This window comes from Sylvia atricapilla, chromosome 2 (assembly GCF_009819655.1).
Source record: "Sylvia atricapilla isolate bSylAtr1 chromosome 2, bSylAtr1.pri, whole genome shotgun sequence".
Taxonomy (NCBI): domain Eukaryota; kingdom Metazoa; phylum Chordata; class Aves; order Passeriformes; family Sylviidae; genus Sylvia; species Sylvia atricapilla.
In genome coordinates this window covers 81,990,307-82,526,745 of record NC_089141.1, presented here as the reverse complement: position 1 = coordinate 82,526,745, position 536,439 = coordinate 81,990,307, and the positions used below count along the sequence as shown (strand labels likewise).

General features: G+C 39.9%; 11 protein-coding genes and 1 non-coding gene across 29 annotated transcripts; 7 read left to right on the top strand and 5 right to left on the bottom strand.

Annotated features, from left to right (window-relative positions):
• Positions 1 to 15,212: 15,212 nt before the first annotated feature.
• Positions 15,213 to 118,480, bottom strand: HERC2 (HECT and RLD domain containing E3 ubiquitin protein ligase 2). Of its 5 annotated transcripts, none has more exons than XM_066313576.1 (93): positions 118,325 to 118,479; positions 117,379 to 117,497; positions 106,909 to 107,023; positions 98,649 to 98,786; positions 90,327 to 90,546; positions 88,504 to 88,604; positions 87,595 to 87,751; positions 86,687 to 86,797; positions 86,200 to 86,371; positions 85,466 to 85,639; positions 84,655 to 84,843; positions 83,889 to 84,040; positions 82,917 to 83,074; positions 82,357 to 82,470; positions 80,750 to 81,001; positions 79,667 to 79,860; positions 78,943 to 79,143; positions 78,072 to 78,300; positions 77,873 to 77,997; positions 77,313 to 77,491; positions 76,195 to 76,379; positions 75,673 to 75,828; positions 75,225 to 75,410; positions 74,218 to 74,388; positions 74,010 to 74,113; positions 73,751 to 73,901; positions 72,964 to 73,178; positions 71,967 to 72,099; positions 71,743 to 71,870; positions 71,425 to 71,620; positions 70,673 to 70,809; positions 70,003 to 70,176; positions 69,785 to 69,921; positions 69,553 to 69,704; positions 68,950 to 69,141; positions 67,965 to 68,152; positions 66,209 to 66,401; positions 65,427 to 65,609; positions 64,668 to 64,852; positions 62,851 to 62,998; positions 62,561 to 62,757; positions 62,098 to 62,328; positions 61,280 to 61,415; positions 60,596 to 60,739; positions 59,101 to 59,243; positions 58,618 to 58,885; positions 58,319 to 58,461; positions 56,975 to 57,073; positions 56,710 to 56,878; positions 56,471 to 56,596; positions 55,779 to 55,887; positions 55,553 to 55,692; positions 53,908 to 54,098; positions 52,693 to 52,798; positions 52,438 to 52,529; positions 51,737 to 51,912; positions 51,150 to 51,261; positions 50,223 to 50,304; positions 49,981 to 50,124; positions 49,285 to 49,375; positions 47,720 to 47,897; positions 47,220 to 47,301; positions 46,966 to 47,137; positions 44,878 to 45,022; positions 43,980 to 44,205; positions 43,097 to 43,268; positions 42,361 to 42,547; positions 41,470 to 41,610; positions 41,122 to 41,313; positions 39,713 to 39,866; positions 38,919 to 39,026; positions 37,832 to 37,963; positions 37,163 to 37,321; positions 36,954 to 37,072; positions 36,464 to 36,589; positions 35,376 to 35,531; positions 35,113 to 35,228; positions 34,786 to 34,984; positions 33,411 to 33,625; positions 32,990 to 33,167; positions 32,009 to 32,170; positions 30,820 to 30,911; positions 29,863 to 30,002; positions 28,610 to 28,797; positions 27,752 to 27,949; positions 26,010 to 26,093; positions 21,644 to 21,785; positions 20,666 to 20,860; positions 20,455 to 20,567; positions 19,374 to 19,564; positions 17,581 to 17,686; positions 16,844 to 17,056; positions 15,213 to 16,216 (listed from the first exon to the last, which is right to left on the bottom strand). In XM_066313576.1, exons 2-93 carry the CDS (start codon positions 117,448 to 117,450, stop codon positions 15,944 to 15,946), a joined length of 14,520 nt encoding a protein of 4,839 aa, XP_066169673.1. In that variant the 5' UTR covers positions 117,451 to 117,497; positions 118,325 to 118,479; the 3' UTR covers positions 15,213 to 15,943. The 5 variants fall into 5 exon arrangements, 4 of the variants coding, with proteins under 4 accessions (XP_066169673.1, XP_066169675.1, XP_066169674.1 ...); XM_066313578.1 differs by having other exon boundaries at positions 87,610 to 87,751; XM_066313577.1 differs by having other exon boundaries at positions 117,379 to 117,494; positions 118,325 to 118,465.
• Positions 118,481 to 153,877: 35,397 nt separating this feature from the next.
• Positions 153,878 to 169,378, top strand: NIPA1 (NIPA magnesium transporter 1). 2 transcript variants are annotated; one of them, XM_066313574.1, is made up of 5 exons: positions 153,878 to 154,108; positions 157,362 to 157,409; positions 161,348 to 161,438; positions 162,681 to 162,841; positions 164,120 to 169,378. In XM_066313574.1, the coding sequence occupies exons 1-5, from the start codon at positions 153,949 to 153,951 to the stop codon at positions 164,629 to 164,631; spliced, it is 972 nt and encodes a 323-aa protein (XP_066169671.1). In that variant the 5' UTR covers positions 153,878 to 153,948; the 3' UTR covers positions 164,632 to 169,378. The 2 variants fall into 2 exon arrangements, with proteins under 2 accessions (XP_066169671.1, XP_066169672.1); XM_066313575.1 differs by lacking the exons at positions 153,878 to 154,108; positions 157,362 to 157,409 and adding an exon at positions 159,049 to 159,123.
• Positions 169,379 to 172,984: 3,606 nt separating this feature from the next.
• On the top strand, positions 172,985 to 185,955 carry NIPA2 (NIPA magnesium transporter 2). 5 transcript variants are annotated; one of them, XM_066313568.1, is made up of 8 exons: positions 172,985 to 173,216; positions 176,208 to 176,264; positions 180,117 to 180,177; positions 180,545 to 180,760; positions 182,439 to 182,495; positions 183,257 to 183,347; positions 183,881 to 184,041; positions 184,967 to 185,955. In XM_066313568.1, exons 4-8 carry the CDS (start codon positions 180,622 to 180,624, stop codon positions 185,602 to 185,604), a joined length of 1,086 nt encoding a protein of 361 aa, XP_066169665.1. In that variant the 5' UTR covers positions 172,985 to 173,216; positions 176,208 to 176,264; positions 180,117 to 180,177; positions 180,545 to 180,621; the 3' UTR covers positions 185,605 to 185,955. The 5 variants fall into 5 exon arrangements, with proteins under 5 accessions (XP_066169665.1, XP_066169669.1, XP_066169668.1 ...); XM_066313571.1 differs by lacking the exon at positions 172,985 to 173,216 and adding an exon at positions 173,260 to 173,482; XM_066313569.1 differs by lacking the exon at positions 172,985 to 173,216 and adding an exon at positions 173,260 to 173,490.
• Positions 185,956 to 188,436: 2,481 nt separating this feature from the next.
• CYFIP1 (cytoplasmic FMR1 interacting protein 1) lies at positions 188,437 to 263,695 on the bottom strand. Of its 3 annotated transcripts, none has more exons than XM_066313566.1 (31): positions 263,519 to 263,695; positions 244,996 to 245,119; positions 244,341 to 244,430; positions 243,452 to 243,529; positions 242,293 to 242,394; positions 240,639 to 240,820; positions 239,472 to 239,568; positions 239,198 to 239,326; positions 237,589 to 237,693; positions 237,328 to 237,419; positions 235,955 to 236,072; positions 235,203 to 235,325; positions 232,570 to 232,695; positions 232,102 to 232,268; positions 230,214 to 230,361; positions 228,660 to 228,807; positions 226,827 to 226,983; positions 226,423 to 226,519; positions 225,905 to 225,981; positions 225,700 to 225,808; positions 225,016 to 225,135; positions 222,968 to 223,167; positions 216,049 to 216,136; positions 205,111 to 205,254; positions 203,519 to 203,609; positions 195,457 to 195,587; positions 193,104 to 193,176; positions 191,885 to 191,979; positions 190,506 to 190,744; positions 189,512 to 189,659; positions 188,437 to 189,052 (listed from the first exon to the last, which is right to left on the bottom strand). In XM_066313566.1, the coding sequence occupies exons 2-31, from the start codon at positions 245,110 to 245,112 to the stop codon at positions 188,888 to 188,890; spliced, it is 3,756 nt and encodes a 1,251-aa protein (XP_066169663.1). In that variant the 5' UTR covers positions 245,113 to 245,119; positions 263,519 to 263,695; the 3' UTR covers positions 188,437 to 188,887. The 3 variants fall into 3 exon arrangements, with proteins under 3 accessions (XP_066169663.1, XP_066169662.1, XP_066169664.1); XM_066313565.1 differs by lacking the exon at positions 228,660 to 228,807 and adding an exon at positions 228,200 to 228,353; XM_066313567.1 differs by lacking the exons at positions 230,214 to 230,361; positions 232,102 to 232,268; positions 232,570 to 232,695; ... (10 more) ...; positions 244,996 to 245,119; positions 263,519 to 263,695 and adding an exon at positions 228,200 to 228,353 and having other exon boundaries at positions 228,660 to 228,680.
• LOC136374480 (fibronectin type III domain-containing protein 9-like) lies at positions 210,037 to 212,422 on the top strand. Its single transcript, XM_066339862.1, has one exon. The coding sequence runs from the start codon at positions 210,126 to 210,128 to the stop codon at positions 210,795 to 210,797; it is 672 nt and encodes a 223-aa protein (XP_066195959.1). The 5' UTR covers positions 210,037 to 210,125; the 3' UTR covers positions 210,798 to 212,422.
• Positions 263,696 to 270,811: 7,116 nt separating the features above from the next.
• TUBGCP5 (tubulin gamma complex component 5) lies at positions 270,812 to 294,529 on the bottom strand. Of its 3 annotated transcripts, XM_066313561.1 has the most exons (24): positions 294,356 to 294,529; positions 292,105 to 292,158; positions 291,912 to 292,020; positions 289,848 to 289,944; positions 289,145 to 289,255; positions 288,516 to 288,595; positions 287,896 to 288,031; positions 286,195 to 286,312; positions 284,693 to 284,782; positions 283,900 to 283,993; positions 283,332 to 283,578; positions 283,011 to 283,213; positions 282,222 to 282,337; positions 280,659 to 280,927; positions 279,580 to 279,778; positions 277,974 to 278,162; positions 277,233 to 277,415; positions 276,882 to 276,966; positions 276,658 to 276,778; positions 275,795 to 275,973; positions 274,938 to 275,063; positions 274,284 to 274,372; positions 272,978 to 273,078; positions 270,812 to 271,847 (listed from the first exon to the last, which is right to left on the bottom strand). In XM_066313561.1, exons 1-24 carry the CDS (start codon positions 294,514 to 294,516, stop codon positions 271,801 to 271,803), a joined length of 3,204 nt encoding a protein of 1,067 aa, XP_066169658.1. In that variant the 5' UTR covers positions 294,517 to 294,529; the 3' UTR covers positions 270,812 to 271,800. The 3 variants fall into 3 exon arrangements, with proteins under 3 accessions (XP_066169658.1, XP_066169659.1, XP_066169660.1); XM_066313562.1 differs by lacking the exon at positions 289,145 to 289,255; XM_066313563.1 differs by lacking the exons at positions 289,848 to 289,944; positions 291,912 to 292,020; positions 292,105 to 292,158; positions 294,356 to 294,529 and having other exon boundaries at positions 289,145 to 289,319.
• A 24,520-nt stretch (positions 294,530 to 319,049) lies between these two features.
• On the top strand, positions 319,050 to 326,374 carry CHST7 (carbohydrate sulfotransferase 7). The gene is made up of 2 exons (XM_066313564.1): positions 319,050 to 321,814; positions 321,974 to 326,374. The coding sequence occupies exon 1, from the start codon at positions 319,448 to 319,450 to the stop codon at positions 320,840 to 320,842; it is 1,395 nt and encodes a 464-aa protein (XP_066169661.1). The 5' UTR covers positions 319,050 to 319,447; the 3' UTR covers positions 320,843 to 321,814; positions 321,974 to 326,374.
• A 13,191-nt stretch (positions 326,375 to 339,565) lies between these two features.
• Positions 339,566 to 408,510, bottom strand: SLC9A7 (solute carrier family 9 member A7). Its single transcript, XM_066313560.1, has 17 exons — positions 408,122 to 408,510; positions 375,953 to 376,152; positions 374,638 to 374,715; positions 373,904 to 373,980; positions 373,151 to 373,263; positions 371,739 to 371,844; positions 371,325 to 371,471; positions 367,834 to 367,934; positions 367,413 to 367,501; positions 367,187 to 367,300; positions 364,698 to 364,809; positions 363,167 to 363,320; positions 357,595 to 357,654; positions 352,891 to 352,954; positions 350,313 to 350,395; positions 347,090 to 347,195; positions 339,566 to 341,318 (listed from the first exon to the last, which is right to left on the bottom strand). Exons 1-17 carry the CDS (start codon positions 408,387 to 408,389, stop codon positions 341,070 to 341,072), a joined length of 2,121 nt encoding a protein of 706 aa, XP_066169657.1. The 5' UTR covers positions 408,390 to 408,510; the 3' UTR covers positions 339,566 to 341,069.
• Positions 343,224 to 343,408, bottom strand: LOC136358296 (U2 spliceosomal RNA). Its single transcript, XR_010743057.1, has one exon. It is a non-coding gene; the product is annotated as a U2 spliceosomal RNA (small nuclear RNA).
• Positions 408,511 to 425,729: 17,219 nt separating the features above from the next.
• RP2 (RP2 activator of ARL3 GTPase) lies at positions 425,730 to 442,434 on the top strand. 2 transcript variants are annotated; one of them, XM_066313559.1, is made up of 6 exons: positions 425,730 to 425,922; positions 434,657 to 435,322; positions 437,008 to 437,122; positions 438,285 to 438,370; positions 439,857 to 439,954; positions 442,280 to 442,434. In XM_066313559.1, the coding sequence occupies exons 1-5, from the start codon at positions 425,788 to 425,790 to the stop codon at positions 439,938 to 439,940; spliced, it is 1,086 nt and encodes a 361-aa protein (XP_066169656.1). In that variant the 5' UTR covers positions 425,730 to 425,787; the 3' UTR covers positions 439,941 to 439,954; positions 442,280 to 442,434. The 2 variants fall into 2 exon arrangements, with proteins under 2 accessions (XP_066169656.1, XP_066169655.1); XM_066313558.1 differs by having other exon boundaries at positions 439,857 to 442,434.
• Positions 442,435 to 466,550: 24,116 nt separating this feature from the next.
• JADE3 (jade family PHD finger 3) lies at positions 466,551 to 513,967 on the top strand. The gene is made up of 11 exons (XM_066313556.1): positions 466,551 to 467,342; positions 481,185 to 481,244; positions 482,375 to 482,457; positions 493,035 to 493,192; positions 495,068 to 495,258; positions 497,397 to 497,608; positions 500,132 to 500,299; positions 506,073 to 506,189; positions 506,651 to 507,124; positions 508,909 to 509,026; positions 510,473 to 513,967. The coding sequence occupies exons 2-11, from the start codon at positions 481,196 to 481,198 to the stop codon at positions 511,363 to 511,365; spliced, it is 2,463 nt and encodes an 820-aa protein (XP_066169653.1). The 5' UTR covers positions 466,551 to 467,342; positions 481,185 to 481,195; the 3' UTR covers positions 511,366 to 513,967.
• A 7,210-nt stretch (positions 513,968 to 521,177) lies between these two features.
• Positions 521,178 to 532,487, top strand: LOC136357909 (regucalcin). Of its 4 annotated transcripts, none has more exons than XM_066313553.1 (7): positions 521,178 to 521,275; positions 521,470 to 521,683; positions 524,473 to 524,655; positions 525,925 to 526,140; positions 527,630 to 527,761; positions 531,237 to 531,391; positions 532,143 to 532,487. In XM_066313553.1, the coding sequence occupies exons 2-7, from the start codon at positions 521,521 to 521,523 to the stop codon at positions 532,191 to 532,193; spliced, it is 900 nt and encodes a 299-aa protein (XP_066169650.1). In that variant the 5' UTR covers positions 521,178 to 521,275; positions 521,470 to 521,520; the 3' UTR covers positions 532,194 to 532,487. The 4 variants fall into 4 exon arrangements, with proteins under 4 accessions (XP_066169650.1, XP_066169651.1, XP_066169652.1 ...); XM_066313554.1 differs by having other exon boundaries at positions 521,268 to 521,283; XM_066313552.1 differs by lacking the exon at positions 521,178 to 521,275 and having other exon boundaries at positions 521,344 to 521,683.
• Positions 532,488 to 536,439: the final 3,952 nt, after the last annotated feature.

The window sequence follows — 536,439 nt, the reverse complement described above, 5'->3', positions numbered from 1 at the left end:
TGCATTGTCTATCTTACCATAAACCAGTGATTGTATTGATATGTAAGAGGTGAAGTTTTCTGCTACAAGCACTTGATGTCAGCGGAGAGAAATGGTTAGAGGAGACTTCAAGCCTGGCATCCACAGGGTGTCCTGGCAGTGCTATAGATCAAATAAATGCAACAATAATTACCCCTCCCAAAAGAGTAAAAATTTTTGTGAGTTTGTGCAAATTAGCAAAGGCCATGAGCATCCAATGCGACCCCTACAGCGTTGAGCTGACTTACGCTGCAAGCCTCTGAAGTGACACATCACCGTGAAAAAAGATAAGGACATCCTGCTGTCAAGGGATGGAGGGGGAGGGAGTGGTGGAGATGGCTGGGGAATGACAAACATACTAAAAAACCTGTGGAGGACAGATACCTCCATGCCCTCCTTTATCCTGTGCCATGTACCTCATGAGAAACTTCAATAGCCCATCAGTCTTTTGCACTTTCAGATGCTCCATTTAAAAAGTCATCTTCTCTGACAGAGAAATCCAAAGCCCCAGAAATCTTCGCTGTGGCTGTTGCTACCAGTTATCAAGGGCTCCTCTTCAATAATTGTTTTACTCTTTTTTGTAGGCTCTTGAAATACCACAGACCTGGTACCTAAACCAGCTGAATGCGGCGGAAGGATTTTTGCCAGCCTACACCCTCTTTTGATTGATGCCATGAAGATGGCTTCAAAACAAGCTGATACATGCAAGAAAAAGTCATTCATCAACCAGAAGATACTGTATCCTGCATAGAAGAATCCATTAATTTGCTAAACACAACTTATGTTTTATTCCAGGCTATCTTTACTCATCAAAAAAGACACCCCTTGTTCTACCCTTTTTGATAGGAGAATGATGGGTGCAGTCATATTTCTCCAGAAATCCAGACATTCAATCTTTTGATCACAGGATCAGGGCTAAAACATGAAAACTCAGATGTCAATTTATGGCTGAATATATTTTATGGTCATCATATCTTAGACTGAATGGATGGTTTTGGCAACAGTTATGTAGCTTTTTAATGGATGCAGAATGTTTTTTTTCTCTCGGGCAACTTAAAATATCAGTGGGTACATTTATCTTTTCTGTTTGATCTGTTCCTAGCTGGACACACAGATTTTAAAGCAATTGATGATCCTACAGTGACCACATTTTAAAAAATCAAACATCTGCCAACCATTACCACAAAGCTTTCTGAGGCTTCTGAGATAATGTTCAATTTTTCCCTGCTCAGAGCAATGACACACAGAGTGTGCCTGTCAGAAACAGTACAGTTATTGCAGTATTCTCTCTCATTTGCCCAAAATTTGAAGGAAAGGCCATCTAACCTTTGCCATACAGATTTCAGCAATTTTGTTTTCTAAGTAGGATGGGCTAACAGGGTTCTGTAAAGCTCTTGATGAAGAAACCAGGTCATCACTGTATCAATAGGCAAACTTTATTTCAGTATTAACACAATGTGTTAAGAACAATATTTGCTCTTATCTCAAGTCCAATTTCCCCCCTTTGTTTTTAATCGAATGAAATAAGCAGGAATTAAGGGTGCTCCTACCTTTTCACTAAAAAAATACACTGGCTATGGGGCTATTCTACAAAATGTACAAAAGTAATTTACCAAAATCCCAACAGTTTAATCTATTATGTGAAAGAGCAATGGTCAAATCTTAACAGTATGAGCCTGAAGGCTTTCTGTTGTAACAGGATTTAGCAATAACTTTTAATTGGCAGTTTAAAGTTAATCCACAGGGGAAAATGTGATCTGGCAAAAGCACTCAGTCACAGAATGGAAAAAAAAAAAAAACAAACCCACAACTCACTGTGTGATTTTTTTCCCAGTATTTTTGCAGCTATTGTTACTGAGAAACATTATAGAAATAATTGCTGCATTGTCTCACAAGCCTTTAACAAGGCTCTTCTTCTGTTGTACTTTCTCTCTCTTTTGTACTTAATTCATCTAAAAGTGAAAAAGTAGGCAAACGTTTAAAATTTTCAGTTCTCCTAGTATATATATACATTTAATATGTGTACCTTAATATATGTAGCTTAATGTATTTTTATATTATATAGTATTTAGTATATAGTATAATATATATTTGTTATAATATATTATAATATATTTAATATGTGTAGCTTAATATAATTTTAAATATATGTCACTTTATTTAACATACCTTCTGAAGGAAAAATCATAGACAAATTCCTTAGACTAATGCTCTGCTCTTCACTTTTTCTCTTTTGACATCAGGCCAGAAGCCTGAATTTTTTCTCATTTCTACTCAGGCAGCATCCAAAATATTTGCAGTGAGGAACCATTTCTCATCCTAGATTTAAGCCCGTTAACACATAATTTTTCTGGATCATACTCACCAGGATCTGTTCAGCTCTAAATGTCAGCAATTCTGCTATCCATTGTTTCTCCTCTTTGTTCCAGTGATGTTTCAGACTAACTCATGGTGTCCTGCTTAACACAGAAGATAACATAAGGATGCCTCAAGAGAAACCGATGAGGTCCAAACCAGCCTCCCACCATTAGACCAAATTCTGCATTGGAAGCTGAGCTTTTGGCAGCTGCCCTCATGGAAATACTAGGAATTCTGACAACCGCATGTGAGAAGACCAACTATCTTTGTGAGAGTCCAAGTAAGTGTCTGTGTTCCTTCTATGACTGTATTAAGAAATACAGAAAGTCTCCTACATGTTAGCTGAACAACGCTCTAAAGTTGCAGCTTTTCACAATCCATTTCATATGAGTTATAGATTTTATTTTCAAAAAGTATACATATAAACATTCCCCGTAAAAAAAGGTTATAACTACATTTAAGTGACTGATCCCCTGACTGCTCACCTTAAGTTTCATCGAAAACCAAACATCCACAGCCAATTTGTAAAACCTCAAGCCCTTGGGAAGTGGGGAAGTTTTGCCCTTTTACTCTTTCAGCAAAAGCAGGGCTGAGCAGAACAAACCAGCCCATTGTTGGTCTGCAGACTGCTCCCTTGCTGGCAAACTACTTCAGCAAGGTGACTGGAAAAATCACAACAGCTTGTTACAAATACAGCCAACATGAGTAAAATCCATGAAAAGGAATGCTTCAAAAAAGTGATTAAATTCTTACTAAATCATTGTAAACACATTGAGATGTGTTCACTCCATATCGATGTGTTATCTTCAAACAGAGATTTAAATAAATCATTTTTTCATTTTTTAACATGAAGCTTCATGTTTTACAGAACATATAGTCCAAAAAGTAAGCCTGAACTGCTTCCCTTACACATAAATTGAGTAGGAAGGGCAACAACAAACTATATTAACAATAGCAAGAAGTTTGAGTCTTTAAAGAATCTACAATCTAAAATGAGTTAAAACCATCTTTTAAATATAAATATCCAATGAAAGGTCAATTTTTGAGACAATGTAAATATAAATAGGAACACAACTAAAAAAAATTGAATATTATAAAATATTTTCCATGTGTCTCACTGATGTTTTAAAATGCTGAACACTCAGGTACACATAAATGCTGTCCAGAGACCCTTCATTAATTGCAAAGTCTGACCAACTTTTAATATGAAATATTTTATTGTACATATTAAAAGTTATACTTACAAAATACCAGAATTGCATTAAACTGTTCTAGGAAACATTACTTGTAGAAAAATTGCATTTTACCTGCTTTTTTGAAGAATTCTTGAAGAGGTTCTTTTGTTTGGAAAGAAAAACCTAAAGAATTTAAATTTAAAAAAAAAAAAAAAAAGAAGATGCACAGATGTCAAAAACAAAAGTTTTCGTTCAGCTGAGGGAGCCGAGAGATGCCCCTTGCTTTCTGAAGAGAGAGTTTAGTTGGGAAAATAACTTTGTTGCTGTGGAATCCAGCTCAGTTCTTTGTAGTAAGCATCTGTGGATGGGGAGAGAGTGACATTGCATTCTCTGCACACTCATAAATGAAGCAGGAATTCCCAGATTTGCCATCATGTGATTTCAGTGAGGAACTAGCACTCGACTTTCTCCCAGCACCCGTTACTCTCTGCCCAAACACAGCTCTTCTGAAGCCTGAGGTGGCTGTAACAAGTGGAAAAGAGAGAAAGAACACACAAAACATGATTAGCTTCACTGAGCAGATATTTAGACACTTTAGGCAGGAAGCAGGAGGAGAACAGAGCAGAAGTACCATTGTTAGACTGCCACAGAAGTTAAAAAAGAACAAATTTAGCAATTCTTACTAGGGAAAACTGGGCATAATGGGGAGGGGTGGGGTGGTGGGTTGAGATTTAAGGGGGGAGAAATTCACTTTTTCAGCCATCAGAAATTACTAACAAGATTATCCTGACAAACACTCATTCTCATTCTTTATACTGGAATTTCAAAAGTTTACAAATACCAATGAAGTTCTCAGTGGGATGAAAATGAAAAACTACATCAGGCAAACTCTTTTTGTCTGTATCAGACAAAAACTGGGGAAAGATAATATAATCTGCACTCTACATACAGTATATGCCAACTGGGGAAACAGATGCTACATTAATTTCATGGCTTCAAGCAGAATAGCACAAAGGAAAATAATGCAACATTTATTCTTCACAAAGAGAATTATGCTATTGACATTTTGCCTTGAATAACTGCATTTAAATAGCAATGATGGTTTCTGCTAGCTGAGCCTTCCTAAAGAAGCAATTGTTAGTGAAGGATGAGTAACCATTTTTGACCTTCTAATATTTAAATATGAGATGAAGACTTCCAGCTCCCTCAAGACTATCCATAAAGTCATCAATAGTTATCTCCAAGGTTCTTGTCTGATGAGCATCATGGATGTACATCCATGGCCTGCCTCCCTTGGTTCTGGGGAGAGCTGCTTACTACAGGGGTCTGGTGGGAGAACATGATAAGGTGGACTATTGTGCATTTCTAACAAAGTGTTCCACTTTTGCTGGAGGTAGTTAATCACCCAAAAGTGTGTTTTTCAAAGCTTTTTTTCCTTTTGTTTTTTCTGAGGGGTTTCCCACCCCACTCCCATAGGTAGAGTAGATGCTCTTTTATAGTAAAACAGGTTCTACATATCTACAAACACTAAGGTGATAATAGCCTAAGAGATAGGAATTTATTTATATTCCTGTAACTCACAAAGTACTTGTTCATGTTTTGTGGAGGGGGATCTATTTATACCTATCCCCATTATCAGTTCAACTACCCCCTGACTGAAGTAGTGGGGCAATAGATCTGCCAGCATGAGAAGGATCTTTATAATCACAGAAAATACAATTTTCATGAAAACATTAATTCACAGGTGTCCTTCCATCCAATTTTATGCAGACAAGTAAAACCAGTTTTTCTTTCAGAGATTATTCTGATACAAAAAAAAAAAAATCCATTTATTAAGATAAATTATTCACCTTCAACTTCATAACAATTCATTTGCATTTCTATTGCTTGGGTGCCTCAGCCATGGATGAGGACCACAGAGCTGGAGATGCTGTAAAAATACAGAAAAAGGTGAAGTATGTGTCTTTACAGATCATGTAAAATGCAGGAGACAGCTAAGTAATGAGCAAGTAAGAGATCACTGATTAGTATAGTAATTCTAGGATTTCCAGAGGGCACGCATCAAAGAGATACAGACTATTCTGCTTACTGAGAGAGTTCACCAAACATCATCCCACTAAACCTACATTTCCATTAAGACTTGTGCCACATAAGTGAGTTAACCATGCTAACAGTGGAAGCTGGGCAGAAACCCAGAGAATTAATTAGAGAATGCCACACACAGTGGAGCTGGCAGAAACACTCCAATTTGGTGGCAGGTTATTGGAAGGTGGAATACTGTGGCCTTTACTACGCTCATAGTAAATATTTGTGATATTCTCGTTTATTCTGGGAATACACTAGAACAGGAAAAGCTGGTGACACAATGCTGTTAGATGTCCTTTTATTGGTAGGAAAATGTTTTTTCTTCCCTAATTCTATTAGTAAATTTAAGGGGGAAAAGCAAAAAAGCATTATATATTCATACTAGACAAAGTGGTGCTTGCTGCTGATGCCCCAAGGGGAAGGAACATCAGGTCTTGCACTTGCAGAAGAATCTGCAATGGGAACAAAAAGATGCAAAGAATACTAGTCAATTATAAAATCACATCTAGAAAAGACTGCTAAGAGAAAGCAGTGATGTTACTCCTTTCATTTAAGATTTTAAGTCTATAAGTCTGTAGAGTGAAACAGGAGCTGACTGGTGTCTTGGACTCAAACAGACCAGTTTTGTAATACCAAGTTCTTACGCATCTTGATCTCCACAGCACCAACCAGAGCTGTGCGGCAAACCATGGTTGGTTCTGGTTGTCTGTCTTTCCAGAACACAAATGGGGGTTCCAAGGTTTTCAAGGTTTTTATGGAGACAATTCTGGGTTTGAAGTTGAGATAGATAGATAGATAGATAGATAGATAGATAGATAGATAGATAGATAGATAGATAGATAGATAGATAGATAGATAGAAAGATGGATAGATAGATAGATAGATAGATGGATAGATAGATAGATAGATAGATAGATAGATAGATGGACAGACAGATAGATATGTAGATAGAGGATAGATAGATAGATAGATAGATAGATAGATAGATAGATAGATAGATAGACAGCCCCTGCTAGGGCTGAAGGAAGGACTCATTTCTCAGTAGGGAGTAAGTTCCTGAAAACAGGATGGCTGTTGTGTGAAACTACAGAGCTCATACCAACACAGAGCGGCCTCCGCATTCCTGCTGGACTTTCCAGGCGGGAGAGCGCTGCCCGCCCAGCCCGGGGCGGAGGCCGGGCAGGAAAGCCCAGCGGCAGCGCCTCCCCCGCGGGAAGGGGTAACTCCTCCGCCCGCCGTCCGTCCCACCGTGCCGCCCCTAATGTGCAAAAGCGGGGTGGGCGAGCTTGCTCTCCTTAACACGCAGACACCTCAAATAGACGAATATCCCAGCCTGCGGTAGGGAGAGGTGTCTTGTGGCAAACTTTGCACGGCTACACGGAAGGCACGGGTCTAAACTCCCAGTTGTAGTCCCTGGAGATGAAGGATCAGTACAGCCAGCGGTTTAAGAAGGGACACCCTGACCACGGCCAGCTGTTCACTGCGGGATGAGATTAAAAACTTTCCAGACTGTATCAGCTCTATTAAATAAGCCTCCACTCCCAAAATGTGGAGAATAGACACTGAGTTCACAGATCGTGACTTAGACGCCTGACTTATTCCCCTGTGGGTTGTGATGGTGGGAGTGTTGCCACTTCAGATTGTGCCATCCAAATCCTTCAGCCTAAAGCTTGCTTCACCAAGCTGCCCAGCCCACTGAGAGAGATCCCTTTGCCTTTTCTAGACAGGTGGATACCACTACTCCTAACAGGCTGTAGTATTTCTGAGCAGCCGGTTGTTGTTCTGGAAAAAAAAATGTTTAAGTGGTCAAAAAGTGGAATTTGCTCTTAATGGGCTTTAAGGTGCAAATTCCTAATCTGATAAGGAAAAGGAATCAACCTTCCAAAACTATATTTAAAGGCTGTTCAACAACCTTTGAATAAAGACAGAAGGTCATTGAGTCCCATTAGGGAGTTCAGAGGACGTGACCCATTTATAAACATAGTGTATGTTCCTTAACATGTTAGTGAAAGAAGCCTTCAGGCCAGTATATACCTGCCTCCCCTATAAGCATCTTAATCAGCATATGTGGAAAAGTAAAGCATGCAATACTCTTCTAGAAAAAGCAGAAGCAGTGGATTCCAAAGATCTCATTGATAAAACATTTTCCCTTTCTAGATCAAAGAAAATGTATAGATGTAGAGTTTCTTGCAGATGTTGCCTTTCAAGGCTAATCTCCCAATTATTAAAAATTGTGGCGTTAACTAAAACATGCCAACACAGTTCTTTTACTCAATTGGAATTGAAAGGTGTGGAATTGGTGGAGAAAATATTCTGTCATGGTGTCATGTCCTTGTCTTAAGAGAAAACTGCAGCAAAGGAACACAACTGTGAATGTGACACACAAATTATTTGTGAATTGATTCTTCTGATATTTGGAAAAGATTCTGCTGATTTGAGTATCCATCTCAAATGGATATTGGAATGCTATTGGTATGTCTGCAAGGCCCCAATCTTCTTTGCATTTAGTCAACTCATGGCCAATGACTACAGCTGTGCAATGATGTATCAAAAAGACAGGGTAGAATTGTCTCAGTTGTTTCCTGACTCTTTGATCAGCTCTCTCCACTGAGTTTCCATGTAGTTCACTAGCATTATACCTGAAAAAGTTTTCAGCAGAAGCATTTTGAGAGATTTGTTTGGAGGACATGGATATCATGTAAAATACTCTAAGATTCTCTTCTGTAAGTGGTCAGTGAAAAGAAACTTAAGTTTTAATTGGCACTTGCATGTACTTCTTACTGCCAATAAGCCATAATAAGGTTGGAGTACATAACTTCTAGAAAATAAAGTCTAAACTAGAAGTAAACATCTGCTTGTTTCCCTGTGAAAACTTCATCAGTGTGGAGGCAAAAAGTGCCAGTGTAGTTTGGTGGTCAGCTGAGCTTTGTTATGTTGTTTGGCAGCAATGTATAGGAGAAAAAAGGCAAGAAAATGTAACATCAAAATTTTACCAGTAAAGCTACAAGCAAAATGTGAAGGTTTCTCCTAAACTGGAAAGACTTTTTGAGCAAGACCCTGCAGATGTCCTTCCTGCTTATGCTGCTTCTCATGTTTTTTCATCAGTTTCATCACACTGGCCTAGAAACATCCTGGAGAACAGGGTTCCTGTCCAAAATCAGGTTGACAGCAGAAGGGCTCTCTGACCTGAGCAGCGCAGAAATCAATGGGTTATGAAGTGCTGTGCATAGCAGGAGGAAGAAATTAAATGCATGAAATAACTGTGTGGGTATACATAGTGAGATTTGGGCTGCCTTGGGTGAGTTGTTCTTCCTCCGTGCTCCTGCAGAGGACAGGGATGCCTGGGGGGAAACTGGCTGGATAAAACTGGGGGAAAAATGAACTTTGGAGTACAAATCACACACCTTCCTTCCTGTGATTCTGGGGCTGCTGCCTCCTCAGAGACACTGACCAGGCTTCAGTCTGTGGTACTTACGACCAGAGTTACCCATGTAGGAATTTGGAATTTTTCACTTTGGAACAAAGGAGTTAAGGACCCTCAACTGTTCCAGCAGGTGATGCCAGGGCTCCACTTGTGTCAGCAGCTAGCATCACCTCTCCCACACACCCACACGCAGCACAGTGGTGGCCAGCACTCAGTCCTTGTGGCTGAGTGTACACACAGGATAGGGAGTGCAGTCATGCAGAGCCAGAGTTACTATAAGATTTAATAAAAGGATGAAAGAAGACAGGAGAAATGGCAATAAAGTCCCTTTTGGCTTCAGACCTGGTTTTGCCTCTCAGTCTGGATTTCCCAAAAAAATCCTGCCTTGTGTGCGGCAGGGTGTTAGTACTGGGTTAATAGTTGTTTCCAAGATGGTCTTCCTTGGTCTCAGGCAGTTTGAAATGTGGATAAAATACCCGTGTATAGGGGAGGACAAGGCCATGGGAGATTTTCAAGCTTCCTGTGTGGTTAAGGCACAGGACCAGGAGTCAGGAGATCAAAGTTCCTGTGTTGTACAGAAAGGCTGTTTCATCACAAAGGCTGCATTGATAAAAATTATCTCTACACACAGTTCTTTGACGCAGCCAAGGCTTCATTCTTGCCAGGCAGTATCACCTTCTCATCCCTTATGGAATGGTAACAGTTGCTGCTAAGGCCTCACAGGAGATGGTAAAACAACTGTTCTGTGGCACTTCTGGGAGATTCAGATGATTTTATGGTCTCAAAGCAGCCCTGAGACAGTAGCATTTGGAGGAATAGTCAGTGGCCCCTCTACCCATCAGAGCCTGGATTCACTTCTGCTGCTTTTGGGAAAGAGGTGAATTGAAACTACTGGGCACTCATTTACTGACATGGTTGGTCTTGTGATCATTTCATGAGTTTTCAGTAACTTGTCTGTTGCCAGATGAAGACAGCAGTTCCAAACATCATAACCATGATACTGCTGGGTTGGGAGGGGTTGCAAAGTATCTGCTCTGGGTTAAGCATCCAGTAGCCTGAAAAGCCAACTTGGGAATGACAGTCTGCTCTGAGAAGGGGCTATACTGTGTAGGGGTGTGATTTTGGCATGACAGAGGTCTTTCATCTGGTGAGCTGTCCATGTCTTGAAGTGACATGGTGCTTTCCTGCCACTGAGATGGACTTTGCATTGCCAGGGTTGAGCAGTCCTCAGCACCCTGCGTGATCAGATCCACCCTTCAGAGACAAACAGAGATGAACATTTTTGCAGAAATGCAAAGTTGGCCAAGGTCCCTGGAGGTCATCCCTGGTGATGTTGCAGAGCTGTTTTCCTTTCAGGATAGCTTTTTGATCAGTAATGTCAAGTGGGATGAAAGTGAGTGTCTTGTGAAATATACCTCTCCTCTGTCCAAGTCCAACGTGGAGACAAGGATTTATGGTGAGATATTCTTACCGGTGAGCTTATGGGAGCCACTTCTGCTTTAAAGAATCTGGAAAAAAATTCTTCTCACCAGTTTGGAAAATGGTAGAGATGATTCTGCTCAACAACTGACAATGGATTTTGTACAACAGACTGGGGCATGTTAAGTAATATTTAATCAAGTTATTACTTTCCTAGAAGAATAATATATAAAATAGGCGTTTATCATTATTTATCGTAATGTATCACTATTAATTATACACATATTTAGAAAAAGAAGGTAGAGGAATATGTAACTTTGAAGGGAAGAAAAAGCCTTGTTAACCACTATTAAACCTTACTGAAAAATCTTAGCAGTCAAATAACTCCTTTTACAAAAAATTCAGAAAACTTCCCAGTTTAAGCAAATTAGTTTCACCTCTGCTAGAAACATTATTCTCCGCTCTGCCTCACACATAAAAATAATGGCTCCATAATCCCATTCAAGATTAAGATTTGCCTCTGCACGGACACCAGGGTAACAGTCCTGGAGTAATTATTTATCTTGCCCTATTCCAGACCAGTGCAGAGTGGGAAAGTGGAGAAGGGTTATGTGTTTACTCTGGAACAGATGTGGAGACCAGCATAGATGCCGTGTGATGCAGAATTTGAATCCATTCAGGATATTTGTTCCTCTATGTGAATGAGAGATCCACACAGGTAAAGGTTTATCTTTGTAATTGCCTCAGCTGAGTTGTAATTAATCCTAAGTATAAGGGATGACTTTTCGACAGGAATCTCCCCTTGTGAAAGAAGTACTCTCTCATGCTTCTTTTGACATATGTGCTCAGGCATAAAAGGGCGTTTGCTCTTGTATTTGCATCTTCCTATACAGAGAGTAATGCAGTGGTCTTGGTAGACCTTCTGTATCACCTGGGCACTGCCATCCCGCCCTGGTGCTCCTGAAGCAAGGTCTAAACGTCCAGCACCTCCCTGGCCTGTGAAGATGGGCAGCATTTGGCCTCTGGAGCAGCTGCATAGCCAGGAACTACAGCCAGGAGTGGGAGGAGTGCCAGGCAGGCACTGAATGCCACCTTTCAGGGCCCAGAGCTGAAAGGGTACTGTTGTTATCTGCATTCCTTCCTGACCACATCCCATGACCTGCTGCGTGGAGCCTTTCAGAGTACATCCAAGCACAGTCAACAGGGCCGGGATGTGCGTCTGTGTCCTTGCCAGCGGCACACTGTGAGCAAGGATCAAAAGTTCGTGGATGCTTTGCTTTCCCTGTGGGCCATCCCACTGCTGTCAGGGCACACTCGTTGCTGGGCTGAGCAGTGTAATTGCAATTGTAGCATGATATGAAACATTCAGGAGACCTCCAATAGTAGCAGAGTGCAGGGTAGGTTTGTTTAATATCACGAAGGACTGAATGAACCACTAGTTCTGTCTTAACCTCACCCTGAAAAAAAAAAGTCATGAGGTCGGCTGCCAGAGAGAATTTGCCTCTCCTTTTCCTCACTCCATCCCTGCCTGGTGGGGTTGCTTTTTCCCCACGTTCTCTGGAAAGGTGACTCTTTCACTTAAGTTTGCTGGCTCATAGAATCACAGAATGGTTTGAGTTGGAAGGGACGTTAGAGATCAACTAGCTCCAGACTCGAGACAAACGTTCCTCAGGATTAACCACCTCAAGTATATGCATATCAGTGCACGCAGCCTGGGGAACAAACACAAGGAGTTGGGGATCTGCATCCAGTCAGGAATTAATGATGTCACAGGAGTAACAGAAACATGGTACAACAACTCACATGGCTGTAGGATCACAGTGGATGGGTACAGGCTAAAGGAAAAAGGGCTGAATACCCACTGAGAATGACAAGGGCATTGCTAGGCTTTGCAGAGATGTAATTAGAAAAATAAAAGCTCAGCTTGAACTGAAATTGGCCAGACAATAGAAAAAAAAAAAGAAAAAAAAAAAAAAAAAAAAAAAAAAAAAAAACAAAAAAAAAAAAAAAACCACCACCCACAAAGAAGTTTCTTCAGGTATGTAAACAACCAGTAAAAACTAAAAACAGAAGGAAAACATGGACTTGCTGTGCAGCAGGAAAGGTGAATTAGTCAACAGCAGTGCTTCAAAGGCAGAAGTTCTCAATACTTTCTTCACCTTGGTCTTTACCAGCACCGTTGAGCCTCTGGCCTTCAGAACAAAAATCCACGTTGATGCAAACATAGACTCACTAGCAGTGAATAAAGAGTTGGTTGTGAACTGCTGTAGGAGTTCAACCCTTCCAAATTGATGGGTCCTGACATTATCCACCTGAGTGTTTAAGAGAGATGGCTGACATCATTATAGGTGCACTTTCCACAACCTTGCAGAACTGTGAAGATGAAGGGATATCCCAGAAGGCAGCAAGGAGGCTAATGTGACCCCCATCTAAAAGGTCTTGAAGGATGATCCAGGAAATGACAGGCCCATCAGTCTTACTTCACTCTCTGGGAAAATTATGGAGCAAATCCTCATTGGGAGCTATCACAAGTCAGATGAAGCCCATGATTGGGAAAATCAAGCAGGGATTTGTGAAGGGCAAATCACATTTGCCAAACCTGCTCACCTTTTACAACACATTCACTGCCTTGGTTGATCTGCAGCAAGTGGTGCACATTGTCTAGTCAAAACAGTGTGCTGCTGCAGAAAAGAAACCCAGCGAGATACTGGGTTACATCAAGATAGAACCACCAGCATTGATAAAAGTAGTCTTTATCCCACTTGGCACTTGTGAGGCCACACCTGGAATACTGTGCTGCTTTGGTCCCTACTGTGAAAAAGGATGTGGACAGGCTGCAGAGGATCCAGAGATGGACCACAAGAGGAACAGAGGACTGGGAGTCCTGCCATGTGAGGAAAGGCTGTAAGAACTGGGTCTGTTTAGCCTTGAGAAAAGAAGCTTTATGGGAGACCTTATCAAGATGTTTCAGAATGTAAAGGGTGCTTATGAAGAAGAGAGACTCCTGTTTTACAAGGCATCACATAGAAAAGGGGTAATAGTACAAATTATTCTTGAGGAGATTACTATTAGACAGAAAATATTTTCACAGAATAATCTCAGCAGGGAGGTGGCAGATTCCCCAACATGGACACTTTTAAGATTCAGCTGGACAGAATGCTGAACCGTCTTGTCTAAACTGTGCTTTTGCCAATCAAGGTTGGAACAGGTGACCCTTGAGGCCCCTTCAAACCTGATAATCTATGAAATGCTTTAAATCAGGCCACAGGTGACAAGTATCACACTGTAAAAAGGTGCCTGCCACTCTTCTGTTAGGATGGGAAAGCAAAGGAGGCCAAAAAAACTTTTTACAGTTCAATGCAACTGTGTGCAACAATGCAATGTTCAATGCAACAATGCATATAGATTGCTTACATTAAGCATAATTCCTTTTTGCTTTTCTTGGATAGAAAACGCTGACATCGTTTTTCTTTACAATAAGCAAGTTATAAACTCCGTGTTACAGTAGTCCATATGCTTCTGAAATGGGGCTTGAAATTCAAGAATGGCAATTGGACTTGGTCCAAGACCTTGTACTGAGATTTGGGCATGACTCACTCATCCCCTCTCCTGAAAAGCTGACTACAGAATCTCTTTGATGGAGTTGGATGCCTACAGGGCTCCGGTGTTAGCATGACGAAGGGCAGCAGACGACCACATGAGCTATACTACTTTTTCAATCCTTACCCTCAGGAGAAATTCAAGCCAGCAGCAAAGATAAAAAAGGTTTCTTAAAGGTTTTTGAGTTTTGCAGCTTAAAGACTCAAAAAGACACAGCGTTTTTCACCAGCAGACAGAGAAAACTTGGATAACCAAGCATGGGCCTGACTTTGGAACCTCCAATGAGACAGAAGATTAGGAAAGGGGCATTTATTGCAAGAGATCTCTAGCACTAAACAGAGGACTCTAAAGGTAATGTATTTCAAACCAGTGACATCTACCTACCATTAGTTTCACCATTATACTGAAATACCAAATTTGTCTCAAATTTGTCTCAGGAAAACTTGGTTCATGATCATAGTTAGTATTTCATCTAGTTGGAACAGAAGTCAAATGCACACACTAAAAATGAATTAATCCACTCATAATTGTAAAATGTTAAATTGTAAAATGTTGAATACTCACATATACCTATCCTAATAATTACAGAAGCAATGGTGTGGCACCACATACTAATAGATTTCAAAGTAAAATATTACTGCTTTGGCAACATTAATCCTATTCTCCTATTTTGAAAAATTAGCACATAAACTGTGTGGTCAGGAGTGGATAATGATCTAAGTGTCCTGTGCCAATGTGTCATGACCAGGCCTTGTAAGGGGATTAAATTCTCAGTGATAGGATGTTACACAAACGTCGTCAGACTCCTCACCTTGTGTTCAGGTACTCATGGCACCTCTCCCTTACACTTCCTCAAAAATTTTCCCCAAGTATCCAAGAATAAATTCACCATTACTGACAGTAGTGGCCTTAGCTACAACTGCATGAACAAGGTTTTACCTAATCACTACAATTAACATGTTATCTGGACTTGCTCAAGTTTACTGTAGCTCACAAAATCTCTCCAGCAATGCACCTACTATTGGTGGAGCAGTCTGGTCCAAAGCTGTAAATTGCAGAAACGTTTCCTAGCAGAGCTGTTTCGATGTTCATCCCATGTCCAAGCTGCATTACCATGAAAAAACACATCCTGGTTCTTAATGTGGCAGAACTTTTATTTAGAGGGAAATTATAACTTTTGCATTTACATGGCACCAATTATATACAGTACACTTTCCATGATAAGAATTATGATGCTGTTCACAGAAAGGTATCAAATTTGAGATAAATAATGCATAAGCTAAAATATACAAACCAGGGGTGGAGGTGAAACTGTTGGCCATTTTTAATTATCTATAGAAGAATTTCAAGGAATAATGTTTATTCAATGTTCAAAAACTTTTAACAAACTTCTAGTAAAGTTAATTGAAATATTTATAATACTATTCCGTTGTTGCACAGTATTTCCAATATACAGTCAAGAAGATGCACAGAACACAACACTTAATATGAAAAAAAACCTATTGCACCCACAATTTAAAGGTTTCACTGCCTTTTGGATGCTGCACTACCATATTTATATAAACATTTACAACACTTCAGTAAACACAAAGGTTCTAAATGTAGTGCAGCATTATGGGGGGCCATTTTCAGCTCTTAAAATAAATGTTAAGTGCCCATATACTGTGCCATTTATTTTAAGATGATGGATTAAGCTGTAATCCTTAAGTCCTACTGTGAGTAGCAAACACACTTCCCCCTGTTCAGAAGACTACCATCCCTCTGGCTATACAGTCTCTATTCTGAAACCTAAACTGTCCTTGGCTTCATTGTCATTTTGGCATTTTGCCTCAGTGCTTTTGACAACTATTCCTTGTATTACTTTTCAGTGGCCTGTTAAGTAGTCCTGCGTAGAGTCTGAAGCAAAAGAATCTGCATCTTCATTATCAGTCTCGTCACTGCTGTCATCAGCCGCCGGCTCTCCCGTCAGTGCTATGCGCGCATAGTCGTCCGTGTCTATGGACTTGCAGAAGTGAATGGCATACTTCAGCTTTTCCTCCAGGACCTGCTTACAGGAATACCTGGGCAGCTTCAGGAGAAAGAAGCATGTGTATGACTCAGGAAGAAAGTGGTCTGGAGGATTGTATTTATCCAACACCTGTTAACAAATAAAAGAAAAAACAGCATTATATTTTTCTGATTTTTGATTCACTGTCCAAAACACAACTAGGTATTGAAATAATAACTGGGATTTTTTTTTTTTTTTTTTGCAGCTAGTTACATTTTTGATTCTGATGCTGAAGTTTCATAAAAGAACAATGAAGAGGCCAAATCCATTTTCCCCCCACTAAATCAATAAATAAAAACAGACATGTATAAGCTGCTTTGATTATGAATACGTGGTAGGTAGCAATCTAAAAAAAGATGCTGTTACTTCAGAAGATATCAAAAGATGATTTGAAGCTTGGTTTTAATTGCTGAAATTATTAGCTTAACTGAATTAAATGGTAAATAAATGGCAAAAAGTTGCCTGACAGTGGAAAACTATCAAAATTCACAGAAACAAATGGCTGAGAAATTAACATCCACTTGTCCAAGTCAAGAGAGAAGAACAGTTCTATACATCATATAACTGTCACAGACATTATTCAGCTGTTGCACTGTTGATCTACAATGTAAAGCTGCAGAACAGTTTAATGAAATCAGGCTTTTGTTACGTCACACTGCTACTTCTCCACTACCAGCTTTTTAAGATGCCCCCCTTTCGCCATCCCACACACCTTACCTGAATAACAAAGTCCCTCCCCCTAAAGTCTGCAATAGTCCTGGGCAGCCTTGTTCTGCCCCACACAAAACGCAGGAAGAGAGATCGCTCTGTGTTGGAGAAGGACTCCATCACTTCCCAGAACCACTGTATCAAGGAAGCAGTTGGTTCAATGCCTTTGTAAGTTGCTACAGATTTCAGGAGATGAAGTGGAATATCTGGGCTTCCACATACCTGAAAAATAAAATACAGTGATAGGCTACACGAGTCCAATCAAATCAATTACATGTGATTTGTCCCCTCCCTTCCTTTAAAACATTTACTCAGCTTTTACACTGACAAACTGAGCTATCAGATCTTTGAAATGCCACACAGTCTCCTGGTACAGTAATACATCTTCCCATCAGGTGACAGTAATGAACTTCTTTCATACTCCTGAATTTAGGACAACTATCTCCAATTTACTTTATAGATCGCTGGCATGAGATCACTGGCATGTGGTTCTTGGTTTTGCCTGTTTCTTTCTTCTGGAAATAATTCATTACAACACTGGTCAGCTGTGTCAAAACAATTTTACTAACACCAAGAGGGCAATTAAACTTTTAAATAAAATTTTCTGGTCTTTCCTTGAACCAATGTTTTCAACCACACAGCAATCATTGTAAACAGCATTTAATGTGGGGTTTGCATTCAAACAAATGAGTGAATAATCTCACTCCAAGTTAGTCTGACAGAAGTAACAAAGCAGAAATGGATACCATCGTTTCCAGTTCATATCCTGTAAAGAGTGAAAGAAGAGGAACTGGAACAACACGGGCCATCCCCTCACGAACTGCTGCAACCTGTTCATCAAATTCATGAAGCCTGTAAAGAAACATTTTCAGAGTTTCTGTGAATGTCATTTCTAGCAATTATTTATAGCAATTACTGTGTTATCAAAGCAACTTCAGCCATTCTCCTCAAATGTTCAACTACGTACCAAAGAACGTTAACAAACATTTATTACAAGATACTTGATTTTCTACGTTAATTCCTATTGCACAGCAAGCTCAATATGGAGGAGGTACCTCCCAATCTTTTAGATATTTTATTTCCAGTTTCATTCATATGCTATGCCTGGCAAAAACAGACCAATACCCCATTTGCAAGCAATATACTCTTGGAAAAAGAGTGACTGTATCTTGAAACTCTAACAAAAAAAAAAAGGTCTGAACTAAAATAGGATGTCTGAGCGGACAGTAGTTTTTTTTATTTCAAGACAGGCTCAGATAAGTAACATTTTGCTGCTTTTGATGCCATACATGATGTGTGTTTGGCTTAATTTTTTCCCTGTCAAATAATTTCTGAGATGTTTTACAGAGCCCTCCAGAGCAAAGACATGTCTCTTACAAGGGCTGTCCTCAAGCTAGTTATCACAAAATAAACAAAGATGTTGGGAAAAGTTTGGTCTTTTGCATCTACTTTTTCTCATGGATTCTATTCAGGTGCTAGTTTTCCCTCTCAAGGGCTTCATATAGTTAAAAAACTCGATACTTAACTTTTAAATGTTTCTCCAGAAGACCTTTTAACTGTAAAATGCTTTAGAAATGCTCATGTCCTCTGAGGACAGTCAGAACTGGCAAGAGCAAAGACATTTCCTCAAAGGATTATAGCTCCAAATGAGACCTCTCTCTTTACCATCAGAAATAGGTCTAAGTTTGGTTCATAACCACTTACAGTGGGGAAAAAAACAGAAAAACTAATGCTGTAATTTGTAATTGCTGGCAAACACTTTAACTATGAATTAATAAGCAAGTATATAAGACTGTCATGATACAGTCTTGCTTAAGCACTCTCTAAAGAAGAGGAATATGGTGAATTGAATAAAACAAGCCTGAACCAGTTTCTTATCCAAATTATCAAAATTTACATATTTCAGTAGGCACTAGGCCCACTGCTTCAGATACAAGATGCTTATGACTGTTTCCGAGATGCACTTATCTAGATTAGCTACCTGGCCACATAAGCAACCAAAGGCAGTCTTCTCAAACACCAAGCAATTATTTCCACTGATTTCTCTGCAGTGTTCAGCTTGTGGCAACCATGGGTGTGCATCAGTGTCCTACCCAAGGAATGAACATTTTGGTTTGCACATTCCAACCTGGAGTAAGACTTCAGCTGATACTGCCGTGCAGTTGATGATATGAAAAGGTATGAGTGCAACACTACTAGATTTAAGCTCTCTTCTACAAAGAGCTTACTGAACAAGCCTACAGGAAGAATTAAATGCATGGGACATTTATCCACCTGTAAAACTGCCCGCCAAAACTACTTAGTCAGGACAAATCTAGAGGCACACCTGCTTGTTTATTTTGCTTCCTAAAAATTAAGTTTGAGATTTTTCTCCTCGTATACAATAAGTGAATTCAGAAAATCAACACTATAGTCACATGAAAATATTAAAATACTTGTATATAACAGGCTGAATAGCATATTGTTTAAAAGATGGTTTATATTTTTAAAAACAAAATACATATTCATATCAGTAACTTCAATGATTTATTCAACAAACCTGTAGTTTATTGCCAGCCTCACATATTCCGCTCTGTTATCCAGTGTAATATGGGTGTACTTGGAACTCAACTGAATATCTTGACCACTTGCATTAGGTACAGTGAAAGGGAGGCTCATAGCTTCAAATTCTTCTGAAGTAGCTTCATTGTCTCGAATGTACATAAGTCCAGGAATAAAATCTTTATCAACCTTTGAAAATAAGAAACCCATGTTAAAGTCAGTTTACTAGCACTATAAGCACTATACAACAGCATCTCTTGCACACCAAAAGCAGTGCATAATGTGTCACCCACCAAAAGCTTTGACCAATGTCTGACCACAATTTATCTCACTTAAATTCAAAGCAAAAAATTGGCTTAGTACTTTACATAAAATTCCATTATGTTGGATGTGGGAGAGTGCATGTATTCGAGATTTCAATCCTTTTGAAGGGCATTTGCCAAGAAAATGTATCATATAAGAAAATGGATTTAAAGCTTAAAAGCATCATCATCCCTACCAGCACTGGGTTTGGTACAAAAGGAATCCCCTCACTGACAAGTAAATGATCCAGTGCTTTTATAGGAAGTACATTTCTACATGAAATATTCGACAAGGAACTTTTCTTCATAATGATGACCTAAGTATTATTCCACATTTACTGAGCTCAGTAAACAGAAATTGAAAGCTTGTGACATTCAGTATGTGAGCACAAACAGTAACAATTTGAACTTACTTTCTTTTACTTCGAAAAGTGCAGGTACATGCCCTCAAATCAGTTATCACAACTTGGTACAACAGACAGTGACAGCTACCAAAAGGTCTACTGGGATGTAGGAATTGAACCACAAAGATGCCTAGTCAAACCCATGAGAAGATGAGAGAATGCTCTAGAATTCAAATGGAGTTTTTAACTATGTTTGAACAACTTAAATTTACAGTTTTAACAGTCTGTAAAAATCAGCTTTGTATAGTGGTTCAAAACATAAAAGGCCAGTCAAAATATAAGCACATAAAAACAAGGGAGACCAATCACTTGTTTATGCTAGAGTCTGCTTGTCTTCTCTAAGTTATATCCTACCCAGGAACTTCCTTCTCACCTCACTGAGATCAGCAATTGTTAGGTTCATTCCTGCAAGTTGTTTCCACACTGGCTCAGCCAGGTTGAGGCTCAGAGGGCTGCCAGTCCGGATAGCAATGCCCAAAAGTACACCTGTAAGTTTAAACATTGTTGATCGGTTTTGTTAGAATTCCCAATATTCTGACTACACATAAAGCACACAGACTGTCACAAAGTTACTAAGAAATTACCAAGAAAGCGAAACATGTTCATATGCAGGAGTGACTTAGCAGCAGGATTTAACAGGAAACAATCTCTGTTTGCTCCAGACTCATCTCTTCCATTTGGTGTCACAATTAACAGAGGGGTCAGCCCATTCTGAAGTTCTTCACACATTTCTGCTATTGATTCACTATAGCCTCCACCACAATCATCCACAGATTCACCTTGGAGAACAAAAAAGGCTCAGAATTAAATATTCTTTCAAAAATAACTGAAGTATTGAAACAAACTATATTTCCTCTCTGGGGATAATTGAGTAAACAAAAATCTACTAAAAGCTGCAGTGTTGTATCCCTTCACAGCAAAACCCTAGAAGTCTGGCTCTGTATTTTGACACTTCCAGTTCACTGTAGAACATATTATTTGGATTATATGACATATCACAATGTCAAAAACAGTATTTTAACAAAGTGCAAAATATATTTTGTGCTGTATGATAATCACAATAAAATACAACAGAAATAGAAAAGGAATAGTGTTGCTTTTCATGAGTGACATTTTAAAGTAGGTATGTTTCATTTAGCCCATATACAATAGACAGAATGGCTCTTCAATCTAAGATATTTTTCATTAAAAACACAGAGTCATAGGTGAATTGCAAAAACAACCCTACCAGTAAAACTAGCTAGCCAGGATTATTTGCAAATTCAGACAGCTGAAAAATTAGGTTTAGGTTTTGCAGAACATTTGTTGTAAGCAGAAGAGCTGCTCCAGAACCTGAAGAAAATCACCGACATGCTTCCATTAATCTTGAGAGGTTTTATAGAATAATTTTGAAAGGATTCTTACTTCCCAACATTTTAAGCACCTTCCTCTGCCCACATACATACATTGTTTTTCTGGATCCCTTTCTTCTTTCTTTCAAGTTCTCCAAAAGAGTAAATCTCAACAAAACTGCAAAGTTAAGTGCAAAGTAGGAAGGGGTAGAGTGTTGAGAATTTTCTTACCAACAAACTTGACTTTCCAAACACGATGAGGAAGCAGAAGGCTATCAGGGCTAAAGGAACTCATTTTAGCACACATCTGTCCAAACACTGACTTTGTACCATCAGGTCCAGCCAGTCCTCCTTTACTCCTGGAGCGTTTTACCTATTGAGCACATTATAAAAGTCATTGTGAGAACTTATTTCAACTGGCATCACTGTGCAGATAAATAAGGAATTTTCAGTCCCCAAACCACGAAAACCTTATCTTTAATTTCCCAGCATTCTTTGTTCATCTGTCACTAATCAGCACCATATTGGTTCATCTTTAAAGGAAAGGTGAAAGACAGAGGGATAGCAAAGACAAAGTCTGATGATAAAGACTTCTTCTCTTGTTTCTAAAGAAGCAGCTGATGACTTGGTTAATGCAGTTTTCTGATTTCAGTTCATTTAGTTAATTCATCCTATCTCTACTCATAGATTCAATTGACAAATCTGATTAAGTTTTTCACACATGAGACAGATTAGAGACGATGCTGTTGGCCAGAAAACAGAATATGTGTTATTCTTATATTCATTAATAGTAATGACTAAACATGCATCTATGATACTTACTAGGAGCCTCTAAAAACTAGTAAATACTATCAAAATACATATATATAAATACACAGGTAATCAGGCACCAACAGAAAAAGTGTATCTTAGTATTTAATGGAGTTCCTTATTATTGGCATGCAATCTTAAGGCATGCAATAAATTTCCATGGATTTTGCTGCAAGAGAAGTAAGAATACAAAAAGTATTTCACCAGTAAAGAAGAAGGAAATGGAAAGTGAACAGAAAGCTGAAGAAACACAAAGCATTTTTTTTCCCCGCTTGGTGTTCTGCAATTTATCTTCTCAATCTGTGCTGAGTCCAAATGGACTCAGAGATGCACAAAAATCACCAACATCCATGAGACTGTTCATTCAGAAATAGCTGAAACTTATCCCACTACATTCAGTCACACTACAAGCTACAGTGCATCTCAAAACCCAGTTGTTCTCATGCTGCATATTTCTGATGGCTCTGGATAAAACAACCACCAGATCTTTCAGATTTTAGTCAAAGGCTGAGACACCCAGATCCCCTCATGTGTAAGATTCTCTCTATCAACACAAGCTCATTTTAATTCAGTGGATTTCTGAGAAATTTGTATGCCCAAGAAGTTTTAAATTCAGAAAATTTCTGTTAGTCTTAAGCAGCTTGAAAAATACTGGCCATCCTATGAGACTCTCTTCAACCCAGAAGAATTCTCTTCCAGAAGCTGGGAGAAATCTAGCACATCAAACACTCAGACACTAACAAAAAAGGTTTACAAAAAGATGACAACTTTTAAGTTGGAATCAGCTAAGAAAGGGAAATATATACAGTTAAGACAGATCTATGAAGAAAACAAACACAATTCAAAGACAGGTCACAAAATCACCAGAAGAGGTAGAGAAGTATCACTGTAATAATTATAAAAGCACAGATACAGTTCTCACTTGTACCCTGAGTTTCAGTTTTCTATGCTCAAACTTAAATGCTAAAGAATAAATAAGAGTATAAAAAGATGAAGAGCAGAACCTGATCAGCATAGGAAAATGAAGGATATCATGCAATGAGTATTCTTTAAAAGTACATTTGATAAAGGAAAAGACAATAACCAGGAAGGAGAGATGTTATTTAATTTGAAATGACACTCAAAAAGAACAAACCATTAATTCATTGATATACCGTGCCTACTTGAAGATCAGATCATTTTTCCTCATCATGTTAGTGAGATTCCTATAACCCACATTTCATAAGGGGTCTTTGTAAAGAGGACAGAACTACTCTTAAAGTGGTACTTCACATATCCACACATCACATTCCTCCCTTGAGAGTAAAGAACATTAAACCAGGAGATACTTTGCCATATTACATTCATGAAAGTAGACACTCTCCTTAATGACTGAAATTCGCTTCCTTTTGAAAAGCAAGAAATTCCTTTCAACTGCTGTGCAAAGATGTTTTAACAGGATTATGAAAGTATCTGCTTATAGGGCAAACACACTGTCCATTTGACATTGCATGAACTACACCACAACTTAAACACTGTGAAAATCTGATCTGCAAGTAAGAGGGTCAGTAAGTAAACCTGAGCACTGGAACTCTGTCTAGTCATTCAATTGTTAGTTCACTTCTGGCTTAGTTTTTAATGTATTATGACTTTCCAGAACAGGGCCCAGGTGCTGTTTTGGAACATTTTACTTAAGGACTATTCCCAAAAAGTAGTATGGATAAGCCTGTATGAAATTTGGGTTCTTCTGCCCTATGCAGTCCTCCAACAGCATCTCCTATTCTTTCTGTGCATCCAAGCTTGCCTCCATGCTACAGCTCAAAGCCTAAAATATCTACAGTCCATTTTCTGCTATCGAAACACCAGGCTAGCACTTAGTTGAGTTACAGTACAGCCATCACACTGTTTTTCACATACCCTGAGCAGGAAAACTACAGAAAACTACCATGTCTCACCATTACAAGGTTCCCCACAGAAAAGACCCAGGGCCAAGAAGTACATAAGGTGAATGTGATCTACTCTGAAGGAATCTGGTCCCTGTGACACCAGACCCCAGGATAAGGGAGTGTTCCTTCGCTTGGGTTTACACTACTGTTATGTTCAGTTCTAGTGCTTCCAAAAAAACCACTAAAAAAACAGGAAAGCTGGCTGAAGAAATATTGCAAAAGACAAGTCAATACCTGGAAAACAAGTTTAAAAACTCATCTGGTTTTTTTATACCAAGGAAGATGAAGTGAACTGACTACACCATATAATCTATCAACTGCAAGAGGAGTCTTCTGAAAGCCAAGGGGTCTTAAAGTCCAGCTGCACTTAAACTTACAACTGCAAATAAGATGAAATTTATTAACAGTGACATTTAACTTTTTTGAGACTACATAAACCAGCCTTGAATCTTCAATTAAGTATTATAAAGGATTAAACAATTTCAGAATCCACATTTTCTTTCTGAGCAAAAGCTAACTCATGATACTGGTAAGGCATAGCTGGTACTGTGTAATCAGGCCACATTATGAACACGACCTTTTTCAGTATTCACTTGGCTAAACTGACAGAGTTAGTTACAGCAGTATTTTATTTTCCCCAGAAGCTACGAAGAAGGGGAGCTGCCAATTCTTTTCTAGGGTTCAGGACAGATTTAAGTAACAAATACCAGAGAAATACAAGAGAAAGCCTATCTCAATTAATAAAGGAGGACACTAGGAAACTATCCCAAAACCTACTCATCACCAGTTTCCACCTTAAAATAGCAGCAATATTTATTGGACTTTCTGAATTCACACACTTGAGAAGTAATTTAACAATCTCAGGTACTCTCTTCAGCTCCCCAGATAACACAGTTGGACTCAATAAGTAAAAACATTGCAATTCTATGATTCTAATAAACTAGAACTACACAGCCACAGAACATTAGCACAAGGAATTTTAAATGTCCACAGAAAATTGCAAAGAAGTAGAAATGTGGTCCATTCAAAACAGAATGCATTTCTGTTCACTAACAGAAAATAACAAGTCTAAATTTTCACAATTTCTCCACTCTAACTTCACAAATGGTAATGGTTTTGCAATATCAAGGAAAAAAAAAAAAAAAAAAAAAAAAAAAAGGAACCCACCACAACAGGAAAGAAATGCATAAGGAATCTAAGATCAGGCTGCAGTCCATTTAAATGAAAACAGTGTTTTACTATTCTGTGTAACAGAAATATCTATGGAAAAAAGGCATATCTGGCCTAAGGCACAACATTACATTTTCTAACATCAATGATAAAGAAAAAAGCCTTTTTGTATCAAAGATTTCTGCAATCAATATGACTACATGTGATGACCAACAAAGGACAAGAGTTTATCATCCTGAATTTTAATTATATTCAAGAGCTTATTTCCTTGCTTTTTCTTTTTTTCTTACCCTTCATTTTTTTTTCTTTTTTTTACCCTTCATTCATTAACTGAGCATTTGGAAAGGTAAGAAAAGCATCAGAAATCACTACTCTCTTAGATCTAATGTAGTGAGTTCTGAAAAGGTAGTCCTTTATCAAGGACATACTTTGCTCCTTAAGAGTCTAAATCATTCACTTAACATTTTAATGAGTGTCACTGTCTCCCCAAACAAAAAGGATATGGATAAAAGCATATTGAAAAGAATATAAACAGCCCTAAAACTGCAGTTATTCTTCTTTATTGTTTGATTCTCTGATAAAAATTCAACTCTTTAGCATTCAGATACCAAACAGCCAAAACATAGTTTTGACCAATGTAGCACTGCGCTCTAATGCTACAGAGAGTGAATCAGAACTTCAGCTGAAGATACCTGTATCCTGTTGAGCTCCACCACCGGCCCATGCTGACGATCTCTCACCATAGTAGCTTGCACGACTTTTCTGAAAGCTGCCTCCTAAAAAAACACCCAAACAGATAATGGAAAAATTGAAATCAAGTAAGAACCCTGCACACATTTTCTAGATAAACACATAGTTCAACCCAGGAAATATGAATATGAAGGTGCAAGATGCAAGTCAGTGATCGTGTTATTCATGCTAAGATGTTTCATGTCTGAAACAGTGGGGATACTAAAAAAAATAAAGAAGTAAGCCCATCTGTATCACTTAGAAACATGGCTTGAAAGGTTGCACTGCATCCAGATACAATTATTAACCAACCAATGTACTGCCAAGTACAAGTATAAATTAGTTTATACCAGAAAAATATAAGTATATGGAGAATAATTAACATCAGAGAATGACAATCAAAAAAGCCAGAGATAAGATCATATTGCTATGGAAAGCAATAAATAAACAACAAATAATTTTTTAAAAAAGCAAATTCAAGTATCTGAGGTTCCCTCACTAAATATTTGGATATAATTTTACAGTCAAACAAGATTAAGAAGATTTTGAAGTCTTTAGAATCTCTGAAGGTAAGCTTGACTTAAATGCCTAGATATAAATATGGCATCACAACCTCTGATGTCTCCTGAATGCTTCTGATGTATTTAAGCCTGATATCCCATTTTATCTTATGTCTGAAGCCTTTCTGTTACTATTCTGCAGACTCAAGTAGATTAGGTTGAATGTGCCTTCAGCACACACATTCTTATATGTAACATTACATATGTAAGGACTCAGAATTATTAGCATTAACAAATAAGTCTCACGGATGGAACAGCAAGGATTTCCTTTCTAGTTTAGGTTTTTGATGACTTCCCTTAGTCTGTGAAGTATGTTCACAGCTTGGTTGTTCTACTATACAATTTTACTGGAGTCTAGAGAAAGAGACTCTGAGACCACAGATACTAAGTCTAGTTACAGACCATGTGTCTTATTTAAGGACACAGAACAGCACTGCAGGGGGAAACTTATCTATGAAAAGAGAACTGGTTATCTCCCAGCAGATTCTGTCTGTTTGTATAATGTTTTCTTTTTCAGTTAGACAAATTACTGTGACAGTGAGAAAAATCAGACCCCAAACTGATGATTATACTGAAGGCAAATCATGTCTTTATGGCTTATCAGACCTGAAGTTTTGAATAAGTGTTGCAGCTTTGAAGCATTGCAGTTATCTACATTTTACCATGACTGACTTGACTTAAGGACAAAAACCCCCTACTTGAGATTGAACTCCTAGGTATTCTATTTTCACTTTGAGCTCAGTCTAAAACAAGTTTGTACCTGCACAGAGCTTTGCATTAACTAGTATATCACCTGACCTTGATAACTGAAATGCAAACAGGTATGAATTGCAGCTATCCTGCATTTTTTTCAGGATATCATCCACTTAATACTGTAGAAGAATTCAGCTATACTACAAACTGAAGATATACAGTGTAAATCTTTTTTTCAAGATCAACACACAAAAGCACCATGATGAAGAACTGAGGAAAACACTGTAGAAAGAACAAAAGAAAGAAGTCTGCATCATCAGATTGGAAGTATCTGATACACAACTTACAGGACAAATGGAGATATACAGCTCTTTTTTCTTCAGAAACAACTTAAACAGCACTTCTCTGTTATGGTTACAAATCTCTCCCTTAGAAACATTTTGATAAAATACCTTTCCCTGTGATATCAGTATTCCCCGTAGTGTGTCAAACCCAACTGAGGGTCCTTGGCCAGTTTCATCAAGTCTTCCTTCAAGATCAAACATTGGAATGCAAGGACAGAAGAGTTCTGAAATGTGATGCAGGAGCAGAAGCCTGTTTCTTAATGAAATGATGGGAATTTCCTGCAGATGATTGTACTCCATAGGAACCTATGATAAGGCAATGATATCCAAATGTAAATTAGAATTATTATACACTTTATTGTATTCAACAGAACAAGAATCTTTAGATATGTAGGTGAACTTGTATTAGAAATTCAGATACTTGCTTATTCACACTGTCAAAACTTCATACATGGAGTTCAGTTGTTTATAAAAGATACTAATAGTATCCAACAAAACTGAACCAAGTATTATGTGATGGATAGAATACAAGTGCTGTTTCATATTTTACAATTTATCCATAAACAAATACATTTTACATCCTGTCATCACTACTTTCAGGCATAACTGAAATACAGAATATTCAAAAAACAAGTCTTCTCAGTATAAAGCAAGCAACTAAAAACTCCTTTGGAAGGCATAGCATTTTCATAGCTGCCAGACAGAATTAAATTCCTGCCTATTTTCAAAGTGAGCTACTGTTCCACATTTGGATTGAAAATTGAATGAAGAGGCTTTTTTAGCTCAGAAAAATGGAATCCTTCAGAAGAACTGAAGTAAAACAAAGTAACTGGCTCAAACTTGAAGTCAAACCAAAGCACACTGAGCTTATGCAGGGATTTGGAAAGGAAATACATCTACTGAAAGGTCAGCAATAAGCACACTAAGTATGTTTTAAATCTGAATTCAATAAGCCAAAAACATTACCTGTGTAGGCAGCTTGCCAGCATTAGCAGGTTTACTGGTTGACCAAGCTAAAGTGTGTGCTGAGCCACAGGCTACTCTGTTGATCTTTTTACCCTGAAGCGCTGCAACCAGGCGTGGTCGTTGGATGGCATTAGTTGTTCCATCTCCAAGCTGCCCCTCATCATTATCTCCCCATGTGTACACTTCCCCTAAACCAATAAAAAGAAGTTATTATCCTCAGGCTAATATACAACTGTTTTATAAAATTATCAATTATTTAACCAGATAAGGCCTTGGGCTGTAAACAAGCTTTCTGTGACTGATGGCCATCCTGAAATCCACTGCCTAGAGCAGATAAATCCTGACTGACACAGTCAGGTCCACAGTCTCTATAGAGCAGCTAGCACAAGAAGCATTTCTTTCCTCATAGTTTGTATAACTGAAAGTTTCTGCTCCAGAACAACAGATGGTAGAGCACCATACTCTGTAACAGAACATCAGGAAAGCCTGTATTTGATGGTTTCATAGCAAAAGCAAAGCCAGTATGAAAAAAAAAATTCAAAAGTCTAAATATTTTGTATAAGACAAAAATGCTATAATAAGCTGTATTACTAGACAAGATAATAAAATAGGTACTTGCTGTTGCAAGATAATTGGGGAATATTTTTGAAGTAACAACCTCAATCCTGAGCATTCATTTGCTGCAACTATATTCATTACTCACATTCATTTTTGGCATCTATATTTCACTAGCATCTATAAAACACTCATTTGTGCAGACTTGCTAATTGTGGGAGTGAATCTGCTACAAGGAACATTCACTGTCTCAGCCTGCTATGTAAGAAGCAATATTGCTTGTGCAGTGCTTCATTTAGCAAGTTAAATACTTCAAGAAACTCATAAGACCCGGTAAAAAACAAACAAACAAAAGACAACCCAACAACAATAACAAAAAAAATGCCAAGTCTATTCAATGCTACTGCTTGACCATTCTGTAATTACCTTTAGAGCTCTATATTTTTCTTTGATTGTCAGTGCTTATGCAACTTGAATTTATTTATTTTCATTAATTTAGTTTTATGTGATCCCTTTAAATCAATGCCATGCTTGCTGCTCAAGAAATATGCAACATCTGCAAACACAAAATACGTCCATGCACACAGAGAACCAGCATTCTTAGCAAGGACAACCTGCCAACAGCTGACTGAAAGATAAAAGTTTCCATTTTTTCAAATTCAGTGCTAAGAACTAGGTAAATTATTTGATTTTTATACCATCTTCAGTGCAGCAAACACAGTGCAAAGACCCCGTAGCAATTGCAATGACTTTCTTTCCTTGCAGTCCCTGCACTTGTCGTGGTCTTCTAACATGGTCATCAGATCCATGGCCTAAGCGATGATAATCTCCCTTGCCCCTGCACAGAGAAGTCAACATTTAAAAACTGTTTTAACTGTGGGAAAAATGAATTGACAGGCTATATCTGACATTTGACTTGTAAATGTACTTATAAAGTCCAATACCAATATATTCTCCAAACATTCAACATGAGTCATCACTGCTTTGTATGGATGTAATTCTGACTCAGTACAGATTCTTACACATCCAATACAATATTCCTGCTTGATCTGGGTAGTTCCTTTTATCACTTTTCCAGAGGGTGGAAATTATTATTTTTAACTTTTAAAGTATTTTCAAGTAAAGTATTAGAAACATTTGTCTGCAAAAACAGAGTATTTACTGATCTCAGAGACTGGAACTTCATATAATTTAAAGATACCTAAATGTCATACCAACAAGGTAGCTGAGGGAAGTTGGGAAGGTATTTTGCTAAGTATTTTTAAACATTTGCTAAGTCTTTTTAAACATTTCAGTCTAGCAGTTTAAACTACAAAATTTGGAATGGTGTAAGGAAGATGAAAACGAAGTCAAATTCTCAGACAACAGCCAGAAACTAGACACAATTTTGATAATACATGACAATGTGATTTATGCTATTGCCTTCTGCCCTGCATGGCACTACATACTTGTAATGTTACTGACCTCCTTAGAAGTTCTGCATCTTGCAGTGGGCAGTGTCTGGAATGACAACCCTGTGCTTAGGTTTCCAAGACAAAATACTTGGATATATTTCATTCGTGCCACTAGAAAATGTTCCCCAAAGTTGGGGATTTTATTACTAATCAAGACTTCTGCACCTAACACTGCAGAAATAACAAATACAGAATACTCACCATGTATACACAGCTCCAGATTTGGTAAGGGCCACAGAAAATTGTGATCCACATTCTACTTTAACCACTCCAAGACCTGTGAGGGAATCAATCTAGAAAAATAATACCAAATGAAAATTAAATGAGTTAATTAAGGAGCCTGTAGACTGAACTGTCTTAAGTAAAATATAACACACTACTGTATGTCTGTATGTATATTTACAAATTCAAATCTTTATGTAGATGATTTAGAAGAATCCCACTCCTTTCATCTTTCTAGAATTTACTGTTTAAGTACTAAAAAGAAGCTCAGATTTCACAAACTGTTGAAGATCAACTCTAGTATGTTTTGCCCATAGTTACTCTGCAATTGCCCCGAGTAGAAATTATAAGGCTTTATCTACCTAACACTCATAAGCATCCTTAGCTTGTATAACATGGATATGATCCTGCTGACATAATAAAAATAATTCTATTTCCAGCAGACCCTTCCTATTTATTCTGTGTAAAGCAGCATAAGATCCTACAATCAGTCCTATGGGATGGACTGATTGATGAAACATAAACAAGCTACTTTGCATTATGTTACAACATGCTAGAAACATTTGGAAACAGAATGAGGATACCTGCACCCAAGTAATTAAGTGTGATTCTGGATTTAGGATCAAAAATCCACTGCGCACAGGTATATGCAGTGACAGACATTTCTCAAACACAAGCAACATTCACCTTCATAACAAATGCTGAAATTAAAATTTAATAGCTACGTGGATTTCATCCATAACATGTGAAGAAATTCTAAGTCAACCATGCATTCACAGAAAGCGCTTAATATAGAGTAAGATTACTTTTCAATTAATTGATATCCCTGTCTGGACTGACATTATGACTATTGTAAATTTATTACCACAAGGAAACATGAAGACTTCTTGGCAAAACCTAATGTTTTGATGGGAACCAAAATTAAAATGAGAAATATAATTTAAACCAGCAATATTTTTCAAAGAAAAACATTCAAGTGCAACTTTAACAGTCAGCACAAAGCTTAAAGTCTTATTATTGTAGCCTACAAAGTTCATTCTTAGCAACCACCAGAAGAATCCTGATGTTCCAGGATGGATGAAAGTTCACACACATTGACAAATCTGTCTCCAGCATTCTCCACCAACATCATAGTTACTAAAGAGATGAAGAAATTACACAGAAATACCTTCATTGGTACTTTACAGCCATCACTGCCTCCTCTCCCAAGTTTTCCATAATCTCCATCACCCCAGGACCAGACTGTATCATCATCAGTGAGGCACAGTGTCTGTGCATCTCCACTGCCACAGGCTATATCAATCACACGGTAACCCTGGAGAGCTTCCACCTGCAATGAAATCACCCATTTTTGTTCACTGTAAAAGACCCACTTATTCAGTTTCACAAAAGATGACAAACTCAGCTTGGAGACGTGATGACTGGAAACAAGAAGTCTGAAACAGCACAGGAACAAGGAAATAAAAGCTTTGCTCTTTTCAAACAGCAAAATGAAAACCAACTATGTGTTTTAAATACATGATTTTATTTTTTTTTAAATTGGTGAACTAGTTGAATTTTTTACCTCAATGTCAGGGAAAACAATATAAAACATCTAAGGTTATCAAAGACTATATTCTGTTGAAAAAATTACAGGCATTCTGGGCATGTACTGAATACGGTAAGGGGAAAAAGAAAGTTATTTTCAAATAGTCTTTTACTAGTTCACAATTTTTGAGTACTTGCATCATAATCGGAATTTAGTCGACATCTTTTGAAATGATGCCACCTAGTGACGAAGTATGGGATTTGTAATCACAAAGTAAAAGGCTGGTGACTCACATATCACATCCTTCCTATCCTTGCCACTGCTTGAAACAGATTCCAGGGGGCACAATCCCATCGTTCAAAGCAGCATGAAACTTCACTTATTTCTTTGATTTTTCCTTTGATCTCTAAAATAAATTCCTTGTAAGCTGTTTGGTGACCACTAGCAAAATTTTGCTGCTCCTGTTTAATTTTCTCCCCTCAATCATGGCAGCTTGTTCATTTCTTACAAATACATGCCGCTGTTTTGCCCTTCCATTCTTTGTAAGCAGAAATACAAAAAGCTATAAATGAGAAGGTATTAACTGGACTGAGAGTGTTGGGTGCTCCAAAGGTGTCTTACCAGTTTAGGTTTTAGTTGGTCCTCACTATCTCCATGGCCAAGGCGCCCATACCGTCCCTTTCCCCACGTGAAGAGGTCTCCTGCAGCTGTGATACAAGCGCTGTGTGCTCCCCCAGCAGCAATGTCAACCACCTCTATACCTCTCAGAGACTCGATCACACGAGGGCGATCACACGGGCTGGAAAGAAAACATCTGTCTGGAAAAAACCTCTGGGATAGACCATTCATCACATTCACCAGTGTATGGAGAGTTCTCTTTTAAGACGAGAATGCAGACACCTAAAATTGCTGAGTATTTGCTTTGCTCCCGTTTAATATCCTAAGGATTTATTTTTTTACAGGAAAAATTCATTAATATACAGCAACTATGATAAGTATCCATTAACAGTTTTTTTAAAACACATTTTCAAGTGTTACTTGCCTTCGGTTTCCATGACCAAGTTTGCCATCTTCTGCTTCACCCCAAGAATAAACTTCTCCCTCAAAAGACAATGCCAAACAATGCTTTCCTCCTGAGTTCACTGCAACTTTCTTTATGAACACGTGTTGAATGGATTCCAGTAAAGTTGGAGTTGAAACTGATTCTGTTCCTCCAATTCCAAGCCTACCACCTGCTCCATATCCAGTGGCATACAGCTTTAAAGTAAAGAATAAAATTTGGTTTTGTTAGCCTCAAGCAGAACATTCTCTAGAAATGAATTCTAGAGAGGAATTCTTAATGTATATATGTCAGAATGCAGTTCAAAGGAAGTCTAAAAAAACCCAGTTACTTACAGGCTTCTTCTCTCTCTTAGAAAATAATGAAATATTTTGAAATATTTCACAAAAAACTTTGGGAAAATGTGGCTACATTCAAGTCAATAAGAACTCTCACTGACTTAATGGATTTAAAGTGAAATACTAAAGCTTGTTTTGTAAAACTATGAAGAGACCACCGCTTTGCTTGACAGCATTACAAAATCATCTATGGCCTGTAGCTCTCCTTCCAAGAAGCACTACTTTCTTTCCTCTGTAAAATATACACACCTAAACACAGTTGCTTCTTTTCCTTCCATCCCACAAATAGTTTTTAGTTACTGCCTTTTTTTTGTCTCTCTGAAAATAATTTCTTTCAACAGAATGATGTCAAGAAATGCCACTAATCTGCCTTTTACCCTTCTGTGAATTGTTAAGAAGGATGATACTGACCCCAAGGAATCATTACAGTACCTCACTAGATGAATGTAACTGTTATACAAAGCTCTAGCTAAAATTCTCCATCATCTCCTTAACAGTTGCCACCTGTATAAAAACATAAACTTTTCAAATTCATGAACTGATTTTTTCTCCTGTACCTTACACTAAACTTCTGCACTGAGATTCCTTTTCACTCAGGATTTCAGCACCCGGAAATTAGATCCTGCAATATATAACTTGCATTTAGCCAACTGTGAACAATCTCACATTACACCTCTCCCCTGTTAGAGAGAAATAATCACCCCTGTTTTAGGGACTCTGAACATGCTGCTTGTAGCCAAATTAGTTTGACAAAATCTGATCATATTTTTGAACTGAGAACTCAAATATGTTTCTTGTTTCAGCCATTTAATGCATTAGTAACTGCAGTCCTAGAAAGTACTGGTAGAGTTGGTATAGTTCAGATTCTTAAAAAAAAAAAAAAAAAAAAACTAAGTTACTACTAACAATAATAATGAATCTGTGCTATGCACACTATTTTTCATTTAGCCAAACCCATTCTGACCGAGGGTGAAATATTTCAAGAGAGTCAAACAAGCAATGATGTGTTGTATCCTTACTTTCCCATCAGCAGTCACTGCAAACAGAGTCTGTTCACCACCAATTAACTGCACTGGTCTCAGGGTGGCAAGAGCTTCACACGGAGTTGGGACTTTGACCTTTGCCCCTTCAATGCCACCAAGCTGTCCTCTGTGATTATGACCCCAACCATAAATAGTTCCACTGCCTCCAGCTGAAAGTGTCCAATCATCAGGTCGTCTGCAGGAAATGCAAAACAAACAAAATATTAAGAAAGCTTTCTAAAAGTCACAAAAAATGCAGCTTATCATTGTACTACAACAACAAAGCATCACAAGACCAACCCAGTAACAGTTAAAAGAAATTACCTATTCATCCACTGGACAAGCTGCTCATCCTGTTCTCTCTTAAAGACATCATGGCACTCATGAAGAACATCCATATTTTCATTATCTGCCATTAATTCTCGGATTTTCTTTGCCACCTGTAAAATATTTTGCATTAAACAGCATTATTCAAATTACCAATTACTCCTATCACAGTTGGCATAAAATAATTCAGACTCGGTGTATCTTTTTACATGAGACACTTCCACATGTTCCATTAACCATCTGAAAGATTCCTGCAGTACCTCATCAAGGAAAAGGCGAGGTAAGGGTGTCCTTTTATCAAGAGCCACAGCAACCCTGGATGCCATGCAGTATCTCCTGAACCAGGCCCATTTGTGTGTCTCTGCACAGCAAGGGAGAGTGTCCAACTCCAGATCACAAGCAAGAGCCACAAGCACCTTCAGACAATCAAAAAACATTTTAGAGAGGTGTCAAAAATATGCAAGAAAAATCAGCACATAGGCCAGTAGGGCTTGAACAATCTCAAAGCCATGTAAAGTCACTAACAGCCATCTTCATTACCCTCACAGATGGGGTAACATCAGGTGTAGCTCCACTATCTTACATGGTTAGGTATCTAATTTCCTCTTTCAATCCAGAAATTTTCATAGCCTCTCTGTAAAAAACATTCCCAGACTAATTACCTTTTCCACATCAAATTCCATGTGCTTAACATTTTACCTTCCATTTCTAAACAGTCTCCTTTCTACAATTCTATGAATTTCAACTGATTTTCAAAGTTTGATTCAATTTCCAATCAATGTTTCAAATTAATATTGTGAACAACATATTTCTTCCTCCCTCTATAAACTTTTAAGATTTTCTTTTCTGATAGGTACACCCTCTTAGCTTTACTTTTATACTACAAAGGATGCTTTTTCACCTTTTATTCTTCTTGCTCTTCTCTAGACTTCTTCACCTTGTTTTTACTTTGAAGTACAGGGTCCATTTAAGACATTGTCATTTTTTTCAACTGGACGTAAATAAAACCTTCAGAGTAATAAACTAACTAAACAGAAATATACGACACTCCGACCAGGAAGACTCAAAATCACTTATCAAAAGGTGTGCTTACAAGATGTTTTCCTGAGTTTCTCTGCCTAGCTAGGTACTCTCTATTTTTCATTTTTGTAATTGCTTCTCCTTTTAAAAGTACAATTCTGGTTTTGTGTATTTGATTCTGCTTTTAAAAGCAGTATTCTGATCTTGTGACTAAACATTACTGATAAAGGACCAAGTGAGCTTATTAAAACATCTCAAAAAAAAAAAAAAAAAAAAAAAAACCACTCAGAACTATTTTAATTATTCTTTACTGATTGTACCACATTACCTTAAAGAAAGGGCTGTGGAGCAATTGTTTGCCACCTCTCACAATGGGGTCTTCATAGTCAAACTGTCGTTGCAAAGCTTCTGGAAGACCTTTAACCAAAGCAGCTAAAGCACTCCCTGTGAAACTCTAAAGACACCACACAATCAGAAAGTTAGTCACAGTGCATGCGTTACAGGAAGGACATGATTTAGATGACTGTGACAAAACACAACTTCCCAAACTACAGCCAGCTGTGGGAAATACCATTTCCATCCACTTGCTCAGAGTTATTTTTACTCCTTTTTGGCAATTCAGAAAGCACACCTGTTAAGTCTTGGAATTGGCCATTGTTTTTTTTCTAAACCTTTACAGACTTTCAGACCTGTGCAAGAAGACTATTCATTTGCCCGTTTCCTATTTTGCCGTGAACACAAAAAACGTTGTACATCAGGGCTGGCACTTTAATCTTAATGTGGAAGACGTCAAGAGGAGAGCACCACTGCCTTCTTACCAAGGCTCGTGTTTCTCCCTCATTATCCCCTAGGATCCGGTTGATGTTAATGGACTGGCCAAACTCCGTGGTGAGCAGCTTCCGTAGTCTCTGCAATGCCCACATTCTGTGGCCAGCAGCTAAGGAAAAACAGGCATACAAAACGTAATTACTTAAGACAATCATCCCAACTTCAAAAAAACCAGACCTAATTTTAAGACTATACACACCTAAGGCACTCAGTTGAGCACAAGCTGCAAGAGAAGCTGCCAAGCGAGGAACTATGCTCCTGTTGGAAGCAAAATTTAAACGAAAATCCAACAAACACGTAACCAAATCCATTGAGGGACATGAAAGAATGCACCGATCTGAGAGGAGGTCTTTAGGGCCTGCAGGAAACAAAAAGGAACAACAACAAAAAAAAGCTGAGAAAGGTTTGTCCTCAGACTGAAATAACAACAGAACATAGGCAGAATTTAGCTGACCAAACACAGTACTCTAGAGTGCTAGTCTGGATGAGTTATCTATTCTACTTGCCTTTGAAGAGACAGGAAGAAAGAGGCACTTCCATTATTTAATTTACATCATTTTAAGAGAGATGGATTTTAAAGAATAAGGACTTTTCAGATGACTCGTGTCCCAGAAGTATCCTCTCTTCACTGATGAAGAGGCAAACTAGAGTGACTACAAAATATTTTTCTCTCTTCTCTATGTACAAGTGCACCTCTCAGGACTTAGTTGAAAATGCTTCTTAAGTATGAATGAAAATGTTTTCTTAGTATAAATGTGAATGAACTGTGGAACTTTAGCATGTAAATACCATGCAGTAAGTGCAGTGTAAAAAGCAAACAATAAAATCTACTCTTACCCTCCTGTAAATGCTGTTTGTGATCCCTTACCTGCAGCTGGCATGATAGGATAAACTGTGAATCGCCATCCCCATCCATTCACAGATCCATCACTGATGAACTTCCACTTTAACTCATCCCCTGGAATTCGCAATTCACTAGACCAATCTGACCACTCACGACCTGTTACAGTAGGCAAGACAAACACTCTCAGCTATGCTGTCTGAGCCAATACCCTAGCCACTCATCAACAGCAATTGGTTAAATATTATAAACATCACACAAAGACATTCAAGAAAAAAATATATGTAAAGTACATGAACATAAATGTAAAGATGTTACATTAAGTCTTAAGAAGTCGAAAACCAAGTCTTAAAAAGCAGATAGCCTAGTACTACAATCAAGAGGCAACTGTAAGAGCTTACTAAAACCCCTTGTCCTATTTTCAAATTATCTTTCACATTACAAAAATAGATAACCTATACATTAAATTAAGCTTTACAGCTTCCAACCAGGGATAAGCAGAAATATTTCAGTAATGAAACACCTTTGGGGAAAAATGGGTCAACATGAAAAGCCCACATTATGACTGCACAGGCAGTAACTCCGGAGACCCTTACACATAATGTAGTGTATGGGTAGGTTCAACATAAAATTTAACTAGATTAAAAATATTCCTCCAAAACCTACTACAAATTAATACTGCTTAAAAATAAAATCAGAGATGTCAAGATTAAAGATGTAAAGAATTCATGTAGTGTCACATACAAAGACCAGAGCAGGAAACAGAAAGAAAGAGCACCAAGCTATTATATTGGATATTTGACAGCCGAAGAACATTTGTCTTGACTGTATGAAGCCTGAAATTTCTCTAAGTACTCCCTGAAAAAGGAAAGAGCTAACAAAGTAAGTATCCTTTTCCAATATGTTAAAACATACTTTGATTATATAGAAATTCACACATGTTGGCAGGGGGGCTAAACACGGAGTTTTACGCTCAATCCGCTCTTTGGAATAGCTGGACAACCTAACATGCACTTTCCAGAGAGTCTCTATATCCAAAGACACAAGATCCCACAAACTTTTTAGTTTAAAAGACAGCATGAGTTCACACAGGTTTTCCCCTCTCTCCCCGCACCTGACCGGACGGACACGATCCTGTTGACGCCGTCCATTATGGTGAGGGGATCATGACGCCGCTCGGTGGAACACTGCCGGTCAAACTCCACCCTCAGCCCCTCAGCACCTGAACAGCAACAGAGAGTTCACACACCTCCACAGAGCAATCAACATCACAGACAAATGCAGTGTTTTAGAAATCCACATGAAATCAAACACAGCTGTTCAGAAGCCATAGCGCCCATTAATAAAAATAACTTCTTTTGATTTAATGACATTATTTGCCTGTAATTTCTTCTCACTGCAAGGCTTAAACCACAGTAAGCTCACGTGAGTAGGGGCTAGCAGACAAGAGACCACACCAGAACATTCAAAACTCAAGTTGCGGAAGACAAAAAATGCCTATTTACACTTAAGTCCGTAACCTTCAGTAAGTACTAGGTAAATTACTAAAGGAAGCACTAAATGGAAAGCGTTAAAATAAAGTAGTATTTCCCCAGCTCAAGACTAGAAGATGAGTTTTCAATTACCAAACCTGAAAAAGACACAGTCCTTCTCAGCTTTGTAACTGAATGGAGAACAGCAATGATATGCAACTGGAATCACACCCAGTGAACCCAGAAATGCACATCGTATAGAGAGATTTTCATCAGCGTGTAAGAAATCAGCTTCAAGAAATACTTTTTTTATAGCAACAGGACGTACAACATGGCTTTAAAAGTTCAATATATATTTTTGTAAGCTAAGGAACAATTTAATGTGGGCAGGCTTAAAAATAATTGAATCTTAGTAACATAACTAAGAATTCTGTACCTGGTATTTTAACTGTGCCACTAGAAGATGTATCATCAGTATATGGATGGCTGCTCTCTACCACAACTGGTTGTGAAGAGAGGCGACCACTCTGTGAATCAGTTGCTACATCTTCTAGTTCTGTAACACAAAGCTCCAACAACATATCAGCAACCTGAGAAAAGAAAAATATACCCTTTACAAACTGTATGTTGGACTAACCCAAGAAATCTAAGTAAGTTACCATTCTATCCAATTTTAAAATAAATAATTTGGTTTTGGAAATCTGATTCATAAATCATCTATTACCTCAAAAATACTCTTTTTGGTAGTGCTAAAGCTAGAAGAACTCCTAAAACTAAAAGCCAAAAAACTTCAGTTTTCAATTGAGTAAATGTCAACACAAATAATTGTTTTCCCTTAAAGAAAAAGAAAAGTATTAGATCTAAGCTATAGAGTATACACCAGCATAGAAAGGTATAAATATTTAACTAGTACATAATATTCCAAAATTATGTTTAGGGAAGAAATGCCAAAATTTACTACTTTTAGAAGACTTCCTAACAAAAATTCTGTTTCTAAAACACAAAAAACACCACACAAACCCAAAGCTGTTCAGTTACTCACTATTAAAGATAAAAAACCCAGAATTAATGCATATATAGGGTGTATGTATTTTGAGTGGTAAAATTCAGGCCCATCATAAATATACATAGCTAATCACCACAAATTTGGCACGGGGAGTAACAGTTTTAGAAATCTTAAAAAACATATTGTTACTCATTAAGAAAATTACTAATTGAAAAGTAAAGTGACAAGAAATATTAAACAGCTTTCAGTTCATTAGTGTACATATATATTTTAAAAATAATTTTGGATTTTTTACTTTCTGCCAGCTACGACAAAAAAACCCCACACCCATGGATACTTTGTAAAAAGATAGAAGCATCAAAGCATGAAATATAAACCTTAAGAGTTCAAAACAATTACTGTATAATTAACGTACAATATACTAACACCATTTTTAGCTAGCAATAATGACTGCCTCTGAAAAATACACTCAGATGCAAAAAAACCCCATCATGGAAGTTTTTAAACTAACATTCTACAGATTGAGCAAATAGATCTTGGTTAATACAGCTTTATTCTAATACCCAACAACACTAGGTCAATAAACAAATACATTCTATCTTAATGTCTAATTGCAGCATGAAAAATGGAGAAATTAGTCTTTTACTGACATCTGCAGCACATGGATATAGTCCCATATTTCCACTGAAATGGTTAAAGCTCACATGCATTTAAGTTCAACTCAAATTTTCATCTGTAAGAAGTTTCTGAAGATGGTTAACTGCACTTCCAATACAAGTATTTCAGCAAGCTAGTAATAAAAAGGACCCCATTAAAATGCAACAGGAACAAAATCTGACCTGTGGGTAAGCTGTGCCCATGCCAGACAGCACAGCTGAGAGGACATCTCTTCCCTTCTCGCCCGCTCGGTTGGACACCGCAAGCTTCAGCAGGTCAACCATGACCCGCGTGTCATCCGGGACCAGGAGACTTGTAAACTCATCCAGGTACTGTGGTTCTGGGCCAGACACCTTACTCTGGCTTTCTACATCCTACAAAACAAAAACCAAACATCCCTCGGGTCTTTGGACAGATTTTTCAAAATGCAGTCATTTACAGAATAACTTTTAAAGCACAAAACCCAGAAAAACTGCTTGATAAAAGCATGGTAAGGACTAAAGTTTTGAGAAGAGTATTGACAACATTACTTCTTTGGTTTTTGTCATGGTTTCTGCAATAATGCTGGCAGCTCCAGGATCATCTGTGACTGGAATGAAAGGACGGGAAGAGGCAGCAGCAGCTGAGGGAGTTACAGCAGATGGTGTCACAGCATCTTCTGAGGGAACAACCTAGCCAGAACAAATAATAACTAATGAAATCTTCAACAAGACACTGTAAAACCTTTAAGAAATTAACTATTTATTAGAAGGGCTAGTGCTCAAAGACAGCAGCAGTTTAAAAACAGCCTAAGTTCAAAACCAACAGATTCAGTGCCTGTATTTCTAGCTTCTACTTTATGTTCCTAGTGTGGGTAAACCAGCAAACATTCCCTTCAATGCCAGCTGCTACAAAAATATACAATAAAACAACTGCAGAAAAGTCTACAAAGCCTTAGAAGGCAAGCCCTGACAAAACATATCAAGTTCACAGTTTATAAATGCAAAAGACCTCTTCAGTAGCAAGCCTTTTCTTCTGCTTTCGTTAGCAGTTGGGAATTAACATCATAGAATTTCATTCAGGGCCTCATGTCTTTATCAGCTGATCTAGGTTTACAACTAAATTTCATTAAATAATGGTAAAATATTCTGTTATTCTTGGCACTTTTTAAATATAACTCCTATAAAATGAATTCAGTATCTCTAAAATGTTGCTAGAAATCATCACAATTGCATTTAAATGACACAATGCTTTCTGGAAGTTCAAAACTGATCTTACACTAAAATTCTATTTTTTTCAAATCTGACATGTGCAGAGAACCTGGTCCTGAAATTAGAGCATAAAGGAATTTTTTTTATTCTCTGCTACTGTCAGACTAACTGAGATATTTGTCAGCTTTACAGTTAAAAACTAATGAAAAAAAAAATAATGTGACACTTTACCTCCCCTCTCCTGTCCTGCCAGGGGTTTGGGCTCAGCCTCTCCTCGATATCTCCTACAAGCACACACTCATCTCCATTTGCAGGGCTTACTGCAGAAGTAGCATCTGATGGGGGTGCTGGTGATGAAGAGGGACATTCTACTGGTGCAATCATACTTGCAGGCATCAGTGCTCCAACAACTGCATCCCTGAAATAATTTAGGATGGATTAACATAAACCCAATTACATTCCCTTGTTGAGCTTGAAAAATTATGTTAGCTTGTCTTTATAAAATAAGGTAAGGTTTCCAAGTTCTAGAATTTTAGGGGGTAGTTCACTGTTATTCTCCTTTGGGACTGACATTTCAGTATTTAACATGAGTTTCTCTTTATAAATTTTAGCACAAATACTTTGTTCTCTACCAACAATGACAGCACTGCAAAGTTTTATTGCTATTTCCACTCTGTCCTCTACTGCTTCCTCCATATCATCCATCATTATTTACTTACACGGCTTCTGCATTATTTATTTGAGCATTTCAGAATGAGTGATTTTTTCCCCCAGGCAATGGAAACTTTTGTAAACATAACAACATAAAGCTAACATTGACATCAAAAGAAAATTTAAATGAAGCTTAGTCCCATCCTGAAGAGTTCAAACTTGTTAAAAAAAATTTATACCTCACTCACGAGTCCCTAATAGATGGTAAGCTATGTCATCTTTTGCTCTGCAACAGAAAGAATGTTCCCATGCCTACCTGGCATACATGATTTGTAATGCAATCAGTATGTGAGACAATGCCTGCTGTTTGGCAACATTTCCATCAAGCGACAGGAGAATCTTAGCAAGGGAAGGGCGATTTGGCTTGGAACTGTTTGCCCCACTGATTTTGTTACTGGCAGCAGAAGAATCTGCATCTGAAGGAACACCTAAAAAGAGGCAGGGGGAAAGAGAGGGTAAGCATTATTTATTGGCATAATACATAAAAGAAAATGGTTCATCTAATTTCTTGTTAAATCAGAAGAGACGACTGAAACGAACTCTACAGGAGATTCTTGAACTGCAGTGTCTACAATATAAAGTTAATACTGAGGCTTTCCAACAAGGACTTTCAAAAACCAGTATTTGATATTACTACTCACTTATGAGGATTAAGGTAATACAGTTTTATTCATACAAGTTTTACTTATAAAAACGTTCTGAAATAACAAGAGTATTTTTTATGTATAAATTGTCTTGGTCATGAAAAAGTTTAATTAGCAAGATGTTTGATGCTATTATATTTAACACAAAACACTGCTGTTTTGATTCCCTAGTTCTTAAGTCACTTACCTTAGAAACAAGAGGTAATGTGTAAGAAGATTAATACTAGTGTAGCAATTATCTATCATTACCTCCACAAAGAGAAACTCCTTTGGCTGTTTTAGAAAGCATGTTGCATTTTAATTTAAAAGTTCCACCTTGATGAAGAGTTTTGGTTGGTCTCTTTTTTTCCACAAGAGGTGTATTTTGTTGGTTTGTGATTTGGGGTTTTTTTAAACCATTTTCTTTTGCACTCTTCTATCACCTATTAAACCATACACAAAACAAGCACTCCAATGGCAGTGAACAAAGAACAACGTAAAGCAACAAACACCAACCAAGATAGGAAGCACCTAAAGGGTCCCTCGCTGTCTGGAAAAGGACTGGTTCATGAACAGATGGTGTAGCTACATCCACTGTTGTCCATGCTACACTGTGGGAAGACCCACAAGCAACTCGAGTGATTTTCTGGCCTTCCAAGCCCTGGACAAGAGTGGGTTTTCTGTTGACTGTAGTAGTTCCATTGCCTTGTTGCCCATGGTCATTGTCACCCCAAGCATAAACCTGCCAGGAAAAATTGCCATGTATTACTTAGCTTCACTGCTTATCTTATTTAAATGCTTTCTTAAAAAATCCTAAAAATTGTGATTACTAGCGATTTGTGCTAGTAATCTAGGACACTTTAGACAGCCTATTGTAACATTCTCCTCCTCCATTAAATAATGCAGGCATTATAATACATTAAAAGAGAAAAAAACAACAAAGTTTTGATTTATCAGATTATTCATAAATTATTGCTGAATCATGACTAATCAGTTGATTCATAAATCACTCAATGTTCAGAGTAAATTGGAAGAATTAATTGCTTAGTAATTACATTGGAGATATGAAACAATATTATGATAAAGCTGAAAAATCTGTCCAGAATACTATGACTGCTGCTGCATTTCCAGAGTAAGAAGCAGAAAACTGATCATGAGATAACAGAAGGAAAACACTACAAAAGCTACTATGACAAAAGTATTTCAACTACAACACAAATATTTTAAATACTAATAATACATTTTAAATTACAATTATGCTTATATTTATGCAGGACTTTTAAAAGCGAGTAAATATAATTAGAAATTTTTATTTCATTTAATCAGCACCGACACTGTTACACTTTCCCTCCTGAACAGTTTATTTCTTTCAGCATCCAGGAAAGAGGGTAAAGGAGGGTGATGCACAACATACCTGTCCAGTGTCAGTCACTGCCAGACAGTGGAGTGCTCCCACAGCCACATGCACAATCTTTTTACCTCTCAGTCCTTCCACAACCTGTGGCTTTCGTACATGCACATCCGTGCCATGGCCTAGCCTGAAGTAGTCACCCTTACCCCTGCAACAGACAGTAAATGCAACACTCAGAACAACATTCTGTTTATACATTTCTCTTCAATGCAGCTTCCCAACTGAATATACTTCATTTGTCACTGCCTGAAACACACACACCAACCAGCAAATGTTTTAAAACTGAATCCCAAAGGCATAAGAATGAGTATAACTGCAGTTCTGTTACACTGCAGCTTCTCACCTCAATACAAAAGAGCATGCAAGGCAACTGGTAATCTAATTTCCACTGCTGGAGAAACACTGCAATTATAAACACTTACAAAATTCACGTGGTTTGATAAGACCTGGGCATATTTAACTACTGAGGATGAACCTAAAAACAACAGAACCTTTAACCCACATCTACTTCTGTGGAAAAAATACACAGGGAAATAAAATGTTTTCAGAATTGAGTTTTTTTCACATTGTTGAAAGCCTCAACATAGATTCTCAAATCTCCATAATTTAAATCCTTCCAAAATCGTTATACACAAACTGCACTAAAAAAAAATAGCATACAGAAAAATTAATGTAAACATTTTTGTTTACAAAAAGTTGCCTCTACCAAGAATATCAGTAAAGAAGGAAAAACTCTGCTATTTCTTCCACTATATTTTTAATAACCATTGACTCAGTTATTTTGCTCACCATCAATTTTTTCTGAAGAAAGGTTGTATTATGCTGGAGAGAAACATCATATAGAGAGCACTGTTATCTACCTAAAGTTATAACCCAGAAGTGATGATTTTTCTTACTCAAACTACTACAAATTCAAGAAAAATAAAGGCTTTAAAGCAATTCAGCCATCTCCAGCTGAAACAGACCCAACAATCTCCTTGTAGACCTGTAATGTCATGAAACAGCTGTAGATTTTTGACTAGACATAACAGGGTTAAGAAAAACTAGGGCAAAGAAGGAACGAATGAGAATTTTGGCATGAGCTCTTAATACAAAAAAAAAAACAAAAAAAAAAAAAAAAAAAAAAGACTGAAATTATCTTTCCTCTTGCTCCTTTTGCCACTACAAAAAAAAAAAAATGGAGGAAGAGCAAGAAAGAAATACAGTTTCCAATGGCCATTCTGAAAAACATCATCTTGGTTAAAAACTTCTCTTTCCTTTAACAATAGTAGTAACTTCTTAAAACAAAAAATACAAGGATTTCTCTTCATGTTATTCAGCACCTGCTGACAACACAACAAAAATGATTGGTTTAAATCTACTTAAGTCTTGATATACAAATAGGTCACAGTCTTATTGCACAAGGATGGGGTAAGATTTTGATCTGATTAGTGCTCTGAAGTTGACCTGCCATCCAGTAAATTCTCAGATTATACAAAAAGGTTTATAAATTCAAAAAGCCAGATTTGTGTTCAAAACAAAGAAGAAGCAAGCAGGCAAACAGAAGAAAAATAAAACCATATCTGAGTGGCTCTCGGTGATCATTTCATAACAATTCTCACTCCAAGGCATCATTACTGACAACTCAGTGGCCTTCTGAGCAGCAACAAGCTGTTGTTGTGTTTCCAAGGAAGTTCTTCCCATCTGCTCTGCATTTCAGCTAACTTCCTTAGTCTCCTGCATCCTTACTCTTTCAAGTCTCTGCTTTAGCTGTAGGCCTCATAGTCCAAGAAACTGCCCTCAAATTTTCTTTTTTCCTCTCCACTCTTAACATTCCTTTACATGTCTCAGGGTGACCAAGAGAAGAAATGATCTTCCCTTTCTGTTCCTAATTCAACAGGAGCCAGGCATTCTAACAGAGTACAAGAGCAAACAAGAAAGCATGCTAGGAGACACAGTGTTAGAGTGACTGAATGGACGCAGCTTGCCTGGAAGAGCTGCCAATTTAAAACACAAAGCGCACAGATAAGGCACAAACGGAGTCAAAGAGCATTAAATACAGCACATAGTTAGCATGTGCTTTGTCAATACTTCCTGGCAAATGTAACATACCATGTCCATACCACTCCTGACTTGGTCAGTGCCAAGGAGAACTGTGCACCACACTCAATCTGACAAACGCCTTGGCCGTTCAGTCTTTCAATGTTCTGAGGAATGTTGCATCCTTCACTTCCTCCTCGGCCCAGTTTTCCAAAATCACCATCACCCCAAGAAAACACCAAACCTAGCAAACATCAAACTGCAGGTCAAACAATGATCACAGTACTCTCATGTGCTAGAAAACTTCTGAAACAGGATACCCTTACCTTCATCTGTCAAAGCAAGAGTCTGAGCATCTCTGCTTCCACATGCAACCTGAATGACTCGGTGGCCAAGGAGCACTTTAACCTACAAAACAGAAGGAGTAAAAATGAAGTTTTCAAAGAACTTATGTTTAAAAACCTTACAAACATTTCCAAGGTCTTATGACTCATCTTGGTCATTGTGCCCAACCTGAGCAAAGAACTATGCAGCCATGCTCAGAATCCGACATGGCTATATGGCAGCTTCCATCTATGTATCAAAAGAGATGCAGGACATGAATGCTGAAAGCAGCATTTGCCATTCTGCATCACTTCCCAAGAAAGAGATTGGATCTTTTCAGCCTTTCTGAAATAGCTTTGCTTTCACTAGAGGTGAAAAACCTAATTTAGATCACTCCAAACAATGTCTTCATACTGCCTTCATGGGTTTTGTTTAGCTTCATGCTGCTGCCATTTGTTAAACATGTTTGCATTTCATCAGAAACAAGAAACATTGATTTTACCATCTTAGGCTTCAGCTGTGTGGTATTATCTCCATGTCCTAGTCTTCCATATTCTCCAAGACCCCAGGTATACAGTTCACCACTAGAGGTAATAGCAGCACTGTGGGAACTGCCACAGGCAATATCACGGATGCGTTTGGTTTTCAACGCTTCTATCAGTCTGGGTTTATCACAGTTCCTGGAGAAAATGAACAACAAACCCATTGTGTTAATCATGAAACAGCCACACAATATACTCCAACTGCTGCAATACAAATTGTGCAATAACTGAAAGTAATCTCAACATAAAGTTATGTGCAATACTCTGATTCCAAGATATGCACTTTAGCAGCACCATAAATCCAAAGTTTACGCTATTGTAATGTACTTCAAAGTTCATCTGAAGAATATTTTATGTACATGCTGCCAAACTTAGGTGAGCAATTCAAAATGTCAACATAATTAATCCAACACAATTCAACAGCACATAATAAAAAGTGAAAATCAATTTCCTGTCACTGCCCTCAGTTGAGGGATTTATTAGAAGTGGACACACAGTAAGACTGAGAGATGACACTCCCATCCCAACTTTGTTCTTCACAATAAGAGAAATCAAAACTAGAATTCACTGTTAGACTTTATGTGAGTACAGCTAACATTTATTCATCATGTGCTTACAGTGTTCTCTTAACTCCAAAAGAAGATTCAACTCAAGATTTTCTAATATTGGCTGTACCAGAACCACTAACAAGATTCCACAGAATTATGGAAATGGGCTCTGGAAATATTGCTACTATGAAATGCCCAGGAGTTCCAAATCTCACTTTCAGTAAAATAACAAAAAACAAGAGGCAGTTTGAGCAATAAACTGTAATACTGCTCTCATCTGGATTCCCTTTTCATTAGTCTGATCTAACATTAGAAACATTTATTTGTCTTAACATATTAACCATCTGATTTAATTATGTATGTATTATGGGCAGGTCCTCAAAATGTATCAGAATGACAAAAATATTTACCCATGGGCTCTGTTTATCAGGGTTTTTTTCTTTCAAAATACTGTTTTGTGGGTGCATACAAAGTAAAACTTCAGAAAATTTGAATTTTTCTCAAAGTTGTCCTGTGGAATATTAAACTACATATTACTAAGAAATGGAAGAAGTTTATTACTGGCTAACAAGTCTGTGAATTAAAGTCTAAAGAAAAGGGCTATAAAATGACAGCTTAAATTATGAACTGTTACAGCTCAGGAATATAAAATTGTTATGGTTTTACTCCTCAAGGCACCTCTGAAAACCATACCTTTAAAATTAACAAAAAACTGCATGTCCAAAAGTATGGAATTTCATCAGTGAAATTTGAAAATACTATTCAAGACTTTATCCATCCAAGTATTATATTAATTGAATGCCTTCCTTCTGAATGGCTGAAGCCTGCTACAATTTCTACACCATAAATTGGCACATACTGTGGAAAAAAATCTTCTCGCAACACGTTTTTATATTTCTACTGTATTAAATATACTGCATTAAAAAAAATTCAACATGAATCTTTTACTGAAATATAGACAAATTTGTTATCCTTACATTCGACTGAAGTGACCAAGTTTTCCATCATCTCCTTCACCCCACGAAAACACCTTTCCATCAACAGTTAATGCCATAGCATGCCGACCACCTAAAATTGTAAACATAAATTTACATTTTTGAGCTTTCAAGCAGGCAGCAGGTCTTAGCAACAATTTGACACTGCTCTTCTACAATGCAACTGTATGAGCTTTTCAGCTCCATAGATATTACTTATTTTCTTTGGAGGTTTTATGTGATTTAATTTAAAATAAAAAACTTTTGTGATAGCAGGTCTCCTGGTACATTAAAAAAAAAAAAAACAAAAACAAAAACAAAAAAAACAAACAAACAAAAAAAAAATAATCACTCTGTTTTCTATTTTCAGAGCTGCAGGAAAAAATAATGAGAAAAACAAACCCACCATTTGGAAATATTAAAAGTGAAAACACTTCTGTTCAATCAAATGGAAACACCAAAGCCACCAAGCCAAAGCAGATTAAGAAAACTTGCATGGTCTAAATTCTCTGATTTTAATAAGAGAACTGTTAACATTTAATCTGACATTTTATATAACAGACAGAATTCAATAACCTGTATTTATTAAAAAAAAACCTGATATGCTAGGGTATCACAGCACCCAAAAAAACTGCAAAGCGACTATTTTCAGGCTTAGTATGTTATGTTTATGTATATAAAGATAGACATAGTCAGTACCTGAGTGAACAGCCACCTTCTTTACCACATAGTTGCTGAGAGCTGTAATCTGGCGGGGAATAGGCACAGTTCCACTAGATATTCCTAAACCCAGCCTTCCGTTTGTGGCTTCTCCACAGGCATACACTTTACCCTCTACAGTCACTAAAATTAAGAAAAAAGTTTGGAACACCATTAGTGTTTCACAATTCAAAATCAGTTTCTGGCCTGAAATAATTATATTTATTTTAAACTTACGTTACCTGCAAAAAGGCTTTTGGATCCTCCAGCTACTTGCACAACATTCAAGGCAGACAGGGTTTCAGAAAAGGAAGGGACTTTTATCTAGAACAGACATGAAATAAAAATCATTACAATTCACTTTAATGTTTTACACTTCAAAAAGAAGAGCTCTGAAGTGATAAACCAGCTACTCTAACAGGTACTTTCAGATGCTTCACACATGCCAATTAATATTACACCAGGCAAAAGTCAAAAAGCAATTAAAAAATGCAATACTGGAACAATGATAAACATAAAAGCTGAGAAAAAATGAAAAGTGATATAAACAAGGACTTTCTTTTAGTAAAGCTTTCTTGAGAAAACTGAAGAATACAGGAAAGGTTAACTTTTTGATTCTTCAAAGGTACTCTATGGATACAATACTACACTTCTACAACATCAACTGAAAAAATGCTCTCAACATAATTTAAGATTAATGAATTATGTTTTAAATTGATTACACACTTGCAATGTATCTCATCTTGTATTATATTAAAATTACATGTAAATGGCTGCACACTGGGCAGAAATTCCTATATTACAATTGCCAGATACAATACCTAAGTAAGTTCACTGAAAGTTTATTTTATGCCTGCAAACTCAACAGGACCAGAGTATGTAATGTTACACATTTTTTAAACAATTAGTTTCATTATCATCTAAAACAAATGATTGAGTGGCTGCTAAAAATCAAGCTAAAAATCAACCAAAATGCAAATTTTCTCCAATTTTCTACCCAGCAGAAATCTACATGTCTTAACACTAAAAAGCCCCCAAAACCTATTCTTTGTAGCTTTCAGTAATAAACTGTAAAATTCTGATTAAGTCTGAATTATTTTAAGTTGTGTAACTCGTACATTCTATTTTTCACTGTTTCTCTTTTGTACTTAAGTGTGAAAACAACGTACCTTGGAACCTTTTAGCCCTCCCAATTGGTCTTTGTCATTCAGTCCCCAAACAAAAACTTTGGTTCTTATTGTAGCTGCTGATTCAAGCCCAGCTGCCTTCTTTCTAACAAGACTGAACATATTGAGAAAAGAAAACATGGTCAGTTCAGCAAACAGAAGGCTGTAGCATAGGCACCTTTTAATTTTATTTATTTCCTTTTACAGTTGGAACAGTTTCAGGACTCAAACTACACTGCCACAGTCAGAAAAAAAAAAAAAAAGGGAGAAAGAAAACCAAATCACATGCCACGTATCAAATAAAAGCACATCAAGTTTTTAGCTCAGTTTTCAACCCCAAGTATACTGCAAAAGGGCATGAGTTTCAACTCCAAGTATACTGCAAAATATTACACCTTACCAGTGTGATCATCTCAGAGAATGTATTTATTGACAAAGGATCTACTTACAATTCCAATAAACTAAGACACTGAATTATCTTTACTTCCATTCAACTTAATTAATTTGTTCTTCCCCCAATCATCTCCACAGTTATGGGAATATATAGGCACTAAGGTTCTTTACTATTTCACCCTTCCTTCACCACTGACCTCCCAGTGTTAGCTTTATCATCATCCTCTTCCTCATTATCAGAAGCCAGGAAAGGGACTGCAGCCAAATCTTCATCCTCAGCACGTATACGTCCCAGTATGCTGAGGCCATGTATTTTGCAATCAATGCCAGAGCTTCTGCACTGCTTGATTGCAATTTCAATATATCTGTGGTACTAAGAAGAAAAATACTCTATTGACATCTTTTGGGTATTAAGTAACTTCATAAAACACAGGAAAGAATTAGAAGTTTTCCTTGACTTTGTCACTTTAAGAAAATGAATCTGTCACTTCAAATGCTCTAAGTAACTACTGCTTTATCATTAGCATATGGCCTCATTCATATGAGAAATTTCACTCCCAATCTTAAAATATTCATTGTGCATTTCACCTTGCTGTTGCTAGAAAAGATCAGAACTGCTACCCAAAATTATGCCCAAAATTTAAGTTTATCAGAATGGTTACTGGTTCACAGGTATACTGATTTACATAAACCCCCTAAAATATCTAAGTCTATTATAGTGTTACTTTGTGATTATGGTAAATTATTAACTTTACTAACTTGCCAGAAATACTGCTAAGTTAAGAGGAAAAATAAAATACCAGGCTTTAATGATCACAACAATGCTTTTCATACACCTCCTGCAGCACAATATTTTTCTGTTGCACACAAGAGTAATTCTCACACAGACTTCACTTACTTCAGTACAATCACTGAGTAGAGGCACTGTGGTGTCTGTAGGATTTATATTGATTGTCTTTAGCTCTATAAGGTTATTTAAGGAATTACCCCCTAGAAAACAAAACACAGAAAAAAAGTTTTAGGATATGGTGTTTGTTTCACAAACAGGCACTCAGCATGTTACACAGATTATTATGTTAACAAAACCCAGATAAATACCTGCTGTTGGATGAAAAAAAAATTTTTTTTGACTTCTTGCAGAATATACACATACCTGAAACTACAACTAAGGAGGGCATGTAGCTGCTGTCTGCAGGGTCCACTATCATCTTCAGTCTGTGAACAAGAACATCTGGGAAAATCTCCAAGCGAATCCAGTGCTAGTGGAAACAGAGGATTTAATTTTTAGATAGTATTGTTATGACTACCGTATGATTAACAAGAATATATAAGGGACGCTTTCTAAGAAAGAATGGAAAACATCTCTGAATGGTACAGAACAGCTGCAATGTATGGCAACTGGCCAAAAGGAAGTGACCTTGTGAACTTCTTCATTGTCTTACATCCAATTACAAGAGGAACAATTGTAGCAAACAATTTACTTCAGCCAAGACCAACACTACTGAGAACACAGAAAACACAGATATTCTGGAGGTTAAGTAATGGGACATAATGTAAGTATTAGGTTCTAGTCTCTAGAAAACCTGGAGTAAGGGTACCTGGGGATATTCTCATCATGGCCATCAACAGAGCATCAAAACACACTGGACAGATACCCAGCTGCAAATCCTGCCTAGGCTAGTCAGAAAGCACTGCTGCAGGCCAATGAAACTGCTAAACCATAAACTAAGAAACAACACCATTTTTATATATTATCTGGCTGCAGGAGTCAAATGTACATTAAGCAACTTTGGCAATGACACGAAACCTGGAGAAGTTGTTGGCTCCATCTAAGGCAGAGAAGCCTAGATACACTAGAGGGCTGAGTAATCACGAACTGTTTGCAATTTAACCAGGGCAAGTGTAGCATTCTCCATCTGGGATGGGATAATCCTGCTTATACTTACAAACTAGGGGGTGTGGGGCTGGAAAGTAGCCCCTCCAAAAGAGAGCTGGGGGTTCTAGTGGATGAACAGCTGAACATGGGTCACCAGTGTGCACCCACAGCACAGAAAGCCAACTGCATCCTGCATCAAAAGAGCAGCGACCAGCAGGTCAAGGGAGATGATTCTCTCCCTCTACTCTGCTCCTGTGAGACCTCACTTGAAGTGCTGCATCCAGCTCTGGGGTCCTCAGCACAAAAAACCCTCATGGACCTGGTAGAGTGCGTCAGAAGAGGGCCACTAAAGCATTCAGAGAAATGGATCACCTCTCCTACAAAGACAGGCTGAGAGAGTTGCAGTTGTTCAGCCTGGAGAAGGGAAGGCTCTAGCGAGATCCCTTTAAGCATGAAGTATACCAGAATAAAGCATTTAGGGCTTCAAGTTACCTTTCCTTGTGAACCAGAAGACTGCCAGCACTGCTCACTACCATCAATAAGACGGGAAGCCTGATTCACAGAGGATGAGACATTCAAATTCTTGACTATCCTTGACCAATCATCCAGTAACATTCCTCGCTGGCTGCTGTGCCGTCTCTTCAGCTGCTTGCCAGAACGCCCACTGAACACAGGAGATTGACCTGCGTGGTAAAGTGACACATAAAGCATGCACCTCTCAAAGAAAATTGCTTCTTTGAAACCCATAGGCAGGTTGAAAGGAAATGTAACAAATCCAACATTTTGGGTATGTAGGCTACATTTAGAACACAGGCACATGTCACATTGGCATGGCGATAGTATATAGTACACAACACTCATGCTTAAAGCTCCTTTTTCTAAAGGAGTTTCAACTTTACAAGTTCTTGACTAGACACCTACTTGAAAAGGTCCTTCCCTTTAAAATACAGATCAAAATTTATGATGATATGTAATTCAAAATACAGGCCCACAGAACACAAATTCTTTACACCATTACAGCATATGAAAAACACACAATTAAACCTCCACAAAAATCCCCTACAAAGAACAGAACTAGAAAAGTTGGAACACTGGAAAATTCAAATCTTGTTCCAGAGGAAGGTGGTTTAGTGAGCTGTAGATTTCCCTGCAAAAACCTTACTTCTACTTTCCGTCACTGCTTTTGTAATATCTAGAAATCTTGATGAAAAGAATATTTTTACTGCTCTGCCCTACACAGGGCAAGGGGAAGGATTACAGATTCACACCATTCTAGGTGCACAGCCATATCAACTGACTTATTAAACGAATGTCTTTCTTGCCCATTAGACAAACCATCATGCACATGCAATCCATGTTTGCAATCTCTAGGGGGAAATTAGGTTTATTCATTTTCCAAAACAATTACACTGGTAATTAAGTATAAAGAAATTTAGTCCAGAACTCAGCATCATCTAGCAAATACTAAGGGTGAGATTAGTTGTTAGACAGGTGGATGGAAAAGAAATAAAAGGAAATGTCAGGCAGGTTTTCCATGACAATGCAAAGCCCAAATTTTTTGGAGCTAAAACGGTTGTAGCTGTTCTTGCCCTAGGAAAAAAAGATGCCTGATTATGAGCCTTTTAAAAGGCTTCCCTTTCCCACCACACTCCTCTGGAGCCTCCACATCACAGAGGAAATGAGGCAACAGCTATCACACACTGACAGGCAAAATAGCTGAAGAGCAATTGAGGTATAAGAAGGCATCTTGGGTATTTCCAGCTGCCCCTGGCACCATGAGGATTCCATTAATCTACATATGATGTATATCAGGATGACAGCAAAAGGCAGGAAGATGAGAAAATTACACATTTCACTCTTGGTGTAGGTAAAAATGCCATTCTGACATGTAGAGTTACTGTCACAGATATTTTTAAAACTTTTTAACATTACAAAAAGGGCTTAGGGGTTAATGTTTCATTGTAGTCTATCACATGCAATTGTAGCAGTGCTATAAATGTTTTATTGTCTAGGAGGTCAATCTGAATACTAATTTCATCATATTAAGGAGCTGAAATATAAAATTGGGTTTTTTTTTCAAAACCACTTCAAGGCATTTTAAATTAATCTAAGAAACACTTAAGACTCCAAAACTTACCTGGTTCATTTATTCTGCCAAAAGTATGTCGGGTGTTATGCTTCCTGGTTTTAAAACACGTTTCACAGAAGTCAAAATCATCACAGTTTCTGCATTTGAATCTAGGCCCATTGATAGGAAACATCTGACAGCCATCACACCTGATTTGACAAGAGAAGAACAAGTCAATATATACACAGTACAAGTTAATCATTAACATGAGACAAGATAACAAATCATCACTTACGTCACTCCAGGATGAATGCTGGGGACCAATTCCATTTCTGACAACAAGCCAGTCCAATGTGACTGTTGAGGAAAGTCTACAATAACATCTTTTCCATTGGCACTAAATGCTGTGACAAAAACGTGGAGAAAATACAAAGTGTTGCAAATCTCTATAAAATGAAGCTGAAAAGTCCTTACGGTAGGATTCCATTTCAATTCCTCCACTTTGATTTTTTTCCTAATTTTATTTAGAAGCAGCTCCCAAGTAAGCACGTACTTCTAAGCACAAATACAGTATGACCAAAATCTGTACCTCTTCAAAGAGCTTGTGTGCCAAAAATTGCCTCAATAACGTCCCTTACAGCCTGACACCAATGCATTCCACTTTCTCCTCACTTCCTTATGAAGCCTTCAAGTTACAATTACTTCTTAAAGGAAAACCATTCATCCAAAGTGTAAAAGAGAACAACAACAAGAAGCTGCAGAGATGCTTAAAGACTTTTACTGTGTGCAAATGAAGTGCCTCACTAACAAAACAGGCTGCCGCAGAGTACATGTCTGTGAATTCACCACAGATTTCAAATGCATTCTGTGTTCTCGACCATCACACAATACTCCACAAAACAGTGTGATTTTTAATTGTGTCTAGAAAAAAGTCTGCGTGGTTTTGAGTTTACTTCCTCCCCACGGCCCATTTTGAACACACATCACCTTTGACGATGCCTACACTCCGGTGAGTGACTGATCCCCACTTGTACTTGGGTGTGGTGACAGAGCTCTTCACACGCACTTTGTCACCGATCTTGATATGAGAGGCAGAACTCTGCGGTGGGAATCCTAGCAGATCCAAGAATAAATGTATAGTGAGTGGGGTTTCCACCCTCCAAAATACATCTCCCTTAGTCCACCATTCACTTTTTTAGTTAAAAAGTAGTCAGAAGAGAACTCACCTAAAAGCTCAACATGGATATATCTGACCCAGTAAGTACCACCCTTTTGTTGCCAATCACACTGCACGTTCAGGTCATGCAATCCATCTCGATCCAATTTAATAACTTTGCCTACATCTCCTTCACAAACCTCCTCATAGGTTCTGCAGCACCTAACCATCATCCCCACCTAGGGAAAAAAGGACAATAGAATGCATTAGCTCTGTAAAGGCTTTAGCATCAACAGGAAAGCAGCGTCTATGTTGCTTTTGATCATCATACTTACCTGAATATTCTCCCTAACATAGACAGCATAGTCATCATTGCTTAAGAAATCAGCTCGTTTCTTATAGGTCTGGCTCTCTGTTACAACAGCACCACTTGTCTGGAAAAAAAACCCAAAATAAATATGAAACAACTACAAAATTCATTTTCAAGTCAGGTAAATAAAGACTGTTGGCTAAGAATGAAGATAACCCAACAAAAATAACTCCATAAAATATACCAGCTGCATGCCAAAACGGAAAAAAAAAAACTTCAATAGGTTCAACTCACTATAAGGATAATATTTATGATCTACCTGATTTTCAATTTTAAACTTACTTTCCAAAATTACTGATCAAGGAACATAGATGCAAATTTTCAAAATGTTTGAAAGAAGCTGCAAGTTGCTTCTATGAAACCTGATTGCCAAGGAAAATCAGAACAGAGATGATTTATCACTACTCTAATTAGCCTTGAAGATACACATTCACATTTCACTTCTTAGGACATTTGTTGGGAGAGAAGAAAAAAAAAGGAGTGAATGGTAATCTCTAACCTAAAGCTTACTAACTTTTCTTTAGATAGTAACAAGCTAAAAAATAGAACTGTAGTTATTAAAAATTATTCCTTTAAAGATCTGATTAATTTTTTTCAAGAGAACTACTTCATTCCAGCTGTAAGGAGAATTTTCAGACAAGTTTGTTCTATTTTTTTTTTCATTAAAGGCAATATATAGCAGGTTTTCGCTGCAATACTGATAAAGATACCAAAAGCTGTCAAATTTATTTCCTTCAAAATATAAAGCATTAATTTCAATTATAAAATCCCACATGTGCAAGAAAACGTAAGTCCTTCAAGGATAAACGGAAATATAAAACATATTTAATTTTATTGATAAGTCCTTTTTTGAAACAGTTCTTGAAAGTCAACATAAGATTAGTGTAAATTCACATTAAAGCTATCACACTCAACAGGCACTTTAACAGTAATTTTATCATCAGTAAGCGGAAAAAGCTTTTATATGGAAAAGGCTAAGTTATTTAATAGACTTGTTTGCCATACTACAGTGTAACATCAACTGTTTTTGAAGAAACTAAGAGCATCTCTTGGGGATACTTGGAACTACCACCTGTGAAACACCTACCAGCATTCTACTCTCCCCTGTGCTAACTCATGAAGTATTTATGGATTATTCTCAGTTGTTTTATGTACTGTCTTAGAAACACAGGGCAAACATGATCCTTGTTACTGTTTTGAAAGCTTGGAAAAGCAGGTTGTCCTTGTACTGTCCATTTTCCCAAAAAGGGAAGAATTACAAAATTTATAGCTAGCTAGCGTAACTTAAGCTTACTAAGTTAATACTCACAACAGGACAAGCAGCTTCAGCTTCTTCCACTTCTTCTGCTATTTCCTCATCTGAATATTCATCAGAGATGGTATCAGCATCAGAAAGATCCGTAATTTGAACATCAGGGTGATCCAACAACCAGCCAACTAAGGCTTCCACTCCTGACACAGAAAACAAACTCAGTTTGTCTCCAAGGGATTCTCTGACATTCTTTTGTATCCAAAAAGAGGATAACAACTGCTCCCTCCTAAGTAGTTTTAATCAGCTTGCAACTCTTCTATTCCTTCAAATATTATTAAATTTACTAAACAAAATACCTGGTAATCCAGAAGCACTTCCAGAGGTTCCTGACAGAGATTTTAGTGCAAATTCTATGTTTTTCCTAGGAAATCCCATTTCCATAAGTTGAACTACAATGGGGAGGGGCGGAATTGGAGACTGCTTGCGTTTCTTCACTTTTGTGGGTCGGATATGTTGCACTGTGATGGGTGTTGTAGCTTCACTAGAGCTGCAGTCTTCAAACAGTGGTGTTGAAGGATGTGTAGACTCTACAGCAAGATACTGGCACACTGCCAAAGCAGCAGCCTAGAGGAGAACAAATAAATCAGTACAAGCAAAACAACAATATGTGGTACATTTGTGCATGTGAATGTGCATGCCTTAAATTAAACATTATATGCCCAAAAGGGTCCTGTGTCACTTCTTTTTTTAAACCTATAGCTTAATAGACTTCAACTGGAATGTGAATTATATGGAGTTATTTATTTCCTAGGTTACTTAGCAGAAAACACAGACTCTACCTCAAGCTCCTGTTTGTCAAATATGGCTTTCACAGGTGATGGCTGTGTAGCAGCTGACAGAAGTTGCTGCAAAAGGATCATGGGAGGCTGAGGTCCTTCAGGGGACATATCTCCTATGTCGGGAGAGGCAACTGCTCCATCCTCTTAAAGAAAAACATTGTTTTAACCAAAACCATGTAACAACCTGGCCAATCAGGAAACGTATTCTAGGTCTTTTGATTTTTCACGTTTCTTCTCCAGAGATACAACACATTTAATATTAAGCCATATGTACCACAATCTTCATTCAAAAAAGCAACTACAAAATTTATAGATAAACAATGTATTTATTAAAATATACCTAAGACATGTCTAACTGAAACTACTCAGTAGACAGTGAATTTGCACCTTGTGTCTTTTGAGTCTATCTTTTTTGCAATAAGACTATTAGTTCGAGGTACTTCCAGGATAAACCACTTGATACAGACAATCAAGAATTTTAGTGATCCCAAAACCATGATGCATGCTTTTTGGATTTCCTTCAAAATACAATGCATTAATTACAGGAGTAATTTTCCCTATAATGTACCTCTTGGGAAGAGCTCCCTTTAGGTATTCATTGTCCCTTCAAAAGAGCATACTTTTATTGAATGAATTTGCTCACAATTCTACACCTTTCATATTTAATTTTGTATTCCTGTTGCCATAAATATTTGAGTTTCCTAAATCTTTACCGTGACTATAACATGAAAATGTTCTCTCCTCATAAAACAGTTAATAGTCCACAACATACATTGCTATGGTTAAAAAAAGTGGTACTTTTTCCCCGTTAAAAATGATGAGTGAAACCATGCACCACTCCTAAAAAAAACCCTGTTGACTTAAAATCTGGAAATTGACAAAAAGTCCCACAGAAATATCCATATAAGACAAATGTATTACTATATTTAAAGATACTGCATGCTTCACAAATACCCAAGGAATTAATATATACTCCAAAACACATTGATAGCCATCCTGAAAGCTGACAGTTATTTATATATTTTATATGCAGAATGCAGGTAGAAGAAATAATTCATATTATTAGAACTACAACTCCTTCAACTCTTTTGATATTTACGCTTAAGAAATTGTATTTCTATTGAAACCGCAAGACATTTTAAGTAAAATCAATAGCCAATTTAAACTTTTGAAGCAGAAAAATAAACAACTGCAAAAAGTATTAAGTACTTTAAAATTACTTACAAAGCTTACTAACTATAGAAGACCTACAAATTTAGCTAGCTTCAGTATTTCAAGCTTCCAACACTTGTCATTCATTAGTTCATGAAACTTAAGTTAAAAATTCAAAATCTTTTTACCATAGAGGCTTAAAACATGCATGAATTTTAATTTTTAATCTTTAGAGAGCAAATTGAATTTCTACTGTCCAACTGCCACTAGCAATGTTTATGGTCCCATACTCTATCTACCATTTAAACAAAGACCAGCACGGTCAGGTAGCATCTCAGAATACCTGCAGGATTTAATGCAGACTCCTGAACAGCTGGCTGAGATAAGATCTGCCTCAGCGTATCCTGGTGAGAAAGCAGAGCTCGTCCTGCTTTTAGTATGTACAGCTTTAACTGCTGGCACCGCAGCAGATCCAGATCAACTTGACCTATCAGAAATATTAAGCAGCCATTAGTGCTAGAAATCTGTTGTATTAGAGAAGAAAGATTATCATTCATACAAACTCAGCCCAAACATCTGTTTCCATCTTAATTCACTGTGTACTGCTTACAGGAGTCAGTTTAAATAGCACATGGATCAAAAGTGTGCACACATTGTATGACTCATGGTACTAAAAACACTGCCTTCTTACCTTCCACACCCTGGACAATCATACAGCTGATTTACAACACAGTAAGTGCAGTTGAGATCTTACTTGGACCCAGATTTCAAACAACTCAATAGAGGAAGATAAGCCCCAGATCTTATTTATTTTTTCCCATCAAAGATACTTCACTTACAGTGCTGAGCAATTCACCATCTAGCTGAACTTGTCTCTTAAGTGCCTTTTATCCAGTGCTGAATAAGAAAACAGGTAAGCTTCCAGGAGACCCTTTTCCTTATCTATGTTTGCTGATACTAGTATTTTTCTCAGAGCATATGCATCTACTTTCAAAGAAAACAAACAGCAAGAAGCCCCCAACTGTACCTGAAAGACCTTGATTGGGAGACTTCATTCTTTGTTTTTCTATTTTACTTCCAGCCAGATTTACTAGTTGAGCCCAAATGGATAGCATAGGTTCAGTGAAAGGCAAGTTGTTCACATTAAAAGCCACAACAGGAAGCTAGACAGTAGGGAAAGAACCAGACAAAAAAACTAACAAAAAAACCATGTAAGCATTTTCCTAAAATCTCGCCAAGTCATTAAAAAGTTTCAATGGTTATTAACCGCAGAAGAGGAAAAGCAGCATTTGTCTTACTGCTTTTGACAAAGAACAGATAGAGAGGATTTCTATTCCCTACAGAGCTCCTAAACCTATATTTGTACTACACAATTGCAGCTCTTCTTGGTGAAAAAGCAGAAGAGTCAGAACAAGAAAGAACTCCAGACTCTGAAGCAGATCAAGCACTTGGCCTGTGCTTTCACTAAGGTTGTATCAACTTAATCAAGATTCAATTGCAAAGACCCAAGACTTTCTACATTAGCAAATGTAGAAATGTTTGCAAATCAAGTTAAACAGAAAGTTCCCCTCATCTAAGAGCTATAAACAACATTGCAATAACTTGGGATTTTACCTCATGTCAAACAACTCCTGCTTAAATCCCTCTTCCTTCCACTTCCCCAGCAAATGAGGATGGGATTTAAAGGCTCTACAGAGGTTTGCATGAGGACCATCTTAGATGTGCATTTAGAGCACTGTGTGTTGAATGTCAGTGTATTTAGCCAATGAAGAACAAATGTTTTCTTTGGTCTCTATTAGAGTTTTAAACCCTCCCAGTATTAAAGCCTTACTAAATCAAACTTACTGGCTTCAGTTGGTTCAGAGGGCACACTCTGCACGTCCTCATGTCATAGAACTGCACAGTGATTTTCCCTTTCGGGGTGATGCGTGTCACCGTGCCCTCTCCAAATTCATCATGAACTACTTGTCCACCCAGTCTCAAGCGACTGTCTATGCCACCAATCACAGCCAAGACTGCCATCAGAGCTCCCACCTCTGGATTCTCAGTGTCAGGGAAGTAGTCATCCAACACAGCCTAACAAAGAACAATAAAATTTAACTGTAGGGAGAAAACACACCCTTCTATCTGCTTTAAAATACAAAATTAATCACACAAATTGCAACTTAGAAATTACAACAAAAATATATATAAAAATAGAAAAATGGTTTCAATATTAAGCTTAATATTGTTTACAAAGATTTAGTATTTATAATTTCAAAATAAATATTGCTATAAAAATGAGCTTATTTTAAAACGTGGAAACTACCCCTTCTGACTGTTTTCCTGCAAAGATGTGGGTGATGGAGGTTAGCTGAGAGTTGATGTACTTGTTTATGAGTCCATTCCACTGGCTGAGCGAATGCAGCGTCCTCAGCAGTGCCACTATCTCTTCTGCTAAAGTACTACTGTGAGTGGCAGTTAGAGATGCTTGGGGCCTGGCCTTTCTCCTCCTCAGAGTAGATTCTGGAAAGACAAAACAGTGGCACAACAGTTTTGAGTTTAATGCACACATTTGCCATACATAAAAATAAGCCACTGAGGGAAAAATTCCTCTACCTCTGAGTAGTGGGATATCCGAAGAACAAGTACTAAGCAGGCTCCCTAAAAATCCAAACAGTTTTTCCACAAGAAATTTCATGTCTCTTGACCTTTCATTTTTATCCCAGGATGGAAGTACTGCTTTTAATAAATGTACAGCAAGGATCTAAAAGGAGAACAAAACTAGTGTTAGTCTAGTCTAACATCAAATATTAAAGAAACTTTTAAACATATTAAGTACAGAAGAACAACATTTTTAAAGCTCGTTTTCCTTTGTAGCTTTTTCTACAATGCTGATTTCTTTCCAGCTGTGGAAATTACAGAGCTAGTGATCTTGAGTTTGCTAAGGGATATTTTAAAAGAAGTGGATAGAGTTGGTAACAATTCTAATAGCACATTATATTAGTGAACCAATCTCTTCAATACTTAGGACATGAGACACATGCATACTGAGAAACAAAAGCAAATAGGAAAAACAGGAATACAGAATGGGAAAATCTGTTCAGATTGCAGGCTCAGAAATTAGTACTAAGATGTATTTCAGAATGAAAGTTTCCAAGTGTTCTGCAAAGAAGCTATAACAGTTAAAGTTCATGAGCTAGCTGAGTGGTGGATGGCAGGCAACAGCAGCCGCAGTGACACTCAAAAGTAGCCATAGTGAAAATAGGGCCTCCAACACAGTACAGAAGAACAGTCTGGCATCTCTGAACCCAGACACTCAGTGCAGTACTGACAAGGAACAGGGGAAGGTGCAGCACTGCACTATCAAAGAGCAGAGGGAATTGCATATGTTGAGTAGGAGTATTTCAGGTTTTGAGCTTCCTCATCTTCTACCCAGACGACCAATACACGTGACTAACAGCAAAGAGAACTCTCCTCTTGCAAAGTTCTGTCAATAACATAGCTCTATAGAACCTGAAGGTTTCATCTTTTCATTGTCCTTAAGTTAAGTGCTGGTACATGAGGAATGATCACTTCTCTTGAGTGTTCTCTGAACAGCACAGATGACTATACTGCACTAAGTCGTGGATGATAGTATGTAGGAGCTTTCCCTGTCTCATCTTTCCCAACAATAGTAGAAGTCTCAACATATTAAAAATACTGGCAAGAATTTACTGGAAGATCACACAAAAATGAACAGGCCTTTATGATACAAGGCTTTAGTTAACAAATGCTGATGGCTTATCAAGGAAAAGAATAAGATGATCTTTTGTTCACCAAGCCTTCAAATTTGGCAGAGTTACTCCATAACACAGTTTTTTTTCAGTCTCACATAAAAGGCACTAACAAGACACTAAGGAAGGGCAAAAGAGAAAGAAAAAAAAGAGAAAAAAATTAAAAAGAAAGGAAGAAATGAGAAAACAGGAAAGATGACAAGAGAAATTCAATACTAAAATAGGATGCAAAGATGTCACTTCTTAAGAGAGACTGTAGTTTAAATAATATTAACGCTTTCCTATGGAAAGAGGGACTGTAGACAACACAACCTGGTAACTTTAAACGAAATTTAACTTCTTCCTAACCATACACCTGTTATTCTTTCATTTATTCAACTTATATGGGAGTTTCTGAAGCACAGTTTTGGAACACTACTTTGATCTTTCTATCAATAGAACAAGGGAGTCCATAGTATCCTGAAGTCTCAAAATTCAAGAGATGTAAATTTAAAACAGTAATTGCAAAATATAAAGAAAATGTTATCTTTTTCCCAGCTAACTAAAAACTGATTTATGGACATCTCCCAGCTGTTTTGTAAAATTCACCTTTCTTCTCAAGACAACTAAAGTGTACTACTTTTATTGCCTATTGAAGTAATTTGGAAATACACACATTACCTGTCTCTGTAGTGAAGCAGCAGTGAAAGATTCATGCCCCTCAACAATTTTCATTAGCAAAGTTATCCACTGAGATGTGCTAAGAGTGCTGCACATCTGAGGCATGAGTGCTATGCTTCGAATGAATCCCAACGTGCACCAACTCCTATGCTGTTCTTTATAAACTAACTTATTTGGCAAGGAAGCTAAAAAAAAAAAAAAATATATATATATATGTAACAGTTGACTTTTTCCACCAGCTATGTAGTTCTCTATATGCTACGTGGGGCTTTTCTGGACAAAACAGAACACCAAGCTATTTCACTGTCTTTACATGATCTATTAATTTCAATTTTAGAGCCTGTAATTCATTTTATTAAATACGCCTTTAAAACAAGTCTCATCATTACACTGTTTCCTCATTTCAAAGTAATTAACAGCATAACTTCTGAAATTACAAAAAATCTACAAAAAGGAGTATGACACACCCAGTCATACTGTTGTTGCCAAACACAAAAAGGCTGCCAATAAATTAATTGTCTAAGTCAACAATTCACATCTCATGCATTTCTTCTGTTTTTACTGTTTATATTCTAAGAATGCACAGAATCACTTAGGTTACCTTTAAAAATAAGGATTTTAAAAGCTCTGAAAAGGCATTTTCTAGCCTCTAGCCTTAAAAGGATTAAAAACTAGTAAGAAAAGATTTACAAACTTACAAGACAACAAAGCACAAAACAGAAGGACACAGCTCAACCAGACTGCTGCTGTGTAATATACCTGATTTATCCATTGTTCCACTCTCCACAAGCATACGGAGTAGACCACACAAAGTCCGAGTAGCATCACTTTGCATGACTTCAGCATGGACACCAGCAGAGAGACACAGTGTCTGCAACAGGTTCACAGTACTTGTCAGCATCATGGAAGTAGGGTGGGGATTCCTCTCAACTTGTTCTCCTTCTGAAGGGAGACAGAAGGCAAAGGAATAAATTGATATTGAGTTATTTTATTTCACAAAGGTTCTCAAACAAACATTATGTGAATGATTTGTCATAAATATTTTCTCTGAGATCATCTGACCTAAGATTCCTTATTGCTAACTCCAAGAGCAAAATATAAACCAGGTACTTTACACATATATTCTCAAGTTTTTCTCCAGCAGTACCCAGTTGAAAGGAATTCCAAAGTATGGCCAAGAACAGGGAAACACTCTGACTAACTGCATAATTAGGCCATATAAAAATCCCACTTTAGAATGCTATTAACATACGTTAAAAGAATACCTCCAGGTATCTGTAACTGAAACTGTTTCAACTGAACAATACTATTTTCTCTGACCCATAAATATACAACAAGTGTGACACCATCTTGCCTATCTTCTTTTCTCACAGTAAAGTTATATTAAGAAAGATTCTGGTCAGAAGTGTACACCTATTAAATTAATCTTCTTTAATGAAACACTTCCTCCTGTGAAAAAATATTTTATATTACATGATAGCAATTTTAAAATTCCACTCAAACTGTGCCTCCACTTTTATAATTTTTTGTTTTTTTTTTACCAGAATCATCCTCAGTATCTGAATCTTCTGTTGTGGGCTGTGTTGCAGGTGGTGGCTCAGCTAGTTTGAGATCATATTTTCCCTCTTTTCCCATTCTGTAAGAATTTGTACTTCCAGTGTCCCACTGCACTCTAATCCAGCCATCTTCTCCCAATTCTCCGATCACACGACCCAAACCTGGTGTGGGTCCATCCTGACAAGAGAGAGGTTCAAATTACTCTCAATCAACAACAATAATTCATACCCAAAGCTCATACAATAATAATGCAGTTGCTTCTTTTTGCTGCTAGCCCAATGATAAGGCAGTAAACATTCAGTGGGGTTTCAAAAATTAAGCATGAAGTTCAAAAGCATTTCACAATTTTCAAAACAATCACCCCAGTAAGCTGCATATTTGGACACTGATGATTAGGTTTTTTTTTTTTAACTATGTCTTACATAAGTAGAAGTTATGGTCTACATAGTTGGAAATGTATACCAATATAGCAAATATTAGTTATTTCCTCTTAAATGATTAAACTAGCAGAGTCTCACTAAAAGAGAATTTTAAACATCTCCAAAAATGAAGCTGAACAAATAATTAACATTTTTTATGTTAATTCCCCAAGGGTTTTGTGGCAAATAGTCAGAATTGCACAGCGTTGCTGTAAGACAATGAAGGATTGATAAAGCTGGTTGTGAAAAACACGAGCTGGGGCTCTTGCTTATCTTGCACCTGGTTCCAGCAAGGCCTAACAACTGAGTGACATCTGGAGTGACACGGGGCTCTCACATTTCAGTGAGGCACAGAAGGGCACCTGGGCCCAACCAACAGCCCCATTCCCTTCACCCCTTGTTATAAATCCAGTTCATTCAGGAGAATATATCCAGGAGATGCACACAAAGACCCACTGATCAATGTCAGAAAGCCCCTACTGCTGCCTCGGTACGTGGAGGAGGACCACGGTATTTATTCTACCTCTTTTGTCAACTATAAACTCTGACAAAAAGTAACCAAGACCCTCATTAAGCCCTATTTTTAACTTAGGCACCCCTCAGGATGCAGATGAAGGAAACATGGGATGTGTAATAATGCATGTATGGCCAAAGTCACCAAACCCCACCTATCCCCTTCCACTGGGACAGGCTAAAATTCACAGCATAGAAGAGTGGCTTCAGGGGCAAAAAGGGCTGGAGGGAGGAAATTCTGCCTGCTCAAGATCTGTTGACAGACTACGTCTCTTCTTTTCCCAAAGAGAAGCCTTTATGTGAGCTTTGCATCTCCAACAGCACTGGAGCACACCCAGGAATATTAATTTATATACACATAGATACAGATGTGTGTCACAACACATACTAACACTCTGTACTTATCACCAGCAATCCTGAGCCTACTTTTCCAGTGCTTCAATTAACCACACTATTTGTGAATCAGGATTGTGCAAGCCCTTACTGAATCCATCAGACCTAGAGAACTGCCCTGGTAAACTGCATTATTTATGCTTCTGTGCTCATGGAAGTTCTCCTCCAAACCCAGCAAGACTTACAATGCTAAACTGGGCTGTAATCAGAAATTACCCAGCTGCAACCAGCCCCTCTGATGTCTGAGGATCAGCTGGTATGCAAGGTTTATTTTCTGTTGAATTCCCATATCCTTAGTTCAACATTTTTGGAATGTAAAATGCCCTTAAGTTTGACTAACCAGAAACCTCACAGACAGTCTACTGAACAAAGACATGAGATAACACATCCAAAACGTGTATGAAAGAAGTTGTACCTGATCACCCCATTTCCAGTCTACCCCTCTCACCACCCTGGTACCAATTTTCATCATGGCTGCCAGCTCTGGTCCAGAAACAGGGAGCTGAACAGGAGTAGTTTCCTTTCGTGACTCTTCTAGGACCGTGGCAGAAGCCCCATGAGAAGAGGCAATCATATCTTCTTCAATATTATCAGAACTGGGTCCTAACACGGAAAAAACACAAAAGAGATAAAATCCAGCTACACACGTATTTATGTACCTTTGTCACACAAACCTACAGGCACATAAACTTTGTAACATAAAAGCAGTAACAATCGCGGATACTGACTAGCAGGTGATAAGTCAAATGACCTTTTGGAAAACTGGGGTGTAATGGTTTTGAATGCACAGGAATTGAAATACATAATTTTGAATGAAAAACAAATGACAAATAAGAGACATTAATAATGATGACAAATAGTTTTTTAAAAACTTTTGGTGCACACTCCAGTTAAACACAAGTTACAGGAACAAATGTTTGCCATTATCTGAGAAAACAGAGAGAGAAAAACCATGGCAATTCGAATCATAGCAAAACACACCAGAGAACTTCTATAACAGAACAAAGAAAGCTTCAAGTATAAATATGCAGACTGGGAACATTTTTCATATGTAGAAAAAATGAAATGGAGAGTAGAGATTAGGCAGTTTTACTACTTTAATTTTAAATTTTCCATTTTTAATTTATTTGCAACAGTTCCACCAAAACTACACATTAACTGAAATTTTCGCAAAGAACGGCCAAAGCAAACACTTAATCAAAAAAAAAAAAAAAAAGACGACTGAATAAAGGCTCTAATTAAATTAACCTCCTTCTCAATCATGCTTGCAGATCTGCTTTTTGTATCAGGGTAATAGCATTAAGCACTATCTTCAAGCAGCAAAGTGATTCTATGATTTGGGTACATCAACAGGTGAAAAAACCAAATGTTTTCTTCCAAGTAAGAAAGAAGAAGCGTACCTATCAGCCGCAGTGTGGTTTGTGTCAAGGCCAGCATGCCAGAATTGAGGAGGAGGCTCAAGGTATTCGCACCATGCTGCAGCGTCAACATGTTCAGCATGACCAGCAGAAAACGTGCTTGTGGAATAGTTCCAAGACTTGGTCCTGCTGGATTCTCATTAGTAATTGTTTGAAGAGGAACAGGCTGCAGACCTAGTTCAAATGTAAAATAAATAACAAAGTCAGCTGACATTTGGGAGCTACAATAGAATAGGGTTATAGATTTGTTAGAATGATGGTTTAAAATATTTTTATTCCTTGCTTGGCTTTGAGAACTTACAAGCTGAAGTTCCTGATTATATGAACTGATTATAATTTGTATTTTAATGCTAAAATGTTACTAATGAGTAATCAATCACTTGTTGCTGGGAAATCAGCATTATACTCAAATATTGAAAAGTGAATTAACAGGGGTAAACGTGGGAAGATTGGAACAACACACAGAAACAAATCAAGGGAACGGATTTCAACATCCTAATCATAGGGAACTTTAAAAAAAAATAAGCAATACTATTAACGTTAAACAGTTTTCTCCACAGAAAACAGCAACAAGATGAGATTCACCTAGTTCTTTAAACTTTGCATTAGCATCTAGCAAGATGTTCCGGACATTCTGAATTGCCCATGCATACAACTTTCCAAAAGTTACTTCCAGCAGCATTCTGTTAAATGGTGGGATCAGATCCACATCCTTCAAGCAGTCGGTAAGAGGCTCCCTTCAAAGAAAAACAACAACAAAAGTAAGTACTGTTTTCTTATTCAGAAATTGTGGAAGTGAAAGGAACACTAGCTTTACCCTATATTGACTCCTTCTGGAATAAGCCTCTGCCATCCACAGAACACAGCATACTGCACAGATGGGAGCAAAAAATTTTTAGCTGACAATTTCAGAATAGTGTCTATTCCCTCCAGACGAACTTCTGCTCTTTCCAACTGTCAAAGAGAAAAAACAAATTGTCATACTTATGTAAACTGCTAGTAATTATGTAAGTGGCACATTTTTGTTCATGTTACCTGTTTTAATAAACATTTTCTCATTTTTTCTACATCCACTGGCTCTTCTTTAAGTGCAAATTCAACAATGGTGTTAAGGAGAGCAGACTGCGGATATAATCCTTGAACATTTTGCTTCAACCATTTATATTTGTGGACACCTGTAACTGTACTCAAAATCGGCTGCCACTTATCCTGCAAAACAAGAAGGCAGCCTGTTAAAACTTTTTAAAAGAATTTTAAATTATTGAAAATGTAAGTCACTTCATGCAAAACAATTTCCAAATTTAAAATACTGGGAGGGGGAACTGAAAATTTCTTTAAAGTCAGGAAAGAGCTTAGCATTATTTTAACTCATTAATTTTTTTATTTGTGCTACATAAAATTTCAAATGCGTTAATGTTCAAAAAAAGGGGAAGTAAACCATCACAACATTTTATTTTGAAATGAAGCTTTATCTAAGATCATCAATAATTTAAAAATTAGAGAAGGTATCTTTAAATACATAGTACAAGCTTATTTTTTAAAAATCATTCCAGGCTTCACTGAAACAAGATGTCACACTTAATTGTACATCCCAAGCACCATTATCGGAACACTAAATGTCAAGTTATAACAATCATACTTTAGCTCATTCTTTTTTCTCTTGTTATTTTTATTGCCAAGGTTGATTCAAAATCTGATATCATACCTTGGGTGATTTGATCGGTATGGGCTTTTTATCTATCGGTACAGGACTGTGAGGTACCACACAAGATTCTTCTAAATCACTCTCTTCATTTCCTATTTTGGATTCTTCTACATCAGCAGATTCAGATTTTTTTGGCACTATTAATAAAAAAAAAAAAAAAAAAAAAAGGTATTATTTTTTCATGCAGTCTGATCAGATTTTACAGCATTACATTTTTAAAAATGTTTGCATGATAAGCTAAGCATACAGAATGCTTAAGATCTGCCTGTAATAAAATGGAAATGTATTCTTGGTGAACTTTATGTCCAATTATTACTGAATTCACTCTGGTATTACGTGCAATATGCTTTTATCTTTAAAGACAAACTTGAAAAGTCCTTTGGTGTCTACTCACCACATTAATTTAGTTCCAGTTAAATCACTGTTTGACTACACTTGAATAAAACATGACTTCTAAAAAGATGTCACTTCCAGTGGAATGTTACTAAAACCAGTTCAGAGGGCCTGATACTGAAGGATCATTTTTAATACACTGGAACATGAGGAAACACACCAAACTAAACTTGACACTTTTGTTTGCCAGTTCTTGCTGTAGGATCTGACATGCAACCACTGGTTTAGGAAACCTTATGAAAAAGCAGCAGAAAGCAAATGACTTTGATGCTTTATGGAGAGTCTCATATAGCAGTAAACCTTGAAATAAAATGGACTTTCATTGTTTCTAAGAGAATACAACATTAATTCTGCCTTACCTCTTTTTTTCCTTTTTTCTCTAATGATTTTCTGAGCTACCCTTCGCCATCGGGGCAAGGAACTGAGGAGTTTAAACTTGGACATTATAGAGAGATCATTGCAAACTGCAGGACGCAGCTCATTGAATAAGAATCTCAAACGCTCAATGACAGGAGCACAAACTTCCTTGTAAGAACGCCCCTGTTCCTGATGTGTCTAAAAAAGACATTGAAAGATTAAATTACTCTATATTACACAATAAAATGAACAATATATAACTTTTTAATAAAACACTTCAAATGAAAATTAATCTTAATATCAGCAGCTAAGAGGCTTACCTTAATCAGTGAGCATTTTGCTTGGTAGACAACACGACACACATCCACTACAGATTTCGGTAAGGTTTTGTGCTTTACCTGGTCAACTCCAAGGGTACCAGGATGAACAAGAGACAGTGCTACATGACCTAAGTGGGAAAAGATAACGTTTGAATATGCATTTCCAAAACCATCCAGAACAGAGTTTAAACTGGTCAAAACAAACACACCACAACCCTACCTACCCAAATCTTCATGCTTTAGAAGACAACACAGTAACAGACGTCCTACTTCTTCCACGGGATGCTCAGGAGGGAATGTGATTGGTGTTGTTAAGTGACACTGCTTACAGTATCTTTCTATTTGACACAAAAAGTCCTAAGAAAACAAACAACAGCCTCTGTTTAATTTCAGTTTTAAAATACAATGAAAGGATTTAAAATACCACAGGCAGCATTTAAATAACACTGAATAATCTCCACAATCTGAACTAACATTCTGAGATATAATACGCAGTATGTGCAATTTAACACACAGCAACTACAACCCAATACTACAAATACCCTATACCCTTCCTCCTGTATGAAGAGCAACATGACTCAAGGAATAAAGCTGCTACTGTTTTGATCTCTTCATGAGATAGTCAGCAGTTTTCAACTGTCTTCTGATAAATCATGATTCACCATTATTGATATTCCCAAACACCTATTCAGGATTTGTTTCATAAAGGAGCTGAACTCAGAGGGTTAGAAAATCTGAATGTATTACAAAAGATAGTGATCAACACAAATCACAGGGTTTTTCATAATATCCACAATTCCAACCTGAACCTCAAGGCCCAAAGGGATTTTAAGACAAATAAACAAAAGCATATGTGAATCTGAAACATAAAATACATTTGCATCTTGAAAAAAATGCTCCATCTTAGTTCAACTGGAGGTGAGCAGGACCTCTCAATGCTACTGAAATCTGACATGAGAAGTAATGCATTGCTGATTTTTTTTGCAAGAATATTCAAATTTTTTAGTTCTCCCACTCAGAAATTCTGAAGAAATAACATACTGTTGTGCGATTAAATGAAATATACATATTTTATCCATTAGTAGTAGTCAACCATTCCTTTCACAAAAAGTAATTCTGAAATAACTTTTTCAATTGTTTTGCTATAACCTTTGGAGAATTTTCACCACCACTACCACCCTTCAAAAACAGTGTCTGTGCACAGAACTGCTGAGGGCTTACCTTCACAGTGTGATCCTGAATATTATTATCCGCAATAGCCTGGAGAAAGGGTTGTGAATGGTCACTCAAAGTTAACCGATGTGTATATAGTTTTGATTTATTTGGGGTAGTGTTACCAGGTGAACTGCAATGGTCTTCATCTTTTTCCTCATTGTAACTGTAATGAATCTGACTAGTTTGCAAGCCTCCAGAAAAGATAGATGACTTCAACCATTCTAAAATAAAGAAAACATGAGTAAATATTCTGATCAAAGACTAAGCTAGACTCAATTTCCTCTAATAAAATGCATTCACAGGCTTCAACAACATTTAGCAAGATTCTCATTTGCTGAAATTTTTTCACAGGAAAAGAAAGGGTTCTGTAACCAAGAAACAATTAACTAAGAGGGCAGCCATCATATGTTTAGAGATATAGGGCCTTAGCAATTTTTCTGCTGTTAATATTGAACTATACCTTCTATTCACCAAACCAAGACGCCCAATAAGAAAACATGCAATACCACATGATCCAGGCACTCTTAACTAACAAACTGGTGAGATAGGAGACTGTGTAGCATTGTTTCCTATTTTACGTTGCATACTATGAAATGCTAAATTCAACTTCTCAAAATTATTTAATCCCTATTTAAATCTTGCTAAATTACTAGGATCTTGCTAAGTGTGGTAGTTAATGTTAAGAATAAGAAAGTGCTAAATTTACAGTTCACTTATTTGTCCTTTGTCTTTTCCTTGCATGCTTTGACAAGTATTTATCATTTATTAAAGCTCAAAATGACATCCTGCTTACTGGCACATTCAATTTCCAGAGGAGAAAGTGGTGTGCTCATTGCCAGGTAGGAAGCATGCAGCCCGAGGAGAAGACCCAAATTCCGTTCTGTGTCTATCAGAGGCGATGACAAAGTGCTGAGATCTGGCGTTGTAATCACTTCCTGGTCAGGCTGCACAAAAAAAAGAGCAATTTTAAGCTTGAACTGAGCTCCAATAAAATCTGACAGCAAAGCAATGCTTGACTTCAGTAAGCATTTATCCATCGGTAACATTTTTACCTCTATATATTGGCCAACACAGAAGGCGTGCATTGATTCCCGCGTGTCCTCAAATTGCAAAGCAGCTTCCAGAGCAACAACTGGGTCCTCACCAGCAAACTGAGCTAATGAAAGAATGAAGTAGTCAATACAGTATCTAAAATCCTTTTAATTCCATCTAGTTTTGAAACAAAAGTAATTTGTGTCTAAGTCAGATGAAAAGTCTCACCGAGTATGCTACTGCCAGTTAAAGACTGGGTTTGGAAGTCCTTGATGTCATACACTTTCCCATCGATCACTGTCCAAAATCCTCCGTCTTTGTTGTGGTTCTCCAGGTCAGCCTTACGTATAAGTGTCACCTCCTCATTATTTCTGCAACTCTGGCCAGTAAAAAATGAACCTATCCTCATAAAACAGAAAAGAGAATTTATCAGCAGAAAATCAGAAAGTAAGGGTTTTTTTTCTGAACATTCTTTTAATAGTTGCCTAAACCAATTCTTCACATCTTTTCAAAACCTGCTTATTATTTTATATGCTCAGAAGTAAAAGTGGCCATTAATATGTTCCTGTCTACATATTGTAGAATTAAATTGTCTGAATACTGTGTTCTTCTATGCACTAATCTTTAATGTCACCTAGCACTGCCCAGATATATGGCTGTTTTGCGTGGAGGTGGAGCAGAACAATCAGTTTTCTGGTAAATCACTGTTCTAATTGCATCTTCCTCCAAATTACTTTGGTTTTATTATTCACTTGCCTGCAAGGAATTTGCTGTGTATTTCACTTCATCTTAAGTTCAGATTATTTTAATATAAAAGAAGCCTTTCTTTTGACCACAGACACAGCTTATATTACAAAGTGCCCTGAGAAAATAAAAATTCCTTATTTCAAAGCTTTCACGTTACTCATCCTTTGTATTACAAACAGAATTTAGTAACAAAATGCCTAAATGTACTACTCAGGTTTTCACTGCAACTTTTCTCAGTCAAAATGCGAAACTACGTGAACTACTTCTTGAAAAAGTTGCATCTGTACTCTGCTTAATGCTACCTCTATAGGTAACTTCCTTAAGAATGTACTGACAGAAATAAATACAGCCCTATGACTGCCACATAATTTGGTTAATGAAACTTTGTACTGTCAAGTAGGATTCCCTTCCTGAGAGTAGTTCATGAACAGTCACCATTTTTATACAGCTACTTTATGAAAGTAGTCCAGATGCTGCTAAGTTCATACCCATTATTCCTGGCCATGCTAAATCCTCATTGTCATCCCTTTCCTTTCCAGGGGCTAAGTGGTTAAATCTGTCTAGATGTTCCAGCAAGCCAGCCAACAGAGGGATAGCACCAGCTTCCTGCATTAATCCAGCGTTTTTACTGAGGAGTAGCACTATAGAAACCACCAGTTCTGGAAGAAGAATGCCTAAAACAAAAAAACAAACACAGAAGATAATCACATTCAGTTCAAGTTCTACATTCACTGCATTGCAGAAGTAAATCGCTATCAACATATTCTGCCTTTGACTAGTGTTCAGTACAAAGCTCTTGCCTTCCTCACTGAATTTTCCCTCCTTTTCTCCCATTAACCAAAAAATTACACTGACTCCTCCTCAGTCATTTCAAACTTTCAAGAAAGTCTTAAAATGCCATGGAAGGGGAAGAAAAGAGGACAAGTAAAACCCTACCTGTTAAATCTCCATCCACGACACAAGATACTTCTGCAAAATGCCTATGACTGGTACAAGCAATGCTGGTTGCCACAGGAAGTATATCACCAATGTGTGTGCACAGAAGAGCAGTGTATTTCTTCAGTAAAGAACCAACACCTAAGAGGTCAGGACCTGTACAAAAATAAAGGAAGAGCACAGAAAGCCATCACATAATCATATTTAAGAAACGGACTCCAGAAGCTGATGAACTCTTCTGAAATTATGCCACTCGATATTAGCACTAATTCAGGAAATCACATCTTCTTAAAAAATTTTTCAAAGTTTATTTCTAGATCCTATTACCTACCCCCCAAAAATACTTCATTTACAGAGAACAATGTAAATAAACTACTTTCAAACACTGCTGAGACATCAACTAGGCTGATAAATGTGACAGGAAGATAAACTAAAGAAAGAAACTGCTATCCTGTAAAAACCATTACAGAAATACCTGGGGAGGGGTCAGAGGTTGTTTGCTTTTTTTAGATTTTAACTTACTGTATGTATTAGGGACCTGGCCAACACAATCTGCTGGGTAAAGTTTGCTAACAAGCAGACGCTGAAAACGGAGCAGCAGGTCCAGAGAAGCAGATCTCTCCTTGCTATAAAGTTCTTGCTCCATGCAGGAAGAAATGCGACGAGCAACGTCTTTCAGTTTGGCTATGGTCTGTGAAGCGATGTTCCTGAAGGGTTTAAAAGTATCACTTAAAGGGAGCTCAGAATGAAGACAGTCCACAGCCCACATGTTAAGCTTTTGCTACAATTTTGCATAAATATGGAAGAAACCTCCACAAAGTTTCTATGCAGAACTTTTACTTCTTTGCATTGTAATGCTCAAAAAGTCAATGGTTTTGTGGATACATTTTAGTTAACAGGATTTGTAGTAATATACCTCAGGTTTGTGCTTTTTGTCATCACTCACTACAAAACACAATCTGACAATCTTGACTAAGAAGCTGCAGTGAAAGCCATGACACTACACAGCTCAAAAGAGTCTCAGTATTGATTAAATTACATGGCTGCCACCACAGTTAAGTGAAAAAGTACAGTAAATTTCTTGGTAAACTCATAATTATTTCCTGCTTTACATCCTATATGCTAAGTACTCTTGCAGCTTCTCTAGCTGATATAAAGCAGCTTTGTTCTCAGCACCCTAATTGGTCATGCATTCACAACGCTCAGTCAAGAATATAAAATTTCTTCCCCGCTTAAAGTCTCCTTGAGGCAGTTCTAAATAAATAGGACAAAGTACTCAGTTCTAAACAAATTTGCAGTGATTCTCACACTTTGTAAGGACAATCTTTTAAACATCTATCCTATATTTGGTACAAAATCTTTCAGATGTTTTTTCAGAGAAGTATCAAAATCCATAAAAGCAAGGCAGTCCTTCTAAAATTGGGTAGTTTAGTACAGAACATTGCTCCTTAGCAAAAATAACAGAGCAGAACTACAGATAAGCTACAAAAATGTTCAATATTTTGAATTCTGAGGAGCTAAAAATGCTAGCAAGAGACTTTATTTGCTAACCAAAATTAACCATTGTTTAGCTGACTAGTTCACAGAATGTCTAAACACATGTTCTGTACAAAACTAAAAGATAAATTCAAAGTGATTACCTTAGTAACTGCTGAATTAACTGAACTAATGGTAAACTTTGTTTTCCCGCAGATTCATAGATTCCAGTGTTAATAAGGTCTTTGTCCAATGGAGTTCTGCTCCTGTGAAGTGTTGATGCATTTGCTTCTTGTTCATCAATTTCTTTTTCTTTCTGTGCTTCTTTCTTTGCTTCAATATCCTAAAAGAGAATGCCTAAAGTTAAAGAAAGCCCACAAACTTCCACCACGATTATGAAACATAATACTAACAAGTATTCATAGTTACTTTTACCTACAGCAAAAACGTAACAATTACTATCAAATAAAATGTGTATTGTATATTCTGCCACAAGCACATGGGCACACTTTTAAAAGAATTATAATGTAAAAAGAAAGGCGAAAGGAGAGATGAGGGTGGTGAAGGTAAAAAAGAGTAGAGAAACTCCATAAAACCATGGTGGACACATGCCAGTAGCTGCTACACAGCTCATAACTGACGGCACATTTACTCTTGCATTTATAAAAGTAACTAATCCAGTGCCCTGCAGAAGAACCTGAAGTGCAAAGCTGATGAACCATACCTGAATTTCTGCAGTAATAGCAGCGTTCAGTGCAGACTCTAAGCCTCCGTCAGCCATCAGGCTGCCCACCAAGAGGTCAATCATAAATCTACGTCCTGGGCTTACATTCATTTCATTTCCTGAAACTAAAAATGGAAGAAGCCATTAATGAAGTCAAAATGCAAGGGCCAAACGAAGAGGCTTCAATCTGAGGACTGACCTGCACTGGGCAGGAGCGCTGAGAGCGCCCTGGCGCGCTCCTCCGCCGTGGGCAGCAGCACAGACCAGCCGCTCTGCAGCACCGCCTGTGCCGCCGACTGCACTGTGTTGAGAACCCCAGCATTGCTGGCCAGTGTCACCACTGTCTGCTTCAGGCTGTTGAGCAGGATACTGCCCAAACCTAAGCCAAGGCATTCTGGATCCACCTGATGACTAATGGCAGCATGAAGCTGAAAAGAAAAGGGGGCGGTGGGAAAAAAGGCAAATTTTAATTAGCAAGTCATACTAACTTGGTGGGATGGGGAAAGTCACTTCCAGAGCAAGTAAGTACAGTGACCAAGATACAAACTTTCACCTGCAAATTTGTAAAATTAAAGGGAAATGCTGGCTTGCCTACATCCTGAATTTAAACCAATACTCAAAGATTACAGGATAAGATTACAGCTATAAACCTCAAAGTTCGAAATAAACATAAAGAATAAACTAAGCTGTTTCTGCTTCACTACATTATGCTAGAAGAAACCACCACACTTTCAGTGACTGTTAGACACCAATTGAAGAGATCATTCTCTTTTAAAAATGCTATTTAAAATTCATTAAAATGCTCAAAATCTCTGCATATACAAAGGTTAATCCATTTAGATACTGTTTCTACAGTTCATTCTTAATGAAACCCAGAAGCTGTCAAGAACAACAAAAAATAACCACTAGATGCCAAATTTCAAAGAGTATAAAATTACAGTGTAGTTATTTCACTTTTTAAAATCAATAAAAGTGTTTTAAGGAACATTAAAGGTCATAGTTTCCATCCAAGCAATTTAGTGAAAACGTTCAGCTCAACAATAGCTCAAAGTGTAACAAACTGAAGGCACCTGAAGTCTGAGGAGATTTAATGTTGCCACAGCCATACACTCCTTTTCCTGAGGAGGGGGCCAGTCAGAGGATCCATCCATACCCTCTGTCACTTGTCTCAGTAACAGATCCAGCTGCTCAAACGTCATAGGGCAAATATCCACCACAAAAGGTACCCGTAAGCCTATTGACCACTCTGAACATGATGACCAAGCAAAACTCTATAAATGGAAACAATATAAAAAGTTCCAGAGTTAGTTAATTTCTAACTATGACACTGATTACAGATAAGACTGTAAAGCTAAATCTGCCTTCAACCAGTAATAGAGGATGTGGAAATAATATCAGCACAACTGTTTTAAAGAATGCTCTAATTGCATTGTTGTAAACATAAATAAAAGCCTGATCCAGAACTCTCTTACAAAATTTTCCAATGTTGTCATACCCAGTCCAGATAACTCAGTATCTTTGCCACAGAAAACATTCTGCTGACAACTACTCAATTGCTGCACCAGACAAAAGAAAACAGGTAAATAGCTACTTCTCAGAACACCCAAGAGGGAAAGCTAATCACCCCTTTTTGGCAGAACAACTGATCAAGAATTTTTTTCCAAAGCCTTCATTTATTCAGAATAAGAAAAAAATTACAGAAAATTATGCAAATGCATAGTGAAGGATCATGATTAGAATACAGAACTAACCTGAGTGTGAAGTAAAACCAAGTAATTCAAAAGTAAAACCTACCTGAGCAGGTCCACAAGCAATTCCAACGATATGCTTTGTGTCTAATCCTGGGAGAGCTGCGGGCTCTGGTTTAGTGATACGCAAAGTATCGAAATGCTGACACTGATCATTGCTTCCCCAGCTGTGCACTTCACTGTCCTCAGTCAGCGCTAAACAATGGGTAGATCCAGCTGCCACATCTATCACTTTCTTTCCTGATAGAAAAGTTAGATATTGAAAATATAATTTGATATTAAAATCATTGACAGAAAAATAGCAGAGGTAAGGTAAACTACGCTAATTACAACCATGCTTAACTAGGAAATACTATGGTATTTAAGTTATGTCATGAGTCTTATTTCTGCTTCAACAGTGGATTGGAAGAGTACAGCAAAGCATAAACCAAAAGATAGATAAGTACAGAATTTTCAAGTTTAAAAAAAATCTTCTACTTTGTGTCCCTTCTACTTAGAAACTTCTTTGGGAAAGAGTTATTTAAAGATCTCCCATCTATGATGAGAGACTGTAAAGTTATTCTCACTTTGATCATTCAATACATATGAATAACAATTTAAATGAAAGACAGAGCAATAAAAAGGTTTCTTCCTCATTTTCCCATACAGAACCTCAGGTTTTCACAAATGAAGGAAGTAATTTTCACTCCATTACAAACTAGTCAAAAGTCAAACAAAACTCTAATGACCTTATTTTTTGTCTGTTATTTTCATTTACTCCATTCACCTGCCTAAGCATATATTCACCTAAGCACATATTATATGTATATGTATTTGTTTGGATGATAATGAAACACACTTGCTTTAAAAAAACATTTCTGTGAAATTAATAAAAAGCAATAAGAATAAAGAGAACACAAGGAATGGAGCATTTCAAGTAGTCATAACATAGTGTCTTTAAGTCTGCTAAAATCTTGTAGGTGTAAACGCAGAAGTAATAGGAAATGCACATTATTACCTTTTCAATACTACTAGCATAAAATATGACAAGAGTACATGGTATCATCACTCGAAGTAGAGTTCACTTGTGTTGGGTAAAAAGCTCCAATAACAGAAAGAGCTCTGGAATATTTCCAACTCTGATAATTACCTTTCAAGCCTTCCAGCAGTTTGGGATATCGAACGTGCTCTTCCGTGCCATGCCCAAGTCTCTGATTGTCCCCTTTGCCCCAGGTGTAAACCTGGCCATCTTTGGTTAAAGCAATAGAGAACTGACTCCCACAGCGTACTTTCACAATGTCCAGATCTTGAAGCTTTTCTATCAACTTGGGAGTTTTGCAACCATCACTACCTCCTCTTCCCAGTTTTCCATAGTCTCCATCACCCCAAGACCACACCTGGCCTTTAAATCAGGACAAAGATAACAAAAAAAAAAAATTGTACCCCTTTTGCATGTAATCAAGTCACCTGTTTTAACAAGTAAGTAGTTAAAAATCCAAGATTCTATAACAAGCACAAATTTTAAACTGTATTTTAAGACAAGCAGTTCCAAATTAATTTCTAATTGTTCGTGACAGTAAGAAAGAATAATATTTGAAAAGTGTTCATGCTGAAAAAAACTAAACATAAAAAGTGCAACACATAACCTCCACTGAAAATCCATCAGTGTATAGAAAGTCCTCCTTAAAAATATATGAAGCATAGGATTTACTGTAAATCAAGCAAGTTAAAAACTACTTTCTTTTATTATTTATAAGAACTTACAGAATGTTTTCCACATCTAATGGCCAAATTGTCTGTTAAATCTATTTTTATTTTCAGTTTATATCATTCAAACATTTCTCGAAATGAGATTGCCACATTTATCATGTTCTTTTGAAATACACTACTAACTCTTAGTCCTGATGTAGGAATTAAAAACAGCCAAATCATTCTGCATCTGCAGGAAATAAAAGGATGGTTCAAGAATGGTAAACCCATGCATGTCCAAAACTAAAGTCCCGTTTTACATTCTGATGTATTTGTGTACCCTACTTGCATAAGCAGAGTCTCTAAGGTATTCTCAGAAACAATGGAAGCATGCAAGGCAGAGACCAGAGAGAAGAAAAAAAACTAATAAAATCTGGGTTTCCACTTCCTGTATGAGTAAATATTTCAATTTTTATATAATGCACATCATATTAACCAGCTATATTTCCAAGGAAAAACTAGATTCCAAGAATTATCTGCTTTCTAAGAGATGACTTTGGGGCTTAACCTGACACAACAACGAAACACACATTTCAAATCTGCTTCATCCTAGGCACTTTGGTCAGGGATGTTTGAAAGATAAACTTCCATGCAGCTTCTCTTTGACACTTCCAAAGTGATAACAGACACAGCTCTCCTACTCTGAATTCTGGCTCTTGTAACAACATGAGATATTTGCACTTATATAGCAACGAATAAAATTTAAAGATATGCACATATATGTATTATTATGTGCTTCCATTATACATTTACATGAAATATATGTACCATAACTCAATATATTTGCATATTCATAAGGAACATACTGCATATCTATGCATGGAAATACCTCTGCAACATTATACTCAAAATGAATAAATGTACATATTTATTTCCCCAAAAGGAATTTCAGCTTCAAATTCTTACAGAATTCAAACTGCTAGAAATAAGCATATCTGCAGTATAAATACCTTCAGAGTAACAGGAAGGACAGAACCTTCAAATTTTAACTTTTGTTTTGCTACTAACCATTCTCAGTAACTGCAAGAGTCTGAGCATCTCCACTCCCACACGACACATCAATAACTTTGAGTCCTTTCAGCCCTGTCACCAGCATTGGGATGGTCTGATCTTCACTGGAACCTTCAAAATAAAGTAGTTCTGTGAGAAGCAAAACTCTGAAGACCTGACAAACCCTTGCTTGGGTTTTTTGCTTGTCTGTTTTTGGATATTTTGTTATGTGGGCATAGGATGATGTTGTTTAGTTTTGGTTTTAGATTTGAGTATCAGGACTAAGCTCCCTTATGATTTCTGTGACATCCAACGAATATTTAACCCATGAAATAGTCTTTGCTTCTTCCTTCTGCGAGGAAAGGAACAGAGAACACCACAGATTTTTCTTCTCCATTCAACTGCTTATTTCCAGATCAAAGCGAATTTAATGGGTTTGAGACAATCCCTCCCATAATTATTTCAATTCACATGAAGCCACATAAGGTTCTCAAATCAGCTTTAGGCGGGATGAAAGATAATTTGCAACAGGCACTAAAATTCTTCAACAACTTCTCTGAAGGTACCAACCAACTCACCATGACCAAGCCTGCCATAGTTTCCTCGCCCCCATGTATACAGCTCTCCCTCAGCAGTAATGGCTGCACTGTAGGTGCTTCCACAAGCAATATGAACAACATGTTTCCCAGCTTGCTTCCCAGATAAAGCAGATATCATCTTCGGTTCCTCCAGAGGCCTATTTAAAGAGAAGGTGACATATTTCACAAAGGGTGATTTGATGAGTAGCTGATAAAAGGTGTGACATACTCATTAGAATTGCTGCAATTCTATCTGCAAAGCTTTATTATCAGTCTGAAGTAACAAAATATAAATAGAGCTAGAAGCCAAAATTAAGTCCAAATTGTTCAACATACAAACCACTGAAGGAATGTCTAACAACCACAACTTCGGTTTCCAATTGAATTCGTGCAACATTTTAAAAAAAATGTTAGTCTATTGTTAAAAATACTATCTTTAATTACTGTATCTGACCAATAACTTCATTACACTTGTAACCCTTGTGTAGTCTCTCTCTTGCTTTAGAGGGAATTCTGCACTGGGGGAAGACACTTGAAATCTCTAAAATGTATTGATGTACATCCCCTATACAATACAGTTGTAGAGGACTGCTTCTACACAAAAACAAGAGAGTTGCGTCCAGGAAAAATGGAATAATGTACAACACGACTGCATAAAAAATAATGACCCTGCTCCAACATGTGACTCAACACTTCAGAGAAAATGTGCTCTAGATACATAAAACCATTAATAAAAGGCCTAATAACACTGCTCACTCCTACACCTTCAACCTACAAGTATTTCAGAAAGTAGCATCAATAGAGAACTGGGAATATTCTAGAAAGAGAAAATATACAGGGAGAATGCAAGTTCTGTTCTGTAATAGAGCCAAATGTTAAATGCTGAGCATTGCTCATACACACAACAATAGAATGTTGACTATGAATTTAGAACACTTGCAAATAAATGTTACGATTATTTTTAATACATACACTGTATCCCCATGACCTAGTCTTCCACCATCTCCACAGCCCCAAGAGAAAACTTCACCATTTGCTGACAAAGCCAGATAGTGATGCCCATCTGAATGTGCTGCTATCTTCACAATATTTCTGGAAGCTAGGCTCTGCACCAGCTGTGGTCCCTGCAAACCAAACAAAAGCAAAATGCTTATAAAATCTGCTGACATTTTCCATCACACAGCTAGGTACAGTTTTCCTATTTCCAGTTTTATCAAAATTTTGCTTTCAAATTAACGAGGTGAAGTCATGAAGAAAAAAATGGTCAAATATTACAAAAGCAATGCTTTGAAGTTATTTTTCCCATTATTTCTCATTATTCTAGGTACACATGAAAATGGTGCTTATCTTAACAGTACAGGCTACCTTAGTGACAAAGGCTTCCACTTACAGTATTTTTTTCTGTATGAGAAACTACACAGCTTGGACATAGTTATATCATAAAGTAAAATCTGTTTCATATCTGCTAATTTCTGAAGTTACCAAGGCCAGCATATCAATAAAAGCAATTATCATGGTATCCATAACCTCTAGCCTAGCAGAAATTACATATGCTTTTCATCAAATCAACCCAAGAGACAAACCCCACTATTTCTGAAAGTTCAAATACACCAGTACAGAAAGCTTACGAAAATTAGCATATCTCCATCTACTCTCCTAAGAAACTGTAAATATTTAAAAGAAGAAACTTATGAAGTAATATAGAACAAAATTTTAAAAACACAGAAAAAATTCTCACCAGAGTATCGCTGTTATATGCTTGTGTATAAACTCTTCCATTTCTAGATAATATCAGAAAACGTTTCTCTGCACAAGCAACCTGTACAACGCCAAGGTTGGCCAGTCCTTCACACTGAATTGGACCACTCACATTAGCATAATACTTCCAACCTATTAATCCCCAAGCAATGACTTCTTGCAGTGATCCCTAGGAAATCAGAAATTCTGTAAGTAGTAAATTTTGAAACACACAGCTGAAAAAAACCCACAGAGCAAATTATTTTTAAAACCTTTATATGCTAAATAGGTTCAAATCTGAGACCATCATTCTTTCCGATACTCAATAAAACTTAGCTAATTACAAGATACCAAAAATAAAGACTTGCATGCATCATATTCAGTTCAGTCTGGTACTAAATGAGCAACAAGTATGTATGGTAAGAGATTCAGAGATTTTTCACGAAGGAAAGTTTGGCATTTACTTTTTACTTTCTTTTAATGTTTTAGTACATCAGACCCCCAACTTCTATTAATTCTGGTCTTGGGAGTTCACTCTGAGAAACACAAGAAACAGCTCAAAATATGGCAGAATTAGCCACAATGTGGTAAGAAAGAATGGTTCATAAACTATAAAATTACACTCCAAGCCTCACTGAAAAAGGGCCAATGTAATAAGTTACCCAAGGAAGACAAATTTCAGAACTCAAGGTTATAATGTGAAAATCAGAAAGGAATTTGAAGAATCTTAGGAGCTGTTTTCCTTGCATTCTGAAATTCAGTTATGCTTTTAGGGAAAACATCCTACTGTATTTGCTACCGCAAACAATTACCTTATGAGATGTAGGAGAGCTACACTGTGGAGGCATACATGGGGTGGCAAGGCGGTCCAAATGGGCCATGATGACCACTGCTGTTTGTCTCAGATCAATCGCCAGCTCATTGTCCTGTGGCAAAGTCAGATACCTCAGAAAACTTTCATTTGGACTTAGAGGGTAAGTCAGGAGCTGGAAAAGAGAAAAGCAGTGAGAAAAACATTCAAGGTATATCTATGAGTCTGCCACACGGATACACAATAAAGTTTAGACAAGATGACTATCTGCATAAGAGAAAATTAATTAACTCTGCACATACTTTTTTTTACATTAGAAAAAAATTTGAAACATGAACATTGAAAAAATAGTCAGATTGTGTATTTAATAGAAAGCTACAAGCATAATAAAATTGATTATGTTTTATCAACCTCAGTAATATTCATAGTTCATATGACTAAAAATCATAGTTCAATTAACTTTAAACATAAAAACAATCGAAATATGCAGAAAAGTTCAACTAGTTCATTATCACATCAGAATTAACTATGAAACATAACACTTATCTCTGATCATGCTGTGACATTCCTTCCTCTACCTCAAGAAACTCAAATGTTCACTTGAAAACCAAATGACATCTTACATGGAAAACACCACCAATAATTTTGTTTGGATAATTTTATGATTATTTTAGCTAGGCAAATGAAATTTGATTCCAACATAATGTCCCTTTCAAATAATCCAAGAATAAGTACCTGAATCTCTTCCTCAGTATTGGGCATGTCTTTATTACATATTATACTCTGAAATCTTTGTAGCAAAGGTAGAAGGGGTGCACTTGTTCCCTGTGCAGATCGCTCATTATCCGTTTCCCTCGTTCCATTATCCCAAAGTTGAAGCAGCAACATAACTGCAGACAACATTTGGCTGAAAGAAGGAATCAACATCTTCTATTAATAAGCATTCCTAAAACTATTGGGTTAAGTCATCCATACAATTCAATCTCTACATTTTGAAGTTTAGCAAAATTGGATGTCAGGGCTTTCTGTTTTAAACAGATTATCAAAATATAAAAAATGTATTTTGCAATCTGGTATTAGGTGTCAATCATCACTGCCTGAGTGAAGAGCTGCATATGCTTTGAACCATAATTACTAAATTAAACCCAAATCCATGAAAACTGAAGACTGTCAGGCCATTCCAACAGGGACAGTTAAAAACCACAGCGCTCGTGCTTCTCACCTTAGTGTACCCCTCTGCACTGCCAGTTCAAGCAATATGGCAAGTGCCAAGTGCTGGTCTTGCAAAGGAATGTTTCCTGGCCCTTTGGTACTGGGAGCTCCATGCACATCTCTATTTAAAAGTCAAACAACATACATTAACTAAAAAGAAATAATACACAATAGTTTACCAAAAACATCTACAGCACTACAAAACCACTACAGAACCACTAAACTTACAGAACCAAAAAAACTACAGAACCACTAAACTTACAGAAAAATATCAAAGGGGTGATGAAAGCAACTGAGATGAAAAGTCCACACATTCCAAGCCAGACCAAGTTTTAGAGGGACAGCTAGGCTTTAAAAATGCCCCAAGCTTCATACCAGTTGTATTAAACAAGAATAAACCTTTTTCATAGGTGGAATATGTTTTATAATATTCAAATATGTTTTATAATATTCACCTTAAGGATGTAGTTGCAGTATTGAAAAGACATTTCTAGTAACTGCTAGTAACTAGTGTAAAAAGGTAACAATTTAACAGGAAAAAGCAGGGGACCGTTCCAAGCCCAACACGAGTGTATTTTCCCTCATGCACAAAAATCTGTATTATTTTACTGCACTTAAAGTGCACAATTAAGAGTGCACATATATAGTATTACCAAAGCATTCTTTTTACATTAGTAAAACACAATTCTTTTGGTAAGTCTTCATGCAGTGATTCAGAATATTCCAATTCAGATTTTTCTTTAACAGCTTAAATCATATTTAAAGAACATAATTTCAATAGTTCATTAATTTTTTGCTTGCTTGTATGACAACAGAAAAGAAAGAAAATTTTACAAATTTTCTAGAAATTACTGTTTATACCACCAGCTTCTGAGAGATGCAAGCTTGATATTTAACAGCTCAAAAGAAGAAACTTACCCAGTCACAACAGACCTTAGGAATTTAGTAGCTCTTTCTACCACTTCCAGCCACACAGAAGATACAGTCCCTTCATCAAAAAGGGACGCCTCTGGTAGAGCTCTCAGTGCATCAAGCGATTCTTGTAACAATTCACTGCACAAGTCTGCATCTTCACCTGAGGAACACAGCAACAGCAGTTACATTCCCACCTTTACAGAAGTTAGAGAAATTGTTGTACACAATATTTTGTGGAGCTTTTCTCCAACACAAAGTACAAGTTACTTCTTACAGACAAAGTCCTCAATTTCCACATGAACATCTGACTGCAAGATTTCTTCACAAAAAAAAAAAAAAAAAAAAAAAAAAATTGAGAAAGCTGAAAACCCAAGCCAGCTCATTTCACTAGGTACCCACTGAAAAAAGAGGACAGCTAGTGCTGGCTGGAGTAAGCCCACACTTGCCATCTGACCAAATGGCACAGACTGAGACAGGCAGGTTTAGCACAGGTGACAATTCTGCCGACCTCTGCAATTTGACAATAGCTGACAAGTACACAAACTAAACACAAGCTTCACACTCAAAACTTTTTCTAATCTGCTACTGTCATGTAATAGCATAGCGGCTTGACCTTGTCTGAATAATAAATCTAACTTTTCTGAAATCTAGCATTAAAAATACACGCTTTTCACGAAATCCCAACTTACCTTCCTCAGCGTAAAACACCCCAGAAAAACCCAACATTGATACTGGTGTGCGTGGCTTTGATCAGCAACAACACAGTTGGGCTTAATATCATACAAGTGCAATTATGCAAATCTACCATGCATAAATTTATAGTTCTATGCCAATATTTAACACACACACGCTTCAATGAGTCACCTGGCTTCTAATGAAATATATATGCAATATGCTTAAGAGTAGACCTACCTGATCTCCAGGCTCTACGAAGGAAAGCAAATGCAAATGAAAGTGCTGCTCGGGATCCAACACGTGCAAGGCCTTCCACACCTTTGCCTACAGGTCTTGAGCTAAACAAAATTATGCATGAATAGTTTCAATAAATCTGTATTACAATAATACATATTTATGTTATTATTATTTTGTATAACATATATTCAAGGATTTTATAATTTAGTCATATGCATGCATATACAATTACATAATTTTTATTTGTAAAGAATCATACCTGTGCCTTGACAAACAAGGTGAACAACATCAAAATGTCGGCAACAAAAATTCAACCTCAACCACTTCAAAGAAACAATTCAATGTCCAATATCAAAAAGGTTCAGAGAAAAATATATACCAGACCAGCACAATGGATTTCCAAAAAAAAAAAAAAAAATGCCCATAGTTACTCCTAGTGAAATTATGATGCTTTACTCAAAATATACAAACACATAAGTTACTTCACGCACTAATTACATACTTGGGAAGTCTGGATTTTTAGTTGGTTTGGACTGCATAAGCTAAGCTTGCAGACCTTTTAAAATTAATCTTTAATTACTGATAATTAATTCCACTCATTTTGTCATGACTTATCTTTCTATTCAAGCGTCAATGCTAAAAATCTCTTTGCAGTTTCTGTACTTGTGTGTGTAAAGAAGAGAAATAGCTTCAACTTTTGGTAACATCTACTGGATTCACATTCATTTCTGTTAACTTCTCTTCTTATATAGACAACCAAATTAATTTAAATAAACTCCCCTTTGTAGTCAGCAACAATAGATTCCCTACCACTTCCAACACTGAATCCCCAAGTCTATTTTGTTTGAGATTACAAAGAAAGTGAACAGCTTAGGACTTTTTCAAGAAATTTTACTTGCATTTTAGCAAACTGATAACTTAAAAATATCAGTGCTCTATGTAATCAGAGCTGAAAAAAATTTCAAGAGAACAGTCTATTCAGAGAAAGATATCCTTGTCAGAACTCCAATTCCACAATAACTAGTTGCAATATCTACTTACATTCTCCTTTTATATCTGAAGCTAGAGACAATCTAACAAAAATTTCCCTACCCAAATTACTTGTTCTGTCAGACAGCTACTGAACACTTTATTTAATGACTTATCTGATAGATTTTTACATTTTTAGGTCTAGATAGTTATCCGGACATGAAAAGTAATCAGATGAATCCTTACTCAGTTACTTATCTTGAAATAGTTGCATATAAAATACATAATTACATCATTTCTCACTCAAACTAAGGAAAACTATGTTCAGCTTTTTTGGTATTTCTATTAAATAGTTGCATATAAAATGCACAATTGCATCACTTCTCACCCAAGCTAAGGTTCTACGTTCTGCTTTTATGTATTTGCATTTTTTAATTTATGTGAGCTGAGGAACTATTTAACTGAGCAACTATTGACAAAAATACATTGTTTTTCAAACTATTTAATTTCCATTAGCACCATTTCTGGAACAGGCTTCTCCACGCTTTCTAGCTGAGCAGAACAAAAGAAATACTTCAATGAATGCATACTTATAGCTCAAAGATTAATATCTACAACAATGTAATACTATAAAAACCTACTAGTACAAACAGATTCTATACGAAAGCACCAGGCAAGAAGGAGGACTGCAGGCAACACCACTTAATATGGTAAAGCCATCTTAAGAAATAAGAAGTTTCTTTATAATTAAAGTTTTACAAGGAGGAATAAATCAGATTAAGCTCTCACAGAAAGGTTGATAACCTCTCAATGGCTTTTCTAATGGATTAACTTGTTCATGCATGTGTTATTACCTTTTCTTGTCCACAGCAGGCAGAGGAACACTATTGCTTTTCCACTTCACTTTGACGTTCTCCTGAAGAACTGCTCTGTTCAAAGCAATGAAATATCGTTCCAGGATAACCAGCCTCTGCTTTAGCCTCATAGCTGAGAGAGCTGTCGTTGCAGTTTGTGTGGCCAGAGTTTGCTGTTCCTTCACTAGTACATGAAGGCACTCCTTCAATTCATTCACATCTGAGAATCAGAGATAGGTATCGTTTTATGGTTCATCTTTGTTATATACAGTATCAAGAAAAATAAAGACAAATTGAAAACTGTAAACTGACCAGAAATCTGAACCCAGTGAAACTCCCTGCTTCCATATTTAATGCACATGGTATGGCATAAATAAAATCATACTTAACAGGTGTTTAGACAAAGTTTATCATCAAAACTGGTTTTGTCTAAACATATCTAAACCTTCACATTTTATGTCTGAAATTAAAACATCACAGGAAATACTTATGCATTCCAAAAAAACAAGTTAGACAACAAATTCTTATCATCCAACCTTAGAGTCAGACTCCTCTTAAGTGCAAGCAAGTCCCCACAAGAATATGCTTTCATTTTGCACCTGATATATATTATCTTAAATTTCTCAGAAGTTATAAAACTACTCTCAGAAGCTCTAGGATCACTGCCAAGAGCTGCTATGCTTCTAAAACAAATAATGCCAGAAATTTAAGATGTTTTCAAGCACTATTAGTAAAGATCTGACTTATGTACCAACACCAGAATATTAATTCTTTTTTCACTTCACCAGAGTAAGTATGCAACAGCTCAAAGTCCTAGTAATCTAATAACAGATGATAGTAAGCACATTGTCAAAAACGATGATAAAAAACCATTCTAAAACAAGAACTTGAAAACTGTATTTTTATGTACTCTGTAGCTTTAATTCCTAGGACAAATATCAACAAAGTACATTCCTAAAGGGCTTCTTTTCTGTCCCTTCATTAACAGTCTGATCACTGAACCACCCCAGTCCTCTTTGCACTGCACTACTATACTTGTCCCTAAGCCAACCACATTTGTTGCCTGGCAGCTACACAGAAGTATCTTTGTTTTAAATGACACCTGACTAAGGGGTATGAAAAAAACATATGTCTGCCTATATGTAACAACGGCTTGTACACTTAATAATTATAAAAAGCCAACCTCAAAACCATACAAAACTAATGTAATTTTTGGAACAAGTGCCCTCCAAACTATAGAAATTTAGACAGATTTATGGTAGTCTCTATGGTTAAAGGTTTTATCTAAGGAGGCACAGAACTTCTTTTGCAACTGCAGCTGTAAAAAGTATTTCAAAGTTTTGTCCCCCATCTCTGTGTACCCCAGAAAGAATTCAAGCAGCCCTCTCTGCCACTGGATCACATTGCACAGTCATTTATGGTTTGCTGTCAGCCATCACCCCAGCCTGTTTTCAATACTACTACTCACATTTCACCATTTCATAATGTGCTAGACTCTTTTCCCTAGGCAATTCACATCTTTCCACCTGACTATGAGGGACTTATTTTTTAACAAGAGAGAATAGATTAGAAAATATTCCTTGCAGTCTAGACCTCTCAGATGAAAGCAACTGCAGCAATTATCCATGATGACTCAAACAACAAGAAATCAGACAAAAAGCAACACCATCCCTAATTTTAGCTCTACAAAATTTCCCAAAGAACTCTGTAGCACAAAGCAAAAACACAAAAAAAACCCCATCTTGCAGTGCATACTTCAGAGTACCACAACAGAACACAGCCAACATTGACATCCCAGGTCCATGATCCCTTTAAACAAACCATCCAAAGACATAAAAATGACAATGTTTTTCCCTGCTTCCTGAACACTGAAGTCCTATCAACCTCTAAATAACCACAAGCCTACAACACAGAAGTACAGAATGACCATGCTCTCTTCCTCACAAAGAGGCTTTGCTTATCACTCTGTATTTTGACAAATAACTTCATCCTGCAGGTTCATTTCCCAAATTATGGTCTTATATCTATGCGAAAAGTAAAGAAATAGTCAGTGATGAAAAAGGAAGGCACTTTAATACTTATGTTTGAGGAAGAAATTCTATGTTTGGTGCTACAGAAAACAAGCACTGGGTGATAGGTTCAGCAGAGTCTGCCAAGTAATACAGAGCTACAGCATTCATCCTTCATTCCTGCCTGGCACATCACCTAATTGTGAAAACCCTCAAAAATTGTTTCTTGAGACTTGAAGACTTAGGTGAAAAAGCCCTTTGTTTCAAAACAACACACACACACAAAAAAAAAAAAAAATCTATCATGGACACTACTAGAAAGAAACATTTAGGACAAGCAGAAACCACCTACTCACTAACCCTCTAACTATTACTTAATAAGGAACTTTCCCTGAAAGTCTGCAACTGTATACCTTGCAAACCACTTTCAATTCAGCCACAATGACATCCAGGTGTTACAAAAATTAAGAGAGATACATTTCTTGTCAGCAGAATTTTCTCCTTAAGGATTAGGGCTTGACATGTTTCAACTATCTCAGACCTAGCAGGAAGTTAAGAAAGCTGGGGGAGAATGATGTGCCTCCACAAGTAAAAATGGCTGCAATTTCAGGAAGGCTTTCTACCAACATTAAATTATTCTGCTCAGAAGTATTTTATATAAGCTTTCTCAGTATTTCAAGAATGCAAAACAAAGTTCATCTACAAAGTGTAGTAAAGGCTGGAACAGGTAATAGTATCCTTATAACTCAGACATCTAAAAACTGAACCAAGGACTATCTTGTTTTATTAAAAGTAACACTATTTTAAAGTGAGATATATTTATATACTTCCTCACTTTAAATCTTCTCTTACACTGCAAGTAAACTTATTTTTACAAAAAATTTAGTTAATCTTTCAAAATATTTAAATACATCTGGGAATCAACACAGTCAAACTCATTTCAATAACCCTTCAAATCTGAGCAACACTTGTTACTGATGAACTGAACAGTCTAATGAGAGAATAGCTTATTAATAGTAACGATTCAAATTTCATCTGAGAAGGTTACAGGGAACTCTTTAAACAAAACTGTTCATATGTCACTAGCCCTTGATGCTGACCATCCTTTGCAATGCTATGTTTTGCCAGTTATTCAGTGAAGGGTGGAGACACTTTATTTACCTAATCTGCACGTGCACTGTAAGAGTTGGAGTCATACCACACCAGTTTAAATTCTCAAACCACCATCAGCAGAATACTTGTTACCTGGCAGCTACAGTCAGGTATGTTCCTGGCTGCAGTAGAGACAGGTAAGGGTTTTACCCTGTTCTGTTAAAATTTATCACATCTCTCCCTCCTCTTTAGCAAAGAACACAACTGCACATCTTCACTTCTTAATTCCTTCTGCCCAAAGTTCCTTGCATTAGAAGGAAAAACCCTGGAATTGTTTAACCCAGCCTATTTGACAGAACAGCACTAAGAAGTGGTGCTATTGAGATATTTGAGCAGAACAGGATAAAAACAATCAGGTGAAGACAGCAGGTTCTTAAATCATCTCAGCCACAAGTCAGAACACTAACCTGAAATAGGTAGTATGTCCAGAGGTAATTTGCTCCTGTTTTAGCAGCACAAAGAAATAAATTAACGTGCTTCATTGTTCCTTAACTCACTTCATCAGCTCTTTTAGGGAAAACCACACACTTCTCACAGATAAATTAGGCACCTAAAAAACGCTGATATCGGACTGAAACAAGGTTGACTCACAAACTTCAGTAACAGCAAACAGATGTTACAGTGCGGACATTTCGGATGTGGAAACACATTTCAAGCAGAATTTGGCATGAATCTACTGTTACAATGAGTACACATTCCTGTCACCAGCAGAACTAATGTGCTCTAATTTCCTAGAATTTCATATTCTGTCTTCTCTTTCCTCTTCCACTACACACTATTATACCAGACAAAGAAGAGATAAAGGATGCAGTTGGCTTGGCTTAACAGGCTCTTAATGACCCTTCAAACCTCTAGAATAAGCAAATTGAAAAGTTAAGGGGAAGGACACAAATGCCTTCACATACACATTATTTCCTTCAGAAACAAAACCAAAATAGGTTTCCAATGTTATTTTATACCAACAAAGAATATAATGCCTAAAGGGTATTTAGCTTTTAGCTTTCTGCTCCCTGTTCAAAAGATGAACAACATCAGACTTCACCTTATTAGTATTCAGCAGGAGAAATATTGATCAGCTGCATGTGCATTCAGAATGCCTCTCATTTTGTGGCTGGGTGCAGGACAGTGAAGGATCTGGAGGGGAAGCCTTATGAGAAGCAGCTGAGAACACTTGGTTTGTTCAGCCTGCAGGAGAGTGAAGGGGCACCTCTTCAACATCTTTTTGAGGGGAAGCGAAGGGCAAGTATCCATCCTTCACTCTTGTGACCAGTGACAGGACTCAAGGATATGGCATAAGGCCAAGACAGGGCAGGTTTAGGTTGGGTATCAGGAAAATGTTTTTCACCCAGAGGGTGGTTGGGCACTGAACAGGCTCCCCAGGGCAGTGATCACAGCACCAAACCTGAGAGAGTTCAAGAAGAATTTCAACAATGCTGTCAGGCACGTGGTGTGACCCCTGCGGCCCTCCTGACCAGAGCTGGACTCGATGATCCTCATGGGTCTCTTCCAACTCAGCATATTCTATGATTCTATAATTTTGAAAGTTTTAGACCATCAACATCTCAACTTGTTTAACTTGATGTTCTAATACTCATGCACAGAGTAAAACAGCAAGAATTTAAATTCTTGTCTGTGTATAAAACCTCACACTAACACTCCTTTAAGGGTGCCAACAGCAACAAAACAGATATTTGGAGCTGGACAAGTGGTTTCAAGCTGAGGTAGAGGGAACAGGATGGGATGACGATGCAAAGGCAAAATGTTAAGGAAAATACGGGGATGAAGGAGCTCTGAGAAATGTAAAACAGAGGTCAAATTTCATCATTTGACTCAGCATTTCTAAATCCAAACTTGAAAGTATGAATCAAGAAATTCGATAAAAGCCAAAGATATCTCAATAAAGAAGGCTAAAAGAAGGGTATTTTCAGTGCCATGACTACTTTTTAATTACTTCTGTACACAGTGTAAATTTAGATTTCAACATACTCTGCAAGTCCCTTACAGGATGGAAATTCTGCCTATCTCCTTCTCTTACAACACAAATGCAAGAGTACAAGTGCACTTGGGTAATAACAAGTATCTTAACAAGATCACTGAAGTCACATGGTCAATTTTAACCTCACCTCTTCAGTAGTGCCTATAAAGCATTTCTTGGTGCAAACTTGGTGATACTGTACTAACAATATCAGAAAAATAAGATGTGCCACTGTCTGAAAAAAGTTTGATTCAATATAGCCAACTTTAAGCACATTATGACTAAGAAAAAGAAGGCCAAGAAGGTGAAATATTGCTTTATTTTCTGTAGGCTTTGAACTACCACTTCAAAGGGTTTCCTCTTTTTCCCCCCCCCCACACCTAAGGCTCAACACCTAGACCTCAGATGATGTAAATGTTAAAACTAGGTATCTTCAGAAAACTGATGAAGGTAGTAAAGCAGAATTTTAAGGAAGAATCAGAGGAACAGCTTTATGAATGTACTCAATCTGGCATGAATACAATAAGCAGAAGATATTTTAAGGGAGCATTCATGTAAAAAATGAATAGTTTAACAGTGGTATCACAAAAGGGCTGAGTATGAAATGGAAGACCACTAAGACGCAAAAAAAAAAAAAATACATCTTTAAGTCAAATAATGACTTACGCACATGTATTTATTATTATCTTATGTATTTTTACAGTACTTGGAACAGTAAGACCATTACAAAAAAGAAAAAAAAAAGGAAGAAAAAAAAAACCTTGTGATGTCTTTGCCCTGTTCTGACAGCACAGTGATATCAGCATAAATGAGACCTGCAGAAAGCATTTTGTTTCTCTGAACTTGTGCCAGGATGACAGAACAAGCACGGAGTTGAGGGGCACATGAAGTGCTGTTTCTCAACACATTTAATGAGCAGTTTTTCCTCTGTGCTCTCACAATCCCTTAGCCCTCATGGGGGAGGGGTGTCACAAGGCCCACTGACCTAGATTAGTTGAAGTTCAACACCAAGATCCTCCACACTTGGCAAAATAAGATTGTATTACAGCACTTCTAAATCATACAGTGTCTAATATCTAGTTACTATTTTCATAATGTAAGGCTGTAAATCACTAAACTCAGTAGAAACACTTCAGTGTATTGACCTGAAGCACTGCTTTTAAATGCCTCTTCAGTTCTTTTTGTAACATAACTTCAAATCTCCATTTCCAAATTCTACCTTACTTGCAAAGGAATATAAGCCACAAATGAAGACAAAGTAAGTCTTCAATTCTTACTTGATCAGCAATGATGTATTTAAGAAACGATTCTCCTTTTTAAAGGTTCCTTCCTGGTTTTGACAAGGAAATGTTTAGAAGTATTTTTTGAAGAGTAACAGAAGAAATGCGTAAAACAGTTCTCATTTTATCAAACATTAATAGAAAGTATCAAAATGGATGTGATGCTATATAGTTTTTTCAAAATTACCAAGCTACAAAATCTAGGATGACTCAAAAGGCAGCTGTTAAGCTATATTTCTGGCAAATGCAAAACAAAAATTAACAAGGTAACCTACAATCATGAAGAAATGCCAAACATGCAGTTTATTTACACAATAAATATATTTATTGCATAAATAAACCGCAAGTGTGTTCATAGTACTGTTTAAGGACTTTTGTCACAGCTAGGTGATACAAACTTCAAGCACAAATGGTAACAGAGACCAAGGAATATTTATTTCTGAAAAATTATCAAGTCTTCACACGTGATTTCTAGAAGAAGAATCCATACATGTGGCAATAAACCATCATAACCATATGTAAGCACTAAACTATATGTAAGCACTAAAAGTAACTACAAGACAAAGTAATTTCTTTCTGAAAACTCCAAAAACACATACATCCTTTTTATTCTGAAAAACTATTTTTTTCAATTTTTTAAGAAAATAATTCAAGAGTGAGCTTAAAGAAAGACCAAGTCTTTTCCCAAGCACTTTGGTCAGCTGGAAGAAATTTGGTAAGCTTTTTGACATGCAGGTTACCATTCTGTAAAATAGTTTTATTTTACTTTTCAGCAGCACACATTTAATAAGAACTTAAGACATAAATAATGTGACCTTCAGCTCACATCTCTCCAACACATTCAATTCTTGCTCCCTCTTCCACTGTAGTGGCAATTCTTATCATTCCTGATACACTGCAAGATTCTGTCCCACTACCAGAGTGACAGCACATCCATCTGTCCCCCTGTCCTTAAGGAAAGGGAGCAAGCAGGCTGGCACAGAGCAGAGGCCAGCAGACTGGCAGCTGACCTGTGGCTCAACAGAAACAAGTATCTCCCCTAGCAAACACAGCTACACAGATGCAGATTCTGGCACTGAACAGATAATACTCTTCCCAGGGATCTTCAAGTGCTTCTGGGTGAGGGGAAAGGACAAGTGGCACAACAGATGTCTCTGAAGTTTGTACATGACAACATCTGAATCAGGCAACATCATGTACCAGGAATTGTAAAATAAACTACTAACTGAGGCATCTTCTAATCTGCTATCTTTAAACATGGACAATTTTAGACAATGAACTGCTGCTCTACAGTAACAACCAGCCAAGAACTTCAACTGGCTTCAGTATCAAAAACAGTATTTTATAGAACCCTACATGAAGATGTGAACACACAAACTGCTTTTCCACTGCCACCACAGGTGCAATTACTGTCAGCAAAGGTCAGGACAAAGAGTTAACTGGACTAACCATTTCAACCTTCCTCCCATGACTCACATAAACCTATCTACCAGACCATGAAAGCAAAGAGAAAAATCACCTATTAAACCATTATTGCCTGCAGAAAATTCAGCCTTCAGAAACTAAGTGATTTCTTTATAATGTCTGCAACTAAAAAGAAATATTTTGAAGACACTGGAACTTTTCACTGGATAACTTCATTTATTCCAAGCCAGTCTATCATTCCTCAAGCAGCTTGAAAGGGGCAAACTGACTCTTCAAGTCAAGAGTCTAATTAAACCTGAAATTAATTACAGCAAATGTTTAATTTCAATCACAGTTAGCCACTTATTCCATTTATTTCATTAACCTAACAGATACATAGGGCAGCAAGTACATTTGATACAAATACTTCCTGATGCTACAAAAGTAGGGATCACTATAGAATACACAGTGTTAGTGACAATGACTAAAACAGATGTAATACCTGGCTGTTTACCCCACACCCAACTCTCGACAATCGATTTGGCCCTATAAGTGGGTAGTGGAGTCTCTTCTTCATCTTTCTTTTCTTTGTCGTTTTGCTCTTCTTTCTTTGATGCAGTTTGGCAATCAGTGCTGTCATCTAAAGAAAACAGAAAGGAAGGGAAAAAAAAAGACCAGTTAAGCTACCTTCAATTGAGGCTGGAATTCAGATCTGGGTTAGAAATGTAAAGGTAAAATCCCCAGCCCACAAGCTTACAGAAATATTGTCTATCATTAAGAGAACACAGTGTGGGGGAAGTAGTATTTTACCATGTTAACTGTCACAGGTGCTGGGTCTCATGTTACATTTCGTAAGATGGTGACCATACAATCCAGAAATCACCTCTCTAACCCACTCAGAATGACAAACATTTAATATAGATTCCATCAGGTAAGAATTGCAAAGGATTTGCAATACACAGTACTGCAAAGGAAGCACTTGAAGTCAGACTGTGCTCCCAACTATCCATATTGCTGTAGTATTTACTTGGTTTTTGTTGGGGAAGATGAATCAGGGAAACCTTATAAATATGATTACTTAGCAAAGATTCTGAAAATATGAAACCTATAATCGAAATAGAAATGAAAGCTTACTTTGAGTTGTAGGATACTGAGTCTTAGTTACTATATAACCTGAAAACAACAGCCTAGCCTAGCTGAAGGAGAATCTCTTTTGACTGAACAATACCTTTCTGCTGGCTAAAGGATCCAAAGGTCAATGTAGCAAAACAGAATTCTAAAGAGTAGTTTTTAGAGTTTAAAATATAACACAGTATGGTAATGTAGTAGTTCTTATAGGCTGTATGTAAATTCTATCGAATTTTGTGTCTTGTAGTGGTTGGTCACTATAAATTAGAATATTCATCACAAAAGGAGATGTATTGTAACAAAGACCTCACTCTCTTAACTCTCTTACCTCTTAACTCTTACCTCTCCTCTTAACTCTTACCCTTCCTCTTCCCCCTATTCTCGCTCTCCTACTCTCTTCCCCCTGCCACCTTGATCTCTCGCTCCCTTCTCTCTCAGCTCTCACCCTCCTGTTCTTTCTCCCTCTCTCTTTGGGACTTCCCTTCAGCTGAGGCTGGTGGCTGAAGGCAAGGCCCTTTTACCCACAACCCTTGCAATAAAATCACATGTTCTAGAATATACAAGTTGGCAGAATTCCTTGTCCCAGCTGTCCACAGATTTGCCTACAGGTTTTATATTCCATTTCCAACAGAGTAAGAAAAGGCAGCAATGTCCTTAATTGCAAAATCAAGTAGCGCTATATATTGTCATTTACACTAATTTTATGCAGTATGTCAACATCTGTAAAACATCTAGTACCTTAGTAATTACTAGCAAGTAATAAAAGTAATACCACAATTTTCTGCCCAAGCAACACAACAGCCTGCTCAATCCTTTTGAGACTACTTTCACAAAGCCAGAACACAGATATTAGTCACTTATCTCTGTAATTAAAGGCTACCTGAAAGTCTCAATTTTCTAAACACAGGAGAACTAGACAGCTGGAAGTTTCTCTTTATTCATATTGGGACTATGGATTTCCATATCCATACCTCCAGTCAGTTCAAAGCATAAAATTGCCTTGCAGTTGAGGGACACATGGCCAACTACTCTCCTCACCCTGACCTTTTCAAACCATACCACTCAAAATTTCTCAAGTTCAGCATTTGAAATTTGTCCATGAAGAGTTCAGGTCCAGCCTTTTTTAGCTGGCACCTAGAACTGACCAATCCTTCATTCCTATCTGCCAATCTAGTCCAGAGACTCCCCTCCCTAAATGTCCCAGTCACAACATGACAGACAAGCTCTAGTATTTTCTCTTTTTTTCACTGCATATACCCTACAAAAAAAACAAAAAAAAAAAAAAAAAAAAAAAAACAAAAAAAAAAAAAAAAAAAAAGAAAGCCATTTGTACCAGCTTAAATCAGAAGAAAATAATAAGCAAGTTTACATCAGTAGCCAGACACAGAACATCTGACTGCAGCCTGGTTCACTCAGAGAGTGAGATCAAAGACTCTCATGACCTCAGAATGTCCAAAACACACCTATCACAATGTACAAAAACATTCAACCATTCTTTCCATTTGGCCTAACAGAAAATTAATGCTTAATCTTGATGGAACTGGATCTGTGATTGCCTCTTTGTTAAGTTTTAACTGGTAACACCTCCCAAAATAAAGCTTTTTGGGGGAGCCTCAATTACACAAATTTTAAATTTAATCAATGTTTCCTAACCTATAACTGACACTAGTGCTCGGGAGGTGTTAAGATGAAAACTGAAGGGCAGGAAAAAAAGGAGAGGAGGCATAACTGCAGTATCTATGATGGAGCTGAGATTGTGGGCCAAGAAAGAGACAGCAAAGTCACTTGAGAACAGGAAAATGAAATTTGGATATATCTCTTGCAAGTGGCAAACAGAAAACCTGACTGTGTCCCTCAGACACTGAGGAACAGCCTGTGAGTCACCAGTTTGGTAACAATTCCAAAATGCAATTCAATCCAGCTGTTTCTTTTCAAAGGCACAAGCAAATAACTCTAAAAGCAGAGAACCCATTGTAGACCAAGGACCCTGTTCAGCCCCAGTGGTCCAGAACACTTCAACAGTAACACCACAATCTCACTATTTTTCCACTCACCCACACGTCTAGAGACACATTTTGCAGGGTCTGGAATATTAGTTAGTGGGCAGAAAGGTGCTGTGCCAAGACACTGTTTTGCAGGCAGCTGTGGGAGAACTTGTTACACTTTTTAACAGATCCTTGGCAAAGGATGACAACAGCCAAGGGCTACAAACTCAGTCATTTTATCAAACTCCTCACTGCAAATAGAGGAGATCCCAATCCAGGTGGGAACTCAAGTATTGTATGGAATAAAAACAACCCTGGCATGTAAATCCAGAGGAGGACTTTTTTTAATTGTCTGTATGAACCAAGAAGAGGAGCAGTGGGAGAAAAAGTGGGAAGGAAATGAGCTAAAAATCACGTCAAAAGACCATGTCAAATTGTTCCATAAAAACAATTGACTAAACTTGCAAAAAATCACTTGCCACGTAAGAGACAAAGCTGTTATCAGTCGAGACTGAAAGCAGTAACATAGACATCAGAAGTTCTGTTATGCTTCACGAAAGATTTTTGAAAAGAAAGACCAAAAGATTTTCCAGAAAGAGGGGCAGGGAGGAGAATTTTCTTGAGCAAAGCCAGAACAGACCAAAGTAAGAAGTAGTAAGACAGTTTTCAAAACAGTGTATGCAAAGATACAATGCAGTGTATCAGCATGATTTAACTTAATCTCGTGAATATTGTGGTGAGGGAAACAAATGCCAAACATCCCCCTGAAAGACCTTTATCTTTATTACGTTTCATTTTACAGCCTTAGACCTCTACACTGAGGCAAGTATACACAGCCAGCAGTCAAAACTAAGCAAGGAAGTAACCATTTTCAAATAGAAATTAGCACCCAAATCAAAGCACAGGAGCTCACCATGTGTGCACTACCTAGCACAGCCACAGCCTAATCTTGTATAAACGGAAGATAAAAAGGAAGCACTAAAAATGGAACTTAGATTTCATAATCAATGAAGAAAAAACCTGACGCTGCATAGTTGCCTCCACCACCTGTTCTAGTATGGCCTTATGCTGCGCTGAAATGCCAATGAACTCAAATCCCTCCATAGAGAGAGAAAGCCTGCAACAGTTTCCCTACAGATGTTGCCATTGACAGGGCAACAAGTCACATAGTGTGCTCTAGACAAGGGCTATGACTTACAATCACCCTAAACCAGTATTTGGTAGTCTCAGATTCAGGAAATATTTCAACTGCAATATATTTTCAAAAATCCTTCATTTTTTACACACACACACATATATATACCTACCTACACAAAATTGATAGTTATTTGTGAGGGAAAGATACATGCCTTACCATTTGCAAACCGTATTTATACAACCTTCTAGGTTAGAGGGTAAGATTCTGATCTCCTAACGCTAATCAGAAATAAAGTTTATTTTCTTCCCTGGTATACTGCTTTTTTTAAAAAAAAAGGTTTTTTTTTTTAAATTTCCAGTAGAGCATTACACACTTCTGAAGTCAAACTGTCCAACAGAGCGACTGCAGACTTCCCTATCCTGCGGAGAGAATGATAATCCACAGCTGAGCACTGAACTCTTGAGCCACTGGGTACAGCCCACAGCTGGGTCAGGGGAAGCAGAAGAGAAAAGTTGCACTTCTCACTTTTAACAAGTTCTCCCTCACACAAAAAAGGAGACTCAAAGCAGGAGCCAGTCTACATCCCCACATGCTACTACAGTTTGATTTATAACATGATCTGAACAGCAGCCACCACAACCAATTCCCACATACTGTTATTCTTGTCATAAATATTTTGTTTCTGCCAGCCTCTCTGGAATTGCTTGTGGCATTTGGACTTCAATTAACCTGCTTGCAGGTGCAACACTAAATGAGGTTTGTGCATTCAGAGGCACCAGGCTGAGAAAGGTCCAACTTTCAGGAAAGCGGGAACAGAAGAGGAAGCCCAGTGTTTACCAAAGGCAGGACACAGGTACAAAGCTGATGATTTCATATTTTTATCCTGGAACTTAAAACAGCTAAATGAAACAGAATTTTCCACCTATGAAGTTTGAGGAATCAAAAATAAATAAGAAATAGCAATCCACAAATGAGACCTGTGTGTCTTAAAGAGACTGGTATGTCTTATAATTTAACAGTAACAGTTCTTTAACCTGAAAATTTAGTAAGAATACTATTATTTAACACTTTTTATTATTTTCAGAACATAGCTTCCCATATACAAGGTATTAATCTAATCCAAATTTCCAGAGGGCAGCCTGATTGTCTTTGAAATAGACGCAATGCTATAAGTGCACCTGTATTTGGACATCACTACTGTCACAGCTGTGTCCTCAGATGATACTTGGAAACATACAAACAACATTCTGTTGTACACATTTATCAAACATGTTTGTCTTGTAGTGCCATGAATTCAAAACAAAGACCTTATTCCTAACCAAACCTTCTTGCTAACAGGAGAAAAACAATGCACTACTTCTATATTCTTCCAAGAGAGAAAAGGAATGTTTTTTGCTATCAATAGCATGTTCTTCCAGTCCACTGCTACTGCCAATATCCACTGACAGAATGAAGTGCTTCTTCTGAACAGTCCAGTTAGCCTCAACAGAGAGATATAGCAGGAAAAAACAGACTTATAGGGGATGGGCTTAAATCAAAACTTCTTAAAAAATACTGAATAAAAGTGACTACACAGAGCAACCTCTCTTCTTCATCTCCAGGTTACTCAATTTAGCATCAAACTCTGAATATTGACATTAATCTGTATTGCTTTCCATATAAAACCACTTGGTTTTATATAAATCTCATTATTTGTATGATCATTTGTATGTACTTTTCCCTCTCTTCTTGAGTTATATTTGTGATCATTTACGCAAAAAACTAAGCAACTAGTTTAGTATCAACTAAACAGAGCTAAATAATTCAGATTTTAATTTCATTAAACTCAGTTTGAGATGCAAGTTCAGAGGTGCAAACTGACCACCAATTTTTCTGGTTCCATGACTCACTACTGCCTAACAGAATCAAACAGACAACCTGATTTGACAGTGACCAAAACCAGCCTTGACTAGCTTTTTTTTCCTCAAAACTCAAGTCTGGTAAGCAAGATAACTGTATTTAAGAATCCTATAGGCCAACACAATATCATTTATGAAGGCTAGCTTTGCTGAAACACAGTTCATACATTAATCCTAACAGCTTTTTCAGGCTCTTAACTCTTATTTAAATTTCTAAGCTACTGCAGTGTTTCAAGAAATATGTAGAAGAACGTACACCCTCCAGCTGTGGAAAGGAACAGGTATGGCCAGGTATCTTAACTGGCACTAAAATAAACCAAATGAATTTTCCCCAAGACTATTTTGCTCATGACAGTAACTGTTAAGCAATCTCCCCAGCTTTATCTCAACCCCCGAGTTTTTCAATTTTATTTTCTCCCTCTGTCCTATTGAGGAGGGGCAGCAAGGAAGGAGCTCAAAGGGTGGGCACCTGGCTAAGGTCAACCCACCACAATACAGTACTGGGAACAACAAGTGGCAGTCAACCCCTCCAAGCATATGAGAAAACTTTTAAAAGCCTCATCACAGCTTGGATATTCTGGAGTAATATAAACCCCTTATTTATACAGTTAAGTGTCAGAAACTCTATTTTTAAATAACGGTATTCTACAGTCTTTAACACTTTATACTTTAAACCTTCACTTTTTGAACCTTCTAAGACAGGCACATACATACATCCAGCATTAAAAAAAAAAAAAAAATTCTCATCATTGTTCAGAACAAGTGTCCTAAGTGTGGACAAACATGAAATCACTGATGATTGACTTAGCACTTCTAGATTTTTACTTTATACTGCCGTCTATATTTTGCATCAGAAGTGACAGATTGCATTTTCCTAGCTGATATTTCAAGGATTACCCTAAAAATTAAAAACAATTATACTATGACATCTTTCTATAAGCTTTCTCAGAATTACTAAAAGCACTACAGCACCGTAACTAACTAAAAACCTCAATTCTCTACAGCTACTTAGCTATAAAGATATTGGAAGAACACTCCTCTGTCAAAGACTAGTACAACTCTAAAAACAATGTGTAAGTATCCAGCACAAAAAGATCAATTCATCAATTTCATTTGCAAAACAGGTATTTACTTTATTATACTCTTCAGTATCACAGATGTCTGTTATCCTTCTCCAACATGAAAGCGCAGTGTGTTGAATGGTTATAACATGACAACCACACCACCTCTACCATCAGCTGTCAGTGAACAGGAAAGCATTTCCTACAATTCCTTTAGGAGGCAATCCTTCCCTTTATTGCATCAACTTTAAAATGCCTTCTATTAATATACATGGAAGTAGCCAATCCAAATATTACACTACCTCCACTCATTTCTCAAAAGCATTGCAGTAGCATTTCTGGTAAGATCAGCTGTATTTTCACCCAGTGTCAACAATAATATTCTATAGGGCCAGAAGCATAGAGATGACAAAAGTTTTCTAACTCTGAAACAATTAGGAGCATAACCTGATTTTTGCTACAGCATGCAGCCACTAATAACCTACAAAGCTTATGCTCTTGATAAGTAAATGTATAATTCATTCTTCTCTCACAAATTTTTTATTGTATCTTACTTCCTGGAGAAATTACCTCCTCTAGTCAAAAACGCATCCACTCCTCCTATTTTTAAAGGAGGCATACTATAGGTATAAAAAAATTGTCTACAGGAGTAATTGAGCATTATTGGTTTGAAATATCATGTCTATCACACAGTACAGTTCAGGAAGTAACAGATGCTAAAATAATAGTTCACTGTTACTGAAGGCAGTATTTCTACCCATTTATCTAAGAATCTTACAAATTACTGACAAAACTTATCTGACCATTTGGTGAGTCCATTTCAGCCAGATTAGGAAACAAATATTTTCCTTCTTGACTAGTTTGATTCTCTGTTCAGTAAGGAGTCAAAAGAGCACCTCTTTTGTGGTGGAGATGAAAAAAAGGCAAGAGCAGAATCACCCCATTCCAGTATTGCCCATTACAAAACAAAATCTACCCCCACCAAAGTAATCTCTCTAAACAGATATATTACTCAGCCATTTGCAGTATGTGCAGTGTTAGAACTGCTCTCAAGTACACTGGAAAACCTGAAAAAAACCAAAAAACAAAACCAAAAAACACATGCACTACATTCTCAGGCAGATTGTGAACAGTTTTTAAGCTGACCTTTCAGTTACTTTCTGAAGATGGTAAACAAAATTAGAAATAGCAGTATCAGCTTTATCCCATTCCTCAGTCCACTTCCTTTAAACAAAGGCTTCAGCTGTAAACACAGCAAGCATACCAAGCAAAAAGACACTGCCAAGCCTCTCTCATAATAACATGCCTAGTTATGAAGTTAAATTTCACAAGGCTGGAACACATTTAAGCCTTCATTTGGAGGCTTGGACATTCCATTTCCGTACACTTTTAAATACAATTGAAAGTGATTTCTTAATTCAAAACATGAACACCTGCAAATCATATAAATGAAAAACAAAAGTTTTTTGACAGTATGGAAGCTGAAGTCCATTTTCATCATCACAATGAAAGAAAAAAATTAACAAATCGAAGGTAAATTTAAAATTTATACCTTTTCTTGGAGGTAGTTCACCACTCTGTATTAATTCTGTTCCAGGATATACAATCTCTCCATCTTTTACCATTTCATTCCACAAGCCACATAGTCCATCTCGTGTAAAAGCAAGCTGTTAAAAAAATACATTATATATAATTACATACACTTTTCTCTCAAGGCAAATCAAGCTAACACTTAAAACACATCTGGTTTTATACATCATCCCAGAAGAAAGAAAATACACATACCATCTCATTGGAAATGATTCTCTGTGTGTGTGTGTGACAAGGACTGACAAGGATTAATAATCTTCAGAACCTCTGACCATCTAGCTATGCTACTTTCAGGTTAAAAGTGCAAAATGATAAATTTTAGATAGGTTCAAGTCCAGCAAACGGAACTTTTTTTTGGAGACAAATGCTCATCAAAAGCATGGGTTTGGTCACCTCAGAACTATCCATCCATGAAAGATGACATCAGTTGGGGGCTGGGGGGCAGGGAGAGGGTGTGGGGTGTCCTTTTTCTCTTCAGGAAAAGCTATTCAAACAAAGTCAAGCTGCATAAAATCTCAAGACAGAAAAGCACACAGTCCCCTCGCCAACCAGCAACTGAAGAGCTGGGCATCTTAACCAGAATGATGACATCAAGGCACAGATTTGTAAATGAATTCAGCCAGTTCAATCTGGTCCCGCTGTGCAAAGCATCTCTCACAACCCTGCCTCTTCTTTCCAACTGCTACAATGCCTCCTCTTCCATGAAGAGCCAGATTATGGAACGGATCAAGCCTAAAATCAGCTGCACCCAGAGGAAGAGCAAAGGGCTGCCCCAGCCCAGGTCAGTTCCCAATACACTTTGTGTTCAAGAGGACAAATACTGGCACCAGAACATAGACTCTGCTAGCTGGAACCACTCACAAAAGCACTGGCTGTAACACAAGTCTCCTAATGATTTAGGAATTTGGATCTCCCTTGGAGAATCCTAATGACCAGGATAACTCCTCTCTTATGGATGTTGTTTTTTGCTTTATAAAACGCTGCAAAACAGGTAGCTACATCCCAAGTGAATTCTATAATAACCAGGCTGTAATTCACAACCGTACAGCATAAGGGAGGAGGGCAGGACATGAAATCAAAAAACAAAATACTTTCTGCATACCAAAGTGGTGGAGTGGACCTCATTAAAAAAAAAAAAAAAAAAAAAAAACAACACACACACCTCACCAACACAAAAACAAACAAAAAAATTTTAAAAACCCACCCCCTGCTGAAGGCTTATTCAGAAGCATCTTTGTGTTACGTAACTAGCATTCAAATCCAAAGTGTTTTAGCTGAGAAGTAATACAATTGTGGCTTATAACAACTGCCATAAAATATTTACCACTATAGAGAAGTCCACTGGTCTGGAGGAAATAGCTCCAAATAAAATACAATGTAATGATTAAAGATTACTGGTTTTAAAAGACACACTCACCAGCAGGGAAGACATTTGTTTATCCAGCTCATCTCAGTTAACACCAATTAAAAGACAAGTTGCACGTTTTCACATCACTGTAACACACTAAATGACCATAGTAATTCCTTGACTTCATATTGCATACTTTGGAAATCCACTCCAACACGTATTAATGATTTCAGTAATTCTTCTTTCAGCATAAAATATGAGTTGACACATTGTACACGTCTGTCACTTACTATTGCCTGATGAGGGGCAGAATCATACAGTGTGAGCTAGACATTATTCATCTTATCTGTGATTTATCAATTGTACAGAACCAGAATCAAACTCTGACCATGCTACACTGAAAGGTACAGTCCCTATTCTTCAGTGATAAACAGCCCGAAGTGCTTTTGGAAATACTTGTGTTTCCCTATGCGCTTTACATTTGGGTTCATTTTTTAAAAATTTGAATAATCTGAAGTTGGATTTCAACAATGAAAAAAATCATTTGCCATTAACTGTTTTTCTTGATTGTTCCCAGTCTATGAATATTTCAACAATAAGTGCTGTTCACTTTTTCCTTCTTTAGATGTGGTCATACACTTTAGCGGGGCACCTAGGGAATTTACTTTTCATAGTCTCTTTCTTGTATAAAATAGCAAAACAGCTGTTTCACAGATTTTGGTTCATACAGTGGTGATAGATTTTTTTTAACTTTCACCTGTTAAATGCTAACCTATGCTAAATTACAAGCTTGAAAACTGCAAGTGGGGCAACTCTCCAGATGGGTTGCATAATAAATTACAGTTTGCACAAATTAAAGATCTTTCTCTAATAAACTGTCTTTTCACACATTTCTTTACATTCACACATTTTACGTTACACTCTCAGAACACCTCGGTATGGAAAATTATTCCCACAGCCCACAGAATCTAAATGTCTCCAGGCTTTGAATGCCAGATTCTTCATAATGTAGCACTGTTCTTTTTCAGAAAACTTACTTATTACTTTTGAAAGCAGTCATATAAAGCAGAATCAGGAACTGTTTTCTCCACTTCAACCTCTAATCCTTTTACATGGCACAAAGTTCACTCTACTCTTTCATGCAACTAAAAACTGAAAAAGTAAACAAAATTTCTTCGGCCTTGGGTTTGGTTCAAAGTCTTATCAAAGTAATTTTCTTGGTATGTTGCAAAAAGATAGAGGAACCACCAAGACTACACGTCACAGAGTTCCATCTCCTTCTCCAAATACCATCAGCAGCCTTCAGATAAACAATTTTTCCTACTACTCATGTTGTAGTTAACTTCTTGTCAGTAGTAGCTGTGTTGGGGGAAGGGAAAAAGGAGACAAGTTTGGAAGTAAAGAAACACTGGACCGACTTTACAGCAGTAATTAAAGAAACCAACTGAATGGATAATTAAGAAACAGTATTTACAACCAATTCATCTGTCCTAACAGAGGGCAACTTAACTTCAGTTGTAACAAAATGACTATTAATCTACTCAGCATCCAGCAGATATCTTGCATTTGCTATATATATTAGCCAAAAGTGAAAGAAAAGTCTGAGTTTTTAAGTGATAAATTATTTAAGCAATTTTATTTTCATGATCTCAAAATTACATAATCACAACAAAAGAGGGCCGTGCTGACAAGCTGGAGAAATGGGTTGACAGAAACCTCATGAAGCTAAACAAGAAGTGCAAAGTCCTACAGCTGGGGAGAAACAGCCTCAGGTATCAGTACAGGTCCAGTGCTGGGCTGAGTGTAAGAGACATGGACAAAAAAGAGAGAGGCCAGCAAAAAGCATAAAAATTATTAAGGGACAGGAACACCCTTTTTGTGAGGAAAGGCAGAGAGAAAGGGCTTGGGAGGAAAGCAAATCTACAGATATCTATATATCTATATTAAATCTGAAGGGAAGGTATAAAGATAGATGGATCCACACTTTGCTCAGTGGTACCCAGTGACAGGATCAGAGGGAGTGAGTGTAAACTGAAACACAGGAGCTTCCCTCTGACCACCAAGAAACACATTTTCTCTGTGAGAGAGTGACCAAGCACTGGCACAAGGTGCCCAGGGAGGTTGTAGATTCCCGTTTCTTGGAGATATTCAGAAGACACGCAAATGTAGGCCTGGGCACTGGACTCTAGGTGGCTCTTGAACAGGGGAGTTGGACCAGATGACCTCCAGAGGTCCCTTCCAATAGCAAACATTTGTGACCCTGTGAAACTTGCAGCTGAAGGTAACACTCATCTGGTGTAGTAGAAAGGTCTGCTTTAACTGCCCAGTCCTGCACTTTTTTCTTCCTACAGTATTTTATGCCTTTCTTCCTTTGCTCCCACCAATACCTCTCACATTCAGTCATTCATAAAGAGTCTATCAACACATCTCAGTGCTCAAACTAGAGAACTAAAACTTTGTTCAAAACAAATCTGAAAAGATTCCTCTGCTTTCTGTTCTCAAAAAAAAAAAAAAAAAAAAAGGGACAAGAAAAAAGAAGAAAAAAAACAACTTCTCCCACTAAATTATTTGAAGAATTTTCTCAAGGCAATTGGTGGTACAGTGCAAGAGAGAAAAACAGACTTGATGTCTTCATTCCTCCTGACATAGTGGAGTTCCAAACACAAGAGCAGCTACTTGTGTTTTGTAAAGTCTCTCTCACTAGATTGCTTGATTCATATGAACATCTTTCCCTCTAATAATTTAGTAACTTCATTTGCAAATGCTTAAAGGATGAACTTAAATTCAGTAAACAAGAGTAATGAAGCTTTCACTGAACTTTTGCAACTGAGAAGAGCACCAGCAATGTACTCTCTGTAAATCTCCCCCTCGCCCCATCACTTACATGCTTCCTTCCAAAGACCAGGACAACAGCAGCTCTATATTCCATTACTACTATCCACTGCCTTGCAACTTTGGCCCATGTTCTTAATCCTCCTACTCACTCCCTATGCTAAAAATCTCCCTTGTCCTTTCCCATGACATCTACTGACCTCTTCTCAACCTCTATCTCCTACGCATCTCACCTTCAGAGCCCCAAGCCTCTTCCATGATTTGTCACACTTTCTCATCCCCAGACTATGTCTTGATCCCTGCATTTGAAAGCCATGTATCTCAACAAATCCATACTCTCGACGCAGACCTAAAGCACAGCCTTGCTCACTTATCCCAAACGAAAAACGCAGGGGCCTAATGAGACTTTAAAGTGAACTTCTACTATAAACTGGGCTGCCTCCAGTCTAATCTTTTGCTAATCTTATCCCTGCAGTAGAACTGTAATTTATTCTGTCTGGTACAACATCTGATTAAGTTGAAGGGGTATCTAGTTTGGTTACTGACATATGCTGCTGCCAACCTCCAACAGGGGGGTTCCAACAGTGAAATTCCCGTCCGTCCCCATCAACTCCAGACAATAACACACTAGTGTTAACATTTCCTTCCATTTCAAAAAAATTAAATATTGTAACCATAACTGGGTAAGCTCCTGGGAATTCTCAAAGCCCTGCCACAATTTTGCTTTCAGTAAGTTATTTTAAGAATAATCAGCAGCTCATTTTGTTTAGAAGTCAACTATTTTAGTTCAGCAAAATCTATGTAGTGTATTAGATTATGTTCTCAATGCCGTTTCATAAACTTCCCTGCAGAAAGCATAGAAGCCTTCACAAAAGTTAACCTGAACTCAAGAAAAATGAAGCCAAGAAAATAAAATTACATAAAAGGACGAGGATTGACTCAGGTAGGAGTCTTGATTATATAATTGCACTGGAAATTTAAGAAACTGACTTCATAACCACAGAACATCAATACGGAATTAAAATATAAGCTACTTAAATGATCTGCACCTCAGAATTGCCAAGGCTAGTGAAGAATCTGTTCTTCTATTCAATTATTTTTGCATTAGCCACTGGCCACATTTTAAAGACTACATGAAAAAACTTTTCTTGTTAGAAAAATATTTAAGCAAAAAGCACTTTCAGCCCGGTAGTTGTGAAAAAAAACCACAGAACAATAAGTGCTTTCCTAAGTCTCTCTTTTGTTTCTGCTTTTCTGAATCCATTCAATTCGTGTTTCCTTCTTCATTGTTGTGTTAGTATTTTCTCCTAGCTTCCTTCCTTCCCTGCTGAAGGACGCATGCCCTGAAACCACAGCTGCTTATCACACCTATGCAGAGCTCAATCCAACATCACCAGACCTAACACAGGGCTCGAAAGCTCAGAGAGCAAAGTCAAAAAAATTCAGCAGCCCCACATTACTTCAACAGATTTGGGGTTAAACTAGAAACGTTCCCAGGATGCTGGTCTTCCACTTGCTGGAAAAGTTACCAGTTAATAGTCACACACAAAGAAAAATTATGCAAATTCCCTCAAACCTAGAAACTACGCATCTGAAGAATAGCTCTGTCCGAGCCCAAATATTTGAACCAATGTGTTAAACCTAATTTCTCTAACCTATCACACCACATAAAGTGTTTGTCCCTCCATTTGGAAATCACTTATTTTGGAGAGACAGCATTCCCTCATTTTTAAAATAACTTTTAGAAACTGCTATCGCAAAGTTCGCTTCCTTTAAATACAAAGGAGTCCTCATTTGCAGTTTGCTGCAAGAACTTCCAAAAAAGCCCCTCACTTTTTTGATCAGAAAACCAAAACGATGATTAAGATGAAAGCAATAAAATAGAGAAGGCAACTTTCACCAACTTCTTGCTTTTAATAGCCAAGACATCATTTCTTCACATAATCTTCTCACAAGTAAAGACACTGATCTAAATGTTGGAAGAGTGAGATTTTCAAGAAAATCAAAATGACAAATGTAACTTTGAAGTAAGGGTGAAAAGATTTCCAACCGATGCAACTCTTAAAAGTCACTATTTCATTTTAAAAAACTCATTTTCATCTCTGTGGCAAAAGATAATGACAGAAATAGTCTGTCAACCATGAACTCAGTGAGGACTGATGAAAATGCCTCATATTCCTCTTGCAGACAGCTCTTGCACCTTGACTGTTGCCTAAAGTTTTTCTCCACACTACAGGAAAATGAAAGTTTTTCCTTCTAACTCCTGCTATTAAGCACAACAGCTCTCCACAGGATCCAGAATAAGTAGCCTAATTAAACTCCATTTGAACACACACATGCATCCCATTAGCTCACAGCAATCCTAGTTTTTAGTTATTCATCCATCACTAATTAAAGGTCTCTGCATAAGATTGTAATTTAGTTGTACAGTACATCTATTTAATCAGAATTATTTTAAGCACAGTTTGACTCCACAAACTGAGTACCCAGGTTTAAGTAAACAATTCAAATCCTCTCTTTCTATAAGAAAGGATGTCTTCCTTAGGAACAGTCATTGAAACACAATCTCCCATTACACACAACGTTTGCTACAAATGTGATGGCTTCTACAAGTAACAGTCATCAATAGGTAGGTGTTTTCAATGTATTAATTCAAATCTAAAAAGTAACTTAGAAATTGAAATAATACATTAACTTTTCGAGTGACTGCATTAAGAATGACACATGAAAAAGTGGCCTGCACTAAAATTCACCTATTTCATAATTTCATAGGACTATTTTATTAATGGCGACATTATACACATCCTATTGACATGCCATAGGAGAACATACTACATATTGTATACTCATGTTCCCATATTCAGCTGAACTACCCTGAGTTTTCAGCTGCTGTAACAGTTTGGTTTTTCAGATAAAATAGAGTATCTTGTTTTGCCCCACCAGGAAATTTAGATTTTTTTTAAAGTAAAATAATTGTTTCTGAATACTTCAAAATTACACTAGCAGCCACAAATCATACAAATAATTACGAAGTTTGTAAAAAGGTATGGAGCAGTTACAGGTTGCATTTGGATCTCTGTAGAGCACTTCAGCTTCCTAAAATACTATTGTTCAGAAAAATTAGTGTAAGCAAAAAAACATTGTGAAGATACAGTTCCACTCACATTTCACACCCTGTCAGGTAATCGCACAGGCCAGAGGCTCACTGCTACTACAAAAGGACTCATGCCTTTGATATTCACTTAGGAACAGTAATTCACTTAGGAACATGCTACATCACACTGCTTTTTGTCTCACAGCAGTAATATCCCAAAACTGAGTAAGAACATTTAAATTTGGCCTGGACACCAGCTGCAACAGTGATGCACACAGGTGATTAAACACAAGCCATGCTACAATCCACATGTCATTCTTTTCTTATTGTATTAATACCACGATATAATATTTATTAATGCAAATAGTAGTAGAATATTGTGTATTACATTATTCATGCAACATCTTCTTGAGCTAAAACAAAAAAAAAGAATATGATCATTTTTCAGACAGAATTCATTGGCTTAATCTACAATAACTGCCAGTTATCAAGTCTTAAGAACAAACTCTCTGACAAAAGGAAAAAAGTAAAAAAATAGTACTTTAAAGACTACTAGGCCACTGAATGAAACCATTTTAATTCCAATCCTAGCTATGAATCCCAAATTTTGCAGCAGCAGCATTTATTTTAAAAACTAATCAGTCTCTATATGTCTCCTAAGGTAATTCCCCAGAATAATTCTGTTTCTCCAAGGACTGTCACCTACTCACTCTTGAACTGTTGTACACTGTGAAGTTAAAATTGTAGCTGCAAAGAGTTCCAGGGCCCAATTCCAAACAATTTGTAGTTATCCTAATCCATTTACATAAATTTAGTGTGCTGCCTTCGACCCTCTCATAGAACTGTGTTCACCTTTTCAATTCCTGCTGACAGTCTCTTGAACACCAATAGGGCTCTTCTACAGCTGAGCCAGTAAAAACATGCACAGTAAGAAATCTACATAATCAGTTCACATAGAACTTAAAGGATTAAGACACAGGATTAATACCTATTAAAAAAATAACCACACACAGCTAGGTCATGCTTGTCAACCAGTAGCTAAAATAACCATTCATGCACTAGAAAAATTCTCCAGAGCCAAAAATCCCTTTCCTTTACAAAACACATCTGCCATTTAATACATTAAAAGATGCTACTCAAGATTCACATGCTCAATTTTTCAAAATACTGAATATACGCATCCAATTAAGAGTTCTGTGATGAGGACCCGTGTAATACCAAAAACAGGTAACCTAATAAGAAAATTATATTATACACAGGAGACCTGGCTTGTCTTCAGATTCCAGAGAAGTGATGTTTGTGCCCAGCAGATCACAAATCATTACTGTTCTCTTATTTCATTGTTCTCATTATTTTGACTACAGCTTGATTGGAAGAGGAAAAAAAAAAGAACTCTGCAATTAGAGTCTAACTTACTATTACTCATAAAGAACTCATATAAGTAAAAGCATTTATTCATAGAAACGTGTTGCAAATGAAGATTTTTTATTATTAAAAGGAATTCTTGTAACATTAACCAAACTACAGTCTCATACATCACAAGTATTTCATTGCATTTATCCACACAACTGAAAATAACCCTTAAAACTTTAGATGCCAACTGAAACCCTCCTACCAAAAGTTTAAATAAATAGGGAAAAAAGGATATAGAAAAAAGGCACTACAAAAAAGGAAAAATCTGATAAATTTTTTGTGACATGAACAGTCACATTTTTCATCCCATACAATACAGAAGAAAAAAAAAGGCAATGTCATAGTCAGCAGGTGTTATAAACAAGGGTTGCCACTTTTTCAGATAAATTTTCCTGTATTCAATAACCATTGAAGCAATATACTTGTAATCTAAAAGCCACCCTTCTGGAAACATAAAAATACTTCCATATTTCATAATGTGCTTATTAATTGTTAATTCCAAAATGTTGTATAGCACCTTTATTTACTACATTAAGAAAACATCTGGCTTTAGATTAAAACTTTTACTTTGGTAGGAACAAAAGATGAAAATAGAATTAATCTAGCCAAATCAAGAGCAAGCCCTGTCATTTCATAGCATTTACATTCAAAATCTACTGAACAATGGAACCTCTTAGGCTATACCTGTCATTTCTGATTCCAATTTATCTTGTCTGATGTAAAATACCGGAGAAAGGCTGCCTTCGAATCACAACTGCATGGGGGAAAACCCTTGTCTAACCATAAGAATAACTCCACTCAAGCATGTAGTACACTATCAGCAGGTAATCTGGGATAAAGCCACAACGATGGAATTTCTAAGAGTTTTTCAGCAGTACTATTATTAACAGTAACAACAGAATTACACTGGCTGTCCCATCCCAAAATGAGTTTCACAGCTCTGAGTTGAAACTTGGAAAGGTTTTTCAAGGTAAGGGATCTATACACAACATCTGGCTAAAGGAAGGCAAAGAGATGAGGACTTAACCTAGTTACTCATTTCATCTCAAACAAACATAACTGACCCAAACTGTTCTACTTCTCTACACTTTCCACTTACACCTAAAACCTGAATTGAGAAAACATGTTAGTATCCTCCTCCGATCACACAACTTTGCTAAATGAAATCTTCCAAGACAAAAAAAAACTTTCACCAAATACTGGCATATTTCAATGAAGATCACTTCCATTTCAACCTTGTATCTTTGACAAAAAATTAACTCCCTTCAAAAAGGACAAAATTTAAAGGAACTCTCTACCCATAACGCAAACTACTACAGTAAAATCTAATTTGAATTCTTCGAACTATAAATTACATTTTCAACGCCTTTCGCTTCAGTTCTCCTGTGCATTGAAACTGCCAGCTCATATGCAGGCAAGACATTTAGCAACAGCCTAAATAAGAATTTATAGTTCTAGCAGAAATGCCACATACTCTGCTATGGGCTTTGGCACTCAGCAGAGATAACATACATATGTAGCCCAGCTCTTTTCAAAGCAGAAGGGACTGGACTGAAAATGCAGATCTATTTGCAGCTCAAAATAACACAATGTTTCTTCAAAACCACTTATAAATCGGCATACTGGGGAAAACCTATACACTATCTCAAGAGCTGCAGTCTTCTACTTATCAGCTTTTAGGACTAAAAGCATCCTTGATCAGCACCTGAAAGGTCACAACGCAATATGACCATTAAATTCCTTACCTGCAAGTCTGTCTTCAACCATTTGGAGTCAAACCTTGCTTGAGCAGACAGACAAAAAGAATCAGAAGACATGTTTCCTTCTTCAGCCTTCTCTCCAGGCTGGCTTAGCAGCCAACCTGCTACAGAATGAGGGGAGGAAAAAAAAAATTAAAAAAGACAATCTAGCACATGAAGTAAACCACACAAGGTTATTTTTGTTCAGGCTAGGACGGCATCCACTTGATCTTTAAAAATGTATCATGAAGAAGGAGCTCGCTCGTTCACATCCCCTGAATTCGCAGGGGGGGAGGAACACGCATTAGGAATACCAACCTGAACCTAGAAAAAAGCCTCCCCATCCCTCCCCTATCACACCCGTGGGAAGGCAGCCTCCCTTCTGCTGCACTGAGCCACACCAAAGGCCTGAACGCTGCCCCTCAGCCCCGCAAGTGGTGCATGAAATAAATAATTGATCGCAGATTACGCAAGCCGCAGGCCAACATAAAGCGATTATCAGGGTCACCCGCACCCCCTCCTCCCGGCGGCGGCCGAGGCCGGGGGCTGCCCCTCTCCCGGGAGCATCCCACCCCCGCGCTCACGTCCCGCTGTCGCCGCCCCTGACGGCCGCCAGCCGCGGCTCTCGGCCGCCCCGGGGACGGGCGGGGGGCGCGGGGCGGGGGGCGCCGGCACGGCCCCGCCCGGGCAGGGAACGCCGCACACGGCGCGGGGGCCGCCGCTGCCCTGCCGCCTCTACCCTGCCGCCCCTGCCCTGCCTCCCCTCCCCTGCCCTGCCTCCTCTCCCCTGCCCTGCCTTCCCTTCCCTGCCCTGCCCTGCCTCCCCCTCCCGCGGGGCTCCCGGGATGCGGAGCGGAGGCCGCGCTGCCCCCGCCGCCGCTCCACGGCGCTGCCGCCCCTGCCTCCCCGCTCCCCCCGAGCCCGACGGGGCTGTCGGGGCTCTCACACTCACCGGGCAGCCGCGGCAGCGACGGCGGCGGCTCCTGCTCTCGCTGCACCGCCGCCCGCTCGGCCCCGGTAATGCTCGGCCCCGGTAATCCTCGCCCCTCCTTCCCTCGCCCGCCCACCCCCCACCCCTCCGCCGGCGGAGCCGCTCGCCGATCCCTCCCTCGCTCCTCCGCGACTGGAGCCGGGGAAAGCTCGGCCCCCCGCAGGCCATGGGAGCGCTCTGCCAATCGGGAGAGCGGCGGGAGGAGGGACATCCTGTCCGCAGCGGGGGGGGAGCGCCGGCGCCCGGGCGGAGCCGGCTGCTGCTGACGGAGAGCGGAGCATCCTCACGGCCGGCATGAAGAGATTAAAAATAAATAAATCAATAAATTGGGGCGTTGAGGGGCCACCTGCAAACTGTACTGTTGATTTCTAAAATAAAGTAGCTCTGAAATGTTTCAGACCAGAAAGGTTTGTAAGCAGTGGCTCGGAGGCCAGCAGAATCGCGGAGTGGGTAGAGTTGGAAGGGGCCACACTGGGGCGTCTGGTCCAGGCTCCCCGCTGAAGCCGGGTCACCCTAGAGCACAGGATTGTGTCTCTCTCTAGAGACATTCGGAACCCAAACTGCTGCCTTCCTGTGTAACCTGCTCTAGGCGGCCCTGCCTTGGCAGAGGTGTTGGACTGGATGACATCCGAAGTCTTTGCCAACCCTAATAATACTGTGACACTGATTCTGTGTCCTGATGGCTTCCTGGCTATCTCCAATGAGGGAGACTCCACCACACAATCTGTTCCAGTGCAAGGTCATCCACGCAGTAAAGAAGCTCATAGTCAGGTGGACCTTCCTGTGCATCAGTTTCTGCCCATTGCTGGTCTTGTAACTAAAGACCAATGCAAAGAAGACATCAGACTCTGCCTCCTCTGCATCTTCAGTCACCAGGGAAGGAACAGAGGCTGGGAACGGTAAAGTGATGCCACTACACATGAAGGAATAAGGATGCTGGGGAATAACGTGTGAACTTGCTAATGGAAAGCAATGACAGGACACTGGAGGCAAATGTTGACTGATCCCTCAAGGGAGAAACTGCTCTGAGGCAAATAATCATCCTTCAGGGTAAGTTCGTTGGGGATGTACTAATTTCAAACTAGTAGTTTGAAATTCAAATCAACCAAAAGCCAAGTTTCTCACAATACTTAGACTCCTGTTCCCTGGCAGCTAAGGAATTAGGAATGTAGAGCAAGACTTGGCAGATGGGACTATTATTGGCTTTGGCCAACATGAAGCCTCAGACTGAATGTCAATGAAATGCTAACAGAACTGAGACCATTTGCTGGCATTTAGACAAAGGTACACAACATTTAGTTGTTATTATGTAAGAAGCATTGTAATAAAACTGGGAATTTGATTCTCTGGGCTTCATTTTCAAAATAAAAATGCAACTGTGACCTAACTGATTAGCCTGTCATTTATCATAGACCTGTCTTGGATCAAGACATAGTAGCCACTTGAAGTAAAATATTCTACAAAATTTCTGAAATGCCTCAAAATTTATATAAAGATACAGAAATACTCAATTTCCTCCATTTACTCACAGAAATTTTAATACATGAACTTTCCAAACCAAAAGTAGTTTCTTTTGAAAAACCCTCCCAAATGCCTACATGTTAGTGCACCAGGATGGGAAATACTTTACTCTTGTCTTACCTAGGAGACTGAAAATGTAAGAAAGTAGTCACATTGACATAATCCAGATAGGGATAAAAAATGCTTTGAAATGTAAGGATTAAGGGACAAGCAATAAAATTGGACGTCTGTGACAGAGGGTCAGACTTGTGGTTGCTGTTAGGAGCACGAAAGGACGAGGCAGGCCAGCAGGAGGTCAAGCAGGAAAGCTTCTACTTTATTTTTCTGATTCCAAATATATACAATTTTACAGACAGGCCAAGATTGGCTACACAGGTAGCCACCTCTTTGACCTCGTTGGTGAATCACCATCAATCATCTTTCTCCTCCCAGAGGAGAAGAATTTAAACAATTCTAAAAATATACGTAGTTTACTTGAAGCTGTGTGAAAACAAAATGCAAACAATAAAAAGCAGGCAAACTTGAGGCAACAGATGTCTTCAGAGGAGTCTAATATACATCACCCATCCAGGATGGCAACACTGATGAATTATTCTTTATTCATCATCTTTATTATATTTTATTTATTTAAGGAATAATTCTTTAAGGAATTATTCTTTAAGGAATATTTATAATTACAGTCTTTAAGGGACACCTCTAAATCAACCACCCTTATCCTTATGGGGGGCTTCAACTTGCCAGGTGTTACACAGGAATACCACACAGCTGGTACAAACAGGTCCAGAAGATTCCTAAAACACCCAGATGATAACTTCTTGATGCAGGTGTTAAGGCTGCTGAGAAGAAAGTTGCTATCCTTGAATTTTTAGTTTGTTAATTGAGAGGGTGTGTCATGAGTGAAATGGTGATTGGTGGCTGTCTTGGCCACAGCAATCCCAAAGCAACCCAGTTTAAATTCTCTGTTGACAGGAGGAAAAGTGCCATCAAAACTTTACCTCTGGATATGAGGAGAGAAGACTTTGGGCTGCTCAGTCAGGGAGCTAGTTAGCAAGGTCCCCTGTGAAAATGCTATTGAAGGTGCCAGCATCCATCATTTTCAAGATTTTCAAGAAGGGCAAGAAGCGGGATGGCCTTGGTAACTACAGGCCCATCATTGCAATGCCTGCATGTCATTCAGCTGGATAAACACAGGCAATGGATGAGCAACTGGCTCATGGGTCAGACACAAAGGGTTATATAGTAAGTGGGGTTCCATCGGGTGGTGACCTGTCACAAGCAGAGTTTGGTAGGGCTCCATTTTAGGGCCAGTGCTCTTCAATATCGTCATAAATGACTTTTACTTAGTGATAACAGTGATATTAAGTTGAAAGGAGTTGTTGACTCCCCCAAGGACAGAGAGACCTTGCAGAGAGATCTTGACAAATCAGAGGTCTGGGTAATGAATTTCAACAGGGAGAAGTGCCAGATTCTACACCTGAGATGGGGCATCCCTGGATGTGCATCCCAGCTGGGGAATGAGACACTGGCAGAGCAGCAGGAGATCTTGGGGTCCTGGCTGATGACAAGTTGAACATGAGTCAGCAGTGCCCTGGCAGCCGGGGGGGCCAACCCTGTCCTGGGGTGTATCAGGCACAGCATGGCCAGCTGGGCAAGGGAGGGGATTGTCCCGCTCTGTTCTGAACAGGGGCAGCCTCACCTTGAATATTGTGTGCAGTTTGGGGCAATGCAATATATAAAACATATAAAGCTCTTAGAGAATGTCCAAAGTAGGGACATAGTGATGGTGAAGGGCCTTGAGGGGAAGCTGTATGAGTAGGCCCTGAGGTCAGTCCATCTCCTCCACCAGGATAAGAGGAGACCAAGAGGAGACCTCATCGCAGTCTACAACTTCCTCATGAGGTGAAGAGGAGGAGCAGACACAGTTCCTCATGTTGGTTAGCGACAAGACCCAAGGAAGTGGCCTGAAGTTGCCAGGGGAGGTTTATGTTGGGTATTAAGAAAGTGATTTTCACCCAGAGGGTGGTTGTGCACCAGAACAGGGTCCCCAGGAAAGTGGTCACAGCACCAGCCTGACAGAGTTCAAGAAGCGTTTGGACAGCACTGTCAGGCACAAGGTGTAACTCTTGGGGGTGTCCTGTGCAAGGCCAGGAGTTGGATTCATGATGCATATGGGTCCCTTCCAACTCAGGGTATTTTATAATCCTATATGTTATGTATGGTGCCCAATCTAAAAGGAATTATGAAAACGTGCTTGAAACCACAGTGCCCACTGATTGTATCTACTGCTTGTTTAAATTATTTGCAAGTCATACCTAAATAAGATAATTTGCATATGCAACATTCACTGCTGGTTCTGGTTTGGCTTTTTAAGATGATCATCTTTAGACAGTCTACATTGATGTCCAGAAGTTTCATTTCTTTTATTAAATAAAAAATGGTAATAGCCTTTGCTGGAACGCCTGATATAAGGAATTTGAAAAGTACTCAATGATCCAACTCATTAGATTTGAATCACTGGTCCAATTAGCAGGTACACACTCACTTCAACAAAAATCATATTTGGGTGCAGTAACCATGGAAATTCAAAGCTAGAGATACTTATGAAGAATTTATTTAGTATTTCCAGATTTAGATTTCACTTCTGATGAACTTTTTTTTTTCCATTTGAAATGCACTGTAATAGCATGGGGCAATATCAAATGTCATTCTCAATTATAAAAAGAAGTATGTCTGGCTACATGAATAATTAATTTGACAACATTATTAAAAATAAATTTTTTTCTGATAATCAGAAAATTTGAAGTTTCAGGAACTTGAAGTTTGTCTTTATACAGAGTATTTGCAGTATTAAGTCCACCAATAATTTACATAATGTTATTTACATAATGATGGCGAGCTGTATCACTTCAGACTGACCAAGGTAATGAAGATCTGACAGACTTCAGAAGGCAAGTTCGAGAGAAGCTGTTGAAATGTTTCCACTCCAGGCCTTGTGCTTCACTCTCCTGATGCATATTTCTGTCGTAAAGTGGGGTTATATGATCCTGCAAATCAGTTCTGCGGGCATCATCCTTAGTGCTGCACTTTGCTCAAGCACCTGCTTTATACCCAAGATAATCATTAAGTGGATCTGATGGATTTTCAAATGCACACCCCAGTTAGATATTAGGAAGAAATTCTTCCCTGTGAGGATATTGAGGCATTAGCACAGGTCACCCAGAGAAGCTACAGATGCCCCATCCCTGGAAGCGTTCAAGGCCTAGTTGGATGGAGCAACCTGGTCTAGTGGAAGGTGTCCCTGCCCATGGCAAGGGGTTAAGAATGAGATGATTTTTAAGATCTTTTCCAGCTCAAACCATTCTGTGATTCTATTATGGCCTTGCCTTAAAGACATCAACATCTTCAGGAGCTGCAGGGCAGAAAGCTAGTGAGGTGGAATGAATGTCAGCTCTCTGCATTCACTACAAGTCTGTCAAAATCTGTGTCCATCTTTCTTACTTGCTTCAGAGAAACTGTTGGACATGGAAAAATCTCGTTTCCATGCTCAGACACAGTCACTCACTTACTTGTATCCACTTCTAGGCATATTGTAGATCAATTCAGTCTTACAGATTAAAGCAAAAATGAAATACATGAAAATGGAAGGCACGCTAAAACCAAAGGGGTCACATTCTCTGTTCCACCTCTTGGAACACCTACAAACAATACAGAGTACTTTAAAAATATTAGGCTGTGGGCAGGAGACCTCTCTTTTGTTGTAAATGTGGTAGAGGAGCTACACTGCCTTCTACAAGAGGCAAGGTGCTGTAGAGGTGCAGGATGTAGAGGAAAAATGGATGGTGGTGCTGTGAAAACCATCGAAGGCTGAAGAAGGCAGTGTTGGTAGCATGCATTGTACTCTCATTTCCATGCAGTTAGTACACTCACCTCCAATGTGTAACACTGTCAGGCCAGCCTAAGGAAGTGGGGAGGGATGGTAATTGAATAAAGTAAATCTATCACAAGAATCTGAGGGAGAACAGGCAGAAGAAAGAGAAATATCTTTGAACAATCTGGACAGAGCCATATTTCTTTCTATTTCAGTTGTGAAAATGAGTTCATCAGTATTGATAAGATCAGTTTCAAAAATAGAGGCAATTGCATTCTCAATTAACTAAATGCAAAACTGCAAAAGCCAATGAACAAATGGTGAGAACAATTTTTTAATTAAAAAGAGACAAAAATAAGTAAATATATGTTTACATAAAAATAGTACATCTAGTCCTACCTGCAGGTCTTCTCAGTGTCAGCATGGAATCTTTACTGATTAATAATTATTTTAAATGTGTGCACTCCAGGGAATCCATTCTAGTTATAACAGCAGTGGAATGTGGGACGTTTTTGTCTCTCATTAGTGAATATCAAGAAGTGTTATGCATGTGAATGGGACACAAAACCATCTCTGTAAGAGCAGTGCCTAGCTGTTCACTGCGAGACAATGCCTGTTTTGTTTGTATTTTTTTTTTCATCAAGAACCATTTGTGTTGAGCTGTCCCACTGAGTTTGGAAGGTTTTGTGTATTATTATACAGAAAACACAAAATCCATTCCACTTCAGGCTTAAAATTATTCTCAAAGAATTCCCTGGCTTACTTCTGAAGGATGGAGGCTTTCCCAAAGAAAGTGAGGAATTCCTACAATTAGCCTTTATTATCTTAATACTCTCTGAACTGAGCAGTTGGTCTAAATTTCAGTTTTATACAATTAAATGCTCATGGTAAGGTCCATTATTCTTTACTGTGTTATTTGCAAAGAATGCCATCAGTTCAAATTGGTCAATATGTATTGTTATGCCATGCCAGTGCTTTCTGCAGGGGAAAAACAGGACAGTAAGGACACAAGAAGATTCTCCTCCTTTGCCATATTCACTAGTATTTCTAAATAATCACAATAGCAGTTTCTGCTAACCATTTTCATTACTGAATAAATACAATTTACATAAGGAGAAGAATAACCAAAGAAAGGAACCAGCTTCCATGTTCAGAAACCCAAGTCTCTTGCAATCAGTATCCTCCTCAGAACAATGAAACAAGATCTTCCATCTGTGTCCATGGTTTTCTACTCCTTTCTCATTTTCAGTGGTAACAGCCCTGCTACTCCTCATCCATTTCTCTAATGAATCTCCCTTCCAGCCTATATACTTTACATTCTTCCAAACTTCCGTGGTGATTTCACTCCTACCTTTACTGGGCAGTTATCTAAGTTCTAGTGTGGAAACTGTGTTGTTTCTCCATTAAACAGAATTAGGTTAACCCCTCCTTGTCTTTTATTATTCCAGTTTAAAATGACAAATATTGCTTACAAGTCAAAATTTTAACGAGTTCTTCTCCTGTGACAATTTTTCTTTGTGAAACAAGTGTTGTGTGAATCACAGTATATTTCACAGCTGGCACAGCCCAGTTGCAGAGGTGGTGTTGGAAAAGCAATTCAGAGTACAGAGGAGTGAAAAAAACTGTGACAATAAAGGCACAATTTCCACAGGTAACTAATTAGAATTCACTGTTAATTACATTTTGCATAGTTAATTATTTTTAATATTGTACTGAATCCCGTCCTTGTTAAAGCAAGCAGTAACGTTTTCATCAACTTCACTAAGCTCAGGAATTCAGCCTTACTCATACATATAGCCTTACTCACACAGTGCTAACCACACAAGTTTTTAGTCTTCCAGAAAACACAGGCCCAGAAGCTTGCTTTCCAGGTTATGTCTGCCATTAGAGAAGAAAGGTTGTGTTGCTTCCCTCAGGCCAGACCCGGTGTTTCTATCCAGGAAGTCTCTTGCTTTACAGCCCAAACCAGTCTGATCAGATTTCTTCCTACATCTCTAAACTCATCAACAATAATGAATTCTCTGTGGTTCTTTGTGTTATTTCTTTAAATTATCAATTCAAAATCATCACTTAATAAAATATTCGAGATGCATGTTGTTCTCTGACTTGCAAAGTAGCTTTAGAAATGCCAGGTGGGGTATGCCCACTAGACAGATCTTCATGAGACACTGGAAGCATACACCACACAGATATTCAGATATCCATTACAGACCTGTTGAAATTAAAAACATTTGGCATACATGGATATGTCAGCAATTCAGATGGAATATATATATACATATGTATATATTCTCAATATACTAAAAAAATAGCATCCTCCATATACTAGAAAATAGCAACTTCCAGAGGCTGTCTATAATTTTCAAATTAAATACAATTCTCAACTGAAAGCCAAGAAGAAAATGCTTGCATTTAAAAGGCCTTTTCAATTACAGGAACATTCTGTATAAGGTTAATTAATAATACCATCTAAAGATTTATTACAGTGCTAAAGTATATTCATAAAACTGTTCACCTACAAATATTAGATTTGCAAACTGTTCAAGATGTAGTTTAAAAATCCACCCAAACAACAAGGCAATGCTAAGGGTGGTAAAAATCAACATGGTATTACACTGGAAATTGAAATGTATCATCATTGTTGCACTAAGCTGTATGTTGAGGGCAACATTTTCTTAAAACTGTGGAAATAGATTATCAGTATTCAAATATCAGTATTCATATTTGCAAATTAACCCTTCAATGGACAATGCAGCACAAGTGCTTCACAATCATTTAAAATGATGGAGGGACGTTCAGTAGGCACTTTCAGCAGCAAGGCCATTTCGGATTTTGAGTTTAAACAAGCATGTTGCAACTTTTTCCTAAATTATTATGCAAAGCTAGGTCATTCCAGAAAACTTAGAACCAAAATGAAAGTGATTCTCCAAAACGAGAAAAAGCGTTAAATCCATTTGATCTCAAAAATAAAAAAGTCTCATGCCCTTTAGTTAGGGTGGGTGTCTGCAGTAGAAGGAAACTTTACTAGACAGAGATGAGAACAGTAACATTTAGCCAATAATCAGTGTATAAGAAAAATCTCCCAATATATGAGAAGGAAGTGGGATGCTAATTTTAATTCTTTCCATTTAGGAGCTACCGAGTATTGAATTTCTCCTAATGCCTGGAAGGTGTCCAAAACCAATTTAGCTTCTATACATTGCTCAGTATATAGGGAAATCCTTTGTGAATGTTGATAGGGAACCTTTACTCATTTAAGCAGGAAAGGAAGTGGTATTTCTATAAAGGATTTGTTAACCTAGACCCATATGGTATCCTTTCATACAAAAATGCTTCATAAGGAAAAAAGAACAAACTTACTTTAAAACAACAACAGCAACAAAAAGTTAGGACAAGTTGATCTTTTCCCATGGATTGTCCCAGCTACAGGGTGTTGGGAAGGGCATTAGCAGTGGAATAGAAATGTCAAGGGCAGGTGGATCAAAGCACAATCCCAGGTATAATGGCCAGGAAGGGGGAGGAGGGAAAGGAATAAAGACAAATTGCTCGGTCTATCCTTTAATATTTTAAATATATCCCAGCCCAAAATAACTTCAGGCTACTTGTCTTACTGAATCAGGCAACTGTCTACAGCTCCATTTTCAGAGGTGTAAAAACTGCTGTGGAGAATCTGTGCTTCTCCAGCATGCCCTTTTATAAAGGGAGTTTTTTGCAGCTCTTCTGTTTGGCCCAACCTCACTTACTACAATTTCAGGAACTTGTTTTATCCTCAAGAGAGAATCGCATAACATTTCAGATATCCTAATAATATATATTGCACCCATAAAGTTTGGGGTTGGGACGCCAACAATGTTAGTGATCTAAAATTAATGAGCTCAGACAGGAAGGAAAACAATCTACTGGGACAATGTGTGCTCCAGCTTGTTCTAGCATTAGGTCTTCTGTTGATTTGTGTTATGTTGGCTGCCAGCACAATAAACTGTTGCAACCAACAGCATTTGCACCTGTTATCTTTTCTGCTTTCAGTACAAGAGTATTAACACCACTGAACACTGCACAGAACCTGGCCCATCATTTAACGCTTTCTTCAGAGCCATAGTTTTGCATCCCCTTTCAACCAGATCACAGATTTGTCTCTATGACACATCATTTCAACATGCCAGGTTTTTGAAAAATCAGAATCAACATGCCAGTATCAGTATTTTTGAAAAATCAGAACTCCAATATCCTTTCCACCTTATTCATATTCCTTTGAAGAAAATTAGAGCCTGGGAAACTGCTGCTATGAGTCTTCTCATCTGTATCAATTTCAAATTACTGCTGTGTTTGCAGACAGTATAGAAGAAACCATTTATGAAGCCTTTGCTATAAGGTTGACTGACTGCTCCTCTGTGATAGCCATGCTGTGGTGGGAGGACTCCTGCTTTATCACAAACCTCAGAGCCCTTCCTCCACAGCTTCCCTGCCACTCACACAAATGACCCTAGTAATCATGTGCACTTCTGGTTCTGTATACACATGCATTTCAAAACACCAAATGTTCATCTTCCTTCCACCACCTGAAGGGTCTGATTCCTGCTCCTACTTCTTTCCAGAGGGACTCTTTCTTTCACTATAATCCATTAAAGACAAGAGTGATTTTTAGTTTTTAGCCTTTAGCCTTTAGTCTTTAGCCTCACTCATACCATCAACCCTTTAAATTACTGATAGCATTTTAAATTCTTTTCAATTGCTTGATAATCTGCTTTTCTCTTTGATACTGTTATTTATTACCATAGCCTCAAGAGAATCTGAGGAAATCGGAACTGGCTTTGAAGGTAATGTACTGCAGTTTGAAAGCAGAGCCAAAAGGTAAATCTTGTTTTACAGCTGTCACATTTATATTGAAATAGTTCTGATTCTGATATTAATGATGTTTGTTAATATCTTACTAAAGTACAATATGTCATCAGTAAAAAGATCACTTTCATGATTCACTCAAATTGTGACTATCTTCCTGCTTGTTTTGAGGATGAACAGATGAAATCCCATTTGAAATATGCAGTTGTATTGTTGAAATAGGACACAAAATAAAGATGCTTGACTCCAGTCAGAAGGCAGTAGAACTCAGGAGGCTTTATTTACAATTCATTCAGCCCTTTTATAACATGTTGCACTGAGAAGGCACGTTATTGGTCCATAGGGCTGACACCTCTCCCATTGGTTATGTAACAGAAATATCAAACTTGTTGTTATGGGAAAGGAATATTGTTTACACAAGGCTGTTTTGAGAAAAAGAAAACTGTTGAAAAGTTTCCCTTGGGAAGAACTAGCAATTCTCAGGCTCAGAAAATATCGAGTTCACATTGTATTTACTTCTTGTCTGAGAAATATAGCTGCAGATACAAAGTTTGACCTGGAGTAAATCAGTTAGAACTGATTTACAGGGGTATAAACGAGATATAATTGGAGGTATGTCACCAAGATTATGCATATAAGACACAAAAATATCAGATATAATACTTGAGAAACATATAGTTTTATTATAATCAGTGACCATCAATTCTCCTCCCACTTACACTGTTGTAAAGTACAGGACAGTCTTTAGCTAGCATTATCCATTCTAAGATATTCCTTTGGGCTACTTCTAATGTAAGTGACAAGGGATAGGCATCTCAAATGCAACTCATTCTACCCCAAAGTGAGATGGAGGTATTGCACTGAGAAGTTGTCCTGGGTTGTAGTATAGGATGTGCACAAAGTATTCTATCACCACCTTCATGAACTGATGAATCCAATTGTTGGAGCAGTGCTCTTCCCAGGCCCCCCTCCCTCTGGGTTGCCTTCTGTTAATGGCCCATCAATGCCTTGTGCGTGACTCATAGATAACTCCCTCCAGGAGTTATCTCTCTTTAATGGGCCATCAAGGACCCACTGTATGACTCATCATCCCATTGTGAGATGCCCCACCCACGGGGAGGAGCCAAGCATTCTCACCTGGATATAAGCTGAGATTTGGGACAGTACAGGAAACCCTTACCCCCTGGCTTCCCAGAGGACCATAACTACCAGACCTTTCTATGAGATCACTGCTTCAGAAAGACCAGCTTACCTGGACTGCTTCCATCACCCTGCTCAGGTTGCATTCTGACTCTGTCAGTGGCCTTTTTGTATTATTGCATTTATTTTATTTTACCTTTTTTCCCTTTTCTTCTCATTAAATTGTATTTCTGACTTAGAGCTTCCAACTCGTTATACTTTCAAACAGCTGCAGAAGTACAGGCATCTTTCTGCTCACTACACAAGAAACAAATACAGTGAAGTGAAATCTAAAGCAAGATTGTAAGGCTGAAAGAATGGACGTATACAGATGGTGCTCAGAGTAAACTCTTCTCTTGGTTCTTTCTGTGACCTTTAAGAAAAATATGCAATGTTTCTCTCTCTCTTTTTTTTTTTTATTTTTTTTTAATAAAGAAGAGAGGTCACAGGACTCTCATCTTATTTCTAAAATCAATTCTGATAATAAGTTAAATGCAGTCACTCCAGTTATGTTATCCCTGCTATATTACATTACAGCTGGCTTACTCCCAGGAAATTACAAACTAGATTTGGTTAGCAATTCATATGTTGACTGTAAAGTTCTCTGTTCAGAAAATGCTAGTTCAAAATAGTCATTACAGCTTCTCTGCACTATCAGAATACTTCTTAGCAGAGAATTATTACCAAATTTAAATCAAATTTATTAACCTTAGTTACCTCAACAAAAATATCAATACAAATCAAATGCTTCTTGTCATATTAACTCTACATTGTTTAATAGTAAAATAACAAGCTATGATAATGTATTTCACATGTACATAAAAAATAGGAAAATAGTTTCATTCCAAAATATAAGACGACAATATATTTAACAAAACAGTTACTGACTCTACTTCAGAACCTGGTAAGGAAGAACACATCCTTTAAGCCTGTGGAATCATAGAATATCAAGATATTTTATGTTATTCTGAAGTTGGAAGGAATGCATAATCAAGTCTAACTCCCTACTTCTCACAGGATTACCTAAAACTTAGCCATATGACTAAGGGCATTGTCCAGACATTTCCTGAACTCTGACAGGTTTGGTGCCATCACCACTGCCCTGGGGAGCCGGGCATTCCAGTAAACAACCACCTGTGACTGAAGAACATTTTCCTGATGCCAAATATAAATCTGACAATGCTTCATTCCATTTCCTTGTGTGCTGTCACTGGTCACCAGAGAGGGGTCATCACCCATCCCTCTGCTGGCCCAATATCATCTCTTTTCTGAGACCTGCAAGCCAACATTAGTTTCACTAGGAGATACTTTTTATTGAAGTCTCTTCTACAGTGAGATCTTTCTCTAATGCTCCAGCCCTGAAGAAGAGCTCCAGAAACACAATAATTTTTTTTTACAAATTATTTAGAATAGGAATTTAATTGTTCACTAACTGGTTAATTGATAGTAGTTTGCTTCTATCCTTCCTTTTGGGTATCAAATACTGGAGTTATTCAGACCACAGTCCAAAAGAAGTTGAGGGAGTTCCTCCACCATTTAACGCAGTTATGTCACAAGAACACTGCAGAGACTAGATGAGAGAAAACTCTGCTATCATAGAATGAAGGCAAGCTGAATTGGAAACAAAAAATATTTGCCCATACAAATATTACTGCACATCAACCCACTCATGCCTTAATTTGTCACTTTTTAGCAATTGTTCAGAGTATTAAAAACAATGCTGAGGTAACATCCTCACCGCTATGTCAATCCCCTGCCTACAAGTATAGTAATGTAGAAGATGCTGCACATACATGGCTATATGTACTCTGGAAGATTTTTCATATGCCAAGGAATTAGTGTAAATTTTAATTGTCTTCAGCATTTTTGAAAACATATATTACATCTGATTTTAGCATCTTTTGCTGTCCTATGGAAGAGTCTCACACTATCTTAGCTGTATATTAGCTTCCCTGACAGAGTCCAGCAGGGGCAAAAGTAGCCAAAGCCTTGGTTCTTTATAAGATGAGCAACAAACAGATCTCCAGCTGCTTTACATAACTGTAGTAAGTGGCTTTGTGGATGGTATTTTGAGTAGTAAAAACCACATATAGACAGAATTTTTGCATTTATGCAAACAGCTCTCATTTCAGTAGCTAACCTGGCAGTAACTCCTCTGCATGTAACAAAGGCTTGCTGGCTCCTGACTCTGGTCAGGTGGCATTTCGGTAGCGATGAGGACATCTGATATAGCCTTAATATTTCACTGCTCTAATTCGAAAACTAAATCAGTCCCAGTGCTTTTACAGCTGCTCGGTACATTGGATGTTTTGTAGATTAGAGGTCACATAGCCAATTGTGACAGACTGGTGCTTTCTCTTACTTGACTGCTATTAAATCTACATGGCAGTCTTGTTAGCTTAGTTTAGCTGGAAAGAGCTGCTACTGGGCTAAATTAAGTTAGAATTTGAACCTTAAAGCATTAATGTCTATAAAAATGGACAACAGCAATTAACATATCACTAATTCTAGTACATCTAAAATATTACTACAACAAAGCAAAGGATGATAAAAATGGGAAAAGTACAACATAAATAACCCTGCAAGTGAAAAGTCCTTTGCATGTTACAATTCGGCTTTGCTGTTCAGCTTTTCAGTTTCTTGTTTCAAGACTGTGCTGGTGATACAGAGTAAATATGATTTTGCACTGTAAGACATTTTTGCCTGTTATGCAAATATTACATTCAAATTTAGCTCTCAGAAGCATCTCATGTATTTTCTTGACACATCCATCCTGGATATGAGAATAAATGAAAGAATGGTGTCCAGTTAGTCTCCATTAACAACCCAACTGGTAACTAAAGTAACAAACAATCCGCTTTTTCACTGATCAGTGCCTTTTGTAATGAAGGCATCTTGAAGAGCCATATTTAGTACTTAAAAAATTTCATCATCAAACTAAAGATTGCAACCCTTGAGTAGTCCTGATTTTCCACAAGACCATTAGAAAACCATGCACACCACACAAGTTCTATTTTCATCACTATGATGTATAGTAATTTGTTATGGACTTCAATAATACATCAACCAAATTTTGGTTTTTGTTTGGAGTTTGTTTTGTTTTGTTTTTTATTTGGTGCAATTCTAAACTAATATTATATTCCCAGAGTTCTGCAATTTTGAAATATATTTTTGAAATATATTCAAAAGCCAATTATTACCAGAGAGTGCACCAACAAGGCTAAGTACAGAAGAGACTGTACAGAAGAAAAAGTACTTGGATGAGATGTTATAGTCTCTGCTTTCAAAAGTCACATCATTCAAACTCTGCAAACATTTTCTGTCCTACTGTACTGCTATGTCATAGATAAGTCTGGAAAATTTTTATTGTTGCATCTTTTGATAAGGACTTCTCATAAATTACTTACTTTACTAAAAATACCACCAGGATTTACAGTATACAGAACAAGCAGGTGAATGACCTCCAGAGTACTTTGCAAAAAAACAACTAAAAATTTCTGATTTGCAGCAACCAAATGGCTGATGCTGAGACCACCTCTAGACTGCCAAAATTGTAAGCAAACCCTATAATCTCAGTGTGTTAAAACATTGCGAGAAAAATCTCAGATTATCTCAATGAACCTGACAATCCCTTTGTCTTTGGTTCTAGAACAGGTTTATTTGAGTTCAGAATCAATGTCTGGGAGAAGAGCCAGATATTTATTGCAGCCGTTGCATTTGAAATTGTACAACAATTAGGTTTAACAGGTTTGCGTATTTTGGAACTCATCCACTTCACAATGGTGACATTGTGGAGATCAAGGACAGGAGAGAGTGGTTTTTACCCACCCTACCATTATTGGAGAGAAGAAACATTTTAGGAGCTGCAGCACTGGCTGCATGCCTTACAGATAAACAGATGTTTATTGCCAGCACTCTGCCCTTATATTTAGAGTTGGAATTGCACTGCATCAGTTTTTAAAAAAATTCACTAAATAAATATACATTGCAAAACACCTGTTAATTTATGGAATACTTTGAATGCAACAAGGAATTTCCTTCTGTAATTACAAGGAATTACAATCCTTAACTTCAAAAAGGTAAAAGGTATGGTGCTTAGAACCCCATGCAAGTGGTTAATTCAATGTCTGCCTTTACAAAGGGCCTTCTGCCTCTCCATGATAAAAGAGCAGCTGAAGTATTCACTTTGTGTATTTTTATTAGAAAGGGTCACAGCATAAACTTCCTGGAGTTCAAGTATGGCCACTTTTGCCTCTCTGTCCAGGGCCTGTTTATACAATTTAAGGGAGGCTGGACTAGCCCAAGCCCTGGCTCAGAGACTGTGTCACATGATGCATCTGAACGTGCCCAGAGCAAAGACCCAATGGCCAGGAGCGCAGCCAGCAGGCTGAATTTAGGTCACCTGAAAGCAGCCTGGAAGACACACTCAGGGGTCTGAGTTCATTCCCACAGTGGGAGAGGCTTGGGGGCAGTGGCCTTCTCTGCAGCAGGGGCAGAAGGGAGACACTTGACAGCATTTCAGGCCTAAATACTGGGAGCTGAGATCAAGTGACTCAGGTGCTTCAGTTCTCGAGAGCAAAGCTACTGAAAACAGTGGAGTGGGAAGGAATAACATGAACCAAGGAATGGCAATGAATACAGACCATAGAACCAGAAAGGTTCTAAGCAGAAAAGCCTAATGTTGCAGATTCTAAAACAACATTAATAAAATACTTCAGTGCAACTAAGGATCAAAAGGAGACTGGCTGTAATTACTGTACTACCCATTTGCAGAGGTGAGCAAGAAAAAGCTGGCAAGATACAAGGGTTCCTCTTCACTGAATATTTTCTGATCAATTCCCACAGTGTTACAGTACCACCTTCCACATATTAAATGAACCTAACTGCTGTAATTGTATCATGCATGCAACTGTAGACCTTATTTGCAGAATTATTACATCATCCAGTCCATTTTCTTCAGTATAGCATGAACTGTAAAATTTTATGCTTTGGGGAACAAAAGCAGTTGGTCTAAAATATGTATCCAGTCTAGATATGAAGCCATCTAGAATCAAAGACGTGTCAGGGGCTGAGTAAATCCTCCTCCATGTCCCAGGGGTTCTGCTTGGGTTTGGGTTGCACAGCTTTCCAGCCTTGAACCAGAACTGTAAGAAGTCTCATTGGTGGGACTTTCTTCTCTCTAGAGATGCTTTCAAGATGAGACTCTTGTCCTTGGTCTCTGCCTAAGCTACATGGCAGCTCTACCGTGCCTAGTGTTTACCAGTGACCCAGACCTTGACTTGCTGCCTTGATTTCCAGGTTTGGTCTCAGATGATTCATCATTTCAGTCTTCTACAGATCTGGACTGTTGGATGAACCTGGCTACCCTCACCATAATAATAATAATAATAAAAATAAAATAAATAAAAATAAAAATAAAATAAAAAAATAATAATAATAAAAGTCAGTGAGGTCACTACCCTTACCTGCCCTGCTCCCCTTCCTTTTCTGGGCAGCTCATGGTTGGACCAGACCTCCCATTACTTCCCTTGGGAGTTTGCTGCAGCAGGTCATCACTTCTGCAAAACAAAATCAAAGAAATACGTATTTTTTAACTAGTAACTGCTTATTCTTGCTGGTTTTCCTGCAGAACTGAAGAACATCAGTGGGCCCTCACCATGAGGAAGGGATTACATGTTTTGATCAAATCACTTTTTGATTTCCTGTAGGGATGTAAAGGAAGTTCTTGAAGTCATTCACTCTCAGACATTTCCTTTTATCTCTCAAATAATTTACAAGCCCTTTTCTACATCATTAGATTTTCAACATGCTTATAAAACATTATGAGCACAGCAGCATCTCTTATTTCTTTATGTTATATAGATCACATCATACAGAGATCCTGTTCAGTGTCACGTTGCCTGTTTCTGGAAGTCCTCTTTGCTCTGCCATATCAAGATTTTGCATTCAGATACTTGTTCACTGGAATGCCCCATTCTACTCACACCAAACTGCTTTTGACATTACACTTACCCTTCCACTTCTTTCTCAGCTCCCATCTCCTTCCTTGCCTTTTTTGTTCTTAGGTCAAATTTGATGAAACCCCAATAGTGCAACAATGTGGGTTTCTCTGCCTAATGAGTGCAGGGCACTTGTGCTGCCCTTCTGTGTGGTAAATGGTCAGAACAGCAGTGTTGCTTTAAGGTGGTGAAGAATTGATGAAGCTGCTAGGGAAAACAAGACTTGGTATAAATCTGATTTGTTGAGGAGACAAAGATGCACACAAAGACACTCTGATAAAGGTCAGAGGGCCCTGCTGCTGCCTCAGTACATGGAGGAAGAGGATCAAAGTTTCCCTCTTTTGTCAACTATAAATTTTGACCAAAAGTAACAGTTCCTCATTAAGTTCCATTAACATCTTACCTTACACCCTCCCTTGAGATGCAAATGAAGGAGAACATGGGATGTTTAATGCACATATGACTAAATAACATGAGATTGTTCAATCCTGCTGAGATGGACCAAAAGTTATCATAAAAGGGGGGCTTCAGGGCAGAAAGAGTTGAAGGGGAAAAACATCTCTGCCTGCTCAAGGTCAGTCAACAGATCATGTCTCCTCTCCCAAATGGAAGCCTTTATGTGAGCTTTGCATCTTCAACTGCACTGGAACACAGCTGAGAATATTTGTTTATACATATAAAGCATGATTAGATCTTACTAATCTTTCTATGGCAACACATATGAACACTCTGTAGTTGGTACATTTATCACCCACAATCCTGAATTTGCTTGCCTGGTGCTTCAATAAATTCATGAATCGGGAACATTCCCAGTCCTTACTGAATTGATCAGACCTACAGTTATGCTATAGCAGCTTTTTTCCTGTTATTTTACATCAATGTAAATCCAACACACCAATTATCCAAAAAGGTTAGATGAGATTTTGTAAGGCAAATCATTAATTCCTCATTCTTTCTATAATTTCCAAAGTGTTTCCAGATGTATTTGTATAACCAATGCAGAGATTGTCTCAAATAACTTTGTGAGAATTAACTTAGACCTGCTAATTCCAGAGGATCCATGGAAAGGTGATTCTGAAGACAGCCTAATTTCAAATCTTTTGACTCCTGGAAGAGAACAATGGGGATTTTAATGAAACCATGAGGTCAGAGGAGCACTGGAGAAGGCAACCAGCACAATGAGACACACAATGCTGTTGGATGGAGCTGCTCACAAAAGGCTCTATGGAGCTGACAGACTAGAACTTAAGTCTGCAGCTCCAAAGGGCTGACCTCATGAAGTCTGCAAGACAATTCAGATAACCATTATGCACCTAGGTCTGCTCCACTAACAGGTTGACGATGCAACACTTGGGCACAAAGTCTTCAAACGTTATAGGCAGGAGACTTCCCAGAGCACGTCCTCCCTTTCCTACACACATTATGACCTTTTCACACAAGGATAACTGACTTGTGTGGTATGTTACACAAGAGATATTGGGGCAGCTCTTAAGAGTTTCTTCTTCCTTGTGCCAGAGAAGATGGAAATGGTGCTGCTGCACTAGCCCCTCATCCATGGCATAGCTGGAAAAGACCTTACCTACTGATAGAGTTACCTACACCCATTGCCCAATATGACATAGATTTCTTATCTCAATCATAATGAAAAACAGATTGAAATTCTTCTTTAAAATAAAGAAGCTCAGCCTATTTCTCTCAACCATCATCTTTCTGCAATCCCTTCCACTTTATCAAAACTCCCACACAATTATGCTTCAGACTGGTTTATTTCTTAATATGTCTGTCTTTCAGTCTCTTTAAGCTACATTTCTGGTTCAATGCCAGTACTAGCTGTCTTTCTAAGGAAATGAATTTAAGTCATATCATATCTTGTCATCCTGCTTTTATTTCTTTATCATGTTTTTAGAAATATATATTTGTTTGTGAAAGTTTAGAGAGCTCAGTGCGCTCTTAATTTAAATCTAGCTATTGTTCATCTTTCACTTGTCTTGTAACTGCAGTTGTTCCTGCAACAACCTTTAAGAGTTAATTGAAAAAGAACAGCCATTTATAATTGCAAAATTCACATTGAACATTACCCTAGCAGCCTCAGCCTAAAATTTTAGGCTACACTCAGCCTAAAATCATGTTTTATGCAATTGAAGTATTCTTAATTACTGTCAAAATTGTCTTGAGTCCCTCAATTGGGAAATGGCTGGATCCACTTTTGGTGTTAAAGGCAGAGAAAATCAAGATCTCGTCTGCTGTTGCTCTGGCTGGCTGTGTAAGATGGCCCTAACCGTGGCAAACATTTGTCCCAAGACCACTCTGGAGCTGACTGGCCAACTTTTCTCCCAGAAGATGCCTCAGATGGAAGGTACCTTGTTCTCTGACTTGAGGAAGCTTTATCCTCTCCTTTCATGGACGCACAGAGCAGAGAGCAGAACATGACCTGTCTTAGTCCCAGCCCAGCTACTGCTCTGGGCACCTCTCGTGCACAGTTCTTGCTCCTCCACTCTACAGTTGTTGTACAGCAGCACATTTTCAGCAGCCTCAGATATTGCTCCTGCTTCATCACAGTAAAGATTGAGCCAAGAAATGTAATTATTGATTTATATGTAAGATACTACTATGAGCAGGAAAACAAATGATTCAGATGTTCTGCCAGCATCAGTCTTACTAAAATTGTTGCATGAGTTAATTTTTTTTACCTCCATCCTCTCAGAGATAATCAGGTCCTTTTCTAGTCCAAAAAAGGAGATAATTATTCCAGTTGGAAAAAAATCAACTTCAGTCTGTACTTGAAATTTGAGGCAAAAAAGGGGGAAAAAAGGAATTATGCAAAAGGAAAAAGCATTTTTCCTTCAAATAGGTCTCATTTCCATATAATTTACTCCTATAATAATTTTACAGGAGCTAGACTGTGGGCTGGAAAGACTATTTGTGAGCAACAGGGAAGGGATGCTTGCCTTTGGTTGTGCTGTGTTTGTGTTAATAGTACAAATAGCACAAATAGTTTGTGTTAATTGCTTGTGTTAATAGCAATTATCCTCAAGCTTTATTCTTCCAAGGGGGGAAGATGCTATTAGAGACATATATTTGCCTATAAGTAAGAAGCAGCAAGGGCAGTACCTGGCTGCCCTTCTAGACATCCTTGTTTGACATCTCCAACACTGAGCTACCAGGGACTTACCTGCCTGTGCTGGTTTTAGCTTCTGCTGTAAATAGACCCAGCCTCTCAAAGGCACATCCATTCTCCTCAGCACCATCCACCCATTTACTAAAAGCAAACCTCCTGCAAATCCTGCTCCTCAAAAGGCAAATCAGTGCTCCAGAAGAGAATTTAGCTTCAACATTTATGGGCAGCAAAGGGTCCTTGAGCAGCAAGGGGATAATTAACTGTCATCTAATCCTGCCTGTCTTCAGCCTCCAATCTCCTTCCTGCTAACCTGTGCTTTGGGCTTCAGGAAACGCCCTGAAGGAAACCTGGACAAATGGAAATTCCTAGTTGATGCTTCCTTTCTTTAGATCTTTTCCTCTTAGGCATTAGGAGTAACAGGCTACACATATATTTGCACATAGGTTAACACCGTAAGGAATCATCTATATTTGATTCTGTCTCAGTGTTTGATGCATCACTTTTTTAAGCTTTAGCTTTGTTAATCACATAGGTCTTCCGTAAAATTTCTGTTAAGGCAGAAATAGCATAACAGCAATACTGCATACAGTTAAATTCTCAGTACAGGAAACTGTATCAAAAAACAAGATCTTCTAATTTTAACTCATTCTCCTGTGGGCTGAGACTGAGAAGTTTGAGCCTAAGTACATCATTCAAAGTTACAAGAAAATGAAACAATTGTATGAAAGATTGCATAGCTGATTATTTTTTCAGCACAGACTAGATCATAAACATCTTGTACATGATGAGCACTTACACACAGTACCAAAAATTACCATTTAAGAGCAAAAACCTACCCAGCCTATCCTTTGAAACAAAGCAAAAGCCCCAGAGGCATCAAGCACTGTAAAGCCCTGAAGCTCTTTCAATAAAGGAACAAGTAAATCCTTTGTTCTTCTCCAGATCTTTCTCTTCTCATGGATACATCTAAGGCTTTATCCCACCTGAACATCAATGATGTTCACTATCATTCAACACTATCATTTCACCAGTTACAATACTAGTGGCTGAGCATTCCTGGAGTAAACATGCCAAATGGTTTCTGTGTGAATCTTGTGTGATCACCCAGCCTCAGATCTTCTGGGCGAACAACTTTAAAAAGACTTGAAAATTTGTCCTTTGAGCTGTGGGGCATCTCCCATATCCCTGAAGTCTAAAAGCACCTCACAGTCAGGATTTTTCCTAAGCAAGTGCAAGAGCACCCAGAGAAGAGTATATGGGAACTCACTTCCACGACCTCTGAAGCATGGTTATGGGACTACCTTCTGTGGAGACAGACTCCTCATTTCAACCAGAGTTTCTTGCCCTTCTCCATACTTCCTTCAGCCTTGACTCACTTTCTGCCCACTTTGCCTGCCAGTTTGTTCTGCTGGTACAGAACAGAAGCCAGTCCCTTCTGCCTTGCTGCCACAAGGACCAGCAGGAAAAAACTCAGCAGCTGGGGTGGGGGTAAGCAGGCAGATTTTCTCCCTTCTGCCCACTGACATGACTTTCTCATAGGTATATAATATGCAGTATTCCAATGCTGAACCACAAGCAAGTTAAAAATAATTTCCCATTATGGGGAATTATTATACTAATTCATACTCATAGTGGTATTCTCCATTTTCACAGTCACATAGCACAGGATTAAAATATATCAAGACCTGTGTGCAAAGATCAAAAATGTTTCAGACACCCTAGCTCTGCCTTGCCATAAGGGATGGGGGAAACCTACACACTGGTGTAGTCATTCTATACAGGTACAGCAAACCAAGTGGTACAGGTACAGCTGCTGGCCTAAGGAAGCTATTCTGAAGTGGCTTAAAATGAGATTTGTCAAGGTTTGGGGCCAATTCTTGCCTTTGTTCTGAAGGATTAAGTGAATTATCTCTCTGAAAGCAACATAAAGTATTCCTTTAATATACGCATTTGAGAACCTATTTTTTTCCTATTTCAAAAGAGTTGCCTGTGTATTTGAGCTTTCCAGTATCTTCCCCTTGAGTGAGCCATAATTTATTAGAGTTCAGACTCATGCTGGGCAAGAAAGGGAAGAGGACCCTGGGAACCAAGGGCTGCAACCCTTGGAGAGCTGAAAGTATTTGGCTGATGGTTTGCAACAGATGGGTGACCTTAAACACTACATTTCCTTCCCTAAGTGTATATAAAATTATTCAAGGCATTACAACAAGGTGTTAAATATAGCACTGATGCTTTCCTGTTTCAGAACCATCTTCCCCTCCAAAATGGTGGCCTACTGTCCAAGAATTCAGCATAGGACTGCTCTTCAATGCAAGTTTAGGATCTACCAACCCATCCACTTATTCCCCTTGTGAGAGAGCTCCACATCGCGGGAGGAATGTGCACAGGAGCAACAAAAATAAGGGATGCTGAGAAGAGAAAACATTACCCAAAAATTACTCTGCTATTTTGTTAATCAGTTTTTCATGATAATAATGTCAAGCAAAACCTCTAATCTTTCTTTTTTCAAAGAGAGTAGACTTATGATAACAACATTGTTTTATCCTAGTCTTCCCAAGCATGTTAGATGCAGCACAGAAATGAGGAAGTAGAGAGCCATCCAAGTCAAATCAACCATTTCAATACAGGCCCAGATAAGCTAAGTCTTGGAACCACAGGTAGAGATCAGCATCCAGAAACATCCAAATCTTAAGCTAGCAAATGTGTTCATCTTGCTGAAGCAATGATTTACTTAGAAAGTGCATGTATTAGAACCTTCTATTCTGTCATTTCATACCTGTTTAGTTTCTCATTGAATTTTAGACTTTAAAATGTAAACTGCATGTTTATTGCTATTATTTTTAAGAGAAGTTAATAAATGAGGTACTGCCTATTAGCTATCTAAAATGCAGGATATGAGAATCAGAATGCAATGACCTTTAAAAATGAAGTTGCTCAGTACCATAAAATTTTGTTTGTATGCCATGACTGGGTGACATTTTGTTGTGCCAGTTTTGTACTTAGCAAAAACTTCAATTAAAAAACCAATTCTTCCAAACTGTTAGTGACAGTGATCAGCCTATTCTCGGTAACAATTTTTTCTCATGAGGCCAAATTCTTCCCCCTTTTTCCCTGGGGTGGCATGTAATTTTTAATGTCAGAATTACCCCCTTCCACCACCATTGCTGACACATTTTCTTGCTGGGGAGCAAGCTCCATGGTGCTCTTCTCCAGCCTCTGGAAGACCTGCACTAACTGCCAGGGAGCAGCAGCAGAGCTGCTCTGTCAGAGAAGACAAGCCAGGAGCTGAGGGTGACCACGGTGCAGGCAGTGCCTTCTCCAGCAGGACACTGTCCCTGAGCTGGGCAAGCAGGACACAGTGGTGACTGGCAAAGGCAGGGTGGCAAATCAGGTCTTGGAGGTACTGATGCCTTGGGAAGGCTGACCTGGAACAGAGACTGGACAGTGCTAAGAGAATAATGCAGGTATTTATTAAAAGGCCTTTAAGGACACGCCTTGGGCAGTACAAGAGCCTGGTCAAGGCTACACCCAAGATGGACCCAAAATGGTCACAAACTGGACCACTTGTCACGAAGTCTCACACTTTTATAAGTTTTGGTTCATTTGCATATTTGGGTTAATTGTCCAATCACAACTTCAGATCATGAAGTCCCATCCTTCTTGTTTTCTCTCTTCAGTCCACCGCTGTTTATGCTTTTGAGCCTGAAAGCTTGTAACAATTGTCCTAAGCCTCCATCTGGAAAATGATTTGTTTTGTCTGCCTATTCTGTGACAAAAGCTTACTACCACTTGATATGAGGCTCAGGACTACGCCCCTAGGCAGCACAGAATCTGAAAAACATGAAAGCTAAAATTTAAGACTTCAATACAAACAGTCCAGGCATGTCAGGGAGCACACACTGCTATGAAAGAGCTCCTACACAGCCCCAAGCCACTCAGGAGCTCCTGCACCAAAGGGCAAAGAGTGTGGGTGGGTGGGGGACCCCATCAGGGCTGGTCAGGACAAGCTGTACCTGCAGGGCCTTGGTGGCCCTGACAGCAGCACAGTACAGTCCAGCCACCCCACAGATGTTGAAAAAAATGACAGTCCTGTCCATCTGGACCCCTAAGCCATCTGACTTAGCTTCTTTCACATCTTTCAGCTTCTCCAAGAAGGGAAGATCTCTGCCTCATAGTAATCTCTTTCTTGACTCCTACCTTTCTTGTGCAGGTTCAATGATTGATAGGTTTATGATGCAATATTGCTATATCAACATACACTTCCATTAGAGGGTCAAATTAAAATTGCATGGAAAGGTTAAATTTGGACATTTATTGTCTGCAACACCATTTTAAACATAATTTATGTTTAACCCACATGGGCCATCTGAACTGTACAGACTTTCAAACAGACTAAAAAAATACACACAGTACTGTTAAGTTGCATATTCACTTTGCAAGTGTTTCTTAAACTGAATAAAAATAGTCTCACATCAAGGATTTTGTTCATTTAATTCTAGCATATAGATATGGGGGTCAAAGATAATGATTTCTGTTGCATTAAAGTTCAATAATCTATATTGATCTCCCATTTCCTTTGCATTTCACTGTAGGAAACCTATTGCAGCAATACTTAAGTGTCTGACTAGAAAGGAGATAGAAAATGTAAACTTTCATCCTTTGAAGAACATTAGTCATTGGAACACAGGTAAGCAACCAAAACTACTTAGAGGAGTAGAATAGAAGAGTTTGAAGTGTGAAAATAAATCCTTGAACAAAAATCCACTAAAAAACAGCAGAGAGGGACCTCTGAAAGCTCAGACAAGGAGAGGGACTCTGTCAAAACTTGAATAACAAGCGAAGACCAGCAGCCAAAATCACAGTTTTCCTGGCTGTCATGTTTTGTATGAGTGATGCTGACTGTAGTTCTTGTCATGTGATGACAGGACATAGACCTAAGGCTCCCTCTGTTGGAAGGAGCACCACCGAGCACCACCCCAAAGGACAGTGGGAGTTTAGGAATGCAGTGCACTACAATAATTACACCTAAGTTACTGCTAGGCAAGTCTGACAGGCTGGACAACTTCCAGGAGGGGACAGAGAAAGTGGGGAGATGATACCTGTAATTTCTTCGGAGTGGACATCTGTTCACCCAAGTTCCCTAGCTTTTTCCCTGGGAGCCAGGCAGGTACTAGCACAACTTGGCCCCAACAGAGGTATTTCCTGTGACAAAGGATAACCTCTGTGACACATGCACAGTGGCATTTGGGCATTCAGATGTTGTCATGCCATTTTGGAATGCAGAGAAGTGCCACTTTTTCCTCTGCAGCGTGGAAGAAGACACACCAAGCCAGCAGTCCTCAGATTGCTTTTCTACAACCCCCTCACTGTAAGTTTGTTCTGGATTTTGGATGCTCCTCTCACCTAAGAGTTGCTTTTGGTTTGGATGGGTGCAGGGTGAGTGCTGGCTGGAGTATAGCAGGGAAATGGCAAGCAGAGGCCAGAGGGAAAAGGGGACAAAGTAGCTTCTGACAGCCAGGCTGAGAAAGGACTCAGGAGAAGGCTGTAACTGCTGCAAGCCACAGAGCCAAAACAGTACCCCTGAGAATGACAAGGAGACAATAGAAGAAGAAGCCTTTTCCCTGCATCTCTCAAAATGTACACATTGCCTCAGCCACTTTTTTTCTGTCTCTCACCCAGAGAGGACCTTTTAAGCACTTTGCTCCCAGGTAATTTTCTTGCTTTCCCACCTTCCCTGCTCATCTTTCAGCAGCTCCCCAAGGACAGGCATCTTCCCTCACCAGGAGATGTACTCCCCAGATCCCTAATGAAGCATCCATTTTCAGTTTCAAAATAGCTGTGCTAAAATGCCATGTTTTCTCCAAAGATCATAAACAGTAGCCCACAGCCCAGCATCCAATTAATTAATTAAGATGTGCAGCCTTACTGAAGAAATTTGTTGTCAGGCAGTGAGAAAATCAGGCAGGATAAGAAAAGCACGCATAAAACAAAACACACACAGGAAAAAAAAAAAAGTGTTGACTCATATTTGTTATTAACTCAAGGCCTCAAGAGAACATTGCTGATGTGAAAGTTAAAAACTGAGGAAAAAACCTCAGAAGGCAGGTAGAAGACAAGAGCTCATCAAGACAGAGGGTTATCCTGCTCCAAGGAGCAACAAAGACTGATGTTTTCCCACATGACTGACAATGGTGTGACCGAGAAGAACATTGTCCTGGGGTGCTGAGGTTTGCATGCCAGATATGTTAGGTTTATTTATCCCCAGGGGTTAGACCTAGCTCCCTTCTGTGCACACTCACCAAGGAATAATTGCTTAACACTTAAGTGTGCCACTTTCTTCTCACCATACCACTGTTAGTAGGTCCACTTGCCCAGACTTAAATACTAAGAGCTCAGTTCTGAATCTCAGAGCCTAACTGCAATGCATTCATTTCACAGCTCAAATCAGCAAGTGTTCACATGTATTTGCTTTAAGCACTATTGCAAATAGCAGGCTGTTTGTTTTCTTATCTGCTAGGAAAAAAAATTCCATCCACTTTTTCTCAGCACCTCCACATGGGGATTATTTCCTCCAGCCACTGTGTGCTGGTAGCCCACCTTCCAGCAGCAAGGCAAGCTATGGCTTTGATTCTGCTATTATTGTTTTTCTCATTTAGATCAGTTGATGGTTTTTTGCTTTTTGAGGAAATTCTAACTAACAGCCGTGGCTGAAAGACTTCCCTGCTCTAACATGGCAGATGTTTCCACACCTGTCGTTGTCCCTGACTATAACAGAAGATGTTAAAAGGAATGGTGGGAGGCAGAGGGGAGGCAAACCAAACCAAACAAACAGACAAAACAATGATTTATATAAGGTCCCTAAGAGGGAAATCTCTCAAATATTAATTTTGGGAGGTGGCAAAACTGAAGTCAGCCAGAGTCCAAAAGAAACATTACTGTAGAGAATTATTCTGTTCCAGCTGCTGTATAAATCTCAGACAGGAGGGAGCTTCAGGCACTCCTGCTGTTCTATTGCTGAAGTAGCAATTATCTTATCTCCCTTTCACAGAGCTATTATGCAGGCAGTCTCATTTGAAGGAAAGATGTCCTGAAATGAAAGATATAAAAATAATCTTTTGTTCACAGGTTCCTTTTAAAAAGTATTGTTTTGTTCTGTTTCCTTTTCTATGTAACATTTCTTTGTCAAAGGAACCTCATAATTTCATTGAATTTAAGATTAGATCATTAAACCTGAGACACTCTTATTTGTTACAGTCATCCATGACTCTCTACCACAAGATCTCATTTTGGCAGTGGTTATCATTAAAATCATAATTAAAATACTCCTAATCAGTAAAACTAGAGTCAATATGATGTACATCAAAGACCACTTTATCTCTCTGCACTCTATACATAGGAAACCTTCCCTGAAGGTTCCGGCAATATTTGCTGGACATCTCACATAGCCAGTAAATATTTCTTGGTACTTCAAAGTTAGTGACAGCTAAGCACAGGGATTCCTGTTCTCCAAGCTCATTCTGACAGTTCAGCATCTAATACCTTTTGTGCAAAAGTCAGTTGCTGTCAGGGTACCAGTAATCACAATCTCCATATATCCTGGATAAATATAACACTGTGACAACTATCAGTAGAACTGTGAGAGGGACCAAACCCTTTGGAGTAAGTATTTGAGGAAAAAACATTATCAAGTGAATCCTTAAGACATATGTATGTCAGAGAGCCCCAAATACATAAGAAGAATAGCTGAAATAAGAAGAAACTCACCAATTCTCTTCCTCATCCATTGTTCCTCATCTGCTAAGAACAAGAAGCATGACTTCCAATTTCACCTAAGTAGTCAGCATTCCTGTCAGCTGCTTTGCATGAAGTCAGACCAAACTCAACCCAAACATTTTAGTCATCATTAAAACCCCAATTATGTTAGGATCCATGATGTACAGCAAGGCATTAATATTGACCTATTACATAACAGGTCTTTTAACTACTATGAAAAATGACTTTTCAGCATGGACATTGACAGGATTTAGAGAAGATAAATAAATTTCCCTAGAAGGTAACAATACCATTCTGACCTTACCCGATATCTTGATGCCACATTTAACACCAACAAATACAGCCTTGTCTTATTAAAAGGTGCAGATCAGCATGTGCAATGATTGTGGCACAGCACTGAACATCTGCTGAGCACAGTGAGATTAACCTCATGCCAAATGCTTTCCTTCCAGAATAGGTCAATAACTACAACAGCTGGCTTTCATTACAACTCTTTAACCAGATGTTTTACATATTAAACTCTATTTTAAATATTAAATACTGTCCTTGTTTCTGCTGGGATAGAATTGTCTTTCAAGTAGCTGGTAAAGTGTTGTGTTTAAAATTTAGTATGAGAATAATGTAGATAACACACAAGTTTTTTAGTGCTTGCTAAGTAGTATTGATACTAAGTCAAGGAATTTTCAGCTTCTCATGCACTGACAGTAAGAAGGCTGGAAGGGCACAAGAAATTGTGTGGGGATGTGGCTGGGACAGCTGCCCTAAACTGCCCAAAGGGATATGCCATACCATAGGGCAACATGGCTCAGCATATAAACTGCTGAGGAGAGCTGGCCCAGGATCCCTGCTCAGGACATGACTGGGCATTGCTCAGTGAGAGGTGAGCAATTGCAACACCTCTTCTAGATGTTAACATCATCACCATCATCATCATTTTCTTCCTTTTCTGTCCCATTAAATCATCCTTATCTCAACCCATGAGTTTTCTCACTTAAAGTCTTCTGGTTCTCTTTTCTACCCCAGCTATGTGGTTCTTCATTGCTGGATGGGGTTAAACCACAACCAGTACGAATTACTGCACTAGCTGTGTCTGCAGCTGATCTCTAGCAGATCACAGAAAGCCTATTTCCATCATGCACTGTCTGGCAGACTCTCCCTAGAAACAGTTTGTATCAGCCTATCATCATTTCTTCAGCTAGAACTCTGTTTTGACCATTAGTTGGGAATCCCAGAATCTCAGCATTGTTCTCCCAGAGCAGACAGACTGCTTCTCTGTGCTCTCAGATGCAACACTGAGTGATGTTGTAGATGTAGCTTTGCTGCTGGGAAGGTACATATTTAGTAAATTGAGCATATTTCTACGATGGCATACTGTAAACACCTGGAACTAAGTAACTGGGTCCCAGGAGCACAGTGGTTTTACAGTTTGCAAATGCATGGTCTGTTGGAAGTGAAGCTTCAAGAGGAAAGTAGTTAAATAGGGACCATTTTCATGGTATCCTATTGTTTGGTTTGAAGGAAAAAACATTCCGTTCAGATACACTGCCATGCATTTTCAGTTTTCCAACAGTATTGAATGGTGAAACCCCATTCGAAAGTACCCACATAAAAATAAAATTTATCATGACATTCCAGATTCAGAGTACAGTATGTGCTCAAGGGTACAAAGATTGATCTCTGAACAGGCAGCTGACTGCAATGTTCCTTGAGGTGTTTGCTAGAAAAGATTTTTTGTTGAAGAACAAGGTAGTAGAAAATCCATACATACATTGTTGGAACTACCCAGCAAGTCTGATGAGTGAGTTTACTTGATTAATAGGAGTGCGTGCCTCCAATGTTCCTCACTTGAGAGAATTTTAATTCTTCAAAACTCCAAGGTATACCAAATGTAGTTTTCACTCACGGTATTCAGCAGCTGGCCAGCTTAACAGGAGACTTCCACCACAGGTGATTCAATGATTACAATATTTTATTTAGGTATGCAACTTATGAAGCAAAAAAGATCACCACATCAAAACTTATAATAACATACAGACAACATTGTAAGTTTGAATCACAGGCCAGAACTCCCTTTATCTCAAACAGAAGATTAATATGTCTGTTTAACAGACAAGGTATGGGAAAAACAGGCAAATTCTTCACATGAGAGATTGTAATAAAGCCAGGGCAGGGGGCTTTAAGGTGATTGTGATGACCATGCCTTGGAAGCCCAATTCTAAAGGTTGATGCTAAAACACTGTGCTGGGCTTTTACCACACTCCTAATACAGGAGGAAACAGAACTGGATTTACATATGCTATACTCATCACATAAGGGTTGTGTAATCAACTTTTGGCAATCAGCATTGAAAAGAATGGCTTTGTCAGAGTTTGCAATTAATGTAGGTGAACTATAACATCTGCTACAGGATTAACTGGGAAACTCCTGCTTTCTTCTGTGTTCCCTAGTCATAGAGCACTCCAGAAGTTTCTGCAGAGCAAATGTGAGCAAACGTGATGTTAATTAATGTGGATTCTCTGCAGCATGATCATGCACACTTATCAGAACTAGCTATCTCATTTCTGCCTGCTGTGTGAAGGACAGGTTTTCTTTGAAGAGATCTGTTTTCCTTGCAGAAAAGCTGAAATGGTATGGTCTGTTTACAGTAGTCTTGCCATACTTCTTGTGTCAATAACTTAAAGTCAGTCTTGCACCACCTCTTCAGGATGCTGAAGTTCTCCAAACCCCCAGAATTATGTGTGGCCACTGTCATTTCGCAGAGAAGTTGTTTACCATGGGCAAAAGTGGCAGCAAAGCCTGCATTACTCATTCAGACCAGACTTCTGGAACTGCACATCACTAAGAAGCTTCCTTGCATCAGCCTTGGACACTTTGAAAAATGAAGCCACCCTTCACTTTTCTGCTTAAGACTGCACTGAGTTGCATTGAATTGCAACCTGGTGTCCTGTCCTTGAAGAGAGCTGGTGTACACCAAGAGCTACCTTTCCTCTTGTAACCCATAGGACAGAGACACCACAGAAGCTTGTGTGAGCTCAATATTGCAGATAGAAGGCAGCATTTCATTGCAGTCCTAGACAGTCAAATTCAGGCACCAAGGCTGAGCTTAATTTTTAGTTCCAGCTGCAGAGGAGCCAGTCTTATGGCCACTGTCAACAGTGCGGTAGAACTCAGCAATACAATTCCATTTCACAAAGATCACTCTGGACTTTAAAAGCCCAAATCTGGGCCCAAAGACTCAATGGAGTTCTTGTTAATGAAAGAGAGGACCAAAAAGCTTACAGGACCCATCTTTGCAGAGCAATACCTTTGAGCAGGCTTCCATTCATTCTCCCATACATAGATATGGATGCCCATAGCAAACCGAGGGCTGGACTGCAACAAAGGTTCAACTCTCTTCCTTTCCAAAGCAGTGATCCGTACCAGTGATGTCCCACTTATACCAAAGCCACTTTTTATGCACCAAGCAACTGATCAAGACTGCCTATAAAGGATTTTTAGAGTTTTTCCTGGCCTAGGTTCAGTGGATTATTACACAAATCTTCATATAACTGCCCTTACTTTTGTCTTTGGTTCTCAAGAGCTAGAAAAGTAGGATTTTTGCTGTCTTTTTGCTGTTTAGTTTGCAGTCTCAGTTCCTACTGCTTCAGTTGCTGGCACAGTGGATCTTTATAGTGCTTCTGCCAAGGAGATTTACTGCTGTTGCTTCAGGGTCTGATCGAGCTGTTGGTAAATTCCATCCTGCTCTCCCAGCTATTTTATAAAGAGTTGCAGATTATCTTCTGGGCTCAGTTACTGTATTTTCATTTTATGCCAGACACGGAATTATCTGATTTTCCTCTAGCCTTGATAAAACAGCCCAACAACTGATTTAATTAAAAAAAATATTTTTGTACATAAACCAAACATAACAGAGGAATCCAAGACATTACAGAGGAAACAATAAATGCCTTTAGATCAGGCACAAGCCTTTTTCTTCCCTCTAAAATCAGGTGAGGAAATCCTAATCAGAAAAGGTCCATTAGCACAAACAAACAAACAAACAAAGAGTGTAACATCTACCAGCTTTGCTCACTCCCTTTTAACTCCAACTTATCTCAATCACTCATCCCTTCCTTTGGACAGGAGACTTACAAAAGTCTAATAAATACTCCTCCTCCCTCTTGGCTGATCCATGCTAACAGAGGGAAGCAGAGTTTTTTGGAGGAAATGCCACATAAATCTGAGGTTCTTCCTATGCAATTTGTGTGTTCATAAGACATCCTGACATGACATTAATAACACTGTGCATTGCAAGGTCAAAGCCAAAATAACCTAAAGCCTTTTGTTTTGCAATACATGATGACACAGTCTGGGCAGAAGGAATGATGCTATCACAATTGAAACTCAGCCCCAGAAGACTAGACGGACCTAAAGAGTTTATATGTGGTATACATGTAATAGTTAAAAAAAGGTCACATTATTTCCATTCAAATAATGATAAGAGCTGTTTTCTTTGAGGTACTTCTATGTCTTGGTCCAATTTGTCTTTAAACTTAATAATGCAGATGTTGGGTGAATTCAGGCTAGTTTTCAAGATATTTGCAAATTTAATATTTATCACTGCTGCACATATTATTTTAGTCTATGACTAATCCTTAGGAACACTAGACCTTTTATATGGCAAGTGCTAGAGTAACTAACTGAATAAGGCAGATTATGTTAGAATTAGGTATCCAAATACATGCTTTGCATATATAAGATTTATAAGTAGGGTATTAGATTTACAAGTTAGATATAAAATGACATGGCTGGAGTGAAATGAACTGCTTCCTTGAGATTTCTGGTACCTGTTTTTGTCTTGGTTCAACCACGCCAGAGAGAGATTTTGGGTATAAAAATTGGCCAGGTTTGAGCTGTGTTTAGAAACCTGCCTGATAATCAGATGCAAAAGCTGTTAAATATATATCATTTTTTCACTGTGCAAGCCTAAATTATTTCCTGTAATAAATTTTTCTGTACATGTTACTAGGCTGTATATAGATCAGAAATGGATATTTATAATTAGCCTGTATTTGTCTTCACCTCTATCTTTGTTTCCAAGGGTTGCTATGGATAACAGTTCTTCCACTTCCTGTGCACTCATTTTGCAGGTTTTGTGAGTCTCACAAGGATGAATCCTCTCTTCCATCACATTCAGTACTGCTACAATAACCTGATGAAAAAACTAGGTGAAAATATGGGCACTACTGCAGTAAGTATTACATACCTTGCCATTAAACCTTAAAAAAATCATCACAGTGTTCCTGTGCCTTCCTAGGACAGCTGCCTCAAGCAGTGTAGGCAAACCAAGAAATATGCAGACAAGAGAAATATTTCCAGGAGTTTGCCTCTTCACTTAACTCATATTTCTTGGGAATACCAAAATGTATGTTAAGAGCCCTGCCCAATTGTTAAAAATTACAAAAATGTCGACTTTCATTTATATTAAGCCAAAATACCACAACTCATTTCCTTAGACAGATGTTGCCACAGGAATCCATTACGGATTGATTTATTTCATCATATATCTGGAAATGGTAAGAACTGCAGTGAGATACCTGATACGAAATATTTCTGCTGAGCAAGGAAAATTACTTTCAGGTCAGCACTTTATCTTTGAGAGACTGAGTTCTCTCAAAGAGAGACATGTGGCCCTGTGATGGCCCAGCTGTATTGGTACCAGAGGGATCTCCAGCCCTGCCCTGCAATGGCAGGATGGCTCATGTTCTACCCTGCCAGAAGCTGGAAGATGCTGTATAATAGCTGAGAGAGGAGGTTCATAAATGTGGGCATCTGACCTTGCTCTGTGTGATTAGAAGAGAGTGAACATTTTCTTGGAAATAAAAGCGGGTTTTTGGATTTACTGGAGGAGTGATTATGGATCCCCCAGTTTTCGGCAATGTGCATGCCTGCTGGCAGAGGCCCAGCTTTCCCAGTGCCTGGCTGACTGCCCCGCTCTGCCCCTCACATTGACCCGGCGCCTGTAATGGCAGCCTCGACCCCGGCCTGGTCCTGCCGTCACAACATCTCACGCTTTCGGGCGGAGCGGGGAGCGACGTGGATTTTAGCAAGCCCACAGGAAAGCGAGAGAGCTGGAAAGACGCACTGCTCCCACACCAAGAAACACTGGCCCGGAGAGACTCGTCCGCCCTGCAGAACATCCCTCTGCACGTCCTCTCGCATCCCTCTGTCTTTCCGCATCCTTTTGCCCTGCTGTCATCTCCCTCTTCTTCCACATCCCTGGGTATATTTTTCCACATCCCCCTGGTCTCCGCATCCCCCTACACATCGCCCCGCACCCCCTGCCCATGGACGATCGCAGCTCCGAGCTTCTGCCCGGTGTCTCCACACGCCGGGGACCCCCGCCAGCAGCGGCAGCCGGGTGCGGGGTGCTGGGTGCCGAGATGCCGGGTGCCGGAGTGCGGGGTATCGGGGTGCTGGGTGCGGGGTGCCGGGGTACGAGGTGCCGGGATGCGGGGGTGCGGTGTGCCAGGGTGCCGGGTATCGGGGTGCGGGATGCCGGGGTGCCGAGATGCGGTGTGCCGGGTATCGGGGTGCCGGGTGGGGGGGGCGGGATGCCGGGTATCGGGGTGCGGGATGCCGGGATGCGGGGGTGCCGGGTGCCGGGGTGCCGGGTATCGGGGTGCGGGATGCCGGGATGCGGGGGTGCCGGGTGCCGGGGTGCCGGGTATCGGGGTGCGGGATGCCGGGATGCGGTGTGCCGGGTGCCGCGTATCGGGGTGCGGGATGCCGGGGTGCCGGGGTGCCGGGATGCGGGGGTGCAGTGTGCCGGGTGCAGGGTGCGGGACGCCGGGATGCGGGGGTGCGGTGTGCCGGGTATCGGGGTGCGGGATGCCGGGATGCGGGGGTGCGGTGTGCCGGGATGCGGGGGTGCGGTGTGCCGGGTATCGGGGTGCCGGGTGCGGGGTGCGGGATGCCGGGATGCGGGGGTGCGGTGTGCCGGGTATCGGGGTGCGGGATGCCGGGATGCGGGGGTGCGGGGTGCCGGGTACCGGGGTGCCGGGTGCGGGATGCGGTGTGCCGGGTATCGGGGTGCCGGCGGAGGGGGCGGCGCGGGGCCGCGGGGCCGGGCCGTGACGTCACGCCGCCGCCGTCCCCGCGCGGGACGGGCGCCAGGAGCCGCGGTGCCGCCGCTCCCCGCCCGGAGCCGCCCCCGGCGCAGCGCAGCGCAGGGCGGGTCCCGGCGCAGAGCCGCTGCCGGGAGCGCTGGGCCCGGGCAGCCGCCGCGCCTGCAGCTCTCGGCGGGGCCATGCGGATGGCGGTCGGTGCGGCAGCGGGCGAGGGGGCAGCGCAGAGCCCCGGCCCCGCCGCCGTGTCGCTGGGCTTGAGCGTGGCCGTGGTCTCCAGCCTGGTGAACGGCTCCACCTTCGTCCTGCAGAAGAAGGGGATCGTGCGGGCCCGCGGGAGAGGTAGGGGCCCGGCGCTGCGGTGGCGGCGGGTGGGAGCGCCCCTCCCGGGGCTGCCCGGCCTCTCTCCCCACGCCGGTCAGCTGCCGGCTGTGCGGGGTCCCGGCGCCGTGCGGGACGGCTCCCCCGCCCCGGGCCCGCTCCCTCCCTCGCCCCGCAGCCCTGCCCCGCGCTGCGGCGGCCGCCGGCCCGGAGCGAAGGGCGGGAGGCGGGGGGCCCGCCCTGCGGGGCGAGGAGAAGGGCCACCCTCGGCTGTCACAGCCCGTGTCGGGGCTTGGCCGTGTCGCCTGGCGCGGGGGACGCCTTCCCGGCGTCTGGACCCCGGTGCGGGCTTCAGTTTGTCACCCTAAGCGTGTTTGACATCAGAGAGAGGTCCGTGGCTGCCCGGGGCGCAGGGGAGGTGATAACTGAGCGGAGAGGCAGGTGGGGGTCAGTCAGGATGAATCCGCGGTGGAGGGCAGCGAGGGGTTGTTAACTGCGCATCAGCAACAGCTTCCTGATGTACGGTCAGCGCGCTGGTCTGTCGCGCTGTAATACAGCACTGGGGACTTGTGTGTTGCGTGCACTCCTGTCCATACACAGGCCCTTCTTTTTCATGTACTTGTGCGACTTTACCACCAGTTTCTGTGGCTTAGATACTGTCTTGCCATGAGCAGCACCAGCGCATCCTGTAGCTTGTTTACTCCAGCTCTTCCACAGACACAAAGTTGTATCAGTCACATGGTGGGTTCCACTTCTTGAGAAGAGACAGATCAGTAACATGAAATAATTTATTTATTATATTTTTCATATTGAAATCCCATGCCTCGTTATTATTTCCTGAGGTGAACATATTCAAGAACTGACTGTGCTGTCTAGACAGTTTAGCCAAAACAAAGCTGTAAATTTACAAGTGTGAAGATCTTCTGTATTTTATTTTGAAATTGGAGCTCTACAAAATATGCAGCTGAACAGCATTTGCTAGTTGTATTTTCATGCTTTGAATATAGGAAAATGCAGTTTAAAAAATGTATTAATTTGGTTTTAGTATCATGCTTTCATGTAAGAGGAAGACTGTAAATACAATCAAAGCATGATGCCTTTGAATTGTATTACAGTGGTCAATAGCCATTTGCTTTTGTAGCTGATGATGTCTGTGTATGAGCATGTGTCCATAAGTTCCAGGAACTCTTTTCTATGAAAAATCCTTTTTAGTTCCAGGACAAGGTATTTTCTCTGTATACATTGCACATTTGTAAATATGTACATATATGTACACATACAAATAATATACAAATAAATATTATATATATTTTTGTCTTCCATTTCCATTGCCTGCTGCATCTATCATGTTCAGGGTGAATGCAGTGAAGCAAAGCAAGCTTGGAACTATGTTACTGCAACCTGGCAATTTGATGTAAAAAGTTTTGGGGTTTATTGGGTTGGGTTTTGGGGAGGGGGGGTTGGTTTTTTGGTGGTTTTTTTGAGGGGTTTTATGGGGGTTTTTTTGGTTTTTTTCTTCTTTTTCTGCAATGACCTTACATTTAAGGGCATCAGACAAACTTTGGTTTTGCAGGCATAGTCTTCCTCCAACATGGCTGTAACCCATTTTGATTGTCCACAGTGAGATCACGTTTGTATCATAAATACAAAACTTTTTTTGTGGGGGGAAACAATGAGAAAACACAAGAGAAAAATAATTTTGCATGCCAAGGCGGCTGGAGGAAGTTTCCATTTTGAGTGTACCTACTCTTGAAAAGCTTTCAGTGGAGCCCTGGGTTAAGTGAGTGATGGGCGTGTGCCTGCTTTCTCAGTGCTAGCAGCTGTAGAACTTCCTGTTCTGAAGATGTTACTGGTGTCTGTGCATCTTGCTGAGCATTTTATAGTTCTTTCTATTGGCATGCTCAATGAGGAGGCATCCAGAAAAATATCCCAGGTTTCTATTTTGTGTTATGAAGCAGTAGGGTTCTGCCTTGAATCTAGTAGTTAGAGCTGTGAGTCTGAGATGGCCAGTGTCAAATGATGTCTTTTTTCCATTGCCTTCAGTAGGTGTTGTATAATTAACAAGGAGGCACTTCAAGTCTCTACTGTCTTCTCTCTTGAAGCAATAATATAGTACTGATGTAATTAGCAATTCTTGTCTAGTTAGAAACAGCAGTGGGTGACAAATATTTTGCGAACTTACCTTACTTGAGTCAATATTTTCTATAATTTCTGCCCCCAACAGTGTTTTTATTTTATACGCAATAACAAAAGGCTAAAAATTACGACGCCCACTCTAAAGCTGGCCATTTTCATTAGTCATATTTCATCTCTTTTCAATTGTATAGTGTGATTTCCAAGTGCTTAATACTTAATATGTCTCCAGAGTTAGTGGTGACTTTTTGTCATCACCGAGTTAGTATTTTTCTTCCATTTGGGATTTCAGAGTAGGTATAATATTGCCTACTACTCCAGCAGCTTTTGAGAGGGCATCTTCCCAAATGAATGCAGAACTGTATTGCTAGAAAGAGGAGCAAAACAGAGGACTGTGACTTGATGCCAAGGCTGTGCTCAGAGAAGGCCATGCTTTAGAGAGTGGTCATGAGCCTTGATGTTCTACAGCAGCAGAACTTCTGTGGTGCACAGGCACCACCTGTGCACATCCCAAGGCGAGAGCTTATGATTTTACAGTGAAAATAATCATCCTCCAATTTGGGATGCACTAAGGACAATGCAGAGTTTTTACTCCTCTCTAAAACAGGGCACTATGTCAGGAATTCAGAGGTTTCGGTTGTGGCATTTTCCAATACTTGAATGCAGGAGGATTGGGTGACGCTATGGTCCTGCCAAAACTGTGTGACAAAACAATTTCTCAGATACAATTTTTCTGATCAATTTCACTGAGGTTGTATTAACAAACTAACTGACCCAAATCATGTTCTGTTTCTATAGGTTTACAGTTCTCCTAGAAGTGGTTCTAATTTGTATGTTTAAATGTCACCTTCAGAAGCATTTGGTGACATTTTGGATGCTTTTCTACGCAGTACTGCATGTGTGTCACATAGGTACTTCAAACTGGAAACCAGAACTTCTGACTAACACATTGTCTTAAGAAGGTCTTACTTGGAACCATAAGCCAAATCCAAAATTGTTTTTTTTTTTTTTTTTTTAATCTCACATTCAGTTGCTTTGAAGAATGGGTTTAAGATGAAGGTCCTTAATAACTGAGACTGTTGTCTTTCATTGTTCCAATATTGCTTTCATATTTTTCTAATACATTTTCCTATACTTCCAGGTACTTCGTACTTAACTGATATAGTATGGTGGTCAGGCACTATTGCAAGTAAGTATCTTACAAAGTTTTAATTTTTTTTTTTTTTTTTTTTTTTAAGTTTTTTTTTTTAGAGAGAGAGCTTTGTTTGCATGGTGATAGGAGACATCAGGAAATCTGGGGTTTTATCTTGAATCTCACACTCCCTTGTCATGAAATTCCCATCCCTAGAAATATCCCACTTTTAGTAAACTCTTACTATGGCTACCATGCCTGGTGGTGTTTGCAAAGGCAAAGAGCTGGGACAAATGTGAGTCAGACGTCTTTCCACATTTCCAAACCATTTGGTACTTGCAGCCCTTGGCAGCCACACACTGCTCTGACTCTGGGTTCCTGCATGGTTTGTGTCTCTGTATTACACTGGCCAGCTCAGTTCTTAATAAAAGTCAAAGCTGAATTAAAAATTATCGCTCTGCACAAAAGGGCTCATTGAGCGCATGTTATGCTTTAGATCAGAAAGCATTTAACCAGACTCAATTAAAAAAAAAGAAAACTCTTTTGATTTCTAGTTCACCAGATACAGTTTCAGTTTTGCTTTTAATCTGCAAGATCAATGCAAAGCCTTTTGTGGTGCTGTTATGAGATCAGTGTAATTTTACCCTTAATATCTTTGTAACTCTGCTAACACCAAGTTCATTCTCTGATGTGAATCTGGAGCTTGGGGAGCGACTAGCTTTCTCCTCTTACACATCACCCCTAGTTCCACCCACAAGCTTAGAATCATACCCCACTTTTAGACTCTAATCCAGCCTTTTGTGACTTATTTGGAAAGTTCTGATGCTGTTTCTGAGAAGTATATGAGTCCAGTTATGCCCCTGGTTTTGTGGCAGAAAGGTCTCTGATTTTTGGTTTTGTTGTCTTAAAAAGGAATGCAAAAGGAATAAAAACCGATAGATCTCATTGAAGGACAAAGTTCACAGCAAGTGTAGAAGCCAACAGAGCTTCAGAAGAAAAGTCCTCAGTTGATTGAACCTGAGTTTAAGTAGTTCTTTGACAGCTTCCTCCCCTGACAGGATCACTACTACCTAAGTAGAAATAAATCTGTGCGCCATTGATCATTCTTGAGGCTCCTATCTATAATCTCTAAGCAGAAGGAGTTAAAAAAAGGGAGGTTTTATTACAGGACTTATCTTGATGAATCAGAGAAAACAATTTCATGCTTAAAAGAGCTGACTGAATTGAATGAAGGCAAAACAGCTGAAGGGAATGGCATCAGTTGGCTTTTTTTCCAGTAGCTAGATGCAGGTATTTCAAAACAAAACCTCAGTAGCTTTACCAAGGAACTGAGCAAGAAGAATTGCTTGTGGATATTATAGACTCAGAATGGCAGCACAGTCACAAAAAGCAATAGCAAGGGCCAGGTAGGCACCTATGGGATGCAGAGAAAGGTGCAGTTTGGGGAAAGGTGTTATTTGTGGAATTAGCAATACCCCCAGTTATCTGGGTGAAATGATAACAGCTGACATCATTTTCTCAAGCAGAGAATTTGGAGTTTGGATGACTAACAAAATCCACATAAACTCTATCAACTTGTTCTCATGGTATTTGTTCAGATGGTGAATAAGTGTTTCTGTGTTGGCATGCTGACTCAGCATAATGCTGCCCAGCCGTTTGTGGGCCCTGGGATCCACTGGATTACTGAAGACTTCAAAGGAAGGGCTGCAGAATCTGCTAAGGGACTTTTCCTTTCTCTGTAGTCAAAAGAATGATTGCAGCATGTGTACAGGTATTTCAATGAGCATTAAACTAATTAATTGGCTAATTAATTAGTTTCAGTGCAGGTTTTGATAGCAGCATAGATGCAGCTGGTTCTTACAGTGAAAACATCTGCATTAATGTTGTATTACAGATGGGGAGTACACTTGTGAAGTGCATCTCCTGTTTGTCACCACGGATTGGGCTGTATTTCACATTTCATAGCAGAGCTGGAGCTCCTGACCTGGTCTTTAAAATGAAACTAGGTTGGAAGATGAATTCTAGGAACATACTTAATGCATGTGAGCTGCAAATAGACTTTAAGTTAGTGGGAGGAAGCTGAAGTTAGTCTGAAATAAATCCCCTGACATGCCTAGAATAGATATCTTTTGCTGTACAGGTCTACTCCTGGTCTCCTTGCTAATGCAGACATGCCAGTGTGCATCAAATTTTGTCTTGCAGTAATTTTGAGAGTACTGGTACCTGTTTATCATATTAAAAGCTTGGTGTGCCTTCAAGAATGAAGTCAGGTCTTGATTTACAGCACTGATGTGTCTGATGAGGAATTTCTGTTCAGAGAGGACTGGATAGGTCGGCAGCAAAGGTCCTCATCATCAGGTAGATGGTAACAGTTACTGAGATTCTTTTTTTAATTGGTGTTAAGTAGTTCCTGGTCTGTCATTTGTGGGGGTAAGGGACTGTTAGTACTACACCACGGTGATAGGGAAAACCTCCAGTGAAGTTCAGTTGCCTTACAATATGTTCTGTTTGGCTGAAGCTTCAGAGATCTACTTCATGGATTGATGTTGGTGCCATCTGTTAAGAGTTCTTTGAACAGAAAGTTGAGACACCTGACCTCCAGACAAACAATCTTTTGTCAGAGTAATTTGGAAATGTATGTATGTAATCTGCAGAAATGCAGAGTGCCAGCTGTGGACCATTCTCCATCCAAGATCTGCCCCAGTGCCTTCAGATGCCTTGAAGATAATGCCAGAGTTGCCACACAGATCTCCAAACAACCTGAGGCTGATAACCGAGTTACTCTGCTCCCAGGACAGAGACACCACCACTGTCTCATGTGCCTTAGAAATGCTGCTCATCAATTTTTCTCTCACTCCTGCACACAGAGAAATCCTCAGTGAATTTAATTAGTGTATTTTTCCAAACTCTGCAGTTTTGCAAGCTTGTTTGTCTCCTTCGTATTTCCTGTAGGTTACACAGGTCTTCAGCTCTACTGATAATGAGAGCTGAATTGGTAAATTAATTAATGCTTGCAGAGTGCTTTGCAGATGTAAAGAATTCGATGATAGTAATGATATTTGATAGTTGAAGGCAGTGCCAGCCTGAGCATAAAGACATCTTGGATTCTTGAAATGTTTTTAAATGCTGATAATGACTTTTAACAGCAACTGGAAATTTGAGCTGTATGTAATTGGTGCTCAATCTTAAGCTTCTTGCCAGTTATCACAGACCCAGTAACTATGCAAGTGTGTTGACCTATTATAAACTTGCCAGCACTTGCAAAACTATCCAGCTTTTATTTTTTAACTGAAAACTTGAACACATGAACTGTTCTCACAGGGGGGATGTGCAATACTGTGGTGTATCTTGGAATTTGCTTTTACTGGAGGAAATTAAAAATAAGGTTGAGGCTGTTACTGTGGCTTGTCAGGCATGTTCTTTTTACACTTGTCAGGAATGACTTTGGATGTTACATAGTGTTAGGAAAAGTTGATGTAGTGTATTGAAGAACCCTTATGCATGTACTTAGTGTTTCAGTAGAAGATTCCTCAGCATTGTCTTTATTTCCTCCCCAAAAAGTAACACTGCTGTTAGGAACTATAGTCAAGTACATTTGTTTTACTTGAATGCATGTTCTAAAGATGAAACTATGGATTATATGTACTTTCATCCCTCCCCATACAAATATTTGAGTGTAATACTGAGATTATAATCCATGAGTGTTTCTAAGTCATACAGAGTCTTATTTATAATTAACTAAGAGAAGTTAAAAATGAGATTATTTACTGTGCCTGCTTGGATACTCTTGTGTGGCAAATATAAATCCTGCATTAACAAATACAAAACCATAGAAAAATTCCAGCCATCTTGTTTATGTGCAAAATTAACAGAACTAAGCAAATTATAACATCTGTTTTCCAGTAAGGTCAGTCTTTCCCAAACAGTGTTGGGCAAGTTTTGATTACTTATTTTTACAAAGGGGTTTAAAGGCTTATTTCTGGTTCTCTTGACAGTGGCACTGGGTCAAATAGGGAATTTCTTGGCCTACACTGCAGTCCCAACTGTGCTAGTGACGCCCTTGGGAGCTCTTGGCGTTCCATTTGGGTAAGAGTTTGCTTTTCTTGTTCTTATCTGGATATCATTACTACTTAATAAAATTTAAGATGGACTCAGTGCTCACTGGAGGTCCACTGAGAAACATCGGACTTACGGCTGTACATGGTGTGCTGTAATGGCACTTATTCCCGTTTTCCCTAGGAAAGCTGGGCTGGGGGAAGGCAGTGGTGAAGAAGGATTTTCCTGAGTATCTTCTCCTTTTACTTCTCACTATGATTTGGAACAGATTAATTTTTTTTTCTCCCTTTTCTGTGGTTGTTCTGGACTTTTCTGCCTATTCTCTTGTTCACATTCCCCGTACTATGTAAATCTTTCCTTTTCTCTCACAGTCTTTCTCTACCCTGCTATCCAAAGTCCTCATGTGTTTATTGATGCTGATTTCATTTCATTGGATCTGGCCTCTTTCCAAGGAGGAAAACTCAAGGGAGTTCCTTGTATATGCATGCCCCCAGCTTCTTAGAAGTTGTGTTTGTGGGAGGCACAGAAAAGACAGTGAATTTAAGGAGTTTAGTATGTAATTAATGTTTTGTAAATAGATGAACTACAGTTGTGGAATCACTGCAGTGAAAAAGGACAACTCTTAGAAAACATAGCTGTGCAGTGCCTTGAGATTTTTCTGTTGCACTGGTCATCTGCTTCAGAGTGTAGTGGGATTGCTTCATGTCTGTCTTTAGTTCTATCACTATGAAACACGTTGATGGTGCTCTAAGTACCACCTATTGTTTTATCCTAGGCCACATATTTTTGTTAACTTTGGTCAGCTACCTGTGTCTGAGCTGAGCCCTGGGATCTTTGTAACCAAAGGTCACTTATCTTATGACTGCTTAGCACCTATAAAATGGGGCTTTGTGAGAGCTCACCTAAATGGTTATGAGTAGATGTCTGCCTCAGAGATCAGATGTTGGTTTTGGGGGTTTTGGTTGTTTGGGGGAGGCAGGTTTGAGAGAGTGATGTGATTTTGTTTTCTGGGGTGTTGTGGCTAGGAGTTTTGTTGCAGTTTATGTCTTGTTTTGTTGTGTTGTTTTGGGTTTTTTCCCTAAGGTGAGATGTCAAGGATTGAGTAAAGCTGCAAATGGATGAATCTTTCCTCATATAAGTCAGAAATACATTTTAAGAATTCATCAACGTTTTATAGTATTCCTTTAAAAGAGAAATTGGTATGGCACAGCACTATTAGAACATTATTAACCGGATGTAGTCAAACTTCTGTTTTTCTTCCTCTTTTCAAAGGTCCATCTTAGCTTCTTACCTACTGAAAGAGAAACTGAACATTCTAGGCAAGCTGGGATGTTTGCTGAGCTGTGCTGGGTCTGTTGTTCTCATTATCCATTCCCCAAAGTCCGAGAGTGTAACAACTCAGGCTGAGCTTGAAGAGAAGCTTACAAATCCAGGTAGTTTGTTTTTTCATTAATTCATAATGGTTTTCTGAGGCTGAGCAGGAGCACGCTTGAGGAAGAGGCTTAGCATTTCTACCAGATGGGGAAATTGACTTACGAAGAAATTATGACCTGACGGAGGCAAACCAGTACAGGTTTTGTGTAGGAAAATTATGCCCTGCTCTTCTTAGAACTTGTCATATTTATTGGGACCTACATGCAGAAAGGAAAACATGGATACTTTCAAAAACATTATCCTGCACAGCTAGCTCAGAACACTGGCCAGCTGAATTGGTGATTTTACAACATTATGAAAAACTCTATCTTGCTATTTAAAGATGAAAAGTATAAATATAGGATCTCAATTTAAGTTGTTTTATACAAAACAAACAAAAAAATACTGTCTTTCTTCTCTCCTTTATTTCTCCATGTTTTTTTAATTAGAAGTTTATACTAAATACCAGTTATGTTCCCAGATTTCTTTGCACAATAAAGGTATGTAGAAATAGGCTGTTGAGACATATGCTGAAATGCCTGTTCTTTCTCACCAGCTGGAGGAGTTCATTCTGGTATTAATATGTTCCAGCCCCATTTTTATTTTTCTTGCTTAAGAGCTAAACTGTCAACTATTGTTTTTCATGTATTTGCTTTAAGTGAGAGAAACTCAAACCTAATAACATCAGCTATTCAAAAAATCTGCAAACAAAGAAAAGAAAACAAATACCTTGGTCTCAATTTACCATTTAAATATGAACAAAGTGCATTGGCTATATATTTTTTTAAAACTCTAAAACATGAATTGTCTTTCACTGATCTTACATGTGTACTGATGGTATAATGTAAGTAATAAGGCCTCATATTTTTTCTAACTGTCCCTACTCATGTGCTCACCCTAGTGGGATCTAACTTTATGTTTCAGCTCTTTGCTGGATCTACACACTGTACCTTAATCACCTGTTTAGGAATGAAGTGTTATCCTTCTGTCTGATATAGGAGACTTCAAGGACTATAGTCCTAATGGAAAAGAGAGTAAGGTTAAAAAAGCCATCTCAAATGTGCCACAGTGTGTAATTTTCTACATGGTTATTTGTTTTCCCCAAGAAAATGACAATATCATTAGTCATGGATGCCAATATTTCTGGATGCTCAGTGATTTGGATCTATCTTGAATAACAAATCTTAATTGTGATGTATACCTGAAAGTCACTGCTAGGACATGATTTGCCTGCTAAAACTTTTAGAAGACCGAGAGTTCTTCTCTTGATATTTTCTTGTTTTCTTTTTGTTTTCCAGTTTTCGTGGGTTATCTCTGCGTAGTGCTGCTAATGCTTCTCCTGCTTATCTTCTGGATAGCTCCAGCTCATGGACCTACTAATATTATGGTTTACATCAGTATTTGCTCTCTGTTGGGCAGTTTCACTGTTCCTAGCACAAAAGGCATTGGGCTGGCTGCACAAGATATCTTTCACAATAACCCATCAAGTCAAAGGGCTCTGTACCTCTGTCTGGTACTTCTGGCAGTATTAGGATGTAGCATTATCATTCAGTTCAGATACATCAATAAGGCACTGGAGTGTTTTGACTCCTCCGTATTTGGTGCCATCTACTATGTTGTGTTTACCACTCTAGTCCTGCTGGCTTCAGCCATCCTTTTCAGGGAATGGAGTAATGTAGGAGTCGTAGATTTTTTGGGCATGGCTTGTGGATTCACCACAGTATCTATTGGAATTGTTCTTATACAAGTCTTCAAGGAATTCAACTTCAATATTGGAGATTTAAACAAACCTAACATGAAGACAGATTAAAATATTTTTGAGGGGAAACTGGATGGCTCAGGGAAGGACGCAGAGCTGTTCATTTCTAGGTCACTGTTTCAAATAGGATTTGGGTTGGTAACTATCCTGTGACAATTTGGTGGCCTATGTGAAATGAATTGGACGCCTCCATCCAGTTTCAAAGAACAGCTGTCCATATAACCCAGTCAACACAATAAATGAACTTAATTGGAACTACTGATTGAGTCAGCGTAGAGACCGATGTATTTCCTCACTGTAAAAGGTAGCCCATCAGAAAAGCTCTGTGAATATTCTGAGAGACCTGTGTGAAAGCTTGTATTGTGTCTTCTGAGGTACCATTTCTGTGGGCAGAGGACATCAGTTTCTAATGCACTCAATCTGATACCTTTCATCATAAGTGATGTATACCTTAAAATAAGGGGGAAAAGTAAGTGGAGCGATTTGTGAATCTCAGTATAGCAATGTCTTCACCATCAAGGCTATGGATTCTTAGACAAATGTTGGTTGGATCATGGACTCCAGATTTGTTCTTTTTAATGACTGTCTTGGAAACTTTGCTTGCCTTGCGGTGAAGACACGAGGGAGTTTTAAATTGAATTCTTTATACAGAGCAATGGACCCTTAAATATCTTTCACTAATTACTTATCAGTTCATGGTAGTGTCCAGGTATGCATTTTTCTTTGTAACTTACATACGTTAAGACATACTGCATTCATCTGAGAGTTTTTAATTGGGAGCAGGTAGAAAGACTGTGAAGGATGTGGAAATGATGCACAGACTCATTGCCTACATGGTGGCTTATTTGTAAGCAGCTCAGAACTGTTTCAGTGCCTTTGCAATCAAAAAGCCTGCATAATCATGAATGTATTTGTTTCAGATAGCCTATACCGGCTTAATAATTCAATTTCACTGTCTACAGTATTGGACTATATTCAAATTCTAAACGCATAAAGCATCTAAAAGGACCATATCTCTTTGGAAGAATTTACAAACCTGAACTGAAACCCCTGGATGCCTTGACAGCTTCTGAAAAACTCATAGTCCTAATGGGAAGAGGAGTGTTGAAATCAGTCCAGCATACCTTTATTTTCGTGTAGTGACTAAATGCAGGAGACCATTTTGTGAAACAGCTAATAAATAGGGACCACAAAAAAAAAAAAAAGAAATTAAGACAGAGAAGAGCATGAGATTTCTCATAGCTCAAAAAAGATGATCTGATGGTCTTGTAATGTGGGAAAAGAAGGTAAAAGACTGAAAAAACTAAAGCATTCAGAGAGATTAATTTTAAGTAACTGACGGGGACATACCTTCAGATCAGTAATTCAGAGACTTGTGTGAATGGTTCAGATGTAATATTTTGACAAGCAGTAGCTTAAGCTACAATGGGGATGACTCTGAACAGCTTAGTTTAAACCATTTAGAGAATATTGATAAGGAATTAAATAGTTTACTTCATATTTTACTTATATTTGGTAGCAGAAACATGATAAGTCAAAAAGCCGGAAACTTGAAAAGCAATGAATGTTTGTTTCCATGTAAGTACAAAAATGGAAGAGTACAGTGGAACTCAACATCTCTAGATCAGAACATTTCCCGAGAAAACAGAAAATCCCCATGGGATTATGAGGCAGTATTTGAGAAAATTCACAACACTTTACCAAGAAATCATGAATGTAGCTTTGTAGCTGCCTGACAGGAGCATGGACGTTGATTAGTGGTGAGTAATACTGTCTGCTCTTGTGCTGTTTTTTGTTGACCTGAATTGAGGTTTCCTTAAAACTCAGCCTCCATTTTCATTTAAAATGAATGCTGTACACCCTACTAATGACAGCAATAATGGCAAAAGTGAATACAAAAGATTTAGCTTTCTGAAGGAACTGTTCTGAGGGAGTAAGAGCCCTACTATGTTATTTGCAAGCTTATTTTAAAACTCTGTATTGCAGGGGAATGGCTCTGAGTTGGCAGAAATGTGCGTTTTTATAGGTTAGCACACAGTAACTGGGTATCTTAATGCAATAGAGTAGCACTAGCAGAGAAAAGACCATCTTCCCAGATTTTCAAATATCGTTCAAGGTTTTAGAAAGTTTGAGAATTGTAGATGAGAGCAATTGGGCTATGAAATCTGGTTAAACTAGCCTCTGTCCATTATTGGAAGATGGTATCTTGGTTCTCAGCAAACACATTTTGTCATATTAACTGCCTTTTTTTTTTTTTTTTCTATTGAATTTGGAATTGCACATAGGTTATGAGATCTGTACTAACCTACTTTTTAAAACAATGTTTTCTAAAGCAGTCAAATTGTCTTTTCAGAATTCAGCTTCAGAGTTCATGGGTTGTATGTTGATTTTGTATTAGCCTTTAATCTCTATGAAAATCCTTAAGTCAGAATGGAAATGTAGTCTCATGCTATTCCTCTTTTGGCCATATTTGTTTGTCTTGGTTGGTTTTAAAATTAATTCTTAATTATTATAAAGTGCCTGTCCTAGTATGTTAGATGCATATGCAAATCCTTAGTAAATATTAGATTCAAAATAACTTGATTGCCCTGTCTAAACCTTGACATTTCCTGCACCACACAAAGTTTACTTGGTAAGTGCTCACTATGCAGAGGAAGAATAAAGTAGCAACCGTGTTCTGTGGTCCTCTGACCATTTTAACCACTGATAAATGTCAGCATAGTTTTCTTCTCTTCCCAGCTGCTCCTCGTCTGTGATGAGCTTTCTAGAAATGCCTAATTGACCTTGATGTTTAAAACAAAGATGTCAAAAGCCAGCACATAAGGTGAAAGAAATTCTTGTGGCCTTGCACATCATTTGTATCTGCAGCCTTTTACTTCTGGAATGCTAAGTAACTGAAAGTTTTATTTTTGCTACTTTGTTCAGTGTGTAGCAATGTTCTTTCAAGTTCTGCTGTACCTGGATCTGGTTCAGTTCTAATTTTAGAAATGTATTAGCATTTTCTGTTGTCACTGTTGATATGATTCTTTCCCCCTCCATCCCACGCTCTCCTCTTTCTAGGTGTCCTACCTTTTTTAGTCCCATTGCTTTTCTGATTTAAAAGGAGGCACTGTTGAAATTGAATTTTAGCTGTTCCCCCTTCCCCCCCCCCCCTTTGACAAATAAGCACTTTGGATAAGACTGAGTTCCATCATCTCAGGGAGCAAATGTGCATAAGTTGTCTCCTGAGCTCTGGCATCCCTCATGGGTCTGCCCTTTTCACATTCTCATTGTGTTGTATGCATTGATAGCTGCAAGCCAGGTGACTTCAGTTCTGATTGCAAAGTAGCAGTGGGAGAGGCTACACCTACAAAAAGTGGACTCATCACAGTGGTGGAATGCATTTGAATTACGTTCAAATCCATATGAAAGGCACTTCACTGTGTATGTCTGACTTCTATTACACTTGTCAAACATATTTACTTGGTACTCACTTGAGAATAGGTCTTTTATCATTATCCCTTCAGTGTATGGAGGATTTGCATTTGTCAGTCACGATGATCTCTATTAGGTGTCAAACACAAAAATCCCTCAAATGTTCAGTAGGAGAATAGAAACCTTTTTGATACAACCAAAAAACCACATTTGTTACACCTTAAATACTTCTGTAAAAAAAGATATCTAAACAAGTTATCTGTTGTATTGACTTTCCAGGACTCTGTATGTGTAAATAGAGCCTATTTATTAGTGAGCTGCAACTAACATTAATAAGAATCTGTCATATCACAGTTTGACAAGTGAGGCTTCCTATTAATAATACTGATTTATATTGGAACATACGTATTTTTCTGAAGCAACTAGCACTGAAAAATCGAAACACTGGATTAAGTTACTGAAACTCTAGAAAGTGAGGTTTAGCTTTCATTTAATTTAAAAAACATACAGGATTTGTATTTGAAGAAATTCAGAGTTAATAAATAGGGGGTGCTTTAAATGGGAAATTGCACTCCTCCATTCTTGTTTCAAAAATATAAGACATCAAGGATTCTACAGATATTCCCCAGTTGTCTTGAGACGGTGTAACTGCTGATGTTTTACTGTTAAATCAAGCATTATCAAATGTTTATCTGTTACCTGTTATCTTTGTAATAATCCTTTGGTGCTATCTGTGGGCTCACAGAAGGCAGAATTTTCATGTGTACTGTGTTAGGCACCAATGTTGTCAACAGTTATCATTACTAGTGCCCAAGTGTACCAGACAGCAATGTTGAAATGTTACAGATTAAGAAATTTCTTTTTAAAAGCTGCACTTAAGTTTGGGGTTTCTTTATTGTTTGCAGTTGTGTTGGGTCCTTCCATGTCCACATCCCTCCCCAGACGGTTGCTCTGTAGAGTGGAAAATATTACACAAAAGGGGTATTTTTAACTATTTTTTTTAAAACTGTGGCACTTTCTCTCTTTTTTTTTTTTTAATTTCTTTTTTTTCCCTAGAATGTAAAAAGTAGTTGTAATGGGATATAGGGAAAAGGTAGTTGGCAACAAAAATACAATGTCAGGTTTGGTTGCTTCAATGCTCTTGCAATATAGTTACTACAGATTACGTAAAAACAGTTTATTTTATTAGCTTCCAAATAATGTATATATAGATTTGTTAATGGCTTACAAGTCAAGCTTACTCTCTTTGCTTTTTAAAAAATAGTTATAGGCATGTTGTATTTGCCTTGTGTAAATTATAAGAGGCTATTTATTAAGTTTTCTGATAACTAATCTATTTAATAACCTGTATTGTTTTAAAATAAATGATTTATTTCTAGCTCAATGCTTGTTTTTGTGACTCATTTTTAGCAAAGGGGGTCAGGGGGAATCAAGTTTCCCACACACTTCTTTACAGGCTAATTCCAGTTCATAAGCCTAAACTATTTCCATTACCCTTTCATAAAAGAGCAGCCTTGCTTTTAGTCAGAATAGCAGGTTCCTGCATGAGTACAGATCAGTTGGCTACAAAGGGCTCTGTTACCCTATACTGGTATCTACCAGCAGGCTGTAGTCTTAATGTCTTCACTGGACTGAAGTTTGCTCACAGGTAGAATGAAGACTCCTCTGGCAGAAATGTTTGCTTGAGTCACTTCAAACTCTATTCAGGGTGAACACGTGCTCTGTTCCTGCACTGCTGTACACTGGTTACTTGCTAGAGCTTCTATTTCAAGATTTACTGCTGCACAGTTGGGTGTGCATCGAGTGACAACAGCTGTAAAAAAGTCTGTGTCACTAGTCTAATTTACTGTCTCTCATAATAGCTCTCTGTAGAAAGAATTGCTTGGAAAATTAGTGTCACTGCCCATCTCATCCTTCACCTGAAATTCCTAGCCCCTCATATCTAGTACTGGCAAATACATAACTTAGAGTGTCTGTGTATGTGTGTGTCTTAGATTTTGGTTTGCTGGGGTTTTTTAATGGTAGGATTTATGATTAAGAACTGCTTCATTCTATGCATTTGTGTTTTAGGGGATGCATTGATATTACTGCTAGTCAAAATTCAAAGTTATCTTTAAAAAAGGAAACTAGGTCCTCAGTAATATTAAATGTATGCGGTGGAAAAGATGGGTATGGATTTTTTTATTGCAATTTTATTTATAAAGATACTGATAATATTAATGCAATATACAAGACAGACCAGAAACCTTGAAAGGCTTTCACTTCTGCGGCATCTCTGATTTTTAAGTAGGTAGGATAAGGAGGCTGTATGTTGTTAGCAAGAAAATTCAGCTATCTGTTCTTGTCTTGTGCCTCTCAGGAACTAGGCCTCTAAGGCAGCAGCATTGTGGTAAAGGCAAATGTGTCATTTACATCACTGGTATTGTTGGAAGTCTGGGACATAATCAGTCCTAAGCATATTTACCTCAGCAACACAGTTCATATATTTATCTCAGCAATGCGGTTCATATTGGAAGAACATTATAAACAAAAATTGCATTGTGTAAAAAAAAAATCCTGTTGATTTTTGTGAGGTTTGTTCTACAAATTTAAGTCTTAAGCAGTGTCTCTTAAATTCCTTGTGACACTGCATATATCATACAAGTAGACTCACAGCTGTCTTCACAAAACACAGCATGGAAGTGGTCACCAGAGACCCTGTTAGAGCTTCATGAGGTTATACGGGTGTATTTTTGCTCTTTGGCCTTTTAAACGTTACAAGATGTTTATACACACAGTGGATACTAAGCCCTAAAAAAATCCTGTCCATAGCCATGCAAAAGGACCTACATTGACCACTCTCATGAAATTCCTTGGTCACAAGGATGCTTTGTGCATCTGGATTGCCCCATGAGAATGGGTTAAATTAGGCAGGTTACCACCATTCTCATGCTTGGAGATCTTGCCAGATACTCAGCAAACAAGCCTGAAATACTGTGCTGTTTGTAATACTGAAATACTGTTGTAAATTACTCTGAGATAGTTTGAGTATTTTCCATTTCTGAGCATAACCCTTGGCTTTGAAATAAATATTTAATGTGCCAAATTGAAAGCACTTGAATTCGTACTTTGAACAGATGTATGTTAAGCAGAACGAGCAGCTGAAAAAAACACAAGAGAGGGGATTAACAAAACAACTGAAGTTCCAGAAGCATCTAAAACGCTTAGTGGAGTCCAGTTAATGTTTTCAGGTATTTATTCATTATTGTTTTAGCTTGGTTGAGAGGTGTTTTTGAAGGGAGGAGAGCAGAGGGAGACACGAGTGGAAAGGGAAGACTAAATTGAGTTGCTTTGGACATTACTCTTACCTCAGGAATATGTGCACGTACACATTATCAGCATTTGGCATGATCACAGGCACATGAAGTTCTTTAGTGCCTTTAAACTTTGAACCTAGCTATCAGCACTTAGATGCTTCTGTTTATACTGTACTGGTTTAGGTGGTACAGGTTTTAATTTTTTAATCCTTTGGAGAAACCATTTTCACCAGCTGTTAACTTTTTCAAAGACTTCACAGTTTTGGTATCTTTTGGTAAAACACAGAAAAGCCAGTGTCCTACTGTGTCAGCTAATGATTGTAAATTGCTTAACAGCTTTTTTATCTTAAAGTATATTTTTATACACACACGCATATAACTCTATTTTGTAAGTGGAAAATTCATGTCAAGAGTACTAGATTAGTCTTATGTTGGAGAATGTTACCTTAGAGAATAAAATCAGCCTAACATTTATCCATGTGCTTTGAGTGGTGTAGAAATTTTAATTTTTGTGACAGAGGGACCATTTTTGAGATAAAACAAAATGGGTAACACTATGAGGAGTGGCTTTGTTATGGGTAGCCTACAAGGGAGCACCAAGATTGGTTTTGTTTCCAGGTGTAGCAAAAATGAAAGTAGCTGCTTGTGCAGACTGGGATAATGTCAACACAAATCCTGAGAAGACTAAAAAGATAGGAACTGCTATCACTAAGGGATGTGAGAAAACTGTGTTGAGTTTAAGAAGGCAGAGCTGCATCTTCCATGTGGAGCTACCACAGGTGTTTTGGCAGTGTGGGTTGTTCAGACCTAATGTTACAAGGCAGCTGTGTAAAGCATACCCAGAGATAGTCATGAAGAATTCAAAGAACCCTGTGAGCCTGACGCTTGTTAGGACTTCTTCAAAGACCCCTTGCACATGCTGAGGACAAACACTGGTCTAACTGTGTTTATCCATTTACTCTGTAGGAGATTAAAGCAGTTTGAGTAAAGCATGTGCTAAGAGTGAGTGACCTGGATTAAATCGATTCATTAACCGTTCCCTTTGCTGGCCCAGTGAAATGTCTGTCTCCCTGACGGCAAACAGTTTGTGTTTATTTCAGCCTGCAAAAGAGAAAGCTTCGGGGTGACCTAAGCGCATTCTTCCCGGACCTGAAGGAAACTTACAGGGAAAATGGGGCAAGACTATTTATGTAGTAACAGGGCAGGAGAGAATGTTACCGAAGTGACAGAAGGAATGTTTTAGATTAGATATTAGGGAAAAATCCATGCTGTAAGGGTGGTGAGACACTGGAACAGGTTACCCAGAGTAGCTGTGGATGTCTCATCTCGGGAAGTGGTCAAGGCCACGCTGGATGGGGCTTCGAGCGAGATGGTCCAGTCGAAGGTGTCCCTGTCCTCGGCACGGTGGTCTTCAAGGGGATCTTCAAGGTCTCCTTCCTTCCGACCCAAACCGTTCTGCGATTCTGCGATTTTCGGAGGAGTGTACAAGCCGCGCGGCGCGGACGCTGGCAGGGCCGCGGGCCCGGGAATGGCCTAGGCGGGCGGCAGGGCGGCCGCGGCGGGAGCCGGGAGGGAGCCGGGAGTGTGCCGGCAGCGCTCCCGCAGTCAGCCCGGGCACACGGACGGCGGAGGCGGGGCTGCGGGAAGCGGACCGTGACCCGCGGCGGGCGGGGCTCGGGGCCGGGCCGCGCCCCTTCCGGCGGCCGCTGCCGGAACCGCGGAGCGGAGGGGACGGGCCCGGGACGCCGCCTCGCCTCTGGCTGCCGCTGCCGGTCCCTCCCGTGCCGTCCCGTCCCGTCCCCTCCCCTCATGGCGCTGGAGCGGACGGGCACCGGCCCCTCCCGCCGCCCGCTCCGGCCTCCCCCGCCCCCGTCGCCTCTTGGTTCGCCGCTGCCGGCGGGGATGTGAGAGGGGCCGTGCCCGCAGGTACCGGCGGGGAGAGGCGGGGAGGGCTCCCGGCCGGCCCTCGGGGCGGGGGCAGACGGGGCTCCTTCCCGCGGAGCGCCGGGCGCAAGGCCCTCGGTGCCGGGTGAGGAGCCAGCGGGCCGGGGGCGCGGGGCTCCGGGCCTTGGTTCTGCCTGTGCGAGCCCAAGGGGGGTTTCTCCGTGCTGGGAACTGGTGCTTTGGTGTGAGAAGGCCGGGATTAAAAGCTGTGCATCGGGCTGTTTGCGGGGTTCGCCCGCCGGGCAGAGGTGTGCAGGTAGGGTGTGCTGGCTCTAGCCGTGCTCCGGAGCCGCGGTGCCCCGTGTTGGCGTGTGCGTGTGGTCAGTAACCAGGGCGCCAAACCGGTTCGTCCTCGCTTTGGTCCAGGGTGGAATTATCCCGGGCTGAGGCTTGTGCAGCCTGGCTCAGAGCACCTTCAGTAGAACTTCAGAGCCCTGGTGCATCATTTTGACGTGGAAAAAGTAATCGTAGCATTGTAGCTCATTGTAGTCTTAAACTGACCAGGGGAGGCTTGGGTTGGACATTAGGAGGAATTTCTCCATAGGCAGGGTGAGGAGATGTTGGCATGGGCTGACCAGGGCGGTACCTGATGGGGTCACTGTCCTCGGAGCTATTTAAGGAAAGACTGGACGTGGCACTGGGTGCCAAGGTCTGTTGACATGGTGGTGGTTGGGTCATGGGTGTGACTCCATCTCACATGTCTTTTCCAGCCTAGTTGATTCTGTGATTCGGAGAGATTATGAAGATTTTTGTTCATTCATACCCTGTGAAGATGTTGCCTGGATCTAATTCCTTCATCCCTGGTTTTTTCCCCCAATCTTTTTCAAGCATTCAGCTTTCTCTGTTTCACTAGTGTCTTTAGCGTTGTTTGTACTGAAAACATGATAAATCTAAGTCATTGTGGTTCGATCTTTAATGCCTTTGATGTGCCTCCTTGTATACAGTTAGAGTTTTTCCCACAGAAGGTAACATTTCCATCGACAGAAAATTATTCCATAAAGTTTCATTGGTATTATTGTATTTAGAATTGAGTGTCACACTAGTTCTGTATTGTCAAAGTACTTAATTCTCGTGATGAAATCCTGGTGATCAGAAAGCAGGTTATAACAGGTTATGAGTCGTGTCAAAGGAGTATCCATGACTAATGTTTAGACTGGACTTTAACTTCTGAATTATCTATAATTTGAAACTGCCCATATTAAGTACCGAAGAGGGAACTTCAGTGACCCTGTGCTGGTTATTCCCCCCACGAGAGTGGAACTCATGTGCCAGGTACGGCAGAGATGAGGCAAGCCTTATCTTGAGTCTATTTTGGTAGCTTTCCATGAAAACAGTCAATGCAGTATCAGTTATAAAGCACTGTATGTAGTTTGTATTCAGTTAATGAATAACACTATTTTACTGAAGATACTTTTTAGCTTTATGTGAAAGTGCTTTAATTAAAGGTCACTTTTTAATAGAATAACTACAAGTAGCTTATGCAAAGAATAGGGTTTTTATGTGGTTTTTTTTTGTTTCCTCCTAGGTTCATAAAATAAAGTGCTTGTTGCTTTTGTTTTATAAACAGAAATCTGCTGTAAAGAATTAATTTTCCCCATAGTTTCTCTAAACCTTTTAAAAGAGACAACTTTAGGATAGTTAAGGTATGCTTTGCTTTCTAGCACATCACAATGCCTCTACCATTAAATATATATGCATATATATAACATAAATATGATTTTTAGCTTGCCTGTGTGTAATACATAAATAAGTTTGGGCAGAGCTGGAAAACTGTGTCCTGTATTGGGGCAAATGCACACTACAAAACTGGATGTATTGTTTCCTAAACAGTGGATACAGAATCTGTAGGTAAAAGACCCATCTTGGCCTTTTAAAGGTGCTCGTGACTAAGGTTTGAACTCTTTTATCCTGATGCTCTGTTGTGTCTCTCCTTCAGTGTTCTCTCTATACCTGTGTTTAGAAGGTATGTTTGTGAGTGGGATGAACATGACTGAGGAAGGCTTGGATTTAATAATTAGGTATATTTGGGGGGTTTTAGTAATCATACTAAAAATATATCTGTGTTCATACTCCCCACTGCGCCACTGTTCTGTATATCCAAAGGAGAGCTGCAAAGGTGGTGAAGGGGTAGAGGGGGAGCTGTATGAGGAGCAGCTGAGGGCACGTGGTTCTGTTCAGCCTGAAGAAGAGGAGAGTGAGGAGAGACCACATCATGGTATACAGCTTCTTGGTGAGGGGAAGCAGAGGCACTGATTCTTCTCTCTGATGGCCAGTGACAGGACACAAGGGAATGGCCTGAAGCTGTATCAGGGAAGGTTTAGGTTGGGTATTAGGAAAATGCTCCTCACCCAGAGGGTGGTTGGTGCTGGAACAGGCTCCCCAGGGCACTGATCACAGCATCAGCCTGACAGAGTTTAAACCTGTGTGGGATCAGGCACATGGTTAGTTTCTTGTGGGTGTCCTGTGCAGAGCCAGGAGCTGGACTTGATGATCCTTGTGGGTTCCTTTCAACTCACTGTATTCTGTGATTCTATATAAACATCCTCTGAAAACTCGCCATAGCAAAGCCGATAATTAAAACCTGATATTAGTTATCTTGCAATAACGGTGCCTTAGCACTTTAGTTACAGAATGAAACTGAAAGAATTAGGAAAATAGTTCAGTTCAGTACAGTACCTTCTAAAGAATAACTTAGATTGCAGTTTAGTTTCTTCAATTTGTGAAGTGAAAAGCAAAGGGATGAAATAACTATGGTGTCAGGCAAGAGGTATCTAAGGAAGATCAAATCTAAAATCACACTGATTTATTATTCAAGCGTTTCTAAAACAAAAATCCTCTTTTTAAAGCATAGATGGACATTGTAAAGTCTTGTGTGTCGTGCATGAAAATTAAGTGGGCTTGAAATAATGGACATAATTTTTTTTGCCAAATTCTTAACATGCCAATTAATGTTACTTTTAACTTCTGTTTTAGAAACCTAACTTCAAAATACTTAAGCAGCGAATGCCTCTGGATCTCGGAACAAAATTGGTATGTATAGTGAACCTTCTGCAGGCTCATCACTGAACATTTGGGTTTCTGTTTTGTTAGGGATTGTTTGTTTCATGTAGTTCTATGCTAGTAGAAAGGAAGAAGGGAACACGTAATAGCTGACATGACACATAATAGTCAATGTATTTATTAAAGCAACTTGTTGATTCAACCCCCTTTTCTCTCATGACAAGCTTTATGGCTAGAAAGGCATTAAATAGGTGCTTAATTCCAATGTTAGAAACATAAAACTTCCTATGGAGCTCTTGTAAATAAGCAGACTTGACAGTAAAATACCACGGAACAGTTCAAAAGATGCAGAATGGCTGTACCTAGAGTATTATTGTCTTGCCAGAGTAGGCTTTTGTTTAAAAATCTTCCATTATGTCTGAATCTTTGGCTGTTTAATGTTATTGATCTGACTCAAAAAGACAAAGAAGTAATCAATAATACTGGGCTGGGAAGGATTGCCAGTATGTAATCTTGGTTGAATGTTTTCAGGAAACATTTCTAAAAAAAGAGAATTTTTTTATGGAAGTAAATGGAAGATGTTACACCCAGGCAGGAGTAATTTGCTATACAAGTGCAGGAAGTTACACTAGTAGAGCAGTTGAAAATGAGTCAACAGTAGATGACTGCAGAAAAAGGGCTAAAAAACCCCCTGGTTTGGATGTTTATAAAGAAATACAGACTACCAGTGTATTGCAGAAGAGATAATAACTCAAGCTAAAGTACTGTACGCAGTTTGGAAATTGCACTTAAAGAAGGATTTTGGGAAAGGACCCAGAGAGTGGCACAGCAGGAGGTGCCAAGCACCTGACCTGCAGAGAATGTTGATATGTGGATGCAAAGATAAAGGGACTTGTATCTTTTTCCAGGAACGGGATTTGGTAGTGAAAGTGAAGATGATCAGATAATGAGAGTGCCTAACGGCATCAAAGCATGGCTGCCATGTTTGTGAAGTTTCCTTTGCAAGTATTTCGTGGGAGAAGCTTGGCTGAGTTATGTATAATGAGGAGCAGCAGTGAATTATTTAATACATGGCAAAGGGTTGAAATAAGTGGCCTCTTAAGGTCATTTTTTTGCCTAATGGCATCATCCTGATTATAGTTGAAAAGAGCATGTTTTAGAAAAGATTCTTGAATTTAAATAATTTAGGATATATTTAGATTATTTCTTGTAAGTCTTTTAAGACTGTCTACTGAACTCTAGAGGGCTTTGGCCAAGTAAGAAAAGTTGGAACAATACACCATGTCTGCCTTTCCCAGCTCTAATCATTGCTTCCATACCATGTACAGCTCGTGGAAGTGATACTAATTTTCTTTGGCTGGTAACTCCCAGTTTCTTACTTGTGCTTATCTGCCTTTAAATGTAAAATATTACTTCTTCTCATTACACCACTTTCAATGTTTCTGCATATTTAGAGAGCTCACTTGCTACAGTAAATGTAACATCTTTTGAGCACTATGTTTGTGCTGCTTTTGAGAGAAAACCACTTCTGAGCAAAGAGGCAAGGAAGTGTTATCCTGTGTTTTAGACCAGAGAGTCTGTATCTCGCTAGCATTTGTCATGCATTTGGTTACATCTTGAAAATAGGTAAAAAAACGTCGTGGCTAATCTGGATTTGCTTATCTCCCACTGTTTTGTTTTGTTTTGGTGGGTTGTTTTTTTTTCTTTCTGAGTTTCTCCATCCCTCCCTGTCTGATAACCTTCAAGCCCAGTTCCCTGTGTGGTCAGTCACTGTGCTGTTGCACACTGAGAGTTATGACTCATGACACCAGCAGATGCACAGGCAGGTCGTTAATGAGTGGCTCTTGGAGGCATGGTACATGTTGTAGCTTCTGTGAATAGGAGAGTCTCAGCCTTTCATTACTTCTCTGAAATCAGAGCAGGAAACTAGTACTCCTCCATGACAGTGCTGGTCTTGAGTGGATGAAGTGTTCTATGTGTTAAAATCAGCTGTGAACTTGATTCAAGAATCTTTGCAGAGCTACATGACTGCCAGGTTTATTTAACTCCTACATTTTCTGGCTTTTCTCTGTTTATAACCCAGTAGTGGCCCTGGCTGCTGGAATGCAACAGCTTTGGCACATCCCAAGGCAGACACATCAGAGGCGTTATATATTCAAGAAGCTGCTCGTTTCGTGGCATTTTCTCGTGCCCGTAGATAATTTTTCGTGATTACATTTATGAGTGTGCATTCGTTCTTCTTTTATTAAGTCTTAGGGTTAGAATTAAAGCCCTGATTTCCTAAAGTGTAAAACTTCCAGTGCCTGGTACTGCTTTGACCTTGCACATGTCAGTTCTACACATGCAAGTTATATCTGTGCTGTATACAGAGGGAACCAGGTCTCTTCAGAGAGAAGCTGGGTCCACCATGACTGTGTAACATTTGCCTGCAGCAGTAGACATCTGAGTAAACTTTAGCTGGAAATAAGGCAGTCCAGCCCAAGCAGAAATGGTACTGGCTATGTCTGTGAGGACGAATAAACTTGATGGGAAGACCTAGCAGTAATTTATATGAATTTATGTAATTTAAGTGATTGAGATTAGAGTCATTTACAAAGTTAACAAAGTGGTTGACAGGGCACTTCAAGATATTTGGGACATTGTATATGGTATTTGGGACAAGTATAAATACTAGTTTTGAAGTGTAGCATCCTTTTCAAGTCTAAATTCATAAAATTACCTGTGAGCACACGAGTTCCCTCATTCTTCTGCAATCAAGTTCTCCCTCTGCTGCAAAGAAAAGCAGCCTATGCTTCTCCTTGTTTCTGGAATGCAATGGGTGGAAGGTGTCAGGATGGGACTAACTGATGCTCTTTTCCTCTGTCAGTGTAGGTGAAGGTATTGCAAGCCAGGGAGAGAGAAAAAAAAAAAAAAAAAAAAGTGGCTTTGCCAATATGGAGAGTTCTCTTTTAATAAAAAGCTACACCAGTAAAAATAATCCCATTAGTAATTAAAATAGCAACTGTTGAAAAAATGGGTTAAGTATAAAGTTTAGTTAATAATATTGAAATAATTTTGCAATACTGAAACCAGCCCCTCCTCCCCCAGGTGATGGCATACCAGTGTCACATTTTGCACCAGCTGGAGCTGGAAGAACATTCTCAGCTCGATTACCTGAGCAGAGTGCCTTACACCTGCTAGAACAGATGGCAGAGAGAACAGTCACCGAAGTCTTATGTCTTTTCCTTGCATTAAAAACTTCTTCAAGGGACTGAAAGTCTTATTTAAATTTAAAACCAGGATGACATTTTATGCAGTAGGTGAGGTGGCTGGGTTTAGTCTGTCTCAAGCACTGATAATTTGTCTTTCTTAGTTTTGTTTGATAGGTAGTTTCGTATCATGCAAGAATCTAGTTTATTTTTAAAAGTTTATAGAAAGTGAAAGCACTCTCTTGTAGATCATTTACTTAGTTTCTCCTACAAAATAAAATATTAAAAATTACTGTGCCAGGATTAAGGGAAGTGGATTTGAGAATTTTGAACTGTGGTTCGTACAGCATTTTGAGCAGTGCTATGTTGAGTGCTTATCGTTTTCCTCTATGTTTTTTCTCGGCCTAACCGGATGCAAGTAAGAGGATCTGTGTTCAGTTTTAATGCTAACCTAGCTCTGTTAGGTTTTCCTAGAGGTATAGCAAATTAATCGCTTTTATGAAAGCATAAAAGTACAGGGGAAAGTAGTATTGAAAGGTGTTTCATACAAGTTAAGAAATTAACAAAGGCCTTATTTCTTGCCACATTTTCCCGTTAAAGAGTAACTGCCTGTCCATGCATGTGAGGTTTGTTTGTATTATGAAGATGGCTGTATGATTAAACATCCTTCTAATATTCTCTTTCATTTTTTTAGGGAGTTCATATGGAAGAAATGCTGCAACTATTCTCAAACTCTGTTACAGACTGATTTCAATGTAAGTAATTTTTTGATCAGTATCATCAGTTACATGGTGTGCGGACACCGATTTGCATACTCAATGAAAAGAAAAATAAATGACATATTTGTAAAATTTCCTTGAAGTTTCCCAAAGAACTTTGTTTTGTTTGGGTTTCAGTTTTTATATGCCAGGTCAGAAACCCTTCTTTCTCTGTGTTCAAACTTGTTAGTTATTCATCCTCAGTGCAAGCTTACACATGCTTTAGATTGCCTGTTTTTTTTGTTAACCACTCTTAGCAGAGGCCACTTGCAGGAGAACCAGTCATGAGCTGCTGGGGATTTTCCTATACAGCACCTATTTCCACCAGCTTAATTCTCTTGTGTTTATTTTGCTCATGTTTCAGTGTTGCATCATTTTTTGTTGAGTAACAGAAGTTCTACTCCTCATTGATCAATGTGACAGTGTTCAGGAGCTTACGAGATGAGCCAAACTCGTGGGAAGTATGACTTCTGTATTGGTCTGGTGTTGGCTATGAGTTCCAGCATTTTCATTGGAGGAAGTTTCATCCTGAAAAAGAAAGGTCTCCTCCGGTTAGCCAGGAAAGGTTCCATGAGAGCAGGTAAATACATACATCTTTTTATAATTGCTGATGTTTAGATTTTGCTGAGGATATTAACAGAGGATTACTTCTGTTCATTAGGCTAATGATCTTTTGACTTTTTTGGGGTTCTGTTACATGTATATGAGACCTAAAACATAGAGCTGGTGTTTTTTCTCTGGTGTCAGATACCCTTAACTCTGTGTTTGACACATGCTATTTAATGCATATGTAATGCCCTCTGGGGACACTTGTCAAAGGATTCCTTTGTATGTCAGTTAAGTCTAAATTGTACTTGCAAATTGAACTTGCAAGCAGCACTCTTAACTACATCTGTGCTCCTGAATGAGTGAATTTAAGAGTGTTAACTGTGTTTGGGTGTCAGGAGATTGTTTCAGAAAACTAAAAATCACCTGAGTGATGAGTAGTGTGCCTCAAGGGTTCATACTGGAAGCAGTGCTATTAAATACCCTCATCAGTGATACAGACAGTGGGGTGGACTGAGTGGCAGTGGGTTTGTGGATCACACCGAGCTGAGGGGGGCAGTTGATGCTCTAGAGCAAAGGAAGTGGCATCCAGAGAGACCTGGATGGGCTTGAGGAGTGGGTCTGTGCAAACTTCATGAGGCTCAAGAAGAACCAGAGCAAGATGCTGCACCTGTGTCAGGGCAACCTCCAGTATCACCACAGGGCTGGGGCATGGACAGATGGACCGCAGCCCTGCCCAGAAAGGGCTTGGGGTTCTGGTGCATGAGAGGCTGGACATGACCCAGCAATGTGCATTCACATCCCAGAAAGCCAAAGGTGTCCAAATCAGGTGTGACCTGCAGGGCAAGGGATGGGATTCTGTCCCTCTGCTTTGCTGAGACACCACCTGCAGTGCTGCATCCAGCTCCAGGAGCCCCAGCATGGGAAGGACATGGAGCTGTTGGAGCAAGTGTAGAGAAGGGCCATGAGAATGATCAAAGGGACAACATTTTTGAGGGTTGGCTGACAGAGTTGGGATTGTTCAGCTTAGAGAAGAAAAGGCTCTTGGTACACCTTATAGCACCTTCCAGTACCTAAAGGGGGCTTATAAAAAAGACAGAAGATTGTTCTGGGTTTGGTTTTTACCAGGGCCTGTATTGACAGGACAAGGGGCAATGGTTTTAAATTAAAAGAAGATAGATTTAGGTAGGATATTTGCAGCATCCTCAGATGATTCAGAAGATTGACTCTGAATATTTTTATTCAGTACCTGTCATCTTTGCTTCTAGACGTTGGTTGATCTTGAGATACATAATTCATGCACTCTGGTTTGGAATGAGAAAATGTGATGTTTGCACATGTAATCAACCACATATAAACCATGCACAATTTCTGCAGAGCAGCAGTCTTAGTAAGAGACACATAACTTGGCTTTTCATGTAATCTCAGTGATTTGAAAGACCTGTTTCTCAGGATAATGCAGATATGATCATCAGTGCCATTTCTAATAACAAAAGAAATAAAATAACTGGTTATCAAGTAGGCTGTAGGAGGCACAGGCACATCAGAAATTGAAGATGCTTTGATTTCAACCCTTCTGCGTAGAGAGCCTGGGTATCAAAAGGCTGCTCATGTTTTTAAGGCATGGGTTGCAAAAATTATGTCATGGCAGTGTTATTAGTGACCAGGTGTCAATGTTTTTAGTGAAATAGCCAATGTTCTTTCAATTTTAGGTCAAGGTGGTCATGCATACCTTAAGGAATGGCTGTGGTGGGCTGGACTTCTTTCAAGTAAGTATCAAAAATTACTCATCAAAGTGTCAAAAATACAATCTGTATTATATAATTTTAATAAATAACTATGCCACATTTGGCAGCATGGTTACAAGAAAGGGAACGAGATTGGGATTCTACAATTCATGGTAATGTTACCTGGTGATTTGATGGATGCAGTTCTCATGATTTTAATGTAACTTCTCACACACCAGAAGTTCTTCCTTTAATGTAACTGCCCTCTTTGTGCTGTGGAACTAGGCAGTCATTGGTTTTGTATGTCTTTGCTACCCATATGTATTCTGGTTTTTGTCTTAGCAGAGAAGTGCTTAGATATATAGGATTTCTTAAAGGGAAGCTTATTTTGGGATTATACCTGTTTTCTGATTTTTTTTAATTGCTTGAACTGTCAACTTACTGGCTATATTCAGGTACCTATGGCTTAACTTATGTGCTGTGCTACATCCTGCTGTTGCAGATTTCTCTGTGCAAAACTTCGTAAGTCAAGCTGGCAGCCTGGGGAGCCACAGCACAGACACTAAAATAAAACTCCTGATTTGGTAGAATTAATTCTAATACCTGTTGTAGTTCCACAGCCTGCTTTTAAAATTTAATACTGGGGAAGAGGGGCAGGGTTCTGCTAGTACTGTTAGGTATCATTAGAATTTTCCAGTGTTCACTTGTTGCATGTTTGTGTCTACATGAACACTTGCCCTGGATCAGAGGTTTGTTGCATGAGACAGTCTAACTCCTGGGTTTTAATTCCTGTTCCTCTGCAGTGGGAGCTGGAGAAGTAGCGAACTTTGCTGCTTATGCTTTTGCACCAGCCACATTAGTGACTCCTCTAGGAGCTCTCAGTGTTCTTGTAAGGTAAGAAACATGAACAGAAAGCAGTGTGACTTAAGAGAGAAAAGTAAAACATTGTTTAGAAATATGTCACTGAACTATGCTGTAATAAATGGGCTCTGTTCTTCACAATAGAGTGCTTATAAACATCAGGAGTAACTTTTAGGTGTCTCCAGACATATAGTGCCTATGATGTAAAAGGGTTCTAGCAGTGTCCATCTCTGAAAAGCTACTGTCTTCTGCATTTCAAAAACATGGTGATTACAGCAGAACAGTATTTTCATTCATAACTAAAGGGTTTTGTCTTTCTAAAATTATTTTTGCAAGTTCTTAGATACAGCACTTTTGACAGGCAGCATAAAAACTGGGTTCTGGGCAGAGATGCCAAATAATAACAGGTAGTTCTGTCCACAGCAAGTATCTCAAGATAGAAAATAGCTATTTTTAATCTGCATATTGTGTATGCAAGTGACTTGTACAGTCAAAACAACCTGTAACTTGATGAGCAAATGAATATTACTAATCCCATGTTTGCTGGTGCCTTTTTTATTTTGTAGTGCCATTCTGTCATCGTTCTTTTTAAATGAAAAACTTAATTTACATGGAAAAATAGGATGTTTGTTAAGTATACTAGGATCAACTGTGATGGTAATTCATGCTCCACAAGAGGAAGAAGTAGAAACTTTGGATGAAATGTCCCACAAACTAGGTGATCCAGGTAAGAAAAATGCCGGCTTGATATGCACACAGCCCATCGTTTCTTCATTTTATAGTTTCTTTACTGCTCCTTTCAAATTTCAGGAAGATGGCCTGTGTGTGCTTCATGTAGACATGTTGTCCAAATGAAGTAGAGATTTGAATTCTGTTACATAATTCCACAGGGAACTTTGCATGATGGCAGTGAACTTGCCTGGCCTTGAATAAAGTGCCTTGATGGCAACCACTGAGGTTGTTTAAACAAATGCAGCAGCACAGGTGGATAAACAAAACTTCTGTAAATTCTGATTGAATTGTGTCATCTCTAAGCACATCTTTGAGCTGTCCTTAAAATGAAATGGTAGGTATTGTCGTGTCTGCTGAGAAGTCCTGCAGATGAGCTGCTGTGCCTACGTGGAAGATGAGGCACTCACAAATGCACATCTGCAAAATACTATTTATACAAAGGCAATTCTCATCTTAAACGTGAGGAGATAGCCAGCAGAGAGATGAAACAGTTGTTCTTAATGCATGACCTTATCATTGGAAATCTGCTAATTAAATACAGCCACCTGCCAAAATATATCTCCTAAAAAGGACTCAGTTCAGACTCAGACCTGTGTCCAGTGGCATCTACACCTCAGTGACTCTGGCTGTGTAAGGCAGTTTAGCAATTTAGTCCTGTAGCAGTCTTGCCAATAGACTGGTAAAGGTAAAACAGCTTGCCTGAGGTCCTTTGTTTTTACTGTGTCACTGTAAAATCATCTAAACTGGGATGTTGAAGGAACAATGTGAAACATCCTGAACTCTTCTGTTTAAGCTGAGTTGGTCCCATGGTAATGACTGCTTTCCCTGCACCCCTAAGATAAATAGAGTCCATAAGTAACAAGTGTGTTACTTACCATTAGTGTCTACAAATAACAAGATTTTTTTCCCCCCAATCACAGGTTTTGTGGTCTTCGCGACACTGGTTGTCATTGTGTCTTTAATTCTAATCTGCGTGGTGGGACCTCGCCATGGACAGACCAACATTCTCGTGTACATAACAATTTGCTCTGTAATTGGAGCCTTATCAGTCTCCTGTGTCAAAGGTCTGGGCATCGCTATAAAGGAACTTTTTGCAGGAAAACCAGTGCTGAAACATCCCTTGTCTTGGATTCTGCTGCTAAGCCTTACTGTCTGTGTGAGCACGCAGATCAACTATTTAAACAGGGCTCTGGATATATTCAACACTTCAATAGTGACTCCAATATATTATGTAATCTTTACAACATCTGTTTTAACTTGTTCTGCCATCCTTTTCAAGGAGTGGCAACACATGGCGGCTGATGACATTATCGGCACCCTCAGTGGCTTCCTGACTATTATTGTGGGGATCTTTTTATTGCATGCCTTCAAAGATGTTAACTTCACCCTAGCAAACCTGCCCCTCTCTCTGCGGAAGGATGACAGAGCAGCAAATGGCACTTTGCTGAGCACATACGACAACTTCAATGATGATGAAGAAAGTTCTGCCTGCCTAGGTGAAATGCAATCCACTGAGAGTATCTCAGCCAGGAGAAATGGAAGCCTGTCAGCCTTCTGAAAATATCTACATGTTACTTAAGAAAAGAACAATTCTGTAACCCTGGAATTTTTTTTTCTGCTGTGAAATGTCTGAGCTTGTCTGGAAATTAATGTACTTTTTAACAGTATGTGTAGACAATCGTTAATTTTTGAGTTCAATTAGTTTGAGTTCGATAAGAACACTGAAATGTTTTTCATTTGCCTTATTTTTACTTTAAAAAGTACTAAAATGACCTCAGACCACAACTGGTTTTGTTGCTTAAGTTATGTGTAAATACTTTCATTTCATTCTTCTGTTTTTAAGATGTATTGCACTAATTACAATTTTATCAAAAATAAATGGCTTTATTTCTGCATTGGTGGGAAAAAATGTTGCAGCGAACCTGGATCCTTTGTACTTGTGCCCTGACTGAGCAGGGAGTGACTGTAACCCTACTGAAACAGGAGCTGCAGCAACTACTCCTGTCCTAGTTTGTAAAAGAGAAGGCTACAGCCAAGCACAACTGATCCTTTGAAAATAATGGTTAGGTAAAGCTGTATGCAAACTTGCTGGATTTGCATCAAAAACCCCCAATTTTACCAAATCAGAGTAACTGGCTGGCAGAAACAGGAAGGCAGGAGCTTGTGCTCTGTATGGATAGGTGGGATGGTAGCTCCTGCTATGACACTTCATGCAGAAGGAAGGATCTGAATCATTACCAGTAGCCAAAGAAGCTGTTCCCTCTTCTGTAAGAGAGGTCAGGTTCTGTCTGTGCTGCACCATGCTGCCCTGGTGACCTGCTCTGTTCCTGATGTTACAGCTTGAACACACAGAATTGCTCTTTTGTTTGCAGCAACACAGGCACTGACTGCAACACTGAGTTTTTCAAAAAGAGGCAAAAAAATGAAATATTAATGACATTGCTAAAATAAAAAGGAGGGGGAGGGGTGAGGCAGGTAGGTGGTAATTTACCTTTGTAAAGGCTGAAAACAAAAATTAGGGAAAAGGGTTTTATAAAAACTTTCTACCATGCATAAGAAAGTTGGAAATACTCAGGAGGTTGTCAGGTTTAGTGCTTAGAGTTTAAGAGAAATTAAGATTTTTCCTCGGACAGAAAAAACCCATTACCACCTGTGAAACAAAATTCTGCTGCCTATCTTTGGTATGTGTCGTAGCATATGGGAGGTGTGAAGGTGTCAAAAAAAAAAAAAAAGGTTTTGGTAAGAACTAATTGGAAATGAACAAAGTGACACCTTTTGTGCACCTTGCTGCATTTTTCCTTCTAGGTAGGCTATATACCAGGCAAAGAATACTTAGCTCCCATCAAGTCTATAATCCTTTTTGAAAAAATAATAAAAATTTACATTATAAAAATGAAAAACACACATCTCCTAAGACTAATGTCTCAATTGTCTTAAACTTTTTTCCCCTCAGTGATCATAAAGTATGTATTTAATAGTAGTTTTAGGATGTTAAGAGATTAATTCTCTTACTGCTGAAAGTCAACTGGTGAGAATTAGAAATTATTCACATAATGATTAATTATTTTAAAATAGTTCTTAAACAGAAAATCAGGCTTTATTAATTAACCATTTCTGCACCAGTGCCAAGCCAAAGCCTCAGGTGTGAGGCATCCTTAAGCCAATGACGATGTCAGCAAATTAGGACTGTTCATTTGCTTAACTGAAATGGGAAGCATCTGCCTGACCAAAAGTCTTCTGCGAACTAAATGACTTTTTTAAAGAAAATCATCTGTTAAACACCTTGTAAAAGAAATCCTGCAACAAACTGGTGTAACAAAGCACAAGTGCTTCTGATATCTGTCTCCCACGCACCGGGCAGCCTTGTGTGCACTCTCACCATGACAGACACCACTCCAGAATGGCAGCTCTCAAGCACAGATGTCCTAGGAAAACCTGTGACTGTGGAAGCTTACTGATAGATTGCCTGGAAAATCTCCATCCTGTTTTGCTGAGGAAATTCCAGTTAATGTCTTTTCTCAAAATTGAGTTCTCTGCCACTCCAATACTTACGTACTCCTCACTTCCTATGTACCTCTTCTGTCAGATGCTCATTTCTACCCACTGTTTGAGTCAACTCCTTGGCTATGAAGCACCTGGAAAGAGCTGAGCAGGAGAAAAGATACGCTGTAACCTAACCATGAACTAGTAAGAGGGAGGAAATAAAACAAGTTCTCAAAGGGATGCATTCTTGGTTTCACACTATAGGTTAGAAACACTAACCAAGTGACATCTCCATAAATCCATATCCTGGGTAAAGCATGTAATTATCTGTCTCTGTTCTGGCCATCTCAACATCTTGGTTAGGGCTGATCCCAAAGCCAGCTGACAAACTGATAGGATTCTGGAGTAAGCAAGCAAGAGTTGCTACTTCTGGCTGAATGGTTTGCTTTAAAATTCAACTTCTATAGTTGCAGTTTTACAATTTTACTGATGCAGTGTTTGCACTGAACATCAAGTGTCATTTAACAAATGCTTTCCATAATAAATCATGATGAACATCATTAGTATCTATGTACTGGGATAGATTACATCTGATCACTGGAGTCAAGATTCTCGTGAACAAGAATTCCTCATGACTTGTAAACATGTTTGGGTACACTGGTATGTACTGCAAACCAAAATATAAACTGTGTTAGAAGCTCTCATTAGGAACAGCCCCCATTCTAATCAGTCAAACTCCCACCTTTTAAAAATATCATAATCCTATTGGACACCTCCATGTTAAATAACTTTGAAACAAACACTTTAAATAGCCTTCATTTCCGTAATTACTGATCTCTGCGAATAGTTTTGCAAAGAGGAAAAAGAATCAACTGACTAGAAAATTATTCACAAAGCACCAGCCGAGTTTGTTTTGTTGTTTTTTCTTTTTTTTTTAATAAAGGCAAATTAAGCAATTAAGGCTCTAATACAAACAATTAAGTATTGATTTCTACAATTTTTTTTCTACAGAACCGTTTTTTATCCTCCACAGCCATTATTTCTATAGCTTAAGGGGAAAATTACACCAGTCCAGTCTAAAATGGCCACCTTGGGACAGGAATGCAAAGAGATTTCAAAAATCTTACAGGCTTTTAATCAAAGTGTATAAAATTTTAGTCTAGAAAAATAAGTATGGATTGTATACAGTTACTGTGCTTGGAGAGTGGAGAAAACAGCCTGCCACTCAAATGGCACAGGCATACTGAAAAACGCAGATGAGAATATTCTTTAAAACTGTTGGTGTGGGGTTTGTTTCTTGCTTTTTTTTCTCACACTTCTAGCTTAAAGAGGTGGAAAAAGTATTGTTAGGTGAGAATCTAGTTGCTGGCAAGGGACTGATGAATTGGTGGCTGGAAGCAGCGCACATGTTCCACGGGTGTGCTCTCTCCATCGCCAGACTTCAAATACTTGTCCAAAATAGCAATTATTTCATCATTCAGAATCTGGAACTTGCGAATTCTCTCAACCATTTTCTTCAAAGGCTGCAAGCATCAAAAGAACAGACACAGGAATTAGCTCTGGATATGAAAAGCCCTAGTCAGAAAAGCAGCAAATACTGTTACATCATCTCTCCTAGCAATGTTACAAATGTATCCCTTGCACTGATAAGCCAGTGGAAATACAAGGTGCATTTTGGTTTTCTGACAGTGCTGCTTTGGGTACAAAGCAGCTCAATTTAAGGCAGCCTTGTCATTATGGGAATGAACATATATGAGATGGAAGGCATTTAGAAAATCTCATATATTTGTGACATTAGAATTCTGCTTGACCAGTCTTCAAACTCCAGCCTTAATGCCTTAATCTTTTGTTTCTGAAAATCCTGGTGCCCTCATTTCCAGCAATTCATTCTATAGAAAGCATTGCCACATCTCCACTGCATCTGAGTACAAACAGCTCTGAGTTGTTGTCTGTTACAGCAAATACAGATGTTTTCAACTCACCACATTCTTGATAACCTCATCTTTGCCATCATGCTTTTGGACTTTCAACAGGTGGTAACAGAAATCCAACACATCAAAGCGCCGCTGCTGGCCCAAAAGCACAATGATCATACAGCCAGCCCAGTGCAAGCCGTCTCCAAAGCACTGCCTGCAACAGGAAACACCACAGAGCAGGTTTCAACTACATCTTCAAAACAGTCACAGCAAACATGGTAATCAGCCACTATGCTAAATAATAAACATGTGAGACATTCATCTAGAAAGCAAAGGCTCTGGTATATTGATTATCATTGGAGGTATCACCAGCAATTCAAAAAGATGCTTAACAAAAAAGCAGAACTCCCCTCCTCCTTTAATTTCATGTAACATAATTACTTGGAAAACATTTACTCCTCATAACATTTCATTTTCAGTGGAAACAACGCTTGCAAAGAAAACAAAGCAGGAATTCAACACCACTCTGCTCCTTTAGGCTGCAGGCATGAAAGGAAGTAAATGTCTTATGCTGTTTTCTAATTGCTCAGTAAAAAGCATGTTGCAGCTCAACAAATTTTCAAAATAAGGACATTCTCAAAACCAACAAAACCAAGAACAAACAACAGTTCCTGGTTAACTCATGTTAATCATGTTAAATTCCAAGTGCACATTCCTGCTCTTAATTAAGAGAAGAAATACTTGTTAAAGTTAGATGCACAAATATTCTGCTATTCTATTTAAGCTGCATGTCCGTAGGGGTATGATCCCTATTGAAAGACATGTGCTAGGGCCTGTTTGTCACAGGATCATTCATTATACACTGGCAATACTTAAAATAGAGGGCTATTTTCACTACAGATACAATAGTATCTGTGTTGGTGGATGCGGAGCCCCTCGCGGTGATGGTTTTGCACTAAGCCCTTGCAGACAAACGCCTCCGTCCCAGCCCCACTGCCACGACAGAACAAGCCACGCTCTGTTGCCCACGGGGGCACTGGGGGCAGCTGGCAGCACGTACTCCACAGTGAACTCGTGTGTTCCCACGGGGATGCAGTAGACGAACTGCATTGCGCTCCAGAGGCGATGGAATTCCACACACTCGTCCACGTGCATCACCCCATTACTGGGCAGGGGCCCGCGCCAGATGGGATCGTCCAGGAAGGAGCGGATCCTCGTCAGGATAACCTCAAACATGGACAGGCCGCAGCAGAGGCGCTCTTTGGTCAGCAGGTCCCCTTCCCTTGCGATTGCTATTTGCTGAAGTGGAGAGAAACAAAGCGTAAAATCCTGGTAAAAAGCCACTTCGCCACAAAGTTTTATTTTAAAAAACAAATACAACACACGTTTTTCAGTTTCACGTGGTTTATTCTAGGAGAAACGTCTTCTGACTTAAAGTGAGGTCAGATACTGCTAACCTGGGGTCAGATCAGTGGAAAAACATTCAGAGAAAATTATAAAATCCTTTTTAAGCAGACAGGCCTAAAGTGAGTAACACTAACTGCAGAATGCTAGTCCTTGATTTATCTCAGGGAAGTTTAAAGAGATATTTGTCTGAATGGAGGCAGAAAGCAAAGGCAAAGAGTTCAGTGCTCTGCTGTAGCTCCTGCTTGCACCCTCCTGCACACCTCCCTCAGCTGCTGCTGTTAGAGATGAGAAAGCTCCAAAGAGGAGCACCAACACGCTCAGACAAAATCCACAGGAGGAGGCAATGCTGCTTGTCCCAGCTTGTGCCATCACACAGAGAGCTCGATCCTAGTGCAGTAGCACCTACTGAACTGCAGCACCCACGATGACAAAAGCAGTCTGAACTCTGCTTCAGGGCATTCTGCTCTGACTTTCTACTATTCGCATCTCAATCACTAGTAAACTGCTAAGGTTAGCAGGGGATTAATGCACTCTCACACCCGGAGAAAGGGGAACAGTGCTGAAGCTGCAAAGGCAGTTCAAGAATGTTCTCTTTGGTCATTGTTTCCAGGAGAGCTCAACTCAAATGACAGCTCATCTTCCAAGAGTTTCTAAGTGGCTGAAAGAGTGACAAAATGTTTTAAACATATATATATATACATTTGCACAAGAAAACTGATTGCTTTTGGTGGGATTTGCAGGAGGAGCTCCCAGGCTGGACCTTACAGGAGGTATCCCATGGTAAATGTACATACCAATTAGTATTTTCCTCCAAATATGTCACTTCTGTCCCAGTCTCAAATGTTTTAAACTTCTAAGCTTTAACAGCTTTACCAAATTCAGGGATCTAAATAAAAATCATTTGTGTGAACAAGCAAGTTCACTTGTGTGAACAAGGATGTGCAAGTTGAAGTTCTGACAGAGCTGTCAGGACTGGCTTTCTGATGGTCAGAAATTTCTTGAATTGCCTCTGACACAAATGACAGAGATTACCTGGGGTGTGCCAAGTCTTTCAATGAGAGGAACCAAATGTAGTGAAGCATATTTTGATTCCAGTCTCTTCATTTTAGCATCAAGTCTTTCACCCTCTGAAAGAAAAGAAAAAAAGTGAAGAGAGCAATCATAAATTGCAATTAACCAAGAGAATTTTTGTTTTAACACAATTTTTATTCAGTGAGGAAGAAAACTGTGTTCTTTTTTCAGCAATTTAAGTATTAAATAGCTGGTTGATCTTTGATGCACTTCAAGAGAAATACACACATTTTAAAATGCTACATTACATGTGCTAACAGAAAGAAGGATTTGTAGTAGAGTACATCTAATTAACTAAATTCAAGGAAGAATATAAGGCTCTGCTAAGGCAGCTTCTGCTGCCAAGATATTTTGACCCCCACTTGTGCTAAGACAGCTAAGTTGTCTTTGTGCATAAAATGTTTGTCTCCAGAAGGTGAGGTAAATGAGCTTGGAATTTTGTGTATAGCAAGGCTAAAAAGCAGCTGGCACTTCCAGCACAACAGTGGCAAGTAGGAAATGGTCTCTGGCAAATGGGAAAACACCATTTACAATGATCTGGTTAGTTTTGTGCAGAGATGCGAGTGTGAGCTTGGAAATATTCTCAGAGCTTTGTAGCCGATGGGATTTCTCCAAGCAGACCAAATCAGCTGCTCCAGCAGTGTGAAATGGAAAAGAAAGGAGAGGATAAACACAGAAAGAAGAGAGGGCAAGGGTGAGGGGGAACAGGTCACTTTCTGATGATGAAAGATAAGGAGAGCAAATACCATAGGCAGCAATCCTGCAAATATTCACTACTGCATAGTCAGTTTTGTGAAAAGGAAGTGAAAAATCTACAGAGACCATCTTTAGTTACTAATTTGCTGACAGACTCCCTACAACCCATTTAACTGACAATTCTATAAGCTAAACAGCAGCTTCAAAAAAGCCTCTTGCTATATCCACAAAGCAGAATAACACTGTCCTGGGCATCCATCCTGCTTTTCCCTGTCATTCCTCCCCTTCCTCTTGTAATTTGCACAGAGCGTTACCAGGAAACATTTGTTTTTTCAGCCAGGCAAACAGGCCTGGATCTGATACCTCTGTCCTGTAATTAATTACCAGTGGTAAAGGGTGTCTGGAGGTGGTTACCGCAACCACAGCAGCAGGAAAGGAAAGGGGAAAGCATTACCCAAGGAAGGCATTTTCACTTTGCCGATACCTTTGACGTGAACCCTGGGCAGGATGTTTTGGAATGGCGCTGCGTGCAACAGGTCACACACTTCCTCTAGAGACTGGGACAAAAAGAAAAGGCATTTAGGACAGGAGCATCAATCCCAAGCCACACCAGACCCCCACAACGGGATTCCAAATGCAGGCCGATGCCACTGCAGAAACACCAGAGGGCAGCCGGCTTCTGTCACCAGGGCAGGGAGCCGCTCCGAGCCCTGCCTCTCCTCATGGATTACTCCCAAAGACCACTGCATTTCACCAGGTTACTCTGAACTCCCAAATAAACTCCAGCAACTCCCCTCCCACCCTCAGCTGGCAGCTCATAAAGGACAAGGTATTTATTAAAGAAACTAATACAGAATCAGTAATTTCGGTGGGAAAGTGGCAGACAGCTCCCGCACAGACAAAAAGGGGAAGAAGATGACTCACTCTTTGGTTATTTTTACCACAGCCACAACCCATTATCCTAATGGGAGCTTATCATGGTGGGAGTGTCTCCCTGCCAGGCAGGCTGAGACATGTGACAACAGCAGAGAATCATGTCTCGGGAAGTATTTTACATCTTTAGGGACAGGGGAAAGGAAGACAGATGTCTCCTGTTTCTTTGCTCCTGTGCGTACACACAGGGAAAATGCAGAGGTGACCAGAAGCAGATGCATGACTTTGCTGCGACCCTCTCCTCATTTTTGAAGCAGAGACCCTACTAATTTGTAATCCTTCTACACTAATATTAGAAAAGTTGGTCATTGTCCATACACTTAGCAAGGCTAGTGTGTTGGGGCTCGTGTGCCTTTTCCAGGTCTAATTCCTCGATATCAACCAGGGAAATGCATGCGTTAGGCAGTCAGGATGAGTAAGACCCACCCACTATCACAGATATACTCACAATTACACTCTGAACTGCACTGAAGTCTAGATTAGTAATGAGGGATGACCACAATGGGAAAATACTGAAATAAGTGACAGGACATGGGGCCTGACTGAAGACAAAAACGAGAGGAGAGGCAGCAAGCGCAGGTATATGACTGAAAAGGGCAACCTCAGTGGTGTTCCAAAGAAGGCACCTTCATGCTGGTGTCACTCTGGTACACCCTCAATCCTCCCAGGAGGGAGTGACAGGCCTTGCCTGCCTGGCCTTTCACCACACACCCACTCAGCCTGAATCCAAAGTAATCCACTTGCTCATCTTGTTGCAGCTGTGCCATTTCTGACTACAGGTTTGCTGCTTGTCACCCAGCCCTGCAATTGTCCCCCATCATGAGGGAGGGATCCTCTAACACCATGAACAGGAATTGTGAGGAACAGCATGTCTTCATTACCTTATCTAACACCAACAGCTTTAATACACCCTAGAGAAGCCTTCCGTGAGGGTTTATTTTTGTCCAACAGCAGGCCCCCAGCCAGCTTGCTGAGGAAATGACGTGGTTGGTTTGCAGTCAGCAAAGATCTCTGTGTGCTGCCCAGCCTCAGCAGCACTGTGAGCTTGCACAGCCTGGGCAGGGTGCCTGCATGCACAGCAGGAAGAGACCCCCCTCACCCAATATCCAACAGCACCATGCAGGTAAAGAAAGGGAAGCCAGAACACCTGTTTCTGTTCTGATCCATTATCAATGCCCACCTTTCCACTGTAAGCACCCAAAAGCATTGAAAACAAAAAAATTACAGGTCTGGGCATCTTATTTGAACAGCAAATAGTAATAACATGGAAGAAGGGTGGGAAAAGAAAACTGGAGGTAGGGATAAAGATCAACTGCAGCACTGTGCCCTTGGCAGTGGGCAGGTTTACACAGTGTAAGGTAGACTCTAGATATATGAGAAGCAGCTGAAAGACTGACACATTTCACAGTTTCAGTGAAGCTAGGACAGATGAGTGAATTTCTGCACCACAGTCAGCCATCCAAGCAGCAAGGAGGATGCCCAAGGATGTCCATTTTAACCTTATCATGTTTCAGAGCTCAACAGGAATGACATGCAGAAAAGGAATACAGCAGTACCAGATGCACAACTCACTGACATAGAGAGGCCACAGTGTGACTGGCTGCAGGAGTGACAGATGTGATTATAATTTCTGGTTAAGACTGCAATGCCAGAACCTCAGGTACCACGCAAGAGGCAACATCTCTTGCAAAGCACAGCAAAGTCAGGCATCACTGTATCTAACAGATATGAAAGCCCCTGCAAGACTGTAAGAGATGAGTGCAGGGAACTGTTTCTACCCATCTGCCCATCAGTAACAGCAAACTCACAGATTTCAACCTTGTTATTGATGACGTTAGTAACAAAAATACGAGAGTACATTTTGAGAGACAGATGGATTTTAAACTAGCACAGCAGGCACCTACCAGACTCTGTTCAATGAGGAGGCAAAACAGGACAGCATTTCCCACTTCCCGTAAATTCTGGAAGCAGACAGTCTTCAGTTCTGCATATTCAACAATGTCCTTCAACTGATGGTGAAAAAACTCCAAAATACCTGAAATCAGAAGAGAAGCAAAAAAAAAAAAAACACGGTCTCAGGGGTCAGAACAAAATCTAATGATGACCACGCAGGCACACTGTTACCTCAGGAAAGCAGGCAAAAGATACTGACCATGTGAATAGGAGTCAGAGAGATCAGGATTCATTTCAATTTCTGCTTCAAAAGCCCTATTCTAACAAATTCTGTGCAATTCAAAGGTTGCACAAATGTGCATCCATACACTGTTTGAGAATACAAATAACCGAGGGTGCAGGTTTAGAGTTCCCTCTCCATGTACCAGCACATAAGATTTTACCTCCAGACATGCAGCCTAGAGGAAACTGAAAGGAGCAGCATTTAAATGCATTAAAACTCAGAGATTATGAAGAGTTAAGCCAGTGCACTGACCTTTTTAACTGGATAAATCAAGCAAGTGGAGTGGCTATCTTTTCACTGCTGGGAAAAGGAGTGACTGTAAGAGCTAATTAAAAAATACCCAGGAGCAGGAAGAGAGATGGAGCTCTCATCTGCTTCAAGTCCTTTTCCAGCCACCATTCCCTCACCTGCTGCACCACTGACGCACTCGATTCACAGATGCTATTTGCATGGATGACAGAGCCAGCAAGGAGCACAGTGCTCACATACAGGGAAGAAATGTAGTGTCAGGCTATGACTGACAGTGCCACAGGGCCAGAGGTGATCTGTGACCTCCCAAAGCAAATACAGAGATCACAAGTCAAGCTCTACAGGCAAGGGTACACCAGATCCTGCTGAAAAGCACAATCAGAACACAGTTTCTGTCTAAGTTTTGCAAAAGCTGTTTAAAACCAGCTAAAATTATGATTTTCAAACCCACATAGTTTACATAAACGTGTCTTTTCCATCAAACTTCTCCTAAACAATGGTCATGTGTAACATGCTGGTGAACTTCCAGCTCCTCACCCTCCAGCCCCAAAAAGGCTGCACAGTCCCTTGGTTAGAGAGAAGCCCAGGAAAACACAGGCTCAGCAGCTTCTGCAGAGACCCAGTCTGGTTACCTTTCAGAGGTTAAAGCCATGTGCAGGACAGGAGAGGAAGAACAGAGAACTACACTAGATCAGACAGCTCTTCAGCTTAAGAAGTTAATTCTTAGCAGCATTTCTCCATCTTTCTGCACAAGCCTGACCCTCCTAAAAAGCCACCAAAACAACTTGACTAAGAAGAAAATGGATCATAAAAAGCTTTCAAATTGCATGCTGCACATGGCAGTTCATTTCCATTACACTGAATCAAGCCAGATAAATCTCCACTCAACTGCATCTAAAGCAATTGAGAGAAGACAAGGAAAGAGAACACAGATGCCCTTCAGCACCTTCTTCTGAGTTCCTTTGACACAACTGATGAACACTTCCCATGCAGGAGATCATACTTGGCTATCTACCCGGTGAGGCAATGGCTGGAGAGAGCACACAAACATGAAATCCAGCCTGCAGTATATCTCTTCCAAGGAAATTTCTCAAATTCAGCAGAGGAACTTAAAAACAGACAGTGAAGGAAAGAATTACATAGGTAACCCACACACTCCTACAGAAAGCCTCATATCATTAAAATTAGTAACACAAAATTTCAGTAAAGTGATGATGAGGGTGTGCATGGCTGGCTCTGGTTCAAAGAACTGTTTGTCAATAGAAAATTAACAGTAAATGAATGCTCCCACATGCATTCACTGGAGGTGAACTTCAGACCTAACTTTAGTACTTTGGTGACTGGAGAGAAAAACAGAACTGAAAAGCTGATGGAGAACAGTTAGAGGAAGCAAATGCTTGCTGAGTTTAATTTTTTCCAAGGTAACAAATATACAACTAGCTAAAAAGCAAACAATGCCAGCACATCACCAATTCCCACCTCCCCACAATACAGGGACTGTGGAATAGAAAAGCTGTGGGAAAGGCTGTCAGTGTTCATTGAACACTGCAGGATATCAGCCAGTCACAATCCCCAGGTGTGTGAGGAGCAGTGAGCACTTGTATTTGTCATTTAAACACATCTGCCCACCATGGCAATGCGATGCTGCACTGCTGAATACTGGGACTCCTATTTTAAAGATGAGACTGAATAGGTTGAAAATTTTTCCCCAAAAAGTTTTTGATGCAAGGAAGAAAATGCAAAGTTAGGGCACTGAAATCAGCTTTATCACAAACCTCCAGTGTGTTTTAGTAACACACCCTAGTATTTCTTTTGTGTTTGTTGATGAAAGGATTTACACATCTAGAAAGGAAGGTCTTCTAAGGATAAGCTGATAGAAGTCAAACTCTTTATTCCAAGACTTTCTGCAAACAAAAGTCTGATGTGTTATCCTGGACTTAAGTCTGTGGCATAGAGGAAATCAAACTAGAACATCTACCAATGTTTCTGGTCCTAGGACCTGTGCCACATACACAGAGATTGATGGTGAACCAACAGAAGGCCTGGAAGACTCCCTGAAACATCATGAGGAACCGCAGACTTCTCCACAGGGTCACCAAGGAGAGAAAGCACTGTCTGAGCAAACAGGATATCGATGACATGCATGGCCATGGACATGCTCTTCCCTTTAGTTTGTATGGTGGGTGGGGAGCAGCTTACTGAGAAACAGAAGCTGAGCAGAATAGCAAGGAAGATTCTGCTGCTGCAACATGGAAACAACCATTGGTCATGACAGGGATGGAAAAGAGTAGGGTTTTCAGACTCCATTCAATCCCTACCCAGCCTGTGGATTTTATGGGGAGTTTCAGAAAAAAGGCTGAAAGTCTCTTTCCAGACTACACTACCCATGAAAAAATAATCTTTCCAGATGTAGTCTGGAAAGAGTATTTTTTCATGGGCAGTGAAATCCTAAGAATAACCCATGTTACCTAAAGCAAATATAAAGGAGCACAATGGCACAGAGAGAAACCAGGAGCAGCACAGAGAAAAACCAGGAAAAGCATAAAGAACTGTGACCAGAAACAAGAGAGTCATACTGAAAGTGTGACTGAAACCAAAATGAGACATTAAGTCCACCCAAAAGCAGCAGGATACTAAAAGTCAAAGAGGCTTGAGGTTCATACCATAAAAATTACTTACTGTCTTTGACAGTCACTCCAGGTGACAGAGCTCTTCTCAAAGTCCTTAACAATGTTCCTTATTTCTTCACTCAAAGCCCCAGTCTCCATATACAGATAAATAAACATGCACACTCACACACATTCATTAACAAATTGTGATATTATTTGAAAATCTGACAGCCAGTATTTAGCAAGCAGGTGTTCTAAATCATTAGTGTGCTTCTTCCCTTTAGATCAAGAGCTTGGTTTATCAGCAAAACAGAAGAAAGTTTACAGAGCTATACAGGCTATTTCTGATGAAAGACCAATCTGCTCCCCAGTGGAATCCTGGGGCAGAAATACATCATCATGTTTTCATTAATGTTTGAGCAATGCCATTCCAAATTACACTTCTGTGCACAGTACAAAGAAGAGTATTTTTATGAAAGAATATGCATGCCTACCAAAGCCCTGGGAAAAGAACAAGTGTCTTAGGAAATAATTGCCTGCAACCTTCCTTATTCCTCCAGTTCTGTTTGAGGGTGGAATTCATAAGTTGCTGAATTACTTATATATACACAGAACTTTGCAAGGTAAATGAACCAAGTTTTTTTGCTTCTCCTCTCCAAGAAAGCAGTTTTAATTAAATCCCTCTATTCCTGCAGATGGGACTACATTAGGTGTCATAATAATTGATTATATAACCCCAGTTTCTGATTTGCACAGATCTCAACAGAAGCAAAGACTGTTGATATAGAACAGATCCAGTAAAGTACTGGAGATTAGTAAAGGATTAGGTTCCCTCTCTGCTTCCAAAATCCTATCTCAACAGCACTCAAACAGCAGATGCCAAGTTTCAGCTGTGCAGTCTGTACACTGATTAATTTAGGAAGTCAGAGCAAATCAACACATGCAACTCAAAGCTGGTTAGATTCCTTCACTTCAGTTACCTTTAATTTCTCAATTCACACCTACAGACTGAAATCAAACATGTTTCAGAGCTTGTAACAATTCTGGTACCTAAAAGATTAGGACAAAAATGAGCTATTAATTCTAGAACTGAATTTCTGACTACAAACAAACTGGATCTTGATTATAATTCTTGGTCTAGTTGTGTTTTGGGTTATTTTCTGCAAAGAACTGTATTGACTATTATCAAATAAAATCTACTAATCTGCAATAGCAAAGCTGCTCTCAAAAAAATGGATGCATAAGGACCTTTAGTTTATATTCATTTTCATAGAGACCTTCAAATGCTGAATCCAAATACTTCTTTGGCTTATAAGAGACATCACTGACTCTGCATATCAACAGTGCTGCCATTTATTCCCTTCAGTGGAAATATTCATCAGGTTTAAGCATATACATGTATCCAGGAATTATGACCATGGAGCCTGTGTACTGTGTTTATTTTGCTAGAAAGAAATATTCCATTGTTCTGTGTATCTAATCAATTCTTAATGCCCTCCTAAAATCATCAAGGTGATCTGGGTTTCCCCTAAATTCTTCCAAATAGTCTGTGATGCCTTCCCAAATCTTTCTCCACTGGACAGGTTTCAGGAATACACTGAATACATATGAATACATTTCCTTCAACGTGGACATAAGCCACTGTGTCCTCACTTGAATTATTCTCCTCCTTATCCAAGTTTCATCAAAAACCTGGGATAACAGTAGAATTATAAACCCTTCTGCTATGCCCCAAGTGATGCTCCATCACAGCCTCCAGCCACTGCTGCCCTTCCCCATGCTTCCCAGCTCAGGCCTGCTCCAGTTCCTATTAGATTCTGACCTGAAATATTCCAGAAAAAGAAGGGGTGGAAGACCTTTTTTTGCCAGACTGCTGTGCAGAAACAGCTCCCAAAGTGTTGCCAGCAGCACAATCAGCCCAGGGAGAGACAAGAACATGGCAGCTGGTGGCACAGGGCTCTGGAGGGCTTCCCCAAACTGCCATGCTAACAAGTGGGGTTTCAAGAGGTCATGGCCTGGGATAACAAGTGCTTTGTCCTGCACCAGCCTTGAGTGGTCTGTTTCTTTGGTTTGGTTTTGTTATGCTGTTGTTGTTTTTGGTGGGGTTTGTTTTTTTTTTTTTTTTTAAAGAAGAAACACGAAAATGTTATACTTAGGAAAAAATACACAATTTGGCTACTTTCTCATGAAGTTTATATCTTGCTATGGTCATTGATCTTTTAAAAAGTTTGTTTTGGAGAGGGTGGTATAGCAGTGACAAAAGCCTCATCTCACAGCAGAGCTGACAAACTACTTTTCCTCATGGTATTCAATGACACTTCAGACTGGCAGGATACTAATCCATCAAAAGAAGAAATGACATGTTCAAATACTCAAAAAATAGCAGAAGAAAATGTTACCTCCAAGATGAAATTTCAAGCTTAAACTCTTACAAGGCAAATATTCCTTTAAGAGCTTTAGCAACTTTAAAAGGTCCCTTTAAAAAACCTTATGCTTAATGTATTTTTAGACAAATATTTTTATGACTACAAGATGAACAAGTTCCCCACTGCTTTAGACTGTTCCTATGGAAACAAACCCATTGGCAAAGAGGAGTCCTCAACAACTCTGATGCCACTGTCTGTACCCTGCTCCTTTTAGCAGCAATAAATCACCATTTAGAAATCCACAAGTCTAGAAGGCTGATTATGCAGGGGCCAAGGAACTGCAATCAGCAGAATTCAAACAAAACTCTCCAAATGAAAAGTCCGAAGTGCTATGAAAGAGCTAGAGGCTTACTTATTGAGTGTGCTTAAATCACTTTGCACATGAAGAATGGACTCAGGAAATTAATTCTGAATTAATAAATGCATATTACCTCAAGATAGATGAGAATCTACATACTTAATCTAAAGACTGGAATCACAGTTTTGGTCTGTATATGTAGGTTGTGCCAGTTATAAAGAAGTTATTAAATGACTTGTAATGAAAGAACTGAAGCAGCAGAGACATACCCCACAGCACTCAGGCTTACTACTTACAACTAACAACTTCTGAGGAAGCGTTTGGAGGCAGAGGAGGGAACAGACAACAGTTGGTGTGTATTGCCTTGCATTTTCTGTGACAAAACACATAAACAAGGTGTGGCAAAGACTGCTAAAGAGGAGAATTTAGCACAGAAATGAGAGGACAGTGACTCAAAGGAAGCATGCTTTGAGCCTGCCTTCCACAGTCTGGCAGTTCCTTTCCTGAGGAAGGCTAAAATCTACAGCACATCCTCATCAGAGAGAACATCTTCCTTTATCAGCCAGTGCTGTTCCAAGGGCAGACAGCTCCATGATGAGGGGGTGTCAGAGGGCACAGGGCTGTTTTTCCCTGATGTGAGTGAGTGATGGAAGTGTCCTTGTCTTCCACAAGCCTCTTCTGTTCTGTCTGGCAACTTGGAAAGGAAAGGAAGAGATGGCATGACAGTGCTATAAAGGCTGTCTTTGCATTTCTTGGAAGAGGCTCACCAGAGGGTTATTATGTGTCCTCTGCTAGAAAGAGTTCAGAATAAGAAAACTGCATCTGTTAAGACAAACCCTGACAGGAATGGGGGCAGTAAAGGAGGAGAGAATCAGGTGGGGTTTTGAGATCCAGTCCAATTCTAAAACTAAGTATGATATCCCACTGTAAAACCAAGAGTTGCTTTGATCTCTTGGTATGGTAGGCATCTAAACAAATGGCATTTCTTTTAGAAGAGTAAATACGAGGCCAAAATAGTTTGTTACCCCTTGCACCAGTGAAGTTCTGCCTTTCCTATAGGGTGGATTGTCTTTCAACCTTAAGAGAGAGGTTTCTCCTAAAATCCCTGGGCATCTCCTGCCAAATATTTAGCCCTTACAGGTCAGGATTTCTGGCAAGCTTCCTAATCTCACCTGTAGCATCACAGATCTTGGTGATGCATTATCTATATTTGAGAATACCTACTGCTTTTGCTGTCAGACCTCAATGAATGGCTAAAAGCCTCAGAGAGATTATTTTTATACTCCTAACTACCATGATTCATCCATTTCTATGCTCCAGGGAGAAAAACAGGAAGGAAACACTTAGTAAGACCTCAATTTCATTTAACATTGGTAATGAACGTCAAACAAGCTGTGGGAAGCAGAAAAAACTCACCCTCATTCCAGTTGGAGTGGCATTTAATAAAACTAAGTGACTCTGGAAAAATAAACTTAGGAGGTGGGTGGCACATGGAAGGACTAATTTGTGTTAATTAGAAGTTGTGGAGGAGGAATATTTTGAAGGGGAAAGCAGATTCAAAATTTCATGAACAATGTGAAAAATACTAATTAGTCGATTATTTCTCCATAGTGGCAAGCAGCTTTCAATGCCATTTCTTCTTCTGCAACTGTCACACCTCCTGTTCAGAAGCTAAGATGCACCCCACACAAGCCTCAGACATAACTGCTCTGGCAGGACCAGTATGCCTCCCAACAGCATCACTCCTTTTACCTTGCATTGGGTGAGGGCAAAGGAAAAGAGAATAGAAGCTGTCCCAGAGAACTAGATTATCTAAATTAGACATAGGAACAGAAAAAATGTGAAAGGCTACCTTGCTGAGGCAAAAGCTCAACACACTTATGAGAAAGACAGGAAACAGAAACTATTGTGGACATCCCAGCTCAAGATCAATTATGTCATAAAGCTGTCTCTATACAGGTTGTCATCCTTTTGTCCCATATACAGAAGTCATAAAACTTTTTAAGTACTTTCAGAAAGCATAGCATTCAATGATTCTTTTTATGAAGAAAAAAAAAAAAAAAAAAGAAAGAAGAAGCCACAGCCAGGCTAAAAACTAATTTTCAGGAGAAAAAAGAAGGGAAGGAAAGACAGATATAAAAGATTCAGAAGACAGTGGTTAGTATCATATTATTAAGGCTGCTAAGGTAACATCAAACACAAACTAACCTGGAGAACCATACTCATGTCGTGGTAACCTACAGATCTTAGGCATCACTTCCATTAGGGTCTTGACATACTGAAGAATGGTCCCTTGTAACTAAGAGAAAACAGATGTATGTAAACATGTCAGCGCTGTTGAACTACAAAACTTTACAACAAACTGCATTCAAATTATACATGAACTGGAGCAGCTCTAAAAATCTTGCATTTAATTCTGCCAGTCATCGTCGTTAAAAAGGCAACTTTTTCAAACGTAAAGAGCTCACATGGCATTAGCCACCTTTGCTACAAGAGTGGCACAACAGCTAAGGCCAGGAAGGTAAAAAAGAAGAAAACATGTTTTTCTCTTACAGACTGTCTAACTAACTTTTAAGGTTTCGGTAAAAACTTGCATTTGAATGTTTTCAAAACCATTCAAAAAAGCATCTGAATGTGTTCAAAAGCAACATGAAAAAAGCCCTTATGATTAGGAATGGCTGCAACAGCCAAGACTGGTTCTTCTGGACATACCAGTTGTGAGAGTCCCAGCCTCCAGTCAGCCTGTCTTCCTACCTTATCTATCCCCCTACATCTGAGCATCTGCATCAGGCATTGGCAGGATACCCTTCTCCAGGCCTCTTAACCTTCTTTATAAGTGACCAAGTGTTCAATGCCACCTTTAATGAATTGAGACAAGTTATACAAAAAATCCTCTCATAAAACACAGCAAACCAATACCTGACACTCAATCCCTGAAAAATATAACTGTTTTCCTCCTCCCCTGAAGATCAAATTACAGCACCTTTTCAAGCAGGATTCATCCTTTCTAGAACATCAAAAATATACTTAGAACATTGTGGGAATTACTGTAAACAAACTGCCAAATGTGTCAAATGCCTGAAGTAGGATTATGAATACCACAGCTTTCCCTAGTACAGTTGGATTATTTTGGCAGCATGCTCATACAAGCAACAGGGAGGAAAATATAATTTCTTTGGCTTAAATTAACTGCAATGCACTATGGCTGTATATATAGATTCTAGTAGTATAGCAAACAGCCAGTGTCTCAACCTCCTCCCAGTTACAAAGAAGGCCCTTTCCAATACATGATACCCAGGCTGCGTGGATAACGTCTTCAAAACAGGCCTGAGCAGCGCTGCTAATTAAGTACAGAGGTTAAACTCCTGTTGTTAAGGAGACATCTATCAGTGATGTCATTAATGAGAGCCCTGAAATTAGATGTCAGGCAGAAAGCACACTACAGTTGCTCTGAAAAAATATCAAGGAAGTGAATGTACAATATGGTCTTCAAGTTGAAACCAACTAATTTAAAATACTCATACTCTTCCAGAGTCTACCTAGGCCCTAACAGTTCAGGTCACTACAAATTAAATTAATCTCAAATGAAGAATCCAATGTTTTCAAAACACTTCTCAGGGCACCAAGGCTATTCTTTCTATTGCTCACACAAGAGTACTGTCGAGCACAGGTTATATCGAATTTCAATGGAAGTTATTTTAACTATTTTATCCAGGATCTCACTTTCGCGTTGTTTTTCCTGAGACGTTTTCTATAATAAACCATTTAGACTAGAAGAAAAATAAAGACAATTAGCATACCAGGCTCTTGACAACTTTCAGCAACTCCTCCATCACCACAGCAATGCCCTGATATCCAAGAAGTCTACAGATGACTTTGAAGTGAGGAGGACCAACAAAATTCCTGTAGTTGCTGTAAATGCTGGAATATGCCAAATTCAATGCCTAAAACAAGAAAAAAGAGATGATTAATGAAAATTTTGTCTGCCTGTATCTCAATAATAATGCAATTTAAACATCATTTTAAAGCACATTCAAACTAAAATAAAAACTTTATGTCTCACTGTCTCTGAAGGAACTTTAAATACACAGTTTCTCTTTTGTAAGGCAAGAACTTCAACAAAAATCTCACTATTAGCAGCACAAATTCATGAGCACTTTTTTTCAAGCAGACATCTTCCATCTATCATTTATAAAGCCACAAACATTTTATCTTTTGTACTTTTCTATTTACACAAGTATAAAAAGGTAAAACTAGTCAATGCTACGTCCAGATCCCTGAATTAAAAACACAGCTTCTATTCCTTTATCTTCCATTTTATGCACAAAATGTCTTGAAAGATATTACTTCAATTTTGTGTTCATAATAGGTGTTCTAAGCCTCTGAGTACTCAACTACAAAAAAAAAAAAAAAAAAAGCCTTCTGCAGTTACTGCTCTCTGCAACTAATTAATAAGGATCTTTCTTATTCAAACCCCTTTGCTGTACACAAGATCAAAGCAAATCTAAGTCTGGGATGTACCCTCATGGAAATCCTTCAAGACTTGCATAAATAGGACCAGGTGCTTTGCCATAGTCATGTTTATTTCTATGAAAGTGAACACAGCTGTACAGACTGATGTGATGTGGGGATTTAGGAACTGTTTGCTGAAGCTGCAGATTAGAGAGGGTTAGCTAATTCAGCATTCTCCATTTCTGCAAGTGGGTTGTTCTCCTAATACCCTGAAATTTAATTTTAGAAGGAATCTTGGCCACCTTTCTTACAGAAGGGACTGTTGTGTTTCCTTTAGTTTTTCGCAGTTTCATTCTCTCTGATACATGGAAAACATCATACTGTTAAACCTTCAACTTCACACACAGCTGTAACTGAAGATTTTCCAGGAAGAGCATTCCCTTCAATGCAGATCCTGTCCTAACTACCCATGCAAGTCAACACCAGATAAAATGTAAATACATGGCATTAAGCTAGTTGGAATTCAAGTCAGAAAACTGTAACAAGCTCTTGAAGGGTTTTATTATTTTATGAGTGATTCTCATAAAAGTACTTAAAATCATCTTTTGAAGTAATCAGAATATAATATACAATTTTTATTTATGTTGTATGTCTATATATAAATACCGGTTTCCAACTGAGGTCTTAGAAATTTAAAAATTCTCGATTCAAACTAAAATAGACACTTGGATATCTATTAGAAATCCTAGTCCATAACAGAGTCCTGCTGTTACATCAGAGCTGTCTAAAAGGCCAAACTCCAAGTGTGTCCCACCAGGGGACAGCCTGAAGCTGTACCTCTCTAGTACAACCTGTGCATTTCCATAGCTCTCTGCATACAAAAATGGGGTCTGGGGCAAAGACAGCAGACAGAACTGGTAAAACCTTAAGAACATATGTGCAGATGAATGTCCTGATAAACTAAGGATTTATACAATTGCCCCTAAAAGATGAGATCTTTTGGTTTTGATGTTTCCAATTAGGTAGGTCTCCTACAACAAACATATCAGAACTATCCATTTCAGCTATAGCACAAAGAGAATTTTATTTTAGTGAGTTCAAGCCTTTTACTGCCATGAAGTTAAGGGGAGGGAACTTCTCTTCACACAGCAGGAATCTTGTCATAGAAAAGCAAGCCCTAAAAACATTATTTCAGTGTTTTAAAAAAACCTGCCAATGCATAACATAAGAAGCCAGACAATCTAAAAATACATTCATGTAAACCCCTGGGGAAGCACCTAAAATTTACCGTTCACTTGTAAACGTTGGATTAGTGGATCTTTCTAAACTGTAACAAGGGACTGAGAAAAAAAACATTACACACCAACAGCGCTTTTCCCCCAGTGAGACACAAAAGCTTAAAATGCTTAGGGAAGAAGCCACTAACTAGAGGGAGGTAAGGTGGAAAGAGAGGGAAGTTGCTGTTCATTATTTTTTAAGCCGTACTTGCTCCCTCCCCTACTTAAATTTAAAAAAAAAAAAAAAAAAAGCAAGAGTTTTTAGTTGCTGATGTCATCAAAGTGCTAACATTAATCACTCACAGCATCACTCGTCCACACACAGGAGTATATAACAGGGATGCTCAGGCAGCATACTGCCAAGGGGAGGCAAGCAGGAGAGGGGGGAAAAGACATTATTCTTTTTCTCCTGTATGGTCTTTGAAAAGCAAGGCAACAGCATCTTTAGACAAGATGTGCTCTTGCAGGAATTTAAGTGGAAGAGACAAAGAAACCATGCCACCAGCAGCATCAGAGAAAAAAACTGAAATCAAGCAATGAGAATTCAGTCCAGAGAATCTGAGAAGAAGAAAAGGCAAACTGGCAAACAGAGATCAGTCAGGAAATAATTCATGTAGAAAGGGATACAAAAAAATTGGTGTTTGTAACATTTTCACAGCAGCGTCACCATAAAGAAATTGTGTATTGAAATTTCCGTCAGGGAGTGACGGTAAGTACTGACTTTATGATTCATAAAACATCAGATGGCTTTTCCAAACATTTACTTGTCAGTAATTGTGTGTTTTCTAATAACTGATGGTTTGTAACAATAGAAATGTATTATTGTCATTTAATTATAGTTCATTCTGCTTAAAAAATGCTATGAGGATTAAGCTGTTGAAACTATTGTTCCTAGGCTGTGTTAGAAAGTGCTCTCTAAAAAAAAAAAAATTATAATTTTAAGTAATTAGGATCTACCAGCTAAAGAGAAGGTAACTGAGCAAGTAAAAGCTCTGATCTCACTAATGCACCCTATTTTAATATCTGCAGTAGCTGGGTAGATGCCAAAATGTGTCTGTTCGGTAAGTTTATCTGATAGCAAACTCAGTTCCTTTATGTTGTTGATGTATTAAAAAAGGTGCATTTACCAAGCATTAGAAAAGCAGCATCTACCCAGATCAATCATATGCATGGTTTTACATTGTCATGAAAATAAACATGCATATTTTTCTTCCCACTTCCCAGCAAGTACAATCCAAAAGCCTTGAGCAACAATTTGACATAAACAGGAACAGAATTCTTACCATAAATGTAATGTCACTATCTAAATCCCATTAAAAATATCTCATAAAATACACATTTTCCCAGTCTCCTATCTAGTATAAGTATTACAGAATAATTTCAGAATATGTTATGAGCAAATCTCACAAGCTTTCTTCCTCAGGAAAATTTTCAATTATTAACTGCTGTTTAGCCAGGAAATGTAACATTTTAAACCTGATCTTAAAAAAAAATTAGATTTAATTTTCACAACAAAGTAATAAACAATGAAATAGTGTGTTACTGTCATGGGCATTTATAGTCATAAAAAATGTCAGAAACTTCCAAAGTGGAAAAAAACTTCCAGGAGTGCCACTAGAAACTGACATTCAAACTAAGGAATCAGACTAAATTGCTTAGGTAAGCTCTTTTTCAAAAGTTACCATCACAGCAGTAAAAGCATAAAACTCAAGCCAAACAAATGAAAATACCCACTGGTTATTATATATATCTTTAACAGATGAGTTTAGAGAAATTGCAGAAAAGATATGTTCTTTCACTATTTACAGTGGCTACACATACTGAGACTCTCAAAATACTGGCAGATTTTCTAATTTGAATTGAGAACGAGGAGGAGTACAAATTCAGGGCAGACAGGGATTACATAAAATTACTTAGAACAGCAAAAACCATTAGTAATTTTTAAAAATCTCCACTATTTATCCAAAAGGCAGGCTATAGTGAAAGCTGTATTTCACTAAGCTTGACAGAGCTTTTCCAAGAGACTGACTAGCATCAAGACTAAATATTGTGATACTGATACCACTAATGTACTGTGTTCACAGCCACTGCCGCAGTGTAGCTGCAGTGGCCACAGATGTGCAACTTAACAGCAAAACATGGGGAGTATCACAGAATCACAAAACAGAGACCTTAAAGATCACCTAGTTCCAACACCCCTGCCACGGGCACCTTTCACAGCTTCTCTGGGCATTCCAGTGCCTCACTGCCCTCACAGTAAAGAGTTTCTTCCTAATATCTAATTGAAATATAACCTCTTTAAAATAAATTCATTCCCCCTCGTCCCATCACTATCTGTCTGTGTTAAAAGACCCTCTCCAGCTGTATTGCTGTATCTAGGTATCAGAAGGTGCTGTAAGATCTCCCTGGAGCCTTCTCCAGGCTGAACAGCCCCAGCTGACTCAGCCTGTCTTCATGTGGAAGGTGTTCCTATGTGAACTTGTGAATAAGAAACTAATGTAAGATATTGGAGACAAAATAATATGTGGTCATGTTTCCACATACTCTTTTGTTTTTCAACTGATTGTGACTGGCAAAAATAAAGACTTGTGGATGGTAGAGACATTTATTCCTCACTATCCACTCCTGCCAACTCCTCTTGCCACTTAGCATAAAATGCAAGATACACAGACTAGAGAAAAAAGTAACTACTGCTTTTTTTTGCAATCACCTGGGAAAAAAAAAAGCGAAAGGAAGTAATTCTCCAATAGTAAATTCTGCAAAAATGCACCATCTCTCAAGATACAACTGGCCACTTGTACAGACAGCCGCTCTGGTTGAATTTTTCTAAGTTTATGTTTATCTTTTCACTTGGAAGAGAAATATACATTTTAAAATACTTCAAATTTTATGAACTTTCATTCCCATTTTTACACTGCAGTACCAAAGATGAGAGCATACTTTCCTAACAAACTCCATTCTTACATTACAGAACACTGCAATTAAGATCTGAACACCCTCAGTGCTGCAGCTTCTCCAAAGAACATCTTCTCTTTCCACAGGGAGACCCACATCAAGGGAGAAAAAAACTCTCAAGCAACATCCTGATGGGAATAACCATCCAAAACATTACAGGAAACACAGCAATGGTAATTTGGCCAAAAATGGCCAGTTGTGTCGACAGCTTTTACAGCATCATGTACCACCCTAACTGGAACAGCATGCTATCCAGCTACTCCAGAAAGAGCTTTCAGAAGGAAGAGAGGGTGCCCACCACTCGCTCCTCCTTTGTTGTTGAAAACCTGACTCCCCTCACAACATACATCATGTGCGTGACCTGCCAGTCCGCAAACCCCTCCAGCGACCAGTGCAGAGTGTTTAACACACTGGAACGAGACCCAGCATCAGCGAGCAACACCAAGAAAGAGCTGGCACTGGGCATCTGGCTCACCAGCAGCGTCCTGCTCCTCATCATCGCTGCAGTCCTGCTCTACGGCTGCCTGCACCTCCTGTGCCGCAGGAGACACGAGCGCTTGCAAGAGCAGAACAGGACCTCCAAACAAGAGCGTGAGGAGCCATGGACCAAAAGTGTGGCATACACCTCAGATGAGTTCAGCAGGCAGAGCCAGCAGACACAGGATGCTGAGGGAAAGCATCCAGGTAGCATCCAGCTAGCCACAATCATAGAGAATCCCTCAGTGTGCAATGAGCCCATCATGCCATCTTCTAAAAGTCAGGAACGAGTCCCAGTAACAGGACAGAGCTCTGCTACAAATTAGAAATGTTTTGTCCAAAAACCAGAAGGTTTTTGCTACATAAGGTAGCCCAGCTACTTCAAACACATCACATGCACTGTTGGTGCTCGTAACAGGGAGCTCCAACTGCTCACTACAGCACACTCCTGGCTGTCCTTCTGATGTCAAACCCTTTTTCAACAGATGCAAAAGGTTCACATATCCAAGAAGTGAGCACTTCAGCCACTCTCCATTATTTAAAAATGAAGCATGTAGCAAGTAATTGGTTTATATTTCAAGGGGATTTTTTGTGGTTTTCTTTAGTCTAAAGCAGCAAACAAATATAAAGAGTAATCAAAAGTGACCAAAAGAATTTTTATTAACTAGCATGAATAAAACTGATGAGGAGTTTTCCGATGGCAACCCAGACTGCTAGACTATAGGCAACTGGAACATACACAGAGTGCAGTGGTTTGCCAGTGTGAGTTTTACCCTGACAATCCCAGCTGCTTCCCAAAACACACACTACAAGCAGTACTACACTCAGACAACACTTTTCAGTGCCCAGGGTGTTGTCCCTCCCTCCCATCTGTAATGAGGTCAGTCTTAGAATGTAAGCTAAACTCAGCAGGATTTTAATTGTATCCTCTCATCTGTCTTATTTTCCCTCAGTGTAAATACATGCAAGATACTGACTTTGTAAGAACATGTCTAATTAGGAGATATCCTGGATTATCACATTTTGCACTCTTCTGCTCCCACCACAAGCTACCTTCTGCTCCATGGGTCAGTGACTCCCTGCAGAGGAAATGGAATTCAGAGACACAGCTTCTGGCCCTTCCTTTTCTCTTTCCCTTTCAGTTTTAATGATAATACATGTTAATCAGCTGCAAATTTCTTTCCAATTGCTCAGTACATTCTGTGTAATGAAGGGGGACAAAATAGTAAAAACATGACAAAATGCATTTTATTTTTGTAACAAGAAAACTTTCTGATCATCTCACTCTGCCTTGAGCTTCATGGCAAAGTGCCAAGGTCCTTCAGAGAGAAATCTGTTCACCCTCACAACGTGACAAATGTCTGATTTACATGTAAAAATCACCCTGTCTTAAACATTTTAAGTGCATTTGTGTTCCATAAAAACATAATAAATCTTAGTATTGCTGTATATTACACCTAAAAAACCAAAGGTGCACTGTGACTTCAGGCACTTAATTGCTCTTGTATGTGTGAAGTCAGGTCTCTCTGACCAGCTCGGTTGTACCAGTGAAGGCTGGAGAACTGCTGGCTGGGCAGCTGCCATCCCTCTCCACCAGGCCCTGGAAGCTAAGGCGGGGGGGATACAATTTTGGCAAGAGAGCTCCCCATGAATATTTCACAGCAGGTAGTGGATCTTGTCAGCTACTCTATTTTGACAACAATTCCCACGACTTGTGAAATGCATCAACTCTCAGAGTGCTAGGGAGAAGCTGGCATAAGTGTGATGAATCTTCTTCACTTATTTTTTTTGAGTAGGATAAGCATGACACACAGAAACGTCTGCTGAACGGGGGCGAGTAGGACTTTCAGAAAACACTTCAAAAGGCATTTTTATTGTGTGAAGTTAGCAATAATGTGTTCTCCACCTGCTGCAGAGCACACTTCCTCCAGCTGACATGTTTTCCTTTGTCTTGCACATCAGTCTCAAATAAACTGTGAGAATAACAGTTGACTTGCTGTTTCAAATGATGGTATTACATGGAATACATCTGAACTAAAAAACCCTCATCAGAGCATGAAGCCAACACAACAGGTTTACTGCCAAAAAAGAGTGCCTGGGTAGCGAGGACAGAAAGAATGCTTTATAATTATCTTGTAATCAAATTAACAGTAACACTTCTCTGATTAGGTTTTCATCAAAAAATATTTTAATATTAAAGGGATGAAGCCAAGAGACACAGTCAATCTCTGCCAGCATCTTGGGCTCTTGGAAGCCTGTTTACTTGTCTGCATGTCTATTTCTTTATGTGAGTTTTAAGACAGTCCAATACATATATACACACATTTACATTATATACACATGTACATGCCATAATGAGAACAAGGAGCAGTTCGGTCTTAAAGCAGTTTCAAGGCAATTCACCCACTGTATTCTGTTATTTGTACACAAACACATATAACCAAGAGACATGCCTATATCTGACTAAGAAGGCAAAGAGCTACCATGGAAGTGCTTCCCAAGGGATTTACCTTCTCTAAATATAAAACCATTCCACCCACAGAGCTTACTACTAAGATAAACACTTATATCATCTCACAAGCAATGGACCATCTCGCACCTGCTGCAAATGAGCAACTCATGCAGAGTGTCATCTGTTTTCTACTCCAGTTTTGAAAAACTCATGTCATCACATGCTCACAGAGCTACATGACTGCTTCTTGTTGAGAAAGTTTTATTACAGATAAATTCAGGTTCACTCAGGCAATTCTGTATCAGGTTTGGTAATTCATCGCTCAATATTAACAGTCATCAAGTACTGGGCAAACATTCTAAGTGATTACCAAACTGATAACAAGTTGCAAGATAGTTCCAACTGATTTTCATTTGTACACCAGCAGTAGATAAAAAAAACATATTCACAGTCAGACGTACCTTTCAAACATGTATGTTTCACGTATAAATGAGTTAGCCTCTACTAAGTGCCAGAGACATAAGAACATGACAATATTTGGAAAATGTTGTGTAAGACAGAAAGAAAGCCCTTCACTTCTGGTCTACACAACCTCTATAAAACCAGGTATTTCTTTAACATGCAAAGTTAGTTCAAGTCCCCAGAAAAGATACTTTCTTTTTTGTATAAAATATTTCATGCATTCGCATTATGTTGCCAAATTCCTGCTAACATTAATATCATTAATCCTACACGTACTTTACCTGAGTCAAGGGATTTCAATGAGCATGCTCAACCAAACTTTTAAAATAATCCAGCTCACTTCAAAGGCTAATGAGCTTTTGCAAGCTAGTTCCTTCCCACCTGACAGATCTGCTTCCATATCAACCAGAAGAAGTAAGTTGTATCTGTGGGTTTTTGTTTTGCTAATTACATGAACATACCACACAGAAAACTTTAGGTGCTAAAGAGAATGTTCTTACAACTCTCTATACCAAATATCAAGATGCATTAATACAGACCAAATGCTTTGATCCATTTAGAAATATCTGGGAATATGTGAATGCTTTGAGATACAAACAAAAAAATTTCTTTAGTTACTCCTGCAGTAGTGCAACCTCTGTAAGGTAAGAATTCCTATCTGTAACTGGCTGTAGTAAGTAGAAATGTCAAAAACTCTGTTCAGATATCCTCAATTTCAAAATACATTCAACTCAAGAATAAAAATATACTCTTGTTAAAATTTAAAACTACAGAGAGTCCTGAGTATTTTCTAATATAGGCCTATCCAGTTACAAAATTTGCCCTAGAAATACAAGAAAGACCCACCCCTTGATTGCTGCTGCTCACACAGAGAAATACTCAAGGATTCTGAAAATCTATAGCTCTCAGTGTGAAGATTACTAAACTCATTTTAATAATGCAACCTGACTCATAAAAAAAAGTGTTCCCCGGTTAATCTTCTGTCACTCACTCCGCTGTATCATCACTTAGATAAATTAAGTTAGCAATCTCTATGAAATTCAGTAAGGTTTTTGCTCTATGCTGCATCTGGTCAGTTCCTAAAATAGTACAGAACACAATAACTCCAATGTAAGAAAATTCCACTTCCCTATAATTTACTGTTTCTTTTTGGAGAACAATTACATAAAACACTATTTACAGGACCAGACAGTCAACTGTTACATTCCACATTAAGACACGTGAACCCTTTTGCACCTCCTTTACATTTTAAAGGCATAAAATTTTATAAATGCAGCAGACATTTTAGCACTGAAATCTGTAACTCTTAAGATATCTGAAAACCTAGATTACTGGGTTGAAATTGCACCATACAACTATGGTATGATGTGCAGAAAGTAGTAAGACAAGGACTAATGTTCATGGTTAAGTAGGAGGTAGATATTGAGAGTAGGCATCCATAACACTTACAGCACACGTGCATAAATTATACACGTATAATTGAGTACATATTTTAAATAATGATAAATAATTTAAAACTTTTTTTTAAGTCCATCCTCTAATTTAATCCTTATGTTTTCATCTATCTTTTTCATACTTCAGTTTGCCACCCTGATATTCAAGAAAACAATGCAAAATTTAGAGCGACGCCTTGTCATACCACCTCAAATGATTTGCTGAAGATAGCACTGCTGGTTTTTATTGCTGTTTGAAGTAGATCAATATCTGGTACTATATATTAAAAATGTAAATCTGTGCTAATGAACTATGTCTCTAACTGTCATAAGACTCAGGTAATAATTCTGAAGAATAAGAAAATTAATCTGCAGTGGTCAGGGAGAATAAATCTATCACACATGAGCACAGATAGCATCGGTCCTGTGAGTGCAGGCTAACCTTCCTCACTTGGGTAGCCCACAGCTGTTCTCTTGTGCCAAGCACTCTTCCAACTTATCATCCACACAAGCTCCTTTCCAACCTCAGTATTGAGGATTGCCACAGGGACAGAGTTTGTGACTGCACATTGTGTACACTTCTACTGAAAACTTGAATAAACCTTCCCAGCCCACCTAACTGCAAAGCGAGAAACATGATGATAATACAGAAGATGAGAAGACACCAAGTTCATCAGAATGAGTATGAAGCTCTTGGGTTGTAGATGCCAAAGAAACACTACATTTTTTTTTAAAAATAATTGAAGAAGTTTGTTATCTGAAAGTTTATGATGGTTAGAATCGATTTCTTTTAAGTCAGATAACATCTGAAGCAGTTTTTCCTATCTATCTATTCCCTTCCCTTCTGTCACCACAGTCTTCATCAGTGGAATAAGGGAGAGCTGCACCCAAGATGTCCTCTTGTTCACACTTCACCAGATGAGTAATTAATCTTTACTTTGAGTCTGCCCTGCCACTATAAGCAACTGTACAGTACAAGGTGGTTGAGAGAAGGGCTTATTTTTAGCTTTATCAGACAAGACTAACCATCAGACTAATCAATTGCACTTTGGCTGAAACATATGGTGAGCTTCACAGCAAAGTCTTAAAAGAAGTGTGTGTTCAATTTAAAATATCCACAAAATGTGTTTCAGTCCATTTCTAATAACTTTCTACACCATAGTTTCTATAATTTAAAAAGACATCTTTAAACATTAGCAAACCATGAAGATAAAGGGAATTAAGTCCAACCTTTGATCCATAGAGATACTGTGGCTGTGCATTAGGCTGCTTATCACGCTGAAACTCCTGAGAAAATGGCAGCACGGTCCGAACAAATCTATATAAAAAAAAAATAAAAACAAGAATTAATTTTTTATACTTAGGTGAGCAGTGTCTACCAAACGCACCCTACCCTGTAGAAGACTGCTTTTGTCTGCATATACAATCAAAGCCAGACCAGCAGCCTTTCAGCCATAGTGGAAGAAACTGGGGAAGCACACAGCCTGAATTACTCAAAAGCATGGACACAAATCACACTGCAGTTCAACAATTACTGTTCTTCCCATGGTGTGCAGGATCCCAAAATTCCTCACCTCTACTCTAACCCAGGCCAGTAAATAGAGCAGTAATAAACAAAGTAGCAATAACCTCTCACAACCCTTTGTAAGGAAACTCCTTATGCTTGCAAAATTAAGTCCTTGAGAAGACTCAAAGAAGAACATGATATTTCTGTTTAATGTTTCGGAGATTTTTCCCCCAAAATTCACATCAGGAGAAATAAGTTAGATTGTTACCTTTAAAAGAGTTGTGAGGAAAGGTATAATCCTCACAGCAAAATCAATGTTTTATAAGTTTGATCATACCTCAGTGCAAGCATATACCAATACAAATCATGCTTAGCTTTACCTCTGTATACTGTTAAGAGGATGGCAAGAGAACTACAAATATAGGGAGCACTGCCAAAGACAGGATCAGCCATCCAGCTCACAACTGAGGGCACCAGAGTCTGAATGACCATTCCCAGTCCTCTTGTGAACAAGCAACACAAATCTTCCCCCTTGATGCTCCCTGTTAACTGTGTCATGCACATTTGTATGTGTAGCACCACAGTTTTAGTGCAGGAAGAAGTTCATCAATATCTACTACAATTCTGATTCTGCCTAAATTCACTAAACAGAGAAAAATTATTGGGGGATGTGTGTTTACATGCTGGATGGCTAATTTATTTTTTACCTCGATTAAAAAGTATTTCTTGATAAATGGTGCAAAGCTGTATATGCACAGCAGAGAGAGAAAATAGCTATTTAAGAAGTCTACATCAATAATAGATATTGATGTATATATTTTTTTGCATACTCATGCTGGTCTGAGTGATACCTGAGCAAAACAAATGTATCTAGGAAAATGTTTTAATAAAGAAAACTTGCCATACATTATAATCATTTAATACAATTCTATCTTGAGCATTTTCTTGTTTACAGTATTTACATTTCATTAACACACAAAATTAATTATTCATTATTAATTCTTCCTAGAAAGAACAGACATTCTATTTTTAATATATCCATCTTCTAGCTAAAAACAAAACCAGCCAATCTAATCAAAAATTGTTTCGCCCAGAACAATATAAATTGCACCATTTGGCTTACAATTACTTCTACTGTGTTTTATTTCTGAATCCTTCTTGTGAGAATCTATAACTTCAGGACAACATTTTCTGCACTTTTAACTTTCTCAAAATTAGGTACAGCTACTTGTTCATACATAGTTTAGCCACTCTTTCCCAAAAAACTTGAATTTGCTGTAGTCCATAAAGAGTATTTGCTGTAGTCCAGAAAGAGTTTTCATTTAGAGCTTTTGAGGAAAAATACATTAGATGCATTATTTTGATACTATATATATATATATATAATTTAGCTCTCCTTACATTTGTATTTCCTCAGTTTCTCCCCTTCTCTCTCACTTACATAGAAACTGAAAACCCTCCTTTGAAAGATTACTTGAATCTGTATTCTGCAGATACTTCATTAATGAGTTTACCCAAGATAATGTAAACATTTGATGGAATTCAAAGTAATCTGCAACATATGACAGTGCCAGAGATTACTCTATTCCCCCTTTCTTCTCTCCAAATCCCATTCCTTTTTAAACTGACATCAATTTCCAAGCCCTAAGAGAATCTCTAAAATGAACTTGTAAGAGATACCATGTCATTAGAGATAAGACTGGGTTTCAGTGTGCAGATGTATTTGGCGAGAGCAGATTTGTTACCATTAAATTAAAATGCTCACATGGAAAGGAGTGTTTCAACATATAAGTGGATGCATCCCATAACTCTGGAAGCTGTAACTATAATTCTTAGACTTTTCAAAAAGTCATTGTGTCTATATATCTCAATTACAATGTAATTAGTGTCTGAGAGCAAACCAGTCAGTGCAAGTAAATGCTCAATTAATTCCTGTGTGTTTCCCAGTGTTCCTCTGCATGCCTGGGGGTTTCTCCATCTCTAATGCTTCAGAGTAGCAGTGAAATAGTCTTAAAGTTTTTTTAAAGACTTGAAGCAAACGCACTTGCCTATACTTTCTTGGGTGAAAAGAGGCCAAGAGAAGAAGAAAAAGAGTAAGGAAATAGGGGCAAAAGGTAACAGTCACTTGCTAATTTATGGAGAGGCAACGTCTAAGACTGAGGCTTCAGCAGCCTAAAGAGTGCATCATCCTAGAAGGTATGTGACTAATCCCAACATACCATTCAGGTAAGTATTAGAAATTTCTTCCCTAAAAACTAAGGGCTATATGAAAACCTTACAGTTCAGCATCATCTACTGTTCTTCAAACTTTTTCAGTGTCCGTGTGTGTGTGTGTGTGTGTGTGTGTGTGTGCTTGCTTTCTGCCATTCTGCTGGTTGGTTTCCTCCTGCTCCTCTTCCAAGAAATAGGAACATCTCTTTGAAGGACTGAAGCTCTTTAAATATCAAAGCTAAAGCTAAGCAAACTTTTACTTTCCCCTGGATACTGATTGGATACACGTTTCAGCATACTCCAAGATAATCAGTTTCATTTTTAATCAGTGTTGATGATCTCACAGCAATTTATCCATTTTAATCACAACAGGTTATAAGCAGTCAAAGCAGATTAAGCGGATGAAAAGCCTTCTGGCTTACCAAAGCTTTGCAAGTAAATTGGTAGAGGACATCATGAGCCCCCAAAGTAAGTATTTTAGGGATCAAATAATTTAATATTAGTTTTTCTGTGATACCTACCAGGAAGGAGTTCATAGTGAGCACTTCACAAACTAATCTAAATGATTCTGTGATTTTAATTACTATAATCTATTTAAGCAGATAACTGAAAGAGATCACTTTGGTCAACGAGCCTGCTGCCTTGCAGGCACCAGGTCAGACAAACCTCATTCATAAACTTCCTGAGCTTCATCTTAGAAGTAGTAAGATATGAGAGTCTTCCCTTCCTGCTCCAACAGAAAGTGTTCCTCTGCACCTCCCTGTCTAATTGCTATGAACACTTCTTGGTTTCAGTATTTTCAAATTAGTTTGTCCTGTCTAGCAGAACTAACGGTAGCCCAACACCTCCTCTCAGTGAACTCTAGATCTGACACAACCTTCTCAAACACAGATGCCAAGATGGAGAGAACAGAGGAAACAGCAAGGAAAATAGTGCATGAGAGAGTTAACAGATCTGCCAATCCATTGCTGTCATTTTTCCTTTTGGCTGAAAGACTTTGGTTGGTTGGTTGCTTGTTTTTTTAGGAGGGGAAAGGTAGTTGACTACAGTCACCCCTGCTTTGCATGAGTCTATATCCCTGTACCATTTGGCTCTTTGTAGCAGAAACTAGACGGATTTCACTGCTACTTTTCAGTTTTGCTCCAGCACTATCTGCAAGGGCTGAAAATTTTTCTGAATAGTGATTGTCAGAGTATATACAACACCAGAAGACACAGCTGTTCTCTTGTGAAAACCAGTCTCAAAAGCAGTATGAGAGAGAACAAGCCTGCAAAAGGAAGTGGGAGAGGCAGTCAGGAAGAGTGAAAAATAAAAAGCTGGTCTTTTTGTTCCTTCTGTGACAAATCTGTATCCTTGGAAGAAAAATGTCATCCTGCATTTGGAAGAGTGCTATACACATGAATTTGTACTAGAGAACACAGATTTGGGTAATGTGTTAAAGGAGATGGAGTTACTAGTTTGATTACTGTTTCCAAAAGCTTGTATCATTTGTGTCAAGAAAGCACAGAAAATCTTCAATTCAAATAAATATAAGGCTGTCTCACACTTGCTCCTCTGTTAGTCCTTAATACAAAAACAAGCTGTCAAGGAAAGAAAAGACCTGCTTAGAAACAGTAAAGAAAATAAGGCAGAAAAAGGGACACTACAGACAATAGAAAAGGAACAAAGAACAAAGATGGGAAAGTTTTATTTGAGTCATTTGAATCTAGATAACCTAACTTCACAAAAAAACCCCCCAAAAAAACAGATGCAGGCCTAAGCATGACAAATATTCCTGGTGTGGAAAGACTTGGCTTGAAAAGACAGACAGGCAACTGAGAGCCAACATGAGAGAGGGCTCTCGAAAAACAATCCCAGGCGCACAGAAAAGGTAAGTGGGAAACATCTGTTTATGGCCACTTTAAGTAAAAGAACTGGTGAACAATAGCCTGAGAGCATCTAAAAGCTTCACTGCAGACTCCTCACTGGAGCACATAATGAATGCCAAAGCCTCCATAAAAGGGACAGGACAAAACTGGGGAAAAGATAAATACCCCTGTAAAGGGCCACAAATAGAATACCATCTCACCATTTTTGTTTTATAGAAACATCCAGTCACTGCTAGAGGCTGGCATGTTTCCTGGGAGAAATATCACCTCAACCCTCCCTTGTTTTTAAATTCAGCCACTTTATGGCTGCTGACAGCATCAGGACACTGGACTAGAGACAACTTTGACCTCACCTGCAATTCATTATGCTTGTGCACTGTCCAAAGGTTTGTTTTCGTTCTTTCATGACGATCAACACACAGATTAAGAATACCCTTGAATTTCACTGCAAAGGTCCCCTCACTCATCTCCCCATTCCTTCTCTGCAAACTGTTGTCTCTGAGTTTGTGCAGCTGGCCAGCATTAATGAGACTAAATTTCAGATAAATGGCAACTCCAATTATTAAATTGCTAAATCTTTCAATAGCAGCCTCACTGTTTAATCTCAGTACATTATCAGATATAAAAAAAATTCCTAAGTCCCAAATAATTAAACATGCAGTGTGTTTCAGCACTTCTGCATGAAGAGCTTTTGCTTTTGAACTAAACCTGCAGGGTTTCTAAATAGTTGAACTCTTTTACAGATATATAAAATTATCATGTTGAAGTATTCTTGGGAAAAGACCTTCAACAGGTACTGGAAACGAGTTAATCTGACCAGAACACTAATTTTAAAAGAAGAACCCTTATACCAAGCTGTCAAATTAAAAGAAGGCAAGCCACAGGTATGACACATTTTCTGGGAACTCTGCCTCCAGCCCCTCACATCACCAAGTAACCTCTCTGCTTTTCATCATGATTATTTCTCTTTCTTCCAGCCTTTAATTGCTACTTTTCTTCCCTTCTTGACACATAACCTTCATGCAAGACACTCCCTTATCAAGAGTCAAGCATTAAACCAGCAGGTCTCACACTGCTCCTCACTGTGTACTCCTGTGTTTGCACTCAATAATCTGTACACCTGCAGGCAGAGAGAGCACATAAATTTAACATTCACGCTAACAGTAAGGCAGCAATGAACATGCTTAAGGACTATAAAAAGGCTAAAAACTTCCTATTCTCTCTCTCACCAAAAATATCAAAGGGCACTGTATAGCATGTGCAACACATACATTAATTCTCTCCCCACTGCTCCTTTTGATTGAAACCAAGGTATTTCTGTGATGAAATCAGACACATGGTACACATACTGCCTAAGATTTGGCTCCCTTTAACATCTCTTAAATTAATTATCCTGAATTAATTACCCAACAAGCTGAGCCTAACTCAATTCTTGTGTACAGATTTTAAAAACAGGCAAGTAACACTGCTACAGGATCCTGCTAATGTTCTTTGGCACCTCACACTCGCTTCCCAAGCGCTGTGGTATGCAGTACGTCAGCCCTTGTAGCCAGGATGAGCACAGACTAAACTGTACAGGAGCTATTGAATGTCTTTCAATAATACTGATGGGTGGAAGAGCAGCATTTCATCAAGATTTTTATATGATTCTTAATACAGCACACTGAATATTCCAGTATTGATCTCCAGAAACATTACCTGCAGAGTAGCTCCCTCAGAAATACATTTGTCTTTCCTGTGCAAACAGATTCCTGTAACAGAAGTTTCTAGGGTAAAACCTAACCACAAAAAACCCATTTTTTTTTCCTTGCAGACAGAATCTTGGATCTAAAATACAACATAATCATCACAGAATAATGTCAGACAAGGAAAGCTCTCCAAGGAGACAGTGAAAGATGAGAACAGGATTCCTCCTCTTCCTACAGCTCAATATTCATTATCACTTTACTGTCACTTCATGGGGCTTTAACGAAAACCTGAGTAAAGACTAAAAGTAACACAAATCCTAAAAACAGCACACAAGCAGGAAGCACAGATATTCAAAATCTTGAACACTGTGCTTCCCCCTCATTCAAACCTTAGATCCTACCTTCCTCTTTCTATTTCCATTACTCACTCTCCTTAAAGGCTGCAATTGCAGTTTGCAGTGAATACTGAAACTCTTCCTTTCTCCAGGAAACAATCTTTCCCTTCACATTAGCACAGAATCAGGAATATAATTGCATTTCCCGTCATCTCGCACTTGAGGATCCTGTTTCAAAATACCTTCCTGATACGCATTTGGCAGTGTTTTGACACACTTTGTTTTTCAGCATATCGTAACTACGTCATCAAAATGTCAGAATTTGGATGCCGTGGTTCCATTTGCCTTCAATTGTGGACAAATAACAGGTTTTCATATATTTAACAGTACTTTGTAGAATGACTCATGCTGCTTCAAGTTAAGCCTTAGAAGGGGAAAACATTAAATGAATGGAGATGAACTTGTCAGCACTTGCTAGGAAGGAAGTTGCAGATAGTAGAATAAATAAAAAGCTGCAAATAAAAAAGCTGCTTTGCTAACCTGTTAGTAGATCCATTGTAGCAGTAGTTTGGAAGGAAATCATAATTGAGTTCCCAAAAGACATGAAGAGTGATTCTGCCGTAAGGGGCTGAAACATTATGGTTGGCTTCTCTGAACATGGCATCAAAGCTGTCCAAGGTCATATATCTACTCAGAAGCTTGTGAGTCATTTTGTTTACCTCTATCAAGCCATCCAGCTCCTACAAAAAACAAGGAGAAAGAAAGAAAATGATGCATTTAATAAAGTGGAGAAACTGGACCCAGTACATAAATAACCTTGAGGAAAGAGAAGACTAGAAAGAAGTCAAAATGAACAATTGACTCTCTCCCAGTCTCTTACTTTAACAATAAGAGTTGGAAAGAATCAGTGCTCTTGGGATTGTTTCTTAAACCTTCTGAGGCTTTAAGGGCATTCAGATGCAGATGGGTCTCGGACACAAATCCGTACCAACACTTCCTCCACTGACCAAAACTTAAATCTCCAACATTTAAATGGAGTCAGACACAGGCCAAAAGCACCTTTCTGCATTTCCTACTTTACAAGCAATCACAAAGTCATTTCTGCTCAGTAGAGTAACTGGTGAACTAACTATTGTACTGGTAATGTTAGGAATAACATCACATTTACCACAAATCCTTCTCATGGTCTGTTCCAGTGAAGGATGTACAAAAACGCAATAAAAGACCAGATCAGACATTTAAAAATGTTGTGAAGGTATCCACAAAATCTCTAGCTGCAGGTGACATGACCATGTGTGAGTACTGCATTTCATAATGTTTCTCCTCTAAACAAGAAATTCTTAGTATCCATTCTGGCAATTTGTTTAAAATAAAATAAAATAACTCTCTTATCTGACATCAGACAATGAAAACACCAAACACAAAGAACACAACCTTCACTTCCAGAAAATCCAAGCACTGCCTTTAAAGACTATTGTGCAATGGCCTACTGAAGAAATATCGAGTTGCTTTTTCTAAGTCTGTATCAAACTACTGCTGTCTTCCCATAGACTCCTCTCTGATTTAAGCGTTCCATATTTCAAAGGAGTTATAAACCTGAGAGCAAGTTAGTTCAAGGAAAAAAACCCACTATGATTATTATTTCAGAATTAAGTCCAGTTTGAGGGGAAAAAATAGCTCAGTCTTGTAAATACCTTAATTTATTTAGCTTGAAAAACAGCAGAAATTACAGATTACTTAATCTATACGGATCAGTTTCTTGCTGAGGAAACCAACCAATTTTCAACAGAAAATATTTTGCATAAAACAAGAAAAACTACCAAAAAACCCAACGAAACCAAACTACAAAAAAAGAAAAACAAGAACCTCTGACCTAAGGAATGCATCATTATTGATGGTTTCTGTTCGCTCAGCCACTGAGAGTACTGCACGTAACAAAGAAAAACTACATTTCAATAATTCAGAAGTCAAGAGGCTCTATGGCCTCAATATCTGATTGCTCTTCAGTAAAGAACTAAATTAAACCAAGATAATGAACTGCATGACAAAATGTCACTGGTAAAAATCTTATTACAGAAAGAAAAACAGTAAACTCTTCGGCACAACTTTTAATTTGTTTTTCATTCTAGCAGAACTGAATGTGCCTGATATTTTTCTTGCTGACTGCATGTTTACTTGTCAAATTCATGCTGTCTTGAAATAAAATTTGGTTTTTAGCATTTTAATCAGGAAACTAACTCAAAAGGACACCTCAATATTGCACAGATGCTCTTCTTCCATAGGCACAAGCCAGATCTAATTTCTCCAAAAAAAATTATTTTTGTCATGCTACAAAACCAAACTGCCTAAGTAAATAAATTTTGATTCTACCAAGCACAAGACTGGTGGTTGTGATCTGCAATTTATCTATAAGCATGGGCAGAAGTGGGCGCTTGACAAAAATTTAAATCACAAGGTGATTGCTTTCCTTGTTTTGTCACAGCTCTAAGTACGTAACTCCTCTACATTTTACTTCCAAGCCCCTCAGCTGCAATAGGTCTGAGGTTGCTTCACCTCAACTGCAGTGTCAGTGTCAACACAACACTCACCACAATGGAAGTCAAATCCTCGCTTTCAAAGCGGCCGATGGCCAGCTCCATGGACCTGTACATGGCTGCCGAAATGCGCTGCGTGATCAGTCGGTTCAGGTCTATGGACCTACCAAGGAGCTAAAGGGAAATATGCTGTGAGGTTTTGAACTGACAGTCAGGTTACAAGACAAACTGTACAAGGACTATGAGATTCCACAGATTAACACTCTCACTCGGTGAACTTGCATCCCAAACACACTGAAACAAAGCAGATGGACAAAATTTATAAATTCATGAGCAAATGTGGTACTACAATTGGCATCCCAGTTCTCACAGAAAGAAGTACACATTGCATCTACATTTAAGTACTTATATCAGCATTTTATGCTTCCATGACATTGTGCCAACAACATACTAAACACTGCTGAGACATTACTAGGAAGACAACACTACCACCCGTGACATTCCTATTTGGCCCATGTTTTCTTAACTGCAACAGACATTTGCATTAAGACGGGATCTTTTAAGGTTTTTCTCCTAATTTACACTTTCATGTGACAAAAAAGCATATCTCAAATGTTCAGTTATGCTATCAAGATGACAGAACATGAAGCACAAAATGAGTTTTGTCTACCTACATAAATCAGCACCACTGGAAAGTTGCCAAGCAACTCAAATACAACATGGTGGGAGTTAACTCACTTGAACGTGTCTCTGTTTCAGCAGCGTCTCGTAGCGGTTGGACTGCAGCAGCTGAATAGTTGCTCCCTGGTTCTTGCACTCTGAACGCAGCCGTTTGTCCAGAAGCAGGCTATGAAGAAAGGAAGAAAATGCTTAAGGTATACTAAACAGCAAAGCAGAGCAGAAAAGTGTGAAGGAAAGCTCTCATGGTGGAAGGAATAGCTACCTGCCAGCCATTGCCTTGTAGTATGCAAATATTTGGTCTGCCAGCTTGTAGACAAATTGGTCAAAACACAGGTTTACCTTGGGGAGAAAAGTATCATATGTTTACAGGTACTTAAAATTGAAAAAGACCTTATCTAAGACCTCCCACTGTTTTTCAAACATAATCAAGAAAGTTAATAGAACCAAATTTCCTAGTACAAAAGAAGATATAATTCAATTTTCAGCATTATTATTATTATTATTCAATTTTCAATATTATTATTGTTGTTGTTGTTATTATTGCAAAGAAGGGTGTTTGCACAGGTCTACAATTTTCAGCATTAATGTGAGGCATTTTTGCACAGGTCTACAGGTTTCCTCACAACATATCACCCAACCAGCTACTCATCCTCTGGTCGGTCTTCTCAGTTTTTCTGTTATCTCCAGTGTTTCTGATTCTCTTACAAAGGCCTCACCCTTTAGCATGATTTTCACATTCAGGTACAGATTACTTTTGTCCAGTAGGTAAGGTTAGTTTACCTCTGCCTCAATTTCATCATAGAGGAACTGCTTCTTAAATTTGGTAAGTGCATAATGAGCACTGTCATTATAAAGGTCCAAAGAATACAGAACATACCTGCAAGAAAAAGAACAAAACACAAGAGTTACACATGTATAAAAGTCATGATTCTTTAGGATGGTGCAGTCAGGGTGATGTAAGCCAGGCAATATTATAATCCACAAATGGTTCACAAAACAGGATCTTTTTCTTTTTTAGTTTATATAAAAAGGGTCACAATTTTTCCTTTAAGAAAATATTTGTTGGTTCAAGAAATATATTCTCAATGACTACTTGTTAAAACCAATTAAATCAGCAACATTATAAGAAGGAATGGCAATCATTAAGAATAATCATTCGGTGGAAAAGCACAAGTGGGTCTTACTCCATCATTGATGCCTCTTTTGTCTCCAAAATATGATCTGTCAAAATCCAAGGCATGGACATCTCAATGGGAAACTGGATTCTTCTGCCCATGGTCAGCTCTAAGAAGAATTCCCTGAACCACAGTTGGGACAGATCACAGCATTGCTGCAGGGTTTCTTTCAGAATAAATAAGGCAGAATTACACTTCTTACAGAAATAGATCAGGTACAATACAACTGTGATTCTGATGATGCAACGCAAAACAAAAAAAAAAGCAGGTGCAAGTCACTAGAGCTGTACATAGGCCAAATAATCTAAAGTAAATTCAAAATGTAAAGCCCATGACTTTTCAGAAGAGTTTTGAACTCCTTGCTGGCCCCCAAAGTGGTGCCTTCTTATAGAAAAAAAAAAAAAAAGCGTGGAAGTGGATGAGACTATTAGTTAAATATAAAAACAGTGTATACCAGTAAAAAAGGGATTTCTAGTTTAATTTCTCAGTTGGGAGCTGAGAAAGCCATACACTGAATTTGGGAAGCAGCAAGAGAAGGAGGCAAAATTGCACTGGAACTACCAGTGCGATTCTTTCCTATGGAGGACTGAACTGCTCCACATGTTCGTGTTGATTAGATGGGCAGGAAATGACAGACACATGAGGTAGGAATTAAAACAACTATCTAAGGATGCTGTCAAGGGCCCAGAGGTGTGCTTCCCACCTCTCCATAAAACACTTGGTACAATCCTTCTTTCCCCAAAAGCTTGTGAACTATAACAGGAATGAACTTTTTACACTAAGACCTTCTGAAGACCTTTTGCGGCGCTGTTCCCCAGCAGCACTATGATATCAACAAGCTCCCGTTTCTCCAAGGGCAAAGGAGACGAGCAGCAAAACAAAAATGAAAGACAACACAGCATGGTGATGACAAGGACTAGGTACACTCAATGTCAGTAGGTGAATTCTTTAGGACAGCATGTTTCCGATTACAATTAACTGAATAGTAAGAGTAGTGAAATGACATCAAATTTACCACAACAGAGAATTTGTTTCCTCTGTACTTAAAACAAAACAAAAAAATCTTCCAAAACACAAAAACTACTTCCTTTAAAAAATTTCAATGTGTATAGGGTTATTGTTTATATAAGTACATACATGAAGAAAATAGAAAAGGGAGGTAACAATATGAAATTTGACGCATTAGAAACAAACGTATAACAAGTCAAAATAAAAATCCCACCACAATACTAAGTACCATCTCAGAAAAAGTTTGGACAGACCAAGGCTTTTGATAAATAAACCAAAGGTTAAGTTGACTTAGGCAATCGGAAACATTTTCCAGGTCGTGTTAGAGGTGTTAGGACATGCTAAGCTGGACACTGATCATCTACATATCTTACCACTGAAATTTATCAAATGAGTGTAGAAGAAAGACTCGCGATGGAATTTTTCTATGTCCAATATGGTGGGCCCCTCAAGGCTACTTCTCAAGGTTTTCTTGGAACCACTTTTGTCAGCAATGAGGGACTCTAACATAGTTCTCACCATGTAAAGCTGTATCATTAAAGGAAACAATTATGGTGGAAAGGGGAGGGGGAAAAAAGGAAAATACACATGGTACATTAGTTGAGCAACACTGAGAATTACTATCAGTAAGCGACTGCTCCACTTCAAACTGAAAACTGGCACTGTGTGGATAAAAGCCTTTGAGGCAAGAGGAACAGATGCAACACTAGCCTACACACCAGCACAAATGCCTACCCATGCCAAGGGGACCTCCACTGACACTCAGCAGCAGACCATTTGCAGTGGAACAGTTCACATCACCACAAAAAGTAAAAGTAATAAGTAATGTCTTACCACCAAAGTTTAAAAGAGGCGGATAGATGTAGGACTGCCTCAGAAACTTGTGTGTCACATGCAATAGCTTTTCCAATCCCAGAGACTTGAGCTGCTTCAACAGCTCAGCAGAGTTTAAGGACTCTGTCATAGTGCGAACCATGAAGAGCTAAAAACCAACAGACAGGGGCAGGCAGGGGAAGAGAATCCGTTAATAAAAACACATGGGTAAATACGGAACGGGAAAGAGAAGCAGAGAAAACGTGTTAGTTTGTTAAAAATGAAAAGCAGCACAGTAAGCATGCAGAGGAGGTCATACAGAAAGGTTGTTCAGAGTAATCACTGCAATCTGGGGCTCCCCTCAAGCAAAGGGAAAGTTCCCGTTCATTTCAGAGGATGCTCAGAGAGCCATTAGCTTATCAAATGATTTAGAAAAGATTTCCAGGTAGCACCGATTACCCATTCATATACAGCCATTTTAGAACTGCATGAAACTGAGGGAAACCTATCTAAAATGGATATATTTGACCTCTTGCCTTCCTGTCAACCAAGACAGACAAGTGTGCCAGCCCAAGAGGAGAAAAAGCAGATAGAACCACATACTCCAAACAGCAAACATGAAGCAAAGCTCTTAAAGCATAGAAGAAGCATACTGGTGGTGATATTTAACCTTTTCTTTCACCCCAGGAAATTAGAAATCAAAACAATTTTTCTGCAATTATCAAAACAAAATCTTCATTAAACCAATCTTATCACAAATTAAACAACTTTTTATTACCCCAAATTATTAACTATACATGCTCTCTTTCCCACAGATTTTAGGTATGAAAAGATTGTCTTCACAAATCACAGTTGCCTCCAATTTTTCACCCCAAGAGCTCAGTACCTCATTTTCTCAGATGAGCTATGAATATCAGACCATACACACTCCAAACAAATCCACAAATGAAATAAAAAAGAGAACTACATGGAGGTAACAAGAATGAGCATGTAGGTATGGGATTTTGATGACTACCACAGAACACATTTGAAATATCTCATTTTAGTGGCAGCAGCAGACAAATTAAATTCTAGGGACCAGTTTTATCATTCAATACTGAATACTGCAAGGAATTTTGTCAGAAGTCATATACTTTCCCATATTTTAACAGACATACATTTATATTTTAAACATATTTTAAAACTACTAGACTACTAGACTGATCAGAGTGATTTAATAAAAAAAATTCACCAGCCATACCACAGATAGAAGTCAGTCAAGAAATAATTCAAATAGTTCAAAAATATTATTTAAAAAATATTAGTAGCTCAATGAGAAAATATTTGATCCCAGAAAATCAAATTAAAGAGATTGAACACTTGGAAAAATAATATATCAGAGTAGATAACTACAGCAATCCAGGCAGAGGATCTTGTTTAAGTGCATATAATTTTGCAAATATAAATCAGAGTAGATTTTCAGCATTAAAAAAAGACTGCATTAAAACCTGCAATTTTAAAATAGTTCAGGACAGAAAGGAAACACCTCATGCATTAATTGTTGACAGATACCACAACCACCAGACAGGAAAATACCTGAGTGCTGGAGGGTCCAACTGCACGTCTTGGGACTTTGATGTCAAAACCACTTTTGGGGTCCTTCTCTCCCCTTAGAGCTGGGTCATTGAATGGCTCATGGCCTGCTTCCCAGTCACACACCGTCTTCCTTATGGCCTGCAAAACACTGGACACAATTCCCACCACTTCAGACTGCAGCGCATCCAAGTGCCTTGATGGAACACTTTACTTTTTTTTAGCATTCTTCCACAAGCACAGAAACTTTGCAACAGCATTCAGGAGCTCAAGGTAATTCCAACCAAGAACAAAGAATTTCACATCCACAAAATAACCACTCCATGCTGTTTATCAGAAAATGTAGTCTAGAACACTTAAAGATCATCTGGTTCCAACTCTCCTCCGCTGCCAAGGGCAGGGACACCTTTCACTACATCAGGCTGCTCAGGGCCCCATTCAACCTGGCCTTGAACACTTCCAGGGATGGGGCATCCACAACTTCCCTGGGCAAACTGTTACAGTGCTTCATTACCCTCCAAATAAAGGATTTCTTCCTAATGCTTAATCGAAACCTGCCTTCCTCCTTCAGTAAAACCATTGCCCCCTGTCCTGTCCTTATCTGCCTGCATAAAAAGTCCTTCTCCCTCCTGTCATAAGTCTCTCTAAAGTACTGGAAAGCTGTGATACGGTCTCCCAGAGCCTTCTCTTCTTCCAGGCTGAACTACCCCAGCTCTCCCAGTCTGTCTTCATATCAGAAGTGTTCCAGCCCCCAAGCACCTTCATGGCCTCTGGACCCTTTCTAACAGGTCCCCATCTTTCCTGTGTTGAGGACCCCAGATCTGGATTAATCAAAGCAAATTCATATTAATATAGATACATATTTGCTATAAATTCAATTAATATTCAATCAAACCCAAGCAAATTATTAACCAAATTAAAGGAGACAATGGTAGCCTGAAATGAAAAAAAAGCAGAATTCCTGTTTCCAGAAGAAATTCAGATTCCAGAATTCCAGAATACAAATAGCTTCATACTTTTAGCGCCAAGTACTGAACTGGAACTTGCTAGGAACACAATCAGACATATTCTGTGACATGCTGAATGATCAAGAAAATGTCCCATCCCAAATCTGAGGAGGTATGAAAGTAATATTTTTCTATTTCATTAAAATCCTAAAACAATAAGACTCTCCAGTAAACCTGATAATGTGGAGCAATTTATTTATTTTTAGCTTATGATGATATTTTTGTGGTAGTCAGAGCATTTAGCAATAGCCTAATTAGCTAAGGACTTTTACCTCTAAGAGCTTTGCAATGAAATGTGGGAGTAAATAAATGATAAACAAGTTAAGATTAAAACCAAACAATTAGGGACAGAAAAAGATAAGGTCAGGAAATGTCACCAATCAGCGTGGGCAGATGGAATACTGGAAGAGAAGTATAAGGCTAATAAGCCAAAAGCAGCAGAAGCTGAGAATTAAGACAGAATGCTGAGAGGCAGAGAGAAGAGAGAGTGGGGTTAACATGAGACACAAGGAAAGGAAATACTAGAAACAAAGTGGACAGTGAAACCTTCCTTCAAAATACAAACACTAATCTTCATTTCTGTATTACTGTATTTGTATTTTCTTAAAATAAAAATAAACAACAGAGAACACAAGACTTCCTAAAGTAGTCCTAAGAGGCTCAGGACAGCCTGGACTTCTGCTGCAGCCACGCTGGCAGGCATTAATTTTTAACTTCAGACTTTTTCAACTTCCAACTTGTATCCAACCAAGCTAACTACGAATGCCAGACAGACTGGGAGTACAGACTTAGAGAGGTGGAATTTAACATCTGTGCAATTCTGCAACTAATTTACTAAGGTCTGGAGGAAAGAATATAGAAAAAGATGAAAACAGTAGTGCTACCTCTGAATGACATTTTTCTTCTTTTTAATGGCTTGTCTTAATGGCTCCCTAAGTGTGACCTGGGCAAAGTCCTGAAGAGCCGCATAGATTGTATGACGAATGGCATGATTGAAAACACTTTCCATCCGTCCCATCAGCACCTGAAGACCTTTGATCATGGCAATCACCTGCAAAAAAAAAAAAAAAACCCTGACAAATGTATTTTTCTTATTTTGTTTGGATATTTGTAAAAAACAGTGCATTTTTAAATACAAAAAATGAGAAAAGAGGAATTAACAAATTACAAACGATAAAGGATAGATTTGCTGTGCTCCTCCTATGTGCTGAATGGAGAAACACACACTGTTTCAGAATCAGCACAGGGCAGGCTGTCTTTTTGCACTGGGTATGCAACATGTTTATAGAGAATGCTCTCTTTTGTATAGAATTAATCTTTGGAAAATCCCTATAGAAAAACATTTCTCTTACCTCAACCAAAGCAAACTTCTCCTCACTAGTATAATTGTATCTAGTTGCTCTTTCATACTCTTCTGCATTGTCAGGACAATCTTTATTAGAATATTTGTCAGTTGGGTGAACCAGCTTCCATGAGTACTGCAGTTCACAAGGTAGAAGAGGAGAAAAAAAGATGGGGGGAACAAAAAGAAACAAAAACATCTGAGAAACACAAAACACAGCTGGACACAAATAACATGCTTTGAGAAATACCGCAGGGTTTTCATGAATATTTGAAGAATAGTATTTAGTACTATATTCAAACCTTGTGTAAATTCTGAAACTTTTATCTGGTGGAAATGCCAAACAATATTTTTCCTAAAATCTTTTCCTGAAAAGCAGCCATTCTGCAATTCAAACTCAACAGGTATTGCACTTAAGGGTGTTTTTTACTGTGCAAATGCTAACACAAGCAAAAGCTTCTTCTCTGCTTCATATATGAGAAACACAGAATGACTTCAGAATATTACAAAAAAATCCATCAGACCCACATACAAAAAGAGGAGCTTTCTACTTGATGAAATATTCATATTTAGATTTCAAAACACAACTGGAAAACTGAAACCACAAACCCCCAAGTTTGGGTGGTTGGTTTGGGGTTTTTTGGGGAGAGAGGTGTGATTTTTAAGTTTACTAGGCTGAAATGTGTGGAAATAGTTGTATTATCTGTAACAATATGATCTGCACAGCACGCACTTCTCTTAAATACTGCCTTTTCAATCACTGCAAACACAGCTCAAAATGTTCCTGAACAGTGTCAGGCTGGCCTAATATCCATCAGGGTACATCAAGTGAAAAATCCTAGTCACATATAAATACAAATTTTTCACAGTTTGAGTTCAGCACATAGTAAGATCTAGTTAACATCACCTTAGCATAAATGTTGGATTACACAGCAATATAAATTTGCCTACAATAATGGATTACCAGCACCAATTCATCTATGGCAAAGGGGAGCATCAGTCTCTGCAACCTGAGTGCTACAAGGAGGACACTGGGGAAATGACTAAACAAAGATAAAGTTCTTTGAGGGCATTAAACCGACAGGGTTAAGATGCAGAGCAAACATAGGCTGCAAGTTTTTATCTGAACATGATGTATGTAGCTATGTTCATGCATACTCAGTGAAGGTGCAGACAGGTAAATAATTAAGACACTCCATATCAGAATAAATTCTCAGTAGGACAGGAAGAAGATGAACACAAACTTGAACTTAGATGAGAAGTATTTATGGGAATCCATACAAACTAGAAAGACAATGAAAAGCAGTGAGAATAGCCAAAAAACCTGCTGTGATGCTTGGAGAAAATTTGTCCTGGAATGAGAAGGATAGAAACAGAGATAAGAATGAGAGACTTCCTTCAGATATATAATAAAATAAGGTTTTCACTGTGAAAAGACCCTGGATGCAGTAATTTATGATGACAGAAATAAAGGGTGCAAGTCTAGGAGCTGCAGAGGCAAAGAATAGATGACAGCAACCTCTCCTAAGAGGAGAAAAGGAGAACAAGACTTTCACCCTTAAATACACTGTTGATTAAAATAGAAATAGGATAATATATGGAAAAGCGTGACTCATCTACTGGCTTTTAAAAGAAGCAGTTAAAAATACAAACGAGAGAGAAAACTGGTTCTCCAGCCATACCCACTGTGACTGCACTAGAGTCACACAATGAAAATTATTTCATGCCCCCTGAGACAACTGAGGCAGAAGAGGAGCAAGTCTGATTTCTCTCATACAGCAAGTCACATTTCAACCCTTCTTAGAACATGTTTTGATTCAGCTAAAGCACACAACTTTTATCCAATGTCTGCAGCATAACAAGGGCTCCTGCACCCTCCTCTTCAATTTCTGCCTTAAGCAGTTTCTTACTGGAAAAAAGCACAGTCGCTTTTCTAACTGGCATCTGTTTTTAAAATAAGCTATTAGAATATAGAGAAACAATTCAGCATGTTCTTTATTTCCCCTCCCTCATCTCCTCTAACATTTTCCTTTTCCTGCATTTACTTTCGACTAAAAGCCCAATCTAAAGCCAATGGGAGCCCTTACATCCATTTTTGTGTGTTAAAACCATACATGCTTCAATTTAACAAGCAGTGATGTCTAAACACAGCCAGCTGGAGCTGTTCAGTCACCTGTTCAGTGAATGCATGTCAGTATAGATGTTTCTAACAACATAATTTTAAACAATGTTTAAAAGGAAATGATGAAATCTTAGTCTACAAAATGTTTGCATCAAGAGTGACATTAAAACATCTAGTGAAGGTATACAGGTGACAGCCAATCCATTAAATAGAACAAGTGGAATGTACTGTGTGAGCTATGCGTTACTGGATCTTCACAGCAGCAGCATTACTCCTAGACTCTGAGAACTTACGTGCCATCCTGCAAGAATGAGGTTTGAAGCAGAAGGAGAAAAGGAGTGAAGGAAGAGGGAAACTAAGGGAACAGGATTCTTGTTGGGTCCCTTACAACTCAGAATGTTCTGTGATCCTTTGAAAACACCACATGCATTTTTCAGTCCAGTAAAGCAAAGCAATTTTTTCCTGTCTCACCTCACCAAGCCACATCTCTTTCATCTGGTTTTATTTTCCATGTTACATACCACTTCCATGACATGGGCACTCCACTGCGAGAGAAGCTGCAGGCCTTGGAGAGAGAGATCAAAGAGCTTCCGATATTCTGCATCTGTTTTTTGAGCTTCCTGTCGCCCAGACCCAGTCACCACCTAGACATTATTAAAAAAAAAAAACACCTCACACCCAAATCCACACCAGAACATGCTGTATTCAGCATCCACAGACCAATTTCTACATCGACTGAAGCACTAAAACAGCCTCATAAAGCAACACCTGCTTTACCATCTAATGACCACAATATTGTTGCAGATGCATTCAAGATATCAATTATATATGATATACATAGTTATTTGTTTTCTCTGTATGCTATATATGTATGAGTGTGTGTATACATAGGCATTTTTGTATTCTTCTCCTAATCTTCTAACTTAGTTTTGTTTACACTGTTACAAACACCTGTTAGGAGTAAGGACTAGACAACATATTCCAAATGAGACTTACCAAAATTTCTAGGATAAATCTGAGATACATAGAGATAAAGAAGCAGAAGGATGTTAAGGGTTTTTATGATGTATCATTATTATGTTAAATTTAAATAGAGCAAATATAATTCAGAGAATGAGGATTAGACTTGCAGCCAGCTTTTCTTGACTCAGGTGGCCAAGCTTTGTCATTTAGCTAGCCAGAGATTTACCTGCTTTTCAGATACTTAGTGAGTGACTCATTAACTGTTAATGAGTGACGTGTAATTTGTACATGGGGCTCTAACCCCACTGACCTCACTGTTGCTGTAACGAGCCAGCTCAGATATGAAGCGCATATGGTCTTCTCTGATCTGGATCATCTGCTCACATATATTGTACTGGGGACTGCTGCTGGAAGATGTGCATGTCCATCTGGTTCAGAAGAGAAAAAAAACCCCACTCAAATCAGTCCTGGTAATAAACTGCACAACTGATACTGCAAAGAAAGACCCACAATGCATTACTTTTTTCTTTTACATGTTTTTCTTCTCTATTGTTTGAGGCTTTTCCTTTCTTCACACCTCTACATCTACCCTTGCATGAGCCATTATTGATGAACTGTCCTTCTGAGTTCAAATAACACTCCTTCCAATTCTAAAGAAAAAACTGTAAAGATTTTCTTTTCTGTTTTGGGAGTTTTTCTTTTTGTTTTTTAAAGGCTGCTGCTATGAAATACAAACCAGCATCTCTCTTCAAGGGCACTTAGGAACAAGACCAAAAAGGATTAAAAGGCAGGGCAGAAGTACAGGTATAGGCTGCAAGATACATCTAGCCACCTGCAGATATTTTTCTGTTTATTCTTGTTGAACTCTGAAGAGTGTATAGTATGCTCCCAGCTATAAAAAGATATTAACTATTAACATGTTATGAAGAGGCACACAAAAAACATGCTACTAAGAACATCATGTTAAGTAGCCTCATATTTTTTAGTAGCTCAGTAGGCCCATTGCCATTGATTTTCTCTTAGCAATTACATGCAAGTTATATAATTTCTTTTCTGCAGGAATTAAAACGCAAAGCACGGTATTCTAAATTCATGTAACTGCATGGAGGCAATGTCTTGAAGGAGCACAGAAAGGTTCACTAAAACAAAGCAATAACCAAAACCCATGGATCCGTTAATGCAAGAACTGGCTGCATTTTCCAACCATTTTGCTGTGCTGCACACCTAGCCAGAAAAAAAAAAAAAATAGGAGGGAGACAAGCTAAGCTGCTGCTTCATGTACAATGTACACATGCCTATTCACCCATGCACTACTACTGCTCACCTTGTTTAGTAAAATCCTTCATTTCTCTTAAAGAAAAGTTTCATATTTAAAGGAAAAAATAAAAACTAAATTAGTGTAAGATAAAATTAATTTCTTCCAACCCAGGTTATAAGAAATGTCACAGACAGAAGAACGAGCTCAGCAGCATAAAAGGGTTTTTAAACCATCTGTTTCCTTAGCTGTATCCATTAATGAATTACATTAATAGTGAAATACCTACACCAAAAACATGACCAAGTGAAAAAAAATCCTGTTAATTATCACAGACCCATGGACTAACAGGTGAGTATGAAAATATACTCCAAGGGTCAGATCTTCCCCATCCCAGATGCTCCATTCTGTTTCTTTCTCCCTCCTACCTGGATTTATTTTCCTCATAATGGGCACTGGTCTTAATGTATCTTGCAAGTTCAATCTGCATGTCACCAAACAGTGGGACAACCTGTAACTGCTGTACACAGGGAACAAATCAGATTAGATAATTAGTAACACAAATCATAGTGAAAGGAAACCATTATTTACCCATATTATAACCCAAAGTGATCTTTTTTTTTTTTTTTTAAATTTAAATATATTTAAAATGCAAGAGAAACTACCTTTAAAATCACATCTTAACAAACCTTGAAGTACTTGTCTATCTTGGCTAAATTTATCCTTTTCTTTGCATCTAACTTATAGATGTTGCTGACACTTCCATCCATCAGGTATAATCCAAAGCCCATCACCTGAAAAAGGAAAAAAAAATTAAGCCTTGCATGAAAGGCTCTCAGAAGTAAAAACCTGTAAGTCTGTTCTTCATATAATTAAAAAAGTAACATTTTAAAACCAGTCCTGAAACACCCAACCTCCTACAAACAGAATATATTTTCAAATACATACATTTCTGTACTATTCTTTCTTTTACCTATATCAGCAGGTTTTTACACTCACATTAGCCTGATCAGTTACCCTTAGAAGATGCTGCTTGTATGTATAAAGGTTTAGCATTAAAAAGAACTCACTGAAGCAAGAGTCTGGCTATTTTTAGAGCTCTTCTTTTCACTTCCATTTTATTCAAATTCTGTACATGCAAACTGATTTGGTAGCAGAAGTTTAGATCTAACATCTCTGAGTGATTGCTTTTCTGGCTTTCAGTGCCTCTCTGAACTATACACACAAGAGCTCAGAAGCATCCAAAATCTAATTGCATTTTGTCTGAGGTTTTTAATTAACATAAGGTTAGAAATTTATCAGGAAATGGTTCCTCACCCAGAGGAATAGGCTCCAGTGAAGCCTGGTTTCCAGTGAAGAACCTATGCCCAGAGGAATAGGTTCCTCACTGGAATAGGCTCCCTAGGGAAGTGGTCACAGCACCAGCCTGACAGAGTTCAACAAGCATTTGGACAACACTCTCAGGCACACAGAGTGACCCCTGGGGATGGTGCTGTGCAGGGCCAGGAGTTGGACTCGATGATCCTCGAGGGTTCCTCCCAACTCAGCATACTCTTGGATTCTATTTAGTATTTACAAGAGCCAAGCAGAGAGACTTACTGTGTTCTAAGCATCTCTACTGAACAAAAGGCCTAAATATAAAAGTCACACTGGGCACCCTTGTAGATAGAACATAAATGCTCTAGAGTTCATGTGTGGTTTCAGAAGACTTTTGTTTACTCCTAATAAACAGAGCTCTCCAAAAGTTAAACATTGAAGTGACTCAAAATATTTGTCATGAGGCAAATTTTTAGCTCTTATTCTATATCTTTTCTTCCATTGCAAGACACATAGTTGATAACACCAGCTCCATTCCATACTGCCCAGCACCCTCTTACTACTCCAGTGAACTAAACTGACTTATTAATCCTAATTTCAAAATACTTGTTCCCTGAAATACTTGACACACAGCCTCACTTCCAAAAGCTTTTTAACAATCTTGCCACGTATCTAAAATAAAATGCAGTAGTTCCTTTCTGCTGTCATTATATTTCATAGAAACACAATTCCATAGAATTGGATGCAGTTCAAATGGGTCAACTTCAATTTATGAAAAACAAAAATGGATTAAAAGCTTTCAGTAATTTTAGTATGTAATACAACAAAAAGACAATGATGGAGAAAAGCAGTAATTTTAATTATTTGCTTAATCTGGTTCCTTTAAAAAAGAAACAAAAACAACCAGAAGCAATCTGGAATTCAAACACCTTGCCCTGCCTCAACATTCTTTTTTAAATTTTGTACCCAAAAGAAACCTACTTTCAAAAGCATATGTTTCTCACTGGGTGTTAGATACATTTTGTTTTCATAGTAGTCCACACACAAATTCACAATATCTGCAAGCAGCTCTTCATAGCCAACAATCACCTCCAACTGCTGCTGCAAAGACTGAAGGGGAAAAGAAAAAAGATATTAGTTAACTAGTGACACTGACTGGAAAAAAAGTTACTACAAAACTGGAAGAGCTTTATTTTAATTTTTTTTTAATTTTGCAAAGCATTAGGTAACTTCCAAGAAGACAATTCATGCTTACTTGTGTTATCTTGTTGTGGTTGGCAAGGAACATGGAAAGGTTCTGAGATTCTTGAATGGACTGAGGATCTGCCATTTTCCTCAGGAACTGAGCAGCTCTTTAAAAACAGAAGAAAAACTGTATTTCCCTTGGCCAGGACTGTTTGTAAGTAAATCTATCTCCCCCCCAAAAAAAGGGGAAAAGCTCACTAGAAGAGAGAGATGGACTTAATTTATCCAAAATAAATCGGTTTATTATCCTGAATTCCTCACTACACCCCTATTTAGAAGATCCAATAAAATACAAATGAAAAAACATTGGCCAGATTCTTCAGCTGGATGCGACTGTGGCTCTATAAATCCAAGCCACTCAACAACCCAGGAAAAGCCTGTCTTTCAGAAAACAAGTGTTTGGCCTCCAGAAACACACCTTCAAGGAAAAATAAAGGCAAACCAAGTAAGTTTAAGAGGTCTCCAGGTACAACTACCAGATGTGGAGGTAGAAACTAAATCTCACGTAAGCAGAAGCAACACAGGGAAATTTGGCTAGTCATTGACTGAATAGTTTTCTGCATTAAAGACCACAGAGGCTAGACCCGGAATAAAGGCCGTCTTGCCCTGCTCCTCTGACCACCATGTTCAACAGAAGATACCTGATACCATCAGATAGCTCAAGTACAAAATTTGGCCACAGGTACCTCACCCCCTCCCTTTCCCTGCTATACCTGCAATCACAATAATTTTGAACAGCAAAGCTGAAACATCTTAAGAACAAGTATAACAAGCCTCAGCTACAAATGTCAAAAATGGATACCAAGAATAGAATAGATCAGACTAGCAGTAGCACAAGCGACCAGAAAGCCAGCTTCCTCTCAAACTCAAAAACAGAAGCTTTACTGAACAAAGTATATGCATTACATTTAGCATACATCAAGACATAAGCAATTGACAATTCGGCATTAAAGGCAGAAAAAAACTTTTGCTGCTGGAAGAACAGCACAAAGAAAACGGATGTACTCAACTGCCTAACTGCAGTCGAATCATCCCTAGTTTCAAGCTAGCTTGTCCCACACGTGAAGAGACTATATTTAAAGAAAAAGCTGTCAGAAAAAAAGCAACTGCTGCCATCTCGTGGGAGGCTTGAATCCTGGCAGCAAAGGCCCAGGTCTTGCTGCCCCTTGCCACTTACCTCTTGTAGGCTGAGTGGTCGTTCTTCACGCTGCATTTCATATTTTTCAACTCATCCAACACAGCAAACATGTTGATGAATTTTCCCAGTGTGATCAGATAGGCTTCAGACACAAAGTCCTTCCTTCTCTCCGCATGGCACAAACGTCTCACCTCCCCACAAAACCGTTCAATTGCATTTCTCTAATGGGGGGGAAAAAAAGACATGAAAACAGAGAGTAAAAACCATGGCATTTCCAGGGAAAATGTTTCATCATGCACCTAGAGCTGGTCCAGTGAAAAGCTCCAGTGAAGCAGAAAAATATTTAAAAAGCATGCAAAACTAACAAGGCATGAGTTCAGGCCTTTCAGCTCCTCCTCTGTGTACTTGATGTGTGCTACAAGTGCCACCAGTGATTTCTGCCACCAAGCTTGCCTGACAAAGAGCTAAGATTGTTCTTTGCAGATAAATTAATTAAAAATACAAATAAAAAATAGGGCAAGGGGTAATGTTTTTTTAAACTAAAAGAGGGTCAATTTAGATTGGATGTAAGGAAGAAGTTTTTTAAAGTGAGGGTGGTAAGGCACTGGAACCGGTTGCCCTTATGTGTTCAAGGCCAGGTTAGATGGGGCTCTGAGCAACCTGATCTAGTAGAAAATACCCCTTTTCAATGCAGTGGGGTTGGACTATATGGTTTTTAAGACCCTTTGCAACTCAAACTGTTCTGTGATTCTGTGAAGTTTAAAATCCCTCAGAAAAAAAGGGATTTCATGCTCTTTGGTGAGGAAGTATTAAAAGGCAAATAACAGGAATGCCCCCTTCAAACATACAAACAAAAATTCACAGCACACTGTACATACCAGCTCTCTTAAGTCATCCTGGCACATGTTTGTTTGAGGGCTTGTTTCCTAGTGCATGCCAGGGCCGTTTCAGATGGAGATTACAAATACAAAAAAGACAGCAACTTCAAATGTAAAAAGGAATCTGTTCTGACTTTGGAGCTCTAACCTTGCTTGAATGAAAGGAGATTGAATGAAAGGTAACACTTCCTGTTGTCTTCCCCAGCCAGGGGTCTTACTGAGTACAACAATCTCCTCTTTCCTGTGTGCTCTGGCTCTCACAGGCTCTAGTTGCTCCATCTCTGAATAATGCCTGGAAACATCCTCAGTCCATTGAAATAGATGGTAAGCTGCCAGGAGGGAGGAGAAAGCAAGACAGGCTGCTATTCTCCAGCTCGGGTGGCTGGCAGACCACAACAACTGGGTTAGCTTGTCTCAATTATGAATCGCCACAGCAAAGTTGCACCTGCTGCTCTGTTGTCCAGACTTGTGGATCCCTCACTCCCCAGCAAACAGTTTCTGTGCTGAGATTTTTTTTAGGATACATGTGAAACACATTCTATTTCTTTTCTTCCTCAAGTTACATATCTCTGCCCCGATGTGCTGCATAGGAACTACACGCAATTACTTTTGATTTTATGTTGAAAGTCTTAATGGAGACTGACTCAAGATTTTAAGATAGGCATTAAAAATTCTGCCCTTCTGTGAGAGAATATGGTGTGTTTTTTCTAACACATGATGACTAGGTTCAGTACCTGAGCACACATTATGAAGTATACAAAGCAGAAGTATAAAATTACAAGCCTACTGACAAATTTTGTTTCCATTCCTTTTACCTGAAAATACATAAAATTCATCAGCTTTGTGACTTCTGGCTCCAAAACTTCCACAGTTTTCTCATAAATTTCTACTCTGTTAGGCTGCTCATTGCACTTGACCTGTGGGTAATTAAAGAGGTTGTTATACCTGGAACTTTGCCTGATAAAGCCTCAGCAACTAAGATCCTGAGAAAATGCATTATCATCCTAAACAGACACACTTAAAGACAAAAATTTCCAGGTTTGGTAACCTTATGCTAATCTTCTAAGCTTAATTGTGTGGAAGAAAACCCAAAACAGTCTAAGATTTTCCTACTCCCTTACAGCAAGTAATTTGGTTGTCAAACACCCCTGTAGGGTATGGAGGGTGTAACCTTTCCACATTAAGCCACTTGCTCAAAATCATGCACTAAAATAGGGCCAGAACTGTAAATTAAAACAAGTTACCTGACTTCCACGTTAAATATTTAAACCACAGGATAAGCCTTCCTTGAATTTCAGTACAAAAATAATTGCATTACAAATCTGTTAAAAAAGGGAGCAGTCAACTTGTGGTTTTAACTGTGTTCAGTTTTCTGATGCCTCTTAATATTTTTCCCACTCCACTCCCATACAGCCACTCCCAGACACTTGAAGCTGACTTGTGCCCTATTCACATCAGGGTGTTTTTTTTGTATACAGATCAAGAAAGCACAGTGTAGCTCTGACCTTTAGAAAGTGGAGTAGTAATGCTACCTTGGAGTAGTAATGTCTAGAAACTTACATGTTTAACCTGAATGTTAATTGTTACATGCTATGCTACCTGTTTTGAATTTAAGTATTAAACTGGGGAGTGGGAAGAGTCCATTCTCTTAAATGAAATGTTGATCTCCAGAAGATCCCACAAACAAAAGTTTTCCTTTTAAAGCACATTATACCTATACTACTCTTGAACCAAAAACTAAAGACTAACACAAACCCCATGAGGTACTGCTATAGATGCCTCATAAAAAATATAAAGCCCAACTGGTCCCCAAGTGCTAGAAGGCACTATTCTATGGCATGCCCAGCTTAACAATTCAGGAATCAAAGCAGACTCCACTTTGGATCTCACTAACAAATCTCTGTCTGCTTAACTCCACACTAAAACATGACAGAAATTCACACGTTGCAGGACAGTAGAGTGTTTGTCCATTACCTGGGGAATGGCTCTTGAGCAGCTTCTCCATGTGTATAACATGATTGCATATTCCTGACCTTCTTCTAACATTTCATTCTGTAGGGAAGACAATATAATTAAAAATTGTAATACAAAAGGATTATATCCACGTGTCTTCTGTCATTCCAAGCCCTTGTCCAAATGAACCTATTTCTCTTATCAGAATGTGTATGTGCAAACACATATATTGCATGCTGAATGATACATCATCAATTAGTATCTTCCCAGATCAGACCATTTTATGTGTTCTTCTTTCTTCCCAAAACTAATGACACTGTGATCTATAAGTATAAATAGAAATGCTAATCTTGGGGTGAAGGAGGGGGATGGGATGGTGCTTATACTTCTTTTTAAATTCAGGGACCCCAGGTGGAATGTTCAAGGATGAAAGAGCCAGCACATGAAGAGCAATTTTTCACATAGCCAAGGAGAAGTACAACAATATTCAAAAATCAAAACAGATAAAGCAATATCCACATAATTTTAAAAGTAAATGCATGTAAACATACATAATTTTCAGTAGCATGTAACCAGGTGCTTTATCTGCCCATTCCACCATTTGTGAACTGGCCTCTAGAATTATAAGACATACTATTCCTAATTTTCTAAGAATGACATGAAAGAAGGGAACCTTTGAACAACATTAGCTGCTCAAAGGGGAAATGCAATTTAAAAAAATTTTAGGAAGTGTATTTGAAAAAAAGAAAAGCCACACACGTTTTCATATTACCTCCTCCTGGAAATGTTGTCGGTAACCTGTTTTCTGTGACCATAATTCTTATAATGAACTGCCAGAAGACACACTCCTCTCCTTTTATTCTACATAATTCTGTTACACACAAAAGTGTGTAACAGAACATCTACTTACCATGCTAGAATGGACTGTAGCTTGCTCAATGTATCTTGCAATACCAGTGACAAATGCATTTCTGTCTTCAAAATTAGTGTTGAAGTTTGGCTGCAGAGAAAGGAAAACAAGGAATTAAGTCTTCTGTAGCAGCATCTTTTCTATGAAGGAAAACTGAGAACCTGGCATTTTTCAGCCAGGAGAATAGAAGGCTCTGGAAGACCTTATGGCAACATCCAGGACCTAAAGGGGTCCTGCAAGAGAGCTGGAGAGGAGCTCTGTACAGTTGCACATAGTGACAGACAAACAGGAAGGGATTCAAACTATAAGTAGGTTTAGATTAGTTATTAGCAAGAAATTATTGACTGTGAGGGTGGTGAGGCATTGGAACAGGTTGCTCAGAGAAGTTGTGGCTGACTCATCTCTGGAAGTCTTCAAGGCCAGGCTGGATGGGGCTTTGAGCAACCTGGTCTACTGAAAGGTGTTCCTGCCCATGACAGAGGGGTTGGACTAGATGATCTTTAAAGTCCGTTCCAACCCAAACCATTCTATGGTTCTATGAAAAGATTTGTTATATATATTGCCAATATAAACGCACTTTGGTTTTGGGCAAAACATACTCTTTCTTAGCAGCACTGGGAAATGGAAAAAACTTTTTCCTATAATGGGAAAATACCTGGTAAAGAAGGGATGATGGTGGGGGCTCAATACACGGTTGCTGATCTGGCAATGGTAATTCCTCCAAGAGATCCACATTGGACAAGGCATCTTCCAGAGTTACTTGAGCAGTCATTTTGCACCTGGTTAGAAAACACAAACATACATATAGATATGTGGATGTATACGCATAGATATAACTTTAGATGTGTTACTACATACACAGTAAACAAATGAGTAACAATGAAGAGCAGGCAACTCTTCATACTGTGGGAAATGGGAAGTTTTCCTTCAACCAAAACAGAAGGGAAACAGTCAAACAGAAACTCCGCTGATTTCCAAATACAAGTTTTATTTAAACTTTTGAGACTAACACCTCTGTTATTACTTTTAGGACTTGAGAAATGTTTCTCCTCCCCCACTGCTGGATACCAGAAATATATCAAAAATAAAGGAAAGGATGATTCTAAACCTCAGTTTTGAGCCAACGTGCTTTCAAAACTTTATGCACTACAGCTTCTACAACCACATCATCTTCAGGAGACCAGGCTGTCAAAAGGTGCCAGCAGTCACCAGTGTTTCATGTCCTAGGACATTCAGATGTGCCTTGGGTAGTTGATGATAGACCCCTCAGGGCCATAGCAATCTCCATAAACCTTTGACTGCTGCCACTGCCGGGGGGTTTGAACCAAAACAGCAGTGGGAAGAAATCCGAGCCATCTGCGACCAGTGACCAAGCACTAGAACAGGTTGCCCAGGGAAACTGTAGAGTCTGCTTTGCTGGAACTTTTCAAGAACTGTCTGGCTGCAATCCTGTGCCATGTGCTCCAGGATGACTCTGCTTCAGCAGGGAGGTTGGACAGGTGAGCCACTGTAATCCTTTCCAACCTTACCCATTCTGTGATGTTGTGAAAATTTAGAAGAAAACATGGAGTGGAACAACTCAGTCATCCACTTTTGCATAATGATCCCCTCATTCTCCTCAGTGGAGTGAAAAAAAACATTGATTTTTAAGGTAATATCTCTAATCAATATGTCTCATTTTTTTGCAAGTCATTTTCCCCCATTTACCAGAGAAAAACAATACACCTGTGGTGCAAGGTGCAGCAGAGCACTGCCCTCAGCTCTAACCAGGAGGAAAGGAACATGAGCACCCACATCCAAGAGGAGCAGGACCCTGCTTGGCATATGACACCCCTGTGGACCTGTTCCACCCCCACATACAGGGAGAATACAAGCAGATCCCAACGCAGCTTTGACAAAACCTCACTGGAAGACAGCTAGTATGGGCTGGTGATCCCCCCACTCACTGTACTTTTATTGGCCTGGTAGAAACATCTCCTCACTTTCTATTGCCTAATTATAGACTCCTGCAGAAAGATCCACAGAAACAGCAACTTTACCTCCAAGCAAGGGCTCAGCTGACAAAAAAACCAGAACCAAAACCCAGACCCAAGGAGAGAAAGCAACCAGGAGTGATTATCTGTCTGTCTCCAGAGACCAACCCTGTGTACCAAGCCATTGCTGCAAAGCTAATGTAACACATATGGAGAGAGCTTGCCAACACCTTTATAAACAACAATCAAGAGAAAGATTCATAGGTCTGTTTCTTCTTGAATGCCCAGCCAAAACCTTGCTCCCAGCCTGAGCATATCAGTTTTTGCTAAAATAAATAAACAACCAGTGCTCATATTGTGCAATTTGTGATCCTTGCCAAAAAGGGATGAAGGACTGGACTGACAGGAGTGCTGTCAAACCTGTGCCAGGATGTCTGCCCAACACCTGCCTACACCCTGATCAAGCTCCAATACAAGAATCACAATTACTCTCAAATTAGAGACAGGCAAAGGACATGGTGTCCTCCCTTCAATAAACCAACACATACCAAAAACTTCCATGGCTGGCCAAAAGCCCTGTGAGGCGGTCAGACCGAACAGTTTTACCTTAGAGGAAACTGAGCTGCCAAGTAGTCAGAGCATCTACAGATAAGTCTATATCTATAGGCACTTTATATATGAGTCTGAGTATCTATAAATCAATCTTTAGCTTGATTTGCTAGAAAAAAAAAAAAAAAACAAAACAGATTAACCGAGACATTCCTTCCAATTTGAAACTTTTCTTCCTCTTAGCCTCTCTGTCGAAGTAGAAACACCCATTGTGCAGCTGCTTTGGGATGTGCCGGGGATGGGATCAGCGGGCCCATAGCTCTCTCTCCCACTGGACAGGCAAATGGCCATAAAGCATTGGCTCCACGAAATCACTACAAAAAACATTCTAAAACCCACAGCGAAAAATGGCCAGCTGTTATACACCAAAAACTACTGCAACTATCTGTGGAAAGTGGAGCTGTCACTGCATGCAAGGAAAGTATCAGCAGCTTCTCCCCAGCCCACACATTTTCCTTCTTCTCCTAAAACATGGTCCACCAATGACGGGTCCCTGCTGTTGAACAGAGACAGGCATTCACAAAAACCAAGCTCCCGGCTTATACTTCCTTAGCACTACAAGTGAATATTCTGAAGATGCAGCCTGTATGGTCCCAATTCTGAAAGCACACCTGCATGCTTTTTGGCCTCAATATTTACAGCTGCACAGGAGCAATCCTCCAGCATCAGCTATGTTCAGATTATAAGAGTATCTGTGGATTTTTTTCTAATACTTAGAGAACAATTTAAAAATAGAATCCAAAATCCAAGCTGACTTACACTGCCTTCTATTTAAACAGCACAGGTCTGGGGAACCCTCATTAACAGGCCAGGGGGACAAGTAAGAAACAAAAGCTTCCTGCTGCCCTCCAGGTTGTGAAAAGAAATACGGAAAGGAACATTTTTTGAAGTCCTTCAGCATGTTCCCTAAGATCAGCATTTTTCAAAGCAGGAAAACAAAAGCCATTAGGCACAGACAGTTGTAAATATCTGCTCGCTGACACCTCTGCTTTGCCGTTTTGCCAAAGGTATCCACACGTCTGGTGTTCTGTTGGCCAAGTTCAATGTCTCTGCTCTCCAGCCTTCGCACTCCAGTATCAAGCAAGACATGAAAGAGGAAGCAGCTCCTTCCTGCCCAGCTTTGACACATTTTCAAATGTTGTGAGGGCGTGATTCACATTTCCCCTCTGCTCCTCCAGAAGTGAGCAGAGGAGTTTTGACAACAGCAATGGCAGGGCAACAGCCGGAACTGGTTCAGGGGTTTTCTCCCCTTCTTTATCTTTGTTGATAAAACAAGCTCCAAAAGACAACAGCTGTTTCTCATGTACAAGGATGAAGGGCTGGCAAAAGCAGATTTTTTTTTCCCCTAACCTCAGAAAAAATTAATTTAATAAAAGCTAAAATTCCCAAGACACAAAATTGGACAGCTTTGCCTCCTTAACAGTCATGAATTTTTAACAGATGAAATTACTGGGCAGGAGAGCTAATGTTTAACAGATTCCTTTCTGGCAGAGAACATAAACTTCAAAAACCTACTAAAAAAACAAAAAGTTTGATTAAGAGTTTACACAAGTGAGAACAGAATAAAACGCTGTAGTCACACTCATCATTAGAGTTATATGAGGACATTTACCCAAACTGAGAATTTTTTTCTTCCTAAACTCCTACAAAGCTGTGTTTTCAGTTCTATACCCATATGAGACTTCCCAGGACAGCTCTTCTCAGGCAGAAGACATGTAAGCATTACTTCTGAAATAATATTTTTCTTTTTGGTATCTTTGAATTACGACCCATCCTTAAAGCCCTAAAATAAAAATGCATGAACAAGAACACGTTTTCCTGGTTGTACACAATTTAATTAGTGAATATTCAACATTCATGATTCTGACACTCTCCCTTGAGTAGAGAGAATACACCAGCAACTGTTCAGCTAAATTTTGGTGTTTGATGAGCACATACAGCTTTCTAAGCAGGGGAGAGCAATGCCTGTGATGATTCTCAGTTCCTTTTTCTGATTTCAAAGCAAGAAAATCCCTGTCTTGAAATGAACTTCAGCCTCCCAGTACCAAGTCCCACCACGTCCAAGGATCAAGAGATATCAGTACCAGGGTTAGGAGCTTTTTTAGTATGTTAGTGCAAGGCCACAGACTGGCTTAAACTAAGATATCCTTTTTTTCTTCCGTTCTGAAGGAGATGGGCACTACATGGGCCTGACCTGCTCAGAAGAGCTTGTGCTGTGGAGAAGCTCACTGAGCTGCCTCTCACATTCTGACCATGGGAAAAATTAAGCCAAAAAAAGGAAGCTCCTCTAGCATTGTTCACATTTTGATTTAACTTCAGAACGGGATTATTATTGAAAATATTCACAAAAAATGAGTTGGCAGTTTTTTTAAAAAATGTCATAATTCTGCACCATTGCTCTCAGCTGTGCAACTGCGTGCTTAGCAGTGCCCTGCTAACAACATTGCTTTGATACCTAGAGATGATTGTCAGTCCTAGCAGAGATATCATTTCCACATCTCCATCTTTACAGAATAATGTCTAAGACTTTACAGAAGATCTATATTCTTAATTCCAAACAAACCAGAAAACAGCCAGCACGCATCTCTCAACCATGCTCTTTTGGGCCTCCTGAAGCTTCAGACTATTAGGAAGAAAATATGAACAGGAGCAAATTATGGAGAAAAATGCTTTTTCAAAAAAAAAAAAACAAAAAAAAAAACCTACCTGACCAGAAAAAATAATAAGAACTACAGAAGGCAAGGACTGACAAAGCAGAGAACTGAGCATTAATTTCAGAATCACTGTGAGAGAAAGGACTGCTGTAACTATTTTGCTATCAAACTTGGAGGCAAAAAAAATCCCCCAAATACTAGAGGGTTAAGCAACAAGCTTTTAAGCTTTCTTTCAGTGATAGAGTTAAGCAGAACTCAGCCTATTAAAAACTAAAACAGGAAAAATACGCTTGATGATAAAAGATAGTTCTTATACATGTTCAGTAGCAGTGCATTGATTCCAACAGATATAACTTGTAGCTAGCAACCAAGTTAAAAAATAAATAAATGTGGGTAAAACAAATGAACTTAGGTAACTGTACCCTTATCGAGATCTTCTTATAAGTGTAGAAATTACCACACAGTTCCTCTTCAGCCTATGGCCAAGACTTCCCAGAAATGTCCTCTAATAGTCTTATGAATCTATCCAGCTGAGTTTCAAAAAGACATTGAGTCCCAACATAAAAGTTCTACCTCGAATAACTGGGTTTGATGATACCTACTTACTGCTGAAAAATAAAGCCCTCCCCCACAAAAGTTATCAGATACAATGTTATGGCTGTGCTAGACAAGATAGAGAGATGATGAGGTTGATATCAAGTTACCACAAAATATTCTAAAAAACCCAAAGGTATACTGAGTAACTTGAAAATACACAGGGAAAGAATGGAAAGTCCTTGGAGAATACAAGTACATATGCCATTTAAATTACTTGCAAACTGTCATTATCAACCTATATTAAGACTGTGAAGTGAATATTCCCACAGAAAACTGATAAACAGTATAATTCAGTCCTTTAGTTATAAAAATAAAGGTAAAGAATATCAAGCTACAGTGAAAGTCAACTTTTCTTCAGAAGATTTAGACAGAGCAAGCAGAGGTATTTACTTTATGACAATTCTTGCTTTACTTTATGGAAGTTGAAATAACGATGTTAAACTTCCCTGAAATAAACAAAAATAACCAAAATCTAAATCCCACAGCTGGCAGGCACTTTTTTCCTTTGCATCACTCACTCAAAGGTTTGACACCCTCAGGACATCTAAGCACCCTCATTTTGAAATCTCTAAGGATTTATCCTCACACAACCATTAGAGCAGTAAGACAGCAGGCTTCCCTCTTGACACACGGTGGACTGCAGCAGGGAACAACCTGGAAATGGATTTTTTGGTGTCAGGTGTTTTTTGCTGTCAGGTCCTTACAGTACATCTGCTGGTATATTGCTGCATACTGGAAAGATCAGACATTGGGCACAACTGTGTCTTGCTACCACATGCTCATCTTGTGCCCTGAAAATTAAACTTCATGGAAAATGAAAGATGGGTTTTAATGATATAACAGCAGGGAAAAGATTTGAATTAGCAGTCAATGCTGTGGCTGATACCTTCCCCGAACACCAGCATCACACATGGATATGCAGCAAGCAGCCCCACCATGCAGGGCTGACAAGGGTCATCTCATTTAGGCAACAGCTCAGCTGTTCAGGGATGCTGATTTCCTTCTGTCATTAACCACCAGTAAAAAGAAAAGCAAAAAAGGGACAGTGATGTAAAGAAACACATTTTCTTCAGCTAAACTTCAGATTAATTATCAGGACATCCCCACCAAAGAGAACAAAGATTCTGTCTTTGTTCAGCTGGGTCTTTATGCTGCTCTGGCATGACGTGTTGCAGCTAGCTAGTAAGGGTAGATGAAATGTGTTGGATGAAATAAATTCCCTTGAATCATTCGTCCCACTCTGAAAACAGGTGTTGTAAACTGAAGCATGTCCCATCTGCTCCTGAACGAACATCCTCACAGCAGTGACACAGCAGAGGAAACCTCTCCTGAAGTCCTGTACTCTTCAGAGCAGCCCAACTGCTGCTACTGTCTCTTTTGACAGACCCTCTCCTTCCTTGCCCTAAAAGACACATTCATCCCAGCACCTCTGACAGCATCTGGCCAGGCACGTGGGAAGAGCTGAACGTGCTAAGATTTGAGTCCCTGCTGAATCTCAGGGTGAGAAGAGTCAGAGGAATATCAGCATTGAGCTTACTTCACCATTCTTGATACCAAGCTACACACTACACCAGTATCTTAAATATACCTCTGGGGGGGAAAAAAAGAAAAAAGAAAAGAAATTTTCCAGATTTTAAACTTCATTTAACCAAAAGCTCACAGAAAACTGAGTTTAAATGTAGCATGCATCCATTCAAAATGCAGACAGTTACACTTCAAACAGCCTGAAACTGTCCAGCAAAAACACATCCTATCGTCATCAAACTGCAGAGCAAGTTCCCAGCCCTGGAGAGGAGAGTTTGGGGCCCCTCGTCACAAAGGGCTGGATCAGCAGTTCTGGGCTGCAGCTGGCAGCCCGGGGCCTCACACCACGCTCTGAGCTGGGATCAGCCAAGCCTGACCCACTCAAGCACAGTTTCTCTCTCTTTCCCCATGGCAGAAGTTACCCCAGAACATTCAGAGATCTGGGAGTGGGGCAAGCAGATGTGCTCAGCACACCCTACCCCCAGCCGCCCCCATGTCAGTGTAAGCCCTGGAAACCAGCACACCTCCAACAGCAATAAAACACATGCAAATATCAGCTCGAGAATGCAGCCTAAGGAAGCAGAGGTGTTTTGGGATATCCAGGGAATTGGTTTTGGTAAGAGCATTCTCTACATAACCCAAAAAGCTCTCTGACACTGGAATTTTAAGTGGAAAAAAATTATTTCATATGAAAAATATGAAGAGGCATCATGCCCAAAGAGTGAGTTAATTAAGGTGGAGTTTCAATAATAAAAAATTGTTGGGCTGCAGAAATTTTTTAATATTTTCTGACTTCACAGATGAAAATAATATTTCATTTGACTGAAAAATTATGTTGGAAGGGGATGCCCCATGCTTTTTTGCAGTCCACTGGACACATTTTGTTTTTGAATAGATGCATTTCATCTCCAAGTGTCTGTACATGTTCCCAGGCTCAAAATAAAACAAAGAGGAAGCATGTCTGCACTTTAAACAGCAACTTCCTTTGACACTGCCTCTCTTCTTTCCCAAGTCTGCAAAAGCAGAATCTTTGAATCTTAAATTAAAATATAGTATCATGGATACTGAAGATTAAAATTGCTGTGCAATTCATCAATTGAAATATGTATCCACTTGAGTGGTTTTGCCTAAAATAAATTATTATATATTAATATAAATAAATAATTTTAAATGTCTTTTGAATAAATAAATCCAAGTGTATCCTACTTAAAAGGAGAGAATTCTGTGACAAAAATCAGGAAAATTTTACATACTGCAGTTAAAGAAGGAGAAGAGAAGCATATTATTAAAAAAAAAAAAAAAAGAGAGAGAGAGAGAGAGAGAAGCAAAGATACTCCACAGTCCACACACTGAAGAAAAGAAATCCAAATGAAAATGTATTTAAGAAGATGATTGACTGGCCTGCTGAACTGGGGTCTTCAGGACCAGCCTCAGTAAACTCCACGGCAACTAATGACAACATTCCCACAAGAACAGAATTGGTCAGACAGCAGCAGAAGTTAAGTTTTATCCCTATAGCTGCACAACATTTTTAGGTTTCTTCTGTCCCATTGTGTCATTTTTCTATGCTACTGGATTGCAGAAAATCAATTAAATAGTTTTTCTATTATGAAAATTTGATTCAATATTCTGCGTAATGTTCCTACTCAATTTAAACCATGAGATTCCAACCACAAAGGGCTCTTGTAATGGAAAGAGAACAAAAGGAACAGATTTTCTCTTCCAAGAACAGCACAGCAATTACAAAAATATTAATTTTTATTTCAAACCTCCAATATCTCTCTGAAAAACGCCCTTTTAGTTTTATTTTAATTTCAAACACCTCAGCCATTCAACTGCTTACCTATCAATTCAGACTGAGAAGAAAACATTTTAACACCCTGACGCCTAAAGCACTTCAGAGAACGGCAACACGATGGATCTTCTCTGTTTGAATGCTCTTTTTTCTATGCTCTGGACAGCACAATCTGCCTTTTTGCCAAGCGGATCAGCCTAAGATGTTCCTTTTGGGACTGGAGCTCCTTTCTGTTCCTAAGCAACAGATTTGCATAAGCTGAAGGAGCAAAGAAAAATGCTTTTCACATCATTTACGGGCCTGCCTGATTAAAGTAAAAGACAGAAGAAAGCAAACAGCAGCTGACAGTCCTTTGTGCAACAGATTTGACATACTGTTTAGCTTTCAAAAATACATCTGCAAATGGAATGTTAAAAAAGGCTTAATAGGTGAAAAAGAGAAAAAAATTCCAGCACTGTATTATCCCATCCAAACATCACAGTGAGTCCCAGAAGAACAGCCACATAATAGAGACAATTAATTTAGTATTAGACTCCAATAGGGTGATGTGGCTCACAATAAATGCAGGCCTTCAAAAACAGGCACAGACTAGGGGAAGAACATGAGGCTAAGAGCATGGAATTTTTTTTTCTTTTCTTTCTTTTTTTGTGTGTGTGTGTTTGTTTGTTTTGTTTTAGAAAAATCTCAGCTTCCTAAATTAAAAGCTCTTTGTGCTCAATCACATGTGAATTTTTCGTGCAATCCACACTGCTACCTGTTCAGCTTCTGTCCCCTGCAGGGAAACATCCCAACAAGCAATCCCCATTCCTACAATTTCTTTACACAAGCAATGCCTGTGCTACGACTCTGCAAGCAAGGTTAAAGTGCTCAGTGAAACACAAGTCTTATCACCTGGAAAACTGAATTCTGGGCAGTATCAGTAAGCAACAGCAGCACCATTAATCCAACCTAAAAGCCACACGTCAGTGAGTCAGTACTGTTCCTCCCACAGGACAATCAAGGTCAGAAGGACAGCACTGCTAAGGATGCTGTCATGGAGCTGAAAGGGCCTGCTGACACAATGACCACCAAGACTCAAAGGACAATTGGTTATGCTTGTCAAGTAACTCCCCTTTCAATATCCTGGATGTATTCAAGCACTTTTCAAATAAAAGGAAGATGTGACACTATCATCACAGGAGATTAGGAATGGGTGAGTCTCAGGCTCTTCGGATGAAGCCTATACCAAGACTGGTGAGTCAGTAGTCCAGAATTGCCTTTCCTTATGCCTGCCACCACGTGTACATCTACTAACTATTCCTTTCTACAGCATCAGTAAGAAAACTCTCCCACGACTAGAGAACACCGTGCAACCTTAGCACTCCTGTACCATAGCACCAGGCTGGAATCACTGTATTTTTGCTAGCAAAGCACCACAAAATTTATCTCCTCCTGCCATGCTAGCAGCCAGCAGGATGAGCACATACTAATTCTACAGCAGCGGCATCTGCAGTGGATGATGATGATGCAGCAGGTAAAAACCAGGTATTTCGAAAGGCAGCCTGGCCAGTACTATGCATCTGCAACATCATTCCACATCCTGAAGCTTTAGTAGAGAGATACAACTTCCTGATATTTAAATACAGGGTGAAATCCTATCCCTCCATAGGAAGCTCAAGTGGAAAACACACACACTTAAAAAATGAAAATTTCATTCTGTTTATGCCATTTATTTTATTTGAAAATCCATTCTGATACGGCATGGGAGAAGCCTAAGTCTCTAAAATTTCCTCCAAAAGTATCCCACTTAGATGAACAAGGAGGGAGAGCTTGTCTCTGAAGTTTGTCCTGCAGCATGCAACCCCCCTCCGCAATGGCACTCGTGCCACAAGAATTCAGAGGTGTTTTGTTTGGTTTGCTTCATCTGTGAACATAAGTCTAAAACCCAAGATATGTCACATATGTATTTTTTTTTTTTTAAATCTGCTGTTGATGGGGCTAGATGGCTGAGAGGGTTTGTGTTCATTTACTAATTCTCACAGAACTGAGTTAGTTCTGAGTGAACTAACTAGTGTATAGAATGAACACCCTTCTGCAATATTTGGCCTCTCTTCAGACTGCAATGAAGTTAGAGATTTAAGCATTGTTCCATTCTAGGTTAGGTATGCTGAGATCTGTCTTGCTACACTTACTTGCCTTACCCTATTAATATTCTCTGGTATTACACCTTTGAATTGCACCATTTCATCTTCCTGACCAACTCCTTCTTCTCTTTTTCATGTTCTTTTCCTCTCACACAGTTCACTCCTCCACACCCATTTTTGCATTCTGCTGATGCTGCTCTCTCCTGCAGCTGTTCTCAACAAGCATTTCTTCTGTATTTGTTCCCGATCCTGCTGCTGCATGTGTGGTAGGAAGTAATGCTGCACAGCAGTGCTTTGGACAAGACTGAAGTTTAGAACAGAACCTGAGTACTGAAGCACAGCACTTACAGCATGTGAGAACTACACCTATGATTGTTGTGAAAAGCTCTCTCACTTCTTAGCAAAGATAACACTCCCACTGTGAGCATTCTGCAAAGAACGACAAAGGGAGCAGCAAAAGCAATAACCACTCCACAAAGAGAAAGGAAAGCAGGCTCACACAGAATTAGCCTGGCATGGCCCAGGATGAAGTCTTCCACCGCAGACTGCTCACACGTGCTCAGCCTGCGTGTCATGGCTGCCCTGTGTGTCTGGAGTAAAGAGAGTGCTGGTACTTTAACCAAAAGGGGCGCACCTGTGTACATGGGCTGACAGGGGCTGGGGGACACGCCAGTGGATGGAGGACTGTCATGTTACAGGTAAAAGAGATGCGCCTCAAAGATGGAGACGAGGACAAGAGTCTGGAGTCTTCAGATTTCTATCTAAGCAACAACACAACCTGCCAGCCTTAGACAAACCGTCTGTTTAGGCTCACAGAATGGCTTTGGTTAAAAGGGAGCTTAAAGACCAGCCAGTTCATCCTCCCTGCCACAGACAGGAACACCTTCCACTAGACCAGGTTCCTCAAAGCCCCATCCAACCGGGCCTTGAACACTTCCATGGATGGGGCACCCACAGCTTCTCTGGGCAATTTGTTCCAATGCCTCGCCACCCTCACAGTCAAGAATTCTTCCATACCTTTTAGCTAAATTTCATCTCTTTCAGTTTGAACCCATTAGTCTTTGTCCCATCACTACAGTTCCTCATAAAGCATGTGAGTTCTGTATTTTATTTCACAAGGCTAGAAGGAAATAAAGAAAAACATTTTCTCAGGGGAGGGGAGGACAGCATTCTCTCCCTTAGCTCCGTTACACAGATGGTTGCTCCAGGGTCAGTCTTACAGCTTCTCAGGGGAGTCTGCTTGGCAACACCCCTGCCTGTGGGAAGGTCACCCACCACACCACTGCTGGGGGCAGCGGTCCAGGCAGGGGCAGCCCCTCAGGTCTCCCTTCCACAGTGCCTCTGCATTTTGCATCCAGCTCCATCTTCCAGCATATGACCCCCAATGACACGACAGGCATTAATTATATCCAGCGGGTTTTTTCAATGCAAGTCTGCAGCTGAAGCTCTGGCTTCAGTGTTGCCTTATTCTCAGTTTAAAAATTGAACAAAGGCTTCAATAAAAATTACTCTGAAAGAGATGCTGTCTGCTGTCAATCCCACTCCTCCTCTATACTTGTAGGCTCTTGGTAAGTCAACAATACACCACTCTCCCCTTTCAGTTAAAAAAAATTACACAGCTTCATCTGAAAAGTAAGTTGGAAGATATTTTAGGCAAACTTGTACTATCTATGCTTATACATAGCTTTTTATTATCTAAATGATTGCGAAAATAATGTACAATTTTGCAAAATTACAGTATTTAAAAAGAAAACAAACAAAAACTCCAAATCAACAGGCTTCAGAAGCTGTTAAAAAAAAATCTACCATTATGTGCATTTCTGTGAGGAGAGAGTGAATCAGAGAAGAAGTAAATAATGGTTTAATAGTTTTCTTAAATAAACTAAGGAAATAGTATGGAACAGAGTAGAAGAGAAAACAAAAATAAATAAATTTTAATTTCTTAAGCTCTCTTTTTCATCAGAAAGAGCTCATCATCTGTAGTATTTTATACAAGAAAATAGACAGTTTTAGTGACATTTCAACCAAGTCTCTACTTCAGATATCACCTGACAAGAATTCATATCTATCTTGAGCCATGTGTCATGACAGCTTGCCTGAACTTCATACTCAGAATCTATAATTCAGTGTACTCTCCTTATTGATTTTATATCACTGACCCCACCTAAAATAATTAGAATTATACTGAAAGAATGTTATAAATAGTTTCAACATTTTTATTTCCTGCCAACAAAGTGTCCATGCTCCTATCAGAACTAAAGTATTTTAAAATGAACTACAGCACTAACATATTTTTATCTAAACCCTGGAAACAAATCTCTTGTATAGGTGTAGTGTATAAAGCAAGCATCTCCAAACGTACCTTGTGTCATTTGCACAGCTGGAATCACTATTTAGCATGTCAACTCTTGAGACTCATGTCTTAACATAAAACCATAGTATTGGTTTTTAAATCTATTTGTTTCTAAAACCAAAAGCACCATTTAATATTTTTCTTTTACTTCAGAATATAGTTATTCATAAAAACATTACTGAGACTCAACCCTGCTAACCATTTGCAGAGAGTGTCATCTAGTAAGCATAAGTCTATACACTGCCTGAATTCTTAAGATGCCTTTCAGTGGAGAGAAAAAAGGGAGGACGGCTTTTTTTTCCACCAAATGAGCAATTATTAGCTTTAGAAAGTTTATTTGTCACTCTCTTACCTCCTGACCAACACTGCTGGAAAGCAGACCTGCAAAAACCAGCCACGTAAAAGACTTGCTGAAAGACAGACTGTTGAACTGAGAAAAATCTCCCAGTATTTGGCTCAAGCAAAGAGAAATCATACAAGTTCACCCCACAAAAAACCACATTGTAAGCTAGGAGCACTCACAAACAGAAAAGGAGGGCACCACAGCCTGCTCCCCTGGCATTTACTGCTGATGAAAGCAAGAACAGAACTGCCAATTCCACTAAAAGCTCTAGTAAAATTAAGAGGTGCAATGTGCTCTCCTGTGGAGGACATTCACTTTAAGCTCTGCCTAGGCCAGAGCACCTGTCCTGGCAACACACACACACAGAATCACAGAACAACCACCCAGTTAAAGAATTAACATGTTCACTTTTACTTCTCTGTAGTCATTGAGAAGAGTATAGCAGGGACCTCACTGCATGACTAAGAGGCCTGCAAATCTGCAGCAGACCACAGCTGGTTAAGTCCCACACAGCAGGTGCCTAGCAGGCAGCTAATTTAGCAATGAAGGGATTTCCACCCTGAGCTCAGCATCAGACTGATGCCCTGCTGGGGTCCCTTCCAGCAGGAGCAGAGGTCTGGCAGAATGAAACAGCTACAGAAAATGTGGGGAACAGATACAGCAGCAGGACACAAGTGCTGCTCCTCAGAAGCAGGGATCACCACCATCTCCCAGTTGGGGAGGCTTGGAGATATGGGCTTCCTCTCCAATACCCCGAGATAGATTTGTGCTCAACTCAGCTTAAATCACTTCTCCCACAATGGTCTTTCTGCAGAAAGGCTACGTGGCTATAAATTCACTTGCTGTCTGCTGATGGTCAGCCTGAGGGAAAGGGGGGGTGCCTTTCCCTCATTTGATGCTTGATGATTATTTGTGCCATACCAACCTTTACCACAACCCTACTTTTTACAGTCTAAGTCCAAGACAGCCACTTTTCCCCCAAAACATTGAAGTGTGTGAAATACAGGATTTTCTTCACAAATACACACACTTGTGAGTGCATATATATTTACAGACAAAACAGAGGTAGACAGTAAACAGTACATACTGACACAGAGAAAATCTTTTCAATCTCATGAAGAAAACAAGCTTCAGGATTTTTTGCCAGTGTGTTTACAAGAGATAAGGAGCTACCCGACATATCATAGAACATTTTTGGTGCCAAGAGATAGAAAGATTAACTGTATTTTGCAACCTCTGTCTTCTTGTAGCAAGTCTCATCAATGCATCATACATTAATTTTACCACCAGCAAGGCAGTGATGTGGATTAATGGAATTACGTTTTAACAAAGCAAATCAATACGCACTCTGTTATCAGTATTACACAGCAAAGTGTGCCCTCGAGCCCTACTAATGTCAGCTTCTAAGGCCAGACGTGCAGTAAAGAAGAATTTTGAACTGACGTATGTAGCTTTAAAATATAAAGGACCACTACCAAGCTCTCTGTGAGGTTTTGTAGGTATACAGTCATATTTCACAATGGTGAATTGTCCTTCTTTCATTTTACTGTCTCAGTTCTGCACAAAAACGCGGACAAAGATAGGCGGCTTTTATTCCTTGTATGTACAAATAACAATGTAGCCAAAAAGTAGCAAGATGCTCCACAGGAGTAAAGTCTGCCAGAGGCCACTTGTAACAAGGTATATGTTCTACAGATCAAAAATTTACAAATCTGTTACATTTACTCCCCTCTCTCTGCCTTCATCCCTGAGAACAGGTTCCCAGGGAAGCTCGGGACTGTTTAAATGAATCACATTCCCACACACAGGGATGGATCCACCCGGAACCAGTTCACTGGCCACTCACGCCTGGACTGTGCCAAGCTCCTGCAGCATCCCTAGGTAAACAAGCACTTAACTTGGTTCAAGCATAATTGCTTATTAAGTTTGGGCTTGCCATAGCTGCTGCAGTTATTTTAAAATGTAGAAACAGTGGAAATTCAGAAGTTCAGACAGTCACTGTTTTGAGAGCAGTGAAGTCAAATGCACAGCTGACTTCCAACTCAGCAGGGTAAAACATGCTGCCCAGCATTCAAATTTACCTGACTTGTTGGTACAGCAAAGGAATCACTTTAAGTGCTTGCCCAGAAAACACAGGGCAAAAACTCTAAAACGAAACTCACTTGATATGTACATAAAAAGGCACGGAAATTATATTAAAATTATTTTTTCCCTCATATAGCATTGCAAAAAGTTCTAGCAGCTTTCAAGCCAGAGGATAAATACAAGTGTTTCCACGAAAAAGAGCTTTGTGGGGATTTTTTGTTCCATATTTTTGTGCTAAACTTGCAGCTCAATTCCAACCACTCTGAATTTTCCACCTCAACCTGAATATCTTGGAATACTTCGAGAAATAAATTTAAAAATAAAAATCCAATGATTCTGACAAGAGAGTTACGGCAAGATTTTAAAATGCACCCTTGGGAACAAGCCACTTTCCAAGACAATTGTCTCCCAGAATGAATAAACAAAGCACTAACCAAAACCTAAGGAGTTTATCAGACAAACATCTAACACGGAAAATAGCTGGAACAGATTTCTGGTAATTACTTAATTATGCTACAAAGTCAGCATAATGGACCAAGAGAATCTGTTTGTTTAAGCCCAGACAACAATTTCCATCTAAGGCAAACTGAAGAAACAAGAATTTTGTTAGTTCATACTTTGAATATTACAGGTACATCACTAAAGGACTATATGAGCTTTTTTTACTAAGTCACACATGTAGAAGGTAAAACCTGAAAATTCTAAATTGTTTGTGGAGCATTCCCTTTCTTGTAAGATATATATTTTTAAAAAAAAATTTAAACAACTTAGGTAATTTGGCTCCATTTAAGTTTGAATGCTGTGATATCTATTATGGGAGATATTTAAATTAGCAGAGCTGAGCATGTTTTAAATACCACTCCACTCTCCGCATCAGGACCCTCAAAAGAAACTGACAAAACCAAGACCAATAAATAAAACAAAGTCCTTCCCTGATGCCTTGGGAAGGCTGACCTGAAACAGACACTGGACAGAGCTAGATAATAAAGTTGGTATTTACTGAAAGGCCTTTAGGGTACACCTTGGGCAGGACAAAAGCCTGACCAGGGCTACACCCAAGATGGACTTAGAATGGTCACAAGGTCCTACACTTTTATAAGTTTTGGTTTTGCATATTTGGGTTTAATTGTCCAATTACAACTTCAGGTTGGGAGGTCTCATCCTTCTTGTTCCTCCCTTCAGTCCACCGTTGTTTATGCTTTTGGACCTGAAAGTTGTACTCCTTGTCCTTGGTCTCCAGCAGGAAAAGGATTTGTCTACCTACTCTGTGAAGAGAGCTTACCAGCACTTAATATGAGGCTCGGAACTACACACCTAGGCAGCAGAGAATCTGAAAAACATGAAAGCTAAAACTTAAGGCACCATTCCTGTAAACAAAACAAAATCTTTCCCACTTCAAGCAGGGATGCTGGGGGTGAAAGAATTTGGGTTTTTTTCTAAGACCCAGAGAGGTTTATTCTCAGAATACATAAATTAGCTGTGACAACCTGAAAACCCAAGGACATTAGAGATATTCCATCAAGTACATAGTCCCTAGCAAACAAAGAAAAAAAAAAAAGAAAAAAAATTAAAAAAAAAAATCTAAGCTGCTACAAAGAAAGACTGATGTACGCTTTTTAGTAGGCAAGCCAGGCAAGCTTTGATGATACTGGGGTTAAGCCTTCCCAGTGCTGTAGACTTCTTCCAAATTCTTTCTATTCCCTCCTGGCAGCTACAGAGACAACTGGCAGCCTACACCAGCCAGACTTCACAGACCAGTTACCTGGGAAAGCTTAAAGAGTCTTTTACACTAGAACAGGAGAAACTCCATGTTTACAAAAGTTAAAAAAAAAAAAAACCTTTTTAAAGGTAAAAGTGGGACTTAAATGAAGTCAAGAATCAGAAATTAAGTAAGGAGTTTCAATGCTTTTTCTATAACATAGCCCAGACATTCTCTGAGCATAAAACAGTTTAAGTACAATTAAGAAAAACATAATTCAGAGATTGCTGAATTGCATTACAGTATTATTAAAAATTCAATTTTGAAGAAAACACTACCCAACAATACTGCATATGTACGTGTTCAGTAAGCTTATTATAATAAAGTTATGCCAAATAAGTAACTAGAATGTAGTAAGGACTGGAGTCGCTCATTAGCCTAAGCTTTCCATTTCCCACAGTTTACAGAAAAGCCTGGTATGACCTTCTAATTAAGAAGAAATTCCTCCAGCTAGCTTTCCTCCTCTTCCAATACACACTCTCCAGCCAACACTTCAGGCAGACTGGCTACATCCCACAAAGACAACTTCCTCCCAACAGCCTTCCTGGCACAAACAACCATTTACATGTCTAAATGCTACTCCAACCTGCCATCAAACAGCGCAGAAAAAAAAAAAATCAAGGCAATGAGAGCCTACTGAAAGCCCAAAATTTAGCAGAGATGTTGATGAACTACAGGAATACTCAGAAAGATAAAGTGCATATCTGCCTTCACCTTTACTCATCAGAGAGGAGGGATGGAGTGGCAGACCATCCATCTGGGGATTTTCAAGCTTGCAGTGCTGCTGTCATTACAGCATAGTTATTTTTACTGGGTAATTCTCAAGTTCCTCATGAGGAAGTTATTCCACGTCCTTAGACAGACACTACAGACCACCTCCTTCCTCTGAAGAGTGAGATGAACCTGCATAGGGCTTTCTGCTTTTTTTTCCCTCATCTAGCCAACTCCAATACAGCCTAGGAGGCAGAACTCTGACCATTCGAGTGTAGCAGACACACGGGCCACGCATGAAAGAGAACAAGCCAAACCTTACGCGCAGAAATAAAAATCAAAATTGCCTTTTAGGTAATCACAGCTGAGGGACCCAACCCGCCCTGAGGGCACGGCCGCCCGCCCGCTGCCCGGCCCCGGCTCCGCACGGCCCTTCCCGCCGCGCCCCCGGGCACCGCCCGACAGCGGGACCCTCCCGGCGCCGCCGGCACCTCCCAGCTCCGGGGAGCACCAGATACCAACCCCAAATAAGAGCACGGGGCTCACGGTTACCAGCGAGAGGGGCGCGGAGCCGCCCGGCCCCGCAGAGAAGAGCCCGAATTCGTGGGAGGGGGAGAAGGCGCCCGGGCGGGCCCCGGGAAGCGCTGCTCACCCGCTCTCCGCCGGCTCCCGGGAGCGGCGCTGCCCGGCGGCGGGAGGAGCCCGTCTGTCTGTCCGCCCGCCCGGGGGCTCCGCTCGGCCCGGCCGCCGAGGGTCGCGTCGGCCCGGCGGCTCCGCTCCTGGGCCGCGCCTGGCAGGGAGTTTCCTGTCTGAGTCACTTCAGCCGGGAGTTGCGCAGGGAAACACCCTTCCTGCCGCTCCAGCTCCTCCTCCTCCCGCCTCATCCCAAACCTGCCGCCCCTTCCCGCCCCCGGCAGGCTGCGGCTCGGCTCCTCCTCCTCCCGGGGAGCCGGGAATACTCCCGGAGCTGCCGCCTGCGGCGGAGCTGCGTCCCGGATCGGCCCCTCGCTTTTAATGAAAGCGACTTTTTCCGCGCCCTATACGCGGGGCAGTCTGTCTCTCGGAACACAAATCTATGCCCTGGACGACCGTGCCCATTCGTACAAACCCCAGACGGTGCCATCCGGCGCCCGCCCCAGCAGAGACACCGCAGAGACAGCCAGCGCCCCCGGGCCACCGGGGTCGACAGTAACAGGTCAGTGCCGGGGCTTCCCACTTCACGACTTGGCTAGCATGGTAAGGGAAAGACACCAGCCGTGAGGATGAAAAAACCTAACGTTAAAAAAATCAAAACCGATAGCGTGGGAAACCCCTTTAAACATCCTGCAGAGGGTGCTCATGCCTGTGGTGTTCGTATCCCAAATAACCACACTTCATTAAAATCAAAACCATAAAAAACCAGGCACGTCGCTGTTTGACAACCTCCCACTTTAACTTTTCTGTAAACACCAAACATGTACATTCTAATTTTAAAGTTTTCTTCCTTTTTCCATGCATTGTTCTCCCATTGAAGTTCAGCTTTACTTGTTTGTTCAAGACTACATCTAATGAACTTGACACTGCATCACAAAATCAAACTGCCCATTTTTTTTCATGGACGTTTGTCAAGATCGCTCTTTCCAGCCACTGTTTTATGGCAGAGGGAATCCACAAACTACTCCACATAGGGAACAAGCCACCTGAGCCCATGGGAAGTTCCAAACAATTTTTCATCAAAGCGTACTTGCTTGTATTTGTCCGCTTTAAGTTGCATCCAACAATTTTTTACTCTTGAAAACCCCCTCTAATCATAATCAAACTGCACACTATTGCCATAGCAAGCACTTCTAAGTCTCTGTTTTCAACAGCTGTTTAGGGGATACTGTGCTATTAATGATTTTTGTGCTAAGAACAGAACAATTAGTGTTTTGCTTCTATTATTGGTTGTTGGGTTTTTCCCAAAAAAGTTTGCACTGCCTCAGGTTTCTTTAAATAATCTTTTTGTAATGGCATGTGCAAGAAAGCCTGTGAACAATGGAGATAAGACCCTCAGTTTTTATTATTTCAAGTATGATCTCATCCAATTATGCCACCTTTTCCATATCATCAAGAACTTCCACAGCTTGTGGAGAGGTTATGCATCACTGTAAAATGTTATCATTGCCATTTCATCAGATTACAGACACATTTTCATAGCCGTGTTCATGTGACTGCAACATGGTCTTTTCTATGAAACAATTTTCTAGGACACAGCTGCTGTTCTTCTGTCTGTATATATTCATAAACATTTTGAGTGCATATACCAAATGAACTCATTTCAATTCCTTTCAACCATCCCAGCTCCTTATCAGCCTAACTTCCTAACCCAGCTCAAGTGAAAGTGTAAAATACAACCAGAGCTGGATGCTTCCGTTTCTGAAGTGACACCTGATTGTCTCCAGTGCTATCCATCCTATGCCCTTTTCTGCAAACTCTGCCTGGGACAAGGAATTTGATTAAGTAAATTACTCACCTTTGTAAAGCAGGATTAGTTTTGTTTCCTTGTCCTGAGCAAGTGCAAATTCAGAACAGCCTTGTCTTAATGCAACCAACTTGGCCTACATCAGCAATGAGACATCTGTTACAGAGCCACAAGAGAGCAGCAAGGACAGTAAAGTCAAACACTCCCCATGAAATCTGATCAACAGCAGCTTGACCCCATACAGGCAATACTTCATAGTCTGCCAGTCTGTCCCAAGCATGACCACAAATGTGGCTCCCCTACTTGCTGAAAGTCAGCTGGTGCCAGGAGCAGCTGCTTTGTATGAAAGCAAGACAGCCAACTGGCACCATGCTGTCCAGGAAACAACAGCTTGTCCTAAGCATTGGCTGATGCCCTAGATCTTGTTATCTTCATCTAAATAACGGAGTGGGCAAAGGAGATGCTTCCCCACTGCTGGGGCAATCTGCTTTTTATTGGCATTCCTCTACATCAGTTTATAACAATTCATAATATCATAAAAAAAAAGTAGATGATGGTACACAGCTACTCAAGATTTGTGGGGAGGGGTTTTATTATTTGATATAGGAACTAGACAATCACGTTTTACCATCTGAATGTCTATGGTCTCATGTAACATGTGGCATGCCTATCAGAACCATATTAAGTGAGCCCACTTAATACCATTCCAGATGCATGATTTAATTCTGTAATGCCCCCACAACTCCCTGCTTTTCACTTTAGTAGTGCAATGACAGTACTTGATTAAAGATGTTCAGCAGGTCTCCATAACCTGCTTCTACTTCTACTGTATTCTACCCTTCTCAATTATCCTTGCCACTGAACACAGACCTTCTATGTGTAGTTAAGATACATGTATCTACATATTCCCAATCAAGTCTCTAACATCCTAGCCTCTGGAAATTAAGCGTGGTTTTATCAAGTCAGACTTAAGGCAGTTTGAGATTCTTTCTTGGGTGGAATTTATTTTAACCTGATTTTAACCCACGCCTGTCAACAATCTTAAAGAAGATCTGCAACATTATTGTATCATGCTTCTGGCAATTCATGTACCCTGTACCTAAACCACACAAGTATCAGATAATATCGTAGGAACAAGCTTAGTGCACCTGTCTCAAGGCTTGATAAAGCTTGATAAAGTTCAAGGCACTATGCTACAGGACAGCCACAGATCTACTTCCTGAATTCCAGTTAATTTCATTTTATTTTTACTTTTCTTCTTTGGGCTTTTAAGTATTTTTTCAAAGGCAATGAAATAATCTTCCAGAAGCCCACAGGATTACACAGAAGAGTTTCATTCCACAGCCACCTGAGAACTTCAACAGGAATCTTGTGGCTCTGCCACTGGGTGTCTACTATGTCCAAGATGGTGATGTTACTGTCTGGTTTTGCAGATATTTTGGTGTTTAAGCTTAACAACATATCCAGCTATTCATTTAATTTTTCTTACCTGCTGAGTTCAGAGATTTTTCATCCTCATAAAGAATACAGGAAATTGTCATGGCACGGAAAGGTATTTACGAAATCATGACAGGCAATGGTCCCAACTACTTCAAGAACAGGACACCATACAAGAAAATAGGTAATTGTCTATAAATCAGTTTAAAAATGAAATCCAGCTTCTGGCAACATATCTCCTGTCCATGCTCTAAAGAACTGGAGAAGATTTTTCACACAAGAAGTCAGCACAGACTTGGCGTTCTATGTGGCAAAAGGTTTAAAGCTCAGCAAGTATACAAAAACATATAGTTCCACACTGCATACAGTAATGCATTGTTTCAGCTCTCAGGAGATAGGCACCTGTCGAGCGGAGGGGGCCTTCATAGAAGACTAAAGAGACTGGGTTGTAAAAGTCATTTATTGCAGGCTAAATCAGTCTCATGAAGGCGGAGTTCAAAGGATAACAGTTTGTGCTGTTACATATACAAGGCTGTTTGGCATAAATTCCCCGTGTCCCAAGCAGAAGCAGCAGCCTTCTTAGCACCAGCAGCATCCATCTGAGATCTCAAGCATTCTCAAAGCAGTGCATTTTTATTCTTTTTTGACCCAGTCAGCTACAAACACGATTCTGCTACTGTCTTCTTGGACTATCCAGGCCTAATACTGACATGCAAAAGTGGTCGTAATTTCTCACACAAACTCTATTTACATAGTTCTGTCTGTTCTATCTAGGAATGCTAGAAATGCTACATGATGTTTTTGTTATGTCTAGGACTTAGCTAACTTTGTCAAAAGTAATGCTACTGAACTTTAAACTAGGCTTTAGGGCTTTTCTTACTAATACAGTCTCTTTTGCTTAAGGCATTTGAAATATACTCTACTCGTTTAAAACTAAACTTACATTTCTACCTTATGTGTGCATGGATTTATGTATCTTAGTTCCTCTGAAGGTTTAAATTCAGCCCTCACATTTCTGAGTACTTCTGAGCCTGTGCAAATGGGGCCCAGAGAGGGATTTGCATCCCAACAGGCACCTATGAAGAGGACACAGCACTTGGGAGAGCTTAAGCAGAAGAGAACAAACATAAAGCAGCATCTCAGAGGTCACAAAGAGCAAAGTTACAACCAGACTCACTGCAGGAAGCCTATACTAGCTACCTAAACAGGTAACTCCTATTAGGAGCCCTCCACTTCACAAGGCCTTACACAAGTGCAATGATCTGGTCACTCATACCTACCTTTAGTTCCAGGAAAAGCCAGATGCTTAACCCAAGTGCCCATGTACTGCCATGAGCACAGCTGACAACAGCAGGTGTGCTGCATATTCATAAATACTTATTAGCATGTGATGACACCTGCAACTCTCTGGTTCCAATTCTCCTAGAAATGGATCTGAGCAAGCAGGGTTCCCTAATTCTCATTTCCAGCTCCCTGAAACACTAAACCAAGGCTCTATTGTTAACTCATAGGTATTTAACTCTTTTTTGTGCATACAATGGGCCCATGTCCCACCACTCTGCTTTCCAAGCCTGCTGCATGCTGTGCTGCCAAACCACACCAGAGCCCACCTAACTCCCTGACAGACATTAACACAAGTTAAATCCTTTCTTGATTCTATTACAAATTACATTCATTTTGCTCATGCAGGACTTCAGTGCAGAAATCAGGGCATGTATGTTAGGCAATTCAGCCCCCTCACTCTTTACCCCAGCCCTACCCCTCTGTCCCTGAGATACCTTCATTAGCTCTCTATGCCCTCAGAGCTGTGATCCTGTGCAACCTTCCCAGCAATAAATGCACGAGGCAGCAACAAGACACTGCAACAGCCAGCAAATACCAATGCAATCAGTGAGGAAAGGTTTTTCTGTAAGTGTGCGAAGTAGTACAAGAGGAAAGCTGAATTTGCAAATTTACATATCTTTAGTTAGTAAGATCAAATAGCACATCAAAGGAATTTTTTTTAATCAGCCTGTATTTTAGCATTGCTATCTTTAATTCATGCTCCCATGGAAACCATCCAATCAACAACTGGTTGCTAACTTTTTTTATATCAAGAGTTTGACACAGGCAAAGGTCCTCAAGAACCCAGTGGTTAATTAGGGGTTATTAAAATTAGACAGCAAAAAAAGCACTGGAGAATTTACAAAATCAGTGCTAAAATGTGGCCTAGAGATAACAGAAGCCCACAGGAAAAAAATAAAGGAGAAGAAAGAGAAGTGATGAGTCAGATAAGGGCTTCTATGCTGCAACTCTGCTAAGACTGCATCCAGAAGTTAATAAGAACAAATAAAGGTAAAAATAGAATTGTGACAGCATCCAATAATAGAGTATGTTCTTTTCCAAAGAATGTTATACCCCAGAAGCTCTGAAGCCAGAAAGTTCTCTTTCTACATGCTTTGCTGGGTATTTTATGCTTTTCTTTAGCCAAACTTGACAATTCACAAAACAATAGACTATGACAGAAGTGCTTTAAATCTATACACACATGGAATAGAGATTACACTTTTCCTAACATCTCCAAAATTGCTTACTTGAAATTCTAGAGGTGCAAGTAAAGCATATTCAAATGTTGTGTTCTCCTCTAACAAAAAGGAAAAATATCCAAAAGTTAAGATTCAAATCAATTCAGAAGTGACTAACAAAAACAGAAATTTGAAAACAAAGTCAAAATGTTCAGAAGGAATAGATTCAGGACAGAATCCAAGTAACAGCACTGCTCTGTAAAGAAAATGTTACAAGGAAATCTGAGTAAATATATAGCTAAAAGATCCCATATCTCACATAAACCCTTTTCTTTTCCAAACAGGTAAATAACCATTTTAACGACTGCCAGGGGACTGATGGAAAGGTCCTGGTGGCATCAAGGGGCATGCACACTAAAAGACTTGGGGTTTTTTTTCTGGCTCTGAAGAAAAAGGAATGCCATAAGATCGACTCACTGAAGGGAATTTGTCAGCCAAGTACTACTGACACACAAAAAGTTAAACATTGAGGATGTCCGTGACTAGAATCAGTAAATGTCCAGACTTTCCACAGTACTTTTGTGATGAGAAATGAGCAAATCTTAGAAGCTAGCTGAATAAACAGCATGCAGGCATCACTTGTCTACAAAGTGCACAGAAGTTTCTCTGCAGAATGCAACATTAATTCCTAAAAAGGAAATGAGGTGAAACAGGAAAAACTTTCACTTGCACAGGGTTTTTTACATTGAGTAAGTTAAATTGGCAAAGGGATTCACTAGGAATTATTGTTTCAAAAATATGAAGAATTGAAGGATTTTTTTTCCTCCAATAACTAGCTAATATTATCCAAGGTAAGGTTATGAAAAGCAGGAATTTCACTGAAGGTAATCACGGTATAGGAAGCAGAAATAAAGCAACCATGTTAGATAGTTCAAAAGCACAGAGTACAAGACACACTCAAAAAGCAAGGAACCAGTGCACAGCAGTGCTGAACTTCCAAGCACAAGTATGTCTTTAAAAACTCTTAGTATGCCACTCAATTTTACTCTGAGTAAGAAAGTTACTAAACAATGCACTATCTTTGCTAGCAATAAATAAATAATCTGAAATCTTAAATGAGAACCAGTCATGGTCAACTAGAAGTACAAATTACTTTTGTTAGTAGGTGTCCACCTACCACAAAAAACATCCACTTGGTAAAGTGTGTCATGTGGTAGCAAAGGAAAATACAAACATACTGTTCTCTAAAGCAAAACCTACACTCAGTCAAACAAAAATGAACATATTGCAGGGCAGCAGAAACTTTCTCAGTGTCATATTTGGGAAAAAAAAATCCTCAAAACATTTCACAGCTGTAACTTGGAAGAACCTTGAGATCTCCTGTTCAAACACAAACACAAATATTCACTTTCATATAAAGTAATTACTAGTTTACAGCTGAAAAAAAAATGTTTTATAATGAGCCACATAGTCTCAGTGGTAGTATACTTCATTTATCTTAAAGAAACACCTCTCAAACTAAGTTACTGACTGAATTTCAGCAGAAACACACACAACAGTGAAATTCTAATTATCAAATCTTTTATTTATTCCAAAAAAATCATTAGGTAAATAGCTATGATTGATTTTATCTTTTTAATGCAGGTGTACTCAGGCCAGAATTCCAGAGAAACTTTAATGGGGAAGAGACAGGGCAAGTTATCTCGTGCAGAACATCTCATGCATTTACTGGTCCAGAAATGTACCCTTCTGTATCACAACCTTTACAGGAGATTAACTATTAGATGTAAGCTTGCTTGCAAAAGCTTTAGAAGAAGGATAAAAGCCAAGTCATATCTGACCACCTTTGAAACATCTCGACAATCCAACCATTAAAACTAATACATTACATACTGCCATCTTAATCCTACTTAAACTGACCAAAATTACCACTAAAATTAGTAAGCATTTGAACGTTTAACATAAAAAATACTGGGTTTTTATCTTCTGCTATAATCCATTTTGATAAATTAATCTTGTATTTCTACATCAGTCTTGTAACAGTCTTCTTAAAGCTTTCTTAAAAACCACTAAGCAAAAAAGATGAGTGCTTCTTAGCCTTTTTGCAAAGGAAAAAAAGGCCAAATATTAGTTCAACCAACTTTCTAAACACCAAAATTTGAGTCACACCACTCCACACTGCCCTGTGATGTATTCACAGCTGAAAAAATTAATGGAAAAAATAAACCATCATTTACTCATAATTAAATTTTTAAAATTTCCTTTTTCCAGCATGTAATACATTTCATGTATTGTCACATAAGATTGTTTACATGGAATGAATTTTACACTATACATGGTTTTTGATGTTGAAGCATATACATACACTGCCACAACCAACACACTTACCTGTACATTATTTACATTTTAAAATATTTTACACAGCTCCAAAACACCAGCATCATTTAGCTATACACATTTTAAACTAGAGTGCAAAATGCTTACGGTTCTTTAACACAGGAATTTCAACATAAATCCTGCTATCAGTTCTTCCTAATTCAGTGGAAGTGGGTGTTAACTTTGTTCCATGCCAGCCATCAGTGACAAAGCCAAAGATTCCACTGTGAAGCAAACCATAAAAATGTAGTTAATACTTGCATTTGCAGCATTCTGCAAACACTCATTGCAATATTCAATTCTGTCCTTTAATAGGAAGATACTAGTTTACTTTTCAAATTGTAATGCTTTGGGATTTCAGACAGTAAGACATTTGAGTCTTACTCAATGTAAAAGTGAGTCTCTGACAGCTTAGATAGTATTTCATCACATTAATCATCAGCTACCTGTTGGTTATTTCACATGACAACAACTGGTAAGAAACTGGCTCCTTTGTTTGAAATACTGTTGTAAAAAAAAAAAAAAAAAAAAGAGTTGTAGAGGTTCATATACAGCAAGCCATCCTCACAGATGGTTCTGCAGAGAAGCTCTTGTAGATGTGAGTAGCAGTGATGGCAGATATTGCCTGTTTTAGGCACAGATTTTAGACTGAGAAAAACCTTTAAAATAATCAAATCCAAACATTAACCAAAGACTGCCCAGTCCACCACTAGGTCATGTCCCCTAGGCACATGTAGAGATGGTGTGGAAACTTGTGAGAACACTCATCTGTGTCCCAACTAACCCTGATGCCCCACAACCTCACTGAGCAGTTGCCCCATAACTCAAACTGGCACTGATTAACAATTTAGGCTCATACCAGGCTGGATGTAGAAGCATAGACAGGTCATCCTCTGCTGTTTCTACTGCCAAGGAAGTAACTTCCAACAAATGGGCAGAGCCAAGAACCCAATGCAGTTGTAGCTGAGGCACCATAACACTAAAATTTTATCTGCTCAAGATATATCACAGCTGTCATTCCCAATTCCAATAAAAAGAATGCTCTTTTATGCCCCTAGAACTTAGTTTCATTAGTTTAGAAAACTGCTTGTCACTTGCTTAGCTATGCACCTTCCCCTCATCAAGTAAACAGATAAACTGAAGACAGCTGTCACAGAAAAGCTTGGCACAAATACTCTAAAAAAAATACTGATTTTAACTTAGTAAGAGGTAAGTCTTGGTGTCCCTCTGTGCCTAACTCACAAAATGAGATTATTTAAAATGTGCCAACAAATGCTAGAACAGATTAAAATATAAACACATTCCTAACAAACTTAGTGTAATTGCAGGTATGTGAAAAGTCTCATGTACTTACAATGTGGAAAAGAGCCTCGACAAACAGCTTTGTTGAGAACAGTTACAAGAAACATGTGACAGTTTTTAAAATCAGATTCCATCTTCTCTATGGATTCCATCCTACAAAACAGTTTAACAGAGGAATGCTTAACAGACCAGCTCCTATGTTATCTTCAAAATATGACCAAAATTTCACAGTAAATGACAAAAGTACTCTTTACATAGAATTCTGGCTTGAATATGCCTGCATATGCTACTTCTGAAAAACAAAGGCAATTTTGACAGGAGCATCCGGGCACCATCAAAAGGGCATTAATAATTTCCTAATCATTTTAGAAATCGCTGCATTGACTTGGAAGAGTTGTGTGATTCTAAGTAGAATCAATCATTTCTATCATTTAAGTAGAATGATAGAAATAATTTTCTAATCATTTTAGAAATCGCTGCATTGACTTGGAAGAGTTGTGTGATTCTAAGTAGAATCAATCATTTCTATCATTTCTACATAGGTTTGTAAGCAAGAGAACCTTTCCTGATCCTTACTGCTTTAGAGGTCCTTGGGCACCTATACACCCAGTAAAACAGGGACATCCACACTGCTTTACTATCTGGAAAGCTCTTGAATTCCACTGTCAGCTAGCACTCACCTGTCGGGGAGAAGACATAGCTCACAACAGTCACTCCTTTCCTTTTTCCCCTCTTCCAAGAAGATACAGATGCCACCAGCTATGACTTATTCCTGCCACATGCAAGAGCATGCAACCACATGACCTGAGTTTCAGTCTTTATCAACAGTATTCACAAATTATTTCTGACATTCCAAATGAGAAAAACACTCCAAAACCAGCAACTTCCTAATGTCACAGGAGAGTGGGATCTAAGATTTAGGTAGCATTTGTGCCAAAGAAAATTAGTCCTGAAAAATATGAAGTAAGCCAGTCCAAACCAGCAGGCTTCGGGACATACATCGACTTCTGAATGTTTGACAAAGCCTTGAAGACTTGCCCAGTATCATTTATCCGTTATCCACCAGGTTGCACAAACAGAAGTATAAATGGGGAAAGGAGTGTCTGCATAAATGGATCTGGGGATGCTGGTCAACAGGAACTCAAGCGGAGTGACCAGGGAGGACACCCAGGCAGCCAGGAGGGCAAACCCCATCCTGGGGTGCATCAAACACAGCACAGCCAGATGGACAAAGGAGATGACTGTCCCACTCTATTCAGCATTGGTGCAGCCTCACGTGGAGGTGCAGTTCTGGGCACAAAATCATACTCAGAGCTGCAAAATTATGACTATGTAGAATTTTAGGTATGTGTACTTACTTCCAAGCCCCTAAACCAGCTTGCCAACGGTCTGCAAACATCAGTACCAAATTTAACACTTTCATTATAGCCTCCTTCACAAAGCTCACCTAAAAATAATTAAAACATGAGGAGTAAGTCAGAAGTTCGTTGTTAAGCATAATAATTTTCATTATTATGCTGCAATACAAAGGTTTACAAGCCATTTAATCTGACCTGTAAAAACAATCTCCTCAGTACAATGTGATTCTTCCAAAGTGAAGATGTTTTTAGTTGTTCTCCAATTAATTTCCCAGCTGACTACTTGGATGTGGACTTTGCACAGACAATATGTGGGATAAAAGGTTACAAAACTATCCAGGTACCTCCATTTCCAGTCATACCACTATGTATAATCTTCCTAACATTTACAAGCCTCAGTTAGTTCACAACCTCCCCTCTTCTAGAAACAAAAATGTCATGTAGTACTCAACATAAAGAATTTAATTTTATCCTCTTTCTTTGATAGAACTGAGCTGAGAAAGCAAAGGAAATTGGGCCTTAGTGTGAAAAGCTACCACTTCCTCAAGAGTACCTATTTATTGCTTAGTAAGTACGCTGCAAAACAGCATAATTAGTACAAAACTTTCTTGTCCTGATACCTCAGTACATCAAATATACTAATTTTTTACCCACCTTTTCTCTCAGTAAGCAGCGATCATGAATTGTAGATAGATATCTATAATGAATCTTTATCAATTGATCTAAATCTTTGGCTTCTTCTACCTGATGCTGAAACTCCAAGCCTGTACTGTGGAGAATCTTAAAAAGAAGACCAAAGTTATTAAATTCAATGCTGCACACAAGTGATTATGACTCTCTTCCAATATATTTTTAAAGAGCCTGAAATTGCATGATTCATTTGCTCTTCACTCTCAAATTTTAGGATTAGCCTCCAAATTACCATCAATAGCAAAAATTGCAAGCTCTTCTCATAATTACACAGCAACATTCCTCACATAAACAGATATACTGCCACTACACAAGAGCACAGCAACTATTCCCAGAGAGGTCAAACTGGAGCATATACAAATTTTATTAAAAGCAAAAAAGGCAATGGAGCAGATAGGTATTTATAGGCATTGCCTTTGTATTCTGAAGGTCATGTATACACTGTGTACTAGAGATTTTTGAGAAGAATCCATCTAACTAAAATATCTGTTGTAACATTTTTATAAATATAAGAGCTTTTAAGTTACAGCTTACAGAAACCTCTTTTTACATTACTGTGCTTAAGTCATCTAGCACTTGGAGAAACAGACAAAAGAATCAGTAATATCCAAAAATCAATCACATGCATGTAGAACTTCTAAAGCATTTTTAGAATTACTGATTTAAAATGACCAAGCTGAAACTGATACATGTGCAGAAAGGACATTTTATTTACATTTTGCTTTTTGTTTTGGGATTTTTTTTAGGTCTTAAAGGAAAACGAATACTGCATCTCCAGTTACAAGCTCCTAATATAAATGAAATTGTGATATAACACAAACCCTAGTCATGATGTAGTTGTGCAGGCTGTTGACAAAATGCATAAGTTTCACTCTTAAGAGGAACATGCGATGTATTTGTTGTTTTATATTTTCTTTTTGTGGTCCAAATACAGGAAGTGTTCCTTGTTCTAATGAAGTTCCTTCCTTAACCTGTGAGTTTTCTGCAGCAGAAACTAGTTCTAAAAAAATAACAACGAACAAACAAAGTCAAGAGTGTTGCGCTTTTTGAGAAAGACTTAAACAAAAAGTTATACCCCTAAAGTTTAAACAGTAAAAAGTCACATACTTTCAGGAAGATAATTACCTAGCTGATGTTCAAAATATAGATGAACCCATCAACTTTCTAATTCATTTTTCTAAGACATGAAGTCAATATCCACTTTACATGGGACAGGAAGAGTATAAACATTAACTTGGTGAAGGAAATACTAAAAAACCTCTTTCTATAATCCCCCAGCAGTTTAAGGTTTCAATCTCAAATGAACTACTTTTTTATCTGGTTTTCATACTTGTCTGTAAGGTATTACTCATAAAAAGACTATATATAAACATTAGGGTGTGGTAGACACTTTCTTTCAACAGCAAAGTCTGTAGAATGAAGTAACAAGTTCCCAGTATGACTAACTAGACTTGAATCAGAGACAAAGGGAATGCGTGAATGGAGCTGTCCCTGAGGCTGGAAAGAAGTGAAAAACACACCCAGCTTAATACACGTAATTTGCAACACTAAGAGATTATTATTTTATAGAATGAATCAAAATTCTAACAAGTTTATACTATTTACTGCAGAAAGCAGAAGACTAATCATATCCTTAGACCACAAAACAGTATTTTTCTGAAGAAGTATTGAAGGAGTATCTTACCATCAAATCGTAGAACATCGAGACTATACTTGGCCCATTTTATTTGCAGCAAGAGCAGAAAAACTTGATTGTAAATTTTTTGGCATTCTAAGCTTATAACTATATCCACAGGCCAAGGAACCTAGGAGGAAGAGAGGATAATAAAGACAGAAAATATAAGTCACTTTAATACAACATTTTAAATCTGTTCTAGAATAAGAACTGCAGCCATTTTAGCTCACTACCTTGTAACTCAACGTCAAACCATCTAAGGTGTGGACAGGGAGTTTCTTCTTTGCTGTATCAACACTTTCAAACGATATTGACAACCTATGCAAGGAAACAAGTGATGGAATTGGTGAGAATCTGTTTTAAATGAGTAGTTAGTTTCACTAGTTTCTATTTCTCACTGCTAACCACTAACTGTCTGATTTAATCTGGAGGACTTGGGTAGGAAAGAGGACAACAGCTCAAAACTTCATTAAAACACATTATTTTAATGAGTACACAATAATTAGAACTCTGTTATGCAAGTTAAGTACATAAATAGAGCCGAAGGTGAAAGAAACATAACTAAAGCATGTTTTGCACTTTACCTTGCACTGTCCTCTGGATAGCGCTGTCCAACTGCTTCTTGTAGGTGAACATTTAAGAAAGCAACATTCTGCCAAGTTTCCTTTTCTCTAATTTTGTCAAAAATAGTTGTATAGAAGTCATACATGGTATCTCCAGCTTCAAGTAAGAAAAAATTTCTCATTGCCTGCAAATATTCTACAAGCCTGAACAGGAGAAGCATATAACATTTCCTGAGTCTCATCATACAAGTGAATGCAAAACACAACTGATACAGAAACAAAAATCTTACAAACTCCTCACAGCAAAAACTGAGTATTGAATATAAACATAAAGTCTCCACTGAATCCTTTGTTTAAACATGGCATTTTTCCTTGTAAGCTTTAAGAGCTCTGCTAACTTCACTGGAAGCTATCCTACAGGCTAAGTAATTCTTAGAAATAGCAGAGTTTGGAAATCCTGTCCCTCTCCTTAAAATGAATTTAAAATGACAACACTACTAAGAAATACAGTTTGAAACAATATCCCCACCAAACATCTACTGATGACAAATGACAGCTTTGCTGTTGATTCAAGCTAGACCAGGTTTTCACCCAGAAGTCTATCATGTCAGATCTCCCTTTTCTCCTTAATTTAGACTTTATAGCCGTTTATCAAACTGGAGTAGAAACACAACAGAGAATTGCTTCTTTTAGTGATGAAATACTATTGATAATAAAAAAAACAAAGTTAAGAAAAAAGAAACTTACTTTTTACCTACTTACCTATAGTCCTTCTTTAAAGTTTGCATCAAATTACCACAGCATTCCAAGTATTGCTTGTCTATGTGAGGATAAAGACAAGACCTCAGTGTCAGTTCGAAAGTCTGGCAGGTCACAGATTCTGAGGATCTATCCACACAGACATCCCCACCAGTAAACTTCTCATGAAAGTCACTCTGTTCTAAATACAATCTTCAAAATAAAACAAGATACTTAGGGAAGAAGGCTCATTATTCATACAAGGTATAAAACAATGTCATACCTTCAAAGATTTTAATCAATTTTGGGTCCTCTGCTCTGAAATATATGGTACAGGAGTAATAAAAGCTGATTATAAGCAGAGCATGTCTCCAGCCTATAAAGTGATCCATCATACTATCTGTGTATCACCAGACATAAGAGTATCACAGAGGACAGCATTCTACAGTCACGTTAACTACTAAAGGCACTCTTCTGAAAAACATCAAGTTCAGGTATTATACAGCTTACTAAACAAACCCACTTTGAGAGGAACTTTTAGAACTATATTGTGCATATACAGCACTCAGATGGGCTTCCCAGGAAAGAAAAATAAAATCAGAGAAATAAAGTACAAATTCAACCAAGAACCACAAAACAAACAAAAAACACTAAATAAAACCCAACCAAACATGGAGAGCTGGTTTGAGGCATCTTAATTATGGAGTCCCTACATAGTACCTGTAATATCATATGATGGGAAGAGAATGTGGTCTATGTTTGGTAAGTTTAATTGTTTTTAAACAGAAAGCATCGAATTTATTGTAATATTCTGTAAAAAGTCAGTTACCAGTTGTAACCACTCTAAGAGGAAGTCCAGCTCATAACAGCTATTGTCTGGACAACCTGAATGAGCCGGATATTGAATTAATGTAGCAATTTTGACAACTAGAACAGTCCCAATAAACAAGAGAAACAAAGTTCTATGATTTTTTTAAAACAAGTTCCTCCTTTTTTGATGCCAGTTTTAAAACATGTAAATACATAATCATGTTTATTACATTTACATAATTTACATTAAATTATGTAAATACATAAATAGCTATTCTCTTACTTGTAATCACATAATAAGATTTTCAGAGTTTATCATTCTTGCTAATTTCCAAGACATTTATACTCTGTATTGGACTTCCCTCACTACGAAGAATTTTCATGAAAGTAACATGAATTTTGGAAGGCCTTTACAGTTAAATGGTTTTAACTTGAAAGCCGCATTCTTCTAAGAATATACTTGGTGCAAATGAAGGACATTGTGTACAAAAACCAAGCAAACTCTTTGAAAAGTTCAGATTTTACAATGGCATTCACTATTAAGCCACTTATTTGGTAAAAGCCTGCTATAATAAAGACTACTCCAATTTTCTATGCTACCAACTGCCAAGTAGCACATTCTTCACTGATTTCAGTTGTTTTTCTTTAAGCATGCACAAGTGGAGTGTCTATTTAGCTTCTGTCACTGATTGTTGGTGCTCATCCTTATTCTGAATGTGCTTGTTTTCAGTGGCAGCAGCAGCAATGAAAATGTGATCTACCAAATGTCACCAGGCTGAATATTGCTCTCAGCAACACAGCAGGAAGATCATTCATTTACCTGGCAAAATTAATAGCTAGCAGTGGGTCATGGACGTCATCCAGTTCCAAGTGTCTTTCTGCTATAGACTGCATCTTTATCAGGCTCTGCTTTGTGGCCTGCTGTTCGGTAATGATGTCTGGAACAGACTCCTCCCCGTGCCGCAGGCGGGACTGCACTGATTCCAAGAACAGTGTGTATAAACTCTTCCGTTCAGCATCTGAATTGGGCAACACATGGGAGAAAACATCATCTGAACTCAAAGAACTCCACAGTCCAACATTCACAAGCTAACTTTTAAAACACTACATTTAGACTACTATTCAAATAAATACCTTCAAATACATATTTAAAATTATAGGACTAGCCCAATGCCTAACGTCAGGCATATGTTCAAATGCATGGGAGAATGAGTATCTGAAATATGAAATATTTTTGGGATTGTTAAAGAACTTCCTACTTCGGGTGCAAAGGCAACTAGTTTTTAGCATCTGACAATCTTTCAGTGTTTACTCGAGTCTCCAAAATAATTTAACTATCTCTACTTTTAAACATGAAGAAGCAGACAAATGAAAAAAAATATTTTGTTTCCTTAAAAAAAAAACAAAAAAAAAAAACCCAAACCCAACATCAGTTACAATGTTGTATTATGTTTTACAGTCACTCAAGATGAATATCTAGAGATCCAAACACATTCACCTACTTATAAGCAAGCTCTTAAAAAAAATTTCCACATGCTATCTCAGATTACTCAACCACTGAGTAATGGAAAACAACTATTTATAAAAAACTACCAGTTTTACTCTTAGAACATACAAGCTGGTTTTGTCTCATGACAAAAAAAAATATTTTGTAAGCACATGAAAAGAAGTTTGAGAAAAATTTAAAGCAATTAAACAACATGGAACTCTAAACTTTATTCACTTTGCTCTTTTCACTTGTTTGCATTGGAAGAGTGTTTTCCATCAGACCTGGAGTTCCCAAACACAATATTGGCATTCAACAGTGTTACATTATTTTAAAGCAACGGGAAACCCATTACCAAAAATACAGCCATACTGTTAGCCTAAGGCACAATGATGTACAAACTGACATCTCACCTCTTGATGCAGCCTGCTGTGGAGAGCCATCTTTGCATTGAAGGTTCTTCAACAGCTGCATGGATTTTCCAGCCATGATAATTTGCTTTAGCACAGGTTTCAGGAAAGAAACCATTGTGTGTTGTCTACTTGAAGGGGCCTGATCACTGCCAGAACTGGCGCTGGCATTATCACTCATCTTCTCTTCATTCTCTGTCTTTTCTGACACACTGTATAACGTGTAGGTAGCATACCAAAAATCTCTGTGATTAACTGGAACGTTTTTGTTTCTGCAAAGAAATAAAAAGCTCATGAGTATTTTCCTTTCCAAAAGGAAACTCCATTACTAGAGGATATGTACCCTCTTTGCTCTATGCTTTGCCTTTTTCTTAGAGCAGTCATGAAGCATTTTCAAAATGGTACAAAATTAGCTCATCCTTATTTGCAAGTTATCTAGACACTCTGAAAAGGATAAACAATTAGCTCATGGGAGATAAAATGACTGTACAACCAAACAAACCCCAAGAGCAAGTCAAATAGAGAAATTATAATTAAATTTGTCCAGGATGTTAACTATAAACAGTGGCACGCATCTTTAGTGTCAAAATGATGAGTGACTGACTTGCAGACTTATTTAAAATCTCAAACTGAAGTAACTACTACTAGGAAAGCTGAAAAATTCTAGAGTAGGTTAAACTCAATTTGTAGTTCATTTTGGATTTTTTTTTGTTGTTTACATCAGATACACAGTTTGTTCTTTGAAGTCATATGAAAAAACCTAAATTAGATAATTAAAATTAGGTAATTAAAATGAAGCATAAACGTAAGTTGAGATCAGCCCTGTTGGTAGCACTGAAAACACAATTATAGAAACACAAAAAGAGGACATAATAAGGATGCTAAGGATCTCTGCTACTAAGGAATTATTAGAGTAGTACTACTAGAGGCGTTGTCTTACTCCATGCTCACCTCAACACGTGTTAACAGACACAAGTTCAATTAAGTTTGGCAGATAGGGAAAATTACAAGCCATAACTTTAATTTCTATATTCACTTTCCACTCCAAGCTGTCAAAAAAAAGGGACCAACAAAATGTAGCATACGAACTGGTCAAGTAATGTTTCGGGTACATGTATGTAATTCAAGACACCGTATTAACCTCACTACAAGTCAGAAGCAATGAGTATTTTAGTTCCAAATAGCATTTGATTCATAACAACTTAAGATTACTAGAAGAATTTAAAAGTAAACTTTGTAATTTTTACAAATGTCTTGGGTTTGAAAAATGGTTAATTGCTTTTAAAGAAGGTCAGTACACTCAGAGTCAGCCTGCTCGTTATTTACTATAGATGAAAAAACCCAAATAATTGATTTCTACTCTAGAACAATATGTGGTAGAGATCCATGTTTATGTAATTTCCCTACTGGGAAGTTTGAGACAAGTTATAGAAGTATGATTAAGAAATTATTTCTTAAGCAAAATAACAAATGTGAAAACCTACTTTTACTGTTACTCTTTACCCTAGGTTCTACAACAGGTTTGCCTGCACAGCATTATGTGTGTCTAGTATCAAGCATCCCTACCTCTGAATAATAAATTCCTTTGCAGGATCAAACAAATTACCATGGACTATCCACTCATCCACTGTCTGTAAGTATGGCCTCACAGTTTCAACCCAGAGAGAGAACAAAAGGGATACCTGAATTTAAAGGAAAAAAGAAAAAAAACCTGGCTGAATGTTTTTATACCAAGCATTGAAAGCATTATGGTGAAGTCTAATCTCTTAATTGTGCAATAAGTTTGTAACATATACATAACTACACTTAAGGATTTTAAAGATAAAATGTTCAACTAAAAATTACAGCTTTTTTTTTTTTTTTTTTTTTTTTTTTTTAATGGAAGCCTGTATTTTTCATGGTTCCCCTTGTTACTATCATCATCACAGATCCAAAAAGCACTTTTTCACCCTAACATTTCTGAAACAGTAAGGGATAAACACTGTAGTTTCACACCATCAAAATCAGGGGGAAAAAAGGATATAATGACATCAACTATATTTTCAATAGTATAATCAAGTTTCTGTAAAAATCCAAACCCTGACATTTCAGCATTAACTGAATTATGCAGTTGTAGAAATAGGAGGGAAAGCTATTCCAAAGTTCCCTCTTTCAAAACAGCTTCCTGGCCTATGATTTTCCACAGTCCTTCCCCTCGGTCCTCAAAAAACACTGCTCTTGATCATCTCATAAATCCATTTTCATCCAGGATGAGTGAACTCATGTCAAAAAAACAATAATGCATTAGTTTCTAAATCTAGTAACTAATTTAGTTCTATTGCACTGTTCTGTTAAGGAAGGACTTATTTCCCCTACCGTTTGCTCAGATGCCTCTCCAACACTGTCATATTCAAGAATAGCTTTGTAGAGAGTATTAAGCAGATGAGATGCTCGTACAACATTTCTGGTGTCAGGTGGCACTTCTGCTACTCCTGTGCTGAACACCTTGTGAAGTACCTTCAGCTGTGCCAGTCTGGGAGATAACTTATCTATTACTATTGAAAGTGTGACTGTTTTATCTAGAAATTAAAAAAAAAAAAATCAAAATGCATAAAATAACATCCAATGGAAAAGCAAATTTTGTCAGTGTTAATTATTTGTGTGTCTCCCTCATGTAAAATTTCCCTTGCAATGTACCTTTGTTGATAATGCATTTTTCAATTTCAGTAAGTTCTTCTTTAAAGCTAATGAAATATTTATACAAAGCCCACATAAAAGCTTGGTAGGTTCTGAATGGGGCTTCAGTAGTCTTCTTTGGAGTGGAAACTGTTCCATGCATTATGCTTTCCGGGCTGTGTCCCATCACTTCATCAATAAACTTCTGTAGTCTAAACACAACTTGACCATATGCTGCTATCTGTTCCAATACAGATCTCAGGCAATTCTAAAAAAAAAAAAACAAAAAACCAACACCTTTTTAGAATCATCTACCAAAAACTGTATTTCATAAAGCCTAAAAATTAATTAAAATATTATTTTAATGAATTAGAATACTATAAAATTCTGCAAATGCTATTGCTTCATCACATTCTCAGATACAGGAACAGTTTTATTAAGCCAGATGCTCTTATTTAGACAAAACACAATTGTAGAAATATAGAAATGTAGAAAAACTGCAGAAACTTCTAAAAGTAGTTTAATTTCCTATTCCCACAAATTACATCTTTCTAATGACATATTCCTCAGAGATTCAGAAACAACTTACATGGGTTAAATGAGTTACAATAATATCATTCCGCACAGTCACTTTTCCATCATTCAGCTGAAATATAAAAAGCTTTTTCACTCCTGAAAGTAGCCTTGAAAAGAAACAAAAAGAGTAGTAATTTCCCTCTTAATGGACTTATAATTATATATAATTAATAAAAAACTAGCTCTCCCTTGCCTAAAAGTTTATTTTCTTTGGTAGCAGGAGACCACAGATCAAGTACGATGCTATTGGTACTGTAAGCTGTTATAAGAACAATTAAACACTGGCATGAAGTAAATATTTCCTGAAGTTTCTTTACAGTTGAGATAATTTCCAGCTATAGGATGACTCAGACTGCTTTCTAAAAATGGACACTATTTTATAAATCTATAGGGACAAGATAAGAACAAACTGGTGTTTTTTAACGATTTTTAACAATTAGACTTGAAAAATCAATACAGAAAGAAGTAGTAAGATATTTTCTTCTTTGTGAATCACAGAATGGAAGGGACCTTAAAGACCATCTAGTTCCAGCCTGCAGGCCATGAAGTAACCCCTCCCCGCCTTACCAGACCAGGTTGCTCAGAGCTCCACCCAACCTGCCAGGGATGGGGCATCCACAACTTCTCTGGGCAACCTGTTCCAGTGCCTCAAATGTGAATGGTTATCACACATATGCAGCATCTTTACTGTAAGAAACAGTGTAAATTAAAAGCTCAGTAATAGTTCCTTCTTTGGACATCTTTCTCTCATTTCCTTGAGAGAAATACGAAAAGTTAAAATGCAAGCTTTGTGATGCTGCACTTACCAAAGAGTTTCTCGTATAGCCTGAGTTTCCGTGACCAGTGTCCTCTCTTCTGGCACATACAAAGGATCACTGGTGTACAAATGGTGGTCCCTTAGAAAAAAAGGAAATGAAAACAATTTAATGGCTGAAATAACAGCTGAATAACCTGAAAGTAAGAATGAAGCAATAATCTTTAGGTTCAGTTTTGCTCTGCTCACATTGAGCAGATTCAATGCTCACGGGGACATATTAAGTATATCTTAAAAAGCACAGTTCATTTTCATATTTTTAAGCAAGATACTGTGGAAAACACTCAAATAATCTCGTCTTACACAGCAAGACAAAAAATTAAACGGCAAATGCCTGAAGTACTGAACCTCCACTATTTTAGGGGTGGGAGGGGGAGGGAGGTTGTGGGTTTGGTTTGGTTTTTTTTAACTACTCAGTTATTTCTACTCAGTGCTGTGAAAACTTACATTACTTTCTAGAAAAAAATACTAAGCCAAAAAGTAGGATACCAATTTCTCTAACTCATATGAGAAAATTCTCTCTTTAGCTAAAACATTTACTTAAGAAGTGGAACTTGCATAGCCTCCTAAGAATTTTCTGTTATGATTCTGTCTTATGCAATTCTTTGTAAAACGTTCCTCAGTACCTTTACATATTTTAGTGAAGTACAGAATGATTATTTACATTTTTAGTATTTTTTTACTCATTAATATCAGTGGCAAAAGTTATGCAATCACATTCAAAATCAAAAAGTCCAAATTAAGTAATACTAGATATGTATCACACATATATGTAAAACATACATCTAACACTGCAGCAGAAGCAGTGTTGTTTTATTCATGTTTCCCATTTTCTAATATTCATTGCAAATTGTGGTTCATAACTGGCTAGACAACCACCTTATACTAAAATAACTCCTTGATTAAGAAATTCATAAAATGAAGAAAACCAAGGGCAAATCTAATGAACTTCATTACTGATACATCAAAATTTGGGACAGGAAAGAATCAGACTCCCTTTTATTTTTAATTCTCATTTTCTTTCCAAGGGCAGGGCAGATTATGGCAATATACTGTTTCAAGTTCCTTCCCCACACAAAATTTATATTTAACTCTGTAAAGGGAGGCACCAAAAACATTTTAAAAATTTAAACATTAGGGGACTCCTCACTTCCACGACCACTTATAACCCACCTAATATTAGGTCCTCAGAGAGACCTTCATAAGAGTGAAGCCAAACTAAATTCTACAGTAAAATTCATGTCTTTGAAAAATGAAAAAGACATCTATCTCTGATACAAGAAACTTAATAAATATTAAATAAAAGGATAAGAATCTATTAATAGAAAAAGCAGCTCATTTGTCCATCTTATTAATTTGTACTCCTTTAATACTATTCTTAAGTGAATATTAATAGCTATTATGCTTTATGCTTCCAATAGTAAAGAGGCTTAAAAAAAGTCAGTATTTCATTGTATGCCAGGAAGGAATATGTAAGTGATATTGTTTTCTCACCAGACTGCAGCCAGGTTGGAATGCAAGTGCAGACTATGCGAAAAGCGAGGAGCCCTTCCTGTCCAGTACTGAGGAACCACGTGCTGCTCCAGCCAGCTGCGGGCGTCAGGCTCACCGACTGTGGAAACACATGACAGGCAGCAAGGTGCTCTTATTTATGCAGGAAATGCTTATAAAACAGAGGAAGAAGTTATTAATAAGCCTATTCACTCAGCTACAGAATCACACATCTCTTCAAATGAATTACCATTTACACTTCACTGCACTGGGAATTTAATACCACTGTGCACAAATTAATTTACAGAGAAATGCCACATTTCCCAAATGCTGCAAAAGTCCTAAAACATAAGCTCTGCTCAGCACTGGTGAAGCCTCATCTGGGTACTGCAAGCTGTTTTGGGTGCCAGAATGTAAGAAAAGGCTATTAGAGAGTGTCCAAAGGAAGGCTCCAAAGACAGTGACAGCCCTAGAGAGGAAGCCATATGAGAAGCAGCTGTGGTCAGTTGGTCTGTTCAGCCTGGAGAAGACTGAGGGGAGACCTCACCACGGTCCACAGCTTCCTCAAGAGAGAAGTGCAGGAACAGACACTGATCTCTTCTCTCTGGTGACCAGTGACAGTGCCTGAGGCGATGGCCTGAACGTATGACAGAGGGTGTTTGGGTTGCACAGTAGGAAATGGTTCTTCTCCCAGAGCGTGGCTGGGCACTAAAAAAGGCTCACCAGGGAAGTGGTTACAGGACAAGCCAGACAGAGTTCAAGAAATATTTGGACAACACTCTTAAGGACATGGTGTGTCTCTTGGGGGTGATCCTGTGCAGGACCAGGAGCTGGACTTCGATGATCCTTGAGGGTCCCTTCCAGCTCAGGATATATGACTCTATAAGCTTGAAGATTTACATGGTTTCCAATTTTTTCCTCAAAAAATGTGCTTCTGCCTCAGGAAATTCTCAAATGCTATATACCAGAACAGGTCAACTTAAAAAATAAACTACCAAATGTCATCAACTTTATCACTACATTCCTTTTTATGAGACATTTAGTACATTACCTCAAACAAACAAAAGTTTTTCTAAAATGTGATTATCAACATAACTTTACCTAATCCCTAACCAGTAGTTAGGTCACTACTGCTTATATAATATATACTATGCACTTGTCATGTGACAGGTAAACTATACTCCACAATATTTTATGAAAAAAAAATACAGCTACATTTAATATTCCCTGAAGCTATTCAGGAAAAAGCCACTAGTGTTTTAACTAAATAAACCTTTTTTTGTCAGAAACATTTCATACCTGCAACCGAGCCAACTATTGCTGTTGGAAGATAAACTTTGTTTCAGCATTCTGATACTTAATAACAAAAAGTTACATTGTATCCATACAACTACATCCTGCATTTACTTTAAGTTTTCATTTCTATATTGGAATAACCATGTAAATTTCCACAGGAATGAACAGAATTCTTCTCCATTAGCAGTAAAAGAAACCAGATCAAACTTTCCATATTGTTTCTTTATTGTAAAAAAACACCCCATCAGTAATGAACAATAACATGCATCTTATATAACTGTTACAGATCTGTAACACAATCTGTAAAGAATTAATAAAAAGATTAATACTTAAGAATAATAAAAAAAAAGCCGCGTTACTTTGCTAAATTTTAGTATGTCTATCAGAAGAAATATAGCTTATTCTAACCTTTCCAGGAAGTATTAGGTACTGTCTTCTTATTTGGATCTTGGTCTTCTAAAGGTGTCCTGTCTACTTGAATACCCGAGTCCTCCCTGCTCAAGGGCTGAGTGTCCTCTTCCTCTTCACTTTCTCCAGACCAATCCTATGAAGTGCAACAAACCCCAGGATACTTCAGTACAACATAGCAGACACATCTATATTCAACTCCTATTCAAGCCAAACATTAACTATACTTTTTTACGCCATAAAGTAAATCCAAGACACTAGGACTGACATAACTGTCTAACAGAGAACTATTTAAGTTATACGCAACATTAATAACCAGCAAATGAGAGATCTGGAAAAGATCACAGAACTGCAGAAAGTTCTGATTAGGTGGAAGCAGGGGTCAGCAGAAGCAGTCAGTTTAATTGCAGGACTAAGGTAAAACATTGTGACAAACAGAAGTATTTGTATTACTGTTATTCTGCTTGAGACTGTGGTAATTCATGGTATTGAACAGAGCACTGGGGAATCCTGCAAGAATCAACATGCAGAGCATACAAACTAGGACAACTCAATCAGGTCTCTAACACACTTCAAACCAGTTTATACAGTTGGGGTTTTTACCTTAAGAAATTACTTACCGGTGTATCTATGCCTGGGCCAAAATAAATTTCTTCTCCTTCCATCAAATACTTTCCCCAATCAAATTCTTCTTCCTTTTCTAAGAGAAATATAAACATAAAAATAGTAAACATCACGTAACTCAAACCTTCTTTTCCTCTAAAGACACTTCCAAAGTTAAAATTATCTTGATACTCTATAACTAAAGCAAAAGACATTCCCTTCCACTTCAGGTTACACCACTGTTCCATTAACAAGGTTATGCACTTTCAACATGACATTAATTGTGATGAATCAACCATGTATATCCCTTATTAATTCTCAACTTATACAAAAAATATGCAACACAGCGTGCCACCAGCACATTTGACTGTATTATGTTACACTACCCTACACTGCAATCCTGGAGAAACATGCAAGAATGCAACACACTAATTACTGTGACTAGTAAGTCCCATTTATCTCAATGGATACATTCTAAAGGTATAATTTAAATATGCACAAGGATCCCAGACTATGAACAACATAAACCAAGAACTGTCTTAGTCTCCAAAAAAGACACCACATACCCATGATGTGATGTGCGATACTTTCAAAGTAACAATCACACTTACAACATATGATATCTTAAACACGAAGCTTACTCAACTGTAATTAGTGTTGTTTGAGATAACTTCTTCATATTCACATTCCTGGAATGGGCTGAAAGTGCATTCAAAACACCGCCGGGGGAATGTGCAGAGATCATTCAAAAAGGAATCTTAAGATGCAAGATTTTCTTTAGGTTAGTCTGAAATACTCTTCTTTCAGTCTATGATACAACACTGTAAACAAATGGGGGATGGCATCCACTCAAACTTAAGCACAAGCCTCATTTTCAGGCACTGAGTGAAAAAGTCCTACTTTAGAAAGCAGGCATCTGGGATCTCCCTCTGGAAACCTTCAAATGTATCTCCCTTTCCTTGATTATGTAGGAAATGTAGGAATTTACATCACCAAACTTTTTCAAGAGATCTAATATTGAGGTGCAAGACAGAGACTCAGGATAGAAATCCATTGTCTGTCTTTAGCATGTAAGTACTGCTGAACAGGTGGAGAATGTTTGTTTGTGATAGTGGTACAAGTCAAAGAGAGTTCCCAAGGTACTTCAGTGGCTGGAAAACTTAAATAAGTGATGCAACATAAACAGGGGTAGGAAAGACTTGCAAACTATTTTAAATGTATAAATTAAAAAGACAACCAATTAAGCAATGTGAAGTGAAGGAGATAACAAAATGGAAAAATATCCTTCTTATCAGATTGCATTGTGGACTGTATCTTTCATTAGCCATATAAACATCTTGCAAACTTACCCACTTCTTTGACTCTTGGTTTTTCCACATAGGTGGTGTTGGATGGCGAATCAGACAAACACAACAGAAGAGACAGTATGGAATAGTGTGTATCTGTCTTTAAAACACATTAAAAAAAAGCAAGTCTGTAAGTGGTCTAAAAGATTTTGCTCAGTAACAAAGTCAGCCTATTATCTGCAGGAATGCTCCCCATTAGTTCCCATTCCCCAGTCCTGAATTACAAAACTAACATCTGCAACACGATATTGAATGCTACCCGTTTTCTTCAGCCCATTAATTAGCCAATCAGTATTAAATCCTTCAAAAGCAGCCACAGCATATGCAGCCTCTTAGTGAGCTGATAATCAGAGAATATGGAAAAGATGCAAGTACTGTGAAAGTAAGAAGTCACCTCAGGACAAGGGATAATGGACAGCCACATAAAGGTGGATGACACTGGTAATGGGCCTGCAGGAAACCAAGTCTTAGCTTCCTTTTCAAATGGCAAATTATTTCAAACAGAGGCTAAAGTGAAGTTAGCTAAAATCACTACATATTAATATCATGTTTTCAGATCCGAAAATCTATACAAATCATTAAGGATGAATCTTTAATATTGCAGTTGTGAAACAAGAAGCCGTCAATCAGGTAAGAATACTGTGCCAACACTGGTATGGTCCAGAAATTTGTATTTTGTCTATTCCCTAAAATCTGTTTACCAATGTACAACCATTTCTTACTATAAAAAGATTTTTCTTTGGCCTCATTGTAACATTACAAAGATCTTCAGCCAACCATTTCACATTGAGACACATGGAGATTCTGCTGTCTAAATCCTTATACACTTTCATGCATTCGTAAACACACAAAGCTGTTTTGGAATGAGTTCCACTTGCATTTTAGAAAAAATAATTCAAATTTCTGATAAAGGAGCATGATACTCACCTACTATACAAGGATTATTACATGTTCTTACTGAACATCAAGGATTTTGTCAAAGAAAAGCAGTAGGTCGTTGACAGAATCACAAGTGTGTACTGGTGTTCTACTTACCAGTCACAGAAACCAATGAATACTTAATCTTACCAGTTATGTGTCACTCCTAAAAACTAAGTGCCATTTAACTTCCCAAATAGGAGATTACCTCCAGCCATCTCTACCCCAGTTGCATTTTTAAAAAGAAAAGGAAATCAAAAAATTCTCAGGATACTTGCAACATTTACGTGCTTTCTTAGGTGTTTGGTTTGGTTGGTTTCAATTTCATTCAAATCTCAAAACAAGCCTTACTAAAGGTACATTTTCAGAAGTCTAGAGACTACAGTATAGTAAGTGAATATGTGTAAGCTATTAAGGGCTCCTGGGTTTTCCCCACAAATGAAAAGGAATCTAGAACATGCACAGAAAGATAAATATGAATTCAATGAGAAGTAAAATCGGACTGCAACTCAGAACACACAGCTCTATTAAAGAACACAATTATATGGAGCACCATCTCTTAAATCAGAATCTTAAATCTCCCAATAGCAGGAACTTTTTAAGATCTAATTCATTATTACACTGCCACACTGAAAAGAAAACTAAGTGAGACAACTTTTGCCATATTCATCCACTCCACATCCTAAACTGATGTGATACAAAGTTTTATCACTGGTGAAACACATCAGTATGGAAGCTACAGAACAGGAGCATTCCAACTGGAAGCCCTAAAACCAAAACACCAGGTAGATTACTTAAGGTAAAAAAATTGGCAAAGAATAGGAAATGCTCAGTTCATTGTTGTTTTAGAACAGATAGGAATCTAGATTCACCTAGATTCCAGCTATGGCATTTGTACAATGCTGATCCTAATACACCTGCTCTGCAATGAGATCGTGTACTTTATGTCATGAAACTCCATGCGGTGAAACCCTGAGAAGACAAAAAATGCATTTGCATTTCTGGAAATCCATGACCTGAACAGCAACTCCAAAGCCCACTACTAAGTCACCTGAAATTTTCCAACACATTACAACTGAAGCTCTCATTGTCAGTGCAAACACAAGAGGGACGGAAAAAAAAGGAACAAGGAAATTGCAACATACATACCTTTGTTTCTTCAGTACTTGGAAGTGGTAAGTTCAAAAATTTTTCTGTTAGTCTTTTCCAGCTTGCAGCTTTTCCAAGGTCAGAATGAATTACCAATTTTTCATGTATTCTAATAACACAAATAGTATCAAGGCTTTTAAATACATATATATATATAACCAATGCATTATTAATATATAGACATAAAACTTACCCTTCTATTGTTCTCTCTACTTTATGACTGTTCACATCAAGAAAACGGTGAAATCTGTAAGAAATCTGCATTAGAATATGTTTAAAAGGAAGCTGAAGTAAAGAAGAAAATAAAGCTGATTTTCATATATGAAGACAAAATTACTAGTTTAATAATGCACACTTAATTCAGAAACAGCATTATGCATCAACAAAATTCAAAATTCAATCTTGGCATCTCTTAGCTCAAGAAGGATTAAACATAATTGGCCTGAAAGACAGAAAAAATTGAACGCAGGTTACATCTAACCAGCACTCTAAGCTGAATAGAAAATTACTACTGTACCAGCAAACTGGGCAATTAAAGTATGCTGTCTGCTAAGTCAAGTAGAGCAAGGAGATCAAGAACTGTGTTGTCAAAGGCATTGGTGTCAAATGCACAGAATTAACTGGGACCTGCATTTACAGGCACAGGCAAAACAAACACCCACATGGGAAGGCCTGTAAACCCAAAAAAGGCTTCTTTTTATAAAGGATAAGGGAGAGTGTCTAAGAGAAAAGAGAGATGGATCAAAAATAAAGACAGATACACCAACAAAGGTTGGTGCATATATGTACAGGAACAAAACAAGAACTGGTGAAAGGTACAATGGACATTGGAGACTAAATTAGGCTATGAATAGGTTCTTCAGATAGAGAGATTAAAAAACACAGAATAAGATGTGACAACACTGAGCACAAGGTCAAGACATTCTATATGCCCTCAAAACCAAATCAATGTTTCCAGCAACAGGTGACAGAAAGGGGTAAAACTTCCACAACCACAGACAGAAATGAAAATTGCTGAATCCCAGTCATTAGCAACAGTTAAGCTAAATAACCTGAAAGCCGAGAGACAACATGAAATCACCTCAGTGCCGAAGTAATGAACTAGAAAGTGAAACTGTAAGGCAGTTAGCAAGGATTTTTAGTAAGTAGCACTGCAGGATGAAGATAGCCCCACGTCAAAGAAAAGAATTAACTACAGAGACATTAGTCTGATTCCAACTGTGTATAAGGATTTGGAATAAGAGCATGATAAAATATAGCACTGCCTAAGTAGGTGGCATTTAGGTTTAAGAAAATATCTAATTTATTACAGCACAACAGCTTACATGAGAAATCATTAATTCAAAATGATGGTAAGTATAAGAACTGAAAGATTTAGAATATCACACTGAAAAGACAATTAAAAATCAAACCAAGAAAAGAAAAATTAAGCTGCAGTTATTAGTGGAATGTATTAGTGGAAGTTTACTAGTGGAATATTAGTGGAAGTTATTAGTGAAAATCCTTTAGTTTGTGAGTCAAAGCTCTAATTAATGTCTAACATACATGAAAAAAGAAATCATTTTTTATTGGCAAGTTGGGAACATCATGAATAGAAGAGGACTAGAATGCTGCATGGAAATAAATAGGTGGATCCGAGAACTCCAGCATAGAAACATCATCAAATCTAACAATACAAATTACAAGTTTCACAAGCTTGAGACTAAGGAGAGTTATGCTACTGCTCCCCCAAAAATGCATTTAATCAGCATGAAAAATGTAAGTAGCATTGATCTTATAATGATTATCTACTAGCTCCATACGATTTCAAAGAGGCAGCAGTGAGTGACAGCACGGGTAATTGAAAATACATCATGTAGGAGTTTCACAGCTTTCACAGAATATTCCGAGTTGGAAGAGACCCACAAGGATCATCGAGTCCAACTCAAGCTGGCAGAACGGACTGGAACAACAACCGTGATAACTGAAAACTGCGTGTGAAACTTGAGTCAGGGCATTTTAGGTGGCAGTATAAAGGGCTGCTATGTACTACAAATTGATAAAGACCACGTTTCTGACAAGCCCAAATAACACCAAACACCTTCTCTTCCTGCAAACTGATAAACTTTCACACAAGCAGCACAGCACTCCTAGCCAGAAGGTTTATCTCAATTTGACAGAGCCCGCCTCATTCGTTCTTTATAGACAACCATAATGTATCCCTCTCCAACAAAGTTTTGGGCGGCTAAATGCACACGCTGAAAAGCACCTTTTAACAGAGCAGGAGAAAATCCCTATAAGATGGAGATTCAAACGTGACGGATAAGCGGTCATTGACCCTGTGGCAGAGACTCGTACGCGGTCCCCGGCGCTTCCCCAGACACGGCGCACGGCGGGCACGGCGGCCCGCGGCCCAGTCCCACACCCCCGCGGCAGGCACCGGGACCCTCCACGCTCCCGCTGACCTGAAGTTGGACCAGGCGAAATTAAGCGCCGCCTGGAAGCGCTCTCCGCCCAGCTCCTCCTCGGGCAGGCCGGTCACGCGGCGCACCAGGGCGCGGACGGCGCGGTCCTGCTCCTGCTCGAAGCGGCCGCGGGGGCCGGGCGAGGCCGGCGGCGCCGCCATGGCCCGCGGCGGGGCGGGGGGACACCGAGCCGCAGCGCCTCCGCCCCCTCCTCTCGCGAGACTTCCCCGCACGGCGCATGCGCCGGGCGGCCGCGCTGCCGGCGGCGGGAACGGGGCGGGCGCTCGGCTCCGCCCGGCGCGGGGGCGGCCGCGGCCGTGAGGGGCCCGCGGGAACGGGGCCGCTCCTCGCCGGGAGAGGCTCTGCGTATCCAGCGGTACTGCCTCAGCGTCCCGCTGTCGCAGAAATGTCACCTGTGTTCCGAGACACCCCCATAATCATCCGGGATCAGTAACTGGCAATTACTGATTGATTACAGAAATTAATAAGGTTGGAAGAGCCTTCTGAGATCCACCCTCAGACCACCATGTCCATAGACCATGGCAATAAGTTCCGCGTCCAGCCTTTCCTTAAACGCCTCCAGGACGGTGACTCCACCACCTCCTTGGGCTGCCCATTTCAATATCTAATCCCCCTTTCTGTGAAGAAATTCCTCCTTATATCCAACCTAAACTTCCCCTGGTGTAGATTAAGACTATACTGTTTATAGGATAATTATTTATCCAAATAAGAAGCCATGTGTTCCTCCCTGACTGAATCCCTGATTTTGCACAGCTGGAGAAACCACTGCTGGTGGATGTTCTGTGCACAGATCCTGAGCAGGGATATCAGGGGTGCAGTGGGAAACCACTTTGTCCCTGCTCCATGTCAAACCTTTGCTGATCAGCTTAAAATGCTTTTGTCTGTTCATGTGGTTTTATAGGACTGCAAGGATAATAGCCTGTCTGTGAAATTCCTTTTGGAAAGAAACTAGCCAGATCGGTGGGAAATGGTATTATTGTTCAATTCCTGTAGCAATCCCTGCATTGCTGCAGTTGTTCTATCCTTCACTGTTGGGCTTTGTCCCTCTTGATCTAATCAAAAATTTTTGGGTTGTAGTCACCTCGCCGAATTTTTTTACTCCTCCATTAAGAAATATACTGGCACAGTGAAAGGAGTAGGCAGTAGTGGATCAGGAGGAGTGGTAGGAAGAAGGCCTTAGAAATGCCCTAATGAAGTTAAAATATATTTAATGCACCGACATAATGTGTAGAATCATGTAAAAATGTAGTGGTTAAGATAAAATAACTTAAAAATTCTTGTAAGTTAGGGCATATTAAGAAACACTGATATGTTTTTTATCTGGGTAGGCTACATCCTACCTTAGGGTTGAAATGCAGAACTGCAAGAAAGTGGCCTGAGAGTACTTGCAGGCAGAATGCTCAGCACGAACATGAGCTCAGAGGGTCTCTGCCCCAGGGCCTTTCTTATAAAGTCTTAACTTAATGAACATGTAAAGGAAAAGTCTCTGAAACTTTATTGGTGTTACTCAGTCTCCTCTTGACATTGTTGCCTATGTTTTCCACATTAGATTAGCAGCAGCCTTTTCTTTTTACTCTTTAGTTGATGTAGCCAAACATCAGCCATAATTTGTTGTCCTGTATGTTAACTAACAGTCTGCACAGTCAGTAGACACTCCAGTGGTGGGTCCAATAGTAATTATTAATTGGAATACTGTGATTGGCTCGTTAACAAAATTTTTATATACTAAGACTTCAAGTGTTCTTTGTGCAACATAATTGTGCTTATCACGTAACTCCTCTATGTATTTAAGCATACCTGTGCTACCTCTGCAATCACTGTTGAGAGGGGAAGTTCCAGGCTTTGCAACACAAGAAGAGTATGTGTGTGTCGCCTGTGCCCTGTGCGGTGGGAGAAGTGTGGCAGCCACCTATTTCAGCACCCCATCACAAAGGAAATAGTGATATTTTTGCAGGATCTTAGCAGCTGCCTCAAGCTGAGTATCATGAAACATGGATTTCAATGACAGCGATGTCTGAAAGGTTTCCTGCTTCCCAACTGTCTTGTGCAAGCCCATTTCCCCTCACACCACACCCTCAGCTGTGCTGTCTGTGCAGCAGCATGGTGAAGCGGAACAGGGAGTAAGTTAAGAATAGTCTTGTTTCTGTTTTGCTAGGAGTTTTAACTCTGATCCATTCCTTTGGAGGTGTCAAGAAGTGAGGGAAGAGCCACACTCCCAGGCAGTGGAAAGCCTCCAGGCAATGAAAGTACACCCTTTGTGACTGGTGAATCAGAAATCTGTTGCTGGTTTTCAAAACAGGATACCAGGGCTGGGGCAAATGTATAACATCTGTGCTGCTCAGTCATAAAAGGCTTTAATGCTACAAATCTTTTCCTTTTTTCCTTCATCACAAGTGGCATTTCTATTTTTGTTTTACCAATTTACAGTAGCAAGGTTTGGTATTTGATTTCAGCTGGGGGAGGGAGCATTGGGCAGGGAGAAGGCATGGCAACCTGCTCTAGAAGCAAATTTAAATTAGGTTTTTAAGTAAGGTTGAATACTAGGAAGCTTAATGGTTTACTTTATTGTTCCTTTATTTTCATGTGGTAACTGTCTCTTCCCACCCAAGTGTCCTTCCACATCACACTGGTATGAATTAGAAGTATTTCAAATAAAATCTTCCCTTCTCATAGGATTAGATTATATTTGGGACATGTGCACCTTTTTTTAATGTCATATTACAATGTCGCCTGTGTCTAGTCACATGCTGGAGGAGGAATTACAATGCAAACCTTTTGGTGAGTTGTGTCCTTTAGAGAAACTGCTCTGAGCAGGCAACCTCTCCTCTGCTTTCCAATCCCAATTGATGAGCCAATTTGCAAAGCAGCATTCTGAGGCAGGTGAAGGAATGCATGAGGTGAAGCACATCAGGCTGCAGGGAATCATTCAACAAGCCAGCCACAGGAATTCATGCTTTATGCATCACTGTTCCCATTTCTGTTACCAACAAAGCTTTGGGTGAGTTCCACAGAACAGATGGACAGTATATTTAAAACACTGTGTTTGAAGAAGTACTCTAAGATTTTAAGGATGGGTGTCGTAATTTTTCAGTGAATCTAGAAAGAGTCATTTATTAATTAGCTGAGGGAGAGGGTTAGAGAACACTGTTGTGGCTTCACTTTAACACACCTTTAGGATATATGAGACTGATGTGCTCAGCTGCCTTTTTATGATCATGCAAAAATCAATCCAGGTGGCTCCTACCAGAGGAGGCTGTAGCTCATGGTTTATATGTGAACTCACACAAAATTGCCTCTGAAAAGCAACAGGAAGATGGTGTACCTGATCTTTATCCTTAACAGGAAGGAGGGCATCTGATAACTTTCTACTACAGTATCTTTGAAGTGCACTCTAGCTTCTTAAACTCAATTCTTCATCTGATGGAGTTTCACAACTGAATGTAGGACAGATTTTAAAAGATGCTGAGACTAATGTTGTCTGCACTTTATTGTGGTTTGCACTTCCTGTTAGTTGGATGTATGTTTAAATAGATGTTTCAAGGCCTCAGTTTAGAGTATTATTAGTTGCAAATCCAAAATATTTTATGCAAGACTGATAAAGATTTGGTGTGAGGTTCAGCTCAGGTTTATGTGATCCATCCCATCAGGGCAGTAGGTGTAGCTGTAAAATCTTGTGTTTGGTGTCCTGGAAGACCCAGTCACAGGACATACAATTCCTGTTGTATCCCAACTATCACTATCTCACCACGAACAGCAAATTGTTATTATTATTGAAATTTCTACCAGAGTTCAAGAAGCAACTGGACAATGCCCTCAAATACATTATTTCCTTCCTGGGGCTGTCCTGTGCAGGGCCAACAGTTGGATTTTGATGATTCTTATGGGTGCCTTTCAACTCAAAATATTCTATGGTCTCTAATGTTAGTAAATAGTTACACTTAAAATGTCAGGCTGTAGCTTAGTGAAACTGGATCTTCACCTCTTTGCTGAAATGATGATGCTTTACTCTGACTTTTTAATTGGATATGGTACATTTTCCTTCAGTAATATTGTTGCAAAAGGAGAGTGGAGTTGCCCTGGTCCCAGGTTTTCTTACCTGTTTTCTTACAGGCCACCAGGAGTGGCTGCAAGGTCCATGGTCTGCGTGCCACTTCCTTCTGGTCTGACACAGAAGAGCTCTTCAAGGACGAGGATGTACGACTTGGTACCAGACAGGAATGTAGCTACATTGCTCTGAGAATCAAAGTCCAGAGACAACACAGACACTTTGCCGTGACTCTGAACCCAAGTGAATGACAGGAACCTATCAAATAGTTCAAACAGGTTCCTACACATAACTCACCCAGATGTGTCTAGACCACACTCCAGCTGCACTGAGGAGCACAGGGCTGTAAGGAGCCCGGAAATACAACACTGAAGTGCTTCTTCATAGAGATGCATGCATGATTCCATGATCCCTTCCACTTATGGACTGCGTCCATAAAGTACTCCTAAAGTAGGGAGCTCTGTGAGGCAGTTTAGGTGCTGGTGGGCTTGGGCACAGTACTAGGGCACAGGTTGTATTCACAGAGCATTACACCTGCCAGTGCTAACTTTTCCAGAATTAGAAGTGTGATGCACCTCACCCTAACTACAGTATTGTTTCTGCCCTGCCAGCCATGAAGAAGGTAGTGAGCAGATGTAGTGAGCAGATGGATTCCTTTGGATTATCTTAATTATTATGAATGCCCTGATCTGTCAAAAATATTAGTCAATATGAAAAAATTGTACTTCAAGAAAAGAAATCAAAATATATTGCTAGATGCATTCTAAAACACCTGAATGCGTAGTATTACAGGAATAGCAAGAAAAAAATAGTTTCATTTATCTAAATAGGAATGAGCAATGAATGTCTAAGCAACAAATCACCTTCATAAATTAAGAGTGTGTCTCTCCAAATTATATGTTTTCAGTTCAGACTTCATACTTTTTTGGTGAGGGGACATGGAAAACTGCTAGGGTATCTATAAAGAAAGACTGATTTATTCCAAAGTAAATGATCCTAGGAAATCCTCAGAGAAGACTCTCCTTACAATATCAAGAATTCTAACTAGGACAAGCCCACATCAGCATCAAGCACAGCAAGACAATTGAAAGACAGATTTAGGACATCATCAATATGACTTCCATAACAAGTGATAATATGGATGCCATCTGGAAAACACAGAGAGGGAGTTGGATATGGATGAGCTTCTGTCAAGTTATTCTCTATTTTTTTTCTGCTGTTTTTTATGCAAGTTGCTAGCTGTGATTTTTTTTTATATAATAAAAATCCTCATAATCTTAGCATGCTTATGGGTGGAAAAATTCTGAGAGTTAAGGGCTTTGGGGGAGCAAATGCTTAGTTCTGCAAGGTTTCGGAGAAAGATTTTAGTCTGGTTGGAATTGCCATCATTTGCCATCATTGTGTCCTAACAATTTTGAAACACGTTTTTCACTGCCACAAACAGCAGAAAAGCTGTAAAAGGGTTGTGGGTTCCAAAGTATATTGTAGGTTGTTCTTATGATCAGGTATACTTTAGTAACTTCAACTCCTGTAGGTCCCACAAATAATTAACTTGTCTGAAGACAAGCCATTCCTGCCCTGCCTGGAATATGCATGAATTTCCTTCTGAGGCTGGCACACATGGGTAATTTAATTGGTAATTTAATTAGTTCTTCTTATAACTAAGATGGAACTCTAATCCTTTTAAGGAAGAGCACCTCATTTTATCACTTTCAAATTCACAAGCCCCTTCAAACTTCTCATCTTCCTGTCAGGAAAAAAGGGACCCTGCAAGCTGTAGTGGTAACAATCCACAACTTATGGTAATTACTCATTGTCTAAAGCCAGTTACAAGCTCTATTCCTTGTTCTCATTGAAACCACTGTGAAATAAGTAGCTGTTGAGGCCTGCAATATAGATAATTTATGTGGTTAGATTCTCGTAAATCCAGGTCCTGTTCAGCCTCTTTGTCAAAAGGGAGACATTTGCACAGGGTAATTGACCCCTCTATTGGTAAGTTGATACCAACAGAGGGCAGGCCAGGTGGGCAGCCTGGACTCTCCAAAGCACAGAGGCAGATCACAAGCTAATGCTGAGACAGTTTCACAAATTGGGCAGTCATAAATTAGGTCTGTGTTTAGAACTGAAGTGTCATGACCGTGGGATACAGGATGTCTCCAGAAGTGTGTTTATACTCAGCTGAATCACCAGTGTACCAAAGAAATTCATTGGACAAGCTTTGCTGTAAACAGCAGGTTGTAGCTCAGGGGATAATGCCAGAGCACATGGCTTGTCAAGGGAATCAGCTCCTGACTCCAGCCAGCTGCAGACATGTCCTGGCAGCTCCTAGCTGAACAAAACAGGAGAGGACCTTGGGAATCTCCTTAAACACAGATAGCAAATAAAGTTTGTGGTTGCTCTGTTTCTTTTGTTTGTTTTCTGTATCTACTTTCTAGTTTCTCAATTTATTTTGCTTCTCATCCAGTCATCTGGTAGCTGTCACCTGGCTTGGTAAATACTTTCAGCAGAAGCTGGCAGTAGTTCAGGTGGCCTGACTTCAAAGGAGAGCAATATAACAAATATCCACTAGATTGCACCTAGGCATTAAGCATGCTTAAATTAGACTCTCCTGCTACCTTCTGGAAGGAAGTTGTGCAGGGAGAAGCTATGACAGAAGTGATGTCTTCTAAGCAAGTCAGGCTAGGAGAGAAGCCAGCTTAATACCGGCTAAATAAAACATGAAATGTCAATTAAAAAAAAAAAAAAAAAGGAGGAAAAGAAGTGGAAATAGAAAAACTGTAACACAGAGCAAGAAATTCAGTCAACAATGCAATGAAGTTGTCGACCAAGAAGCAGATGGCAATAAATTGGAGCAGCTTCTGAGAATCCTAGAACTAAGGTAAGGAAGCTCAGCATTGTGAAATATGATGACCTGATACATGAGGGCAGGCAGATATTTGGGTACTTGAAAGAAATTCTTATGGAACAAGCTCAAGTTGGTCATTTAAACAAATGCAGAAATTGAATTCATGCATACAAAACACCATGCAGTTGATACTACAACAACAGAAGAGGGTGGAAAAAGCACGGAGAGGATGAGGAGTGCTTTGCTTTGCTGGAAGTGGCTTTCCAGCATAAACCAGCAGCAGCCCAGCGCACATGGCACAGGCTGAGACATGCATCTCTCATATTTTGAATCTGATCTGCTTGTAGGCAGCAGTCAGAGAGAGCCTGCCTGGAGGCAGGAAGAGGATCTTGTCTCCTTCAGTCTAAGCGTATGAAAACCCTGTAGGACACTTTTAGTTAAAAATACTAGAAACTTCCTCACAAGAACAGGAAGTATGCTCTCTCTTTGGCAAAGAGAGACCAGATTCTTAGAGAAGGCTGCCAGAAAGCAATTACTCAGGTTAAGTGCACAACTATGTCTGGGATGGGGATATTGCTGAGTGTAGTTAGGAAAATTAAGTTATTTCAAGGTAATACAAATAGAAACACATTGCTCTTATTTAGAGGGTGGTGAAAAAGGAAGAAACACTGGACTCTGTCTTTCATGAGTCAGAAAAAAATAACAAGTAAATTACTGAATGTATGCCTGAGTGTAAGCAGGAGTGGACATACCTCAAGTGTGATAGTATTCCATTGCCACTTTACCCACCAAGAGATTTCTTGGGCTGTATTTTGTCCTCTTTGACATATATGGAAAATACACAGAAGCCTTTTTGATTTCTTAAGGACTCGTAGTAAGAAAGCACCAGATCTGAAGATGCATTGCCAAAGTTTGCCATCATCACTTAGCTGGAATTTCAAAACATTTATAAAATGTGAACTAGTTCAGACAGGGCAATGCAGATTCAACCTCGTCTTCATGGGTGAAAGTTCTAGTTCAGCAGTAAGCTGAACACAAAGGGTTCATAAAACTGTGTCAGGAGAGTTTAAAAGACAAATACAAAGATGAGAGAGGATAAATCTGCTCCAACATTCCCAGTGCAGACATCTGTTTTGGCATTAGACTCTCCCTGAGGTCAACCAAGAGCAACAGATGTTTCTGGGCATGACTTCTCTGATTTGAAACCTGGTATTTGTGCAAAGTGCACCTTGAGATTGCCACTCTCTCCAGTGACTGAGGAGGGTAGACAGCGTCATCAGCTCAGCTGCCAATGCTTCCTGCATAGATGCACAAGAACAAGGGAGAAGATAACTGAGTGTTGGACCAGAAGACTTAAAGAGGTCCATTCCAGCCTCAACCATTCTGTGAAGTTCAGGCCAAGTGCCAACAAGTAAAATTGGAGCAGCTCAAGGCAGCTGCCCCCCAGGTCACCCAAACTAGCCATGAGTCCTGTTTTTCACAGCAGTTAAAATGAAAGTAGGATGGGCATGAGGGGTCAGTGATATTATCCCTTAATTTATTCATTTGGGTGAAAACCTGCAAACTTTGACAATAGAGTATGTGCAGAGGATCATTAAGTGATTGTCAAAAGAGCAAAAGAAAACTTACTGAATTGTCTGTCTTGTTACTTGTTATTATAAAATCAATATCTTAATTTTGTTAAGATATTGAACTGTGTACCATCTGCTATTTTTAAGAAGAGATCAGCTGAAACTGTGACTCTTGGGAACAGAATATAAAACTTTTTATATTCTGAGACTTAACCAACTGCTAAATAATGAGTTATATCTGGATAGAGAAACAGGTGCTGAACTGATGTCCAAGCCACTGAGGAATATAAAGTGCCTTGGGCTAGAGAGAATAAATATGCAGCTGACATAGGAAAAGGGCAACAAAAATGGAATTTTCTGAGGAGACTGTGATGGCCAAAGAAGCAACTAACTAGGAAAAGATCACCTTATTTGCCTGAAACCTCATTCTGCCACTAGTTTCTGGAAATAGATAAACTCAGAGGAGTAAGTATAATCATCTCCAAGCCATTTATGAGTCTGAGATTAAAGTGGGCTGATGGGGTGTGAAGAAATATGGAGGTGTGAGGAAAAGAAAATGATCCTCTGCAACTGCTGTCAGATACATCGTCCAATGCACCCATAGGCTGATTGCAATACAGAGGAAACATAATACATTTTGTAATCATCACAGGATTTATTTTTCAGTATTCTTTAAATCTGTGTTTTAATGCAATTGTCTAGGCCCTCCAGGAGCATCTTGGCCTGTGATGGCCATAATTCCCACCCCCCAAAAAAAACCCTTAAAAATTCCTCCATACTTTTAATGAATTTGGGAACCCACCAAAAAAATCCCACAAAACCACACACAAACAAACAATAAAAAAACCCCAATGACAAGTCCAACCCAAAAACCAAAACAAGAAACAGAAGTAACCTTTCTCACTTGCCCAAAACATTACTGAGTAATAACAGATAGCTTGGACAGGTAGACTTCCATGGCACCTGTGTTGGACTACTGGCTGCTCAGAAGAAAATGTTTATTTTACTTTATGTGACCTTTCTGTTTTCAGCACTTTCAGCCTCGAGGACTTTATGAATAAAGGAAAATACTTGGGTGTACAGTGACAATATCAAAAATGTACATTTACTAGACAAATATATTTTGTTAAGCAAGCCAGGATCATGACAAAGGGAAGATTAAGGAGAGAAGGAGACAAAAGAAAAACTAAATGTCAGAATTCTTGGTGACTACTGAAACTATTCCTTGTCTGACTCCAAAACAGATAGAGAGAGAAAAAGGAATGCATTAGGTTGTCATTGGCAATCTTATATTCAACCTCTTTATTACTTTCCTGATACAGTTAGTTCATGAGGGATATGATTCCTCACTTTGCTATCCAGTTTGAAATCGGGTAATCCTGAAAGGTAGTACCTGTATCTTTTACTGTGCTAAACGAAGCAAACTGGCTTATGTGGCAAGAAAATAAATGATCTAACAAGTATATTTGATATTTTAGTATAGTGCTGCTTAGTTTTTTAGTTCCTTACAGAAGTATTTCCTCATATTCCTAGCCAAAGGAATGTGCCATGCTCATGTGCCAACACTTGCTGTCCTGAAGGAGCAGATGGGCTTTGCTTCTGGTCAGCACCTCCAAGTCCCATGTATGAGATGAGTTAAGGAACAACAGCAGATGTCACAGCACAATTGATGCAAACTAGGAGTAAATCTTATAAACATGGACTCCTGCACACTACATCAGCAAGGATGTGCTGTGGATACCAATCACTGTGAAATCACTTTGTACCAGATCTTGCGATGCCTCCAGTCTGTCTGACCCTACCTTGAACAAGCACAGCATCTCCAGGCCTGGCCTGTGAATTTTCTGGTATTTGATGCATTCAATTCTAAAGTCACTCACACAAATGCACAGGGGGAAAAAAATCATCAAGTAATGCTTTTCTGGTAAAAGCATTGCTGGAGGAGCCCACAGCCCTCCAGAAACTAGAAAAACAAAAATTTTTTAATTAATAGATACTTCTTTTCAGCACACTTTAATAGTCTTCATTATTTTTCTGTTTTTTCATCTCATCCCAAAGCATATTTACATACTGGATTGCTTCTTTCCCTCTCAGATCTGCTGTGATGCCATCAGCAGTTATAAATGCCAGCCAAAAAAGCATTACAAATACTAGACCACATTTAACCCTTTTCAGCTTCTGAAATTGGGGTTGTCCCCTTCTCATTAGGAATTTCTGTGGACTCTGTCCTGGGGTGGCAGAGCTACCAGCTTCCATCTTCAGTGGCCTAGTTCAGATTTACTACTCCATGCCCTCACCTCCAAACATGACTCTCTTTTAATTTTTATTCTCTGCTTTCTCTGCTGGCTACAGTTGCTTTAAGCAAATGAAAAATGAAAAAACAAAAAAACAAAAAAGCAAACAAGGGATGTAGGTGCTGCTTTAAAAGGAGCGCCCCCACATCTGCCCCTCAAGTGAATCCTGCAAAGGTTAACCTGCATAACTGTTCTAAGTGCAGCTGCTGTGGCAGGAGCCTGGAAAGACCAGCCCCCATGACCCATTTTAAACACACAATCCCTGATTCATGGCAGAAATCTCATTACGGACATTCATTTTTTTTAAGAACTGCTGAGCAGTGAGTAACAACATATCTTCAAATTAAATCCAGTTCAATAAATAGCACAAAATTAAATCATTCAAGGTCTAGCCTGCCTTGAGCTATACTTAAGCCCTGTGCATGATTAACAGATTAGAATGTGAAAAAAACCCCAGCTTAATATGTCCACTGCAGAGATACTTTTATTCCCCTGTGCTACAAATTGTTTTATCTCTAGATAATACACCAGTCTGCTCTGCCTGTAGGTCTGAGCAGATGGTATGGCTAAATTTCCAATTTACCCTGAAACCTGGATATTTGTGTTGTGTCCTTTTAATGATAATAGTGTTTTCAATTCTTGCAAAGAGATATGTTTTTGTCTGTATTTCACTCATTGCAGTAGTATTCCCAGTCAAGATCAACACAAACAAAAGCTGAGAGGCTCAAATTGCTCCCAAGCCATGCAGTAATTCAGTATAAAAGAAAAAGCAATGGCATCCAGATAGCCCAAATCCTACCTTCATGCCTTCTCTGTAACAACACACTACCTACTATGTGGATGTCACTTACCATCCTTTAAATTAGCACTTTATATTAGGACATTTAAGTCCTAAGTATTCCTCACAATGAACTTCAATTAACTAGCAAAGCCAGCATTCCAGGCTTTTATTCTCTTAAAAGGAGCCTACTTCAATTTTTTTCATAAGACTGCATAGCTGTATGACTACATCACTGCACTTAAAATAAAAGTAACTAAAGTAGATTGATATAAAGCTCAATACAACAGAATATAATTTAAATTCTTATGGCATGGCAGGACCATGTTTCACTTTCAGCAGAAATAGAGAGGTGAGAGGACTCAGCCTTGTGCAGGATGAAACCATTTGCAATATTACAAATGCTGTGCATAGCCCTGAGGACAAAGAGAATCAGGCACACATTGAGACCACACTCAGGTCTCAATTAGAAATATCAGAATATTAGAATCTGAGAAATATACCAGGCACCTGGGCCTGGAATACTACTGCAAAGCCTCTGGCACTTAAATAACCAGAAAATCATTGCCATCATTTGCATTTCATAGCTGAAACTCACTTAAATATAGGGACATATCAGAATAGCAATGAGAGGCACTGGCATATTCATGTATTTTTAAATATGAAAAAGAGTATCCTGCTGTAGCAGGTGACATTTTGCGGTCTTTTCTGATACCCTCCTTCAACCATGCCAGCTACTTCCAGCAGATGTTTTCTGCTGAAGTGCCTGGACAAATTAGAAACCTGCTGGCACAGGAGACTTTTCGGATTGAGCAGTGGGATTTTAATTAGTAATTCTCTTAAACATAACACCCTTAAAACCCCTATGTGGACTTATAAGCTACATGGCCAAGTCAGACTTCCCTCGGGTACAAAATCCCAATGACAATCAGCCTGCACCAGCTGTAAAAGCTGTGGGCTAGTGAGTACCACTGCAGGGTGGTGGTATCTCACCTGCAGCTGCCACGGCATAGGCACATGTCAGAAGAGAAAAGCTATCCTAGGAATAAGTTTACCTGTGATATTTTTTCCTTTTGGTAAGGTTTTGTGTAGTTTTCTATCCAGATTTCAGAAACGAGTCAGGTGATAAATGACCCAGTTTTGAACAGGAAGGTTACCCCATCTTTCTATGGTACTGTGAGCATGTATAGTCTTCTGATTTTAAGTACATCTAAAGAAAAGAAGAGTTGGTTAAATAAATCATTAGTTCTTTGTTGTAAGTTTTCAATGAATTGATGTTTGAACAACAAGCTTCATTGTGTTAGAGGTTTTTTCCTAACAGTAATTTCTGTAGTGACTTCTACTAAAATAAAGGCAATGTAGTTTTAAAACCATTCAGTGTAATAAGGCTGTGCTGAAAAATGAAGGACCTATTTCTGTGTCATACTACTTTTTTGAAGAAAAAATCAGAACAGCAGTCAAAATGTTGAAAACTGTGAGTACTTTTTCGGTTGCTTGCATAAAAATGACTGCATTTTTAGTGCTCTGCTTCAAATTCAAGTTGCCACAATTCTTTTACCAGATTGATCTGTAAATCTTGACGTTTGGATTGTGCAAAACCCCTAAAAAATAATTGAGTGAGTCTGAGACATCCGATATTTGAGGAGAGACTGACTTTCCAGACTCCTCAAAACAGAAAATCACGGGAAAACATCCCAATCTCAACAGCTAAGCCTCCCAGATGCTCTCCAGTTCTCCTTGAAGCAGCAAGAAAACATCATTTTATGTGATGAGCTCATTGCCTGCAGTGCCAGACTCTGCCCTTCCAGAATCCCAGGCTCTGAGAAAAGAGTCAGTGAGCCCAGCTTTTCCCACCTTTCATTTTAAATCATTTATTGTCATTGCCAAAGGGACATCCATAGCCATGTTCTCTTTTTGTTGCAACAAGGGCACTGACAGCTTTGCACATGCCAGGTGTAAGAGGTCCATATCTATTACATAGCCCAGCCAACATCAACAAAAAGACATAGCCAAAAAGATCAGTCCCAAAGTCTCAGCATCTTTCAAACATGTCAAATTTGCTGTGATTATGCTGATCAGCTGGGCCCCTTAAATTGGTCTGAGTATGTCCCACTAAGCCTGTTAATTTTGTCCAGGATGGCAGGAAAGGCAACAGTCTTGGCTACCAGAAGTTCAAAGACTGCAGAAGCTCAGAGTATATCAGCAGAACTCCAGCCAGAGCTGCAGGGAGGTCCCCTACAGCATTGCGTGATTTTAAGAGTTGAATGCAATATGACTGGGGGAGGGAAAAAAAAAACCTGTCAGTAAGGCAGGAGAGTGTAGGTGTGAAAGTTTTCCCCAGATTTAACAAGATCCTAAATATTTTCATCAAGAGAATCTGTGAACAACTCTTTGCATCTAAAATACCCTAGAGATTTGTGACTGCTGCATGCTCTTGTTTAATTAAGGTTTATTACAAGACCTATTGAAACTATTTTTCTCATGTTCATATTGTAAAGGCTCTGTGAGAATAATGTGAGATCAACAGGAATAATCCCATCTGCATAACAACAGCTAAAGGGAGATCTGTAACTGATTTAATTTTATTGCATTTCAACCATGAAATACATTTTTTTACATCAGAAATACTTTTAAAATTTCATTTCTGTCAATAGGCAACACAGATGAGTACACCACTCTATCAAAATGAAACTTTAGCCATTTTCTGTTATTAAGCTTATGACTCTTGAAGACACATCCAGAATTTGGGTCCAGAAGCACATCCTTCCAAAGGATCTGGACTAATCCTTCTGGATGGACACATCCATCTTTCTGGACTAATGCAGGCTGACACAGAAAAGGAAAAGAGAAGAGAGAGTTTAAACAAGCAGGAGAACTGCAAGGTCCATACAGGAAATACACTTTCTGGTTTTAAGTAATTCGGTACTGTTTGTTATAAAACTTATATTGTTCAAAGAGATATGGAAAAAATTAATCCTTTTTGATTCCTGAACTTAAAAATTATGGATCTTAAAATGATAATAGAAAGACACAAGTTTAGTTTGTTTGAAAATTATTTAGGATTGAAATATTAGCCATGTGCACTTTCATTTGGGCTGGTTTTTTTTTAATTTTCCAAATGGAAATAGATAAAAATATTTTTAATTTTACAATCCTTTTCTGCTTTACATTTCCTATAAGTTCAAGGTGTTTTGGATTACGGTGAAAATCTATGTATTTTTGCAGCTGAGAAGATACTTACCTACTGACTGCTGAGGGTAATGATGACTGACAAATGACGAATGACAAACATCCATCATTTGAAAATCTGTCACTGTAATTACTAAACACATTAAGTTATTTTAAATTTTTTGACAGTCTTCCCATTCAATGGCAGCAGAAACTGAGAAACTGAGCATTCAGCAAAGCCACAGATTTGGTGTTGACATCAATTTTACTTTCATGAGGAGACATTTGGAGGCATCACTAATTATATCAGAAAAGACATTAAATGCTTTTTACTAGAGCATGTTGTTGGACAGAAGGAATTGTGGCAGAGGCAGTAAAACTCCATCCTACAACATGCCTGGCTGAAACTCAGATCACAGGAAGCTCTTATTTGGGACATGTAGGGAAGGAAAACAGGTCTGTTAACACAAACAGAGATAATTTTAATTACTTTAATTGCTTTTGCAGGAGCCCTTTAAAGACAAACTCAATTTTTTAGGACTCCCACAGGATAAAGGTAAGTTAACGAAGTAAGTAGACACGGAACATCTTAGATCCCAGACAAAACATTTAAGCAAAATGATCTATTTGACTTCCTTGCAGAATAACTATCAGCATTACCCAGAGGAAGAGGGTGGCACTGAGAAATCCCTAGGCTTCATCTGAACCCATCAAGTCAGTAAAGCCAACCTACTGTGAAAAGTAGTGATTTAGACTTCCCTGCAAAACCGTTTTGATGCTACTGTAAGGAGCAGTACATCAAAGCCCAAGATACTCTTGAATAAAGGCGGTTTATACTGAAAAGAAAAAACAAACCCCAGGTTTATAAGAGCAAGAAACAAAATGGATCAAGAATTAAGAAACTGACATTAAAGAGTTTTTCAAAACACCAAGCATGACTAAATTGATTCATATCCCTGATAACTATCAGTAAGTCACAATGTCAGGGTCCAAGAGAGTTGGATGACACCTATGTACTCCTGACCAAATCTGTGTTTTTAGGAGAGCCTCAAGGAAGGTCCTTAGTGTTCTGCAGATGAAAGTCTGCTATGGCTGAGTTACTCAAGAGACAAGGTCATACCACTATTAAGAAATGCCTCTATTTCAAGTCATTCTGTCGACCATGAAATTGGGTGAAACCTGTTTGGAAGCTTATCACCAAGACCAAGCAGAAAAAAAATCCAAATAACTAAAATGTAAAGCAACTGTTTAGCTCCCTACTTTGTCTAAGTTTGGAAGCAGGCATGACTCTTCATGGTGAAGTTATTTGACTCAAGAGGACATCCCACCCCCTTTGCAAAACAAAGGGTGTGCATTAAGGAGGCTCAGAGAAGACAGACCCTTGCCATGTTTGTGTTATGTTTTCAAGGGGATAAACAATGACACTCAAGTAGTTTTTTAGCAACTCTAAGTGAGTACAAGTGGAAAAGCCTGGTCCTTTTCAGCAGCAGCTCAGCTCAGATGTAGGTGGGTGTCAGCAAAGTGACTCTCCGCAGAAATGAAAGCCAAAGGTGTAGAATATTGTCAGTTACAAAAGGTTGAGCTCCTGAAGGCACCCACTGTCCCTGCCAAATCCCATGGGGGTCCCCCACCCTCCCACCGTCAAGGATCCCATTTCAGCCCAGCCTAGACTCATCAGTCAGGTAAGGTCCCCATTAGAGTTACCTTGGTTGAGGTAACTTACCTTCCTCAGAACTCAGATGGAGGCAGCTGTGACAACAATTTCCAATACTTAAATTATTAGAAAATTTAGTAAAACTTTCTTCCTACTTTGCCGGTAGTCTTGCAATGTTTTCAGGGGGTATTTCCCAATGGTAGGTTGGAGGACAAATCAGAAATAAAAATCTCCACCAAGTAAAACCACAAAGTATGACTATTTCTCAAAACAAGATGTAAAGTAGGGGCATTTCACCACAATACCAAAACAAACATGAACAGTCCTCTGTAGCTCCTGCCTGGGCAGCTGCTTCAGCTTCAAATGGATCAATACTTTTCCTCCGAGGCTGAATGACAGGACCATCCAGCAAGAGGTTAAACATGAAAAAAGCCCACAGGTAAGAGGAGTGAAGACAGTGAACGAAGGACAAAGGAAAAATCAACTACAACTGTAAAGAAATACAGCAGAAAGAAACCAGAATAAATTTTCCTGTAAGCAGAGCAGAGGTAGAGGGAGTTCAAATACATGCTCCAGCCTTGGCCATTCCTCATGGCCAGCAAGCTGGAGCAGCCTGATTTGAACACCACCAAATGCCTACATGCTCTTCTGCATACAGCAAAGTCCAGCAGCTAATAAATAATGTGTGAAATCTCCCTGAACAGAGGATCAGGTTTTCCCAGAACATTTCCATAGTCAGCCCAATTCTTCAAAGAGAACCTGAGGAGTATTGCAGAAACTGTGCTGAGATCAGCCTGAAGTTTTCAGGATGCATTTTCTCTTTGAGCTGTGTGGTTGAAATATATTTTTGCAGCATCTCAGCAATTGCATGTAACTTTTTAAATTGTTGTTCAGCTAGAACAACAGTTATCTCTCCTTAGAAAATCAGCCTCTATATCCGGTAATGACCTTTTACTCTGTGGTTTTTTTCCTGTTCACCTGATTGTTTCATGAGCTAGTCTTGTGCGTTTTCTCTTCATTTTTCTAATAGGTATAATAAGAGTGAAGCTACCGAAGACATGATTTCTGTGCTAAAGCTTTAGTAAATTTTGTGAGGTAATTTTCACAGTCATATAAAACATGAAACTGCATCAAATTGTCTATGTAGCTAAAGTAACAAAGCCTGACAATTAACATCTGCATACCAAAAACTGCCCAGAGAAAACTTAAGCAGTCTTTTTACAGAAAGCCATGTACAAGGCCTTTGTTTACAGAAGTTTACAGTAAAACCAAAATGGTTTTCATCCACTGTTTAAAGCATACAGGCATAGGGTTGCCTCACTAAATAAATGGTATGCTGCAGGTCCGTAGTTGTGCTATGATTGCTTCGGACAAATTTTGCAAAGCTTGTAGTGAAGGCCCAAAGCAAGAGACTAACACCACTTTTCTAATCTGCTGCACTCATTAGACAGCTGAAAAAAGAAATTGTGGACTGCTGACTACCATTCCAGTTGGAAACCCCCAATTAACAGCACAAGAAGCCCAGAGGAGATATCCTCATTAATAACCAGAAATGACAGGCAGGGAGTTAAACTGGTTCCCAGAGGTTCCAGGAACCCAGGAATTTCCCAGAACCAGTATCTTTTTGCCTGCTAACATTTTCCTCATGAAAGTTAAATAATCTGGCACAAGCATATACAAGATTAATTTTCAAGTGAATTATACATTCTGGAATTTGTCTTTCTTCCATACAGGCATGCCTCATGGAAATAATTTGCAGAAATTATTCAAAAATTCTGAATTTGCAAAATTATCTTTAGAAAATTTGATGGGACATATTTATAAAGTAGGCGCAGTGATTGAGCACTCAGCATTTTCATTTGCATATGCCAGTACAGATTTACACATATGACTGAAGTGAATAAAAAGGCAGATAGATGCTCAGTCCAAAAACTATATTCTGTTGCATGAAAGTGTTGCCTTAGGAAAGTACAGAAGAATTGCAAGTATTTTGTAACAATAGCTGTCAGAGGGGTTACTTTGGGAGGGAAAAAAAAATCCCCCATTAAAAATAGGTCTTAAATTTTCTAGTTCATTTCTTCGCTTGAGTGAACTGTGAAAGAGTTAGTTCCCTAATTATGCCAACACAATGGCTTAACTTGTTGAGTTGCAAAAGCTTGCTGTTAATCAGCATCTCTACTTCAGTAATAGTAAGCCTGTGACAATGAGAGAAAGCAGAAAAAGATTCACAGTTTCTGCCATTAAAAGCTATTATTTCCCACACACTTTAGTTTTAGAGGCAGTTCTTGTACTCAAAGCTGTTAGACCCCAAACACATTACCATAGGAATAATTATACTGTGGCAGCTACTTTTAATTGCCAGGCATTGTGACGGAGGTGCTGGCTATTGGTAAGTTCTTCTGGGCTGTGAGAGAACAGCCCTTCTGCTAATGGGAACAACAGAGCCCACTCTACAGGAAAGAGGCTTAAAGCTTTCAGATTAGAGTCATCCTTGGCAGAATTTAGAGGAACTCAAATTACATTAGTATTGAGTTGGGTTACACAATGGATGCTTTTTTCTTTCATTGTTGCTGATTTATCTGAATTTACACTGGTATAAATACTAACAGACTTCCTTCTGAGTTTCCTTTTGAACCTCAACAAATATATAAGCTTGCTTTGCTCTGCCTTCCACCTCCTCCGTTTTCTTATTACGGCTCCTAGTTGCATTTTCTATCATCTTCAATGATGGCATTAGCTTCCTTTCTTAGAGGAAGTTAGAGGAGCTCACAAGATCACTGGCAGCATAACTCTGTTTTAAGTTTAAAAACCTCGAACCCTCCTGCTTGCCTTTTGTTTTGTTTTTTTGCCATTTCAATACTCAGATCTCACATTCTTGGAATGTGAGACACAGACAATCTCTACTCTGACAATTACAGTGTCATATATTAGTTATATCCTTATTTTTAAATAAATCAAAAGCAGAAATAAAACGTCTCTGTTTCTCTTGGGCATAGAAGAGCTCCCCTAGCTAGGTACCCATCAGGCTGCTGCAGCTGGTTCAGCGATGCTGCACTGGGCTATCAAGCATCCCTTAGCCCAAACACAGGCTGCAGTGCTGAATTTGGCTTAACCTGAACACCTCAGCTCACTCTCTGTATCCAGCCCTAATACCAGGAAGCAGAGAGCAGCAGCAGGCCTAATTTTATGACTTTAACAGTTCTTACCAATAACTAGAGAAATCTGGGAGTGAAGGGAGCAATGCCTCCCCTCTCTTCCGACTCCACTCATGCTGTTGTGCCCAAACTCAACTGCCAGCTTCCCTCAGTCTGAAGGGCACAGAGGAGTCTCCTGCCTTTCTGCTGCCCCTGCTCTTTTGCAGAGCCACTGGGTGGTATGAGTTGCATGGTGACTGTGTGATTGTATTAAGCAAAACCTGAAGCTGTAGAGTCACAGAATATGCTGAGTTGGGAGGAACCCTCAAGGATCATTGAAGTCCAACTCCTGGCTCTGCACAAAACCATCCTCAAGGGTCCCACCATGTGCCTGAGTGTAGTCCAAATGCTTCCTGAACTCTGTAAGGTTTGGTGCTGTGACCACTTCCCTGGGGAGCCCAAACACCCTCTGGGTGAAGAACCTTTTTCTAATATCTAAATTAAACCTCCCATGACACAACTTCAGGCCATTCCTTCGGGTCCTGTCACTGTTCACCACAGAGATGAGATCTGTCCCTGTCCCTCCTCTTCCCCTCATGAGGAAGTTGTAGACTGCAATGATGAGGTCTGAACAGACTAAATGCCCTCAGCCACTCCAATACAGCATCTCCTCAAGGCCCTTCACCATCCTTGTTGCCCTCCTTTTGACATTCTCTAATTTTTTTGTTTGTTTGTTTGTTTGTTTTCCTTATACTGCAATACCCAAAACTGCACACAATATTTAAGGTGAGGCTGCCCCAGAGCAGAGCAGGACAATCCCCTCCCTTGCCCAGCTGGCCATGCTGTGCCTGATTCACCCCAGGGCAAGTCTGTCCCTCCTGGCTGCCAGGGCACTGCTGACTCATGTTCAGCTTGATCGGGACCCCCATATTTCTTTCCATGGTGCTGTTTTCCAGACCTCGTTTCCCAGTCTGTCGATGCATTCTGCCCCATCCCAGGTGAAGAATCCAGCTCTTTCCTTTGCTGAACTTCATACTGCTGGTGATTGCCTAGCCCTCTGATTTGTTGAAGTCTCTGCAGGGCCTCCCTGCCTTGAGGGAGGCAACAGCTCCTTCCAGTTTTGTATTGTCTGCAAACCTGCTTAGTATCCCTTCCAGTTCTGCATTCAAGCCCTGTATGAAGATGTGTAAGAGCACAAGACCTATAATAGAGCCCTGTGGAGCCCCACTAGTGACAGGTCACCAGTCTGATGTCTGTATTCGCTGTAATCCTTTATGCCTGAACTATGAGCCAGTTGTTCACCCATGTGTTTATCCAGCGGTGTGCTGGACATTTTGGCCCGAAGGATACTGTAAGAAACAGTATGGAAACCTTTACTGAAATCCAAGCCCTTGATCACCTGGGTAGGTAACTTTGTCATAAAAGGAAGTCAGGTTTGATAAGCAGGATTTTCTTCTCATGAAGCCCTGCTGGCTATGACCAGTAACTGTACACCTGGCTTCCCTCAAATCAGGCCACAGAGAAACTCAGAGGTCTGGACTTGTGCCAGTGTAATGATCAGGAGTACACAAGACCAAGGTAGTCAAGAACACTACAGTTTTCGTGCATCATTTCTTTGTCTTGCTTCCAGATGCTCAAGAGTCACATCAGGTGTACATACAGAAAGCTGAATTTCTACCTTCTGAATGTGGCTTTGCATCTGAAGCCACTTCCACCCAATTGCTTACCAGCCCCAGATTAGAAGTCTACTCTGCTTTTGTCTTACTTTCCACTTTCTTCAGATCTTCTAAATTTCCATTGAGTGTCTCAGAATTTCTGTGACATTTTTGACCTTTTGCAGATCTTCAATCTCTGTTCCTCTTTTGGGGAAAACTACACCACAAAGAGTCCCTTCTTCACCAACCATCTTGTCTGGACCAGCTTCTCCTTCCCACTATTCTCAAGACGTCCTTTCTAAAATGTGAACTACTAAGTCTGGTTCCGTATGTGAAACATGTGGTATTGCACATGTTGAACCATCTGATGACAAAGTAACTTCAAAAATAAGGTCATTTGTCCTAGCTTGTTGGCTTCTTGAAGGTTTTTAAGCTGCTATTAACCACAGACTTCCTCTTGGCTGAAGCCTGTGACTGACAACATGTGCAAGCAGAGAGCTCATTAACAGTCAGGATGCTTGAGGGTGGTGCTCCGTGTGCAAAGCATGTTTAATTTTATCAGCAAATCAAGCTATTTTTACTCACAAAGTACTCTTGGAAATGACAAGAGCATGGGAGAGCTGAAAGATTGTGAGATATAGAGGCAACTATTTCTATTTTGGAGACTCTGCTGAGAAGATAAAATTTATTGAGGCTGAAATGCTGCATTCCAGCATTTACTGTCTCTCTTGACAGTAGAAGCACCGTGGGAGACAGAAGAGCAAAAATTAAGTTAGAGAGATAATACACAGGAAGCCAATGTTATGTTATATTAAAAACAGCCAGTACTTACAGTGACAAGCATGGAAACTAGAAAGGAAATACTGCAATACTAAAATATGCAGAACATGTTATGCCTATATTCTATCTTCCCCTCTTTACAAAGCAGTATTAAGCAGAGAATTGTCACCAAAAATGGCAGGAGCTAGATGCCAAATGGGCAGACTACTTCACAGATCAGTGAAGAAGAAGCTGGGTGTCTCCCTTGGGTAAAGAACTGTTCCGATCTTAGAAGTTGATGCAGATCGTTTGTATATATAAATGGTGTCTTTGTGGTTTATAGAAAAAGCCTAAATAGGGAAAATCATCTCTCTCATCTGTGCTGAAGAGAGAATGCAGTACGGAACTGAAAATCAAGAAAAGAGAAAGTTAATCTCTTCCCACTCTATTTAGACCAGCAGTCCAATGCTCAAATTAGGTACTTCTTGTGAAGTAGGCACTTTCTTGAGGAGGGCTGGGGCTCAAGGATTACAAGCCTAGCTCAGGCACCTGCTGGGTGGCAAAATAAATACTGGCTTTGCTGGGATCCCCCCATGCCGAAAAAACTCTAACCCAAAACAACTGAAGTAAACACTTAGAGTCTAATCCTCTTCCAGTAGAGGAACTGTTGTGAAGGTGCAGAACAAAACACTTACTGTCATTCTTTTTTCATCTGGTAATCTTTTAACAACTATGGTTTTATATTTACTAAAATATGTATCTTGTGGCAAAGTAATTTGTGTATTTCATTTTTTTCTAGAACAGTTGCCACAGAAGTTTGTAGCTCCACTGTCTGAAAAAAAAAATCAGCGTAAGATGAACACAGTTTTATTTCTATGGTTTCGTATTTTTCTCATGGGTTGTCTCACTCTGTGAGATGTTTGATTCTTTGCAAGACAGCTTTACTCCAGTCAGGCAGGTTTAAAACCTTGATTTTAGTTCTTAGGCCCAAGTATGTGTCATAGAAACCCATACAGGATTAGTTTAAAGTAACATGTCTTGTGGCATGGCTCATTGGCCATCAGTGGTGCTGATGCTACTGCCAACCCACTATTTTGTCTTACAAAGGGGAAATCCTGGCATCTCAGGCTTATCCATCCTCATCAGCACTTCCCAGGATCCTATCTTGGTAAATCTATCCAAATTACTATTCTGCATGATGCCACACAAATCAGCTACGCTGGAGACTCTCAAAATACTAAGTATGCATGGGTTTTGGATGGGGAAGGGTTTTATTTGGCAAGACTGTAACCTGATTTTGGCAAGTGTATTTTTATTCTGTCATCCTCCTTTAGTTGTCTGAGGGTCTGGCTGAAATCCTAGTAATTGAGTCAGAGGTCACGCTGTTAAGTGTAAGATACTGGTGTATCTTGGTGTTTAAAGATATAAACAATGAAATGAATGTTGAGGCAGAATTTCCTTTCCAATGCTATAATTTTGACATTCTTCTGCTAAGAACTCACAAATCTTGTTTGGCACCATCTACTCACTCAGCACTCTATAAAAGGCAGGAAGCCCAGTCTTTAACACTTATTAACATGGGGCAAGTAAAGATTAGCAGGCAGTCTACTGGCTCACCACATGGACAGAAGAGAAGCATGCTTTTTCTCCCTCACATTGATTTCTGGTCCTTGTGCTTTGTCTGATAAATTTAAAATTACATTATTTCTTAATAATTAGACATTCATACTATATCCAGCATCTTCAGGCTTTATATCTATATAGCTGTACTACAGATGGGGCCTTTTTAGCACCCACGAAACTAAGGGGTTGTTTCTGCTCTCTGTTGCATGTGGTGTCATTGACAAGGGCTGTGCTATGTGTCTAACCACAGGGGCTTATATACCACAAAGACTCTTCTGAGAGTCAAAGCATCATACACTGAGGGCAAGAACTGCGTTATCCTCTCTGAATTTTACCCTGTACACCATACTTAAATATTAGTAGTGTTTTACAGAGGATGCCACCTATTGCCTAGAGGTCAGAACTGTCAGCAGCTCCCATTATACCATCAGCAGGACAGGGACCTCACTTTCCAGACAGCTGGATGCCTTAACCAGGATCATGGGATCAAAGTCCATCTCCTTATGTGCGCATCTTTCAGGGGCTGGAGATTCTGAGACTATACATTTTAATTTAAACACCTGAAGTCAACATCTTGTTGACTTTCCATCTCCCAGGAGATTTCAAGTAATCTTATATGTCTAAAAAACTAGACGTCTACGTTTGAACTGGTAACTTTATGTTCCTGTTGTAGTTAATAAAGAGGGGTTTTAGGAAGACATTCACAATAGGTTGAATGTCACTCTGTGGGTGCATATTTCTTCCTTCCAGCTGCAAAGGGTGACCCGCTCAGACAGCAGTGGAACTCACAGGTGTAAAAACTGGAGCAATGACTCATGAGCGAGATGTCCGCATCCCGTCAGCACACACACATAGACAAAAGTGTGGCTGAGAAACCCCGCAGCTCTCTACAGCGCCGAACTGCAGCATTTTTGAAACTCACTGCAGATTTTAATAGCTGTCACCTACCCTAAAAATACATTTGCACCTCTTCTCCTTCCCGTAGCGTCTTGCGTGCTCTTTCTCCGGAGCTCTGGTGAATAGCAGGACCGACCACTGCTCCTCGGGGCACTCTCGGCTGCTCGGTACCTGTCCTGGCTAACACACCTCCTATTCGGTGCGCCCCTTCCCGGGCGGGGGTGAGTCCCGCCGTGCCGAGCCCGCCCCTCCGGCCCTGCCCGGGAGGAGGGAGGGAGGCCGGGCGAGGGGCGGCCCGGAGCCCGGCGCAGCGGCACCGGGAGCAGCAGCGGCGCGGGGAGCAGCGGCAGCCCGCTCCCCGCCGGCGCTGGCAGCTCCTCAGGCGGCGGCGGGGGCAGGTGCGGGCGCTTCCGCGTCGCGCTGCGAGGAGGAGCAGGACGAGAAGGAGGAGACGGCGGCGAGAGCGGCGGGCGGCGCGGCCAGCGGCCCGGAGCCGGGCCGGCGTGCCCGTGGGCGTGCTTCCCGGCGGGGAGGACCGCCCGCCGCCCACATCCCCGCCGCCGCCGCCGCTAACTTTGCTTCTCCGCAAAGAGCCGCCCTCCGGCAAACAGAGGGTCGGCGGAGCCGGGGTCCGAGCCGGCCCCAGCGATGAAGGGCCGGCGACGGTGGCGAGGCGAACATCGCCGCTTCGCCGCGGTGCTGGTGCTGTACACGCTGCTGCTGCTCCTGCTTGTGCCCTACGCGCTGGACTACGGGGCCAGGCGCGGGCGAGCGGACGAGGAGCCGCTGCTGCGGCGCTGCCCAAGCCTGGAGGAGGCGCTGAGTGAGTGGGGCTGGGAGCAGCGGCCGCCGCTGGACGAAGAAGAGGAGGAGGGTGAGGCGGGCACGGCCGGGGCGGCGGGTAACGGCAGCGCGGGGAAGCGGCACATCTACCTCCACGCTACCTGGCGAACGGGATCCTCTTTCCTCGGGGAGCTCTTCAACCAGCACCCCGACGTCTTCTACCTGTACGAGCCCATGTGGCACCTTTGGCAGGCGCTCTACCCGGGGGACGCGCTGAGCCTGCAGGGAGCCCTCCGCGACATGCTGCGCGCTCTCTTCCGCTGCGACTTCTCCGTCCTGCGCCTCTACACCGCCCCGTCCGGCCCCCGCGACCCGCTGGCCCCCGCCCCGCCCGCCGCTGACAACCTCACCACGGCCAGCATCTTCGGCTGGCGGACCAACAAGGTGATCTGCTCGCCGCCGCTCTGCCCCGCCGCCCCGCGGCCCCGCGAGGAGATCGGCCTCGTCGACGGCGCCACCTGCGAGGAGACGTGTCCGCCCCGGGCGCTGCGGGAGCTGGAGGCCGAGTGCCGCAAGTACCCGGTGGTGGTCATCAAGGACGTGCGGCTGCTGGAGCTGGGCGCGCTGCTGCCGCTGCTGCGGGAGCCCGGCCTCAACCTGCGGGTGGTGCAGCTCTTCCGCGACCCCCGCGCCGTCCACAACTCCCGCCTGAAGGCGCGGCAGGCGCTGCTGCGGGAGAGCGTCCAGGTGCTGCGCAGCCGCCACCGCGCCGAGCCGCGGGGCCCGGCCCGCCACCAGCAGCAGCATCTCCTGCTGCCGCCCGGGCTGCTGGGCGGCGGGCGGCCGCCGCAGCCGCAGCACCGCGCCGAGTTCTTCCTCGGCGGCGCGCTGGAGGTGATCTGCCAGTCTTGGCTCCGCGATCTCCTGCTGGCCCGGCGCGCCCCGGACTGGCTCCGCCGCCGCTACACGCAGCTCCGCTACGAGGACCTGGTGCGGGAGCCCCGCGCCGAGCTGCGCCGCCTGCTGCGCTTCGCCGGGCTGACGGTGCCGCCTGCCCTGGAGGACTTCGTGCTCAACATGACCCGCGGCGCCGCCTACTCCTCCGACCGGCCCTTCCTCATCTCCGCCCGCGACGCGCGGGAGGCCGTGCACGCCTGGCGGGAGCGCCTCAGCCGCCAGCAGGTGCGGCAGGTGGAGGCGGCGTGCGGAGAGGCCATGAGCATCCTCGCCTACCCCCTCAGCGCCGGCGACGCCCGGTAGCGCCCGAATACCACGTCCCGGACGGGCCCGAGGGCGGGCGGACGGGCGCCGTCGGGCAGAGCTGAGCGCGGGGGTCACCGCTGAAGCGGTAGGCGCCCGCTTGGCGGGCCGGGCGCTCCCTCGGGGGCAGCTCCGGCTGAGGGACACCTGCCTCGCCTCGGGTACGAGCAGCGCTGCAGGGTCCGGGCCCCCCGTACCGCTGTGGCTTTACTGTGCCTGTGTTACCTGTGGGCTGCGTGGAGAGGGCAGGGGAGTGTTTTGTTTACGAGAGGGGTTTGGTAAGAGGTGTCCTCCGAGTACGGCATCACTCTTGGAGCCTTTTAGCGTCAAAACGTGATCGTGTACAAAGCACAGGTATGCTACAAACAAACTGCAAGAAAATTTAAAAATCCCCCAGGTGAAGACTTTCAGCAAGGAACTAGAGGGCCTGGAAGATGCTCCTGTAAGAGCATTGCCCTTCTGGAGATCTGAATCACACTGACCTCTGTCCTACTGCTACTGAAACACAAGAGGCTTCTGTGAAGTCGCTGCAGAGGTCAGCAGGGGCCTGGGCAGCCAGGAGAGAGCCTGCGGCAGGGTAGGACTCAGCTCTCCCACTCCAAACCTGCTCTGCAGGGATGGTCTCTGCCTTTGTACATTGCTGGTGCTGTCGGGAGGGGGCTGAGGGAAGGGGAACCGTGTCCAGCTCTGCTCTGTTCATCGTTCTGAGCAGCAGGGTAAGCAGTCGTGCTGAGAGGGTAAACATTCACCTGCTTATGTGTTTTGAAGATGATTGTGGCAGAAGTCTTTGCTTTTCTAAAGAAATCTGTAATTGTTTTGGAAGTAGGATATTTTTAATATACATATATTGATATAGTTTGGTGATACCCATGTGAGATACATGTGACTAACATGTTTCTTTGGAACACGTTGCAAGGGTGAATGAAACTGGAAGGCAAATGCTCGACATTTCCGTTGTTTTTTGTTGTTGTTGTTGGGTTTTTTTGTTTTTGTTTTTTTTTTGTTTGTTTGTTTGGTTTGGTTTGGTTTTTTGTTTGTTTTTTGGGGGGTTTTGGTTTTTGGGGTTTTTTTGTTGTTTTTTGGGGGGGGGGTTTTTGTTTTTGTTTTTGTTTTTGTTTTCCTCTCTGTCAGATGAGAGAATCACTTTTCTTCCCTTGCTTCCGGGCTGACACATTGTGCCGTGCTCAGGGTCCTCCTGATCACATCCCTTCCAAACAATAACATCCTCTCAGCTGGCAACTCCTGGACAAAAGCAAATGTTTCCTAAGAGGCTAAGACAAATTAATCATGAAGTTCCCAAGTAAAATCTCACATTAAAAATACAACCAACCAAACAAATGAAACAGACAAACAAAAAAGTCCTGAAGTTTTATTTTGGATTTTAAAATTACATATTCCTGCAGATATCTTGTGTGAGAAGAGGGTGTGTGTATCTGCAATTTAAGTGTATCTGCAATAAAAGCTGTATACCTTTGTTTCTTAATTTCTTGATGTGGGGATAGAAGGTTCAGTTGTAATTTAGGGATAAATTATGCAAAGACCTCATAGAGACTGCTTTTGAATCTATTACAGCCTGGCAGTCTTTAAATGGCCCCACAAGAGTGTACAGGATTATAGGGATGTTTACATGCAGTCCTCAAATACAAGCCCAGAATATGAGTTTCAAATTGAGGATAATCCAGGATCAGGAAGAAAGCAGTATTTATATAAAGGGCTGAAAATAAAGGCAGTTCAAAGATGTTATGTTATCGTGGAGGAGGTGTTTGAATTGTACTGTACATTTTTGTGCTCTGGTGTTAAGCTGTATGGCATGTCACTAAGTTAGGATGAACCTTCATTTATTTTAGCTCTTTTTTCCCTTGATCTTCCCATCTGAGAGTATGTTGGCGCAAGAAGCAGTTTTCTTTCATTATCTGACAGGAAAATGTAGTCATAAAACCGTTTTTGAACAAATGTATCCATTTCCCTGTAGCATACTTGATACAGTTTTGCAACCTTGGGCTTCTGCTCGAAGTAACAATTACAGGGTCTCATTTTGTGCTGGAAAACCTTGTGTATTATCTAAGGGATGTTTCTGCATTCTCTCACTGTGCCTGTGACACCAGAATTTGTCTCTGGGTGTTCCAGTGGCATTTCATAATGGTATTTGTATAGAAAGAAAATACTCGTACAATGCCTTGATAACCTGTGTCAGGTAACCTATTTTGGAAGGCTTTTCTGGGGCTACACCCAGCCTGGCTTGTACTGACAGGTTTGGAAAGAAATTAATATTTTTGTGCACACCAAAAGATGATACGGTACTTGTTTTCTTAAATTGGATGGGAGATTAAAATCCAGAATATCCTGTTGATTGGTTCTTAGCAAGTTGCAGTTGCAGAATTGTGTGATGCAACAGTTAAGCATTCTTCTCACCTTGACAGGGAATCTCATCACGCTCTTTCAGGTGGTAAATACCTTTCCTCTTTCAAAATTCACACTTAATTTCACTAAAATTGGTTCATCATGATGAGCAAAAAAGTGTTAACATCTAGCTTAACTTGATTTTTGTTGCTGGGAGGAAATCCACTTATTGGAAATTATTTGGTATTTTCTGAAACTCTTTCCACGTTTGAGCTGCAGAGGTGGTGAAGGGCCTTGAGGGGAAGCCATGTGAGGAGCATCAGAGGTCACTTGGTCTGTTCAGCCTGGAGGAGACTGAGAGGAGACCTCATTGCAGTCCACAGCTTCCTCATGAGGGGAAATGGAGGGACAGGCACTGATCTCTTCTCTCTGGTGACCACTGACAGGACCCAGGGAATGGCCTGAAGATGTGTCTGGGGAGTTTTAGGTTGGGTATTAGGAAAATGTTCCATACCCAGAAGGTGGTTGGGTACTAGAAGAGCCTCCCCAGGGAAGTAGTCACAGCACTAAGCCTGACAGAGCTTGAGAAGCATTTTGACAATGCTCCAGGTACATGATGTGACTGTTGGGGCTGTCCTGTGGAGAGCCAGGAGTTGGACTTTGCTCATCCTTGTAGGTCTCTTCCAACTCAGGATATTCTATGATAGATGTATTTTCTGTATCAATAATTATTTCTGCCAGCAGAAGTTGTTCACTAGCCTGGTTGCTCTCCGTGAGTCATTATTTTAATTCTTTAAATTCTTGTATAATGTGAAAAGGGCTCCATTGGCCAATGTGTACAAAATCTAGCCAAGTGCAATTTTTGGTTTGTATTCAGTGCACCTGAATTAATTAAAAAACTAATTTAAAAATTCATAGGGAATATCCAAAGCTGAGAAAGGAGCAAGTAGGCCAGAGTGACATCTTAGAACAGTATATGGATGACAATTGCTTAATGACTGGTGGTGTGACATGTGCGCTTCAGTCACTAGAAGGGTTTCTGAAATTCTCCTGCCCAAGGAGGACAACACAGGCTCACCAACAAATGCATCTCATTTTTCTCTTCAGGGTGTTTTGTTGGCATTGGACAGCATCATTCAGGGTGCTTACAGCATGTACTTGGTCTTGAAACTCAGGCCTTGAAGGAAAAGCAAATGTACTGTCAAATGTCAGTGTTGGTATTTTCCTGAAAAGACAGAAACAGGCATGATTAGGACAACCAGCACGGAGTTTCAGTGGCAGAGATCTTCCGAAGCAACCAGAACTTGCTGAAAGCAGGACACCCATAGTTAGACTGCATTTTGAGGGCAGCTGAACATTTATGGCTTGGGCAGTTTGAGGTGAAGTCACAGTTCTACTGGATGGTGTAGAAAATTGAACTGTAACTTCTTATTTAGAGCAGAGCATGGCATGAGAAGCAAGAGAACAGTAAACACATTTTTATAGCCAGCCATAAAGTTTTAATATTTCAGACTGAGACTGGTGAAAATTACCTGTTTGTGCTACATTACATACAATGAATTTACGATTTTAATTTATTGAAAAGTCATAGTGGGAAATGGGTACAAAACTGACAAAAGCTCACAGACATTTCTGTTGTCTGTTTTTACTTCTGGTTGTCACACATCTGAGTTAAGGGAGCTAGAAACTTGAGCACTGTAATTATTCATAAAAGGCTGGGATATTTCCATGTCATAATTGTTAACTGCTCTTTTACAACATCATATCTGTATTTATATTGTTTCTTTTGGGGAGGCAAATTAATGGCATACTTGTGGGAAATCATGAAAGCCCAGGGCCAAGAAATACTTGGGGCCCCACCTTATTTCTACTTCTTAGGATATTACTGATGGAGTCCTTGTAGATATCCACAGTATGTACTTGCATACTGCAGGGACAATAGAAATAGTTTGGTATCCATTGCAGTGTCTAACAGAACTGTTAGAATGCTTGTGGAGTTACTTATTTAACAACTTCAGTATTGCATGAGTCATTTCAGCTGCCTTCTCCCTCATCACTCTGGGCATCAAGAAAAGTCCTGAGTTTCTGCATTAAGTTCTCAGTATCACCACTTTCTGTAAAGCTCAACCATAAAAATACTGCAGAGTTTCTGGGTTTGTTATGGTAACGCAATTAAACAACTGAAACCCTGAGAGCCAACAAGCCCGACAGCATGTTCTGTTCCTTTCTTGAACACAGAGAGCTGTCACTGAGACTCTCTGATGATGCATGTCATTTCTCAGTCACCATACAATCCGTGATGCACTGGGACTACCTGAGATGCTGTTTTGTCTTTCCTATTTAACTTGCTGCGACACCTACAACCATGCAGAATGACATGGGAGAAACACGATTTGTTAAACCTTGCACTAGCAGTTTTCAACACCCTGCTGGCAGTGTGTGTGTGTGTGAATGAGGGGCCAGGTCCAGACTGTCCTTCTCTTGGCTGTGTTTCAAAGAGATGAATGCTGGGTGCAAACACATTGAGGCAGTGGGTTTCAGTGATGAAGCCTGTTGTTTGTTGGTGTTGGTAAGACATGTATCTCGGCTCTGAACATCAAGCTGGAAGCTGATTAAAGTTTTAGGACTTGCAGTCTGCATATTGAGTACTGTGAAATTCTTGCTTGCTTCCAGCACTTAGATGTTAAGCTCTGCTGCTAACCTGGGGCACCTGCAGTGCCATTTGTTGTTGCTGTTAAGTGGGAATCCAGTCCTTCCATAGAACTTCCAAACTTGTTGCCCTGTTTCTAAAGGTCCAGCTTTGCCAAACTTCAACTGTATATAGACTGAAGCTTTTTGTCATGGGCATAAGGTTTAAGACTCTTGGAATTTCAGTCAAAACAACTGCATACTCTTTTTAACTTAGGCTGTGGTGGTCTTTTGCCTGTGTTCAAATATTCTCAAAGATATTTCTCTAAAATCATTTGTCACTTCAGTGTTTTGGGACAACAACTCCAGTTTGTGTGGGGGAAATTACCTCTTTGTAGAGGATGTCCCCTGTGTTTTTATTCTTACCTCTGCTTTCTATTCTGATTTGGCCAAATATATTAATGTTTGTATAAAATGGATAGCACGTGCTCGGTAACAATGGTTTTGGTATGTGTATGTATCTTTATTTTATACCAAATAAAATTCGCATTGGTCTTATCCTCAGTGAGCATGTGCAAACCTCTTTCTTTCCCATGGAAAACTCAATGTGGTACAGCGGGAATCAAAACCATGTAACTATGGCAGGGGCTGCATCACTGGGCTGAGCAGGGAGGAGTCTGTCATTCCTGGTTCCCACTGATTCCTTCTTTCCTATTCCTTCTTTCCCTGTTGCAGTTGTTCCTAAGGATGACCCCCAAATCTAGTGTTCAGCTTTCCAGTGCTTAATAATGGAAAGGTGAGAGGTGAGAGGGAGAAGACATTGATGACAGATGTGGTAAACATGAGGGAATGGGGAAAGGAATTCACTTTTAGTTGAGGATAGTGGGATTTATAGGGCAAAGGACTTGGGTGTGAGAAGAAAGAGGGTCTGGGATTTGATGAGGAGAGGCAGGAGGTTGTGACTGCTTTAATGGGAAAAATTGGCTAAGTGTGTCTGAGGGAAAGAAGGAACATGGGGATATCCAGCTAGGAGAAGTAGAGACCAAGAACTGGGAATTGCCATGAGCGTATGGTTTGGAGGAGATCGAGGAGGAAAGCTCAGGCCAGGAAGTGGGGGAAGATGGAGAGCAGGGTGAGTCTGAGTCCAGATTGCAGAGGGAAACTGAAAACTCTTCAACAGCAGCTCTTGCCATGTCTCAGTTCAAATGGCTGTGCAGACAACTGGCTGTGGACCAGCCCATGGGTGGACAGCTAGTCCACAGGGCAGTGGTGACTTGCCTTCTCCTATACCTTTCCCAGCCCACATAAACACATTTCTCCTGCAAACCAGACTCCCCTCTTTCCATCTATATAAGGAATTTATTAACTCCTCCCCTCCCCACTCTCCTAGCAGCATTGGTGTAGCATGCATGGAAAGAAGTGTTCTCCTGCAAAACTGCTCAAATTTGTAAAAGTCTTTGCCCACCTTCTGCTACTGTTGGGCTCAGTCTGTGCCTACAAGAGATGTTGTGAGAGCTGTCTCACCCAGCTGCCTTTGTCTGAGCTCCATTTAGGAGTGTCTTTGCAGTCACTTCTTTGTGGGCATTACCACCAGCCACCAGAACAGAGGAGTCTGAGGAAGGTCCTTGTCCGTGTGCATGGTTCAAGCGCCAGATGTTTGTGCACTGGATTTAAAAGTCCCAGTTCTAGCAGTGACTCATGTGCATATCACTGATATCTATTGTTTTCAGTATAAGCTTTTAAAAAAATGCCAGGAAACCTCTTGACTATGCACACTGTTCAGAGGCGTTCCATGTCTGCGCTGCAAAGTCAAGCACTGAAGGCGTCAGATTCAGTGTCTGCCGCCTCTCCTTTTCTGCTCCTTATCAGTCATGTATCACAAGTTCTTTCTCCAGTGCAGCACTTGATCAACACTCAAGGCTGGACACACCTGGGGCAGGAATGGATCGTGCAGCATGTCTGGCACCATGAGCCTGGTCTGTGCCAGAGGTTAGAAGGTGTGCAGGAATCTGGTAGGAGACTGAAGGAGGTAAAAACTGAAGCAGACTGATGGAGGCAGTATCTCATGGCGGAGGTATTTAAAAGCTCTCAGAGGAGCTGGACTCAGTCCCTGGTGCCACAGTGTCTGTGAGATGTTAGACAAGTAAGTTAGGTTTTCTGAAGAGGCTGGGTCCAAATCAAGCAGCAGCTGAGTGATGCCTTTGGTATGCTGGAGCTGGCTTCGCAGAACTGCTGTAGCATCAGTCAGTGTTCACATGTGTCTGGTCAGGGGGCACTGGTGGCTCAGGGCATCACTCTGAACCCCTGAGTGAGCTGGTCATGAAAAGGGCAAATGTATGATGGTATTAACATATTGTTTGTCATAGGCACTCAAGCCCCAAGGGGGCGAATTAATATTTTTAATAGATAGAGAGAAATGTCAGGTGAAATAACTTCTTGTAGAGGACCAAGCTGTGTGGCTTATTTAGTCTCAAAGTCAAGGTTGAAAGAGGACAGCAGTGCACAGCAGCACGAACAGCAGTGTGGAAGAGAGGTAATCAAGCTATGAACAATACTGGCATAAGAACAGATTTTTACACATCAGCAATGAATCATTCATTTCAACCTGGAAGTTGGAGGAAGGTGGGATTTTTTTAACCATGAGAACAGCATAGCAGGAAGGGATGGAAGAGACAACTCATTTTAAAAGACAACTTCTGTAATTTAGAAATAGAAAGGAACTGATATGGTAGAGTACCATGTTATGACTAGATATGAAGCTGGTGGTCCAGAAGCCCTGTGATCCATAGGAAGTACTGTATGGAGTGCTGAAGTCTTCTGAAAAATCAGCTTTAATGCACAAAAAGACTGGAGACCTAGTTTAAAGATGCTTTGTACATTTTGTTTGTGCTCTGTAAAAAGGAGAGAATGCTAACTTTCATGGAAATGTTAACTCCAGACTCCAGTTTGTTCTGGAGTACTCTGCAATAGGTTAGTGTCTCATAATATTTCCTATGAGGAAATCTGGTAATTGGGCCTTTGCCAGTATCTGCCAATACATTGGATTTGTCAATGAAGAGAAGCACAAAGCCCACACCATCAACCCAGTAGTTTTTGCCCTTTTATTCTTGAGATGAGTGGAGCTGAAGGGAAAGGAAAGGTAGGGTGTGTTTGTGTAAGCAAAGGCTGCGCGGTTGTTCACTTTCCATGGGTAGAAATCCCAGCTGTGCCAGCAAGTGCAGGATGTAGGACCACCCAGCCCTGGCACTGCCCTCGCTGTGGCTGAGCTGTCTTTAATGCTTTGCCATACAGCTGTGAAACGATTAGTCCCTTGTTTATTTATGCACAGGCATGAAACTAGTTTCAGGTGGGCTCTGGATAGGATCTGAAGTGCAGCACTTGTTAAAATAATCGTAAAAGGCTGTGGGAGATCAATCCAAGTACAGCAGAGGCCTCTCTGATGGAGGATTTGAAAACCTTTCCTTGGCTTTTCACAGTCGTTTCAGCTGCTGCTTGAGCAGGGGTGACTTGACTGAATTGTTGTGAGTATGTACCCTCCTTTCTTATTTTTTCCCCTTTTTTTATAATACCACTTTAAGAACATTTAGTGATACTTCACTCTTTCTCAAATAGATTTAGAGATGAGAGGGTGGGACGTTTGTTACCTGTTCCAAGCTGGTTTTAAAGTCATTAAGGACAAAGACTTCATCTGGCAGTCATTTACTCCATTATATCTGTATGTCCACTTTTAAAAACTGCTCTCAGTCATCTGTTTGAATCATTCTTGATTCAGTTTAAGCCTGTTACTTCTCTTACTGGATGCAGAAAGCAGCCTGCTACTATTGCTCTGTGCTAACTTGTTCTTGTCACAAGTATGTAACTATAGAATTATCTTTTTACACAGCAACAGCAACAACCCTCCCTCTCCCCCAAATACTCAGCTTTCAAGCTTATTCATTTCCACTTCAGGTCTCCATTTTACAGTCTTTGTTTCAATACAGCACTTTGGTTTGTTCATCCTTGCCTATTGATCAGCTTCATACTCAAGTCACAGTTCTGCCTTCATGTCCCCAAAGTAGATAACCAGATAAATATTTCAGTTGTTTATATAACATCGATTTCTTGTGTGAAAAGAGGTGCTTTTGCTCACCTGAAAATTGGTTTTGTCTGTTCACAAGGTTTTTAATGTCTGAAATGTGGAAATTGATAGAAAACAGGACCCAGCCTCAAGCTGCTTCAGCAAAGGAGGAGTTAATTTAGCATGAATTTAATTTTACATCCTTAAATTGTAAATTGGAAACCATATCTTCTTATGGACTCTCTGTAAATTCTTACTAAAATATTTGCTAGTTGACTCTTCTAAAAACTTACAATCAAAGCAGTTGCATTCAGATTGGATGATAATAATAATAACTAGCTGATATTTCTAAAACTGTGTTCCTCAATAGGAAAAGAGTTAAATCTTGACAAGCAGTATATGTGTTGATATGCCTTGATAGTTCTGCCCTGAAAAGTGGCTCTCCTGCTGCTTTTAGCTCTCTACTGTAGGTTAACATGTTGCTTGTAAATTGGTAATGCTACCCTTGAAGGAAGCAGCTAGTCAGCAATTTTAAGACTGCATAAACTCAGCTTATTTCTAAACTGAGTTTCAGGTTGCTTGGAGCTGTCAAAGTGTGTCTGGTCATGTCTGTACTTACAACTTCACAGATTCCTACCAGGAGGGATTCCAGTTCTGAGACACTGAGCTCCTGAGGGCTGGCCTTGGAGCACTCCTCAGTATGCAGAGAGTAAAGCTCCTTTACTGGCTGCTGAGCAGGTGAGTGATGCCCCAGTTCTCATACCAAAGATCCTGACCTTCAGAAGAGTTAGGCTGTGCCTTTAAGAAACATTATTTTTTCAATCTTTACTATTGCATGAAAGAAAAGGTCCAGAGATAAGTGGGAGAGAAGTCTCTTGTGATCTGTTACAGAATAGCTAGAATAATTTTGAGCTAGACATTTAATTAATAAAACCTTTTCATCTTCTAATGATGCTTTGATCTGGGGAATGCACAAGTAGTCTAGGGCCCTACAGAATAATTTCTGGGACTTATTTCTGAATGCCTGCAGGGCTTCATCACTGCTCTACCCATGAGAAGTTCATTCCAATATTGAGAGGTTTTAAACTAGTGAAGGTAAAAAACATGCACGGAAGGTGATAGCTACTCCTTAATCTAAACAAACTGTAGTATTAGACATATCTAACTGTAAGCAGTAATTTGAATACTGTAATATCATAAGTACAATTAATATGGAGTGACATTTGCATCCTTTGAAATCCTTTACATCCTGGCTTGACAGTCAAGCTTTAGAATAACTGCTAAAAGGTAAAATCAGGTTGATTTTTGTAACCAAGTTCTTTCATACAAACATAATATTATTCTCCAAATAAAGTGTGAAATTCTACCGGAAAAATTGCACATCCATCTTTGCAGATTTTGTTGGCTAAAGGCAGGCCCAGTATGGACCACTTTCCTTTTTCAAAGCTTTTTTAATTTTTTTTTTCTTACTTACTGGTGCCCTGCCCCATGCAGATATGACATTTGTACTGAAGCATGCAGCTATGGATAGCTGAGGGTAGTTCTGCTTACATTTGACCATAGCGTTGTAACAGTTAATTCCTTCCTAGTGAAGGGAAATCTGTGGAAATTTGCTGCAATTTCCCTCTCCTCCCCTTCTAAATACCAACATCCAGGCTAAACCACATCTTGCCCTGCTTATTTTTCCAGTAGGGCTTTACCAACATGCGTGTTTCTTGTGCTTGAGGAGACTTTCTCCCATGATCCATTTGATGATGGTGCACCTTGCACCTTGGGGTCCCTCTCTTTCACTGCCTGAAGCTGCTCAACACCGCTGCCTCTCTGGGGTCTAACCCCAAATTCCTGCTGTTGGCTGAAAAGCCCGACTGAGCTGGTCTGGGCTGGGGAAATTAAGTTTATTCAGAACAGCTAGTGTGGGGCTGTGTTTTGGATTTGTGTTGCAGACAGTGTTGATAACAGGTATATTTTCTTTATTGCTGAGCAGTGCTTGCACAGAATCAAGGACTTTTCTGCTCCTCACCCAACAGTTAGGAGATTGGGGTTGAAAAGGAGTTGGGAGGTGACACAGCCAGGACAGCTGACCCCAGCTGGCCACAGAGATATCCCAGAAGATGTGGCCTTATGCTCAGCGTGTAAAGTTTGGGCAGAAGAAGGAAAGAGATATTTGGAATGATGGTGTTTGTCTTCCCAAATCATTGTTGTGTGAGAAGGGGCCCTGCTCTCCTGGAAATGGCTGAACACCTGTCTGTCTGTGGGAAATAGTGAATGAATTCCTTGTTCTGCTTTGCTTGTGTGCACAGCTTTTGCTTTCTCTATTAAACTATCTTTATCTCAACCCACGAATTTTCTCCCTTTTGTCTTTGTGATTCCACCTCCCATCCCACTGGTGGCAAGCAAGCAGGTGGCTGCGTGGCCTTAGTTGCTGCCTGGGGTAAAACCACACCACTGACCACGGATACACACAGTTCAAATCCCACTCTTCAGTTAACCCAGCTGGCACTTAGTCTATCAAGGTCTCAGTACCGAGAGACCCGGCTGGGAGCAGGTGGCTGGAGCTCCAGAGCCACATCCAACCCCACAGCATCTGGTCCAATGTCTGGGAGCTGACTGTCTCCCACACAGTGCAGGGCACCAGAAAAGCTCAGCTTCCTGCTGAGTGTAACTTCTGTTTGCTCTTTTAAAACCCAGCACTGCTGTAATAGCACAGAAACAATTTTCTGCACAGGATGACCAATGTACAGAGAGAAGTAGGGCAGAGCAAACCATGGAGAAGCACTTTCTCCTCATTGTGGTGTAAAAATTAAAAGTCCTGCTGAGCAGACAAGGCTGGCAGTTCCAGTAAAAGGCAGGTGCATTTCAGTAGTGCAATTGTTACAGAAAATTTCATGCCATAAACCAGTTTCTCTCTATAGCTGCGCATGTGTTTAATTACTCATCCTCTCTCGAACAAAAGGTGCCTTCAAGAGAGCTGTACATTTACCTCCGGTTATAATTCTCTTTTTCAGATTGTATGCATTAATTTAGTATTTAAATTGGATTTCTTGTCCCATAACAAGAGAGCAGACGTGGTTTTGTTTACGATTTTTAATAGGGTTGGATTTGATAATTTTGTTTCATTGATAAATGTCTCAGGACACACAGTGTATATAGAAATAATCACGTTTTCAAGTGTTACCCTACACAAAAACTGCATGTAAGCTGTCACTTTTTATTCTTCTTAAAAGAAAAACAAAACAGCTCCTATCTTCAAAACACACATGGCTTATTTTACTTTAAGTGCTTCTCAAAAAATCACTTTGTTTTGGACTGTGGATTAGTTTAGCAGGAATAGTGTTTATTTGGTGAACTCACTCTTGGTTAGGAAAAATAATAGATACCTGGATTAACAAAATGAAGTTGCTTTGAGAATATTGAACTCAATCGTGGCAGAGATGCCCTAGTCCTAGAACAGAAGCAATGTTAGATTGACAAATGTCTTTTATTAAGTATGTTTAAGAAAATACAGACAGAATGGTTGGGGAAAGAAAGTCAGTGTGCAGAACATCTGTTGGTCTTCACGTAGAGTGAAATTCTAATCACCGTCTCTTTTCATTATTTCCATTCCTCCTTTGTTTCTTCCAGTTCAAATATTCAGCTGATGTTAGCATACTGAAAAATTACTGATTATATAGGATAGGACAATGCAAGACAAAGCAGACTCTCCTCTGATATCTCTGCCAAGGCTCCACCTCACATCCTCTCAGAGGAGTGGCCAAGCCACCCACACATCGCTGCTCTGGACAGCTCCGGCAAGCAGCGCCTGCACTGGGATTTACAGTGCAACAGATGGTTTCTGAGTTTGGCTTCAGCTCTCAGCATTGTCTTTTTAATCACTCCTTCTGAGCACTAACCAGGATGATTCCAAGCTCTTTCTGACAGACAAGCAGCTATTTTACAGGTCGTTGCACTTGTAGGCGCACACGTACTGGAGATGGTTTTCACTAAGTGCAACACCCCATTTTACAATCAACCTTAGGTTCCAAAATTAACTGAACATCCCCTTCATTTTTCACTTTCCTATGATTCCCTTCTCCAGATCCAGCCCTACAAATCTGATGACAGTGCTATCCATTGTGAAAGCTGGTGAAAAGATAAGAAATAGAACAGAGAATAAATGGTCAGTTATTAATCCTCATAGATTCATCTTCCTTCGGTGACTAAGACAGCATGAGCCAAGGCTTCTTGAGAAAAGACTTTCCAAATATCTTATAAAATGAAGTATAACATCCAGACCTCCTTTGTCTCTATGATCATTCACTCTTCCTAACAACAGATTTAGAAGTTATAATACCTCTCTATCTCAGCCATGTTGATGTAAATCTGTATTTTATTTCTCTACATAATAATGTTTACTTTTTGTTGTACCTTGCAACCCTTCCTAAAAGACAAGGGTATCAAAGCAAGTGCTGGGTGTTCCAAGGTGAAAACCAATAATTAGGTTTTAAGGAAGGGATCTCCAAATCAGTTCTGTACTGTGAGAAGAGAGCTGAGTTGCTGGCTTTGCCTTGAGGAAAGACCTGACTGTATCAGTCTTTTTCACTTCAGAGATAAAATACAAAGTTCATGTGTATCACAAATGTGTCAAGCCACAGTAAGTTCTGCATTACTATCAGCCAAATAAGAAGGGAACACATATTTCTGACTTAACTACAAATGACAACTATGGTATTTGTTCCAGTGCAGCCAATGGAGTAACTCAGTGTGAAACAATGAACTCTCCAAAAGCACCTACATCTCCCACCTTGCACCTGCTACTTCCCAGTGACCCCATGGCCTATTTGAAGTAAGGAAGTAATAAGAAATGGAAAGATGATGCTAACCTGGAACAGTAACACCATCTTCATACCTAACCTGAAACTTGTTGACAGAGGAGAAGTTCCAAGCAGCACTGACATTTCTTCTTTTGAGAAAAGAATGCTTAGATGAAGCCTCAATCAAGAGACTCAAAGCTGAAGTGCAGTATCTTGTCCACATGAATGAAAGTTTAGCCAAGCTTGTACACAAGTGAACCAGTGGCAGAAAGCCTAGCAGGTGTTTATTCCCCATCCTTCACTGCTACTATTCCCATAACATGGAGAGCTTTCACAATATTTTGCTTTCTGTCTCCTCCCCAGCCATTGTGGTATTTAAATGATAATTCCTTGCCATTTAGCCTCTTTAGGATTCTGAGCTCCCAAATTAGGGCTCGGAGAACTGCACACCATTGGTGTGCTGAAGACCAAGAAACCAAGCTCTGGTACTGCAGAGGGTAGCTGTTCTCCTTTACATCCTCACTGCTTCAAGTGCAAATATTGAAAGGACAGTTGTCCTGTAGCTGTCAATATAACAAAGAGGATTTGTCAGGGGATACAGTACTATATTCCAGTTCTACTAACCTCTGCTTACAATTACTTCAGCAATGTTTAAGACATTTGGTGCAGCAGCACCCAGTTTCTTGCACACAAGAAACTGTGTTTATCTCTTGGAAGGATAGGACTTAAGATTTCTTACAGTCCTCCCTGACAGCAGTTGGACCACTCCCAGCTTGAACCTATCATACCATGCAGGCTTTAGCTGCCTCAAGGGAATTGAACATTTTGGATAGATAATCTACCACAGCAGCCTTAGTCAGGACAGCATGATATGCTTTGGATACCTAGTGCATTTTTATGTTTGAAGTAACCCTAAGACACCTCTTGAAACTTTACCAATATGTTTATATCTTAAGTGACAAGAGGGTAAGAGCTACAAGAATGGCAAGCTCAAAATTCAGGTTAAATGCTACTTCTGATTTTGAGAATTATGAATAGACCAAAACTAATTAACAGGCAACCTGTAGCAGCCAGCCTGTAACTGCAAAGGTAGGGCACAGCAGCTTAAAGGAAGGACGCAAATTTGGGACATCCTTAGATGGCTTACATTCTCCTTGCTCTACCAGAACCAGCTGTGGGGTCATGTGATTTTACCTCTCTTTCTTTACTTCTGATATCCCAAACTCAAATCAGACAACCTTACCTCAAGTGACCCCGTGTGCTGGAAGCTGTTATTTCACAACAGCTATTACTAATCTGCTGATGTGATCCAGAAGAATGCCTTCTGGTGTTCTGCTTTCTGGTATTAATCTGTGTCAACATCGAGCCATTCAAGCCAAGCAATTTAGGACTGAAATTCAAAATCAGGCACTGGAGGATAACTTCCCTGATTAAACTAAAGTCTGGAAACAAAAGTCATAAATATATTACAACATGGAACTGCATGACCTACTTCTCCCTGCCTCAGTAATAACAACTTCTGAGATATTAGTAGTGAAAAAATAAATCCAATTCATTTCTCATAGCCTGAAGTTAAGTATTTTAACATTGCAGCAAAACCCTTTTAAGTTGGGCATTCACTTTCTCTGAGGGAATGCAAATCTGGAGGTTTTTTGTTTTTTTTTCAATTAGAAGCAGGAAAGTAACCTTTAATTGCAGCATTTCAAATTATTGCCATTTAATTAATCAAATTTGCATAAGTTAGCAGTGTAGCATAGCTTTGAAATTGTACTCAGGCACCAAAGTGAACTATTCTGCCTCCCTCTCTCCTTTTTTAAAATCTATATCTAATGTGACATTTTCAAGCTCCAAAAGGTTAAAAAACTGCAGGAAATGGGGCTTTAGAAAATTAAATTTAAATTATTATGTTAATAAAAGCTAGAACAAACCCAAATCTTTTTCATTTCCCTAGGACAAAGATTGCTGCCCCCTTGCATGCACCTACAGAAATCCTTTCTGGCTCTGTACTACTGCACAAGAACCTGAGGAGAGCACTGGCTTTAGCCATGACAGCTTAGCAGGTGTTCAATAAGCCAGGACTTCTCTCCCTTCCTGCAGATATCTTTCTCCACCAGCCAAGTTCCCTGACAGAGCCAGTGCAGGCAATTAATAAACACTTTTATTCCAGTATCAATTATAATGAGCTGTTGCCCAGTTAACATTCAGTCCCTAGATAAATCTTCAAACCCACTGGCATTTTGGATGTCAGCAAGTCCATGTGGGGCAGTGCAAAATAGATTATTATCAAGAAAGTACCAGAGGAAGAGTGAATAAAGCAGCCAAACCAGATAGATCATTTTATTACCTGAAAATCTGAACTGATACTAATGTTAATTGCTTTGGTGTAACTGTTTCATTTTCATAACAAAAACTCCTATAAATTGCAAGTATCAAATGAAGATATGGAATGTCATTTGACTCTGCAACACAGATTCAAATATTAGATAAGCATTTGCTTCCTGTTTGTATGTATGCATGTTTCATAAGGCACCTCCATATTTGTCACATTAATGTTCCCATAGAACTGCTCTCAAGATTACTGCAAGTATTTTAGAATCAAGAAAACAGTAATGATGTGAAGTTACTTTAAAAAAATTGTTCAGAGTTCATTTCCTTGCTCTGGAGTAGAAGCAAGTTAGTGCTGCCCTATAAAAGGCTTTGATTTTGTGAACAGTTAGGATGGGGTGGTTTTATTACTTTTGCATTATCCCACTGCCTTGGTTTTAGATAAGGTATGCAGAAGCCAACACAACTTCTCAGCATTTAGGACTGCAATATTAAGAATAGCAATTGTTTACAGTGCTGTTCCCACAGTAGAGCTGCCTGTTTAAACCATTTCCTGGCTTTGTAATTCACTGTTTCCTCCACATTTTCCTCCTCTTTCACTTTGCAGGCTCATTTCTACTGGAAGTTATTTTTCAGAATGGCATTCCCAAAAATTCCAGACCAAGAAGTATCTATGGTTTTTCACTGCACCATATTAAACTCTCCCCTAAACCTTGGGAAGCAAGACGCTACTTCTGAAATAAGGTTTCTTGTCTAATTATCACCAAGATTGTTCATAGCCAGTCCAGGGTATTTACTGGCTGCTTTTCTCCTGGATGGTCTGTGTCTCCTAGTCATGGGTTGCCTTCCCTTTCTTCTAAAGTTTCAGTGGGTCATGAGTTCAGTAATTTTGGAGAGGAATACCCCCTGCTGATGCATCTGTAACTTCTCTGGTTTCTCCCCCAAAAAGGTCCTCCCCCAAATGTTAAAGAAAAGCATATGAAGTTTAGGCTTGAGAGTATCCAAATTCCATTCCCACACTTGTGCAGAAGCAGACACCATGTCTGCCAAGGCTGAGGTCAAGCATGTTATTCCAGGGAGCTCCTTCAGAGTTAAAAGAAACAGTGAACCTTTCTTTGAAAGGCATGTGAAGCATATTAGTTCTTAAGGTTCTACTGTCCAGAATAAGACTAAAAGACATTCTTCTGACCAATACTGTCTAAGAGAGACTGTAATTGGAGTTAAATTCATAGTATACAAGAAGGACCGTGCCAATCTTTTATTATAAAGTTGAAAATCACAGAATCTGGCCTCCTAAGTAGCATGAGCAACTCATAATATCTGTTAAGGTTGGTAGAAATCCTTACTGTAAAAGCTTTTCCTCCCCCCTCCCAGGACTAAAACATAGTAGCCATCATTTCATTAATAAGAGACAGAATTTGAACCTTTGCTGTTTACTTGCTTCAGATCAGTTCTTTGGAAGTTTAGCCAAAAAGGATTTTTTTTCCCTCTCCTCCAATTAAAATTCCTGCAGTCCTTTCCCCAAAGGCAATTCCTTCATTGTAAAAGTAAATAATTTTTTTTTTTGTCTTTTCGCAGGCCAGAAAACATACATCCTTGGAAATGGGCTAAACTTGGTCAAGTACCAAGTATGTGATACTTCACCCTTGTTGAAGCTTATCAGAAAAGCCAGCTTACATTGCGTAGTAGCATGTAACATAGTGTAAACACACTTGTCATAGTGTTCCTCCTTTTTGATAACTGCAGATAGAGGATCCTCAGAGCTGCTCCTGGAGCCAGCGTCAGCAGCGCTTGGAACACCTCTCATGGAAAGCACCCTGAAAATTCCAGTGTTGGGCCCCTTGTCCAGTGCTCTTGGCAGTCACAGGATCTGCTCATGGCTCCTCAGCTTTAACTGATAAACTGCCTGTGCTCCCAGGGAAGGGAAGAGAATTGGTTTTTTTTTCTGCAAAACACATGCAGGCCTGAAAAGAAGTTGTTCTGCTCAGTAATCTTTATCAGGGTTTGTTACTCTGCACCATTTAAGAACAAAGGTCCCTCACTGCAGTCTACAACTTCCTCATGAGCGGAAGAGGAGGGGCAGGCACTGATCTCTTCTCTCTGGTGACCAGTGACAGGACCCAGGGAATGGCCTCAAGATGTGTCAGGGGAGGTTTAGGTTGGATATTAGAGAAAGGCTGTTCACCCAAAGGGTGGTTGGGCACTGGAACTGACTCCCCAGGGAAGTGTCACAGCACCAAACCCGACAGAGCTCAAGAAGCATTTGAACAACACTCTCAAGCACACAGTGTGACCCTTGGGGACGGTGCTGTGCAGGGCCAGGAGTTGGACTTTGATGATCCTTGTGTGTCACTTCCAACTGGGAACATTCTGTGATTCTGTATTAGTCTTATAATTTTTCCACAAGAAGACTCCTGATTTCCTAGTCTCTCTTCCAATAACATGAGACAATCATTACAGGTCAATACCCTTTATAAATGTATCTTGGAGGGGCAGCCAGGGAGGTAGATCACTCATCAGAGAACACATTTAAAAGAAAGCAGACTAGACAACACAACTGCAAAGTTTCTCTGCAGCAGGAAGTTCATGTACTGAGGTTAGCCCAATAAGTTTAATAGTTAAGGAAAAACAGAGTGGGTATTTACTCACACACAATTTTATGAGAAGAACAAATGAAATGGCAGCAAGAAAAACACACTTTTTTTGGACAAACTGATATTACATCACATTAGTGGGCCACAAACTCTTTAAAAAAATAAATCTTTTGAGACATGAGAATGAAATCACATTTTAGCATGCTTTAAATAGCTGAAAGGCTCTTCAAAGCATACATTTTCAGCTATTGGTAAAGACAATGATTATCTCCTCATCTGGAAATTAAAAAGCATTTAGCAATAAGTTAAAGCTAGCCTACATGTAAGTGGGCTAAATACTAGTCAGAGATTTTTCCCTTTTCACATTTAAGATGATACTACAGTTCATCACTTCTGTAGCTTATATGCTGTTGTGCAATGCCCCACTGAAGTTTCACATCTACTCTGTGAAAGAAAACAAGGGTAAACAGCTCTGTTTTAGGATAGTCACAAATGGTGAAAACAGTAGTAATTTTTTGTCTGTTTAATTAGATGTTTGCTCTTTATCACACACAAGAACTGTAAGCAGAGTCCATGGATTCTTCTGAGCAATATGAAACCTCCTGGTTCCATGCAAATTCAATACTGCCTCTCTCTCTCTCTTTTTTCTCTCCTCCTCCTATCTGCTGTTTTCCCCAGCCCAAGTTTCCAACTATCTTCACATGAAAGAAAGTTTTACTTTGTGACTGCTACCCAAGAGAGCCTGGGTCCAGGCTCATGTCAGCTTCAGGTACATCTTAGACCACAGGAAGCTGGATGCTTTTCCTTTGAGGCACTAGAAGTTAGGCTAAGAGTAATAGTCAAGTTGCCCAAACCCAAAGGGACAAGTAACTCTCACTGCCTTCCTATTTAAACAGCTGGCCAGCGAAGAAATCTTATTTGCCCTTTTTTCCCCTGGAATAGATTAAGTACATTTTGCAGCAACAGATTCCCCAGTCTTTCATTCATACATCTGTAACCCTAATGTTTACTGTCCCATTTCACTTGAGTTTCCTCAGCCTCATGAGAGAAGTTACCAATGGATCTCTCCACATTCAGATACAAACACAATCATTTTTGTCTCTTAATAATTATCAAGCTTATAATTGTCCTTTCACATTCTCAAGCTAAGCCAAGATAAGCTCAGTTCTATGACAACATTTTCATGTACCTCTCTTCAGAGAGAGAGCTGCTGCAGCTGAACAAGACAATTGCAGCATGCTAGTTATGCTTGGATTTGATAAGCAGTTGGAAAGAGGAGAATAACCAGTTTTCTCATTTGTCTATTTTCAGACATATAGAAAACCCCACTGTCAGCATCTTGAGTAAAAAATAGGTGACATCTTCAGACCCTAGTAAAACCACTTTTGCTTGTTAACTTGTTTAAATAAACACCCCCACCTCAAGTGACACAGTGGCCTGCAGTCTTCCTTGATCCATTCACAGAGCAAGAGTTATTTTTACTGAGTCAGTAATCATGCATTGTATTCCAGAGGAAATACTAGCCGGGTACCCCTGCTTGTAACTTCATGATCTGCTGCTCCCAAATCACGTTCCAGTGCTTCCTCTGAACTACTTTTTGTTCTCCTGCTGTCAAGGTTAGTGGTAGCTGTGTGGGGGCCAGAAGAACCATTTGCAGTTATTGTTGTATCACCATATGTCACGGTAAGGTCACCATCATTCAGAATAAAATCAGAATCCTCCTCTCGAAGCTGTTCCTGATTCTGAAAAAAACCAAAAAGAAAAGAAAAATCTTTATACAGTGCACAGCACCTGTCTTTGCCCAGAACATAACCGAAGAATTCACCTGTATGTCAATACAGAAGAGATAAGGTTCCACCTTAAGAATTGTTAAAAATAACCTTGAACCCAGTGTTTGCAAATCAGCTTACTGTTCCCTGTATAACTACTGCTACTGAGGAGAGATGAGAGGGAGCTGAAGCCAAGAACTAGGTTATGGAACGGGTAACCAGGGATTTAGTAGCACTGGAAGTACACCAGAAGTACAAGAGATGAGTGGTACATACTGGGTTTTGCATGACAATTTAGAAAGGCAGCAGAAGGGATTAAGCACAGTTGAGCCACTGCAGATACAAAGTTGCATATTTTGCTAATTATTCAAATTCATTAGTAAACTTTTCATGCAAGTCAATAAGAACTCAAAAAGCCCAAGATGTCTGTATTCCTATGTTCAAGGATTCCTCAACACCGTTTTGTTACACATCAAGAACTAACAATAATCTTTCAAACTATCTCCTTACTTTTACCTGTAACTAAATAAAGAATTACTTGACCTAGTTCTTCAGAATGCTCCTGAGCCATAAAGGATGGACACTACAAAGTCTTTACTTCATAGTTTTATAACTGGTTCTGATGTGTTTTCTTCTCAAAATCATCAATTTCAAACATCAGAAAGTGGATCACAAAACCCTATGAATTTAGTTTGGCAGAGATAGAATGAAGTACATAGTCAGAGAACAGAAATTGCTAAAGTGCAATAAAGCATTTAATTTCTCTGTCAGGGCATAATGCCACAACAAGCAACTGTGTCGTGTTCCACTCCTGTTTAACATACAAAAGGCAAAATAGCTGAACTGGTCAGAAAATGGACTTTCTTCATATTTGAAGAAAATTTTAATCTGTACTATAAGCTTGCTTTCTTGCAACTGAAAGCAATTATTTCCCCACATGAGTGGCTCTGTACTGCTTAGCAGGAGCTGAAATGTGTATTGCTGTTCCCTCAGTAGGCTGGACACGGATCAGACTGCTTTCTCAAAATACATTATTTTCTTCCACTGCGGCAAAGGCCATGTGAGATGGGATGTCTGTGATCAGCGTGAACAGAAAGCTCTGCCTCTACTGCAGAACAGGAGTTCAGGGCACTGGAGATTGAAAAAGCTGATTAACCTGTCCATGATGAAAAACGCAGCTCCTGGCTAAATAAAACTTCCTAGGAAAGCTTCCTGTCATTATGTCAGAAAGATAGTCAGACAAAATAAAGCAGCAGAAGCCTCTAGATGATACAGAATATATAACTAATGAGGACTAGAAGAGGTGTCAGGAGTTTGCCAAAATCCACAAAAGAAATGCAGTTCAGGGTTGGGTGCAAGACAAGCCCTACTTCGAAGGAATGCTAATTATTAGAACCTTCATGGCATCCAAATTTATCATTGCTTTTTTGTGACAGGGTTAGTCTGATAGAGAGCACTGTCCTCAAAGAGCAAATACAGGTTAGGACATCTGCTTTTTTTGTTTGCAAAGGAAACACTGAACTACTGGCACCATCTTAAATAGAAAAATAAAAGGCAGAAATTAAAGGGTTCAGCTATAATCAGCAGAAACAGCCTTTGCAATCTTTTTGTTGCAAAAAAAAAAAAAAAGTTTGAGGTACAAAAGGTACTAAAATGATTAAAAGGGTCACAAAATAATCAGTTTAAGAAAATCTGGATATATATTGTTTTGAAGAAGAGGCATTCAAATAAGGATGAAAATCAGAAAAACAAGCAAGAAGCAGGCACTTTGAGACTGTTGATTGATTATGTTTTTAAAAGTCGAAGAAGCTGGGAAGGTCTATCACATGTTCCCCTTCACAGTGTTTGCCCTTGGAGAAGCACCAAGGAGGGGAAGGCAGAGCTAACAGAGCACCAGAAGGTATTGCTGTACCAGGGCCATGTGTGAAGTGGCTGCAGCAAGCTCCAAAAGCACCTCCTGTCTCCACAATGCTATTGAACAGTGAACCCTTGCAGCCACCTCTCAGATAAGAAACTGGTAAGAACACACTGCACTTGAGCTCCCCAAAAGGCTGAGGAGCTCTTGGAAGCATGATACTGAAAAAGAGGGTCACAGCCTTTATACTGTAGGGCAAATCCTGATTGTCTTGGTTTGTCCCAGGCTACACTTACATGTACCTAAACATGATCAGTTACAAAGAAAACACTGAGCTTTCTTTCGAAGCAGTGAACAAACATTGCCTCCTACAAGCCAAGGTTCACTTATTTGTTTCCATTCTGAATAGTACTGCAAGCAGCATGGACTTTATTTCATACATTTCCCCAGAGAACACCCACGAAAAAATCTCATGTACTGTACAGATTTACTATGTTTGCAAACAAATAGGATTGGTGAATAAACCTATCGTGCTTCATGCAGCATGAACAATTCTTTCAAGAAAGACAGGAAATGTATCCAAATAGATCCACAGAGACTTGAAATACTCCCAAGAATAACCCTAAACAGGCCTCTGCAATCCCCTACAGTTTTGTAGGAAAAGCTTCAATTCACTCAGAAAACACAGGTCTGAACAACACTACATAAACTGACACACTAGAATGGCTAAAGACCTGAATTCAAAACTCTGCAAAAGCCTGAATTCTGCTTTCATGTGCAGAGGGACCTCCCTGCAGACTATCCTCTTTGTGGTAAAAGCTGAACAGCTCCTAAGAATGCATGCTGGAGCAGGTTTTTTGTTATAAGAATGAAGTACTTCTTACAAAGCCAATCTTTATTGCCTCTTAAGACAATGTTAAAAAAAGCACAAGCAAAGTATGATGCATGTGCAAAGCGCTGGCAGCCATCACAAATGCTGGTGCTGAACACAGCAAGGGCACCACAGAAAACAAAACTTACATCAGAAGTTACTTATCTTGTGGCTTCAAAATGAAAGCATAAGTACCATGCAGGCAAAATATATTCCAACTTAACCTGATGCTCCATTTAGTTTCTCTTTCTCAGCTGAATTTAAATTCACCAAGGAAACTAAGTAATTTTTGCTATGAAGCTAGAGCCATTAAGGAAAGGGAAGGGGGAAGCCTGGCTGAACAGTTTTCTTATCCATTTTGAGAGTTAACTCCTCCAAAGCTTGCAAATCAACTTTCTTCACTGGGCTTGGATATTGATAAATTACTTCAATTCCTTCTAGTTTCATACCAAGTTGTCATACTGTATATGTGCAAGAAATATACTTTTTTTAAAGTGTAGAAGAGCCCCTAAACAACCAACAAAAAAGTATCCCCAAGAATGCTTCTTCCAGTTGGACTAAATGACTGATAGAACAGAAAATTACTAGAAGTTTCAAAGCACATTTCAAAAGGAAAAGCAAAATAACTGGCCATCATCAGTTTGGGATAGGGCTGAAAAGTCCCATTTGCTTTGCAAATTGGTCATGCACTGAAGATAACACCAGAAGAGAAAAAGAGTGATTAAAATTAAAAATTTCAAAATTTGACTGCTAGCTGCAGCAACTTTTCATGCTTTAAATTCCAACTTGTCTGTCGGGGCTGGAAACAGCCTAGTGGCACAGCCTTTAAGCAGTGGGTGAATGTCAGCAAGGAACAGTCACATCATCTCTGGAAGAAATCCATTGTACCTCACCCTTGTGGGCTGACTCACAGCCCTACACATACTCCATGCAAATTGAGGCTTAGAGGACACGATCTCATGCTGAGGAATAAGTTGTGGGTGGGCTGCATTGTAGGATTATTTGACTTTCACACTTTCAAACTCCCCTTTGGCATTTAATTAAAAAGACCTACTCCCACTTGTGGAAGTGAGAGTGAATTCTAAGTAAGGTTGTGATAGAGTCCAAGAAGAAAAAAACCCTGAAACAACAAAAGCTAAAAACAATCTACAAATATACAGTCAGCCTAGCCACATACTTATTGCTTTCTTCTCTATAAAGATATCATAACTCAGACATGCACCTGGACTGAGATCCAGGATTTAATACTTGTTTGGGAAAAAAATTTTACAGCCATGTTATACTTTGTTAAGTATTTACAGACTTTTTTTTCCCCCTGTTTAACTGAAAATCTTCAGTATTTAATTCTCACATGTGTACACATTTAATTTTCACATTTAATTTTCCAGGAAATACTTCACAAAAGCACTATTCCAAGCAGTTTCTTTCCCCACAAAGACAACACTGTCTCTGTAGCTTCACCTGCATTTAACAGAAAGGCAAAAAGATTCCACAGCTTATTAACCAGTAATGAAATGTCATAGCCAAGTGCTGTAGCAAAGTCAGCCATGTAAAGAAACAAAAAAGACACAAAGCAACTGTAGGGTTCAGAAATCTTGAAAAGAAGCTAGAAATAAAACTTCAAAATTATATTCTTTTCTAAGACAAATGCAGCACTGCAAAGAAATAGGAAGCAGAAAGAGAATACAATAGGAAAGTTCCACATTATAACCTCAACAAAGTATACAACCCAGCATTTTTAATGAAGTTAATGTCTTGTGTGTATCACTGAGCCAATCCATTAAATAGTAAGTTTCCACATCAGTTAGTAGCCAACAATGATGAGTAAGGAGGAGAGGAAAAAAAAAAAAAAAAAAAAAAAAAAAAAAAAAAAAAAAAAAAAAAGCCAACTCTAAGAGAAAATAAGAGTCAAAGCTTGCATCTTGCATGTTCATTTTGGTTAGATCCTCAGTTACTGGACAATTACTGTCACAAGATCATACATAGACAGACATGGGTAATGCCCAGGTGGGCTAACTGGTCTGATGGATGCCTTCCAATCTAGACATGTTTTAAAACCTCCATTGCCATTGCAAAGATGGGAACTAGGCCAATTTCTCGCATTACTATAGTTCCAAATGGGCAACAGGTATCTCAAAGGTCTTTGAAGTTTTTCTGTCGGGTACAAGTAAGATGCTAATGATACCAGAAAGAGGTGCAGGGAAAGATTTCAAAGCTGTAATTAGAATCCCTAACTCTCTAGGGAAGGATTAACAGACAATTTGTCCAAGACTACTTGAGCACAGAGATATTAATATCCCAGAGAACCTGCAAATTTGAGATGTCCCACATAGTGCTATGGTTTTATTTAGAAGCAGCTCATGAAAAGTTGTAGATTCCAGAAGCACTGTATAGATAAGGATGACAAGTATCAGGATCTTGCAAGAATAATAAAATAGAGCATTAATTATTGCAAGACAAGGCTGTTTAGACAGTGTAGTGACCTGCTAGACTGAGATAAGTAACTGATTAACTGTATCTGAAATCTGATCTCAAATTTCACAGTGGAAACAATGAAGGGAAGCGCTATGAGGTTTTTTTCCAGTTGGGTAAGTGTGTCAATGACATCTCTAAGGAGACCTCGAAGTTTAGCAGTAACAGGCAAAGAATCTTGTCCGAAAGTCTTCAGAAGGGACCGAATATTTTAAAGTGATTCACTGAACTGAGTTATTGACTAAGCATGTAATTTCCCCATATCCTTAAATGTTATTTTTCTAATGTAGTATTTGAACAGTATGATAATTCCTGATCTCAAACAGCAATTCTGCCTCAAGGGAGATAATTCCTGATGTCAAACAGGAATTTTGCCTCAGGAGAGAGTATTTTAAATCTCTTCTGCCTAGGAAAACCAGCACTTTCTTGCAGTATGTCTATCAGACCAGCTGAAATCAGGACATTACCTAAAAGGAAAAAACAGCGATTTGCTGAAGTTTAATAAATAAAAAACTAAACCAAGAGGTATTGAATTGTTTTACTTACATCATAAACCTGGGGACTTGTCAGACAGCGAGCTATCAGGCCACACCAGCTGGGCAGCGTTGTGGTCAACGGAGGGCCACTGTGAGTGAGAATTGGCTTTAAATAACTTAAGTAGTTAAGGAAAACACACCAGTGCTCAAAAACCACTACTGAAAATAAAGAGACAATTGCACATAAATGTGGTTCTGCCTTTGAACTGTGATATGCAATAATTGTATATAAATCACCCTCCCAGCATTTTCCCCTTGATTGTTTCAAGGGCAGTCTCTTCACTCACTAATCTTCTGCAAGGACCACTAGCTAACTTTCTTCTTACAAGTTTCAAACACTTGCAATATTTCCAGCTTCTGTGCTCTCAAGTAAAAAGGAGAAAGAAAAAGTGCTTTGGTGTTGAAAGGTCCAAGGGTATTTCTGCTCTGAAGATGGGAGTATGGTGTCAAGGTTGTAAGCTATAGGCAGGAAAGTGTTATTCCTGTGTGGCTCAATATAGGGAAATACAGAAATTCTGTTCATTCAACATCCTCAAAGCAATATAGCCACTTGATCTGCTGGTTACTGAGCCACAGAGGTGCAACCAGAGCTATTACTCTGGTAATGCTCACAGACATTTCTGCAGTGCACCTATGTTTACCACACGGAGCCTCAGAAAGGCAAAGGGCAAACTGAATGCAAGAACCTGCACTGCAGTTGAAGGAAAGCACTGCTACCTAGATGACACTGAGGAGACGGGGGTGTGGGAAAGTGTCTTTACCCCTATTTTACAAGTTGGTGCCCAGGTAAATCCACACTTTTCACATGAGTACTCCACACTGATGATATGCCTGAAAAAATACCAAAGAGTCAAAATACCTGTCTCTCTTAAAGAGCAGCATGTTGATCTTGACTAGAATGTGAACGAATCAATTTTATTTTAAATAATAAGTTGCAGGCATTCTAGTTACTTTCTTAGGCCTCTAAGCACAGAGAGAATCAAGTCATTTATAAATGTAACAGTTTCCCTCCAAATCCCTTAAGATGCTTAAGGCAAAGAGGGGGTTAAAAGGGGGCTGCTTTAGCAGAGAGCTATTCCTTCCCTTTAGCAGAGCCTGGCATAGCTGTTTACTCCAGCAGAGTTATGTTTCCTCCTTTACTGAAAGTGTGGTTACACCCATTCCTGGAAAGAAACAAGCTCTTCACCCTTGCACCAACCCAGGCTCCAGGCTGCCCTGTGCCAGACAGGCAGCAACTCAGCCCTGAAAACACAAGCCCAGTTAAAGACATCTGCTGCTTCATCAAAGTTGCAGTTTTCTCCATGTTTAACAGTTGTGGGTGAACCCGGGGAACAGCCCACAGCATTAAGTGAACACTGCATTCCACAGGAATGAAGTTCCCACTTAATCCATGCCATAGTGAGCTCTGCAGGCCATAGTGAGCTTCGGAGCATACTTTTCCATCACTTACTAGCATCTTTTTCAACTTAATCTCTCTTAACTCTCAGCAAAAAAACCCCAACAACAACAAACATTTAGCCATGGATATAGAGGTGGCAATTCTAAAGATCACTCCATCTGTACAATTTAAGCCCAGCCAGCCACTGCTTGTCTGCATGCCCTCTTCCAACAGAAGGAACAGACTTTTACCTCTACATACAAGTAAGACATTTCCACCCCTCAATGTCAGTTTCCTTGGCACAAACTTCACAGAAACTTCTCCTAAATATTGCTAGTCACCACTGGGGAAAAAAAAGTGATGGACTGTCAGGATTTTTTAAGTTGCTGTGAAACAGGTAGTTAGGCTGTAATTTTCTCTAGGGACTCCCCCCACCCTTGCTGCAGCTGCTAGGGAGGGACTGTTCTCTGCAAGCATCAGCTGAGGGAAGTCAGCATTGCCAAAGGCTCCTTTCATCGGGCACATCCCTTTTGTAAAGACAGGGGAAGAGGACGGCTCTGCTTCCTTCTTAAAATGACAAAAAAGAAGCAGTCAACCACAGCCAGATCCTTTCACACTTTTAACACCAAAGTCTCTCTCTTTTTTTTTTTTTTTTTTTTTGATAATAAAAATTGACCTTGAGGCACTTCTGAGCCAGTCACTAGAATTCAAAGAGTTAACTTGGAATTTTCAACATTTATGAATATTTAAAATAGCACATAAACTCCCTTCTGTGCTTTGGGTCAGTCCTACTGCATCTGAAAGCATTGGTCACATATTTTATCCCAAAGATGCTATTGGTATCCAAACATTTTCAACATATTAGCTAGGTTTGCCTGGGTGTGAAAGCCTCATGCATAAGGCATGGAAGGAAACTACTGTGCTCCAACCAGCCCAGCAATCTCTCATCAATCAAAGGCCAAGACCCCAGTGAAAAGCCTCACATGCAAGCTGCAAGAACATTAGGGCCCTATCACTGCTCACTGTGTATATTTAGCTGCCCCAGAAATTACTAGGAGTTCAGTACTGAAATTTCTTTTTGTTTCTAGGTGTGATTTGCTATGGCCACGAGATTATCTCTGCCATTTTCTGCTAATTGACTGTTGAGGAGGAGCAGCTCTGACACACTTAATGTCATAATTAATGACATACTGATTAAGTAGTTTAGAAAAAACCCAAACCCATAAGCATGAAATACAGGATAGCTACACAAAAGTTGCTCAGAATCTTAAGATTATCTAAATAGTCTAATAGCTTCAGAAAGGTTGTAAAGTACTATAAACACTCAGAGACACTCCACTTTAACACCCATAGTACCTCCTGGATATACTTAAGGGGATAAGCTGGATCTCATGAAGATTTTTAGTTCCAGAAATTCCACTTCAGAAATCAACCACAGATTCTGGGACTTCATCACAAAAGCAGATGGCTCTGCAGAGCAATGAGTCGAGGCTTAGACATGTACAATGAACTGGAAAACTAGTTTGTGCTATGAGCATCACTGAAAATAAGAACAGATTAATAGAACAAATCAGAGGACCTGAAATAGTTGTCTGTCTTATTGTTTAGGAAGGTCCTTAATTTCTGACTTGTTTCTGTCCTCCAGCAAGTGTCACACACCCTGCATTAGGGAAAGGAAGGGTGTGACTGCTGAGCCAGCGAGTTCAAGCTTCAGTTCTGTGCCTTGAGCCTGTCAAATACTCGAGAGAATCAAACAGGAAACAGATCAGGTGCTTAAGGCTACATATGGATACATGGAAAGTGAGTAAGTGAACATTTCATGCCTTGAAACTAAGCTCCATTTTCAAAAGGATACTTATGATCAAAGCTGTACCACAGCCTGAAGAGCCAAGCACTTTCCTGCTTTGTCCTGTTCCTTCGCGCAGAATCTTGGCCATCCTAAAAGTAAGATAAAAACATATTCAATTACTTCAGGCAGAAAACCACAAAACTATACACTCCAATAATTCATAATACAATGTCCTGTCAAAAAAAAAATTACTTCAATACTGTACTTGAAATGCAGAAGAAAGCTGTTTAGAGACGTGCTTGTACTGCGTTTATTTTCTCTAGAAGACCAGAAATGACTGCAGAGAGCCAGGCTGTCTTCATTGCACTCAAGATAGCTTATCAAATCTTCTACCACGAAGTTCCCTGGAGACTAAAACCTTACCTCATGGTTAGTATAGTAACAGATCTAGAAATAACTTCCAAACTGAAACATAAGCCTAATTGATATTTCAAGACTGATTCCTATTCATTGCGTGGTTGGCTTCCTTACCTCTAGGTCCAACTCTAGAAAGGGTTTTTTTGATGGTTTTTTCTTAAGCATGTTGCTTCCTTGGAAGAACAAGGGGAAATCACCACATCTGATAAATTCTCAGAAACCCGATGAAATATATCACATTTAAAAGAAATGTGCTAAACAGAGAATCCATATAAAGATCACAATTGAGGGAGGTCATGCAAATCTCAGAAATGCTGGATCAACCTTGAAAGGGCTAACTGTGTTAAATATTAAATTAAATTAGTTAAATTTCTTAACTAGCTGTGCTGCAAACCATCACACCAGCTGGTCTGCAGCTGCATTTATTTTTACTTTTGTTACTATTCAGGGTTTGAGTGTTTTGCTTTGTGTTTTTGTTTTGTTGTTTGTTGTTCGGATGGGGGGGTTGTTTATGGCCAGAGGCCAGAGTCAAACACAGGAAAACAAATGAATGCCTTGTATGAATCATCTTCCAAACTACTGGGAAAGAACAAGACAGGATTACACTCTGTGCTTCTGACCTGCAAAAAATCCACGATCCACCGAGAGTTAAACCTAATACATTTTCACTCCCTCCCCATCCCAAATGATATATTTTCTTGAACTGTGACATACTGTTAATCTTGGCTTGGTGAAAGAAAGATGAATCCAAAGGGAACTGACTAATGGACTACATTAGCAATGCAATGCACAGCTAAAGAGGGAAACAAATGGGTAAGTTCTTTATGTTTACATGGGAAAATGCAAACATGATATTTCCACAGCAGACACTGAATGAGAACAGAATACCCATGCTCTGTTTCCTGTTAAAGCCATTCCTCAATTACTGACAAGCTCAATCTGAACTGGCCAAGCCATCTTTCCATAATACCACTTCCTATATAGTTATATGCTATAATTGTGGCCTTAACCATAAATGGTGTTTTGAGGCCTGGACTTCTGGTTGCTTCCAGATAGCTACAAGACAAAGTTCACCCTTACTGGTAGCCAGCTCCACCATTTCAGCATCTATTTTGTGTGCTGGACACAGGCTTTTACAAAGAACACAGAGAGGTCAAGTGCAGTTTCTGAAATAAAAGAGATGCTTCCTGAGCAAGTATCTCTTACCTGTACAACAAAATCCAAGCCAAAATGAAACAAAAAAAATAACGCAGGAGAAAACACTCTGAAAAAAGCTAATCTCAAATACATTCATCTATCTCTGACCAGCCTGAACACCAGCATCATCATACAACACTTCTCTAAGCATCCTCTAAATCCAAAGTTACCTGTCATTCAACTTCCTCAGGTAGGTTCCTACATAAGCAGCAAGCTGTGCTGCTGAACAATCAGTGTCAAGCAGAACTCTGAAGAGTGCAAACCAAAGTCTGGACAGAGGAAACTCCCAGCTAAGCCTGAGGAATTTTTGAGTTGTTTTGGTTTTTTCCAGACCTTTCTCCTGTGAATCAACTCAAGTTTATAGATGAGCAAAACTGAAAATTCTGCTATGAACAATATTCTTCCAACGATCTTGTTTGCCAATAGCATATTTCAGGGGAAAAAAAATCCACTCTTGAGTTGTTACCGATGAATGGAAAGCTCCACTAAAGATTCACAGTTTGCTGAATACAAATGGCAATTTTCTTGTGCTCCTTCTGCTTCAGCCAGGTGATAGGTAGTCCAGGCAGGATCCAGCTGGCATGTGGTTTGGTATACAAGCGTCAAGATCAGATTAGCAAACTTCATCTTGGATTCTAAGCAAGTCCAAGGGCCAAAATTTGGTATCAGTTAAGGAAGAGGAGCCAAAAGTATTGCATCTGAACTGAGAAGAACTATTAATGCAGCAGCATGCTAAGAGCAAGCATGTTGGGTAAGTGAGGAAGAGGACTGTTACATGGAGTGCATTAGAAAATTTGGGAAGGTTTGTGATGCCTTACATATACACAAAAACGTGACCCTGACAGTGTTACATCCAAAAGTCACTGAATGCTTTTCAGTGGGCATTACTTGAATATTACAAAGCAAAATCCCCTACTGACTTGCCAGCCTGGAGAGAAATGTTCTATCCATGCATACAACTTCTGCAGTTTTCTATTGTCTTAGTTATAAAACAAGAGCAGCCTAATAGAGAAGTTATGTGATTACTTACTCCTTGTAAGACTTGAAAGCTGTCATTAGTAGGTGGAGGATCCTGATCTGGGTCAACCCCAACCCTACAGAAACATTAGGAAAACAAAGCAAGTGGTGTTACTGAGGGTTGCAAATGCTGTAAGTTTAGCAGAATGCATTTTAAAAGCACTTTAAGAACCCAGCAAAGCTGCATCAGAGAGGTTATAAGAATAGATTAGGAAGAGCTATCCATTACTCCCCTGCAGTTACACAGCTATAAACAAGGTATTTTTTCACTCAAGTAACTGCTTTAACTCTATGTTGGCATCAACTTTAACTGCTTACCTTTGTTGCCAATTTTTTTTGAACACTGGAAAATACTATTTTTGCCTTAAAAAGTGGATGGCATCCTCTTCAGTGGAAAGTATCCCTCATTTCCAGCAGGAAGAAAATAGAAACTAAGCATAAAGCCTAGCCTAAATATTTCCCACAGCAAATACCTGTCAGATAAACCCGAGAATGTCTGAAATATATGACTTTTAAAAGACACACACACTCCAGGTTTTAATGCACTATGGGAAGCAGAACAAATATTTTATAAAGGGTGACAACATTTATTTCCTGAAGCTTAATTCACCTAACACAACACAGCCACAGTGGATTAACAAGTGGCCTGTAGTCCAGCCTCCCATCTGAGTGAGGCAGGGTTTGTATAAAGAGATGGTGGGTGTTAACAGAATAATATGTTAAGAAGAAACTGTCTACCGACTTCTGCATAGTTAGAAAGCATCTTATTACTGAGCCATCCATGCACATAGGGCTCCTATCCAAGACTGGCATTTAATCTTGTAATCATGTTCAGGTTTTTCTGGTCTGGTTTGGGGGTAGACTGGATTTGTCTATTTTATATCCAATCCATGTCCTGATCTCTATCATCTCTTGTAGAACCTAAACCTCCAACCTCCAAAGTTAGATAAGATTCTCAGTCTCAAACGTGTTGTGTTTCAGTTCCACCATGTTGCATAATAAGTGTGGGAAAACACATGCAACAGCCATTTCAGACAATAAGATTTTGTTAATGTTGTCACTTCTACTCTCTTAAAAGGGACTGAGCTGGTTTGGTGCAATTTCCTCGTTACTTAGACTTTTTGTCAGCTATTTATAGGCATGGTGTTTATGCAACAGCCCTAAAAATCACCAGAAACCAAGAGAACCTTGCTGGTCAGACCATATAATTGGTTTGTCCCAGGACACCATGCTTGGATCAAATAAAAAGAGAACACTTTCAAGTAGCTTCCAAGGCAGCATTTTTTTTTTTGATAGAACAATAGAAGAAGAAAAGTTTTAAGTCATCCTTGTGGACTCACAACCAGCTCAAGGCCTCACATGAGTTAATATAGTCCAGGGAAAATCCAGAAGGCTGCTCTGCAATTATACAGCTAGTGCTGACCCAGTCCTTTGCATGGTTGTTTTCTTTTTTTCTGAGCCTCTTGTTTTTTGTCGTCACTTCCTTTTTTGACAAATAGAGTCATCTCAAACTTTAGGCACATTTAGCCTGGAAATTCCTTGGCACTGACCAGCCTCAGAACTGAAAATCTTCACCAGTTTAAGGGAACACTGGATAGACAGACTGAGTACTGGATTGTAACACATGCTGAAATAAAACACCACACTCAAGAGCTCTGAGAGCTTACAGGGGCTGAGATGTTACTGCTTTGGCTATCACTACATAAGAACAGGTTTTGGCAGGGAAACTCCTTATCTACTGCAGAAAGCTGACAAGCAACATGAGGAAACTGACTCAGTACAGTAATGTATGTATATACATAACAGATGCATTCCTTTATAAGCACACATGAAAATAAAAAAAAAAAATATTTGTAGCTTTCCAAACTGCACATAGGGGAAGGTTCAATGTGCTATGCACAGCAACCAGGCTCATGTTGGCTGTGTAGCTGACAGTGTGAATGGGGAGTTCAAGAAGCTCCTTCCAACAGATGAACATAGCTTGCATTCCACAAATAGTTTTTACTCCCTGGGCTACCTATTCACTTCACAGTACATAAGAAAACCAAACAATTCAGTGTCTCAGCTTTTACTTGATTTACAAGGTTGTAACATTTGTTCTGAGGATTTTAACTGCCCTCAGGCAAGGGAATGAAATACCAAAGCAGGATAACCACACTGTTCAGTGTAAAGTCATAGTATATCACAGACCAGGAATTTGGGTTCACTGTTGTGCTGAAAATGCAAAGAAAGCTTTTCTGTATTAGAATGGTTCCACATTTAGGAAAAAATCATACTACAGATGCTCCTTTCAATATTGAAATAGCATATCCACACAGAGTTGTCCATTCAAATTTTTTTTCAAAGTTATTCAGCAAATGAATTTATATTTTGAATATTTATAATTAATTCTTTTCCATAAATCACATTTAAAAATTCACTCTCAAAGTCTGTTCCATAGTTCAGAGATTTACACCAAATACATTTCCATTTCGACTTCTCACAACTACATTTTATATCTTTCAAACAATATGCTCCCATTCCTCTACTTTAACATCAATTGTATAGGAAGCTTTACTTTTTGGTAGCAAGCCTGCCTGTTTAAGTTTCAAGGTTAAATACCCTGATCTCATGACAAGCATCACTTTTTTTGCAGGCCCAGCCCCTAGAATTCTAAGGAAGTGTCACCTTTATCACCTGAAACAAAACAAAACCAAAAAACCAGTCAAGTCTGTCTCAATCTCCTTTACAGGGAAAAGAAGCACAGAAAGCACTCAGTTCCTTCATCCTTGCTTAACTACTTCAATAATTAAAAGTATGAGTAAAGCTGATGGATGTATGTTTTCAACATTGATTTTCTTCTTACGCTGAACAGAAAAAAAATCCCTTTCATATAATTAATATATTTTAAAAGCTTCCTGTAATTCAAATGTGCTGCAAAGGTCAATATCAGCTCTCCTTTATTGAGTCTATTTTGTAAATTAAACTGTTACTGGATGGATTTACACAGAACCCCTCCCAGTGGCACAGAGAGGGCAGCCTTGCTACAGGCTGGGCTGTTTTGCTCAAACCCCACAGCAGAAAGGCAGGGTGAAAACTGTTTTATTCAAGAGGCACCTCTGTGATGAGGACTGAGGGGCACAGCCAAGGCCAAGGTAGTGCAGATGCCAGCAAGCATTTTTCTTTTCCCCTCCACTCTTTCTAAGAGTCCTTTGCAGCAGTTGTGTGGGGATTCCCCAAGGCTGTACATGTAAGTAACTGTAAAAAAGATTATTTCAAATGAAAAATATGAGCAGTCTTTTAGCTGTAACAATGCATATATGTTTCAGAATGGGTGAAAAATCCATTTATTTCCCTTATTGGAATCACTTTGATATCTGATAGATACTTTATTCCTTCAGTATAGACAATTACTAGAATGTAAAATCCAGACCCCTTTATTTCAGCCTTCGGAAGGTCATTGGAATCTGTAGACAAGAGTATGTAATATAGTATAAAAACTAATCCAATTTAAGTGTATTTCTTCACTCTTCCCTAATGAAAAGAAAAATCAGGGCAAAAAAGGCTTTTTATGCTTTAAGATCTTTGTAATAGCAAAGGGACTAGTCTCGAGCTCCTAATGCCCAACACCAAAACACAGCATTTCTGGCCTTAACTGACTCCTGGACTTTATTCTACAGCTATGACTCCAGCATCACATATAAGAGAGGAGCTACTCAGATCTGATCTCTCAAAACATCAAGCTTATGTATAATTCAGTAACTTAAACAGTGTGGGAGAAAGTGGCTCACACATAAAACCGAACTAAGTGGATGGAAATGAATGGTAAAAAGGCATATCTACATCAAGTTTTCTACTACATCATTTCAAAATGGGCGGAATGATTTCTTCTGATACTTCAGAAACTTTTCCAGGGCCCTACAACACATGGACAACAAGTTACCAAAATACCAGGCATTATTAAATTTAGCATGTGTAATTACTATGGCAACAGCCACAAATGACTATAATAGATAATAGTTCTCAGATTGTCTGTACAAATGAACATATTGCATCTCTGGCAAATGTAGTAGTTTGCTGGAAACCTTGAAGTGTGACAAGGTACATGAAAACTTTTCATTGCCCCATTGCAAAGAGCTTTCTTTACATAAATATTCTGTATGTTTTTATACACACACACACACACATACATCCACTACACATGTCAGTTAGAGATTTATCTTGTTTTAAATTCTCTCTCTAACCCTTTATCTGTTCTAAAAGCACCAAACCAGAATCCCTACTCTTCTCTGGTTGATACCAGTTTTTAAAAATATCTCCCCAAAGAGTCTAGATTAAAACATCTGTGAGGTTTCTTCCAACCTGAAGAGTTATACAAAACAACCTCAAGCAATGCTTTAAGAACGTCTTTGTGATTAAAGATCATAAGATCAAATCCATGGTTTTCAGCTCTCAAGTCTTCCAAGGCCAGAGATTCAAGTTTTGCTTTATTAAATATCTATACCAAAGTGAAAGAATGTGTTGTATGGTTTTATTTTTTTAGACATGATGTGTGATCTACACTCTTGCGGCTCAGAATAAGTGAATGAACTCAGAATTGAGGAACATCTACAGCACTCTCAGAAAAGAAGCAGCAGCAGCATGCCACAGTATAGAAGAAGAGCACACACTCAGTGTTACAAAGATGAAAAAAGCCAAGCACCAGGTTAATGTGGCATCAAGGAAAGCACAGTGTCACCTGAAATACAGCCAGTGGCTTTCACTCATCTCTTCCACCGATGGAACATGGTCACCAACTCTGGTACAGTACAAGAATGCAATGTGAGTAACAAAATGCTCATGAGATGGGGGCTCTACAGAGCTCTTCAGCAAAACAAAGCAAACCAACAGCACAAAAAAAAATCCATACTCAATCAAAAAAAGACAAAACATACATGAACAACAATGGCAGAGCAATGACAAAGTGACCCAAAATCCAAAATTAGCAACAGCAGCAATTTATGATATCCAGTAATAGTCCTCATTTGTTCAGATCCCAGCTGGCAATGCATCTGTATTAATGACAGACTACATCCCCAGAAAACCAGCTTCACTAGCTCTCTGCTGCTGCACACAGACAGAGCCAATCTAAGACAGTTCCTACCACTTCAGACCTGCTCATGGTCTGAAAGAGAGAGAGATCACAAGAAGTAGTCATGGGAAGCTAAACATGTCTGAGAGGGGTCACCAATACTGCCTGGTTTCAGAGCACTCCAAACCAACTGATAACAAGCACTTAATCACTCCATTGCTTTAATTAAAAATTGACTATCAGTTTTTGATTTAATCTCCAGTCGTAGCAGAGTCTGTTTTTACTCTCTGCTTTCCCTTTTTCAGTTGTGTTTGTGGAGGTCTTTTAGGTGCAAATGAAAGCATTTTTGGCTTCCAGTATTTTTTCACAGACATTCCTTAGCAGCCTGTGGGGTTTTTCCCCCATATTTTTCCACGAAGGCATGTGTCAAGAACTGTATATTTCTTATATGAAATAAAAGTCCAGATGATCAGAAATCCACAGTGACCTCACTTTAGAAAAAGCATGTGTACACACCCTGGTTGCAGGCTTAAATATCTCGACTAACCAAATATTTAAGGCCATAGCTTGTGATACAAAGAGCATGTACTCATCTAATCCTTAATATCAAGGCAAATACCAGTCTTTAGATAGCTTTGGTTTGGATTCCAGGCTCAATAGCTCTTTTCCCATGCCAACATACACTCCAGGTCAGAGTGGCTCCCTAAGGCCATCACTGAGATGGTTCTGCATGTACAGGAAAAACTAAAATTAAAAACTGCCCAATAACTTCCCTTCTATGACTTCTTTCTCTTTCCTGTATCTTTGCCAAGTTAGTATACTAAAATTTTCCCAGATGTCTGTAATGAGTGCAGCATTTTTGGAAAATTTTAGCTATTTTGGAAGAGTTCAACAGTTTCTCAGAAGATGGCTGAAAAAGAAGAGAACTCCCACCATGTTTTTAAAAAAATTAAAACCCAATCCCTAAAAACCTCTGGAATTAGGAAAAGTTGTCTCAGATTGTTTTTAAGATGCCTTTGGGTATTTGTTTACTTCACCTAACCAAGACAATGACTCCTAAAACTGCTGGCCAAGGCTTGCCAGAGCTTGGCAGTTCAGCCCATCTGTGTGCTGTAGACGTGTCTCTACCCAACAGTGTCTTCCCCACACTTTCTCTCTGTGGTGTGAATTGCTGTGTTTCAGAGAACAAGAAGACAGAAATGAAAATATCTTCCATGCTTACTTCCAGAGGAAGAGGTAATCTCTTTCCTACTAAGGGAAAAGCCCAGAGGGGTGAGGCTGGAGGCTGCACTGCCTCACTGCTAGGGGAGATTCAAGATGATGACAAAAAAAACTAGAGATTGGGAAAGAAAGAGGAAGAACAGAAAAACTAGGGAAAGACAAGTGGAAGAAATAGTACAGGAAGAGATGGGCAAGGAAAAAGGCCACAACAGAGGACAAGGGACAGCCCCTGTGACTGTGCATCTGCCTTCAAGGGCAGCAGAGAGTGGCTGAAAGGGATCTAAGTAATACAAGAATGGAAACAGGCTGAAAAACAGGAGGATGTAACTTCCTATCAGACATCCCCCACCCCACGGAACAGAGCATGAGGGTGGATCCCACCATCAGCACTTGCCTCCTGCCATCCCAGCACAGCGAGGTGTGGTATGTAATGCACATTTTATCATTGCACCACCCTGGCTAAGAGAATGGAGTAAAACCATCAAGCCAACACTTTTACCACCATCCCAGATAGTTAGGTAGTTCACATAGCAGCTGGATGACAGTTAATGTTCCCACATTTCTTTTTCAGTTTGCTCTTTTATAGAAAAAGAAAGATCACTAAATAGAAAGCTCTTTAAATACTGTATATGCAAAGTCAGACATAAGGCACTGAATATCTAAGTTGACATTGTCGGTGCAACCTTTAGCTTTTATAGTAAAAAGAAACCTAAACTATTTTAAAGTGTAAGGTATAAGGCTTTGAGATTTATAAAAAGGTTTCTAAGTATAACTGAAATTACTTCATTAAAATAAGCAATAACTTCCACATTAGCAGCATGTTATGAAGGAGAGGAAGGCACTAATCCATGTGTTCCTTCATTCAACATGAAAAGAACCAGGTCGCTAACCTCTAATCAAAAATGGAAAACACATTGTTCTGCAGTACAAATGCTAGGAGTTCCCTTTTTTTTTTTTTCCCCTGTGATAAATGAAACAAGAAGTCAGCTATTTTTTTTGAAAAAAGGAATGTTGCCAGTGGTTTTGATTTACATAGCTCTCAAGTTTGCTAAAACTGCTGAAGCTTCAGCCAGGAAATTGTTTCTTTGTTTAGGTATTAAAGGATGAGACTACATTTTTAATATCCAGGTCATCCTTCAGTTTCTAAGAAAAAAAAAAAATCAAGTATTAAGAAAATGTAACTGTTTACCACTCAAATGCTTGGATATGTCTCACTGATAGTCAGCCAAGGAACTCTAACACATGATATCATGGCTTTAACTCCAGTTTCTGGTGTTAGTTTTTAATTTCCTCGGCCTCAAGCGGCAGAAATCAAAAGCATCTAAAGATCCTTTTATTTTTTAACTCAGATTTTGAAGTTGTGACCTCACTTTTCCAACCAGTTAAGCAGTAAACTGAAGTTATGCCTCTGCTACAAACCATAGGTCCTTTGCTTAGCTGCATATGAAAGCCTGGGCAGTGGTCCCTGGTAACCTACTCTATCTGAAAAGATACCTGCTCACCCAAATATCTGAAATTTTCAGAACAGCAAGGGGAGATGGAGTATTTTTGCCTATTTTCTTCCTTATATTGCTTTTTAATTTACCAAAACCTCATTTTCATGTTAGCTTCTCTACCCTTTAGCTACTTGTAACATTTCATATCATAGGAGGGAAGAGACCAACAGTAAGTAAAGAACCAAGCATGCATTACAAATGCTACACAACTAACTGTGTGGCCAGAAGGCATGGAAGGCATGTGTCTCTTCCTCTAAGCCACAGCAAAGCAATTCTGGATCCCTGTGTAGGCGTTGCCCCTTCATGCACACAGCTGCTTCCCCAGGAACTCTGTGGTATGGGGCCAGGCTGACACTCCTGCTTGGAAGTCAGCTCCCTGGTACAGTTCTACCTAAATCATGCAGGCACCACCTTAAATAAGAATAATAACTAACACACCCTTTGGTTATGGTGTCTGTCTTGGCTCCTCTGACTTGCCCAGACATGGGTCTTCTGTTTACATCCACACTGAAGAAAGGCCAACTACTTAATGGGGACTTGGTAGGGGCTGACTAGCCTGCCTTCCTTCCTTCCTGATACAACTGGTGTGACCCTCACATCAGAATTGGACTCCTAGGAGTCCCCACAAATCCTGGCACTTAAGTCCATGGCATTAAATTCCTACATACTTTCACTTCATCTAGGAAGAAAATCACCTTTTATTTTATAACCTCTTTTCTGCTAAATAATCCTTTATGCAACCACTACTTATTTCCAGCCTCTGGCAATCGAATTTAAGGGGAAAGTACCAAGGCTCAGAAAGTATCCTAGGGACAAGTTACCTACTGTACAGCCTCAGGACCACATCAGCACTATACACTGCTGCTGAGTGAGGCACTGGGACAAGCATCTCAGCTTCATCTCTTCCTGTTTTCCTCTTCCACTGAGTAGAAGGGAATGGAAAAGAGATAACTGGCAAAATTTTAAAATTCAGCTGGAAAATAATTTGTCCTTTGTTTTTTGGGTTATTTTTTTCCTCAGCAGAAAGTGTTCTAGCACTGAGGGTACCTCACAGGCACCGAGTTTCCAATTCCCGATCAGCTGCACACAGCTGCCATCTCCTGGCACAAATGTGACTTCATGTGCTCCCAGAAGGTGCAGACTCCATCTCTGGCAGGTCGGTACCTACCGAGCAGGCAGACCCACGCAGTTCTCTAAAATGCTTCCTACATAGAGCTGCCTTGTTATAGATGTTATCCTTCCTTTGACAGGAAAGTTAACCCTTTATTCTCTGTCAACTATGCCAAAAAAGTGACAGGTAAAATTGCTGCTTACTGCACCGCAAGGATGGGTAAATCTCCCCCTAAAACGACAGCTAAACACTCAAAACTATGCTTCAGTCAGCTACCTTTTGGTAGTTACTTCTTTACTCCTTTACAGCTGTTCTGCCTTGTTGGTCACACTAATGACTTCTGCAAGTCTAGCCATCTTGAGGGATGAGCCTGGAATGGATCTGGGGTTAGTCCTCTCTGCCTGCATCAGCCAGGCTTAAGGAGCCTCACTACTGAACTAGACCAGCTAAAAGAAGAAGTACACGGATGCTTCCTGGTTTTGATGGAGGAGGATGGGAGGAAAAAAGCTGCAACCTCAGAATGATTTTGCAGTTGGCCAAGGGCTGGGCCACATGCAAGAATTCAGTCCTGTCCTACTGCTGTTGACTGAAGGAGGCCTGTGGTAAAAGTAAAAGCTGATTGCATTCAGGGCTTGTATAGCTTGTATTTTTTTAATTCCCCTCTATTTATCTTTGTCTCCCAAACTCCTAAAGCTTCAAAAATGATAATATATATGTCTTTAACAATAATCGATTTGTGATTCTCTAGCTAAATCTCTTAATAAATATTCTTGAATGTGAAAGTACATGCAGTCAAAAGTACTAACTATTAGCCAGGATTTATAGTTAGACATCTATAATCATGCAACTGACCATTTTCATAGATCTCAAAACAGGAGGAAACACACCCTGAAGACGAGCAAGATCTCATTTATCCCACTTGCTTAGACAACATCAGGTTTTGTTTAAAGTGCATTCAGCTTAGGCCTGCCTGATAAAGAATCCACAGAATTACAAAATCTTAACAGGCCCATTACAAAGAGTCAAAAGAAAGGGAACAGTCTTAGTATAATATGAAATTTATATAGGACTAGATGAATTCTTTCTTTTCAGTTTAGAGCTGCTTTATCAGGCAACACTATTGCATATCCTGCTGGACTGACAAAGACCTAGATACCTACTTGCAGAGCACCTTCAGGCTGAATCCCAGCAGCCTCAGTACATTTTCTTCACCAGACTGCACCAGTACCTTCCTCTGTAAAATATCATGTTCTAAATACCCACATATATATATATATATATATATTTAAATATATATAAATACCATGTTCTAAATGTTCCTAGCAAGCATCAAATTCTGTGGAACTGTGCCAAATTAGCACAGTGGCCTGTGGAAAAGTGAAGTTTCCCCAGCGCACAGCTGCATACTGACCTGATGTTCAGCCACGACAGCATGGGGGTTGTGCCTCCACCAACAATCCACACAGTGAAGAACACGATGAGCAGAGTTGTTGAGAACATCATTTGGTGCGAGTAGGTAGCAGTATCTCGTATAGCCAGAGCAAATGCCATGGCTCCCCTGAGACCTACCAGAAAGAATGAAATAAAGCAGCTTCAGAAGTGCAGCCGTGACTGTGGAGAGCACAGCCCTTTTCTTGCTCCTTCCCACAAGGTGTCAGGCACAAAGCACTGGGCTCCAGCAGGTTTTAATTTCCTTAGATTCCCTGCTAAATTATGCCCTGGGATAATTTACAACAGAATGTTGTAACTGTCTTGGTTTCCTATGACTTACAGAACTCACAAGTGAAGTGCTGTGAAAAGGTGTAAATACTTCGAGAAATTAACAGGAAAGGAAGATAGAAACAAACAAGTTGTGGACAACAGCAAAACATCGTGTAAGTCAAGCAGCTCCCTGAATCCAGATGAAAAAAAATCAGACTTTTCCAGTTGAATCCATAATTGAAATGCGACTTCTTGACATGACATTTTTATCAGCTAGAAAAACATTCTAGTTAATTACATGGTTACAGGCAGACCATACCTTCACTCCTCTCTTCCACTCCCAGACATGAAACTTCATTAGCAAGAACAAGCCATGGCTTTAGGCCATCTGCAGACTTCCTATGTAGAGGAGTCACAGGATGGTTAAGGTTTTAAGGAGCCCCTGGAGTTCATTTGGTCCAATTCCCCTGTTTGAACAACCCCTGCTCAATCTGCAGTAGGTTGCACAGGACCACATCCAGATGGCTTTTTAATCTCCATGGATGGAGATGCCACAACCTCTCTGGGCAATTCATACAATGCTTGGATATAGTAAAAAAGGTTTCCTGATATTCAAACAGAAAACCTCACGTGTTCCAGTTTGTGCCCATTACCTCTGGGCCTGGCACAGGGCATGACTGAAAATAGCCTGGCTCTATCCTCTGAATATCCTCTTGTGTACAGAGGATTTCCTGGAACTTCAGGAGGATGCACATGTTTAGACACACAGTACATAATTTGCCTTATATTACAAAGTTAAAGTGTCATCTGTGTGACAGAAATTATAAGGCAATTTAAGTCGAATACCTTTGTCCAGCTAAGTGAGAAAGGGCACCCATAAATACACCTCAATTTTCTCAACAGGTACCTGTTTCTGCACAACATGAACATCATCTCAGCTAGAAATAACCTTTTGGAAGAGATACATCCCAATTCTCCCATGTTCTTCACAAGCACTTCAAATGAAAATGCTCTAGTCCCAACATGAGGTGCTGCCCGCTGTGCGCAGGTAGCATTTCAAGATGTCTTCCACCTCAGACATGGCACATTTTCTGTAAAATACATGATGGCATGCTGCAACAATCAGTAAGCTTTCCCTTTAGGATGCAAGAACATGGATCATAAAAACAGAAGGTAGCAAAGTCGATTGCTTAGGAGCTGAAATGAAGACTTCTTGCATTGATCAGAATTTTTGCTCTTACCTGAAAACATCATCATGTGCTGAAAGCTCCAGCTGATCTTATGCCTTCTGCCCAAATTCAGCAAGAAGGAGAGAGGGTAGATATGTGCAGCTCTGCCCAAAAAGATTGCAACCTGTTTGCAGCTGAGGGTTAAGGATTTCTTTTTTCCTGAGGTATGCAGTTTTTGGTACCTGGCTTTAACATAAAGCTTTTGTTTTAGTGAGAGATTTACATCATGATAGTGAGTGTTCTTCCCATAGCTTTGTATCTAAAGCAGACTTTCCCCAATTTTAGGCAACTTGTGCATTCAAAAGCGCTTGCACAATATGCCAATTTTTACTAATATAACTAAGTTTTTAGAAGCACAGTGAAATTATACCCGGTATTAAAATGACTAATTGTACAAATGAAATATTTCCTTTGAAAATTCACTCTTTAAAGAATTATCACCACCACCATTCAGTCTGGAGTTTTGAATCAACAGAAATGCAACCCTGTATACAGAGGGGAAACCAACTTAAGACCAGCAAGTGGCCAGTCCATTATGACTCCTGCAGAGGCAAAATCTCCTCTTAGCCAGCTAACACTTTCCAATACAGAGTTACTAACAATATAAATCCAAAAGCCATTTGTCAGCACTAGAATGAAGTTGAAAAAGAATAGTGAAAGAGTATTATACGCAGAAATTCATGACAGCAAATGGCAAGCACCTCCACTGTGGTGCAAAACATCCAGTGGTTCCAGTGAAGAAACAGAAAGCTGAAAACATTCTCCACTGTATAAGTAGCACTTTGGGAAAAACTAGACTTGTGGGCTGAAATCCTATAAAATGCCAACATGGGCAGAAACCATCAAACACTGATCATTTGCTGCTGGGATGGGAGCATTAGAAGAATGATATATCTCCCATGAAAAAGAAACAAAGATAATAAAGAGCTCTAGACACCACTTGGTTGTTGCCATAGCTAAAGTAAAGCAATACTGTCAACAGGGAATATCTCTAGGAAAATCAGACTTTGATTATTACTTTGTACAATGACCCTCACATAACTACTCCAAGCAACTTTTACACCAGTCCTTTTGAGGACTGCAGAAATCAGACATCAGAAGCCATCACGACTAATGTATGTAGGAACAATAGCTAAGATTTTGCCAAGGATGCTGAGGCTCTAGCTCTGCCTTTACAGTCCAGCCTTTCAGTTTCAACAGCTGGTGATGTCTTTACATTTCCCCCCTGCAGGTTGCTAACCCAATGGGGACCACAATGGGTGCTAGCACTAGTTTCCCTCCTCACAAAGGTAGAAAAACACTCAAGAGGCAACAGAGGTTAAGTGTAGTGGTAGAAAAAGATGTGAAAAATATATTAAAAGGTGAATAGGTAGAGAAACAACTACTGAAAACAAACTCAGGGCAGACAGCACAACTTGAGAGAAGAGGGAAGGCCACACTAAGCATGAAAAACTGCACTGCTTAGTATACCAGATGCAATTATTCTCTTCATATCTTTATCCAATGTCTGCAAGTCTCTGGAGCATTTCTTAGATCAGAAAAGTCAATGTGAGGTGACACATGAGAAAATTTATTACTGTTCCAGAAAAATGTAAATGGTCAAAGGAAAATAAAGACAAATGTGATAAATCCTGAGAAGTAGTACAGAAAACAGAAAGAAGAGGAAGTAAGTACATCTCATGCATGGCCATCTTTATATGTCCTTTTACAGGGTTTTACCTCCAGTGCCAATAGCCTACTCCTAAATCAGGCAGAGGGAAATGAAGACTGGAAGATCACCTCCCATTTTTTCATGCATACTGATAATTCTCCCAAATCATCAAGCAGCCAGGAATATAGTGAGGAGAAAGTTACACAATCTATTTCAACAGGGGCAGGACACAGAGCTTACATGAGTGTGACTACTACAAACTGTTCAGTTCTGGGGAATTTGAGAGTCAGGTACCAAATCAACTAGAGACAATAGCAGAAACTTTAATTTTAATTGTGCACCCTTCATGTCATGGTCTCTACCCCTGCTCAGTTCCTTTCTTCTCCCATTGCTTAAGATGCTGACCTCTGGGGCATTACTCAAAGATAATCTATTCACCCACATTCCTTTTTATGGATTTGAAGTTTGCCCCTTACTTTCTCAAGGGGCCACTGGAAGCAGAGAGAAAAATTAATCATTTTCTAGGTCTCCAAAGTTCAAATACAAGAACGGCACAAGCAGCGTTGGCTGTCAATAGCCAAAGCATGCAGTAAAGCATATTCATTTATTTATCTAGTGAAATTAGATGGCTTCTAACTATCAGGCACAGAGCCAATAACTGTGTGGCACAGAGGCCTTAGAGCTTTGACCTAAGGTGTAACCAAAGATTTTCCTCAAAATTATTGTGCCTGCAAGACAGTAGGAAAACTTAGGGCAGCCACCATCCTCTGTTTGGTAAATCCAACAGACATCACAAGTTTTTGGACATATAAGACAATAGAGAAACCTCACACAATGTGGAAAAGGATACAAAAGCTCCAATAATGAAAACTGGGCTGAATATGTGCTTCTGGAAAGTAAACAGTGCCAAGCCCATATAAGAAAATATGAAGTTCTCAGCCAGGAAGTGCAGCACCTCAAAGAGCTAGAGAGAAAACCATCACATGTTAAAGGCCAGGTAAAAAAGATCCTGTAAAAACAGAAGTTCATGAACTACTATAGCAATGCACTGTAAAAAAGGTAGAAGACATCCTTGCCTGCTTAGTGCGACTCCTTGACTCAACTGACAAGTTATTGTATGTATAATGTGCCTGGGTAATTCCACAGAAGAGGACAGCCACCACACCTGTGAACAGAACCACATGTAAAAATCAGCCTGTTTACTGTCAGCTCACCACACTTTCCCTTCACGAGCTCCATTTAATTTATACATCATTTTTAACCTTCAGATTTTATGACTCTTCCATTCAAGTGAGTGAGATTCCAGGTTAGGGAGATGGTGTCTGAACCAAAACCATTGCCTTTGTGAGCTGCAGCTTCAACACTGAACAGAACGCAAAGAAAGCAACCAGCTTTAAGCACAAACATATTTCTCATTGAAAAGCTTTAGTCAGAAAGTGGAAAAATGGCTGCTGACATGAACTTCTATCTCCATGTGCTTGAATCCAAGCAACTCACCAGTAAATCCACAAGCTTCTGCAAGCAAGAAAGTGCTCCAGGACATCAAGAAGAAGAGAGCCGTTTCCAGCAGGGGGAAGCAGTGCAACTTGGTAAACTTTGTCACGTTAAGTCACTTGTTAAGGGATCAAAAAGAAATCCTTTGGCTTCTCTTTAGTTCCCAGTATTTATGAAAAACACTTCTATGTACTGACAGCCCATGCTTGTTGGAAAACAAAACACTTTTGATGCTGAGAAATGCAAATTCCAACACATCAAGGCAAACTTCAGACTCAACTTGCAACGATCAGTTTTGGCTATTTTTGTTGTATATCCATGGCATAAAGTGCGGCTCCACTCTTAGAGGTAATATTATCTCATTCTATGGTTCTCTTTGAAGTGCTAGCAAGGAAGGGATATATACCTTCCGTTTCTTTTAGAGTATGTGTGCCTTGGCTTTTCAGGGGCTTGGTGGGGGAAATGATGTTTTTTTCCCCCCTGCCAACCTCAATTATGAGTCTCACTCCCACCTTCAAATAAAGCATAAAATGCATTCAAGAGCATTTAATTTACAGAGCCGTTCTGGACTAAAGCAACTCTGAGATCAGTAAGATTTACAAGAATTGTCCTTCCCAGATTTGTTAATAAATCTTCTCCAGCAAGCGTGGCTACTTCAGTACTTTTAAGGCTTTCAAAATTACTTTTAAAACAATTGCTGTCTACAAAATGTATTTCCTCTCTTTGTGCCGATGTGCTTTAGAGAAAAAGCCAACTTGGAGCAGCTCAGTCTTTCAAAGGAAATAAAAAACAAGTTCATCTTGCAGAGAGCAAAACCTGAGTAACATCAAAGCACCCACTGAATTAACAATTCATACAGCTACTGGAGAAGCAGAATAGATTTCAGTAGTGTTAAATTTAGCTTTTCACACACCACAAAAAACAGTTGTTCACCTATTTATAGAATCCTTTTGGTGGCATTGTTTTTTTTTTTTTTTTTTCCTAAGCACTACTCTGGCAGCAGGTAAACACTGAACAGCACACTGTATCTGAGGTGCAAACAGCTATGCACAGTTCATGTGAAGGCAATCAGTACCAACTCTCCACTCACACCTACTTCTTGCTGACACGCTCTGCTGACTTGGACTAGGGCAAACATGTACTCCAGACACACCTTCAGCCATGACCTTACTTTGTCAGAAGGTTGCCCTCAAAACAAAGCCCAGAGCATCATTAAAAAAAATTCTCCATGTTGGTATTACACCAAATATAAAACACAGCATACTACTTAAACAGCTGTTGATTCTGCACAGAAACCACCTCTAAAACTTTTGAGCTTCGGTGAATTCCCTACCACCACTTCCCCAAAACAGATCTATTTTCTAAAATCATGCTTCTGAAGCAGCAACATCCACCCTAACAAAAACTGGAACCCATTTCCCCACATAGTACTCAGATAACCCCAGTGCCTGGCTCAAGGGACATTCATAGATGCCTAAGGAAATTGGACAGCCACAGTCACTCCATGGAAGAGGAAGAGGTTGAGCCTTGTTCCCCTGAAGTTTGGCAAGGGGCCTGTCAGAACCATTTCCTTATTTCCAGTCTTTTCTGGCAGTTTTGTGAATCAAACTGTTTATTCCCCTTGCTGTTATTGTAAGTAGCCATACCAAAATATTTTATTAAATCTGAAATTAAAATCTATATTCATCATTTTGGAGGAAGATCAAAGTGAGAGAAAGGCAAGAAATGAACAACACTTTATTATTTCACCTAATTGATCAAATTGAAATATTAACTGAAACTAAATTTGGGTTTTTTTCTTATCTCTTTTCTTTATTTGTTAGACATGGCCTTGTATTTCACATATTTTCAATCTGTCAGATGTTGCAATTTAGTTAATATATACAATATGGTATTATAACTTAACTATTAAAAAAAACCAAAACCACAGCTTGCTGAAAGCCGGAATAAGTCCTTGTATATTATCTGCATCATTTGGAAACCAAGTATTTTATCTATTCTCAAAGGTCAGTGCATGACTGCATGAAACACCTTACCCAGAGAGTTACAGGTATAGGTACTTCACGCTACAGGAATATTAACTTAATCCATAATTTATGGGTTCTAATCAGCTATGAATAGTAAAATGCAGATTTTGTTTGCTTCTGCAGCATTGCATGACATTAAGGATGTTTCCAAAAGAGAACAGTCATATGATCAAACAACCAAAGAAAAAGAAAAAACCCAAACCCAAACAGAACAAAAAGAAAAATATCCCCACCACACACACAAAATGCCACCACAGAGGCTTTTTTCTGAACACCCTCACATCACCTTCCTGAACACAACCATTAGAAAAACCAAGGACTGGTTGCTGCTTCAGAAGCATAATTTTACAAAGTGGATCTTGATTGCATTTCAGCCTTAATTAGTAGCCAACCAGCAAGCCAAAACCCACAACAACTGCATTTGAGCAATGAGAGCTATGGATGGCTGGTTGCCTAAAAGCCAGAGGAAGAATTGTGGTTCTGGGACACATTGATTGCAGATCAGTGGAACTGAGACTGAACATTAAAGCATCAACAGCACATCTTCCCCATTATACTTAAAGGGTTTCCATTACGCAGACATGGCAGGAAAATCTGCACCATGTATATATAAGATACAGTTCAGACATTACTGCTTCAGAGTCACAGGTTCATGATCATTGTACAATGCATCACATTTTACCCCTTTCAGGTCAGTGTTCAGAAGTCTAGGCACATCAGAGCAGCCTGGGATATGTACAGATATGGTTATACTAGCCAGTCAGAAAGCAGAGACTCAATTTTATTCCTGAAGAAGCATCATGTCTCCTGGAGCAGGTCAGGTTGAAGGTCTACTGCCTGAGCCTAAAATAAAACCCACACAAATTGCTTGCTAAGCACCTCAGAGATCTAACCTAATAGCAGCAACAAGCATCAAGAGAACACAATAGATCATGCAAGGCACATCATGTTATTAAGTTAAACTCTCACAAAGATACAATCTTATCCAAGTTGTATTACATCAGATTTCTGGCAAAAAAGTTTAAATGCAGGACTCAAAGAATGCTGTGGGGGTCAGAAATAACTGAGATTTTGCTGAAGACAGAATCAAATACTAAATCAAATAAAATAGTATACTAAATACCAAAATCAAAAAATCATCATAGGAGATGTCTTTCAAGACTAATAATAAAAACTAGGTTTTCTAACGCTGTAAAAGTAAACGAAATATTATTAGGACTTGCTTGTCTAAGGCCCTCCCTTGGTTTGTTGCAGCAACATCACCAAAACTTCTACTATGGCCTCAATTTTATTGGAAAGTGTTGATTTCAGTGGGTACCTATAATGTATTTCTACAGAAAAGAAGTCACATGAACACTGATCACATCTTCACACTCAGAATTAAACAAGCTAGAATCAGGGAAAACAGGAAAGCCCTGATAATATCCACATGTGCTACCTCTGCTGGAATAACCAAATATGAAAAAGGATATCAGAGCTGTCACAACCCCTGTTACTGCTCCCATCATGAAAGAACCACTGAATATTCCCAGGAAAACACCAACAGACTTGAAAAATGCTGCAGCATCAAAAGCATGGGTATTTTCACCTGTTGGCTGGTAGGCAACTATAGATCTAGAAAGAGAGAACACAGTGACAAGTTACAAGTGGCACCAGAAAAGATTTTTTTCTGTAACAACACTACTGAGCTACAGGGAGGCAATCCCACACTGAAGGCATATGTGTCATTCCGGCCCTGGCAAATGTTTGCCATGGTTATCAATCCGGTTAAAGGGAATGCATTTGAACTTAAAATAATGTTTCTCAGAAAAGGCATTTATTTTAGACAAATGCCAAAACCAATTTAGTAATTTCAGAGTAGAAATTCACACAGTTACTTACGAGGATAATACAATGGCAACAGCATCGTTCAACACGCTCTCTCCAAACAGAAGGGCATAGAGATCAACATCAGCATGCAGCTCATTAAATATTGCTAGCACGGTCACTGCAGAAAGAAAAGAGGAAAACAACACTGGAACAAATGCATGAGCTGTGGACAGACTTTTCATTTTGGCTAAAGCAACAAAACCCAGGAACTGAAGTACAGAATCAAAACTAAAATGTGAAACCTTTGTCATGTTTACCTACAAGTAAGCAATTCCTCCATCAGTTTTAGGGCAGCTCCATTAGGAGGTGGCTCTTTTGTGCTCCCATCTGCACAGTGTTCATAGCAAGGCCTCCATGATGAAGGGGCATGGGGCAGACAAAGCTCTTCTACCAAAGCCCTGATACCATTTTAGAACATGTTCCTTATAAAACAGTAAGCAAAATGTTTTGCAGCTCTTCCTGCTTTTAAAATCTGTATGGGTTGTTGACACAGCTTTATTATTTCAGCCATTATAAAATAGTACAAATAATCCTAAGTGCTCCCCAAAGTACAAGCTATGCCACAGGTGTGAATTTTCACATAATTTAAAAAGGACAAGAGTGCTAAATATTTATAAACATTCTTTCAAGAAAATTTTGAGATGAAAGACCATGATCTAGAAGATGTTCCCATATACATGCTTCAAAAATCAAATGGTGATTTTCTGCATAAATTGTATGCAGCCACCAGCTGTTCAGAGCTCGGCTCCATCACAGGAGCTACTTCCCATTTTCACACTAATCACCACAAGCACCTCAAATAAACTGCTTTAAATGTCAAGCTTCATACTGCAGCACTCCCCACTCTCGTTCATGACCTTTGCCAGCCCAACAAACTGGTCTGTCAAGCAGAGACTTCAATGTGGGCCCGCTTGACTCTGAAGGATGCCTGTGTTATTTGAGCAAAAGCTGAAAGTACTTGGCCAGAAAAGCATTCTTCTGCCTTAACTTGTAAAACATGAAGTTTATTTGAAAGAGGAAAAGAAAATCCCCCGCCTAAAGAATCTAAAAGCTTCAAATATTGCTCTTAAATCACCCAGCCCCAAGCAATGTAGCTGAAGAAGGAAGTCCTGCTATCCAGAAAATGCAATAATTTCATCTATTTGCAGTCTTAAGCTTGATGCACACTTAACAAAAAACATATTTAAGTATTTGAACAGGAGAGTTAGACTTTTCTCCAAATATACCATGATGTCGTACCAATTCAGTCACACGTCAGCAGAGAGCAGCATTCAAAATGCTCAGAATTTGTATGTATTTCAGAGAAGAGGTTCAGAGATACTAATATGATAAAAGTGAAATGAGAGTCCCGTTAATACGCAGCTGAAAATCCTAACAATGGGGTTATTTTTTGGAAGGTTATTAAAAATTGTTCATCAAGCTACCTGGATCAGTGGCAGATATTATCGCTCCAAAGAGGAGGCAGTCTGTGTAATAGAACTTATCAGACAGCTGACCCACCAACTTCATTAGTTTCACAACCCCATACATGAGATTCCTGAAGAGAAAGAAGATAAAACATTCCAAGTCAAACAACCTGGTGCATTTCAGACAGGCCAGGGGAAAGCACAAGCAACAATATTTCAGACAGGCTTGTTTAAGCCACAGCTCAGAGTGAAACTGTCACAGAGTAGCACAAAGCTCTTGAAGTGAACTTTTCTCTTTTGCCTCTGAAGCAAACCAAGCAATGCATGATTCAGAAGACATCGTATAAAACCAGTTAGCAAACTCTGAAATCTTCACACAATTAGCACAGAGTCTACATGTTTCTTTTGTTTTCCACCAAATTTTCCCTGCTCAAAATTCCCCTCAGTATTATTTGTCCCAACACAATACATAAGCCAAAAACTCTGGGGTAAGAATAGTCTATAATAATATAGATTATTTCTCTAGTGAAATCCTTTGAGAGACAAGCCATGGTCACCAATACAATTCAGGCTTTTTGTTATTCAGAATATCCATATATAAGACACAGTAATATGAGTAGAATAAGAGATTGTAGGCAGGCAAATAAACATGACCAGCTATCTTACACTAAATGTGTGTGTATATACATACATAAAATACACATAAGCAGGCAAATAGAGAGAGGGTGCTTTATCAGCTTAAACTCTAGTGTAGAGAGCGAGTTCACCTACCCAATAATAAAACAAGACACTGCTGTTCCTAAAAAGGCATAAGCCAAAATGGACCCCAAATTCCTGAAGAAGTGTCTCTGCATAGGAAAAAGAGGTTCATGTAAGTACTTTGGAAAAGTTACATTGCCCATTCAGACCCACATAGCACACTACTTCACTTGCATTAGTACATGGAAACACACCTCTATTTCAGAGAAACATTTCAATTACTGCTATGTAAATTCAATAAATCAAATAAACCAGATCTGTGCCATGCATTAGATTCTACATGTAGCTTACTGACAGAAAGCGTATTGTCAGAAACCAGCACCACTTCATGGTGCCTTCAAGCAAGATCAGAATCTGGACCCTTCTGCCATTAAGGGTCTGGCACATCTCCACTGGCATTCAGGGGTAGGTCTGCTTCCCAGCATAATTTATTGCATTTTGGACATTTGAGAAGGATCAAAACAATTCATAACAAAACATCTTTTACTTTAAACTACTTAAACTGACATTAATGTCTGGCTAAGTTCAAAGGAAAACAAATCAGCAAAATTAAGTAGAATTTAATACATTTATACTCAAAAATGTATGCATTTTCTCTTGAAACAATATGACCTAACCATGTCTGGAGGAAATTAGATTTTCCTAACTGTAAGTAAATGCCTGAAAGGAGACTACAATCCTGAACAAGTCAGCAATCTCAAATTAAAATAAAAGGATCTATTCTCCTCAGAAGTTATTGCACTTACTTTCTTCAGGCTATAACCAGCATGAAAAATAATAGGAGGCAATAGAATGTTGAAAAAAACTTCTGGGTCAAATGTTACCTAAAAAATAAAATATGAAATTTCAATTAGAAACAAACCTTTTCCTCATTCATTTTCTGACAATCACTATTTTTGCTTGCTGAAATAGCTAAGTCAAGCCTCTAAAATACTGGGCACCTCTATTTGTACAAAGCAGCAAAAAGCTGCAGCTCTTGTTGATAAATAGCATCCAGAAAGAACAGCTATTTCGCTGGTTACTTGTGATCTGGCAGCAGTCCCAAACACAGTCCCCTATTTTAAATTAAAAATTTCTAGTAGAAATTACACTGGAGAAGATCTCTCCTGTTGTGATACCTGATATTGGTATAGCTGCAGACAAAAGGCTATTTTAGTTTACTTTTTTTGTGCAAGTTTAGCCACTGAATAGTTATTGTAAGCAAATCAAGTCAGATCCAAGACTAGTTTTCAGAAATTTGGATCATACACCTCTTCCATGTATTTCAGTAGGAGCTGCAGATATCCATTAATCACTACACTACACTAAAGAACAAAAAACAACAGTTAAAATGCAAACAGAAGATCTTCACACGTACACAAACACCACAACTGTGCTCTCCCAGAGTGGAACTCATTTCAGCTAACTTGAGATAACCTACAGCAGACAGATACACACAGACAGCTAAGCTCTCTTCATGATCTGCAGACAGAAGTACTTCTAGATCACAATCCTATGCGTCAAAGTTTAGCTTTGATACACACAAAAGGTGATTAATTCCTGACACTGAATAAAAAGGCAAATAACACATATGAATAATGTTGATATGTGAATTTCACTTCCAATACCAGACTGTCTCATTTAGCGGTTTATAGGGTGGAAGCAGTAACTATTTCCTGACAATAAACAGATTTTAAAACCCTAGGGGAAAAAACCCCAAAACAACAAGAAACAATCACTTTTCACTAAGAAATCGTTTTCCTCATAGTGCGTTTATACCTGGCAGCACAAAGCTGCTTTTTTCAGTTCAGTTGGTCTCTGTAAATTCCACAGATGTTAAAAACATACATTAAGTCTTCAAACCAAGGCCTTTAGGAAATCACTACATACATGTAACAGAGCACGGTTTCTCCAGCAGTGATATAATACAGAAGGTGCTTTTGAATTAAACAGTAAAGTACTGTTACCGTCAGGAATACTGACATTTGAGACTGCCAAAGGTTCAAATGGGATGGAGGGGGGGGGGTAAGCAGAGATGAAGGAGAAACACTTAGACAAGCATGCAAAATGGTGTAGCCTCACCTTCCTCAACATGTCATTTTGCTCCACATTGTGGATCTTCCCGGGGCTGATTTCCCCTTTGAGCGTGTACTCAAAGAACTTGCCGCTGACGTTGACCAGCAGGGTGGTGAAGGGCCGGTCCTCCTGCGAGCAGCTGAAGGGTTTGTCATGGCCACTCGTGGAGGGGGTCCCGTACCTCAAGATCACCCCAACTATGAGTCCTAGAAGAGAAGTAAAAACCCATGAGGCTGATTTGCTACTCCTGCACTTTTGTGAGTTTCAGACATCATCCAAGGGATCATGCATGAACTTTTCAAGCACGCGGGCATCATAAACCTGTTGAAGTGAATTGTTACTATCGATTTTTGGCAGAGGAAGAGAGGCCCTGAACACATCAAAACTACCAATGAATCTGAAGAATCTGGTACCTGACTGAAGTGACAAACAAAAGGCTCCATTTCATTTTTTGTCTTCCTCACCCTCATTCACACTTCGAAAGTGTAAACCCCCAGCCAGATGAGAGACCAAACATTAGGACACATCAAATACATTTCACCTGCCTTAGGACAGAACTGAGCAAACACACTATTGCCAAAAAACAACAACTGATGGAAACACATGACCATAACTGATCTGGAATTGTTATGTTTGCCATATTATTTTACAGCTACAGCAAGGATGCAGTTTTTAGTCTTACAATTCTAGGCAAGTAAAGAATGCCTCTTGCACAATTTCTGTGTACTCCCAAACTTTAAAACTGGAAGACAGATGACATGCACAAAGAAGCCTCTACATGTGATTTGCAAGCATTTTTCCAGATTTCATATAAACAAAAATGAAATAAGGTGTAAATGAGCAACCATAAGAAACCCAGGATTCAGGAATATAGGACAAATTACTTAGGCAGTAGACAAAATCCAACCAGAAAACACTATCAGTAAGAAATGTATCAAACACAGTGACAAAAATAATTCCTAACTTAATGCCAGGGGGCTGGAGAAGCACAAAATTCTAACTGAGCACCATTCCTGTTACAACGTACTAAAAAAAGAACATCTGCAGAGAGAATATTTAAGAACAGTCAAAGTGATTTTGGTCTGGTAAGTAAACAAATTGATACCCACTTACTAAAGGTTCCCCTGTTGCCTTAGGATGATCTGCAATTTAATCCTTGTTCCAGACAACTGCAAGATGAAGATGTATGTTTGATGCTTTTGCTGACAAGCCAGTAGTCAATCTTGGGTTTGCTCCCTGTGACCCTTCCTCTGCATCCACAGTTTCCCCAGATAGTAAATGAAGCTGACAGGTAATAACCAAAAAATAAACGAGGTAAAACAAACAAACAAAAAAAAAATCTATCATACACAACAAAAACACAAATAGACTTATAGTTATGACATAGTGCAAAGAGTAACCAAACTGTGTCCCTAAAAAGCCAACCAAAGGAACAACCAAATCTCATTCTCCTAAAGTCCATTGGGACAAAACCATTTTAATGCAAGAAGATAGAGCAGGTAGCAGCAGTGACACTAGTGGGAGGCTCATCTCTAGACTTCCTTTGCTAAGAACAGAGTACCAACATGATCATTCCAAAATAACCAGAATGTTAAGATACATTTTATTGAGAAAAGGGAAGTACATACTCAGAGAGACCATGGGAAAAGATTCCCTAGGCAAGACAAATCTACTTACTGAAATTTCAAATGCTAACAATTTAAATATACAGATTTATAGAAGCATCTCCTAACAACACCAGAGCATTTTAAAGCTATATATGATGGATAAGGCAGAAACCCAGCTCTGCACAAAGTGACAGGCTACAGCCAGTCACCTCCAAGCCACTTGCACTACCAGTTATGGCTAGAGACACTTTCACCAATCCAGCCAGGCCAGCAGCCTAAGCTTTCTGCTGCTCTCACCCTACTCACAGCCAGGGAGAGCTACGCTCACAGAATACATCAGGAAGACTTGACTGTGCTAAAAATTCATCTAACCAACATCAGCCAGAAATCCTGTAGTAAATCAGAATGCGAAAATGAAGAATGTACTGATGACCTTACACACAGGTGTGGCATAAAGCCAATTCTGTATTGCTACTCAGCTGAAAAGAGAGAGGGGACACAGGTAGCTTCTTAGGGTCAGAGACTGTCCTTACTGAATGCATTGCTAAAGCAGATGGAAGTTATCCATTACTACTGCATTAAGAATGGAAACCTGAGAGCAGGAGGTGATTGCACTATATAACTGGATGTAATCCCCTGGTACATTTTCGTCCAAAATAAAATATACCAATTATATGAAAATTATATTCATGACTAGTACTTAACAATTGAAGTGAAACACTCTGTCCCATACCTTCACTCTCCCATGGCCCAGAAGCAAGCTACAGGGAATTTTCATGCACTTCCCATTGATAAAACAGCAAAGTGGATGAGTTTTTTACACTGAGCACCATGCAGTTTAGGAACATGTGGTCTCTGCTGTCAGAGTGCTGTCTTGCAGCAGGATGCACCTGGACCAGGTGCCTTTGTTGAGGCAAAAGGCTGTCAGAAGCAGACAAGTGGGTAAAGCTACCCACAGCTCAGTCATTAAAGGAAATGTGTATGAAAACAAAAGAGGCCCAAGGAAGACACACAAATTCCACAGCTAGTTTCATTAGCAAAATACTAGACATTTGTTAGTTCAAAAGATGAATTAGAAGAATAGAAAGCTCACTGGCTTTACAAAAGTATTGGCATACTGCTACATGTATCATATAGTCCCAAACCAACAGGTTTTGAACATTAAAATGAAACATTAAAGCACACATTTGACAGAAGTCATTAATGCTTTTCCTAAAAACATTTGAAGTCTTCACAGAAAATTATATGGAAGAATTTGCCATTTTCCAACAAACATCATGTCTTTTTACACACTAAGAAGTTGCTGGACTTGTTGTGTGATTTCTACATACCATCTCACGTGATAAAACAACATCAACAAAAACTCAGACAGCTCAGTCAGCCCTCCAAGATCACAAAAAACTAAAACCCCACATGCTTTTTAGGCAGAAGAAACTGCCTGATTTATAGCCTCAGGAAGGATTCCCTTCTAAGCTGTCTGTCATTAGGTGTTATACAGAAGACCAGGTCATCCTCTGTAATTCTCTCTGCTTACTTGATTTCAACCATTCTGAAACATCAGAGCTGCAGCTGGGGAACAAAAGTAGAATAGAAATAGAGAGATCTGGGATTTTTCAGTGGACAAGCCTAAACTAAGACTTACTTATAGGCTCCTAACATGAGCATAAATTCAGTATAGCTCTGTTGTTTATCTGGATGTAAGGAACGGTTGCTGGAATCTAGGAACAGATACAGAAAAATGAGTACATAAACTGTGTTATTTCTACCCAAGGTGTTACTGCTGAAGAGTTTATGGAGAACCTGGAACAAAAGCAAATATTTTTTCTGACTGCTTAAGAACACTCTACCTCTTCAAAAAGAGAACCTCTAGGCCAAATAAATCCAGCACTGCCTTTTATTGCAAGACTGCCACAAGAGAGAAAAAGCTAAAAATGGGTACAAATACTTCAAAATTTGAAAAGGGCCTTACTTTTAAAGCTTTGGGTTTTGGTAGCTACTGCAAGGGTAAGTATACATCATTGCTCAAGGACTCTTATGAAGGATTATCTCAAAAACTTATACTTAACCTGTACACATGACTTGCATTCTTACTTTTAACAGAGAGAGCATTTATGTCAGGAGCTTGCCTGTAAAATGCTGATCATGCAGGTTGTACACAAAGAACATCTTATTAGAAATGAAGCATTAAAGCCTGGGAATATTTTGTCCCTTCTGAAATAAATCACAATAATTTGATTTGAAAATTTGAGAATGAAAAATATTAGATTTCAGACATAGCCACAGAATCATTTAGGTTGGAAAATACCTAAGATCACCAAGTCCAACTGTTAACCTGGCACTGCCAAGTCCACCACTAAACCATGTTCCTAAGTGTCACGCCCACACATCTTTTAAAGACCTCCAGGGATGGTTACTCATCCACCTTCCAGGGCAATTCCACTCCTTGACCAACATTTCAGTGAATAAAATAATCCTAATATCCAATCTAAACCTCCTTTGATGCAACTGGATCGGGCAACACCAATTTAACAATACACCACTTAAAATGTCATTTTTACTTTTGGTTTTGTTTGACTACAGAAATCACTGAAATGAGAACATGAATTCAGAAAGACACACATAACCACGAGCACCTTTATCTGGTAAGAGCTGTGGTCTGTGTGATTTCCAGCCCAGTTCTCAGCTGAAGCAGCCCTGAGGGTTCAGGGAGCGCCAGCTGGCAGCTGACTGCAGGAACCAGAGGCATTCACACTCCACATCACACAGTTTGATCAGGGAATTCAGCCTGATCCGGGAATCAGTGGAGTGCATCAATCTGTGAGCTCAAACCTGTTTAGATACAGTTTCTTCCATACGCCCCTGGTAAAGAGCCAGGTGCTGAGGGTCCTTCCCTTCCAACCTTCAAACTGAGGGAGACTAGGTAGAGATTTTACTGCTGTTTGCAGCTACTCTCTGGGGGGACAGAGAAGAGAAGGACAGAACCTTCTAGAAAGTGCACTGTGATTAAGACTAAAGGCACCAAACCTGTTGCAATGCAGTTGAAAAAAATTAGGCAAGGTTTGTTTTTTAAAACAGTGAAGTGGCTAAGCACCAGAACAGGCTGTCACAAAGAATAATCTCCTTCCTTGCATATAGCCAAAACTCACTTGAGAATGGCAATGAGCAACCCAAGCTGTGAGGGCCTGCTGTGAACAAAGGGCTGGATAAGACTACCTCCCAAGGTCTTTCCCATGAACATTTGGACCCCTCAGACAGACAATTCATACTGCAAAAATTTCTTTAAAATCACCTTAATTGCTTAATCTCTGGATCAGGTCTTGGAGCTTTCTATTGCTTTGGAGCTGGGTTTTTATTTTGTTTATATGACAGACTGCACACGTAACTCAGTAAGTCAGAGCAAAAGAAATAGCAATGAGTTTCATCATAAAAGCCAAAAAGACTGAGCAGACCAGGAAGAGGCTGCTTTTACTGCCTCAGTCCACCCTGATTTGCCACCTGCCTTGGGCCTCAACTGACCCTACCAAAAGCAGGCAAAAGGGGTGACCAGGAGATACTCAGCTAATTCCACATAAGTAGAGAAAAGCAGGTAATGCGATACATCACATAAAGCACTTGTTACTAGTACTTTTTTTTTTTTTTTTTTTTTTTTAATGCAGTAGTAACATACTTTGGAAGCGACACTACAGCCAGACACTGACAGGTTTGTGAAGCTGGGCAGCACCATCAGTGGTAAGAGCCAGTCTTGGCTTGGCAGAGTTTGTCATCCCTTAGTGCAGCCCACACAGAGACAGAATAGCACACCTGATGTACCCGGACACCAGCTTCTTTGGTGATAGAGAGTAAAATACTGTCTGCTTTTAAAAATACACACAAAGAATACAGGGGGGGGAAAAAGAAATTTCTTATGTTTAAAAGTCTAGATTTTTCTTCCCTACTTCCAAACTGAACTTTCTACCAGCTTGAGGGCAAAGAAACAAAGCTGAAAAACACTTGGCAAGTAGCATGAAAGAAATCCCTGAACGTATTTTCAAGGTCAAAGACTACTAATAATACACAGTGTTTATCACATAGATCATTTTTCTTCTGGATGTTTGTGTGTATCAAGATATTGCCACACTTGGAAAGTTTTACTTCTAATAGCCTAAACACCAACAGATACAGTGTTTTTCCTATTACAGTGTCAGCCTTTGACCCTCACAGCCCACACCTTCAAATTTCCCAGTGATTTTTGAGGAAGTTGCAACACTTGTACAAAAAAAAAAATCAAGCATTTTTTCTGATCCAGAACCAAGCCAATAACACTGCTTATTAAAAAAAAAAAAAAATCAGATCACATGTTACATACCATCTCCAGAAGCACTATACCATTCTCTATACAATTTGCTTGCTATTCACTGTACTACCCTGCACAGGAGGGCAGAGGAACACCACTATAGAAGCCCTTGAAGAAGGGTTAAGCAAGTGTCTGCAGAACCCCAGGCCTCTGATAGCACCTGTATTTTCCCTATACTTGGCACTGGTGAGGCCACAGTTCAAGTCCTGTGTCCAGTCCTGTGCCCTTCCATTCAGGAAGGACATTGAGGTGTTGGAGTGGATCCAGGTAAGGGGAAAGAAGCTGGTGAAGGGTCTGAAACACATGTCCTGTGAGGTGCAGCTGAGAGAGCTGGGGTTGTTTAGCCTAGAGAAGAGGATGCTCGGGGTAACCTTATCACTCTCTAGAACCACCTGAAAGGAGGCTGTAGCCAGGTGGGGGTCAGCCTCTCCTCCCAGGCAACCAGAGACAGGACGAGAGGCAACAGCCGCAAGCTGTGCTAGGGAAGGTCGAAGCTGGACATTAGGAGGAATTTCTTCACAGAAAGGCTGATTAGACATTGGAACAGACTGCCCAGGGAGGTGGTGGAGTCACCATCCCCAGAGGTGCTTAAGAAACAGCTGCATGTGCCAGCCAGTGCCATAGTGGCGCTCAGTCCCAAAGTGGATTCAATCTCAGACGTCTTTTCCAACCTAATTGTGATTCTGTGATTCTGCCTTGTGCTCAGCATGGCTAATCTATTAAGTGCTTTCTCAATGGTGCAATGTTGCCTGTGTGGCATTCACCAGCTCGTCACAACACTGCAGAAGATGCAAACTTTGAAAAATGGGAAGCATTTTACATTCAGCAGCGTAAGCACATGATAAATCCTCACTACATTTCAGTTTTTAAAAAAATAAATAAAATTATTAAACCCAGCCTGTTTCAACAAGAAAGGAAGGCAGAGGATGCCAATTCTTGAAGTTTGGAAGAATTTTTGAGGATATCTAAACCCTAAAATTCTGAACAACAGATTCCAGGTCATGCTCTGTCAATGCCTTAGGGCTATTTTAGATAAGGAAGTTAAAAGACAGTAAACAAGCGAGTAGTTCTTCTTCCTTGTGGGCAGACACAGCAGTATGCTAACAAGGGCATCTTTGTAATAAGCATTTTATTCACTTTTAAAATAAGCCAAACTAACCATAGTTTTGAATTTAAACAAACAGATTACACAAAAAAAGTTATTGGCACACTGTGCAGAACCAAATGTCAAATTAACTTGCTGGCTTTGTGCTGGCAGACGTGTGCACTGTGCACTCGTGCCTTCTCGCCAGCCTTTGGTTCCAAAAACTCACAGGAGTGTAGGGATCTAGTTCTTTTTCATGTTGTGTCATATACATACTTACATGTATAGCAAAATGGTAAAAAAAAAATTATGAACTACAGGGGCAGGCAGGTATGCTTTATTCTGTAATGCACATTCTTACTGATGGTGTGGTGAAGGAATAGGTTCAAGGCAGAAGAGTGACTTAAAAATACAGCTATCAAGAAATTTAAACAGAAGATTGCTTTGGAATTTCAATAGTTATTCAGAAACTAACTTTTAAGTTTCACATACAGATTTACATTTGCATAGGAGAGCTATAACACCTGAAAAAATAGTTTGTTCCAAATAATTTGGAGGAATGAGTAGACCCTATTAGCAAGAGAGCAACCACAGAAAGATGACAATAAATAAAATGATAGCCAGTAAGAAAAAAATTGCTCTTTTTATTCTCCTTTGGAATCTAAAATCCGGAAGAGACCTAAAAAAAAAAAAAAAAAAAAAAAAAAAAGTTTAGAAGCATTAAAATAAACCCTAACAAACTGACAGCATCTGTCAAGCAGCCTGAACTGACAGGCAGCACTGGAAGAAGCTGCTGTTCTGTGGTAATCACATGTGGCCTCTGGTCCAAGCACGAGACTATGAGTCAAGGCTCTTGAGCTAACCCCAGCCTTGGCAATGACCTCAGTGAAGGACTGTGGATAAACCATAGAAGACAATTTAAAGAGACAACCTCAACCTAGAAATAAAATGCCACAGTTATAAAGGGTACAGGTATCTGTCAGAAATTACAGAGTCTGCAACTAATCTCAGGTGTTTTCAAGTTTAATTACGGCATAATCATTGTTTCATGCAACACATTTAACAAAGCATTTGCTGTTAAACACTTTATAAATAACATTTTTTAAAGCTCCTTTATACTTCTCAAAATATAAGTTTCCCTCCTTATTTACAAAACCCAAGTAGTGAAAGCCATACATGTACTAATACCAGATATGTTCCTAGAGCTGCAAGCAGCAGTGGGCCATCACAAAGACACCAACCTCTGCCTCACTGTGGCTCCCTTTCCTTCCCTCACACAGGAGTGACTCCCTAACAGTGGCAGCTGCAACAGCTCCCCTGCAGCAGCAGCAGCAGAGCTGAAGCACTTCTTTGAACATTTCAAGACAGATGATTAAAACCTCAAACACCAAGATGCTTTCCCCCAGGGCACATGGGTGACCATGCTGGCAGCCACCAAGAGCAGCAGAACTAGCAGCAGTTTTTATGGTGTATAAGAAAGCTTTCTATTTAATCCTCGTGTTCTGTTACTGCTTTTTCTCCCATTTGCATGTTAGAACACTCAGCATATCTCAAACAGGAGGGCGCAAGTGCCTCAGTCTGAAAAATAATAATGTCAAGCCTTTTGTTACAAAAAGATTTACAGTAATAGCACCAGGCTCAGGCAGTTCTTTTGTTACAAAAAGATTTACAGTAATAGCACCTGGCTCAGGCACTATTGAAGCGCAATAAATGAGCTTTCCAGTTTAGGGAAAAAAAAAAAAAAAAAAAAAAAGCCCAGAAAATAATTATCCCCCCCACCAAAGCTTCAGCAGAAGGAGTTATTAATCTGTCATTGCAAGGAGTTAGCCTTCAATCTGTAACCCAATTGAAATTCATTAAGCAGCAACAATCTCTTTGCTGACACTGTCATTTAATTTTGAAGGTTTGACTTAAGGAGAAGAGGAAGGGGCAGGAAATACATCCATCTTAGTAGAGTTCTGGGTTCAGAGATCCCACAATAGCTACAAGGAGTGTAGCTAGGTCTGTTTTCTCACTAGGAACATTTTGACATCCCAGCCTCAGGCCTTCACTCATTTGTAAAAAGTAATAGATATGTGTGGATGCCTTCAACCTAAAAACCATTTCTGGGAACCTCTGATCAGGATAGGGGCCAAAACAAAGTCTTAGAAGGAAAGGACAAGAAGAAATTTGAGCAAGGTGAATAAAGTGAAATCTGTTCCAGAAAAGTTCTCCCAGAGACAACTGAAAATATTTCAGTACTTCCCTCTTCCCAAAGATTTTTTGCACCAAGCCCTTTCCAGTTACTAACAACATAACCTACATGTAGAAGAGACAAAGGTTTCAAGTGGAATGAATTTTCAAGAAAATAATTTTTTGCTGAGACAAGCCTCATGTTCTGTAGCTGTGGGCAGAAAACCAACCAGCACTTGTAGATAAAATAGCTTGTGGCTTACAGAGAAATGCACTGACCCAAAAGGCAGAAATAGCAGCAAGATGACAACTCCGGCTTTTCATGATCATTATGTCTGACCATAGAGGCCTTGTTATTACAGCATCCAAATACACACAGTCCAACAGAAGATCTATCTTATCTCATAGAAGCAACCTGCCCCTTACAGACATGTCCCAAAGCAGAAGCCACACGCTTCCGTTTTCTCCTTTCTGGGCGACTGCTCTGAGCACAGGCACTTTGTTGACCATGGCCTGCTCACAACCACACCACAACTGTCAATCCCACTGTAGAGCTGTTCTAACATCCATCCCCCTATATTTGCTTTGAACAAAAAAAAAGATGGCAAATGCTCTTCTAGCACCTTTTGGACGTGTTTTCATATGTATCTCGAAATTTAAGCAGTTGTTTTAGTACTAGCTGCAGAAGCCAGCAAATGATTTCTGCCACAACCTGCTGTGATGAACAGTTTCACGACACTTCTGCCTTCCTGACTGATTCCCATGATTTGGAGAAGAGGAAAGGATGCACTTTGAGCTGTCACAGAAAAAGCCATCCAAAAGCTCAGCCTGCTTACAAACAGCACATTATCCAAAGGTCCCACAGCTGCAGTTTCTGACCTCCTACTCAGCCTGTTACCACCCTCCTCCTTTCCTCCTAAACTGGCACAAGTTTTACCTTTTTCCAGCCAAGCTCATCCTACAGTTCCTAGCCACTAACTTCTTGCTCTGCTCCCACTACACGCTGATGCCTCCTTGCCTGCTCCCAACAGATCTCTGATGCTGCTGCAGCCTAACATTTCTGCCATCCCTTACATCCTTTTAGCACCAGTGGTGTCAACAAGGCGCCTGAGCAATCACATCCGTTTCATCTCTTCTCTGCATGCCACCTCAACTCTAACCTCAGCATGTCTCATTACTGGCACAGAAGTAGATGGGAACCTCTGATTTCATGTTTCCTCCTAGGAGGCGTAATAAAATCAGATTTACTAGAGATGAAGAGCAGCCAATTGCTGCTACATGGAATAAGCTAACCCACTGACATCCAGAGCAGCTACTGACACCCCAGGGGTTTGGCACAAGACCCCACAGCAGGACAGAAAAAGGTAAGGAGTAAAACTCCCTTCCAAAGGTTGATCCCACCTACACCAGCAGAAACATTGTGCACCCCATGAGCTTCCTCTTAAACAACCCATTTTAAGTATGCAAACCATATTTTTTATTTATGCTGTCTTTTGGCCATTCATTCCTCTCCCCTGCATATTCTCTTGAACAAATGCAACCTCAAGAACAAACATAAGAAATTCTCAGGCTGAGACAGCAGGTTTTCCTACACAGTTTTAACACAACAGCCCTACACTAAAATTTTGGGGTTGTACATGTGCAAAACAATTACTATATAGCAATCCTTGCATCCCAAGGCAGATGAATACCCTGTCAGGAAGATACTAAGCCAGAAGAAGGATCTCCATTTCACTTCTTTCATACCACGGCACTTTCAGGGTTGTTTCAGATAAGCATTACCAGCATACCCTCCAAAATTCCTTAATTATTTTCTTGTGACACGATTTATAGGAATTCAAAAATATACATTTTCATCAATAAAACTATGTCTAACAAGTTCAGTTGAAAAATTGCTTAAGTCAACTTGCTCTTCAGATAAATAACTGCACATAATACCTATAAAACCCCACAGATTTATACATTTGCCACGAGAAATATTAACAACTTCCCCTTGACATAAAAACTAGAGGATGGGATGGACCCACACCCATGTTCACAGTGAAGCACAGAGAGTAGCAGGCCATGAAACCAAGCACTGCTGCTCACCATGCACATCCTTCACCCTTTTTGCATACACGAGTCTAAGTAACCTGCCACATCACTGCTCAGATGTAACCTTCACAGCCTTTTCTTTCCACTTTCCCATTTAGACTTTTCAAGTAAAATACAGTATCAACTAATTCTGGCTTCTACTCGATTTCACTTCTCCAAAGACTAAGAAAATTGCATGACAGAATAATAAAAGTGCCAGTGACAGCAATATGCAATATATTATAATGCATTTTGTGCAGTTTGCAACGGCCATCCCAAACCACAGAAAAAGCACCTCATTTAATAGCAGCGTGCCTGTTAGGGCTCTGGTATCAAATAAATAGTTGAAACTAACAGAAGAACAAAGAAACCCACAGAACAATGGTATGTATAGATAAAAGGTGACTCTACCCTGCCCTAAGTGCAGAGACAATCTATATCCACCAACAAACACTGCTCATGGAGAGAGCTACCTCGGAGAGCATGCAACTGGATTTTTGTTCTTAAAAATTATGTTCTAATACTGCTGCCTTGGGACAACATGGTTAAGAGATAGATGACTAACTAGACACTTGGAGAAACTCCTCTTGAAACTTTAAAAAGTACTTATTCCAAGATTTTCTACTATGTGAATTTGCAGGTTAAATGGCAGTGTATGTGCACTTATTAATATCCTCACAACACAAGAGCTTGACCAGTAACTAACACATAAAGACCTCAGATTTACTTCAATGGAGGTAAAGTATCTAGAGCAGCTCACTGCAACTCCTATTTTGCCTCCACCAAGCTTCGGTTTGGTACCAGCACTCTGCATACCTTGACATTTAGGGAAGCCCCTGGAAGCAGTGAATGGCACTTGTCCAGAGCCAGCAGGAAACACAGCTGTCATCTCTTCCTCTTCCAAGCATTAAAACAAAGAGGAAGCAGCCTAGAATTTTCCATTTCTCCCCTTGCTGCTCTAAGCACCAAGTCAGAAGATAAATAACTTTTCTTTTCAACCCATTGCTTGAGGCTTCCAGTTCAACAGAGCAATTTCAGCACAACATGATACTTTTTTACACCTCAGAAGACACACTTTAATATGTCTTGAAATATTACGGTTGAGTTCATATACACCTCATAGGCAGACACTGAATGTCTTCAGTGCAATTCATGTTAAAAAAAAGCCACAGATGTGCTTTAAATTAAGTTCATTTTTTTCAGACACAAAGTCCCCAGTGCACTAGAAGAGATTTCTGATATAACGATCTGCCTTTTAAAAGCCATTAGCAGTTTGCAGCAGCTTCCCACACATTCATCTTTCAGGCTCTTCATCACAATGGGTGGGGAAAAAAGAAAAGTACAGTTGCAAGCAAAACAAAGTGTTGAAGAGTAAGAACTGACTTAAGTCTGACAAACAAATCTGAAAGTTCAATATTTAAAGACCTATTAGGACAAAGCATTTGCAAGTGTCATAATTACAGAGAAAAAGAAATTATTAAAAAAATACTCAAGCCTTAAGGGAAAAAAAAAATTGGGAAAAATTACTTTTTTTAACCTTAGAGGTCAGCTGAATGTTACTTGCTAAAACCACTGCTGAGACCTAAAAAAAGCCACTTCCATGGGTTTAAAGACTGAAATGTTTTGAAAGAGTTTTAGAAAACTCCCAAACCACATAACAGAGCTTTTCAATTTCTGCTATGCAGAATGCTATGCTGTAATTCAAAATGTTATTACCTATAGCATGGATTGCCTTGGTGAAATACACCAATGTAATGACAAATACTTTTAATCTGTGTATTATTTTCTACTGGTGAAGGGTTTGCAGAATGAAGAAAGTCAGATTTTTCACTTAGACTGTCCAAAAACTGGGAGAGAAAAATTTGGAGTACACAATGCAAAGGATGAACACTTTCCACTATTACAAGTCAGCCCAACTAGTGGGAACATACAGATAATTAGCAATCCTAAAAATTGACTCCTGTGTATACAAAACAGAGTTCAAATGGAAGTTTGGAATGAAAGACCCCTTATGTTCATAGATGCTGCCAAAACAAGTTTATTCAGACTATATTTCCCTAAGATTGTCCGTGGCTTTTTGCTGCAGAGAAACACAAAAATTTGTCTTTATGGAGCAGGCTCAGCTGCCTTTTCCTAGCACATCAGCAGACCTTTATCTGCTGCTTTCACTGTTGCCATTTCACTGACACATATGGGTTGCCCCTTTCATTCATCTCCTCTGTTCCCTGTGGAAAATTTAGGTCGCAGTGAACCATTCAGCGACAAGTGTAGAACCAGACCATGCAGGCTGCAGCACTACCTGGACACTTCTAAAACTCATCCTCCTAAAAAGGCAACTTGAGCCTTGCCACTGCCCCCACTGATAAGGAGCAAATCCAAGGTCCTGATGTGCTATACAAAGTATTCATTCTACAAACTCCTTCAAAGTTTAATACAACAGGAGCATGGAGCCACAAAATTGATGATTGCTCTACCCATCACACATGGTGTTGCAAGCACACCTCTAACTTTAAAGAGTCTGGTAAGAGCTCTGACAAAAGTAAAAGGTGGTTTTTAAAAGAACTACTTTCAGTCTGAGGTTGCAGAGTATGAAGCTTATTAAATATTAAGGCCAGACAAATTGCAGAGATGTCAACAAGAATCAAGACTTTGCAATCCAATACTGACAGGCTGAGCAGTCACTGTGGTATCCTCATCTAATATTGCTGTGGATTTTGCAAAAGGTGTGATTGCATAAAAAGTGAACTGATTTCTTTTTCAGACAAAGAGTAGAAAATATTTCTGTCAGAACAACATTTCACAGTTCCAGTTTCTGAGGAAATGTCTCATGAAAGCGAGGCAAGTTCTATCAAATAAAATTTGTATAATCCTATCTTGCTAGATTTAAGCCTTATCCTCATTGATGCCTGTGCTTTAAAATAAATTTACTGTAACATATTAACTAGGGACCTCCATCAAAGATTTTTAAAGGGGATTTAAAAAAAAGTCAAGACTTCTTAAATAAAAAAACAAGCCAAAACCCTGACAATAGAAAGAACAGCTTTTTTAGCTGTTGAAAGAATCACTTACTACACTAGGAAGAAAAAAAAATCCAAATAAAGTTGTGAGTATTTCCAAAGAGGCTTCCGTCACAATTCTGCCATTAGTCCTGAAAGGTTAGAAGGAGTTCATATATTTAGGTAGGCTTCCACATTTACCTTGATCAAAACTACAGCACTGACTCAGGAGACACCAGAAAACCCCTGGATGCTGGGGCAGGGAAGGCACTGTGACAGCTCAGAGAGCGAGGAAAAGGGCTGGGTGATGGCAAAACTGACTGACAACAGAGCAAGGACAAAAACACTTCCCAAGAACCAAAGTGCAAAGAAGCTGTAACCAAAACAGCATGGGGCTGCATCTCCTGGCTTTTCTATTCCCTCCACCACTGGTGTCATTGCTTCATCTTAACTCCAACAGCATGTTTCTGTGCAGAACGCAATTTTCTAAAGCAGACTGAAGTGTTCCACTCTGCTCAAACAGCACAATAAACTTAATTTCACTTTGCTTTAGAAAATGGCTCTCCACTCCCAGAAACCAGCAGGTAGAACACGAGAACACTGTGCTGCGTTAGAAAGCTCAAACACAAAACCCAGGCTCATTCCAACACATGCCTCGGATTTACTCTAAGATTAGCCTTGCTACACCTCACAGAAGGTTGCTGTGCACTAGGATCCTGTCCAGTCTGTTGAAATTCGTTAAGGATATCAGGAAGGTAGGTCTCTTCCAAGAGGGACAAAGCCTTCAAGCAAAGCCCATGCTGTCTGCAGAGTTAGATTCCAGGCTTGAGCCTGTAAGAGCTACCAGGTGATGCCAACAACCACAAGTCCCTTTTCACCAGGGGATGTGACTTGGCATCCTTGAACAAGTAAGTATTTAGGGGTTATGAGAAGACTAGTGAGCCTTCCAAATTTCAGTGATACATGAGAGTATGTGTGGGAGCATAAGAAAAGAAAATCCCAATTTCAGACATCAGAAAGAAACAGCTGAAAGCTGCAGTGAATGGTTTAGATCTTGCTCCTTGCCACAACTCCTCACCTGCCAGATGAAGCTCTGCAAACGCATCTCAGGGTTTAATAATCATGTGAACCTCGCGAGCCGCCATCACATTCCCAAAGAATAGAAGGAAGGAAGAAAACTACAGAAACATGTTACATGATAAGAGCTTGTTGTACCACATGCAAGCTCTCTGCTAGAAGCTAACAGACACCATAGGCCTTTCAAGTCAAGTGTTCCAGGTGATCTCCTATTTGGGATACACTATCTCCAACACTATCTGGGAGCTGTTCCTCACTGCTACTGGAAACACAATATCCTTGAGTCTAAGATAAAAGACAAATTTGGCTTATTTTTGCAGTATCCAGAAACCTGGTGAAATATCCTAGGAGACCACATGAACATGGGGTATAGTAATATTGGACATTGTTATTCAATTTTCTGTGCCAGAAGTAGCATGGAAGCTGGTTCATACAACCACACTACACAGTCCAGTTCCTTCAGTGTGACCTGTTATAATCATCAAGTAGGAACATGAAAAAAATTTTAACTGTGACATGGCTGTTAGTAATACAAATCCAGCCTGACAGATAACAGCTGGGCAACTGATGTCTACAGAAGTGCAAATATTCAATTAACAACATCTCTGAGCAATAATCACAGATGTCCTGATATCAGGAAATGCAGTCACACCAATTCCTGTCAAACTAGGGGAACACACGTACATTAGCAGAGAACTGCAAAAAAGCACACCACTGTGTGCTCAAGTCTAGCACTAGCAAAGATCCTAAAGATGGCAAGTACATACAAAATAATTTCTCTGAAAAGCTGAAGAAAACAGTGTTCAAAATATGCACCTCAGTGGCTTATATAGCACTGTGGCTACATCAAGGGAAAATCTTTTCCCCATTGCTTGCTTCCTTCCCTCTCTCTCACTCTCTCTGAAACAGCTGCTATTTTCAAGCTCCTAGTTTGCTCTTCAAAGGCCTTCATGCAAGAGTTGTCAGTAACAAACTACCAGAACCAAAATACTGCTCAGAGAAGATTGTCTTCAAAAAGTACCACTAGCATTCACCACTTCAGTAGCTGCATCAAAAATTGGGTATATTTTCTTGTTGACTCAACCAGAAGAGATTTCATAGTGAAATCTCAAAGGCAAGAACACCTTATTCAGTCCTGAATATTATTACTGTGTGCAAAAAAAGACACTAACTTAAATGCTGTAAATTTTACTGCATATGTTGGGTTCGTGCAGTTGCTAAACCAGCTACTGCCAATGGAATCAAGAGTCCCCAGACAGTCAAGACATGTCTGTACCAGACACTCTACTCACACATACCCTCCAAAACACTTCCCAAACAATTTCACTGTAATTCTCTAAATTATATTGTACTAGCTTCCTATGTTTTATCTATTTGAAGTGTTGGTTATAGTCGAACCAGATGGTTAAAATGAGATATTCCTCAACTGCTCCAGTAATGGAGCACAGGGAAGTGCCGCATGCTACTTGAAAGTACAGCAACTTCCCAGTGGTCATCTACTCCTGATTAACATCTTATGGCGAAGAGACTGTTATCACTGAGGACAGAACTGCTAAAGTGCTCTATCCAAACATCGTGGAAAAAAATCTGCATTTACCAACACCTACCCCATCAAGGGCAAATTGTAATCTGAAGGCACACAACTCTTCGCCACAGTACTATTTATATTTGAGAGACACAGGGAACATTTCAGGCTCCATAATCAACTCTGATCTTCAGCCAGCACAGCAGAGTGTTCCTTGTTCAGTGCTCCTGGCATAACACAGTGCAGCATCCCACTCAGAATTGCAAGCACCTTTGTGAGTCTTGTCTGATAAGATAAGCACAGTGAGCAATGGAAAGCAGAACTAAAATCTAAAATTACAAGCTTTCAATGAGAAATAAACAAATCAATCACACTTAGGAAGAGAGACAGCATGCGCTGTACTAGTGTGTCTTGGACTATACACCCTCTCTGAGTACTCTACTGTGCTTTTAATAAAAAGAGTATGTTACCCAATGCTTACATTTTTTTTCAGCCCAAATACTCCACAATATACTGACAACTGAATAAATGGCTGGGACAATCTGCCCATTCATGACCGCTGGAGTTCATCATTCCTACTTATTCTTCATCCTTTGCAGATGCAGTAATCCTTATGAATGCAGGCTTTCTTCAGATTGTAAAGAATGGCAGTAGGGCCATAATGAAAATCAATCCAAAGAAAATCCAAGCTTTCAGAGCATGCACTGAAGATTTGCTGATCTGCACAATGGTCAGCTAGAAAACATACACATTACAAACAAAACAGGAAAATGGTTGAAATAGAGTAAAAACGGCTTAGGAAGCACTGCATCATTTAAATGCTGTATTTCAAAAACCACATGTGCTTCTGTACAAGTAAAGGTTTTTTCACAGTACCTTTCCTCCCAAATACACAGAAGGGCTACCTTTCCCCATTCCCTTTTTATTTAGGGATGAGTAACTCACAGAAAGAAGGAATGACAAAAATAAAGAGAGGTTACGGATATGCTGAAACACTGTTGCAGGTACTGTGGAGCTGTCTGCTGCTTCTGTATAAAAGTCTGTTCATGTCAGGTCCTGACAATGATGTGTTCTGAAGCTGCAGCAATTAAAATAGTTCTTGAGAAAAGAAAACTTATTGCTGCAATGCCTATTCATGCCAAGGAGCTCAAGAGAATTACTGCTTCGGCGAGCCTTTCCTCAGTAGGAGACAAACCAGCTTAACAGTGCTTTTGCTAGAGCCCAACACAAAAAAAAATTTCTCCCAAATTCCAAAAATAAATTACACAATTGCAAATGCAACCCAAAAAAGATTGGTTTTTTTCTTTGCCTTTGCTTTTAACAAGCTGTATCAATTTAAGAAAGAGGAATTGTTATGAAATATGAGCAGGTTAAACAACAATAAATGGGAGATCAAATTGGATAACTGCTCCTTACAGTGAAGTGTTGCCTAGCTGTTAACTCAAGTATAGAGAACCAATTTTGGGATTGGAGCTAATTAGGGCATTCTAATTGCTGAGAAAGCAAGTAGACTCTTCAGTCTACCATATTCTTCTGGAATAAATAGCTGTACTAATTCAAAATGAACAACAGGAGTTTGGGGATGAACACAGCATTATCATTGCTACCATAATGTTTCAGGCTATGAGATCCAGATGGGTGCAGGGGAAGTGTCATATTTGTTATGATAGCAAAGCACTGACAAAAGGTGTGCTCAATTGCTCTTGCTAAATGCTGACAGACAGAACTGCCAGATCATTGGGAAAACAGAGTGTCAGGCTGCCAAGTTGGAGGCCACAAACACAACAATAAAAAAAAAAGTTGGCAGACTGTATCATTACATATATAAATTCAAGTATCCATTTTCCTGCATAATGACCGGTCACTACTAAAGTATTTGCTTTGAGGACTGGATTTAGTTTTGATTACTCTCTGAGTAAAAGATTGTAGTTTCCAGCAGTCTAACTGGAAAATTTACCATTAAATTCTACTGAAAGTTAACAAGGTGTGCCACAATCCTTCTGCCACAACAGTAACTAAATATTTGCACCAAATCAAATGGAAATAAAGGACTGAGAGGATCTTGCAACATGAATCGTGCACACAATGCCCCATATTAAGACACTTGTGGCAAACACCGAAACCCCACAAGGCAGGAAACCCCCATTAATTGTTTTACCAATACTCAGACACCCTTGAAAAAAAAAATTAGGCACCTCTTTTTATGATTGTTGACTAGGAAAAAAGGGCCACAAGAAGTGACTCCACTCCTCTGTGCCAGGCTAAGAGTCAGCCATGGCAAAGGGCACTGCAGCAGCCCACACTCTCTAACTTGCACTTCTCCCATAAGAGTCGTGGCAGCTGCCTGCTTTGCATGGCTGTTATCAAGATAAAAGTACAGATGTGTTGCAGGCACAGGTAGATATGCAAAGTCAGATCATGTTTAGCTGGGGCCCTGTGTGATCATTACAAGAGCAAAGAGCCTGCACAGCATCAACTGCTTCAGAGTAGAGGTTCCGCTTTTCCTGGAACTGTGAAGACAACGCTGATGGAAATCACTGAGTAAGGACAGAATCACAGCTCATGATCTGATTCAGCAGTGAGTTTCCCAAGCAATCTCGAGCAAACCTTTCCTGTTGCACTTCAGACCTAGTATTATTTTCCATCTTGAAAAGGCAAAAATTAACATTAAAATGTTTTACAGTGCTTGGATACTTGGTATTTCATGGAGCTGTAAATACACACACATTTTTATTTCCACCCCATATAAACAGGCAGTGATAAAAACTGGGTTCTAGCTTCAGGCTGATGAGCAGCATTAGCCCAACTATTCCCCTACTCCCTGCTACCACACAATTCCTGTAGGTGTACCAAACAAGGAGGAATACAAGGGGAAAAAAAGAAGCAGCATAAAACAGGTGACTAAAAACATTTTTAAGGGCTGAGCAATTTACTTGTGTTGGTTCAGAGATGGTGCAACTGGCACTGACTTCTGAAAACCTTTGTCATTATATACCTCAACAACCTAACCTCAGTCACAGTTAGGACCCCTCTCCTTTGTTAAGTTCCTAAGAGAGAGTGTTCTTTTTCAGGATTTCCTATTTATTATCTCAAAGATTTGAGGTTACTGGACTGTGACGCACAGACTAAATAGAAAGGCTGAACAAAAAGCACAGGAATATAGCAAGGAAAACTGAACTAGTAAATCAGAATATTTTTTTCTTTCTGCAAAAAAGAAACTTCTAGTTTTTCAGCCATTGATTTACCACCCTCCCCAAAAAAATTATATCCCTACCCAAACATTTCCATTCTACCATAGTCTACATCTCAATCCATTTCAACTGAAGATGTTTCAATTGAAAATTCTGTTATGAGAATGGAAATACTTGGGAGGAAAATCTCAATAAGCCTGACTGAGTCCTCTGCCTTCATCTTTCTCTGCAGACACAATCCAGCCAAGCATTTCTCCTTGGGGTACCTGCTGCTGCAGGAATCTGCTCTGCAACTTCTTCTGGCCAGATTAGGTGATTTCTTCAGTACTGGCTGACCTCCTTCTCACTGAAGCTTACAGCAAGCCTGCTTGGTTAACAAGCCCATCAAATCCTAAGTCATTGGTAAATTTTCCTGGCATATACAACCAGGAAATCTGCAAATGTCACATCCCAGTAGTAACTCCCAGTCCAAGGAACTCAGTCAGTTCAAGTTACAGTATGAAAATGAGCTTTGTTCCAGACGTTACAGACATTTTAAAAATATGACACTCTTTTTAAATTAACTTTGCTTAACTTAGAAGCCCAGCATTATGGAATGGACCTCTGGTAAACTGCTGCTAACAGAAATAAGTAATGTCTTCCAAAACCTTTTTAGCAGCTCTACAGCACCTTCCTGGTTGCACCAGCCCACCAACTCCAAATTCAGAAAGTCCCTGTTTGAGCAGGAACTTCCCATAAATCTGTGTTTGTCAACAAGCTGCTGTTTAAACCAAATCTCTCAACCAGTAAGGCGAATACAATGTAACAGGAAAACCACCTACAGTAAGAGCAGTTAAATTTAGGAGTATAACTAACTATTAACTTGAGGCGTATCAGCTTTCCACCAGTCATATATTTATCTCAGTATATGAATCACAAACTTTTTATAATCTCCACACAACATACACTTGGTTTATGTATCAGGACAACAGAAAGAAGAACCTATGTTTTAGCTGACAAGCTTTTCTGGAGTCGATAAAAAAAATACCACATCCCCGTGTAAAATGGTATATATTTTCTATACTAAGTCAAATGCAAAGAAATACTGTTTCCAATCAAGTGAAGCATCAGAAATCAGTGCTTCAGATACATCTGTCTCTGTGCTCACACAGAGTATTACACAAGAACAGGCTATTCTGGAAAGTGAGCAATTCAGCTCTGAGGTGTGCATGTCGTGTGTGCATGCACACGTGGGTCAAATGTGATCTGTTCAAGGATAAAAAAATGCCATGCACATATTGCATCATTTGGATTCTGGCACCTTGACATAATTATACAAGTTCCAATTATTGTTCTTATGCATTGCCCTTTTCTGCATTCAAGTGTTCTGAAGATCTTGGAAGCTTTAACTTACTGAAAGATTGGTTTCTTTACAAACTTGTTATAAATTTTTAACTTAATATAAATGTTACAAATTAACTCAAATTTCCTTGCTGAGTGTTCAAGGAAAATTCTATAACATAACCCTGGTGGTAAATAGTCTCAATGGTCCAAGTTTTCTTCTCAAAGCTGTGAAATCCATACATTGCTCATGAGTCAAACTTGAAGCCTTTTTTTTTTTAAAGTATAAGGGCTAAAAACTAAGTCTTGGTCCTGACACAGTCTATTAGCAAGATAAAAAAATGTTAGTTTGATTCTTGTTATGATTAAATGGTCCTAAAGACAGTGATATCTTTATCTTTCACTTTACTGAGGACAGCTGAGAACACAGTAACAAAGCAAAAGAGGGCCAGAGAAAAAAGTTTCTTATAACAGACAGCAAAAGTTTAATCTGAACAAAATTCTCCTGTGCCTTGAGAACCAGAACAGCAAAGAAGTCAGCGTTGAAATCAAAGCCTGGACTGTAGAGAGACATAGGAATTCATGCCTTACTCATATGTTGCCTAGAAATAACTTCCACAGCTTAAACAGCTTACAGGTGAACACAAGGCACAGATAGTTTCATTAGTGGTGAGGGGAACGAGTCTCAGTGATGAGGACTGTGGTAGCAGGAGGAAGATAAAAAATGACAAACTATTTCAGCCATTCTGACATTAAGCCAATCCTCATATTCCCATGAGGCAGGGAAGAGAGCAAAGGTTTTTAGTTTAGACTAGGGAAAAAAGTAGGTCTGATGTACGGAGAGGAATCCAGGCTGTCAGCTTTAAATAAGCTACTGGATGCACCGTGGAGAGAAATGAAATAACAAGGAAAGAATGTTAGGAGATTCCCACAAAAAAGCAGGCAGTCAGCATAATACAATTTCTAGGAGAGCTAAAATACGTGGCAATAATAATACCCACAGGAACCATTGGAGAGCAAGGCTTATGTGTCATCATCATGTGAATGAAGAAAGAAAAGCAAAAGGAGGCTAAAAAATTCTATAGACATCATGCTAAAAAAATTGTGGGAGTCTCAAATTTCTCTTAGAGCTGTGGTAAAGGTAGCACCTAATGCAGAAAAACAACTGGCGGCCTGGTAACAGAGAAGTAAAGACAACCTCTGGCTTTGGCTAGTAAGCTTAGCAAACCGAATGCTTCATAGGCAGATTTTAAGGTTGTTGGTCTGGTTTTTGTTTTAAGAACATAACTATGCATTTAAGCAGTACCTAGAAGATTGAGATCCTGATCCTTAGCCTTAGCTTTCACAGGCTAAGGATAAAGTGATCATAAATGCAGGGTAGATTGTGCTTACACCTCCTGTCCCAACCTTTCAGTCTTTAGAAGAGCTATATCATATGTATGAAAAAAGAAAAATGCAAAGTTTCCCCTATCATCCTGTAATTAGAGTTGACAAAACACTATCTAACATCATAAGCACCTGGTGCAATGAGATTAGATATTTTTGTTTGAAGTACAGAGAACAAAAAATAAATGTAACTCTCCCATCTTTTATACTTTGGAAGAGATCCCAAAACCATTAGGATCAAAAAAATGAAAATGTTGAAATAAGTAGACTCAAGCATTTGCCAGCAAAAGCAATAAACAGTTTTTATGGCTCCCTGAGGAAAATGGGGGACATAATCAAGAACTAAGTATCACCAAGATATCTATGTTGACATTTCTCTGTTTCATGCAGGCACATGTATAATCAAACTATGCTGCAATTATATTTTGTTACTGCAGCTTAACAAGCAAATCATCATTAGGAAATCACTCACTAACTCATCAGTCATGTAGTGCTGAGGAAAAGATTAATTTTTTATCTATGTATCTCTGTAAAGATAATCAGAAAGATTGTGAGTGTGTATACACATTGCTTTAACACAAATAAACGTGGTTGAAGGAAGGTTAAAAGTCTCTAGATATAAAAATCAACTTCATAAACAATTTTTTGCCAAGTCAGACATACTGCTGTGCAGAGACCAAAAGCAATAAAGGTTAGCCTGAGACAATGTCTTGACACTCAGTTGACTATATAAAAGTCTACTCCAGCATTAAGGTTATTTCACACACACCAACGTATCTTCAAAATACTCATCTTCTTCCAAGAATGATCCACTGTAACCCATGTCTGGTGGGAATATGTTCCCTGTAAGACACTAGTATTGCAGATAGGTATGACAAAGCCACACACTTTATGCTGTGCAGAGTAAAAAGATGACTCTCAAAGGATAAATCTTGAGGACAAACCAAAAATGAAGTGCCCACGTGAATTTTGTGAGCCAGGAGAGGATGCTACAGCCAACCCTGCCAGGCATGTCTGTGGAAGGTCACTTACAGTCAGCCTCCTCTTCTCTTAATATATAACATTACATAATAATCAACTAAAATATCAAAGATAACCCAGGGGAAACAATCATGTGGCACTTCCCCAACAGAAATAAGCCTTTACACCTGTTTTCTTCTTCCATATTACTCCTGTACTTTCCAGACAGTGCAAAACTGCAGCGTAGCCAGTGATGACAACTCCACTCACAATTCTCTTGGGAACACCCTTTCCTCCCAGCTAGCCAGGGAGCCCTCTGTGGTTGCCACTTGGAACTTTTAGGAAGCCTAACTTCTAATGGCTACTTTGAAAGCATCAATTACACAGCAAGGCTAAAAGCCAATTAAAAAAGGTTGATATTCACTCACTAAGAAGGCATTTTAAGAGGAACAGTCAAGTTTTCTCCTGGATAAGGTAAATCTTTTCAGGAGAAAGGTCATTGCACAATCACTAAGTATAGGCAGACTGTCACAAAGGAATGAGAAACAGGAAGGATTGTGCAGCAGTAAAACAACAGCAGAGAGGCCTATGGCACTTAAAATGCAGGTCCCCTTTCACTACTGAAGGACTTGATAGCTAAGAAGTGTATGTGTGGGGGAAATAATTTCTTGGTGTGGAAGCATATAGCACTCATTCTAATGGATTCTGAGTAAAAACCAAAAGCTAATCATATCCATGTGGGACACTTGCTATTTTTATACTATCATCACTTACAACATCTTTCTGTTAATATCTCATATTCAAAGCAATGGCAAAGGTTAACAGCAGTTTTCATATTTAATCCAGTTCTTGAATTAATGGAACAGCCTCTGAGCTTCAGAAGCAATAACTTCATTCCAGTGTGTTGGCATCACTCACAGACATGGCGTGCCCTGCTGCAGAGCTGACACAGGGAAGTCTCACACGTAGGTGACACGAAGCCACACAGGCAGGTTTATTTTTACCTGCCTACTGATGGCAAGAGATGCAGGTGCACACAACACACTTCCATAAACAGCCAGCACATTAAAGACTGTCATCTTATGCACAGACAAGTAAATTGCATTTTAGAATACATTTGTAGCGTGTTCCTTTGTTTCCATCCCTTTTTTGGTAAAGAATAGTCCTTTGATTTCATAATAAAAGAGAAGCTGAACATGTCAAACTTACTTAAAAATCTCCTCAATCCTAATTTACTTTTTTAGGTCTAAGTGAGAAGCGAATACAGCTATGGAAAGGCATGGCATTCTGAATAAGCAGACCACTTTATTTAAACATTTCCACAAATGCAGTACACCAAGACCCACAGCTTTGCTGTTCAAACTCCCCTCTCCAAGGAGCTTACAAGGTAACAGAGGAGGAACCAGTGATACACCCAAATATACTTTAAATATGCATCAGGTATTCTGGTGGCTTCAGCTGCCTTTAAAACCGTCTACTACACATCCATTCCAACCAGGAAGAGGCATTTTGAAAAAAACTACAAACAGAGAAAAGGGTAGTTGTGGAGAAGCGACCCAGGCTGCAGCAAACCTGCACATCCCACCAGGGAGGCATCAGGGCCCCTCCTGTGGCAGGAGACGTACCCCACTGCTGAGCCATCAGGGGCAGCAGGGTAGCCAAGCCCACAGACACCCCTGGCAGCAGTGCTGCACCCACAGGAGCTCTGCCAGGAGAGGCTGTGATCTTTCTCCATGTATCACTCACACCTACGTCTGTACCAAAAGAAATGAGGAGCTTCCACCCAGCCTTTGAAAAGCAACATGGAATACTAAAGCCATGAAGGAAGCACAGGAAACTACACATCTCCTCAGGCTAAGAGCAGAGTTCATCTCCTCAACTTTAATTTACAGGGAGCCTTCAGCTCTTTCTCCCCAGTAAAAAGAAAAAAAAAAAAGAAGAAAAAAAAAAAAAAAAAAAAAAAAAACAAACAAACACCAGCAGTTTCTTCCACCATAGCTCTCAAGGCCGTTTAGGTCCTTATAAATGAAAGTGATTTGTCTGATTTCAGGACATGGAAAAATTGTGGGACAGTTTCCCACAATTTTGCTTTTCTCCCTTCACACTCAGTTAATTGTAGGCTGAAGTGCTTTTTAATAGGGGAGAAAAATGCAGTTCATTTTAGCTAAATTATCTATCTCTGGTAGACAGAAAAGATCTGAACTGCTGAGAATGACTGTGTATTCTTTACAACAGTAGTAAAAAAAAAATCTCCAACATAAATACTCTTCTAAAAAATTGCTTCTATCACATTCTTTCAATGAAGACATCACTTAGTCTAAAGCAGGGCGAGAAAGGCTATATTCAGTATTTAATGGGGATAAAGCTTTAATCCTGAGTCACAGATAAGTACTCTGTGTTGGGGGCAAAAAAAAATCTACAAGCTGGTATTTCTGGCTGTCAGTATGGAAACAACAGACTTGAGTTAGATGCTGAGGCTGTCTCTTGAACACACAGGGACAGTTCAGCAGCCCAGTGCTGGACTCACAGCATTCAGCACATAAGCAAGGAGAGAGCATCCATGGCACACAACACCCGTTTAAGGCCTAGAGAGGAACTGCAAAATATTTTTACTTCTGGCCCCTAACAAACCAAGATACATAGTTCTGGAGTGCAAACTGTGTCCTGTAACATTTTTTCCCTTTATTAATAGTGGAGCTGAGGTTCCTGCTTCAGATATCCAGTTTCTAAACCAGTTGAGGGTGAAGCTGCCACCTCTGCCTAATGGAGATAATGGTTGGTCAGATAGCAGCAGATGGGGGTGGAAAAAGCTCCCTACCAGAAGCAAGGAAAAGGTTTCACCCAACTCTCTAAGATGTTTTGAACTACTCTGCAAAGCCAATTGCTAAGGGGAGCCCAACTTTCAGAAGGAAGGAGTGGGGGAAAGGGCTGCTATGCACCCACAAAGCAAGGTTATAAGAGCATCTGAGGATATAAAAACATCATAGCTAGCTGAACCACAACAATTTTCTGTCACAGGCAATCGAGCCTTCCCATCACTGCTCCAGAGCTATCTACATGTGCTGCAGGAAACCACCCCACCTGGGAGTCAAGGCCAGTCCCTAGAGAAGGGAGTTTGGGTAAGTCAGAGGCAAGGCTTACATCTACTTCCAGTTGTGCTGGGAGCACACAGAGCAGAGGTCTAGAGTTCTCTCTGGTCACTCTGTTAGTGAGTCCAGGACACATAGTACTTCATAAAGGTGTATCACAGCTTGCACAGATACTCCTAAAGGGTGCCCAGGACTGCCTGTACAGGTGACCCAGGAAGTACTTCCTGCTCTGTAGATAATTGCTTTGGGTGAAGGCAATTTTAGTGTTTGGAATTGAGGAAGGTTTATTCTCACAGGAATTGAGACAGGTTTATTAAAGATACACTGCAAAGGAATACACAGCTATACACACTATACACAGCTATAACCACTTCTGTTCAGCACATTTTTAAATTAAATTTCTGAAGCAACAGTATCTGAATTGTTCATTCTGTTTGAATGACCATTTACAGTTCATTACAGAAAATTTACAATGCAGTATTGTGAAATCCAGAGATTAGATTACGCACTAGTTGCCACCCAGATTTTTGTTAACACAGCCAAGGAAACTTGCACTATCACCTTTCTATGACTGTCTTTAAAACAAAGGCATACTTTACCAAACAAAAAGGAGACAGGTGAGAACCCAGGCCTCTCTCCCATCAACCTCTTGCCAAAAACATAGACCCCCTCCAAAGACTAAGTAAAGAAGCACTGAGATGGGGACACCATCAGCACCTGACAAGTAATTCTGGGCATCCTGTTGGACTTAATAGCTTTTAATAGCTTCTATATGCTCCCTTACCATCCCCTTTTCTGTTTTCTCATCTGTACCAAGAGCAGAAGTTACTAGAGTTGCCGCAGAGGCTCTGCATCTACAGAGCAGTTCAGTCATTATGTTCTTTCAGGGAGAATCATAGGCGGACCAGTTTAGAGACGTATTTCTATTGCAAAGTAGTAAAGAAAAACTGGAAGGTGCTTCAAAAGAAATTTTCTGAAATGGCCAAAGGAAAACCTCAAGCTCCTACAGGCCCCAGACATGGGCAACATTAATCTCTCATGGAACCACCTCACTCTGACAACAAGCCTGTGCACCAGACATCAGGTTACCTCCCCTCAGCTCAGCACACTCCAGCCAACACCAGAGCACTCACACAGGAGCAAAAGGCAGGCAGGCGTGTGAGCTCTGCAGTATGATAGACCTGGCAGCTGTTTGTGCCAGCTTTCTAACTCACGTGAGAACCGCAGGACATGCAGAGGAACACCTTCCCCCTTCAGCCTCTGCGTGGTTCCTACAATCACATGGTGCTGCAGAGCAGTACCAACCTGAACAGCCAGGTGTGTCACCAAAGGCTTCCTCATACAAAAGAAACCCAAGATGCCATTTCTCTCTTCTTTGGCTTATGCCATGATCAGAGGGTATTCTGGTGCTGATTTAACAGAACTTCTCGTGAAGATGAAGTTAACAGACTAATTTATCTCAATTAAATACACGAACCTTATAGAAACAAATGAACAAAACCCTCAAACACACACAAGCAACAAAACCCAAACCCACAGAAACAAAGAAACCCAAAATCACTGCCCTGAATACTAAAGATGAATTTGTACTCCAAAGACATTTCAGAAACACAAGCAATTATAAGCTATCCAACTACCCCTGCCTGAAGAGCAGATCTGAAATACATGCAAATAATAAAACTTTAAATAAAAGCTATATAGCCTTTCTTCTAAATTTCTCTCCAAATAAAAAATTATAATTTTTCCATTTAGCCACAGGTCATAAAGCAAGCTTATGGAAAAGATTTGTATTACAATTAAAACATATTAAGCAGTCAAAAAAAAAAAAAAAAAAAGAGCAAGACTTTCTGTAAAAGCCTGTAACAAAGTGATTTAAAATAATATTCAGGAAGAACAATCAGGTTGTCAGAGAAAGGATAATGTTCTCAAAACTGGGTGCTCAGTTATGATCCTAAATCTAGTAATAGGAGGCTTATGTCAAAGTGGTTTATTAAAAACCAAGACTGACATTATTTTGCTGGAAGTAGAGATGAGTTAGGTCATCTCTAGCATGTGTAGATAGATAGTAGAATTCTAACAGAGAGCGCTGCAGCCAGATGAGCTAAAAATAGACCTTTTCTGTATCTACTCTGTAGATATCAAAATTTAGTCAGAGTATTCCAGTACAGATATCATGCTTTTATCCTGAAGATTTACAACTTCTCTCTCATTTGTGTTCCACAAGGGGCAACAGAAACATCATATACTATTTTTCTTTCACTGTACCCACATCCCATTTGCTTTTCCTTTTGTCTGCAGCAGTAGCATGTGTGGCTGCCAGACACTCCAGAACAACTCCACAGACAAGAAGGTACCTGGTAGGACTGACACCTGTGCTGATTCATGGGTGCCTAATTGCCTGAATTACCACTTACGAAAAGGGACAAAGTGGCAGTGATACCGCTGGATCTGCTGGGAAATATCCTACTTATCCAGGTGGCTGCTTCCTAAGGAGCAAAATACTGGGGGCCCACCATCAATTCCCACCCTTAAATCCACCCTGAGCTGTCCAGGTGCATGGTCCATGTCCTGTTGCTCCTACCACATGGTGATGCTTCTCAGCAGAGAACTGAGAGACCTGCAAAACAAAGTCACCACCAAACCTCTTCAGGAAAAATGTGTCTCGGAACGCCTTATCCTGCAACTCAGGCCAGCACTAAGAACAGCAAGCATCATGATCATTATCACAAGCTGAAATGTGTCAGCAAAGTTTCAGTTCCCTTATTTCTCTGTTGTGCACTGGTGTTTGCTAGGGTTCTGTTGGATTTTTTTTTAATTGCTCCATAATAACTTGCATTAGCAATATTAGCAAATACTGTCCCTGAAGCAGCTGACATTTGCTAGTATTTAACTTCCACAGAGCAGCACCCCTGTTACAGTTTCAACACTACAATTAAATTCTGTTTAGCACTACTAATAGATACTTGTGCTTTTAGGACTACAAACTCTTTCTTTGACATATTGCCCTATGATTTTGTATTTAAGGCAGTGTGATCAAACATATACACGTTAAATACATAGGTAGCTTTTTTAAAAGTGCATTTCTCAGATGGCAAATTATCAGCAAAATAGAAACCCATCTATCGTTTAACCACTGTCTTTTAAACAACGAGGAAGGAAGAGGAGACCTAAGCCCAGTTATCAGAAGTGTAACAGAAAGTTACTACAGCACTTGCTGTGTTGTTCTTTTTGCTCTGTAGAAAGCCTGTGGAATGCTAAAGTGAAGCCAGGTCTCAGCAGAGCTTTACCAGTATGGAGGTTTACCACGTTAGGTGGGAACTTAACTCACTAAACATGTTTCCTAGGATGTTTGCCATGAAAAGGCAAGAGTCCATTTGCTTGGGAGGGAGAACATCATGTATTTTGATATAATAAGGGGACTCATTTAGAAGGCAACTATATTGAGGAACAATCTATGAAAGCAAAATTATTTGAGCGCACATCTAGAAAATGTTATAATTTGAGTGAATTATTCTTCTTTTTGGATGCTGCCAGTGGGGCTGAAAGAGATTCTGCCTTTCCTAAGACAAAATTTCAGCATTTGCACATCAAATTGGGAACCTAACACCCCTGTCACAGATCAGGAACTGCATGTTAGAGCAAACTAATTTGAGTTTAATGAGAGGCAGAATCTCTCCAGCTGAACAATTTCTCATTTCCCACGCAGCTCGTCAAAACACATACCCAAATGCCCTTGATGCCCTGACACTTGTACTGCATGCATTAGCACACCCACATACACAAGATTTTCAGCATAAACCAAACCACTGAAACGATCATAAAACATCATAAATGAACTTTCCAAAGGTGACAACGGTAGTGTAATATCTAAACATCTTCAATACCACCTTACCCTGTCTCTTTTCCAATCAATACAGACAGTTAATCTACTGTCTCCTGGGCACTCATCAGCTGCTAAGCATTATCATGCCAGTGCATAACTTACTTATATGCCCAGTTGTTTTTCATGTCGGTTTTCAGCAATGAGCAAATGTGAAGTACACAGCAATGCAGCAAAGAGATCAGTGACTAAGAGCAAATTGGGATGGTTTAAGAGAAGCATCAGCAGAGGAAAATTCCACTGCTTTGCAAGCAATCACATAGCTCTCAAGAGCAGTAGTACTCATCGGGGAGGAAATGCTTCACTTTCCCCCTCCCCTCGAGTGCTGAATTTCTCATGTGTGGTTACCCTCAATATGCTTATCCCGACCAACATCGGGCAGGTGTTTCACACGGTTCAGCAGGAACAGATTCCGCTGGCGAAGGAGAAGAAGTGCCCTCGGCGCTTACGGCAGTAGCCAATCACCAGCAGACAAATAATTTTTCAAATGGATGGCTGCTCTTCACCACAACCCACTATGCTCAGTGTAGCAAACAATTGTGGAGTTCCCTGTGGACTGAGGGCTCTGCGTCCCCAGTTCAGGCTCACCTGCCGCCCTCTGCGCCAGGTGCTGACAGCACCAGGAAGAGCAGTCCAGCACCATTAACATTATCCAGCAGAGCCCAGCTCCTCTGGACCATCAGCCACACAAACGCAGGGGGGACACACGGTTTCTCCTGAGGGATTTACTTTCCCTTTACTCACATCTACCGAGAAGAGGGGCCTGGAGTGGGCGAACTCCCATCAGCAGAGCCCTCGTTCCACCAGGAGGGCTCGGGCTGAGCCGCGGACACTGCCAGGGTGTCTGGTCACCGTCACTGCGGTCAGACGGGATCCGCAATCGCGGGCCGCCGGTGACAGCAGCGCGTCGGCAGCCAGGGAGCAAACCCGGACGGAGGCTAAACACGCTCCGTTCCGCGTGGCGCGGCCACGGCACGGCGAGGGCAGCGCGACGGCGCTTTCCAAAGCCATCGCTGCGATGACCTGCACAGCTCGGCGCTCCGTGCTGCTGGAAGGACGGCCGGCCAGCTGCCTTTCTGCGGTGGGGAGGGTCACCGGAGCGCTGTCCGCGGCAGCACGGCCACAGCGGCGGAGCGCACCTTCCCGCAGGACACCGCTCCGCTGCCGCACGGGAGGCTGCGGACCGCCTGTCCCCTCCCAGTGTCCTTCTGTCCCCGACCCCAGGAAAGGCGCCGGCGAGGGGACGGGATCCAGGAGCACCGGCGGAGACGGTCGGGCTCTGCGGCTCGGGGCTCCCCGTGCCCGGGGCTTGGCCTACCCGGGCGCTGCCGCCCGGCAGCCGCAGCGGCTCGGCGCTCTGCCGGCGGCACGGAGGGGCGCGGCCGGCACCGGGCCCGCCGCCGCCCCCTGCCCCTGCCGGCACCTGCCGGGGCTGACGCCGCGGGCTGAGGCGGGCGGTGCCGCCGCCCCGGCGGGACTCACCGTAGATCATGGCCAGGCCGGTCTCGTGGAGGAAGCGGACGCGCCGGTGCTTGAAGAGCCAGATGGTGAGGATGGTAAGGGTGAGCAGCAGGATGAAGGTGAGCAGGCTCACGCTGTCCTGCCGGTGGCTCTCCTCCGCCTCCTTCTCGGTGGCGAGCTCCTCCATGGCGCTGCTGCTGCCGCCGCTCCGCTCCGCCGCTCGCAGCCCCCCGGCTGCCAGCAGGAGCAGCGGGAGCAGCGGGAGCCGGCGGCGCAGGGGCTCGGCCATGGCTGCGGGAACCGGGATGCCGCGGCGCCCCGTCCCGCTCCCGCGGCGGCGGCGGCCCACGGGCACTGCCCACGGCCCGCCCGGCCGGCGGGGGAGGGAGCGGGGGAGGGAAAGAAGGACGGCGGGAAGGAGCGGCCCCGGCGCACAGGAGCCCGCCCGCCGCCGCCTCCCCCGGCCCCTTAAAGGCGCAGCCCCGCGGCGCTGCCTCGGCCGGGCCGTGAGTGCCGGTCCGCCGGGAGGGCTCGGCGTCGCTGCTTCTCCCGTGCCCCGCTCGGCGGAGGTGTAGGGGTGGCTGAGATTTCCGCCTGCCCCCGCGGGGCTGCCTCTGCCCCGGGAGCTCCAGGTGCCGCCTGGGTGGTGCGGGTAGAGCTGCAGTGCCGCTGCCGCTCTCCCTCCCCGCGGCGCGGAGCAAACCTGCGAGCGGCTCTTACAGCGGGGCCGTGTTGGGAATCATCACCGGGCCCGAGCTGGGCTAGGAGCAAACCGCCCCAGTGAGAACGGGAAGGGGAAAAACGCCTTTTTTTTTTTTTTTTTTTTTTTTTTTTTAGGAAGACATAGGAAAACTTACTAAACGCAAATTGCTAACTTGGAGGCTTTCATCCAGGTACATCCTACTGGACATTCGCTTCAAGGAACCAAGACAATTGTAGGAAATGTGAAGAGAGAGCTAGTCAGCAATTTTCATTTGATTTTTTTTTTCCTGAAAAGAAAAAGACCATATGTTTACTGTTTGAAAATCATCTCGAGTTAGGGGAAGGAAAGAAAAGTCACTTTTTGCTAGCAACCCAAAATCAGCACTTTTCCTTCAGCTTTTTTTTCTTTTGCTTAAATGAATCACAAGCCCTTTAAAAGATGAAATACTGAGCAGTGAAATTGTTTGGGTTTAAAGAAATACTAACAGCCGTAAAACTGAATTTGTGTTTTCTTTTGGGGTTTGGTTGGTTGGTTTTGGTTTTTTGTTTTATCAACTTCGGCAGGGGAGTGTTTTGCCTTTGGCTACCAGAGGAATAGCCCCCAGCTTCCAGTGGTGGTGTGAGCAGTGCTGACATTTCTGCTCGCGGGGCCTTTCTCCCACAGTTACTTTCAATCACAAATCTAACATGTATTTTTAGCCATTATTTTGCATAAAAAGAAAGCACAATAACTTTGGCCAGATCTTTAAGTAGTTACACGCCAGTTCTTTACCTCCTTTAGTGTCGTGCTCTTTCTTAACACTGTTGCCTTGTTTCTTAGGGTATTTATTGGGATGCTCTAGTTATACGAAACTTTTTTCTTCTGCTCATGAATCTAGAATTGTTTTTGTGTCATAAGCTATTTTTCAGAAATTCCCTTTTATCAATAATTCCCGATGACAGCTATGTAAATCTATACTTCCATTTATATGTAGTCCTTTTAAAGACAGTATTTATGCAAACTCTCCTTAACAACTTTAGAAATTGAGAGTAATTAGGTGTAATTATATTTAAATATTTGATTGTGGAGGGCTGAAAGCTTACTTTGATAGTACCATCATTTGTAAAACTCTTAGAGATGAAAAGAAGTAATTTGCCTTGAAGACCTAGCTCTTAAACCTATATGAATCATTAAAAATTACTGCCTCAAGACTGATTTATCTTAAATCTCACATTCAAATTTAACATTTCTGCTACAATGAGAGCATTATACCACTAAATCTTTACTGTGTTTGTTTAGGATGTACGATTTACATACAATATAACACATATCTTTAGGATATAACAACCTACAGGCCTCCTAGCAGTCTAGAGTTATGCACTACAGTGCTAAGTATGTGTAATGCTAATAAAGCTGTAAAACAAAAAACTGGATAGCAATAACAGGCTCTCCTCTGTGGGTTTGTTTTTTATGTGCCGCATAGCGCTGGGCAAAGTCTGTCACTATGTGATGCTCTTTTTAAGGAGACAGTTTCCATACATATTGTAATTTTATCCAGCTCTCAGCTGAGCTGCAGACAGGTCTTAAGTTACTTCCTGCCAGGTCTTCCCCCAGTAACCTGTGTTTTATTCTTCTACAGTTCACTAGCTACTATGCCTCCCCATGCAACAATGAGAATTATTCTGGCAAATTATTTAATACTTGAATATAATAGATAAATTATCCTTTTTTTTTTTTTTTTTTTCTCCCAGCTGAACTCCGTTGTTCACGGGGGAAAGCATTAATCCATGGTATGATGTGTCAGTGCTACCACTGGCATAAGCCTTGAACTCCCACATTCACATTTACTTGGCTTTTTCACTGCTGTCCTGCCCCTGTAGCCTTATACAGGTATCACCTTGTCCTAGGAATCTTTCTCCAATTATTTTGATCAAATTAAAAATACAATGTTCACTACTGATGTGCATGAAAGTGAGTACAGCTTATTCTTTCTCTGGACTGTGTGGATGTAACTAAATCCTGTATGTAAGATGGTGATAGGAGCATGATTGTTTCTGTCTGTGTAGAGCATCAAAGTTTAATAGTGATGTAATTGACTTCTCTTCAACTCAGTGTTCTGTCTAATAAGTTGTTGTCAGGGAACTTGATATGTAGAGCTTATTTGGTTCATACAGGCCAAAATTTGCTGTCTCTTTACACTCATGGGTTGGTATCACGGTGCATAAATACTTAAACTGATTCAAAGGGCATCATCTAGAGTGTATGCTATCAGGTAAGGAAGAAAGGTATCAAGTTGAGCTTACATCTCTGTAAACCAGGCTTCACCCTTGTAAGAGAGCCATGTTGACAGAGTTCAGTTCCTGGCAGTGGTGTAACTTCCAGGTCCCTGCGCTGTTTTCTGTCCATTATGAGCATCAGCAGTCTCACCTCAAGTGGAAGCTCCACCACTGCAATAGCCCTGCAGTTACAGTTTTTGTTCCAGACTTCTTTTGGCAGGCCTCCAGCTGCCTTCCCAAGCTGTTCTGCACTGAAACTTCATGTACTCTACAGGTGGGACCTCAGCCTGACAGCCACCACATATGTTGCAGAGGTCAGCCTGCCTGCTTAGCAAAACTGTCATTTGATTCTATTCCTGCTTTCTTTCCATTTGTTAGTTTTAATCTGGACCCAGGCAAAGGTCTTTGATCTGCCTGCTGTTTGAGAGGCCCTTCTTGAGGCAGAAACAATGAAGTGTGCTTTGGGAGATGGAAGGCCAAATGGATAACAACAGAGGTAGAAAAAGCTTTGAACTAAGCTATAAGATGGCAGTTAAATAGGTCAGAGGATAAAATATAGCCATTCAACAGAGTTTAGCCATACTGGGAGGGATGCAAGAGAATTTTTGTAGTAAATGCTAATAAATATTTACACTTGCACATAGTTGGCAATTGACTCACAGGACTGAGTCACATGAGCCAAAACACCACAGAGACCAATATGGTTCAGCCTGCCCTTTGCATACAGTCTTGTCTAATTAAAATATTCATTCTGCCAGAAGCACCATCAAAGAGTCCATTCAGCATTTTTATAGCTTTGTTTGTCAAGAAAGTCATTGTTATCACATGAACTGAAACACACTTTGGGCTTATTCTTATTCCTGGAGTCGAATGTAAGGCAAATGCAAGGTCCTATTTTCTCTCTCTCTCTCTCCAACTGCTGGTGGTAACATCATCCACTCCTTGTCAATCACACTGGAGAACTGGCACTCTATTGAGACCTTTTCTGTATTATGCAAGTCCATTGAGACTGGCCCTTTGTGCTGCTGAAAGCAGCAGTTTTGAGATTTTAACTGATCTAACATGCTGTTGTAGGACTGATTCTGGTAGAGAAAAGTCTCACTGTTACTTGGGCTTATAAAAAATGGAAAATCAAACAAATCCTTATCTTAATATATGGCATGTTTATGCAACTGCCTTTGCACACTCACATTTTTTAGCACATTAATCCAGAATGCAGTAGCAAGTTGATTAGCTGTCAGGTCAGCCTTGTAGAGCAGCTGCCATGTCAGCCACACTCCTTTCTCCCCATTTTTTTTCCTTCTTTCTTCCCTTTTAAGCCAAACCCTCCCACCACTGTGCTTTAAAATGGCAGCTCATTTTGAACCTATAGCTAATTTCTGGCACAAGTGGCATCATCTTGTGGGCAGCTCTCCTGTGTCCGTGTAAGATACCCACATATCCCAGGAACCCATAAAACACACCCTATTGAGATGTGAGGCTAAAGACAGCTAAGTGTTCTGCAACTGAATTCTGAAGAACATGTCATGTTTTTATGATGAAATGAAAACCCTTTCTTTTTAAATCTCCAGCTTGTTGGAAGTGCTAACAATTGTGACACATTTCTCTGCTTGTACCAGTTCTGCAGAAGTGTCATATAGCTGATAAAATGTCAGACCTGCCATTTTCTATCAATGCAAGTGCAGAAATCACAATTAGCTTTTCCAGTTGACAAAGTCTAGCTAGAGTAAAAGCTGTTTTGTGCTATTTGCAAGGTGCAATAGTCACTCATTGTGCTGCCACATCTCACAGCTTTTGAGTCATGGTAAACTTTCAAAGAGTCTGAGAGTGATATGACTAGAAATTTTATCTATGTAAGAGTCCTCTGTCATCTCCCTTGTACCAAAATGGATTTATTTCCCCTTCTAGCTGTATGTGATATCAGCAAGTGTCATTCTACTAGCGGCAAAGCAAGTTGCCTCTTATTAATGAGAAGAAGGCAGTTCATTACCCTTTGCAGGTGCACATCATGGTTATGACTTTCAAAGCTGTAATCACTCAAAGAAGAAGCTAAGCAATCATCCATCTCATCACTTCCCACCATGTTCTCCATAAATATTAAGACAAGTCAATATCACAGCTCAACAAGTGCCACAACTCAACCTGTGCCAGAAGAGTCTGAAAAAACATTCTGGAAAAGAGTAAGTGAGCCTCGGCTGAGGCTTGTGAATTATGATTTGACCTCGTGCACAAAAGAAGGGGCTGTGTGAACATCATTTGAAACTGTATGCATGCACCTAGATGCTCTACTAGTGACAGCTGTCAGATGACCACTACCAGAAACAGTATCTGTGAAAGGTTTCCCTGAATGCAGTTCTGAACTGTAAAGGAGGAAAGACTGGGAAAAATGTGGGTACCATGTTGTGGCATTCAAATTTGTTATAAAATATTTCTATTCCATTTTTACACAATTGACAAAACCTTATGACAAAAAAAAAAAAAAGAAAAAAAAAAAATCCCACCAGCCACAACACCACCCCAAACCAAAAACAGCAGAAAACAAACAACAACAAAAAAAGCCCTCTGTTCTCTTCTTGATAGAGAAACAGAAAGGCAAAATTATGTTTAATTAAATCTTGACTACGCTCAATATGTATGCCTGTAGGCTCTGCACAGGCTAGAAAATTAATCTTAGTCAGTAAAGTTATGCTAAATATCTTGGTTTCATCTGAAATAGGCAGCCCAGAGGCATGGCGAGACATTAGTCAGAAAAAGGTTAGATCTGTCTTGAGAGGTTATGTCTGAAGGTGTTTGTCTTTGCTCTTGCTCTGGAAAGAAGTGATCAAGCAGGAAACTTCTAGTTTCTCCTACAGGAAAACAAGTTGTCCTAAAATATGAGATCCTAAAACACCCATGGATAAATGACTCCCATCATGCTGGACAACAACTGCTCTGCAGTTTTGAAAGAAGCCTAGAGGTTTGAGATATAACTAGAGGTAAGGAGGTATAACTTGGCTGGCATCGGCTCTATTTCTGCTGAAAGAGCTGAATTATTAACAGTATACTAATACAGTCGATTCATATAATAGAAGCAATTTTCTGCACAAATTAGAAATTACTTTTTAATGGAGAGACAGAATGTCAGCTAACTGGCCAGAAAGCATAGGATGGCTGAGGTTGGAAGGGATCCCTGTAGTCCATCTTGCCTAACCTCCCTGCTTAAGTAGAAACACTTAGAGCTGGTGGGCCAGGACCATGTCCATAAAGCCTTTAAACAATTCCAAAGATGAAGATTCCACAATCTCTCTGGGCAGCCTGTGCCACTTCTCAGTCATCCTCAGAGTAAAAACTGTTCTGATGGTCAGAGGGAACCTTCTGTGTTTCAGTTTGTGTCCATTTCCTCTGGTCCTGCTACTGAGCACAGCCTGGCTCCATCTTCCTTACAATTCCCCTTCAGATATTGATAGACATTGATGAAATTATCAATAGATGATAAAACGAGATTAGATTATCAATTATGAGATTGTGAATATAATATCTAATTTAGGAACAATATTTATCTCCAGAGCTTTCCATACTGGCAAAAACCTGCGAGTGCTTCAAAACCAAATTTAATTGTAAACTTCTATTACTGTAGGGACTAAAAAGTGATTGACTAATAACAGCTCATTTTGATTTCCACGCAATTTAAGGGAACCCTGAGTCAGGGAGGCAGAAGTGGCCGCCTAGCTGAAAGATGAGGATTAGACATAAGTCCAAAACAAGACCAGGTGATGCCAGTACTGGGAGCTGGTTGTTCTTTTCCAAGAATAAGCAAATTTGGGCTGGTGCAGGCAGTTTTAGCTTCTGATGGACCCTGGCTAATACCAATGGGAAGCTCTAAAAGGAAACATGCTGGCTCTCACCTCAGATCTTGCATCTATTGGAAAAAATATGATAATAGGTCTGTGCCAAGTTGTGACAGAATGAGAAGTCTAACAGCTCCCTAAAACATGCTTATCGGACATGGAGCTTTCATGTGGATGATGCAGATAGGGGCAGTTTTTATTTGATTGATTGCTGGGCTGCTGGCCAAAGGCAAAGAGGAGAAAGATACAAAAGACTGAATCAAAAGACAGAGAGTAGTTGTCAGCTGTTCTGAGGTGCAATCAATATAATTGCAAGCTGTAACCCCAAGATAGGAAACATCCAAGAGAGATGTGTTAGTGGAATCAGCATCACAATTGTCAGGTCAGACATAATGGGTATTGTGGGAACAGACGCCACCTACAGTACTGTAAGGAAGGATTTGATGTTATACTGCATTGTCTTCACCTGTTTATTCCTCATTTTAGTAAATAAGATACTTAATTCTATAAAGGAGGTTTTTCATGTTAATATTATTTGCATATTCCCAGTTCATCGTGCTTCTCCTGTTGTATGCTAGTCCAGATAAATTGCAGGTTTGGGCAGTAGAATAGATGAGGTGATCTATTGTGGTGTAATTACTTCTTGCATACAAAGCTGGGACATCTAGAGGCCAAAGCAGTGTCTGCAGATACCGTCAGTACAAATACATCTACTAGATGTGGGTATTAGAGCATTTTTCAAAAGCAGCTTAGATAATAAGTACATCTCATGACCTCTAGTGGTATTAAGCCCCAGGCGCTGTCAAAGTCACTCAAAGCAGTTTCATGCTGCTGGGGAAAAGCCAAGGTCACAGAGGATTTATCACATATGTGATAGTTCTGTGCTGCTGTACCCCACTTTACTGCCAGATTTATGCCAGCCTCAATTTGCCCCCATTGCCAGGGTAAGACTGAGAAAAGTTTTTAATTCAGCAAAAATTCCTAACACTCAGCAGACTGAATGTTTTGCAGCAATGTTTTCATTGTCAGCTAATAACACATCGTCATTAATCTTTCCTGGTGTCATGGTTTAACCCCAGCCAGCAGCTCAGCCTGACCCAGTCACTCCCTCACTTCTTCCACAGTGGGATGGAGAAGAGAATCAGAAGAGTAAAAGTGAAAAAACCCTGGGGTTGAGACAACAATAGTTTAATAGGGAAAGCAAAGGCCATGCAAAATGAAACAAGGAGTCAATTCACTGTTTCCCATGGAGAGACAGGTGTTCAGTCATCTCCAGGGAAGTTGGGCTCCATCACATGTAACAATGACTTGGAAAGACAAATGCCACCAGTCTCAATGTCCCCTCTCTTTTTTTTAGTTCTGCCCAGCTTTATATCCTGAGCATGAAACCATATGGTGTGGCATATCCCTGGGGCCAGCTGTCCCAGCTGTGACCCCTCCCAACTCCTTGTGCACCCCCAGCCTCCTCCCTGGTGGGGTGTGGGGCAGAAAAGGTCTTGACTCTGTGCAAGCACTGCTCAACAATAAGGAGAATATCCCTGTGCTATCAACACTGTTTCCAGCACAAACGCAAAACACAGCCCCACGGAGATACTGTGAAGAAAATTAACTCTATCCTGGCCAAAACCAGCCCACCTGCTATTATCCTCATGTAGAGAAATAAGGAACATGGAAACACCAGTGCAAGAAGGAATGACAATGAGAGCCAGAAGGTAAAATTGGCAGTGCTTTCTCTTCAGTGACTCTGAAAGACAAAGAGGAATAAGGATTCCTGTTAACATCAACAGAAGAATAATGTTCTGATTCCCTGGTTTTGTGGGTTCTATTTCATTGAAGAGGTGCAGCTGTTATTGCAGACATCCTCCCGGAGGGTCTGGAATCCCCACAGCTTGAAAAATAAGCCAGAAATTATCTGCTGCCTGGGATATCAACCTTGGCAGCAGGGAAAACAGGACCAGGTCTGCCAGAAAGAAACCACTGACATGAGGAAGAGGTGGAACTGGCAACAAGTATGGCATCAGAAGACACTGAACACCTAATCAACTGTGTGATTAGGAAGCCAGGCTTTCCCACAGAACTGGTTGGAGAAGCCTTCTCTTATGAACTGCTGTTGCAGCCTCTGGGTGCAACAAACAGGAAATTGCTGGACACCTTGAGACAGACACGTTGGGTTCTTTAAAGCTATGGAACCTGTTCCCATGGTTTCCCTTCTCAAACATCATATTCTGTGGCCCCTGAGACATGCAGAGTGTGCAGTAACTCACTCCCCAGCAGCCCATCCATGGAAAGTATTTCAGTGCTCAGCCACAACTGAGAGATGCACTCACATTTTGATAAAGTGCAATTGCTCATTATGAAATATATATTTTGTTTCATTTGCTCTTAAGTTTGGTTTTGCTCACATTCTGGTGTTTGGGGTTTTCTCTAGTGCACTTCTTTTACATTCATGGCACCAGGCTATTTCAATGTTTTCTGTGGGAATACACAAGTCTGAGAGTAAGACAGACTTAATTAGCATAACTAGTCTAGTGACTAGGATGCCATGGCAGGGACAAACAGAACTTTGAGCTTATGAGAAGATGGGATTAAAACCTGTTTAAGGGAAAAGATTCAATAAACCTCCTATGATAAAGATGTTGTATAATGCATGAGTTGCTTGTACGATCTTCTAACCTAATTATTGTAGTAGAAATTATTAACCTCACTGAAATGGTATATAAGACTTGGAAAACCTCAGTAAAATCGAATTCTGATCATGAATCAGTCTTCCCCTCTCTCCATCAATCGCTGATAGTTTTCTAATTATATTCTTCTTGCTTTCTATTATTTAGTCTTTAGTCCTTTGATGTGTAAATAGAGAGAGGGACTTCAAAGCAAATTATTTTAAAAAGAAATAATTTTAAATAGGCAATACAAAAAATTGACCTCAAGCCAGTTTAATCCAGAAAATTAATATTGTGTTTAACTCATAACTCATTTAAATTCTAACATCTTTTTGTATGCCTGCGTAAGATCTTAAGTGGATTTGTTTCAAGATATGATCCAGGGTTATTTACTCACTATATTTATCTCAATAGATATGTCACCTTCATAAATAACAAGTGAGTGTAATTTAACCAGTTATTTGAAGCTGAGTTGTTACAGCAGGCACTTCTTTAATGTGTGTGTGAATTGATTTGACCTTTTATTGACTTAGCTGCTTTCCAGATGTAAGCCATTTCTGGCATGGACTGTGATTTCATTTATGTATAGCACCTATAACTTAGAGAGAAGTTCTGGATATAATCAGTGACAAACAATTGAACATAAGAAGTATGATTAACCTAAAACAGCCTTGCCTAAAGTTTTGGTGTCTCTGTCTGTGTTCATCACTTTCGTTTGCTTTACTAAAAAAGAAAAATTGGAAGTTGAGATAGGTCTGGTTAGCTACCACCCAAAGTGCTTATCTGAGATGAATTGCCACCCCCACATTTTTTTCATGGCCTACAAAAAGATTGCTTTGGGTGACAAACTCAGAGCCCCATATCTAACTAGTAGACCTACCATTCTATGACAAAGTTTACCAAGGACTCTAGTTTGTTTGGCAGTAACAGATTCTAGTGAGTACTGTGAACTGAAAATGAATAAAAAAGGCACTTTTTGATCACGTGCCTGTACTGAATATGTTTAGCCTCTAACAGAAGTACAGGAGAGACAGACTTTTCCTTGTATGATTAAAACCAGAGACAACTTAAACAGAGACAACAAAAAGATTGTTTTTCTGTCTACATAGATCTTGCTCAATAGGTCTGAAACAGAGTAAAGTGTGACTCCCAAACTCAGCTATCATTATTGGATATTGGTTCTTTTTTTTTTAATTGGCTTTGTCTTGATGCCTCTCTGGATGAAAATTTTTAGAGAGGTTACTGCAGTTTGAATAACCCCTGAGCTCCTAAAAAGAGAAGGATTGAAAATCATCAAAACAGCAGAAGGTTGAATGAGAAAATACTTAATTTGCCTTAAATCAAAGAGATTCCCCATTTTCACATTGCTCAGTAGCCAGCTCTGCATCGGTTTTTCATGACTTAGCTGTGCTTCCCTTCTTTTGATGTTTGACTCTGGAACAATCTGCCTAACTCATGCAGGTCATGTGTAATGTACTTAACTCTGTTTATGATCACAGGATTCCTTTGGGATTTCACCTTACAATATTAGAATTCATACTTCTCTCTGGTGAATGAGTCTATTTTGAAAGAGAACATGTCTTTCATTCCATTCCAGTTTCTCTGTGTTTGAGCATTCTGTTTACTGATTTCTATACTGAACATTTTTGCTTCTTCAGTGCAAAACAAATTATTTGAAAATCAGTCTTAGTGTGAGTCTTCCTAATAGCAAAGCAAGCTCTAGAGTTTAATCTCTTCCCAATAATAATTACTTGTGTATTTTCTTTCCATCTGCTGTCTCTGCAGTATCCCTTGCTATTTTGTATTATCAACAGTTTAACTAATTTATTCCTCAGAGTCTTACAGTGACATAGCACTATTTCCAAAAGCAGTGTCTATAATGTTTATTGCACATTCTGCTGTAAGACAGAAAGGGAAGAAAAGGCAAAACAAATAGAATCCTGCGTTTGTTTACTTTAACAGCAGGATTTTTTCACATTTAACACTGAATATTTAAACATGCAGTTTAGATCTGATTCACTGGCTCATTACTATGCTGATGAAATTTTATAAGGTCTTGACCTGTGTGAGAGTTGCTCAGGCTTATAGATTCCTGTGTAATTCCCTAAAGTTAATGTAGGCAGAGTACTGCCTTACTGTGGTCCTTCAGTATATTTTGGCAAGATTACAAAGTTCAGATCAGTGATGTCTTCTACATTTTTGTTGGGAATCCCACTTTTCTCACTTTTTGCCAGTCTCACTGGGAGCATCAGGCAGCCACTGTTCACACCCACAGGAACAATATGCACGGCAGGTTGGCACCATAGATAAAGACATCCCACAAAACTACTGTTAAGAGCTTCAGATTGGAAGAGCATCAATAAACTGTGCAACAATATAAAATGAAACTTCAGATAGACAAATTATGATAAATTGTGCAATAGCAAATTAACACGCTGCCTCTTCCAATTACCAATTTGTCATGGTCTGCTGCACCAGAATTAGGAGGACAGTCTCTACACCAGGTCTCAGCAACCCTTTTTCTGTGCCACAGCAGCAGCTAAAACCAACAGTGAAAAAGGACTGGTACTATTTGAGACACTAAGCAAGAAACCCCCCTCCAAAGAAATAGAACCTACAGTAAAAAAAGGCTCTAAAATTCCAAGTGATAAGAGCAAGCCACCTTTAGCAAGTTTTTCTAGACTTTTCTGCATTAAGACTGTGACAGAGGGAAACTTTCTATGACCTTTGCAACAATGCTCCACTGAACACCCCAATGTCAGATGCTAGAGACCTGGATAAAGTATAAAAAGACATAACCGGAAACAGATCTGGCAGATGATTTTGTCAATTTTAACTCAGATACATGGGGAATCAAACTATTTCTCACTTCAACCACCAAAAAAAGCCCCAAAAAACCCTCTAAACTTGGGAAAAAATTAAGGGCTGCGGGGCTATGATGCAGCAAGCTGTTAAAACACATCTTAATTTTAACTATGTGCCTAACTCTTCACACTCCCTCAAATCCCACTGAAATCTGTAGGTTTTAGCATGTGCACACATGCCTTGCTGAATCAGCACTGCAGCTTGTTATCTGAATTGTTGCCCTATTAAACATGAAATAGAGATGCACTTCATAAACTTTAATGCAACTACATTGCATTTTCATTTAACATTAAACTGAAGGGTCTGTCTGCTTCAGCTCAGATGGAACACAAGGCTTTCTGGCAACCTGAATGCTGGGCAATACCCTCATTATGGCAGTTCTCTTTGTATTACAAAACTGGATCTTGGATGTAGACTCTTGTGTGAGATCTATCAACCTGTAAGTGTTGCACAAGAATATGCTTTATAGCTGAAAACTTAATTGTGCTCTGCTTGAGTAACTGCACCCACTACATTAGCAGCTCTTAAGCCAATTGTGACCTTTCCAGCTGCAGAATTTCTGTCTCAGAGACAGCTTGAGGCAAAGCTGTCCTTTATGCTAATATTAGGATATAATCTTTCATTCCTTCAGACAACAATATTTAACTTTTCCTTTTAAAAATTATTGACTATTTGGATCTTCAGGTAAAAAACAACTTTTAAAATTACTTGTAGTTCTCTGTGGTGAGTTTTAAGAATTATTTTAAACACCGTGCTATCTGCATCTCATGTACTGCAGAGAACATTGCTCACTTTGGTTCTGAACACCAATGACAGGGAGAGATCAGTAGACAAGATGTAATTTTTTACAGGGAGGATAATTTTTGTTGGAAGTATGTGGAAGGTAATTTTTGAATGAACAACGTGGCAAACATGAACTATTTAGTTTGGCTGTTTGTGCTTTTCCTTGTCCTGTCAGGTAAGTTCACAGTAACCTGGGACACAGGCACACCTATCCATTGTTCCTACTTAAATAACCCCAGCATTAAAGCTGCTTATCACAGATTCTATGCTAGGGACAGCTACCCAAAAAAGCCCTTCAATAAAGGAATGCATTTCCTTGTTGACCAGCAGTAATGTGATTCAGCAAAGTTACTGGTAACCAGGGTTAATTTCTGTATGCAAGGAGACGCTGAAAAATTGAAATTGAAATATATTGCTTAAAAATAGGGAGGACATTAGTCCAAAATCACCATTAGCAATGCAAAACAGATTCTAGTACAACTTGCCACAAAATTAGCCATATTATTTCTTCTACCCAGTCTCAAGTTGCAGACTAGCTTCCCTTGGTGTTCTGTCTGGCAAGAATCTCCAGCAGCAGAGAATCTGCTAGAGACTGAAAAAGGCCAATATGGTATCATAGTATGTGATGACTCTGTGTGAAAATCATGGTCTGTATCTTCATCATCTGTTTCTGAAAAAGAAATAAAAGTCAAAAAAGGGGAAAAAAGCACATGGGACTGAAATGCACAGATGTCTGATTGAAATTATTGTTTTACACGTTCATCTATTTCCCAACACAGTTTACCAAGCCTGTGCAAACATTTGTGCTGTCCGACTGCATAGGTGGTTGGGGATTTAAATAAGCTGCTGGAGGAAAGAGATGCTTTCTGTGACAGTTCTGTCTTAAGTGCGCATGAAAACATAGTCTCCGAGAGTGAACCCAGCAGTAAAGTATCCTTCCCTTTCTTTCTGTCAAATTCTATGTAAAGAATTGAATATTGTGGAAGGATTCATCTGTAATTCACAATTTTGTATGAGTATAGGTTAATCTAATCTCAACTAGAAACTTTTTTCAAAGCTTTATACCAATTTTAGATAAGTTGCTAGGATCCCAAACACGGGATTCATAATCTTTCCTGATAGAAAACATGAAAGGAGCTTTTAGAAAGTAATAGTATTTAAGCTCTTTTGTTTTCTTTATTTTCATGTCTTAGAAATGATATTTTCAAGGCCTTCTCTGTAATCAACCTGCTTAAAAACCTGCTCTAAACAAGACACTTCAATTTTGTCACAAAGGTATTATTGCAAGAGCTTTAAGACACACACACAGAATACAATGAATCTCATTAAGAAGAAGGCTGTGAGAATTTGGCTTTGTGCACTTTGTCAAGCTTCCAACACCACCAAGACAAACAGATTCTAACCCATGATAGGAGAAGTGCAGATGTGCACACAGTGAGGAGCTCTTGCTTCCTTAAGATACCTGCTCAAGACCTGGGCAGGTTTCCAGGTCCTGATGTTTACTGAGAACTCTCTCTCTGTGCTTTTGGGGCAATGCAGAAGAGTGTCAAACAAAAGCAGTTAGAATCTTATCTGTGGGCATGCAAGCACTACCAAGGAGATAAGAGCCAGTCCATACAGAGACACAGCCCATGCACGTGCTTTGCCCATCTGCCTGAGAATGCCATCACTGCCCCCCTGGGAAGGACAACAGAGATCTGAAAGGCTCCTTGCCAACTCCATGTGCCCAGAAGTTATCAATACGGCAAGTCTCTTTCACCAAATACCTTAGAACATAACCTTTACAAAGAAAATGTTTTACTTTTCAGTTACCTAGATACCACTTCTGGAGATCACAAAATCTTGTGTTAGACTGTAATTACATATATTTCACAACATCCCCACGAGGGAAATCACTAATTACAGCAGTTTGTTGAAGTTAAGGTGAGTATAGTCATGGTTGTTAGTGACTATGATACTATTGCAATCTTGTATTATTGCACTTCAGGCTATGATTGTATCAAATCCCGGAAGCCAAGAGGGTTGGGTGTGGCTGGAAGACGAAACGAGAATGAAGAACTGAACTACGCATTTGCAATTTCTTAAGAAGTGATGTGCTCATAAATCACAAGTCATATTAATTTGCTCAGGAATAAATACTCTGGGGCTTTGCTGTCAGGAAACACCCTAGAGCTTGAGAGGTTGTGTTATGTCAGAGAAATAAAATTTATGGCCTCTCCTGATCAGCTTTAGTCAAACAAAACCCCTGTGTTCTTATGGGACTGACAATTTTGCTAGACAAGCATATTGGTCATGGCAACATGGGAAAATTCCAACCCAGAAACTTGCATTTGCCTTGCATCTTCTCATTAGTAATGTAAAAGTAACTTTATTTTTGTTGCATTTGAATAATACCTTTCTGAAGCATTACTACAGCAATAGTGAGATATTTCCATTACAGAGCTGAGTGCATCTCAGCAGGGAAAGAAGTCTCTTCACACACACAGACTATAAAGTTTTCTGTTACAACAGATACTCCAATAATTGATGTCAGATAACAGTGTTCTGGTACCATAGTTTTAGGTTTTGTTAGTTTTAGATTAATGAAATAGGATTTTAGTTTTTAACAAAAATGTATCAAATGTTGCTTTTTATTCCTTCCATTATTTTTTTTAATGGATGCACAGAAAGAGGAGCATGGTTGCCCAAAGGCTCCAGAACTTTGCTGATCTGTATGAAATATAGGGTCTGGGAGGAGTGTTAGACTTCCAGACAGTGAGCTAGAAGAGCTGAGGGTGTATCAGACTCCTGCATTCACAAATAGTCTCAAACTGTACCAGCTGGACACACCATGTATCCTGGTTTGAGACAAAATTATATAGGAAAGAGCCGGTGCACGGAAGATTAGATGAAGATCAGCAATCCAGTGCCCAAGAAATCCAGGAAAATAGCTCATAGAGCAAATCCACTTTTCAACTGAGATGTAAAACTGTGCTTGGCGGTGTTGAGGGTAGCTCTTGACTTGAACTGTAGCTTCAAAAGCTCAGAGCAGGCTTCACTACTGTCCAGGCGTACGGTTTTGCAGTACAGATGATGCTGAAAAGGGTGTCAGCCACCCCTCCTCCTTAGCCACCGTTTATGAGCAACTGGTTTCACTTCCTCCTTTCTGCTGTTCTCAGCCCTGAGCTGGACAAGCCTTTCAGCCTGCTCGACTGGCAGAGCACTGCTCTGCCACATTTCCTGGCTTCTCATCTCCTCTGTTCCCACAGCAGAACGTCATCCTTTGTTTGACACGAAATGTCTCCGAAGTTTTGTTAGTGGGTGTGGACAGGGTGTAGGCCGGGTGCTGGCAGCACGGGTGGTCTCTGTAAGGAAGCAGGGCTATCCCAGGCGGGACACAGCCACTTCCAGACAGCTCCACCAGATAGGGAATGGCTGAGCCCCACCGGCAATACCAGTGGCACCTCTGGAAGCACAAAACCACTAAGTATCAGTGAGAGGAATGAGGAGAAAAAAAGTGGGGAATACCACTGTGAACAGCAAGGTCACAAAAGAAGGAGGCGATGGAGGTGCTGCAGGTGCTGGAGCAAGGATTTCCCTGTAGTCCATGTAAAGGACCATGTAAAGTGGTTGCAAATATCTGCAGTTCCCCCGTGAGGGACCCCACAACAGTGCAGGTGGATACTTTTTGAAGGAACTGAACAAAGACTCAAAGACAATTTTGAAGAACTTCGCCTCAACCACAGAAATCAAATCAGCAAAATCTCAGGAAAAATGTTTTTGACTGGTTGGACAGTCTGATTTAAAAAAAAAAAAAAAAAAAAAAAAAAAAAAAAAAAAAAAAAAGAAGGTGGGTTTTTCCTCTGGGGAAAAAAACTAGCCAAAGAAAACCAAGCAGCCAAACAACAAACTCCGAAACCACAACCCAACATAGGAAGCCCGACTATTTGCAAAGGGAGGCACAAAGCAGCAGAACGCTGGGGGTTCTCATGCCGCCACTTGCTGATCGCGCTGCTCTGGAAGCCTTGCAAGAAGCCGGGTCTGCTGGGGCAGCGCTTTCAGGGCGGCGAGCACGGCGGTGGCACAGGTCCCGAGGGGACCGCGCCGGAGTATCCATGAGAAAACGATGTGATGCAGGATTAGTCGGTTTGTACCGTAGCGGGCGTTTTGCCTCCCACTTCCACAGCTGAACCCGCGCTCGGCTCCGGGCGGGACACAGGTTTCGCCTCGGTACTGCGCTGGGTCCATGGGCAGCCTTCGCCTCCCCCGAGCCGCCCCCGCGGGACGAGCAGAGGGGGACCCTTCCCGGGGCGAGGGAGCGATGGCGATCACTGGCAAATCTCACTGACAGCCCTCACCGACAAACCGCACGGTCCCTCTGCTCCCCGGCCGCTGTCAGGCCCCGCCCCGCCCAGGCGCCTCGGCGGCCCGGAGGCGATGGTTGGAGCGGGACGGGGCGGGGAAGGCGAAGGGGAAGGCGGGGGGAAATGTCGCGGTCGCTACGGGAGACGGGGGAAAACCGGAAGCCGGCGGGGCGGGGCGGCGCGGCGCTGGCGAGCCCTTCCCCGCTCCCAGCCTCTCCCCGCCGGGCGGCGGCGGCAGCAGCAGCGCCATGGGGTGTTTCTTCTCCCGCCGCAGGAAGCCGGCCCAGGGCGGCCAGCTGCCGCAGCAGCAAGAGGGATCCGGGCAGGACGCGGCGACCGGCGAGCAGAAGGCGCCGCAGTACAGCTGGGACCTGCGAGCCAAGGTACCGCCCCGGCTGCTGCCGCCGGCTGCGGGATGGGCTGGGCTGGGGGATCGCCTCTCTCGGTGGGCAGCGAATCGCCCTCTCCTGCCGACCGGCCAGTTCCGTGCGTTTATTTGAACAATTAAAAATGTTTAGCCTGTGGATTTTACAGGCAGTCTCAAATGGTGCAGGCTGGATGCCGCGGCTGCCGGCGGTGCGAGCATGGGTCCCCGGTGCGGGGCTGCTCCGGAGGGGCTGGCGCTGCCTCCCGTGGGACAGCGCCCTGTGGGCAGGCAGCCTGGCTGTGACAGTCCCCGCGGGTGTCTGCCTGCCGCCGGGATTCCTGACACAGCGCCGGGTCCCCTGGGTGCGTGCTTCCCTCGAGCAAAGCGGGGTTAATGGCTGGGGAGCTGCTTGTGCCCGGGAGCGTCCCCGCACCTGGCATCGCTGCGGAGGCATAAAACTCGCACCGTGTGTCTTGACTCTCTATATTGATTCTTCCCGCTTGGGTGTTTGCGCCGTTGGTTTGCTTAGTTTCTGTTAAAAAAAAATAAAAAAAAAAATTAAAGGTTTGGGGTTTTTTTTAAGAGGAAGTAGAACTAGCTGTTTCGTCCCTAAAATGACAGATGAAGAAGACAAATCCTTTTCCATGCTGTTTCCAGAGATCCTGGAGGCAGTCATGAAGACTCAAGCGGGAAAGCATTTAAATGTTGGATAAAATGTATTTCTTCCTAGCCTCATTTCAAGTTTCACTTCCTAAATATATAATGTCATTGTAGCCCGACTAGGCCTCCCTTCTTTGCCTCTCCAGCTGCCTTCGGGTGGGGGAAGCAGAAACTGGGGCAGGTGATAAACTTAATTGATGTGGTTTCAACAAACAAAATCCTCAAACCTTTAGGCCATATTTTACAAGTATGGGAAAGAAAATGTGTGAACTTATTTGAATGTTTAGCTTGCTTGTTTTTTGAACTTGGCCGAGTGCTCTGGGGTGTCCCTTAAGTCTTCCAAGTAGACTAAGACAAGCTTAGATGGAGATGAGCTAGAGTGTGCGCATGGCCTGAAGGAATGGGTTCCTCGAGGATAAAGATGAGCAGTGTGTGTTTGGCTCATTGCTTTGAATGGATAGAGGATATTATGGAGCAGCCAAGAGCAGGGGAGGATAACAGGCTGTCACTTGTACAGAGACTCTTCTCACAGCGGGAGGGGCTGTAGTGAAGCCATATTAAGGTGACAGAACAAAACTTAGTGTGTCTAAAAGTAAATTACTAAATCAGCCTTTGGAATATTATTTTTTTAATTTTAGAGCAAATTCACCAGCTAAAGCTCAACAGGTATGAGAATTTTTACCCCATCTACTTATATACAGCTAACTTTGAAAACTAAAAGAAGGAAAGTCAGGATACAGAAAGACTTGAGAATTCAGAGAATAGCCAGCCTTGTTGCTAAGGAGATAATTGTTGTTAACTTGCTAGAAGTAGGCTCAAGCTGACATATGAAACTGTTACAGCATCAACAATCTATCTCTGTGGAGTAGAAAAACTGCGGTCATGTATTGCATGTAAAACTTCCTCCATTTTTATAAAAGACTCTTAAAAACCAGAAGAATCAGTGAGTTTGGGCTGTGCTAGTGAACTGTGTAAACCATCAAATTAGCTGCCTAATTTTTTACTGTACAGCCTAAGAATGACTATTTAATGTCTAAGTTCATTTCTCTTGATCTTTGCAGGCTTGTTTTTCGTTGGGTTTTTTTTTTGTGTGTGTGTGTAAGATTAATACATTAAACCAGGAAAACACCCGGAGTCACCTTATCTTAGGTGAAGAAGTACCGAGCACTTGGTGCACTAAATTTGTTGATTCCAGTTTGTATTAAGTGATACTCTGTCAGTGTTAATGTCATAGCTTTAAATGTTGTCTGTGATTACCTTGTCCTATTGTCTATTGCTTTCTCATTTCTGATGCTTCACATATACTTAATTATTTCACAAGTTTGTGTTTTTACACAAAGTTAAATTGAAGCCAGTTGGAAAACTTGTGGCATCAAGACTCCTTTTTGTTTATTAAGTGCACTGAATTATATTCTAAACCCTGGAAACCTCAACTCTATCAACAGATGTACTAAGTTGCGTTTTGATGTTTGTTTCCACCATTTGGGTTGGGGATGTGTTTCTAATTTTATCCTACTCAGTCGTGCAGTTGTGGTTATGTAGTGCAGTTTTGCCATCAGGTTTGGCAGTTGTCTGTAGTTTTTGTAAACTATGCTCTGTATGTTCTTGCAAGTGAGTATGTCTTGCTTCTCAGACACTCCAGCTGTCTTCCTGTAAACTAATGCCCTGCTAGCATGGCAGAAAAATCTAGGCACACTTGTGTGCATATTTGTGTGATTAGGGATGTGTAGAGGGGTGATTGAACCTGAGAGGTTCCTCCAACAAAACTGTTTCTCCTGCTTCTGAAAGACATAATTGCTAGTTGAGCCTACTTTATCATGTTCTGATGGCAAAAGATGATTAGCATTGATACTGCCTGCTAGTATCACCCTAGACAAAGAGTAATATGGTGATATCCCAGTCACCATGTAACTCCAGTGTAATTGTCCCCAAAATGGACCATGTGGTAGAAAATTCTAAATAGAAAATACTATAAGATGCTGATAGTTGAATTGAAATTAAGGGAAGTATATGACTCTGAGGAGTCTTTTCAGATTTCTGTGTGACTTTATTAAGTGAGGATGGAAGTTTTAAGGTATGCAAAATTTAATCAAGTTTAGATTGCTCTGTAAATCTGCTGGAGTGCCTGTAATGCTTACTGAGCCTTGGGTTCAGAGAACTGTGTGAAGATTACTTAAGGTGCAGTAGAAGAATCAAAAGATCAGATTATCTTGAAAATAGAAAGGAGAAGGATGAGTATTCAGTTTCCTGCTGCTCTGGGATTCTCAGTCCATGAGTATAAGTAGACCACAGTTTATTCCAGAGTCTGTTATTACTGCATTGCATCCTGAGGACTTACTATGTCTCTTGACGTTCTTGGGCTGTCATGAGAGTCTCTTTCTGACCACGTGTGGTGGTACTCAGCCCTTCTCAGCCTTCTTCAGCTAGCTTTCCACCTGGATTGTTTTCCTTTCCCACTGTATGACTAACAGCAGTAACTGAATGTGGGTATGTACAGACAGGAACTGGGGCTTTTGTGTCTTGTGATGGCAGATACACTCATGACCTCCACGGGAGAAGAAACACAATCACTGCATCATCTTTTTTGCTGTTGTCTCATGTTCAAAGAAGTAGGATTAGATTAATTATGATCACAGTGACATTTAGAGCTTAGAGGAACTTTCCTTCCCAGATTTTTCTTTTTTTTTTTTTTTTTAATTTTAGGAGGAACAAGTAAAGTTTTGTTTTATGTCAAATGACTTGCAACTTAACTGGTTTAGTTGATAGGAAACATGCAGCTATCATTGTTATTGTGCTGTATAGCTGTATTTAAACAGTTAAAAAACCTCAAGAGGTTAAACTTTTTGCCTAAATCATAGATAGTCTTTTGTTAGCTACCTTATGTTTGAGGATTCTTACGTCTGAGCTGACTTGGTTATCTTGAATTGTCTAGATCTTCTTTAGGTAGCCACTTTGTATTTTATTTTGGAATATTAATAAAATAACTTTTTTTTTCTCTAAACAATGAATTATTTTATCCTTAAATCCTATATCCTTATGCTTCCTGGTGCACCAGAAGAACTACTGCTGTATTTCTCAAAATGTGGTCAGATCAACTGAGAAGCATTTAGACGGTTCATATTAAGCAATATCTCTTGTTAGATCAAATGTAGGCCTGTGGTAGCTTCCTTTCTTTTCTCACTTTTCCTGTATGCAGTATTTGACCATGGTTTGCTGAATGTGAATGACTATTTTATGCTGTTATGGGCATTATGGAAAAGCATGAAGATTTGCAAGAATAGAATGAAATGAGCATTCAGACTGTTGTATTGGCCACTTTCAAAGTCAAGGTGTGTAGGAGATGCTCCAAAATGAAAAACTGTTTGCCAGTGACAGGAACCTGCACTAGTCTTTCCACCTTTTTTTGTTGTTCAAGAATCCTGAAATCTGCCAGTGGGTGAGTAACTTCAACAAGCAATCTGCAGAGGATGTTGCAACTCATTACTTGAGGGCACCAAACCCATGCAAGTATGAATATGCAGAAGTGTCTAGGCCTGGGAATGAACTTTTCTTTCTTATTTCCCTTATGTTAATTCCCCTGCTGACAAAAATAGTGCTTAAAGCTTCTTAAGTTGGTGTGCTTACCGTATAGGTGCAGCTTTTAATGTTACTGGCTCAGCAGACAACTTTTGTATGTCATCAGCTGTATATAAATTCGTTTTTGGACCGCCATCTGTAGTGACTCAGAGAGATAGGGGACGATTTTTTGAGAATTATATTTAAAAGAGAAGTCTTTAGTGTAGTGGTTTAGAAATACTTTACAAGCTGTTTGCTCAGCAGCCTAAACATGGGTCACTAGAGGAGAACCTGTTAAGAGCAGCAGTACCTGTTAAGTAACAGGTACTGTTACTTAAGCAGCAGTAACCTGTTAAGAGCAGCAGTACCTGCTCGTATTTGTGGGGGCATATCACTGTTGACTGAAACTCCTTCCCTGATGGACCCTGTGAAAAAGTCTTCCTAAGACATGAACTTGTACCAGAAACACTTCAAGATGGTGGGATCCTTTTATGATTCTAGATACAGTTACCACTAACAACTGTGAAGGTCTAGTACTTCCAAGTCTTCTTCCAAATGGGAGCTGCCCAGTTTTGGTGCCAGTAAATTGGATAATGGTGGCTGAAGAGATGTACGTCATGTGCAGCTTTCTCATAACCTCTGACCTTCTTGCAGGACAAGTGTTTGCAGGAAGGAAAGCTGCTTAATGCACTTGTAACAGGATGTCCTAGAGCTGTAAGCAGCCATGACAAACTCATTTACATTCACTGCTCTCCTTTTGTTTGCTCTTTAAAATCCTTGCTCCTTACAATTTGTCCTCTAGCCCTTTTTAACAGACTTCTCACCACTGTAATTGCTAATAACCAAAGATTAGGCTTCTGTGCCTTTTTTGAGAAGGAAAAATATTAGCCCTGTAAGAAGGGCAAATTTTTCATCATCACATCTGGTTATTTTAGGTCATTCTATGGAGTAATTTCTGACCTGTGCACAGCCACTTCAGTTAGAAGGCTTCAGCTCTTGAGCTGTGCCAATATCTATTAATGTATTACTCTTGTCTACTCTAAGAACTCTTTAAATTCAGCTGAAAATATTAAAAGTTACTGCTACAAATGCTGTCACCTTTTTAACTTATATGAGCCTGGGGAAAAAAAGACATTTAGAAAACCTGTTAAGGGCTGTAGAGTAAACCATCTGTCTGAGTGAGATGGATGGATTTGGACAAAGTTTTTTGAAACTTTATCCGAATACAAAGGACAAGTAGATGAGTTATCAAATAGTTGAGTTTTCCTGACCTGCCATGTGCTTAAGATTTTATAGCCAATGGAGCACCAAATGAATGGGCAGAGAAATGTACATATCCCTGGTTATGGTTGTATGAGACTTCAGTTTCTTTCGGCTTTCCTAGCCTGCTTTTTTTTGCTATGTTGCCAAGAAAGAGCTTAAGAAACAGTTGGTTTCCACTGTTAGGGGAAGGAAGGTGGTTGCAGTGATTTAATATTAATCTGTTGATGATACCTGAAGACTTCAGAGATGGTGAACATGAACCAAGAAGGGTGATGGCCGATCCTGGCTTGTATCAAAGGTAGTGTGCCCAGCAGGACTAGGGCCATGACCTGTACTTGGCAATGCTGAGGTTGTACCTCAAATCCTGTGTTGAATTCTGGATTCCTTACTTCAAGAAAGACACTGAAGTGCTGGAGCATGTCCAGGGAGGGGCAACCGAGCTGGTGAAGGCTCTGGAGCACAAGTCTGATGATCAGCAGCTGATGGAGCTGTGGCTGTTTACTTGGAAGAAAAGGAGTCTCAGGGGAGACTTTATTGCTCCCTACAACCACCTGAAAGGAGGCTGTAGGAGGTCAGAGTTGGTCTCTTCTCACAAGTACCTAGTGGTAGGACAAGATGAAAAGGTCTCAAGTTGTTCCAGGGTTGCTCCAGTTGTTTTTAGATTGGACATTTGGAAAAATTTCTTAATGGAAAAAGTTGGAACAGGCGTCTCAGGGAAGTGGTTGAGTCACCATCTCTGGAGGAATTTAAAAGATGTGTAGATGTGGCAGCTGGGGACATGGTTTAGTGGTGGACTTGGCAGTGTCACGCTAATGGTTGCACTTGATGGACTTAGCATTTTTTTCCAATTTAAACTATTCTATAATGCTATGAGGAAGTAAAGAGCTGTTGGATGCATCCTGAAAATCATGGTCCTGCCCCCAGGCCTGTTTCTCTGGCATGTTTCTTTTAACCAGGAGAAGTGAAATATTTTTATCTGCTATAGTCTTATATCCCCTCTTCTCAGGGGCAATAACCCAGTGTGGGGGAGAGAGTATCAAATCTATTTCATGCAGTTCCTCCGGTCTGTATTACAGTGTTAATCAGTAAATTCCCTTAGTCTTTAAAAGAATAACTGCAAAGCAAAATTAAAGGAAATGTGCAAATTCCCTGGCATGGTCAACAAACTGAGAAGTAAAAGTTGTGTCAAGGTGGAACTCTAAGTTCTGAAAAACAGGCAAATAAAGAAAAGCTCCTAAATCTGATAATAAGCTGAAAATTTATCTTTAACTTGACTATTAAATTGTTTATAAGCTCTGAGTTTGCTGACTAACCAAGGTTTTTCACCTAGGCCTAAATAAAATTGCAACGTGAAGTTTCACACGTCCTTGCAAAGGCCACTGGGCAGGATGAGCTACTGGTGCTTCAGAGGCTTTGTAGAGCAGAGCAATTCAGAAAGACGTGCTTAGGTTCCAAGTTTCAAAAAAGCTGTAGGTTCTGGAAACACTGAACTTCTCATTCCTAAGAGAAGTAACTGTTCCTCTGTGCCTCTTTTCAAAGCAGTAAGTCTGTCTCCTGTGGTTATTTAAGAAAAACCCAACACTCAACATACAGATATACACAAACATATGCAAATGTTCTAGGAGATGCCTGGGAAGAATATGTCCAAAAGCAATTCTAATATTTGTATTCTCAAATAAGAGAGAATATGAGGGTAAATAACTTGTCCATGGATCAAATATGTAACATTACTTGAGACTGAAGACTTAAAGAGAGTTTGAATCCAAAGCATGCTGTGTGACTGAATCTCCATGAGGTGTCCCTTTTGAGTCTCCCAATTTTATTTGTAACATTTCCAGCTAACTTTCCTGGATGTATACTAGTGGTATTAAATATGACTGAAGAGAGAATTCTGGAAGCCATGTTCATTGCCTCAAGTTGCATTTTATTTGGAAGATTCATTCAGCTGCAAACCTCCTTTCCTGTGTGAAGGTCATATATGTTGCATAGAATGAAATACATTTTATCAGCTGGTGATTTTTAGGATTTTTTGCTTCCTTTGGCTGTTCCAGTCAAAAGCTACCTAGGCTGCTTTAATGAATGTCTGGTGCTAGCCCATTCTAGTTTATGCCTTTTGCTGGTCTCTAAATATTGTGTCAATGTTTGACATGCTAGGAAGAAATTTTTTTCAGAAATTGCACTACACTGAAACTGGGGTAATGCATGATAACTGATTATGGTACAGCAAATTTTAGGAGCCTCAAGGCAGATAATCAAATAGCAGGCTGGTGAGGTGGTCTTGTGTTAATCACTCACTTGTACACTTCCAAGTGCTGTTTTAATAAGCTTTCACAAGAGGTCACAGTAGAATTTGCTCCAGGAATTGTAGTTGGTTTGAGACTTATATCTAGAAATAAGCCAGCTCAGATTCCTTTGGTTCTAGGACAGCAAAGGAACCTGTATTATTCATGCTTTCCACCTGTATTACATCCATCCTAGATGCTGTGTGGCCCATGAGTTGCTGCTTCCTAAAGGAGAGTCCCAGGAAAAGTCACACCCTCTCTCAAGTGTTCTGCCCCTGAGAGGGATGTTGGAGTGTGGAGGAGATCTGCAAACATGCCCCCTGTATAATCACTGCCAGTTTTTGCTTCTTGGACATAGCTAAAACAATCTCCTATGGTCTGTCAGCACAAAAATCTTGTTGTTAGCACAAGATAATGCTGTGGCACAGATTAATGAGCTCTCTGTGGTTTGCAAACATAGTAGAGAAGATACTGCTTGACAGCAACAAGGTTTCCTTGCAATATGTTGAGGTCCAGTAAAATATGACCAAGAAAGCTACTCAGAAAGGAAATACTGTGTATCTCCAGCTTTATGAATCTGTAAGTATGTTGGACAATTTATTTATTACAGTTACTACTCTACTCAGAACCATCATCCTTGTTGAAACAGTTTAGAGTCCTCAGTTAAAACTAGCTCCCCTTGCCCCTTTCTTTATTAAAGGACAAACTGAGTTGGTTTTTTTAATTATTTTTATTTTTTTATTCCACTGGAGCCTCTCAGAAGTGTAGTTTCATTTCTTAGTTGTATCTCAATACTGTGTACTCCAGTAGTTTAGCTAAAAGAGTTGCTTCTGATCTTTCATCACTCATTGAAGACCCTTGTGACAGTTTATCCTGTACAATTCTGTGGTACTTCAATGAGTGCAAGTCAGTGGGCATTTAGCATTATAATATTCTCTTCAGTTGAAGAATTTAACCTTTTTTTTTTTGTTTGTTTTATTCTTCCTTCAGGTTGACCCCAAAGATTACACTTTTTCCGGACTTAAAAATGAAACTGTTGGTCGACTGCCTGGAAAAGTAGCAGGACAACAATTTGTCATACAGGACTGCGAGAACTGTAAAATCTACATATTTGACCATTCTGCTACAGTCACGATTGACGACTGTGTAAATTGCCAAATCTTTTTAGGACCAATAAAAGGCAGCGTGTTTTTCCGTGACTGCAAGGACTGTAAATGTGTGGTTGCCTGCCAGCAGTTCCGCACGCGGGACTGCAGAAAGCTGGAGGTGTTCTTGTGCTGTGCCACCCAGCCCATTATCGAGTCCTCCACAGGTATGAAGTTTGGATGTTTCCAGTACTATTATCCTGAGCTTGCTTTACAATTTAAAGATGCTGGTCTGAGTATCTTCAATAATACATGGAGCAACATCCATGACTTTACCCCTGTGTCTGGAGAAAATAACTGGGGCATTTTGCCTGAAACTGCTGTAGTCCAAGATTATGTTCCTCTCCCCAGCTCTGAGGAGCTGAAAGCCGTCAGGGTTTCTACTGATGCTGCAAAGAGCATAATACCCATAACTCGAGGGCGGAGACAGAAAAACAGTGATGAATCGTGTTTGACCGTGTTTTTTGCTGGTGACTACACAACTGCAAATGCCAGGAAGTTAATTGATGAGGTAAGCAACCTTTGTCTTCATTCAGGTTTTTCAATTCCTAATTAAACTTTCCTCTAGACAGCCTCTGATTCTCCCTGAGGGGGGAATATAGAGGCGCTGTTTGTCTACTGACCACACTGACTACATATATTTAAACAGTGACCATACTGATTGTATGTATTTAAACAATGCAACTGCATTGTTTAAAACCTTAAAGCAAGATAAGAGACTGAATCTCATTTGGTCAGTTGCTTTACAATTGGCATCCTGTGAGTAGCACATCTGTCCTCTAACAGTTCTGGTGTACTTTTTCATCATGGCACAGCAAAGTGATGCTCTGAAGAAAATGTGTGGTTGATTTGATGAACTTGGTTAAATACAGGGTAAGTGATTGACAATGATTGTGAAAGAGATGTAACCAATTAACTTGTTAACCTATTGTACAGAAAATCTCAGCTAACAAAAGTCTGTCCTGAAAGTTTTTCCAATAATACCAGAGAGTCTAAAAAAAATTGTTGAAATGTATCCCCCATGTTATCCATTGTTGGACCTTCTTTTCCTGAAAGGGGCAGTGAGTGTTTGCCATGGCTGGTCAGCTGTCTTCAATGACTTAAATAGCTTTTTATTGATCTTTCCCTGCCCCTTTTTTTTTGTTTTCTTTCCTCCCCTCCTGTGAGACAGCAGCTTCCAAGCTTGGCTGAATTTGTACTTTCCTGGGGCTAAAACCTGGGAGTGGCTGGCTGCTTTCACCATCCTCAAGTGCCAAGGATGTCACAGAGCAGAGCCAGTAACCATGGGCTACAGCATCTGAGAATGGTATCTGCAAAAGCTGCTGATCACAGTGTTGTGTGATCAACAAAACATCTGGTGGAGCTCTTTCCCTTGGGTTTCTATCTACAAAGAAAGAAAGCTGTAGGGTGTCTCCTTGTCTCCCCTCTGTCCAGTTGGACTTTTATGGGATTGAGCTGCTGAGTTACTTGGGTGAAGGGAGATAATGATACTATGGGTGGTTTCTTTTCTGGTGAAGGAATAGCTACAGGAGGAGGGTAATAGATGTGTTCTCCTCTGCTAGTAGTTATTTAGAAGTTAGAGTTAAGAAGATGCTGGAGGGCTAGTTTGTGAGTTTCTGTGGAAATCTAACTGCTCTGTAGATTAATGGATGTTGTGGAAGTAAAAATGTGTTTGCTCCTTTGCCACATGCTTTTACTTTCATGTTAGACTTGGAGTAAAAATGAGGGGGTGGGATGTGTATATGTGTTTTCAAACATTGTTAGCTATTGTTCCAAAACTGAAAACATCAGCAGTGGATAGATGAGAGTTTGAGCTAATGCTTGACTGAATGATTGCAGACTAAAGAGTACTGACTGCTTGTTTCCAGATGTTGAATGCCTTTAACTCCCATTAGCTTCTGCTTGTGAGGGATTGTGGGGAAAAACACATAACCCTGGGTCCTAATGTATAAAACAAAAATATTCACATTTATTCCTCTAGGTGCACTAGAGCAGAGGAGAAAATCTAGATGAATGAAACGAAAATAAACAGAAGTGTAGAAAAAGCAAATGGTCTCTGAAAAGAGCAAAAAGGGTCTTTTTGCTCTGAGACTTAATGTGTATGGGGAAAATGAGTCTATTACAGTGTAATCTGGATACTCTAGTTGAACTCTGCCTTAGAAGCATTTTTAACATGAATTCTTTCTCTATTAACAGATGACTAGTAAAGGCTTTCAGCTGGTACAGACTAAAGAAGTCTTAATGAAGGCAGAGGATGCTCACAGAGTTTTCCAGCAAAGTGCATTAGAATTCATTCCACTGCTGGAAAAAGGTCAGTTTGTGTTTTCTTTCTCCTCTTGATATAGAAATCTGTCACTAGGGAGTTCTGAAGATGAAAGAGGAATGAAGGACAAACTTGTATTTCAAGGACATACTATAAAACCTTGTTGAGATGAGTTTTGGAAGCCTCAGTGAGGCCCTAAACTAGCCAAAACTCCTGAAAGCATCAGGAATGAGTTATTTCACATGTATTTTGTGTTTCTGCTCCCCCTCTAGTGGTCCAGCCGCATAGCTCAGGAGCAGTGGCACATGCAGATCTGCCTGGAGTGGTCAAAAAAAGCTCATGCTTTTAGACTGTTTCTAACTTGTCACCTGTGCCGCTCAACCACCTGGCTGCTCAGTGTTTCTGTATAAATTATTTAAGCAAATCAGTATGGATGTACATGAAGCAGATAAGTGTTTAAAATTCTTGTTTTTAACTGATGCATTGTCAGAGTATTTCAAAAGCCTTTCTATTGACATGGCTTCAGTTGGTTTTGTCTCTTCTTGCAGAAGTACTGACATCTTGTTATCTGGTACATGCTGAAGTTCACTACACTTGGTAGCAACGTGCAGTTTTTTTCATGGTTATATGAGAGGTCTGTGATGCTCATTGCAAGAATAGGACAAAAGTCATTGCACTTACAAGATGATAGTCTAGCTTATGGGGCTATATTGCAGTCATGTGGGAAGAAATACCATGTTCAGAATGAAACCAGAGAAAGCAGATCTGCAAATAGTGGGTGAGAACAAGCCTAAAAATCAGGCAATTCTCTATCTTGGGGCTTAGGCAAAAATGCTTGAATGACTCAATCCCACTCCAGATGTCTGTGAAATGGCTCACTATTTGAGCAGCAGAGTCTGACTCACTTCCATGATGCCTTGCATTCCTTAGCATTTTTGTGCTATTGCTGCCTTTCAAGAAGGAAAAAAACTGGAGTCCTGCCCAAATCTCTGCCAAAAAAAAAAAAAGGGCATGGAATTGCAGATAACACTGTAGGGGTTTTTTGTAACGTGTTTAAGTCTTCTTAATTCTTTATCTGCTTTATGGGGCTGCTCAAGCAAAAAAATAAAATGCTTCTTGCAAGCCTAACAATTCCCTATGGGTTGAGAAATCTACTGTTTCAATGCCAAGCTTGAAAGTACTATTGATTTTAGATGAAACTATTTTCTAGGTCCAGTGGTTGCTTTGGAATTCAATGGAGATGGTGCTGTGGAACAGTGTCGAAGCACTATAAATGAAGTTTTTAGTGGGACCAAGGTAAGCTGATGTACTGCTTTAGTCACAGAAAGTATTACAGAATGTCTGAGCTATTTCTTGGTCAAGATATAGTGTTGACATACCATACAATCTTTTTAGGTTCATGGGTAGTAAAAATTGGAATATCCTTTTGTGGGTTTTTTATTTTATTTTATTTTATTTTATTTTATTTTATTTTATTTTATTTTATTTTATTTTATTTTTATTTTTTTGGTCTTCAAAACACAAGTAACTTGTTGGTGACAAGAAAATTGTCCTAGGAAAGAGTTCTGAATCCCCATATCCACTGAAGAATACAAGATTTCCACTTAAAACTGTTATTTCACATAATAGCAAAATCAAGTTCTGTAATTGTAGTACAAAAAAGTTCCACTTCAAGTCTTGGATTTAGTCACTTAACTTTGTGGTGTCCTGTCTGTTAAACCATGGCAAAGATAACATGATGGGATTTCAACTTTTCTCCATGTTCACTTTTGCTGTGTAGGATACCATACAGGGCCTTCCTTCAAAGACTGTTCTTAGTCCTTCTGTCAGCTTCTTTCACTTTAGCTTCCTTACACCACACCTCCTCTTTCCTTGCTGTTCCCTTTCTCTAAATGGCAATGGTTTTGAGAAAGTTGATGGAAACATTTAGAGCACTCGTGATGACAGGAGAGTGGCAACCCCTTTGCTTTCAGGCAGCTGTTCAAAGAAGACTAGGATGCCTTTGAGACATAGCATCCATGAAGCTCCTTGCTGTCTTTCAGTTCCTTTCAAAAGACTTACTTGGAGCTAGGCTGCCTAGTTTCTGGAAAACAGTCATCTTGTAATAAGTAATCTCATTTAATTCTTTGATTGAGGTATTCCGTGCATGTTGAGAGGGGTGAACAGCCACAATGGTCTCTGTTACACTCAACTCTTTTGGTATTGCCTAAAACAACTAATGTTGATCTGCTGAAAGCTTTCAAAGGTGACTGTCCTGAAGCTTGGACTTTGACATACACATTGATAAAACTTGAAAAATGCAAAAGTAATTGAACTTACTTTTTAAAAAACAGTCATCTGCTGGAGAAGCAGCAAAGTTTTTTTGAAGGTAATATAGCACAAGGAAGTCTTTCTTACAAACTCTCTGTTAAAGAAAAGTAGTAGTCTAAGGATTTTGTGTATTTATTTTTCCCCCGCTCTCCTGGAGAGGGTTGACTTTACCAATCAAAATACATTTAAATAGGTACTAACTGAAGCTGTGACCCCTGAATAATGAACCCCCAAACTCCAGATCCTAAAGGCAAGGGTTAATGCAGCCAGCATGTGTGCTAGGAAAGGGTGATAATAGCAAATGGTGGATGCATCAGGGCTGAGAGAATACTAGGACTTGTTCTGTCACGCAGTGGGAACCAGCAGAGTTGTGTGTCTCATGAAATGCAAGACTAAAAATAAGCATTACTGATTCCAGATGGGCATGACTGCTTTTACTGATGCATAACTATTTTCTTGTTTAACAAAACAGGTTTTTGTATCGGAAAGCAAAGCATCAGCATCTCAGGATGTAGACAATTTCTACAACTTTGCTGACATGCAGATGGGAATGTAAAGTTTAGCATGAAGGTGCTCACATACGGTTTGTCTCAGCACTTGGATGTCACTTGGCTTGAATATCTCAGTAGTTTTGTCATTTAGTTTTGTATTTCTCATACATCTCTTTTATAAAGCCACTGGTGATTTTTGATATCGTATTATCTGAACTGGAGTAAACTGCATAGCTAGCCACGTGCATTGTGTTTAAACTCAAGTTTAACTTCAAAAATAATTGAGCTTTTCTACTAACTTTTTTACAGTGATTTCTAAACATCTATCAACACTTGAATGTTTCTTGATATCTAATGGTTATACATATGTTAAAAGTGCAATGCTGATCCAAGTTCGATGCAGTAGTAATTCTTCCACTCAGACACATTGTTTAGAAAGTGAGTATATTTATGTGAAACTTGCCCTACAGAATTTTCTCTCATGCAAATTTGTCTTCACTGAGGGTCCAGGAAGGAAGCTGTAGTCGTTGACTTTTTCTGAAACCTAGTCTGAAATGAATTGTCCTTGTAGCATGCTTTCAAAAGCAGTTTGTGACTTTGGCTTACTCTGCTTCAGCACACTTTTTGAATAAAGTTTTTTGCAGCACCATTTATGGTGAGAATTGTCACAACAGCATTCGGGTAAGTGAGCACTTGCCAGGTTTTTCTGCTTTGAGGTGAATCCTGAGCATGAGTGCTCTGCTGAAGCTACTCTAAGGTCTGCCCAGGTTCTTTGGTGAAACAGCTGCCTCTGGCATTGCCAGCTCACACATGGGATATACATTAGGTTTCTTTGCACTTGGAGCAATAAACCTCTGGCATATTGTTGTTTGCTAGAATGGACATAGCCAGTAGTCAAGAATGACTTTGAAGGCATTAAAACCCACTTCTTCCTTGCTAGACCCCAGGGGAAGGCTTTTACATGCAGAAGTAATATAGAAAGTGCTGTAAAGTGCTACACACTGCCATAGGATTTATTTTGTAATAATTCTGAAGACAGACTGAAGAAGTGCTACCAGCATTTTGTGAGATGCACTTCAATAGCATTCAGTAATAATGCTTATTGCTAAATAATGCATATTAGAATGCAAATCTATATGGGTATTAAATACATGATTGGTTTATTTTTGCATATTGCATCCTTACTGATTTTTCTACATGAACTTAAAGCTTTAGTCCAGGTTTCCAAGCCCGCTGTAATACTTGAACCAATTGCGCATGCAGACACAACCCCAAATTTCATAATTAAAACATGGTGTGCCAGTTTGCATAGCTTTTACAATTCACTGAATGGATTGGGTCTGTATTGAGGTGCTAAAGAAATCTCTTCATTACAGTCATCCATCTAAAGGGAAGATCTTGTAAATCTTAACTGAAGATGAGTTTTGACTCATCAGTTTTACAGCTCTGGAGCTCCAAAGTGGGTGGCTAAAAACACATCTCTAATTTTTTTTGAATTAGCACATGAAAGAGAATCTCTTCTTCTGAAATTTGTAATTCTGTAATGCCCAAGAGAGGTTTTGAGCTGTCATTTTGTTGCTACTGGGCAAATGCTTGCCATTAGTTTAAACTAGAGAATGTGTCCTTAGGACCTCTTGATATAGTTATGCATAGATTAAATAAGGAAGAATATCTCCTGATAAACTAAACCATTGGTGTACTGGAAGTAAGAAAATTGCCACTTCTTTGAAATGGTTTTATTTGACAAAGTGAAAGAAAATCAAGCCACCATCAGAATCTAACTGATAGCAGAAATTACCACTTGCACTTAGCCAGCCATGATTTTTTTTTTTTTTTTTTTTTTTTGGTAAGCATGAGGTGAGGCTGTAAAAGGAACTAAAAATTTTATCTTGCTCTCCAAAGTACTAGCACAACTCATCAGTCAACATTTACAGGAATTAATCTAGATATGTACAATAAATGTATTATTTTGGTATGGACAGTACATTGAAATTGTACAATGTACTTCAGGGCTGTCATTGTGTGATTTATATCAGCAGTACATATACCAGACTACCTTGGTCTCTAAACTTTTACATATATAAGATTTCCAAAGTTACATGCTGACACATAATTTTGTGTATGTTTGTAGCTTTTTTTTTTTTATCATCAACCTGCTCTAGAAATAAAGTACTAAATACACTTTTGTGACTCCTTTTGCTGGAGGACAGGATGATTAATTGAAAATTAATCTAGGCTTGAAACAGTGGAATAAGTTTTCTATATGCTGGGAAAGAGCAGTGTTGTTTTTGGTTTTTTTAACATGGATGTTTGTTTACTGACATCAAGAATTTTTAATAAATAATGAAGGAGTTTCTCAATCCAATTATTTATCTGTCTTTTGATTTCCATTTCTTGCTAACAGGTGTTAAGAACACTTCTAGCTTAAGAGTCAGGAATTCTTTGCATTATAGAATGGTACGTGTTTCATGTATTCTTTGTACATTTTTTGTGTCGCTTTTAATGTAATTTGTATAACACTGTGAATGTGATTCATAATAAAAATTTGAAATATTTGAACTCTGGATTCTGAAGACTTTTTAAAATTATAGTATATTGAAAAAGAATTACATTATAGTAGGAATAAAAACTGATTTCAATGCTTAAACAATAATATATCTTGAAAGAGACACTCATAGCTAGTTGAAAATAAGCATTAACTCTCTAGGCATTCATCCTCTGAAAAAGTGGATTTTTTGAGAGCAGGGATTTTTCCGCAGTCAGAGATGGTGATGCTTATAGTAGTAAAATTGTTAATTTAGAAAGCAGGTCCATTTAATATCTGAAAAACAGTAAAATCCTCCTGAAAATAGGTCACCATTAAATAAATTTCCAAACATGGCTTTAAACTGGTCAGAAATGTGACTATTCCAAGCAAAGGTGGTCTAGGATAACTCTCACAAAGCATAAATGTTTGGAAGGAACATAAAGTACTGTATCAATACCATTGTCTTTTGAAGATATTGAGTAAAATTGTGAAACTTAAAAGTATCAAAGCTTTTAGTTTACCTTTAGCTATTATTGTACAATTTTACAGTTTTAAACTATCTTCTTGTCCTAGCTGGATCCAAGTTCCCCAATAATTTTTTTAATGTAGTAGTAGTGTCTGAGTCATAGCAAAGCTGCCCTTAAGTATTTTCACCATTTTTACCAATCACATCTTCAAATACGAACATGAATGAGTATCTGTCCCCCAGTTGTTAGAAGATCACCCACTTTCTTTTGTCATATCTAATATACATGCATTTTTTTACATGACTTTAATCCATGTACCAGGCTGCACTTACATAACTTGGACAGATTTTTTTTTTCAATTCCATAAAGCAGCCTTAACCTTTTATTACAAAATATATGCTTAAGTCATTCTGCCTAATAAGGGGGAAAATAGTTTTACTGACTTAAGCATGAGTAAAACTCTAGCCGAATATTTCCTTATTTAAATGCTGGCTTTTAAGTATTTAGGTTTTATTAATACAGAATTCAGCTTTTTGCACAAATTTAAATCAGCATTGATAATAGCCTGTGAAGTCTTTTAGAAGATACTGTTTTCCTAAAAATTTAATGCAGGACATAGTGAAATAAATCTTTTAACACCTAGAAGCAGCCCAGTTGCCTGCCTGATTAGTTCCTAAACTCTAGGTCTTTTGCTGTCAAGTTCCTTGTTGACTCATTGGGACCTTTGTGCTATTTCTTTTCTGAATTAATGCTAAGCTTCCTGAATCCACAAGGGTGACACAGTTCTTTGGAGGTCTGCAGGAGCAGCTCTTCCCAAGGCATGTTTAAATCTGATCTAAAACATCTAAATTCTAGTCCCACAGTTTCCAAAGCTATGAATAAGTGCTGATTGCAAGTATTGTCTCTAGCATCCATGGATTTGAGTGGGATGGTGCAACTGGCTGTAGCACTTCCTGAAGCTGTATGCTGAAGTACTGCATTTTGCTGCAGTATATGTTGGAAGGCAGCTAGCTCTGGAAGTCCACCCCATTCCCTGGGCATTGACTGCAGAGTTTGCTGTAAGAGCTGTAGTAATTTGCTGAGGACAACAATTTCTGGAAAGCAATCATTTTCTGTATTGCCATCCTGGAGGTTTTTCTTAAAGCTGCCTCTTCTGAGTTCTGTCTCTCAACGCAACCATCTACATATGGCAAAGCTTTGCAAACATCAGACCTGGTAGAAACAGGATGTGCAGGAGGATTAACTGAATGCCTGGGAGTCGTGGAGCGTTAACAGTCCAGACATTAATATCTTGGTGTCCAGGTTGATAGAAAATGCTTTTTACTGCTTTCATCTCTTCAGCATGCCCAGTTGCTGTAAGACTGTTGGTGGTAATGTTTGTGGTCAGAGTCTTCCTGAGACACATGTAGTCATCACTGCTTCTGAGTAAGAGAGAAGAAGAGGAGGGGGAAGTGAGAGAAGCTTTTAAAAGAGCTCTGAAGTTTTCTGAGTACATAAAGAAAAATGTGCAACTGCTCATTCCTTTTTTTTTTTTTTTTTTTTTCTTTAATGCATTTAGTGATAATCCCCAGCTATGTACAATTTCATGGCCAGAGTATTTGAGTACTTTCCCAGAATGTATATTAAGCAATGTGACCAGCATCTGTCAAGTACAAGTCATCCTCTTTCCAATTGCTCAAGGCTTTAAAATTGCCACTGCTGCAAGGGTCTAGATCTTTTAAATATATGCGGATTTTGCTTGTATCCTTTTGCTAAAACAGCTGTAGAAACTTTGTCCTTCAAACAGGTAAAGTTGATAGATAGGAAATTACAGTGATGTTAAAAGGCTCTTGAACAGTGTTTAAATTAGTGTTCGTCTGATGTTCCCAAACTGCAAAGGTTGAAAGCAATGTGCTATTATAGGTTCTACCCAAATGATGAGGGTAAATTTCAGGCAAAGCATCTCTGCAGTACTGAGAGCTTAAAGAACTGGGTCTAGATGAGAGTGGTATATATCTCTCTGCTTTTCCAACTTCGTTTTAGCACAAGTATTGTGGTAGTGAAGTCATAGAATCATGTGAGAGTCTACGCTTTTACTTTTAGGAACCTTTTGTCATAGGGAAGAAAACTTGGAAAGCTTGGGTTGTGGGTTTTTTGTTTGTTTGTTTGTTTTTTGTTTGTTTGGTTGGTTTTTTGTTGTTGTTGTTGTTTGGTTTTTTCCCTGTTTAAGCCATTAAACTCATGTGTCTCAAGAATAAAAATAAATAAAAGTAAACCCTTTGAGGGATATGGAAAGGTGGGGTGACTACAGAGCTCTGATTTTTGAGCACTGAAAGGAGGAGCAGCCCTACTCTCCCTTACTTACACAGATGCTGTCTGCTGTGCTGAGATTTCCCCCAAAATGATGTACATCACCAGAGAGGCAGCTAACTTTCCAGGTCTTTTAGGCAATTTTATTTCCTCACTAATGCAAGCATAAGATGTATTCTTTGATTCTTTTTTTGTTAGGTACTTACTTCCATGCATCTGTGGTACAGAACCGTAATACTAACCGGTTTTGAAAGCTACTGGTAGCCCTCTCCATTCTGTGTTACTGTCTTAGAAGGACAAAGATAAATCAAAGATCTCCCTAAGCACAGAACTTTGAACTTGTCAGATCCTGGGAAGTGAAGCTGGCACATTTTGCTCTTGAGAGAGTAAATGGTTCATGATTATGAAAGTACTATTTTTTTTTTTTTGTCTGAATGTGCTGATCTTTTTATGAAGAGACATCCTCCCCGCCATTTCTGAAGTCCCTCCATGAAAAAAAAAAACAACCCAAAACACTTCAGGGGCTTTTTTTTATATGGTCCTGGAGATAAAATGGAAGGGCTGTTCTATGACCTGAGGGCATCTTTTGAGAGCTGCCACAACAAGTGCTAAAGCATTGGATTCAGTGTTTAAAGACTATCTTTTGAAGCTCTGAGTGTTCTTTGCTTCTATTTCTACTAGTGAGTATCAGAAACATTTTTAGTCACAAGGGTTTAAGGATGGCTAGCCATGCTTATTTGAGATTCTGCTTTGCATTTTTTTCCACAGAAGAATGAAAGTTCCTCCACAGCCAAAATAAATGCTCTTGTTTGTAGGTGCATGTTTGTACTTTATGGTAACAATTCAGTAATTTTGCTCACTGTGAAAGGAAAATAAAGGACCTAAACTTTTCTGTCTCTTGCCAGTAACTGCGGATGCTTGCTCTGGTTTCAAGGACATTGTATCAAGGTTTCATCAATGGTATCTGCTCTGCTGATGAAGGGAGTTTTATGCACAAGCTACAGATATCAAAGAAATGTGGTATACCAGCCTTTGGTATGTGTATTTCTTTTATCAGAGTCAACTAGAATCACTGGCCATGGAGGCTTCTGTGTGCAGGCTGGGAATACCACAAAGACTTGGATGTCAGGGGTTTGAATTAACTTACCAAGCCTTTCCAATGCTTATTTTCCCTGACTTTCCTCTGTGATGTTTGTTGTCTTTTTTTCCTCTGGTATCTGATCAACAATAGCAGATGCAGTATAAAAAATACTACTTGTTGTTGAAATTCACTGGAGTACTTCTAGGTATTTCAGTTAGAGGTGCTTCTTTTGTGGCTCAGAGCCATGTTAAACTCTGCGTGACCATCTTCTCAAAGGTTAACCACTACTTTAGTGCAACTTTCTTAATATCCTAATATACCACAGGCAGCTTTTGTACAGCTGAGTTAGGACTTGGTTCACCGTGGGTATGGTGTATGTGCATACATTACTTTACCCTGATCATACCTCTTCTAGTTTCCAGGTCATTCTGCCCTTGGCACAAACTTCCTGTTTGTGCTACATTTTATCAACATGTTAACATCTGGGTTTGTAAATTCCTTATATTCTCTAGGTGCATAAGGACATCTGTAGTTCATCTTTTTGTGAGCAAATGTAGAAACTGTGTTGCATGTCTTTAAAAAGAACAAAAGTGTACAATCTGCTTCCTATTTATTCATCTTGCTTGGTATTCCTATAGAAATATACAGTGAATGTAAAGCGTTTATTGGTAGCTCCACAGATTTTCTGATGTAGGTTTTCCTATGTCATGTATCTTTTGGCTATGAGCCCACCATGTAGAGTCGTGGATTTACTATAGAATTAGATTGGATGTAATTTTCTCTTGACATGTGACAGCCAGTGTAGGGAGGTGTATGTGATTCCAGACATAGGAAATGAAGATACCTGCTAAACACCTTTCCTGAGTTGGGCTGCATCTCTTCCTGATGAGATCATTCATATATAAAGTAATCTGACAGGAAACTTCTTGTAGGGATGTTTTCTTCACTGATGGGAATATACATTCTTTATTGTCCTTCAGAATGATGGAAACTTTAAACACTATGTCTGTGTATATATATATATATATATATATATATATATATATATATATACACTCTACTAAATAGGTTTCATGGACACACAAAAATTATTAATTGTTCTGAAATACTAATGAGGATATTGGTACTTGAAAATGGGTTTTGTTTAGTTTAACTCAATCATACTTTACTTCTTTTATGATTAGAAAACATGTCTGTAGCACATGAACTTGGTCTTACCACTTTGAATTTCTTCATTTGGGTCTTCAAATCTCTTGTCTGAAATTCAGTATTGCCTGCCCTGCTGCCTGGTCCACCTGGTTTGACATAGAGGATTCCACAAGAGGCGGTGGTAGGGGCAGCATTCTTGGTGTTTTACTCGATATTGTGGTTTCCTGAAGCTGCTCAGAGTGCTTTTCTGGCAGGTAAATGAACTGAAGGCAAATGAGGTGACTGCTGGTGTGTGAAGGAAGTCATATGTGTCAGCACTGCTGCTTAGTTGTGGTCTAACTGTATTTGTAGAAAGCTTTATATTACACTCAGGAATATGAACCGGTTATTCCAAAGAAAAAAGACTGTTTTGTTTTGAAGCAGGTAGTAGATGCAGGGAAGTCCTTGCCAGCAGTGATTTACAGTCAGAAGCCTACAAGAATTCAGTGAGAGCTGGCTTGTACAAGTACTTGGAGAAGTGATTTGTTGAGGGTTACTAAACAGACGCTTCACATACTGCTTGTGAAATGTGATTAAGTACTTGGAGGCTTGGAGAGTACTCAGGGGAAGTATCTTACTGTGGATACCCACATGGGCCAAGAGGAAGTCAGTGCAAGGTGCCCATGACTTGGTAGAGCAGGTGGGAGGCTAGGCTGAGCTAGATGGAACATTTGGCTTAAACAGTGGCTTTCTTATGATCTGTTTCTCTTCATCTTTCAGCTGCTGTCAGGAAACACTGTAGAAATGCAGCTCAGGCCTGCCAAACTATCCTTTCCATGCTTGCTGCTTATCTCTTCCTTTTTCTCCTTTGTACTTACTATAATCTTGCTGTTTTTTCTCTGTGCCTGGCATCAAGAGAAGGCCTGGACCCGAGTCCTCAGGTTCCAGTTCTTTCTCTGCCGAGTTTCCATAGCCCTTCCATGCCTCAGTTATTGTGTGCATGGAGAAATGAAGCTGCAGCAACTGAAGGATGATCTCCAGCTAAGGCTTTTTGCAGCAGTCCTTCTGGTAGGGAAGGCAAAAGGGGTTTCCAGAGGATTTGACGCAAACGATAGTTGATAATAGCAGTATGGGAAATGAGTGTGGGTGTGGGGCGTAACAACGGAGGAGGCTTGCTGAATTTTTGCCACTGTTTCATTTATTCTGATGCTTCCTACTGTGCTTTCTATCTGGTGTTGTTTCAATGTCATGGGCTGAGTGATTAACACTGATAGCTGGCTAAAAGCTGCCCTAAAGTAAACTTTATACTCATTACTTTACAAATTGTTCCACTTAGGCAATATTTTCTCAGTTTAATGCTGGACTGGGCTGAGGTGGGTGCACTGTGTCCTCAGAAGCTGCTGGAAGCTAAGAGGGTTGTGGTGAGGAGCTTGGCCACCTCTGCCCCTGCCACCAGCTACTCAGTTCAAAGTTGAATCTCAGTAGCCAGTGATTTCAGGGATGCAGCCCAGGCATTGCCCCTTGGCTCATCTTCTGAACTGGCAAAGGGAAAAGTAACACACGGGAGCAGCAGGAGCCAGCTCAGTTTCTCACCTGGTTTCAGATATGGCTCTCTCCCCTCAGCCCCTGACACTCACTGGAAGGGCTGAGACTGTGACCTTCCCTTCCAGCCCCTTCACAGAATCACAGAATGAATTAGGCTGGAAAGACCCCTGGGAGCATCGAGTCCAACCCATGACCAAACACCTCATGTCAACTAGACCACGGCACTGAGTGCCACGTCCAGTCTTAAACACCTCCAATGACCGTGACTACACCGCCTCCCTGGGCAGCCCATTCCAATATCTAACCGCCCTTTCTGTGGAAAAATTCTTCCTCATGTCCGACCTGAACCTCTCGTCATAGTTTTAGATTATGCTCTCTTGTCCTGTCTCTGGTTGCCTGGGAGAATAGGTGGACCTCCCGCCTGGCCACGGTCTCCTTTCGTGGTTGTAGAAAGTGATAAGGTCACCTCTTTTCCAGGCTGAACAACCCCAGCTCCCTCAGCCGCTCCTCACAGGACACGTGCTCCCACACTTCACCGGATCCGCGGCCCTCCTTCCTTCCCTGCCGCCCGCTTCCCGCTCGCCGTCGGGGCGGGGGGCGGCTCTGCCGGCGCAGCTGGCAGGAAGGCCCGGCGCGGGCAGGGAGGGAAGGGGAAGAGGCGGGGCCTGGAGCCCAGCAGTGTCAATAATACAATAGGGCTCTTGTGCGGCCGCCGCCGCCGGAGGAGGAGCGGGCCGGGCTGCGGGCGCGCCGAGCAGCCGGCACGCAGGGCGGGAGCCGCCGCCGGCCACGGGCCCGGGCGGGCGGGGGCGATGCGCGCCGGCGCGGGACGGCACCAGCAGCACCCGCAGCAGGAGCCGCCGCCGCGGCGGGAGCGCCAGCCCTGACGGCCGCGGCCGCCCACGGCAGCGATCACAGCAGCAGGAGGAGGAGGCGGCGGCGCGCCGGGCCGGGCCGGCGGCGGGAGGTGAGCGCGGCCCGGGCTGCCCGCATGGAGGCGGGGCGGGGGGCGGGCGCCGGGGCCGCCGCGCCGGGCCTGTGCGGGGGAGGCGCCGGGCCTGCGGCGGCGGCGTTTGGCGCCAAGGCCGGGCAGGAGGGAGGAGGAGAGGAGGAGGAGGAAGCGGCGGCGGGCGCTGCGGGTACGTGGGGCAGCGGCGGAGAGCGCGCGGAGCCGCGCCGGGGGCGGCGGGCGGCCCGTCCGGTGCGGGCGCTGCGGCCCCGGCCGCGTCCGGAGGGAAAAGTTGCGGCGGCTCCGGAGCCGGGCGGGCGCTGCGCCCGCGGGGACCGGCAGGGGCCGGGCGACCCCCGGCCAGGCGCCCTTTTGTTCGCCGCAGCCTGGAGAGGCGGCGACCCGGCGGTGCCCGAGCCGGCGGGGCCCTGCGGAGCGCGGCTGGGCGTGGCTGGCGGGCGGGCAGACAGACAGACAGACAGACAGACGGCCGGGCGCTTGTCCGCCGCCGAGTACCGCTCCGCCGGTATGTCGAGGAACTTGCTAGAACTGAGTTTGACAATGAAGCGCTAGCGCAGCCCTCCTGCCTGCCCGGCCGCGCCGCCGAGGTAAGTTTTTTCCTGAGCGGCGGGGGCGGATGGCGCCTGAGTGCCCCCTGTGCCTGAAGGCAGAGGAGCGGCAAGGTCCTGACTTCACTTCTCCAGATCAAACCTTCCTCCCTTGCACGGTGTTTGCCTTGATGCTCTTCATCTTTCTGTAAAGGCATGGCTTCCGCGACCGCTTTGGTTAGCGGCTGGAGATGTAGAAAAAGTATGGCTTGAAAATAATAATGGGATGATTAATGGGAGAATTTGGCACAGGGCACCCCGAAATACATCTTAACAGGCGAATAAATGTCACTTTTTTCTGTCTTTTAACTAGAGTTATTTTATAAAAAGCATTTTTAGTTACTTGAGGAGTTCAGCTATTGTTTGCAACTGTTACAATGAATAGCTGTGTATTTTTATTAAAATATCACTAAATTTGCACTGTACTTCAAAGCGCTGCATTTTTTTTTTTCACGTTCAGGAGAAAAGGGATGCTAAAGACAGCATTATAGTGTGATTAGAAAGCCTTCAGTTACTACACACTAGATACTTGAAAGCTGTTGTGCCTCTCTGTTAATGTAAAAAAGCCTTTGCACTAAACCTGAAAGATTTAGAGAAATGTGTTTTGTCCCGGTGCTTGCAAGATGCTTATTCAGCAGCCGATTTTTTTACATCAGGTTGGTGCTTGTTGTGGGCTGTTCTGTAGAGCATCTTAAGCACGCCTGCTCATCTCTACACAGTGAGACCGCATCTTAGTGATGGTTAGAGAGCTGGCTTGAAAATGTGAGAGCCTGAGGCCAGAAAGGTCGACCTGGATGACGGCACGTTTGCATAACTTTCAAGCTTGCCACAGAGTTCCTGAAGGACACATCAGAAAAATCTTTACCTGCACTTACCAATGGGAGAAAATGCAGTTTGAAGTCTCTTTAGTTAAGAATGTGCCTTTTCAAAGTAAAAGTAAATTAGTACTTTTAGGATCTAAAGTTTGTGTTGTTTTGTTTTTCTTTTTTAGCTGAACTTCTGACCTCTCTTCGGACTAGACATGACATGCCCTGTTTTTATTGCAGAGAGGAGAAGAAAGCTTTATTTGCAAAACTTGGACTTTAGATGCAGTAAAAGTAATCAAAATAGCTGAACTGTATCTGTTACCTGTCCCTGCTTTGATGTTTCCTCTTTCTGGGTTCCTTTTACACAACAAGCCTCCCTCCCCCAGTAGGAAAAATTCCTGAGTTGAGCCTGACTGAAGATCCTTTTTTTTTGTTGTTGTTGTATTTGCATTACGTACGTGTAGCAGATACCCACAAAGGTTTGCTAGAGAACTGATCTAGGAACATGCGCAGTGGTATTTATTGGAAAAGATGCATGTTCATTTGGGATCTCATTAAAACCACGAAAATCCGCTGTAAATGTAAGAGCCTGGGATAGACAGAGATTTCAGTGTAGTGTTAGAATAAACCCAGCTGTTTTCTTCTCTCTGTTTCTGTGGACTTCTTCTCGGTGGCAGAAAATCAGGAAGTTTGTGTTTGGGATTTATTGGGATACCTGTAATTGTTGTGGGCTTTTTATTTTAATTTTTAGGATATATATACTTTTCATAGACCTGGACGATTCACTTATGGAGAAGAATTTATATGATGTCTTCTTATCTACAGTTGAGTATTATTTTTACCTGTACAGTTTTATATTTATATACACATGTGCAGAGAGACGTGTGCATGGTCACTGTAGTAGCTTCCATGTGCTGAATGCTGCAGAGCATCTTCCCCAAGAGTTTGCTGCAGCTGGTCTGGGAGATGTCTTGACTGGTCACCTCAACTCCTGGCTAGTGTGTTGGCAGCTCCAAGCCCATGGTGAAAATGGCTGGATTTGTTAGACCTGATGGGGAGAAGTGGAGCTAAACCCTGTACAAGATGAGTTTGAAACACTCCTACAGTGTTCCCTGTGGTCTATTTAGGTAGCTTGTTTCAATCTTTTTAATTAATTTCTAACCATCGTGTCCCAGTGGGTGAGAAGCGGGGCATAGTGCCTGCATATTTTTGGTTAGCTTGGCAAGACATGGGATGCATCTGGAAAAGGAATGTGCACCCATTTCTGTAGTGCATCTTTTATTATCCATGGATGGAAGTGTCATGTGATTATCTGTTTCTGTGGTTTGTCTTTCTCCTTTAGTCCCTAGAAGTCTCCTTTCTGATGTTGATATGTGCTTTGGGGGGCTATTACTTGAATGAGTTTGATGGTGCAGTGTTATGCCTACTCTTCAGAAGATACCAGGCAGTTTGATAGGAAAAAATGTTGTATTCAACCAAAATTTAAAAGTTAATATTCTATTAAGTATAGGTATCATTCTCCCAGTGCATTTTATAACCAAAAATTTACTGTTTGTCTAGATCAGTGGCAGTATTGTGTTTTGGTTGGTGACTTCTTTCATTTTGGACAGAAATGGACTGAGCCAGAATTTGCCATTTGCACATGCTGCTTAATCTCTCCACTCCCACAGTTTTGTGGGAGCTATAGCTAAGGGGACTCCAGGGCTTTTGAATTTTACAGAGAAGGCAATCTCTGAGATTGTGTGGTGTTTCTCTTTTCTGAAGATTTGAACTGCCTATAATGCTCGAGGCTTCATGTAATTGGAGACATAAATACAATTTTTACATACTTTACTTAAAATGGAAACTAACAAGTTAATAATAGCTCTTATCGGGGGTATTTATGTAATGGAAGCCAACAGATGCTATTTGCATCTTGAAGAGCTGATGTACAAAATGTTATGTCAAGGCCCTGGCAGGTTTTGTGCTGGCGGAGGCTGGGTCAGGTGGGAGTGAGAGATGCTGGAGATCTGGAGGACTTTATGGCAGCTCTGAGAAGTGAGATAACTGTATGAAATTTTGCATTTTAGCACGTAGCTTATTTTAATCTAATGCTGCTAATAAAAAGAGCAGAGGTTTTATTTGATAATTGATTTCTTTTATATTTATTCATGTTAAATGATCAATTACACCTGTCACTTTAAAAGTACTTTTCTTTATGCTGTTTTCTAGCTAGAACTGCACATCTGATGTTCAGAACCCCTAAGAGTTGTGTCTGTAGATACTCTTTTTATTGGTACTTCCACTTAATTTGACTATAAGAAGGTATCTGGCAAATAAATTTCAGCAATGTGATATGACAAACCGGGTATTGCCTTCTGTAGAAAGATGATGATGTTATTACCGAGCACCTCCCTGTTTCCCTGGGCTGTTCACTCTTTCATAGTCATTTGCTTCCAGGTTACCCTTTTCTAGGTGACATCTGAACTTTTCCAACATTTAATATCTTATTTCAGTGTGTAGGAGATCAAGAATTTGGGGATTAGAGCAGTCTGGGATGCGTGATCTTGGACCTAAGGAAAGCTCCTGCATTTGTAGAGCTATAATGCAGGCTTTACCCTGATTTAAAGAGTGGAAGAGACCCCGAGCTGTGAGCATGACTGCGGAGGCTCCACTGGCACTTGCTTAGTCGCCCTCATCAGAGAAGCAGGAGAAGGTGGGAGGATTAGCTCGTGACTGCTGATGCTATTTGTTATAACTTTCTCCTGGATTAAATACCGGGATGCTTGCCTTAGCTTGTTAAACTTTGAAAACTTTGGAGTGCTTTTCTTCTTCAAAGTACACCTGTTACAGCATTAGATTAAAGAGCTGTGTTTCTTGATTATTGAATTGAATGGTGAACATATCGTGTCGTTAATGCCTCTTTGTGTTTTAATTAGAGCTCTAGGAGATGCTAAAAAACAGGTTTATACACATGCCTGACTGGTTGCTAAACTGAGTATGCTTGTCACACAGTCTTGCGGGATTTATGTATTATTTTGCTAATCTGCTGTTCTGGGCTTCCCCCAGCCTTCTCTTTCCTTTTTTCCTTTTTTCCCACCTTGCTCTATAAAATTCTTGCTTGAATATTTTCTGAAGGTCTGTCTTAGTTCTTAAAGCTCCTGACTGTAGATAGCCTTTGCTGGTGAAAGGCTCAGGCTCTTGCTCATGTCCTAGAGAGCAGTTTCATGCCTGTACAAGTGGTTTGTTGCACAGCAAGTCCAACAGCTTCCGAGGGTTAGTGCAGTGTGGTGGGTGAGCAGAGGCTGGGGTGCCTGAGGTGCTCCCAAGGGAGAGGTGGTACCCTACACACAAGGTGCTGCTAAGTGAAACAACTGACCAGGAACGTTTACTGGAAGTAGTTAATTTTGTGTGACTGTGTTGTGAAGAGTTTGCCAAGCTGTGTTTTATATTTTCAGGTAGTTCTTGTTTTGGAATCTGCTGTTGGGTTGATGACAGAATAGTAAGAGGAGAACTGTGTAGGAGAAGTTGTGCCTTTAATTGTGCTGTATAGTTTATCTTGTAATATTGAATGACTGAAATTCTTCAAATCTGTGGATAAGTGATGGGTTTACTAGAAGTGTTAGACAAGGGTTACAGTAACATGGCTGTTCACAAGCCCTTGAAAGCCATAACTAGAGTATGATCTTTCATTCATACCATTCAAAAATGTAAGTCTTGGTTTAACAGATCAGACAGATTCCAAATAATGCTTCCTCTATAGACCATGGTGGTATTGAGAAAATTATTATTTTTAGTGTGCAAATATTTAAATCTTCCCCTACGTATCAAATATAGCAAAATAAAATGGTAGTATTTTCTATCTGCTGACATGTCAGAAAACCTGGTGTCTTGAACCACTGGATATACAAGTGTGTAGGAGAAATGTGTACCCTGTCAAGGGAGGAAACAGATGTCCCTAGTTGTTTAACTCCCTATGTTGTTTAATTCTCTTTATTTGTTCTGCTTTTAATTGCTTGTATTTATTTAATATTCTCTCAGTGTTAATCTGCAGGCTTTGATATTAAAGTGGCTGTAGAGGACTCACCATAGGAAACAGTGCCCGTGTCCTGCCCAGGTTTTGACTTTAACAAAACAACAAGCCAACCAAAGACCTAGTGGAGCTGAAATACTCAGTATGTGAGTGCATTGGCGACATGCAGGAAAATGTTAGGCTCAGCAATTATCTGGCCAGGAGGAGCCTCAGCACAGAGGTAGGACTAATACCTCTCACACTTTTATTAATACTTGATAGAAAGAGCAGTAGTAAAGTGGTGCTGCTCTTCCTGCTTTCATATTAATTCACTCTTTTCCTAGCAGGAGAATAATGACTGAAATCGTGATAAGGAGTGATTACTCTGCAGTGCAATGTAAACTTGTTAGATGTTTGATAGGAGGGGGGGAAAACCTGCTCATTTCAAGCACAGGTAACAGCTTTTTTATATTAGCTTGCCTTTTTTTTTTTTTTTCCCCTGAACTGCTGACTGGAGCTCTGAAAAAGGAAGGGGTACTGGTTGTCAGCGCTTTGACATCGTTAACCTTGTTTGGGGCAGTTCTAGCAACTCTTAGGCTTGGGCCTAAATCAAGAGCAGTTGTGTTCTTTTACAAAAATCTAATTGCCTGTCATTTAAATAATTGAAAGGGAGATACTTAAACCTGATAATGAAGTTGCAGCCTTCCTTACGTTAACAATGTAATCATTTCCATTGTAGCATGAAATGAACAATCTTAAGGAGTAAGTGAAGCATTTTGCTTGACAAATTTGAACTTGCAGCTCTGCAACAGAACGTGCTAAGAGGAACCAAAAGTTGATCTTAATATAAAGTACATGTTTATGAGCAACAGTACTGTAATGGCTGTTGGCATACCTAGGAAGTATAACAGATACTGATTTTCTTTCTTTGGTTAGTGCTTGTTCACTTTTTTGGGCCAAAAAAGAAAAAGATGGAAAAATCCTGTGGGATGAAATAATTCCATTTTTTTATATGAATAGAAATGATGCAAAGTGATTTTGTATGCCCTTTGCAACTGGTATCCATAAATTCAGGTGAATTAATTTTGATTCTTTTAGTTTTGTACTTTTTAATGTACCTACTTTAATCATACTTTAATTTCTAGTGATATTTTATGAAAATTGTAGATGCTGTTCTTTATTCAGGTATTTTTCAGATGCCTAAGTTTGCTGAAGTTAGTAGTAAACATATTTTTGATCCAAATACTCAGGTATACAGCTAGTGTATGGAGAGTTTACTTAAAATGGCAACTGTGAGTGAGATTTTGTCAGTGACTTGCAGGTCACATTCTTGTGTGTTTCTGCAGTTTTGATGGAGATCTGACTTGCCTTATATGGTTGTATACACCTATACAGAGACAGAATATCTGTGGTATAATACAGTAGAAAATAGGACTCTGCACTGAGCTCCATGAAAGAGGAGGTTAAACTTTGTTTCAGTACTTAGTATTCTTAGTAGTCTTTCCTCTGTTGCTTAAAACTGAATACATATGGATTTGATGCATGATGTTTTCATTTTTCTTCCTCTGTAAATGCCATAAAACTTCGGAAGGTGGAACATAAGTTATTAGAAAGCTTACACTCCTGCCAGTCAGCTCAGTATCAGTCAGAGCCCTGTGATTCCCATTATGTGGATTAATCTGGCTTAAGTGCTGTCTTAGATCTATCGTTTGGCATGTTCTCTGTACTTGTTCTAGATTTTCAGATGCCTCTATATGTAGCAGCAAACAGGGATGTGCATTAATTTAGCTTACTGAAATCTAGTAGCTTTTGCAGGTGCCATTCTCTCTTTAAGATTATTGAACTACTTTTCTGTGTTCACTTCTGTGTGCTTGACTTCTATATTTGAATCAATCCACTTTTGAAGTATGAATGGTTTAAAAGTTGGAAAAAAAGTCTGAAGAAACTTAGAAAAGGGAAAAAAATAATGCCTCAATTGCAGATGAGAACTTTAATGTGATTTGTAGTTCTTACTTATCTCTCTCAGCCATCCATGTCTTTGATGCCTTTGTAGTCTCCCTTTGACTGTCTCCTCTTCTTTTAACTTAACTTTCTAACTTTTTCCTTTTTTTATTGGAGAAAACAGTGTTTCCAGTGAGTGTCTCAGAGTCTTCTTGGGACCCTGTAAATCATCTAGGTAAAATTGAATTTGTCTCCTGTACCAGACTACAGACAGTATGGACTTCCAGATTATTTGCAGTCAACCTGAAAGTATTTTGGCAGACTCGTTGGTTTGGTTTTCTTTGGTGTAAGTTTGCTCAGTCTGATAAAGGGGGCCTTTTCCTTCATCAGTGTTTCTTTGTGTGGTTTTATTTTTCATGGCTGGTATATTTATAGGGGTTTTCATATGTGTATGCACAAAAGCATGATGCACTGCAAATTCAAGTTATATTTTTAAAAATTCAATAAGAGAAGCATTTGGGATATAAAACTTTTTTCCTGGTGAATGCTGATATTGGTGTGATGACTATTTAGCTAGTGTTTAACAAAAAACCCTCTGTGTTATGCCAGTACATAGGTAAATTTTGCTTGGTTAAGGAAGTTAAATCTGTATGTTTGACTTAAACACACATCAGCAACTGTATTTATTTCGGTACAGATAATAGCAGTGTTTCAAAACAAACTTGCTTTTATATACCGAGGAACTGCTAGAAAAAGTGAGGCACTGGCAAAGCATTGGTTTAGTAGAGTAACTTTTAAAACATTTAAATACATCCTGATTACTTGTATCAAACAGTTTTTAACCATTTGCTATCCTATGATTTTTTTTTTTGTCAAAATGCTTTTTTTTTCTTGGTCCCCTTAAATAATTTTAGGGAATCTGTCCTAAGATCATTGAATCAAAGGAGTCAGCTTTCATAACACTTTGAAGGTGTTGCTGTGGTGTAACTCTTACAGTGACCCAACTGATCATGTACACCTAATTCTGAAGTGGCATTAGTGTCAACCTTTGCAACAAGGGCTGTACAAGTTGAGCCAGCTTCACTCCTGTACCAGATTCCTTTGGCCATAACAAAGTGTCTTTAGATCCATCTTTTAAAGATTTTAATGTCACAATAGGGTACTCTAAGGCACCTCTGCCTGTTTGTGGTCTCTTCTAGGTTCATAGGGATTTAATCGGTCAGATTTGTGGATTTAACTGCATGATGGCAAATCTCAAAGGAGAAGAAGCTCAGCTCCTTTGTTTACTTCTGCTTTTGAGCTTTCCAGGTCTGGCAGGATTATAGAGGTTTTTGTGCTTCAGGTAAGCAGAAGTAATGTAAAACTCTAAGGGAGCAAATTAAGGCTTGCCTATTAAGGCAAGCTTTCTCTTTTATTTTTTTCTTTTAATGCCAGTGTATTGTGAAGGGCAGTGTTACCTGCTGTCCTTCTTGGAACTGATGGAAGCCTATCCATAATGATGTGGGTGAGAGACTATCCAAGTCTAGTTTTATCCCTTCTTAAACAATATCAGAAGTTTTACCTCATTAAAGGTAACAGCTTTGTATAGTGGAAGTCTTATTTTAACAAACTGCAAGGAATCAGAAAGGTCTAAATATTTTAGACACTTCTATTAAAGATTTTTCCTTTTGACAGTAAATTTTTCTGACAGTGAGTGCTTAAAAAAAATTTCTTGCATTACAACTTGGTCTTGCAATCCCCCACACTTCCCCAATATATTTGCATCAGAAATTTTAAGAAATAAACTCAGTTTTGTCATTTAGGAATTCTGCTCACAAATTCATCAGATAAATGTTTTGCTAATTTCTGGCTTTACTTGGGCACTGGCTTTAATTGCCATTGACTCCACCAAGACCAAAGTTTCCCTGCTTATTTCTCAGAGCTTGTAATGTGTTTTGTTTAACTGGGTGGGAATGACTTTGGAAAAGGATTGACACAAGTTTCTGCTTCGTAGCAGTAAAAAAATTCCAGCACAAGCCTTTCAAACTATTTAAGATCATCTTCAAGGAAGAAGGCATGTTTGGTTTCTGCTATGGGATTTGCAGCCAGAGGCTGAAGTTGATGAAGTCTTGTTTACTGTGTTTAGTGTCTGCTACTTCATTAATCATCATCTGATTGTGCTCCAAGCCTTGTGTTTTTGCGGTCTAAGTGCAAAGCTTGGGTGCTTTATTTATTTGTGCAGTTTCTTTGCAGGGGAAGGTGACAGTTTGGGTGCTGGTGTGATGCTTGACCATGAAAGAACAGAGAAGCTTTCCTTATGCAAAATCACAAATACCAATGTCCCATAAAGGATGTCAAAAGTACTTTAAATCACTGTGATAAGCAAGTGAAGTTAATACTGTTACCTTTTTCTTGTCCCCTTTTTTTTTCCCTCTGGGAGCTGTCATTCAGTTAAATACTGACTAAATGGTTTTACATGAGTATTCTTAGTATTGAGCTCTTTATGAGAGTTATTTTTCTGTGGCCATTGAGACCCCATTAAAGGCCAGGAATATTCAGTATATCTACACTACTCTTTTCTCAAATTCCACATAGCCTGAGCAGTTGAAGAAACTCCAAAGTGTGTGCTCTGTTGGCTTTCTGAATCCCTGTGTTGTACACTGGTGGGTGTCACAATTTAGTGTGTCCAGAAAAGGAGACAAAATCTTTTCTTGCTGTCATCCAGTTGTGAGATAACTTTCCTCCTGTAATCCAGGCATAAATTACCCTCAATCTTATTGTTTGGAGTTTCCTTTTTTTTCCTATTTGCATTGACTAGGATTGAAACAGAGGCTCAGCAGGCTCATTTGTTGTGTAAAAGCGAGTGGTGGTTTGAGCCAGGCGCTCCTCCTGACACTCCCCAGCAACTGGTGATTTGTTATCCTGCAAGTAAATGGTTGAAGCAAAATACCACAACTTAGATAAGAAATGCTTGCAGAGAGTGGTCTTCTTGTGAAGTGATGGGAATGCCAGGAGGTGCTGAAGTGCTGTAGGTAGTCAGCAGCAGTTGTGCAGTGGAAAGGGTTTGAGGAAAAGAGAGAAGGTGCTGAGGCAGACTCCTGGTGGACGGGAGAGGAGGGCTGGGAAGATAGGGTGAATACTAAGGACAGCCTTTGCAGATGTGGCAACTGCTGACACCTTACGTGATGCCGAATTTGATGCCTGAAGAGTGCATGTGAGGAGAGGAGGAAGAAAGGTTCAAGCATGTATCTGATTCCTGAAGGTATCCATTTACAGGACTGCAAATCAGTAGTTGAATCTGTGAGAAGAGAGATTTCTGGCATCATTCCCTACTTGGTATGTGAGCTGGCTGTCCTGAACATGCTGGGCACTTTGAATCTCACTGTAAAGACCTTTCCATTTGCTGCATGGGGAGTTAAAACCTTGTGGGGTTTGCTGTTTCTTGTTCCAGAGCTGTAGCTTGAATGCATTGAGGTGCACAGTTTTCTATTACTTTGGTCCAAAGTTTAAATATGTTCCTTCATATTTTATATTGTCATTGTGTAGAGGATCCATGCAGTGCTTTTAGCATTTGTGACCCTCTTGTGTTTGTGGTAGGGTCATGGGACTTGCTGTGTAGAATATGGAAGTGGCATAGCTGTGCCATCATAAACATAGTAGTTTTATTTGTTATTTTTAAGATCGCCACTGAAGGTACCTAACTTTATACAAATAGAGGTGCATTAAATAATAAGAGAATTTGGTTAAGGAAAAAGATGCTTCTAGGTCTTCTAGATTATTGTTTCTGAAATGTTTGTTTGAACGTCTCTTTGGAAAATAGCATGGAACAGTACTGCCATCACTCAGCTACAGGAAGTGCACACAAGCACATCTGTTTAGTACAGGAGGCACAAATCGAATGAGGTGGGTTGATACTTAAAATCCAACTGACCAGCATGTGGCTGTGGCTAACAGCAGGACATGTAATGTTCTCCTTCCTCAAGAACTACATCTATTTTGTTTTGCTGCAGATCCTCATAAATAGCTTGTTTTTGCTGCTCTGTGGCTCAAAGACCTATTTTCAAGTTCTAGGTAGTAGGTAGTGCCAATTGTTATTTTTGCCTGTACCCCATTCCAGACTTTGTGGATCAGGAAGTGTCCTGCTAGTTTTCAATGTTTTTATCTCAGTTTAGATCTTGTAGTGCAGCCTTCCGTCTCATGCATTTGTATTGTATTTCTGCTACGTTCCTCTGCCTTGAGGCGTGTCCTGCTGGAGGGAATACCGTCTCTTCAGAGAGCTGCATCCTGCACCAGGCCGAAGTAACACATCTCCTTAATGTTTCGTTCTGCAGAAGAGGAGCAGGGGTCTGAGCTGCTGTGCACTAACTATCCTTGCATACAGCTGTACACCATAGCATCTGTCAGGGATATCTATCTATCTATCATGTTCCTCAGTTTCTGATGTATGGAAGAGGGTTGGAATGGTGGAATAGCGACCTGGGATTGCTTTGCTCTCATTAGCATGCAGTGATGAGTTCTGAGGAGAAGCTGATGTAGTAGTAGCGCAGAACTTGCTGCTCTGCAGCACCGTCTGCATGGTGAGGTGCAGTCCTCAGTGCAGACAGTCCCAACAAACCGCTTTGTGCAGTGCTCTTTATACTCAAGTCCCATTTATTGTTGCCTTCCCCTCCGGCTGGGTTGAGAAGAGCTGAGCTCTGCGGAGCATGTTGTGTTGGCAGCGCAGCAACCAGGACTCTTGTCCAATCTTTGTTTAAACGTCAAGAGCTACAGCCTCCAGTCCTCCCCTGGGGCCATGGGTCAGCAGTTCTGACTCTCAGGATGTTTCCTTAATGCTAAGCCTAAGCTTTTTTTTTTTTTTTTTCATTTAAATGAATTTCTTAAAAATTTATTTCATTACATTGCATCTCTTACAGACACAGGCTTTTGTCTGACTAATTCTCCTCTGCTATCTGTATACCAGGAATGTAAACAACTTTGTATCTTGAAGTAGGTTTTTTTTAATGTTGGTCTTAGTAGTTTTTCCCTGTAAGGGCAGTTCTTTCAGCCTGACTCAGTATTTTGCATGTAAATGTTACTCACGTTGTGTAACAATTATTTTTGAGTAATGGATAAGATGTTTTGAGTGTTTTGCAGAATGATTGGCACTACACACAAGCTAAATAACTGCTGTGTTGGGTCACCATCTGAGTGCCTGGGGCCCAGGACTTGAGAGCATTTCATAAAATGTCTTGATGTTACTTGTTACTTGCTTTATGAAACCTATCCTTCTAGACATCCTACTGCATTGTTTGTCTGAAAGTGGGGGAAGCCACTGTGGGAAATTGTTTTTCCAGCAAGTTTTACTTGGTCGCTGGGAATTGCTAAATCACTGGCTGTTATTAAGAATAGGCTTGTTGCTGCATAAAGGTGTCATGAAACAGTTTTGTGACAGTGGAAAGAAGTGGGCAGGGCTATCTTTAGATTTTTATAATGAAATTGTGAATTTATACTGAATTACTTTGTTGGCTAAGCCAATGTGGAAGAGAACTAAAAATTGAGAAGCTGCAGAGCTTGTAGCACTCCTGTGAAGAAGAATAAACAACAAATCAGTTTATTACAAGGAAAAATCCAACACTGTTTGCTACAAAGATTTTGTAGGGATTTTACAAGACACTTCTTAAAAAGCTTACTGACTCTTTCTTTTCTATCTCTAATCCCTGTAGGATAAGTATTGCCTGGAAATAGCTCTTCAGTTAAATATGATGGATACTGTTTTGGTATTCAGATACTTGTTCTGTTATGATTTTTCAGAACTATAAGGGAAGCAGTACCATTACCTTCCTGCTTCATACTATATTTATAATCTCAAAAACTACTGTCTTTATTTCTTTTGTTTTCTTGGTAGTATTAAATTTTTCTTCTGCCTTTTGTAAGAGGTCTGTGTGATGTTTATTGATAGTCCATGGAGAGCTGTCTGTATGTCCTTGATATCTAAAACAGTCTGTAAAAAAAACCCCAAGAAATTATAAAATTACTTTCTAATACCTTTCCCACCTGTGTTAAACCCCTGGGATTATTTATGGAGGATATGTGAAGCAGCACAAGACCAGCTTTTTAATTTAGTTTTGAAAGTTTGAATTTGTGAGGTAGGAAATGCACAGTAGATGATGCAAGTTATCAGGCAGTCCATATTACCAGAAGCCAGCTAAGGAAGCATGGGTTAGCTGAAATGCTCGCAGGAACATTTGTAGCTCCTGAGAAAACTGAGAGGATAATTGCTAATTAGTTTCAAACAAGACAGGTGAATTAATATTTGCAATTAATGATGTGGGTGAAGGAATGAGGACTCCATTCATTCAATGCCCAAATCAAGCTGGGTGAACCTCTATGTCTACTTGAGAAGATGCTTTGAACTCAGAGTTACTTTAACAGATTGGAAAAGGAGCCTGGAAGGAGGGGCTGGATGGGGCTGAGCAGGGCATGGAGGGGCAGCTCTGTGGCATAAAGTTTGGCTTGCATGCCTGCGAGCAGTGGGCCCCAGCAGCAATAGCTGCTCACAGCCAGGACTTGAGACAACAGCCATGCTGTTGCAAAAGCAAATGTACTGGAGTTTATATGTAGGATTGTTATCTGCAACTCGTGACAGTAAAGAATATTTTTCTGTCAAAAAAATAGCATTTTCTGTGTAGGGAAGGATTCAGATAGGAGAATTGTCCAGGACATCACAACTTCATACTGGTTTTGTGTGCCAGCCCTGGGAAGGGTGGTGGACAGCAGCAACTAGAAGAATCAGAAATGTAGAAGACATCCTATAAGCAGAGGGTGAAAGAATTTGTTTAGTCTGGAGAAAAGACAAGGACCTACTGACAAGAGACTTAAATTGTGTTTAAACTGTGTCAAGAAGAAAGAGATGAAATCATCAGAGTCCAGTGCTGGGAGAGACCTGGCAAAGGCTTGAGCAGCATGGGGAAAGGTGTGCTGGGACAAACTTGCTGGCAGTAAGGGTCACACAGCGTGGAAGGGGCTCCCCTGGAGAGGCTGAGGGGCCTCTGTTACACAGAGTCTTGAGTTCTCAGTCCTACCTGGCAGGTCTTTTTTCTGTGACCATCTCTGTTTTTGCAAATGGCAGTGCAGTGTGTGGGATGTTGATGAGAAAAGCACGAAGCTCTTATTTTCAACCAGTCCAATTCTTGTTTTGGTGGCTTGGCTGTTGGTAAGCAGTGTGGTAAATTACAGAGAGAGAGATAGTATAACAGTAGTGATAACTACCAAAATAGATCTGTGTTCCAAGTGGCCTTCTGTTGTTTTAAGTTGTATTTTAAGAAATAAATCTTGCTGATGCTTTTTTCCCTGGTGACGCTTAGTTTTCAGGCAGCATTTATGAAAAGCCACTGTGCATTTCTAAGTTTGTTTTCTGTGTTTACACTGGCCTTTAGTTCCTATAAATTTTTTTTTCCTGTTTCTTCATGCCACAGTTTCTGTTGCTGGCCCATTACTTTTTCAAGTGTACCTGGAAAGTAGGGGTTAAGTCTGTTGGCAGTCTGTAGGGGAGGGTGAACAACTTCTGTGCATTCTTTACCCTGCTCCTGAACTTGCTGCTCATGGGGAGGTTGGCATTCTTCCATTTCTTTTAAATCTATTGGGGAAGAACCTCCTGATCATTAATTTGAGGTGACTTAATTTAGTATTTCTCAATCAATATGTTAAGACAGCTTTTAAAGCTTTTAAAACAAGGAAGGTGAAATAGTATTTTGTGGGGGAAACTGTATTTTTCATCCCATTTTATATATTTGTTCATGGTTGTGAAATAAATAAAGTTGGGACTGAAGATTATGACTGTATACTGTAAGGATTAGAGAAAGAAAAAAAATTTAGTTGAATCTTCCAGTACTTCAGAGTTCATCTTGGCATTTGACTGAGCAAATAAATGTGTTTTTAATGAAGAGTTCAAAAATATATTAGTTTTGAGGTTCAGCTGGGAGGCAAAAGCTGTGGTTTTGTTCACACTTAAAAGTTGTAGGCTGTGTTGCATTTTAATGATGCCATTTGAGCTGCCACAACCAGGGCTTTGCTTGTGTTTCTATGGAAAACTTACATTAAATGAGTTCAATTGGGACATTAAAGAATTATCCCATAATAAAATATGTCATGAGAAAAAATCATTCAAAATCATGTTTGGAAAACTTAGCCAGCCATTTATTAATTATTTACTTATTTTCTTCACTTGCCCTCCCTCTTCCAGTGCGTTTTGTGGGTGAGGCTCTTGGCATTTCTTAGCTGGCAGGTAGAGGCAGAGTACCAGGAGAGGTAGCAGCAGGCAGAGCAGCAGTGGGCTGCAGCCAGCCCCTCTGGTCACCCCCACTCCCTTTGTGCCAGGTGTTTCTGCTGCCCCTGGGCTGGGTTCCTCTGGATGGTGCCTGGAGGCTCCTGCACCGACCCTGTGGATTGCTTCGGGCCATTTCTGTGGTGGCAGAGTGTGTCTGTTTATCTGAAGTTAAGAGCCCGACCCACTTAGTGTGATTCATGTTTCAACTACCTTGGCTCTGGTACTGCTTTGATCTACAGATCTTCTTGTGTTGCTCAAAGTTAATTGCTTAATGTGGGGTAGAGCCAGAGAATGTCAGGAAAATGGGAAGAGGAAGATGGGAAAAAAAAACAAACCCCAACAAAACAAACTCCCAAACCAACTAAGCACCTCTGATGCACCACCATCCCTCCACCCCCCCTAAAAAACCCAACCAACCCAAAAATACCACCAAACACACAAACACAAAAACCGCCCAAAAGTGAAACTTGAAATCAAAGAGAATTTGTAGAGACCAAACTTCAAAATTTTGCATAGTCAGCATACAGGAGCTGCAATATATTATGTGTTCCCCTTCTCTTCCCCATCCCCCAGATTGTAAGGAACTGTTTTCCTTCAATGCCGCAGCCTAAGTTGAGCAACAATAGTTGTAATAAGTAATGGGATCTGTGCCACTCCTCAGTGGATGGGTGGTTGTATCTTTTTCTTGTACTCCAGATGGGTGGAGGAGCACAGATGTTAGAGTATGGTGCTGACACTTTGGCCATAAACTGCCTTATTTCAGTTAGAAAAATGCTGTCATATCCCCTTTTAAAATTATTTTTCTTCTGGCAGGGTATGCAGTTATCACTTCCTTGGTTTTTACTTGTGTTTTTGCTCTCTAATACTTTCTTGCACAGCTCTTAGCTGTCCTGTTTCTGTTCACTTTTTGCTCCGAGGCATAGGGTGGACTGCCTGCCAGGACAGCCCTGGTTGGGCTGCTGACATCTCTGAGGAGTGCTGCAGCTCATCTGTTGGGTGTGACGGCTTTAATGCCTTTGCCATGTGCATTACAATAGGGCACAGAACATACATGTGCATGATCCGGCAGGAGGGGAATGTGGGCAGTTGGTGGAGGGAAGAATTCCTCTATTCCCATATTTAATATTGCTCGAGGCTCAGGACTAGATTAAAAAGGGCAAGTAAGCAGAATCCCTGCCAGGATAGCAAAGCTATTTGGGATTGTCAAGGAGAGGATGGAGGAATGTCGTGAGGAATTAAATCAGGAGCCACATGGAGCTTTGCCTCTATGCTTATTTTGTTTGCCCTCCTGTGAATTTCTAAGCATGCATGGTTCATAGAAGACCCTCTTGAATGAAGAAAGCATCAGTGTGTAAGGAGAAACAACCCCTTAAGCCAGCTGAATAAGTGTGCATCTATCTGAATGTGTTTGTTGAAGTGTTTTTATTCCCAAAACAGGATAGAGAAGATACTAATTAAAATTTCATTTTGTTGGTATTAGTAAAGTTGCTTCCCATTCATGTTAAGAGGATAGCAAAATCAACTTCAAGAATATTCTTATAGATTTGTTTTTAGCTGTAGTAATTATTGCATTTCTATCACAGTATGTGCACATATAGCTGATACATTTCATTTTTCCACATATCAGATGAGAATTGTGGAATTTAAGTTTATATTCTGGGCATATCACTTGCTTGGGGAAGTTGCAATAAAAATACAATACAACCTTCACTTACTTGCCAAAAATTAAATTGTAACTCAAACATAAAATGCCTGATGTCACTCCTACTACCTAAAAGCACTCCTTTCATTTTTTTAGGAGCTTGTGATGTCATCAGCTGAAGTGAAAGCATCTACCTCATGACCTGGCATGTAAGTGAAGGAGGAGCTGGTACTTAAAAATAATAAAAAAATAAAAAAAATGTGTGTGTTGGTGTTTACAATGTGTAAATTGAATCTATATACCTTCAACTTTCAGATATCACCTTTTAAATGAAAGCTTTCTGAATTTTAAAGGAATATAAAGTCTTTTAAAGGTGAGGAAGTCATAAAAAAAGCTGTTAACAGTACCATTTCAGCCTGCAGGACTCCTTAATAATCTCTGTTAAAATCTGTTTTGTGTATCCCATAATGTTTGAAATGCTGTTAGGCATAGATGGAATAATTTTATCTTACCTCAGTATTTACATGTGTTGCTTTTACTCCTTTTTATTTTGTGCTTCTTTTCTGGATATAAATTTTGATAGTTGTGATGAATGCATACTACACAGGGTGATACCCTTCCTAAAAATTAAATACTGTGCTTGTGCAGAAGATTTAGAGTTTTGATATACTCAAGATTCTTCACAGTGAACTTTCTGCAGCTTTGTGACACTTCTATTTTATTCCCTTAAGTAAGCAAAAATATTTCAATCCTCTGCAGAGGCATTTTTAGATTTTTTTTTTTTTTTGTCTGCCCACTCTGCTTTTCTTTTATGTGGCTTAGAGGATTAAAGTGCAGTCAGTGCTTTGAGGGGCCAATGTCAGTGGTGAGCTGAGTGTTCCTAATTGGTGCCAACACCTGTCCCTCATTATGAAGCCTTGTTCAAGCTGTCTGGTGAACCGAGGTAACCGGTCTGCCTTGCATGTCTCTAATGTGATTATAAAGCCCTCTCCTCATGCAAGTTTTATTACTTATTCAACTTTTGGACTGATGTGGAAAGTGAAGCTAAGCTGAGCCATTTGGCTGGCTACCAAAGGCCATAAGGAGTGGCAAAGAGAAGGGATCCACTCATCTCAATATCTCAATTTCAAGAATTTTTGTTCAAAGCTTGCTTCTGTTTTGACTGTTTAAATTTTTTTTAAAAAAGGAGGGGAGGGGAGGACTGGTTTTTGGTGATTTGTTGTCGTTGTTTTTTTTTCCTAGTTTTAAACATCAAATACTCTGAATTTAGAGACCAGTTCTACAGACTCCAGCTGAGCTGTGAACATCTGAGTGCAGCTGCTATTGTGCATAACCTATTGATTTTCTGCAAATAGAGCTTTGGCCTTGACTACTTTTGCACCATGGCTTTGTCTTCGAGGGGTCAGGGCTTAGCAATTCTTTTCTACACAAAACCAGCATTAGCCTCTCCTCCCACCTGATTCTGTACTGTTAGCAGGGCTACGATGCATTGTGCTTTGCCATTGCAGTTGGAAAAGACAACCTCAGACAGATTTCACCAGTGAAATGAATGGCTTAGATGAGATGGATCACTACCATGTTTGGGCTTTACAGCAAAAGTTTAAGCATAGTTACGTTTCCCAAGTAGTTTTAGTAGGTTTTTAAGGGTTTAGCTTGTAAAATTCAAGCATGCAGCAATGCAATGCTGGCTGGAGGTTTTGGGTTATTTCCTTGTGAGGGAGGAGAGAGACAGAATAACTTCAGATGTGTATCTTGGAAAGGTTTGAGCTAATAAACCTGTGAGAATCACATGAGAGCACTGTTAGTTATCCAGATTTGGAAAACCGTAAGAAAATGAAAGTGAAGTGGATTCTTAAGGCATAGAATTGGAAGTCTAGTTATTAAGGAGATTGAATCTCTGCAGGACAGAAGAGAACCCAAAAGAAAATCCCAAGTGGATAGGGCCCTAAGGTGAATGTAGGCTAATTTGTACAACTGTTTATTTGATTTATCCTTAAAAAAGAAAAATGAAAACCCAACAACTCCGGTACACGGGGAATGATCTAATCTTCTGCTTAATAATTTTGGCCAGAATAGTCCCATGAACAGCAATCAACAAACTTTAAGGGCAACAGTATGTCAAGTGTCAGACTCTCTGCTGGTTGTGCTCATCATAATCAAAATCTTATTTGATAGACATACTCATTTCAATATTTATCATGGCCCTATAGATACCCATCTGATCTGTAGTCCATGGAGGACAGGTTAGGAAGCAATGAATTAAAAAAATGAAATCCATAGCACAGAGAAAAATTAATGGGTTTTAGCATGTGTGGTTTCAGATGATTTACCGTACTCAATTAGGCCAGTTGCTGTCTCAGATAATGGTCGACAGTGGACACCTAGGGGAAAATAGCATTTTAAATTCTATTGACTGTTTCTTGTAAAATTTTGATTTTGGGATTTCCAGCAGATTGACATGACATTGTGTTTAATAGCCCTTGTTCTCCATTTGGCCTAATTTTCTTCAATCTGTTTGCTTTTCAATCTCTGTAATATGCCATAGCATGGAGTTTCTCAAAATCATTTTGTACATAATGACTTTTTTTTTCTTCACTTAATTACTTTCCCTTGAAGTTTCTTCTGTAACTTTTTGTTTTCCTTGTCTCCTCCTGGCCAATGAGAAGCTGTAAGTAGTCTCTTCATTCTGTTGCTCCTCTGTCACTTAAAACAGATCGCCCCTCTTCTGCATCCTCTTCTCACAGGTGGTCTCAGTCTGTTTCATCTCTTACCCTAAAGCCATGGCGAACTTTCCTTAGAGCTGTAGTTGGGGGTTCACCTTCTGCAAGTATTTCTCCAGTGGGGTTGAGGGAGCTGGCAGATACTGCCTTGCACTTAGCCTGAATGAGTGATCACTAACGTTGCTCATCCATAAAGCTTTCAGTGTCGCTGAGTGGGTGTAGCAAGTGAAACCAGACAGGCTCGTGTCGGTGCTTGTTGCTGCTGCTCTTGGGCCTTCCCAGAAGGATGCCTGCCTCTCTTGCATCAATGTGCTATTCTCCTCCTGCAGTAGTTTGCTACAGGTGATTTGGGAATGTCTGAGTGCCATATTTTTGAATACACACATTCCATTAATGTGTGTGTTTTCATCTTGCTCAGACCTAGAAGTGTCTCACAGGTGCCGTGGTGTGGCTGTGTATGTATTAACTGGAAACCGTAGTAGATGTCATAGGCCAGCAGCATTCTGCCTCACTGGCAGGGATGTCTGAGGGAGCAGCTGTGTGTGCCTGATCTGTGATCTGCTCTGGGCTCACAGCTTCTGTGTGAACAGCCAGTCACTTTAGGTGTTGCAGAGCTGGGGAGGTGGATGGCTGGAGTCTGGGGTGGCTTTATTCTGCCTCAGTCTAAGTGCAGGCTTGATTGTGCCTTCTCTCCTTTGCAGAGCTCCTGGTAACTGGTACAGCTGCAGTCTGCCCTATGTCCTGCAGCTGGGCGAGGTAAGAGCCTGCAGAGAAGGCAGCTTCTTTACAGTCTATGAAAACCTCCCTGACCAGGTGGAGTTGCATGTACAAAACATCAGCTGCAGGTTTTGCATTGCATCATGGAGTCTTAAGAGTGATGCTACTGTAAGGGTGGTTTTGTTTGTTTTGTTTAGTTTCATAGCTGTATTTTCAGTTGGAACCTCTTCTCCTGTTTCTCAGCAGAGATTTTAGTACTGCTCTTGACAGCATGGGATTCAGTTGCAGCAGCTGCAGCATCTTGTAACTCTTACCATATGAATAAACATGTGGTGAAACACCTTCCTACTTCCATGGCTTGTACGCATTTCCATTCTTGCCAGCACAGGAGTACAGAGTGGACAGGAGATCTGCATTACCTCACACCTTGGCAGCTTTGGAGGGTCAGTTGTGATAAGGTCACTCTCCTTATCCTCAGGGGGGGATGGAGAGTGTTCTCTACTTCAGAGTCCACCCCTTCAAATCCCCATGGTCTTTGTGATCCACTCTGTGGGCTGGCATCTTTTCTCCTGTGCCAAAAAAGCCACCTGCATCAGCTCTGCTCACCAGGAGTTATTTTCTAGTATGAACATTGGTCTAAACTTACTTGTTTAAATCTTGCTTGTTTCCACAGGACTGAAGAGAAAGGAGGAGTTATGGGGACTGTTAATGGTCAGTCCTGATCAGTGCGTCCCCTCATTAAAAAGTATAAAAGTACTTTGGCTTCACCTTGGCCATTTGAGGAGAAATTGAACTTTACGTGGTTTTCAGGATGCATCTCTTGACTGCTTTTTCAAACAAGATGTGACGTTTTTGAAACCTTGGGCAAATAGAATCATCCTTTCCTCTTTTCAGGGTAGCATCAGCCCCAGTGGACAAGTCTGCTATTTATTTATCCATTGCTGCAGTTTATGTTATGACAGGGAAAAATACTTTTTTTGCCTCTACTTTGTACATAAAAATGGACAAACATCACTTGACCACAGCATCTCTTTCATAATGTTTTTCCCCACCTCGGTTTGGTGATATAGAGAAACCTGGAGCAGTATTTATTTTTATAAATCTATTTTAAATCTCTTTGACTAAAAGACCCTCTGTCCCTTGATATGTTGTATGTTACAGATTGTATTACATAACATTAATTTATTTGACCAGACATAAAATTAATTTTAAATCTCTAGTTATTGAGACAGATTTTTTTGTCTATTCAAAAGGTATTTTAAACTAGAAAGTATTTTAAGAAACCTTACAGTAAATGTTTTCTCATGCTGTGATGTTTTGACATGGAGAGCCAAAATAATAATGCAATTGCATATATACATGTTGTGTGAAATGCTAGAAAATGTAGTAGAATGTTAGTATTCAGCCAGAGATTTGAAATACACCAAATGCTGCTATTTAGAGTTCTGGTTGTGACAGTACTTCCCTTTAATTGTTCCTATCCAGTGATGCTCTCAGTGCCCTCTTCTTATTTGAGGAAAACTTGAGCATCCAGATTGTTTATTTTGACTTGTAAATGACAGCCATTTCTTGTCAGATAAGGCAAGAAATTATCAACCTAATGTTTCCTGCAGGAAAATATTTGTGTTCTCACATTCTTTGAGTAGGGTATAAAGATGTATATTGATGTTTTCTGCCTTTTACAATCCTTCAGGTTTTGTTGGTGATGCAAAATTTTGCAGTGAAGTGGTTAGCCTCTTCAAAGCATTATAAGTAAGAAAAAAAATGAGTCAAAACGGATAAAATATTCAATGTAAACTGGTGTTGTTCATTATTTTATTTGAGATTTGAAAAGAACAAAGCAAGAACAGTGAAACCTACTTTAATATATATATTCACAAGTACAAAAAATTGAATTATTTTAAGCAAATCTTTTGTAGGATATAAGAACTTTTGCCTATGCTATTAATAGAAAAGTTGTTTTTCATAATCCCAAAAAGCGCATACATTTCTAGATCCTTCCTTCTTTGATAGTATTTCCTGCCTGTGATCCTAGCTGCAGTACTAGTTCCACCTGTATTTTGTCATGAGAGCATGCATTAGTACAGCTGAAGAACAGAAAAAGATACGAGTGTTCAACTGCTGGCAGCATCAGGCAGATGAGGCTTCACTTGAACTAGTCTAATACTGGTTATTGCTTAATTTTCAGTTAAGTAGTGACACTTCCATGGAGGTTTTTCTGTCCCCATCTCTCCCCCCCCGCAAGTTTCATCACTGTGCAACAACAGAACAATACTTAGTGCATCACAGGGATTTTTCTGATTTTTGTTGTGTTTGTTTCCCCATGTGCATCAGCAGGAAGGGCAGTGAGTAGCAAGGTCACAGAATATGCGCTTGGGAGACCTGGATGCAGCTGCCTGCTGATGCTCGAGGCTCCGGCATGATCTATGGCTGCTCTGCGCTGCAGCTCTGAAATGTCAGGGCTTTCAGTGCTTGCTTAATATGAGCTTATCATGAGGGTAGATATGGTGAAGACTGAAAAACACTTAGAGCCAAGGTAACGTGAATCATACCAGTTCTTAAAATAGAAAGCCCAGCTAAGCGCTCAGAGGTTTTTCTGCTCAGTCATATTGGTGAAGTGTGTGCTGCTCCTGTTTCTCCCCAGTGCTTGGCAAGCCCGTGACTGCAGTCTCCTTGCAGATACAGGGCACGTGGCTGTCTTCGGGTGTCGAACCTCCTGGGCAGGCAGCCCCTTGTTTGCTTGGCTTAGCATAAGGCATGATGACCTGCTGTGGTCCATTTTTAGTAGCAGTGCATCCACATCAGTACTTTCTTCAAAGCAGACATTGTCCTTAGCTTCATTTAGTAAGTGGGCTTTGTGGGGTTTTCTTTTCTTCTTTGTCCCTTGGTTCTTGAATGTCTTAGTGTTAAGTCAGGTATGCGTTTTCTTTCGAGGAAGGCCTGTAAAACAGACAGATCATGATCATTAACTGTATCTCCTCAGCTCTTCCAAGCGGATGAGCTTCCTGAGTATGAGTAACTGGGGCAGGTGCTTTTCCATGGCACTTGGTGCACGTGCAGTTAGACGGCTGTATGTGAGCTGGCCCCTGCCTCCTGGGCATTTCCTTCAGGGATCAATTAGCTGCTGTGCTGTTTCCAGCAGCCCGACAAGAGACAGTTTATGTGATGCTGAGCAGAGGAAGTAGGAGCTGTAGTGGTATCCCTCTGTTGACAGTCCTGCTGGCCCCCTCAGCAGGTGGTGCCTGTGTGTTCAGTATCACTGTGACTTTCCCGTTGGAAACTTGTTCTTCATTTCATCGTGCTGGAGACTTCCTTGCTCCCCCAGGGAGGGAGTAACAAGATGGACCTGGCTGGGGTGGGCAGGCACAGTACTCTGCTGAGGGCCATGACTCCCTTTCCTGAGGGATGTACCCTCATTTTAGCTTTCCCTGCCTGGGGGTGATGCCAGGAGGAGAGTGAGAGGAGCTGAGAGGTGGGTTTGAGGAGTGTTCACTGGGCTGCAGCCAGGCAGACACGCTTCAGATATGTAAGCGTGGCAATGCCAGGCAGCACCAGACTGGTTGTGGTTCTAGGGAAGTAAGTGATTTGTTTCTTTTTTCTTCTGTCTTAAAACCAGACTTGCATTCAAATGCAATATGGTGTTTTGAAGGAAATAATTTTGGGTGTCCAAATCTTGCTGCTGTTTTAGGAAAATGATAGTTCTGTTAATAAACAGCTGGTATAAAACCTTGTTCTGTTCAGGAGCACAACATTGATGATGAGGACTGAAGCAGAGTGTAGCTCAGAACCATGTACACAGTGGTGTATTTGCTTGAATTAATGACAGTCCAATGTTGGGTTTTTTTGTTTTGACTCTGCTCCGATCAGTATTGTCTTCTGGATGCTAAGGCTAAAATTCCATGTTTAATGGACGGAAATATTTCCATGCCAGCCTGGCCCAACTGGCTGTTCTGTGTACAGGCCAACACATGTAGTTTGCCTCAAAGGTGAAAATAAGGCTGCTCGGTCACTGCTGGGTGTCAGGAAAGCACTGGGAAGACAGTGCAGTTTAATTTCTTTGTAGCCTCTTGGAGAGGTTCTGCTGAGGTAGTGGAGGCACTGCAGATGTTGCTGATGATTTGTTCTTCTGAGGATTTCAGGTTTTTAACAAGCTGCTTAGTATGAGGTGATTTATAAGGCCTCTGGTCTAAATCTGCTCCCTTGCCCTTGCAGTGGGTCAGTGCACAGATGTGGTACCAGAAATTAAAAGCTGTACTTCTGTTTTCAAGGTAAGGAAAGGTACTTGGGGTGCACTGTATTTAGTCTTGTCAATAAAACACTTTATTAATATGAAGTAGCATCACTTATCCTCTTTTTATACTTGGACGGCAAAGTGATGGTCTTAAAGTTGGTCTTTGCACTAGACTGAATGATGGATCATCACAACAGAAGGGCACGTGAAATGATGCCAGGGTTCCCTTTTGGCCCATGATCCACAGTGAGTGTGTGTGTGTGATTATATTTGGGGTTTCTTCCTCCTAGTTTTATGATCTATCAGATGACTTCAGTCCAGAATTTAACAATTTCAGGGGATAAGTCATCTTGGAATATGATATTTTGGACTTCTTTTTTTTATTATTTTTTTCTTCTCACCTTTGAGGCAGCTGCCAAATTGTTTTATATAAAGAGCTAACATACAAGGAAGACAGAGTTTGAGACTATGTCTTATTGCTACTGCATTTCATATAGACCCTTGTTATTACCCAGATGCCTGTAATGTGCACTTCCTTGCTTGGTACATTTATTTATTGCCTCATGACAAAGAAATTGGCTGCTGCTGGTACTGCTGCTTCTAGAAACTGGTGCATTCCTCCTTTGTTGAATTACAGATTATTATGTTAAGTAGCAAGAAAAATTTTGTTTTCTGGTGGACACAGAACAATCTTCACAAAATAATGAATTATTTTATTTTGGGAGTTAGGGGAGACTAGGATAGGTGTGGTCACTATTATAGACTTCTTGAGTGGAGTAGGAGTATACTACAAATTTTTAAGAATTTTCTGGTTAGAGTGAAATAAAAAAGCAATCGCAGAATTGTTAAGGTTGTTACTTTGTTTGCTGAACATCCTCTTCTGTGAATTGTTTAACCTTTCAAACCTTTTCAGTTTAGCAAATATTGCTACACCAGGTTCTAAGTGAGTATTTTTTCCAATTTATATGGCCTTTTTGTGAGATTGGATAGGATATTAAAAAAAATAATAAAACCCCTAAACACGAGTGAAATCTCTTCCTCTAGTTATTTGAAAGGTTGTATTAACTCTATTCATATTTCGTAATTTCCCTGGCAGTTGACTATGAAATCTGACCTATTTAAATGGTTTTACTGTACTACATTTCCTGGAGACCTTTCAAGATAATTTGCTTCCTAATCTAAATTTAACAGTTACATAAACCACATTTTGGAGACTTGGAAATTGCTACCTACTGCCTCTGCCTTTTTTTTTTTTTTTTTTTTTTTTTTTTTTTTTTTTTTTTTTTTTTTTTTTTTTTTTTTTTTTTTTTGTGTAGACAAGCCATATTGTAAAAATGTAAGTACAGAATTTTAATCTGAAATTTGCATGTAGCATGTAATTTGGTTTTCATAGATAGACGCTGTTTTTCTTTTTAATAAAATAAAGTAGGTTTAAAGTAGGTTACTTTTTGTCCCACTTGAAAATTTCCATAGTGTTGTGGCCAATTCCATTTTTGTCAGGCTATTTTAAGATACAAAGAAGTAAAATCTCACAGGTCTAAGATATATTTACTTAACAGTTTCTTGAATTCTCTGGTTCTGTTTTTTCCATCTCTGTATGTCCTAACAGGTACTGAGTAGCGTATGGATGTGTTTAACCTTTGTCTGCAACAAACTGAAGCCAGGAAGCACTGCTATTCCTTGGAGATACTGTTTTGTTCAGAGATCTTGGCTGGCTTTAAGGATTCCTTTTGTGCACTTGTCACTGATATCTTGCCTAATATGCTGTACAAATTCAGACTCTGTGATATCTCATCCTTGTGTCTGCTGTTACTGATGAACTATCCAGAGGAATGCATTAGAAAAAGAGGCTAAATGTAATAGCTTATTTGGTAAGTTTAGTTGTTTGCTCTGGTGCAAATTGAAAATGTAAAAATATTTGTTTTCTTTTTTCTGCAGGTATTTGAAATGAGGTTTTCTTTTGGATACGGCTCTGAATTTTTGTTACCTGTCTGCTACTTACATGTGTTGCTTTTGTGATTTTTTTTTTTTTTTTTTTTTGAGTAATCCATGGTAACTAGCTTTTCAAAAGTGGGAAGTACCTTAAGTCGGTGCAACATTGCTTTTCCTCAGGGGCGGGAGAGAATGGTGGTAGAGGCAAGTGGCTGCTTCTTGTTCACTTTAGCAGTGCAAAATAAGCAAAAAGGAGGAAATGTAACTTACAAATTATTAATTACAAAACATATCCCCTAGATTTTTGGAAATGTCAGTGTTACTGTGTTAAGATTCTTGCATCTGCTGGCTGAAGTGTTGATTCTTCTTAGCTTGGGATCCATGTTTTAATTTCAGCCAGGTGAGTGGAGGGTGGCTTTTTCCTGACTTTCCTTGAAAGTGCAGTGATGTGTTGGATACAAGCATCAGTTCTGTCTCCAGGGCAAAATTCCCAATATGTACAGCAGCCTTCTGGAAGCCAGGGAAAGCTGGCAGCACAATGTTGCTGTCTGTGGCTGAGATTTTCCTGGGGTTGTTTTCTGCTTAAACACACAGAAAGGTTCAGGGCATCTTGACCTGCATTCAGTTGTTAAGTTGACAGCAGGGAATGAGGCTGATTTCTCTTTTTTAAAGTTGCAGTTCATGTCTAAAGCTGTTTCAAGCAGGTTGGGCATAAATGTGCAGCTGAGGCTTGACAAGTCAGAAGTGCAACAGGTGCAGAATATGGTTCAAGTTTAGGAATAACTCTAGTAAATTCATATTAAAAATTATTCCAGCAAATGTTTCATTGCAGTAATTGCCTGGAGAGTGTAACATCCTTTTTGTTGTGACATGAGAATTTCTTACTGCTGCTTTTGTTTTTCAGTTTTCATTTAGAAGATCCCTGAAGGGTGGACATTTTTAGCATTTGTATATGTTGTCATACAAGTGATTAATGAAATAGTGGTGCCTCTGTGGGTTAAAAAAAGAAAAATAAAAAGAGGGACAAAACCACTTAGTATATTATGTTTTATTTTTAATGATAATTTTTGAGGTAGTCTGTGCTTGCCTATAATGGCTGTGTACTCTTCAAGTCCATAGCCAAAGCACTCCTACTTAATTACTAAGATAGTGAGAATCATGATCCAGTAACTGAGAAACAAGGATTTTCTGCAGGCATTTTGGGGTGAGGGGGCACGGAGTCACATCTCTTTTGCTCTGCAACGTTTCAGTCTTGAGTTGCTGTACAGTGCCTTAGCTTTTACACTGGAACTGCTAGAAATTGTAAATGTTAAAACTTTAGTCTAGTCAGTCAAGAAGTTCAGTGTGCCCATTTGCAAAATGCCTGGACAAACTGAAGGATGCCAGTCTGCACTGGGGATTTTGGACTGAGGCTGAGAAAGGTTGACATTGATTTTTAGGGGAGGAGGGGTTGTCCCCTGTTTTTCTGAATTGAACAGCTTCTGATTCTTTTGCATTCTTCAAATGCAGGTAAAGTGAGCCAGCAATCTTTCCTACTGAATGGATGTTACTTTGGGATCCCTCTCTAGTGTCTAGGGAATGGAAGCATCATTGTGATGGATGCTTTGGGGTGGAAGTGAGCTGGAAAGAAAGGTGAAATCCCCTGTAGAGGTGGTCTCTGCTGAATGGTGCTGAGGCTCTGGGTCCTTCTGCATCATGTGGGGGCATAGGGTGAACTTGTAGCCTGTTAGGCACTTAAATAACCTGACTTACAAACACAGCACACCTGAAATTTGTTGTAGCTCTGTGGATTTTTATACACTGTGGTTAATATTGATGAAAAAAACAGGCAGGAGAATCCAGTACTATTACTATCCAGGACTTTTTGCCCTCAGTGACTATTTTTTCTGTTTCTGTCTGCTGTCATGGAGGTGTAAATCTCTTGCCTGAGCTGCTACAAACCCAGTTCTCAAATAACAGCTTGTTACTTTTGTTTAGTGTGTTTGTTTGTTTGTTTTTCCTACTCTCTTGGAGTTGTTGGCAGAGGTGTGTTTTCTGTTCTAAAGTTTTTGTTAGACTTGCCGTTTCTATGTAAGCTGTCTTTGAAGTGTAGGCATCTCTGCTCTTCTTTCTCAGTTGGCCAGGCAGAAATCCAGGTTTCCTGAGTGTTCTGTCCTGTAGTTCTCTCTCTCAACCTCATGTTTGACCCTACTTTAATTGAATGTTCATGTTATGCTCTGCAGATAGCTGTCATTAGTACAGAGTGAAAAGGTTTTATAGCTGCATGTTTATATAGACTCTAAGAGACAGGAATCACCTGCAGTAAGCTTTCAGCACCTTTTAACAGTTGCTCGAAAATTCTCCTGAATATAAAACCTAAGCAAGTAGCAAGCACTTCTATTTCTTGCTAAGAAAGTTGTCATGGGCAGAACCTGCATTTTTTTAGGGAGACTTAGATGCTCCAAGGGGCTGGTTTTGGCCTGGAGTGCAAGCTCTCAAACAGGCAGTACAATTTTATCAATTTTATTTGCTCTTGATTAAAATCCATGCCTTTAAATTTTGCAAGTTGACAATATGAAAGTAGTCTTCTAGATCTGCCTTCAGTACCCTGCAGCCACCTTCAAGTGTGGTACCCCCAAAACATGTCCTTCTGACCCAAGGCCTTCTACGTGTCAAACAGCTTTTATCCAAGAGCTTCATGGAAGCTTCTTCATCTGTACAAGCTACCTCACATTGCTTGCTGGAAGCAAAGCCCTGTGGTGTTTTGGGTATTTAATTTTTGACGTTGCTTTTTTTCTTGGACACTTGTCTGCACATGTAGCATGTCTGCCTTGTCTCCCCTATGTTGCCTGAGATGTGAGAAGTTGAATTCATGTGAAATTATTTGTTATGTAGTGGAATTTTAAGTGTTTGCTTAAGTGATGATGCGAGTGACCTTTGTCCTGTGTCTTTCTGTCTTCCCCCCCAGGTTAAATACCTGATTCAGAAGTTCTGTATCTGCTGTCTTGAAAACTGGAAGCATCGCTTCCTTTGTCAGCTTTCAGGAGTGTGGACAATGTCCTTTTTTATAACGGGTTGAAAGGATTGATTTAAACTTCGAGTGATCACTGCATTTAGATTCAGTAAACTCACTCTCTTAAATACAAAGACTGCTGAAATTTTCCACTAAATTAAACACTCGTGCTGCAAACAGTTCAATTTCAATTTATACAAAGCCTCTGGGCAGGCTTCTCTTATCTGGAGATCTTGTTTATCCCATGGTATTTGGATAATCTCAAGACCCATTGTACAGTAACTAATGTGGAGTGCTTATCAAATGGGATATTCAGCTGCATGCTTTTTTGAATGGCATGTGGTTATGTTTAAGCCATGAAGCTGCTTGCATTTCAGGTGTAGCCAAGCTGGCACTTAAGACTACTGCAGACATTTCAGGTTCAGCTATCTCAAACCTACTTGAGCATATCTTCTGCTTAAAAACATGCACAAAAAATAGAGTTCTTGTATATTTCTGCAGAATTACTTTTTACTTCTTTTCTCTATTGATTTTCTCATTTCAATCCATTACAAACATAGTGGTGATTTTTATTTACTGCTATTAATTTTAAACTGTTATTGAACCTTAGTTAACAAATGTAACACTGAATATTACAAAGTGATGCAACTAATAAGAATGTATATGGATTTTTCTTGGCACTTGTTTAGAGTATATAGCTGATAATTGTTTTGATTTTTTTTTTTTTTTTTTTTTATTAAGTAGAGGTGCAGAAAATTCTTCCCCTCTCTCTGGAGCATTACATGTTCAAAAATGAATTTCAAAAAGTTCAATACCTTTTTTTAATGCAACTGCTGCCAGTGCCACTGAAGTATTTCTCAGTGATACTCTTGGTCCCTTCTTAAACTTCTGAAAACCACATTGCTTGTGAAATAAATGGTGATCAGATGACAAAGGACAGAAATCAGTACTGCTTTCTATTTTAAAATCCGCCTTTTGCTTTGCATGGATGCCTTAAGGTTTGTTTGTTTGTTTAGGTTTTTTAAGGTGCGTTGTATTTCTAAATCCTTGCCTTGCTGTGCATCCACCTTATTTCTTGGCCTCCACTCGTCTCTCAGCTAGCTACTGCCACCATAGCAAGTCTTCCTCCAGCTGAACAGATGGGACATTGAGCCGAGCAGTGCACCGCTCATGCCCTGCCGAGAATCAGCTGGCGGGTTGCACTTCTTTCTGCAAAATTAAAAGCAAGCTCTGCCCAGCAGAGGCTTGCTGGTTTTGAGGGCACTCAGTTTCACAAATAGTACGGTGATCTAATAGTTGCTTGCAGAAATAAAACATAGTGACTGAACTGGGATTATTTCTATGCCTGAGACCTCTTCAGAGGAGCTTTGCCTTTAGTGTGAAGAACTTGGCATCAGCCAGCAGGCCCTGGTGATTTTCTGGTAGAATGGTTGCCATCAACTCTTTTTTCTCTCTTTAGGATGCGTCAGGATGAAACGCCACAGGCATCTAAGCACCAGTGACAGTTCAGACAATGAGAGTAAGTAGTACCTGCAAGTTTTTCTTTGGTCTATCACCCCCTTGTGGTTTCCTTCAGTGGTTTGAGGGCAAACCACTTCACCTCTTAAAATTCCAAAAAATATATTTCTTGATTGATTTCTTTTTGCGTTTGTGGTCTTTGGTACTCTCAATCATGTTACAGGAGGAAAATAAGGCAAAGGTTCTTATAAGAGGAGTTTTGAGTATATTTAGAATTTCAAGAGAAACTTTTGTATCCTTCTCATTCATAGTTGGCAAGAAGAAATTTGTAAATCAAGGGAAATTTTACTGCCTAGGATTCTATTCTGTGATTATTTTTTTTTAAAGAATCCTGTTGTCTCATGGTATGCAGAGCTTCAACGTTAGAATAGTGGGAGTGGCAAGTTACTTGAGCATTAATGTGTTAGAATTATAATCAGTATATTCGTTGTTTTGTTATCTCCTGCTGGCTCTTGATCTACTCCACTTCAGTCTGTTCAACAGTTCAGTAAAGTTACATGTTAAGTGTTACTGGCAGACATCTACCTGAATGTCTTCCCATTTTATCTGCAAGAAACCCGAAACAGAACAACCCATGTGGCAGGGTTTGCTTATTTCTTATAAGCCTGTGCTTGTCTAGAAGCTCTATAGATAATGATTCATTGTCATATTCACTGCAAGTCATTGATGTATCCTCTGCTGAAGTAACATTGTGCCAGAAACATCTATGCTATCACACTGTGGGTTTTTGTATCTCTCCTTAGCACATTTTAGTAGCATTGCTTTGTTCTTTGGGATTTTTTTTGAGCATTTTCAAACTCTGTTTTACTCTTCCTTCCACTATGTTATAAAGGAACTTAATGAAGGAAGGCAGTCTGTCTGCTTGTTTCTGTTTACTCATGCTTGTATTGGGCAGAGCAGAATGTACCCATAAACTTGGTGTGCCGTGGTTTTATAAAGAACAAGTGGAACAGGAGGAGCTGAAATTAAGCCTACAGACTGCCTAACAGTTGGGTTTTTTTTTGCCCACATCTTGTCAAAAAGTTATAATTCAAGAGATTGGAGTGCCTTGTGTTTTACTGGAAAAATTAGATGAATTGAACCGAGCTGTAATGATCCTTTTTTATTTTTTCTTTTTTTATTTTTTAACAGGTCCTTCCACTTCGTTTTCTTCTTGTTCTAAATACAGGAGCAAGTCAAAAACACCAGCAAATGAACAAAAGAAGCCTGCTGAGGTAAGAACTGCATTGATCACTAGTCGTTTTCTTTCATCGAGTTTTCACATTTCTAAGCCTTGAAGAAGTGAGCTATGAATCTCATGCTGGTGAGTCCTTTTGTCCCCTGTCAAATTCTCTCAACCTGCATTTTTCTCACTGTGTGAGTATTACAGGAATTCTGGTGTTTGACTGACCAAGATGACTTACAGGATTTGCAGATAGTAACGTGTAGTTCATTCTTTCCCTGGAATTTTAATAACATTTTGAAATTGGCAAAAGCTGGTAATGGTCTTATGATTTGAGAGCATAGCACAGAAAAGTGGTTCATATGTATGTGTTTGGGAAGGATACTGTCTTTCTGCTTCAGGGTGAAACAGTGGGACACTTAAGTGGGTAGGATATGTATATACAGTGTTTGCTCTGCTACTTTGTTACTCTTGGCTTTTTACTGTCAGTGTAGCTTTTTTGTTTACTCTGCTGTCTCCAGCTGTTAGAACCTCAACACTTACCACCACTGTCACTGGACCTGTACTGACCCATTTAATAAATTGACTTTTATGCACAATCCAGTGCCCAAAGCCATCCTGTCGACCATTCCATTGATAGCTCCTCTTAGTGGAAGATCTGTTGTCTGCCTTCTCCAGATTTTATGCTTGCTTTAGTAACTGCAAATTGGAGAAGTATTTCTGGTAGCTAATTCCCCTTGTTATCACATTGCCTCTGAATGAGTCCTTCAGAATTTTAGTATGACTGCTGAAAAAAGACTGAAAACTCCACTTTATTTCTACAGAATTTAAAGTTATGTTCCAGAACTTGTTTACTATACCAGCAGCTTTTTACCTGAATGGTTACTGCTGTGCAGGGTTGTGTGGAATATATAGCATGTGCTCTTAGAGCTTAAGCTATTCAACAAACATGCTTCATGCTTCTTTTCTAAATGCCACTAACTAGGTGGGTTTGGTGTGGTAAGAACAAGGTAAACGGTACAGAACGTGTCATTTCTTTGGAAGCTTAATTCTTATTGCAAGTCAATTTAAGAAACCTCACTTATTTTTAAAAGAAAATGCAAAAAAAAGTTCTGAGAAATAAAGTTAGCTAGAACTAGCAACATAGTGTTTTATTTGCAGCCACCAAGAAGGTTAAGAAAAACCCACTTAGCTTTTTGCCTTTAAGATGTTGTTTTGGGGATTATGGTTCTGTAAGAATTTAAGTCTTAAAACAGCTTGTGGCTACTGAGGTTTTGTAAGTGTTGCTCATGTGTGCCTAGGCAGTAGCCTTGTTACCAGTCAAGCTGTGCAAATGGGAGCTGAAGCACATGTATTGCCAGGCTTGTTGCTGCTTGAAATACACCTTGGTGCTAGTCCCTTACCAATCCCTTTCTACCCCCATCCAGTTTTCTTCTTGCAACTCTTCATCTTAGGGATTGCCCTATTACTATTATTAGCCTTCTTTCAGTTTACTCCATTCTTTCTCTAGGTGCTTATGTACATTAAAGCAATAATTATGAAGATGTGGTCCAGCTATGTAGCATACAGGGGTTCTGTTTACATAACTTCTTGGAATTAAAATGAGCAGTGTTTTCAGTTCTTCCTTTTGAGATAATCTTTGCTGCCTTTTACCAGTTCCGAGGCAAAATCTTGATTCCTTTACTGCATGAAAATAGGAAATTTTGAAGAACAAAATCTGGAATATACACTTGAAATTGAAAAAGTCTGTTAATAATGTAATCCTTCTAGTAATACTGGAATCTCTTCATCATGCTTGATTTAAGATTCTCCTCCTGGGGGGAAAAAAAGAAGGGGAAAAAAAAAAAAAAGGGGGGAAAGAAATCCCAAAGTTAAGAGTATATTGTCTGTGGAAAGAGTCTGCTGAGTACAATATTTAAAAGATCCCTGAAACAAATTCAGTTCTCCTGGAAAGGGAATGGAAGGGAAGGTGACAGTAGTACTGTACCTCTTGTACATAAGACTTCTGGCTGTTCTTTACATTTTTGCTTTTGTTCCGCTAAGAGCAAGTGCTCCCTCCAACCCCTTGAAAAGCATATGCTGGGAAGTGTATTACATGAAACGCTTTTGTCAGCAGAGCATTGAAATTGATTATTTATGCATCAAGTGGTGACAAGGGTGCAAAGCAAATACAGAAAAGGGACCCCACTACACACCCTTCCAAAAATCATGTTGTAATCTCACAAGCTTTTTGTAGTAATAGTTGTCTAATATCTGTTAGATAGAAATTTATGTTTTCAGGCTGACAGCATCTCTTTAGCAAGGCCTCTCTGTAACAAGTTGGCATTGCTCTCCTTTCATTCACCTCTGCTTGCCAGGCAGCAGGCTGTTTCTTGAGTTAGTGATGCAGAAAATCTAGAAGGTCAAAGCTATAAATAGCTGTTTAGGAATATTGTTGTTCATGGTCTTCATGCATTAATTTTTCTTTCATACTAGTAAGCCTTAGTTTTTCAAATAAATTGGAAGCCTAAGTATGTGAATACATAGGCTTTCTTCTGCTTTCTCTACTGTCATCAGCCCAACCTGAGTACCTGGGTTCTTTCCAAATAAAAGCTTGGGTTTGGTACTCCAACAAGCAAGTAGTGAGTACATGTGCCAGTTCAGGACTTACCTAGATATGCTGGTGTCCTCTGAGGTTGCCTGTAGAAAGTGGTGAGTGGCGGCATCTGAGGACTGCTCTGCCTTGAGTTGCCTTCCAGGTGCTTTAAGAATCCAGGTGGGTTTGGGAATGGCCTCAGTGGAGTGAGGTCATCTGGTGTTACTGCCAGGCCAAGACGTGTCGTGTTACAGTGCAAATGTCAAAGCCCATTTCCAGAGCCTGTATCAATCCAGAAGGGATATTACTGGGTTGGACCTGGTTTCAACTTACTCCAGACTCCTCCTTGGAGAAGGTGAGAACAAGGGAAGCCTGTAATGAGGCTTCTTCAGACCATGGTGCCTCTGTAGGTCATGTCAAAAGCAAGGCTGTGTCTCTTTCTTGCCACTCCGATTTTGGATTACAGTCTATTACATATTACTGAAATGGTGATTTAAAAATCCTGTTATCCAATTAGCTTTAGCATGTAGTATGAATAACTTAGCTGTGTTGAGGTTAGAGGCACACCAGTAATACAAAGTCATAGCTGGTTTGGAGACTTATGATGATGTTGGCTGCATACCATTTGTGGTGTCCCCCTCAGTGGATTTAAACTTAGACAGGAGGGACTCACAGCCCTGCAGTCAGCTGTGTGGGAGCAGCAGGGTAGGAGGCATTTGGATGTCTGGCTCAGCATGAAGCCTGTACTTGGCAGCTTCCTGTCTCCAAGAAAGCTGTGGCAGAAAATGATGGCAAAGTAGTGGGAATCATTTTTGCAGGGAAAACCCATTAGCTGGACTGTTCTGAATGACTGACTGTGTCTTTTCCCTTATGCTTGTGGGGTCACAAAAGAGCCTAAGATTTTTATCACACTCAAATTTATGTATATCTTTTTTTCAATCCTGTCTTCCTCTTGAAACTGCAAAGAAGTTAAGTTAGCTTTGTGCTTTTTTTTTAAACCCTTTCCATATAATATGGCAATATTTTACTTCGCTTTGCAAATAGGGTTTTGAATCTCACAGCAAGAGTAGTTTTTAATTCTTCATTGCTGATTGTGACAGCTGTATTATCATGTGAAATGCAGCTTGTCTTCTGAAAGTAAATGGTCTGCATTCATTACTTGTGTACGTGAAACTTCTTAGTGGTGCCACATAAATTGTCAGTCTTGATCCTGAGCAGCACCCTGTAAGAACTAGACTTCTGGCAGCAAATGGACTGTTTTTGGAGTTTGAAAGTGCTTGATTTTGTTCTGTGAATGAATGGGTAATGTGGTTAAATTATATTGCTTTGTGTGTACCGTCTGTAATAAGAGACGTCACTTTTATGTGCATGTTTACCTTAAAAAATTCTGAATTATCTGGGACGTGTACAGGCTTCTCAAGACCTCTGGCAAACATGTGTTATCCATGAGCTACTTTTCAGCCTGCTTGTGTTAGTTGATTTTAAAAATAAATATGTAAGGTGGGAGGTGCAAACTCATGAGTTACTTCTATGATTTTTATTTTTTTTTCCTTTGAGATACTATCTCAGGCTATTTGAACTCTTTGGAAGGGGTGACCCAAATGCAGAAAGATGTGAAAGAGCTCACTTGTGAAAAGGCTGCGCTTATTTCACCTTTGAAGTGAATGAGCAGGCATCACAGTAGAGTATGAATGGGTTGGAAACAGCAGAGCTAGACTACTTCAGTCCTGCCTGTCCTTTTCATGGAAGAACTGGAGAGAAAAGGCAGACATGGGCATTGATAAATGAGGCCAAAAGTTAGAAAATCTGTAGCAATTAAAAGGATATCTTTTTCATGCAATTAGGCTGGGAAGCTCATCTGCTACAGGAAGTTGTTGAGACTGAGAATTAAACAAGATTAAAAAAGGAATTGGACAGATGATAGCAAGTACAGATTTTTAAAAATATCTGTATAAATTAATGCCACTTTAAAAATTGATTGTTAGGATTAACCCCAAAATCCAAAGCTTATGTCTGATTAGCAACCAGAAGGAAACTTGACATGTTCTTGCACATTCTTCTGGCTCATGAGATACTGTCAGAGACATGATGTTAGGTAGCATTGATTTAGTATCCAATTTCCTGGCTTTTCCTATACATGCTTGTAAAAGAAGGCTAGGAAGATTCATGGCTACTTAAATAAAATGTACATTTAATTTGCTTGAATCCAGGATAAAGGGGATTTTAACATTAGGATTTACTGCCTTGCTTGTCCAAATTGTGTGAATGATTGAGAACTACAAATTTAATTCTACACATATTCCTGACTATCACAGGATTTTAACATTTTTAGTTTCTCAGTCCAGTTGGTATATGTGCCTGGAACTGTAGTTTCATTTCCATTTGAAATTTATGTTGCCTTTTATTTCCTTTGCTGCCAAAAATCCCTCAACCAACCAAAACCCATAGCAAACCTGCCTTAAGTTTCTACGCTTCTCTATAAGGTAAGTTCCTTAGTTCAGAAACTTCATGGCCAGGTTGTAATGTATTAACAAGAAAAATTCTTTCTTTCCAGGATGAGCTCACCAAATTCCGTTTCTGGAGCTTCCTCCCTTGTACATGGGCAGTCTTTTGCACATATTGTCAAACATCCTTACAAAGATAAACTATGCTCAGATACTATGTGGCTGTATTACACTTGTAATGGGTCACATTATAATTTAAATTTTTATTATTTATGAGGTGATTTTAGGTGCAAACCTGCTGCTTTGTAAGTGTGTTTGCTGAGGGTCTGTACATCAGAGCTACAATGGTAGAGTAAGCCTTATTGCTTGAGGGTGCTTCTGGGAATAGAAGTTACTAGATCCTTTCAAAGGAGTATAAAGAAAGATGTTTTGACCCTCAACGTGATGGAAAAACTCTTGCATAATTTGCAATTCACATGAACTCAAGTGTTTGACAATGGAATTTTGAACTTGGCCTCCGAGATGGGTTGGGAGGGACACTAAAAATCTAGGAAAATGCTAGCTGTTGTCTGGTTAGAGGGGATGCTGGCCCTCCTTCTGTGCTGTTTGCTGTAAAAGTTTTAATATACTTTTGCAGGGAAGACAGGACGTAGTAGTTCCCTCCTGCTTTTTAAAAAATCATATCTCTGTGTTTCTGAGCAGTGGGTCTTCTGACTCCCTGAGTGATGGGTGTGAACTGAAAAGCCTGTTGCTGAGTTCTGCTGGGTGCAGAGGAAGCCTCACGACTGAAGCAATTACATGCAATCCAGCATAAAGTGGGCTTTGATTATAACAGGAGCAGTTAAGCCATAATTTACTTAAGCCTTGGAGGTGTGGTTCCCAGTCATGGCCTTGATGCCTGTAACAAGTGACTAACCCGTGTTGGGAGTTTGTAAGCAGTTGATCAAAGTACCTGAAAGCACAGAGAGTGTCACAAGAAGTAGTATTGGCTTTAATTTAATTTAAGAGATGACATGATCCATTTATTTTTCTCACACATGCATTTGGGCGAGACATGGTGAATGAGCAGTGGCACCAGTCAGCTTTGGTAGTAGCTTGCAGAGGGGCATTGGAAAAGGAATTTCACTCTTTTTTTTTTCTTTTCTTAATGTGGTTTTAAGTTTGCAGTAGTCATGAACAGAAGATGCCTGACAGTCTGTGCAGATCTGATGTTTGAATTGTTCATCAAACATGGGGTTTGTAGAAGGCTGTTTTATTGTCAAGACCATTCTCTGTTTTCAGTGCTAGTATTTTATTGTAGCTCTCTATAGTATTACTTGTATTCACCCTGATATCTTTAATGGATAAGGATACTTCATGCAAAATCATATTCTTTGTTTCAGAGCCTGATTTATTCAGAATAAGCATAGCAGCGTCTATTGAGGAACGATTATATATTGCATTTCCATTGAGTGCTTCCAGAAGGAGTTTGGGTTCAAATCATAGATGACTTTCAGTGAAGCATTTTAAAATAAATTCCAATAAGTTAGTTTTCCTCGGACATACTCTTCTCACATGATTTCCAAATAGTACTCAGACATCTGAAAAACAGATATAATATAGGAACCGTATCTTTGATGTAATTATTTCTTGGTGTATTACTGCTTTGGGGGAGCAGAGCATCCATATTTCTCAAGCAGAATTTAGCTTTTAAAGGCTTTATAGATGGCAATGTCTGCAGAGCTGACTAGAAGGTTCTCATTTCCTCAGCAAAAGCAGGCAGATGTCTACTGCAGAGCAAAACACTAACATTGACCTCTCCTGGTTTCAGCTAGGGTAGAGCTAATTCCTTCTCCATAGCTGTTACAGTGCTGTGTTTTGGATTTGGAATTCATATGGTATTGATAACACACTTTGGTTTGGTTATTTAGTAATTTGTGTTTATCCCAAGTCAAGGACTTTTCTTTTTTTATACATGTCTCATCATCTGTCAGTGAGGAGGTATGCAGTAAAAAATAAACCACAAAACCAAAATGACTGGGGGGAGCATAACTGGGGCATGTGACCCAAACTGACCAAAGGGATATTCCACACCATTTATATTTATATTTATATTTATATATATATATATATATATATATAAACTGAGGGAGTTACCAGAAGGGGAGCTGGTTTGGGTTTGGGAAGTGGGCTCTGGCATTGGTCAGTGGGTGGTGTGCAATTGTATTGTGCATCACTTGTTTGGGGTTTTTTCCTTTTTATTACCATTATTGTTACTATTTGTTACCGTTATTATTGTATTTTTCTTTATTTTCAGTTATTAAGCTGTTCTTATCTCAACATACAAGTTTTACTTTGATTCTCCTCGCCATTCCACCACGTTTCGGAGGGGAAGACAGGGAAGGGGTTGAGGAAGCAGTTGAGTAGTGTTTCATTTCCAGCTGGACATAAAACCACAACATGACTAAAGAACAAGGTCTTTTGTTCTAGATTAAAACTCCAGTTCTAAAGCATGAAATATGTAATAGAAGTTCTCAATGAAATGGTAATGATTAGATTATGAGACAATGATGACATAAGCAGACACATTTCATTGATTTAATTTACTCAAAGTCCTGCGCTGTTTGTGGTTGAAACTAAAGATTCTTGGCAGAAAAATGAAATTTTAAGTTCAGACCAAGCAGTCTTGCATGGTAAGGCTAAAACTCATTTGTACTTTCATGCTCTCTTTGCTAAAAATTATTTTTAAAAAATCCCTCTGTAACACAGTAACTATTGTGGAATGCTGCGAGTGGTGGAGACTTCCCACTTCTCTGTGTATGCCGCTGGCTCTGGGAGCTGCACTCAGTTATAGCTCAGCTCTGCAAGGCCTTGTGTTGTGTGCTAAAGACACTGCACCAGCTGAGTCTGGTTGTGAGACATGATATTTCTGGATGGCAAAACCTTATAACCCTAGCCTTGGCATGCTCATTTTTCAGGTGTTTTCAATCTGTATATTACAGGTGGTGTTAAAATAAAGTTAAGGGGTTGTGCTTTATGTGAGGTAAGAAGTAGAACTACTTCGGGGTGATTGAAAGATGACCACCTGCACTTCATGGGCTAACTGGAAGTGCAGATAGTTCTTGCCAAGAGGGTAGAGCAGACTAGCTGTTGTTCTATGGCCACAGTTAGTAAGGGAGCAGCATTGTTTTTCAAATGAATGTTGGAAAAGAAACAGCCATGTGGAGAAGCTGGCTATCTAAATCCTGAAGGTGTGTACGCTGCTATTGGTGCAGATAGCTTAGCTCATAGCCTTGAGGCTGACTGCTGAAGTTGAATTTACTTGATTTGTCAGAAAACTCTCTTTGGGTCCCCTGAGTGTTTTGGTTTACTCCCACAACAAAGGAAATACAGACTGAGTATTCTCATACCTTGCCTTCTGAGAATATTTTACTGTTGGAAGACCCTGCTTTGCCTCATGTGAAGAAATGAAGAATGACTAGAGCTTAAGACTGAGACTGTAATGATTCCAAGTGTCTGCAGGGAATCCTCAGTTGCACTGTTAATCACAAATATGAACAGGCAATTCTTAGGATGTCTCAGCTGAGTTTTGGAGTCCCTTAAGGTTTCAGTAGTTATCTTTTTCTTGATTAAATTGTTGACATTCAATGGTACCTGTACTGTAAATTGCACAAATCTGAAGCTGAGAACTTAATGTTGTGGTGTGGCAATGGTGTGGCCAGTACTTAAAACAGTCGAAAGAAACCCAGAAGTTCATGCTCCAGGGGCTTTGTGCTCTAAAAATAGAGATAGAGTTTGCATACATAATGGATGATCAGAAGATTTGCTGCTAAGCAGTGTAGTTAGAATACTGATGCCTTTAATAGCATTTTTCATCTAGTGGTTAAGAAATAGTGGGTTCGATATGAAGTACTTCACTTTAATATTCTGTCAGTGGCTTAAAAGGTAGTTTGTAAAGCACTTACCTCAGATAAGATTTGAGAAATGTATTTTCTGGTAATTAAAGCAGTCATTGCACTTCTCCTGTATCATACTTTCTCCTTCTGCTGTTCTTTGGAATTGTGCCTTCTTAGTGCATCTCATAATCCTGGCTCTGCACCTATAACACAGAAAACGAAAATGTCTTTTTAGTGGCATAGATAATTCTACATTTTATTTCTTGGTGTATATGTATAGTGCTTGAAAAAAAAAATGGATGCTTGCAGTCTCAATGCTTTCACTCTTGACATTCAGATTTTAATATAGGCCTGTTAGGTACCTGAAGAGTTTTATACAGAAGGCAGCAGTGAACAGTCTGTTCCAAAGCAAGGCAGATAACACATTAATAGCAAATACAAGAGCCGTGAGTCTGAGGGTTTGAGTACTCTCGGTCAGCTTGGTCTCTTGGCATATGAGATGCAGTTGTCGAACATAATGAAGTAATGCTGATGTTCCAGGTCACCAGCAGCTATTTCAATACCTTTTTAGCACAGAGAGTTTTTTAATAATGTTTAGTTGATGATTTCCAAGAACAGCTAAGAATTTTTGCAGTAGGCATAACTGGTCTGGTACTGTCAAATTGAAAAGGGTACACCAAGATACTGGGCTCTGCAATGGTTCATTACTTTTCTGGTTATAAAACTGAAATTACTAAGATGAGAGTTCAACCTGTCACAACTTATTGCAGGGATATTTTCCATTTCATTTTATTGCTCTTTGAGGATTTGATTTCTCATTCCAATAATATAGTTAATCAGTTGCAATGTCTCCCTAAAACCAAGTCACAGTCCCTGTTTTGCTTTGCTGAGCATTAGGCTGATGCAGTGTAGTAGTGGAGGAAAAAAAACCACAGAGGATACATATGCCCTTTATTTAGATTGTACACACCTGTAGTTGACAGATACTGGCATTAAGTAAGCTTTGAGATGACTGGTAATCATGTTTACATGCTTGTAAAAACTTAACTCTCTGGAGCCAAGTGTTATGGCTGGAGATTTTCTGCTATGGTTTGCTTTGTATGAGGGTAGTGTTTCATTGTATAGCTTTGCTAAAAGATGCTGAGGCTAGATTTTGTCTATCACTGCTTAGACACAGAGCAACACAGGTCTTGTGTTCCAGCAAAGGAAGCTGTTCATCTTTGATCTCAGAGATCCCAACCAATAAAATTTCAAGTAGTTTTAATAAATGAGCAAGTGCCTATCCATCAGTTTTGTCATGGGAACTGTTTGTAGCACATGATGACTATGACAGTTTAGAGTAGCTGAGTGAAAGAAAAGGATATCCTACCTTGTATCTAAGTTAGGGTACAGCCTACAGCCTGGCAATAAGCTGATTGAAAATATGATGAGGACTCTTGAATCAGGTGCAGGCTTCCTTTCCTCCTCTCTCTGGTTACCTGTAAAAACCTTCTTCCTTCTGGTTAGCCTTTGGGCAGCAACATGGTTTTGAATTAGTGTAAACTTCTTGTCATACTGTACCTAATACGCTAAAAATTAATAATCTGGGTAGTTTCAAATTGATTTGTGTTGGTACTCTTTAAAAAAATTGTCACTGTATATGCGTTGTTTCAGTGTAGATAAGGAAAATACCTGTCGCATTCTTTAATGCAATGCTCTTTCTCAAATCCATCTTTACACTCTCTGTTTCCTGCAGGTGTTCCGCAAGGATCTCATTAGTGCCATGAAACTCCCAGATTCGCACCATGTCAACCCTGACGAGTATTACGTCTTTGCGGACACGTGGAAACAAGAATGGGAGAAAGGGGTTCAGGTTCCAGCCAGCCCAGAAACTATTCCACAGCCTTCTCTCAGGTATTGGTGATCAGACGTGGATCATGTGCACAAAATGGCAACTAGAGAAGATGGTCTCTCAAAACCAAGTTGTCTAAGTGCAGTCAGCTTTTCTCTGTTGGTATGTTTAAGTCTTCAGTGTAGCAGCCTTCAGACATGTTCTTAAACCACACAAGTGCTTATTTGGAAAACATTTCTGTGATGCTTCAGTCCAGATCTCATTCTGTCTGCATGCTGTTACAGTATCTACATTGTGAATGTAAAAAAAAAATATTTTTCCTCAGTCACATGGTGCTATGGATTAAAAGCTTTTTATTTGAGTATGGAGAGTTGAATAAATTAAAAATAAACCCATATCTTATGCATATTACTTGAAAGGTTTTCCTACACAGCATGATGATACAGAGCACTAGGCATGCAGTAATCACTGATACCTGGTAAAATTACTCATTTGTTTCTATAATCTAATTTTGGTTATTCTCTCTTATGTTTTAACCCTTTCTACCTCTCCTCACCACAGCTGGCTGCTTAACATTATAGAAGTTTAGTGATCTCAGATTCTGGAGATCAATAAAGAATCTTCTTTCTCTCACACTGTGTTTAGACTAGGGAAACATAGCACCGTAGTCCTGCAACCCTTCCTGATGGAAACAAAGCATGTTTCAACACAGAAAGGTTAATGTCAGTGTGATCTTCAAGACAAAGATTAATGAATTGTCTGGTGAAAGTGCTGAGCCAGCATAATTTAATTTCCACTGAGGCTATTGTCAGTACCAACTTATTAAAAATAAGTATATTGCAGTTCATACCAGCAGTATTATATTAGAGGAAAAAAAAATGCTATAGATTTGGCTGGACCAGAGAAAAGAAAAGCTCACAAGAAAATTAGAGGAAAAAAGGAGTAGGGTGAAGGGGGATGAAGAATGGCAGAAGGACATTGTTTGTGCTAACATTGATAATCCACATTGTCCAGTCAGAATTACATAGGATAGAGCTTGACAGTTGCCTCCTCTTTCTTTGCTGCCTTATTTTCCAGAGTTTTTATCTTTTCCTTGTCCTGTGGAGGATCAGCTCCAGAAAGCATGTAGAGCTGCTCATGCATGGCACTATTCCATTTTGTATCTCTCTGGCTTTCTTCCACATGTAGGGCTTTTTGCATTGAATTCAGAGAAAGACTGAACTTTATCTAGTTATATTATTCTTTCCATTCCAAAATCAAACCAATCAAACACTGAGTTTTATCTCCAAAAAACACTTGAAAGGTTGAGAACACAAGTATTTTTTTCCCTTGCTTCTTGGATGACTGTTCCCCTTCACATTTTTGCTTGGCATCAGAATGTTTCTTGTATAACAAGAATAATGTGTTTGTAATGTGGATAAGGTGCAATTTCCAAAATAAGGGTAGACTGAGTATCCCAAATGGAGAGCAAGGATTTTTCCCACACACATGCAGACACTACAGTAGATTTATTCTACTGTGTAATTATATTTAAGCATTCATGAAAGAGCTGGTATTTTCAAGAGATTGGTTGGCAAGATTTCCTTATGTCATTTAGGAAGGATATAGGACAAAGATTGTATTGGTTTTATGCATAATACTTTCTATGAGTTTCAGAAACAGTTGCTTTGTCATACTAGTAACATTTGCTACATTGAAATCATATGGACAGGGTTACATTTTTAAAAGGGTTCTGTATATGTAGTAAACCTTGGAACATTTTGGGTGAAAAAATTACTTTGACAGAATCCTGTCTCCTTAGGCTGACTATACTCACTGGCTAGTTTAAAATATGTGAAACCCCAGCTTTCTTTGCACTTACAGCAAATATTTTATGTCTTTCAAGGATGGGTCTTAAAAAGCTGTAAGTATTTATTTTTTTTCCTTTTTGCTTGCAGGGTTGTAGCAGAAAAAGTAAAAGAAGTACTGTATACACGACCCAGGAAATACATCCACTGTTCCAGCCAAGAACCCACAGAACCAGGTTACATCAACATTTTGGAACTAGCAGAATCTGTGTGTCGCTATGACTTGGATGACATGGACATCTTTTGGCTTCAGGAGCTAAATGAAGAGCTTACAGAAATGGGTAATTCTACAGCATGTTCCATTTTAAAAACTGCACTTAATTTCTGCTGTTTGAATTGTAGTCTGCTGTGTAAGGTCTCAAAGATTGCTGAATGAGATTGAATGGAAATGCTAAGATAAACAGGAGCTAAAAAAATAATTACTTTCTTGATCTGATAATGTTTTATGTTTTACCTCTTGTGCCTAAAAATTTCTTGACGTCCACAATCATCTGCATCTTCTGCAGACTGAGGCAGGAGAGAAAAAGCCCACATTAGGTGGAATTAATTTTAGGACTTCTAAAGTTAAAGATTTTATGTAAGGAAAGCAGATGTTTCCATTTCTTGAACTTGGAACGTATCTACAAATTCAGAGTTCTGAGGAGCTTGCATGCTGGGTTCTCAAGAGAGTAATTAAGTTTCACACATGCTAGCCCATTCAAGATCAGCTAAGCAAACTTTCTTTTGCCATGCAAGTTGTGGGTATAGAGGTCTATGAGTGGGAGTGGGCCATGGAAAATAATACTGAAATTATCACCGGAATAACTGAATTGTGGTGGAATAGCCTGTGTGGCTAGTATTCTTCCATGGCTGATTGTAGGTCCTTTAGGAAGGACAGGTTGGCATCTCCTGGATTTGCTGCTAATAAAATAGGAAGGACCTGCAGAGAAGTGCCAATCAATGGCAGCATTGTGTGTAACAGCAGTGAAATAGTGGTGACTGAGATCTGACCTTTTACTGGTCCTGGACTTCAGGACAGCATGTTCCTACTTAGGTAACTGGGTGGCATTGGGAGGCAGCTCTGAAGCATGGAATTACTGAAGAGAGCTAGCAGGACTTTAAAAACACTGTCTTCCAAGCACAGGAAAATTCCAATTACATTCAGGAAAATGAGTAGGTGTGTTGGGAGATTGGTTTGGTGAAGCACAGACTTCATGACTGAGCTCCAGTGCCAAAGGATGCACATAAGTAGAAGCAAGGACAATAACTTCCCAGGTGCAGAGGAATGCTGTTGGCAAAAGCCATTAGCATTTTCAAGGAGGCAGATCTCTATCCATGGAAGTTTTCAAGATATAACTACATAAATCTCTTGAGCAACAGCCTTTTTTCGATTTCCTATTGACTCTGCTTGGAGCCCAGGCAGAGGCTGAAGTCCCCTGTAGGACCATTCCCACCTGAATGATTCAGTAATTAATGAATTCCTTTAATTCAGGAATTGAGAAAGTTATTAGGGCATGGGAGACAACACTGTATCTTTCCCTGTTTATTGTTTGTAGCAAGGAATCACAATTAGTAGCCTTAGTTAAAATATTAGTCTCTGCAATTAATATTACATGAATATCCCAGCATTTGAAGGCCAGAATAAATCATAAGCTGTGACCATCGTGATAATTTTTGAGCAAGGATTTTGACGAGATGCAGTTTGGAGATATCTTGTAGCTGTGAATATACAGGAATTTTAATGCAGTGCATGTCCTGAAGCTGCAGGCTGAGGGCCAGTCTCATAGCAAATACTTTTAAGTGGTCCTGCTTATGCTAAGTTTGATTAGTGGTGAGTATATATAGTGTGTGTAGTGCTCAAGGGAACAGATAGTATGGATTTCAATGGTATGTTTATCTACTATTTTATTAAAAAAAAAAAAAAACACCCAGAAAAATAAAAGCACTTTTCATAATCCTCATGCTTTGAGCACTACATCACAATGTACTTAGAGGTATTGGGTGGTACAACTTCTGTATCATTATAAGATATGAAGTATTCTTGATAAGTTTTATTTCCTAGGGCATTAGTCTTCAGAAGAAGAGAGTATGTGACTTTTGGATTTCATTAGTGTATGGTAAAATTATGGAGGTGCAGGAAGGGTTGTATGAGAGCAGCCAGCAGTTACAGCAACTGCTGTCTTTATGCTTCAGTGTTTTTTTCCAGGCACAACCTTGTGGTTTGTGTAAAATTTTTACTCAAGTAGGAGTTCTGCTTGTATTTATAAAACAATGTAATAATTAGTCTGTGAGTAAAAAATGTTGTCTATTTTTGTTTAATTTTTAGGTGCTGTGTCTACTGCATTAGTTGCTGGAAGTTGTCTTTTTTTCTTTTCCTGCTTCTCTGACTCAGTCCCCCCTCTGACTGTCCTCTAATTGCTCTTTTCTTTCTCTGTTGTAGGATGTGGGCTCCTGGATGAGAACACAATGGAAAAGACAATTGAAGTGCTGGAGCGGCAGTGCCATGAGAACATGAATCACGCCATCGAGACTGAAGAAGGGTTGGGTATCGAATATGATGAGGACGTCATCTGTGATGTGTGCCGGTCCCCTGACAGTGAAGATGGGAATGACATGGTGTTCTGTGACAAGTGTAATATTTGTGTCCATCAGGTTAGTGCCTGCAGAAATGTTGACACTATCCTGTGGTCTAAGTTTACCCAGGCAAGTGTAGGATTTGAACAGCTATTAAATGTCAAGTGGAGGACTTTGTGGTTTTCTACATCTGAAAGGCGGTGTGATACTGAGGTGAATTTTTGGACTCTAACAATTACAATGGGTTAAGTGGCCTAGCATAGTTAGTAAGTCGACAGCTACAGTCTAACAGGAATACAAAGTGTGGTTTTGGGACATGCAGATATTTCCTCTGTGACTAAATAATTTTTTTCCCCTATTACTAAATCTGCTTTTGAAGATGAACAGGACAGGAAATACTGACTTGCCTGTTTGTGAGAAATCTAAAGATCATTTGTTTCAGAGCTATTTTTTTTTCTTTACTGACTAGTTATTTAGTCAGACATAGACTGTCCAAATTTAGCCATCTGGAAACACATGTAGGTACCTTAACAAAGTGATCTTTTTCAAAAGCCATCAACACCTGAAAAAAACATGGTCTCAGTTGAATGGTGCTCATGTTTATAGTGTTGCAGATGCAGCCAAAACTTTGCACTGCCTGAGCTTAGCATAGTCAGGTAAAGGTATCCTTATCAGAAAAAGGGGTATAAAATCCTGTGGTTTCTGTGCATGCTATTCTGGAAGGGAGTTTTGCTATAAATTGAAAAGATATCAAGAAAGTTATTTTATTTTTAATGTATTTTTGTACTGACTGCAAGTAACACTTGGAAAACATATCTGGCTGAAAAAAGACCTGTCACCTCCCTGCTCGCAGTGGGCTGGCTTCCAGCCCTGCTGCTTTCCTGACCTGAGTCCCCCTGTGAAGCAGCCTGTGAGCCTGAGTTGGCAGTAAGGTGGCCAGTGACAGGAATATGGCTGGCAGCTGGACTGCCTGCTTCAGACCTTGCTTGTGCCTGTTAGAGAGTAATGATGGATTTGCAGTCAAAGGCTCATGGTTGTCTGCTGACAGCTGAGCTTGAGTTGATGGTCTTGCTGCCTCCTTGCCCCTCACTGGATCTGCCTGAAACAAACTGGAGAGTGTGTCTGGACTACAGCTAATTCTAACTATAACAACAACTTGTTTCATTTTTAATCTAGATCAGCGTTGGTTCAACAAGTAGCTTCAGGTCTGTTTGTCATCACACTGTTTGGAGGTGGAGGGGAGGAGTGTGAGAAAATTCCTCCTTCATGGTACCCTGTTGTGCTGGCTCAAACATGTTGTGATATTAATGTTTTAGTAGTCTAGGCATCCTTTGCTTATCAGTTAAAATTAGAAAATAGTGTCAGTCCATTTCCAACAGCCTAGATATGATTTTAGATGTAATGCCACTTCTGCTGTAATAACAGAAAGAATTCTGGTGGGAATATGCCACCGAGGAGGAAAAGAACACTTGTAAAATTTGGATTGCAGCTCCCCCTATTGGGCTTTTACAGGAGTTATCACATCAAAAGAACATACCGGTTATTCAGTCTTGCCGCATTTATTTCAGGAAATCCCCCTTACTACAAGCCTGACATAAATGTGCAGTGTTTTATTATATTGTTTAATATGAAAAATACTGAGATCTTATAACCAGAAGGCTGAGAAGTCAAGTCTGGGAATTTTATAATAGATTTTATCTGAAAGAATGGTTACAACTAATGATCCTGTTCTTTTGAGTCTTTTAATGTTATCATTACCAGAGATAGTGTTAGTGTTAGAAATTATGAGCTTTCCTGTGATATCCACCCTTTTGATAAGACTTTTATTTGGTGTGGTTGAGTGAAATTAGACTTCAGTGGCAGCCAGTGATTTCTGATACACTCAGCTTCATGGAGGTAGGGGAATGTGTATGTACAGCAGGCTCCACCATTGGTTCCATTAAGAGCCACAAGGAATTTGAAATCAAACTACCTATTTTCCTTTCTTTTAATTCTCAAAACTAGCAAAAGGTAAGAAATCTTTCATTTTTCATGTGGTTAAGTGCAATACTTGGGAAATAGGCATAAAAGCCAGCGTCTTATAATTCCAATATATGCTGTAATTTTTGTTGCAATATTATATAAATATTTAAAGAAAAAGAAGTACATGGAAGTGTAACTATAAACATTGCAGGAAATGATTTTCAGTCAAACAGCTCATATCCTTTCACATCTAAATAGAATTATATTAGAGCATTACGTTTTTTTAGCAGTAGGAAATTGTGATTTTAGAAAGTATTAGGTACAGAAGCTAACTTAAAGGAATATCCATGTTGTATATTTCAGAAATCTAAAAGTCACTAAAAGCTAAGGTGAAGGTTTGTAACACCAGTGCTGTTGTGCAGTCACAATTGATACATTCTACAAACAGGTGTAAAACCTATTGCTTTTAAGGCTGTTTCTCTCTTAGATTACTTGACTCGCTTTAAGGTAAAGAAATCACAGAATAAGTGAAGGCCACACAGTGCCTTTACTTTTTGAAAGCTTTGCTCTGTGTGAATATGAATACTAGTGTGTGAAATAATTTCAGCTCAATGATTCCAATATCTGTTTTTCTCCAAGGCTTGCTATGGAATCTTAAAAGTACCTGAAGGGAGCTGGCTGTGTCGTACCTGTGTCCTGGGAATACATCCTCAGTGCCTCTTATGTCCCAAAAGAGGAGGTGCCATGAAAGCTACCAGGACAGGGACCAAGTGGGCACATGTGAGCTGTGCTCTTTGGATTCCAGAGGTAAAACCCTAATTTCTCTCCTGTCCTGTTCCTTCTTGTTCCATGTGCTGCCTTTTTCCATTCTCATTATTTTATGACATAATACTGGCCTTTATTCTGATAGGCCTGCTCAGTCTGGGAGAGAGTCCAGCTTGTATTCTATTAATGAGTCACTTGGTCACCTCCATTTACTCAGCAATCCCTTCGTGGTGTCATTATGGTACCTGTGACCTGCTAGAAAGGGTGACTGATACAAACTGTATCTTACATCTGCAGCTTCATTGTGTCTCATATATTTTGATGAATTTGTGTGCTTGGATACATCTGTAGTTTGCATTAATACAGCCACTTTTTTCAGAGTTATGTTTGTTTGTTTGTTTAAAGGTTGCCTGCACATTATTTCTATAGGATAATGGAGAGTATGCCGAGATTTGCAATTAAAGTTTCTTTGAATTAAAATTTTTCTGAATGGTGAGGAGATGAGAATTTTTATCTCCATGTTATATATACTTTATAAATAAAGGCTTTTTTGATATATCTGCGCATAACATATATGGAGAGTTTCATAAGGAAGTTTTACACTTCATCCTGCATTTTGAATCAAGTTTAGCATCACAGTGTAGTTCTGTAAAAGGAAAGTTCACTTAGGTATAGATGTAGTTCGTGTTTAATTTTGCACTTGGAATATCTATGTTTTATTTCTGGTAAGATTCACAAATCTTATGGTGGGTGGCTTAATGTGAGACAGTAGCCAGATCTGTCAGCATCATGAAATCAAGGATACAGTATTTTCTGAATCTTCTGCTCACAAGTGCAGACAAGCCTGATGTGTGCACAACTTTGAGGAAGATGTTAAGATTTTGGATTGGTTTTTTTTTACTTAGCAACCGGGTGTGATGTGTAATTCTTAGTTGTCTCAGGTGTATATATCTGCTTCTTAAGGAGATTATCTTTGCAGTTGCACTTTTCCTTTCAGGCCTGCTTGTAGTTTCTGTCATGTCTTTCACCTTCAAGGAGAGAGGAAAAAGCCCCAAAATCTTTATTTTTAAAAAATGGCTTCTCCTCTTGTGCTTTTGAAGTGTCTTGACTGGGAGCTCTCCTGGCTTTGAGCTGACTGGTTTTTCTAAGAGGTCCATTCTGCATGTGGTTGCCTTCCTGTTCTCATCAGTTGAAAAGGAGCAGTGAGGTTTGGGAGGGAGGTGATGGCTGGGCAGGAAGCACACCCTGGCTTCCTGTCTGTCCATCTCCCTCTGGCTGAGGAAGAGAAGCTGCTGAGAGACACTCAGAGTGGGTGAGCTTGAATCCAGCTGTTTTCACAGCCTGTTCAGTGGTTCCAGGTTTTGGACACCTCCTCCTCTCCACACCAATTCAAGTGTGTCAGGCATAGTGAGGGGGTGGCACATGCCTGCAGGCATGGGAAATGCCTCTTGGATCCATTCTCTTGGGCTTGTATGTAGTCACTTGTAAAATAATTCAGTTACCAGACAGGCCAGGAAAACCCTTTGTAAATATCTACTAAAATGGCAGGTCAGTTCCTGTCTGGAGTGGCCTTATGTGTTGTCTGGGGCCAAGAAAAACAGAGTTTGAAGACCCAGGGATGGATGCTTTAGGGGAGAATGTGTATTCTCATATATCTGTTTTTTTTTTTTTTTTTCTTCGAAGGTACTAGCATGCTGGAACTCCCTAAAAGAAACATTAACTATAAAGTCACTAGTATTTCCTCTTGTGGCCCTAACAAAGTGGAGAAAGGCAGAAAGCAGGGAGGAAGGGGCTACAAACATGTCTGTGTCTTGTGGCAAAAGGTTCAGAGAGGCTTCATGAGTCACCAAGTGTAGTCTAGCATTGTTGCAGTCAATTGTACCAGGTATTCTCCTGCATTAATTCATTCAGCATTGTCTTAAAATCTTTTTTCTTCCTTGCCTTCCTTGTGAGTTAATGCTGTTTAAAGGCTTTCTTTTTGCTCCCTTGACTGATTGGGACGATTGAAGGTTTATACATTCCAAAGTGTACTCTTTGGTTTATATCCTCAATTTCTTCTGCCTTTACTTTGCTTTAGTGTAAATGTATGGTCTATTTCATGTTTTTTTAAAAGGTGTTCTTCTAAATTTAAAAAAAAAAAAAAAAAGGAAACACTGATTCCAGAAAACCTGTATTGAGTGTTTTGAAATTCAAGATGTTTCTCTGCCTTAGATAACCTGTTACAGGTTTGTCCTCTGCCAGTCAATGTGGTGGTAGCTGAAGCAGAAAACAATAACCCCCCCAGCTGTAGAGGAAAGATAAAATTGACTGTCTTGAGCACCTGTTGTGAGTGGCTGTGCTCAAGCCACTGGGCTGCCCTTCCCAACCACCAATGCAGATCGTTGTGCAGCTGCTGGTGGCACAGTTTGCAGGGAAGCAGAGGACAGCAGGGTGATTGATCATGTGCATAACAGTTGCAGATAATAGGCTTCAACAACCCATTGTCTTCACTCTTTCCCACTCTTAGAACTTCTTCAGAGTATAGCAGTCAAGATGTAACCTGATGCAAGGTGAAGAAATGGAGCAAATGTTATGGCAGATGGATCATTTCTGCCTTGGAATGGGAGTTCTTGGGGGATGAAAAGGTTGGCCTCTGCTCTCTGGATCCCTTGCGAGCAGCAAAATTCAAACGGGCTTTGCCTTGACTCTTCTTTGCAGAAACATGCAGGTGGCACAAGGCCAGTATAAATAAATCGCACCTGACTCTGTAAGTGCCTCTTTGTGCTTTTACAAAGTGGGGTAATATCAACAGTCAGCATTACAAGCTGAATGAACATTATTTCCTATAGAAATGTTTCCTGACCTTATGAGTCTCCTCTGGGGAAGGAGCAGGGAGAATATTTAAGGGGGCAGAGAGGGACAGGGAAAAGGTCTGTGTCAGTTCCCAGCTCCTGCTGGGAAGCCCAGTGGAAAGCTGATATTATTCAGTCTCCAGAAAAAAGTGATTGCAGATTCTGGTTTCTTTTTGAAAAGAATATAGACAACCTGACACATTGATACAATCCCTGAATTCCTAAGGGAAGTCTTGTCTCTGGGTGTAGTGATAACAGTCAGTCTTTATAAAATATTGTTTCAGAAATAGCTGTGCAACTTGTAACCAGCTGTTTGGAGCATAGTCAAGATAGGTTCATGAAAGGCTCTTTCCTTCTGGAAGCAAAAAAGCTACATTTGATGATACTGAAGAGTGCTGACCATGATTTTGTTGAACTACTTGGGCATTCCAGGGACAGTCTTGTCACTTTTCCACCAATTTATAGGAAGGCTACAAAAGGTTAAATTGTTAGTCATGTCTTTCTCATGAGCACATCATGTATTGCCTGACTGTTCTTCTCGAAAACCCAAACCTTCTGAAGCATCTCAGTGTCTTCCTAATGAAGACTCCTGGAAATGCCATGCAGCTGGTTGACCTCAGTATATTCCAGATGTGGCCTTTCACTTGGCAGATCAGAGAGGGAAGTACTGTAACAAACATTACCTTATTTGAGTCAATTTATGTAATTAATTCATGAACTGTTGGTCAACCTTGTTTTTTCTAATGTGGAAATAATGAACCCTGTCATCTCTTGCAAAGCTGTTTTTTCCATGTACTTAAATGGTCGTTAAAGCAATGCATGATAAAGAGAGAGTAGCAGAAATATCTGAGCATAGCAACTGCAACTTAGCACTGCTATCTTTGGGTATGTCTACCCCACTGAGGAGGTCTGCTGAAACAAAGCTTTTTATCCTTAGGGATCAAACAGGTTTTAAAATGAATATGTGCATCAAGTGATTGATGATGTACCCCCAAAGGGAAGCTAGGAAATTCAGCTGTGTCTACTGGCTCTAGTAAAGTTGCCAGTTTAATTATCTCATGTTAAACTAATTCATACAACCAGATTTTCCTGTATGTCTTACTGTGGAGTTAATCTATGAAAATTACTGTAACGTAATGCTCTTGAAATTTTCTAGAAAAACAAAATAATTGTTCAAATCTTATTCTCAACTGCTTTTTTAAGCCATCAGTATTCTTCTGGCCTCACAGTGCCACAGAGCATGACCTAGGAACCTCCTTTCTTTGAATTCTTAAGTTTGGCCCCTTTGAGAAGAAGCCCATATTCCCACCACAGGAAATACAAGTCTGCTCTATTCAGATGAATTGTTTTTAGAAAATGTGGAGAGCTTCCTAGCTAGTATCAGCATTGTGGTTTTGGTTCAGCCAGGTAGCCCTCTAAGACATACAACTACTGAATTCAAAAAGTGTTGTAGAAGTGTCAAAATCCAAGTTTTTGGAGACTGGTGTTCTTGGGACAGTTATCCCACTGAAATCTTCTGCCATGTGCCGTTCTCATACTGGCCCAGTTCTGCATGTTAGTCATTCAGAGCTGGCCAAGTTTTTGTTTCTGTGCTTGGATAAATCCTGTCAGGAGTAGCTCAGGGATGCCTACAGTTAGAGATATATCTGTTTCGGTTTCCATATTGTAGAGGAAAGTGCTCATTTCCCTGTATAGACTACAGGCAACTGAGAAACTTCTATCACAATGGATATGTGGAAGTTAATAAAACAAGGAGTAGGAAAAGCTATTCTGTCTAAATCTGGGGTTTTTCTCCTTTCTTTTAATAATATCTATAATCTGGTCTACCAGAGACAAATTGATCATCCAGACTAAGTCTGTGAAAACTAGCACAAGACAATATATCCTGCTTTGCAATAAGAAAAATTGGTTGTATTTTTTCTCAAATTATATTTGATATTGTCCATAGTCCATTAGGATTATCTCTTGCAGTGGGAGTGCTCAGTGGAGAGGCAGAGCTGGGAAGCAAGGCTTTTCCTGGCTGCTGACTGATAGACCTGGTTGTGTCCCAAATCTTGAGTTGACAGATGTGGATACTGTGGCAGATGTAGGGATTTTATAGAAGGAACTTTTCAGAAAAGTGTTTCTGTTTTGTTCAGGGGGGGTTGTATTTGGGCACTTTTTAAGTTAGATCTGTGAAAGCAGCACAGAGGAAAACAAACAAACAAACAAACAAACAAAAAACCCAACAAAACAACAACAACAACAACAAAAAAACACAACAAAAAACCCCCAAAACCACAAAGGAATGGAAATAAACTTCAGTATCTCTTGCTGCAGTGTCTCAAGTGGTAGTGGTTCAGGAATGATATTCCCCAATTTCATGTTCCCACTGAAGCTCTTCAAATCATACATCACTCATACCTTCCTTGCAGCAGACTGGAGAGGGCATTTGGAGGCACAAATGGTAAGGATCATGGATCGAGATAAGAACAATTTACTGGAAGCAGCAGTGAAATAAGGAAAATAAAGAAAAACAAAGAGTAAGAGCTACAGTATCAGTAACAGAAGGAGCCAGCACTACCCGACCACCGGCTACACACCACGCTTACCTGACCAGAAAAGAGCCCTTCCTGCCACTCTCAGAAAATGGTCTGAGCTGGTATAGAATAACCTCTAGTAGCCATGCTCTCCCCTGGCTACTGCAAAAATTAACCCTCTCCTGGGTGGAACCAGGACACTGGTTCATAACAAGGGTGTGCTGTAGGTGCCTCAAATGTTTTGAATAATTGCAACTCTGAATCACCAGGTTGAACTGATAGTGTTCCACACTATTGTCTGCATGTGGGATCTTTTGTGATCCCTTTCTGACAAGTATGAGCATATGGAAATCTTGCAGGAAGAGAAATGAATGGATGACTTTCTTTTTCTGGTATAAATGGAGAGCTTGGGGTGTTTTTTTCCCCTTTGATAACTCTTTTCTACACTGCTTTTTTTCTTTGCAGGTCAGTATTGCTTGCCCAGAAAGGATGGAGCCAATCACAAAGGTGTCTCACATTCCACCAAGTCGATGGGCTCTAGTGTGTAGTTTATGCAAACTGAAAACTGGTGCTTGCATTCAGGTATGTGCTTGTCCCATAGTGATTCTGCAGGGGTGAATCTGTCAGAAGGGCAATTTTGGTTTTGCATTTTGTTCTTTCTGTGTTTGGAGATGCTTTACAATGGAGATGACTGTTGAACAGATACCTGCCTCTTCATATCCATTTGCTATCAAATAAGTTAACTAGGCAGAGATTTAAGAATTAGACTGAGTTGCTGCCTTTTGATTAAGGCTGAGATGTTTAAGAGCCACTACTGTCTGTATCAAAGATAGTCAGAAAACTCCTTCCACTGAACACTTTGCAAACAAGAAAATACTATATTGGGTAATACCAACTTCAAAGGGATCAATATTTTTAAGAATGTGTAGGAAACTGGTTTTGGTAGGGATGGATTTTCATGTAATTGAGGTAGTTATGTCCTTCTTTTTCTGATTTGTTGCTACTGTTAGTAAGTGGGGCTTTTTGTTTTATTTTGTCTGCAGTGCTCTGTGAAAAGCTGCATCACTGCCTTTCATGTCACCTGTGCCTTTGAGCATAGCTTAGAGATGAAGACTATCCTGGATGATGGGGATGAGGTCAAGTTCAAGTCGTATTGTCTAAAGCACAGCAAGAACAAACAGAATTCGTTGCCTGATGTTGAGGAGCACCCCAAAAGTGTGTCAGAGCAGAAGCAAACAGAGAGTGAGAAAACGAGCCTGCGAGCCCAAAAACTCCGAGAGCTGGAAGAAGAGTTTTACTCACTAGTAAAAGTGGAGGATGTTGCAGCAGAGCTGGGCCTTCCTAAACTTGCTGTAGACTTCATCTACAATTACTGGAAATTAAAGCGAAAAAGTAACTTTAACAAACCATTGTTTCCTCCCAAGGAGGATGAAGAAAATGGCTTGGTGCAGCCAAAAGAAGATAGCATTCATACTCGCATGAGAATGTTCATGCATTTAAGGCAGGACCTAGAGAGGGTAAGAATTAATTTGTAAAATTTTGAAAAACTATTTGCAGGTGAGCAAGGTCGGTCTTTGTGGATGAAAGTGAGAATGGGTAAAGCAAAGCGAGATAATTTCAAAAATAATAGTTTAAAAATAAAAAGGTAAGGCCTTCAACTCCAGTCTTTTGGTATGCTGCACTGCCTGCTGCAGACACTTTGAGGAGCTGGCCCTCTCAGTCCAGTGAAAGATCCGATGTGAAAGCAGTGCCTCCTGACTTGCATAAAGATTATTCCTTTAATGTGTTTATGATGCATATTTCTGTGCACAATGGACAAATTTGCTAATTGACTCTATGACTTCAGCTTCAGTTGAATAGATATTTAAAAAAATGAGGAAATTTATTTGACCCACTGTAGTTGTAGTTAGTGATACAGATTAAATGAGAAAACATGTTACTTGTATTAAACAAAAAATAAGAGTAAGGCTTGTTACCACTTGGAGCCTGCCCATTAGGTTGGCCTGTTGGGTAGGTGTCAATTAGGGGTAGGGGTAGGTAATTTTTAAGTGCCTAGATGTAGGTAGTGAATGTAAAAAAGGTAATAAAATAGATGTGATGAGGAGAGGAGAAGTAAAAGCAGAAGAAAGGTAATAAGTGTTGTAAGAAAAGAGGAAACAATAATGGAGAGAGAACAACATGAAAACACAGGAAGATTGTTGCAGCCAAGATTGACACTTCTCAATGTAACTGTTGTCTTGAATCTATCATAGTCAATCTCAGATCTTTGTCAGGACTGCTTTTGATATGGAAACTTACTTTAAGAAAAAATTTAAAACCCATAACATGTCTCAGATGGAGGGTTGGTGTTTGGGGGTGGGTTGTTTTTCATTTTTCAAGAGACCATGGTCAGGCTATTTGTTTGATAAATGTGTAGTTTGCACCAGATTTTGTTGAAATTGATGTACTTTTTCTGAGTGCAGATGATTCATAATTTGAAATGCTTGTCTTCAAGATTCTGAACTTCTTGTGCCACAGGATTTTCTACTCTGTTACATCTTGGTATAAATATAAAGTTGAGAATCTTGGAATTTTTTTTCTAGGTAAAGAGATTCCAGTTCTGAACAGATGGAACTGAGTGCTGGTGAATATATGTTTGACAGATAGCTTTCAACCAGCCCCAACGCTGCTTCTTTGTTTTAAAATCACTTCTAGGTGTTTATCAAGAACTTTCAGTGTCTCTTCTTATTCTGTTGCCTTAGGTGGAAATGTTGCTATTAACTCAAACAAGTTGTAAAAGTAGAATTATGGGGAACTGAATCAGAATGGTTTGGGTTGGAAGGGACCTTAAAGACCATCTAGTTCCAACGCTCCTGCCATGGATACCTTCCATGAGACCAGGTTGCTCAAAGCTCCATCCAGTCTGGTCTTGAACACTTCAGGGATGGGGCCTCCACAGCTTCTCTGGGCAACCTGTTGCAGTGTCTCACTGTTAACAATGTCTTCCTTATGCCCAATGTAAACTTATCCTCCTTCAGTTCAAAAACATTGCCTGTTTTTCTGTCACTACAGGCTCTAGTCTCTGTCTTTCTTATAATCCCTTTTCATATAAGGAAAAACTGCAATGAGGTCTCTGCAGAGCCTTTTCCAGGATGAACCTTTTTTTTAATGCATAGTTAGGTATGTTCAGAAATATTTGCAAGAACTTTACCAAGGGATTTTGTATGTAATGTTGTTTTGATTCTGTTGTTGATACACTTTTAAAACTATGTCTGGGTTTATTTTCTTATTGCCTGTTAAGTCTCCTGTTATTCCTCCATAGGTAAGAAATCTCTGCTATATGGTAAGCAGGAGAGAGAAACTGAAGTTGTCCCACAGTAAAGTACATGAACAGGTCTTCAACTTGCAAGTCCAACTCATCAATCAGGAAATTGCTGCAGGTAATCATGGAACTGTAAAATATTTATACATCCTGCCTGTATTTAAACTAAAGCAGTGTATTCTCTTTTTGTTCCTGGTTAGTGCTTTTAACATGTAAAAATGCCTTTAAGACTTTTCAAGTACATAGTCAATCAAAGTGGCAACACAGAAAGAACTCTATAATTGCTTAAAATATTAACTTGAATATTTCTTTATTTTATGGCTGTTTCTGGTATATATCTTGCTTATCACTGTGGCATCCAGATAGCAGGAATGAGCTACTAGTGATGTCTAGGTTTTTGCAGCGTTGGGTTGCTGGTCTGTGGCACTGGTTCCCCACAACAAGCTCTACTCAGCTGGTTGGTTCTGAGAAGCTGAGAAGGCTTTTTTGCTTGAAGATGTTCATTCCTTCAGGCAAGAGAAAGAGTGACTGATGGGAATTGCTGCTGTTCTCACGTGCCTTGTGCCCGTCATGAACAGCACAGATTTCTTAGTTTGCCATCTGCAGTTGATCTCCTTCCTTTAAAAAGGGTTTAAGTACTCTTGTTATTAATAGGGACGAGTAACCATTTAGGAATGCTGAGGTGCCAAACCCCACTCTGCCCTTCGCATTTACAGCAACTTTTTAAAATAAGGAACACAATATTTGGAAAGAGGAAGAGCATATGCATACCAGTGTAGTTACTGGGATTTGTGAAATTAAGATCTCTCTGGTCTTTCAAGATACATACTTCATCAGTTTAGGGTGAAGACTTAGTGCTTTTTTTTCTCTGCCCCTGAAACATGGATAAGTTTCATTAGTACTGATAAGTTTGGGGTTTTTTAACTGTTTTAGATCATACTATTACTTCATGGAAACAGTGGCACTCTGAAGCTCCTTGCTTTTGTGTAAATGCATTGTATTAGAAATGTCTAATAAGCTTATTTAATGTCTTTACAAATACAAGTGCTTTTTTTAATACTTACTTTGATAGCTTGCAGTGGGTGCTGTATGCATGTATTACTATAAACGCCACATATGTTGAGGTAAAAAGCTTTTAAAGCTTAGAGAATTTTATAATACAAAACAGAGAGTTGAACTAAGTCCAAATTGAAACTCAGTTTTTTCTTTATCTAAAACTGAATATGAACGTTTTTTACAGCTTTGTTGGAACAGCTTCAGTCATATCTCAAAACTGGTACAATTCACTGGCTTAAAGCCCTGTAAAAAGGGTACACTGTTGTTTTTAATGGAAATACTTAATTGCTTAGCTAAATTCTAAAGCGGTGGATAACTTGGAACAATTTGGTTATCCCAATTTCTCCTTAGTGTCCTAAAATAATTTCACACTAATTATTTGCAAATGCTTCTTACTGTTGTGTGACTGTATAATGGACTATAAAACTTGTTGTGGATGACAAAAGAAATCACCCTTTTAAAAAAGCCTTTTTTCTTTTTCTTCTGCTTCCTTACCTCTCTTCTGTAGGCCATACCCTGACAAGTGCACTAGAGAACACACTGTTCTACCCACCTCCCAGGATCACCCTGAAGTTAAAAATGCCCAAATTAGCATTAGGAGACTGCAAAAATAACTCGCTGAAGCTTGGCAACAGACCGCTTTCTCCTGACAACAACAGCACTGTTTACAGCAAACGGAGTGTGCCAATGTCAAAGGAATCGTTTGAAATTAAAGCAAAATCTTATGCCAGGTATCAGCACGACAGCAGAAGTAACGGGTTGCTGGCAGGGATTGGAAAGCCTCGGAGCGAGGCAAAGGATTCTGGCTCCACGCAGCTGATGGAGTTTCACCGGGGCCAGCCATCTGGGAAGCCTTTAGCGCTCCAGGCTGCTTTGCATGGACAGTCTTCCATTGGGAATGGGCGGGTACAGCAGGAGAACTCAAGGCTGGTGTCCAAATCTAATGGTCTGATGGGCAGGGCTGGAGATGTGAGCCAGAGAGACAGCTCCAGCCAGACGTCCTACGAACAAGAGTCTGTGCTCACGGCTCACTTGGCCAGCCAGAGTGGATTCCGAAAATCCACTATAGAACATTTCAGCCGGTCCTTTAAAGAGGCTACCAACAGTCTGGTGAGGACCACGGAAGATCTCCGGTGCTGCGAAAAGCCAACAAGAAGACTTGCAACAAAAGATCGCTTGTGGAGCAAGCAGACACTTGAAGGTGCTCCATACCAGGACAATGATGGGTACTGTCCTGACTTAGAGCTGAGTGACTCTGAAGCAGAAAGTGATGAAAACAAAGAGCAAGTGAGGTTAAGACGAAGTAGCTCAGAGAGAGAAAGCCCAAGTAAAGACTTTGGAAGAGACTGTCACAATAGAAACAAAAAGAATATGATATCTCACAGTTCGGTACAAAGGTGATTAGAAGCCCCCACGGGGTAATTCAGCCTTTATGTATTCCAGCGTACCAGTGCAAAGCTCAGCATCAAAAGGTTCCAGAAAATAGTCTAGGACCTATTTAGGAAGAGCTGCAGTAGGGGATGGGGGAGGGGAGAGAAATCAGAGTAGTTTTGTTCAACTGTGAATTGGTTTGCAGTCTTTGCAAGGGTAGCTCAGTTATCCACAAAACCATGTGGAAATCGTGTGTTTTATCAGAAGGTAACATCTGGGAGAGCACAAAGCGGTTAATCGTGCAAAACTTCAGGAAACCGCTTCCGCCTTGCCAGCTTGAGTGCGAGGCACCGTGTTCATGTGGAGGCAGTCTAGTGGTGGTGGACAGGTTTTAAAGAAGTCCTTGCATTGCTCTAACTTGTTGCACGAGACTGCAGATGGAGACACTGAAACTGCCTTGTTACGGCACCTGCAGTATGGCTTTGATCCAGCAGCGCACTTGCGGATGTGTTAGGACGTTAAGCACATGAAAAGTCCTTCTGGTTTCCCCCGGGAATGTTTGTGCTCAGATATCCAAGCACATGCCGGTGTGCTCTGCTGGATCAGGCCCAATGTGACTACTAAGTGATGATCCCCTTCAGGAGGCTTTGAACTGCAGTGGCGTTTGCAGGCTCCCTGCGGAGGGCAGAAGCAGGCGTCGCTGGCGCTGCCAAACTCGCTGACCTCTAGACGTGCCCCCATTCCCTGCTTTTGCTGAAGGTTGTGTTTCTCTTCACAATAATTCGCTTATTTTGTAAATATACAACTTCTAGTACTTCAGTTTTTTTTAATCTCTGTACATAGATGCTTGTTGTGGGATGCACTTGTAAATATTTTACCCAGCTAACAAGTACAGATGGCTAATTTTGTGGATAGTGTTTACAAAAGTAGATGTACTACTTCAAAGAAAAATGCTATTTGACACTTACATTTAGGCAATCACCGGTGATGCCAGGTTCCTGTTGAAACTGAGATTTCATATCCAGAGGTGTTTTTACCTGGTATTTTTAAAGTCAGCTGAATTAGAAATAATTCTAGCTGAATTTTTTTCAGGTGCAAATTTTCAACCCTAGTTGCCTGAACACAGGCATAGGAGTCTTCTGGCATCTAGGTCTGTAAAATTTTAGCCAGTCATCATTTAGAGTATGATGGTTTAATTAAAAATGGTTTTTTTACTTGCTGAAAATCTACTTTTTTATTACGCTGCTTTTAAACCTCTGGATCAGTTGCTGTTTCCCAGTCTAACACGTTTTTTTAATGTCCTTTAAAATCAGCAGCTGTTAAATAGTGATTAAATTTCAGCCAGTAGTGACTGAGGAGTCAAGAAGGTAAGGGAATTAATCCCCTTCTTTTTGTTTCGAAGACAGGATTTTTGTCTGAATGCCAACTAACTTCTTGTTTTACAAATGGTGTTGTGTTGATCAACAAAGCGACTGCACTGTTTTAGTCTGAAATGCTGTACATTTCAAAAACAGGCAACATTCTCTGTCCCCACATCGCTAGCTGAAATGACCCCATAAGTTGTGTAGGGCATGTTGTACACCTTTGCTGAAGGTTCAGTTTTGTCTACAAACCAAAAGGTGTTCCCCCCGCCACAGTGTGAAGATGACTATGCAGGATCTGAACAGCAACTTGTTTTGCTTCATTTAGTGAAATGAAGTTTTAATTTTGTTTTAATTTATTGCTTTTAGGCTGGGAAATGGCAATGATATATTGAGATTGGTTTTAAACTTTGAAATCTCCCTAGTTGCAATAGGACTAGCAGGTCAGGGGCTGGAGGACTCTTCAGTAGTGAAATAATAAAAAAAATATATACTTGGCCAATCTGCTCTGTTTGCTTCATGCATCTTAAGTTTTTTGTTTTGTTTTTTTTTTTTTAACTTCCTGATTTTATGTATATTTGTGTAATTGATCTTTCTAGAGCTGTATCTTCAAAATTATTTCTTTTGGTGTAAATATGCAGTAGAAATTTAGGTTTCCACATATTTTATTTTTATGGGAAATGCTTTGTGTTCTAAGCCATGGGTCATTCAGAATAAGTAAACAAATGTATGTTCATTTGTATTCCAGTTCTGATTCTCTTAGTTCTCCTTCAATATTTATTAGTAATCCTCTCTCACTGGCCATGAAATTTTATGAAGCTTTTATTGAGAACACTTATCTGGGGGGTCAGCAAAGTGTTCATGTTATTTTATGGCTGGAAGCATAGGACAGAAGAGAGGGAAAATGGTGCTTCAGCAAAACTCAGCATTTCTGCTCTTCTGGGGTTATTATCAATTCAGTTGTTTCCAGTCTGGGCAATGGTTTTGCTAATTTTTACATGATTTTGATAGACATATGAAGGAGCCCTTGGTTATGTAGTTCTCAAGTATTGTCCCCAAAGTGCATTTGCTAGTTTTTATTGTGCATTCGGTGGCTAACTGTTTGAAGTATTACCTCTTAACCTTATTTGTCAATTTTTTGTTGTGTTTTTGCATTTTGTTTTATATATAAAAATATATATATATTCAATTTTCCAAGATGGACTCGGTCTTTTTCAGATGTCCCCTTTTTACAAGTACTTTTTCATTAAATTATGAAACTGCTAACAATATTTTCATTTGTTGTGATTTATTCAGGGCTTTACCCTCTGTGTCTAGCAGGTTGTAAAACTCATCAGTTCTGTGTTCATCAGGAGTAAATTATTTCTGCAGATTTGGCAATACTTTAACAAGCTAAGTATCCAGGAAAACCCTTCCCCTTCAGCCGCCCAAAAAAAGAGTCGCTGAGCACTAATTTGCTGTGTATAGCAAATAGTGCAAGCCTGGCTTTTGTTTCTGCCTAGCTGAGCAAATGTAACAGACCATTTGCTGCCCTGGCCTCACTTTTCAATGTATTTGCTTATGCTGTAGTATGGCTGGTTTTCCCTGGTCGGACAGAATGAGTTACAGAGGAAGAGCCACAGCCAGGCCTTCTGTCTGATCCCTCTTCTTGTACCCCTGCAGACGTGCGCAGCTGAACACTCACCCAGCTGCGTGCAAAGGACAGAGTGGGACAGGCAGGTTCCTGGGCTCATGTCGGCTTTACCCGACCTTTTGCTGTAGTTCCCCCTGCTCCCACAGGCCGGTGCTGGCACAGGGAAGCTGCTCCCTGGGCTAGAGCAGGGGAGAAGCCAAAATGAGAAGGTGGAGGGAAAGGTGATGGGCTAGCTGTACAAATGAACCGATAGCATCCCTCCAGCTCTGACTGGCTCTGCAGCTGGCAGCCTTCATTCAAGAAGGATGGATGGGATTTGCAATGTGGGTGTTGCAGGCAGCAGTGACCCTCCTGCCTGTGATGGGTCTGGCAGCAGCAGAGTGAGTCAGAACTGAGCAGCCAACAACACACTTGCAGGCTTGCTTAAGGATTGGTGAGCAGGTGGCCCCAGGCAGGCTGGAACTGCAGCTGGAGAAAGCTTGGGTGAAATGGAGCCCGAATCTCTCAGCTGAAAAGCCAACAAGAGGTAAAAAACGGCAAAAGGGCAATAAAGAGGCAGACAGAAGGGAACAAAAACCAGCACTAGGAAGAAGCAGTAAGCGTTGGACTGTCAGTTGTTTTTCAGGACCAGGATTTCTTCTTCCCTAAAGGCGTCTTGGAACAGATACCAGCAAGACTTCCTTGTTGTGACTTTCTGACTGGTGGCTTCTAATCCCCTCTCCACGTACAGGCTGCTTGTGACTGGGATGTGGGAAAGACAGGGCCAAGGAAGAAGACTGGTGTCTCCATTAATTTGGAAAATAACTAAGTGTCCTTACTTCTTGATGGTAACATGGGCCAAGGACTAAAGGGGCTACACAGTGGTTCTGAGCACCATCATTTCTGCATTTATGTTGCTGCCCTAAAAGAAATGTTTCTGAGTTACATCTTGCATATATCACTTGTGGAATGTTTTCTTTGCACCATGAATCCCAAATGATTGAAGGACAAAATGACAAATGTTTGGCTATTAAATGTAAGCCTGAATCATTCCCTTGATTTTGATGTGGTACCACTGGTGACCTGGCTTGGATGTAGAGGCTGTGCTGCAGACGCATGATGTGGATCTGATACCTGGGAGCGACCCAGTGTTCAAAGCCTGCCTCTGTGAGCTGCGAGGATAATCCAGCGAAACCACTCATTCCAAATTGGGAATTTGGATGATCCCAGGACTTGTAAAGGTTTAGCACTGCAGGGAATTGACACATCTATTAGGAAAATATGCTTTTGATGTGAATTAAGGAACAAAAGCTGCTTGCACAACTGGGGAGCTTGGCATGCAAGGGAAAATACCGGGAAGGGCAGAGATAGAAAACAATGGAGTGCCTCAATGCGGCTTCCTTAGGAAGAAGTGAAGACAGACTTCTCGGCTCTGGTTTCACGAGAGATGATCTGCTACTGCTGCTTCTGAACCTTCGTTTTACACCAGCTTAATGGCTGAACACTTCTGCTAGTCCTGAGGTGAAACTCTGTGATATGTCCCTCTTGCAGAGATGATTCTGGGATAACTGCTGCCAGGCTCTGCTCCTAACCAAGTCAGTGCATCTAGCGGGATGTGACAGGTGGATTAAAGTGACTGCAAGCACAGACTTCTGAAAGAAAATGGGGCATAGCAGTTGGGTAAGTTGTTTGAAAATAGCGGATGTGCATGCCTATTTCTGTTCCTCAAGTTCACCCCTCTGCAGAGAGCTTGGATAAATTTGTGTGACCACGTGGTTGTAGAAGGAGAAGCAGCCTCAGGTATTTGCTCATTCGTTTACCTGCCTCTGTGTATGCAGCTTCCAGATAATCTTTCTTTTTCCAGTAGGCTTCTTTTGTCTGGGACAACCTCCTGGATCCACCTTGCCCTGCCCTTTCTCTGGGATTTTTCTTTTGTTTCAGGCTGGGCAGACGCTCCCTGCCTTCCATTGCTTTCTCAGCAGCCTTGGAGCTGGGTATCTGCCTCGCCTTAGCTGCTTTATCTGATATACATTGTTTTAAATCTCTGGGTAGGCTCCATAATGACACCTTTATGGTTTCTTCTGGCTTAAACGTCCTGAAGACATTTTTTCTGGTTTCTGTTGTTTTTCCTCAGGTGCTGCCCCACCCACCCTAACCTGAGGAAAGAAAGAGCACTGGGGAGCAGGACACAAATTGTATTCTGACAATTCCCTAACAGTTCCAGAGTTGCTCTGCTCACGAAATCGGTGGGCCAGTGTCCTGGGAGAGAATTAAAACTAAGCACAACAGCAACATAAAAGGAAGGTGCCATCAAGAAATCTCCTAGGTCATTTGAGAGCTCTTGAGCTTGTGACAGACTTCAAGGGTAGTGCCTATAAAAAGAAAAAGCATTATATGTCGTTTGGAAAACTGGCTCTGGTTATACCTCGGGAAATGCAGGCCCTAGTGAGGGCATGAATCATCTGAGGGGGAAAAACACCTCTGAATTAGCCCACCCACTTCACCTGAAACCGCGGTGTCTGCTTGCATTCCTTTGTAGTTCCTTATCTCAGAAGGGTGGTGCTGAGTAGTTTGGGAACCCCTGTCACTGGCATTTTAGGCTCCATTTGCATCTGGTTGAATGAAACCTGACCAAAGCTTCCCTCCTTAAAACTGGCTCAGTTATTGTTCTGTTGTCTCCTCTAAAATGAAGTAGGGGCATTGTTCTGTCCTTTTCCTCATTATTCATTCTACAACAAGCCAGACATCTCTCCTGGTTAAGAGAAGCACAGAGGCCTAAAAGCTGGATGAGCCAAGTGATACAGATATTAATGAGCAAGTTGTAGTTTACACTCGTTACAAATGGCTAGTACATAAACCGGACTCCTCAAATTGTCTGGTTGAACATCTTAAATTAAAGCTCTGTCAAGTCACCCTAAATCTGCAGTTAATTTGAAATTTATTTTTCATTTGGCCAAAAGAAGGATTTGCATGCCAGCAAGCTGCAAACACTGTTGCTAAATCAGTTACTTGAATCAAAGATGCTGCCTTTCCTTGAAGTCCTGGCCCCGGCCCCGTTGCATGACCTCTGCTGTGACTATAATTTTGCATCTGCTGTAGCACATATCAATGCTCTCTTTTTTTTTTTTTTTTTTTTTTTATCCTGAGGCAAGCAAAATTCAAATCCAGGTCACATGGGGTACAAAGACCAGAAAAGTAAGGCATTAATGAAAAACGTCTTGGCTGTGGTCCACTGAAGAATGCTTTCTGAAGCACCCTGTTGCCTAACTACTCCCAGTACAGAGCGGAGGTCTGGAGAGGCACAGGCTGGAAACTCCAGATTTGTGAGGCAGCTTAAGGCAGTAGAAACTTGCACTCGCTGGTGCTCCCACGACATGAATACATGAGGGTATTCATGGAGCACTGGGGAGACTGGCTGCAGTGGAAAGGGTCGCACATTTGCTTAAACATTGTGTTATGAAGTGAGAGATGCTTTTTCATGAGCCTGTGGCCAGTATGGAAGGAATTGTGCTGAAAGAAGCCTGTGTAATAAACTGTAATAAGTACAGGGTACAATTGTAATTTTTGTGAAAACTGGTTTTTAAAGGCTAAATACTTCAATATGACTTCATGGTGATTTGATGCAATCCTTTGTAGAAAAGATTCCCTGTCTGGGATTCTTAATCCATTCTGCATTAACTTGTGTGACAGTGGTAAGTGTTAGACACAGAAATTAGTCAATGGGCACAAATCTGCTGGTGCCACCTTCTCCCAAGCAGACATTTGCAAACAGGAAAATGGAGTACTTTGGCAAATGCTTTATTATGTTTAAATACACAGCTGTGATCATCCAGACTAGTAAACAATTGAAACTTCTCAGCAGTTTGATGTCTCCTGGAGTTACTTGTTGCTTACTAACAAATAAAACTTGATCTGTATACGCAAGCCAATTCCAGGAACTATACTTGGCTGCAAACAAGTACATGGCAGTGTCAACTCCTGCTTTCCAGCCAGCTGATTGCAGTGACTGATTTCATGGTTCTACCTCTGCTCTTGCTCAGTGTTTTTTGCTTGTCCCTCCATCTGTGCACCCCCCAATGCAGTATTATTTGTAGTGGAGAATTCCCACGTGCCTGCTCTGCTTGCCCTAAAGGATTTAACAGGCTTGCACTGAGGTAGTGGCTCCTTGGGCTCCACTCCCCATGGCACAGTCCCTGCTCTCAGCTGTAGCTTGCCCATCTGCTGAGGAGACCTGACAGACTCCATACTCAGAAGCAGCTCTAGGACTACAGACAGCTGATACACAGAATTCGCATTTTGTACCAGCCATGGATAAAGCTTTGGAGCCCTCCCACCTTCAAGCAGAAAGGAGGACTAACAGTAGTAAAGGCTACAGCTGAAGGAAAGAAGACAAGGATTGCTCTAAAGATGAAGAAATAGCAGGATCAGGCTCATAAAAGGAGAGAAAAACAACTGCAACTTTCCAGGAACGAGCAGAAGTAAAATCCAGTCTCTGCAGTGCCTGAAATAGTCTATCACCTCTTCTTGCTTACAGTTTATGAGGGTAGGGGGATTTTTCCAGCTCTGTGATGCTCTAGGCTGTTCTCCAGAACTGATGAGTGTCTCCTGACTGGCAAGAAGGGTAATGGCTTCTGGCAGGCTCAGGGAACCTGCAGGCTGGGGAGGGCCTTGACTTGACCCTACAAAGCCTCCTGCATCACAAATCTCCTCTTTGTGTTCTTAATGGTTGTAGAGAAGAATTCCACTTTCCTTGCTCCCTCCTACCATGTGGAATAAATGCTAAGTTACCAGGGTGTCCTTTGGAAGCCACAGAGGTGCAGTGTAAGCTCCCTATCAGTCAGAGCTGGAGGCCACACAGTAGACTCTCTGGCTGTGGTGCAACGGTGGGAATTTCCCAGTGGGGAAGGCACAAGGCAGCACAAGCTTTGGCAGTCACCTCTTCTGTGCTCTTCTCTCCCACAGTGAACTCATATTGGCAGAAGATCTCACCAGATGCTGTCTGTGAGGGCACACCACCATTGATTCCTCCCTGCTCTCATTTTCAACAAGTTTGGATTAGCCATTACAGGGAAGGCAAAGCAGAGGTGCTGTCCCATGTAACTAGAGATCCAAGCTCCAAATACATGGCACAGTTTGTGTTGTAACTTGGTGCTTACAGAAGCTGTTAATTTTCTCCCAAGGTGTGTGCCAGCACACAGCTTGTTTTGGTGCCTCTAAACCATGCTGGCAAATGCTTAAGTCAGCAAGGAACAGAGAGACTGGTGAGGTGGGTTGAGGGTGTATCTCCTGTTGCTGCTGGATTCAGTAAGCTCTTGCATTGTATCCCGAATGGCCTTGTAGTGTGCAAAGACAATGGGAGAGTAGTAAATGTGGTTCAGCTTTGTAAGAAATAATTGTTCATTGAACTTAATGAATTCTTTGCATGGGTTGTGTTTTTTGGTTTAGCTTTTTGCTTACTTTTTGTTTTAAATCTCTGCATCTCCTTTCTGTGTTGTAAAATGTTTGGGAAAAGAAGAGAGATGTGGTGCTTTTTTTCTGGATGTTTCTCTGTGATGATTGTTGCTACTAATTTGCTTGCCTCAGGTCTGAGAAGAATTCCTGCTATTTGTTGTACATGCAGCAGTAGGACAGAAAGAAATTCAATGTGAAGTACTGAAGGAATACCATGGAAGCCTACAGAATAGAAACCTAAATGCTCAGATAAGGCAACAATAAGTTAATGAATATCACATCAGTACTCCATCAGAAGAAGCCTATATGAAACACATGTTGGTAAGGTCATGTAACCCATGAACTTCGAAAATATACCACTAATAGAAAAAAAATATACCACTAATAGAAAAAAAAAGTGACCAAGTGAAGCCCAGGCTGTGGCCACCTGCTTTATGAATAAAGGCAACCAAATAAAACATTCAACAGGAGACAATTGCCAAGGGGAGGGTGTATTATAAGGAACAGGTAAAATCCCTAGAAGCTGTGTGGGGACTACCTCCTAAAAGACCCTGCTACATGCTATATGATCACTGGTGTGCAGTGCCTCTTAAATAATAGGGCTGCTACACCAGCCAGCTGGAAACCAGAGTTTGGATGGGGAGTTTTAGAGCAGCTGAGTTAATTCTGGTTTGTGGGGACACAGCAGCAAGCCAGCCTGTGCCTGCCTTGTGCTCCTGAGTTTCCAGGAGGAGACACACAGGGCATGGAGGAGAGAGACTGAAGCCACTTGATGTCACTGCCCCCTCTGGGGGTCACCAAGTCAGAAGGCAGTATATGTCATGGGCTCCTCAAGAGGACACCTGGGATATAAAAAGTACCAACTGCTTTGAGACTTGAGGTCTGGGGGCTGTAGTGGCCATAGCACAGAGATAAGCAAATGCAACAGACAACTGTACCTGCAAATTCTGATGCCAGCTGTTTGCCTCATGCTTTTGGAAGTCTTTGAGACTGTAGAGCACAGGGAATAAAAGACAGGGCATGCTGAAGGCCCCGGATTTCTGGAACCAAGGTGCTGCTGCAGGAGCTGTGAAGGATCCCTAGTGCTGGAAGTCAAGGCCAAGTCTCTGTGGCCGCCTACACCAGAGCAAGAAGGCAGGGAGAAACCAGGCCTTTCGGGAATCAGCCCCTCCGGGGGCTGAGAAGCCTGGCCACCGCGGCGGGACAGCTCTCCTCCCTCCTTCATCTCCCTGCAGCACTTGGCGGGGGGGTGCCGAGCCGCGGCTGCTCGGACAGCGGCCACGGCCCGCTCCTGGCGCTGGCCGAGGCCGGAGAGAGGAGGATCGGGCGGCACAGCCCGCCCCGGGCGGGGGGCCCAAGGCGCGGCCGCCCGCCGTCTCCGGGCCCGCTATAAGAGCGGCGGGAGCGCTCCTGCGCGGCTGCAGGCGGCACGGCCGGGCGTGCTCGGGGGCGCCCTTCGTTGTTACAGTCATTAGTATTTATTATTGCTGCTCTTCTCGGCTGTGTTCGCAGGCAGGTACGAAGGTACATCCACACGCCCGTGTGTGTCTGACAGGGCGGCACGCCCGGTGCGCCCCAGCAGCCGGGCATGCGGCGGCGGGCCCTCCGGCCGAGCGGCCTTTGCCTCCCGGCGCCCGCCCGCGGCCCCCGATTTAACTTTTCCTCTCCCTTTCGTTATTTCCCCTCTTTTTTTCTTTTTTTCCCCCGCAGGCCGTGGCGGGGCCGAGGTGCAAGACGCGGTGACGATTCCCTCGGCAGCCCATGTCGTCCGTCAGGATCGAGTGCGTGGCCCAGGAGCGCTGCGGGATCGGGGAGTCGCCCGTGTGGGACGAGAAGGAGGGCGCGCTGCTGTACGTGGACATCACGGGCAGGAAGGTGTGCCGCTGGAGCCCCGTCACCAGGCAAACGCAGGCCGTTCCTGTGGGTAAGGAGCCGCTGGAAAACCCTCCTGTGTGCGGGAGCTGCGCGTTGGGACTCGGGCTGTGGCCCTCGGCAGCTGCGCGGTGCTCAGATCTGGAGACCTTTCCCTGCAGCCTGGGTGTCCTCGCTCGCCAGCACACTGGGAGACACTAGATACAGACCAGACCTAGTCCTGGGGATTTCTCTTAACGACTTTTTGCCACTGGGTTACGTTTGATCTATTTCTTTTCCCTGTATTTTGCCCACAGCTCACTCTCTTTTGTTCGCACTTTGTCCCAGAGGTAAAGTTCTTCTGTTGGTGTAGTTCTGATGTGAATGATCAGTGCTCACATTTTCTGTATTGAAAGAAGATTTCTAATAACAATTTAAGCAGCTGATGCTTTTTTAAGGTAGTAGTGTCACCAGCTAGAGTCTCAATGCCAAGTATTTTTTCCAGAAAGGAGAAGATATGCTAACTTACATTAAAAGAAGATTGCAGATTTACTGCTGGATGCGATAGAGTAAATATTTGTGTTGGGAGAGAGCTCCTAAAGTGGTTTCAGTACAATTTATTATTTTCTCATGTTCAGTAACCCTTGGTGAAAATCAATTTTGCCAACCTATAAGCTGTTTGCATTATTCACTAGGAACTGATCCGGGCTTATCTGCCTTTCAAATTACTGTAGTTGCCAATTCCAAGGTGAGAGAAGGCCTGATACTAATTTTGGAAGTGTTGCTTCCCAAAATTAATTCCTTGTAGCTGAGCTGGGAGAGTGTGCTTTCTCCCTGCCTTTCCCTTCAAACTGGTGTACTTTCAAAGGTGTAGTCTTTTGCTTGTGGCCTCTCTGGAGATGTAGAATGGAGAGTAGCTGAAGTAGCTCCTTTTTTTTTTTTTTTTTTTTTTTAATTCTTTCCTCTCTTTAGTAGTAAAATAGTTATGATTAATAGCTGCGCCTTTGGGAATGTCATGATTAAAAGAAAAAAACCCAACCCCCAAACAACCAAAGAATGCCATGTGATTATAGTAGCCGGTTTCCAAAGTGGAAACTAAGAGAAGTTACTCATTATTAAAGTTTTTAATAAGAGAATTACAACAACCCCATGCCTAGAAACCACTTCAAATGCCCTTTATAACTCCACAGGGGAAACACCATAGCTGCATAACTGGGCCTGGAGGGGAGACCTTATGGTCAGTTTTCTCTTGGGCATATGATGGTGCTGCCAATCAATCAATTCCTGCAGATGCTGCTTTAACAAAGCCCTCTGGTGCCGCAGCAGACTGAGCTGGGTGCATGGGCTGAGGCACTCCTTGCTCTGGGTTTGTGCAGTGAACAGTAGGCTGGCTGTGTCCTCATGCACTCCTTTCCTCTGGGGTGATTTTTCAGGAAGATATGGAGCTGTTCTTATGGCTGTAGGGGCACCTGGATATCCAGCACCTCCAGTGGACAGCTGCTCTTGAGTGCTGCTTCTCCCAGGGTGGGAAGAACACTGAAGGAAGGACTCTGCTAAGCCATGGCCCCAGGCTTTTCCTGGGAGAGCAGAAGTAGACTTGCAATCCCATGCTCTGCTAGGGAAGCCCCTGCTGCTGATACAGGGAGAAACTCACTTTTATTACTGTGGTTACTGGCAATCCAAAGAGCAGCAAAAATACTGCATGTGGCAGGTACCACACACAGCTGAGGAGACTGTGCTGCTGTTTGTGCTGGCAGGGGAAGAAGGAGTGGCACCCCAGTGTAAATGAGCCCAGACCACCAGCAGCCTCAGCTGCTAGAGCTGAGCTTGCAGTCAGGTGTTCATCTCCAGTGCTGGGGGCAAACGGTGTTCAGATTTCTGTCATGGTGGTTGGTACTGCTGCCAGGGCTCCAAAGGGAAGGGGCATCCTGAGCCATGAGCAAACAGTTGGAAAAGAGCAGTTCCTCTTGTCACCCAGTGGTGGCTGGTGGTGGTTATAAGTGTTTGTGAAAGTATTACCCAATTATACCCCTGTAAAGCTATAAATAGAAGAAATGTTACAGTTTTAAATTAGAAAATTAGTGATTAGTCTCATTTATAGAAAATATTATGCTAGACTTGGCTGGCCTGCCTAAAGTTATTATTCCTTAGATTACATCTGATTGTAGGCGTTTACAGAAATGTTGTCTTTGCACTCACTGGGTTTTTTTACTAATTCCTTTATAATAACCTGCAACTGAGGTTTTATGTGTAATAGCTCAAGTGAGTGTCAACTAAGCATGGAGCATTTACTAGTTTTCTGTTTTGTTTTAGCTCTTGGGAAGCTCTGCCACTCCTTGGTGTGGTTTTGGTGCTGCTGGAGATTGGTTTGAGTGGCACAGCAGAGTGTGATGTGGGGGGCTGTCTCTCCTGACCGGTGTGATGTGTCCCAGTGCGGAGGTACTCTGCCTCCATTGCTGCAGGGCTCACTTACACAGGAGCTGTGCTAAATAAACATGGTTGTTCTAGAGCTCTTGTGGCAATTGATTTTTCCATTGGAGAGAGGGGAAGCCACACAGTAAGCTATGGTAAAAAGCATATGTTCCATCCCTCTTTTTTGTACTTCTTTATTTTAGTAAAGCACCTAGGACAGCTAGGTGCTCGTAATGATTATAGCTGCTGGTAGCAGTGGTAATACTCAAGTTCATGTGACATAATCTGTTTCTATGTATTTAAACATCAATTTTGTTGGTAGAAAAGTAGGTTGTTTCTCTTGCCCGTGGTTCTGCTGAGTTCGGTTGACGTGTCTGAAGTGGGCATTTCTAAGGAAAAGAAATGTCTCTTCATAGCACATCTCACTTTTCAATTTCACCCCGTTTCCAGATGCCCCTGTGAGCTCCGTGGCTCTCCGGAAGTCTGGGGATTATGTCATCACCCTAGGAACCAGGTTTGCTGCTTTGAAATGGAAAGAGGGGCTGGTAACCACCATTACTCAAGTGGACAAGGATAAAGCAAATACTCGATTCAATGATGGGAAGGTGGATCCTGCAGGGAGGTATTTCGCAGGTATGCTGCAGTCTCTTTCTTCCCTCTGGTGCTTGCTGGGTGTTGGTGATAAGATGCAATGAATGATCAGTTGTAGATGCAGCAAGTTTTCCTTCATAGTTAAATGGTGGGGATTTTTTTGTTGTTGTTGTCTTCAGAGTTTAAATCCATTTACACATCTATTTGTATTACCTGGGCACTATCTAATCTTGTGTAAGATACTGGCCTAGCCTCTTCCCTGTCAGCTGCTTGTTTTGAATACTGGAAGGGTGCCAGTAGAAAATCTTTTTTGCAGTGAGAAATTTATTATATTGTGTGGTTTGTTCTCTGTAATTCAGAGTATTATTTCTAAAAACTAAGGGACTATTGATCCTGAAGATGAGAAGGCTCAGGGGATCCCACCTGAACGGGGAGGGAGTTAAAGAGACGGAGGTCAGGCTCTGCTCAGTGATGGCCAGTGAAAGACCAGAAGGAGTGGGCACAAACTCAAACTCAGCCAAGTCTGTATGAATGTAAGAAAACTCTTTTACTGAGGATGATCAAACAGTGGGAACAGGTTGTCCAGAGAGAGTGTGGAGTCTTCATCCATGGAGATCTTCAACACCCAACACTGGTGGGAGGAATCTGTGTTGTCTGACTCTGCTCTGAGCAGGGGATGATGCTGGATGATGTCCAGAGATGCCCTCCAGCCTCAGCTGTGATCCTGTCCACCTGTTTTTTAAAACACCATTCTGTGCTTCTGCTGTGTCGTTCAGTCCCGAAGCCTACCTTAACTTGCATTTACCCAACTTCTCAAGGGCTGGTCTCAGCTGCCAACTTCAACCTGCAAAGATGAGATTTGCTTTAAAAGAGGCTTTAATGTAAGACTCATTCTGAGGGAGGAGGTAATTTTTTTCCACTCTCTCAGCTCTACAAGACATAAAGATATATTGTAAGTTAAATGCCAGCCACACCTGTCTTAATATATGAATGACTGAATAGAACATTTTGCAGGAATCATGCTGCACATCATTTCTGCCACAGAAATGTTCAACAAAAGAACAAAGACTCTGCTTTGCCACCTTCTGCTAAAGGCAAGCACTTTGGAAATCCACCTTTCTCTTTTGCTTTTAACTCAGTTTCTTCCTCAAATTTCAGAAGCCTCCTGCACTGCTCCGTTCTGTGTTGGCAGTGTGATCACCATCATAGTGAGAGGCTGCTATGGTGCCTCTTGGGAGCCTCCTCCACGCTCAAACCTGGAGAAGGGTCCATTTACTCAGAACCTGCTTTCTCCTCTTTGGCTCTGCCCAGGTACAATGGCAGAGGAGATTCGTCCTGCTGTGCTGGAGAGACACCAGGGCTCTCTGTACACGCTCTTCCCTGACCTCTCAGTGGTGAAGCACTTTGACCAGGTGGACATTTCTAACGGGCTGGACTGGTCGCTGGATCACAGAACCTTCTTTTACATTGACAGCTTGTCTTACTCAGTGGATGCCTTTGATTATGACCTCCAAACTGGAAAAATTGGTATGAATGGTTGTATTCTAAAATTATTGTTTGTGCCTGAATATTGTGATGTTTGTTTCCACTCTTGTTATTACACAGACACGATCAGAACTTTGGGAGCACTTAACCAGAAACCTCTTTTGAGCAAAACAACAGAAGCCGTATTAACATCTCTCTGTGCCTGCATAGGCTCCTGGCTCAAACCAGTCAGGGTTGTTTGGTAATACTATAAAGTATTTAAATTGCATGGCAGTTTGAGTAGTAACCTGTACTACTGTTACTAAACACAAGGCATATCTGATCTTACAGTAAAAAGGACGAAGTGTATCTCATCTGTCTGTTCCTGTGGCTCCTGCTTCTTACTACTGGCAGCACAGGCAAAGTGACAGCAAGTGTGTAGTATTGCACAAAACCTCTGCCAGCTTCTCTAGATACTTCTTCACTCTTCACCCTTTTTTTTTTTAAAACACAAGCTACTAAGTGAATATTCTGCAGAAAGAACAAGGCAACAATGGTAGCAGTAATTCAAAGCTTCCTTCATTAATTTAAAACAAAACAATGCCTTAAGGGCTTCTACAAGCTTGGGCAAAAAGAAAATTCCGATGACTTGGACTAGTAATTTGCTTTTGAGTACATGTGCTGCAGTATTTTGTTTTGAAAGAATTCAGCCAATCTAATGTTTAGTTTTAAAACTCTGAATTTAAAGTAATTTTGGATGTAGCACCTTATCCTAATGTCTCTCTGCTATGGCTTACAACTGAATTTTTCCTTAGGAAATAAGGTACTTCTCTCTCTCACTCGTTCTGGCTTGCTCTTTCTGTGGGCAGTCTGACAATCCCCAGGAGCAAAGAGGAAACTCATTAAAAATATTGCTGCATATGAGAAACATTGAAGTTGTCAGAGCATAAAACAAACAATGTTGGAAAGTTGGGTTTAATTTTCTTTAATAACAGTGGATAAAAGTTCAGATAGGGTTGTTTGTTTTTAGGTCGATAGTATGCCTTTGAAACTGATGCCTTTCCTAACTCTGTGTTTATGTAAGCTCTCAGTTTTATAGATCTGAAAGTCAGTTTTGTGTTGGAACAGTGATTATTGGCACATTCCAACAAATTGTTTGAAAACTCTCCAGCTGGAGCAGCCCATACTGGAAATGATGCAAAGTGCTTTTAGAACAAGTTATTAATTATATGAATATATCTAACCTTAATTTATTCAGTTACTCGTTTAATATTGTAAGTAGAGAGCATGAGTAGTGCACTAGAAATGAATGCCAGAAAGAAGGATTGGACTTCCAATGGATAGAAACTGATCCACAGGCTTTCATGCTGAGAAAGAGCTGTCTCAGGGAACAAACAGGGCAGCAGACACAATCTATTTCTTTCATGGGAAAAAAAGTCAGGGCCTCAGCACAGCTTTTCAAAATAATAGTACAAATAACTCTGCAGTGCTGTGACTGATAAAAATTTGAACAATTGTCTCACTCAGTTCTGTGGTTTTTTTTACCCTGCAGGCAACCGTAGGAGTATATACAAACTGGAAAAAGAGGAGAGCATTCCTGATGGGATGTGCATTGACACTGAAGGCAAGCTCTGGGTGGCTTGTTATGATGGTGGGAGAGTGATTCGCCTTGATCCTGAGACAGGTAAGTCCTTGCAAAACATGGACTGGAATTTTGTGTTAAACAAAACAAAACACAAACAAAAACCAAACAAAAAAAAGAAACAAAAACAAAGAGTGAGAGGTGTGTTTTTTTTCACCTCACAGAAATGGCATATCTGCTCTTTTTTAAAAACTGCTTTTTTTTGCTTTTTCCTTATTATTTAAAACAATTTTATGTCCCTGCTCTAAAAAATTACCTTTGTAAATAAGTCTCCTTTGTTCCCAGCATCTATTGTGTTGGAAAAGATAAAGTTGTTAGGGAGACCATCATTCCACTTGTGAATTGAGTTAGCATCCTCTTGCATCCTCCAGAATTAGGACCAGTGTTTATCTCATTGATAAATGGGAAAGATGACTTAAACAGTTTTTGAGTCTTGTTTTTTCAGGTTACTGTATTATTTTGGGCAGCCTACTGGATTTAATTGCAAGTCCCACAGGACACTGATGCCAGCAGCATCTTTTTTATTGTTGGAAGTTATTTGCACGATCACTTTTGCAATGAAATAATTAAAAATGTTTTTATGAATTCCACAGCATTTTATCATTCCCACAATAATGTCTCGGATGTGCCCATTGTCTGAGTCTGTTGTTCATTGCTGCTGTCATTTGGACTCTAGTGATGTGCCAGGGATGATTTACTCTGGGTAGAAAACACTTGTAAAGCACTTAAGGGAAACTGAACCACACTGGCTGCAAGGGGCTGTTGGGTGAGAATGGGAGGATGATTTTGTCACATCCCAGACAGCACAAATTTGCATCATGCACTGGGAATACGTTTGGAGCCTAAGGGATTTTGTGGGACTGGGGATTCAGGAACGTCAATGTCCCTGAATCCACAATGCCTTGTCTGCAGCACACAGCAGACTCTAGCATGCGTGCACCAGCCTTGCTTCTGACTCTGCTGGAAACCTTTACTCGAGGCTCAGGCTGTGCTTTCCCCCTCACCTTTTGTTCTGTACCCATCTAAAGTCTTGCCAGCTTGTGGGACTTGGGAGATGCCAGCAGTGCTGGGACTTGTTTTTGGACCTACATTCTCTCACTCTGGTGGGCAGAGCACTCCTTGCTGACATCCAGAAGCCCTCTAAATACCCTTCTAGGGTAGTAGATTCAATAATATTTCTTCTCTGGTTCACTGTTTCTACCTTTTTCCTGCCTGGCCTTTTTTTTTCTCTCTGATCTTCCTTTTTTCGCTTATTTTCCTTTTCCTTCTCCCTTTTGGAAGTGTTTTCATATGGGAAAGCTAGAAGGAATAGTGCCTGTAAGGAGATGCATAGGGATATGCATAAGAATATTGATGTAATAATACTTACCCCTAATGCATTCCCAGTCTTTAACTACGCTCACAGATGGATGAGGTACTGATGTCTTGGTTGTGTATTTCTCAGTGTATTTATCTTCCATGAACCTGTTCTGTCTCCCTCTCATCCATGTCAAAAATAGCCACCTTTTTTTGTGAATTTATCATTACTTGCCCTCTCAGGCTATCATTTTAAAGTAATATCGAAAATCTGCAATTTTCTGAATGAATTGTAATTATTCAGGGAGATAACCCAGTCACGTTTGAAGAGAATTCTATGAAAGCTTCTTTTAATGCACAATACCCATCAAGTGCGGCTTGAATGGCTGTCAGCCTGTTGCAGATACATCCACTGATAAAAAGCTCATCTAAAGCACATGAGGGATTTGCAGGTTACAGTGATAACAAAGGCTGGACTTTGTTTTTAGGGCAGTGTGATGAGGAAACTTGTTTGTTTGGCATCTTTCCTAGAGTAAAGGTTTTGAGGTTTAAGATGAAGCAGCTTTTCAGGTCTAGGCTTTTTTAGCAGAGATTGCTGCTGTCTTTAGATTGAGGATGTGCTACAGGGAGAGGCTGATGGCTGATCCCACGGGGTTTGCAAAGGACTCAAGGGATGTCTAACTTACATGTTACCAAGTCTTGTCATACGTTCTGGTCACTTAATGACCTGCTAGTTTTATTCTTTAAATTGGAGTCCTGGAACCATTAAGGCTGGAAAAGAGCTCCAAGATTATCGAGTCAAACAATCAACCATCACTGCCAAGTCTACCTGTAAACCATGTCTTTAAGTACCACATCTGTGTGGTTTTTAAATACTGTCAGGGGCAATGTTTGCACCACTTCCTTGGACCGCCTATTCCAATGCTTGACAACCCTTTCAGTGAAGAAATTTTTCCTAACATCCAATCTAAACCGCAATTAAATATTTTTTAGCTCTTCCTAATTATTTTTTAATATACTTAGACTTTTATAGTGTCAAAAAGATTTGCTATATTTGTGTCTTTTATAGAGACCAAGCACAGATTTTCTTGAAACTCCAGGGAGACACCTCAGAGCTTTGTAAATTATATCTCCTAGGCTGTTACCTACTGAGAGCACTCTACAACTGCAACCAGGGTCTATCCCCTTCTCTTCAGGGCTCTTGCCTCTTTTCCTACAGTCCGTGTTTTTTTTCCTTTTGAATGCCCTTCCCACTCACTTTCTCCCAGACTTGGTGTCAGTCAGTTTCTAGGGTTCCCAACATCAAAGTTACTTTCCTGCTATTTGAACCCATCAATGAAGTTAGCTGCTGTAAGGAGACCAAACCCTTTACACATGCAGTTGGGAGGACAGGACAGAGAAGTTACACATTTTGTAAGGAAATTCATGTGCTTTAGCATATTTCTAGAAAGAGAAATTCACTTGTAGCTACATAAAATAAACATAATGGGAATAGGCTGCTATTGCCCAGGATGAGCAGACGTTTTGGGAAAATCTGCTGCAAGATGTCTTGACAGCCTTCTGCTTAGGACTAGAGGCGATCTGTTCACTACCATCATTTAGACTGCATAATAAATACATAGTATTATTTATGGTAGCACTAGTTTTTTATATTCATCAGACATGTCTCGTGATCCCTATTTTATTCAAGCTTGATTTGGAAGACAATTGAAATTTCAGGAAAACCTTCTAGGAATTAATCTTCCTTAACCGCAGGCAGTAGAGGTGCAGGAGGAGGTACGCCTCTGTAACGCCGCATGAGGTCTGCTCGCTCCAGGCTGCCTTTGTAGTTAAAAGTAGAAAAGTCAGCAGATCTAGGGTGTGATTCATGTGACCTGTTTTAGAGAGGAATTCTATCCCATTTCCATTGACTCCATGGACAGACTAGATGATGAGCTCAGATACGTGTTTGTGCTGTGGATGTTAGCACTTAATTAGAGGACAGGCTGGGATTGAAGTGGGATTTGTTGGTGATACCTGAAACTGAAACTTGTCAAATGATACATCATCAACAACAGGGTTCACAGAAGTCTGGTTTCACCCTGTTATGGTGCTCATCAGTCAGGATGAGACCTCCCACTTTTGCAGAGCACCTGGCTCCACAAAGGTTATTTGTGATAATTTGTTTAAATTTCTTGTTCTAAGTAGACAAACAGGAAACTTCATGCATGTTTTCCTCCAGGAAAAAGACTCCAGACTGTGAAACTTCCCGTAGACAAAACAACATCCTGCTGTTTTGGAGGAAAGGATTATTCAGAAATGTATGTGACTTCTGCCAGTGATGGGATGGATAAAGAGTGGCTTTCACGGCAACCACAGGCTGGTGGGGTTTTCAAGGTGAATGATATTTTCTCCTTTCATTTTAGAAGGCCATTTTTTCACTCCTGATTTTTTCAGGTAGCAAAACTCCAGTTGGCGGTGATGGGAAGCTGGAAAAAGACAGTTGTTAGAACATTGGTCATATATGTTAAGCTGTTTGTATTTTTTGTTCCTGTTGCAGAAAGTTAAATGCATTTAGAGATTTGAAGATACTTTAGGGTTTAAACTTTGTACCAGTGCTGATAGTGCAAATTTTCTATGCAATCATCTCTTTATACTTCTCCCTCTCCCAACACTATTTGCATTTTCTATTTATGGAAAAGATGGGTAAATACTTGCATGTCTCAATTAGTGGCAGATTAACGTCTTAATCAGTGGCAGATAAAAGCATCTGCTTTTATTTACTTTCTAGTTAATAATCACAAAGTTATCTGTTTAAAAAATAGTTCACTGGGATTTGTTTTAAAGCCCTGTTCTTTTGTGTGCATGCCGAAGGTTACATTGTGAACTGCAGAATTAAGGCTTAGCAGTATCTAAGAGAAGAGGCTTTTGGGGAATGGACTCTGGCCTGTGATTACTGAGCTTTAGAGAAAGAGAATGCATTGAAATTCCATGCTGTGATGAGCTGATGTGTGCAAAATATAGTAGGATGTCAAGTTGTAGGACACAGTCCTTTTCTAAATTAAAGCATGTCTGGTTGTGTAGGAAATCCAGTGTCTGATAATGGTGAATTATCACTCTATTTTTTTTTTCCTCTGTGTTTTAACAGATAACAGGACTGGGGGCAAAAGGAGTTCCACCGTATCCATTTGCAGGTTAAATACACTCTTCAGAATGGATTAGAGAGGGCTGATTTAAGCAAGACAAGTCTGAAGGTCTTGTTCTGGCGTTCAGCGTCTTTTGCTTGGAAACCATAACACCATTATAATATTTCATCAGGAAGGGGTGAAAAACTACTGAAATACATGGAATATTTTAAAATGGATCTTTTTTCTCCCTTTTAATTTACTTTAAATATATGATGGTACTTCTATAGTACTAAAAAGATTCTTGTCCTAATAAGGTACTGTTGTAACTCTACTGTATGATTAAATAATATTTTAATATGTTTTTATTGAGTATTCTTCTGTCTCATTTGCAACTTAGGTTATATTGTTTTACTGATTAAACTACTTGTACTGTCTCTTTTACGTATTTTCAAAGTTCCTCATAAAACACCCTTTGGTGGTCTTACCACTGTTTTATCTGTAACTTGTTTTGTCCTATGATGTTCTCAACCCCTGAAAAGTTAATACCTCTCACTGTGCACCTGCATCTTCCTTCTACCAGGCCTCAGCTGCAGCTGCGTCTAAATTAACTCTGGCTGGAACTGATCACCCTTTCTCCCCAGTGCCTGTTGCTATGTTGCTCATTTTGTTAAATATAAAACCAAAATGTTGGAGTCAAGAACCGTATCTCTCTCTATTCTTTGAAGATCTTGGCCTGTTCTGGGGACATCCACAGTGGCAGGAAAACATTGGGCATTCTTGACCATTTGTGCATAAAGCACAACCTGCACATACCATCTCCAGAACCAACCTCCCCCAGAGTACAGAGAGCAAGCCCACATGCTCAAAGAGCCACTGCTTTTACAAATGTGAAAGAGAGGGAGGATCTATTGCAATTTCTTCACACCACCTGTTGTAAATTAAAACTTACTCACTGGATTGCATTTTTGCTTTTAACTTCATGCCTGTATGTGCTTCAACAACTGTGATGTATCTCAGTTGGATTTTACACTGCAGATTTTTGCTCTTGGAATGTTACATGTTAGTGCACCTCCATCTGCAGGTGGAATAGCTATGTGTCCCCATCCTGCTGTGTGAGGGTAACCCAAGTGGCTGCCCAGCGAGCCTGTGGAAGGGTGTTTTCTCTCCAGATAGCTCCAAGAATCAGCACATAATGGTTTGCCATTTCTACAGGCTTGTTGCAGTTAGTTTCTGATGGATCATCTTGTGTTGGCTGTACCCTCCAGTGTGCAGTGGCTGACTCAGTACCCCACCAAGGCCTTGGTGCTGCATTCATCCTATGGTTCAAAGATTATTTTGTGCACATTACTATTTCCCCTCTTTCAGTTGTGCAAGGATCTGTCTTGGCAGCTGGAAACAAAAGGAGATTTAGGCAATCCCACTTCAGTGTGGATGAGCATGAGGCAATGAAGGAAGCTCTGGGCCTTGTTCTTTGGGGTGTCCACATCCTTCATTTGCTTTGTGCTACAAGGCAATCTAAAGGCACCACCTAAAATCTACTCAATGCACAGTATTGAGAAAGCTTGAGTTGAGGGAGATGGTGATTGTAGCAAGTTTCGGGCTCTGATCTCACTAAAGTCATAAACCTGGTGATACCTGCAGCTCAGGAACCATGCTGTTGGGCTGATGGGGTTGATCACTAGTGGAGACCCAGAGATGTAGCAGAAAATAAGGGCATAAACACAGATGATCTCCTTCTGCCATTGCTGTTGAGGTTTTGTACCTGTGCTCACCCTCACACCACCGCACTGGCAATAGGGTGATTGCCAGCACAACACAAAAAACCAAGCCAATCTTTTATGTTGTTGCAGCATTGGAAAAATAAGAGCAATGCTTTTACAGGCATGAAAAATTGGGTAAAAGATTTGTTTATCAGAGCTGGCCAGGAGGCAGCCATGAGACAGAGGGAAGAGGACATGGCAGCTGGAGCCCCTCTTCCTCCATGCCGTGCATGGGTGGCACTGGGAAAATGTCTAAATATCACTTTGTTATTAATAACTTCTTTGTGCTTGCTTGTGAGTGTGAGAGCAGGGGCAGGTACAATAAGCCGCTGCAGACATTTTACAAATGAATGCCACCTCCCCCTCATGTAAAAGCACCTGCTCGGCTTTGCTATGCAGGTTTCATGGGCCTCACATGAGCAGGAATAGCCAACTCTGCCAGGAGAGGAGTTGCATTTTTAATGTTGCCGAAATGCCCTGGGAGCTGTCTCAGGCAGCCTCCAGTGCAGAGGCTGTAGCTGCTTCCCGTGCCCCAGCCCCGAGGAGCCCTAACTGGTGCTGCCAGCGTATTTTGACTTGAGTCCCATGACAGAGAGCTGGATCTGGCAAACTGGAGCTGAGCCGTTGCTGGTTCCCTCAATTAGGAAGGCTTTCCTGACTTTTGTTTAATCCCTCGCTTATTAATGGCGCTCACCTCTTTGATCAAAGACCAGCACTGATTTCAATTAGAGTTGAGCAAGAACTCAGTGACAGGAAAGGCTGTATCAGGAGGAGCAGCTGCTGTGCCCTGAAGGGTTTCTTCACCCTCATGATCAAAATCTATAGTCATAGGTGAAGCGTAGTGGTTCTTAACCAAGCTGGAGAATGCTCTTGTAATCCTTTGCTGGCAAAACCGCTCTGCTGGAATAAAAGCAGGCGGCACTGACTGCCTGGGGAACTCCAGTTCTTCCCATCTCGAGCACAAGGGAGGGACCAGGCCCTTCCTACAAAAGGCTGAAGCCACGAAAAGATAAGCTTTGGCTTCACATTTGGACAACACTGTCAAGTGGGATATTGCTGGGGTGAGTAGCTATACCTGTATCTGCCTGGGGTTTTTAATACCTGTGTCTTTGTTATCTCTGACCGTGCCTGTATGTACAGGGAGGGCTCTCCCTCCAAGAGGAAGACAGCTGCAGAGGTACATAAAAACTTTAAGAGATCAGGACAACCAAATAACAAGCAAAGTTGACTTTCTAGATGGGATGGACCCTCAAGGGGAATAAGTAACACAAGTATATTTTGGGGAATTATGGGGGAAGAAAGGGAAGCAATGGATTTACTAAATATTTGCAAAGCCACAAGAACAAATTCCGAGCTATTGTCTGAGCACATGCCTGTGGTGAGCAGAAGACAAATACAATTATTTAAATACCACATTATGTGGTGCGATAATGTCTTGATACTCTCCTGACTACTCTATGTTGGTAAAAACTAGGGACTATAAAAAGAAGCGGTAAGAGTTGCATCAGAGGACACCAAAACAGTGGGAAAGGAGAGAGGAAGCCACACCAGAAGGAGACAAGTGCTTGGCTGTCAGCCAGAGGTACATGGGTGCATGGCTGCCTTTGGCCAACCTCACTAGAAACTTCTGCTTTGACACCCAGCAACATCAGAAACAAGCAAAGTGCATGGCAGGGCCAGGCTCTTTATGTTGTGGAAACAATTAAAAGAATAGCTGGCTGGCTAGCAAATACATGCACCTGCTACTGCAGAGTTGCACCACTCATCAACAACACCCACAAAACCTTTGAGATGTGTCTCTTCCTAAAGTGACCGACTTCTGAAAAGACATAGAGGGTGTTGAAATGGCAGAGTGGGAGATGTGGTGTTTGTGTTGGTAGCCTAGAAGTGGTCAGGGTAGGAATAAGAGATGGTGTAAAATGTGGTAGGGACATCCCCAGAGAATTTGCAGGCACGTGAATAAATTAGAGAGACATGTAATGGTATAATTTTCCCAGCTGCTGTCCTTCCTGTGCCACTGATGATCCAGCATCCAAGCTGCTCACCCAGAAAGTTGCACACTTGGTAGATGCAGTTGCAGCAAGGTGAATTCTTTGTCCCTCTGCCTGATTTGGTTTTACTTTTCTGCACCTGTGATGGAGAAGTTAGTCAAGTCACCAGAAGTGAAGAGCTATGTGGAAAATGTGGTTTTCTCCTCCACAATCCATTTAGAGAAAATGCTTTGGGAAATATTTTGCAGAAAACAGGATAACTTATATTTTTCAGTCTTTTTTTTAGCTGAAAATTAATTTTCAGTGAAAATTATCATAAACCAGAGTTTTCCTTTTGAATATATCTTTCAGCTGAAAATGCTGTGAAAAAAAATGCATCTTGTTCTACTTGAACCTCCCTTCGAAGTTATTATCTAGGTTATAAAAAAGAAAGCAGAGAGTAACATGATAATTTTTCTGAGAGACTGAAGGTTTGCACTGATGGGATGAGCCATTAAAGGCCAAGGAAATCTCAGAAGGGTCCTCAAGGAACCCAGAATCACTTTGTCTGTAATACAGTGATTTTG

What these genes read in the sequence shown, in the direction of transcription:
- HERC2 (XM_066313576.1), bottom strand. Translation starts at nt 117,450, where the DNA reads ATGTCTTCTGATTCTTTTTGTCTGTCTGCTCAAGCAAGGTTTGACTCC. An exon ending in TACTCAGTGATTGTACTGAA is followed by an intron (nt 51,913 to 52,437) that starts GTAAGTGAAGTC and finishes TTTTCTTCTTAG; the next exon opens with TACCACAGATATATTGAAAT. An exon ending in TGGCACAGTTAAAATACCAG is followed by an intron (nt 39,027 to 39,712) that starts GTACAGAATTCT and finishes GTTGCTGTTCAG; the next exon opens with GTGCTGAGGGGCTGAGGGTG.
- NIPA1 (XM_066313574.1), top strand. Translation starts at nt 153,949, where the DNA reads ATGCGGATGGCGGTCGGTGCGGCAGCGGGCGAGGGGGCAGCGCAGAGC. An exon ending in CGTGCGGGCCCGCGGGAGAG is followed by an intron (nt 154,109 to 157,361) that starts GTAGGGGCCCGG and finishes CTATACTTCCAG; the next exon opens with GTACTTCGTACTTAACTGAT. An exon ending in GCTCTTGGCGTTCCATTTGG is followed by an intron (nt 161,439 to 162,680) that starts GTAAGAGTTTGC and finishes CTCTTTTCAAAG; the next exon opens with GTCCATCTTAGCTTCTTACC.
- NIPA2 (XM_066313572.1), top strand. Translation starts at nt 180,622, where the DNA reads ATGAGCCAAACTCGTGGGAAGTATGACTTCTGTATTGGTCTGGTGTTG. An exon ending in GAAAGGTTCCATGAGAGCAG is followed by an intron (nt 180,761 to 182,438) that starts GTAAATACATAC and finishes TTTCAATTTTAG; the next exon opens with GTCAAGGTGGTCATGCATAC. An exon ending in GTGGGCTGGACTTCTTTCAA is followed by an intron (nt 182,496 to 183,256) that starts GTAAGTATCAAA and finishes GTTCCTCTGCAG; the next exon opens with TGGGAGCTGGAGAAGTAGCG.
- LOC136374480 (XM_066339862.1), top strand. Translation starts at nt 210,126, where the DNA reads ATGGGAATAACCATCCAAAACATTACAGGAAACACAGCAATGGTAATT.
- CYFIP1 (XM_066313565.1), bottom strand. Translation starts at nt 245,112, where the DNA reads ATGACTGCTCAAGTAACTCTGGAAGATGCCTTGTCCAATGTGGATCTC. An exon ending in CTCGTTACAGCAACAGTGAG is followed by an intron (nt 235,326 to 235,954) that starts GTCAGTGGGGTT and finishes AATAATGTCTAG; the next exon opens with GTGGTGACTGGGTCTGGGCG. An exon ending in TTGGACCCTCCAGCACTCAG is followed by an intron (nt 228,354 to 230,213) that starts GTATTTTCCTGT and finishes TTAATGATACAG; the next exon opens with CTTTACATGGTGAGAACTAT.
- TUBGCP5 (XM_066313561.1), bottom strand. Translation starts at nt 294,516, where the DNA reads ATGGCGGCGCCGCCGGCCTCGCCCGGCCCCCGCGGCCGCTTCGAGCAG. An exon ending in TCCAACCTGGCTGCAGTCTG is followed by an intron (nt 284,783 to 286,194) that starts GTGAGAAAACAA and finishes TTTTTTTCTAAG; the next exon opens with GGACCACCATTTGTACACCA. An exon ending in TCGAGGCTCTTTTCCACATT is followed by an intron (nt 271,848 to 272,977) that starts GTAAGTACATGA and finishes TTTGCTTCACAG; the next exon opens with TGGAATCTTTGGCTTTGTCA.
- CHST7 (XM_066313564.1), top strand. Translation starts at nt 319,448, where the DNA reads ATGAAGGGCCGGCGACGGTGGCGAGGCGAACATCGCCGCTTCGCCGCG.
- SLC9A7 (XM_066313560.1), bottom strand. Translation starts at nt 408,389, where the DNA reads ATGGCCGAGCCCCTGCGCCGCCGGCTCCCGCTGCTCCCGCTGCTCCTG. An exon ending in CGGCCTGGCCATGATCTACG is followed by an intron (nt 376,153 to 408,121) that starts GTGAGTCCCGCC and finishes CTTCTCTTCTAG; the next exon opens with GACTCATAGTTGGGGTGATC. An exon ending in CAAGGAGTCGCACTAAGCAG is followed by an intron (nt 367,301 to 367,412) that starts GCAAGGATGTCT and finishes TTTTCTCTCTAG; the next exon opens with CTCTTTGAGGTGCTGCACTT.
- RP2 (XM_066313559.1), top strand. Translation starts at nt 425,788, where the DNA reads ATGGGGTGTTTCTTCTCCCGCCGCAGGAAGCCGGCCCAGGGCGGCCAG. An exon ending in GCTGGGACCTGCGAGCCAAG is followed by an intron (nt 425,923 to 434,656) that starts GTACCGCCCCGG and finishes TTCTTCCTTCAG; the next exon opens with GTTGACCCCAAAGATTACAC. An exon ending in AAGTTTTTAGTGGGACCAAG is followed by an intron (nt 438,371 to 439,856) that starts GTAAGCTGATGT and finishes TTAACAAAACAG; the next exon opens with GTTTTTGTATCGGAAAGCAA.
- JADE3 (XM_066313556.1), top strand. Translation starts at nt 481,196, where the DNA reads ATGAAACGCCACAGGCATCTAAGCACCAGTGACAGTTCAGACAATGAG. An exon ending in AACAAAAGAAGCCTGCTGAG is followed by an intron (nt 482,458 to 493,034) that starts GTAAGAACTGCA and finishes TGTTTCCTGCAG; the next exon opens with GTGTTCCGCAAGGATCTCAT. An exon ending in AAACTGGTGCTTGCATTCAG is followed by an intron (nt 506,190 to 506,650) that starts GTATGTGCTTGT and finishes TTTTGTCTGCAG; the next exon opens with TGCTCTGTGAAAAGCTGCAT.
- LOC136357909 (XM_066313553.1), top strand. Translation starts at nt 521,521, where the DNA reads ATGTCGTCCGTCAGGATCGAGTGCGTGGCCCAGGAGCGCTGCGGGATC. An exon ending in AACGCAGGCCGTTCCTGTGG is followed by an intron (nt 521,684 to 524,472) that starts GTAAGGAGCCGC and finishes CCCCGTTTCCAG; the next exon opens with ATGCCCCTGTGAGCTCCGTG. An exon ending in TGCAGGGAGGTATTTCGCAG is followed by an intron (nt 524,656 to 525,924) that starts GTATGCTGCAGT and finishes GGCTCTGCCCAG; the next exon opens with GTACAATGGCAGAGGAGATT.